This window comes from Microcaecilia unicolor, chromosome 12, assembly GCF_901765095.1.
Source record: "Microcaecilia unicolor chromosome 12, aMicUni1.1, whole genome shotgun sequence".
Taxonomy (NCBI): domain Eukaryota; kingdom Metazoa; phylum Chordata; class Amphibia; order Gymnophiona; family Siphonopidae; genus Microcaecilia; species Microcaecilia unicolor.
Window position 1 is genome coordinate 48,214,737 of NC_044042.1, and position 576,716 is coordinate 48,791,452.

The 576,716-nt window shown below is 43.8% G+C and overlaps 7 protein-coding genes across 13 annotated transcripts in view; 4 read left to right on the plus strand and 3 right to left on the minus strand.

Annotated features, from left to right (window-relative positions):
- Positions 1–4,822: 4,822 nt before the first annotated feature.
- Positions 4,823–61,581, plus strand: SIDT2 (SID1 transmembrane family member 2). 4 transcript variants are annotated; one of them, XM_030220565.1, is made up of 29 exons: positions 4,823–5,713; positions 6,017–6,393; positions 6,635–6,756; positions 8,309–8,473; positions 8,565–8,610; positions 10,277–10,378; positions 12,649–12,732; positions 14,517–14,616; positions 14,844–14,909; positions 16,900–16,993; positions 19,317–19,372; positions 20,651–20,662; positions 27,384–27,455; positions 27,849–27,926; positions 39,833–39,901; positions 42,848–42,966; positions 45,134–45,207; positions 45,593–45,659; positions 46,011–46,084; positions 46,744–46,867; positions 47,747–47,864; positions 49,802–49,938; positions 50,837–50,945; positions 52,433–52,509; positions 52,655–52,701; positions 53,001–53,106; positions 53,656–53,766; positions 56,001–56,114; positions 57,452–61,581. In XM_030220565.1, the coding sequence occupies exons 2-29, from the start codon at positions 6,199–6,201 to the stop codon at positions 57,512–57,514; spliced, it is 2,601 nt and encodes an 866-aa protein (XP_030076425.1). In that variant the 5' UTR covers positions 4,823–5,713; positions 6,017–6,198; the 3' UTR covers positions 57,515–61,581. The 4 variants fall into 4 exon arrangements, with proteins under 4 accessions (XP_030076425.1, XP_030076427.1, XP_030076426.1 ...); XM_030220567.1 differs by lacking the exon at positions 39,833–39,901; XM_030220566.1 differs by lacking the exon at positions 20,651–20,662.
- An 8,145-nt stretch (positions 61,582–69,726) lies between these two features.
- TAGLN (transgelin) lies at positions 69,727–99,103 on the plus strand. Its single transcript, XM_030220871.1, has 5 exons — positions 69,727–69,866; positions 88,284–88,483; positions 94,702–94,879; positions 95,622–95,724; positions 98,419–99,103. Exons 2-5 carry the CDS (start codon positions 88,304–88,306, stop codon positions 98,561–98,563), a joined length of 606 nt encoding a protein of 201 aa, XP_030076731.1. The 5' UTR covers positions 69,727–69,866; positions 88,284–88,303; the 3' UTR covers positions 98,564–99,103.
- PCSK7 (proprotein convertase subtilisin/kexin type 7) lies at positions 98,728–143,891 on the minus strand. Its single transcript, XM_030220867.1, is given in 19 exon segments — positions 98,728–100,702; positions 103,755–103,872; positions 106,418–106,511; positions 107,835–107,929; positions 108,253–108,409; positions 114,630–114,732; positions 115,249–115,356; positions 117,484–117,651; positions 130,916–131,016; positions 132,907–133,045; positions 134,927–134,981; positions 136,406–136,496; positions 138,813–138,978; positions 140,265–140,293; positions 140,296–140,329; positions 140,331–140,399; positions 142,585–142,665; positions 142,667–143,095; positions 143,742–143,891. Coding segments are annotated over 18 exon segments (2,418 nt in total). The 5' UTR covers positions 143,084–143,095; positions 143,742–143,891; the 3' UTR covers positions 98,728–100,309.
- An 8,286-nt stretch (positions 143,892–152,177) lies between these two features.
- On the plus strand, positions 152,178–186,838 carry RNF214 (ring finger protein 214). 2 transcript variants are annotated; one of them, XM_030220869.1, is made up of 16 exons: positions 152,178–152,302; positions 154,039–154,139; positions 160,224–160,743; positions 164,408–164,467; positions 168,623–168,763; positions 169,226–169,365; positions 169,798–169,866; positions 171,313–171,409; positions 172,093–172,181; positions 179,785–179,875; positions 180,075–180,173; positions 180,314–180,669; positions 182,902–183,025; positions 183,594–183,704; positions 184,150–184,245; positions 186,557–186,838. In XM_030220869.1, exons 2-16 carry the CDS (start codon positions 154,042–154,044, stop codon positions 186,620–186,622), a joined length of 2,157 nt encoding a protein of 718 aa, XP_030076729.1. In that variant the 5' UTR covers positions 152,178–152,302; positions 154,039–154,041; the 3' UTR covers positions 186,623–186,838. The 2 variants fall into 2 exon arrangements, with proteins under 2 accessions (XP_030076729.1, XP_030076728.1); XM_030220868.1 differs by lacking the exon at positions 152,178–152,302 and adding an exon at positions 153,137–153,373.
- A 1,638-nt stretch (positions 186,839–188,476) lies between these two features.
- BACE1 (beta-secretase 1) lies at positions 188,477–236,853 on the minus strand. Of its 2 annotated transcripts, none has more exons than XM_030220969.1 (9): positions 236,429–236,853; positions 219,070–219,158; positions 211,741–211,957; positions 205,340–205,477; positions 204,830–204,964; positions 204,526–204,627; positions 191,425–191,574; positions 190,540–190,711; positions 188,477–189,774 (listed from the first exon to the last, which is right to left on the minus strand). In XM_030220969.1, the coding sequence occupies exons 1-9, from the start codon at positions 236,699–236,701 to the stop codon at positions 189,533–189,535; spliced, it is 1,518 nt and encodes a 505-aa protein (XP_030076829.1). In that variant the 5' UTR covers positions 236,702–236,853; the 3' UTR covers positions 188,477–189,532. The 2 variants fall into 2 exon arrangements, with proteins under 2 accessions (XP_030076829.1, XP_030076828.1); XM_030220968.1 differs by having other exon boundaries at positions 204,514–204,627; positions 236,429–236,849.
- An 8,882-nt stretch (positions 236,854–245,735) lies between these two features.
- Positions 245,736–411,933, plus strand: CEP164 (centrosomal protein 164). 2 transcript variants are annotated; one of them, XM_030221251.1, is made up of 30 exons: positions 245,736–245,821; positions 264,598–264,724; positions 278,267–278,378; positions 288,268–288,454; positions 318,712–318,870; positions 319,129–319,260; positions 321,292–321,369; positions 327,493–327,564; positions 335,453–335,530; positions 345,846–345,931; positions 347,264–347,410; positions 353,012–353,200; positions 354,296–354,427; positions 355,077–355,293; positions 356,105–356,182; positions 356,266–356,382; positions 356,629–356,751; positions 357,718–357,861; positions 365,536–365,619; positions 374,175–374,243; positions 376,861–377,045; positions 383,939–384,068; positions 384,390–384,445; positions 384,671–384,878; positions 385,303–385,410; positions 393,112–393,229; positions 394,028–394,321; positions 401,135–401,201; positions 401,386–401,511; positions 411,620–411,933. In XM_030221251.1, exons 2-30 carry the CDS (start codon positions 264,643–264,645, stop codon positions 411,714–411,716), a joined length of 3,675 nt encoding a protein of 1,224 aa, XP_030077111.1. In that variant the 5' UTR covers positions 245,736–245,821; positions 264,598–264,642; the 3' UTR covers positions 411,717–411,933. The 2 variants fall into 2 exon arrangements, with proteins under 2 accessions (XP_030077111.1, XP_030077112.1); XM_030221252.1 differs by lacking the exon at positions 347,264–347,410.
- Positions 411,934–442,741: 30,808 nt separating this feature from the next.
- DSCAML1 (DS cell adhesion molecule like 1) overlaps positions 442,742–576,716 on the minus strand; it is a 465,245-nt gene continuing 331,270 nt past the window's right edge. Inside the window, 29 exon segments of the mRNA XM_030221589.1 lie at positions 442,742–443,942; positions 445,423–445,734; positions 448,388–448,582; positions 449,409–449,561; positions 450,050–450,168; positions 451,371–451,401; positions 452,300–452,455; positions 463,590–463,877; positions 464,220–464,408; positions 478,527–478,625; positions 482,452–482,615; positions 484,570–484,687; positions 486,377–486,530; positions 495,133–495,272; positions 502,637–502,792; positions 503,440–503,586; positions 506,027–506,267; positions 525,093–525,163; positions 528,050–528,217; positions 531,485–531,613; positions 532,986–533,082; positions 544,222–544,421; positions 551,446–551,622; positions 556,240–556,359; positions 557,165–557,443; positions 562,065–562,337; positions 569,286–569,582; positions 570,921–571,196; positions 575,130–575,408. Coding sequence (XP_030077449.1) covers positions 443,512–443,942; positions 445,423–445,734; positions 448,388–448,582; positions 449,409–449,561; positions 450,050–450,168; positions 451,371–451,401; positions 452,300–452,455; positions 463,590–463,877; positions 464,220–464,408; positions 478,527–478,625; positions 482,452–482,615; positions 484,570–484,687; positions 486,377–486,530; positions 495,133–495,272; positions 502,637–502,792; positions 503,440–503,586; positions 506,027–506,267; positions 525,093–525,163; positions 528,050–528,217; positions 531,485–531,613; positions 532,986–533,082; positions 544,222–544,421; positions 551,446–551,622; positions 556,240–556,359; positions 557,165–557,443; positions 562,065–562,337; positions 569,286–569,582; positions 570,921–571,196; positions 575,130–575,408 — 5,459 coding nt within the window. The 3' untranslated portion in view covers positions 442,742–443,511.

Genomic DNA, 576,716 nt, shown 5'->3' on the forward strand with positions numbered 1-576,716 from the left:
TTGTGAACCCTCTAGAGACAGAGAAAGTACCTGCATATAATGTGTACAGCACTGTGTACATCTAGTAACGCTATAGAAATTAGTAGTAAGCTGGCTTATTGCAATTCTGTATATGCCAGTCTCCCTTAGTCCCAAATCAAATGGCTCAAAACTCTCTACAACTGTGCAGCTTGCTTCCTTCATAAAGTGGGTAAATTTGACAATGTTACCCCTCTATTTATCAAATTACACTGGCTTCCAGTTCAGTTTCGTGTCCCTTTCAAAACTTTAACTCTTGCTGATAAAGTCTTTCATTCAGGTGCCCCTCTATGTCGAAAGTGCCATCCTCCATCTCGGTCCCTTTGCTCCATGGATGCTAATAATATGCACCTTCCTACCTGTAGAGCAGCCAAACTGGAGTTCACTCACACCCAGCCTTTTATTTATTTTTTGGCCCTGGCATCATGGAATTCCCTGCCTGCACATATCCATTCCAAGTAGTCCTTTCCCTGTTTTAAAACCCTTCTTAAAACTCATTATTTTATGCAGGCTTTTAATCTCTAGCTGGAGGAGTTTGGTGGTGGGGGGGGGGGGGGGGGGTCTTTACCTGGGAAGTGTCTCCTGGTTTTATGATTGCTGTCTGACTGTTGTGTTTCTAAAATTACATAATGGTATTCCTTTCTGTTGAGTTTTGATTTGGATACCGCTTAGATCCACTGGTTTGGTACATGTGGTATAACAAGGTTTTAATAAAAACAAACAATGGCATTTCTATCCATAAGGATTTCACGCTGCTGTTTCATGTCAAATGTTTATTCCATTTGACTCAATTCCTTCTTTAACATACAGCACAGCCCCCCCCCCCCCTTCCAATTTGATCCACTCTTGTCATTGCAATAGAATTTGTACCGTTAACTCAGTGTCCCATTGATTGTCCTCCTTCCACCAGGTCTCTGGGTTACCTATAATATCTTCCTCTTCATTTACTGCTATATACTCTAACTCTCCCATCTTATTTTTTAGGCTTCTAGCATTTGTATACAGACACTTCAAAATTTATTTTTCCCTTGTTTCTACTTTTAGAAGTTGATGGGAATGATCTGCATCCTTTACCCTGCTCTCCCCTTAAACACTCCTGGCTTTCTTTCACCATTGTTAAGTAGGGAAAGGGTTTGGCACTTGATATACTGCCTTTCTGTGGTTACAATCACAGCAGTATACATATTACATACAGGTACTTATTTTGTACCTGGGACTATGGAGAGTTAAGTGAGTTGCCCAGAGTCACAAGGAGCTGCAGTGGGAATCACACCCAGTTCCCCAGGCTGCTGCACTAACCACTTGGCTACTCCTCTGTGTTGGTCCACTTTTAAAGATAATAAACAGCAATAAAAGAAAATAAGATGATACCTTTTTTATTAGACTAACTTAATACATTTCTGATCTGAAGAAGAAGGGTAACCTTTGAAAGCTAATCAAAACAATGTATTAAGTTCAATACAAAGGTATCATCTTATTTTCTTTTCTATATCTATTTTTTTAACCATTGTTGAAATCTCTCTATAGCATTTCCTAAATGTCCCGTTTCAATAGTATCTTTCAAAGATATTCCACACCAAACCGTGCACTCCTGGGTGACTGTCGGCTCCTTCCCCGCCATTTTAGTTTAAAAGCTGCTCTCGCTCCTTTTAAAATATGCTAGCAACCTAGTCCCATCCCGGTTAAGGTGGAGTTCATCCTTTCGGAATAGCCCCCCTCCCTTCTCCAGAATGTTGCCCAGTTCCAAACAAATCCAAATCCATCATTCCTGCATCATCGTCTCAACCACATATTCTGCCTGCCTCTTGGGTCCTTCACATTCACTTAAACTGTAGGTTGCTTGGTAGGTCTCAACCTTTGTTTTGGGTACTGGAGCTTAAAACAGGTCTCCCATGTGTTCCTTTTCTAAATATCAAAAACAGTATATATTTTGGCTACTGTACATTTTCTCTTTGGTCAGGTTCCCAGTTTTCCCTCTGATAATCTGTCAGCTGTGCTTTGCTTCCCTGTAATGGGGATCTGTGCTCTCTGTTTGAGTGACTCATTTATTTGTTCTGAATGTATCCACCCTGATCTTGTGTCCCAAGACGTGGCATTCAAAGTGACACAGTCTCTCTGAGATAGCATCTGTCAGACAGATTACGTGGGAACCCTGTACTCATTAGGTAAAAGTTCAAAGGCAAAGGATATCAGACAAGTCCTCTGGTAGATGTGGCACACAGAAGAGGGACTTAGAGGGTGAATATTTAGGCAGACAAATGCCAGAAGAGAGTCAGGTCCTAAAAACAGTATGTCCCCTGGTGGGAGGGGGGGGGGGGGCTGTACTCGCAGGGTTAGTCTAACCATTAGGCATGACTAGGTGGTTGACTAGGAAAGCAGCTTCTGAGAGGCTGCAAAGAATGGCAGCAGTCAATGCAAAACAACAGATCCTGATAGCCATATCAACTCAAAGAGTCTTAAGCACGTACATACAAAGCAATATTTAAAATTATGATGTCCAATTAAGCATTTTTATAAGACTGTTGTGGGAGAAGTGATGTTATAATCAAGATTGCTAAATTTAATTAACAAAATCTGGGACTGAAGGTTTGCTAAGGGCATCCAGTGCCCTTACACCAGCCACTTGTGCACTGATTGATTCTAGACACCCTTACCGAAATAAAAGCAACATGTTATGAAGACTGCATCACTATTTTTTCCTAACAGCTTCAGCTGCTTTGCTGAGCTTTATTGTAAAGTTTTAAACAAATCATTTGTAGCCTCTGTTCAGGGCTGCTGTCAACAACTTCTCGATGCTCCCTGGTGCACTTCCAGTAGGAATCAAGAGAGAAAACACCCATGTAAAACTATGCTGGACTCACATTTGTAATAGTTAACCTGATGGTGTATGTTTTAAAATCATAATCACATACACACAACTGCTTTACTCTTACAATGTTCTGTAGTCCTGCAAAAGCATGCACAACACAGAACAATCAGAGGCATCCTCAACAACATATTTATTTATGGCATTTATACCCCGCTCTTTCCCGCTCAATAGCAGGTTCAGTGCGGCTTATAAATATAAGCAAAGTAATCTAGCATCAGAGCCTTAAACCATGAGTCACCGCCTAGTGTTTGTTGCTTCATAGCTCTCCACCAAGTGTCCTTTATTTTTTGTGCCAGCGTGTCTCTGACTGCAAATTGCTAACAGTGCTGTCAGGGCAGAATTAAGACACAGGCAAACTAAGTACCTGCCTAAGGCCCAAACTTGTAGCAGGGGCTCGCTGTCACATGTACTAATGTAAAGCCTCCTAGAGCATTTTTTTTTTGCCCTGGGAAACCATGTACTGGCCAGCTCCTTACCCATAAGCATCTTATTTCCCCAAGCCCATGTGCATTGTTCTGTCTAATCAGCAGAAGTTGGCAATGCTGCTTCCTCTTCTGCCAGTGCTCTCTACAATCAGAACCAGGTGGCAACTCATTTGTGAGAGTTATAAAATGTGCTTATTACAATGGAAAGTCTCTAATGCTCATGTTGCCTGACCCACTAAACTTGGGTTAATCTTGCCTTGGGTACTATCTGTCCCTCTCCTCAAGTGCCAACTAGCTGACAGGCCATCCACCCCAAAGCTGGCTGCACTTCTCCCAGCAGGGCACCAGGGGTTTATTGTGCAAGTGTTGGCAGGCTAAGCTACTACTACTACAAATCATAGCAATACCAGCGTGGTCTCTTTAAACTTCCTGGTGATGTCACTGCGCCCGGCCTCTGCTTACAGCTGTGATTGTTCCGCTTCCTCGCCGGCAGCTGACTGTGGCGCGTTGGCACCTACTGTGCTCCCCATCCAATCCAGACTCTGGTTCAATCTCTCACAGACTGCTGACTAGTTTTCTCCTCTACGGCTCCACCTGGGTCAGATTTTGCCTGGAGGCCGGAGCCTTCTCAGACTGCTGACCATCTGTTTCGAGCCAAGCCAGCTTCTACCACTAAGTTTGCTTCCTGTTTCCAGCCTGTGAGCCATCCTGCTCTTGCTGCCTCTTCCAGGATGTGACCAATCTTGGTCTCTGCTGCTTGTCAGGGTCTCCTTGTCCATTTGGCACTTCTTTTCTCTCTATGTCCACCATCCATCTTCTTGTTTTCTTGCTCCCAGCCTGTGATTGGGATTGGTGTGGGTTCTGGTACTTCTGTTTCCAGCTTGGATCTGAACTCAGGCCTAGTAGCATAGTAAGTGACAACAGATAAAGACCTGAACGGTCCAGCCAGTCTGCCCCACAGTCACACTCATTATCAATTCATGATTAAATCAACAATGAATGTGATATATACTTTAGCATGAGTCTTTCTTTGGCATTTCTGGGACATAGACCACAGACGTCCACCCAGCTCTATTCTTCTGTTCCACTTACTGGAGTTGCCATCAAAGCCCACTCCAGCTTATCCAAACCCATCTTGTCATTTGTGGGACCCAGACCATAAAAAAAAGTCTGCTCACCACTGTCCTCAGATCCAGCTACTGAAGTTGCCTGTGCATTATTTAACACTTTGGTGGCAAACAGCACTGTGCAATAAGTTCTACCAGTCCTCGCTTCACTAATTCAGCCCATGTGACCTCTGTTGTTGCTGGCTGAGCCCTTGGTTATAAATAAATCTCCACCTTGGTATAAGCCTCACTGCATCAGCCCCGGCAGAAAGCAAGTGAGGCTGTGCTGAATATATCAATCGAAAAAGCTCTTTTTGGGTTTATTTTTTTAAGTCTCTTTATTCAAAGATTTTGCAAAATACAAAAAGAAACAGTAAACATCAATATAGAACTGAAAGCCTTGATTGTGTGATATCTACACAGGATACATATAGAGGCATATTTTCAAAGCACATAGGTTTCTATGGAACGTTGGAAGGCTAAGTGCTTTGAAAATGAGCCCCATTGTATAATTAGGCAGTGCCTTGAACAAAAGAAAGCTACAGGTGACCATTTACCTTTGCATTTATACATTCTGCTGGATTTCTTTTGCTAGATTATAGATATGCTTCAAATGTATATGTAGTGCACAATAAATTCCATCCACCATTGATCATAATTTGGATTACAATCACATGAGCAAGCCGTACTGGTGAGATTCAAGCGCTGGTACACTATATATGAGCCAGCCAAATACTCAAACACTGCATAACAAGACACTCCTTCGCCCACACCCAAAACTTATTCCTAAAGTGGCTCCATTTCATTTAAATCAATCCATACTTCCAGTACTCTGTCCACCAGCTCATACTGATGCTAACCAACGTCGATTGCATACTTTAGATTGTGCGCGAGCACTTACCATTTATTTAAACTCGCACAACATGCCCAGGCCGCCCATCTCAGTTATTTCTGTACAGGAGCAGCATCTGCCGGCCCTCAATCTGTCACAAAGCTGGAGTCCGTTGACGAGGCAGCATCGATGCGGTAGTACTCCGCTTTTGTACTAGCCGTTGTCCGACGAAGATGAGCAGCGTCGCGAGGAATCAATCTGCATTTTCATAGTAGAAAAAGATACAACAAGTCGTTATCCACTGCGGGACAAAGTACCTTTCGGGAGTTCGGACATGTTGCTCTCCTCTAACGCAACTTCCTGTTTCCGGCAAGGCGGGATGGAAAGAGAGAGAGAAGTTGTTTGTATAGGGGACGGGGCACCGGAGAAGGAAAGCTGTGGGATTGTTAGTGGGCGACCTCAGGTATGAGTTTGGTTTTGGGGGAGAGGGGGTGAGGAAGAGGTGCCGCATCGCGGACAAGGAGGAGAGTGGAAGATAGAGGGAGATATGGCTGATCATGGGGAGGGGAGCTGCCCCCCGATCCCCGAATGCGTGTGAGGAGGGATGTTTGGCGTGTGAGAGAGTGTGAGTACAGCCGAATGCGCATGTGACTTGGTATTTTTGTGTGCTGTCTCTTCTTGTGGCGGCTTTGGGTTCCTGGAGCTCCTGTGATGCCCTCTGATAATGATGTGTTCCTGTGATCTGGTTGTGTGCTCTCTCTTCTAGTGGCGGTTTTCGGTTCCTGGCTCCTGTGATGCTCTCTGATGATGTCTTCCTGTGATCTGGCTGCCTGGTAGTTTGCACCTCTGCCCTTTGACTGGTGATGCTGGAAGCTGTGCAACTCCCGCACAAAGGGAAGCTGAAGCCAAAGTGTCAGTCTTTTCCTCCTCCCCGGCTCAGGCTTGACCATGCTCACCCTGGAGCTCTCATTGATGGTTTGTCTGCTGGCCATGGTCTCTGGTGGACCTCAGATGTTCCTGGAAGCTTTAGTCACAAAATCTGTTTTACAGAGAGAAGCAGAGTTCAACAAACTCTATTCAGACTTTGTCAACAGTGATCTGCTCAATATGTATACTTTCAACCATACTGTACTGCAAAACAAGGTTAGTGCACTTCAATAAGGGGTAATACAATGTGGTCTGGGGGTAATATGCAGTATAGGGAAAATGATTTGTTAACTGTCTCTTACCCGTGCACTGCAGGACTCTCTAGCAAGGAGTGAGAGTTTATCACTGAGTGTAACTGTAGAAAATGATTTAGGTAGTGGCTTGGTTTTGGTGCTACATGATCTGACCTAGCAAGGACTGCACATAATAGCTATATACTTCCTATTCTCTGTTGCAGACAGAAGGTGTCCGGGTGTCAGTGACCCTGCAGACTAAGCAGAAGGATAATCCAGTTCTGTTTGTGGTGAGGCAGAAGGAAGCTGTTGTGTCTTTTCAGGTGCCACTAGTACTAAGGGGCCTGTGAGTATTGCCATTTGCCAGTCACTGTCCTGGACTTGTGACATAAATACATCAACTGTCCTTTTGTGCCATGTACCCAGTGTCTGCCAGCAAGTGACAGTGTATGTTTATGTTTATTAAAAGCTTTTTGTACTGCCTTTCATATTGTATCAATGTGGTTTGCAATTATTCAAAATGGTAACAATAAACAACAACAAAAATAAAAGGGACAGTAGCATTAAATAGAAAAAAACAATTTAATATAGAAAATAAAATAGATATGAAATATATATAAGCATAGGCACAGCACAGTCTCCACTGCAAGGGAGTCTCTATCCCTGCTCAAAGGCCTTTGAAAAAAAAGTGTTGAAATTGATCTTAAATCTGGGAAGCTACATTTCAGATCAGATAAAGGGTCCTTTTATTAAGCTGTGGTAAAAAGTGGCCTTACTGCTCCCTTGTATGAATTTTTTTCCCATGGGCTAAGGCCATTTTTACCACAGTAGTAAAATGGCCGATTTTTCCAATTTTTTTTTATTGTTGTATTGTTTATTCTGATTTCCTAGACCACCTTTATTGACACATAGGACCAAGCAGTTTACATGCAACAATTAAAAAAATTAGTGTGTATGCACTTACTGACACCTATTTTGTAGGCAGTAAGGGGCTTGCACTCTAATCCTATGCTAATCAGTTAGTATGCGGTAATGTAGCTGCACTATGTAGCACAGGAACATCCACTCTCTGCGTCCCCCCCCTCCCCCCAGATATGCCCTCTCCAACAAAAATGTAAGAATATTTTTTAGCGTGCAGTTAGTGCATGCGATTTGGAACTTACTGCAGGATGCCTAAGCACTTCCAGTAGTAAGCCATTTCAATCTGGAGTAAGCATTCACTAGCACTTACTGCAGCTTAGTAAAAGGGCCCCAAAGATAGGGATAGCATTCCATGATGAGAGAGCAAGCTGAGCAACGTGTTAAAAAAATTTTGTTTGATTCTTGCTCTAGCAGGTGAGGATATGACCAATTTATTATTTTGAGAAAGAAGAACCCTATTTGGAATGTAAAGAATGAGCCTTTTGAAAAAAGAGGGGAAGGGAAATGGGACTTGATATACCGCCTTTCTGAGGTTTTTGCAACTACACTCAAAGCGGTTTACATATATTCAGGTACTTATTTTGTACCAGGGGTAATGGAGGATTAAGTGACTTGCCGAGAGTCACAAAGAGCTGCAGTGGGAATCGAACTTTTTCCCAGGGTCAAAGTCCACTGCACTAACCACTTAGCTACTCCACTCTGAAAACTTCTTAAATTTGATTCTATATGTGACTACAGTCAGGTTATCACATGGTCATGTTTCTTAGCATGATTCACAAACTTAAATTTCTGTGTTTTAGATCATATGTAATCTTTTATCAGATATTCAGTGCCAGCCATTGCCACATATCCAGTATCCTTTCCTGTCTGCCTATATTTGTTTTACTGTGGTTCTGTGTTGACTCCCTTTATATTCCATTTCCTGTTTCTTACCAGTCTCCTTGTTGTCTTGTGTTGACCCTTTTCTCTTGCCGTAGTTATCAGAGGAAGTACATGTATCAGGATGTTGGACGGACATTGTGCCAACCACAGACCAAAATAGCATCAGAGATGCAGTTCTTTTATGTGGATGTTTCTACACTGTCTGAAAGAAATGTCTCCTACAACCTTCTTGTGACCAGAGTGGAGAACTTTGTGCTTACGTGAGTATATGGGACACACACGTGAGAGGGTATTTACCTGTGAATCTTTAATACTGTGTCATGGATGTGTGTGTGTTACATTTTCCTACAGGACAGAAGAGCAGTTTACCTTTAATGCCACACCTGCGCAGCCTCAGGTAGGCACCGACTTCTTTGCGTTCTGCTTTGGTCTGGAAATAGAGACATGGGCAGCATTGTGAGAATCTGAAAAAGACTTGAGGGCATGGATGGGGTGGTGTCTAGGTCTGTTTCCCACAGACGTCTTCATGTTCAGGTGTGCTGCAAATGTTGCTTGTTATGGAGTAAGAGATGTTACATTGTGGTTTGATTCAGAAACCATAAAACAAAATAGAACTTCCTCAGACTCTGACAGGTAGCATTAACACTTCCGTACTAATCTCTTCACTTTCCTTCTGTTACTTTCCATTGTCTGTACTGCATCTTGATGTTATAGTAAAACTTACTTCAGGTACTGAAAGAAGATGTATTTAAAAGACATTCTTAAATGTTTATGTTTATTTAAAACTTGATATACTGCCTTTACATAACAATAGGTCAAAACAGTTAACAAAATAAAATATTAACAAAATCAAGAGAAGTTAAAGGAACGCCAATTGCAATGCAGTTAAAAATTCCAAGTTACAGTGTGTTCAGATCAGGCTGAGTGGGATTAACAAGAGCTAAATGAAAAAGCTAAGTGGAAAAATGAGTTTTAAGTTGTTGGGTTTTTTTTACATTTTGTAAGAGAGAGTTCTGACTTAATGGTGGTGGGTAGGTTGTTTCATAGAGAGGGTGGTATAAAGTATAATGCAGAATTCTGGGTTAACTCATATCAAGCTTGCTTAGGGAATGGTAGTACTAAACGATTAGCATCAAGTGAACAAGATTGGGTATAAGGGATAATTAAGGAAGAAATATATGCAGGACTGCCAGAGTATTATATCTTAAAAGTAAGTAACAGAATTTTAAACCAGATGCCTTATGAAACCGGTAACCAGTGAAGTTCAAGAAATAAAGGAGTAACAGGATCAAAATGTGTGGCCTTAAACAACATACGGATTGCTGAGTTTTGAAGAGTCTGAAGACGTGATTGAAATTGAGGAAGGCCAGTTCTAACACCATATGTGAAAGCTTTAAGGAAAAGGTGGAAGGCAAAGCTTCAGTTTAAGAATAAGTTTTCTTTTAAAATTACATATATAGCAGCACTCGGTAGTTTCTGGCTAATATTCACCCTGCAGCAGTCAACGTTTTTAAGCCAGTGACAGCTATGGGCTGAACTAAACCTGGATATTCAGTGCTGGGCCATGCGTGGGACTTGGCAGTGAATGTCCAGGTCAGCACCAAAACATGGAAGTTACTTGACCATTTCAAATTCAAATCCCACTATGGCTCTTTGTGATCTCGGGCAAATCATTTAACCCTCCATATTATTGAAACGCTGGATAAATTTAGGGCAGCATTTTGCTGTCCTAACATTATCTGCTTACTTAACTGGTTAGTGGACTGCCTATAGCCACTAACCAGTTAAATGCTGGTTCCATCCAAGCTCCGCCCACAGACTATCCCAGCACTAACTGGATAGTGCTGCTGCCTCCCAGCCTGTGCAACATAGTTAATATCATGCCCTTAGAATTTAGTAAGAACAGATATTCTCTAACTGAAATTTGGCCATCTGTCATCTTGACTAAAGGTAGACCTTTCACATGTCTGCCTTAGTTTCTGTTCTGGATATCACGCTTTACAGATGAGAAAGGGCCAAAGGCTTAACAATGTCTTTTTTTTTTTTTTTTTTTAATCCCATAGTATCTGAAGTATGATTTCCCCAAGGGTGTGGATTCTGTGATAGTGAAAGTGACCTCAGCTACAGCTTTTCCTTGTTCTGTCATCTCCATACAAGACATCTTGGTGAGCATGCTTCCACACAAGCTTCCTGTCATGCCATGCTCCTTCCTTTGCCTTCAGTGTCTTTCTACCACACAGTGGCAATGCTGGGCTGAGCTTTCTCCTCGTCCTATACAGTTTCAGTGCCATGGATCAGGCCTGTGAAAGCAAATGAGGACGTTTTAGATGTACACGGAGTAACTTCTTGATTAGAGAAACAGGTTGAGGAGCAGGATTCAAATTCCACTTCTCTCGAGTAGTAGCCTAATGGTTAGAGCAGCAGGCTGAGAACCAGAGAAGACCATTTCAAATTCAAATCCTACTATAGCTTCTTGTGATCTTGGGCAGATCATTTAACCCTCCATTACTTCAGGTACAAACTAAGATTGTAAGCCCTCTGGGGACAGGAAAATACCTACTGTATCTGAATATAACTCACCTCAAGCTGGTTGGTTGGTTTATTAGAACTTGCTATACCGCCATGACTAACTGGCAGCTCTTGGCGGTTTACAATACAGAAAACAACTTTCGTTAAGAAAAAGGAAAGGAACTACAAAATTTGACAGGAAAGTGGATAGAGCAAAGATGCAGAGAGGTAGGGATAATAAAAGGATTAGAGTGAAGATGGGGAAGGCAGCATCCGTTTGCCATAACAAATCAATCTGTGGTAAAAGCTTTAGGAAAGAGCCAGGTCTTTAGTTTAGATTTGTAAGTTTTAAAGGAGGTTTCAGCAAGGATGTCTAGTGGGAGAGAATTCCAGTGATGACGAGTAGACTCTAACTGGGCAAACTTGGGGTGGGGCAGAATTAGATGGTGATCATATTATTGAACGAAGAAGACGAGCCGGAGAGTATGGGATAATGAGAGAAGAGAGAGAGGCTGGGGTAGACCAAGCCTATGGGATCGTAACGAAGGGCATGACAAATAACTAAATGGCTGTTCTGAAGAGACTAAAGCCTTTTAATAGAAGTCTGAGTACAGCCTAAGTATATGATATTACAATAGTCCAATCTTGTAGTAAGTAATGAGAGAATGGAAAATATTGCGACTAAAGTACCAACGGATTGCAAGAAGCTGGCGAAGCACAAAAAATCCTGTTTTACAAACGTTTGAAATCTGAAGTATGAATGTTAATTATGAATCAAGAATGACTCCGAGGTATCTGAAAGAATCTACTGGTTGAAGAGTGGATCCAAAGAGCTGAAGTGGAATAGAAGGGGCGCTAAGGTCACCCATAAACCAACAAGTTACAGTTTTGTCCTTGTTGAGGACGAAAGCCAATCAGAGATAAGTTGAAGACAGTCCTGTAGAGGTCCCAGGGAAGGGTTATAGGGGTTCGTAGGATATAGAGCAGGGGAGTATCCTCTGCATAAAAGTGAAATGAATTGGATTGAATTAAGGTTGATAAGGGGCTAAGGAATATGTTAAAGAGAAGAGGAGAGTGGACAAAACCTTGTAGGACGCCACAGGGAAGTGACCGAGGGGCTACCACTGAAAAATGAGTGAGCAAAATCCAAAATACCTTCCCTTTCTGTCAAGGGTAAGTCAGGTAGAACTTAGAGTTTGAGTCTACTTAGGCACAGAAACAAAGGGGGTACCTGAATATAACTTTGCTTTTAGCTCAGATTTGGAAAGGGGGATAATGTAAAATGCTCTGCTTTAGGATATATTTAATGAACGTACTGTCAATGAGAATCTTTAAGAGTTCTGGGAACTTGCTGTTTTGCTGCTTTACAGATTTCAGGATGCAGAATGGCTCAGGTTCAACCACTGCATCTAATACGACACACAACATGGTGGATCTGTGCTTCATCAGCGTCCCATATCCCACCTGTCAATAATGTTACAGGACCTAGTTAAATGTGAGCAACAGAAAAGAAGTGAGTGGAGGAGGATGGTATAAAAGGCATGGGGTAGGTAGGACAGGAAGAAAAGAGCTGAGATCCCTTCAAAAAAACTCCATGCTGCAGAGGAGTACAGATTTTTAGGGAGAATGTGGCTTAGTGGTTAGGGTGGTGGACTTTGGTTCTGGGGAACTGAGTTTGATCCCCACTTCAGGCACAGGCAGCTCCTTGTGACTCTGGGCAAGTCACTTAACCCTCCATTGCCCCATGTAAGCCGCATTGAGCCTGCCATGAGTAGGAAAGCGCGGGGTACAAATGTAACAAAAAAAAAAAGCACTAGAACGGCATCACCTTCTCCTTGAAGGCACGATTCTCTGTGCTTGCTTCTTGATTACTAGATTAACAAACCTCACATTTAGTTCCTGATCTCAGCTGTTTTCTTTTCTCCAGTGCCCGGTCTATGATTTGGACAACAATGTGGAATTCATTGGGATGTATCAAACCATGACTAAGAAAGCAGCCATCACTGTGCAGGTAAAGAGCATACCTTCTCACTGCTGGGGAGTGTGTGGGATGTCGCATGTGGTTGTAGTACTGGGAGTGCTCTGGGGTAAATTGTACTCTCAGATGGCTATCATATTGGGGAGTCTGTGTGGACTGAAACCTTCACATATGACTATTTTTAAGCTCCCCTCTCCTAATTCCCCGGGATGGATCTTAAATGGAAGGCTGCAAGAGCTAACCTTTGGGTGCTTCTTCCCGGATAAACTTTCAACAGTTTCACAGGAAAACTTTCTCTTATAAGTCCTCAAAATGAACTTCACTCCAGTAGTTGAAAAGCAGGCAGCTGCAAGATGCAAGCCTGATTAATAACAGGTTCCTGCCTCTACATAGTTCATACAAATATTTATACAGTTTTGCTTAGCATCAGCTTACGTGCAGCTTTTTGTTTTACATAGTTAATTCTCTTTTTTCCTACTTCATTCTGGGTTGTTTTTTTTTACATACACTGCCCTCTCATTTTAGTTTTTTTCCTTACAATTTCTTATAATACATCCCAGCTACATCTGTTTCCCATTGTTCATCGTTCTCCTCGCCTCTGATTTTAGCTAGTCTGAAACTGTTGACCATAGCAGTCTTCATTTCCTTGTTTCACCCTGTCATGTTTGCACAATACCCTAGAGCCTTCCTTCTGTTCCCTCTTCACCCTGTATGAGTCAGAAATCACATAACTAAAAGTTACAGTGGCACAAACTACTCCAGAATGGCCAGTTCCAGACAGGCTACTGTCAATACTATCCTTCTTTTTATACACTGTAACACTGGGATTAGAGGCCTGCATGGGAATGGGGTTTTATGGGAATCCCCTCTGGGACTGCGGGATTCCTGTGGGGACAGAAACAGTTCTGCAGGGTTCCTGTGGGGATGGAAGCAGTTCCCTTGGAAGTGTAAGCTGTACCTATGCCATCCTGTCACCTACCAAATTCTTTAAGTGCCAATGCCGCTTCCTCCTCCTTGCTTTAACAGCGCAGATGCAGAAAGTCTTTCATTAATTCTCACTGCTCCCGGGCTAATGCACAGGCCTCAGCCCTGACACAGGCACGAGCATCAGAGGTCACCTGACCTACTGGTGCATGAATGTGGCAACCTCAGAGTACACAGTACCGGCAAATCAGAGACAAGTCTTACATGTGCACACCAGATTGTTCCAAGTTTGAACTTCCATTCTTTCCGTGCCTGCAATGCTGTGGCTCAGACCCAGAGAGAGAGACAACCAAATTCTTTTGGGGAATGAGTGGCAATGGTTAGATTCCAGCAGGGATGAGTGGGAATGAGTTAGATGTCTGTCTCCGTGCAACTCTCTAACTGGGATGTGCTGTGGCAGTGTGGGACCACATGTAGCTGTAGTTGCAAATGCTATGCATAGTGTGGAACATATGGCTGGGGTTTTGGAGAGACGAGAATGTTTTACAATTTTCTTTGTACAAATCTTTTGCTGTAATCATAAGGGCTCATGTTACTTATTAATCTTTTGATTTCTAAGTGAACATAAAGATCTGCGGAATTTTCAGAGGGTTTAGAATCGGGCAGAAACATTGTAAAAGCTGCAGAGGTTTGAAACTGTTACCAAGGAGGTGTTCATTTCCTTTTGAAAAGAATGAGCTGGCAACCTGTTTCAGGTGAAAGAGTGAGGCCAGAAAGACCTAGTTGCAGATTTGTAGAACTGCAAAGACTTTCTTTGTATGATGTCTGTTACATGTTTGCACATTGGTTTTATTTTAACTCCTGTTAATATTTTTTTTCTGGGGGGTTGGCAGAAAAAAGATTTCCCTAATAACAGTTTCTACGTGGTGGTTGTAGTGAAGACTGAAGATGAGGCCTGCGGGGGCTCACTGCCTTATTACACCTTTTCACAAGGTATGTGGGTGAGATGCAGCTTCATCTGAGAGGCACTGCCATACCTGTTCCATGACTGCTCCTGAGAGAGAGTGTGTGGGAGTGCTATTATTTTTCACTCTCACAAAGAGAGTGAGGCATGGGGAGATGCAGTTTATTCTCATGGTGTGAATTAGTTTTATGAGTATGTAGATGAGTGTAATTTTGTAAAGGATGTTAACTTTTCTTTTTCTTTTTGTTTGTTTTAGATCAGCTTGTGGATCAAGGCCATCGTCAGAAGACTTTGAATGTAGTTGTGACACCAGCTGTCAGAAGTGAGTTGCGCAGGGACATGCTTGGTTGGTCTTCTGCTCGGAGGACAGGGCCAGAGTTTTTGGTGTTCGCATTCAAGCTTCTATGCTCACAGATTCCTAGACAGATTCAAAAGGGCCCCCCAGGCAGTTGTCCCACTTTCCCACCTCTCATGGCAGCCATGGGCAGGCTGTAGGAGCAGAGGAAGCATCAGTCCAGAGACATCCCATTACTTTCTGCCATAGAGATCAATTCGACTTTGGAGTTCGAAAGAACATTCGATGTATTTACAGTTTGAAATATTTTGGGTGAACAATTGAAAAATAATGCTCCTGTTTGAAGATTAAGAGCATGATACTAAACTGCCCATGCTGGTGCAATCTTTACAGATACTTTATCCATGGTGTTTGTAGCAATAAACCAAGAAAAAGTCTACACAGTTTTCACTTTGATCACTGCCTTCAGAAATGTTGCCTACAGAGATTATGGCCACTTTCTGTGCATGTAATTTTTGCACCTGAAGCTATATGCATAGATTTTATTTTAGAAAACTAGGGTGGCAGTCCTATAAATTGACACCATAAATGAGGTGCAGTGGCAGAAGAGAGGGGTCAAAGTACACACAACAATGAAAATATAAAAAAGCACAACGGGCCTTTTAAGGATAGGATAGTCAAGAGTCCTTTATTAGACCCAACACGGGCCGTGTTTCGGCATCAAATGCCTGCATCAGGGGTCAGTGAGACTAGTCTATTAAAACAGTGAACACACATAATCAGCGAACCAAGAGGCTGATTAGAGTTGTCACTTTGACAGAGTGCAAAAGTGTGTTGTACCAGTGCCTTTTGTGCTTTTTTTTATATTTTCACCATAAATGAGGTACTCTGAAAACAATAAGGCAAATGGTCCACAGTATCCAAGATGGAAGAAGACGTTTCAGAAAACAGTCTGGCAATGTGGTTTGACACCTGAGAGTTTTAAAGAGTTAATGAAGCCTGTTTTCTCAAAGGTATACTTCTCTCTTTTTTTTTTTTTCCCCCTACCATAAATGAGGTGCCAGAAAAAAACCCCATGCTTAGCGCCAGTTCTCTAGGGGCACTTAGGTGTTATAGAAAACAAAATAAGAGGCATTGGCACACCAGCAGTTAGTTGCAGCCACTTATGTCAACTCAATGGCAGGCCTAAGTGCGCCATGCCACATGCACAACTTATGTTATTCTATACACTAAGAAAAATGCCCCATGTTAATATCCCCTTTGTAGTTGTGTGCAAAGAAACTTAAGTAGGTTTTGTAGGATAATACCTAGTGCTTAGGCGTGAACTGATAATTATTGGTGCCAATCACACACAGAAAGTGGTATGTGTGCATTATTGTCATCCAAATTTAGGCACATCTTATTGCCTTTAATGTACTTTGTTTGAGCCTCTACCCTTTCCCTACCCCTGGGATAGCCTCTATAGTCTGGGTCAGAGTGTTCAACTTACTGAGAAACACACATGCGTGTACTAGCAGAATGGTTGAGTGACTCTTTTAGAGCCATAGGTACAACGCTTTATTCTAGCCACTGAAATTGCTTTGAATGTATCCCTTTGAGTGCCTGTCTCTGCTCTAAAGCTGTAGCCTTCCCTTGGGGGAGGGGTTGCAGAATGTCTATGATTGCTCCTGATCTCAGATTTGCTGTTGGAGTGTTGAAGGAGTAGCCTAGTGGTTAGTGCAGTGGCCTGAGAACCTGGGAAACTGGGTTTGATTCCCACTGCAGCTCCTTGTGACTCTAGGCAAGTCACTTAACTCTCCATTGCCCTAGGTACCAATAAGTACTTGCATATAGTATGTAAACCGCTTTGATTGTAACCACAGAAAGGCGGTATGTCAAGTCCCTTTCCCTTTTTTTCCCCCTTGTCCCTGTGGTTCTTGCTTTGTGCCTCGAACCTGTCTGACTCTGCAAATGTAAATGTGCATGTTTTAAATTTATATTTTGGGTTAGATTATAATGCTGTACTGTCTCTTCGCAGTGGAGGTGTATGTGGATGGCATGCTCTTCTGCCTGGGTATTTTCCTGTCCTTCTATGTACTGGTGCTGCTCATTGTCTGCTGGGAGACCTGGCGGTGAGACTACTTATGTATATATGTGTGTGGGTTGGGTATGCTGTGGTGGTCCCATTCACATCTCGTTCAGAGAGTCCTAGTCATTGCACAGTGGTGACAAGTACAGGTACACAAGGCAGTCTGCTTGCGCAGTTTTGAAATAACACATTTTAAAAGCAATTCTATAAGCTGGTGCTGTTCATAGAACAGTAGCGCTCACACGTGTGAATTGACAGTTATACTATTTTATAAATAGTTCACCTGAATCACTGGGTATACAATTTCCAAGGGGGTGTACTGTAAACGGGCCCGCTGCTCCAGTATGGGAGAGGGCGCTGCCTTCCCTGAATAGCCAGAACTTCACAAAACTGCCACCAGGAAGTACTTCAAAACATTCCTTTATTTTCCAGATTCATAAACAAAACTTCACTCCAGAGTAGAGACTTGCTTCTCAGGCAGGGCTGTTCTGCCTTGCTGAGTACATCAACCAATTACACAAAGACTTTGCCCCCTTCCCGGAGGGGAATGCATTAGTCCTTTGGAAATCCCTGCTTTTGTGGTCCCAGTCAGTAGCAAACAAATAGTACTTGTCCCACAAGCAGGATTTCCCCTCAAGACAGTGTTAATCACCAAGCAGCCTTTACTTTCAGGAGGTTCAATACTTTTGGGACTTCCTTCCACCCAAGGTATTTCAGCCTGCTTCAGTTCTTTAGGGACCTGTCTTGCCCAAGAATTTTCAGCCTGCACTGCTCCTCTCCTCCTGAACTGAACCCCTCTTCCCACCAGGCAGCCTTCCTTCATAAACAAGCCTTCCAACTTCAGAGGTTCTCACAATAATCAGGTTTCAAAACAGGTTAGTAATTCCCCCACCACTCAGGGTTTCCCCAAAAGAAAACCAGGCTTCTCTACTTAAGCAGGGTTTAAACCAAAATAAATCCCCAAAACCATGTAGGTTCCAAACCTTCAGGGGCTGCCTTCCTCAGCCCTCAAGCTCCCATTCCATTCTGCTTTCTTCCCCTGCTCAGGCTGATTAATTCCCTCTTCCATCCAATCCTCCTCCTGCTTCTCAGCCCACCCCTCCCTATTACAGGTGGGCAGCATGATATACAGATTGCTGGTCCCGGGAACTGGCTCCTTCATTCACCCTCCCTCTTGTGGTCAGAGACGGTATATGGCCAGCTTGCCTATCCCCTGGGGTCTCACTGTTAGGACTGGAAATGCATTCTGGGATATGTAGTTCATAGTTCTGCTGCTTCACTCTATACATCGGGGATGTAGCCTTGTCACAGTACATATAGGCAGACCATGGGTGTGTCACATGTGTATCGCCAAGTGACACGTGTAACTTGTGCGCATTGCATGGTGCACTTGGGCACGCCCACTTACACCAGCCATTGACCTGTCGTAGGTAGGTGCACTTAACGTTTGGCACACCAATGTGGCTTTTTGCTAATTTTCTGTAATGGCTTTGGTGTACCCTTAAGCTGTTATAGGATTAGTGCTAAGTATGCTCCTTGGTGGCACTTTTATTAGGTTCCAATTTATAGAATTGCTGCCTTTTTGCCTTAGTATTTAATTTCCTCTAACTTCTAAACTGGAAACAAAATAGCAGAACTATTCCTGCAAGTATAAACTTGTAGAAATAACACTGTTGGACTTGCTTGTTCTCACATTTTAACCCTTCCAGAAGTCTCTAGTGGTGCTTCTGTCTTTATGTCATTGGTGATCAGTAGGGAGCTTTTTGTATGTTCCAGTTTGATACATTTCTGACTTAGGCAGGTTTGCACCAAGATTATGGCAGTGAATTTGTCTCTGGCATTCTTGAGGGAGTCACTGTGGCAAAGCCGAGATATATATTCTGGTGTCTCTTTATGAAAGAGCAATTCCCACCCACACAAAACCTGAGTGAGCAACCAGTGATGTACTGCACCCAGGAGAAACCAGGGAAATGATGGTCTCATCTCTCATTTGAGAAGCTTGCAGCCATCTAATATGTTTTTATTTATGAAGACTTGTTAACCAGCTTTATGAGGAGAATAACCCAGGTGGAGCTTGGCATAGCCAACTTGAATTTAGATAACTGCTTCACTATAATAAAATGATCGAATATCACTGTAATGCACAGAAAAATGAGATCAGCTTGGAAATAGACATTAAATTATATTAATAGCAGTAATTATACAGTGTCGGTAGCCTGAAGAGCAGCAGGTGGGGGGGGGGGGGGGGGCAGGATAGCAGGTACCACACAGTTGCATGATCTGTGGTAGATAGGGTGAATCTTGTTTTCAGTTGAGGAGTTGCCAGGGAAGGAAATTTTCTCATAATGCACTTTGTATTTTGGCAGACGACAGAAGAAGAATGGATCATTGTTATCTGTAGACACACCACGTGATGAAACTGGTAATATAGCAATAACTCCCATCTTTTAATTTAATTTCTGCAGGAGGAGAAAATGCATGATACATTGCCCCCTCCCCCCAAGGTGGACTAGCAGGGTACCTTATGGGGAATGTAACTTATCACTAGTGTTGAGGAAGTACCAGGTAGCAGTATTGCCTGTGATCAGCTTTCTAACAGAGCCCTACTCATAGAAGCAGAGAAGGAACAAAATCATATGTACCGAAAAGTCTAAGTGACTTGAGAAGCTTCCAAGTAGTGCACCTACCTGAGGCTTCTCCAGGGCCAGCTCAAGGGTATCTGACTCCAAGCTCGTCCGTCCCCCAGCATCTTCTCTTGTCTTCCCTCCTACTCTTCCTCCTTGTAGTCCAGCATCTGTCCTTCCCTTGTGGCATTGTGGAGAAGTTATGGCTTACCTAAGGGCAGAAGACTTTCTTCTTTGTCTTTTGCTTATTTTCACTGCTACCTGCTAGTCTGCCCACTGTGCCATGCCTCAAAACTGCTGCCCAGCTAGCTGAAGGTAATTTAGCCCCTCTGTGTCTGCAACAAATCAGCAATCCCTTTGGCATGGTGGCTGTGGAGTGATGTAATTGTCTTTGTAGGAGGAGCCTGGGAGGAGGTGTGGCCAGGCTGGTTAGAGAAGGTGGTGCAGCAGCAATGCTGCTATGGAGAATTGTGCAGCCACACTGCTAGTTGGGCCTGGAGCTTGAAGATTGGACGAGGAGCTACTGAGCAAGAAATTGGGATGGGAGGAGCACCCGACAAACAGAATATGGCTTGGGAGAGGATCGCAACTGCCAAGAGGCGGGGACACTGAGCAGGCCATGCTGCCGATACAGGCTAGTTCTTCGTGAGCTAGCTCCATTTTCATTACTATGTTGCACCACATGAGCTGAGTACTGTAGTGCTGCCTCTAAAATCATGCCCTCAGCAGTTCGTTAGCTGGCCTAGTGCTAAAGCGAGCCCTGGTCTTCCCACCCCATGCCATGCTTGAGGGAGTCCTCTTGGTGGCATGCTTAAGGATCATCTTATTGCATTCAGTGCCCAGCTGTCTCTGGTTGCAGCTAGGGGAGTCCTTTTTTCCATGGTACGCATGGGGGCACTGGGTACAGAGCTGATTTCTTTTATCTGCACTGTTTTGTCACTTTTTAGAATCTGATGCTTTTTATAAGATGAATATGTAGAGATCAGTCAGTTGAAAGTAATTGAAAGTTAATTGATTATAATTTGATCCACTGTCTTTCTTTTTTCTGCATCTGTCATTGATTTGGTTGTTTCCAGCATCCCTTCTTGGTAAGCTCCTCGGTCATGCTAATGAGTGATTGTGCTCTATCGTTCCCCTCTCATTAATGATGAAATTAATTTACTTGTTGTGCTGTTTCACTTCTCCCTCAGAATATTTGTTCTAGCAGGATGTTTTTTACCTTCCTGCTCTGATAATGGTCATCATGTTAATCTATCCCCAGCAGAATCAAGCTAACTCCCAGATTTTACAGGTCTCAGCCAAAAAAGCTGAATAGATCATTCTCATCTCGGACTCTAAACCCCTGCATTTGGATCTTAGCCAAAAGGCCTATAAACAAATTCACTGAATAACCAAGCTTGCTGCTCTAGCACTTCTCAGTATGATATGCATAATATGCTAATTTGCTTCATTAGTGGCCCAGCATATTAGAAAGTGGAACAGGAGAGTCATGGTAGCAGGTGAAAATTTCCTCCTAACCCCAAAGAGGGATATCTTTGTTTAACAGGGACCCCCATAGTAGTCTGGGAGTGCAAACTTGTCACTGGGAAGTATGCATAGGGAGTTAAAACATGCAGTTTGCCAGGAAGGCCTCAGTCCTGCCTTTTATACTTCCTGGGGGTAAGTGTGCACTCTGTAGACAGCACTTGTAGTTTCCGTGCACTGAGGGCTTAATTTTAAAACAAGGCGCCTATTTTATAAAGGCAACATAGGCACCTAGAATTATCCCCAATAGCCCACAAATGCTAACACACGTAAGTATTGCCATAGTGGGTCAAATCAAAGGTCTATCAAGCCTGTTGCCCACAATGGTCAATCCAGGTCATCAGTAGCTGATAAGATTCTAAAAAGTAGATAATCAATAGAAATAGAATAAAATAAAACATAGAAAAGAAAATAAGATGATACCTCTTTTATTGGACTAACGTAATACATTTTTTTGATTAGCTTTCGAAGGTAGCCCTTCCAAGTCAGATCAGAAATAAGCAAATTTTGATAAGTAACAGCATATATAAGTGAAACATCAAAGTATTTCAGTGACAGTCTGAAAGGATGAGGGAGGGGTGGGCTAGGTGAGAAACAGAGAGGGCTGAGAGGATGAGGGACAGGGAGATATGCATGGTGATCAGAGGGTGACAAAGCAGTGAAATTTTATGGTTTTGTAATGGGCTAGAAAACCCAGATCTTTGAGTCCTGTCTGGTGGGTGTCAAAATATTTAATCATTTTTACTTCAAAGGTCTTGCTCCTGTATTGTTTTAAAGTTTCCTTTCAGTAGATAGATCTGGTGCTGCTTAGACAGTGGCTTTCCCCAAGTCTGCCTTAGTCAATATTTATGGACTTTTCCTCCAGGGATTTGTCCGAAGTTTTTTTTTTTTTTTTTAAATTCAGGTACACTAAGGAAAAATGACTTACCTGATTTTCTTTCCTTTTAATCAATCCAGAGACTTGTGGGTTATAACCATCTAGCAGCAGGTAGAGATGGACAGCATTAAACTGAACTCTGTCATATAGGACAGTATGCTCCTTGGTCAGTTAGTATTTCTTATAACAAAGCAGAAGCAAGAATTAGACAACATTTCTCCTTCCTCACAGCAATAAAACATAAACAGGATTACAACGGGAACAAGAACCCTAAACGGAGAAATCAAGTAAAAAAAACAGACAAAAGCACTGACGTAGGGTGGGACTCTGGATTCATCTGCTGTGATTAAAGGAAAGAAAATTATCTGATAAGACATAATTTTTCCGTCCTTGTCATCAAAGCAGATTAATCCAGAGACTTGTGGGATGTAGCTAAGTAGCCCTTAAACAGGGTGGGAACCAGAAACTCCCGTGGAGAGAGCCAATGCCCCAGAGGAAGTTCCTGATTTGGCCGACATACCCAGGCAATAGTGTCTTGAAAATGTATGCAAGGAGGACCACGTCACTGATCTATGTATTTAGTCAAGAGAATAAGCATGGGATTCTTCCCAAGAAGTCAACAGAGCTCTTGTGGAATGACCTTTGAGTTGCCAAAGGTGGTTGTTTACTAGAAAGAATATATGCCAAAGCTATAGCTTCCTTAATCCAGCGTACAGTAGTTGTCTTGGAGGCAACATTACCCTGGTTTTGTCCCGCCATGAAGATGAAGAAGTGGTCTGAGCGACGGAAGTCATTGATAACCTGAAGGTATAGGAGAAATACATGTCGGACATCCAGAAAATGCAGCAAATGAAAATCCTTTCCGTAATCCCCTTTCTGAAAAGATGGAAGCAACAACAGCTGATTCAGGTGAAAGGACAAGGTCATTTTAGGTAGAAAGGAAGCACTGCATCGGGAAAGCAGAAGAATGGATCTCTATAGGATTACGCTTGCAGTTAGGATATCCTACACACTGAGGATAATACCATCAGAAAAACTGATTTCAGGATGAAGTCTTTCAAAGAAGCTTTCTTGTGAGGCTCAAAGGGTGCCTTTTGTAGGGACCACAACACCAACAGATTCCTTTCCTGGCAAAGAGGTGGCTTCAAACTGTTGACCCCTTTCAAGCATGGTGGTAATAACCTCATCAGAGTAACCTTTCTTCCTCAACTTTGACCTATCAAGCCATGCTGTAAGACCAAAGTGGGATGCATTTTCCATTCTCTTGATTAAGAAGCCCCACTGAAATCAGAATCCGAAATGGCTTTTCCACTAGCAGTTGAATCAGGTCTGCATATCATGGCTGCCTAGACCAATCTAGATCATTAGACCCGAATGACAAAGAATTTTGTGGAGCACCATGCTGATCAGAAGCTAAGGTGGAAAGACATACCAAAGACCCACCTCTGTCCAAGGCTGGAGAAGAGCATCTAGACTTTCCGAACCATACTTTTTTATTTTTTTTTTTCTTCTTCTAATGAAGAACCAGGGAATTTTGGTGTTCCGATGAGTTGCCATGAGATCCAGAATCTGTGTGCTCCACCTCTGGATTATTATCTGGAAGACTGCTGACGACAGCTCCCACTCCCTTGGATCCAAGGAGTTCCTGCTGAGACAGTCTGCCTGAACATTTAAGGATCCCGCAGCGTGTGCTGCTGAAAGCTGGAGCAAATGCTTTTCAGCCCACTGAAGCAATAGATGAGACTTATTTGCTATAAAGCTCTTTGAGTGCCTCCTTGTCTGTTTATTTATGTAAGCTACTGCAGTCACATAGTCCGACAGAACATGGACAGGTTTGTTCTCCAGAAAAGGACGGAAGGCCAGAAAAGCCAAGCAAATCGTATTGAACTCCAACTGATGGATTGGCCAAAGAGACACTCTGTCTTGTTAGAGACCTTGATCATGGTGAAGGAGACGGTGACTCCCCAGCCCATTAAGCTTGCTTCCGTGTGAGCACCACTGTCTAAGACAGAGAGGCTTGTGGAACCCTTTTGAGGAGACTGCTCGATGTGGAGCCACCACAACATGCTGGACTTCGCCTGAGGAGACCAAAGGAGGTGAAGAATATAGCCCTGAAATTAGAGAGACTGCTGAAGTGGACACATGTGGGCCATGGCCCCATGGAACCACATCTAACATGGCTGCCATGGAGCCCAGGACTTGGAACATAATCCCATGTCTGAGGACATAGGAGTTGCATCAAGCGTCTGATCTGAATCTTGTCTCTCCTGTGATCCAGTAGAAACATTTTCCCTAAGGAAGTATCAAATTGAACTCCCGAGTACTCCAGACTCTGTGTGGATTCTAAGTGGCTCTTGAGAAGACTGATAACCCAACCAAGCAACTGAAAAAGAAGAATAACCCTGGAGGTCACCTACTAGCTCTCTTGGACTGAGGAGGCCTGGATCAACCAGTCATCCAAATAGGGTTTAACCCTGATGCATCTTTCCTCAGAAATGCTGCCACTGCTACTGTGACTTTGGAGAAGGTCCTAGGAGCTGTAGGGAGTCCAAAAGGCATGGCACAAAACTGAAAGTGCTGCCCTAGAACAGCAAAACAGAGGAAGCGGTGATGAGTGGGCCAGATTGGAATATTAAAGTAGGCTTCTTTGAGATCCAACGACATGAGAAACTCCCTTGACTGCATTGCTGCAATGACTTAGCACAAGGTTTCCATCCGGCATTGCCTCACTTTGAGAAACTGGTTGACTTTCTTGAGGCCGAGAACTGGATGAAAGGATCCTCCTTTCTTTGGAACCACAAAATAGATGGAGTAGCAACCATGTTCCCGTTCGTGATTGGGAACTAGAATCGCTGTTTCTTCTCTTGTAAGTTGTGAAGAGTAGAACAAATGGCCTGCTTTTTGAGCAAGGCTCTGCATGGGGACTCCTAGAAAAAATCTGCAATTTTTTTTTTTTTTTTTTGAGAGGAGAATTCTAACTTGTAATCTTCTCTGATAATATCCAGATCTTGGCCCACTCTTCATAAAACAGGATGAGTGTACCAGTACCCCATCAGTGTGAGGGGTGAGAAGCCAGAGAGGATATGGCGACCTGGGTAGATCACTTGTTAGAACCAAAGGAATGATTTTGCTGATACCGATCCCTCTGAAAGGAAGTGGAATGGCAAGGGCAGTATCACTTGGAGCCCTTTAGGTGAGGGCGTGGCTGATTATATCTGTAAGAACCCTTAGGCTTATCCTCTGGCAAACACTGTGATTTGGGGTCTCCTAAATCTTTGACTTTCTTCTGTAAATCCTTTCTAAAGAGGAGTTTTCCCCCTAAACTGGAGTTTTATAAGGTGCTGCTTGAATGCAGCTTCTACAGCCCACTGGCGAAGCCACAATAAATGTCTAGTCGTGATTGCTAAAGCCAATTGCTTGGCAGAGGCCCTGAGAAGATCATATAAAGAATCAGCCAAATAAGCCAAACCTATCTCGATATTGGGGAGCTCCTGAGAAACCTGAGAATCATTTCTATAGCGCTGAATGCATAAGAACTGCAGCCTGGAGCCTCAAGAGCGAGAGCAGAGACTTCAAAGGAGAGTTTTAAAGAAGACACTAATTTTTTGTCTTGAACATCTTTCAGAGCCATCCCCCCTTCCACAGCAAAGGTGATCTTTTTTTGTAATTGTGGCTACCAAAGAGTCCACCTTGGGTAATTTTAACTTCTCAAGCTTATACTGAGAGAATGGATGACTCAGGCTATGTCCCGCCTTTACCCTAATAAGACTGGCATCCGGAGTGGACTACTGAGCTGTAATCTGTTCCTGCACAGCTTCATAGACCAGGAAGGACTTATGGCTTTTTGATGCTAGCCATTTTAGAATTGGAGGAGGAGGAAGCCTGAGAGTCAGGGAAAGAAATATTAAGAACCTCTAGAGCCTTAGGGGCCCTTTTTACTAAGCCGTGTAAGCGTCTACGCGCGCCAAAATGGAGTTACTGCCTGGCTACCACGTGGCTCTTGCAGTAATTTCATTTTTGACGCGCGTAGGTCATTACCACGTGAGTCTTTACTGCTAGGTCAATGGCTGGCAGTAAGGTCTCAGACCCAAAATGGACGCGCAGCAATGTTGATTTTGCCACACGTCCATTCTCGGCAAAAATTTTTAAAAAAGGCCTTTTTTTTTTTTTACAGGCGTGCTGAAAAATGGATCGGCGCACGCCCAAAACCCATGCCTACACTACCACAAGCCATTTTTCAGTGCACCTTAGTAAAAGGACCCCTTAATGATGAAGGATGGTAATTTCTTCTTGTGGAAAACCCTAACTGCAATAGGGTAATCAGCTTCATTATTCAGTAATTCCTCCTCCTCAAGAGGTTTGGGAAATATAGAAGACAGATAAGCAGTTGAAACACCCTGAAAATGCAGGGGAAAGAGGAGAGCTGCAGAGCTGTTGTAAAAAGAAGAAAATCGCCTCCTCGTCGGCCCTTCCCTCACTGTGTCCCGCCCTCTGACATAACTTCCTATTTCCTCGAGGGCGGGACACAGTGAGGGAAGGGCCGACGAGGAGGCGATTTTCTTCTTTTTACAACAGCTCTGCAGATGCGAGGCGCCACGCTGGGGTGGACGGAGCTGGAACCTGGTTGGCAGGTGGGGACTGCGTCGGGGGGTGGGAGGCGGCGCCGGAACTTGGAAGGTGGGCGGGGGGTGCGCCATGTTGCCCTGCACCCAGGGGGGGTGCGCAGTGGCGATCCGCCCTGGGTGTCAGGCAACCACGGAATGCCACTGCAGGAGCTATAATAAAGATGAGACCAGGAGCTTGTGAGAGACTGTCCACTGCCTGCTGGAGATAGAAATATACTAACTGACTAAGGAGCATACAGTCCTATAAGACAGAGTTCAGTTTAGTGCTGTCTATCTCCATCTGCTGGTAGATGGTCATAACCCACAAGTCTCTGGATCTGCTTTGATGACAAGGAACTGCATTATTACATCCTCCTGCAGCATATTGCAGGCCTTAATTGTGACTTCATTGTGTTTCCCTAGCCCACTAGTTATTTTTCTTTGTGAAAGAGTAAACACCTGGTTTGCGTTTTACTGCATCCACTGGCTTATTATTTTATAGACCTCTGCTCCAAAGGTGTAAATATGTTTGTGTGTGTGTTCTCTATGCATGTATTTGTATTTTATAAAATGTGCATGTGTATCACAACTCTGCCTCTGGGAGGGACACCCCACCCTACATATATAAAAACTTTGTGCAGAAGAAGCTTACCCCCAAAGGATGCAAGTGTCGTTGTGAAAAGGGCTTCCTCTCCATATAAAACGCTTGGTTACCTGGAGGAAAATCCTTTTGAAAATTGATTTGATCCAATAATTAATAAGGATTGGTCTGAGTTTCTGTGGAATGTATTTTTTTCTGTTCAGGAAAGCATCTTGTGGCTCCTGGTCCCTTCTCCACTTCTCCGCATTACGATGTTTACACTTATGGCTCCATTGGTAAGTGGGGATAGAGGAGTGTGTCAGTTCTCCCCACTGATGCAGAGGGCAGGGTTCTACAATGCTTGGTCTGTATAGCATCCCTGAGACTCCTACCCTTGCTCTTTGGGTCTGGGTGTCTTTACAGCTCCGTCTCTTTCTTTGTCTCGTCCTCTCTCTCCACCTCCTCTTTTTGTGTGTGCGTGTCTCTCTTCTTTTCCTTCTCTCTTCGCCTGTCTTTCACCCTCTTTCTGTATCTGTGTGTGTGTCTCTATTGCTCTGCTTCTTTTTTCTTTCTCTTGGTCTATATCTCTTTCAGTCTCTTTTTCTCTCTTTCCTTCTGTGCAGTGCATCTACATTAGTTTTTGCTTTTTCCACCCCAGCCACTTTTGAGTTTTGTCTCTGTTTCCACAGAGAATGGTTGCTCTAGCAGCCCCGAGGCAGTCACAGACAGCCTAGTGTCTTCTGGAGACACAGCCTACAGCTATGCAGGTAAACTCTACTTCTTTTGAAAAAGTCACAAAATATAGCCTTTCAGAGCTACAGATATTAGAATTCCCCAATGGCCTATGTGAGACTCTGTTTTTATACTAATGTACTGGCCTGCAAAATCACCCACTCCTCCAGCCTTCCTGTGCCCTTGGGAAGACATTTCCTCCTCTTTGCAGATAGACAACATGCATATATGTCACAGACAGTATAAATATATGTGTTCTTACATGGCACAGGCCCTTTTAACTGTAGGGATACCAGACAGTGTGCAGAAACATCTGAGAGGAAACACATAGAAGGTGAAAAGAAATTTAATTGAGTTTATTCTTGAATTATAATTCCTAAGGGACCTCAGGAAAACCAAGTCAGTCATTAAATGGTCTGAAAATGCAGTGCAACTATGCTTTTTCAAGCATGACTCACATGGTTGCCAGCCCATAGTATATGATGCAGTGCAACTAAGCTTTTTGAACTATGACTCACATGGTTGCCAGCCCACAGATCTAGCATACGAAGAGAGAATTGTTGTCCCTAAAGTAATTTTTAATTTATATCAAAATCTCTTTTATTGGTGAATGGAAACAATTAACAATATTTCAACAAAGTAAACAAAAAGGTTTAGTATCACCATTTTTTAAGATTATAACAAAACATTTTCTCCCCCAACTAGACCCATCCCTCAAACCCCTAATACATAAAGTGGAGGAAATGGTATCTTATAGCCCTTCACCGGTCCAAAAATCATATTCCTAACTCTTACCCCAATATTTGAAGTAATTTTTAATTTAATATGCCATTGTATACAACTTAGCCAGTTACCTAGAACAAGGCTGTTTGCTTTATTTATGTTTTTTGTAAAGTTACCAATGATATACTTAGATTGCAAGCAGTCAAAATAATTCAGTGCTACAGTTTCATAATAATTCAGTGCTACAGTTTCATAATAAAATACGTTAAAACGTTGTAAAATAATACATAATATATTATCCACACCACATTTTTTTAGTAGAAGTCCCTTCCATCACAGTGAGTCCATGGAAAGGAGGGCTCTTATTCTACTAAGAGAACATCCTGCTGTGTTTTTTTGCTAGAAAGCAAGATGGCTAAACATTTTATGCAACAACATACGAACAGGAAAATGACAGAAAGTAGTTATTTTTCTAAATAGTTCTTTAAAACTGTTAGATACTGCTGTTCGCTCTGGGATACATCAAGAGCTTGAAAGTAGGTTTTATAAATATAAAAATGTTTGTTTCCATATCATCAAGCTGATCAATCCATAGACTGGTGGGTTGTGTCCATCTACCAGCAGGTGGAGATAGAGAGCAAACTTTTGCCTCCCTATATGTGGTCATGTGCTGCCGGAAACTCCTCAGTATGTTCTCTATCTCAGCAGGTGGTGGTCACACACAGCAGCAGCTCTGGCTAGGCCTCCAAGCCTAATCCTTAGGTTTTGTTGAGGCCTGGGGTTGAGGGCTCTTTTGAGCAAGTGCAAACCTGGTGGTGCCAGGTCCCTCCTTTTCTCCCCCCTCCCGCTGGCTCCGTTTAAAAAAAAAAAAAAAAAAAAAAAATTTTAAACGTCTTTAAAGGCGTTTAATTCGACGTTTCTTTAAACGTTCATTGCAGCTACTCACTGGGATACCAGTTCGTTACAGCTCGGAGCGGCAAGCAGGTAATTTTACCTTTTTATAGCGGGCAGGGGGTTCCCCGATTCTTCTCCTCGTGGCATATGGCGTCGGAGGGCGAGGGCGCAAAGGGTCGCTCCCCGGATCGCTGGAGCGCTTCTAGAGGGGATGCGGGGGTTTTACAACCTGATTCGCCCTTGATGGGTGACAGTTTAGTGACCGATGAATGTCCCGGTCGTTCCTCTGGCGTGGCGGTTTTTTCCCGCCATAAACGCCCATCCCCCGCTCCTCGCCTCCGCCATCTTGGCCGGCCACGCGGCTCGGACGGCTTCTTCGTGGGCCGCCCTTGAGGTTGGAGACATTAATGCCATGAACGCCCTTAATTTGGGCGACGGCACAAGCGGCTAAAGTTAAGCGCCGTTCTTCCCGCGCGGCTCCTTCGCGGAGTTTCGCGCCGGACGCCATTTTGGATGCGCAGCATGTCTCTCCCCCGCTATTGCGAGCGCCGGTTGAGAGTGCGTCTAGGGCTGTTGCCCAGGCTGCGGAAGTGCACAGTCTGGGGGGTTTCTCCCCCGAGTTTGTTTTGCTGCTGCATCAGGCTTTCCTCATGCAAAACGCTGCCCCTGCTCCCTCTTCTGATAAAGAGGTTGAGGTTCCCAGAGGTAAACGCCCTCGGGTTGATTTCCAGGCCTTGGAGGACTTTGTCTCCTCCAATGTAGATGAGGGCAGCGTGTCTGAGGTCTCCCAACGGTCCTTTGCGGATTCCTTGGAGGAGATAGATCCCCGCTCGGATGGAGCGGATGACCCCTCTGCAGCGCGGCTTTTTAGCCCAGAGGATTTGCCCAACCTGTTTTTACAGGCCATGGACACTTTGAAGATTTCCTCTCCGGAGGACGTCTCTCCCTCAGCCCCTGTTGGCTCTGCCATTATGCTGGGGACGAAGCGCCCGCCTAGATCCTTCCACGTGCATGATGCCAAGCACACCTTAATTGCGGCTCAATGGGATGTCCCGGAAACGAGCCTTAAAGTGGCTAGGGCTATGTCCCGCCTCTATCCTTTGGCTGTGAGTGAACGTGAGGCCTATCTGTGGCCTACCGTGGATTCTTTAATCACTGCGGTGACTAAGAAAACGGCGTTGCCGGTGGAAGGTGGCACGGCCCTAAAGGACGCCCAAGACAGAAGATTGGAGGCGGCCTTAAGGTCGTCCTTTGAGGCGGCTGCTTTAAGTTTGCAGGCCTCAGTTTGCGGCTCCTATGTGGCCAGGGCGTGCCTGACTATGGTGCAGCGGGCTTCCCCCTCGGATCTTTCCTTGAGGGCTGATTGGCCGGCCCTGGAATCGGGCTTAGCCTATTTGGCAGACTTGCTGTATGATGTCTTGAGAGCCTCAGCTAAAGGCATGGCTCAGACAGTCTCTGCGCGGCGGTGGCTTTGGCTGAAACATTGGTCTGCTGACCACGCCTCTAAATCCCGCCTGGCTAGATTGCCTTTTAAAGGCAAGCTGCTCTTTGGGGTCGAGCTGGACAAAATCGTGACCGATCTCGGCACGTCTAAGGGCAAGAAATTACCAGAGGTCAGGGCTCGGGCTAGTACTCGTCCCGGTACCTCCAGAGGACGGTTGCTGGAAGCCCGTCGGTACCGCCCGGGCAAGTCGGGTTCCTCTGCCCCCTCTTCCTTCAAGAGGAATTTCTCCCCCAAGCAGCATTCCTTTCGCAGAGACCGCCGTCCCGGAGGTGCTCCCTCCGGTCCTCCCCCAGGGTCTCGTACCCAATGACGGGGCCTTGGTCCACGCCCCAGTGCAGATTGGAGGACGGCTGTCCTCGTTTCTGGGCGAGTGGACCACTATAACTTCAGACGCGTGGGTGCTGGAAGTCATCAGAGACGGCTACAAGCTAGAGTTCTGCCAACCCTTAAGAGACGGGTTTGTACTCTCTCCCTGCAAGTCTCCGGTCAAGCTGTGGCAGTGCAGCAGACCTTGGACAACCTGATCCGCCTGGGTGCGGTCGTTCCGGTGCCAAAAAATCAGATTGGCAAGGGACGTTACTCCATTTACTTTGTGGTTCCAAAGAAAGGAGGTTCTGTCCGGCCTATCCTCGACCTCAAAGGGGTCAATCGGGCCTGGAAAGTGAGGCACTTTCGCATGGAGACTCTCCGCTCTGTTATAGCGGCAGTGAAGGCAGGAGAGTTCTTGGCTTCCTTGGACATCAAGGAAGCGTACCTGCATATTCCCATCTGGCCTCCTCTCCAACGCTTTCTGCGTTTTACAGTCCTGAGACGACACTTCCAGTTCAGAGCCCTCCCTTTCGGGTTGGCTACTGCTCCGCGGACCTTCTCCAAAGTAATGGGGGTCATAGCGGCCTTCCTGCTAAAGGAAGGAGTACAAGTCCATCCTTATCTGGACGACTGGTTGATCCGAGCCCCCTCTTATACAGAGTGCGGCAAAGCTATGGACCGGGTAGTTGCTCTTGTGAGCTCCCTGGGATGGATCATCAACTGGAAGAAGAGCCAGCTGCGCCCGACTCAGTCCCTGGAGTATCTGGGAGTTCGATTCGACACCCAAGTGGGCAGAGTGTTCCTGCCAGACAATCGGATTGTCAAGATTCAGGCTCAGGTGGACTAGTTCCTAGTAGCCTCTCCTATTCGGGCTTGGGACTACGTGCAGCTGTTGGGCTCTATGACGGCCACGATGGAAGTGGTGCCCTGGGCCAGGGCTCATATGAGACCACTACAGCTATCTCTGCTGCTGCGCTGGACTCCGATGTCGGAGGATTATGCTGTGCGCCTTCCCGTGGACCCAGCAGTGCGCAAGGCGCTGAGCTGGTGGACGCAGACAGACAAGTTGTCTGCAGGATTGCCTCTGGTGACCCCGGAGTGGATTGTCGTCACGACAGACGCCTCTTTGATGGGCTGGGGAGCCCACTGCTTGGGAAGGACAGCGCAGGGGCTCTAGTCTCCTGCAGAGGCAAGTGGTCTATCAACCTCCTGGAACTCAGAGCCATTCGGTTGGTGTTATTGGAGTTCATCCCGGTACTGGTGTTGTAGCCTGTACGGGTCCTGTCGGACAATGCCACGGCTGTGGCCTATATCAACCGCCAGGGAGGTACCAAGAGCGCCCCTCTAGCCAAGGAGGCTATGAGTCTTTGCCAGTGGGCGGAAGCGAACCTGGAGCAGCTTTCAGCGGCCCACATTGCCGGAGTCATGAATGTCAAGGCGGACTTTCTCAGTCGCCATACCTTGGAGCCCGGAGAGTGGCAACTATCTGCTCAGGCGTTCTTGGACATCACGAAGCGCTGGGGCCAGCCGAGCCTAGATCTGATGGCGTCATCGGCCAATTGCCAAGTGCCGCGCTTTTTCAGCAGAGGACGGGACCCTCGATCCCTGGGAGTAGATGCTCTTCTCCAACAGTGGCCGACACAAGAGCTCCTCTATGTGTTCCCGCCCTGGCCCATGTTGGGCAGGGTGCTAGACCGGGTGGCAAAGCATCGGATTGGCCCAGACGTCCCTGGTATGCGGACTTGATCAGGCTCTCAGTCAACGATCCTCTGCGGCTGTCAGTGGAGCAGGGCCTGTTACATCAGGGTCCCGTGGTGATGGAGGATCCCTCTCCCTTTGGTCTTACGGCCTGGCTATTGAGCGGCAGCGTCTGAGGAAGAAGGGCTTCTCAGACAAGGTCATCGCCACTATGCTGAGAGCGAGGAAGCGCTCTACTTCTACTGCTTACGCCAGGGTTTGGCGTATCTTTGCAGCATGGTGTGAAGCAGGCTCACTTTCTCCCTTCACTGCTCCAATTTCTTCAGTGTTGGCGTTCCTGCAAGAAGGTCTGGAGAAAGGCCTGTCGCTCAGTTCCCTTAAAGTCCAGGTAGCGGCTCTGGCTTGCTTCAGGGGCCGCCTGAAGGGTGCTTCCCTGGCTTCGCAGCCAGATGTGGTGCGCTTTCTCAAGGGAGTTAATCACCTGCGCCCTCCTCTGCACTCAGTGGTGCCTGCGTGGAATCTCAACCTGGTGCTAAGAGCATTGCAGAAGCCGCCTTTTGAACCCTTGTCGAGGGCATCTCTGAAAGACCTGACGTTGAAAGCAGTCTTTTTGGTGGCTATCACTTCAGCCAGAAGAGTTTCCGAGCTCCAGGCGCTCTCATGTCGAGAGCCTTTTCTGCAGTTCACTGAGGCAGGAGTGACTATTCGCACAGTGCCTTCCTTCCTGCCCAAGATTGTTTCTCGCTTCCATGTGAATCAGCAGCTCTGTCTCCCTTCCTTTCGTAGGGAGGACTACCCAGAGGAGTACTCTGCTCTTAAATATCTGGATGTGAGACGAGTCATCTTCAGATACTTGGAAGTGACCAATGATTTCCGGAAATCGGATCATCTGTTTGTCCTGTTTGCAGGTCCTCGTAAGGGTCTGCAGGCTGCTAAGCCTACAGTGGCAAGATGGGTCAAGGAAGCCATTGCAGCGGCTTATGTGGCCGCGGGGAAGGTGCCGCCTATCCAGCTGAAGGCTCACTCCACGAGAGCTCAGGCGGCCTCGATGGCAGAGGCCGGATCCGTCTCCTTGGAAGAGATATGCAAGGCGGCAACTTGGGCTTCGGCTCATACATTCTCCAGGCATTACCGTTTGACTGTGGCTGCACGGGCGGAGGCCCTGTTTGGAGCTTCAGTGTTGAGGTCAGGGATTTCAATGTCCCGCCCTGGGTGAGTACTGCTTCGGTACATCCCACCAGTCTATGGATTGATCAGCTTGATGATATGGAAGGTAAAATTATGTATAATCATACCTGATAATTTTCTTTCCATTAATCATAGCTGATCAATCCATAGCCCCTCCCAGATATCTGTTCTGTTTTTATTCTGGTTGCATTTCAGGTTCAAGTTTAGTCTTCAGTTATTTCAGAAAGACTTCGTGTTCAAGTTCTTTCACTTGGATTCTTCAAGAGTTGAGACGAGTTTGTGTTACAGTGAGCTGCTGCATTCCTCTCCCCTCCGTTTTACGGGGCTGGATTGAGACATAAATTCTGCCGGCACTCCCTCCCGCTTCGTGCGGCTGTAGGGCAGCTTTGTACCCCTCCCGCTTCGGCGGTGTTAGGGTCAGTCAGCTCCTCCCGCGGTTGCGGTTGCAGGATAAGCCAGATCCCCCCGCATCGGCGGGTGTGGTGTCCCTCCCCCGCTCCGCGGGGATGAGCTGGACGGATTCCCCTCCCCCACTTGTGTGGGGATGAGCTGGGTTAATTCCCCTCCCCCGTTTCGGCGGTGGTGAGCTGGGCAGAGTGTCCCTTCGTGGGTGTAATTCTCTAAGTGCTGAGTCCTGCGGATGGAGCTTTGATATCGACATACTGAGGAGTTTCCGGCAGCACATGACCACATATAGGGAGGCAAAAGTTTGCTCTCTATCTCCACCTGCTGGTAGATGGACACAACCCACCAGTCTATGGATTGATCAGCTATGATTAATGGAAAGAAAATTATCAGGTATGATTATACATAATTTTACCTTCCTCTGAGATCTGCCTAAGAATAATTTTAAATAAAGATGTATATAATTTCTTAAGATTACTGGATAGGAGCCAACTTTTCACCATGGCTGAAGGTGCTAAACTCAACCAAACTTACCCCCTCCTGGACACAGTGACTGAGTTTGCTCAGTAATTGTTACTGCAAACCACTTTAATATCTTGTGCAAGGTGACAGAATACATGAATGAATCAAATCAGTATTGGAGGTGCTCAAGTACCCACAGACACCAATGCCACAAGGAAACAGTTTAGCAAACTTCCCTCTGTAATGTCACCATATACACCAGTTACACTCAATGCTTTCATCCCTTTCTTCAGAAAATGAGTGGGAGGAGACGTGACTTGTGGAGCTTACTTTAATTATCACAGTCACGAAACACCTAGAGTCCACCTGGGGGTTTAACCCTACGGCCACCTAAAGGGTCTGTCCCAGCACTGCTCAGGTCCGCCACCATCTGCGCATATGCTGTACACTGGCATACCCTTCTACCCACCTTCAGGGTCCCACTTGTCTCTGGGCAAGTCTTCCACATGCAATTTATTTTCTCAGTGGTTTCTAAGGACGCTGGGGCCACAATCCCAGGGGTCCCACGGTTCCTAGAAAGCACCCACAGACCAAAACACAAACCACCAGGATTCTTGGTTGGTCCAGGACAGCAGAGTCAATAAACTAATAAGGTTTATTGTCAGGAAACTGAACAGTGAATGGTAAGAGGAAACAAATGATGAAAATATAATAACAGTAACAGGTAAATCAAACAGGTATCAATATTAAAACTAACTAAACATTTGTTTACTACCTGAGTAGTACCTGGGGAGTTCAGGTTATAAACTGTTACTGCTCGCAGGGCCTCAGAAGATACCTTTCTGTCTCCTCTCCTTATCTGAGACTAAAGATTACTTCACAGCTAGGCAGGAAAAGCTGTAACTTCTGTATCAGCTTTACAAAAAAAAAAGACAGTCACCATCTGCTGGCCAAACTAGAGAAATGCACTTCATGAAATAATACAGTTCAGTTTCACTACAATCATATTAAACCCACTTCGCCACACTCGCTTCCATCCTGTGTAGTCTCTGTCAGGGGTTTCATCTAATGTGACAGTACTTCAGAAACATGGATAAAAGAGGATGGTTTACACCAGATTATTTATTTATTTATTTTTTGGCCAGGTTATAGGTTATAACTTCAGCAACTGAAGTACTAAATAGAGAGTTGCACGGGGACAGAAATCTAACCCGTCCCCATGAGAATCTAACCCAACCCCGTCACAAGTATCTCCTCCATTCCCACCCAGCCCCACCCCCATTGCACCGCTGCACCCCCACCGCCCAGAAAGCTAGATTCTATAAATAGTGGTAAAAGTAACAAATGCATTTTCTTCCATACTCTGCTAATTAAAAAAAACATTTTAAATGCACATTTTCAAAAAAGGCAAACATCCATGAGTAGCATGTCCCCCTCTTCTCTCTCCATCCCCTTCTATTCCATGTGCTTGAAGTCTTGGCAGCCATTTTAATGAAACAGCTGCAGTGAGAGGATTGGCAGCAGCAGGCAGGAAAGAGTGGGGATTTTTCCTGCACCACTAGACCACCAGATTGTACAGAGGTATGCTCAGGGTGGACACCCAGGGCTGGAGGGGAGACATCACTCAACTTGCCTACTCTTCTGCAGGATCCCTGCAGGGCTTGGATCCATCCCCATGGGGTCCCTGCAGACCTGGGTCTGTCCCTGCAGGATCCCTGCGAGCCTTGTTCCCATGTAGCTGTCTAGTGCTAAAACTTAGGGCTGCATTTCGCTTAAAAAATTTTATTGCGATTAATTGCGCAGCATAACTACCAGCCCATATGGGGGGAGGGCACAGGGATGGACTAGGGGGAGGCACGCATTTCCCATCCCCTACAGTTGATATATGTCAAAGAAATCCACTGCCAAAGCAGCCCCCTTCCTCCTTGTACTTCCTCAGGAGAAAGGAAGTCAGCAGGGTGCCTCCAGCTGCTGATGCCGGCACTCTCCGAGCACGTTCAGTTCATGCACAAACTGAGCATGCTTGGGGAGTGCAAGTGTTTGTGGCTGGAGGCACCCCGCTGACTTCCTTTCTCCTGAGGCAGTACAAGGAGGAAGGGAGGTGACTCAGGCAGTGGATTTCTTCGACTGGCAGGTCTTCAGCTACCCCACCAGCCATTGAACAGATACTGGACCTTTGGAGGGGGCCTTCACTCATTCTCATTCTTTCTCACCCCCCCCCCCCCCCCGCGCCTTCACCCATTCTCTTTTTCTGTGCCCCCCTGCACCTCCACCCATTCATTCTCTCTCTCTATGTGCCCACCTGCGCCGTTCCCCTGCCATCACCCATTCTCTTTCTTTTTCCCCCTGCCATCACCCATTCTGTCTTTCTCTCTGCCCCCCTTCGCTTTCATCCATTCTCTCTCTATGTGCCTTCACCAGTATTCTTTCACTCTCTCTGTCTCTGTGCCCCCCCGCACCTTCACCCGTTCTTTTTATGTGCCCACCTGCACCTTCACCCATTCTCTCTCTCTGCTCCCGCCATCACCCATTCTCTTTCTGTGCCCCTTCTGTGCCTTCACTCATTCTCTCATGTGCCCCCTGCCTTCACCCATTCTCTTGTGTCACTCTGCCATCCTCTCTCTGTATATGCCCCCCCCCCCCCACGCCATCACCCCTTCTCTTTCATGGTCCCCCTACCTTCACCCGTTCTCTCTCTCTCTCTCTCTCTCTCTCTCATGTGCTCCCCTGCCATCACCCGTCCATTCTCTCTCTCATGTGCTGCCCTGCCATCACCCGTTCTCACAGTCGGTCCAGGATTTCTCATTCCTGGTTTACCTTTTGATTTTCAGTAAGTCTTCGCCCTGCAGTGGCAGACGGAATATAAACACTGCCTCAGCCTTCACCGGGCCTTTGACCCGTCCCACCCCCTTCTGAAAACAGGAAGTTGGGTCAGAGGGAAAGGACCGGTGCAGACCAAGGCAGTGTTTCAATCCGGCTACCGCTGCAGGACAAAGATTTACTGAAAATCCAAAGGTAAACCTGGAGGGGAGAGGAGAAAGAGCTGCCGGCGGTCTGGGAGGAGAGGGAGAGAGGCTGGACCGACAGTGCAGGCGGAGGAGGGAGGGTGGTTAATTATTAATCATGATTACATTTTTTAATCTTGATTTATAACTCGGTAGTTGTGGCGTTAATTGTGATTAACATGTAGCCCTACTAAAAATATTAACAGCAGTAACATATAGAACCCAAATTATTCATTCCAGTCATTAGATTGCTTTATCTCCCTGGTGGTTTGCTTATACTGAGGGGTCCCATTTCTTGACCTGACTTCTTCGCTGGGGTTTTCCATGTGGTCTCCTTGACCACCAGTCATTCTAGCCATGTATCCCTTATACCTCTCCTCCCTCCTACCCCCTCTACCCATCCCCCTCTCCTTCCCACAGAAGTACCTCTAATATATAAAGCCCGTTCTTCTCCTTTTGGGAGAACCTCCTGTTCTGTCATTTTGTTCTCCCTCCACCTCTCCAGAGGTTCTTGCATGTCTCTGAGTAAACTTAAGACCATAACTGCTTACAGTTCATGCTTATAGCCTTATAATACATTTTGTGCACCTGTACCTTGAAGGTAGTCATCCTATCCCTCCAGCTTAGACATTTTCAAGAAGCTGACGCAAGGGTGCAAAAGCGAGGGGGGATTTGTTCTTGTCCCAATCCCCCCCACTGGATCACTAGGGATCGGAGGTAGGCCTGGAGGGGAGGGCTATCAAGACCGCAGAGGTTGGGGGGGGGGGGAGGGAACAGGAGGAGGGGCTCTTTCAGCAGCCTGGAGGGGGCTCAGAGCTCTTAAAAAGGGTTTGGAAAGTTCTGTGAGTCCCGGCTGATATTCAGCCATATAAGCTCCAGAGGCCACCCTGACTGAAATTAGCCCCCAATATTCAGTGCCGGTGCCTGGACATGGCCTGGCACTGAATATTGGGGGCTAATTCTGCCCACAGCTCTTAGCATTTAAAAAAACACTGCTGCGGCTGAATATCTTCCCCTTATTTTTGTCTCCCTGGACCAAGGGTGTGTACTTTAAAAATTCACTTTTTCAGGAGATTGAGCTCACTTGGTTCCTGATTGTCATGTGTCTCCTTTGCTAGTTGTTTTAACATTCACTGGCATATCTGCACACAGCAGAGTTTGGCTATGCAAGTGCTTCTGCTAAAATTTGAGATTTAACACTTATAGAGAATTCTGACACACTGGGATTTGCCCTCCGTCTTTAGACAGTCCTCTACGGTAGGCCTTGTTGAATCTTTAATGTGAATCCAAGTTCTTGTACACACACACATCACACATATACATTCATACACTCACTTCATTAAGACTGAAGGACTCTAGTTATTACTGCCTCTTATGCTTTGCTTTGTTTTGGTGTCAAGACTGGTCCTGTAATGCCCTGCATTTCATTCTGTCAGAATGCAGTGTGTACCATTACCATGCTGTCTTGACCTGCTAGAATGAGATCAGAGAATTACATGGGGTTTTTTTTTTCCCTGTGGTTTATTCACTACAGATCTACACAGGGTTAGTGCCCATTTTTATTCTGTATTGTCCTTCCTGCTAGATAAAGATATTTTGCAATATGAAGAGACAGCTGTGGCATAGTCCTGAGTGACCACTGTGAGCAGCTGGGCTGGTGTTCAGGGACACTCCTTAGGACCCTTGTGATTCTGGTGGAGAAGTTCCTCTATCTGTCTGCCTGACTGTCACTGACTTGTATTTTCCTCTCAAGAACAGGACCAGTTCAAACGAAGATTCCTCTGCAATTCACAGATGAAGCCCCCTCTGTGTATTAATATGGGTACAAGGCAAACATCTCTCACAGAAATTAAATCTACTGAAATCTGAGCTGTTGTAATTCACATAAAATGAACTGAGCAAAGAATACAATCCATGCTGGGCTTTTCCTCATCCTTCCCACCAGCATGGATGTGTAACCATTCATTTTCAAGCACTTGTAATTCCATAAGCTGCAAGTAATTTTGCAAATACAAATTACAATGTGTGTTTTCCCCAGAGGGCAGGGCACCTGCAGTGTCCATTATATAGAGCTCCATGTTGTTACAAGCAGGAGCTAGATTATGCTGGGTAATTCTGGACAGTAAGAAACAATCTCATTGGTTCTGCCTAGTCATGTGACAAAGCCTACACCACAAGGTACTAGAAGATTAGGGGGCTCATTTTCAAACCACTTGAACTTACAAAGTTCCATAGGTTACTATGGGGCTCATTTTTGAAAGAGAAAAAGTCTTAAAAACTGGTATAAAGCAGCAATTGGACATTTTTCACACAAAAATGTCCACATCAGTATTTTCAAAACCTGTTTTATGCTGTTCACTTGCAGTGTGTCCAGATCTCAAGGTGGCGTGTTAAGGGCGGGATTTGGGTGTTCCTGAGACCTGGATGTTTTGGTTTTGTTCCGTTATGACTGAAAAACATACAGGACTAAAACTAAGACATTTTGCGGTAGACCTGTTTTTAGAACGAATAGGCCACAAAAAAGTGCCTTAAATGAACAGATAGCCACTGGAGGAATAAAGGAATGACCCAAACAGTACATACCAGTTACTCTATGACAGCTTCAGATGTTCTGGTCAGTCCTATTAGAGCAGCAAGCAAGTCCCTGGAGTAGCTTAGTGGTTAGCGCAGTGCACTGTGGAGAAGGGGACCCAGGCTCATAATGCACCCTGTTACATTTGTGGTGGAAAGTGTCAGCCCCCTAAAACCCACCAAAAACCTACTGTACCCACATATAGGTACCTGCAGCCATAAGGGCTATTGTATTGGAGTATAGTTGGTCACAGGTTTTTGGTGGGTTTTGGAGGGATAACTATACAATATAAGGGAGCAACTGTGCGATGTGTACCTGGGAGCTTTTATGTGAAGTCCACTGCAGTGCCCCCTAAGGTGCCCTACTGCTCTTCTGGGATTTTGTGTGGCCAGTCTACTAAGAATGCTGGCTCCTCCTTCATCCCAATGGCTTGACTTTGTGCATTTTTTACTTGGGTGTTGTGGGGTTTTTTTTTTTTCTAAAATGGGCCAAAAAGATAAATGTGTAGAACACAACAACAACTAGCAAATAGCCATTAAAAAATAGATAGACGTTTTTCTGTTTAGAAAATGGCTATATTCCTCACTTGAATTTTGGATGTTTTGAGCATTTTCAATATGATGTCTATGTAACTTTGTAGGTCTGGTGCTTTGAAAATACGCCTCTATGTGGCCTGTTATCAGAAGGCCAAGCAAAAGAATAGAACCAAGCTCCACACCTCTCAGCACAATTTTTTTCTACACTTGTCAGAAGGACCAGGTAGTGTCTTTAGTGTCCTTCAGACACCACATTCTTAGAACGGAGAGAAATTATTGCTTTCTTTCAGAGAAAAGCAGCAGGGTGATACATAAGGAACAAAGATGTCCAGTTTAATAGAGGAATTGCTAAGTGTCTTTGGGAGATTTACAGCTCTTCAAGCATATGCAGTCCTTATACCCTGTCAGAATTAGTCACAGTCAAGTTCTCTTTATACAATATGGTGCATTCCTCATTTGCATACTATTACCCAGGGTTCACCACAGGACATGTTATTTTAAAACACTTATCCTCATTCAGTGCAGGTGCTCTCATCTGCTGTGCCCAGCTTCCATCTGCAGCTGTGCCTGGTTCTCTGGGAATATGCACAGGTTTCCACATATCTGTGTGTAAATCCTCTAATGCTAACCAGTTCCTGTGCCCCTATCTTTGGGAAGTGCAGAAACTACCTAATCAGAAAAAAAAAAAAATCTGTTATCTATGTATGTTTTGTTAAGCATAAAAATGCTCAATAATGTATTGATTCGAAATAACTTAATCAACTAATTGATGAATGTTGTAATGCTGACTGTCCATGAGCTTTAGTTTGTGGGTTCCCAGTGGTGTGGACTACAGCAGTGTAAGGTAGGAGATTCAGTGGCTGAAAGGATCTTGATGACCTCAGGAAAGAGACTGCTTTAAACTGCTGCCATCTTACACAATACTGGGGGCGATTTTAAATAGCCCATAGTGCAGGCAATGTATGTGTGCACTTCTAGCTCACCTGCACTGCATGCAACTTTTCAATGGGAAGCCACCCCGCAGTTTCCCTTTAAAATGATGGCCACTGTGAGAATGCAGGTGCTTTGCACTCGGTACCCATGTACTTTCAGTAAGTTCCTTGGATGGGTGTTGAAGTAGCCACGGGGAGATATACACATGGCTGTGAAAATGAAATCCCCAGGGATACTCTTTCTCCCTTGAATCCCGCTTCATACGTTTGGTTGCTGAAGGTAAAAATAGGTGCACCGTAACTAGTGAGGGTAGAGGCAGTTTTCAAACTCTCCATTTTCACAAGTCAAACTCTATTTTATCCAATAAAATTAGTTTGAGAATTGCCCTCTTAAAAATCAACTGCTTTTGAACTGTTTCACAGCCCTGACCTAAACACACCCCCCGGAACACCTTTTTATTTTTTTTTTGTCTTAGCTAAAAGTTGGCACACTGCGAAAGCCAGCATCTACTCTTGCCTGCGTTGAGGAGGGTAAGTTTTCAGTCAGGCCACTTTACCGGGGTGGATTGCTTTGAAAATTGTCTCTTCCCTTAATTTTGTGCCTCTTTAAAGCTTATGGACTGTTGGCACTGACAAGAAAAATCTTGAGTTACCCTGGCAGGGCTGATTTGCATGGTCTCTTGGCCATCTATCCTGGTTTCCCTGACTCTCAATCTATTCTCCTGCAGATCGCTCCATGGAGAACCTCGCCAGCAGAGCCCGTCTTGATTCCCTGAGCTCTGTGGAGGAGGATGACTATGACACTCTGGCTGACATTGACTCAGATAAAAACATTATCAGAACCAAGGTGTGTGGCATTGCCTGTGCTTCTCCTTCCCCCTTCCCCCTTCCCCAACTGAGTCCCAGTGAGCTGCTTGGCATCTCAGAGCCACTTGGGTTATGACTCAGCACTTATGTGCAGTTGGCAAACTATTTTTTTGGGTATTTAGCTACATTAAAAAGGGGGTAATTTTATAAATTTGCTTGCCAGTTTTGATGGCCCGTTGGCACATGCTGAGTGTCAGCTCCATGACTGGATCATGGTGCAAAGATTCCATTGTAGAACATTAGTGCAAACCACCATGAGCATACCAAAAATATAATGCACCATTAGTTACGTCTGCCGTAGCCGTGTTAAAACTGTTGACATGTTACGGCAAGGGCGTGTACAATGTACAAGATTTCATGAGGTACGTGTGTCAATTTGTGTCCATGTCCATGCTGTGCCTGTTGGCGTGGCACTTGTGTGCCAGATCAGTTACATGTGCCTTTATAGAATGGTGCTTAGTACATTTACGTGCCAAACTGCCAATTTTTCTCAGCAGTGATGTGCATAAGTGGCATGTAATTGTAGTTGCCAATTTATAAATTGCTTCCAAAGCGACTAAACTGCCTGTTTGATGATTTCTCTTTTCAGTGGGCCAAAAGTAGACATGTTGCTTCACAAAGTATACTTTTAGCTTGCCCTTTTCTGCACAGCTGTTAATGGGGGTGGGATAGGGAAGAAGAAAGTACCCGCAGGAGTTCATTTTAAATTCACACAGTCTCCTATATATCTGGGAAAGCAAGTGTAATGTTAAGCACCTACAATGCCCACAGGCCTGCTTTATTCTTTTTTTTTTTTTATTTTTATGAAGTCTTTATTGGAATATAATACACATAATCTGATACAACGCACTTGAGGCATATCTTACAACAGTCCACTTAAACATAACACAATTCTTTAACAATGTAGCTAACAGCTAATACATAGCGTGATAATATTATCAATTCTGACAAGTGGAGTACATCTTATTGTGCTAATGCTCCGAATATGGCCTGCTTTATTCTAATGAAAACTCTACTTCAGCCGCACCAGTTCTGGGTTGTTTGCCCACCTGCTCGCTTCTTTGTACATACTTATCCTTGCCTCTTGTTCACCTGCTGTCTGCACATCTGTCTAGTGTGTTAATGCCTTTCTTCATTGGAGAATGAAGGAAACAACGAGGGACAAATCTCCACACCTTATAAGTACCTGTATATAGTAAACCACTTTGAATGTAGTTGCAAAAACCACAGAAAGGCGGTATATCAAGTCCCCCTTTTTTTTTTTTTGTTACATTTGTACCCCGCACTTTCCCACTCATGGCAGGCTCAATGTGGCTTACATATTGTATACAGGTACTTATTTGTACCTGGGGCAATGGAGGGTTAAGTGACTTGCCCAGAGTCACAAGGAGCTGCCTGTGCCTGAAGTGGGAATCGAACTCAGTTCCCCAGGACCAGAGTCCACCACCCTAACCACTAGGCCACTGCTCCACTTGCTTTCCCTTTACCTTGAAGCACTGCAAAAGAAACAGTGGAGATGATGACCAAGAGACCAGAGTGCAGCCAAAGATGTCTTCAAAGGAGGGGTTGTTTATTGGCAACAGCTCCTGTAAAATACATAAAAAGGCATAAAACACAAGGGCCGCGTTTCGGCTATACTACCTGCATCAGGAATCCAAAAACAAATCCAGATGTGCATGTATCAGGAGTAAAAAAAAAAAAAACCCCACCCAAAAAAACTGTACATCCATCACAAAATGCAGTATGAAACTTATAGGGGAGTAACAGCACACCTTCCCCTAATCTTCAATCCCTGTGTGGAGAAGAAGTATTGCTGTTGCAACTATTGACTGCAGTAATCGTTGATTTTTTTTTTTTAACCATTTATTCCCCTATAGGTTTCATACTGCATTTTGTGATGGGTGTATAGTTGTTTTTTTTTACACCTGATATATTCACATCTGGATTTGTTTTTGGATTCCTGATGCAAATAGTATAGCCGAAACACATGAGTAAGCAGTTATGTGCCTTTTTTATGTATATCATGTGAGCCGTTGCCAATAAAGAACCCCTCCTTTGGAGACATCTTTGGCTGCATTCTAGTCTCTTGGTTATCTCCACAGTTCTTTTGCAATGCCTTTCTCATGCTGTATCTTTTTTGCTTTCAGAAATTTTTATACGTTGCAGACCTGGCCCGAAAAGACAAGCGTGTCATGAGGAAGAAATACCAAATCTACTTCTGGTGTGTACTGTTGTTGTAAACTTCTACTGGGTGCTACTCAGGGACAGCAGAGCAGAAATGCTTGTTCTCTATTTGGCACATATCTGATGACATCATAGGTTCTCCTACATTGGTTTCCATGTTTTAAAATGATAAAGTCATCAGTATGAGCCAGATAGTTTCTTATGGGAGTGGTTGTAGAATTACATTGCAAACTGCCCTCTCCTTTGAGGGGGACTACTGAACAGGGTGGGATGTGTGTTTGGGGATGGTAAGAGGAGATGCTGGTGAATAGAAACAATTTCTGGAAATGGTTTATACTCAGGATTTGCTGAGTGGTGCTTTGTTCATCTTACATGGGATTGGTGGCACAGATTCTTATTGTGCTGGTTTGTGTCTTCTGCAGGAACATTGCAACCATTGCAGTTTTTTATGCATTACCTGTCGTCCAGCTGGTGATAACATACCAGACGGTAAGCAGCAGGGGAGCTGGCATCCTTCTGTTTATAAAACAAGTACAGCCCTCTTTAGATGAAAACACAAATAAATGTCGGCAAGTTCTGTGGAGGTAACTCACATATAGGATGTGTGGGATTAAGGAAGGCCTGTGAGGGAACTCCCACACGAGTTGTGTGAAACAAAGAAAGACTCTGCAGTGTCGCTGTATGCCAGTAATGATTACTGGGGTGGGTAACTCACTTTGGAGATGGGAGAAGCTGAGATGGGGTCCCAATGATGTAATGAGAATTTGTTCAACTTGTGCACGTGATACAGCAAAGCATTAGGAATGTTCAGTTTTATTCCTGTTCTTTTCCCTTTTGTAGGTTGTAAATCTGACGGGGAATCAGGATATCTGTTACTACAACTTCCTATGTGCTCACCCTCTTGGAAACTTGAGGTACTGTCCTCAAGTCACCCTAACCCTCTGGTGATTCAGGATCCTGCTGTTGACAGTAATAATCTGATAACATCGTCCACAGACAGAACACATCATGTGTGCCATACTCTAGTTTCCCTGTGCAGTATCTCTTTAATGTATTCAGAAGCTGGAAGTCACCGAGCAGCCATACATGCAGAGGGTATGTTAGGAACATGTAGCCAGAAACACTGTGCTCGGTTCTTGAGGTCTTGGAGGCTTCTATTACAGATTATACCTCCAGGTTATTCTTGGTAACTTTGTAGCATCGCACAGCATCTGTTGGGCAATATACCACCCTTTGTTGGAGGTTGGAATTGAGGACAGGCAGGCACATTGCACACTAAGTTTCTGTGTCAGTTGCAGTCAGAAAGAGGGCAAAGTTTTATAACGGGGAGAGCTTTATGCAGGAGTGAATGTGCATTTTAGTACATGTGTTTTATCTTGGTCAAATTGGCCAAGGGAGCTGCTTGGCATCTCGGAGCCACTTGGGTTATGATTCAGAACTTAAGTTCTCTGTGAGTGGCTGTATAAGTGTCAGGTCCCTCTGTGTACTCTGTTACCCTCCAGCTCTTGGGTAGTGTCAGTAGAGGGCAGCATTGAGTCTCTTGCAGTAACCTGTGCTTCCTGCTTCCATGTAGCGCGTTCAACAACATTCTGAGTAACTTGGGTTACATCATGCTGGGCCTCCTGTTCCTGCTTATTGTGCTTCAGCGAGAGATCAGCTACAACCGTCTACTCCTGTGCCATCGTAGCAATGCTGAGGTGAGACCCTAGCAACACCAGTTTGAAATGGGTTAAGATAGATTGAGGTCTTTGCGCCAGTTCTTGGAGGGGGTCTTACTGCTGGAAGTGCCTATGTGACAGCTATGACTGAAGAGGAGATGTGAACCAGTGCTTCTGTTCTGCAGTTATTGATTCACATCTTATTTATTTTTTAGGATTTATTTATCTGCTTTTTGAAGGAATTCACTCATGGCCAGTGTACAGCAAGAATAAATCAAACATAAGCAATAGACAATTACAACAGTAAAAATATTTAAATAACAATACAAAGTATGGCATAATATGCTACATTACAATGTCAGCATAATACACAATGAAACATTTTAATAGACAGCTTAGGGTGTAAGCAAAGATGGAACATATAGATAAGATAGAGTAACAGGAGTAAGCAAATAAGGGACTAATTTAAAGAAAGTTGCACGTTCAGTCAGAAATGTGCTTGAATATTATGTCAGCTAGGGTATGAGTGGATAAACGTGTCCTGCTACAGTATCTTTCCATCTGACTTCTGGATTATGTGGATTTGCTGAATTAGTTCTGAGCTTCTGGATTTGTTGTGATTTTTTTTTTTTTTTGAGAAATTGGAATGAAGTCTTCATTAAATGCAGTGGGGTAAAGCTGGACTTGCTCAGACTGTGCAGATAATATTGAGTCAGTTAGTGAATCTACTTGGTGCTGGTTGGTAAGAATACCAGAACTGAGTCTTATGTTCTGTGCCTTGGGTGGGCTGGGTTCCTGTGTTGCATCACTTGGAGTTGGGCTGGGAATGCTGGGGCTATATTACTCTGTCGGAGCGCATTCACAACTGACGATTAGCATTTGACCAATCTTAGTGCTTGGTTTCTCTTGAATCTGCAGGAATCTGGCATCCCCAAACACTTTGGCCTTTTCTATGCTATGGGTACTGCATTGATGATGGAAGGGCTGCTCAGTGCCTGCTACCACGTTTGCCCCAATTACACCAACTTCCAGTTCGGTGAGTCCTGTGGTGCAAGATGCTGATCTTTGGAGGCTCTAAAACCATCTAGGTGGCTGTAGCCTCATATATCCTTTATTGGCGGGACTAGCAAAGATGATATATCTTGACTAAGAACTAAACCATATACTACATTAAAATTTCTGGTGAACGGCAGGGTCAGCTCAACTTGGTAAGCACAGCAGGGGGCACCGGCATCTGAGGGCATCAAAACCTGCTGCGAGCACCGCTGTACTAATTCTTGAGCCAGCCCTTTCTGCACACACGTCTTGATTCTTTAGCTTTGAGCTGCTCAGTGCAGGAAGGAACTCCTGTGCAAGTCTTAACGAGACAGAAGACTTTCACTAGTTCCTTCTCTCACTACATGGCAGTAGAGGTAGAGTGGCAGTGACCGGGACAGCGCCTGGAGGAAAGAGGTGTGCCAGAAACCCTGTAATATAGCTCTTGTATCCCGCTAAGTCCCACAAAAGTGGTTCAAAGCGGGTAAGAACTAAGAGAAACAATATAACAAAATTAGCCTAAGAATTTCTTGGACAGATAAGTTTTTTTCAAATTTTTAAGGAAGGATCATAAGAACCCAGAGAACGCTGACCAGATGGAAGGGATAACCAGAAATGAGGAGCTTGATAAATGAAAGAATTCTCAAGATAATGTTTGTACCTAACTCCTGAAAAAGAAAGCAGGAACAAGCGAAATGGATCTCTAGTTCTGTTAATACTGTTAATTTTAGAAATGAAAAATAAATTAAGACTATAAGCCGGAACAAAGCCGTCAAACATTTTGAATATTATACAAGCCATTTTAAACAAACCAAAGGCATTAAATGGTGGCCAGTGAAGAAAAATAAGAGCAACAGAAGCACTTTGTCCCTGTCTGTGGTTGCCAGGGTGGATCCTGTTCTCTAGTAATGTTGATACTTTCCTCGGAGTTTAGCAATTTAATTGAGCTAATGCTAGGGAAGATGTGGTCTGTTGGATTTCTGGTTAAACAGGAAAAAAAACTCCAGAAGCTGCTGTTTTAAAGTAATATTACCAGTCAAAGCCAGAGTATTATTTACCTTGTGTAGTATGATATTCAAAATTTGGAAGGGGAGAGCTTCCAAATGTATCAGTTTTATGTATTCCTTATAAATATGAAAAGGGCTCCTTATATAACCAATAGCTCCTGTGTTTTCCCAGTTGAAAGAGTGTTATATTCACAAAATTATTTACTTTGTCATTTTCTTATCAGTCAACTAAAATTTGGAATTCTTTTTGACATAAAACAATTGTTTATTTTAGGTTTTAGCAACACAATGAAAACCTTTCTATTTCATATGTACTGGTATTGTAATTCCTGGGATAGGCCTGGCTTCTTAGTCTATTATCTGCTTAGAACTTTAAAGTTAGTAGCAGAATGCAAGAAATGAAATGTTTTGCAAGGGATAAGATCAAAAGTCCAGTACCGAAGAGACTGAATCCCCGCCCTCCCCTCCAGTGCTTTATTTTTCTGTTGCATATATGCAGTGACTGAGCTGGACAGAGATCACTTTGAATACTTTCAGCTGGGCTGAACAATATTGTTCTGTTTGTATGCTGCTGCGTGGCAGCAGGCACTTGGGGGCTAAAACACCGGCCGCTGCAGATTTTTTGATATCTGGATAATCAGCGCCTGGATATTGAATGGTGCTGAATATCCATTATAATTTGGCCGTTGCTACTTATCCAAGTGCCAGCAGCATTCGGACCGGTATCCGACTAAGTAACTGGATAGGGTTAGGCTACCCTTTCTGATGCCCTACCTTTTATCCAAGTAATTATCTGGTTAGTGAACAGAGTATCGCCAGCTTCGTTCAGGCGCTCCTGGCATCATCCCAGTAATGTCACTGAAATTGCGGGTATGGGAGTCGCCCAGATATGTCCTGCTGAATATCGACCCCCTTGCTTTCTTTTCTCCAGACACATCCTTCATGTACATGATTGCTGGGCTCTGTATGCTGAAACTCTATCAGAAGCGTCACCCTGATATTAACGCCAGCGCCTACAGCGCCTACGCCTGCCTTGCTTTCATCATCTTCTTCTCTGTAATTGGCGTGGTGAGTTCTCTGTGTATGGCTTTGGCTAGTTAGCTGCAGAGGTCTTAGTGAAGCTTAGTTACAGCCCAGACTCTCAGTCCTCACTCATTGTCCAATAATAACAGAACATATGCAGTTCTTGTATCTTTATGATATACTAAGCTCACCAATATCCTATTCTGAAATTGTAAAAGTCCCAGTAAGGTATGATTGTTGACTCTGCTTGGCGTTATTCAATATTAGTTTAGTTTATTAATAGCTCGATATACTGGCCTTCAGTGAACAGAGTGATTGTACAGTAAAAATTAAAACAGTAGAAAGGAACTACATAGTAAAAATCAAACGGGGATAGCACAGCGAGAAATCAAGTAGAAGGAGATGGAATAGAGTGGTCAATAAAATATATAAATGGGTTAAAACAAAAAGTTCCAGGAAGTGATTACAATGGAATTGTGGTTTTCTATACCTGATGAGGTTGAAATAATTAAAAGTTTGATTCACTAAGGTGTTTTTTTTTTTCACATTTTGTGCCTATGCGGTGGGGGGGGGGGGGGGGGGGGTGGAAAGCTCAGTGATTCAGATCCTAATTTTCTGTAAGGCTCTGTTCCTGTGAAAGCTGAAATGGGTATTGTGATACTACATAGGGTTAAAGGAATATCTTTTTATTATAGGGGTATCCAGGAAATTCTGGTGCCCTTGCTGTGTGCTGCATCTGGTACAGGGGTACGGTTGCCAGTGAGTCCCCCCTCCCCTGCTCCAGTTACAGGCTCATACACTTTAGACTGTGCCTGGATACACAGTTCTTATTTCCTTCAGAAAAACAAGTACTACAGGTCAATATGAATGCCGATAAGCGAAGTGTTTGTTAGCTCTCTCACCTCTGACGCTCTTCAGCTAGTACCTCTGTCTGCTCCCACAGGTGTTTGGCAAAGGGAACACAGCCTTCTGGATCATCTTCTCTGTTATCCACATTGTGGCCACCATGCTGCTGAGCACACAACTGTATTACATGGGGCGCTGGAGGCTTGGTAAGCAGGGGTGGGGGAAAGCAGGGGAAGATTGGTGCTTGCATTGTCAAATGGCAAAAGTGCACACATCTTTAAGCCTGCACGTAACCCAATTTTTTAAAATTATTTTTATTTTATTTTACTATTTAACGAGATCCACCAAATCCAACAAAAATTCCAACTTACAGCATAACCTGCACATTAACCATCCTGAGTTACATTTATTTTTCTCCCCTCCCTTCCCCCCCCCCCCCTTCCTTTTTTAACTAACCAGCCAGCTCCAGGGTAGCTCTTCTCTGGAGCAGGTTCAATAAAACCAATCCCAGCCCCCCCCCCCCCCCCCCCCCCCCCCATTAACCCTATAACCCGAAACATCTAATATCCAGACCCTCCTAAAAATTGCAACTTTGGTGTGCCATCTGCCATTGCTGATCCAGCAACAAGCTGCTGAATTGGTGTAGTGCTGTGCAAGAGCACCTCCCATCCCAGAGTCAACATTTGCTCAAAGGCTCTCTGCATAACCCCATTTTAACAAGGGTACCTGGATAAATTGGGTTTGAACATTGCATTATTCCAAGATAAGGTTGTGTGTGTGTTATCGGCATGTGAGCTACACGCATTCTCCTTGAAACTAAGTTATACATATGGATTCATAACAAGTTCCCCCCCCCCCCCAACAAAATATTTCTCTTTTTATATATGTGGTCAGATTTATTCACACTACACGCGTTACTTCTTTTTTTCACCCAGATCAGACCAAACTGAGCTCTTGAAAACATACAGGCTTGCCTTCATAACTAGTGTTTGCAACCAGCTCTGTCAGTGGAACACTTTAGTGCCGGTTAAACCTGTCACGATACTTATTCATTCATAGTTAGTACAGGAAAGAAAATGCAGTGAATGTACTTAAGAAACTGTTATATTCTATTCCACAATATGTGAAAGGCCAACAGGAGGCGCAATGGGACAAGGCATGAGTGACACCACATCAGTTTGTTCTTCCTTTTTCAATGGCTCCGGAGCAGGCTTATATCACTTGTTAGAGCAGTGGCGTAGCTAGGTGAGGCCATGGGGGCCTGTGCCCCTGGTTTTGCTGGTGGGGGTCCCCACCCATCACCAGTTGAAGCCTTGTCCAGCGCCGCTGCGTTCCCTCCCCTGCTCTCTCTTCATCCTGATGCCCTGCATGTTCCTGTCAGTGAAATTGAGCATGCTCAGTTTAACTTAAAGGTGTGTGCAGAACGTCAAGAGGAAGAGAGAGCAGGGCAGGGAACGTGGCAGCACCGGAGACCAACGGGACCCCCGCCAGCCAAGGTATTTGCTGCTGTGGGGTGCGGCAGATTAAATGTGCCCCCCCACCTCGGGCTCTGGCCCCCTCCCACCGTGAGGTCTGGCTACACCCCTGGGTTAGACCCTTGGAGAGTTGAAGAAAGGGGCCTTGCTGGGCTTAGGAGTGGGGAGCCCCCTAGCTCCCTGTCAGTGTGGTGCTGTCACGTTTCCTCTCTTTGCAGACAGTGGGGTGTTCCGAAGGATTCTGTATATTGTGTACACAGACTGTGTCCGGCAGTGCAGTGGTCCCATGTATGTGGTGAGTACTACTCTTCTCCCCTCAGGAACAGGGGGAAAGGCTCTCTGTCTTCTTTCCTTTCTTCAGCTTACTCACATTCACCCTCCCTCCCACTTCAGTCCTGCAGGCTCTGCTAATGGGTGTCTGCATCCTTCTCTGTTTTCAGGACCGGATGGTGCTGCTTGTCATGGGGAACATCGTAAACTGGTCATTGTAAGTATAAGATCTTTGCTTGTCTGAAGCACATCATGCAGCAGTCTCATGTATTATGTGACGGTATACATCCTGGCCCCTATTTTGAGTCACGGGACACAATACATCACACCTGTTGTGCACGTCATGTCATGATTTAGGTCATGCTGGTATCCTGTGGGAATGCTTTTCATGATGACTTTCATCACTGCATGCCAGATAATGCCATAAACTGAAGATATACCAGGTCAGAGGTTATCCATTGGCCTTTCCTGGGCACTAATTCAATTGCTTTGTCCCTTCTCCTTCCCTCCCATTAGAGCTGCCTATGGACTTATTATGAGGCCCAATGATTTTGCTTCATACCTGCTGGCCATTGGGATCTGTAACCTGCTGCTGTACTTTGCCTTTTACATCATTATGAAGGTAAGGACTGTCCTCTTCCCCTTTCGCTTTCCTCTGCTCCTTGACCATTAACACCAACCTCCGATATCACACAGTCTCCTGTCTGTGTGTCTGCAGACCCTAAGCACCCCTCACCCCATCCTTCTCACAAGGTTTCTTTTTATTTTTTTCATACTGTGTGAAGTATTGGTCCATAGTAAGATACTGTTTTGTGGCCTCGCATCATGACCTGGATTCTGTTAGTGGTTCTATCCTATCAATCTATGCTGCCTGGTGTTAGTCAAGTATAACTCAGAAAGTACAGTTGCATCAGTAGAGGTTTACTATGAGGCATATTTTCAAAGCACTTTGGGAGGCTAAGTTCCATAGGTTTCTATGGAACTTTGGGAGGCTAAGTGCTTTGAAAATAAGCCTCTATGTGTTTCCCTGATGTGTGTTGCCTTCTGTAGTTGTGTGGGCTGTTCCATCTTCCTTTTCCTCCCTTCAGAGTGCTGGGTTGAAAAAGGATGGGATGCTCTTATGGTATGGTGTGTATTTCTATTGATTTATCTTCACTCTCCCCTTTCCCAGCTTCGTAGTGGTGAAAGGATACAGTTCATCCCCTTCCTCTGCATCATCTGCACATCTGTGGTATGGGGGTTTGCCCTGTTTTTCTTTTTCCAGGGTCTGAGCACCTGGCAGGTGAGTGTGAGCTTTGGAGTGCTGTCCTGGTTCTTGTCCCTCCTTTGCAGAGACTGATCCACCTAGATCCTCCTTCTGTTCTGCAGTGGCTTAATGTTGCTTCAGTGTGGATACCAGCTTCTGCCCATTATACTGCTGCTTCACCCAGAATCACTTCTAGACTTACCAGTAACTTCTGTACAGCTGAATTCAGTGACATATAATATTATTATTATTATTATTATTAAAAATTTGTAGCCTGCTGTATCCCGTGCTTACAGAGGGTTATAACATTACATACAATAAAGCTCTGCAAGTGAAATACTATATACTGGATAGGGGGTGGACAAAGGCTGATCCCAATGAGAGTGAACACTTGGAGAATTTATGGTTACAAAATATGTACCTGAATATATGTAAACCACTTTGAATGTAGTTGCAAAAACCTCAGAAAGGCGGTATATCAAGTCCCATTTCCCTTCTCAGTTGGGAAGATTAGACGAGCTATTACCCTTTTCTACCGCCTAATCAGAGGGGACGGGTTTGTTAAGTACTCTTACATGAGGGCTTGGGAAGAGGACTTGGGGTGTGAGGTGAGTGCTCATGAATGGAAAGTTATTTGCTTAGAAGTAAAAAAAAAATCCTCTATATGTGTATTAATGAAAGAAAATGCATTTAAAGTTTTAACGCGATGGTACTACACACCAGAGCGGCTACAGAAAATGTTTCCGGGGACCACAGACCTTTGTTGGAGATGTGGGGAAAAAGTGGCACTTTTTTTCAGATTTGGTGGTCTTGTTGTCGAATACAGAATATTGAGAAGGGTTAACCCAAATGATGGCAACCCCCCTGGAGCTGGAGTGCCTTTGTGACCCTAAATGATGTCTTCTGGGCTGGGGAAATCAAGAGGCCTGAAATGGCAAAAAAGACTTAAGCAACTGTGTTTCACTGCGGCTAAGACAGTACTAGCAGCACATTGGAAGCAATCTAAAGGGCCAGCTGTTTCCAATTGACTGTTGAAGGTTCGAGTGTTGGGGGAATTGGAAAAACTAACAGACCGCCAGTTGGGGAAATTTGATCCTAAAGCGGCTGAATGGGTTCACCTGGATCATATGTTGGGAATAATTTAGAGGGAGAGGGAGGGGTAATATAAGGAGGGGAGAATTGAATCAGGTATATTGTTGCAGGTTTATAGGAGAACTTGAAGTGTTACGGGGATGGTTGAAAACAAATATCTGTTCTTTTTATGCTGTTGAATTGTTGTACCCTTCACAAAACGTTAATAAACATTTATTGTGGAAAACAAAACATACAATAAAGCAATACAACAAAATCACAATAAAATTATAAAACAGAATCATCATTAATAATAATGAAACACTAAGATGGTCAAAAACTTAATAATAATAATAACCAAAAGCACAGTCAATAAGTATATATAGCAGAATGTTTATACCAATGTTTATACTGCTGGGGTAGGCAAGCTGAAATAAATGTGTTTTGGTTGGGAGCAATTGTTTGGCCTTCTTATAGGCTGAGTTTCAAAGAGAGCTTTCATTTTAGAAAATCCTTTCCCTTGAGGAGTCTATGGGTGCATATATAGCCACAGTTTAAGGTGCAAACTCCCCGTCAGTAAGTACCTGTACCTGGCTGGTAGGTGGTTGACCCAGGGGCCTTGGCAATTTCAAAAGGGCATTCTCTGTGGCTAAACCTCTGTTTACCCACAGCCCTTTTTAAAATTGCCCCTTTATGCTTAGAGTGCTGTTGGAGCATTCAACAAAGTACAAGGTTATAAACAGTTAAGATTAGTATCTTACTGTACACTGCCTTGAGTGAATTCCTTCAAAAAGGCGGTAAATAAATCCTAATAAATAATAAATAAATCTGAGCACAGGGAAGTTAAAGATCACAGGGTGAATTGGTGGCAACTTGGCACTGAATTCTGCTTCTCTATGTGTCATTGCTTTACACTCACCATTAGAGTGACCACAACAGGCCTTCTCACAGGAGGAAAGCAAGAGTTCTTTTCATAGCACTTTGTCAGCCTGTGACGAGGGTACTGGGATTTGCCTCAGTGTCAATGTACAGATTACTGCCAGGTCCTGTAAAGTCAGACATGAGACTGGTCGTGCAAATGTCACCAGAAACACAAAATGGCCATGGGGATAGACAGTGTACATTTTAGTGTGAGTTTGTCTGCAGAAGAATACAAAGACTATGGTTTCCCACCTCCATCTCGCATCTTCTGTCTGCAGAAAACTCCAGCAGAGTCCCGAGAGCACAACCGAGACTGTATTCTGCTGAATTTCTTCGATGACCATGACATCTGGCACTTCCTGTCCTCTATTGCTATGTTTGGATCGTTCCTGGTGAGTACGTCTTGTGTTCTGGTCCAGTCCAGATAAGAAGCATGACTAAAGATCTGACTTCTCTTCCCCACAGCCCCTCTTCTAGGTGACAACCTCCAGTGCAGAGGTATAGTGGCCCTTTCAGAACTGGCTCTCTCTACATGATCATTGGTAGCATATTTAGGCATAGGCGATGTGGGGCAACTGCCTCTGTTGCCAAATTTAATAGGTAACAAAGTGTTTTTTGCTGTTGTCTTACCTTGATATAGGCCTAGTACAGCAGCCAGCAATACTTATCATTTATCGTTTATTATTTATATTCTGCCTGTCACAAAGTGGAGCGCTATAAAAACATTCACAACGAAATACATAATAAAATAAAGAGAAACACATTATTCAATCTAAGAAACAAAGCAAACAACTCTGCATACTGTGTCAGTCTACTATTATAAATCGCACAAGATATAACAGAATAATGACATGTATTTCTTCAGTAAGTAACTCTCCAGCATGGGGTCTTCCAGCTCTTGTGTGTCAACACCACACCTCGCTTGGGTTTGTGTTGTGACAGGAAGCCTTGCTGGAGGGAGGGAGTGAGGAAGGCCTCTTGCTGGAGCGTTACTTACAGAAGAGGTTTTGCTGGCTGCTGTGGGGTGATCTAAGGTACAGGGGCATCATGAGAGAAGGCAGAGAATTTGGGATGAGAAGCCCCTTTCCACTTTTCCTTTGCTTGTAGGCACCCACACTAGGTCTGGATTTCACTTATAAAGCTAATGAATAAAAATAAATCAAAACATAGAAAAGAAAATAAGATGATACCTTTTTTTTATTGGACTAACAATGCATTTTGTTATTAGCTTTTGAAGGTAACCCCTGTTCTTCAGATCAGAAAATCACCTTCATCTGAGGGGGGGGGGGGGGGGGGGGGGGGGCTCTTGCCACAGCTAATCTAGCTGCTGTAACGTCATCGCTATCCATTTTGCTTCTCAACCCTTGAGCCCTGGGGGTGCCCCATTCTTCATGGTACCTCTTTTTTTTTTTTTTTTTCTATCATTCCCCATGAATTGAAACACTTGCCCCAGTATTTCTGAATTTTCTCACAACTCCAGCATCTATGCCAGTAATTCCCTGCTACTTCCCTTCTATATCTGCTCTGGATGAAAGCTTTCAGCCCTGCTGCCCTTTGAATTTTTTGATCTGCTACTTTTTGCAGCACAAGATCATCATATATTCCTCATACAGGGCAGGCCAAACTGCCCCCTTTAATTCAGCTTTTTAGAATCCCGGGTACTCGGGAGGTTGGGAGACGTGGGAGGCTTGTACGTGGGAAATCCTCACAAGTTCTTGTACTTTTCTAGGTGTTGCTGACGCTGGATGATGACCTGGATACTGTGCAGAGAGATAAAATCTATGTGTTCTAGGCCTGGGCTTATGGCATTTCTGGGTGCTCCCTGCCATAGACGACTGAACATTTGAAGCTTCCTGCCTCCGTCTATGGATCATTCAGAAGCTTCCTGCCTGTTGTAATTGGATTGGCGCTCAGTGGGTCATTCACATTGCTTCAGTGTAGCAGCTGTTTTTCTTCTGTGGAAAACTCCTAAGTGTGGGAGGCCATGACCTTGGATGAGACAGTCAGAAGACTGGAAGGGGAGTAGATAGGCACAGACTTTGTTACTGCTGTGCTTTTGTGGAACGAACGTGATGTGGTTCGTTGCCAAGGGGAGACGAGCCTCTGGCATTCTGTGGACACTTTTTGCAAGGAATACAGCACAGATAGCTGATGAGGTGAAGTCTGAGGCCTTTTTTTTTTTTTTTTCTTCGTGCCGAATCTGACATAAGTCATTCATTCTGTGTGTGTGTGTGTGTGTGTGTACACGTCCGTCTGTGTGTCTTTTCATCTCTACAGCAGGTTTATAATGTATACAGCACAGTGCAGTTTCTGGGAGGAGAGACTGTTGCTTGCACATGAATTGCTTCGTTTGATTCTGTGAGCTTGACAGTTCTCTGCTGTATTCTTTCATTGCACCCTCCTGGAGCTGCAGGAATTCCCCTTTCTTAGAGGTGGAGGAGGAGTGGGGTCCGTCCAGGGTAAGGCTACAGCAGAAAAGAAGGCTCAGAAGCAGAGTTTCTGGCACTGATAATCTGTCTGGGCAACTTTTCATGATAAAATCCACCCCCACTTCTAAAACTCCCTGAGTAAACTTAAGCCAGTGGTTTCCAAATTGGGGTCAGGGAAACAGGGTTTCTCCATTTTTCTCTGTGACCTACGCCCAGCAGTGATAGTACTGTGCCTGTGCGTTAGAAAATGTTTGTAGCACTCTCCCCCGTTCCTTTTAGAGAAGAAACTCATGCAGACTGTTGCTTCTGCTGTCACCACTGCTATTGCTGCTTCTCTTTATGCTTTACATATGTGGGGGAAAGAGGAAATGGGGAAAAGGTCAGCTATTTTTTTCATCAACATCTGGGCTCGCCTAAAATAGGGCCAAATTGGATAAAAGTTTGAGTAGCACTGCCATAAGCTTTCCTTTGTGTGGGTGTCCCCTGACTTATACACTTGGTTACTGCACAGTGAATCAAGGATAAGTGCTCAGCCTGTGTTCTTTCCTGGGCTGAAATCACTAGATGATATTGGATATTATCTCAGGGCCTGATATTCAGGCAGTCTGGTCAAAGTCTAAAGTTAAGTGCTGCCGCTGGATGTACCATGCTGGTGGCTGTACAGATAGGAGGTAACGTGATAAACCTTTTTTTGTGTATGTGTGTAAAACCTGATTTATGCCTGCAAAAGGCCTCTTATAAAATGACTTGTGTGTAAAAGCACATGTGATGCAGTTAGGTGTGTACTTGTACATGACTTGAGAGCAGGCATGTTCAGGGCAGGAGTTTGAGAAGAAGAGAGAGAGTAGATTCATGATTTACACATGCACTTTACTTGCTAACATTTCAAATGATGCAATCACAGTCTAGGCACTATTTCTGTAGCATTCATGCCGGTATTTTATGAAGGTATGTAGGCCCCATCAGGGGCAAGTGGAACCAGACTCGTGTGATATGATGTAAGCACCAAATCTGGTAGATTTGTCTTTCTCCCTCAGTCGCTGATTGTGTTGTAAATTCGCACAAAGTGATTTCTGTCGCCTTTCAGGCTTTCTCCCAGACCTTAGTATACCCGTGTGTTGTCTCATTACCCTGTTACAGGCTTTGATATCAGGGACTTGTGACCCATGGACACATTATCAGTGCCAGTGTTTTTGCTGATATGGCAGAGGCCTTCCACTCCTTCCTCACACTCGCCAATTTAGTGCAAGGCTACTCTGTGCTGGCAATGACTAGAGGCTATTGTGGGCTGCAGTGAACTTCTATAGTCAACCTAAAACTGTTGAGGACGATATTCAGCCAGTGCAGACCAGCGCTTCTTTTAACACTGATTGTCACTGGGTGAATTAAACCCCGATATTCAGTACTTGTCCCTGTCTTGGTACTACCAATATTCAGGGGCACCACCCGGTTAAGAGTACAGCCTTTTTATTGCCCAAAGTAAAGCGGATAATTATCAGGGTGCTGTGTCTGAATGTTGGTGGCACCCAGGTAACTCCTAGCCGTCCCGACACTAACCCCATAGTTCCACAGTGTTCAGAGAGGATGTTGAGCGGCACCATGCTGCTGACTATGCCGTCGGGACCTGATTAGCGCTCGTTAACTGGATAGGAGCCTCTTCTGCATGGATAACTAGCACTGAATCCTGCCGCCTTTATTTTGAATCAGACATTTGCAGGTGACCTGAGTGAATGGAATAGGTCGGAGACAATCATCTCCACCTTATATCACTGGAGATGGCAGGAGACAGACTGAATCTTGTGAACCTTTTATCCCTTTTCCTGCTCCGTACTGTATGGGCGTTCTCTGTAACTCTTTTTTACCCACTAAGGAGGGGGCCTTACACGCGTTGGTGGGCGACAGACAGTTTGTCACTTTTATACAGTGTACTGGGTGCAGAAAGGATGTGTGGGGTGGTTGGAGGATATGAGACTAAGGAAGGGCTTTTCTCAAATTATAAGAACTCCAGCCCCTGCACTGTTGCCTAAATGCCAAAGTTGGAAGTTGGCGTGATGTTACTATGGAAGTACATTAATATGTGCGAGGTCTCACTGCCTCTTATTCTGCAACTTGTCAGGCTCCATCATGTTTCTTTTGGCCAATATTGTTTGTACTTGTGAAATCACATGAGGGTCACATCCGTCTGTCTCAGAGTTAATACTTTGCTGTAATTTAGCAGTTCATGGTCTCTAAGATGTGTCCTTTTCATCAGCTACAGCACTGCCAGTTTTCTAGGTCCGTTTATTTCACTAATCAATGAGAGTCTGGGTCTGCGGAAACACCACGATTCCAACTAAGATGGACATTTCAGGGGTCATTTTACAAGCGATTTAAACATGCAGAATAGTGTTCGACACAGTCTAGTAAGAGCTTGTAGAATTACCCGGGGGTCTCCATGCATAAAAGTAAGCACTGAGAAAATGTGGTGCCCACTTTTATGGGATACACAAATGAGTAGAGCAGGGAACTGGTCAGCATTTGTACACAGATTCTTACCGTCACATCCATGCACCTGCTTCAGGGCAAGAGGAACTTTGTGCAGGAGCTTTTGGGCAGACGATTTATAAATGTGCAGCATATGCCATGTGCCTTTTCTGCTTAGGTGCCCAGTTATAAAATTGCCTCTGCCTCTTCCCCCTTCCCCTCATCAGGAGGGAATTTTATGTAGGCTGCTTAGTTTCAAAGTAAATGCACACATTAAGGGGATGCCTAAAGTTAGACACTAAAATGCTGGGCAATAAGTGCAAATCCTATATCGGCAGTTACAGGTGTAATTGCTGTTTATACGTCCACATTTTAGCGCCTAAATTTAGTCACGGGCACTTACACCATATCAAAGGCTCCTGCCTAACCATCTTCAGTTACATGTGTAACTGACTGTGTTTTATAACCCTAACATGTATGTGCCACTTACACCCCTGACCCACCCACATCCGTGGTACAGGAATGACATACTAAGGTTATAGAATTATGACTAAGGGCAGTTAAACATTAGGGGTAAAATAACAGCTAAGCATTTGAAAATTAAGCGTTTGCATGCTGTTCCCTCACTTGCTCTGCACACACAGCCCTGCTAATGCCTCTCTTTAACCCAGTTGAACACATGTGCATTAAGGAAGCGAGGCCCAGAGACGTTATCTTTAGCCAGGGCAATTTACCTGCCAAATTACTTTGAAAATTGCCCTTCCTGAAAAGAGAAAGGGAATAAAATCTGTCCATTGTTGTGTGTGATTGTAAAAGGCTGAGAGAATATATGTCCTGGATGCGTGGTTTATCAAAATGTGTTTTATTTTTGCCTTTTTTGTTGTTACAATAAATCTTTCAGTAAATTTTTATTTTCTAAATGATTCAACAGCAGAATAATTTTTTTAAATTCCAATCTAAGTCTGTAACTTATATTAAAAAAAAAAGGAAGAAGAAATCAAACCAGCTTGTGAGAACATTTTTGAGAGTGAATTCTTTAAGTCTGCACATGCTCTTTGCAAACGATGGATGAGGTGTGAGTCTTTGAGCACTGATGAAAGTGTGTATCTGTGCTACTGGGTATGTGGTATTGTGGGGGAGGGGGCAGCAAGGACAGGGAAGGTGGATCACCCTGGCTGGACACTAATGGGAACAGTGTGGTGTTGGTGATAGGGACAGGGTAGAAATCTGGGTGTGGTATTTGGTGGCAGTGGCAGGAAGGTTCTGGATAGGGGCTTTCTGTGATGGTAAGGGCAGGGATGAGGGTTTCTAGTTACTGATGAACGGGATGTTGTAGGCATTGGTTATCAAAGCTGTGCTTCAGAGGAGTAGCCTCATACATTGGTTCCCAAGCATGTCCTGGGGAACCCCAGCCAGTCAGGCTTTCTGAATGTCTGCACTGAATATTCATGAGATTGATTTGCATGCACTGTTTCAACTGTATACAAATTTCTCTCATGCTTATTCAGTGTACCCCCCAGGACAGGTTAGTGCAGTGGTGTGAGAACCAGTGAAACCAGGATCAATTCCCACTGCAGCTCCTTGTGTCTCTAGGCGTGTCATTTAACCCTACATTACACCAGGTACAAATAAGTACCTGTATATAATATGTAAAATGTGCTTTGATTGTAACCACAGACGTGGTATTATCAAATCCCATCTCCGTTCCCTTTACACCACCTACAATCCTTGAAAGCAATTGATGTACTTTAAAGGTACACTAGCAGGCTTATTTTCAAAAGAGAAGGACGCCCATCTTTCGACACATTGTAAGACTGGCGTCTTCACAGGGTCGCCCAAATTGGCATTATCAAAAGCCAATTTTGGGCATCCTCAACTGCTTTCTGTCACGGGGATGACCAAAGTTCACGGACGCGTGTTGGAGGTGTAGCGAAGGTGGGACTGGGGCTGGCTCAACACATGGCCGTCCTTGACCGATAATGGAAAGAAGAAGGGCGTCCCTGACGAACACTTGGACGACTTTACCTGGTCCTTTTTTTTTTCTTACGACCAAGCCACCACCGGAGGGAATCGGGGATGACCTCCCCTTATTCCCCCAGTGGTCACTAACCCCCTCCCACCCTCAAATAAAAATTAAAAAAATATTTTTCCAGCCTCTATGCCAGCCTCAAATATCATACCCAGCTCCATGACAGAGGTATGCAGGTCCCTGGAGCAGTTTTAGTGGGTGCAGTGCACTTCAGGCAGGCGGACCCAGGCCCATCCCCCCCTCCCCACCTGTTACACTTGTGGTGGTAAATGTGAGCCCTTCAAAACCCACCACAAACCCACTGTACCCACATGTAGGTGCCCCCCTTCACCCCTAAGGGCAATGGTAGTGGTGCACGGTATTGGGTTTTGGGGGGGGGGGGGCTCAGTACACAAGATAAGGGAGCTCTGCACCTGGGAGCAATTTCTGAAGTCCACTGCAGTGCCCCCTAGGGTGCCCAGTTGGTGTCTTGGCATGTCAGGGGGACCAGTGCACTACGAATGCTGGCTCCTCCCATGACCAAATGGCTTGGATTTGGTCATTTCTGAGATGGGTGTCCTCGGTTTCCATTATCGCCGAAAATCGGGGATGGCCATCTCTAAAGATGACCATCTCTAAGGTTGACCTACATTTTGCGATTTGGACATCCCCAGCCATATCGAAATGAAAAATGGACGCCCATCTTGTTTTGATATTTCCCCGCCCCTTCGCCGGTACGTCCTGCGAGAATGTCCTCAGGAAAACTTGGGCACCCCTTTCGATTATGCCCCTCTAGGTATTTCCCTATCTGAGGGTTCACAATCTAAGTTTGTACTTGAGGCAAGTGACTTGCCCAATATTACAAGGAGCAGTAATGGGATTTGAACCAGGCTTCTCTATTCTCAGCCCACTCTCTCACCATTAGCCTAGAGCAGGGGCTCAACCCAGTCAAGTTTTCAGGATAGCCATAATAAAAATTCATGATATGAATTTGCATGCTCTAACTTCATTCTATCTCTTGCATATTCATTTTGGGTATTTTGAAAACCCGATTTGGCAGGGTGTGTTCCAAGGACTGGATTAAGAACCACTGGGCTAGAGCCATAAAGAGAAAGTTGTATGGCCAGTTTCTAAGTGCTTCACATCTTAAGGCTGATCTAAGTGATAATGACATTTTTATTACATTTGTACCCCGCGCTTTCCCACTCATGGCAGGCTCAATGCGGCAGGCAATGGAGGGTTAAGTGACTTGCCCAGAGTCACAAGGAGCTGCCTGTGGCTGAAGTGGGAATCAAACTCAGTTCCTCAGTTCCCCAGGACCAAAGTCTACCACCCTAACCACTAGGTCACTCCTCCACTGTTGCTACTATTTGAGATTCTACATGGAATGTTGCTATTCCACTAGCAACATTCCATGTAGAAGTCAGCCCTTGCAGATCACCAATGTGGCCGCGCAGGCTTCTGCTTCTGTGAGTCTGACGTCCTGCACGTACGTGCAGGACGTCAGACTCACAGAAACAGAAGCCTGCGCAGCCTTCTACATGGAATGTTGCTAGTGGAAAAGCAACATTCCATGTAGAATCTCCAATAGTAGCAACATTCCATGTAGAATCTCCAATAGTATCTATTTTATTTTTGTTACATTTGTACCCTGCGCTTTCCCACTCATGGCAGGCTCAATGCGGCTTACATGGGGCAATGGAGGGTTAAGTGACTTGCCCAGAGTCACAAGGAGCTGCCTGTGCCTGAAGTGGGAATCAAACTCAGTTCCTCAGGACCAAAGTCCATCACCCTAACCACTAGGCCACTCCTCCTTTTATTCAAGATCTTAACAGGCCTCATCAACATTTTAGCAATAGACCTCCATCCACCATGCATGGGTTTGATCTGCAGTTTTAAGGGAATAGATACCAGTTCTAATCTGGTAGGATTACGCAGTTAGGACAGATGGGCCTGTGCAGAAAGTATTACCACAGGTTTAACCTGCTTTTAGCACAGTTTTTACTGTCTGCACAAAGCAGAAATGGTTTCAGTGCAGGTGTTAATTTGCACAGAAACAGTTTTTTTCACATTGCATTTAAATTCACGGTAATGTGGGCATTAACAATTCTACAGCCATGCAAAAAAAAAAAAAAAAACGTTTCTGACATGTTTAGTGCATGGGAAATAGTGTCAATTTTAGGGCATCCTGCCCCAGATTGTTTTCTGCATTGGTAACCAACCCCTCTTCTGCCCAGACCCCTTGAAAATATTCCTGGTGTGTTGTGGTACCTCCTCCCCCACAACATGTGACACCCCTTCAAAATATACCTGATGTCTAAAAGAACCCTTTCCTCTGCCCTGAGTAAATAAAAAGTCCCTGTCATCTAGTGAGGACCCCTTGCTTAGCTCCACCCCACCCCCGAGACTGTACCTTAAAATGAATCAAGTGTGATACTTAACCACTCATACCTGACTCTGGCATAGTCATCTTCAAAATGGCAACCCTGTACTGTACCGGGTAGTGTCAATCTGCCATATAAGGGAAAAATTCAGCCCAAACAAGTCGTGAACTTTGGCCACAGAGTTGGTTTCTGCCAACCTACGACCACTGCTTATTTCATTTCAATTTCCATTTAGCCTTATGTCTCATATTATCCAAGTCAAGTTTAGTTTTTACAGTGTAACAAAAGAACAATCAGCGCAATTTACAATATTTATTTATTTATTTGTTACATTTGTATCCCACATTTTCCCACCTATTTGCATGCTCAATGTGGCTTACATAGTACCGTAAAGGCGATCACCAAGTCCGGTATGGAAACAAATACAATTTGATGTTAGGTCGGGTAGGTTGGTAGATTCAGGCACATAGGGATCGAGGGTAGGAAGGAATATATAGTGTCCAATACAATCTAAGTCTGTTGTTCCGAAGAGACTTCAAAGATGCTCCCTCAATATAACAAGGAACTACCATCAACATGTTTAAAGTATAACAGAACATACTAATAACAGTGTAGTTGTGTGTGTTTATGGGAGAGCGGCATATACAAAATCTAGCAAACTCAGTTGGAGAGTAACGAGGAACCAGTGATTCAATGGTGTGATCTGTCTTTGATGGATTACCCTGTGTCGGTAAAAAACATTTTGCAAAGAGGTAGATTTCAACATTTTGTGAAATATAAGGTAGTTATCTTTCTATCATTTCTATAGCACTCCTAGATATATGCAGCACTGTACACTAAATATGTAAGAGACAGACAAACAGGACAAATAAGGGAATTACTTACAGATATAGGTACTGAACAAGCGAATAGGAGTTAAAAGCAACCTCAAAAAAGTGGGCTTGTAGCCTTGATTTGAATACGGCCAGAGATAGAGCTTCATGTACTGACTCAGGAAGTCTATTCCAGGCATACAGTGCAGCAAGATAAAAAGAACGAAATCTGGAGTTGGCAGTGGAGAAGGGTACACGTGAGAGAGATTTACCGATGAGCGGAGTCTCCGGGGAGGAGTGTAGGGAGAGAGAACAAGTGGAGAGGTACTGAGGAGCTGCAGAGTGAATGCACTTGTAAGTCAATAAGAGGAGTTTGCACTGTATGCGGAAATGGATAGGGAGCCAATGAAGTGACTGGAGGAGAGGACTAATATGAGCATTGTAACACTAGTGGAATATAAATACATGCAGCAGAATTTTGAACAGATTGAAGGGGAGAGAGATGGCTTAGTGGAAGACCTGTGAGAATCAAGTTGCAGTAGTCCAAGCGAGAGCTGATAAGAAGAGTGTGGATAAGGGTTTTGGTAGTATGCTCAGAAAGGAAAGGATGAATTTTAGTGATAGTATAGAGAAAGAAATTACAGGTTTTAGCAGTCTATTGGATATATGCAGAGAAAGAGAAAGTCATCAAAGATGACCCCAAGGTTACAAGCTGATGAGACAGTAGCTATGATCAGGTTCAGGTCCTTTTCCTACTGGAAGAAGTGGGTGGCATTCTTCCACTGGACAGTGAATGATGCCCTGTCTGTACTACATCTTGTACATGCAATGATTATATCCCTCTGGCCATGGAGCAGTCCCACAGCGCAGCAGATGGGAATGGTATGTCAGAATGTTGAGCTGCTCTCTGCTTCTAGCAAGAGCTCAATTACCCATCCATCAAAAAATAAAATAGACCTTCTTAGATCCTAGTGGCAAGTGGAAAAGTCCTTTTCTTACAACTTCTTGTGTGTGGCAGAGACTAGTCAAGCAGATTTTTAATACAGTATGCTGCAGTCTGCTGAAGAAAAGCAAATGAGATGTGCAGGTTGCCTGTGTCTGCTGTATGACTACCAGCCCACTGTTACATGATTCAAGCTTTTTAATAATAATAATAAATACAAAACCCTTCAGGAAAACTGCACTGTCTCCTCCATTGTTGTTGTTAAACACCAAAGCTGCCCACTCCATTCCACTGCATGAGGTTCCATGTTGGAAGAGTCATTCATTTCTATTTTCTATGCCCTTTAAGGTTATACATAATTTAACAATGTAACTAACAGAATAAAAACAAACAAGAAAGAAAGAAAGAGAGAAAGAAAGAAGTTATCCTTATTTTCTATCTAATTCCTATCTTGTCTGTCTGTATTTTCCACCTCTGTTTATACACTGTGCTATTAGGCTGTTTTATGTTTAAATGTATTTTTTTATCATTTCAAATACATGTCTGTTCCAGTATTAACAATCATCACAAAAATCCCTAGAACTCCCTTCCCTCCCTAAGAACAAATAAAATGTGGAACTGTGAAGAAGCAGTGTGTTTTAAGCCTGTAAAATATATTAGAAATGTCCCTGTTTTAATTATGTCCTGAAGTGTATTTCTCCTATCTGGCCAGCAGGTGGTGTTTCTTTGCTGTAAAACTGTTATAGGCAACTGAATGTTATTTTTCTTGAATACAAGCAGGAGGCAAGCAGCAGTATACCTTTAAAACTTGTTGACTGGGCTCTGATTGGCCTGGAGTTTGACATTACCCAGCAGTTGTTGCTGGTTGCTGCTTCAGTTTCAACCCAGGAGAAGAGAGAGAGAGAGAGCTCTTTGCTGAAACCCTGTAAAAAAAAAGTTATATTTGATAACTGGTGAACAGCTAAATATGTCCTGATCTCCCTAGGTACTTTCTAGAAGTATACAAATATTTAGTTTTCTAATTGATCCATTTTTAGTTACTTGTTACTGTTTGCTATTTGCACATTTTTTGTCCACTATTCCGAGAATAAACAACATTTGTTTGTTTGTTCTGCCTGTCTAGACTGATAAAGAATCCTGGTGGTTTGTGTGTTGGGTCAGTGAGTGCTTTCTGAGAACTGTCGGACCACTGGGAGTGTGGCTCTAGTAACCTATAAGTCACTGGGGATAAATTGAGAGCGGGAGACTTACCCAGAGGTGGTTGTGATCCAGTCGGTGAGAGGAGGGTGCTAGTGTAGAGCACAAGCAGCAGGTGTAGGCAGACCTGAGCTGTGCTGGGGACAGGCCCTCTAAGTGACCGTGGGGTAACCCCAGGCGGGTGGCTAGGCGTTTTATGACAGGAACCCTTAGAAACACCCAATAGGTCCAAGGTAACTTCAATGAAAGGGAGACTGACTCTGATCTCCCCAATCCATAATGAACAAGTGTTCTGGAGGTATTCCAAGAGACTGTAAAAGAGAGAACCCCCCCCCCCCCCACTATATACTAATTCATCTCATGCTCACATGCAACAACACCATCGGATGGTATTAAACACCAACTTCTTGTGCTGAGAGACAGAAAGAACTAATGTATATGGGGGTCCCAGAGAAGTAGAAACTGTTTTTTTTTTTCTGCTTTAAAGACATCCTAGTCCTATATTTTCCCATTAGCGTTAAGGACTAGATTCTATATATGGCACCTGAAAATGCCACATGGAAAATAAATATACCTGGGTGTATTCTCTAAATTATGTCTAATTTTTATAGAAACAGCTTAAATTTTTGCACAGTTTATAGAATATTCTGAACGACTCTCCGTGTGACCAAATTTAGTATAATTGATCTGTCTAGAATGTGTAAAGTCTAAAGAGATTGTGTTGTACTCTGGTTTCACTTATTGGAAACACATTAAAAAAAAGATTTCAACCTAAATAAATAATGTTATCTATCAAACACAAGATAATGAGCGGAGTAGAGCGGACAGAAGTGAAGTGTTTGTTTACACTTTCGAACAACAACAAAACCAGGGGACACAAGATGAAACTAGAATATGGAAGATTTAAAACAAATAGGAGAAAGTTTTTCTTTACTCAGCGTGTAGTTAGACTCTGGAACTCGTTGCCGGAGAATGTAGTGACAGCAGCTGGCCTTACGGAATTTAAAGGGGGTTTGGACAGATTCCTGAGGGAAAAGTCCATTGAACATATTAATTTTTTTTTTTTTGGGGGGGGGGGGGATTTGCCGGGTTCTTGAAGCCCGGATTGGCCGCTGTCGGAGACAGGATGCTGGGCTTGATGGACCCTTGGTCTTTTCCCAGTATGGCGGTGCTTATGTACTTTACTGCTGATCAAGAGTGTGGGTATTTACCATTTGTTATACTGCCTATCAGGTTCCATTTGAAACAGTTTATAATAACTTAAATAAAAAAATATTAATTAGAAATAGGAATTCTATTCATATAGAAAAGTCATAGGAAGAGTGTAGAGAAAAGTATGAATGTGTAGACCAGGTTTTCCCATCTCTATTATCAACCTCACCCATGGCTCGCTAGGGCCTAGTTGGGGATTGTAGGAAGTATCTTCATACAGGCTGTGAGAGGTGGCTCTTGTGAGACATGAGAAATGTGGTCTCAAGCCTGTTCATGTTGTCAGGCTTGTTTACAGCAATAGAGGAAAGGAAGTTTTCTGTGCTCTGTCTATAAAAGGATGACTAGAGTAGGAGGACCAGCAGCAGCCAGTCCTGCTTGCTCCTTCTCTGACATCCAGCGGCTCTTAGGCATCTGGGGAATGTGTCTTTGCAGACTATAAAGCAAAACCTCTTAGTCACTGGCTTTCTCTGCTGACTTTCCCCAAATATGGTACTTGAGTTGCAACTCACTAGCCTTTTTAGGGGCTGGCTCTCTCTAGTCCTGAGATGGGAGGGGGGGTAGCTGGATGGGGAGTGATGTCAGCTCCAGAAACCTGGCTTTTAGCTGCACATTCTGTCTTCACACTGTGCAGTTGCAGACTCCTGAGGCTGAGACAGCACCCTCTGAGCAGAAGCAGCGGAGAAACTGGGGAGGACAGTAAGTGAAAAAACACAGGCTGTGCCTGCTGATTGGGAAGAGGAGGGGCGGTGGATTACCTGCTCTCTGTGCCTGAGGAAGGAAAAACATGAGTTTAGCCATAAATATCATAGCTGCACTTATGTCCAATTGAACAGCTATTGGTCTGTCTGGAAAGCAGGACTGTCCCATTGTTATAGTACTTGGCCTGGATTAGAAGCAGCTAAAACTAATCCCCTTTATCCTGGAGAAGGCACTAAGGATAAAAATTATCTCTTATGATGTTCTGTCATAGAGACAGACACATACTCTGATGTGACTTGTCATGTTTTTTTTTTGTTTTGTATTTTTTTAAGAGAATGGAGTTTCCTTCTCTTTTTTCATTGATCTGGCAGTTTTGAGCTTTTATTTATTTATTTGTTTATTTGTAGCATTCGTATCCCACATTTTCCCAACAATTTGCAGGCTTAATGTGGCTTACATTATGCCGTAATGGTGATCGCCATTTCCGGGTAGAGAATTACAAATGATATTACATTAAGGTTATACATGGTATAGTACAGTATGGTATTGCATAGAGGTTCCTGAGTGATGATAGAGTAAATTATAGCAGTCAGCTTCTTTCCAGTTTCTGGGCTATGAATCTGCCCTTGCAAGTGCTTCTGGGTTTTTTTCCTTCCTTTATATCCCCTCCGAACTCATTTATTCCACTCATTATGTGGAAAGTCCTCAGGTGGAAGGCCATGCACTAGGGCTGGCCCCCTCCCACACAATGATGCCCCTAAATCCAGCACCAAGTGTCATTGTTGTGCAATAACTAAAACTTCTCTCCAGGGGCTGACTCGAGAATCAAACCTAGATCCTTCACATGGGAATGTCCAGCTCAAGGGAAAGTGGGGTTTCCAACCTTTATAACTGACGCATAGCTCAAGAAAGCAGTCCAATCTTCCGAGAAAAAGATGTGGAAGTAAGTGTGGCTGTTTTGGCGGTGTTGTAACATTAAGGAATTATTTGGGCACATATAAAAGCAGAAAGAGCATACAAGGAAGGGGGAGGGGGCTATGCCTAGCACTACATTTCCTAGAGTATATGGACTACTTGCCACTCCCAGCTATTAAATAATTCAAAAGAAGTAAAGCCCCTGCTTCTGTGACCTCTACCATACAGTAACAGTGGGGAATTTGGGGGGGGGGGGGGGGGGGACAAGAGCTGGAGGTGGACTGAAATTTATAACCAGAAAGTATCAGAGTTGACTCCCTTCCTTACCTATGAAGAATTAGCACCTCGGGGGAGCTTTTTGTTGTCTTCTTGTGTTGAATTTGGTTTTGTCTCCAGCAGCTGAAGGAGATTTTTTTTTTTTTTAAGTGCATTCTTTCATGATTAAGATTTCATTCGGGCATGGCTAGGAGTGTGATCCGAGTAGCAATGGATCTGGGGATCATTAGGACATGATTGATGCAACAAATCTAGGGATCAGTAGATATGTTATCTGTGCAGTATGTCTGGAAATCAGTAACTTTTCCTGGTTTTCTAAAGAAGCCTTGTTATTTCAATGGGGTCTGAGGAACCTTTGACGTAGTGTTCAGATCGCAACCCATGAGCTTCACCTGAATGACTTCACTGCATTTTTACCACCTCCCCCATTCCAACACAGAACACCTCCTTTTGATCCGCTTCAGGTCATGCTTAGATCGGATTCGGATATACAGTGTAATGTGTCCATCTGTAGCAATTCTGGTTGTTTAAGGCACTTTTGAACTGTAACAGGGTAGGTAGACTCACTAGAAAGTCAACTGCCTGTGAAAACATGAGTTTGTCTACAATTTATAGGCTGGACACGTAAAGACTGCAGCATATTGGAAGTACCTTCCTCACTGCAAGACTAATGCCTGTTCCTGCTTTTGTAGTATCCTGGTTCAGAGACCATAGGAATCCTTCCTGCTTTACAACCTTTGTGCTTCTTGGGGGCCACAGTTTGAAAGAAGTAGCTTTAAGAGCCAGTAATCCTGAATGGAATGCCACAGATAATCAGAGGATCAAGTTTAGGGATTGTCTTGGAAATGTATAGGGAATTATATCAACAGAGAGGGTATAGAATGGCTCCCATAGGGTGAAAGGCTAAGGAGGTTAGGGGCTTGCAATGGTTCACTTAGAATGGTTTTAGCCACTCTAAATTAAATGTAATTTTGTGGGAAATGCTAATGAGCTTGTTAGTATTAAAATTAGCTCATTAGTGATTCCGTGCAATGCATAGAAAACCCTTGCCCTAAGGACTACAAACTACCAACAGCTCTCGTCAAGCTAACTTTATCGTCAGTGGCTGAGTGCTGATTGGCTCAGGCACTGACACAAAAGTCATGCCTTGGCTCCTTACTCACAAAACCTTCTCTGAGCCTCCCTCAACACCCCCAAAATCCCTGGTGGTCCAGTGGACCCATCCCCTTTCCCCCCAAAACTAGTCTGGTTGTCCAGTAGGCTCACAAACCTGACATTCTGACCCCCACCCAACAAAAAAAAAATCCTTGGTGGCCCAGTGGGCCCACCAACCCCGCTAGTGAACACTGGCCCTAGTGGTGTACTGAAATCTCACCCCCAGACTCCTCCACATATCTTTAGTCGTATACAGGAAGAATGTCTACTCCTTTCTGCCTCTGGGCCCACCCTCATCAAAATGGCAGCACCCAGCCCCTGTCCTAGGATGCACTGGGAGGGGCCTAAGTGCCATATAAGGATTTTATTTCCTTTATATGGTACTTAGCTCCTCCCAGTGCATTCCAGGATGCACCAGGCAGGGGCTGGGTGCTGCCATTTTGACAGGACAGGCCCAGAGGCAGGAGGGCGTAGGCTTTCCTCCTGCCTCTGACTAACGGTATGTGGAGGAGTCTGGGAGGATGGGAGTTCACTAGACCACCAGGGGGGCAGTGTTCATGGGGGGGGGGGGGGTTGGTGGGCCTGCTGGACCACAAGGTTTTTTTTGGGGGGGGGGGGGAGGGTTGGGAAATTGGGTTAGTGGACCACCAGGGTATTTTTTTTAGGAGGGGTGTACAGGGCCACCAGGGATTTTTTTTAGGTTGGGGGGGTTGGAAGGGGTTCAATCATCATTAGACTTATGCACAAGAGCTGTGTTTACCACACAGCTTTTGTGAGCATGCGCCAGGAACGTTCGAACCCCCTTTACTGATATAATTTGCATGCTGTTAGTGTTGAGCATTGGTCAGTAATTCTTTGTTCAGCCGATGTTATCCTACAGTGCCAGAGTTCTCTGCATCTCTCTCTGAGAAAGAATATGACAGAGCTTTCTGAAATCATGAGTAGTGTGGAACAGGTTAATAGGGAATTGGTTATGTCTCCTTTCAATAGAACTAAGACAAGGGGTCATTTTCTGACACTGACTGGCAGCAGATTTAAAACAGGTTCAATGCACAAAGGTTGAGAAGGTTGTTGACGAAAAATGTGAACAAGGTTAATATAATAACTAGAGTTTAAAAAAAGAAAACATGTGGACAAGTGTCCATTAATAATTACTAGTTAAGTAGAGTTTTCAATTGCCACCTCTCAACTTCTGGGAGTCAGGGTGGGCGCAAGGATGCTGGGTATACCAGGTGATTCTTAGTCCTTACACCCTATGTCAACTTTCTGCTAAGATTTTGATAATTAATTTAAAAATAGTGATCAGACTCACACACACAATGGGAGTACTTTATAAATCTGTTTCTATGTGTAAAGCCTGTTTCACATGCACAAAGAGGTTTTTATACAATTGTGTGACCACATACAGGTATACTACTACTACTACTTAACATTTCTAGAGCGCTACTAGGGTTACGCAGTGCTGTACAATTTAACAAAGAGAGACAGTCCCTGCTCAAAGAGCTTACAATCTAATAGACATAGGTATAGAAAGTAGGTACATGGAAAGAGCATGTCCCTGGGCCCAGTGGAACTGAGATGCATATGCAGGTTTTATAAAATATACAACCACAAGTACAGAATAAACACACACTCATTTACATCTTTTTGGAGCAGATGTACATTTGTGGGTGGGCATTTGTGTACTGCTGGGACTGGTTCTGGAAGTCTAGTTTATAAGTACACAAAGATGCCTATATAGGCATATTTATATTTATAGCTTGTTTTATTATATTGTTATATTCAGAATTTTTATTGATGCTGTGTTGGTAGAATATTATAGTTGTGTTATTTATTGTTTTGGTTTGATTATACTTCACAGCAACTAATAGTCATTTTTAAATAAAAGAACAAAACCAGGCTTAAAATAAATGGACTTCTCATATATCTGTCCTTTTATAAATGTACCCCTATTGAGGGCAATTTCCTAAAGCTATTTACTTGGGTAAATGAGCCATAACTCCCTGTAGGTAAAATTGCACTTTGAGGGTTCTTTTCATTGGAGTGGCTGTCTGGACCTATGTTTTGTTGCGGCCTTAGGTGATGATATAGTAAGTATAAGTTTAAGCTGTCTCTGCTGGAGTGAGCAACAGTGAATTGATTCCCCTATTAGGATCTGCAAGTACGTCTGACTGACTGGTCATTGTCAGAGACAAGATACTGGACCTTTGATCTGACCCAACATGACAAATCCTTATGTTGTTATAGAGCTATAGCTGGGTTACAGATCCCCTGTTTGCCATGCTTCTTTCAGCTGGCATAGGACCCGTTACCCCTCTTCAGAGGGGTAAACTTCTTTCTCTGACTTGTGATGCTGTAACTTGCTTTCATCCTGTGCTACTCATGTTGATGCTTCAGAGACTCAACTGTGTGTTCCTCAGTCACAGATGTTTAAAGGATTAATGCTGGGTCATGGTAAGATGAACCCAGTGTGGTTCCAGTCCAATAAATTCCACTTAGAGCAGCTCCTTCATAAGACTGATATTGGTAAACATTTATTTAGTACTCCAATTGCCAGTTACAGTCAGCAAAATCATTGAGGCCCATCAGATCCTGCTGAGATATTTCTGTTTAAAAGTTGTCTTGAAAGCTCATGTGTACATATGAAAATAAGTAAATGAGAGTTACAGCTGTTTCTCACTAGAACACCAAGCAGACATCAGACTGAAACTCATACAGATGGAATGCACAGTATTTCATGTCTTATAAAATGGAAAGCTAGTTTTTTTTTTTGTGACTCGCACCTCCTTCCCTTTTTAAGTGCCTGATTTTAGATTTTAACCAGTAGACACTGATAGAACACCCACAATGCAGAAAAAAAGAAAACAAAATTAGGTATTTATTGGGTAAACACTGGGAAAACCCCAGTTCCTCTATTGCTCTTTCACCCCTCTCCTTAATTAGCTGGACAATAAACACCTAAATTGACCTTTTAAAAAGACCTAATTATGATTTACTCAAAATATTTGTCTGTGTAATAATGACCCATGGATTTTATTTTGTTAAGTTGTATGCCATTGTTATATAATTTTGTTGAATGGCTGCAAGTACAGGTTTTTATAATTATGTTTTAAGCCCTGGGCATAGCCCTATGATGATATGAATACAGCACAAACAGCTGAGGAGCTCCGTGCATGAATTACAGTACATACATTCTTCATAGCTCCATGCAGACATCACACACATGTAAACCAGGAATACAACTATACAAATCTTCCTCAGAACCTCATGCAGATGTGATATGCCTATATGCAAGGTCACAAAAGAGAGGGTAAAACAGCATACAAGCATACAACAGAAACAAAAGAAGCAACACTGGGCCTTCAGGATAGAGATAAATGCCGTCCTTTAATGTGAAAATGACCCGACATGGGCCGTGTTTCGGCGTACTGACACCTGCCTCAGGGGTCAGAATGATCCTTCAAAATCTAGACAGATGAAGATATTTAAGCATTCCAGGTTTATTACCAGAAACTGCTAATTGTCAGTGTAAAAAAGGTCTGGTTTGAAGAAACGGACAATTAGCAGGTTCTGGTAATAAATCTGGAATGCTTGAATATCTTCAACTGTCTAGATTTTGAAAGATCATTCTGACCCCTGAGGCAGGCGTTAGTATGCCGAAACACGGCCCGTGTTGGGTCATTTTCACATTAAAGGACAACATTTATCTCTATCCTGAAGCAGGGGCGTAGCCAGAAAACAGATTTTGGGTGGGCCTAGGGAAGAATTGGGTGGGCACCAAGTGTTCTCCCCCCCCCCCCCAAAAAAAAATGATCTCACCTGGTGGGAAAACGTTTCTTTCCACCTTGGCAGCAGGCATGCATTTGCACTGAAAACTGAGCATGCGCAGGTGCCGGTGTCATGGAGAGTAGCTTTTTCGTTACCATCAGGGGAAAATCTTCAGCTGGCAGAGCATGGGATTCCCACCAGTTACCACTAAACATGTGCTACTGTTGGGCGGGCCTGAGCCATAAATGGGTGGGCCCTGGCCCACCCAAGCCCACCTGTGGCTACGCCACTGTCCTGAAGGCCCAGTGTTGCTTCTTTTGTTTCTTTCTCAGGCCTATATGCAAACCATGAATACAGCACAAAGAATAGAAGAATGTAATGTATATTTACCAGATCCTATGAAACTGCCAGGGTTAGGGCAGGATTAAGTTAGTGCTGGGCTAGGGAGACAAGTATACTGGTTTGTATATTGGGGTCTCACCATTTGTAACCCCCATCCCCTAAACATGTGAATACCAGTATATTAGCTTTTGTATATAATTATTAATGTGAGGGTTTAAAAATACTCCCAGGTACCAACAAGCATTCTCCCTCTCCATTCATAGAGATCAGGAAGCATTCTTCCACTGTCCCCCATCACACTCCCAGAAAGTACTCTTCCCTCCCCAGCCTCTAAAACGCCCAACACCTATTTGACTGCTCACTGTTTTCTGTACCTTTGGGTGTTGTGAGCTTCTGGGGCTGAAGGCCCCAGTGGACTGATGGAGGCCTGAAGGACACCGGGGGGGGGGGGGGGGGGGCAATGCAGTTAATACACCCTCTTGATGGATGTTTGTCTAATGACACTGGGGGGCACAAATGCTTTGCATAGCTGATGACACCATCTCTTGTTCTATATGATCCAATGTAGCAGCTACAACTGATGACATCATCTGAGTTCTGTGTAGGGCTCAGACAGGACTTGATTAAGCTGACAGGGCACTCAGAGAAGACAAAGATGTCCTGTATATACAGCAGACACCTGAGCCTCAGTATGTTTATTGGTTGCTAAATAAACCAGGATTCCTGTAGTCAGATCTCTTCACAGCAGATCATGGCTTTTTTTTTTGTTTGTTTTTTTTGTTACATTTGTACCCCACACTTTCCCACTCTGGCAGGCTCAATGCGGCTTACATATTGTATACAGGTACTTATTTGTACCTGGGGCAATGGAGGGTTAAGTGACTTGCTCAGAGTCACAAGGAGCTGCCTGTGCCTGCAGTGGGAATTGAACCCAGTTCCCCAGGACCAAAGTCCACCACTCTAACCACTAGGCCACTCCTTAACATTCTATGTAGAAGCCTGCCCTTGCAGCCGCGCAGGCTTCTGTTTCTGTGAGTCTGACGTCCTGCACGTACGTGCAGGACGTCAGACTCACAGAAACAGAAGCCTGCGCGGCTGCAAGGGCAGGCTTCTACATAGAATGTTGCTGGTGGAATAGCAACATTAACATTCCATGTAGAATCTCAAATAGTAGCAACAGAATCTCCAATAGTAGCAACATTCCATCTAGAATCTCCAATAGTAGCAGCATTCCATGTTGTTGTTACATTTGTACCCCACGCTTTCCCACTCATGGCAGGCTCAATGCGACTTACATATTGTATACAGGTCCTTATTTGTACCTGGGGCAATGGAGGGTTAAGTGACTTGCCCAGAGTCACAAGGAGCTGCCTGTGCCTGAAGTGGGAATCAAACTCAGTTCCTCAGTTCCCCAGGACCAAAGTCCACCACTAGGCCACTCCTCCACGAAACTTATTTTTATTGGAAAAAAAAATGTTAACCATGAGGACAGGGCAGTGCATGGGAATGTGGAGGGATGCAGGACAAGGCACAATTGCAGAGCCTAATTTCCATAAGTCAGTAGGGGCTAAAAAGCAAAGCACAGCCACTCAATGGTAGGGACAGCCCTGCCGGAAGATACAAATAAGGGCATATGCAGCAATTTTGCAGCCATCAGACAGATCAGCTGGTCACCTAGGATGGTAGCCAGTAATTGCCATAAATACAAAAGAGATCTCAACAGTAATACAAACCCAAAGAACCATCTGTACATTCTTTTACCTGCAGGGAGGGTGGGAAATTTTTAAATAGCCTGTTTACTCAGGTAAATGACTTTTGAAAATGACTCTCATTATGCATGTATGTGTGTATAGATAGTAACATAGTAAATGATGGCAGATAAAGACCTCTACGGTCCATCCAGTCTGCCCAACAAGATAAGATAGAAAAAGAGAGAGATGGACATAATTTCTGTGAGTCTGTAACTTTAATATTTAAACATCCAGTTACGCTTTGTTATAGGATCAGTCTGGGAGGGGTAATCTGAGTGTAATGTTTATGGACTGCTGTAATTCCTGTGAGTATCTGGGTTCTTGTGACTCCTCTCCCTTCAGGACCTACAGTCAAGTATCTCTGGCTCTTTTCCCTTTGAGACCAACAATCTTGTATGTATCCTCTCCGCGTAAGGGGTGTGTGGGCTCCTGCAGTCTTTTCTCTTCATCATGTGATGTCTGAGCTCATGTGGGAACAACTGCTCTCGACTGTCTCAAAGGCCTGGGTTCCGCTGTCCTTTCTTTGCTTCCATTGAGGCCTAGAATCCTTTGTCCTCTCCCTGCAAAGCTTGGGATCCTCTCTCTTGTGAGGCCTGAACACTCCCCTCTCTATGACGACTGGCTTCAGCTCCTATGCTCTTTCTCTTTCCTCTGAGGTCTGGGTTCCTGTACCCTATCCCTGTCTCATCTACCTGAAGCCTAAGATCATTTGTCCTCCCCTGTCCCTAGCCTAGTGGTTAGTGCATCAGACTGATCCTGGGGAACTGAGTTCAATTCCCACTGTACTTCCTTGTGACTCTGGGAAGTCACTTAACCCTCCATTGCCCCAGGTACAAATAAGGACCTGTATATACTATGCAAACCATTTTGAATGTAGTTGCAAAAACCACAGAAAGGTGGTATATCAAATCCCATTCCCTTCTAAGATCATCTACCCTCTCTGCTTGCCTTTGATTCCATTGCCAGAGGAAGGGCCCTAGGTGAATGCCTAGTGGCAGGCCCGGCCTTGTTTACATAATAATTGACAACTTGGATAAATAGCTTTTCAACTATAAAGACAACCAGTCTTTTGTTATTTTGGGGAGGGGTGTGTATCCTCTGGCCTGGTTTTGTGCTCAGAACAGCAGAGAAAAGGGCATTGGTGCCAGCTCTGTGGTTGCAGTATGTGCCAGAGCATCCCCCAATATTGATGAAACTCCTTCACTGTATCTAGAAAGGGGTTACTTGTGCTGAGTTTAGGGACCCAAATCATTAAAAAAAAGTTGACCCCTAATAAAGAGGTTGTCCTTCACAGTGCATTACACATGAGATCTACTTCTACAGCTGGTAGACGCAAGTTTGAATGAACCCACTAACTGACACCATATGAGGAGAATTACCCTGCAAATAACATATACTGAATTTAACTCAATAAGCAGTTCTCAGGAGCTAAATGCTTGAAGTGTGTTGGCTGTTTCAAGGCTTCAGTTATGGCAGTCAGATTGTGCCTGAAAACCACCTACTTTACTTTGCCCACAGGACACGACCAACTGTGTGGTTCAGTCTGAACTGGAAGACACTTGTGGTATTTTAAGGCCCTGATTTTATTTATTTATTTGTCTCCTGAGGACGCAAGCTGTGAAACAGAGGCACTCTGTTGAGTAAACTGTTGTGAAACATATCAAAATTGAGATAAGTGTCCTTGACTTTTAAGGTTCCTAATACGGGAGATATATAGAAACACAATGTTATAAAGTAATGAAAGAAAACAATAAGAAAATTAAGAAAAAATATTTAAAAATAATATTCACTGAACTGAGGTTTTTATGACTGATGGGGAAGTTTGCATGGCAGTTTTGGTTGAAAATTTACAATGGTAAGCAGAGCATCTGAAGTATTTTCCTCCATTCAAAGAAAAAAGATCGAATACACTTGCTATATTTTATGATTAGAGGTTTCTCATAAGCAAGGTAATTTCCATATAGTTAATAAAATATTTATTTATGCAATTTAATACATCCACTTACTTTAGAAATACAGACTGCATAACATAGTATGATCTCCTTTATTTGAGAAACTTTTTCAGTAAAATATTGGAAAAAAAGAAAGACTCAATCCTCCTTAGACCACATTAAGTGTGTGTGTGTGGGGCTCAATTAATTAATTAATTACATTTGTACCCCGCGTTTTCCCACTCAAAGCAGGTTCAATGCGGCTTACATAGTAATTGGGATTACAAAGTATTGGTGGAGAGAAATAAATTGAGTATTATTGGAGTAATAAAAGAAATAGGAATGAGCAGTTGGAGGGTCGATGAGGCGGAGGGGAATGGGCAAGAGTGAAGGGAGTAGGAGAGGTGTGAGTAAGGGTAGGTGAGCATTGGGGGAGGGGTCGATGAGGGGAAAGGGGATAGAAATAGGGGATAAGCAGGGGGAAATGAGGTGGGAGATGTAGTCTAGGTCATTGTCTCCTGGATATGTGATGAATAGATGGGTTTGTGGGAATTAATCTAGACCGTTTGGGTATTTTATTTTTGTTACATTTGTACCCCACGCTTTCCCACTCATGGCAGGCTCAATGCGGCTTACATATTGTATACAGGTACTCATTTGTACCTGGGGCAATGGAGGGTTAAGTGACTTGTCCAGAGTCACAAGGAGCTGCCTGTGCCTGCAGTGGGAATCCAACCCAGTTTCCTAGGACCAAAGTCCACCACCCTAACCACTAGGCCACTCCTAGTAGGCTAAAGAGATTCAAAAAGTAACAATGAAAGGAAAAGCTTAACATGAATATATCCACAAACTAATGTAGTTACACCCAAGTTACACAATCTTTGTATTAATGAAAGCTTTAACTTGCTCTGGGACAAAGAAAATGCATTTAGTCTCAGCTAGTTTGACTAAAAATTTGCAAGGAAACGCAAGTAGGAATGTAGCTCCCAGAGTCTTCCACAAAATAATGCTTTAGAGTTTCAAAAGTAAAGTTTCATCACCGAATTTAAATCCTGCTCAAAAAAGGTAACCAACAATGTGGTCCACTGTGATATTTCAGACATTGATTCTTCTAAAATTGCGGAAATATTGTTTAAATCCACTTGAGCATTTTGAACACCTTAGACTGTCACCACACCTTGGAAATCTTTTGAAGCAACAGGCAAATAATACCTTTTATTAAGGGTGGAATAGAGAATTGAGGAATTTTCAACATTTCCAAAAGGTATCTTTGTTAACAAATCCAGGGTGGGCATAGCTAGATAAACTGGAAAATGTAACAAATGGAGGTATTATAGTTCTCAATTTGTTCAATTTTCCTGTGAACTAAAAATCAATCTTTTGTTGTAATTGTTTGAAAATCCTGGAGTACCTTCCCATTCTCCTGCATTTGTTGAATTATGCCTGAATGATCTTTCTGAATTCCTTTGACATTACAAGTTAAAAAAATCAACAGTGGCAACAAGGCCCTGATTTTTAAATTAAGCCCTTTCAATAATATCATTTGAGGCTGAATATTAAAGAGTTATTTTCTGTGTAATGCTTAGAACCAGCTAAATAGTTTTCTTAGCTGAAGGATGAATTGTAGTTTAGCTGAAAACTTTGGGGTTGATATTCAAAGTGATTTAATCAGCCAGAAATGGATCCTGGCTGGTTAAATTGATTGCGCATGGCTATCTGCTGATATTAATAAGTACATAAGTATTGCCATACTGGGACAGACCAACCAGCTTATTTTCGAAAGAGAAAGACGCCTATATTTCGACCCAAATCGGGAGATGTGCGTCTTTCTCCCGTGGGCGTCCAAATCGGTATAATCGAAAGCCGATTTTGGGCGTCTTCAACTGCAATCTGTCGCGGAAACGGCCAAAGTTGACGGGGGCGTGTCGGAGGTGTGGTGAAGGTGGGACTGGGGCGTGTTTATCGGCCGAGGAGAGATGGGCGTCCTCGGCCGATAATCGAAAAAAGAAAGGCGTTTTTTAGTGCGAATTTGGGTCACTTTTTTTGGACCCTTTTTTTCACAAACAAGTCCCAAAAAAGTGCCCTAAATGACCAGATGACCACCAGAGGGAATCGGGGATGACCACTCCTGACTCCCCCAGTAGTCACTAACCCCCTCCCACCCAAAAAAAACCAACTTTAACAACTTTTTTTTCCAGCCTGTATGCCAACCTCAAATGTCATACCTAGCTCCATCACAGCAGTATGCAGGTCCCTGGAGCAGTTGTTAGTAGGTGTAGTGGACTTCAGCCAGGTGGACCCAGGCCCCCCTCCACCTGTCACACTTGTGGTGGTAAATGGGAGCGCTCCAAACCACCCCCAAACCCCATTGTACCCATATCTAGGTGCCCCCCTTCAGCCATAAGGGCTCTGGTAATGGTGTAGAGTTGTGGGCAGTGGGTTTTGGGGGGGGGGGATTTGGGGGGCTCAGCACCCAAAGGAAGGGAGCTATGGACTTCAGAGGTAGTTAACTGTTTATTTTAAATTGTTACAAGTGCCCCCTAGGGTGCCTGGTTGGTGTCCTGGCATGTGAGGGGGACCAGTGCACTACGAATCCTGGCCCCTCCCATGAACCAATGCCTTGGATTAGGTCGTTTTTGAGCTGGGCGCCTTCGGTTTCCATTATCGCTGACAAACGAAACCGCCCAGCTCAAATCCGCACAAATCTGATGCATTTGCCGGGCACAAACCATATTATCGGAAAAAAGATGGACGCCCATTTTTTCAAAAATACGGTTTGTCCTGCCCCTTTACGTACCCGTTCTCGGTAGACACCCATGGAGATGGGCGTTCGCGTTCGATTATGCCTCTCCAAAGGTCCATCAAGCCCAGCAGCCTGTTTCCAACAGTGGCCAATCCAGGTCACAAATACCTGGCAAGGTCCCAAAAACGTACAAAACATTTTTTGTGCTTCGTATCCTAGAAATAAGCAGTGGATTTTCCCCATGTCCATTTTAATAATGATCTATGGACTTTTCCTTTAGGAAGCTGTCCAAACCCCCGCTAAGCTAACTGCCTTTACCACATTCAGCGGCACTTACATAAGTACTGCCATACTGGGACAGACCAAAGGTCCATCAAGCCCAGCATCCTGTTTCCAACAGTGGCCAATCCAGGTCACAAATACCTGGCAAGGTCCCAAAAAAGTACAATACATTTTTGTGCTGCTTATCCTAGAAATAAGCAGTGGATTTTCCCCAAGTCCATTTTAATAATGGTCTATGGACTTTTCCTTTATGAAGCTGTCCAAATCTTTTTTAAACCCTGCTAAGCTAACCACATTCAGCGGCACTTAACCCAGTGTGCGGGGCTATCTGCTGATAATCAGTAGCAAACTGGTTAGTGCAGCTGACTATAAATATAACCACAGACCGCTAAAGTGAAAGTCGATTATTTTGTGGGTAGTCCAGGGTTGGCGTCGTAAATTCAGCACTTAACTGCCTAAGTTAAGCGGTCAAATTGGACTGCATAAGAGCCAGTCCTATCTTTATGAGGTGCCACTTACGTGGTTAATTGCTGAATATTGCATTTAACCACATAAGAGATAGCCAGCTGTATAAACTTGAATATTCAACGCCGGTGCCTGGACATGGCTCGGCATTGAATATCTGGGAATAATGCCACTGCGGTCTAGCTGAACATCTACCCCTTCAAGCTGAGCAGCACTGTTATGGTACCTATGGTGATCATATAGTTTCATATCCAGGGGAATAGAATAAGCCAATTCTGGTTTTAAGAGAGGTATAGTTCTGATTTCCCTAAAAAAAAAAAAGAAAAAAGAAAGCAGAACTACCATGCATGCAATTGTGTAAAAGCAGGACTAGCTCAGCTTGTCCTCCATGAGGGCACAATATCGCCACCCTAATTACGCAAAGCCTTTATAATCAGAAAAGCCATGTTTGTTAGGAAAGGTTCTACACTGGTTGTGTGTAAGCCCAGTTACAGTTGTCCCCTGGGACAGTTTTATTTTCTATCTGCCAGGCTAGATTGCAGAGTGTCCATAAATGGGAACAAAGAGGTTTAATATGATGTTGATTCTACAGTGTGTTTATCATTTATTGGCAAAAGGAGTAGGACCTAGAGCATTACCCTTACCTGCTTCCTCCGTCTCCCCTGTCATCTCAGAACTTCACATACGTAGACTACAAGGGACAATAGGGGCCCCCAGGCCACTTCAGAATCCCTGTTCCACCTTCAAATCCGGGCTAAAGGCCTACCTGTTTGATGCTGCTTTTAATTCCTAACCTATCACCTGCTCGTAACCTTTATCTTGTCTTCCTCTCTTCAATAGTTCCCTTTTCCCTATGTGTCCTATCTGTCTGTCCTACCCTTATCCCTTATTTGTCCTGTCTGTCTGTCCTGATTTAGATTGTAAGCTCTTTGAGCAGGGACTGTCTTTTCTTCATGTTCAATTGTGAAGCGCTGTGTACGACTGGTAGCGCTATAGAAATGATTTATAGTAGTAGTAGAAGCCTGCCCTTGCAGATCAGCAACGCAGCCGCGCAGGCTTCTGTTTCTGTGAGTCTGACGTCCTGCACGTACGTGCAGGACGTCAGACTCACAGAAACAGAAGCCTGCGCGGCCGCGTTGCTGATCTGCAAGGGCAGGCTTCTACATGGAATGCTGCTAGCGGATTAGCAACATTAACATTCCATGTAGAATCTCAAATAGTAGCAACATTCCATTTAGAATCATTCCTATGTGTCCTATCTGTCTGTCCTACCCTTATCCCTTATTTGTCCTGTCTGTCTGTCCTGATTTAGATTGTAAGCTCTTTGAGCAGGGACTGTCTTTTCTTCATGTTCAATTGTGAAGCGCTGTGTACGACTGGTAGCGCTATAGAAATGATTTGTAGTAGTAGTAGTACTCTGTTGAAGAGGCAGAACGCGATGATGGGGTGCAGGTTTTACAGTTGGTAAAGAAACTTAGAAAACTCCAAAGTCTCTAACCGTATTTCAAAATTTGATGAGCTGAACCTGAAGGAACTTTGCATGCTGATTCTCACATCCAGATAAACATTGGGGGGTGGGGGGGGGGGGGGGGATGGGGACAATGACCACACCCACTCACCTCCCTTAGATAAAGCAGTTGAACATATAAATACAATAAGCATTACCAAAGCTATATATAGTGGTAGAGGTTACAAACAGCAAGATGTTACGAAGCACCTACCAGATCTAACTGTATCCTGTCCCTATTTAGTTCAATACATTTTCTATATGATCTTTCAAATGAACGCAAAAGCAGCTTTCATCATAGAATGCATTAAATAACACAAATGTAATAATAATTAAAATACCTCAAGATAACATGCTCTGTTGAAATTCTCCCCACCACCTTCATTTTGACAGCAAACACTAAAATCTCATTTGCCCGTTTTCCACTGTTGCTTGTCATTAAGGGGCCCTTTTACTAAGCTGCGGCAAAAGGTGGCCTGTGCTAGTGTGGCCATGTGAAATTGGTGCATGCTGGGCCATTTTTTACAGCGGTGGGTAAAAAAAGGCCTTTTAAAAAAATGGTTCAGTAAATGGCCATTCGCTAACATTAAAAGTAGCGCATGGCTACTTACTGCCTGAGCCCTTACCACCACCTATTTACTTGATGGTAAGGACTCACACGCTACAGGGAACACGTGGCAATGTGGCCAAGCTGCCGATTACCGCTGAGAATGCTCCCTGATGAAGAAAATGATTTTCTACCATGGGAAACTGTGCATGCCAACTTTGGAATTAGTGCTGGGCACTTGCGCTACCCCAGCGGTAGGGTCGATTTGGTGCACACTACCCCTCTGTGGTAGCCCTACCTCAGCTTAGTAAAAGGGCCCCTAAGGAAGTAATTTTTCCACCTGTAAAGCTTGTTTTACACATAGAATAGATCTTTTATATAAAATTGTGAAGCAGTATACAGATCAGAAGCGTAACCAGCTGGTGATGTCTGGGGGGGGGAGGGGGGGGGAGGAGACCAGATGTCAACAAGAGGGCGTCTACTTATATGAGTGCTGCATTAGGCATTCCTGGAGGTGTATTTGTTGTACCCACATATTTTATACAATACACAATACAAATGCACATTTGCGCCTGCTTCAGAGCGTGTGTCAGTATGTGTGTGTTCTTGAGCTTGGTTCTTGAGCTGTATCAGGTGCTAACATGAACCTAGTGCAGGAAAATTGGCCTAACACAGAATGTGCTAAAGCCTTCTGCATTAGTTTTGTATCGGCATGTGCTAAACATGCGGTATTCTGTTTGGAGGGGGTGTGTCAGGGGCGGAGTGTGGTCATACATGTGCTAATCAGCTATTGCGCTGACATTACTTCAGCGCTAACTGGTTAGTGCATCCAGAGCCGTGCCTAGGGTCTCTGGCGCCCCCCTGCAGACTATCAGTTGGCGCCCCCCCCCCCCCCCCGTGAAAATGATCACGCCCCCCCCCCCCCCCCCCCCGGTGAAAATGATCGCTCACCACTTGCCACACTGACAGGAATTGTCAGCAATATTCTTAGAAACAAATTGCTATACATTGCAAAATAAGATAGCAGATGTAAATTCTCAAAGTGGACATATTCCAAACGCTAAAATGAAAATAAAATGATTTTTTTCTACCTTTGTTGTCTGGTGACTTTCTTTTTCCGATCATGCTGGCCCAATATCTGAGTCTGCTGCTATCTGTCCTCTTAACTCCATTTCCAGGGCTTCCTTTCCATTTATTTCTTTACTTTCCTCCTTTCTTCTTCATTTCCTGCTCTACATCCATTTCCAGCAATTTCTTCTCTCTCCCTGGGTCCTGTCCTCCCATCCACGTCCATACTTGTCCCTCTCTGCCCTTCCCTCCTCCATCCATAGCCAGCAATCCTCCTCTCTCCCCTCCCCTCCATTTCCAGCAAATTGTCCTCTCCCTGGGCCCCCATGTCCATCCTTGTCCCTCTCTGCCCTTCCCTGCTGCATCCATAGCTAGCAATCCTCCTCTCTCCCCTCCCCTTCCAGCAATTTGTCCTCTCCATGGGCCCTGCTGCTGCCCTCCCATCCATGCCTCTCTGCCCTCCCATCCATCCTGTCTCTCTGCCCTCCCATCCATGCCTCTCTGCTCTTTCCTCCGTGCCCTGGGGCCTTTAAATCTTTTACTTCCGGTCGCAGCAGCATCAGTGAAAGCAGAGCGCTTCCGACGTCTCCCTTCCCTTCACGGTTCCCTCAGTGTCCGCCTTCTTCTGACGTCAGAAGAAGGCGGGACACTGAGGGAACCAATGAGCGCAAGGGAAGGGAGACGTCGGCAGCGCTTTCACTGACGCTGCTGCGACCGAGGTAAAAGATTTAAAGTCCTTGGTGGCGCGGGGCGAGGGTAAGCTCCGCGGCGGCGCCCTCCAGAGGTGGGCTTACCCCGCTTACCGCATCGGCACGGCCCTGAGTGCATCCATAACACAGGAGCCCTTAGTGCTTCCTAAATAAGAGGCAGTAAGTGCTCCCGCAGTCATTTTCTAAAATGGCTGCACGCCAATGCTAACGTTAGCGCATGGCCGTATATTCTGGAAATAGAAAAAGGCTGAATTTATGGCCATGCTAGAAATGGCTTAGCACAGAGAAAATGCCACTAAGCCCATTTCTTAGCACAGCTTAGTAAAAGGGCCCCCGGGAAAGCCATAAAGACAACGAAGGATAACCTCAATTTCTGGAAATCACTAAAGACCGATCTGTTTGAAAAGGCATACACTACTGATCCAACTTAAGTAACTGAACTTAGCAACACAACAAAGCCATAACCTGCAATGAACAATATATATCACTCTTCTTCTTTTGATTCTCTAATGGTCTGTAACAACATCACTCTGTATTTGTTTCATCACCAGAGGTGGATAATACCTCACGGTACTATGTAAGCCACATTGAGCCTGCAAAGAGGTGGGAAAATGTAGGGTACAAATGCAACAAATAAATAAATAAATGTAAACAGCTTGCCGTGCTGAAAGAGGTGCCTATTTGGACTTATCACATTGGCATCCCCTCTTACAGCAGGGCAAGCTGTGGAACACTCAAGATTTACATCACAGAAAGGTTTAATTGATCAGGCTTCTGTTTGCTTCAGAACAGCTTGAAGAAAAGGGAGAAGGGAGTTAGCTGGGGAGCAAATTGCACTTTCCACTCTAAGCTCCAGAATACTGGAGCAAGCTGCCAATTTACCAGTGTCTTGTGTTTACGCAATATGAATGGAACAGAAAGATGCTGAGTGAGTATTAATTCCTGTTTCTCTAGGTCTCATTCTATAACCAAATATGGCAAACGTGGGCCCTGCATATGGCATGAGCCGGGAGGTGCAGTCTAAGATCCAGAAGAAATATGATCCAGAGTTGGAGAACCGTCTGGTGGAGTGGATCGTTGCTCAGTGTGGAGCAGAAGTTGGACGGCCTGAGCCAGGCAGAGAAGGGTTCCAGGCATGGTTGAAGAATGGAATTGTAAGTGATTCTCCTTTGATGATGTCATAAACAGAGCTTGCTCAAAATTTTTTCTTTATTTTTATTTCAACATTGTTGTGTATTTTCTCTAACATTGAGACCCCACAGTAAATTATAACAGTTACTCCTAAAATGTCTCAGAGAATTCTTAGATATTACCAAGCAATTTTAAAGCCCTCTTAAGAGGGAGGGTGTAAAATAGCTTGCTCATTTCTAAGAATTCTTTGAGACATGTTAGGAGTATTTTTACCTGACATAGGTATTCAACACTTAGCTGTTGTTCTGCCTCCATTCACTTCCTTTCCTACTCTATGCATAGAAGCATAAATCTCTTACACTGTAAATTCCTTGGGTAACTTCTTTTGAAATCAAGAAGGCAGTTTAGAAATGCTTTAGATAAATAACTACAGTTCCAGTACAACAGCATACCATTAGCCAGGTAATATGAAATATAGATGCCAGCTCTGGCCCAAGGTGATGTATTTACACATTCCAGCAAATATGAATAAAAGTTGGAGTAGGAAGGCAGGAGACTATGGGGCTCATTTTCAAGAGAAAAACGTTCAAAAAGTAGTACAAATCTGCATTTCGACATTTTTCTCACAAAAACATCCAAATTGATATTTTCGAAACCAATTTTTAGATGTTTTTCTATGAAGTCCATCAAATCACAAGGGGGCATGTCAGACGTGTGTTAAGCGTGGGATCTGGGCATTTCTAACACTTGTCGTTTTTCTGCCATAGTGGAACAAAACAAAAACATCCAGGGCTATAAGTTGGACATTTTGGTCTAGACCTAAATGACCAGATAACCACTGGAGGGAATCAGGGATGACCTCCCCTTACTCCCCCAGTGGTTACTAACCCCCTCCCATCCCCCAAAATGTGATTAAAAACATTACTTACTAGCCTCTATGCCAGCCTCAGATGTTATATTCAGGTCCATTAGAGCAGCATGAAGGTCCCTGGAGTAGTCTAGTACAGGGGCGTATCTGCATGGGGCCACAGGGGCCTGGGCCCCTGCAGATTTCACCCCGGACCCCCCTACCGCCGTTAACCCTCCCTCCCTCCCCCGCCTACCGCCGTCACCTACTCCCGAGGTCCGCTTCCTCCTGCCGGCTTTTTAAAATATTGCTTCAGCTGGCGCGGTCTTCTTCATCCTCGTCGTGCTGTGAAAGCTGCATGCATCCTTAGTTCCAGTTGGACGGAGTCTGACATCGCAGCACGTTGTAACATCAACGTACTGCGACGTCAGACTCCGTCCAACTGGAACTAAGGATGCATGCAGCTTTCACAGCACGACGAGGATGAAGAAGTGAAAGAAGACCGTGGCTGGGCTGGGGGGGGGGGGGCGGTTGGGGTCCCCCGCCAGCTGAAGCAATATTTTAAAAAGCTGGCAGGAGGAAGCGGACCTCGGGGGTAGGTGACGGCGGTAAGCGGGGGAGGGAGGGTTGATGGCGGTAGGGGGGGGCGGCGGCCGGGGGGGGCTATAATGTGCCCCCTCACTCTAGCCCCTGCCCCCCCTACCGCCGAACCTCAGATACGCCCCTGGTCTAGTAGGTGCAGTGCACTGTAGATGGGTGGACGCAGGCCTATACCTCCCCCTACTTGTTACACTTGTGGTGGAAACTGTGAGCCCTCCAAAACTCACCAGAAACCCACTGTACCCATATATAGGTGCCCCCTTCACCTATAAGGGCTATTGTAGTGGTGTACAGTTAGGGGTAGTGGGTTTTGGTGGGCTCAGCAGAGAAGCTAAGGGAGCAACGGTGAGATGTACACCTGGAAGCTTTTATATGAAGTCCTGCAGTGCCCCATTGCTCTCCTGGATGTCTGTGTGGCCATTCTACTAAGAATTCTGGCTCCTCCTACATCCCAATGGCTTGATTTTGTGCATTTTTCACCTGGACGTTTTTTTTTTTTTTCTAAAATAGACCAAAAAGATAACTGCACAGAGCAGAAAAACATCTAGCAAATAGTCATTAAAAAAAAAAAAAAGGTAGACATTTTTCTAACTAAAGGTAAATTATTCCACAGTTTGACACCCTTATACAAAAAAGAAGATTCCAATACTGATTTTTCAAAACATCCTTAAAAGTAGAATAATTCAGCTTCAAACTATGCTCTGACCTTGCCAAATTAAAGGATTAGGGAAATCCAAATAATGAATCAATTTGTTGGAACACTCACCATACTCCATACAAATAATTTTAAACTGTATTCTTGAATTTACTGGAAGCCAGTGTAATTCCTTCAATAAATGTTTTCTTAAACCATATATCAGCCTTGCAGCCATATTCTGCAAAAATTGTAGCCTATTTAAATTTTTTTTTGCTATAACCTCCAAGCAATGAGTTACAATAATCAAGATAAGGGAGTAAAATACATGCGAGATGCACGTCCATTTGTGATATCCATATTGGATATCCATATTCTGAGTTTGACATCCTTTCTAAATTGTCCCTCCTCATGTATCTCTTATCCTGTCAAGAAGGATGATAGAGATCTTCATGATAACAGACTTCAACACACAGAAATATATACTTAGCTCGAGTTATCTGCACCAGGGCCCATTTTATTCCTATGAGCCCTGCTGCAGATTACTTGAGCTGAGTTTTAAAAAAAGACCCCCACAGTAATAAAATGGCATGGACTTACATGCGTACCATGTGTAGGCATTTCTGGAGGCACAGTTTGGGTACAGTAGGGGTAGAGTTGTGATGTGTGTGTATATTTTATAAAATACATGACTAAATGCATTCACATGGTTTAAGCGGGCAGCAGAGGTTCCTATATGGAAGGCTGACCCCTTACCGTGAAATACCATAAGAGGTCATGGCTGCCATTTTGCATCCAGAGCCAGCATGAACAGGAGAACTGGGGATTGCTTCTGCTCAGCCTACCCTACTAGTCCACCAGAGACCCTAAAGTAGGAGCCCCTGCAGCAGGATAGGTGGGGAGTGTCTTTAGGCAGAAGGAATCTCATGGGGGGGGGGGGGGTGTTCAGGAGTGGTGCTGCTCTTGGGGGGGTTGGAGAGGGCTCAGGAAATGGGCTGATTTTAGGGGTGGGGTTTGGGAGGAGCATCAAGGAAAAGAGAACCTGATATTCCGCCCTCTATCTGGTTAGCTAACTGGGTAGCAGGCTGAATATTGTACCTATCCAGTGTAATTCTGGGTGTGGCCAGAGCCTGAATATTCAACGCTGGTACCCAGATAGGTGCCGATACTAAATTCTGAGGCCTAATGCAGCCTGCAGTGGTCATGGTTTTAGAAAATGTTTTTTTTGTTCTTATATTATTTATTTATGATAGAGTTGCCAGGTTAGTTTGAACCATTAGTTTAAAAAATGTTGACAACCACCAGCTGACTATTGACCAGATAGAGAATATGCTTGTTAGAGAGCTTTTCCCCTTTTGTTTAAGAGCTGCAGTAAATGTAACAAATAGATGTTTGAAAGGGAAATGTATGAAGTTTTTGTTAAGTGAATGTATAGCATTTTTATTGTTTTGATTAATGTGTTGTGCTGTTTTGGTGTGGAAAATTTTGTGTGTGTTAAATTGTTACCTACTCAGAGTTTTTGGATAACATAGAATATACATGTTTTAAATAAATATTTATACTTTTTTTCACAGCAGGTGTAAATGTGTGCACTGGTATTTGTATACTACACGGGCTAATACCGAGAGCATTTTATAAAAATGCATAGCTGCCTTTGTTGCTTTTATAAATAGGTGTGTTGTTGGATTTCTCACATTGAGGTTCAGTTATAAAATCAGGCTCACAATCAGGGGCATTTTCGAAAGAGAAGGGCGCCCATCTTCCGACACAAATCGGGAGATGGACGTCCTTCTCTCAGGGTCACCCAAATTGGCATAATCAAAAGCCCTCAACTGCCCTCAACTGCAGTCCGTTACGGGGGCGACCAAAGTTCATGGGGGCGTGTCGGATGCTTAGCAAAGACGGGACTGGGGCATGCTTAAGAGATGGGCGTCCTCGGCCGATAATGGAAAAAAGAAGGGCGTCCCTGACGAGCATTTGGTCGACTTGGTCCATTTGTTTTCACAACCAAGCCTCAAAAAGGTGCCTAAACTGACCAGATGACCACCGGAGGGAATCGGGGATGACCTCCCCTTACTCCCCAAGTGGTCACCAACCCCCTCCTACCCTAAAAAAAAATTAAAAATGTTTTTTTGCCAGCCTCTATGCCAGCCTCGAATGTCATACCCAGCTCCATGTCAGCAGTATGCAGATCCCTGGAGCAGTTTTAGTGGGTGCAGTGCACTTCAGGCAGGCGGACCCAGGCCCATCCTCCTCTACCTGTTACACTTGTGCTGGTAAATGTGAGCCCTTCAAAACCCACCACAAACCCACTGTACCCACATGTATCCCTTCACCCCTTAGGGCTATGGTAGTGTTGTACAGTTGTGGGCAGTGGGTTTTGGGGGGGGGGGGTTGGGGTGCTCAGCACCCAAGGTAAGGGAGCTATGCACCTGGGAGCAATTTGTGAAGTCCACTGCAGTGCCCCCTAGGGTGCCCGGTTGGTGTCCTGGCATGTGAGGGGGACCAGTGCACTACGAATGCTGGCTCCTCCCATGACCAAATGCCTTGGATTTGGTCGTTTTTGAGATGGGCATCCTTGGTTTCCATTATCGCCGAAAAACGGGGACGACCATCTCTAAGGTCGACCTAAATGTTGAGATTTGGGTGTCCCCGACCGTATTATCAAAACGAAAGATGGACGCCCATCTTGTTTTGATAATAGCTGTTTCCTCGCCCCTTCACAGGGCCGTCCTGCGGGGACGCCCTCAGGAAAACTTGGAGGCATATTTTCAAAGCACTTTGGGAGGCTAAGTTCCATAGGTTTCTATGGAACTTTGGGAGGCTAAGTGCTTTGAAAATGAGCCTGTTGGGCACCCTGTTCGATTATTTCCCTCCATGTCTCTCTCTCCCCAGTACACTGTAAGCACATGTGAAGGGGCATTTTCAATAAGTCTAAATCCGATTTTGGATGTTTTGCTGAAAATGTCCAAAAATCAAGTGACAAACATAGTAATTTTCAAACCAGAAAAACATCTATATTTTTGTTTTGAAAATGGCCATTTTCTAGACCTTTTGTAGACATTTTGTGCTCAGTGCATTTTACTTTTGTGACCATTTTTGGAAAAAAAAATACTGTCCAAGGTTAAAATGCACAAAAAAAAAAAGTCATTGGGATGTCTGGGGAGCCAACATTCTTAGTAGACTGGCCACACAGACATCCCAGCAGAGCAGTGGGGCACCCTAGTGGGCACTGCAGTGGACTTTACACGAAAGGTCGCAAGTGCACATCTCACTCTTACCTCCTTATATTGTATGGGGAGACTTCCAAAACCCACCAAACACCTTCTGTACCAAACTATACACCACTACAATAGCCCTTATATGTGCAGGTGTCACCTGTAGGTGGGTACAGTAGGTGTTTGGTGCGTTTTGGAGGGTTCACATTTTCCACTACAAGTGTAACAGTTAGAGTGGGATATGGGCCTGGGTCCCTTTCTCTACAGTGCACTGCATCGGCCACTAGGCTACTCTGGGGATCTGCTTGCTGCTCTAATAGGACTGGCCATAACACCTGAAGCTGTCATAGAGGTTGGTATGTACTGTTTCATTCATATCTTTGGTGGGTAGGAGAGGATCAGTGATCACTGGGTTAGTAAGGAAAGGGGGGTCATGTATTAATCCTTTCAGTGGTCACCTGGTCATTTAGGGCACTTTTTTGTGATTTAGTCATGATTGAACCAAGTCAAGATCAAAATGTCAAATGTTTAGCCCTGTACATTTTTGCTTTGTTCCATTATGGCAGAAAAATGTTCAAATTTTGGGAACACCCAAATTCTGCCCCTTAAAATGCCCCCTTTGTGATTTGGACATTTTTTCTGTTTCGAAAATGAGCCCTATGATCATCTACATTTCTTTACCTTATCCACTGTCCACAGGGAAAAGAGTCCTCTAGAATTTAGAAAAGAACTGGTTAACTTTTGAGACTGCACAGGACAAAGAGGACTATGTCCACCATTATTTTACATGTGAAGGCATTTTTGTTTTTTAAAGAGTGTCAATCCCTGATGTATGGTGATTAACATAGAAAGAGATAGGCCACTTTGTCATTTCACTTCTAGGGTGCAGCAAATTTTGTAAGGATTACTGATATCTAGACCTATGTTTTCTAATTTCATTAGGTGCTGAGCAAGTTGGTCAACAGCCTTTACGCAGAAGGCTCCAAGCCTGTGAAGATCCAGCAACCCCCACCTACTACAGTATTCAAGCAAATGGAGCAGGTAGCTCAGTTCTTGAAGGCTTCGGAGGACTATGGAGTTGTCAAAACTGACATTTTCCAGACTGTTGACCTCTTTGAAGGTATGTGGGCAAGAGACAGATTAGGTGCCCTTTCTGCCTCGCCTCACCCCATGCTTGGAATAAACTCCTTGAGCCCATACGCCAGGCCCCCTCCCTGCCCATCTTCTAATCCTTGCTCAAAGCCCACCTCTTCAATGTCGCCTTCGGCACCTAACCACTATACCTCTATTCAGGAAATCTAGACTGCCCCAACTTGACATTTCATTCTTTAGTGACTGAAAGCTGTAACGCAAGAGTTGTCTACATTTGTAGTTGATTTATAGTTAGTCATTTTGTTGCTTCACAGCATGGCGCTAAGTTAGATCCTGCTGAAGTCCACTGTTATGCTATTTAGAATCAGAGGATGCCACAGTGAACTTTGAAGATACTTACTAATATTCAACCCTAATTATTACACCAGTTCTTGGCACCACAAGTGACTTGGATCCTAAATTTATGAGTAGTTAGCTAATAGTTGGGGCAGGGAGAACGGATGTAGACATCACTTTCAGTAAGAACAGAAAATGTAAAAGACAATGCTGAAGTTAAGACTGAGGAGTGAGACACCCAGATTTACAGTCAGCACAAAAGATGACAGAAAATTATGTTAATCAAGATTGGGGGGGGGGGGGGGGGGGAGGATACATAATGGGAAAAAAGAATTCTCTGTTGTTTTCTGTATTTGGTTGTACCATTGTTTTTGTAGCAGTCCCCTAGAGAATCCTCTCTGTACTGAACAAAGTTTATGACATTCTTCATGTAGGAAAAGACCTAGCTGCTGTGCAGAGAACCCTGATGGCACTGGGCAGCTTAGCGGTTACAAAGAATGACGGTCGTTACCATGGAGATCCCTCCTGGTTCATGAAGTAAGTAGAATTTGAGATGTCCTCTTTCGGGACTTCAGATTTCTTCACTGTTCATTGTACTTTGGTGATGACAACATTTAGTGGGTGGGGGGAGGGAGTTATCGATATAGGTAGGTTATGTTAAGTCAGGGTATTTTAGCACAAAGTCCCATTTTATACAATGAGGCCCCAATGATTAGAACCCCCGCGCTGTTCTGAACAGTGTGGTAAAAATACTACCGGAACAGCATGGGGAATGAACTCCCTAATGATCAAAGCTAATGACATGAAATTTAAGCGCAGTCATAGCGCTGATCATGAGGGACTTATGGAGCGCTAAGGGGAGGATTGTGCCTGGGCATGTGCTCAAGAGCATGCCCAGGGACAATCCTCCCGCAGAAGAGGTTTGACAGGAGAAAAGCCTGGACCTGTCATAAAACCCTGGTGTTCCGGTGGACCCCCAGACCCCCCCACCCCTTCAAACATATAAGGGACCTGGAGGTCCGGTGGACCCCAAGACTCCCTAAACACGTAACCACCCCCCGAAGGCATTTGAGAGGAATGCGTGAGACCCGCTTTTACATGTGCACTGAATTCAGAGCCAGTTCTGAACATTTGCGTATCTGCTTCTGAGGATCGGGGCCTGAGAACCTGTGCTAAGATAACCGAAAACAGCAGCCCACGTTGATGACTCCCCCTCAGGGGCGCAGCCACGGGTGGGCCTGGACGGGCCCAGGCCCAGCCACTTTTGCTCCAGGCCCACCCAGCCTCCTCTGCCCACTCTCCCCGTCCGCGTGGTCTGCTCACTTTTACTGCCCTGAAGCGCCATTCTCCCTCCAGCACCGGCGATTACCATAGCCAGCCTTCTGCCAGCGCGCGTCATCGGGGCCTCTTCTCAGGCACGTCCTCCCTACTCTGCAACTTCCTGCGTCCCACCTTTGCGGAAAACAGGATGTTGCAGAGTAGGCGGGACGCGCCTGAGAAGAAGCTCTGACAACGGATGCGCGCTGGCAGAAGGCTGGCTATGGGAATCGCCGGTGCTGGAAGGAGAACGGCGCTTCAGGTCAGTAAAAATGACCAGAACTGACCATGTGCAGGGGGCTGTCGCGGGGGTGGGGTGGGGGGGTTGGTAGCTGGTGGAGAGGAAATGCAAGGCCTGTGCCCACCCAGGCCCATCTAAAAATTAAACTCTGGCTACGCTACTGCTCCCCCTGCTTAGTGGTGATGACTGTGCTGAGGCTAACAGCTGGTTCAGCATCTCAAAAATTTGTCTTTGAGAATGCTTACTGCTCAGTTACTTTATAGCTCTAACTTCAGCATCTCCTGAAATGTCTTAATTCTTGTCCATCTTACAAAACCATTCACCCAGATAGGATCCTAACATGTCTTATGGTCAGAGCTTAATTTGTAGCTAGAAAGGAAGGGGAACTGTGAAGCCTTGAAAGGGAGCAGACAGACCTGGGGCAAGATTAGGAAGTAGGATACCTTTTGCTTTACTATTATTAAATGGCATTCTTCTCCCCTTTCTCAATGTGGATAGTATGTTTTGTCTAGAATTAATCCTCCTCAAATTTTAAATTGTACACCGTCTAGATGGTGCTTCCTATAGGCAGTATAGAAATTTTCAATAAACTTGAACTACAGCACTATTCTCTGCTCTACTCTAGCTCACCCCCCTCCTCTCCTATTCTCTGATGACTACCTGGAAGGGAGGGGCTGAAGCAGAACCCCTCTGCTGCTTTAGGGTCTGAAAAGAAGTGGTGAAACTGCATTCCAGGCCATTTCCCCAGAAATTAAGCCCTGCATATTAGAACCTCACCTACAGCCCCCTCTTGGGTGGAAGGCTGGCTACCAGTGTTGGTGTTAGACATTTGGTTATTGTTGTTCACTTATAGCTGAGTAAACAGAAGTAAGGCCTTGTCACCCAATCAGTGGCACTAAGCAGGGATTAAAGCTGACCACACCTAGCAGTTCCTGTAATCACAATTCTGTTCTGGAAAGATTTACTCAGAGGCTGAGAACTGGAATCTGTTCATATTAAATACAGAAATTACAAAGTAGGTGAACTAGACATATATCAGTTGGGAAAAGGTACACAAACAAAAACTTAATGTCAGCAATCATCGCCTCCAACAAAGGCTTTATATTACTGAAAAGAGAGACAGCATAGACGCTGAGAAGGGCACCCAAAACTCAATGAACTGAGACATCAGATAACATTTCCTCTTAGACTAAGGTTATCAATAGAAATCAAACAAAATAAAACATGGAAAAGAAAATAAGATGATACCTTTTTTATTGGACATAACTTAATACATTTCTTGATTAGCTTTCAAAGGTTGCCCTTCTTCCTCAGACCTTCGAAAGCTAATCAAGAAATGTACTAAGTTATGTCCAATAAAAAAGGTATCATCTTATTTTCTTTTCCATGTTTTATTTTGTTTGATTTCTATTGATAACCTTTAAGAGTGGACTAACACGGCTACCACACCTCTCTACTCTTAGACTAAGTAATGGAGGTGGCCTTGGTGACAAAAACAGTAACAGTATTCAAGAAAACATGGGAAAAGCACAAAGGATCCTTAGTTGCAAAGATCAACTTTAGTCTTTTCAATTTACTTTCTGATGCCAGGCCTTAAACCAGACTGGTCTTTATCTGCCATCATAGTCTGTATTTAAATGGAAACTATCTTGCTTCATTTGTCTCTTCCCTAGGAAAGCCCAGGAACATAAGCGGGACTTCTCTGATCAGCAGCTCAAAGAAGGCAAAAATATTATTGGCTTACAAATGGGAAGCAACAGGGGAGCCTCCCAGGCAGGCTCAACAGGCTATGGTCGGCCCAGACAGATCATCAGTTAAATGCCAACAGCGAAAGCTAAAATGCACCAGCTGTCTCACCAAACTCCCTTCAAATAATCTTCTTTGCAGAGTATGAAGCTCCCTGCACCAAAATGAGCAAAGTGTTTCCAGAAAGAGTAAGCAGAGACCCACAGAAGGCCAAAAAAACCTCACGTGACTAAAAGTACTTCAAGAGACATTTATTTCTTTTAATTTGCTTTTTACTAATGGGACAAATCAATAATAATTAATTGTTGGGTGTTTCTGCGCAAAAAATTTTCACTGTAAGTTCTGCTTTATACTGCTGCTTTCCATCATTTTGTTCCAATCAGTTTCGTAAAGTCAGAGATTGATTAAAAAATAAAACAATTCTAAAATATCACAGCCCCTCCACCAAAAGACAAAGTTGGAAGCCACATAGCCCCTCCCCCCAACAATATCAAACTTGTCCAGTTGCAGTAGGGTAAAAATCAGTCTTCTGAGTTTTTGAATAAGAAAAAAGTTCTCCAAAACATATTTTGTACTTTTTAATCAAAATAAAGAAAAATCTCTCTGACTCTGTACCTTTGTTCTGTATTCTATTTTCAGTAAATAAATTCCTTTTATTTTCTTTCCACTCTACAAACAAATGGCTGAAGGATTTTGGGTGGCAGATACTCTGCCACTGCTAGAATACTGGTCTTTATAGGCTATTTGGTGCTCTGAGTGATGGCTCTTATGACAAGGGCTGCAAAATCAAAGCTCAGCATTTCCACCTGTTCTTATTGAGCTTACTCAAATGTTTTAATATGTTATAATATGGCTTCATATTTTATGCTTATTATTACTTAAAATTATTTTCTAGTTCTTAAAAAGTGGTGGAGAGAAACAACCTTCTATGCAGTATTAGGTTGGCTCTATACGGACATATTTACTTATTTGGATCTCTGTCTCTGCAAGGCACGAATCAACGCAAACGTGTCACCTTGCTTGGTCCTTCCTTTTTTTAAGTAAGGGAGAGAACCCAGGAAAGGCTGTTGTGCTCACCCAGCAGTTGTACTCACTCAGGGCTGGAAACTATAAGATGCAATCTTTCCCACCCTGATGTTATCCTGCCCTGCCCTGCTATGGAGTACAGGCATAAAAATGCCTTCCACTTAGCAAACTCAAAGCCACTTGGTTCTAGCCTAAAAGAACCACATGTACAAATCAATTCCTACATAATCCTTTTCACAAGGAATGTGATAGTAATGTAGACTTGGCTTACATGTGCACAATCCAAACAGTGGGAGAGGCGTAGAGGGGGAAGTTATTTCTATTCTGTTTCCATGCAAAAATGCTTGTGCCTTTGAAATGCAAACTTTAGTATCTGAAATTTCCCATTTCATAAATGTGTGTGACCTCTTTGTCACTTGGCCACAAAATCTCCTGAACAAGTCTTGATTTTCTTTCTTTATTTCCTGATCCTTCCTGGTTCATCTGGGCCAGCCCTGCCTACAGTGGGAGAGACATTAATGCCTAATCTTTGTCAACACCCCACGAACCCCCCTATTGCCCCTTCCTTCCTAGGGTGGCATGACAGCAGTCCCACATCAATAGTCAGGCTCTCAATACAGGCCATGACTAAAAATAATCTTTGTCTTGAAATTATAAACCTTTAAAGTTCTGGCTACTTTTTGATTCATCTTCGCGAGCCAGCGCAATAAGAGAGAACCAACAAAGGTTCTTTATTCATTTTGGGGAAGGGAACATCAGGTAGAACCATTTCTAACTGCTCATGGAGTATGGCTAACATTCTTGCGTCTCTCTCTGGGTTGGAAGGAGGAGGTCAGATGTCAGATCCTGGATACAAATTTCTGTCCCTAAATAGGTCTGCTGAAGGTTTCTAGCGCCATTGTTTCTGTGGGGTTTGGGTCGCCTCAGGCTCCAGTCCCCCTGTGTCTCCATTCTAGAGGTGATCATCCCATGTACATCCTCCACCTCCTCTACAGTACCATCTTTCATCCCACAGAGGGGTATGGCTTCTGTCATTGTACCAGCCTCCAGGGCCCGATGGCGTCTGTTGCTCTTTGACCAGCTGCCGCATGACAGTTCAAAGTCCACGTTCTTTCTGGTCAAATAAACTTCCAGCATGTAGTACACAGACCAAAATACAGCAAAGCAGCCGAAAAGCATAAGTGTCTGAGAAAACATAAAAGAGACACATGAGAAATGTCAATGAGAAGTAAAAGAAAAACCCCAGTGCTCCCCTCTTATCGTCAACTAAAACTCTGTGCCCCAAAGCAATTCCTGTAAATATTTCTTATTGTCAGCTATCATACTCCCAGAGGGAGAACTGTGTCAGAAGTGACAACAGTACTACAGCTTTGTTGTAAGTGAAGGAAGAGAAGCTGCGATCATATGTAGCGATATACACCAGACCTCAGCCTCAGGGTATCACAGAAAGACCTTGTATGTTCAAGACACTGTGTGTGACACATACATCCTTCTCCCAAACACCTATCAGACACACAACTCCTGTCTTCAGGATACTGTATTGATCGAGAACATGCGCTGGATGTAATATACTTGGATTTCAGCAAAGCCCTTGATATGGTTCCTCACAGGAGGATTATTAATAAGCTAAGTGGGCTGAAGTTAGGACCCAAAGAAGTGAACTGGTTTGGAAACTGGTTGGCTGACAGGCGACAGAGGTAAATTGAATCCACTTGGAGGAAAGGAAGGTGAGCAGTAAAGTGCATCAAGGAATCAATACTGGGGCAGATTCTATTTAATATATTTGTGAATGACATTGCCGAAGGATTAGAAGGAAAAGTTTGCTTTTTTGCGGATGACACAAAGATTTGCAACAGAGTGGATACCCCAGAAGGAGAGGGCAACATGAGAAGTAATCTGAAGAATGGTCTAAGATCCGCAGTTAAATGCAAAGACATGCGGAGTGATGCACTTGGAGTGTAAAAATCTAAAGATGTACAAGATGGGGGTGAGAGGCTGATGAGCACAGTTTGGGAGATAGGCTGTGGGGTGCTACTGTCTGAGGAACGATGTGACAAGGTGGTGGCTGTAGACAGATAGATGCTAGGCTGCATAGAAAGACCAGCAGAAGAAAGGGAGGTGATCGTGCCACTATACGAGTTGTTAGTGAGGCCCCACTTGGGAGTATTGTGTTCAGTTTTGGAAACCGTATCTTGTTAAGAACATAAAAATACTTGAAGTGGATCAGCAGATGGTACAAAATGGACAAGCAGCATAAAATGTATTGTACTTTTTGACATCTTGCCAGGTACTTGTAACCTGGATTGGTCACTGTTGGAAACAGGATGCTGGGCTTGATGGGCTTCAGTCTGTCCCAGTATAGCAATACTTATGTTCTTAATATGTTTAACCTAGAGCAGGGGTGGGCAACCACGGTCCTCGAGGTTCACAACCCAGTCAGGTTTTCAAGATTTCCACAATGAATAGGCATCTGATTATTATTAGCATTTGTATAGCGCTACCAGACGCATGCAGCGCTGAACACCTGACACAAAGAGAGCGGAGAGGTAATGGGGGGCTGCAGAGTGGATGCATTTAAAGGTCAGTATGAGAAGTTTAAACTGAATGCGGAAGCGGACAGGGAGCCAGTGAAGTGACTTGAGGAGCGGGCTAGTATGGGTATAACGATTCTGGCAGAAAACAAGTCGTGCCGCAGAATTTTGGACAGATTGGAGAGGAGAGAGATGGCTGAGTGGAAGACCAGTGAGAAGTAAATTGCAATAGTCCAAGCGAGAGGCTACAAGGGTGTGGATAAGGGTTCTGGAGCGTATTCAGAAAGGAAGGGGCGAATTTTGCTAATATTGATTTGCATGTACTGCTTCCATTGAATGCAAATAGATCTCATGCCTATTCATTGTAGAAATCTTGTGGCCTTCAAGGACTGTGGTTGCACCCACCCCTGCCCTAGAGGAAAGAAGGAATAAGGGATATATGATACGCACATTTAAATACTTGAAAGATATTAATATCAAATAACAAATCTTTTCCAAAGATGGGGAAGTGGTAGAGCTAGAGGAAAAGAAATGAGGTTGCAAGGAGTCTGGAGTAACATCAAGAAGTACTTTTTCACGGAGAGGTGATGCCTGGAATACCCTCCTGGGGAAGATAGTGGAGACAAAAATAGTGACGGAATTCAAAAAAGTGTGGGATAATTCCTGTAGATGGAAAAAAGGCCAATGCCAGGCAGACTTCTATGGTCTGTGTTCCATATACGGCAAGACAGATCTGAATGGGCTGATGTGGGTTTCAATGGCAACTCTAATAGTTGGATAGTAAGACCAGTGGCAGGCAGACTTCCAAGGTCTCTGCCTCAAAAATGGCAAAGAGAAATCAGGATCGAGTATGCATATTTTCTATCACATTCATATCATATGCTACGAGTGTGGGTGTTTTCTTGGGCAGACTGGATGAACCGGTCGGGTCTTTATCTGCCATCATTTACTATGTTACTATGTATGTGATACACACAAATCCACACCCCCACCACTGACATTCAGCATACTGAACGACACCCACACCCTTTCTTTCCATTATGGTACTGTATGTGACACACAGACACACATCTCTTTCCTTCAGGGCACTGTACAAGATACATAGACCTTCCTGCCCTGCTTTCTTTCACACATCTTAACTTCAGCGTACCCAGTGGTGTGCTGGAGCAGGCTCTCACCAGCTCGCGAGAGCCGATTGTTAAATTTTTAAGAATTTTAAGAGTTGGTTGTTAAAATAGGCCCAGTGTGGCTACTTTAACAACCTGCTCCCAAAATGGGCTCGAGCCCCCTCCTGAACTCCCTTTTACTTTGCTGGCAGGGATGCTGGGCCCCACTGGCCAAATAAATGACTGCCACTGCTCCCCACTGGTTGTTTCTGGCTCTGAGTAGCAGGAAGGACTTTTCGTGTATGCTCTGACCGTGCGCGAGAAATCCTGGCATGCTGCTCAGAGCCAGAAACAAGCAGTGGGGAGCAGTGGCAGTGTATTTTGGCTGGTGGGCTCGGCATTCCTGCCAGCAAAGGTATGCCTAATGTGTCCACATGGGTGGGGGGGGGGGGAGAGAAATGTATTGCCGCCCCCAAATTGCAGGGCTGGCTACGCCTGGAGAGAGAGCCCATTGTTAAAAATTTACCAGCACACCACTGAGCGTACCCCATACACAAACTTCGAACCTTCACACACACACTCTCTATCCCTACCACTTACCTTCAGGGTATTGTTTGTGATCATATAGATCTCTTGTTCTGGGATCGCCATTCCGGGTGGGCAGGGGAGGGAGTAGCTTTGGTTCAGATACTGTCCGCTCATTGCTTCCTCCACTAACCTAATGGAATGAAGTCAGAAGCACTAATGACCACGATGACAGTAATGAAGTGATACAATCAGAGAGAAACCTCATACACAGCGAGATGTAAAGAAATAACCTCCTGCAGATTTCTTTGTGTCCCATGTAGACCCTTTCTGTGTGCTTCCAGCTTAACCCTGCTGGGAAGCACTGACCTGCTCAACTGTCTAAACACAGAAACCAAGAGGCTGCCCTGGTAACGCAGGGCGAAAGCTTATTCCATGCTCAAGTGTCCTTATTAAACACTAATGTACATTCACCTCTTCATCTGATTTTGAGTGTAAGGGCCTTGTACCTCTGTTTTCCTAAAACACATCATACAACTGTACTCATGCACGCAGATTACTGCAACAGCGTTTTTTTTAGGTTGTAAGTCCCTAATATTGAAAAAGCTCCAGACTTCCCAAAACACGGCAGCCAGACTAATTTTTGGCAAGTCAAGATTCGATAGCGTAACAACTCTTCGAGAGAAACTTCACTGGCTCCCCATCAGAGAAAGAATTAACTTTAAAATCCACACAATGATTTACAAGATATTACACGGAGAAGCCCCCACTTACATGAATCACCTTATCGACCTCCCAACCAGGAACAGTTTGACGTCCTCCCGTACTTACCTTAATCTACACCTCCCCAACTGCAAAGGTATTAAATACAAATCCTTCTACGCATCCAATTTTTCCTTTTCAGGTAGCCAGCTTTGGAATGCTTTACCAAGACCCATCCGTACCATCAACGGCCTTCTGCCCTTCAGAAAAGCACCGAAGACCCATCTCTTCAAGATAGCCTACCCTAATGATTCAACCTAACCAAAGCCTGCCCATATGATTCTTATTGATGATTGTTATACATTGACCATGTTTCCCATTATCCTTATTGCTACCCCATATCCATTCCTCTCCATCCTTCTACGCCTACCTCCCAACGTTCATTTCCTTCTGAACCCAATTCCTCCTATGTTCAATTTACTTATCCGTTAACCCCATTAATATTGCGTTTACTACATATTGCTTTCTCTTTTTACGACTTTGTAATTCTTTATACTGTTACTATGGAAGCCGCATTGAGCCTGCCATGTGTGGGAAAGCGCGGGGTACAAATGCAATAAATAATAATAACCTTGGAAATGGTAATTGAATCAATGTAATCTCTAACAACTGTTAAATGTAAGCCAACTCATTTTTGGAGAATTGTGGGATACAAGTATGAACGAATGAATGAATATATAAATCTGGGTACAGACTGTATGCACATAATTTGATGTGTAGTTTTGTAAACAGATATTTCTGTGCATAAAACAGGATTTTTTTCCCTTAAAAACTACACTGATAGGCTGAGAACCATATCTGAATATTTAGGATTTTTGCACAGTTATCGATACAAATAATATATGAAAATCAAACATATTGAGCACATTGGGTAGTGATGTGCGAGAAGAGTTGCCCGATGACAGAGAAAATTATGACTACTTGAGCAATGACAGCTTGAGAGGGCTAGCTGCGTGATGTGGGCATCGCATTCTGAGGGCTCTCCTGTATTTACAAAATTTCTTTGTGCATTGTTTTTGAAGGGATACGTGTCCTCTGCTATCATATCAGAAACAGCATGAATAGACTTAAATAGATTTATATATGGACATATTTTGAACGCCTTTGATGGTGTGTGGCACTGGTTTTTATGTTTGGCTTTATTAATGTAACAAAAGAGAGGGAACGAAGTACAAACTAAAGTCCAAACAAAAAAAAACAGCACCACGGGCCTTTAAAAATGGAACACAGTTCTTTAATGAATGAGCCTTGACAAAAAGACCAGACACGGGCCGTGTTTCGGTGACTAGCACCTGCGTCAGGGGTCACAGTGATGACGTGGAAAACTTGGGGAATAACTCGAATATATTCCTCTACAATATATTATTCCTTACCCCACGTCTCATATAGTAAAAGCTACAAAGCACCAAGGCACTTTCACTTTCACCCGTGTCGGGTCTTTTTGTCAAGGCTCATTCATTAAAGAACTGTGTTCCATTTTTAAAGGCCCGTGGTGCTGTTTTTTTTGTTTGGCTTTATTAATGTATCAGGTCCTTTTGGATTTTTTTTGTATTTATTTTGCGCTTAAAAAGTGAGCAGGGATATTTTCAAAATCTTTGTGCTGGCAAACAGCTGTTTACTAGTGTAAAAATGGCCACTGCTGCTCACTGTGGATACTTTTACCCTAACAAAAAAGGGGAAGGGTTAAGTTGGGGAAGGGTACATATGTACTGCTTTCGTTTTGAAAGCCTTGTGCTTACTTTTCTGCATGGACATTTGCTTGAAAAGTGGGTGCACCTGTGAAAATTGGCAGACAGAGGGATACTCTGCAGGGGATTTCCCTTTCAAAAATGTGTTTGAAGGTCTTATAATTGCCCTGTAATTGCCTACAATTAGGAAAGGTGAATATTACAGATACCACCAGAGGTTGCATATGTCTCCAAAGCCCATCTCTGTCCCTGGAAGGAGAAATCTTTCTGTGGCTCCCTATCACTAACCTTTGTCTCTCTTTCACCTCCTCAGGAGTCCAGGAGGAGCCATACAGCAGAAGCTGCCACTGTTTCAGTGCTCCAGCTTCCAGAGACTCATTCCCTAGAAAAAAAAAGGATATCATAAGCCCAATTTTGAATAGGTCATCTAGGCTGGAAAGAGGACATCTAAATAAAACACATGTAAGACTGCAGGAAAAACATGGCTGCATGCATAGTTGGAAGAACTCAGGGCTGGCTTAACCACAGGACCAAGTGAGCACTGGCTCAGGATGCCAGCAATAGAGGGTGCTAAAATCCCCCGTCTCTGACATCACCACCAGTGCCTCAGCTGGTCTAATAGCTAAACCTTCTATTTCACCCCCCGCCCAAGGGTCCAGTATCCCTGTCTCCCTTGGTCCAGTGTCTTTCTTCTTCTCTCCTCACCCCCAGTCCAGTCTCTCCTCTCCTTCCTCTACTGCCCCCCTAACCATGGGTCCAGCATCCCTCCCTCTCATCGCTTCCTCCCTCCCCTGTGGTCCTGTAAACTTTACAGGGGTAGCTGGCAGCAGTAGCATGAAGACAGGTTACCTTCGGCCAGGTCCTCCCTCTATCATGTCTTGTCCACAGGAGATTGCATCAGAGGGATCATGAGGGAAGGAGGGAGAGGGGTATGAAGGGGGAAAGAGAGAGACCAAGCCCATGGTGGAGTGGGGAGGGGAGAGAAAGGGAGAGACGCTGGACCAAGAGAGGGAGAGATGCCAGCAAATTGGCTCAAGGCACCACATACAGTCAGCCGAGTCATGGTGGGGAAAGAGGAATCCTGCTGTAAGCACCACAAGGATTGCCAAGCTTCTGAGGACCAAAATAAAAGCACTTGGTGGGCCGGATTCTGGTCCCTGAGCCATAGGTTGGATAAGCCTTACTCAGATACATTTAAGTGACGGCATGTACAAGTGCAAGTGGCAGACTTTGCAACCTCCATGTGTTAGCACCTACATTTATATGTGAAAATACCAGATTTTGCAAAACACATCCAAGGGGAGGCAGTTAAAGAGCTGAGCTCTAAAACTCAATTTATATTTTTTTTACATCAGAGAGATAAATACAATTCTTGCCTCAATCATTCCTCCAATCCTCCACTCTAAATGAGGACAGTGATGTGCGACTCAGAGCAGGAAAATATACACTCTAAGGTCCATCCAATCTAGATGCTCCCTTCAAATCTGTGTGCGCTGCGGTAAATAGTGGTTTTCCCAAAATCACTACTCACACGTGTATGCCCAATTACATATGTAAATCAGCTTCACCCTTCTTAAATCTCCTCCTATATCTGAGATATGGATACCCTTCCCACAGGTAAGGTGGTTCATGGCATCTCAAAAGCCTCATTTGCCACTTTAAGAGCCTGGCATATTATCTGTAAGCAAGAGTCAGTCACACTCACCTATATCAGTGATGATCACTTGGTAGGTACCTTCTGCTTTCTCACCCCAGCATCTCACTGTGGAGAATGTCCAGTCCTGGAAGCCACTGGGATCCCTGCCAAACAATAGGAAATGATCTCTTCTATTCTTAGGCTTCTAAATTCTACTTCCTAGTACCTATCATCCATTATCCTTTCCTATAATGTTTTTGGTCTCTTGCATTACACCAATGGTCTCTAATTGTTCTCATACCTCACACTAACATTATCGGCTTTTGTCTCACCTAGAATGTAAACCGCACTGAACCCCAGAAAGGGGATATTAGCGGTATACAAGAATTGATTTGATATATTACCTTATTCTTCCACGAGGGGACCTAGTGCTAGAGGATGCCTAGGGTGCTAAAACTTGTGAGGTATGGTGAAGGGAAGTACATACGCGTCAGTGACGCGGGTGGTTCCAAGTAAAGAGGACATGCCACTGGGACAATAAAGGCTGACTTCCAGATTGCCACGGCGTGGATGAGTTATGGTAACAGTCACTGCCACGTGCTCCAAGGTCCTCATGCCAGACAGTTCCAGATCTGCAGCCGTCACTGCAGTGACAAGAGGTTGACAGGTAGCATTAGTCCATACCAGCACACATGCAGAACACAACTCACATTTGCTGGGCTACTAATCCAAGTGTTTGAACCTTCCTGTTCTAATTATGATGACCTTTTGTATAAAATTACATCTTTTGTAGAAATAAAATACTTTGTAATTGCAGCTAACGCAAGCTACAAACAGACCTGAGCAAATAACCAGAAGAAAGATGAGGAACTGGCATTGGTACTAGACAGAAACTCGATGTTACAATATCTGCTCTCAGCCTATGTTGCTTTCTCTTCCGGGCCCACAGAAGGGTTAATATCTTGAACTGTTCTCGAGACACCTGAGATCACAGAGCAGCTCTGACTGGCACGTTGCTGTAAAAAATAATACTTTCAGGAATTTTCTTTCCTGGAGCATTTCCTCTGCTAGCTATCCCACATTTTAGTGCAGATTTCCTTTAATGGAAATGTATTAGCCCCTGGAGAAATCAAATTTCTGCAGCACAACCTCCAATGAGCTCAAAAAATTCTGAGCATACCTTAATCTTGAAAGAAAAAAAAAAAAGACAAAATGTATTGTATCTTATTTCCTGATGGATTAACAATTTCTGTCAGCTGAAAAAGAAGTATAATTTTCTTTATTGTTCTTATATACTGCCTTCAAGTCATTGAAGTGGCGTACATTCAGGTACAGTAGGTATTTTTCTGTCCCTTGAGGGTTCACAATGAAGGTTTGTACATGAGGCAGTGAAGGGTTTTGTGACTTGCCCATGCTGCTATCCTGGGATTTCAACTGGGTTCCCCTAGTTCTCAGCCTCCTGCTCTAACCATTAGGCCAACTCCTCCACTCCATTCTATAACACATGAAGAGGTAGAATAGGTCTGTTAGGTGGGTGTGACAGTAAGAAGAGCAATAGGGGAGAAAGACTAACACTACAGACCCAGCCTTCACCCCTCATCTCATATAATGCAGTAGATGAATGGGTTATCGCGGCAGATCAGTTTCCACAGCATTCTCCCCTCATCAAATGAATTCTAGTGCCAGGCCAAGCCTCTGAGGCACCCCATTCCCATAAAATGACCTGATGGGTTAGAATGCTCATCACTTCAGTATGATGCAATACATGGCCCCTAAACAGTTACAGTTAACAGCTCCCCCAAACCTCGATTAAGTAGAAACTAAATTTTAAAAAAATATTAAAAAGCAAACAATAGTTGACTATAAAAACAATAATTGTGATAATTTTTAATTGTAAATTTCATTATTTACAAATGCATATAGGGGGTCTTTTACTAAAGTGTGCTAGCGTGTTTAGCTCACGCTAAAAATCTATGGGCGTCTTAGCATTTAGCACCAGCTAAAAACGCTAGTGCATGTTAGTAGAAAACCCCCTTAACTTATTTAGTGAAGCATAAGGCCTTAAGCTGTAGTTTCTCTAGCTTATATGTAAATTTGGCTTTGCATCTGTCATTTGTGCAAGTGGCCAAATAGGGAGCAGAACAGCAGAGAGAAAATTTACCTGTACACATACCATTTTACTCCCCTCAAACCAGGGTTAGCTCCAGCGATAGTGGCGTCCTGAGCCAACTTGCTCTGGCAGCACCCCCCCCCCCCCTCAACTGTATTACTTCCAATGCCCTCTCTCTTCCCCCAGGGGTTCGGCAACTCTCCCCACCCCCTAGTCCCGTCTCTTTCTCTCTTCTCTGTTCCCCTCCTCGCAGGTCCAGCACTGCTCCTTCACCTCTCTCACTTCTCTGCAGGTCCTGTAAAGTTCAAGTTGGTTGCTGGTGGCAGCAGCATGACAGGCTACCTTCAGCCAGCCCCTGGGTCTTCCCTCTACTGCATCCCACCCACAGGAAATTGCATCAGAGGAGGGAGTGAGAGAGACAGAGAGAGATGATGAAGCGGGGGGGGGGGGGGGGGGAGAAATTGGACTAGAGGGGAAAAGGAGAAATGGTTTAACCTGTAGACCAGGTGAGGTCAGAGACTGGTTATTTTGGGGCCCTTAATTGCCGGCACCCTGGGCCACAGCCTCACCTGGTCCAATTGATAAGCTGGCCCTGCTCCAACCCCCAAAGTACCTGCTGTACAACGCCTTGGGTGAATCTCATCATAAAGGCGATGAATAAATCCCAATAAATAAAAATTCCTTCTTCTAATGTGGCTATAACTATATGCATCAGAGAAGCTGTGCTCTTATGTCCTTCCGCATTCTCTGTGTTCCTCTTGGAATAATCTTCTGTCCGTCCCCCTACGCTCCAATATTTACCTGGAGATTACATGCTGCTCTTCTTTATGGAACATGAATCCTAATCAGAGGAACCAGCTCTGTGGATGCTGAGTGACCCCTGTACTTAGCAAGCTCTTTCACTGCGTCCAGGTGGCTTAGGTGCATGATTGGTGTATGAGTGATTTAACCTGTCCTATTTTAAGTGGTTTTCTTTTCAAATATATACTATTTTATGATTCAACAATTTTTATTGACGACATAATACCAATTTACACGAAAAGCACAGATCAAGGCTTTAGATTTGATTACTTACAGTCCGTACATCAAAGAACTGCGGATAATGCCCACCTACAACCATCATCAATGAATTTTAACATTAACATTCCCTCCTCCCAATCCCCCCTACCATCCTGTTGCTCCCCCACACAAACCAAATGAGAGAAAAGAAGAAAAAGAAAGAAAAAAACCCCAAAACTCAGTTCTCGAGAAGAGGGACCCCAACCATACAAATATATATTATTTCAACTGTGTTGTAAGCCCACCATAGCCTGGTCTCAGATTTGGTGGGCTGCCAAATGTGTAATAAACATATTGTGTTTGGCACCTTCAATCATTTTGAAATGTTGGTGCCTATCTAAATAATGGCTTTACCCAAAGTTCAAAGCAGGCCTAAAATCCTGCTGGGTGGTATTCAATGCCACTGACAATTGTGGACTGAATTAGACACAAATATTCAATGCCAAGCCATGTCCAGACGTCGGTATTGAATATCTGGGTCTTTAGAGGACCCACCCAGAAGTTATACGGATGCCATCTAATATTCAGTGTGAAAACACAACTCAAAAAAAAAAAAAAAAGGGTATACCAAAACACTCTCACAATATTCAAATATCAAAGCAAAACAGTGAGCACTGCTACATCAGACTGACCAGTGAAAACAACCTCATAAAAACACAAGTAGAGTATCAGAACGTTGTCGATAAAGACTCACAAACAGGTTATGGGGCCTCTTATGGGACATTCCATTACAAGCCCAAATGTTTAAGTCTTCTGTTCATCAATCATTTACTCCTCAAAATGTTCCAAAAATTTTGCATTGTTTAAAGTCTCAATAAACTGTAGCTATCTTTATTTAACACATAAGATTGCTTTCTTCTGATTGATGAACAGAAGACTTAAAATTTGGGCTTGTAACAGGATATCCCATCAGAGGCCTCATAACCTGTTTGTGAGTCTTTACAGACAACGTTCTGATACTCCTTTTGTGTTATTTTATGAGGCTGTTTTCATTGGCCAGTGTGGTGTAGCATTGCTCACTCTTTTGCTTTGATATCTAATATTCAGTGCCGGGACCTACATACTTAACCAGGCAAAACATAGTACTGACTGCTGCCTGGTTAGGTTTGCAGATACTGGCACCGAGTATTGCCGGAACCTGCATAGCTTCCAGGTCCATCATGGTTCTGCCTAAAGATGACTGTGACACTAATCGGGCAGTGTTGAGGCTATTCAGGGGCACTGCCTCATTATGTACCGCTGAATATTCCCCTCCCGGCATCTCCAGCCTGTTAAACCTCTTTGAATATCTACCCCTTGGTATTTCACCTAGGCTGTCAATAGTGACTAGGAACATTTTCAGATTTCATTAACCTGGACTTATCTGTTCAGTCTTTTTGTTTCTTTGGAGTCAGATTGTCTAACTCTTCCCACCTATACCTTATCTTTCGCACTCCCCTCTGTCTATGCAAGTCTATTTTAGCTTTTTGCCATCTATATTGCTCATGTACACTGTCTTGTGGTGCTCCGAGTGAAAGAAAGAGGGTGTGGACAAGTTCCTGGAGGAAAAGTCCATAAAAAATTATTAGCAGGGTAAATTCAGGAAGGCTTTTGCTTATCTTTGAAATGAACTATGAGAAACTGGATTTAAATTGTGGAATCTTCTAGGTACTTGTGATCTGAATTGCTAAATGTCAGAGACGGGATGCTGGGCCTGATGGACCCTGGTCTGACTCAGAACGGTATGACTATATTCTTAATCAGACTAGATAAAGAGAAATATTAGCTGCATTTGATGGGTGAAATTTTGTCAGCACATTTACTTTGTCAAATACCTGTGAAAGCTGCCTCGTTTAGGTTGGCCGGTGAGAGTAAACCTGTAACAATCAGGTGTGAGGATATCAACATGACATCCTTGATCTATTTTTTTCTGATCTAGCAGTTTTCTCCAGCTTCACATGCCTCATTTGCACTACATTTGTCCCCATTTTCTTCCTTCACAAGCATACTTAAAATGGGATGAGCTACAGTGCCAGGCCCAGCCCCCACAGCACCCCTCTCATATATGTGAGGAATTGTTTTCAAAGGCATTTATTCATGCATGCCCTGCAGCTCCGCATCAATCTCATATGATGCATCAGTCAGACGGGATACACTGCAATGCCCAGCAAGGGCAGCCTTCTTATCCCCAATAATGCATCAGAAGCTAGGAAACACTGCCTAGTTAAGTAATGGTAACTTAAACAAACAACTCCTGGATGAATAACTACACGTCTCAGAGTGACCTTTCAGCAGGACATGTAGCCAGAGAATGTGTGAGATCTGTTTGTACTGCAGTCTCATTTTGATTATTACAGGGAAATCCTGTTCCTTGGAAGTATGAAAAAACTAACTAAAAAGGAGAATGAAGCTGACACAAGGAAGATTGAAAGTAATCAATCTGCAGAAGTATCTATTAGTTTATACAGGGTACAAAGTGTCGGGTACAGGATATGGCTGAGATGTTAGAGTGAAGGACTTACACTCTCTGTCCTAATCTGAGTTTCTCTCTCTGGGAGGTAGAAAGGAATTGTTTGCAGGCTGTTGGCCAGCCAACTCAGAAGCAGCAACATTACCTAAAATGGTGAAGGAAAGACTAACAAGTTTGGCTGCAGCCCAGATATGTTCAGTGGTTTCTCTGTTTTGCTGACTTCCCAGAGGGTGCTCTGGTTTTTATAAGACAGCAATTTATTACATATGAGAGACAGAGGGATTAAAAAAATACCTTCTCAGAAAAGTGGAGCACAGTGACATAACAGCACAATTAGGGAGCACCAGCTCTTCTTGTTCACTCCCCACCCCATTTTTAACTCCTTCTTTGTCAAATTTCTCTTTCTCCCCTTAATGTGTTTATCTGTCCATCTCCTATGCATTTCCAAGGGACAGAATAGTCTTTCCCTACTTGGTTCCCAAAATTTCTTTAGAAGCTTATGTACTGTAAACATGGTGGTCTTGAGGAAGATCTGCCATCTGCAAAGAATCCAATCAACATGAACCAATACAAATATTACCCAAGATGATACAGAAATTTTTCAGATTGTTGAGACCTCTTCTTCAGATACGACTTGGAAGAAGGAAGATCATAATTTCTGAGTTCATCTAAAAGTGGTCCAGTAAAAGGCATGACAACCTCTGAAGAGCTTATAGCACCAGGGCCACCGAGAGGGGGGGCAGGGGGGACAAACTTCCCCGGGCCTAGGCCTCCAAGGGGGGCCCAGCGCTGGGGTCAGGCCGCCGGCACTGCAGTCCCCGGTCTCACCTGCCTGCCCTCGCCTCCGTCGACAGCCCCCCTCCGTCCGCCACCGGGCCTCCTGCATTAAAATCGGCAGCGCCTCAGCTTCATGTGGAAAGGCAGATCACCTCCCTTTGGGCCCATGTCCCGCCCTTGTGGAAACTGGAAGTTACATCAGAAAAGGGCGGGACACAGTGAAGGAAGGCCCGAAGGGAGGCGATCTGCCTTTCTACACGGAGGTGATGCATTGCCGATTTTAATACAGGGGGCCCGGTGGCGGACGGAGGGGGGCTGTCGACGGAAGCGAGGGCAGGCAGGTGAGACCAGGGACTGCAGTGCTGGCAGCCTGGGAGCAGAAGGGGGCGGCAGCGGCAGCCTTGCCCCGGGCCCGGCTTAGTCTCTCGGTGGCCCTGCCTAGCACTGGTCTGCATGGCCAATCACTTACCATTCCATGCGATCTCCAGCCTCCCAGGAGCCAATGGAATCCTCCGATCTTCTTTTAATACAGGACTGACATAGGAAGCCAAGTAAGGGACAGAGTCCCAGATCTGGGCAAAGAGGGAGAGAACAGAGACAGACATTGAATTCCCTTTCCTCTCTCTGTAACCAGAAGACATCCTTCCCACAGGGCTTCATCATTAATGCCACTTTATTTATTAAAGATGCCTTCTGAGATTTTGTAGCTCCCTGGAGTCAACCCTGGGTTGAGGGGGGAAGGGAGTAAAATAGTATGCATACATGTAATTTTTCTCTCCCTGCTGTTCTGCTCCCTACTTGGCCAGTTGCACAAATGGCAGATGCAAGGCTCAATTTACATATAAGCTAGAAAAACCACAGCTTAGGGCCTTGTTTTAAAAGGGGCCTCATGCTTCACTAAATAAATTAAGTGCATTTGTTATATACATATATATCAGTTACCCCATACACCTCTTCAAGGTCCTAGCTGTGGCTTTTTAAACATTTGCACATTTATAGAAGTACAGAAATGGATACAAATGTTTACCCGAGGGTCAGGGTGGTAGGGATGGAATGTGAATCCAAAAGGGAAAGCTGTCCCCAAGTACCTTTGCAGCATTGGTGAGCCTCCAAGCATTGAGTAAGCCAAAACCGTTTTTGTGACTGTGGCTGAAACCGGCTCCATTCGTCTCCCAGTCTGATGGGAGGTCATTGTACTGTAATGACACATTAGAACATCTCTATTACAATGCCTTTCCTCAGAATTCACTACTACTTTCTTATTTACACATAAGACACTGAGCACTATCAGTCCATATTTATACAGTGAAACAATTGCCAGCAAACCACGAACACCTCAATGCAATAGACTTTCTTCTGCTGTATGTTTGGTAGTAACAGCAACTGCCTATCAGCTAATCGGGGTGGGTTTGAAAATACAGTTCCATTAACTCTGTTCAAAATTGAAATTCAATTTGACTATAATAGAGAGAGTCTGGAATTGGAAATATAACTGGTGAAAGAAAATGGATTAGCCATGGAGTGAGAAACAGCAAAAAAGGATGAAACACTGCTCAGGACCTGGGAACTGTGGAATCTACAATTCCTAGCCCCCCCCCCCCCCAATAAAACCCAGTGTATTCAGAAAAGAAGAACTCCGTGAATGCAATTGTAAGGTAGCTCTGTTTAAACCTCCAATCAGGTGACAGCACTTGCATATGTTTCAAATTTATATCCTAATGCCTCCAGATCCTTCATTCTGGCAGCTTTCTCGTCTTCTCCAGCTGTGGAAAAAGTTGTCCTGAGCCAAGCAGGACTGCATTTTACATTTTACAGTAAAGTCAATGGTGCAGGGACTTAGGAGAAACACTGTGTAACCAAGCTCCAAATGGCAGATTAGTGAAACGCCTCTTTGGCACCAAGATCTTAGTTGCTCTCTGCCTGTATAAGGCAGAACCCAAGGGCTATTTGAACTTCTTCACAGTTTGCAAATCCCACTAGTGACAAAGGCCTGCTCTCACATCGCGTGCACTAAGCTCCAACAAGATGCATACAAAGAGCACCAAAACAAAATTACAACCATCACCGTCTCATAGTTTAGTATATTTATAATTTGCTATACTGCCTTTACTGCACAATACAGGCCAAAGTGGCGTACAATCAAATCAATACCAACAAAAGAACTCTAATAAAACTAAAGAAGAGATACATAAAACATCCACCACTAGAAAGCAATCATCAGCTTCCATACAATAGTAATCATGTGTACAGATGACACTTACAGACACATAGATAAATAATCGTAAGATTAAATTTCAAGATTACTACATAAAATGCTAAGTGTAGGCAGTGACAGAAGAATAAATTAAGGACCCCCAGAGTACAGAGAATCCACTCAGAAGATACAGGAGTGGGCCCCCAACCTCCCTGACCCCTTCTGCTCTGCAGGGGCTGTTTAGGTAGAATTTATACCACTAAAATCAGAAAATAGATAAGGACAACCCCACAAATATACCCAGGAGCAAGTGCACTGCCTATTATGATATCATTTGGATTGTACTGACATTTATCATATTTCTGTTACATGATTGTTCTACAATGCTTTTAAATGTGTACATTTCTGATACCGTTTCATGTTACTTCCATCTTTAGGACTCGATTTGCCATCTCCAGGTTTAACTCATTGATTGTATTGATGCTTATACTGGTCATTTTACTGATGCTACGCTATTAAGGGAAAGGGGAATGGGACTTGATATACCGCCTTACTGTGGTTTTTGCAACTACATTCAAAGCGGTTTACATAGTATATGCAGGTACTTATTTCTACCTGGGGCAATGGAGGGTTAAGTGACTTGCCCAGAGTCACAAGGAGCTGCAGTGGGAATCAAACCCAGTTCCCCAGGATCAAAATCCGCTGCACTAACCACTAGGCTACTCCTCCACTAGCAACATTCCATGTAGAATCTCAGATAGTAGCAACAGAATCTCAATAGTAGCAACATTCCATGTAGAATCTACAAATAGTTTCAACATTCCATGTAGAATCTGAAATAGGGAAAGGGAAATGGGACTTGATATACCGCCTTTCTGAGGTTTTTGCAACTACATTCAAAGCAGTTTACATATATTCAGGTACTTATTTTGTACCAGGGGCAATGGAGGGTTAAGTGACTTGCCCAGAGTCACAAGGAGCTGCAGTGGGAATTGAACCCAGTTCCCCAGGATCAAAATTCGCTGCACTACTAGGCTTCCCCTCCAAAATTCTAAGTTTTATATCAAGCTGGGGGAATCTCTTCATAAATGCTTTTAATAAATCCCAATCAATCAAGCACTCTTCTCACCTTGATAGCGGTGAAGACTATTATATGCTGCACATCTCTCCAGGTTAGGCAGGGTCGCACTTCTAGCATTAGAGCGATCATTCCAGCTGCAAGGGGGGCAGCAGCTGATGTCCCCGTGTGTCCTTCTGTACACCCTGTTCCCTTCATCATATCCCAGTCCGAGGTCACCTAAAACACACAAATTAACCGCTGAAAAGTCTGAAACCAAATGCTTTCAGAACCCAAACAAAGCCAACCCTTCCAAAGTACACCTGCAATCAATCAATCATATGTGACCTGGCACAGTCACTTTCACACATAAATAAATCTGGGTATATTAGATTGTTCAGTTGGATGCACACTTTCACCCTGAGAGCAGTCATGTTTTCTTGACAAACCTGGAAATTCAATGCCGGGCTGTGAAAAATTGCAGGAAAACCTTAGGAAATTGGAAGACTGGCCATCCAAATAGCAGATGAAATTTAATGCCCACATGATTCTTATTTGACATTTGTTTTACATTAACCATGTTCCCATTATCCTTTTTACTACTCCATATCCCTTCCTTTCCATTATCCTACGTCTACCTCCCAACGCTCAATTCCTTCTGCCCCAAATTCCTCTTATGTTCAATTTATTTATCCGTTGACCTCTTTAATTTTGCGTTCACTACAAACTGTATTTTCTTCTTGCAACTTTGTAATTCATTATATTGTTACTATGTAAGCCAAATTGAGCCTGCCATGTGTGGGAAAGCGCGGGGTACAAATGTAATAAATAAATGTGGACAAATGCAAAGCAATGCGTATTGGAAAGAATAATCCGAATTATAGTTACCTGATGCTAAGGTCCACCTGGGGATCAGCACCCAAGAAAAAGATCTAGGTGTCGTTGTAGATAATACTCTGAAATCTTCTGCTCAGTGTGCAGTGGCAGCCAAAAAAGCAAACAGAATGCTAGGAATTATTAGGAAAGGGATGGTAAATAAGTCCGAAAATACTATAATGCCTCTGTATCGTTCCATGGTGGAACCTCACCTTGAGTACTGCCTTCAATTCTGGTCAACATATCCCAAAAAGTATCTAACGGAATTAGAAAAGGTTCAAAGAAAAGCAACCAAAATGATAAAAGGAGATGGAACTCCTATCACATGAGGAAAGGTTAAAGAGGTTAGGGCTCTTCAGCTTGGAAAAGAGAAAGCTGATGGGGGACATGATTGAGGTCTATCAAATCCTGAGTAGTGTAGTAGAAGTGAATCGATATTTTACTCATTCCAAACGTAAAAAAACTAGGGAATACTCAAGGAAGTTACATGGAAATACTTTTAAAACAAATAGAAGGAAATATTTCTTCACTCAATGAATAGTTAAGCTCTGGAACTCTTTGCCGGAGGATGTAGTAACAGCGGTTAGCCTATCTGAGTTTAAAAGGTTTGGAATGTTCCTGGAGGAAAAGTCCACAGTCTGCTATTGAGACAGACATGGGGAAGCTACTGCTTGCTCTGGGATTGGTAGTATGGAATGTTGCCACTATTTGGGTTTCTGCCAGGTACTTGTGGCCTGGCTTGGCCACTGTTGAAAACAGGATACTGGGCTACATGGACCACTAGTCTGATGCAGTATGGTTACTCTTATGTTCTTATGATTTGGGGTGGGGTGGGGGGGTGTTGACCGCTATGAACATAGCCGGTTAAGCTATTGGCTGACCAGCTAAGTTATAGCAGACCCAGACAGGCCTGCTATAGACCGACATAGTCGGCAACCAGGCTAGCAGCTAAGAGCTAATATGGAGCTGAGACAGCTGGAGTATCTCACACTGAATATTAGTGCTTAGCTAGCTTAAGGCTATTTAACTGGCCAGGAGTGGTCGGTTAAAGGGCACTGGATTTTGGGCAGATAGATTATTAAAAAAAACACAAGAGCCAATCCTGCCCCTACCACCTATTCTCAATCCCCAGGAATGGCTATATATATATATATATATATATATATATATATATATATATATATATATATATATATATCACAAAACCTTGGTGCATAGTTTGAGCACAGCAGGGGCACAGATAAAACATGTGTAGGACATATAGCTGCTCACAAGTTATCAGATATAACTTTTCACAGGGCCTCGGCAAAGAGATCCTTCTCTTTATTCTCCCTGGTTAAGACTGGAGAAAAAGCCAGTACATCCTAGATGGATTTTGAGCTCTTGGTAGGGTTACTATATAGCTCCAGAAAAAGGAGGACAGATTGAGCCAGTCTGGGTTTTACTTCCATTGCTTTCAATGGAAGCAAAACCTGGACTGGATCAATGTGTCCTCCTTTTTCTGGAGCCATATGGTAACCCTAGTTGGGCGGATCAAAGCCCAGGACAAGTTTTAAAAATAGCTGGCCACTTCACTGCAGGTTACCTCTTATCTGCCTTAACTAAAGAAGGAACAGTCAGTTCTCTGTAACAGATTAAACATAAACATGCACCACCTGCTGGCCAAACTGGAGAAATACACTTCAAGAAATAATTTATACAGGGTCCTTTTACTAAGGTGCGCCAAAAAATGGCATGTGCTGGTGTACACGCGTGTACTGGATGCGCGCAGGTCCATTTTTCAGCGTGACTGCAAAAAAGGTCTTTTTTTTTGGCCAAAAATGGACGTGCGGCAAAATAAAAATGGGAGTGCATCCATTTTGGGTCTGTAAGGTCTCATGACGATTACCGCCCGGTTTCTGCTGCGCTTAGTGGACGCACATCAAAAATGAAATTACTGCAAGGGCCACACGGTAGCCAGGCAGTAACTCCAAATTGACGCACGTTTGGCGAACGTAGGCACCTTAGTATATGTTTATGCAATTATTTTATTTTTACACTCAGATCTGCTTCTCCTCGCTCTGTATATTGTGCAGATTTAAGCCTCTTTTCTTGTTCTTACACCTCATACAGTCCTTGTGCACATTCCTAGTAGACTTGGAAGAGGATTGTAAAGGACATCTTTGGACAAAACAAATGAGCTTTAGGAGAATGAAAGAGCTTTAGGAGGAGGAAAGATACAAAGAGAAATGAACCAACTCTGAGGAGGGTACTGTGGGTTACAGCACACTGCAGATCTGAGTAACAGTGAAGGGCATATGTACAATGATAACCCAGAGAAAGAGTAACAGAAATGCTTGAGATTCTAGTGGCATCAGTGATAAAAGGTGACTTGCATAAGGTCAATGGGCTTAATGATTCTGTACTACCACTTGAAAACTTGGGGCTAGTATTACACCAACCTGAGCCCAGGGCAGTAACTTCTGCTGCAGTCAGGAAAATGTTAATGGTACAAAACTCGATAGGAAATGCAGCTGGCTGCCAGGGGCTATTAGTTCTTCACATTATAGGAAATCCAGTCTATAAGATATTAATAACTCTGCTGTGACTTCATAGCATTTCTAAACATTTATTAAACTGTGAAGAGCTGACTATTGGCAGGCAGCTGTTGGCTGTGGTAATTTCATATCAGGGCATGGGCAGGACTCACTAATTATACATATAACTTAATGAATACTGCAGTGATTCCCAAACCTGGTCTTGGAGGCGCCCAAGCCAGTCATTTTCGGGATATCTACAATGAATATTCATGAGAGAGATTTGCATGCCATGCAGACAGTGTGCTTGCAGGACCAGATTTGGGAACCACTGGAATAATATTAAGTTACATGTGTATCACCGGAACTTTAGGGCACACATTTACGCCAGTTCTAAGGCTGGCATAAAGCGCTTGTGCCTAAATTATATTAATATTCGATAAAGGAAAGTGGGTGCCTACTTTCCAGGCTCCTACCAGGCACCCTCAGGGCACCAATTTAAAGGTGCACAGTTACAAAATTAGCTCTGATGGGTGTTACTTTATAAATCATTTTCTGAGCAGGAAATGTCTCACAATATTGCACTGGGGCTTTACCGGAAAATACGTGTGGGGGAGAATATGCATACTTTCACACAGATCACACACTGGCATTCCCGGAGGCAGTGTCGGGGCAGAAATTAAACTAATGTGTATAATTTATAAAACACACACAAACTTGTTAGACCTGCCTTGGAACAGATGAAAATTTGTCGTTTTGCAGCATATTTTATTAAGGCATATTCACACGTACATTATAAAAAAAGGCCAGACCTCCTCCCCTTTTTCCTAGGCGCTGCTATAAAAAGTACCAGACAAAAATCTAAGTGCATACATTTTTCAACCTCATGCCTTCTCACTGGCACTACAGAAAATGTTTCTGTCTACAGTTATGATGGCTGCCAAGAGGAAATAACTAAACACTGGGCAAAAGCACTAACCCAGGGCTTTTTGCACAAGTTCTTGCTTGCATGATGTTTTTTGTGGAATTTCTCCCATTCCAGAAATGGCAGCGTTTCTAAATGGATTAAATAAATCAAGCAACTATTGCCTTATGCCCTCCTTGTCACAATGGATGTGGAACCATTATACAGCAACCCCCCCCCCCCCCCCCAATACTGATGGGACAGATAACTACCCTAGACCACCAAAACATAGCATAAACTACTGGTGGACTAATTACATATAATCTGACCCATAACTATTTCAGTTGAACTTGATGCTCGACACGTCCACACAGTGATCCCCAGATACATCCTACGATGGGAAGGTGCTCTCTGTTTTGATAGAGGTGCAAAGAATAATAGTGAAAGCCAACTCAAGTTATTGGACTTTTTCCAACTCAAGTGGACCTTGAACTTTTCAGCTTAATGTTGAGTGCTTGACATGAGCCAAGCGTGAAGTGATCTGTCATCTCACTCAGCAGCACCTAGTGGTTGTCATCTTGTTATGAGGATAACGTTCTAGTCATATGACACACATGCCACTTCAGCTTTGATAATTAAATAAAAACAAACAGATAACATTATCAGTACTCATATTCCACATAATCTGGCAAGTAGCTAATTTTAGTGATTAAAATTAAATCATAAACAGATCATCACATTACCATAATGAGATCTAAAAAATAATACCCATAATCTTAAAATTAACTCAGAACCATCTAAATGTCAGAAAACTACTGAAGACCACCCTGTTCAAGAAGGCTTACCCTCCAGACCCAACCTAACTTACTTCTTCTTTGTTATTGCAAAATTCATGGACCTTACTATCTTTGTTGTTTTTACGATACCTATATGAATATTATCTTCCATTACATTGTCTAATTGTATTTTCTGAATTGTAACCTGCCCTACGGTTTTGTGTAAGCCACATTGAGCTTACAACTAGTGGGAAAATGTGGGGTATAAATGTGTTAAATAAATAAATAAAATAAATAATATGGCATAAAAAACTACACAGGCAATGAAACAAAACAATTACACAAAATGAAACTTAAAACGATTCAAAAACTTAACCAAACAGGATATGGGAACTGCTACGGGCACCAGTATGACACCTTTTTATGAAAGGATTAGAAGAAACATTCATGAGTGAATGCCACACCAAACCTTTCAGATATTACCAGTACATCAATGATATCTTCAAGAGTTGGACTGAGAAAGAGAAAACAACCTTAAACATTTTTCACAACTCATGCAATGCATTCCACCTCACAACCATACTCGAAATGAGCTCCTGCCCAGTTAAATCATGTGGAGTGAGCTGCTCACTAATGCTCAGCAGCCCTTAATTGCCAGTGCCACTGAACATTGGCTTTGACTGCCACGGTGATCCCAGACGTTAAGCAGTTATGCAGCTGATATTCAGTGCTCATGCCCACTTGGCTAACTGGGCAAGTAGAACAGCATAAATAACAGTGTGGGTATGCACGGAATATCAGCCGTATGCGCGTTACTTTTGGATATTGCTGTTTACCTGGATATTCAATGCTGGTGCTTAGACATAGGCCAGAACTGAATACCTGGGTCTAATTTTGCCTGCAGCAGTGAGCGTTAAAAAAAACAAACAAACAGATCACCACCACAAGCTGAATATCGACTGGTTAGCTTTCAATTCCTAATGCAGGCCTTCGTTTTGCAAGCTCTGCTGCGTCAGCTACAATGTTACAATCTTGCTATGTCAAGAAATGAAGTAGACTTCTTGATATAGTGATACTGTAACAGTGCCCCTGACGCAGCAGAGCTTGTGAAATGAAAGCCTCGTTGGGCATTGAAAGCTAACAGGTCAAAATGATTTAACTGGCTAGAAATGGCTTCTGGCTGGTTAAATTGCTTCTTTGGGGCTATCCGGTCATATTCAGCAGTACTTAACTGGTTAGTGTCAAATTCAAACCTGGCTATTTTGGGGATGTCCCGGGGACAGATTCAGCATTTGGCTGGTTAAGTGTTGATATTGAGCACTTAACCAGCCAAGGTAACCACATAAATAGAACCAAATAAAAGTCAGTATGTGGTTCACCATAGCTGGTTAAGTGTTGAATATCACATTTAACCGGCTATGGCAGTGATGGCGAACCTATGGCACGCAGAGCCCTCTGTTGGCACGCGCGCTGTCGCCTCAGCCAGAGTCGTACTGCCGCTGTGAACTGCTGGTGCGATCGCGCTAGCAGTTCAACGTTGTGTCAGAGCGGAGGGCAGGCCCACCGGAAGTTCGTCGAGTATGGTTGTGAGGTGGAATGCATTGCATGAGTTGTTTATTTATTTATTATTTATTTATTTAACACATTTATTTCACCCACCGGAAGTTTGTTCCCTCCTCCCTTTGAGTTCCAGGCCCCCTCCCTCCAAATTGTAAAAGTCATCTATTTTACCTTGTCGGGGTTAAGGCGGCAGCATGCAGGCTCGGCTCGGTGCTTAGTTCAGTTTTCCCTTCTCTCTCTCTCTCAGCTCTGGTCCCGCCCTTGCGGAAACAGGAAATGAGGGCGGAACCAGAGCTGAGAGAGAGAGAAGGGAAAACTGAACTAAGCACCGAGCCGAGCCTGCATGCTTTTTACCGCTGCTGCCGCCCTAACATCAACGAGGTAAGATAGATTACTTTTAAAGTTTGGAGGGAGGGGGCCTGGAACTCGAAGGGAGGGAGGGGGGACCCTGGAACTGGGAGGGAGGTTAAATTGCCCTGTTGGCACTTTGCGATAAATAATTAGATTTGGGGTTGCTGTTTGGGCACTCGGTCTCTGAAAGGTTCGCCATCACTGGGCTATGGTGTTGCCGCTCCGTAAACCCAGAAATTCAATGCTGGAGCCTGCATATGGCCCAAGCGCTGCTGGCTGAATATTGATCCCTAAGTATTTATTGTGCAGTTGGTGGTTAAATGCTAATAAATATATAACCAAAATATAAATATTTTTTGGACAGTAGGAGCATTTGAGATTATGAGGTTAAGTAGAGGAGTTTATAGAGCCAATGAAAGCCATTCTATGCCCACTAAAGATATTGTTTGACTGAGTGTTGATTCTGGTTCACGTTGTTGCAACTCTATGAAGGAAGAATACACTACCCAGTGCAAAAAGTGTAAAGAGTGATGATAGATTGGTATAACCAAAACTTTGGACAAAGCAATAGAGTATGTCCCAGTTTGGGTGTAATGTTTAGAAAACTGCCTTCATGGAATAAATTTTATCCATGAAAAACTGCCCCCACCCCCACCCTATGATGTCAATGTAAAAAGCCTAAATGCACGGTTGCCACAGGTTGTACATGTACGTTACTGGCCAAGCAATGCAGAGAAGGACTGAGAACAGGTGTTAAACTCGTATGGCAGACACGGCCGAAAACTGCATTCAAACATGTGCTAACAAAAGCCGTTAAGTATTCTGCTCAATGCAGAGAAGGAAATAGTGGCTTTTGTCATGTCCACAACGTAATTTTTCGCTACGTCTGGGAAAACGTAGATAGTTTATTGAAGAGGATTTAATGACAGTTTTTAAGAATTAGCTGCCAGTTTTGTCTTCTGCACCCAGAAAGAACTGCCTACAAGTTTTTAAAAGATCAGCAAGAGGTAACAGATCACGTGCGCATGTCCAAACAAAAACCAGTGTCAGCACATATCGGAACCTGTTCTTCTGCGCATAAATATCAGCCTTGCAAAACTTCAATGTACAAGACGTTTTTGCGAGGCTGCTTTTTATATGAAGAATAACAGATGTTGATGTGTGCAGTCACTTTTGTTTGGACATACAGAAGCTGCACTTACTGTAAACCTTTGTGCACGTGCCCAGTAGGCTCCCCAGATCACAATGCACACTCTGTGCACACAAAATTTGCAAACACGTAACTTTCTGCATGGCATAGTATTTCGCTTGTGATAGAAAAGACAGCTGCATGCAGCTCTACCACATGGCTTCCTGGATAGTCCTTTGTATATGAGTTGAAGTATTAGTACTGTGGAACAATGCATACATTTGTATTTGCATTTAGCAGAGGCATATCTGGGGGTGGGGATGTACAAGAATATGTGCTTTATATTAGTGTAAGAAGTACACACAGACAAAACAGGCGCAAGCTTCTATGGGTACTTTTCCTTAGGAAGATTTCAAAGTGAAGGTACCCACATATTTTAAACTTTCAGAACTGTTGCAAAGCCTGTGGATAATGCAGACAATCAGGAAGGATTTTTTGCATGCATAAAGGTTTTTATAAAAATTACCCTAGGGGTTGCATGCAGAAAAGTACAAACGTTGACAAGAAGGCATGTGCTTGTATGTGTCCCACAAGTAGGCAAGCTCAGGGACAGAGTTTGGGCAGATTCATGACTTACACATGTTGTTTATAAGAAACATGTATATCAGAGCTGTCCAACCTCAGTCCTCGAGGGCCACAATACAGTCGGGTTTTCAGGATTTCCGCAATGAATAAGCATGAGATCTATTTGAAAGCATGCACTGTATGCAAAAAGAATACATGCACATTCATTGGGGAAATCCTGAAAAACCGGCCTGGCAAGAGCTGAGGCTGGACATCTATGATGTCAAATCAATTGTTCACTCTTTCAAAAAGCACACAGACTGGGGGACATGCCACAAAGTTACATAGTAATATTTTTAAAACAAAGAGGAAGAAATACTTTTTCAATCAACATACAGTTGAGCCCTTAAACTCATTACTGGAAGATGCGGTGAAAGCAGTTAGCATATCTGGATTAAAAAAAAAGGTTTGGACAAGTTCCTGAAGAAACAGTCCATAATGAGCTATTAAGATAGATACGGGAAAAGTCAAGGAGGTTAGATAAAACAGGAGACAAAGTGACGTCAAAACATTGAAGCAATTAGGTTTGTCTCTGTTACTCCTTCCCTGCGTGGCCGTTCTGCGTACACTCAAAACAAAGCAAACAAACCTATGAGCTGTTGCATCCACTTTGTCGTTCTTTATTGTGGTAGCATTTTTATTTAATATTTCTTATATTTTCAAAACTCTGCCGCACGACTAATATTTCGCCAAAGTCGTTATGCCCATATCAGCCCTCTCCTGAAATCGCTTCACTGGCTCCCTATCCGTTTCCGTATACAATTCAAGCTCCTCTTGTTGACCTATAAGTGCATTCACTCTGCAGCCCCTCACTACCTCTCCACCCTCATCTCTCCCTACACTCCTTCCCTAGAACTTCATTCACTAGGCAAATCTCTCCTAGTTGCACCCTTCTCCTCCATCGCTAACTCCAGACTCCGCTCCTTCTATCTTGCCGCACCTTATGCCTGGAATAGGCTTCCTGAGCCATTACGTCTAGCTCCATCCCTGGCTGCCTTCAAATCCGGGCTAAAGGCCTACCTGTTTGATGCTGCTTTCGACTCCTGACTTATCACTTTTATCTTATCCTTGTGTCCTTCTGTCTGTCCTTCCCTTATCCTTATTGATCCTGTCGGTTTGTCCTGATTTAGATTGTAAGCTCTTTTGAGCAGGGATTGTCTTTCTTCATGTTCAATTGTAAAGCGTTGCGTACGACTGGTAGTGCTATAGAAGTGATTTATAGTAGTAGTAGTTATATTTTCAAACATGCCAGCTTGTGGAACATCTGGATGTACATAGAGGAATTATAATAATGGAATAACTTGTCATAGGTAGAGTAGTAATTTGTTATAAATCGTAATCAATATGTCATTTGGAGGGGCTGATTATAGGAACACCCTAGCACATGTTGTATTCGTACAGAGATTTTTATGTTTGAACAATTTTATTGTTATTAATGACAAACAATATAACAATTGAACAAGTATCCCACAGAATCTCTCATTCGCCCATCACATATATCGATATGTTCTTATAACAGATTCAATGACTTTCTGTCTTAATACTCCCCTTGTAGAGGAATCGCATAATGTCTACAAGTACAATCTATACTTTCTAGAAGCACGATTCCACAGATAAACAACAATAAGGTACCTACTACATAATCCTCCTTCCCTCCCCAAACCCCCCCCCCCCGTCTATAACTTCCCCCCTCCCTCCCCACCCTAGCCCTCCCTTTTCCCCATCCCCCCAGCCACCCCCCCTCCCCTCTCCCCCTACTCAGCCTGGAAGAACTTTATCGAATCAAAAATAGGAAGTTCACTTTGCATTAAGAAGTAGGCTCCGGCCTCTTGGGCTTAGAATACGTAAGTAAGGACCCCAAAGGGCCAAAAATGCAATCCTCTTTTTCTGCGAGAATCTAATCTCATTAGCCTCCCAGGAAATCAGCTGATGCAACTGATTCCTCCAGTGCCAGTAAGCCGGAGGGTCTTTGACCGTCCAGTATTGTAGTATGCATTTCTTCGCCAGTAAACACATCTTGCGAATTAACAATACTTCAAAGCGGTTCTGTCCTCTAAAGGACTCTGCAGATCTAAAATTAATTGTTCAACTGTTCCCCGGGTCCTGATCGTACAGAGATTTTTTTCTCCTGATAAAGGGCCACTAAAATAGGAATCATGTTTTGAGAATCAGGTGTCTCAACATTCGAGTTTCTATTTGTTTTATTTATGGCATTTATATCCCACATTAAACGTGAATTAGGTTGAAACCTAGAAGTATTTAAAAATTGTTTTTTTCCTGTGCCTACACCAAAAGAAAAAAGATAGCATATGGGAACTTGCTCCTTTTGTTTGTGGATTGCAATTCTATATATTATTTATTGCATTGGTGTCTCACATTTTCACACCTTTTGGTAGGTTCAATGTGGCTTACATGGAAACAACCGGGGCAGTTACAGAGTATTGAGCGGGGTTAGTAGTTTGAAGAAGATAATGAGTCTGTGGAGCTTCCTCGTGGACAGTACTGAGCTTGGTTAGGAACATAGGAGATTCTAAGGGGACAGATATTGAATAATGACGGCAGAGCTACCTTCATGCAGAAGTCCAGAGGTCAGTCCTAAATGTGCCAACGTTGTTCAGTTCAGCACACTATTAGGGGCCAGGTTTCATACAAAGTTAATTATGTTCAATGAAAAATAATCTCTTGGCTTAGGCTGCTTTCTATGTAAATATTCCATCACTTTTTCATTATTGCTACCAAGTATTACATATTTTACATATTTACAGGCATTTGCTTTAAACTTTGTTTTAATTCATTATCCAGTCCTTACATGCACATGGATTTGCTTTTTAAACCCAAAGGTGAATCCTAAGGGTGGTGGAACAATTAGGTATGAACTGTGTATTTCTGACTTTACTTGTTTTGGCCTGCTTTCGGTCCTCTGATCTGTACATCTTCTGGTCTGGAATTTTGGAAGTTGGAAATGAAAAAAATAAAAATGAAGTTTTGGATGTTACTCTGTAGAAGTTGTTGTTAGTTTTGCAATGTGTGTAAGGATTCCTGTTCCGGTGTATGCATGTGATAATATTTGAATAACTGTCATAATTATGGCTATGATTTTCTGAACATGCGGCATCATTAAAGGGACAGACATAAATGCTCAGTTGGGTATATATGTTAATCTCAACTTGTTAAATGTTTCAGATATACCCTGTTTCCCGAAAGTAAGACCTAGTAGGGTTTTCCTGAATTGGTAGATATAAGGCCTCCCCCGAAAGTAAGACCTAGCAAATTTTTGTTTGAAAGCAGGGCCGCCGAGAGCCGACAAGGCCGCCCCCCGGGCCGCCCCCCCGTCACTCCCGGAATTAACCTTGAACGCCTCCTTTGAACTTCGCAGCAAGCAGCAGCAGGGCAGACCTCTCCTTCCTTCCGGTGCCCCGCCCTCGCGGATGTTACGTTCAGGCAAGGGCAGGACACGGATGGAAGGAGTGGCCTGCCCTGTTGCTGCTTGCTGCAAAGGTGAAAGGAGGCGTTTAAGCTTAGTTCCAGGAGCGACAGAGGGCGGACGGGCCAACCCCGATCCAACCCCGATGTTTCTCCGAAAAATAAGACAGCCCCTGAAAATAAGACCTAGCACATTTTGGGGGGCAAAAATTAATATAAGACAGTGTCTTATTTTCGGGGAAACACGGTATCCAGCTATTTGCTCCCATGATATAACTGAATTCTATTATTCTGACTCACTGTATTTTTCAAATGTAAGCCACATTGAACCCGAGTTTGCTTGGGATAATGTGTGATATAAATGCAAAAAAACCCCACAAACTTTATTCTCCACCTTTTAAGACACTGTCTATCAAGCTGGATGGTGATGGCACAAGGAAAGCAAGTTTGGTCCAGGGAAGACTAACTCAAAATAACCTGTTCCTTAACTGGGCCCTAATATTACCATATTGAAAATGCAACCATACAATGCCTCTGTGGTTATATTCCACTAATAAGTAAAATGATTAACTGGTTTTCTGAAAGGATTATGTAAACTTTGGATGAATGACTAGGGACACAAACATACACTTATTTATCAATATCACAATTCCCTCATGTAAGCCACAATCTTTTAGGGTGGGTAGTGTTCACAATGAGCTCTTTTTATTATAGACTAGATAGCGATAAAGAGTTTTCAGTTTTGGCACAGTATATCACAAGAACAAATATAAGAAAACCAATGGACTGCATTAGGGGATTATAGCTCATGTAGTTTAAACAAAAGAGATCTGCATGAAACAAAATATTTATTTTTGACTTAAAAAACTACTTGTCCCTGAAGCATGTTCAAAACAGAATAATCCATTTGTGTATCTAAAAGGTAAACGTCTACGAAACAGATGAAGTACAGATCAATGCATGGGAATAGAAGGCATGCGCAGGAGTGAGGTGTTTGCTGACCAATATGATAAGAAAGACAATATTTTATTCTGCTATAACTGGGATACTATATTTCTTTATCTCAGACACACCTTGGGAAAATCTGAGACATATTTTACACAGCTAATGGCACTGAGAAGAACAAACTGCCACCTCTTCTCTTGAAGGAAATATTTATCTCTGAACATTAGGCAAGAACAAGATGGCAGCCAAGATACTGGAATCTTTGCCCTTATGGCTGGAGCACAAGATAAAGACCTGGTGGTGAAATGCTCTCATTATACGCTGGTGGACACAGTTACCCATTGTCCCTGGCGGGACAGCAGCGATCCTGCCTAGAGCGTTTCTGCAATTTACTACTTACGATACTTCTCATCCATTGATCCCCACTGCTGAAGGTGACGGCAAGCATGGATGCACACTCCTCTGCATAAAACGGCATGCGTCCAGCTTCGTCTACTGCACCTGCAAAGAGGATGCCACATCAAGCAGTGCTGTACCAAAGCCATCTGCAGCTCTCGTCTGTGTCCTGCGCAAGGAGACACCAACTTTCACCATTACAACTGAGAGAATCGTTGTGCACCTCACAGCTCTCACCTGCGCCAACGTAATCTCCTACACTGCAACTTGCTTGAGACGTTGCTCTCCTTGACCTCCCCAGTCCTTGTAATCTCTCTGCCAACATGCTGCCCGGATGAAGATTTCTACTTTATTTTGGCTTGCTGGGAAATCTAGACTCCTGGACTTGGCTCTCGGAGCTACACATCACCCAAGGGTGATTTGCACATACAAGGGGCATTACTCAACAACAGCAATCAACTTGATTACCACCAAAGCTATTTTGATCCTGTTCAAACATGGGGGGGGAGAGGGGGGGAGTTGCTAATTCTAAAACTTTATGTCCATATATAGGCACCCATTCTATAAAACCAGGGGTTTTCAACCCGGTCCTCAGACACACCTAGCCAGTCATGTTTTCAGGATACCCACAATGAATATGCATGAGAGAGATTTGTATACAATGAAGGTAGTGCATGCAAATTTCTCATATGCATATTCAGTATGGGTATCCTGAAAACCTGACTCACATTCATTGTTGATTTAATCATGAATTGATAATGAGTGTGACAGTTGGGCAGACTGGATGGACTGTTGCGGTCTTTATCTGCCATCACTTACTATGTTATGTTATATTATGTTACTAGGTGTGTCCTGAAGACTGGGTTGAGAACCCCTGCTATAAAGGGAAGTAGGCACCTATTTTCCTCTCAGAAATACTAGCGTAACCGAGTTTATACATGTGTGCGCGCTTAGGCAAAAGTACCTAAATGCTAAAGATACATATGGAAATTACAGTAGTCTGTAAGTTATGTGCCTAAGTGTGAGTCCCGCCCACACTCTGCCCCCATAAATACACCACCTGTAAAATATGTGCATATTTACAGAATGGCACGGAGGAGAATTTTGGCATTTACGCTCATATGCTTAGATGCCATTATTTCAATTATTTGCATGCATAATAGGTGCATAAAGTTTTTACCAAATTTACCCCCTAAACGTATAAACTATCCACATAGAGGCTGAATATCACTGCTATATGGATAGGTTTTGTTTTTTTTTTTGTTTGCTATCCACACTCCACCCTCCCTCTGTCCCTTCACTGTATGGAAAGTGCTGGGGTGGTTGAACTAGTTTCACTCCAGCACTATCTGTACAGCTTTTTAATATCTACGGTAAGGAAGTTACACATTTACCTGTCACTGATAAACATATAACTTCTTTTGAAAGCTGACCCCTTTATCCAAATATGCCTTTGTGGAACATCCGAAAGGGTTAAAACAAATCCAAAGGAGTGGAAGAAGCCAAACCATAGTCTTCAAGGTGGTCAATCAAATGTTTATTGTGCTGACAAACTGAACCCAACACTGGCAATGTTTCAGCACCCAAGGCCTTCCTCAGGGTTCTTATAAAGCCAGCAAGATGATCGTAAATATGCATACTAAAATGGCAATACAAAAAAGGCTCAACTCAGTGAGTCAGAATAAAATGTCAAAGAGATGCCCAAAGTAAAGTAGGCAAACCGACAAAAAGTTACACACAGAACCTGGTTAACTGAGTCATACATGAGCCCACTTTACCTACAACAATGGCACAGAAGAAGCTACGTGTGCAGCCATTTTACCTTCAGTGACAGTGCAGAGGAAGATATGCGTATAACATTACCTATAGGGATGGTAAAAATGGAGTCACACATATGGCTACATTGCCTACAGTGATGATACAGACTAAGCCTCATGTATGGCCATGTTACCTATAATGAAGATATAAAGGGAGTCGCATGTGTAGCTACATTACCTATAGTGACAGTGTAGATGGAGTTGGCATAGCCGTCATAGTTACAGTTGTCATAATACCGGCCTCCGTTACCACTTGCCACGACAAAAATACTTCCAAAACCTTTGCGTCCTGCAATCACCCCATGCTGCAGGGCTATCTGCACACAAGAAGATGAGAATCAGATGCAGTCTCTATTTCATTCTGAGTACCAGTTCCAGTGCTGCTCTCTGGGAAGTGATGTGGAGGGGCATAATCGAACGGGGCGCCCACGTTTTCCTGAGGACGTCCTCGCGGGACGACCCCACAAAGGGGAAGGGAAACCTGTATTATCGAAACAAGATGGGCGTCCATCTTTCGTTTTGATAATACGGTTGGGGACGCTCAAATCTCAACATTTAGGTCGACAGATGGTTGTCCCCGGTTTTCGGCAATAATGGAAACTGAGGACGCCCATCTCAGAAATGACCAAATGCAAGCCATTTGGTCTTGGGAGGAGCCAGCATTCGTAGTGCACTGGTCCCCCTCACATGCCAGGACACCAACCGGGCACCCTAGGGGGCACTGCAGTGGACTTCACAAATTGCTCCCAGGTGCATAGCTCCCTTACCTTGGGTGCTGAGCCCACCAAAACCCACTCCCCACAACTGTACAACACTACCATAGCCCTAAGGGGTGAAGGGGGGCACCTACATGTGGGTACAGTGGGTTTGTGGTGGGTTTTGAAGGGCTCACATTTACCACCACAAGTGTAACTGGTAGGGGGGATGGGCCTGGGTCCGCCTGCCTGAAGTGCACTGCAGTACCCACTAAAACTGCTCCAGAGACCTGCATACTGCTGTCATGGAGCTGGGTATGACATTTCAGGCAGGCAAAAAATATTTGTAATTTTTTTTTTTAGGGTGGGAGGGGGTTAGTGACTACTGGGGGAGTAAGGGGAGGTCATCCCCGATTCCCTCCGGTGGTCATCTGGTCAGTTCGGGCACCTTTTTGAGGCTTGGTCGCAAGAAAAAATGGACCAAGTAAAGTCGGCCAAGTGTTTGTCAGGGACGCCCTTCTTTTTTCCATTATTGGCTGAGGACGCCCATGTGTTAAGCACGCCCCAGTCCCGCCTTCGCTACGCTTGACATGCCCCCGGGAACTTTGGTCGTTCCCACGATGGAAAGCAGTTGGGGATGCCCAAAATCGGCTTTCGATTATTCCGATTTAGGTGACCCTGGGAGAAGGACGCCCATTTTCCGATTTGTGTCGAAAGATGGGCGTCTTTCTCTTTCAAAAATAAGCCTGTTGGTAAGCCAGAAATGCTGCAGTACCTGCCTCTGTGCTGCAAATGGATGGAAACCCGAGGTACAAAAGACAGGATAGCAAAGCAAAAGGATTCAATATGCTTGGGGGGGGGGGGGGGGGGGCTAAAATTTTAATGGCTTCTCCTGTAGATAAATTCATTTACCAGTGGAAAAGCAACACTGAAAATTGGCCCCTCACCATGGGTAAAACTGCCCACACTGTTCAAAGCATATGTACTTTTTCCCACATCAGGCTAGGGTAGTGGTAGGTCAGGGGAGGTAAAGACATTTTGAAAGCCCAGTACAGCCTATCTGTATACCTATACCTTCTTCAAAGCAGGTGAAAAGGTACAAACTCAAATTACGGCCTCATCCTCTACTTGCCTGCATGGGGCTTATCATTGAGAATGTGTGTTTTAGGTCTGCAGATACAATTTAACAAATTGCCTCGTAAGGTTTCTCTTATTGCTTCTTAACAAAAAATATAAAAGTACAATGCAATTGAGAAAGGCAACAGTAGCTTCTCTAGTTTCCAAGAGAATCAAGCTTCAAGGTTTCCAATGGTAGCCTGCAGCGGGGGAGATCTGTCACCTGGTAATCATTGAAGGGGTAACATCAAGGATAGGGAATCTGCAAGTGTGGAGCTAGTCTCTACAGAAAAAAGAGCAAAAGTGACTTAAAACTGCAGAGCAAAAGGAGAAGTAGATGAAAGTAAGGTATTGAGGATGATGCAAGCCCAGCTGCGCATATTCTACCTTTCCAAGCTGGTGCGGACCATCTACAGTCTTGCCGTCATCATCAGGACCCCAGCTGGAAGGCAGAAACATGACCACATGAGCCTACGACTAAATGCAGACACCACATGCCGCAAGAAGTCATTCAGTCATCCACACTTAGCACATCCCCTTCCAACTATGCCCAGCGAAGTTCAATGGCCTCAGCAGTGAGCTGAGAAACAAGGAAGCCAGGGTTTGAATCCCATTGCAGTTCCTTGTGATCTTAGGCAAGTCACTTAACACTCCACTGCCTCAGCTACAAATTTAGGGAATAATAGTCAGTATTTGAATTAAAGCTACAGTTATTTTATACCAGGCCATTCAGTGCCAGTATCTAGATACTGGCCAGCAATCATTTCTGGGAATAACTTGGGTACTGGTACTAGTGATATTCAGCCTTTCTGCTGTCCTAACGTTGACTGGGCAGTTACCTGGTTAGCAGGTTGAAAATCACTGCTAACTGGGTAAGTTGAAACTCTCCCCAGGCTCTACTCCCAGACCACTCTGGAACTACCTGAATAGTAATAACAATTCTCCAAACAATCAAAGCATCCAAAATGTCTTATTAGCAAAGATCAATAGTGCTGCTTATATCAATAAATGGGAGGAAAAAGCCTCAGAGAGCTCCAGACTTAAACCGTATATACAGCTATACACTCTTCAGCATTGGCATAAAAAACCTCCCATCCAAAAACAACTCAGTGAAAAGTCAAACTACTTAGCTTTAAAGTGTAGACAAAGCCCTCCTCTCATATATAATACATATTATATTGGATGGGAGTTTTTTTTTATGCCAGTGCTAAAGAGTGTATAGCTCTATAGACAGTTTAAATCTGGAGATCTTTAAGGTTTTTCCTCCCATTTATTGATATATGCAGCACTATTGATCTTTGCTGATAAGACATTTTGGATGCTTTGATTTTTTTTGGAGATTACTTTTTATATGTGGTCTATATCTTCATTCGCCTTCTCCCGTGTTAGACATTGTAGTGACTACCTGAATAGTGCCAAGGTAGATTGTCCGGAATTTTAGCCACATTGTCCAGATAATACCACAGAAAATCTGGGTACGGAGGTAGCAAGTAAGACTTATGCAGGTAAGAGTCACCCCTACCCGGATAAGTCCTACTGAATATTGGTCCAGGGGATTATAAGAACTCTGGCGACCGGAAAATATATTCAGGTACAAAAGGTAACTTGAATTGAACTACAACTGAAAAAAAAGTAGAAGTTAAATCCGAAATCCCTTCCCTTTCTCTTCCAGTGTGCCTGAGACTGGACGCCAGGGTAAAAATTCCAAGCTTTAAGAGTTGCTTATCTGTAGAGCTGGGTATGCACTTCCCTTCTGAGACTGGACCTACACTCTATGTCCTTATCCCTGCCAGTAAGGAAAACTTGAAACACACAGGAGTAAAGCCATATGAACTAAGAAGACACGGCACATGGGCAGGACCTCACCTGCAGCTGTAGATATCATTGATCTGATAGTGCTTGTTGAAGGCGATAGCCTCCATGCTGTCTGTCAGAGGGCCATCCAGCACACGAATGCCTGCAAATTCCAGAGGACACAGAGTTAGTATTTCACACAGGGACCTGTTGGGATTTGAACTTAAAAACAGTGGTTTCCAGCAAGAACAGCTGGTCCACATCTTTCACTCTGGCTTCGTTTTTCTGCTTCCTCTTTCTCCCATGCCTACTGTGGTCCGCATCTTTCTCTCTCAATGTCTTCCTGTTTTCTGCAAATACCTTCCAGTATGCACCTCTTCTCACCTCTCCTCTGCAGTGAAAACAGTGCTGCTTCTCACCTGGCCAGAAACGTCTCTCTCTGTAACAAGAAGTTTTGAGGCGGAACTTCCTGCTACAGAGAGACGCTTTGGGCTGGGTGAGAAGCAGCACTGTTTTCAATGCAGCGGTGAGGGGCAGGGAGAAGGAATGTGCAGAGGAGAGAGGGGCTGCTGGAGTGCCGTGCTGCGCCATGAGAGATAAGAACAGGTGCTGGCTGGTGGGGGAGAGATGATATTAACACATTAAATGTACAGCCCTAGCTCTAATGGAGGAGTGGCCTAGTGGTTAGAACACCAGTCTTGACATCCAGAGGTGGCCGGTTCATATCCCATTGCTACCCCTTGCGATCTTGGGCAAGTCACCTAACCCTCTTTTGCCTCCGCTAACTTAGATTGTGAGTCCTCCTGGGACACAGAAATACAGCTACTACTGAAAAAGGTGTGAGCAAAATCCAAATAAATAATGCACTTCAACTTAATGTTCTCTAATTTGTAAATTCTGTTAAATTGATTTTGTGTACACTAATTGTTTTAAGCATATTAAAAAAATGCATATCCCTATTTACTCAGATTAATGGCTTGGAAAAGTGTCATTCCCATGCTTTTCTCACTGGTCTCTAGCTAGTGTATTCTACATCCCATCCCAGAGAAGTCAGGGACTCAAGGGTCATCTGGTCAGCTACACAGAAATATTTCCCAACGTTTGGGGTGTCATAGGCTTGATCACAAAGAATTTCCAAGTGCAGCTGGATAAGTTACCTATACATGTTGCATCTTACAAACTCCAGGGGGAAGCTCTTTTTGGTACCATGGAAATTATATGGTGAATGTTAGCAGTAAATCTGATATATACCCTACAGCCAGGTTCATTCCTGTCATGATATGTACAAACCTAACCCATTTAGAGAAAATGCTCCTGAGGAACACTGCTCCAATTGCTCTGATCATTACAGAACCTTGCACTGATGCATTAGCTGGTCTTAACGACAGCAGCCGCAGGAAAGATGGTTTTCTAGATAATTCAGTGGGTCACAATTTGCATTCAGATACTATGGGCTGTTGATTTGGGGTTTTTTTCAGTTGCTGCTCCTATTTCATTTCACATACATCGATCACTTAGGGGGTCTTTTACTAAAGATTAGCTCGAGTTATTTGCAGAAGGGCCATAGGAATAAAATGGGCCCTGCTGCAGATAACTCGAGCTAATCTTTAGTAAAAGATCCCCTTATAAACCTGGAATTCTCTCAATCATGAATCTTCCAGTTTCATCTTTGGGAGAACTGCGCCCCTCTGAGGGAGACTAAGAGAAGAGAAATCTACCCTTCCCGATTAAAATCCCAGACAAGACGACCTTTGTTTCTGATAAGTGGACTCTTGTCCTTGAAAGTTTATGCCTCAATACATCTATAATTTTATAAGGCACCAGCAGTTTCTTTGTTGCTTTTGCATTTAAATGTCCTATTTGTTTCCAAGTTTCATCCCAGCTACTGCTCTTCTTTTCACGTGCCTGTTAAGCTGCCTCTCTCTCATTGGATTCTGCTTTCCTCCATGTCATTTTTGTACATCTTGCATACTGAAAAGCTCATCGGTATGTTGTGCTCATTTTCATAGCAAAAGTTCATGGGTTATTTTGCTTTGATCTTGCCAGAGACTCACACAGACCCTTACCCCTACTTTTACAGTGGGAATTTTCTTCAATATGAAGTGTGCACATGATTTCTACCTGTACCCTAAGCCCACTCTGTTTTCTATAGGTTTCAGCAAGTGTATGATGTCATACTTCTACTCACTCACAGGGAGCGCAATTTTCAAACCAGTCCATTTCCACATTTACTCTGTGGAAATGGTTTTCACATCTGCCTTCATCTTTACATCAGTTATCATGATTTCCTTAGCAGTCAGGCTCGTTTCCTCTTTAACTTGACAGAAACTAAATGCAGAAAAGAACTCATGCTCCAAGTGACTCATATTATATATACCAGGCTGTTCTTACTCTTTGTGTATTTAAGCAGAACAGAAGGGCTGATAACTAACCAGAAAATATCTGTGAAATTCATGAACGGCTTCAAGAGGTGGCATACCTGCAATTCGGCTCCCATATGCCACTCCTACTGCACAGAAGCCATTGTTGGGCACCGCTGCAATCTCGCCAGCGCAGCGGGTTCCATGATGGTTGTCATTCTCACTGTCTGGGTGGGGCATAGGATCAGGATCATTGGAATTCAAGTCATAACTCCCCTCAGGACACTAAAACAAATTTCAGAGGTCAGATTCTATTTTTCCATTACCAGTGCTGGATTAATTATGCTACCAAAAGGGTGGCTGACTATCCTGCATTCATGTTGGTTAAGCCTTGAAAAAAACCCCCAAAACACATATTTTTTTTTCTCTGTGCCTCAGAACCCTGCACCATGGAGTATGCCATATCCCTCTCATGCCTTTTTATTACATCATAGCTGACGCAAAGAATCATGGCAGTTATCATCCATCATGCTTACACAATATATTTACAGGGGAATTTTTAAATATTTCTTTTTTTGTAATTCTCTGCTGCCCACAGAATTTTAAACAGCAGTGGCAAGAGGAAAGAGATGGGTTTAAAGAAAGGTTTTGGACAAGTTCTGAAAGAGAGATTCAATAACAGCTACTAGCCAGGTAAGTTTGGGGAGCACCTCTTACAGCTGGGAGCTTGGAGTGAATACCAGGGAATGAAATGCCCTCATAAGGATAAACTGTAAACGTCTCAGAAGAGACATGGATGAGCAACTGTCAGAGACAGGATGCTGGGCTTGACAGATCACTGGGCTGACCCAATACAATGTTTTAAAAACAAACAAATCTCATTTAAGATTGCCAACTGGATCCAGATTCACCCAAAAGGGTTGATCCAGTCCTCGGGTTACCCCTACTGCATGCAGGTACTTGTAGTCCTGCTATTCTTAGGAAATGCAATGGGGAAATCAGAATTACAAGTCCCTACATGCAATGGGTTAAATCCAGGACTGGATTAACACTGCCAGGTGAACCTGGATCCAGTTAGCATTTATTGAAATGGGGTAGAACCGGATTAGGTTTGCCATGTGAAACGGGAAGCCTTGCTGGTTTTCCTGAAGCAAGAAATTCAGACCTAGTGCACCCATTTAATCACCTGCATTAAGGCATAAAATTCATTTTCCTAACTAAACCTCAGGAGCTCTTTAAAGACTATGAACAAGCGAAGCAAAGGACAAATGAACAGGCACATGTAATAAAAATAGTCCTGATCCCTAAGGGACAATGGGAAAATAAACAGGAATTTGGAAACCGAGTGATGCTCAGAAAGAGAGAACAGGGGGAAAGTGACTTAATCTGGGCTGTGAGAACTACGGTGCCATCATTGGACAGTAACCAGAGTTCATCAAAGACCATCTCTAGGGAGCCGGAATACTATAAACAGCGCTGGTAACTGACTGCAAAGGATAGTCGCACAGCTGCTATCACAACTGATACTCACAGATCTGATTTGGTGAGTGGGGACTGGGGAGGATACTCACATAGTTGGGTTCTATATCCCGAATCGTGTTTCCACACCATCATCCACAACCACTACTGTCACGCCCTCGCCCTGTCACGTTTCGTTCCCATACACCCGTCACATTTATATCCATCCCTGGCCTTCTGGCATTGTTCTAAAACCAAAAGAGAATAAAGAACTTAGATGTGCTGAAAGAGCTGTGCGCAGCTGTCAGAGCAGCAGGGCTGGAGTTAGATGCACTTGTAGAAATGTGTACTGGAATGGCAGAGGGTGCTGAGGGGTAGAAGTGAGGTGCATTGATATGAGCATGTGCACGTATGTATATATATACACACACACACATATACAGTGGGGGAAATAAGTATTTGATCCCTTGCTGATTTTGTAAGTTTGCCCACTGACAAAGACATGAGCAGCCCATAATTGAAGGGTAGGTTATTGGTAACAGTGAGAGATAGCACATCACAAATTAAATCCGGAAATCACATTGTGGAAAGTATATGAATTTATTTGCATTCTGCAGAGGGAAATAAGTATTTGATCCCCCACCAACCAGTAAGAGATCTGGCCCCTACAGACCAGGTAGATGCTCCAAATCAACCGTTACCTGCATGACAGACAGCTGTCGCAATGGTCACCTGTATGAAAGACACCTGTCCACAGACTCAGTGAATCAGTCAGACTCTAACCTCTACAAAATGGCCAAGAGCAAGGAGCTGTCTAAGGATGTCAGGGACAAGATCATACACCTGCCACAAGGCTGGAATGGGCTACAAAACCATCCGTAAGACGCCTGGGCGAGAAGGAGACAAACTGTTGGTGCATAGTAAGAAAATGGAAGAAGTACAAAATGACTGTCAATCGACAAAGATCTGGGGCTCCACGCAAAATCTCACCTCGTGGGGTATCCTTGATCATGAGGAAGGTTAGAAGATCAGCCTACAACTACAAGGGGGGAACTTGTCAATGATCTCAAGGCAGCTGGGACCACTGTCACCACGAAAACCATTGGTAACACATTACGACATAACGGATTGCAATCCTGCAGTGCCCGCAAGGTCCCCCTGCTCCGGAAGGCACATGTGACGGCCCGTCTGAAGTTTGCCAGTGAACACCTGGATGATGCCGAGAGTGATTGGGAGAAGGTGCTGTGGTCAGATGAGACAAAAATTGAGCTCTTTGGCATGAACTCAACTCGCCGTGTTTGGAGGAAGAGAAATGCTGCCTATGACCCAAAGAACACCGTCCCACTGTCAAGCATGGAGGGTGGAAATGTTATGTTTTGGGGGTGTTTCTCTGCTAAGGGCACAGGACTACTTCACCGCATCAATGGGAGAATGGATGGGGCCATGTACCGTACAATGTCTGAGTGACAACCTCCTTCCCTCCGCCAGGGCCTTAAAAATGGGTCGTGGCTGGGTCGTCCAGCACGACAATGACCCAAAACATACAGCCAAGGCAACAAAGGAGTGGCTCAGGAAGAAGCACATTAGGGTCATGGAGTGGGCTAGCCAGTCACCAGACCTTAATCCCATTGAAAAACTTATGGAGGGAGCTGAAGCCTGCGAGTTGCCAAGCGACCGCCCAGAACTCTTAATGATTTAGAGATGATCTGCAAAGAGGAGTGGACCAAAATTCCTCCTGACATGTGTGCAAACCTCATCATCAACTACAGAAGACGTCTGACCGCTGTGCTTGCCAACAAGGGTTTTGCCACCAAGTATTAGGTCTTGTTTGCCAGAGGGATTAAATACTTATTTCCCTCTGCAGAATGCAAATAAATTCATATACTTTCCACATGTGATTTTCCGGATTTAATTTGTGATGTGCTATCTCTCACTGTTACCAATAACCTACCCTTCAATTATGGGCTGCTCATGTCCTTTGTCAGTGGGCAAACTTACAAAATCAGCAAGGGATCAATACTTATTTCCCCACTGTATATACATGGTGAAGAGCAGTCTCAGTGCTGGACTAGAAGGAGCTGTTGTACCTTGGGATTCCAGCTGCATCCCTAGGACACACAGAACTGCTGCAATAAATAAATGTGCTTTCAGCTAACTGTTGAATAGATCTGAGTCAGTATTTTCCTATCATGTGACAGATATAGACACTAAAGGCAGATAAACTCCTCTACTTTTTCAGTATGTATATCTTTGTTCTAAAATTTGATATACTGCTTTCGCTAATAAAAAGGTCAAACTGGTGTACAGTAATAACTCCAAACAGAATAAGAATGGAAAAGAAACTCCAATTAAGATAGAAAAGAGCAAATACAAACAAACAACATACACAATTTTATATAAATAAATCCATGACAGTAGAGTCCGTGACCTTACCAGATGCCACTGCAGTGGATATTTGGGTTCATCAAAGTGCAGGCTCCGTTTGTAGCGCTTAAGAGGTTTCTGTTCCGAGTGCCCACCGCACGCTGTCATGCTGTGCAAACAATGCAGCTAACAGCCTTCCTTATTGCTGTCAGTTTCTCCCTGGCACCGATTAGCGTCCCTCATAGCTGAACAGATAATGGTCCTTTAGCTCGCCAATCTGGCCTCTGCTCACTAGGCCAGTGACCTGGGCAAGTTCATCTGCCAATCTGTGCAGTGCCTGTTGGCTGTGCTGCCCATCAAGGGCCTGTAAGTGCACGGCCCAAGACAGCTCTTCTCCAGAGGCCTGTTCCAGGTCCTGGCAGTCAGCATCAGGATCAAGTTCTGAACTGCATCCTCTTGAAGCAAGTAAAAGAATGCACCCCAGACTCAGCCAAAGGCATGTGGTGACATACAATGAGGTCTTCATTCCCGTACTCCATAACCATCCCTTCCACTTCCCATCCAGCATGAGACCAGCACACTATAGAGAGCAACAACAGAAGAGATCAGAAACATCCACATCTGCTAATACACTTCATCCTGACCTGCAGGACCCCTGCTGTTACAGTATTGAGACCTACACATGACCACCAGCTACAGAAGGTGACTCTCTTTGGCACAATGCAAGTATGAAGACAAGCCCTGGTTTGAGAATTACATTCATTCTTGCTTTGCATTTACCATAACCAACCTGTTTGGAAACATTACCCCATGTTACCTGTAGCACCTCTTGCTATTCCAGTACTAGGAGCCACAAGTATAGCTCTGCCAATGCACCTCACTTTGCCCTGAGGCCAGAAATGAGATCCTCTCAAATACGTCTGCCAGTGCAACTTGCTTCTACCTGCCCTGCAGTGCCATCTATTTTGCTAATACAGCGATCCCTCTCAATGCACATAGTCCTCCCTGAAGCACCCCCTGTTATTCTAGTACTGGAACCCACAAACACAGCTGTGCTAATACACCTTACTGTTCAGAGAGGTTACAAACTTGAATTTGCCTAATGAAACAAATTTTTATTAAGTTCTTGTATATGTTGTGGGTAGCTCAGCTACAGAACGAATGTCCTAAGTAGCACAGGTAAGTAGAAGAAGCAAGTCAGACATCTCAGAGAGCACACCTCTCACCCTCTCGCCAACAGGTTAGAGCACTCTGGGAGCAACCTTGTCCTGCAACCTCACAGGATGACTCCAACTCCAAGAAAAGGAAATGTTTCTTCTTTTGCAACGATTATAACTTTTTCCAGTATTTTGCTGAAGGTTTGAGACTTTGTTTCTCATTCCCTATAAGAACATAAGATAAAACCAAGCTCTACTGAGTCCAACATCCTGTCTCAAACAGTGGCAGATTATAAATACTTGGCAGATCCCAAATAGAAGATAAAATATTTCAGAGCTCTTGTCAAGGCATGTGATGGCTTTCTCAGATCTTTTAAGTATTAGAATCTACCTAGTTAAATAATTTTGAAGGACTTTTCCTTCAGGTGTTTAGCCCCCTCCCCCCCCCACCTTACCAGGAGGGTGCAATATTCAGGCCAATGAAGGCTAAACCTTCAAGTGATTCTCCCCTAGATTACCTTTACCTTTCCTATTGATCACAGGAAAAGATTAACTCCTTTTAGTTCTCTTTTAGAAGGAAAAAAATTAGTAATAAATTTAAAAATTGAAAGACCACCAATGTATTCTACAAGGCAACAACCAAATTTATTACTCAATAGGTTGTAACACAGGGAGAGCAGTAAATTCTCCAAACAAAATGTTTAAAGCAGAAATACAGGTCTCTTTTTCCTGTGAGAGGAAGTTGCAAGCAGACGACAGCAAGACGCAAGTCAGCGTGCCCACAAATTCCTAAGTTTGCTCATCTCCCTCTGTTTCTTTACATTCTTTTATTTTCCCTCTGACACATGATCAAACTTCCTTTTATTGGTCAAATTGTTCTTTTCCCCTGTTTGGCTCCAAATGTGCCTACATGCACATCCTCACCTCCCACATCCCATAACTTGCCACCTCTTTATTTTAACTCTTTATTTCAATTTTGTACCCTTGCAATGTCCTTGAAAATGCTGTGCTTGTTTTTTCTGCTCTACTCCTCCCCATCATGTTGCACAGTACCCTACAGACCTTGCTTCTTGTATCCTTCACCCTCAGTGTGAGTCACTTTGGAATCCATCTTATGATTCTTTTCTTTAGTTTCAGTGGCTAGTAAAACACACAGCTTTATACACAGTGCAAACCTCTTTTGAGCACTTTCATTTAGTTCTCTTGACCAGAGGGTATGTTTACTAAGGTGCGTTAGCGTTTCTAACGCGCCCTTAAATTTAAGGCGTGTTAAACGCTAACGCGCCTATACATTTCTATGGGCGTGTTAGCGTTTAACGCATGTAAACCATTTACGCACGTTAAAAATGCTAACACGCTCATAGCACACCTTAGTAAACATAGGCGCAGGTACCCTGGTAACAGATGCCACAGTTAACCTGTTTAGCCTTTCTTCATAAGGAGTATGATCCATTCCCTTTAATCATTTTGGCATCTTCTGAAAAGTTTCTAGTTTGATTATATCCTACACAATAATCAAGGCACACTTGCCCAATAATCCATAACATTCCATTTGCTTTTTTAGGCTGAAAATTACAATATACTGTTCACAGTGCTTCCAAGATATTTTTTCAGGTGATGATTCCTAAAAGAGTCCACCATTTCATACCTACAGTAGGGATTATTTTTCCCTACGTGTGACACTTTGCACTTGTTCACATTAAATTTTACCTGCTATTTAAATGGCCAGTCTCCTAGTAACACAAAATCCTTTAGCAAATCTTCACACTCCTCTACCATTTTTACAATTTTGAATAATTTTGAGTCTTCTGCAAATTTGGCCAACTCATTCATAAATGATCTGGAGAAAGGAGCACCATGTTAAACTGCAGGTCCCAGTGCAGATCCTTCAGATACTCCACTAGCGACTCTTTTCCATGTGGATAACTGATCATTCAGTCCTACTCTTATCTTTAAGCCAGTTTCCAGTCCACAACAGGGCACTGTCTCCTAACCTGAGACATTCTAATTTCCTGAGACGTCTCTTATGAGAGACTTTATTAAATGCTTTCTGAAAATCCAAATACACAACGGGGGCTCATTTTCAAAGCATTTAGCCTTCAAATTACATGGATGTGGCATTTTGGATACGACATTACGTAAATCTGATTTGAGTACATTTTTGCTCAAACGTTCAAAACTGAAGTGGTGAATATAGTGATTTTCGAAACAGCAAAATGTTTCTTTTTGTTTTGAAAATGGCATTTGATAGATGTTGCTGTACTCAGTACACAGTAAAACTAGTAAGTGATGGGTAGATAAAGACCTGAACAGTCCGTCCAGTCTGCCCTGCTGTCACACTCATCAATTCATGATTAAATCAACATGAATTTGATGTAAGTATGTTTACTTTTTGGACCATTTTTGAAAAAAAAAAAAAAAAAAAAAAAAAGTCCAAGTGAAAAAAGCGCAAAAACCAAGCCATTGGGATCTATGAGGAGCCAGCATGTTAGTAGGACTGGCCACACAGACATCCCAGCAGAGCAGATGGGGCACTGCAGTGGACTTCATATAAAAGGTCCCAGGTACATATCTCATCCTTACCCCCTTATCGTGTATGGTGAACTCTCCAAAACCCACCCAAAAACTTTACTATATCCAACTATACACCACTCCAATGGTCCCCTTATGTCTGCAGGTGTCACCTATATGTGGGTATAGTTGATTTTTGGGTGGGCTGACACTCTCCACTACAAGCGTAACAGTTAGAGTGGATTATGGGCCTGTGGTTCCCCTTCTCCACAGTGCACTGCACCACCACTAGGCTACTCCAGGGATCTGCTTGCTACTCTAGAGGACTGACTACTATCTGAAGCTGTCATAGAGACTGGCATGTACTGTTTCTTTCACATCTTTGGGGGATAGGAGGGGGTCAGTGACCACTGGGGGAGTAAGGGAGGGCATTCCTTTATTCCTCCAGTGGTCATGTGGTCATTTAAAGCACTTTTTTCTGGCTTAGTCATTATTAAAACAGGTCTAGCTCAAAACATTTTAGTTTTAGCCCTGGACATTTTGGTTTTGTTCCATTATGGCAGAAAAACATCCAAGTGTTAGGAACACCCAAATCCCACCCATAAAACACCTCCTTGTGATTTGAACACAGCTGATGAAAAGCATAGAAAACATTTAGAAAATGGATTTAAAAAATAGTGATTTGAACGTTTTGACAAGCAAATCGTCCAAATGCTGCTTTATGTCCTTTTTAAACATTTTTCTCTTTTGAAAATGAGCCCCATAGTAACTCATGTAACTTTGCAAATCTATATGCTTTGAAAATGAGCCTCTATATCACCTCTATCACATTTGTTTGCGCCTTCAAAAATTTTTTAATTTCTAAGACAAGGCTTGCCTTTGCTGAACCTATGTGGCCTCATTCTCATTGAGGTATGTCTATTTATATAATCACTATTTTTGGATTTCTAGAATAGATTTTCACATAAAATTGAGTCAATATTTTAATGTTAACTTTATATTTTAATATATTTTTGTGATGAAATCATCATGGCTGAGCCCAATGCCAAATAAATCATTGTTGTGACTGGATATTTTTGGCAATGCTATTTCCAATACTTCTCTCCACTATGTTGATACTTGCCCTCAAAAGCTATCTATGTTCAGAAAAAAAGTGCAAGTGGGGTTCAAGGTAATCACACTCAGGATCAAATGATGAATGCACAAGTTCTGAGAAGTCAGACCTAGGATACTGGCATGCAGTTAAAGAGTCAATGAGGCTCATTTTCAAAGCACTTAGACTTACAAAGTTCTGTAGGTTACTAGAAAACTTTGCAAGTCTAAGTGTTTTGAAAATACGCCTCAGTATCACTTTACTTTTTCATGAAACAAACCATGGTTGACTACAGGTCCCAACAATTGAAGCAATCTGCATTTCTGCAGGTGGATATTCCATTAAAGATTTTAAATCTACACATTTCTTGAAAATGACCCTATTGTCACCACTTCAATCACTTCTGTGTTGCAGGTATGATATTAGCATTTTGTTCCTACTTAGCTTAATTTCAAGGCACAAGCACTTTTTCTTCTATCTGCAAACAGAGGGGTCCTGCACTAGCGGTGGGGCCTGTTTATCCCGCGTACCAGGGCCCTTTTTACTGCAGTGGGTAAAAAAGTCGCCAGAGACAGAGGTGGCAATAAGGGCTCCTGCACTAACCTAACAGTAACTGGGAAGCATGCGGTGATGCCTGATTACCACTGGGTTATCGCTGCATGAGCCATTTCCGGGGGTTTCTTTTTTCCCCCGGAAAGAGTGGGACCTCAGGGCAGGACTACTGCCAGAGGCCACATGCAGCCGGCGGTAGTCCCGGAAGAGCAAGCAGTAAGCTTTGGGCTTACTGCCGCTCTATAAAAGGGCCCCAGAGTGTATGTCCTCTCAGGCTGTAATCAAACAGAATATTGGTAACTCAGGACAATTATTAACCAAGAAATCTGTCTTTTAGGATTAATGATTCATACCTAAAATCACTCTTTGTCATACACTAGCATCAGTAGATAGCTCTTCCCTCCCATAAATTTCCTTCCTAATATGACTTCATTAATTTCAGCAGTAGTTAAAAGAATCAGCCAGAATCCAGGGCCCAAACTAGATATAGCTAGATAGTAAATTACACTAGTATATGAATCTTTTAAACATTACATTTTTCAAAACGTGACTCCTATTTGTGGTAACAGAAATAACATAACAACTCATTCTTATATTCTACAAATATCTCATTTTGCTGCAGATTACAATTAAGAGATTGGAAAATCAACCAAGAAGTACAAAAACACATAGGCTATATTTATATAGCCTATTCATTTCAAATTACTGGAACAAAAAAACTTTTCAAGTCTCTTCTAAATTGAGTACAGTTTAAGAGACATCAAACATAAGGAGGCAACCTCTTCCAATGCATTGTTGCTTGATAAGATAATGAAGAATTTTAAAGTTGTTTTTATCTTGGAAAAACAAAAGTAGAAAGTTCACATAAAGAATGCAAAATATTAGATCTTGAATAGATTACTACATCATATTGAATCTTAAAGAGCATACAATACAATTTAACCAGTATGCAGGCTTCTACTGGAATACAATGTAAACAAATTAAAAAAGCTGTTATTCTTTCAACTTTGGATAAAGAAAAAAAAAAATCAACCATATAGCAGTATTCTGGATGGTTTGTAATCTTCTATTCATTAAATTTGGACAATTACTACTACTACTACTACTACTATTTAGCATTTCTATAGCGCTACAAGGCATACGCAGCGCTGTACAAACATAGAAGAAAGACAGTCCCTGCTCAAAGAGCTTACAATCTAATAGACAAAAAATAAATAAAGTAAGCAAATCAAATCAATTAATGTGAACGGGAAGGAAGAGAGGAGGGTAGGTGGAGGGCGAGTGGTTACAAGTGGTTACGAGTCAAAAGCAATGTTAAAGAGGTGGGTTTTCAGTCTAGATTTAAAGGTGGCCAAGGATGGGGCAAGACGTAGGGGCTCAGGAAGTTTATTCCAGGCGTAGGGTGCAGCGAGACAGAAGGCGCGAAGTCTGGAGTTGGCAGTAGTGGAGAAGGGAACAGATAAGTAGGATTTATCCATGGAGCGGAGTGCACGGGAAGGGGTGTAGGGAAGGACGAGTGTGGAGAGATACTGGGGAGCAGCAGAGTGAATACATTTATAGGTTAGTAGAAGAAGTGTGAACAGGATGCGAAAACGGATAGGGAGCCAGTGAAGGGTCTTGAGGAGAGGGGTAGTATGAGTAAAGCGACCCTGGCGGAAGATGAGACGGGCAGCAGAGTTTTGAACCGACTGGAGAGGGGAGAGGTGACTAAGTGGGAGGCCAGCAAGAAGCAGATTGCAGTAGTCTAAACGAGAGGTGACAAGGGTGTGGATGAGGGTTTTGGTAGAGTGCTCGGAAAGAAAGGGGCGGATTTTACGAATGTTGTAAAGAAAGAAACGACAGGTCTTGGCGGTCTGCTGGATATGAGCAGAGAAGGAGAGAGAAGAGTCAAAGATGACCCCAAGGTTTCGAGCTGAGGAGACAGGGAGAATGAGAGAGCCATCAACAGAAATAGAAAACGGGGGGAGCGGGGAGGTGGGTTTGGGGGGGGAAAATGAGAAGCTCGGTTTTGGTCATATTTAATTTCAGGTGGCGTTGAGACATCCAGGCAGCAATGTCAGACAAGCACGCTGAAACTTTGGTTGGATGCAAGGTGAGATATCAGGGGTAGAAAGGTAGATTGGGGAGTCATCAGCATAGAGATGGTAGGAAAAGCCATGGGATGAGATTAATGAACCAAGGGAAGAAGTGTAGATAGAAAAGAGGAGGGGACCAAGAACAGAACCCTGAGGTACGCCGACAGGCAGAGGAATAGAAGTAGAAGAGGATCCACCAGAGTGAACACTAAAGGTGCGGAGGGAGAGGTAGGAAGAGAACCAGGAAAGGACAGAGCCCTGGAATCCAAGTGAGGACAGGGTATCGAGAAGTATGTTGTGATCGACAGTGTCAAAAGCAGCGGAAAGATCAAGAAGAATGAGGATGGAATATTGACCTCTGGATTTAGCCAGTAATAGGTCATTGGAGACTTTAGTAAGCGCAGTTTCGGTTGAGTGGAGAGGGCGAAAACCAGATTGTAATGGGTCAAGAATAGCATGTGAGGAGAGAAAATCAAGGCAGCGGCGGTGAACAGCACAATCCAGAAAGATTGTATTTAATAGTTGAGTAAGGACAGTACTAGAGATTGCATCAACAGCCTAAAACCTGACTCTAAAAAATTTCTGAATCTGTTTTAATTTTCTCACCTGATGGAATTATTTTTTAACCAAATTATTTAACTGTAGTTCTAGAGATAATGTGTTCCCTATTTTGGCTGTTTTTTTCTTGAACCTTTTTCTTTTTCCTTAGGGGCCCTTTATTAAGCTGCGCTAAAAGGGGCCATATGCTATGATTAGTACGTGGGTTTCCCCACATGCCGAGGTCACTTTTAGCACGGCTGTAAAATGGCCACATTTTCCATTTTTTTCTATTAATGGTCAGGTGCAAATTTCCATTAGTGAAAGAGCCTTTACCAACACCTGTTTAGTAGCGGAAGGGGCTCACAACCTAACCATGCACTATTCAGTTGGTGTGTGGCAATATAGCTACGCAAACCGATTAGTGCTGGGCACGCCTATTCTCCTCCGCTCTAGTGAAATGTGCACAGATTTATTAATGTATTTATAATACCCCACATTATCCCCACAAACATGCAGGCTCAATGTGGCTTACATAAACCGGAGAGAGAGAGAACTCCGGGTGATATCAGATACAAATGAGAATAGTACAGTAGAAGGGCAAGAAACAAAAGACACTCTACGTATAACAGTACATAAGAATAGGACTAAACAGGATCCACGTATGCAAGCTGGCAGAGGCTATAGTCCTACATTGTTCCCAGAGAAAATGCTTTAGTAAACAGATGCGTTTTTAGTGCCTTGCGAAAGGTAAGGTAGTCTCTCAGATGCCTGAACTACTGCAGGGTGCCTGAGAGCGCCCCATGGTAGTGCATTTTAGTAAGCTGGAAGCATGCATCCAATCCTTAAACATAAACTTTGTTGTACCTTTTCCAAAGATGAATGAAGCAGTTACTATTGGGATTATGACTGTGATATATCATCAGTGTAAATAAAGGTTTTAAAACCTGTTTTACCTAGAGCATATACTAGCTTTAATTGAGCAGTAGCTAGGATGCCTTACACTTGTACTATCTTAATCAAATCCTGACAATGAACAGTGCTTATGTTGTATGCTTACACGGAGGAAAAAGCCTCAACAGACTCCTACTATCGGCTATACAGCTCGTTAGTTACTGGAGTTCTTACTGTCATCATAGGCAAAAAACCTCCTGTATACTCTTCAATATTGAACAGTAAGTCACCACTTATCAGGGTCTGTGGTATCATTGACTTCCATAGTCGCTAATTGTTGAGGCTTTTTCCTCCGTGTAAGCATACAACATAAGCACTGTCGATTGTTAGGATTTGATTACCTAGACTAGAGCATAGCCCAATGCATTAAAGAATATATTGAACAATACTGCTCAGAACACCTCATAGGGCAAATTCCAACTATCTGATTTGTCTTGGGTTGAGAACCTGGAAAGCCTGATTGAAATCCCACTTAGACTCCTTGTGATCTTGGACAAGTCACTTAACCCTCCACTAGTGCTGTTCAATTCACGATTTGTCGATTTTTTTTTTTTTTTTTTTGGGGGGGGGGGGGGAAATCGGGAATCCCGATTCGGAATTTCCCTCCCAGCCACCCGCTATCACCCAAGCCACTGCCGCTTCCCTCCCTCTGTCACTCAAGCCACTGCAGCTCCGTCCTGAGAGAAGCAGCAGCAACGACAAGAAGATAAACTTACCACCACGGTAGGACCCAACTAGGAAGTCTCTGTATTGGCAGGCTGCCGGCTTTGCCCCGGAACAGGAACTGCTACCAAGGGGCAGGACCGGCAGCCACACCAAGCAAGCCACCAATGCAGAGTTTGGATGAAAACAGGAGGCAAGGTGTCGTAGACTCGGAGGCGGGATGACAAACCTATGAGCGGCAAAAGGTAAAAAACGGATTCGATTTAAAAACCTTTAAAAGTTAATTTTTTTTCTTTGCCCAGACGTTTACATGTGCACATTTTACATATATCTTCCAAAATAAATGTTTTTAGAAGAAGACAGCTGATGTAGTTAAAGCTGAGGATTATGCTCCCGGGATCCTATTTCCTTACTAATCTTGTCCTCCTTAAAAGTTGCGATCCTCCGTGCGACGGTAACATTAGGTCACGGCCGGGGGGGGGGGGGGCGTATGAGCTGCTGTCCCCACGTTGTCGTTCTTTATTGTTTAGGTATATTTTTATTTAAGCTCACATTTTCAAACATGCCAGTTTGTGCAGTTTACGGATGTACACAGAGAAAGCATAATAATGGAATACGTTTTTATAAGTAGTAAATTGTTTTTTTAAATTGTAATCAATTTGTCATTTGGAGGAGCTTTAGAAGGACACCTTAGCACTGGTATATTCGTGCAGATGTTTTTTAAATTATTCCCTCCTGGTAAAATGCCTCTAAAACAGACATCGTGTTATGAGAATCAGGTGCTCAGCATTCAGAGTTTCTATCATGTAGCTGACCACCTTCTAGCCGCCCACATTCAGCTGGCTGCCTTTTACCCGGCTACATGGGGCCGGTTAGAAGGTGGTCAGCTACGTGATAGAAACTCTGAATGTTGAGCACTAGGTTGTCATAACACGATGTCTGTTTTAGAGGCCCTTTATCAAGAGGAAAAAAAAAATCTCTGCACGAATATAACAGTGCTAGGGTGTCCCTGTAACCAGCCCCTCCAAATGACAAACTGATTAGGATTTATAAACCAATTTACTACTTTACCTATAAAAACGTATTCCGTTATGCTGCCGCTGTGTACATCCGTAAGCTGCACAAGCTGGCATGTTTGAAAATATAAGTGACATTAAATACAACATCCCGCCTCCAGTTTTCGTCCAACCTCCTTGCACTTTGCATTGGTGGCTTGCTCGGCGCGGCTGCCGGTCCTGCCCCTTGATGTCAGTTCCTGTTCCGGGGCAAAGCCGGCTGCCTGCGCCAATACAGAGACCTCCTTGGGCCTTGCTATAGTAAGTTTGTTTTTTTGTTACTGTTGCTTCCCACATCGCAGCTGTAGTGGCTTGGGTGACAGCGGGAGGGAGGGGAGCGGAAGCGGCTTGGGTGACAGCGGGTCTGTTGGAGGGAGGTGGGGAGATTTCTGGAATCGGGATTTCCGATTTTTTTTCCAAAACAAATTGATTTGACTTTTGAGTTTGACAGCACTAATATTAACAATGCTTCCTTTTCTATCTAGCGTATTGCTGTTTTGCTATGGCAGGTTTGCTCCATGTGACCTGTGTCTTTTTTTTTTTTTTTAGTGTTTTGTTATTTCAAAAAGTGCATCTCGGATTTATTACGAATCCCATTCTGTGTATCCTGCTTTCTCTTGTCTCTCTTACATATCTCTCACAGTCTTCTGCCTCGGGAGCATTTCAGCATATGTATCTTTGTGGCAGAAGTCAGGGAGGGGGTTTGATTACATGGAGAAATTGGCATGATGATATCCTTTCTCTGCTAGCTTTTCCCAAATCAAGTGAACTGGATTTTAATTTTTGTCCTTTTCTAGAGTTTAGGCTTAATATTGTAGTTTAGCTGTAATTATTTATGGAATGCAATGTGTGCAGTCTCAGCTCCCCAACCCTTAGCTTGAATTTGCAAGAACGCACAACTTCTATCAGATTTATTTTACTTGCAGGCTATGGAGTTGGAATCAAAGTCTGATACTATACTCACAGATGCATCTGGAACCTGTCCTGAGCCAGGCCTAGAAGAAGGCCTAAGGGACCTGCACATTAGGTAACATAGTTGATTAGTTTTTATAATGGTTTTGGTGAGAGTATATGCATTGACCACTTTCTTTAGATAGTGTGTAACAGCATCATTCAGAAATGATGGGAGTTAGACTAGTTGCTCCATTTTATTGTCCTGAGTCTAGATTCCTTCTCTCTGGTTCTCAACCATTTTATGTAGATGAGTATAACCAGCTCACCACTTTGCCTTTTATTTGACTCTGTCCTGTTTCTCCTGCTGCTTTCCCTATTTGCTGACATCCACTACAATGCAGTAACACGAGGACAGAGAAAAACCAGCTAGCCTATCCAAGCTTATATATTTTGCAAAGATATTTACCAACTGCTAGCCATAGAAGCCTGCCTCTAGAATATAATTTCTTGTATAAGTAAGGGTTGTTGTGTGGGTTTTTTTTTTTTAAACCTTTCTGGGCATACAGGATTCTGTATGTAATCCAGCACCCAGAGCCACCCCTTTTCTCTCCCTCTTGTCTTGCATCCAAATTTTAAACAGTAGTTGTTTAAACCTAAACTAATACTACTAAAGAGGCTGTTGTTTGAACACCCAACCTTTTAGATTCCACTGGCCCTGCTACCACCAACCTGTTGGTACTGACCAGGTTAATTTCGGGTGCATTGTAACCTGTTAATAGCCAGCCTGGCTGCCATATGACCCTGTAGTATCATTTGGCTGTTCTTCCTTTCTGCACGCTCTCTCTTATTTTTTATCACTTATTCCCTTGCTCCTGCTTTTGAGAGTCCTAAAGGCAGGGTGTTTTGCAATACTACAAACTTCAAGAATGTTTCCCTCTTAGAACAAGACAGCAGACAAGTACTATTAGATCCATCCAATCTGCTCCACCTCATTCTTGGTTCAGAACTACAGACCTTGGCCTTTCCCTCCACTCTTCACCAGTACTTATTCCATTTTTTAGTGCTTGCAATCTAACCTCCTTGTTTATTAAGCCACGCTAGTGCCAACACAGCTGATTCACTTTTATTGGGCTGTGTCAGCATTGCCATGTGGCAGTAGCTAGTGTGACTTAGTAAACAGGGGGATAAATTTGTATCTGAGGCGTTGGAGGGGGTAGTGACTTGCTAAAGATCACAAGGAGCAGCAGTGAAATTTGTACCCTAGTTCTCAGCGCACTGCTCCAGTCATTAGGCTGCTCTTCCACTCTACACTTTCTTGAGATCTATTTCATGTTTGTCTTTATGACCTCCACTGTGAGGCTATTCCACACATCCACCATCTTTTCCTCAAAGAAATATCTTATGATAGGCCAGTACGGAGGTCGTCAAAGGCCAAACCTCAGATGGCGTCAACCCTGCCCGGAGCGTCGAGGTAACAACTTTGGAGGAATCTCCTCCCGCGGAGATCACTCTACAGGTGATATGGAAAGCAATTCAGAGCCTAAATCAGACTTTCAAAATCAGCCCAGGAAACCTCTCAGTTAGTAAGTAAAATGGATTCTTTGACTACCTCTTTAGAAAAAACTAAACAGAAGGCTGCCCTTCAAACGGAAAAATTCCAGCAAGAAGTTAAATCTTTAAAAGCAGTGACCTAATCATTGATAACTGATAAAATTGTTATACATAGAAAAATAGAACAGTTTGAAAATTTCAACAGAAGACTGAATTTGAGAATATTAAATTTTCCTTGGATTAAAGAACTGAGCTCTATTGAACTGTTTAAAAAATACCTACAAGAAATTTTGCTATATCCTGATTCAGCTATTCCTCCTTTAAATAAAATTTATTATCTACCGATTCCTTTGCAAGCTGAATCAGGGGATAGAAGTAGTAAAACTCCTAATCTAAGAAATTTGCCTTCTGAACGACAAAATCCACAGGACCTGTCGGACATTTCATTAATACTAGAAACATCTTTATCTGAAATAGAGCAACGTAGAATTCTTCTGGTATCGTTTGTTTTTGAGCAGGACTTGAATTCAGTGCTTAAGTTATATTTTAAGAATTCTTTGAAAACTTTCTGTGGTCAAAGAGTGTGGGTATATCCTGCTGTTTGTAAAACAACCCAAGATAGGAGGAAAGCATTCTTGCTGTATAGAGAAGAGACCCGAGCGTTGGGGGCAACATATTTGCTTGCATACCCATGTAAATGTCTGATTAAATATTTGGGTATAAAATATACTTTTTTTTGAGCCAGAACACCTTAAAGCATTTCTTGAAATGAAAAAACTAGCCATTAAACCTAAAGAGTAATTGATGGTGTCATCTGATTATAAAGATATAAAGGGAACATAGGCCAGGCCATATAATTTCTATATTTTTTTGTTTTCTTCTTGGGATATCCTATTATCTAATTCACCTCCCCCCCTTGCGTATTGTGGTCTAAAAAATTGCATAAACTTGATTTTTTCCTGTAGGGTTCAATATATGAACCCGTTAATTCTTTGAATGTATGACTGCTTTTTGCGGTTTTTTTTTCCCTTTTCATCTATTCAAGTTTTACAATGTATTTCAATTGCATGTTAAGCGTGTAAAAAAAAAAAAAGTTAAATTAATAAATAAATAAAAGAAATACCTTATGATGTTACAGAAGCTTCACTCTATTATCTCATGCTCTAGAGCATATTTTAATCAGAACAATGTTTTTATTTTTTTTATTTTTATTTGTTGCATTTGTATCCTACATTTTCCCACCTATTTGCAGGCTCAATGTGGCTTATAGTGTTCTGTTATGGCATTCGCCATTCCAGAGTAGAAGATATAATTGGTGTTATAGAGAAAATGATTGACAACATAGAATTAAGCATACAGATGTGAAATGAAAACATTTACAATATAAGGTACAGTGGTGATGTGTTACAACTACAATTATTGATCGTTATGGTATGCCATGTTGAAAAGGTAAGTCTTCAGGGATTTGCGGAAGTTAATTGGTTCGTAAATTGTTTTTAAGTTGATTGGTAAAAGTTGTTGACTTCTTTTGCCTGATTTCTACATTTGAGGTACTTGAATGTGTCTCTCTCATATCTCCTATCTCCTCTTTCCTCTAGGCTATTCATATTTCGGTCCTTAATTCTCATCTCATATGGCTGTTGGGGCAGACCTTACATTATTTTGGTTGTTTTTCTCTGAACCACTTCTGGGCTATTTATGTCCTTTTGGAGGTGGAGCTTTCAGAGTTGGATACAATAGATGAGGTGTCACCAACAACCTATGTACAGTAGCATTATCTTCTCTTTCTTTCCTACTTGTGCATGTCTGTAGGTACCCAAGCATTTTGGACACTTTTAATCAAAACAAAGGGAACAGTGGAGGTGATTGATAAAAGAGAAAATCACCAGTTGTGTACAGCAACCTTTATTCACATCTAAGAAGACTCTATACGGACGTGTTTTCACTGCTGAATGATATCTATGGAGTTTTTGAGTTTGCCTTTAGTACAGTGATCCACGCTGCCTACCCAACAGTGTAGACTGAGAGTTTCCTACCAGATGCTGTATCTCAAAGCCAAAGCATAAACTGAAATCTGAACACTGCTTGATGAAATATAAACCAAAACCCAGAACACTGTTTGCCAAACAAAACTAAATCCACTGCTTACTGAAGTATAAGCTGAAAACCAGAACACTGTTTGCTAAACTGCAAACCAAATGTACCATTCACTGCTTGACAAAGTGTAAGCTAAAATTTAAATCTCTAAAGAGATCAGACTTGCTTTTCTTTTTTTTTTTCCCAGGCCCCTTTTCTTCTCAGGGTGAAATGAGTCCAACTCAACCCCCCCCCCCCTCTGGGTTATCTCCTAAGTCTAGAGGGTATCAGCTCTTCCCCCACCTGGCCCTGAGAGCTGTGGAGTCCAGTTTAACTTCTCCTGGCCTCTAAAATAGTACAAACTCTTTGCTAGTCCAAATATGCAAATAGGTATGTCAATTCAGTTCAACATTAGCTATCCACAGTTTTCTCCCACAATAGATATACCACTCCTTGCCTTTCAGGATTGTGCTAACTGCCCAGTGGCGTAGCCAGACAGCCAGTTTTGGGTGGGCCTGAGCCCAAAGTGGGTGGGCACAAAATTTTCTCTGCTCCGCCCTACCTCCACCTCAAAATATAAATACTTTAGCTAATGAGGATCCTCAAGCTCAGTCAGCTGAAGACTTTCTCTGAAGGTGGCCAGAACTCTCTTTTACCAAGCTTGGCAGGCAGCAGCAATGACCCTAAGCCACTGATGCCAGCACCCCACACATGCTTAGCTGTCGATGGCTCAAGGATGCTGTTGCCAGAGCTTGGTAGAAGGGAGTTCTGGCCACCTTTGGAGGAGGTCCTTAGCTGGGGATGCCTGGGAATCCTCACCAGCTATACAGCAAGGGTTAGGACTGTTGTAAGACCTACTTGGCCCAGGTCAGAAAATAAAGGAGGGCTCCCCTCCCCGATTCCCTCTCCTCTTTGCCTCCCTTCCAATTTTCCACCTGCCATTACTATCACACCAACAGAACCTCACCAAACACAGAACAAGGGATCACAAATTAGAAATAAAAATATTTATACAAAAATTGAAAAGGAACCCCAAGAAGTTAAACATAGCATTACTGCAACACTGGAGACACAAAACATGCATTTCCTTTTCTACAGAACACAATACAAAGACATTTCCTATGCACATTTCCAAAAGCTAACATATTCCATTTAAAACATTTGAAATAAAATGCTTTGTTTCTACCTTTGTTGTCTGGACATTTTATTTTTCCATCTTGCTGGTTCCAATTTCTCTTTTCTGCTTTCCTCTCTGCCGTCTGCTAATTCTTCTTCAAGCGGCTGTAGTCCATTTGTCTTTTCTCCTCTCTCCTATCTGTTCCCTCAATATTCCTGCCTCTGACATGTTGGTCATTCCTTTGTAGCTCTTTTCTGCCTCTCTCTCACCCTTCTTTGTCTCCTTTTTACTTTTCAACTACCTATCAAATTTCCATCTTCTTCTTTCACCCACTAGCTCTCCCATTCCCCATCTTACTCCTCCCCATCCCTACTTTCTCTTTTATCTTTAATCTACTCCCCATTACCATATTTCTACTCAGAGGAGAGGCTTCCGGGTTAGCGCTGCTAGTAGCTGCAAGGAGATTTGAGCGGCAGCCGGCAGGCAGCGTGTGCGAGCCGAAGGAGCTGCCTGCGATCGAAATCGCTGCTGGGCGGGCCTGCGAGGGTGAGGGAAGATGGGGGTGAAAGTTGCGGCACGCCATGGGGGAATGGATGATGATGGGGACCGGAGCCTCCGGAATCGCTGTGCTGCTGGGCGGGCCTGACCCCAAATTGGGTGGGCCCAGGCCCACCCGTGGCTACGCCCCTGTAACTGCCACCTCCCATGTCCCGACTTTGAATATTTCCTCAGAGAATTTGGATATCTCAGCGCTTCTTGAGACCTCACAAGATGAGGTGGACTTTAGGTCTGCCTTGTTGGTCTCTTTTGTCTTTTTACAAGATAAAGAGGCCCTATTAAGACTTTATTTGAGACAGCCAACTCCATTTCTTTTCTTGGGAGAAAAAGTTCAGATATTTCCAGATGTTTCTAGATCGACACAAGATAGAAGGAAAAGATTTCTATCTATGAGACGAGGTTTTGAACTTGGGTGCTAAATATCAGTTAAGATTTCCTTGCAAATGTGTCCTTCAAATGGAAAACACATTATTTCATTTCTTTGAACCAGCACAACTTCGAACATTCATTGATGCAAGAATTCCTAAATGACTTATAGTGATTCTCTGGACTTAAAATAGAAGATGTAAATGTTGGATCTCTAAACGCCGTTTTTTTCTTTATTATGAATAGTTTCTTTTTAAAAATATCCTTATCCTCTTTATAGGATTTGTGTTTCAGTCTCCCCTTATCTTGTGGACTACTGCCTATAAATGTTAATGTTGAAAAGGGAAATTTTCCCTGATTGCTAGTTTCTTTGTAACTTTTGGCACATTTCTTGACAAAGTTCGCTTTGGAAATTGTTTAAAATTATAAATAAAGAAATTAAAAAAAGAAAAGCCTAGTGTAAAAAACAGATATTTGTGACAAAGTTTGCTAAGCTGTTTGCATGTCGATATGTAACATCTTTTTTTTTTTTTTTTTCTTTCTGAGCAGAGAAGAATCATCATCTGTGACAGAAGACCAGAGATCACCAGTTGATAGTCACACAGATAAGAAACTCGCAGGTGTCCCTTCATGGGAGGCGCATACAGAATTGGGGACTGAAACTTGTGTGCCATCTGTTGATGGGCATGTGACACTGGAATTAGATTCTGTGCTTGTAGATTCAGAACAATCTTATGACTCCCGCACAGAAGAGAGTTACCTCTCGGACCCCAAGAAGCTTTCACCAGCAGAAAAGACTGAGCTGACTGGTTGTCAGTCCCTGGCTTTCCAGCATTTGCAGACCACAGCTGTCCGCAGCAAGGATTGCATGGGCAACTCAGACACACCCAGCATTTGCTCAGCCAAAGAACCAGAGAAGAGGCTAGACACAGAAAGACCAGATTCCACATATATACCAGTGGGTGGTGAGAATGGGTTCACAGGTGAAAGAGGAAAGCAGAAATCAGACCCCAGCAGCCCAGATCCACACAGTGTACCCACAAAGTCTCTGCAGAATGCCACAGTGCAGGTGGAGTATCATAGAGTGCTATATTTTCTGAGGTTCAGTACATATATTTTTGATAATTTTGAAACTAATAGCATCTGTGTTTTGGAGGAGATGTCCAGCATGAGCAGCCATTTTACAAACTGGCACATCCAAATTATGAATGGATGAAAACAAGGGATATGGATATTTGTATGGCAGCATTCTTAGAAAATGGCCAAACAGATGTCCATGCAGAGCAGAGGGGCAGCCTAGTGGTTTTGTGAGCCCTCCAGGAACAGAAAAATACCTACTGTACCTGAATGTACACCATTTCAATAGCCTTCAAGCTTGCAGTTGTCTTTTTTATTTATATATATAAGTATCTGTTTGTTGCATTTGTATCCCACATTTTCCCACCTATTTGCAGACTCAATGTGGCTTACAATAATACATCCTAACATCGTCAATAAAGAGTAGATAGAACAAGTGTAACACAATGGATATAATCAGTTCAATAAATCAGGCACAGCAGGTATTTTTCTGTGTCTGGAGGGCTCACAATTTAAAAAAAAAAAAAAAGTTGAGGTGGGATTTGGGTCCGTTGGTTTACAGTTCATTGCACCAGCTACTAGGTAACTCCTCAGACCTGCCTCCTGCTCTTAGGAATGCCCATAATATCTGAAGCTGTCAGAGATCCTGGTATCCCCTTCTGGTTTCATTTTCAAGGGAGAGGGAGGGGGACAGCAACCACTGAGGGATTAAGGAGGTGTCCTGCCTTAATTCTTCCAGTGGACAGCTTCTCAATCAGAATACCTTTGTGTAACCTGGACGTTCCTAAAACAGGTCTAAATAAGCATGACCTTCTTTTCAGACATGGATGTTCCTTCCCTTTGGTAATCGCTGTTGGATGTCTAGATTTCAGGCCCTCCCTAGTCCCGCCCAGAACACGCCCCCTTGCTATTTCAACATACTGCAGTGTTGGAGGACCCTATTCTGCCTTTGCAAAATCAAGATTTGGATGTTTCAAGCAAATGGACATCCACTTCAGCCTTTTGAGATCTCCATATGCTTGGAAATTTAGCGCCTTAATGTTTGTTTCAGGAGACCAGATTTCCCTGATGCAGTTTAAATGGAAGCATGACTCATGTCGACATGTCTTCCTGATTTTCTGTTATGCAGATAAATGCTTTTGTATTATCTATTTGAATTGAAATGAAAAGAAAGCAAGAAATAAAAAATTAGAAAAGACCCAATGAAGAATGATGGTGTACAGTGATCCCTTGTAAGTGGAGAGAGTCAATTTGAATGAAATAGCTAGAAAAATGTATTTTATTTTTACAGCAGTACAAAGTTTAAAGCTGTTAAATAATTGCAAAGTACTTGTGGATGTGCTGGAATCCTTAATGAATATGCATGAGAGAGATTTGCATGCCTACTGTTTCCATTGCTTGTAAAGTTCCCTCAAACATATTAAGGGAGTCTTTTACTAAAGCTTAGCTCGAGTTATCTGCAGCAGGGCCCATAGGAATAAAATGGGCCCTGCTGAGATAACTCAAGCTAAGCTTTAGTAAAAGACCCCCTAAGGATATCCTGAAGACTTGAACCATTGTTGGCCCTCAAGGACCTGGACTGAATACCACTGGTCTAAAGTCATCAAGGCATTCCAGGCAAATATGTAAAGCTGTATAAGACTTCTACTAGCCTATCAGAGTATTCAGGATAACTGATTGATTGTGATATCTCCTCCTGATGACCTCTCACTTTTTTGTGAGTTATTCATGATGTAATAAGGTTTTTAACTCGCAAAAAAAAGGTGTGTTAAAGTGAGTGCTAAAATTAATGCATCTCCATGTAAATCCCTTTTAATAAAAGATATAATATATTACTCCTTATTGTAGAGAGGAATGTTAATACCCTGATGGTTAATGACTAAAATTTCACGCTTGGGTCAGAGTAGAGTAAAATTAACTCGTATTTCTTGGATTAGTGTTAGGGTCTTTTGCATTCAGGGTGGATCATCTGACCTGGGAATCCAAAGATTCAGGAATCGAAGTCAGAGAAACTCTGTCTTCGGGGGTCCATACCCACCAACCCCTCCCCCCCTACACACAGTTAGTGGATTAGCGAATGGGTGGTGGTAGATAGATTGGAGGATAGGATAGTGAATTGTTGGAGGTAGTTAAGGGGTTAGAGTGTGGATTAGTAGACTGATGGGGATATATTATGTTGGGAGAAGAGTCCCAGGCTGGACCAGAGTACCTGTAGTTTAAGTCATTGGTTAATGACTTCCACCACTAACCACCGAAGTTAGTAACTCCCTATCTTTTCTATTGTTTTTATTGTTTTAGGATCACCTAATCTAAAAAGAAGCACTAAAAGTAGCACATATTCTTATTCATGATGTATTACTGCACAGTAAATTTAAAAAATGTGTGCTAAGTTGAGCACACAGTTCTTCCTCTCATTTTAATTTAATATGAATATTTAAATGCTAAATATTTATATTAAATGCTAAATATTTATATTCTGCTTTACCAGAAAGTTCAAAGTGGATTCCATTGATAACTATAACAACACAAACAAAAACTAATACAACATTTACACAAATTTCCCAAAATAAGTTAACCAATTTAAATAAACCCAAAAGTACATATATCAAGAAATACAACTAGGTGAGTAAATACTACTACTATTACTTATCATTTCTAAAGCGCTAAGAGACAGTCCCTGCTCGACAGAGCTTACAATCTAATTAGGACAGACAAACAGGACAAATAAGAGAGAAGGGAATATTAAAGTGAGGATGATAAAATAAGGGTTCTGAACAAGTGAATAAGGGTTAGGAGTTAAAAGCAGCATCAAAAAGGTGGGCTTTTAGCTTAGATTTGAAGACGGCCAGAGATGGAGCTTGACGGACCGACTCAGGAAGTCTATGCCAGGCATATGGTGCAGCAAGATAAAAGGAACGGAGTCTGGAGTTAGCAGTGGAGGAGAAGGGTGCAGATAAGAGAGATTTACCCAGTGAACGGAGTTCCCGGGAAGGAATGTAGGGAGAGATGAGAGTGGAGAGGTACTGAGAAGCTGCAGAGTGAATGCACTTATAGGTCAATAAGAGGAGTTTGAACTGTATGCAGAAACGGATAGGAAGCCAGTGAAGTGACTTGAGAGGGCTAATATGAGCATAACGACACTGGAGGAATATTAGTCGTGCAGCAGAATTTTGAACAGATTGAAGAGGAGAGAGATGGCTAAGTGGCAGACCTGTGAGAAGCAAGTTGCAATAGTCTAAGCGAGAGGTGATAAGAGTGTGGATGAGGGTTCAGGTAGTGTGCTCAGAAAGGAAAGGGCGAATTTTGGTGATATTATACAGAAAGAAACGACAGGTTTTAGCAGTGTGCTGAATATGTGCAGAGAAGGAGAGGGAGGAGTCGAAGATGAAACAGCCTCTGCTTTTTTTCTTTCAGTATTGTAATTATTTCCAGATGATTTTGCAGGTCAGGTTCCCTTAAAACTAAATGTCCCAGTAGGCTTTGCACCAGGGTGTTATCAGTTTCTCTTTGGCTTGTAGAGTTCTTTCCATTGTCAAACAGCCCAAATTCAGGAAAAGAGCTTGTTCCCTTACATTCTGATTTTTCTCAAGTCTCTGAAAGGTCCCGGTGTTTGCTGCCTCTTTCCATAAGTGTAATGTATTCTCTTTTGCCCACAGACTGACTTTGAAACCAGGCACATTGAAGTTAACACTGAGAAGGACAGTGAGAAGAACTTGGTAAGTAAAAGTCCCAGGGGGCATAGCAAGTGTTACTTTCATGTACATTGTAATCGTCATCAGTTCTAGCAGGGTTTGGTGGATTTGCTCCCGAGGTCCACAGTGCTACTCCATCACTGGCAGACTCGGGGTCAGGATTGACTGACTAGGCATGGACTCTATACTTGAGGTAGTTTCTGCAGAGCTGGAGGCAGAGGCAGGTTGCACTGTGTGAGTTAATGTTTTCTCAGATCCTTGCATTGTGTGTCATGCCTTGAGATCATCTTTACCATTGCTGTTTGTGCATTTATAAGCAGCGCCTGAGATCATCTTTTTCTTTTTTGTCCAAGTATTTTTTATTATTTCTGAAAAAGGTAAATAATAGTAACAACAACACTGAAAAAAGGAAAAAGGGCATATAAGCAAAGTTCACTGCAAGTTGTATATTAGTGCAAAGTACAGTAGACAAAGAAGTGGCTGGCCCCAACAGTAAGGCAGTGGTAGAAATGGAACTGGTAGACGCAAAAACAATCTGACAAAGCATGGCATGCAATAAAAAGTTTTATTTAAGACCTGTAAGACCTGATGTGACTATGTTTTGGCTTTCACGTGCATCGGGGTACAAAAGTCCAACATTAAAAATGTATTAATTAAAATGAATATACATGTATAAATTAAAATTGTAACACATACAGGAACACATTTGATAACAGCTTATGAATAGTCATATTTTTAAAAAACACAATTTACTAACAATCATATTTTGGAAAGAATATATCATGAAAAAAAAACACTGCATTCAAAACACTTCAAAAAAAAGTGTTTAATAAATAAAATTATATGTATGGATCTGTTTTAACTATAACTTTCAAAAACAGTACCCTCAGCCTTATTTTTTGATTGCTTCGCTTCTCAGCATTACAATTGTTCCATCATGGCTGTACCAATACTGCAAAGCTTTAGAATTATGTCATCATTCTCTTCTTTATTTAAAGAAAGAATTCTGTTGTGTCATCTGTAGAATCAGTTAACATTTAACACATTTTTAATAAAACTTTCATTTTAATATTCAGTAACCCAGCATCGGGACCACCCAACATTAGAGTAAAATCTTTCAGAAACCAACATTAATTTTTCAACTGCAAAAGTCTTTAGATCTCAAAAAATTCTCTATTTAGTAACCAACATAAAAAGAAGACTAAAAATGTTTTAGAGAGGTTTCGAAGAGCTGAGCATACATAAAGGGCTGTTGACATTATAAACTATTAATGATTATGTCATCTTTCTCTCCAGTAGCTACAGAATGAATCCAGCCACATGTGAAAATCACTGGATCATTGAACACTACCAATTACTGAAGCTAAAGTCTTTATGCAGTTGAATTAGTGTCTGATCAGGTGATTTTCACATGTTGCAGGATTCATCCTGTAGCTGTTAGAGCTAATTTGATTTAATTTATAGATTGTTCACTTGTCTTTAGATTGTTCTCTTGTCTTTTAGATTGTAAGCTCTTTGAGCAGGGACTGTCCTTCTATGTTTAAATTGTACAGCGCTGCATAACCCTAGTAGCGCTTTAGAAATGCTAGTTAGTAGTAGTAGTAGTAATTTAACGTGTACATTTATAGGCTGCTTAGGGGCCCTTTTACTAAGCTGCAGTAAAAGGGGCCCTGCGCTATCGACGGTCGCCAATTTTGCTGCATGCCAGGGCAAGACTTCCCTCGGCTGAACCCATGCTGACTCTGGCCCATGAAAACATGTTTGTCTACGTGTTCTGTAATTTTATTCTTTATAATAGTTTCCAGTATTTTGCCCGGCACCAATGTCAGGCTTACCGGTCTATAATTTCCCAGATCACTCCTAGAACTCTTTTTAAGATTTAACATTTTTTATTGATGATGAATTAAACAAGACATTTCAAAGAACACACAATTGAAAGCTCAGAGTTACATTTGTTCACCTCTCATATTAACTAGTACAAACCATCATCAAGTTCCCCCCCCCCGTTTCCTCTCCCTCCCCCATCCTACTTCCTCCGCTCCATTCTATAACTGGTACATTGAGCTTTCCTCCCCCTCCCCCATTCCGCAGGAAGCATTACTCTCTTCTCTTTTCCACTTGCACCAGTTATCATCAGAATGTTAACTTTTGGTCCCCAAACCTCTCCCCCCTTCTTTTTCCCTCCCCTACCTCTTCAACTCTGTACCATCCGAATGCGCAGAGCACCCCAGTCGCCCCAGGCCACGCGGCCCCGTCCCCCCTAAGCTCCCCCCTTCCTTCATGTCCTCTGGTCCTCTCCCCTTCCTCCAGAAAACGAATTCAACACCAGGCTGCGGGCCCTAGAATTCTTTTTAAAAATCGGTGTCACATTGTCCACCCTCCAATCTTCAGGTATTATGGACGATTTTAACGACAGGTTACATATTACTAACAGCAGATCATCAATTTCATGCTTGAGTTCTTTGAGTACCCTTGGATGTATGCAATCTGGTCCAGGTGATTTACTACTCTTTAATTTGTCAATATGGCTCAGTACATCTTCTAGGTTCACCGAGATTTCTTTCAGTTCCTCTGCATCATCACCCTTGAAAACTATTTCCGGTACAGACAGATCTCTCACATCTTCTTCCGTAAAGACAGAAGCAAAGAATTCATTCGGTTTCTCTGCTATGGCCTTGTCCTCCTTGAGCACCCCTTTTGCTCCTTCATGATCTAACGGTCCCATAGATTCCCTCGTAGGGTTTTTGCTTCTGATGTACCTGAAAAGCTGTTATTGTGAGTTTTAACCCCTGTGACAAGTTTCTCTTCATATTCTCTTTTAGCCGTCTTTGTTAATGCTTTGCATCTGACTTGCCAGTGCTTATGTTGCTTTTTATTTTTCTTCATTTGGGTCCTTTTTCCATTCTTTGAAGCACAATCTTGGCTGTAATGGTCTCTTTTACTTCACCTTTTAATCATGCTGGTTGACATTTTCTCTTCTTTTCACCTTTGCAAATAAGTGGAATGCATCTGGACTGGGCTTCCAAGATGGCATTTTTGAATAATGTCCATGCCTGATTTAGTGTCCTAACCTTTGCAGCCAATCCTTTTAGTTTTGTTTTAACCATTTTCCTCATTTTATTATAGCGCCCTTTCGAAAATTAAATGCAGCTACAGTAGATTTCCTTTGCGGGTTCATGCGGGGTTCATTATTATTATTATTATTAGCATTTGTATAGCGCTACCAGACGCACGCAGCGCTGAACACCTGATACAAAGAGACAGTCCCTGCTCAAAAGAGCTTACAATCTAAATAATCCCAGATTGTAGCTAAATCTTGATCATGTTATGATCACTTTCCCAGGGGACCCAATACCATTAACTCTCACACTATGCCATGCATGCCACCAATGACCAGATGCAAAATGGCTCACCTTCTTGTCAGTTCCTGGACCAGCTGCTCCAAGAAACAGTCGTTTATTGCATCTAGAAATTTTATCTCCCTGGCAGTCCCTGATGTAACATTTATCCAATCAATATCGGGGTAATTGAAATCACCCATGATTATAACGTTGCCCAATTTGCCAGCTTTCCTAATCTCTGTAAACATTTCTTCATCAGTCTGTTCGTTCTGTCCCGGCGGACGATAGTACAGCCCTACAAGAATACTCCTTCCCTTCACACATGGAATTTCTATCCATTATGATTCCACACTACTATCTGTGTCATGTGGAATGTTTATTTTATATATATGACTCAATTCCGTCTTTAACATATAGCGCAACCCCCCTCCCCAATTTGATCCTATCGTGATACAATTTGTACCCTTTTAACACAGTGTCCCATTGATTGTCCTCTTTCCAGCAAGTCTCTGAGATGCCTATTATATTTACCTCATCATTTAGTGATATATATTCTAATCTCCCATCTTATTTTTTAAGCTTCTAGCATGTGTATACAGGCACTTCAAAATGTGTTTTTTCCTTTGATCTACAAGCTGCTTAGAAGCTGAAGTGGATAAAGTGCATCCTTTATCCTGCTCTCTCATTAAGCACACCTGACTTACTTTCAGCATTGTTGAAACCTCTCTACTGGGATTCCCTAACTCCTGTTTCAATAGTATCCTTCAAGAGCTGTTTCTTCAACTTGTTATATTAAGTGCTCGGGAAAGCTTCACTCTAACTCCTTTGGACCCTGCAGGAGAAGATGATGTCAGAGAGGACAAAACTTAAGGAGAGTTATCAAGAAGTGCTGGATAAGCAGAGACAGGTGGAAAACCAGCTTCAGGTGCAACTCCGGCAGCTTCAGCAGAGGCAAGAGGAAGAGAGAAAGAATCATCAGGTACAAGGAGAATGAGCATTCTTAGGTATAGCCAGGGGACCAGGTGAGTATTTGTTGATGGTTTGCTGTGGTGTTATGTTTTGTTGGTATATGGACATGTATGGTATACATAGCCAGATATAGAGTAATGCATAGCTCCAGTGTGCCATCACATTTATACAGCGTGCCTTTCCCTGAGAGCTTACAGTCACAGTATGGTAACTGAAGGTTTGCATAGTGAACCTTAGGTCTTCCACTCCAGAGGCTGAACTATCAATCACTAGATTTAACTAAAATCTATAAAATGGAAATAAAGTTATTGTTTAAAGGAAAGATATTTCTGGGATGGTAGGGATGTCTTTGGAGAGTTTAGTTCTAGAAAATATTTGCTAGTGTGGAATGATATGGCAGGCTGAGCTCTGGAATCAGGCCCTTGGGTAATGTGTTTCTCAGTAACACTCGGCCTTGCCGGCCTCTCCTCAGGAGATCCTGAAAGCGATCCAGGACGTGACAGTTAAACGGGAAGAAACCAAGAAAAGAATGGAGAAGGAGAAGCGGGAATTCACCCAGAAGGAGCAGGAGTTGAAGGCAGAGATCGAGACACTTCAGGAGAAAGGCACAAGGTGTTCTGCTAGGGGAAGGCAAACATTTAGTAGCAGGTTAAATGCTAAGCAAGTGGAAGTAGCATTTGAAGGAGCTGCAGCTTGCTCTTGTCTTCAAAGGTGCTACCATATGTTGGTTCAATATCTGTGGGAAAAATGGAAATTAGTAGAAGTCATACTGAAGTGAGCTGGATGGGAAGGAGTAAGGGGAAGAATTAATAACGAGAAAAACATCTACATGTGCACTGACTCTGATCCCTAACCACTGGGTGCACTGAGTTCCCTAGTAGTAACACTTGGAAATATCGGAACTGTTTAAAACTCATCACGTTCATCCTTTCTGTCGCGTTCTCTTTCATGCTTTCTGTCTCATATCCTGTTCTCTTGTTTTCACACCATGTCCTTGCTATGTTTGTCTCTTTCATATCTCCGCCATTGGTCTTTTTGTTCCAGGTTACAGATGGAACAGGAGCAAAAAGAGAATAAAATAGTCTGTCTGACTGCAGAACAGTCTGAAGAAAAGTAAGCCTGTCTGGTTGTACGATACTGCACTTCCCCCGCCCCTAATCTTCTCTGGTTTCATCTCTTTTTTTTTTTTTTTCTTTTTTTTTAAATAAATGAAAATTGTGTTAACATTTTGAAGAGATGAAAATGAAGTATATATTTTGATGTGGACAAATACAAAGTGTTGCACATTCAGAAGAATCATCCAAATCATAGTTACCTGATGCTACGGTCCACTTAGCACCCAAGAAAAAGATCTAGGTGTCATTGTAAACAATATGCTGAACTCTTCTGCCCAGTGTGTGGCGGTGGCCAAAAAAGCAAATGGGATGCTAGTAATTATTAGGAAAGGGATGTTAAATAAGACCGAGAATAATATAATGCCTTTGTTTCACTCCATGGTGCAACTTCACCTTGAGTACTGCGCTCAATTGTGGTCACTGTATCTCAAAAAAGATATAGTGGAATTAGAAAAGGTTCAAAGAGGAGCGACCAAAATGATAGAGGGGATGAAACTGCACCCATATGAGGAAAGGCTAAAAAGGATAGGGCTCTTCAGCTTGGGAAAGAGACAGCTGAGGGAGGATATGGTTGAAGTCTATAAAATCCTGAGTGGTGTAGAACGAGTAAAAATGAATCAATTTTTCACTCTTTCAAAAAGTACGAAGACCAAGGGACACTCAATGAAATTATGTGGATATACTCTTAAAACAAATATTTTTTCACTCAACAAATAGTTTAGTTCTGGAACTTGTTGCCAGAGGATGTGATAACAGTGATGAGCGTATCTGGGTTTAAAAAAAGATTTGGATCCGTTCCTGGAGGAAAAATCCATAGTCTGCTATTGAGATAGACATGGGGGAAGGCACTGCTTACCCTGGGATTGGTAGCATGGAATGTTGCTACTATTTGGGTTTCTGCCAGGTATATTTGGCCACTGTTGGAAGCAGGATACTGGGCTAGATGGACCATTGGTCTGACCCAATTTATTCTTATATTCTGGGGGGGGGGGGTTAATTTTATATTTTTTTTTTTTGGGGGGGGGTAAAATTTATAAAACATTTTTTACAATTCACCAAGTAATTCATATGTAAAGGATAAGGAGACTAATAAAATGAAAAATTCTATATAGAAAGAAAATTCTCCTCAAATCCATAATAATGGGGAAGTATCAAATGAATAAGGAGTTATAAGAAGCAGTATTAATAAAGGTAACTAAGAAATCCTGCATAGCTAAAGGCACAGACAAATATTGCAGTGGAGAATTATGGGGCAATACCAGTGATCCTGGCCATTCTTCAAACTGACAAGAATCTGATAATTAAGAAGGTATAAAGAATACATATTTATGAGATTGATATTTTATTACTTGCAGAGGAATTTTAAGAAGAAAAGTGAGAATTTAAGTTTTGATGATGATGCTCATATGGTGCTTTACAGTCATGGGCTTCTTTACTTTTCCAGAGAGGTCTGGGAGCAAGAACTGGCAGAGCTGAAGAAGCAGCACAGTGAGATTAACCAGAGTGTTCTGAAGGAGACAGAGCGGGCTCTGAAAGCCGAGGTGAGGAGGTGGGGATAGTGGTACATTGCAAAACTGTAGCTGGGATTTTTTTGCTTAGTTACTGAACAGGGATTGGAATATCTGTGACTAAGGGCTCCTTTTACTAAGTACCGCCAGGCTACTGCAGTAGCCCGGCTGTACTTCCCACCCCTACCGCACCGTCATTTCTGACGCTACAAAGATTTATTTATTTTTGTAGCGCCAGACTGTACCCAGCGGTAATCGGACAATGCGTGCTGTCCGGTTACCGCCGTTTTAGCATGGGAGCCCTTACCGCCACCTCAATGGGTGGAGGTAAGGGCCCCCCCCCCCCCCCCCCCCCCGAAATGGCTGCACGGCAAGTGCTTACTTGCCACCCAGCCAGTTCCTGCAGGAAAGCGAGACCTTCCCTTTTACCAGCTGCAGTAAAAGGAGGCCTCAATACCAGTCCCCCTTTGCCTCAGCTTGGTAAAAGGGCCCCTAAATTCAGTAAACGGCGCCAAAAAAAAGTGCTTAGCACTGTTCTATAAATGGTGCTCAAAGTTAGGCGCCGTTTATAGAATTGTGCTTATCGCTGGGAACTGCAACTACCTTTAGGCGCAAACATCTACACCAATGAACCTTGGTGTAAATCCCTTTGCCTAAAGTAGGCATGGAACCCCTTTATAACAGTGTGCATAAATTGTGTGCTGTGTGGTTGGCAGATGCTGTCACTGGAGATTCGGAGGGATCTGCTGGTACTGAGACTAGAAGAAGCAGAGAATGAAGCTGTTATGCGCCTGGTCTGCCTCAGGTGACTGCCTACACAGTATAATATAGTCTTGGGGACTGAGGTATGAAAGCCTCCATGGTTGACTGGTGAGGACATTTGTTTTATATCATAGTCTTGCTGGAGTCGCTCCTGCCCCCGCCGGCTCCACAGTCAAAATGGCTGCTGCAATGTCCCACAGCAGCCATTTTGAAATTGGGACTGTTCCTGCTCTGAAGAGGCCACTAGATCAGTGTGTCCTCTAAGGTATGGTCTGGTGTGTGCAAATTTTTTTTCATGTGAGCGACAAGTTTTAATAACCAACAATTTTTGAGCACCAGTATTAGCAATACATTTCTGTATATAGCGCAAAAAGCATTTTTTGAGCAACCATGTAAAATCCATGAGTGATACTCCTAAAATGTATGAGCAATCACTCTTGTGCTCCACTTACAGGGAACACTGCACTGGACCACCAGGGCTTCAAAGATAATCCCAGGGAAGGCGGCACGGAGTTGTCATGGTGGCAGGGAGTTTTGGTGCATTGTCAGCTGAAATCGAAACTTGGTTGGCCTCTAGTCCCTTTATCACCTCTCCTATTTGCTATACTGATAGAGCCGATAACACAGCTTATCTGGGATAGCTATGATAGCAAAGGAGTACAACTTGGACAGGGCTCCTATAAAATCTCATTATTTGCAGACAAAGCTTTTCTAACTATGTCCCAATCTCATACTTCTTTCCTGATATTATTATGGGAGTTAGAGTGGTATGGCAAGGTGTCAGGATTAAAAATGAATTGATAAAAGATGGAGACATTAAGTGTTACCTTTCTGAACAAAGAGCTTAGGATACTCAAGGAGAATTTTCCCTTTCATTGGGTCTCAGGGTCCCTAAAATAGCTGGGAGTTCGAATACCTGCCAAATTAGAAGAGCTTTTCAAAGGTAATTATGTGTTTCTCTCGGGAAAGTTAACAGAGGACTTAGAAAAGTGGGGTACAAGTGAATATTCATGGCAGAGTAGGATTTTTGCCATTAAAATTAATCTGCTTCCTAGGCTACTCTACCTGTTTCAGACACTACTCATAATAGCCCCTACTTCAATCTTTCAAAGGCTCCAGAAAGAGATTTATAAGTTTATTTGGAAAGGGAAGCAGTCCTGTATAGCTAGATCTATTTTGACAAAACACAAAAAGGATGGGGACTAGAGGAGTAGGTAGCAGAAGAGAGGGTCTAGGGCTACACAAGGACCTTCAAGAGTGGGACAATCAAAAATCCTTTAATGAATCGTCATGACATGGGCTGTGTTTCGGCATGCGTACGCCTGCATCAGGAGTCTAACAAAAGACAATTACAAGAACATATCAATATAATATAATCAAAATACTGTACATAAGCTGGTGCTGACATAGAAAGTAAACATACAAAACAAACAAAAATATATATATAATAACATGATGTGAAATGGTATTGTGAGGCAGCTTAGATACAATAGATGTGGGATTGGAGGGATGAACTTCTACCTAAGAAATATCTCTTTAAAGTAATGCTGTCTAGGACAGTAGTTGTTAAAACATTTTAGTCTGTAGGGAGCTTTATAAGGGATTAATTATTGCTAAACCCATATACTAGGCATATTTTACAACCGGGGAGCGTAGGAAAAACAAGAAGGAAAAGGGTTTAGATCATTGCTCTTTCTAATACATATAGAGCTCCAACATGGGAAAGAAAAAGAGATGAGATATGTTTAGATTGGAGGGCGGTAAGGCTGGACACAGTATTTCTCCTAGGGAGGAGGCAATTAAGATTTTCGCAGTGCAAAAGGAATATTGGCTATCCCCCAAAGAGTTCTATGTCTATCTTAGGATACGCCACTGTTTACAGCATTCAGATTGGAATGAAAGACGGGAGAAGGGTCCTACAAAATGGGAACATCTGTGGTTAACTTATGATGTGGTTAGATTTCCCAGTTCTGTATTATGTTTCAAAAACTAGGGTTTACTAAATTGGCCTCTATGAAGGAGAGGGAAATTTATGTAGTGGAATGGGAGACAATTATAGAAGGAGCAAATTGGTTTTTCATTGCAGCCAGTGTGATGGAATCTAATTCAAAGGTATTATTGAGATAATATATGACTCCAGAGAGACTACATAGAATTCAGCTGACTCACCCGGTGGATTGCTGGAGAGGGCAAGGGACTTCATGTCATATGCACTGGGATTGCGCCGTGATTAGTTCTTTGGGAACAGGTTATTGGGGAATGGTGTAAAATATTAGGAGGGGTCCCACAGGTGCATTCTTTGGGATTCTTACTTATAGGGATAGAGATAGTAAAATGTATGACAAGCAGAAATTATTCTGTTATTTAGGAGCAAGGGGAAGATTGTGTTCTAAGGGTCTTTGGAGCAGTGGTGTAGAAGACTTTGGAAGATCTTTCTCTTAGAACTCTTGACTGCTGCAAGACATCATAAGAAGGATAAGGTTTTGGAACAAAGGGCCCAGCTAAATCATTATTTGCAAATAGAAAATGAAGAGGGCAGGGAGGAGGGGGCAATGGGGAGTGCAACTTAAGCAGGATGTTAGTTTAGCACAAAAACACATTTCAGTCATTATCTGTATTCTTTTGGAAGTTAGTATGCACTGTTTTGATAGTTTGAAACTTAACAAAAAGAAAAAGAAAATCATCATTTTGGAATTTCTTTGAGTTAACAAGGTTAGCTGCTAAGAGTAAGGAGTCTGTGAGGTGAGGTAAGTAGATCATGGGCAGAAGCAATGCTACTGTTTTATAAGTGGCCTAAAAGGTGTTTCCTTATTGTCCTGTCTTGACCGGTCCAGAACCTGTGGGTTATATCCATCACTACTACTACTTATCATTTCTAAAGTGCTACTAGACGTACGTAGCGCTGTACACTGGAACATGAAGAGACAGTCCCTGCTTGACAGAGCTTACAATCTAATTAGGACAGACAAATAGGACAAACAAAGAGATAAGGGAATATTAACGTGAGGATGATAAAATAAGGGTTCTGAACACGTGAATAAGGGTTAGGAGTTAAAAGCAGCATCAAAAAGGTGGGCTTTTAGCTTAGATTTGAAGACGGCCAGAGATGGAGCTTGACGGACCAACTCAGGAAGTCTATTTCAGGCATATGGTGCAGCAAGAAAAAGGAACGGAGTCTGGAGTTAGCAGTGGAGGAGAAGGGTGCAGATAAGAGAGATTTACCCAGTGAACGGAGTTCCCGGCAAGGAATGTAGGGAGAGATGAGAGTGGAGAGGTACTGAGGAGCTGCACAGTGAATGCACTTATAGGTCAATAAGAGGAGTTTGAACTGTATGCGGAAACAGATAGGAAGCCAGTGAAGTGACTTGAGGAGAGGGCTAATATGAGCATAATGACACTGGCGGAATATTAGTCGTGCAGCAGAATTTTGAATAGATTGAAGAGGAGAGAGATGGCTAAGTGGCAGACCTGTGAGAAGCAAGTTGCAGTAGTCTAAGCGAGAGGCGATAAGAGTGTGGATGAGGGTTCTGGTAATGTGCTTAGAAAGGAAAGGGTGAATTTTGGTGATATTATAGAGAAAGAAACAACAGGTTTTAGCAGTGTGCTGAATATGTGCAGAGAAGGAGAGGGAGGAGTCGAAGATGACCCCAAGGTTACGAGCTGATGAGACAGGAAGGATGAGAGTGTTATCCACAGAAATAGAGAATGGGGGAGGAGGAGAGGTTGGTTTAGGGGGAAAGATAAGAAGCTCAGTCTTGGTCATGTTTAGTTTCAGATGGTGCTGAGACATCCAGGCAGCAATGTCAGAAAGGCAGGCTTATACTTTGGCCTGGATTTCGGCTGAGATTTCTGGTGTGGAGAGGTAGATCTGGGAGTCATCAGCGTAAAGATGATACTGAAAACCATGGGATGAGATCAGAGTACCAAGGGAAGAAGTATAGATGGAGAAAAGAAGAGGTCCCAGGACAGATCCCTGAGGTACACCAATTGACAGTGGGATAGAAGTAGAGGAGGATCCACTAGAGTATACACTAAAGGTACGCTAGAAGAGATAAGAAGAAAACCAGGAAAGAACAGAGCCCTGAAATCCAAGTGAGCACAGCGCATCAAGGAGTAGGCTGTGATCAACAGTGTTAAAAGCAGCAGATAGATCGAGAAGGATGAGGATAGAATAGAGACCTTTGGATCTGGCCAGGAACAGATCATTGGAGACTTCAGCAAGCACTGTTTCGGTTGAATGAAGGGGGTGAAAGCCAGATTGAAGTGGATCAAGAATAGCTTGAGATGAAAGAAAGTCAAGACAATGGCGGTGAACAGCACGTTCAAGTATCTTGGATAGGAAAGGGAGGAGGGAGATGGAGCGATAGTTGGAAGGACAGGTAGAGTCCAATGAAGGGTTTTTAAGGAGTGGTGTTATATCCATCACCCAGCAGATAGAGACAGAGGCCAGAGACCTGTATCTTCTTGGCTAGTTGAAGAACTGGGATGCAGTTGAGCAGGGAAGAGCCCCTTTAGTGGGCTTTTTCTCCAATAAATGCCCCCTCCCTTTTTATGATTCAACAATTTGTATTGATGATATTGAAAACAACATACATAACAGTCTACTACTACTACTACTACTATTTAGCATTTCTATAGCGCTACAAGGCATACGCAGCGCTGTACAAACATAGAAGAAAGACAGTCCCTGCTCAAAGAGCTTACAATCTAATAGACAAAAAATAAATAAAGTAAGCAAATCAAATCAATTAATGTGAACGGGAAGGAAGAGAGGAGGGGGTAGGTGGAGGCGAGTGGTTACAAGTGGTTACGAGTCAAAAGCAATGTCAAAGAGGTGGGTTTTCAGTCTAGATTTAAAGGTGGCCAAGGATGGGGCAAGACGTAGGGGCTCAGGAAGTTTATTCCAGGCGTAGGGTGCAGCGAGACAGAAGGCGCGAAGTCTGGAGTTGGCAGTAGTGGAGAAGGGAACAGATAAGAAGGATTTATCCATGGAGCGGAGTGCACGGGAAGGGGTGTAGGGAAGGGGTGTAGGGAAATTCAGCATACAGCTGTATGACTCATAATTAACAAAGCAAAGCTAAGTAATCTATCAATTTCACCATCAACATTTATCCCTTCCCCCCTCCACTCCCAACTTCCCAAACTCCTCACCCATCCAATTATATAAGTGCTCATTGGAGTTGTATAAAAATAATAGTGTCCAACATCAACTGTCCTCTAAATAGAGGACCGCAAAAGCAAACTGTTCAAGAATGCGTCGTCTTACCTATTAGGGGGACACCTGAATGTTCCTTCCCCTACCTGAGCCTTCCCTTCCTCCCAATTACTAAAGTCCAATTCAATAATAGAGGAAGCTCTACGTCAACAAGCATAAAATTAAGAGCAAAAAATGGGTACCCCTACTCCCCTGCCCCCAAGCACGTGCCCCATCTCCCTCCCTAGACCTGCACTCCTCCTTAGCCCAGGGCCAGCTCCAATTACCAACAACCCAGCAGATCTCTCCCCCCAACCTCCCCTTCCTAACCCAAACCCTCTCCCATCTAAACCATCCCAAATAGCTTAGATTCAATCCAGAAGCCTCTGGGGATGATAAGGCATGAACCCTCCATCTATTGCCCCCTCCCTTTTTATTCCAGTTCTCTTTCCTTTCTCTGTACGTTTTTAAAAAAGAGCAAGAAATTTAAAAAGAGAAGGATCTTTGTTCCTTTGGTAGGGCTTCTGATTTGAGCTTCTAACAGTAAGCTGGCCGGCTCTCTTTGTGAGGTCGGTGGTGGGTTTTCTCCTAAATTGATCGGTCTTGGGAGAGCTTGGGCAGACCATTTGGGTTACTGAAATTGGGAGAGAGAGCCGATTCTAAACGACTGCATTAGGCCACGCATTAGGTTAGATTTCAATTGTGGCTACTAGTGCACTCAAGGGCATTCACAGATATTAAGCAACATGGAAGATATGTTAGAGGATGCCAAGTGCCACTTCCATTTCAGTGGCCAGCAGGTTGCTGCGTTTGTGTAGAAATCTTTCGTGCAGGAGTTTCATTCAGAACATTTCTATTCATCCTTCCCAAGGTTATCTTTCTTCATGTAAATCAAGTTCTCGTACTTCCTTCTTTCCCCAAGGTTGAATGCGGAGAGTAGTTTAGAATGCTGCATGTATTTGATGTTCTTAAGTATCAGTGAATTTCAGAGTTTGGACAGGTTGTTCATTCTGTTTGGAGGTGCAAGAAAGGGCAAAGTGGCTTCTGAGGCTACTGTTGCCTGATGGCTAAAAAGATGATTTCTTCAGCCTATATTCTGAAGGGGAAACAGTCTCCTCAAAGTTTGAGAGCACATACCATCAGAGGGATGACAGCTTCTTGGGCAGAATCTCATGTGGTGGCACAGGTCAATGTTTTTGCAAGGCACTATAGGTTTGATGTGGGGACGTGAGCAGAGGCTGTGTTTGTAGCCAAAGTTATTTGGGCAGGCATATCAGAGTCCCTCCCTTAAGCATTGCTTTGCTACATCCCACATCTCAGGTCAGGATGATAAGGAAGGAAAATTTATGTCTTACCTGTTAAGTTTCTTTCCTTTAATCCTACCAGATCCAGAGGCCCTCCTAACTTTTATGTTAGTACTGTTACAGTTCTGTACTACTTGTTCTGCTATTTGCATTGCATGTTTAAGATGAAAGGGTTCTTATAATTTTTATATTCATCTTTCTGTGAAGTGTTAACTATTCGTAGGTTGTTATATTCATTCTGCAACCTAGATGAAAGAGAAACACCTAGATGCTCATTTTCAAAGCACATAGATTTACAAAGTTCCATAGTAACATATGTAACTTAGTAAGTCTATGTGCTTTGAAAATGAGTCTCCTAGTCTCCATTATTTTGTAATTCAAAATACTGAGGAGCTAAGTCTGAACGGTGTCCTTATTATAATAGGGCAGGACTCACAGCTCTTTGGTGTCTGTCCAGTGGTGTACTGAGGGTGGGGCGGTGGGGGCAGTCCGCCCCGGGTGCACACTACTGGAGGGGTACAGAAAGCAGCTGTGGGCTCCACTGTTCCCCCTGCCCCAGAACAGGTTACTTCCTGTTCCAGGGCAGAGGGCAGGGAATCAGAGGAACCGACAGACGCGCAGCTGCTCCCAGCAGTTAAGAATGTGCCCGGGGGGTGTGTGCCAGCGCAGCAGCGATCCGCCCCAGGTGGCAGCCAAAGATCACCGCTGTCTCCATTTCCATCTGCTGGTTGAAAGGCATAGTCCACAGGTTCTTGACTGGTCTGGTAGGACTAAAGGAAAGAAAATTCACAGGTAAGGCATAATAGTACTCATTTTCAAAGCCATAAACTCTCAAAGATGTATTTTCAAAGCACTTAGACTTACAAAGTTACATAGTAACTATGGAACTTTGTAAGTCTAAGTGCTTTGAAAATGAGCCCCATAGTAGCCTGTGTAACTTTGTAAGTCTATGTGGTTTTAAAATGAGCTGTAATGTTTTCTTGTTTAGGCAGAATTTGAATCTAGCAAGAGAAGAAGCACTATGCACATGTTCAGGGTGGTTATCTCAGATGCTTGGTGGTCTGTCCCCCCCCCCCCCCCGCATTCCTCTCACTCCATCTTTCTTCTGTCAAATGCTTGTCACCATCATCCCTTCTCTTATTGAGCAGGTCAGCACCTTTGACTCTGGATGCCATCCAAAATAAGCAGGAATGGGAGATGAGGCTGAATGACATACAAGAAAAGAAAGAGGACCTCTGTGTAAGTTTTCAGTGTAAAACAAGTTCCTAACACTACAGAAGTGTCAAATATATCCAGCACTGTCAATTGAAGGGACAATCTCTATGCACAGATTCGCTCAGCAAGTCTTTCTCACACACACATACCTGCCCCCTTGAAAGAATTTTGCCGTGTGTGCCTTTGATAAGTCTGATAACGTTTTTGTCCTTTGCTTGCCTAGGCTCAATTTAATGATCAAATTCAGCTGGTGAAGAATGGAACCAAGCTTAGCAACCTTACACAGATCTCCTCTCCCACACTGCCACCTGCTCCTGCAGAGGTGCGTATGTGGGCTCTTTCTTTACTTTGATTTTCTTATGGAGTATACATTTCTTAAGTGGGCAGTCTAGTGATTTTTTTTTTCACATTTACTTTTATAGTTAATTTCTCTCCTTGTCTTTCTTATTTTGTTCTTTTCAGATGGATTTGAGATTTCCAGCCCTTCAGCAGAATCCGTTTCTTCCTCCCCAGCTTCCATTTGCCCTGGGACCTGTCATTACAGCCTTGCCTCCTGCTGACTCTATACCGCTGCCCTTCTGCCTTGGTTCTTCTACAGGGTCTATGCCTGGCCAGCCTTCACCTTCCCTCTCTGGCTCCCAAGGGCGGAGCAGTCCAGGATTGGCACCTAAGGTGTTTCAACCCCACACAAAATCTGTCTCAGTTCCCCCAGGACTGGGGGGAAATAGGGTGCCAGCTGCAGTTAGCCAGACACGGCCTGCTGCTCAACTGAGCAAAATCCTGGAGAAACTACTGGCAAGATTTCCACAGTGTAACAGGTGATTATCCCTCACACCATCTCAGTAAATGTGCCTTTCTAATTTGCTTTGCTTCCTTCTTACTGAAATGGTTATTGTGGCTAGGAATTTAGATCCTGTGGCCTCAGACCTGTTCCATAGGTGAAAGTAGTAGCTGAGGTGCTCAATGTAATTTAGGCTGGCTTTTGTAATTTCTGGAACTAGAGATGTAAGTCTCCAGATATTCTGAATTGAAGGGAAAATCCAAGGGAGAAAAGGGAACAAATATATTATTTCTGAATGTTATGTTCCCATAATTGTACTTAAGTAGCAATATCATTAATGGTGTACACATAGATTTATTAAATATTTTTGCTTGAACAATTATGAAATCTGCTGCATAAAGTTTTATTTATATCACAGTGTTAGAAAACTGAACACAGAAAATGCACATATGTAAAATTCTTCATAAGCTAGAAAATATATTGCCATAACTTAAATATATGGAGAGCTGATTAAAGCTGTTACATAAGTACATAAGTATTGCCATACTGGGACAGACCGAAGGTCACAAGTACCTGGCAAGATCCCAAAACATTACAATACATTTCTGTATAATTAAAAATTCAACTTCAGTTTCCTATTGAAATTTGAAAATAGCACCATGGAACTAAAGACCTAGAATTTCATCATTTGTTTACCATGTTCACAACCATCTGGAAAATTAATTTTCTGACCCTCTTGTTTACTAAGCTGCCGTGCGGCTTAGTAAACATGGTGGTGGGGGGTAAGTTACTCATTGTGTAATTCTTATTTGTACAATTCATGTTATTGTCTTTTCCCTGATTGGTTCAGGGTTCTGTGTTTGCTAGCCTGTCTCCTGCTTCAAGTTTCCAGCAAGACTCAAGCCCCAGTATTCAAACCTTTTCTGTACTTGGCTTCTGGACAATATTTCTTCTCAGTCCAGGCCTCAGAATATACCAGCCCATCAGGTTTTCATGATACTCATAATGAATATGCATAAGATTTGTGTGCACACAAATTTGTAAAATGTCATGCATATTCATTGTGAATATCCTGAAAATCTGACTGGCTGGTGTGTCCCAAGGCATGCATTGATGATCATTAGACTATGCATGCTGCACTGTCACCATTTAGAACATAGGGAGAATAGTGTGAGCATATTCCAATGTTGCTGACTGTACTGGAACAACAAGCATTTTCAAAACTCTTGGGCCAGCACTTCCTGGCTGGTGATTGAAATGTCCTTGAAAGACACATCGTAGTAGTCCTGAGCAGGGTTTATATGTACTTCCTACTGGTCCAGTTTGCTTATGTTCCAGTTAAAGCTTTAGAGAGAGTTGCCACCAAACTGCCAAGGATCAAATGGTCAGGCTCCACCCATAGTCAAACTAAGAAATCATAATAGCAACTACTTCAGCTATAAAAGCTGCACAGAATGTGTCAATAAATGTCTTTAGTGTAGATCCAGACTTTTGAAACCCGCAGGAGCAACATACTGACCTCACATTACACTAGATCACTAGGCAGTAAATGATGGTTGAGTTTTGAAAATGCTTGTCTAGGCACAGGTTGTAGATGGTGGTTGGCAGTGGAGGGATGGGCTCCTCAGGTTATCCAAAAGAGACAGAATGGCAAATACATGGAAAGGAGGGACCTCATAAGGGGGATAGATGCTAAGGAAGAGCAAAATGGACAGCTGGTGAGGGCAAAGGTTCAGCATGGGAAAGGCGTAAGGGTTAGAAGTGATGTGAACAGAAAAGTATAGGAGGTGGTGGAAGTTGGAAGGGTAGTAGGGAAGATAATGGAGCAGAGGGGAGGGTGAGAGCTGAGATGCCAATGAAGGGAAATCAATAAAGAAAAGATGAAGATAATGAGGGAGAAAAGGGGAGGAAGATGCAGCATTGGTCCCTAGTGGCAGAAGTAAAGGAACAATCTGATTGTTGTGCCACTATCCTCGAGAAACATATGTCTCCTTTAAAAATATTTAGAACACTTGTAGGGTTCTTCTGGAGCTGTACTGGAATTTTAAAGAAATAAGTATTTTGACATTTAAGAACTGTTTAAACATACATATCAAAATTTCCATTCCTCCTCCCCCCCCCCCCATGCTTATTTCCTAAATTGTGATTTTTTTTTTCTACCAGGGAAAACTGTTGGAATTCTTAATAAGGTGGGCGTGCCACATAGGTTAGTGACGACCCTCTAAGCTGAGTGTGCTTTTCACAGCCTTGCTTTTTTTTTTTTCCTTAGGACTCAACTGACTGGGATCTTACAGCAGATTAAGACTGTGCGAGGCACCATGGCAGGGCTGTCCATGGAAGAGTTGTGTCAGTTGGTGGCAGCGAGACTGGTGGAGCAGCAAGAGAGCCAGCAAGTGAGTGAAAATTGATTCAAGAATTGTTTGTGAAAGGGGTGCAGAGAGGATGAGGTCAACTAAATGGTTGGGGGAAGAAAGAGTTTTCTTGAACTCTAACCATGTGTGCACAGAGGGGAGACTCTGATGTGAGGGTGCATACTGTTTCCAATCTTGGAGTCATGGTGGTGGAGGGGGGGGGGGGTGGGGGCAAAGGTGTAATTCTTGAGATTCTAAATCCTAAACTGGGTGTAATACTGCTACTGTGCCTGTAATGTTTATAACTGAAGAATTTTGATTTCATATTCTCTGTCAGTTATAGAATACTAGGAAAAAAATGCCTGTTTCTGAGCGGAATGAAACGGGCGCTAGCAAGGGGCCCCCTCCCTCCCTGTGGCGTTTCCGTTTCGGCCCTCGAGTGTCATAGCTCCGCCCTCGACGTCATGACGTTTTGACGCGAGGGCGGTGCAGACACTCCAGGGCACACCGGATATCTCGGGCGCCTCAACTTCCGTGGAGGCTTCAGAACGTTGGGGTTGCCTTTTATATAGAGAGATATTTCTGAGCTTTAGCTGTACTTTCACTACAGAAACCACTGGGCCCGATTGGTACGCCGCTATTCCCTGCTCCTCTGACACACATCAACTCTCCACTCTTCCTGCCAGCAGCTCAGCAGCCATATTCTAGAAGACTTTCACAGGTGAGGAACCTCTATATGAACACAGTCCTTATAACAGTAAAGGAGCCGGGAGTGCTGTAGAGGGAATAGTTAATGAAAAGGAACATGAAATAGCAGGCCATATTCCTAATGTGAGAGGAGGACACAGATTCCAGATGACTCTAAGTCTGAAGATTCCCAGCTTATTCCACACATGCCTTCTCTTCTGCTATCTCTGGTATCTGTGTGACAAACACCATGGACCAGAGCACGAGTAACCCAAAGCTTGGGTGATGTTTGTAATAAGGGAAGGTAACTAGGACAACTGTTTCTTGGGTCACTCACTGAATCCTTCAGCCAGGAGTCTAAACACTGTAACTTTAGGGCCCAAGCTCCCAAATAGGGGAAAAGTGCCTGCTGCAAATTTGAGAGAACCAAGGAGAAATCGTACAGGTTCTAATTTATTGCTTTTCATTCTTGGTCACAGTCTCCAGTTGGCTGTAAGCTGTGTCTCATGTGTCAGAAGATTGTGCAGCCCAGTGACCTCCATTTGACGCCATGTACCCATGTTCTGCACAAAGAGGTAAGTCACTGGTGACAGAGCAGTTACAGTTGATAAGGAACAATGACTGTAGCCAGGTGTGGGCTTTAGAGACCTGAGTCAAATACACTTAATTTTCTGGCTTATTTCTTTTTTGTTTTCTGCTACTTTTGGCTCTAGCCAGTGAAGTCTTCTTTCACTCTCACACATAGCTCTGTCACCTATCTCAGTCCTGTCTGCAGCACACCCACTACTGTGATTAGGAATGTAAAATATTAACCATTTACAGTGGTGGAAATAAGTATTTGATCCCTTGCTGATTTTGTAAGTTTGCCCACTGACAAAGACATGAGCAGCCCATAATTGAAGGGTAGGTTATTGGTAACAGTGAGAGATAGCACATCACAAATTAAATCCGGAAAATCACATTGTGGAAAGTATATGAATTTATTTGCATTCTGCAGAGGGAAATAAGTATTTGATCCCCCACCAACCAGTAAGAGATCTGGCCCCTACAGACCAGGTAGATGCTCCAAATCAACTCGTTACCTGCATGACAGACAGCTGTCGGCAATGGTCACCTGTATGAAAGACACCTGTCCACAGACTCAGTGAATCAGTCAGACTCTAACCTCTACAAAATGGCCAAGAGCAAGGAGCTGTCTAAGGATGTAAGGGACAAGATCATACACCTGCACAAGGCTGGAATGGGCTACAAAACCATCAGTAAGATGCTGGGCGAGAAGGAGACAACTGTTGGTGCCATAGTAAGAAAATGGAAGAAGTACAAAATGACTGTCAATCGACAAAGATCTGGGGCTCCACGCAAAATCTCACCTCGTGGGGTATCCTTGATCATGAGGAAGGTTAGAAATCAGCCTACAACTACAAGGGGGGAACTTGTCAATGATCTCAAGGCAGCTGGGACCACTGTCACCACGAAAACCATTGGTAACACATTACGACATAACGGATTGCAATCCTGCAGTGCCCGCAAGGTCCCCCTGCTCCGGAAGGCACATGTGACGGCCCGTCTGAAGTTTGCCAGTGAACACCTGGATGATGCCGAGAGTGATTGGGAGAAGGTGCTGTGGTCAGATGAGACAAAAATTGAGCTCTTTGGCATGAACTCAACTCGCCGTGTTTGGAGGAAGAGAAATGCTGCCTATGACCCAAAGAACACCGTCCCCACTGTCAAGCATGGAGGTGGAAATGTTATGTTTTGGGGGTGTTTCTCTGCTAAGGGCACAGGACTACTTCACCGCATCAATGGGAGAATGGATGGGGCCATGTACCGTACAATTCTGAGTGACAACCTCCTTCCCTCCGCCAGGGCCTTAAAAATGGGTCGTGGCTGGGTCTTCCAGCACGACAATGACCCAAAACATACAGCCAAGGCAACAAAGGAGTGGCTCAGGAAGAAGCACATTAGGGTCATGGAGTGGCCTAGCCAGTCACCAGACCTTAATCCCCTTGAAAACTTATGGAGGGAGCTGAAGCTGCGAGTTGCCAAGCGACAGCCCAGAACTCTTAATGATTTAGAGATGATCTGCAAAGAGGAGTGGACCAAAATTCCTCCTGACGTGTGCAAACCTCATCATCAACTACAGAAGACGTCTGACCGCTGTGCTTGCCAACAAGGGTTTTGCCACCAAGTATTAGGTCTTGTTTGCCAGAGGGATTAAATACTTATTTCCCTCTGCAGAATGCAAATAAATTCATATACTTTCCACAATGTGATTTTCCGGATTTAATTTGTGATGTGCTATCTCTCACTGTTACCAATAACCTACCCTTCAATTATGGGCTGCTCATGTCTTTGTCAGTGGGCAAACTTACAAAATCAGCAAGGGATCAAATACTTATTTCCACCACTGTACCTAAGTCAAGTCCTATTCTTAAGTGTGAGAGCAGGAGACCTGCTTATGCTGGTCACATGGTGGCAGGCTGAGCTACTATTGCCTAGCCCAAGGAGCACAGGGCACATTGGGGAGGGGAATAGGGAACTTGCAGGTATGTGTCCACATGAGTCCTTCTGCCCAGATGACATCAGGGGTATTCCTTTGAAGCTGTAGTTGACTCTTCAATATCTTTATCATTTAAATGGGCTGTTTATGGTTCAGTAGTTCAAACAGTTCACTTTTTGAAGGATATTTATATCTATATATACATTAAGTAAATAAAATACTTTCACTGCACCCCACAGCTAGAGCTGTCAAAACACCTCACTCTTGTGCTGCAGGACACCTTACTTTTCCAGTACTAAGGTACATGGAGTACCCTGTTCTGATGACCCTCTCAGGCTGCAGAATTCCCATTTGAGTTTTTACTAACTCTCATTTATTGGTTTCAGTGTATAAAAGTCTGGGCCCAAACAAACAAGAATGATTCTTGTCCCTTCTGTCCAACTCTGAAGTGATGCATGAAGAAGAGGGTCCCATCTGAGGTCGCTGGATTAATGCAGCTGGGTGCCATAGCATCTCCTTCTGTAATGATTGTTCATATATAGATTTATGTAAACAGAAAACTTTATATTGGGATAATTGATAAACGTATGTGTGTGTATGTAGAAACAGAAGCAATGTGTGTATGTATAATCCTTTGAGCTATAAAGTATCTCATCTTTGATACTTCAGTATCAGTTTTGGGTTGTATAATCCTTGTTTTTTGCTTACTCCACTTAAAACCATGTTACTGGAACTCTAGCAGTTGCCTTATGGCTGCCATAAACCCAAGCCCCAACCAGCCTCATTTATGCTGCTAATACTTCAGTGTCTTGGTTTCTGGAAGGAACTAAATAGAAAAATGAATGTAATCTGCCAGGACTTCTGCTCCTGCTTAGAACTAACCCATCTGCAAACTCAGAAGACGACTGGTCCATCCATCTTGTCAGCTGGTTGGAGTAAGGCTCATATGCCATACCTTTATTTTGTAAGGAGTAAATATTCAGTCCATGGTGGCTTTATGCCCTGATATTCAATGCTGGGCCATGTCCAGGCATTGACATTGAATATCTGGGATTATGCGGCAGCTATCTCTTACATGGTTAAGTGCCAATATTCAGTACTTAACTGCCTGAGGACACCACCTAGATATAGGCCAGAGTTTTATGTGGTTCAATTTGGCTGCTTTAATTTAGGCAGTTAAATACAGAAGTGCCTGCGTGCCCCCCCCCCCCCCCCCAATAGCTGCTGTCCAGTTTCATGGTCAGTACTGCTGAATATTAGATAGCCCTGCACAAGTGATTTAACTGGCCAGAGCCTCTTCTGGCTGCTTATATCGCTTTGAATACGGACCGGTAAGTATTCTTTATTTTAACCCAAGTGTCATTTGACAAACTACATGGTAATATGAAGAATTGCTGCTGCAGTACTTCAGGCACATATGGACAGACATAAGCAAGTGCTGGTCTCTCTTGAAAATTTAATAACTTATCCTGTTAACATTTGGTATCCAAACATATAGACAGTTAAGGATATTGCAAATTATACAGCAGCAGCATGTGAGGAAAAAGGCAGCTCCCATCACTTACCAGACAAGCCTCCTATTCTCCCTCCCCCCCAAAGGTCTTCAGTACCTGCTAATGTTTGCCTAAGAAATCATTTGCAAAGTATAGCTTCTGGAATGTAGAATGGCCCTCTGTGGTTGTTTTCTAATAGTGTGGGCGTCAGCAGTGTTAGTCCTGGATATTTTAAGCTGGGATCTGTGCGGACTCTTTAGCACTTGGCAGGGGTGTGTTAAGGCTGCTGTCATTTTCACAATTCACGGGCATCGTACCTCACATTTTAATATCTATCATAGGATACAGATGAAAGGCTGGGTTTATATGGAATGAGGGATACATATCAATGCAAAGACAAATGGAGGGCAATTCTGTAACTAGGCACCATGATGGTGAGTGTTGGCTTAAACTCAGATGTGTGTGCAACCTTAAGTGCACTCACTTCTGCCAGGCATAAGTGAGTATGCCTAAATTATATGCATAGGCAGGAGACACCCCCCACCCTTGAAGTTATATACTAGCTAATGCACTTAAACATGCTATTTTAGAGAATAGCACATACACATATGCCTGTAAGTGCTATATGTCTCAGCACTTACATACATATGGCATGCATCACTACAGGTATGCAGTTATAGATTTGACCTTATCATGTTTATCTGTGCACACTAAAATGACTAGACTATACAAGTTCCAGAAACCCTTCTATACAGTTACTTCATCTGATATTAGGCAACAAAAACAAAAAAATATTGAAGTAACTTTTTTCCCCCTATGTTCTTAACAAAGAGCAGTACTGCTCTCTGAGACTTTCCATGTGGCGTGCAACAGGTGTTATTTACAGCCATAAAGGAGAAAGATGAGAGTGGGCTTGTGTTTTATGGCTTTTCAACAACCTGTGGCACAGCCCCAGGTACTAAAAAGAAAGGCATGAGCGCAAAGGGGCTTAAAGGTTATACATCCCTCTTCTCTTATATACCATAGATTGAGTTCTGAACCTCATCGATTAAGAGTTCCTCAAAATGTTGTGTGGATATTTGGTGTAGGTCATAGACTCTCCTTTTGCTAAAGAACATTTAGGGAACTAGAGGAGTAGAAGAGGGGAATTACATTTTAGAGGCGGCAGCTTTAGATGCTTCCTTTACACATGTTAATGCCCATTTTCATTGTATCTGTTACAGTAGCAATGCTGTCTGTGAGGATCAAGATCTTTATCGTAATTAACGCTTCTTGTATAATGATAGGTCAATAGCGTGGCAGGGTTCTGGCTGCAGCCAGAATAGTCATGGACTGTCCAAAATCATAATTCATCAAAGGAACAGAGCATCTAGTATAGCCTTGGCTGGCATCCTTAGTTTCACTCTCTAGATTCTCAACTCTTACCATTCTCTCTGCTGGCTACAAACAGTCTAAATATCTCACTTCCAAACAATAAAATGCCTTCCTCATCCCAAAACGCAAAGCATTTCTAGGGCAGTTGTACTTCCTGAGGAGTCTAGCTTCATCTCCATATCACACAGTTTCTTGAGGTACATGATTCGGGGCAAGGGAAAGGTACAGAGACCTGCTCTTCTTCCATTGGCTTTTTAGAGAAGTGTTTGGCGATGGAGAGTTTAAGAGGGGAGGAGGGCCACACCCCACACTGCATAGATATGAACTGTCTCAATGAGAATAGCTGTAGCACACACATTTTACTCCAGATTCAAACCAGCCCCTGGCCCCAGTTTGGGGTTCCAGTTCTCTTTCCAACTGCCACTGTCTTCTTGATCTCTAACCGCAGTATTCGCAATGGAGTCCCAGCCCCTCATTAGCTGCAGCGAGAAATAATCACTTCAACAATGATATGTCATCAGCAAAATCATCATGGCGATGTTGCCGGCAGCGGAAGCAACGCCACTGGAACACCATTAGGCAGAGGGGAAGCATGAAGAGGGCACAGATGGCTGCCATAATGTAAGCAATCGTCATCAGTGTGGACTCATCCGTTTGAGGGATGTTGTAGCCACAGTCCTCCATATCCAAAGCAAAAAATGGACCCTCCACTGCTGCTGTCCGGTACTCATCATGAGCTAAGAAGGACGGAGGGGGAGAGATAAACATGAGCAGTTAGCAAATTGACATGAAGGCTAAGCTCAGTATATAAATAGTCCTGTTAGCAAGACCTCCGTAAGTACTAACATCACCTAGATTAGAATCCCATATTCTTACACAAACGCATTAAGATGTACTCTGCATGGGGCACAGCTAAAGACAATCAGGGGCTCATTTTCAAAGCACTTACCAAAGTTAAATAGTAACCTATGGAACTTTTTAAGTTTAAGTGCTTTGAAAATATGCTGCTTCTACTAGGAACACATCTACCCATTGTTAAAATATCCTGGCAACTAGGAATTGGATCAGTGATATGCACCATAGGTCTTTGAATACAGGTCTAAATTTCCCCTATCACAGTGCTTCTCGAGCCAGTTGGGCTTTCAGGACCTCTGCAATGAATATGCAGGATATAGATTTGCAAGCAAATCTCTCTAAGCATTCATTGTGGATATCCTGACAAGCTAGGTGTGCTTCTAGGACTGGGGTTGAGAACCATTCCCTATAACAAATGCTGCAACCTGTCTCAGTCATCCAGTTCAATCCGAGTTCTCAACCCAGTCCTTGGGACACACAGCCAGTCAGGCTTCCAGGATACCCACAATGAATATACCCAAGATACATTCATTGTGGATATCCTGGAAGCCTGAGTGGCTAGGTGTGCCCCAAGGACTGGGTTGACAACCCTGAGTTAAGACATGAAAACCACTCTAGGGAAGGGATAAAGCCAGAGTGGCTCTTACCATGGCAGGTACTGACTGCAAACCCAATACGTTTCTGAGCACGGTCGAAGACCACATAGAAGCCTTCCATGATGACAGCTCCCATCACGCTACCTGTTGAAGACTGGGAGATGGCAAACTTGTAACAATCATCCTGTGAGGTGGCAACATCTTCCACAGGGCGCAGGTATTGCTGAGAATGACAGAGAAATGTCAGTGGAGACAGAACCAAGACCATGGACTCGATACTATGCAGAAGCCTTCCAACAGACTCTGACCACTTTTAGAAACTAACTCTTACCAATGGAGCTAAACAGTTTCAAAAGAGCCGATTACAAAAATATTGATTAGCTCTGCAGGAAAAAGCTGGTAAATCTAAGAAATGAGTACAACTGTGCTAACCAATAAAGGCTGACCTTGGAGAAAAAAAACACACTTTGGCTTTATGGGTCAGAATCTTACCTTGATAAGGACAAACCAAAAGGATTCAAATAATAAATAATTAAATGTGCTGTAGCACAGGAGTACCTGAAGCTATTTGCTGCTGAGAGAATATAAGCAGAACATTGGAGATCTCTTCCGGAAATGAGCTTAGTTTATCAAGCTAACAAAGCCGAAAAGCTTTGCTAAAATGAGGAAAAGTAATGACAGAGAGCTTTGCTGCTCCCTTTCTGAAGATAATGTGCAGGAGCTCCTTATTCAAACTCAAAAGTGTATCATCAAGTGGTCCACAGTTGGTAAGAGGTCAAAAACCAGAAGCACGGTGTGGAAAGGATTCTTTTCAACACTATCCTGTTTCTAGCGATGCAGCCAGTGCTCAGGCTACATGATTACAACAGCCTCCATTTCCTGCTAGGCGGTGCCTGTCTTTTCAAATAATGGTAACATTTTATTATAAATACACACCTGTGGAAGGATGGTAATGCGAAAGGACTGGTTGGTTGCCTCTCCCATCAGGTAAAGTGAGATAACTGGGAAGATGTGCCAGGGTGTGGTGCCAATCTGCCAGCAAACCAGCTGCTCACCCAGCCAGAAACCATCTGGAAACTTTTCTGTCTACCAATGCCAAAAGGAGAAACATATGAACTGTTAATACTGTTCCCCATGGACCTTCTTCTGATGGCTTAAAAGTTACACACGTACATACAGGACTTTATCCATTTATTCTTAATAAGGGCAAAGGGTGATGGAATACCACTGCTGGCACCTATGATATCGATTGGGGTTCAGTTATTTTCTCCACTGACAAATTCTACTGTTCCACAGAGTGCCTCTGAACATACCGTGACCTTTTAAGAAGCAGATCTAGTGCCAAAAAAATAAATAAAGCTCATGTAATTCTTTCCAACTTGAGTGTGTGACTGGCTGACCTGGAGGGAAGAGGGGTGGGCAGTCTTGAGTGGTACCCCAAACATTTGGTTTGTTTGGTAAGTATAATAAAAAGAAACAAAGTGCGATAATTTACCTAAGAGATGTCACTGTGGACAGTTTTCAAAACTATGGATTTTACAGTTTAATCACAGGGTGCCACTGTCCTACAGTATTGTTATACTTCTTCACTATTAGTTGGTGGCACACATAGCAACAAGTAGCAAATTTGGCCACTTTTTGAACTCCATATATATTTCCTCCAGTTCCCCCCCCCAAATGCCAAATTTTGTCCCTGTCTGTTAAATTTTCAGTTATTTTGTCTCAGACATTCTCAGCTCTTTGTGTATAATTTCTTTCCAAAAGCTTGGCTCTTCAACTAGGCCTTTAATGGAAGACGTAACAAACTTCTTAGTCTTACTCACAGGCACAAGGAGTGACATGGGCTGCACATACGGCAGCAGGACATGCTTATCCACTCCTACTTTAGCTAAAAATTTTAATCATCTCTCTGACCTCAGGTGCACCTTTTCTTAAATTAGTCACCTTATTTTCTAACTCCTCTTACTCTCTTACCTATCTATATGTTCCATCTTTGCTTATACCCTACACTGTCAATTAATATGTTCTATTACGTATTGTGTTGGCATTGTAAATAGTATCCTATGCTTTACTTTGTATTATTTGAATATTTTTACTGCTGTAATTATCTATTGCTCATGTTTGATTTATTCTTACTGTACACCACTTTGAGTGAATTCCTTCAAAAAGGCGGTAAGTAAATCTTAATACATAAATAAATTCAGTTGGGTTGGAAAGAATAAATAGAGAAAGGTGTTAGTCTTCCTTCAAATACACCTTTGTTTACTTTCAATGCTTTGTTTTGCTCCCCCCCCCCCCCCCCCCCAAAATCTGTTTTAATCCTCACGGGAGGTGTTTTGGAGTTCTTTTTATGATCGGCCTTGGAAGTATTGTTTGTACACTGCCAAACTAGTAGGCACGACTCAAACGGGAATAGAAGCTGTGACCTGCTGTTTCACACTGCTATCAACACTGACTCCTTTCTAACAATTTCATTGGTTAGGGGACAATTTCTATAAACCATGAGTGGTAAAGTAGGATAAACCTATATATTTAAGGCTCTGGATATCTATCAGCTCCCTTACCTCAAAAGTGCTCTCTTTTCCCATAATACTGCAATTGTCTCAGTATACCAAAGAAGTCTTATCCAGAAATTGCCTTGATGGTGGAATCAAATAAAAAGTGGCAGGTACGAGAGGATGAGTCACTGGCTTTGATAAGCCAAAATCTGTTTTGCAACCTGCTCAGGCTAGCAGGTCAGCAACACTCCCAGCCTGCAGCAAAGTAAAAAGTACATTGCCAAAAGTTCTCAAAAAGTTCCCCTAGGCTTGATGCTGCCTCCCCCCCCTTCGATACCTTACTCTGTCCACAGAACAGGCCAGGAGCAATGCCCCATAACATCTCTGCTGGCTCTGTATGGCAAAATAGTGGCAGCAGACCTGAGGTCGATGCCAGGAGCAAAGGGGGATTTCTCCTAACCCCTTTACATACTGCTGGGAGATATGGGTCAGGTATATTTATTTTTTACTAGGGCTGCATGTTAATTGTGATTAACGTTAATTATTAATTACCATTAATAATCATGTGCTGCCCACTTCCGTCCGTCCGTCCGTTCCGTCCCCCATGCATGGTTCAGCATCTCTTCCTCCCCTCTCGGACCTGCCTGTGGCTACAGTGGTGGAAATAAGTATTTGATCCCTTGCTGATTTTGTAAGTTTGCCCACTGACAAAGACATGAGCAGCCCATAATTGAAGGGTAGGTTATTGGTAACAGTGAGAGATAGCACATCACAAATTAAATCCGGAAAATCACATTGTGGAAAGTATATGAATTTATTTGCATTCTGCAGAGGGAAATAAGTATTTAATCCCTCTGGCAAACAAGACCTAATACTTGGTGGCAAAACCCTTGTTGGCAAGCACAGCGGTCAGACGTCTTCTGTAGTTGATGATGAGGTTTGCACACATGTCAGGAGGAATTTTGGTCCACTCCTCTTTGCAGATCATCTCTAAATCATTAAGAGTTCTGGGCTGTCGCTTGGCAACTCGCAGCTTCAGCTCCCTCCATAAGTTTTCAATGGGATTAAGGTCTGGTGACTGGCTAGGCCACTCCATGACCCTAATGTGCTTCTTCCTGAGCCACTCCTTTGTTGCCTTGGCTGTATGTTTTGGGTCATTGTCGTGCTGGAAGACCCAGCCACGACCCATTTTTAAGGCCCTGGCGGAGGGAAGGAGGTTGTCATTCAGAATTGTACGGTACATGGCCCCATCCATTCTCCCATTGATGCGGTGAAGTAGTCCTGTGCCCTTAGCAGAGAAACACCCCCAAAACATAACATTTCCACCTCCATGCTTGACAGTGGGGACGGTGTTCTTTGGGTCATAGGCAGCATTTCTCTTCCTCCAAACACGGCGAGTTGAGTTCATGCCAAAGAGCTCAATTTTTGTCTCATCTGACCACAGCACCTTCTCCCAATCACTCTCGGCATCATCCAGGTGTTCACTGGCAAACTTCAGACGGGCCGTCACATGTGCCTTCCGGAGCAGAGGGACCTTGCGGGCACTGCAGGATTGCAATCCGTTATGTCGTAATGTGTTACCAATGGTTTTCGTGGTGACAGTGGTCCCAGCTGCCTTGAGATCATTGACAAGTTCCCCCCTTGTAGTTGTAGGCTGATTTCTAACCTTCCTCATGATCAAGGATACCCCACGAGGTGAGATTTTGCGTGGAGCCCCAGATCTTTGTCGATTGACAGTCATTTTGTACTTCTTCCATTTTCTTACTATGGCACCAACAGTTGTCTCCTTCTCGCCCAGCGTCTTACTGATGGTTTTGTAGCCCATTCCAGCCTTGTGCAGGTGTATGATCTTGTCCCTGACATCCTTAGACAGCTCCTTGCTCTTGGCCATTTTGTAGAGGTTAGAGTCTGACTGATTCACTGAGTCTGTGGACAGGTGTCTTTCATACAGGTGACCATTGCCGACAGCTGTCTGTCATGCAGGTAACGAGTTGATTTGGAGCATCTACCTGGTCTGTAGGGGCCAGATCTCTTACTGGTTGGTGGGGGATCAAATACTTATTTCCCTCTGCAGAATGCAAATAAATTCATATACTTTCCACAATGTGATTTTCCGGATTTAATTTGTGATGTGCTATCTCTCACTGTTACCAATAACCTACCCTTCAATTATGGGCTGCTCATGTCTTTGTCAGTGGGCAAACTTACAAAATCAGCAAGGGATCAAATACTTATTTCCACCACTGTATCTCTTGTTCCCCCCTCCCCCTGTGTTCCTTTTGAAAAGCAAACAAGTCTTCAGTCCTGCAGTGCAAGCAGCAGCTGTACTCAAAGGCTGCCTGCAGCTTGAAGTAGGCCTTTCCCTTTGACCTGTTCTATCCCTTCTGATGCAATTTCCCGTTTTGGAAGGGTGGAACCAGTGGCGTGTGGACATTTATAGGAGGGGATTCAGTAGCTGCGCTAAACTCGGGGTGATCAACCTTGGCCCACACCAGGTTGGGTTTTCAGGATTTTCACAATGAATATGCATGAGATCTGTTTCATACAATGGAGGCAGTGCATGCAAATAATCTCATGCATATTGAGGAAATCCTGAAAACCCAACTAGGTTGCGGGCGTTGAGGACCAAGGTGGGGCAACCCCTGTGCTAAATATTAGTGCAATGCCTTAACCAAGGTTAATGCACTCACTGTTTATGCTGAATGATGTCACGTCTTGGTCTCTTTCTGAGAGTCATCTATAACATTTACCACTTCTCCTTTTACTTCTGTGTTGATTTGAAGAAACTTAAGTTCTGCATCACCACCACCTTTCTGAAATCTATCCTTCACAGTTCTACACCACATAATGTCAGTCTGTGTATAACTGCAGATCCCATCAAAAAATTGGGCAGTACAGACTAATATTTTGAGCCTAAAGCAGCAAGTTACTGTGTACTCACAAATGAGGCAAACGCAGACAGCAGCAGACACATGACCTTCAGGGTGCACACAACGAAATAAAATAAGCTTTGCCTTGTCACCCATTCCTTAAATAGGAGTGACTGGACAATGCAAAATCATTGTCACTATGAGCCAAACTGATGGTACAGCTCCCTGAAACATCCATGACAATGTCCTTCACTGGAAACAGAACCAGTTAACAAGACCACAAACACTGTGGCTTTGGGCTGAACTGATGGTACAGCTGCCTTCAACATCCATGAAAATTTCCTTAACACATGAAACAGAACCAGTTAACAGATCTCAATATATAACACTCCCAGAGAAACAAAGAGAGAGAAGTTTGGCGGCCACAATATCTTGCTTCTCGACCAAGAGAAAACAGCAAGGGGGGGGGGGGCCTCAGTGGCTCCTATGATCTGTTCCTGGCCAGATCCAAAGTATTCTAACCTCATCCTTCTCGATCTATCTGCTGCTTCTGACACTGTTGATCACAGCCTACTCCTTGATATGCTGTCCTCACTTGGATTTCAGGGCTCTGTTCTTTCCTGGTTTTCTTCTTCTCTCTCCTAGCGTACCTTTAGTGTATAATCTAGTGGATCCTCCTCTACTTCTATCCCACTGTCAGTTGGTGTACCTCAGGGATCTGTCCTGGGACCTCTTCTTTTCTCCATCTATACTTTTCTCCATCTATACATCCTTGGTACTCTGATCTCATCCCATGGTTTTCAGTATAATCTTTACGCTGATGACTCCCAGATCTACCTCTCCACACCAGAAATCTCAGCTGAAATCCAGGCCAAAGTATCAGCCTGCATATCTGACATTGCTGCCTGGAAGTCTCAGTGCCATCTGAAACTAAACATGACCAAGACTGAGCTTCTTATCTTTCCCCCTAAACCAACCTCTCCTCCTCCCCCATTCTCTATTTCTGTGAATAACATTCTCATCCTTCCTCGTAACCTTGGGGTCATCTTCGACTTCTCCCTCTCTTTCTCTGCACATATTCAGCACACTGCTAAAACCTGTCGTTTCTTTCTCTATAATATCACCAAAATTCGCCCTTTCCTTTCTGAGCACATTACCAGAACCCTCATCCACACTCTTATCACCTCTCGCTTAGACTACTGCAACTTGCTTCTCACAGGTCTCCCACTTAGCCATCTCTCTCTTCAATCCGTTCAAAATTTTGCTGCACGACTAATATTCCGCCAGTGTCGTTATGCTCATATTAGCTCTCTCCTCAAGTCACTTCACTGGCTTCCTATCTGTTTCCACATACAGTTTAAACTCCTCTTATTGACCTATAAGTGCATTCACTCTGCAGCTCCTCAGTACCTCTCCACTCTCATCTCTCCCTACATTCCTTCCTGGGAACTCTGTTCACTGGGTAAATCTCTCTTATCTGCACCCTTCTCCTCCACTGCTAACTCCAGACTCCGTTCCTTTTTTCTTGCTGCACCATATGCCTGGAATAGACTTCCTGAGCCGGTCCATCAAGCTCCATCTCTGGCCGTCTTCAAATCTAAAAGCCCATCTTTTTGATGCTGCTTTTAACTCCTAACCCTTATTCACGTGTTCAGAACCCTTATTTTATCAACTTCACTTTAATATTCCCTTATCTCTTGTTTGTCCTGTTTGTCTGTCCTAATTAGATTGTAAGCTCTGTCGAGCAGGGACTGTCTCTTCATGTTCAAGTGTACGCGTACGTCTAGTAGCGCTTGAGAAATGATAAGTAGTAGTAGTATCACATCAGTTCTCAATTGAAGGTGATGCTTTGGGACTGCCAAGCTCCTCTTGTTTTTCTGAGCCTGAGAAGCTCTCACCTCTAGAGAAAACAGCAAGAGTGGCTCAGTGGTTCAAACATATGACCTCTCAAGACCAACTCCTAAACAAATATGTAGACAAAAATTAAACTGAACTTCCAAGATGCCAGACTTTCAACACAATACAACACTAGAGAAACAGTACAGGAAGACAGACAACACAGTTTCTCTTTCTGTGGTGTTGCATGCAGGGGCACAGCTAGACCTTGCAGTGGGAAAGGGGCAGAGCCTGAGGTGGGGGGCATATTTTAGTCTGCCGCCCCACCGCTCTCCCCCCACCTCACTACCGCACCACACAGCAGCAAATAACTTTGCTGGTGGGGGTCAGGGGCCCGGATGACATTCCTTGTGGGGGGGGGGGGCAGGCCCCCGTGGCCCCACATAGCTACGCCACTGGTTGCATGGTGTGCAGAGACTGGCTTCTTAAGGATTCAGTTTCATTTTTTTTATTAACCTTTAGAGTAGGTGACACGCTACAACACTACTTTATCCTAAATTAAAAATAAAATTCTTTTTCTACCTGTGTAGTCTGGTCATTTAATTTTTCTAATCATGTTGATTCCAGTCTCTAGTGTCTTTCTGATTTCCTCTGTCTTCTCTTAACTCTCTTGCCAAGGTTTCCTTTTCCATTTGTCATTTTTCTCTCTCCTTCTGTCTTCTTCACGTCCTTCATTATATCCATATCCAGCATTGATCTTTTCCTTCCATTTTCTTACACCTTCTGCCTCTCTGTCCAAATTTCATTATTACTAACCAGTCTTTATTTCACTCTTTTTACAGCATCTACCTACAAGTTTCCACCTCTTTCCCTCATCCCGGCCCACCCATTCTCCTTCCTTATATTCCCCAAACTTCACTAACTCTGTCCTCTCCTCCTTCCATCTTTATTTATTTATTGCATTTGTATCCCACATTTTCCCACCTATTTGCAGGCTCAATGTGGCTTACAATGTTCTGTCATGGCATTCGCCATTCCAGGGTGAAAGATACAATTGGATTGCTTAGACAGCATGGATGACATTCTTGAGTTAAGCAAGTAGATACAGTAAGAAAACATATAGAATATAATCAAGTAGATATAGTAAGAGAACATACAGAATATAAGGTGGAGTAGTGATGATTTGCAGTTCTAGTCATTGATCATTGTGGTATGCCTTGAAGAGATAGGTCTTCAGGGATTTACGAAAGTTAATTCGTTCGTAAATTGTTCTTAAGTGGTAGTGCGTTCCACAACTACGTGCTCATGTAAGGAAAGCTGGACGCATGTATTAGTTTGTATTTTAGTCCTCTACAATTGAGGAAGTGCAGAATAAGGAATGTGCGTGCTCATCTTTTAGCATTTCTGGGTGGCAGGTCTATAAGGTCTGACATATAGGCTGGGGCATCTCCGTGAATGATTTTGTGAACTAGAGTGCAGACCTAAAACGTGATGCATTCTTTGAGAGGCAGCCAGTGTAGTTTGTCTCTTAGGGGTTTTTCACTTTTGTATTTCGTCTTTCCGAATATGAGTCTGGCTACGGTATTCTGGGCTGTTTGAAGTTTCGTGATAATTTGCTCTTTACAGCTAGTGTAGAGTGCATTGCAGTAATCTAGATGGCTCAGCACCATTGACTGTACCAGGTTGTGAAAGATGCTCCTTGGGAAGAAAGGTTTTACTCTTTTGAGTTTCCACATTGAATGGAACATCTTCTTAGTTGTATTCACATGATTTTCAAGTGTAAGATTTTGATCGATGGTAACTCCAAGAATTTTCAGGGTGTCAGAAATGGGAAGGGAAAAGTTTGGCGTGGTTATAGTAGTAACTTTACTTGTGTTATATTGTGAAGCAAGAATCAGACACTGTGTTTTTTCTGCGTTTTCAATTGAAATGCATCCGCCCATGAATGCATGATTTGGAAGCTTTGGTTGATGTTGATTTCGTTTAGGTCATGTTTGAACGGGATGTAGATTGTGACATCGTCTGCATATATGTATGGGTTGAGGTCTTGATTGGATAGTAACTTGGCTAAGGGTGTCATCATTAGGTTGAAGAGGGTTGGCGAGAGGGGGGATCCTTGAGGGACTCCACATTCAGGTGTCCATGGCGCTGGCGTTATTTGAGTTGGATATCACTTGGTAAGATCGTGCGGTCAGGAAGCCTCTGAACCATCTAAGAACGTTGCCTCCCACTCCAAAGTATTCTAGGATGTGTAGTAATATTCCATGGTTAACCATGTTGAAAGCACTGGACATGTCAAATGGTAAGAGAAGTATGTTGTTGCCGTTTGCAATTGCTTGTTTGAATTTATTCAGGAGAGTGACTAATACTGTTTCGGTGCTGTGGTTAGATCATCTCTCTCCTATTCCATCCTGTCTCCTTTCCATCCCCTCTCTCTCCTCTTATTCCATCCAGCATCTCCCTCTCTCTGTCCCTTTTATCTAGAGTCTCCTCCCTCTCCTCCTTTCATCCAGTGTTTCCGCACTCTCTCCCAATCCCTTCCATCCAGTATATCTCTCTCTCATCCTCTTTCATCCAGGGTGAAAAATAAGTAAAAATAAAATAATCACAATTAATACCTTTTATTAAATTTAGATATTAGATATGTATCATATGTCAAAGAATAAAGTGGTTGCTCAAAGCATATACTAACCACAATCGCTCAATTGCAAAACACTATGCACAACTTTGTGCAAAAACACACTCATAACCTTACTGTACCATAAATATTACACTGGGCAGACCTAATACACCAATATATCACCATACGGAAAATACAGACCGTCAATAATATGAAACAAGGGATCATAATACCACAATTCTCATGTAGAGCCACAAAACACCCTTTTAGGGTGGATAGTGTTCACAATGAGCTCCTTTTATTAATGACCATATATAGATCCTTCAAGAGGCAGTGTGTCATGATTTAGGCTCTACACCCTTTCTGATGTTTCAGTGCCACCTCAGTAAGGCCAACACACAATCTCACAAACTTGTGCAAAAACACATAACCTTACCAAACCATAATAGCACTAATTCCAAGGACAGGACGAGCTACAACCATATGTGTGGAAAGGCAGCACTATAATTACACCTGGATCTAAAACACCAGTACACAACCTAGTGAAACAAAAACAAAACAAAAAGGGCTGCAAATACTACACGCTAGCAGAATACTGCATCTTGATCACACATGAAAAACACATGACACAACAGATATGAAGGCCAAATACTGAACTGGAAAGTTACCTCAAGAAGCCAGACTCAGCATGCAGCAATACAAGAAAAATTGAAAACTGCATGCAAAATATCACAGATGCATATTTCCAAAAGATGACATATTCCAATTAATAAATTCTGAATTTAAAAAATGTTTTCTACCTTTGCTGTCTAAGCATTTAGTTTTTCTATTAGCTTTGGTCCCAGTGTCTTCTGTTTGATGCAGTGTCTTCTTTCCATTTGATATTTTTTCTCACCATGTCCACCATCCTCCTGTGTCCTTATGTGTCCTGTCTACCATCTGTAGCCCTGTCCCTATCCTTTCTCCATTTTCAACATCTGCCCTCAAAGTGTTCCAATCCAGCCCTTAAATTCAGCAATTTTCCCTCCATCCATAACCAGCATTTCTCCTCACTCCACTCCCCTCCATCCATGTGCATGTACTTCCTCTGTTTTCCCTCCATGTCCAGCATTTCTCCTCTCTCCCTTCTCCATCCATGTGCATCTTTCCTTTCTTTCCTTCCCTCCATCCTTGTCCAACATTTCTCCTCTCTCCCCATTTCCAGCAATTCACCTCTCCTGTGCCCTCCCCTCCATCCATCCATGTCCAGCAACTCTCCATTCTCCCCTGCCCTCTCCTCCATCCATCTCCAGCACTTCTCTTGTCTCCCTTGCCCTCCCCTCCATCCACCCATGTCCAGCAATTCTCCCTTGCTTCTCCCCCCATTGCAATATCTATCCCTCTCCCTCTTTCCCTCCCGAATGTAGTGTTTATCCTGCTCCCTCGTTCCTCCCCCCACCCGGAATGCAGCATTTATCCCTCTTGCTCCCTCTGTCCATTTTTTCCTGTTTAATGTTTCCTGTTGCATCTTCTCTCAGCTTTGCAAGAAGACACAATTTCAGCTCCAGTCCAATAGCTTTAGCTAAAGGAGGTGGTACTGCATTGCCAACCTGTCTATGCTTATCGAGAATATTTTCAAACAATCTGTAGGTATCTGGAAAACCTTGGGACCGGGCACACTCACGTACGCTGACCACACGATGCTGCTCTAGATGAAGAACACGACCCTGTTTGCCCATAAGCTCTGGATTGGTGACGGTGGTACTGAAGAAGCCTGCCCACTCTAGTCTCCCATACAAGCCTGCCCAGTGGTTGTGTCTGTTACCGGTGTGGGGCAGGCACCAGGGGATAAGGGTGCTGAACTGTCTGTCTGCTGGGTCACATGGTATACCTTTTTCACAGGAGCAGACGCCTCTGAGCACACCGGTGCTACTGCGCCCATTCTTCTTCTGGTGGTGTGTATACCTTAGTTTCCTGATGGTTGTACCATCTGAGAGCCGCACCTCTATGTTTGGCAAGTCGCGCCAGTCTCAGTCAGGAGCCAGAGGAACATACCTCATGCGAGCAGCTATCAGCGCACTCATATCCTTGCAGATGTGGTCCCTAAGAATGGGCTGGTACTGAGAACCTCTGATTTGCCTCTGGAACCAGGACTGAGGTTCCCCATTGTAGGAAATCTCAAGGGCAGAAGCCCCATTCCTAATCTCCGGCAGGTCTGACATGGTGATGGTTCGGAACAGACTGGAGTTTAGTCTCACAATGTTGTTGACAAACTTCTTGTCATCTACTATCACACTGAGCTGATAGGCCCGAGGTGCAAAGACATGCAGTGGCTCAGGGAACATGGGCAGCTTCTCTCCTGGAGCTGCTGCCAGAATAATGGCTCTTCTCCTCGTCTGAGCTACTCCTTACTGCCCAGCCTGCAGCACACCAAACGTGCACTGGTAGCCCATGCGCACGAGGGACTGCAGGGAGAGATAAACGGTTCATCGAGGGGGGGGGGGGGGAAATGAGAGAGAGCGGAGAGCCTTTCAGTAGCGGTGGCGTCGCGAGCTGATCAAATTATAGGGACTGCGGCACACCAACTTTATTACAGCTTGCTTCGGGGCTTCTCGTCATGACGCATGACGTGCCCCGCCTCCTCTGACCAGCGTTCCTGCTTCCGTGAGGGCTGGTCATATCATAAGGAAGGCTGGTCAGAGGAGGCGGGGCACGTCATGCGTCAGGCCGAGAAGCCCCGAAGCAAGCTGTAATAAGGTTGGTGTGCTGCTACCGGCAGCGATAGGCGTTCAAAATCACATTGGAGGGCGTGAGAGGGAGAGGGACTGCACTGCAGGGAGGGAGTGCGAGGGATAAACGGTGCTTCGAGGGCTTGCAGCTGGGGAGGCTTAGCCTCCCCAAGCCTCTTATACCGGGCGCCTATGGGCGCAGTCAGTCACATTCATGGGCAGTGCTAGCAATCAATCTGCTGACCAGATTAACAAAAAACAAAAAAAAAAGTTCAAAACAAAACAAAAAAGTATGTGGGGAGGGAAGAAGATTCACTGAATATCCTATGCATATGCCACTGGGTGGAACAGATCAGAGGGAAAGGCCCAGTGCAGGCCATAGGCAGCCTTTGAGTACAGCTGCTGCTAGCGCTGCAGGGCCGAAGACTTACTTGCTTTTTAAAAGATACACTGGGGGGGGGGGGGGGGGGGGGGAATAAGAGACGCAGGCAGTTCGGATGGGAAAGAGAGATCCTGGACTGGGTGGGAGAGAAAGGAAAGACACTTGCACTGGACTGTTGGGGGGGGGGGGGGAAGGGTTGAAGAGGAGAGGGAGGGAATTGATAGAGAACCATGGGCAGATCTGAGAGGGGAAGGAGAATGTCAAAACCATGTGTGGGGTGGGGGAGGGAAGGAATTGAGACATAACCACAGGCAGGGCCATGAGAAGAGGTAGAGATGCCAAACTGAGGGAAATACAGAGAAATAATGGACCTGGGGGTGGAGAGGGGGAGGGAAGGAAGAAAAAGGATTTGAATTCGGGGGGGGGGGGGGGGGGGGAAGAGTTGGAACTGGGGGCAGGACAAAGGAAGATACTGGGCCTTTAATCAGTAGGTTAGCCACAGGGGAGGGGCCTTGGGGACCCACTTGGCTGGTGGGGTAGCTGAAGCCCTGGCCAGCCGAAGAAATTCACTGCCTGAGTAACCCCCTTCCTACTCGTACTGCCTTAGGAGTGAGGAAGTCAGCAGCATACTTCCAGCCACAGACTCTTGCACGCCCCAAGCATACTCAGTTCGTGCCGGCATCAGCGGCTGGAGGCATACCAATGACTCTGTTACTCCTGAGGAAGTTCAAGGAGGAAGGGGCACCTTTGGCAGTGGATTTCTTCAACTGGCAGGGCTTTGGTATTTCTACCACAAAGGTAGGATATCTAATGTGGTGGGGGGGGGGGGGGGGGGGGAGGAAGAGGAAATGCGTGCTCCCCCAATAGACTGCTGGCTACATCCCCACAATTAAAAACTGTAATCAAAATGCAGCCCTAAATTTACATGGTGAGAAAAGGGCTTGAATCTTTAAAACAAAAAGGAAATTAAACTGGAAATTTTATTCAAATTTTCTGCTTTGTGTCCAAGCAAAGCACATCCTAGTGCACACAGGTAGAATGGAAGATCACCTGCATCAACCACTCTAGCAAGTAAAACACAAACACCAGGGGATAAATGGGGATAACATACTGTATTACTGACTGAGGAAGCCGTCTTAATGGATCTGACGGCGGCTTCAAAAACTTTCTTCGGGAGCCGGAGGTTGGTAGTGCCACTGTCCACGATACTCTTGTCATAATTGTACTGCAGATGAAAGAGAAAGAAAATAAAACTGTACTGAACCAAACAACTCACTAAAGAAAAGAAAGATGAGACAGCCCTCTGCCCCTTATGCTTGCCTGTGTGAGAATAGCTGCTTGTTTTATGATGAAACAAACAGTTCATGTGTGCATGCATGTTACTGAAGTACATGCAGGGGGAGGGGTCTGGGTTACACTCTCCGCACCTCCTTACAATCCATCTCCAAGTCTTGTCCGTTGATCTCAATCCTAACAATGATGACCTCATAGTACCACTCCTTCCGAATCGGTGTGTACCAGATGTCTCCAGTGTACAGCGAGGGATCTGTGCCACCAATGATCTGCAGCAGATAAGCAGGGACCAAAGCTTTTAGGGAGATGTGTTATTTCAGGCCCCTACCCCCACCCCACAACAAGGGAGGGAGGATGTGAAACTGAACGGCTGCTGAGCAAGATGAAAATTTTCAGAGGGAAGGAGTAGCCTAACGATAGAGCAGTGGGCTTACTCAATGACTTACTCAAGATCACAAGTAGGTCATTTAATCCTCCATTATCTCAGGTACAAACAGACTGAGCCCTCCAGGAACACAAAAATACCTACTGTACCTGAATGTATACTGCTTCAACAGCTTTCCAGCTTAATTCCCATTAAGAAGCTCCAAAACCACCACCTCTTTATGTGCCCTTTCACACTCACCCAGCTTCCCCGCACTTACCATGCTCCCACCCACAGAAGGTGAAGTTTCAGATGTTTCAAGTGGCAAGCCAGCACCACAGAGCTGCAGAGAGAAGATATTGGAAACACGTGTCTGCTTCACCAGTGAATCAAAAAATGGCTCCAGAGACTCATCTGGCTGCAAAGTGAGCAAGAGAAACCAGTGACAAATTAAAATGTGAGCTTGCTGAGCTCCCTTTCCCCACTGTTCCCACAGAAACAGTCAACTGTTGGCATCATGGGCCAAAGCTACATGACTCCTCTATCACTTTTCCCTCGTGTTCTTTTTGTACTTTTATTATATTTGTTCTTTTGAGCTTTTACTGGTAATCAAAACAGAGAAAAGAAAAAAGATTATACCTTTTTTATTGGACTAAATACATTTTTTTGATTAGCTTTCAAAGGTAACCCTTCTTCGTCAGATCGGAAATAAGCAAATGTTGACAAATAATATATAAGTGAAACACAAAAGCATTCCGATGACAGTCTCACAGGAAGAGGGTAGGGTGGGTTAGGTGAGAAATGGGGAGAGCTGGGTGGGCGACAGACAGGGAAAGATGGATGGTAGATGAGGGTAACAAAGCAGTAGAATTTTATGGTTTATAGTAGTAGTTTATAGTAGTACAATAAAAAGGTATCATCTTATTTTCTTTTCTCTGTTTTGATTTATTTCTATATATTACCTTTAAAAGTGGACTAACACGGCTACCACACCAGTTTACTACTACTGCTACTATTTATAATTTCTATAGCGCTACAAGGCGTAAGCAGCGCTGTACACCATACACAAAAAGACAGTCCCTGCTCAAAAAGCTTACAATCTAGATACCTGAGCTTTTATTGTAAACTGCCCAGATACCATTCATACTAGTTCTCTTAAGGGCCGATGCAGAAAGGCTGGTGGTAGAGCCACGCATGGATGTCTGAGAGCCTGGCTTCTACCATGAGCATAATACCGTGATATGCAGAAAATTTAATGCATTCTAATTTTATGTGTGGAAAACTTGCAGCTAATGGGAGGGGGAGAGAGAGCACGTAGGATGCATGTGCTGAAAGTTTTAAATGTAAGTGCAGGTTCTTGTGCATATGTCCAACAGAAAAAATGGAAGTGTCAGCATACATTGGTGCCTGTTCTTTTCTTTTACACCTAAATATAAGCCTTGCAATTCATGTGCAACCAATTCTTGCAAGGCTCATATTTAGGTGCACAAGAACAGGCCCCAATGTGTGCTTTCACTTTTGTTCAGATATGCCTGTTTGCTTTTGAACCTTGCAGGGGCTCCTTCAGGTTGCAAAAGAAGACAAAAAAAAAAATCAACAGCTAAATCTCAAAACGAACTACTTTCCACGAACCTCACTGCCCTAGATTTGTCAAACAAAATTCTTAAAGTATCAAAAGCCCCCGTTCCTTCGCTGCATTGTTGCAGAACACTCAGTGGCTTTATTTAGCATGGATTTTAACGCAATGTGTGGCCATGTAGTACACACAGGTCAAGACCTGCTCTCAATCCCTCGCGGCATTGTTTGGCGCAAACAACCAACCTTCAACCCTCAGGAACTGTGTGGTTAGGTCTGTGGAAGCTTTCTACATCGGCCCCTCAGCTTGTACAATGCTCCATAACTTTTCAGAACAGTAGTCAGCATTATCAATGGTTTTACCCTCTGAGCAAACAGGTACAGCCTGTAACTGTCCTTATTTGCCACCACTTCTGTCTAAATATAAAAGAGCGAGTAGTGCTTACACCACATTGATCAGAACAACTTCCATAAACTGGAATCAAGAGGAATATCAGAACACATTTTTTTTTAAGACTCAAAACAGGTTATCAGGCCTCTTATAGGGTATCCCATTACAAGACCAATCCTTTAAAGTTTTATATTCATCAATCTCTCCTCTGTATGTCTTATTTAAAAACTACCAATCAACACCAATTTTGTAAAAAATTACAAATATAGTGAATATCTTTGTCAAGACACCAGCTGCTTGCATGAAGCTAAGTGCTTTTGTTTTGAGATCACTATTTTTGTGTAATTTTTTTACAAAATAAATTGATATTAATTGACTGGTAGTTTTTAAATAGGACAAATAGTTTATGGAAGTTGTTCTGATCAGTGTGAAGCACTACTCCCTCTTTCATTTTTGGAATTTTGGATATTGTTGAGTGTGAATTGCTATACACTGTATTGTGTAGTTGTGTTTCACCATTGCTAGACAGCGGGTCTTCCTGCTCCCAATGTTTGAAGCCCTTAGGACTCTGTACAAAAATGTTACAAAATCATAATACCATAAGCAATGTTTTCCTAGATGTAACAGTTATCCAGATAAATTTAATCTATTGTACCAGGTGTATGCCTACAGTGGGCTCAGTCAGCATGTGTATGCACATGCACACCAAGTCTCCGTGTGTGCTATCCATATGGTTATGTGTACTAGAGCTCAGTGTAAACAGGTGTGTGTACAATCACTGTGGATTGAAATTCCATGTGTAAAGGGGAAAAGGATAGTGATAGGAGTGTACTACCGTCTGCCTGGCCAGGATGTACAGACGGATGCAGAAATGTTAAAGGAAATTAGAGATGCAAACAAACTGGGCAACACAATAATAATGGGTGATTTCAATTACCCCGATATTGACTGGGTAAATGTAACATTGGGGCACGCTAGGGAGGTAAAATTCCTTGATGAAATCAAGGACAGCTTTATGGAGCAGCTGGTACAGGAGCTGAAGAGAGAAGGAAAAATTCTAGACCTAGTCCTTAGTGGAGCGCATGATCTGGTGTGGGAGGTAATGGTGCTGTGGCCGCTTGATTAACAGTGATCATAATATGATCGGATTTGATATTAGCTTTGAAGTATACATAGGAAATCAAATACGTTAGCATTTAACTTTAAAAATGGAGACTATGATAAAATGAGAAGAACAGTGAGCGACTGCGAGGGTCAAAAATTTACATCACGCATGGATTTGCGTTCCAAGACATATGACCAAAGACTTGCTGACCTGAACATGTAGGAAAGGAGGAACAGGGGTGATATGATACAGACGTTCAAATACTTGAAAGGTATTAATCCGCAAAAAAATCTTTTCCGGAGATGGGAAGGCGGTAGAACAAGAGGACATGAAATGAGATTGAAGGGGGGCAGACTCAAAAAAGATGTCAGGAAGTATTTTTTCACGGAGAGGGTGGTGGATGCTTGGAATGCCCTCCCGCGGGAGGTGGTGGAGATGAAAATGGTAACGGAATTCAAACATGCGTGGGATATGCATAAAGGAATCCTGTGCAGCAGGAATGGATCCTCAGAAGCTTAGCTGAAATCGGGTTGCGGAGCAGGTGGGGGGAAGAGGGGTTGGTGGTTGGGAGGCTAGGATAGGGGAGGGCAGACTTATACGGTCTGTACCAGAGCCGGTGATGGGAGACGGGACTGGTGGTTGGGAGGCGGGAAATACTGCTGGGCAGACTTATACGGTCTGTGCCCTGAAAAAGACAGGTACAAATTCAAGATATGAGTTTATCTTGGGCAGACTAGATGGACCATGCAGGTCTTTTTCTGCCGTCATCTACTATGTTACTATGTTCAAAAACACCATCCTGGAAGCCCAGGCCAAATATAATCCGCGTATTAAAAAAGGAGGACGGAAGACCAAACGACAGCCGGCTTGGTTAAAAAGTGAGATGAAGGAAGCTATTAGAGCTAAAAGAAAATCCTTCAGAAAATGGAAGAAGGAACCGACTGAAAATAATAAGAAACAGCATAAGGAATGTCAAGTCAAATGCAAAGCGCTGATAAGGAAGGCTAAGAGGGACTTCGAAAAAAGATTGCATTGGAGGCAAAAACATTAAGTAAAATTTTTTTTAGGTATATTAAAAGCAGGAAGCCGGCAAAAGAATCGGTTGGATTGCTAGATGACCGAGGAGTAAAAGGGGCAATCAGGGAAGACAAAGCCGTAGCGGAGAGATTACATGAATTCTTTGTTTTGGTCTTCACCGAGGAAGATTTGGGTGGGATACTGGTGCCGGAAATGGTATTCGAAGCTGACGAGTCGGAGAAACTTAATGAATTCTCTGTAAACCTGGAGGATGTAATGGGGCAGTTCTACAATCTGAAGAGTAGCAAATCTCCTGGACCGGATGGTATTCATCCCAGAGTACTGATAGAACTGAAAAATGAGCTTGCACAGCTATTGTTAAAAATATGTAATTTATCCTTAAAATCGAGCGTGGTACCGGAAGATTGGAGGGTGGCCAATGTAACACCGATTTTTTAAAAAGGTTCCAGAGGAGATCTGTGAAATTATAGACCGGTGAGTCTGACGTCGGTACCGGGGAAAATGGTAGAGGCTATTATTAAGAACAAAATTACAGAGCATATTCAAAAGCATGGATTAATGAGACAAAGTCAACATGGATTTAGTGAAGGGAAATCTTGCCTCTCCAATCTACTACATTTCTTTGAAGGGGTGAACAAACATGTGGATAAAGGGGAGCCGGTTGATATTGTGTATCTGGATTTTCAGAAGGCATTTGACAAAGTACCTCATGAAAGACTCCAGAGGAAATTGGAGAGTCATGGGATAGGAGGTAGTGTTCTATTGTGGATTAAAAACTGGTTAAAAGATAGAAAACAGATAGTAGGGTTAAATGGTCAGTATGCTCAATGGAGAAGGGTAGTTAGTGGGGCTCGGACCTCTGCTTTTAACATATTTATAAATGACCTAGAGATGGGAGTAACTAGTGAGGTAATTAAATTTGCTGATGACACAAAGTTATTCAAAGTCGTTAAATCATGGGAGGATTGTGAAAAATTACAAGAGGACCTTACGAGACTGGGAGACTGGGAGACCAAGAAAGGGATCTAGGTGTCGTCGTTGATGATACGTTGAAACCTTTTGCTCAGTGTGCTGCTGCGGCTAAGAAAGCAAATAGAATGTTAAGTATTATTAGGAAAGGAATGGAAAACAAAAATGAGGATGTTACAATGCTTTTGTATCGCTCCATGGTGCGACCGCACCTCGAATTCTGGTCGCCGCATCTCAAAAATGATATAGTGGAATTAGAAAAGGCGCAGAGAAGGGCGACGAAAATGATAAATGGGATGGGACGACTTACCTATGAGGAAAGGCTAAAGCGGCTAGGGCTCTTCAGTTTGGAGAAAAGGCAGCTGAGGGGAGATATGATAGAGGTCTATAAAATAATGAGTGGAGTTGATCGGGTAGATGTGAAGCGTCTGTTTACGCTTTCCAAAAATACTAGGACTAGGGGGCATGCAATGAAGCTACAATGTAGTAAATTTAAAACGGATCGGAGAAAATTTTTCTTCACTCAACGTGTAATTAAACTCTGGAATTCGTTGCCAGAGAATGTGGTAAAGATGGTTAGCTTAGTGGAGTTTTAAAAAGGTTTGGACGGCTTCCTAAAGGAAAAATCCATAGACCATTATTAAATGGACTTTGGGAAAATCCACTATTTCTGGGATTAGCAGTATAGAATGTTTTGTACTTTTTTGGGGATCTTGCCAGCTATTTGTGACCTGGATTGGCCACTGTTGGAATCTTTGGTCTTTCCCAGTACGGCAATACTTATGTAAGCAGTTAATCTGACAATATCTAGAGTGCAAAAAGGCTGAAATGACCTCTTCTATCTATAAGGCACACGATTACAAAGCAAAAAACAAACTCGACCATTAGTGGAGACTGGCCACTATTAATTTTGGTTTTATACAGACTCTACCCATCTGTTGAGAAGTGGTTAAAGGGTGCTCAGCAGTGCACATCTGGCAGATGAGTGTATGGCTGTGGCTCACAGACTCCTGGCTATCCAAATCAGAGCTCCTATTAATCCCTTTTCACTTCACTAAGACCCTGACTGTGTCAGGATATCAGCTCAGGGCAATCTAGAAGCATCAGGAGACTCTGCACTGATTTTGCTGCACTCAGCAACTTTCTCTTTTCCTCACATTACACTTCCTGCCAGGGAAAGTGTCATTTGTACCACAACCCCTAAAACAAGAGCCAAACAGGCGTCATTCTGTAGACAGTGTGCTTTTCATTAGCTTCAGGGTCTGATGCACAATAAAGATGACTTCTACAGCAGCCCAGAAATCCCCTTCTTGGCCTCCCCAATTAACAAGGGCATGGGGGGGGGGGGGGGGGGGGAACAGAAGCAACATCAGGGAAAGGGCTGAAGACAACAAGCTGCTATCCTTTTAATATCTGTGGCCTAAGTTTATCCTGCCACACACAACCTATCAGCTCTGACCATCTATTCTAAACAGTTTTCCAAGAGAAAAACTAAGCGAACAGGCAATAAAGGACTGAAAAATAAAAACTTTGTCTGCAATACCATTTCCACACAATACTTGGTAACTAGTATCCCGTTACACATCACTGAATAAAGACTCACCCTGGCGATCTCTGCATATGCCAGGCCCAGGATGCCTTCCCAGTTGGATCCATTGATGAAAAACTTGTCAGATTCTGTGATGGCTGCAATATTTGCTCGCACAGTGACGTTTGGCCCATGAGGTATGGTGACTAGGTCACTGCCTAGTTCTCCTTCCCACTTCCCCTGTGTGTATGGCACATAGACATGTTTCTGCAGATCCCAATAAGTGCTTGACCTGAGTATAAAGAGACAGAAGCACAAGGAAGAACAGGAGACAATGAAGAAGGGAGTAAAGAGAGGCACACAAGATATTCATGCAACGTTCCTGGGGCAAGAAACATAGCCAAGCACCCCCAATATTGAGCAAACTCCTTTTACTGTGACCAGCAGGGAACACTCATTCGTGTTGAGTTTAACACCTCCAATCGTTTTGAAAAGTTGCTCCTTGGCAAAGAATAAACCCCACAATTGCCAGCGTTTCCTACACCTCTATTGTTAGAACACCTGCATAAGTACTCTATGCAAATCTTGCTTGGAGTCCAACCTCAATTCCTCCCGCTCTTCCCCTCGCCCCATTTCCTTTCAGAGTAGTAAAATGATGCCCTATGTTTCCATTAATTGGTCCCCCAATACTTCCAAATTTCAGAGCACATCTCTTAACTCTGGACCAGTTGAAGCTCAGCTTTTACCAGCACTTCAGTACAACAGAGGGTCCTTTCCCAGCTTTCCTCTTGCTTTGTGTGAGCACAGCTGGATGTGGGCATGAGGGGTGAGAAGACAGTGGATTATTCATTGACTAAGAGACCAGGGAATTCGCATTCTCTTGAGCAGGAGAAAAAACCCTCCCCCCTCAATTATATCATATTACTGAATAGCACAATGCAGTACCACTCACACTCTTTGGACCTGGCACTGCTAGTATCAGACCAGAGAGACCAGAAGGCGCTCTTGTGCAGTCTCACTACGAAACTGCCAGTACAACCACAAGAAAGGCACACCTTGTATTCTGTACCAGAACCCTTTAGTCCTGTTCTATTTGCAAGTTCCTGCTACAAGAGACATAGCAACGTAGTAGATTAGGGCAGAAAAAGACCAACAGACCTATCCAGTCTGTCATTCCTCTACATGTTTCTAAGGAGCATGACTGCCTGTAAGATAAAATTTATCCTAGATGGGGAGTGCCATCTTCCTCCTCAGTACTCTACCATCATGGACAGAAGAACATGCAAGATCCCTTAAATAGATTTGGATTTTAGATATGATTACACACCTTTCCAAAACCAAGCTCAATATGAGTTATAATTCAAGTACTGTAACTTCCCTGCTCCAGAGGTCTTACAATCTAAGTTGTGTCTGGAATTCGTTGCAAGAGAATGTGGTAAAGGCGTTTAGCTTAGTGGAGTTTAAAAAAGGTTTGGACGGCTTGCTAAAGGAAAAGTTCATAGACCGTTATTAAATGGACTTGGGAAAAATCCACTTTTTCTGGGACAAGCAGTATAAAATGTTTTTTTACTTTTTGGGGATCTTGCCAGCTATTTGTGACCTGGATTGGCCACTGTTGGAAACAGGATGCTGGGCTTGATGGACCTTTGGTCTTTCCCAGTATGGCAATACTTATGATAGATGGTGGTGTCCAAGGTCACAAAGAGCTTCTGCAGGAAAAGCAGGATGTGAACCCTGGCTTTTCTAGTTCTCAGGCCATTGCTCTAATCACTAGGCTACTTATTCATACCCAGTCATATTTCCCTTCCTGTGTCAAGACTGGATAGACCATTCAGATCTTTATCTGTCATCATTTACTATGTTACTATGTTATGTTAAGCCACTGTATATTCCTTCCTATGTTAGGCCTAGTACTAACTACTGCTACTGAGGCCTGTACTTTGCTTACTTTGGTTCTCACAACTTGGCCTAACAAGTTAGCATCTTTGCAACATACAGTGCTTTTCTTTGGCGCTGAGATCATGCCTTTCATATAAGGTAACCTTGGCAGTTGCTGACAGGCTGAGGACACATAGAGGCATATTTTCAAAGCACTTAGCCTTCCAAAGTTCCATAGGTTTATATGGAACTTTGGAAGGCTAAGTGCTTTGAAAATATGCCTAAGTGTGAGCCTAAGATGTCCAGAATGTTTCATTTGGGGAGATAGACAGAGAGAGAGAGAGGACACAAGGGTATTGTTCTGGCTATGCACACAGAACTGGTAGCTAATTAGCCAATGCCCACTGACTGTTCACGTGGACACACATCAGGAGAGAGTGATATAATACAGGAATATCCATATATGGCACAGGCTAGTTTCTGATTTCTAGTTTGGGAAAAATCACATGATTTATGAGAAACAAAACTTTACTGAGACTATATATGTAATGGTTGGGATAGTGTTAGCTGAGCAGTCCTTGTCTTTCAGGATGCGCGTTGCTGACAACCTGCTCCAGGGAGAGGATTATTTTTTGTATTTTTGGCTCTGTGCAATACTAATAAAGATAATTTACTGGCTGCGCCTGAGTCTAAGTTCTCTTTATCTGTGCTTTCCCTCCCTGTGAGGGCAAAGGGACAGAAAACACATCACAGAGTGGTTGGAAACACATAGAGCCATATCACTAGGAGTATATAATTCAATTCTCTCACACAACTATCCTGGACTATGATTTTGTAATTCCTTAAAATGTAAAGACCATCATTTTAAACCAACATCTATTCCTAAAAGAAAAGCAGTGCAGTTTTATAAAAAGACCACTGCCATATTCTGCAGTATTTGCCAGGCCTAAATAAAGTGCATTGCAGTAATCCAAGGTAATAATTACCACTACTTGCATCACTGTTTTCAAGGCACCATCTACAAAAGCAGACAATTTTGACTTATCATTGCTAACTTCCAATAGGTCTGTTTGTTTGCTTGGCTTATCTGTTTCTGCCTAACTCCTCCTTCCTCTAATATTACCCCTAATGAATTCACCATCTCTATCTGAGGAATTTCTACACTACCCACCGACAGATTTAGTCCTTGCCATCAGACATTCCCAAAACACATTCTACAGTTTGAAAAACATTCCACTGCAGGCCACTACTCAAAAGCCAATTCTGAATACTTTCTAAACAATCAGTATGATTTTTGCTTATGATTGCCATTCCCTTCTATAGGCAGCAGAAGTTGAATATCATCAGCATATATGTAGAAGGAAGAGTACAAAAGATCTAACTAAAGCACCTAAAGAATTTATATAGATATGGAAAAAGAGATAGCGGTGAACCCCTACATTTTTATACAGATGTTTTTTTTTCCAAGGCCAACAGTCATAGCCTCCAAAGACAAATATAAATTGTATTTTAACTGTCATCAAATTTCTATACCTATTTTCAATCTTCAGATGCACTGAGGATGGATCCCATGTAATTCAGAGGGTCCATTATGGAGAACACAATCACCTATGCATGGCATTTATTAATTTGTTTACATAAGTACATAAGTACATAAGTAGTGCCATACTGGGAAGGACCAAAGGTCCATCTAGCCCAGCATCCTGTCACCGACAGTGGCCAATCCAGGTCAAGGGCACCTGGCACGCTCCCCAAACGTAAAAACATTCCAGACAAGTTATACCTAAAAATGCGGAATTTTTCCAAGTCCATTTAATAGCGGTCTATGGACTTGTCCTTTAGGAATCTATCTAACCCCTTTTTAAACTCCGTCAAGCTAACCGCCCGTACCACGTTCTCCGGCAACGAATTCCAGAGTCTAATTACACGTTGGGTGAAGAAAAATTTTCTCCGATTCGTTTTAAATTTACCACACTGTAGCTTCAACTCATGCCCTCTAGTCCTAGTATTTTTGGATAGCGTGAACAGTCGCTTCACATCCACCCGATCCATTCCACTCATTATTTTATACACTTCTATCATATCTCCCCTCAGCCGTCTCTTCTCCAAGCTGAAAAGCCCTAGCCTTCTCAGCCTCTCTTCATAGGAAAGTCGTCCCATCCCCACTATCATTTTCGTCGCCCTTCGCTGTACCTTTTCCAATTCTACTATATCTTTTTTGAGATACGGAGACCAGTACTGAACACAATACTCCAGGTGCGGTCGCACCATGGAGCGATACAACGGCATTATAACATCCGCACACCTGGACTCCATACCCTTCCTAATAACACCCAACATTCTATTCGCTTTCCTAGCCGCAGCAGCACACTGAGCAGAAGGTTTCAGCGTATCATCGACGACGACACCCAGATCCCTTTCTTGATCCGTAACTCCTAACGCGGAACCTTGCAAGACGTAGCTATAATTCGGGTTCCTCTTACCCACATGCATCACTTTGCACTTGTCAACATTGAACTTCATCTGCCACTTGCACGCCCATTCTCCCAGTCTCGCAAGGTCCTCCTGTAATCGTTCACATTCCTCCTGCGACTTGACGACCCTGAATAATTTTGTGTCATCGGCGAATTTAATTACCTCACTAGTTATTCCCATCTCTAGGTCATTTATAAATACATTAAAAAGCAACGGACCCAGCACAGACCCCTGCGGGACCCCACTAACTACCCTCCTCCACTGAGAATACTGGCCACGCAATCCTACTCTCTGCTTCCTATCTTTCAACCAGTTCTTAATCCATAATAATACCCTACCTCCGATTCCATGACTCTGCAATTTCTTCAGGAGTCTTTCGTACGGCACTTTGTCAAACGCCTTCTGAAAATCCAGATATACAATATCAACCGGCTCCCCATTGTCCACATGTTTGCTTACCCCCTCAAAAAAAATGCATTAGATTGGTGAGGCAAGACTTCCCTTCACTAAATCCGTGCTGACTTTGTCTCATCAGTCCATTTAGCTCATTTAGCTCATAATTTTTAATTGATAGCTCAAGGAGGTGGCCACATCCCCCTTCCCCCACATTTAGGCTCAGGCCCCCTCCAGAACTGTAGCACCCGTTCAATGGCTGGCAGGGATGCCAAAGCCCCACCAACTGAAGAGATCCACTGTCTGAGCCGCCCTCCCCCTTGTGCTTCTTCAGGGACAAGGCACAGGGGGTACTGGCATTGGCGGTTAGAGGAATGCCACAGACTCCCTCGTTCCTGCAACAGCACAAAGGGGAGGGGGGTGGCTTGGGCAGCAGATCTCTTTGGCTAGCATGGCTTCAGCATCCCTACCAGCAAAGGTATATTTCTAACACAGTTGTGGGGGGGGGGGGGGGGGAGAGGAAATGGGTGCCCTCTCCCCAGTACACCCCTGGGTCCCCTAAAAAAAATGGACTCCTGGCTATGCTCCTAGCTCAAGGCAAGTTAAGTTCAGGTACTGTAGCCAGTTCCTTGTCCCCAGAGGGCTTACAATCTTATATCTGTACCTGTCAGACAAGAAGGGTGGAAGGTGGTCACAGAAGAACATCAACGGGATTTGAACCCTGGCTTTCCTTCCTATTTTAACTTTGATCCATAGTCTACAGTGGAAACCGTTTTAGCTCGTCTACTTATCAGTTCATTAGAGACTGACCAAATTTCAGTTTTGGCACTGAGGCCAGCCCAATATCGGTATTCGGGCATGTTTTGGTTTTGGCCAAAAATGCTGGTACATTTTCAACTGAAAAATGAAACTTAATGCTCTGTACCCCAGGAACAGAAGTGAGCTCCACCCACCAGGATAAGTCTCTGGTTGTTTTTTGCTTTTGCATTGTTGGCAGCTTCCCTCACAGCAGTGCCAGGACATCAGTCCCCGCCCCAAGACCCCACCTACAGACTGTGCAATTACATTTATGAGAAAGTGTATTTCTAAAGAGGAGAGAGCCATTTTGAAGGTGGAGATAGCAATTGGTAGGAGCGACTGTGGTTCATACCTGTTCAAACTACACCACTAGACCAACAGGGACTAGGCCCAGGAGGTTTCAGGTGGATCCAGGGGAGGGAGAGGGAGCATGAGGAGGGAGTGGAGGCGGGGGTGAGGGATGAGTGTGTGGAGGTTCCTGCCATTCGGAGGCAGGGCCAGTATCAGTTTCCGCTTCAGCTGGAGCCCAGCAGTGATTTTCAGCCACAAATTCAGTTTCGGCTGAAACAGAAAAACGCGGTTTTGGTAACCATTGAGTTCACTGTTGTATGAATGCCACTACCAAAGTTTTTTGTCAGAGATGTGCTAAACCTTTAGAGTATTTACATGCGAGATCCAGGACCATATCGTAGCGTTGTGGCTGTGATTAGTGTTTCTCAAAAAGATGATCCCTCCCCTCACTGTCTGTCTGATTTCTTCCCTGTCCTTCTCTCCTCTGTTTCCAGCAGAAACTTAGTAGTGCTGGCTTGTTTGTGAGGATGAACATCTGCTGTGTGCCCCTGTTGCTATGGCAACAGAGAGCTAAAGCTGGTGGTTGTAGATGATTTGCTAAGATAGAAACCAATCTGTCTCTGATCTGCAAAACATCTCTGCTATTGTACAGTCACTCCAGCAGGGAGGGAGCCTCCCAGCATGCTCAGAGTCCAGGGGAATTATACAGACAAGCCACAAATGGGGAGGGAGGGTGTGCATGGTGGCTCCTTAGTGAGAGTCAGAGAAAAGGTAGTGAGGAGAAAGAGAAAATGACTCCTTGATGAGCGCTAGAGAACATGGCATGATGCCAGAAGACTGCCAGAGAAAGATAAAATAATGTCTAGGGCTTTCCAGAGAAAGATAAAATGTCTAGGGTTTTATCAGTGGTGTCTGGTTACTATTGGCATTACATTTTTTCTGGCTTTTTGTAGCCTGTTCAGAAGCAATACTTGAAATCTAATTCGTCTCTGGAGGCTCCATTTTTTGTACGAGACTAGCCCCACTGGTTTCCTGCTTTTGTATTTGTCGTCTATTTCCCAAGTTGGCAACTTCCCTCATAGCAGTGCCAAGATCACCAGCCCCTGCCTCAGGTCTTCACCTGCCAACTATGTAGTTACATTTACAAGAAAGCATGCTCCTCACTCCCTCCATCTTTGTTAGACATTTAACTTTAACAGGTTTGTCTACAGACTTCCATCACTGACTCCAGGTCATCTTTTGCACTCAGCTAGTACTATAGGACAAACTCATAGAGCTCACACTAACATGTAATACTCAACCCAAAGTTGATACTGCCCTTTAAAGCTTTCCACCTTCCCAGAACTCCCAATGCTGAGGACCACCATCCAACTGTCAGTCCACAGCACAAATGCATACACCTCAAGTCAGTGTCACCTCTAACATCCAATTCCCAGATTTCACCTATTACCAAGTTCCATCCCTTCCAACAATCATCCCCAAACCATTTAACATTGAATGGCTCTTCAGTCAAGGAGATGAGGGGGGTGAAGGAGTAGGTTTTCCTCAGGACCCCAGATAGATACTTACCGCTGTCTCTGGTAGTACTTCCTCAAGAAAGGATGAGACGCAGCTCCAACAGCAAAATTACTGCTTCCTGTGTCTACTAGAATGTTTAGCTGGGAGAGAAGACAAAAATGTGAAAGTTACTGAAAAGAACACTCCTTTGAGAACAGAGACAAATGGCCTGAACAGCCCGATGACCTTTATCATTTGTTCTGGTTGCTGACATGTCACCCAGTAGGTCTAGAATCATATGTAGATGTTCCCTTGATGGGCTCTGAAACTCAAATCCTTTTCTTGCGCTTATGACTCAGACAACACCAGCATGTTTTCTGGACCAGGAGTTTGGTTATAACTCTTAGCAACCAAGTTAATGCTGGCCTTAAACAGGGGGCTCCATCAAGCATAACGCACACAAAATCCTGAAGTTCCTTAGTCTTTAGGTCTATCTAATATTTAGATACTTTTTTAATGGCTTGCCTGTCAAAAAACAGAATTGAAAGGAGGAATGGCATGGTAATATGAAAGCAGCTATTTCAGTTTCCTATAGCCCCGGCTTTCTATAATGCACGTTGGTGTTATCAGACTTCAGAGCTGAAGATCCAAATTCTGGGCACAGGGAGGGAGGGCACCACTGGTGTGGTGCAGTAATCAATACAGAAATGGTTGAAATCTTGGAAATGGCAAAGGAGAGGGGAGAAATCATGTAGTATCCTGTAAGAATTTCAGGCAGCCTGAGGAGGTGGCAAGATCATGGCTTGCTGTGTTAAATGACAAAAACGTGGAAATAAGATATTAAAGTTGGTGCATGTATGCCAAAAATGCAAGCAGCCTCCCTCAGGTAGCAGATTAGGCTCTGCCACGTCTCCTCTGACTAAAGGTCTAATGCTGTCACTTGACCCTAACCCTTCTCCCCTAGGGCCAACCCCAACAAAACTATCTACAATACTGTACATCTCTCTTCACACACAGCATTTGTAGATTAACAGTTCATAATTAAAAAACCTAAGAAGGGACCACATCTTTCAAAATATTGCAGAAGTTAATCTGAGGCTTATTTACTAATAAGCTTAAAAATAGGAACTATTATGTAAAGTGTACATAAGTCCCTTACTGTGCAACTGCATTGGGGGGGGGATATTTTGCTACACCAATGCTGCCTTATGTCTTTATTTTATAACTGCTTAGGCGCACCTAAACACCATACGCGGTAGGAATAGAGGAGTGGGCTAATGGTTAGTGAAGCTGGTTGTGGACCTGGGGAACCAGGTTTGATTCCCACTGCTGCCTGACAGTCAGCAATGGATTGAGATCCTGGAAAACCAGGTTCAATTCCCTCTATAGCTCCATGTGACCCTGGGCAGGTCCCTTAGCCCTCCATTGCCCCAGGTACAATATATAACTTAGATTGTGAGCACAGTGCAAAATACCTGTAATAGAAACCACATAGTCACCTCAGGATAGCTTGCAGTATATCAAGTGCTGAAAATAAATAAAACAAATGATAGAATTGGCGCTCAAGTGTGGCTTTTTTGTGGCACCTAATTTATAGAACTGCCACCTATATATTTTACTGCAGACTGTAGGAAACGGGCAGAGAGATAGAGAGGGGATTGATGCAAGATCTGAACGGGTATGGTTGTTGCTATTTTGGTCCTGGGCATCTCTTTCTAGATCCTGCTGTCCACAAACAGCGAGCTCTGAAAAGCGTATGAGGCTGCTGAAAGTGTGATCATGTTGATGTCAGGCCCTAAATGGAGTGAGGCTGCCAGTGTCATATCCAGCCATTCCAAACCAATGGAGGATAGTGGTTTGCCTAAGGCCACAAGGAGCTACTATAACATTTGAACTTGGGCCCTCCAATTCCCACCCTGCTGCTCTCTTTATTAGGCTACTCCTCTGCCCCATCCTGGACCTTAGTGCTACTTTATTATGACAGCACATTCCAGACTGATTATATATATATATATATATATATATATATATATATATATATATATATATATATATATATTTATTTTTTTTAATTGTTGCTGAGTTTGGTTACTGCAGCTCTGTCTCTTTGGTTTGAGAAATAAGCATAGAATGTAAGTACGTGATAGTTTTTTCTTCAGAAATGGCAACCCTAGTGCGGACAGTTGGCTGTAAAAGGGTGAGGCAGGAGAAGAATACAACAGTAGGTGTGGAAAAGGATGAGGCAGAGCATGGAGCAGTGCAGATGTAGGGGTTTTTTTTTTGTCAAAAACTTGGCAACTCTAGGGCAGAGTGTACATGCTGCTGTTTGACTGGCAAAGCTGGGACCTTACCAGGACATGAACAACCAACCAGAGCACTAGTGAAGTGAGAAAGTGAGCCGACACAAGCTTATAACCCCTCCATGTCTTCTGCCTAAGACTGCAGGTTGAGAGATATTTGTAGGCAAGCATGTTAGCCTTTCTGGTACAGCAAATACATTACACTTCTTATCACCGTGTGCAATGCACGTAGCAATGTTACTAGATTAATAAGTAATATGCAGTTTTCACTTACTCCCTCCACCTAATCCCACCCCATAAAACATTTGAGAAGCAACATTTTTTTTAATTAGAAGACTATATTTTATCTATTTGTGTAGGGCAATTTTCAAACATTTTAAACTATCTGCACATCAAAAACCTAGCCTTTTCTCTACCTCCGTCTGCTGGTAGGAGGGGATAAGCCACTTGTACAGAAAGGTGCAAGCCAGGAGCTGCCATAGAGTGAACGAGTGTGTTTAAACCACTTTGATTGAATGTTTTTTATTAACATGTGGGTGGTATATAACAATTTTATAATAGATGTGTTGCAGAGAGGGCAATTAAATTATCTGAAATGTGCAGGTAGTTTATACCCATGGTGTTTGCACAAACAAAGCAATTCTATGGAGCCTTTCTATTAAAGGGCATTAAGCCCTTAATGTGTGGTTAACACACAGAAACAGGCTACCATGTGACCACGTCAAGTGTTTTACAGTAGTTTACCTGTCTCCATGTGTTAAACCACACATCACTGCATTTTTCAGATTTTTTTTCTCCCTTGGGACGTGGCATGGGCAGAGAGTGGTTGTGGAAGCATTAGCCAGCTAGCACGTAAATAGGAGGTGGTAAGTGGTCCTGCTGAAGAAATATTACTCTTTTTGTATAATTAACTCTCAGCAGGTACCGCATGCTAATGGAAACATTAACACACAACCTGCAATAAAAATAGTGGGAACACCTCCGAAAGGTGACACGTAAAATTTGCAGCTGCTGCATGGTAAAATCCCATGTTAAAGCAGTGGTAACTGCAAATTTTAGTACATTTTAGTAAAAAGGGCCCCTATGTGTGTAGTTTAGCTTGGATTACTACTAAAGAAACAAAGTACCTGCAATGCACACATGCTTTTTCTGCAGCAATTTTATCAGGCTAAACAATGCTCATACTTGCCTTCCCACTGTTAATCTCACCTGTGGGAACACCACCACCTTTATTCAGGTAAAAGTATCCACATCATTACTTGTGCCTGCATTAAAGGCGGGCAGTATTCAAAATGTCCATGTCTGTGGGTAAAATACTGATTTATCCATGGAAATGAAGGTTGCATTAAAAGGCAATAGTCATACCCATGAAAATGCTGGAACTAGAAGGTGGCCCAGGAAATGTGGTAAATCAAGCACTGATTGAGGTCAGCACATCCTTAAACCAGACAAGGATTGCAGATGCGATTTCATGGAGTGACCATGTCCAAGGTACAGCTTTAATTAAATCTTTAAAAAATACATCTTGGGGAACGCGTCTAAAATGACTCAGACCTCAGAGACTCTTGAGAATGTATTACTAGGGACAGGAGGAAGAAAAGATTAAGCAGGAAAGTAACAGAACAGGCCTGCTTGAAAGAAAAACAGGATTCCGAGGGCATATTGATGGAATCTGTAGAGTCACGGTTCAGGTTGCATCACAAGCTCTAAAAATTCAATAATTATTCCTAAAATAATCAACAAGCAGAAAGGAAAACATATCACTCTTCACTCTACATTTGTGTGGCTGGCAGCAAAGGGTGCCCAGAGATAACTCATCCAATACATCCAAAAAAGCCACATCTAAAGCTTTCAGCACACACAGGCCAAAATTAAAGGAGACCTGCCTGAGAGATCATATGATGCAACAAGGTGAGCAGCAGTGTTTTTTCTCAGCTCTCAGTGCATCCACAAAGTATCAACCCCATTGGGCTACTATCAGTGACTAACCTAGACATTCAGATGGAATAGAACTTCTGGTCACTGTATGGACAAGTATCTAAATAAACCAACTGTGAACATGGCTACTAAGGCCCATACCACCGACGGACCCCAACTATGGAACGCACTACCCAAAACCGTGAAAACAACATATGACCACCTAAAATTCCGGAAAGCATTAAAAACCAACCTGTTCAAAAAGGTGTACCCCACCGACCCAACTTAAATGCCGGCACCTTGCAACACAACAAAACCAAAGCTCGTAATGGACACATAAGAACTCTTCCTCTCTACAATTCCCTATATGACTGCTACACTTGAACCGTACCCCACCAAACATTATTGTATTTGTGCCTACCGGAATTGGCGATCGCCTTTACAGTACTATGTAAGCCACATTGAGCTTGCAAATAGGTGGGAAAATGTGGGATAAATGTAACAAATAAAATAAATAAATAAATAAATAAATAAATATGGCAACGACAGGCGGAACAAAAGGAGAAGTACAGGAAAGTTTACTTTGCCATATTGGAGAGATCGTGGTCATAGCCTAAGATAATAGCCTATCAGATATTAAACAATAAATTAAGCAATCTTACCCAATCTGTTACCAATTTTAATGGGAGAGTTGCTGAGCTGGAGACTCAGATGAGTTCTACAGAAGATTCCGTAAATACTGCACCGGGAGATCTAGTCAAGCTACAAACAAGGTAGATGACCTTGAAAACAGATCTCGAAGGAACAATGTTTAGTTCATTAGTCTTCCAGAGTCGGTGACAGAAGAGGAACTGATAGGTATAGAAAGGGCAGACAGACTAGGGAAAGTGCTAACGAACAACAAGAAGCCCCGAGCAGTAACTGTGTGGCTTCTCAACTTTGCTCCTAAAGATTACATCTTCAAGCAATATTGACAACAAAGGGAGCTCTATTATGACAAGCACCGCATTATGTCGCAGCTGTAATGGAAAAAAAAAAACCCAACCAACTTTTACTGCAATTTTCAAACAACTAGTGGAGTAGAATCTCCGCTTTACTCTCCAGTACCCTGCCAAATTGAGGGTGCTATATCAGGGTAAAACACACATTTTCTCAACTCCACAGGAAGTGCAAGGAAACCTAAACCTTTGGTCCTTAAATATCATAAAGTCGACTGACTGCATCTGACCTCTCTGTTTAACTGAGGTTGATCTGAACAGTAACTCCAACTTTGTCAATGGTTCTCTGGAATGCAACTGTTTGGCAGTGAACTCTCTAGCAATCAAGGGATTACTCCTAGTGAATTTGATAGTAACTGATGTCAATGTCTCAGAGCGCTGAACAGTGGTTGGATGTGTTCCGCTGCTCTGCTTTTGTACATGCAGAATGGATAATGAAAAGCGCTTTCATATTTAACACCATCACCGTGCTCGACTAGGGGACAAGCGTCTTGCATTCTGCTTATCCTTACATATATGGATAATAGCTGCTCTTCGCTATTAACTGGTAAGTTGTGCTTATGCAGAATCTGGGTATTGTCATCTGCACAGAAATTTGGCAAAGCACAAAATGGGATGACCACCCTGTTTTTTTTAGGATGTTGAGTGAATGTGTGTATGAACATTTTGAGTGATTATATATGGGTGGGGGTATGACAGGCTATGCTGACAGACTTATGGAGATCTACAGAAAATACAAAGAGCTCTTTGAAAAATTTTGAGGGCGGGAAAACGCCCAAGAATTCCTTTACAAATATTGATGTAAACCATTCAGATTTCCTATGCTAGAAGTGATGGTATAGTAAACAAATAAATGATAAAAAATGTTACCGTGCAATAAAGGTGGAAGGGGCCTATTAGACTTAAGCTATATAATCTGGCCTGCGGGCTTTGTTCGGTGAGAGATTGGTTCTGTTTTACCTCTACCAGGTTGGAATCTCTTATCTTGCATCCGATAACTGATCTGTTTGTTTTGCGTGCAAAGGTAATTCAATCTAACGACTTCTTTACCCAACATGTGATATGGTCATACGTGAGAGGAAGCTGGCGAAGAATACGCTATCACTTGCGCAGCAACTCTTCTATTTCACCTTTGCTCCCTCTAACTGGTAATGAGAATTTTAGACCTGGTCTTGACTCAGTGGCTTCAGGGATGGCATTATATAAAGGGTTAAAATGGGTGGGAGATATGTTTGATGGGCAAGGAAGAATCTATACCTTGGTGGAGTTGCAATCATTATTTGATCTTCCCCCACCTCTCTCATTTCCTACATTCTGGTATGTCACTGTCTTGCTGGTTTGAGGGGGCCGGGACGGACTGCACATATTATACAAACCATTGATCAGTGCTTCCAACTTTGAGAAGAGCAAAAACTCTCTCTGATACACACTTTAATTGATTTTCTCTGGATCGCCTCCCTGAATACTGTTTGGAAGGTTTGGCAGGAGCTTGGAGTGAGGAATTGGGCTTACCTATTGTCAGAGTCTCCAAAACAGAGTCTGATAAGCTTATCTGTTCAAATGTTACTTAAGAGAGCTTAAATACAAATTTATACTTAGAACCTATCTTTTACCATGGACAGCCTTCAGGGCACATCTGGCCACTGATGGAAACTGTCCTAAATGTGGTGTAGCAATAGCCAATTTAGGCCATATGTTTTGGCATTGTAACTTAGTGGCAGGACTATGGAAACAGATCTGGACTTTTTGTCAGTCATTCTACTCTGAAGTTTTTTCCTCCTATATGCTTTTTCACGGAGAAGCAGATTTTGCCCTACTTTCAGAGATAAGATTCTTCCTGAGAAAGTCTTTTTTTCCCCCAGTAACAAAGCCTATATTTGTGTTTATCTTCCGAGATTAATCATTAGAAAAAAAAAATTTGACTTGGCACTTATAACATTGAGATTCTGGAGATGGGGATAACAAGAGATGGACACATTTCCAAAACATTATGGGAACTTTATTGGATGGGACTCCCACATAAAGATCATAGTATATTGTAAAATAGATCATTCTATTATATTATCTTTATCTTCTGATATACTATTTTTGTATATCTTATACTTGGGGGAGGGAGGGAGGGAGAGAGGTAGTTACTGTTATTTGTTCTTTGTTATCTGCTGCTAGTTGGAGAAAGGAACAGAAAAATTACTTCACTTTGTTATGATCCTTCATTAAGTATTTTGTCCAGAGAACTTTTGACATTCCTCAGTTCATATATTACACGTGTGGATAAGAGTGCACCAAATGCGGTATTTATTTATTTCTAGCATACCATGGGGTCCTTTTACTAAGCTGTGCTAAATGATAAGATGCCCATAGAAATATAACAGGCATCTTATCATTTAGTGCATGCTAATCATTAGTGTGTGCTAACTTCATTAGCACACCTTAGTGTAGGGAACTTTGTTTTCTGGCGTTTGTTTATTGTGTTTGTACTTATTTTGGATGTATGCCAATAAAGATGATTTAAAAAAAAGGAGACCTGCCTTTTCCTCCATCTGTGATCCCTTTGTAGTGTTAAAAAGAGAACTGTCCTTTTAACATGAATATGTTTGGTATGCAGTCAAGCAACTGGAATCGTTAAATTAATCTAAAGATTTACCCCAGGATCAGCCCTATCAGCTCTGTTGGTCAGGACCTGTAATGCTGTGTTTTTAATTAAAGGCCTCCAAGGCCTGGCCAGCCCTAGATTACTGTACACCTCATTCCAGCCCTGGCCAGGCAGCACAGCTCATGAGAAAAGGTGATGAAATTCTTAGCTGCCACACAACTTAGCAAACTTTACCATCCATGCTATCAAGGTTATGCAACAAGACAGATGAAGGCTCCTACTGGCTTGTTTAGTCAATAAGATGAATTTCTAATGTTTTGATGCTTTTCTTACCGGTAAATTCATCTTATTCACTCCCCTCATACTACACTGTTTCCTGTCTATCACCTTTTTCTCTGTGGCTGCCCTTTAACAGATAGCATACTGAACTGCCAAAGGTGGCATGAGGAAGACAAGGGAACACCTCAGAAACACACTGTGGGCATTATGCAGGGCTGGCCCAACCATTAGGCACATGCCTAGGGCAGTAGCTTCTGGAGGTGGTGCAAAAGAGCAGCAGCAAAGAAAAACAATAGATCCTGACAGACATAAGCTCAAAAGAACCATCAGCATGTATTTATACCTCCATGAGCTGTGGACAGCTTGCAAATAGCCCATTTCCCTTGTACATGGTTTTAGGAAATAAAAGCGTATAGTTAGACATCATGTTTCTAAATCTTAAAATATTGTAATGGTACTGGGATGATCAGGATGTTGATTTTAAGTCACGCCTGAGTGGTGGTGGGCGGGGATAGTGCTGGGCAGACTTATACGGTCTGTGCCAGAGCCGGTGGTTGGGAGGCGGGGCTAGTGCTGGGCAGACTTATACGGTCTGTGCCCTGAAGAGCACAGGTACAAATCAAAGTAGGGTATACACAAAAGTAGTACACATGAGTTGTCTTGTTGGGCAGACTGGATGGACCGTGCAGGTCTTTTTCTGCCGTCATCTACTATGTTACATTGAGGCATATTTTCAAAGCACTTAGCCTTCCAAAGTTCCATAGGTTTCTATGGAACTTTGGAAGGCTAAGTGCTTTGAAAATATGCCTCTATGTTTACTATATATAAAAAAGTCATGTCTTAACCATGTGACTCCTAATGAGTGTCCACACATTAGGAAGGCAAATCCAGAAAATCCAAAAATCTACATATAAATCGCTCCAAGTATAGGTTAACTCGGAAATGTGCATGTAAAACACGACTTACAGTCCAAAAAATACGGCTATGTATTTTAACCCTCCCAATTACCTTTCTTCCTGGATAATGAGATGTATATCCAGGGGTGTGCTGGTAAAATTTTAACAACAGGCTCTCTATCCGGGCATAGCCGGCCCTGAAATTTGGGGGGGGGGGGGGAAATACATGCCTCTCTCTCCCCTCCCTTGTGCGGGCACGCTAGGCATACTTTGCTGAGCCTCACCAGCCAATAAATGGACTGCCACCATTCTCTGCTGCTTGTTTCTGGCTCTGAGCAGCATGATGGAACCTTCTTGCGCTTGCATGAAAAGTCCCAGCCTGATGCTCAGAGTCAGAAACAAGGAGCAGAGAGCAGCAGCAGTCTATTTACTTGGCTGGTGGGGCCAGCATCACTGCCAGCAAAGTAAAAGAGAATTCAGGAGGGGGCCAAAGCCCACATTTTGGGAGTCAGTTGTTAAAGTAGCCATGGGGAGGCCAACTTTAACAACCAGCTCCCAAAATTCTTAAAAACTTAACAAACGGCTCTCGCGAGCCCATGAGAGCCCGCTCCAGCACACCACTGTGTATATCCATAGAGGTTTAATTTTTTTGTCAACTGTTGGGACTGTTTGATAAACAAGTATAGTTTTTTCAAAAATGTTTTCCTCTTAATTGCTTATCCTCCAGCATTTGTATTGGGATTCTCCCCTTATGTGGTCTAAATTAACGGTTAGCCACAAAGATAATATCGCTTTGTGTTAATTTTCATTATTTAGATGGTAAAAATGGTGTCCATGACTTTTCAAGTTTATAATACTTGATATAATTGTTGTTAAACTAAAAAAAAATGGTTTCCTTGTAAAACCCTCAGCTCTCCACCCTCAGGAGTGGAGGAGTAGTCTAGTGGTTAGTGCAGTGGACTTTGATCCTGGGGAACAATTACAAGCGGTCCTTACGAGACTGGGCGTCTAAATGGCAGATGACGTTTAATGTGAGCAAGTGCAAAGTGATGCATGTGGGAAAGAGGAACCCGAATTATAGCTACGTCATGCAAGGTTCCACGTTAGGAGTCACGGACCAAGAAAGGAATCTAGGTGTCATCGATGATACGTTGAAACCTTCTATTCAGTGTGCTGCTGCAGCTAAGAAAGCAAATAGAATGTTAGGTATTATTAGGAAAGGAATGGAAAACAAAAATGAGGATGTTATAATGCCTTTGTATCGCTCCATGGTGCGACCGCACCTCAAATATTGTGTTCAATTCTGGTCGCCGCATCTCAAAAAAGATATAGTGGAATTAGAAAAGGTGCAGAGAAGGGTGACGAAAATGATAAAGGGGATGGGACAACTTCCCTATGAGGAAAGGCTAAGGCGGCTAGGGCTCTTCAGCTTGGAGAAAAGGCGGCTGAGGGGAGATATGATAGAGGTCTATAAAATAATGAGTGGAGTTGAACGGGTAGATGTGAAGCGTCTGTTCACGCTTTCCAAAAATACTAGGACTAGGGGGCATGCGATGAAGCTACAATGTAGTAAATTTAAAACGAATCGGAGGAAAATTTTTCTTCACTCAACGTGTAATTAAACTCTGGAATTCGTTGCCACAGAATGTGGTAAAGGCGGTTAGCTTAGCGGAGTTTGAAAAAGGTTTGGACGGCTTCCTAAAGGAAAAGTCCATAGACCGTTATTAAATGGACTTGGGGAAAATCCACTATTTCTGGGATAAGCAGTATAAAATGTTTTGTATAAAATGTTTGGGATCTTACCAGGTATTTGTGACCTGAATTGGCCACTGTTGGAAACAGGATGCTGGGCTCGATGGACCTTTGGTCTTTCCCAGTATGGCAATACTTATGTACTTATGAACTGAGTTCGATTCCCACTGCAGCTCCTTGTGACTCTGGGCAAGTCACTTAACCCTCCATTGCCCCTGGTACAAAATAAGTACCAGAATACCGTATTTTTCGGACTATAAGACGCACTTTTTTCCCCCCAAATTTGGGAGGAAAATGGGGGGTGCGTCTTATAGTCCGAAGGTAGATTTGGCTGGCTGGCTGACTGGCAGGCCGCCCGCCCTCCGAGTTCGGGATTGCCCTCCCCCCGGCCCTGTCACCATTTCTCCCTACTCACGCGATCTTCCCTGGTGGTCTAGTGACGTCGGGGCAGGAAAGAGCCTCCTCTTTCCTGCCCAGCGCACTGCTCTCCATCCTCCTGTATGCAGCCTGACGGTCTCGGCGAGATTCAAAATGGCCGCCGAGACTTAAATTCTCGGCGGCCATTTTGAATCTCGCCGAGACCGTCAGGCAGCAATGCATACAGGAGGATGGAGAGCAGCGCGCTGGGCAGGAAACAGGGGGCTCTTTCCTGCCCCGACGTCACTAGACCACCAGGGAAGATCGCGTGAGTAGGGAGAAGTGGTGACAGGGCCGGGGGGAGGGCAATCCCGAACTCAGGAGGGAGGGAGGGAGGGATTCGGACAAGACGCACCGGAGCACCTAGGTTTTAGAGTTGGGAAAAAGGAAAATTTTTTTTTCCTATTTCCCTCCTCTAAAACCTAGGTGCGTCTTATGGTCCGGTGCGTCTTATAGTCCGAAAAATACGGTATATGTAAACCACTTTGAATGTAGTTGCAAAAACCTCAGAAAGGCGGTATATCAAGTCCCATTTCCCCTTCCCTTTCCCTCTTTCTTCACCCTCATGCCTCAGAAGTAGTTCCATTTACCTGTAGGGCCTGATAAATTGGGGCAGACTTCATAGTGGCTATCATGGGGATCATTTTGAAAGCACGTAGACTTACAAAGCTCCATTGGTTACTATGGAACTTATAAGTCTAAGGCCCAGATGCACTAAACGTTTTTCATCGTTAAATAAGCCCTCAAGGAAGAATTTCCTATCCTTTCCATGCACTAAAGCCTATTTTCCGACCACAGTAGCAGCTAACGAAAACTGAATGCAGATGAGCAATTCTTCTACAAATCCCATTGAAATGACATGCACAAACCTTTTCCGATTCGTTTAACGCAGGAGAACACCGTGAAATCTAACGAGAGTCTGTACCTCTCGTTAGGGCTGTCTGTCTGCTAGAAGTTAACAAAATAAAAAAAAAAAAATAACTGGGGGGGGGGGGGGGGGGGGGGGCGAAAACGCGTCAGGGGCGTCCTTTATTGACGCCCCAGGTCGACGCTGCTCCCCTCTCCCTCAGCACCAAAAAAAAAAAAAAAAAAAAGGATCGGGAGGGGGCAAAGGCACTAATCATGAGCGTCCCGTATGGACGCCTTGCCCCCCCCCCCCCCCCGCACGAAAAAATCTCCAATTTTAGCAGCCCCGGGCCGGCCCTCCTCCCTTCCTGTATTCTCCCACACTAGCTCCGCCTCCGGCCATGCTCTGGTCCCGTGCCCCGCCCCCCACTTTGGTCGTGGCTGCCACTCCCCCCATCCAACGACCCCCCCCCTTTGCCTTACCGGCCCGTGCAGCGCCTGTCACCTCTGCTGCACGGGCAAGAACAGCTGATCGGCGAGTCAGAAGGCCTCCTCAGACGTCCCTTCTTTCTTCCTGGGCCCGCCCTCCTCTGACGTAGGTAAACTAGTTTACCTACATCAGAGGAGGGTGGGCCCAGGAAGAAAGAAGGGACGTCTGAGGAGGGGGGGAGCAGCGCAGAGCAGCGCGGGGGGGAGGGCAAGGCATCCATACGGGACGCTCATGATTAGTGCCTTTGCCCCCTCCCGAAACACACGTGTTTGTGGGTTTTTTTTTTTTTGTTTTGACAGCTGGGCCTTTGTGGCATGCACAGAGCAGCCAGCATAACGCTTGGGCTGCTCTGTGCATGCTTTAGGCGCTGATTAACGACGGGTTTAACGATTCTGTGATACATCCTACTTTGCAATACCGATCCGAACATTTCTGGAGTGTGTTTGTAGTGCATGCCTCGTTTTTAAAAAATCGTTAAGCACTTTTACGATTCTTATTTTTTAACGTTTGGTTGATGCATCTAGGCCTAAGTGCTTTGAAAACACGCCTGCATAGCACCTAATGTTAGAGGGCCTGTGAATGCACTCAACCTGTTACCTGTCAAGGTCAGATTTAGCAACCAGGTGAAGTCTGCTTTCATATGAACTTGTAAATGCATGCAGCAGCGTTCCCTCTAAACTGTGTGTGTGTGCACGTGCACACAAGTCAGAAAGGGAGCATACACACCTAGCAACTGATTTCTTTATTGAGAATGTATTGCACACATTAAGTCAAGGCTGAAAATTTGGACACAAAATGTTTTTTTCATGCACACATGGGCCAGCAAAAATTAGAGAGAACATTGGCAGGCAGGTGTGTTTAAGTAAACTGACTTCAGAGAATGACTGTGTGCACTGACCATACCACATTAGTGGTATATTAGTGTAGGAACCTGCGAGTGTGTCAAGCTGTATGGTTACTGCATACATTTTTTTTAAAATGGTCACACCTGTGTGAGACCACATATATGAATATATGGACTTACTGGATCCTCTGTGGCTCATGTAAGCTTCATGATCTTGGGGAGGAGAGAGTGGCACTACTGCACATGCTCTGTTCTTCAATAAGACTGTGTCTGTGTCACCTAGTAGCCAGGCAACAGTACGAGGCCAAATATACCATAGTAGTATTTCACTCAAGTCAATAAAAGGGATAGCTAAACACATGAAAAGAATTGACTTATAAAGTGAAATCAGTGCCAATGCTTTTTGATAGTTCAAACCATCTCTTTCTAGGACTGAAGACTTCTGCTACATGCCTTGAATATTGGTGAGTATTTTGTTATCTTGAGGGGGCGAATTGATCCATCGTTTCATCCTGATCGAGCATGTAATGAAGATGGAAAATAATTGTCCCTATGGTCACAGCTGAGATTCTAAAACTACTAAGCTGGAAATGGAAAGCTTTCAGGCTTTAGTTGCATTGCACATTATAGTCTAAAGAAAATATAGCATTTCTCATAAGCCTACACACCCAATATCAACCTGTGAAAAAAAGTGTTTAGTGTTAAAACACAACAATCCTAATTACAGTCCCAAAGAATATTTATACCAGTGATTCCCGAGCCTGTTCTGGGAGACCACCAGCCAATCAGGTTTTCTGGATATCCACAATAAATATGAATGACAGAAATTTGCATGCAGTGGAGGCAGTTCATGCAAGTTTCTCATGTGTGTTCACGGTGGATATCTGAAAACCTGACTGGTTGCAGGACCTCCATGACAGGGTCTGGAATTACTGGCTTATGCTAAAACAAAAGTGCCTTTGTAATGTGTCAGTGCCTACCTGTGTTAATGAGAACACACTTTCCATTTCTAAAACTGTAAATATATGCAATGGCTATTTTCTTTAAAAAACAAAGTTAACAGGTAAGCACTAGTGGAGGCCTCCACCTTCCATTCCAGCCACAAAAGAGGACAGGAAGCAACTTAAAAAAAAAAAAAAAAAACAAGTCCCAGGTCAGTGATCTCGCCAAAAGTCAACACCAAGCACATGCAGCTCTTTTACTAAACCATGGTACAATTTAGTTATCATGCTTTAATGTGGGAATATACCATGCAATAGCTGAAAATTATATGCAGCACCCAATGGGGGCAGAACCAGCATTTTCTAATGCTGGTCCCATGTTAAAGTGGCAATTAGCACATGGTAACTGGGTGCAGTAATGTGGGAGTACTTACCATCTCTTATTTAGGAGACACTATGTGGTTCTTTGTTAATGTTTCCATACCCACTCTCCGCCCATGCCACACCCCCTGACAGAGAAATACAGTAATGAGCAGAAAACAGGCAAACTACTGTAAAACCCCTTAATGCTGTCACACAGTAGCCTATTTCCACATGATAATTGTGTGCGTTAGGGCAGTATAAAGGGCCCTGCGCAGTGGCGGGGCTGCTTCTGCCACGCACTGAGGCCCTTTTTACTGCAGCAGGTAAAAAGACCGAAAAAAAAGACATGGCCGTGCTGTAAGATTTCACTTACCACATAGCCATGGGGGAGGGGGGGAGGGAAGCGTGTGAGAAGAAGCACTTAATAGCACCCATCAAGGTGGCAGTAAGGGCTCCCACACTAACTCGGCAGTAACAGGGTAGAGTGGGGCGCTGTCCGATTACCACCAGGTAACTGCCACACTAAAAAATTAGGGCCCTATTTTCCCTAGCAGGGAAATGGCACGTGCTGGGACTGGAACTACTGCTGCCACCTGCGTTGGGTCGGCGGTAGCTCCAGATTGATGTGTGGTAAGGCCGCGTTGGGCTTACCGCTGCTTTGTAACAGGGCCCAAAAATTAGGTAAAAAAACCCCAAAACAAACAAAGAAACAGCAGCAACTCAACTGGGTTATAGTTTCTAGTATTTGCTTCCTGATAACATGAACAGGTGAATTTAACATCTTGCTTCTAACTGGCTGTTCTAATGCTGAAACCAATGTTTCATTTACAGTGACAGAACACAGCTTTCCAAGAAGCCAGTAGAAAGGTACTTACAACCTAAAGGGGGGGGGGGGGGGGGTGGAGGCAGGATGTTATCAACAGTGACCTCTGTTACATAGTAACATAGTAGATGACGGCAGAAAAAGAACTGCACGGTCCATCCAGTCTGCCCAACAAGATAACTCATATGTGCTACTTTTTGTGTATACCCTACTTTGATTTGTACCTGTGCTCTTCAGGGCACAGACCGTATAAGTCTGCCCTGCACTATCCCCGCCTCCCAACCACCGGTTCTGGCACAGACCGTATAAGTCTGCCCAGCACTATCCTCGCCTCCCAACCACCGGCTCTGGTTATTTTAGCACATGGTCCCATTTTATGCAATGAGATCCTGTGCTAAAATATAACCTGACTTAGCAGTAGCCCATGTTGCTAACTTCCTCCTAAGTATTCTTATAACTGGGATTATTTCTAGGTTTGGACTCTGAAGGTTCTTTTTTTTTTGTAACATGTAGGAGCTTTTTGACAGTACAGTCAACATGTTACCTGTAGCTTATCTATTTGAAAAAAGGTTTCCTACCCAAGGTTGCCAACTCACGTCTACCAGATTTTTGGTAACCCCCCCCCCCCCAAAAAAAAAATTCCAAACACCTTATGTTTCACCATTTTCCACTTTGTGCACAGATGGACTTACTATGGCAAAATTCACTCCACAGCCCCCACCTCCCCAGCACTACAGAGATTGAACCTACTTCACAAGAGGCTAGCCTGGGTGGACTACATTTTTGCTGGCAAAATTGTTACTGCTGATGTGGCTCACAATGTTAAACAGTAGCCATATTGATTCTACTTAGAAATGTGACATGCAAAATGTTTAAGTATTTTTATAAATACAAACCTTTTTAAGATTATTGGTAGTTAGCAACCCTACTGGGAACTCATTCTAAAAATAAAAGATAATGATGCTAGCTCTTATCAGCTTCTCTAACAGCCTTTAGCCTAATGAGGTCACCATGTCGGTCTATATCCATGGTGCAGTATTACATTACTGCAACAGAAGTAGGTAGTCATCTGAATCCAACCTACACTTTACCAAGTGTGCTAACTTGCAGCTGTGTCCCTAAAATTTAGGACACTATTCAATATTTGTTAATGTCTAAAAGGTATTGCAACACCTTCAAGACAAATTTACTGAAATTAAAAAAAAACTGCAAGCATCCTTTCCCAGATCTACAGTATACTGAAACAGTGAGACTTATCTCCTACAATCGTTCTCTCTGCTACTGCTTATCACTTACTTCCTCTCCCCTCCCCATGTTATGTGTAAACCTGTGCTTTTTTTGAACTTAGCTTATAAACGTGAGCAATCACATTAACAGTAACCCATGCTGATAACTTCCCCCATAAGAATCTATAGTACCAAAATTAATTTGTAGAAAAAAAAAACAGCTCAGTGCAAGTAAAGCAGACTCATGGTCAGAGCAGCAGACTGAGAATCAGGGGATGCTGATGCTCCTTGTGACCATCTTCAAGTCATTTCACCCTCTCTTGTCTTAGGTATAACTAGAATCATAAGCCCTCTTGGCAAGGGCCTAATGTACTCGGGCCTCCTGCTTGGATTTAGGAAAGGCAAATTAAATCTATCCATTTGTTTTCTGTACTTTAACATTTGTTTCATCTGTTTTAAAGGAAAAAGTTTAAAACAGTAAAAAAAAAAAAAAAGAGACACGCCTTTGTAGTTTTAAGAATAATGACCTTAGCACATTTTAAGATAATGAATACATTTTGATTTTAACAGAAAATACCTCCCCCAATTTTTCTGCTACTGAATATCACCATAGACCTAGTGAAAACCGATACAGTATTAGCAATTCAGGCTTCAGAGATACAGGTGGCATTAAGCTAATAAATGAGGCTTTAAATCAGCGGAGTTTATACCTCCAGCAGTTCTCCATGAACAGCTCATATACTTACTGTTTGCGGAGGGGTCCCCATCGTCATTTCCACATAGTAGCCCTGTCCGGACTTCCCCCTTAAGTTATTGATCATGTTCCTAAAACGGCCACTCTCTCTGGGCTCTTGCTGGGCGGCTCGCGGGAGCCTGCGGGCCTGCGAGCCCCCCGGACCTGGCCCGTTCTTCAGGGGCACCCGGATGCCCAGCTGTTCACCGCTGGCTCTGAGCAGCCCGGCCCCGATGCAGAGTCCCAGTGGCAGGAGCAGCGCCCAAGACAGAGTAGGAGGCTCCATACTAGTCTCGTCCCTAGAATAACTCCGATGCTAGGAACGGGAAGTCGAGTCCTGACCGTAGAGAGCCGGGCCCTGCTGCGAGTCCATGCTCTCCCCCTCGACCGCTGTCACCAGCTGGGGCTGGGCTTTTCCTTTCGCCCGGGGATCTCTGGGAAATGTAGTCCAGTCCTTCAGCCACAGCAGCTCAGGTCTCTGATGCCCCCAGGCGATAGATAGTAAAATTAACTTCCGTACAAAGAAAGGCCAACGAGAAATATCTTTTTAAAGTCTGATGTGTTAGACCCCTTTCGTATGGCTTTACCTAAACGGGATTCAGCTTGGAGGAAAAGTTTCTCGAGGCTGCCTTGGGCATCACAGCCGGGTCATGGTAAAAACATCAACCCAGATGGCGGCTTGTATAATATCATTATCAGTACTGTGAATTTTGAACCCCGTAAATCCTGCCTGGATGCAAAATAATTCCTGATCAGTTCTGTGCAGGCTGCATTTCGGGGCGGGGCAGCCTTAGTGTGGACCGATTTTTTTGTTGTTGTTGTTAAGCGTTTAGTCAAAAGATAAACCTTGCTTTCTCTACCTCACCACCTCTTCCTCCACTAGTCCGTTCCCCTCTCTCTCCTTCCCCTCATTCCCTTTCCTGCAGCATTGAGCCTGCCATGAGTGGGAAAGTGCGGGGTACAAATGTAACAAAATAAATACTATTGAGGAAACTACACTTCTCCTTTCTTCCTCAAAATGTACCACCTATTCCTCTGATCCCATTCCCACCCACCTTCTTAATGCCATCTCTCCTGCTCTTATTCCTTTTATCTGTCACATTCTCAACCTCTCACTTTCCACTGCAACTGTCCCTGCTGCCTTTAAACATGCTGTGGTCACACCTCTCCTTAAGAAGCCTTCACTCGACCCCACTTGTCCCTCTAATTACCGACCCATCTCCCTCCTTCCTTTTCTCTCCAAATTACTTGAGTGTGCTGTTCACCGCCGCTGCCTTGATTTTCTCTCCTCACATGCTATTCTTGACTCACTACAATCTGGTTTTCGCCCTCTTCACTCAACCGAAACTGCGCTTACTAAAGTCTCCAATGACCTATTACTGGCTAAATCCAGAGGTCAATATTCCATCCTCATTCTTCTTGATCTTTCCGCTGCTTTTGACACTGTCGATCACAGCATACTTCGCGATACCCTGTCCTCACTTGGATTCCAGGGCTCTGTCCTTTCCTGGTTCTCTTCCTACCTCTCCCTCCGCACCTTTAGTGTTCACTCTGGTGGATCCTCTTCTACTTCTATCCCTCTGCCTGTCGGCGTACCTCAGGGTTCTGTTCTTGGTCCCCTCCTCTTTTCTATCTACACTTCTTCCCTTGGTTCATTAATCTCATCCCATGGCTTTTCCTACCATCTCTATGCTGATGACTCCCAAATCTACCTTTCTACCCCTGATATCTCACCTTGCATCCAAACCAAAGTTTCAGCGTGCTTGTCTGACATTGCTGTCTGGATGTCTCAACGCCACCTGAAATTAAATATGACCAAAAACGAGCTTCTCATTTTCCCCCCCAAACCCACCTCCCCGCTCCCCCCGTTTTCTATTTCTGTTGATGGCTCTCTCATTCTCCCTGTCTCCTCAGCTCGAAACCTTGGGGTCATCTTTGACTCTTCCCTCTCCTTCTCTGCTCATATCCAGCAGATTGCCAAGACCTGTCGTTTCTTTCTTTACAACATCCGTAAAATCCGCCCCTTTCTTTCCGAGCACTCTACCAAAACCCTCATCCACACCCTTGTCACCTCGCGTTTAGACTACTGCAATCTGCTTCTTGCTGGCCTCCCACTTAGTCACCTCTCCAGTCGGTTCAAAACTCTGCTGCCCGTCTCATCTCCCTCCAGGGTCGCTTTACTCATACTACCCCTCTCCTCAAGACCCTTCACTGGCTCCCTATCCGTTTTCGCATCCTGTTCAAACTTCTTCTACTAACCTATAAATGTACTCACTCTGCTGCTCCCCAGTATCTCTCCACACTCGTCCTTCCCTACACCCCTTCCCGTGCACTCCGCTCCATGGATAAATCCTTCTTATCTGTTCCCTTCTCCACTACTGCCAACTCCAGACTTCGCGCCTTCTGTCTCGCTGCACCCTACGCCTGGAATAAACTTCCTGAGCCCCTACGTCTTGCCCCATCCTTGGCCACCTTTAAATCTAGACTGAAAGCCCACCTCTTTAACATTGCTTTTGACTCGTAACCACTCGCCTCCACCTACCCTCCTCTCTTCCTTCCCGTTCACATTAATTGATTTGATTACTTTATTTTTTGTCTATTAGATTGTAAGCTCTTTGAGCAGGGACTGTCTTTCTTCTATGTTTGTGCAGCGCTGCGTACGCCTTGTAGCGCTATAGAAATGCTAAATAGTAGTAGTAGTAGTAGTCTAGCTGTAACTTAATTTGCAGCGGCTGTAGCCCTAAACTAACCTATGGAGATCCCTGAAAGCCCTTATCCGAGACGCCCAACGAGTGGCTTTACAGTAGTATTGACTAGAACCCTCCGAAAAATGAGATCTTTCATAGCTTTAAACAGCACCTACTCTTGAGTATTCCAAATCGGCTACTGAAACAAACAAGGACGATCCAAATCTCCGCGGACATTATGGGGGTGGGTGGGTTTATTATTATACAATGTAATGTAGCTTCTGTCCGATAAATACTCGGTAAGTGAATGAGTGACACGGGCTGCGGGCCTATAGGGGAGGGGAGTGGATGGGAAGGAATCATTCCAGGAATTCTGTGCTGGGTAGTGCAGGAGGAGGCAGTGACTGATATAGTCTGTGTGCAGCAGAGCTGCCTGATACGGCTGAATAAGTAGTTGTGCTAGACTTGGAGGGTCGGGATATTGACCCTAAAGAAAACGAGGGACCCAAGATCAGTCCAGCTATTTTGAATAAAGTGGTTAAATCTTTCATCTATAGGATGAGGATAGGTTGAGAGAGTAACGCCCCCCTCCCCACCTTGTTATATAATTAGCCTTGTCAAAGTTGGAGGATCTCTGTAAATTAATTACAAAATTAGATCAAATTTTGGCGGGTTTGGTTATGACTAAATGCAATATACAATAGAGGGTGGAAGCATGGATGCCAGCTGAGGGAAATAGGTAAACGACTAATCCGTTTTTTGTTTTCTTTTCTTTTACCTACACCCCAATAATGAGCAAACTCCTTGACTCTGGCCAGGGATGAGTAACATTTAGCATCCCCAAGCATTTTGAAAAATTGGCTCCTATTGAAGGAAAATCATGGAAGGTAATCAATGCCACGTCATTTAGCTTTTATGTGGGACCCTAACCCAACTAGGAGCATTAAATGTGTGGTACTTTTTTCTTGATGAATCAAATGCATATTTATGCATTGGATGAGGCAGTGTTGAAAAGATATATAGATTGGAGAATCCAAGAGGAGTCAGCAGAAGGCTTTCAGCCCATAAACATTTTCATGTATTTTTATTTGTCCTAATTGGTTGGTGTGGTCCTTAAAAAATTAAGTTGATTGGAGTGTGGTTGCTACAAAAATCATAGCAATGTGTATAAAATTTATACCTAACAATTGTGGTTGCCCAGTTAGTCCAGAAAAAAAGGCATCACTTACAACTTCTTTATTGACAAACTAAATAAATATGTTTGTGTAATAGGTTTGTTGACCCTTATTTCCAAATAGTGAATCATGCCCTAAATTCTTTTAACTATATTGAGCAGGTGGTAAGCTTTGTTATATTGGGAAAACATTTCAAACCCAAACAAAAAAAAAAATCAAATTCTACCTTTTGGAGCTATGTCAAGTAACCTTCTTAACCACAGGTATAGTTTGCCTGCTTGGACAGGGCAAGGGGTGGGGAGCTGAAACTATAAGGCATTAAGTGATTGGACAAGCTCTGATCATTGTGTGGGCAGGAGTTTCTCTCCCTAGTCTCAAATTAACATACATTACCTTCTCACTTTCTTCCAAACATACAGACAAACACATCATCAGCTTTTCACCCTTATCCCCTCCTCCTCCTAGTGCACCTCATTCTTCCCACCAGTTCAATTGTAGTTGCAACACAGCAAAATAATATTTATATTTATAAAAATGTATTTTTTATTTTCTCTACCCTTTTCATATTATTTTATCTTTTCCCACATTTCCTCTCCCTCTGATTTTATAGTTTTCTTCTCCAGTTACTTTCTCTTGGCATTTCTAGATTTTATAGCCTGTGGTCCTCTTTTTTTTTTATTTTTTAATTATAGGTTCCATGTTTTGTTTGCCCCTTTCCTTGCTTTCTTCTCCTTTTTCTCCCCTCACCATCTCTTTCCTATAGCATGAAGTCCTCTCTATTATCTTTCACCTTCCTTCTCCTTTCCCTTTCTCAGACAGCCCAACCATTAGGCAAGACTGCAAGAGTAGCTAGTTGCCTAGAGCAGCAGCTGCAGTCTAAGCAAAACAATAGGTCCTGACAGTCATACAAATCAGTGGCTTAGGCATAAGTGGGCACTGGTCCACCCATTTTGGGCTCAGGACCATTCAGCAGCAACATACCCTAACTGTGGCTGGCAGGGATCTCTAAGCCTTGCCAGCTGAAACAGTGTTCTCTCCAGGGCCTTTTTAGTGGGTGCACTGCCTGACTAACCTTCTCCCCGTTTCTTCCTCTCACTTTCATGCCCTCTCACCAATGATCCAGCATCTCTCATGACCTCTTATCCCCTCCCCCATTCACACACACTCTGCTCATGGCAGTCCCAGAGCCTTCCCTCTGATACAACTTCCTGTTTCCACATAGTTTGGAGTATATTAGAGAGAAGGCTCTGGGGCCTGCCCTGAGCAGTTTGTGAATCGCTGCTTACAGCCAATGCCCTCCATAACAGAAGCTGAGGTTTTAAAGGTATATCTGGTGGTCTTGGGGGAAGAGAAAATTTTGAGCATCCACTTTGGGCTCAAGCTCACCCAAAACTGACCCTCTGGCTATGCCACTGGCACAAACAATAATCAGCATATGCTTTAACCCACATTTTTATAGAAATGTTTGTGTGATCATCATGATTCAGTTTATTTTTGTGGTTCTCTTTGCAGCCATACATCAGAGAACATGAGCTAAAAATGATTTGGAGCCAATTGTATAGTGCCTTTCCAATTTCTGCAGTGCATTCTTGCTCTGGTTGAGAAATTGGGCTCCTGATGAAGGCATAGGCCGAAACACAGACCGTGTTGAGTCCACCTTCAAGAATGTGTTTGTATCTTATTGACATGTTGCCTTCAAGCAAGTGCTATTGCATATGCTAATAAAGGTCTTGTGCTTTTATGCTGGACTACTGCATTGGTCATTCACACCCTTTTGTTTTGCCCAAGTTTAATTATCAAAATACTAGTGAAAAAGGCCCGTTTCTGACAGAAATGAAACGGGCGCTAGCAAGGTTTTCCTTGGAGTGTGTATGTTTCAGAGAGTGTGTGTGAGATTGACTGTGTGCGAGAGAGTGAATGTGCGAGTGCGTGTGTGTGTGACAGAGAGAGAGAGTGGGTGCGAGTGTGTCCGTGAGTGAGAGAGAGAGAGAGAGAGAGAGAGAGAGTTTGTGTGAGAATCAGTGTGTGTGCCAGGGGCTCCTCTCTCCCAGTTCCAGGGTCCGCCCTCCATCCGTCCGAGTTCCAGGGTCATCCCCCCCCCCTCCCTCCCTCCGAGTTCCAGGGTCCCTTCCAGTTTCAGGGTCCCCCCCTACCCTCCCAGTTTCATAGTCCGCCTCCCAGTTCCAGGGTCCCTCCCCCTCCATCCCAGTTCCAGGGTCCTGTCCCCTCCCTTCCTCGGAGGTGCTTGGTAGGGGGGGTTGCTATTTGCTGTCAACCTAAGGAGACCCTGCTTCTGGCGTCCAGCAGCTAAGTTCTGTCCTGACCCACAGGCAGCTGGAGCTCCCTCATACTCTTTCAGTGACACACATTGACAGGCAACAGCTGGATAAAGTGTTTTAGTGATATTTAGTTTAGATTTCATGATATTCATATGTACAGATGTGTAGCTTTCAAATAAATTAAAAAGGTGTGCAGTAAGAAAACAAAAACCGTTTGTCCTTTACGTGTTAAGGCGCAGTTTATCCAGTAGAAACAGCTTTAGACGTGTTTCAGATGGAAGGGCAAAAAAACGACAATGTGTATCAGCAGCTCGTAGGCGTGCTTGGTTTTGAGTGTATGGGAATGACAGCTGTGTTGGGGAGTGGAAATAGAGATTAACGAATGGGCCTCCTTGCTTACAGTGTAGTTGATTGGGTCAGTTCCACTCGTGTGTAGTAATTCTCCTGCTGCATGGCCAGAGTCGGAGAGGAGAGGGGGTGCGGCAGAATGGTGAGTGAGTGGCTGCGGGAGGGTGGGTGAGGGGGACGGGGTGCAGTGGCGATTTTGTTTGGTTTTGAGTGTATGGGAATGACGGCTGCGTCGGGGCGTGGAAACAGATTAACCAATGGGCTTCCTTGATTCGTTGACCATCTGTGCTCAGCCCTCAACGTCATGACGTTCTGATGCGAGGGCGGGGCAGACACTCATGGCCAAACCGGATATCTCGCCCGCCTCAAGTTTCCGGCTTGAGGCTTCATTCGAACGTGGGAGGTGCCTTTTATACAGGGCTTTTTTAGAGGGGGTACTGAGTACCGTCACCTTTTCCACTGTCTGCTAAACTTGACCCATGGTTCTCGTATTTTAATGAAAGAGCTCAGGTTCTACATACAAATTCTGCCTTGTCATAGATTCTATGACTGGTTGCAGGGGTCCTAGCTATTGTGGGGTGAGTCCTTCAATGATCACTCCACCCCTGAAGGGTGGCCTGGCATTTGAGTACCGGCACCTTTTTTGCTAGACAAAATGCACTGCTTTTATATATAGAGATTGGGGGGCCTTAAGGTTAATTGGGGATGGGGGAGGGAGGCTGAAGGTTGCCTAGGCACACACCACCCTTCCTCCTCTCAACACTCACTCATCACTTTCCCCACCCTTCTGGCACACTCTTCCTTTCTCCTTCCTCCCTGGTACAATCTTCTCCCTGGCTCTCCCAGGTCCAGCATTTCCACCTCTCCCATTCCCTCCACTTAGTCCACTCTCTCCCCTCCTTCTCCCTTTTGCCCCTTTCCCCATGGTCAAGAACCTCTCCAATCCCCTTCCCTTGACTCCTCTGCTGGTATCTTCCCCTTTCTCTCTTTCCAATCTTTACTCCACCTCACCTCTCAAAGCTCCTTCCCTGGTTTCAGTCTGTTAAAAGAATTTTACTTAACAATACTCACGAATACCATCAGACCAAGTCAGATTTAAGCATTTTTTATTTACTTGCAAGGAGACAGATCCAACTGCAGTCAGAAGGTTGTCCGACTCAAAATTCCTCCCCTCAGTTCTTATAAGTTTTCCTACCTACAGGAGTGTGGTAGCCGTGTTAGTCCACTCTTAAGGTTATCAATAGAAATCAAACAAAATAAAACATGGAAAAGAAAATAAGATGATACCTTTTTTATTACCTACAGGGACACAAAGGAAGCTCAGTGCCTGTCAATACTATTGCATTTTCTAACATGTTACATTTCTAGGCTACTAGTCGGCTTATGTGACTCCCAGGCATATCTAGGCACATTCCAATCACCCTGCCCAGCTGCAACAGGAAGTGTAAATTAGGGGGGAGGAACCGCTTTGAATTGCACTTGGGTTTCAAAGGTCCACTGTGCATGTTATTTCTTTAAGGATGTTGGCATCACTGCAGCAGCCCAGCTTAACGAAGAAGCTAAGACAGAGTGTGATATTTACATAGAAAACATAGTAGATGACGGCAGAAAAAGACCTGCACGGTCCATCCAGTCTGCCCAAGAAGATAAATTCATGTGTGATACTTTTTTTATTTGTACTGTCCTCTTCAGTGCACAGACCGTATAAGTCTGGCCAGCCCTATCATGCCTCCCAACAACCAACCCCGCCTCCCAACCACCAGCTCTGGCACAGACCGATATTTAAAAGAGATGTTGCTCCAGAGGGGAGAATTAGTAGATTAGGCATCTACTTTCAATCTCAAATTAAATAGGAACAAAACCAAATTCCTAATAAATCACAAGTCAGTTCTCTTCCACCTTATACAATAACTTTGCAATGAACCAAATCACCTACCCATTAGAATCCAAACTGAAAACATTAGGCATTACAATTGATCAACACCTAACATTCAAAGATCAAGTCACTGCAGTAATAACAAAGGTCTTTAGTACTCTATGGAAACTAAAAAGGAATAAGACCTTATTTCCAAACTGAAACTCTTAGATCCGCTGATGTCCATTTTCAAAATTTGTACCTTTATATATAAAATACTTTATGGAATGATGCCCAATTACATGCAAAACTATAGACCTCCAGGCACAAAATGCTACCTGTAGCTTTCATATTTAGGCACAAAATGGTGGAACTATTTTCCAAAAGAAATAAGACATAATGATAACTATTTGTCCTTCCACAAATCCCTAAAAACTGTTCTGTTTTTATCTCATGATACTAATTAATTTCAGTATTTCCACTGACCATCATAACACTGCACTGGTTGAATTCCTTCATTTTGTAATCTTCAAATCTCACTCCTTGTAACTCAGCTTTTGTACCCTATGTATTAAACCACATTGAACTGAAATTCTTTTTGGATAATGTCGGATACGAGAATCAATAAATAAAAGAAAGGGATAAGCGGAGGTGGTGCCTATTCAGACACCTATTTCTTCCAGCGTTTGGGTATCACTGCCCCTCTCCCAAAAGGAATTTACGTCTACGTTCTTAACCGTGTTAAGAAAAACTTGAACTGCCGCTATTCTCAGGCTACCAACCAACCGCAAATTAATGCTGCTCAGACTAGTCAGTGGCGTACCTTGCTTTTAATCACAGTTTACTGGCGAGTCCTTAACCAACCGGTGCTAGGAAGCTTCTCGTGGGCCCTATCGCATCCTGCCTTGGGGCGGAAGTACACGGCGGTTGGTTGGTTGTGCGATCCCGGAAGCAGTTGACGGCACTACAGAGCAACCTGCAAAGCGTCCATGGAAGTCGCGGGGACAGCGAGAGGCCGTTGGATGGCCCGGGAGAGGCGGACAACTGATTTGGGCTGTTCAGGTAAGAGCTGGGGTTCTCATAATATAAGAGCCATAGCGGGTGTTAGCGTTTAAGGTTATGTTTTTGCAGCTTTTTAATTTTGGGTCTGTAAAGTTACAGCGTAGTTGGTGGAAGCAGACTATACACGCTAAATGTGTGAAGGGTGTGTGTATGTCTACCAGACCAAAAAGATTCATACCCTCTGCCTAATATTTATTCTAAATCCAGGCGTTTCTGGTGCTAGGGATGACTTTCTTCCATTGGTGCCAGCTGTCCCGGGACGAGTAACTTATACTGAATTGAGCACCTCCAATCTTTTTAAAAAGTTGGTTCTAATAACTTTTACCAGTGGCATAAGTCAAGAGACCCAAAGCAAAATACTATAAAGGGCCCTGAAGAAAGAGTGATCCACCTCAGAAGATATGAGCGTAGCTGTAAGTGACCCCCCCCCCCTCCTTCCCCAGGGCTGGAGGATCTGTTTAGGTGAATTTAGGCCACTGATTTCTGTCCCTCAGTGTGTTTATGTTTTAAAAACAAACATTTAATCCTGCATTTTTAAAATAATACCCTTTATAAAGGTTTGACAGTGAACACCAAAGGGCCCGTTTACTAAACTTTAGTAAAGGTTTGTACTTAACTGTGCATTAGTTACAAACCTGAATGAGTGGTAAGTGCAAAATCTATGTTATGTTTGTACAGAAATGCATAAATTGCATTTAGTTGTGTGAATTAGCGAGTGTGGTAGTGGTTACTGTGCTGGTGCACTAATGGGAGCCTGTTTACAAAAGTGCAGTAAGTGTATGAATTAGCACACCCTAAGGGTTAGATTCAGTAAATGATGCCTAGTGTCCTTAATAGAATAGTGTGTAGTGCTTATTCCTGTGAGTAAAATAAGACAGCAGGATTTATGCCTGCTGAAACCAGGTGTAAGTCCTGGTGAGCATCCCCCCCCCCCCCCCAATTCTATAACACTGTATGTACCTTTTGGGAATGCTTATGCCCCTCCCATGGCCACACCCCTTTTGGGTTGTGCATGAGATAATTTAGGTGCAGTGCTTTATAAAATCACCCATAGGTAGTTGCATGTCCAAATCCTAATTGGTGCAAATTAACATCAATATTTGATAGTACCTATTTATTGCTGTTAATTGGCTCATTAACAATTAAGTTGCTCGTGCATCTCAGGATTGTGCCCAGATTTTGGCACGTAAATTTGGGTAACCTTTATAAAATCTGGGGATAAATGCTTACAAACAGTTGAAGATAAGAGATTTAACCATGATATTATACTTGATTCTGCAACAGCAGCATTGGCTCCCACTGGAGTAGAGATTCAATAATGCATGTTTGAGACATCTAAAATGGCTATTATAAAATTGAATAAGTAAATATCTAGGTATAAATACATGCATCAAACCTGTGAATTATACATTTACTCCTTCCCTCCTTTTTACAAAGCCGTATGGCAAGGCCAACATAGCCCATTCATTTTGTATGGGCTGTGTCAGCATTACCACACCGGCAGCCGCTTGCACAGCTTTGTAAAAGGGGAGGTTAGTTTATAAGTATGCTCACCCCCGCCCCCTGCACAGTTGCACTTTTCTCAGTGCATGTGTACACTGTGTGAGAGTGTGTGTTACTGGGCATAGTTCTGGGAGCCTATGTTGCATGTTTTTGGAAATTTTTATAAGCACCGTGTTAAATACAGTATGAGTGGCAGAAGGCATTATGGTCTTTATGCAGGAGTGGGTTTTGTCCTGTGATTGTGGATATTTGGTGCTCTTAAAGCAGGTCATCTTGACCTAGTCCTTGGGACACTCCTAGTCAGTCAGGTGTTCAGGATATTCACAATGAGTATATACAGTGGGGGAAATAAGTATTTGATCCCTTGCTGATTTTGTAAGTTTGCCCACTGACAAAGACATGAGCAGCCCATAATTGAAGGGTAGGTTATTGGTAACAGTGAGAGATAGCACATCACAAATTAAATCCGGAAAATCACATTGTGGAAAGTATATGAATTTATTTGCATTCTGCAGAGGGAAATAAGTATTTGATCCCCCACCAACCAGTAAGAGATCTGGCCCCTACAGACCAGGTAGATGCTCCAAATCAACTCGTTACCTGCATGACAGACAGCTGTCGGCAATGGTCACCTGTATGAAAGACACCTGTCCACAGACTCAGTGAATCAGTCAGACTCTAACCTCTACAAAATGGCCAAGAGCAAGGAGCTGTCTAAGGATGTCAGGGACAAGGTCATACACCTGCACAAGGCTGGAATGGGCTACAAAACCATCAGTAAGACGCTGGGCGAGAAGGAGACAACTGTTGGTGCCATAGTAAGAAAATGGAAGAAGTACAAAATGACTGTCAATCGACAAAGATCTGGGGCTCCAAGCAAAATCTCACCTCGTGGGGTATCCTTGATCATGAGGAAGGTTAGAAATCAGCCTACAACTACAAGGGGGGAACTTGTCAATGATCTCAAGGCAGCTGGGACCACTGTCACCACGAAAACCATTGTTCCATATCATCAAGCTGATCAATCCATAGACTGGTGGGTTGTGTCCATCTACCAGCAGGTGGAGATAGAGAGCAAACTTTTGCCTCCCTATATGTGGTCATGTGCTGCCGGAAACTCCTCAGTATGTTCTCTATCTCAGCAGGTGGTGGTCACACACAGCAGCAGCTCTGGCTAGGCCTCCAAGCCTAATCCTTAGGTTTTGTTGAGGCCTGGGGTTGAGGGCTCTTTTGAGCAAGTGCAAACCTGGTGGTGCCAGGTCCCTCCTTTTCTCCCCCCTCCCGCTGGCTCCGTTTAAAAAAAAAAAAAAAAAAAAAATTTTTAAACGTCTTTAAAGGCGTTTAATTCGACGTTTCTTTAAACGTTCATTGCAGCTACTCACTGGGACACCAGTTCGTTACAGCTCGGAGCGGCAAGCAGGTAATTTTACCTTTTTATAGCGGGCAGGGGGTTCCCCGATTCTTCTCCTCGTGGCAATGGCGTCGGAGGGCGAGGGCGCAAAGGGTCGCTCCCCGGATCGCTGGAGCGCTTCTAGAGGGGATGCGGGGGTTTTACAACCTGATTCGCCCTTGATGGGTGATAGTTTAGTGACCGATGAATGTCCCGGTCGTTCCTCCGGCGTGGCGGTTTTTTCCCGCCATAACCGCCCATCCCCCGCTCCTCGCCTCCGCCATCTTGGCCGGCCACGCGGCTCGGACGGCTTCTTCGTGGGCCGCCCTTGAGGTTGGAGACATTAATGCCATGAACGCCCTTAATTTGGGCGACGGCACAAAAGCGGCTAAAGTTAAGCGCCGTTCTTCCCGCGCGGCTCCTTCACGGAGTTTCGCGCCGGACGCCATTTTGGATGCGCAGCATGTCTCTCCCCCGCTAGTGCGAGCGCCGGTTGAGAGTGCGTCTAGGGCTGTTGCCCAGACTGCGGAAGTGCACAGTCTGGGGGGTTTTTCCCCCGAGTTTGTTTTGCTGCTGCATCAGGCTTTCCTCATGCAAAACGCTGCCCCTGCTCCCTCTTCTGATAAAGAGGTTGAGGTTCCCAGGCCTTGGAGGACTTTTGTCTCCTCCGATGTAGATGAGGGCAGCGTGTCTGAGGTCTTCCAACGATCCTTTGCGGATTCCTTGGAGGAGATAGATCCCCGCTCGGATGGAGCGGATGACCCCTCTGCAGCGTGGCTTTTTAGCCCAGAGGATTTGCCCAACCTGTTGTTACAGGCCATGGACACTTTGAAGATTTCCTCTCCGGAGGACGTCTCTCCCTCAGCCCCTGTTGGCTCTGCCATTTTGCTGGGGACGAAGCGCCCGCCTAGAACCTTCCACGTGCATGATGCCATGCACACCTTAATTGCGGCTCAATGGGATGTCCCGGAAACGAGCCTTAAAGTGGCTAGGGCTATGTCCCGCCTCTATCCTTTGGCTGTGAGTGAACGTGAGGCCTATCTGTGGCCTACCGTGGATTCTTTAATCACTGCGGTGACTAAGAAAACGGCGTTGCCGGTGGAAGGTGGCACGGCCCTAAAGGACGCCCAAGACAGAAGATTGGAGGCGGCCTTAAGGTCGTCCTTTGAGGCAGCTGTTTTAGTTTGCAGGCCTCAGTTTGCGGCTCCTATGTGTCCAGGGCGTGCCGGACTATGGTGCAGCGGGCTTCCCCCTCGGATCATTCCTTGAGGGCTGATTGGCCGGCCCTGGAATCGGGCTTAGCCTATTTGGCAGACTTGCTGTATGATGTCTGGAGAGCCTCAGCTAAAGGCATGGCTCAGACAGTCTCTGCGCGGCGGTGGCTTTGGCGGAAACATTGGTCTGCTGACCACGCCTCTAAATCCCGCCTGGCTAGATTGCCTTTTAAAGGCAAGCTGCTCTTTGGGGTCGAGCTGGACAAAATCGTGACCGATCTCGGCACGTCTAAGGGCAAGAAATTATCAGAGGTCAGGGCTCGGGTTAGTACTCGTCCCGATACCTCCATACCGCCCGGGCAAGTCGGGTTCCTCTGCCCCCTCTTCCTTCAAGAGGAATTTCTCCCCCAAGCAGCATTCCTTTCGCAGAGACCGCCGTCCCGGTGGTGCTCCCTCCGGTCCTCCCCCAGGGTCTCGTACCCAATGTCGGGGCCTTGGTCCACGCCCCAGTGCAGATTGGAGGACGGCTGTCCTCGTTTCTGGGCGAGTGGACCACTATAACTTCAGACGCGTGGGTGCTGGAAGTCATCAGAGACGGCTACAAGCTAGAGTTCTGCCAACCCTTAAGAGACGGGTTTGTACTCTCTCCCTGCAAGTCTCCGGTCAAGCTGTGGTAGTGCAGCAGACCTTGGACAACCTGATCCGCCTGGGTGCGATCGTTCCGGTGCCAAAAAATCAGATTGGCAAGGGACGTTACTCCATTTTCTTTGTGGTTCCAAAGAAAGGAGGTTCTGTCCGGCCTCCTCGACCTCTAAGGGGTCAATCGGGCCTGGAAAGTGAGGCACTTTCGCATGGAGACTCTCCGCTCTGTTATAGCGGCAGTGAAGGCAGGAGAGTTCTTGGCTTCCTTGGACATCAAGGAAGAGTACCTGCATATTCCCATCTGGCCTCCTCTCCAACGCTTTCTGCGTTTTACAGTCCTGAGACGACACTTCCAGTTCAGAGCCCTCCCTTTCGGGTTGGCTACTGCTCCGCGGACCTTTTCCAAAGTAATGGGGGTCATAGCGGCCTTCCTGCTAAAGGAAGGAGTACAAGTCCATCCTTATCTGGACGACTGGTTGATCCGAGCCCCCTCTTATGCGGAGTGCGGCAAAGCTATGGACCGGGTAGTTGCTCTTTTGAGTTCCCTGGGATGGATCATCAACTGGAAGAAGAGCCAGCTGCGCCCGACTCAGTCCCTGGTGTATCTGGGAGTTCGATTCGACACCCAAGTGGGCAGAGTGTTCCTGCCAGACAATCGGATTGTCAAGCTTCAGGCTCAGGTGGACTAGTTCCTAGTAGCCTCTCCTATTCGGGCTTGGGACTACGTGCAGCTGTTGGGCTCTATGACGGCCACGATGGAAGTAGTGCCCTGGGCCAGGGCTCATATGAGACCACTACAGCTAAATGCTGCGCTGGACTCCGATGTCGGAGGATTATGCTGTGCGCCTTCCCGTGGACCCAGCAGTGCGCAAGGCGCTGAGCTGGTGGACGCAGACAGACAAGTTGTCTGCTGGATTGCCTCTGGTGACCCCGGAGTGGATTGTCGTCACGACAGACGCCTCTTTGATGGGCTGGGGAGCCCACTGCTTGGGAAGGACAGCGCAGGGGCTCTAGTCTCCTGCAGAGGCAAGTGGTCTATCAACCTCCTGGAACTCAGAGCCATTCGGTTGGTGTTATTGGAGTTCATCCCGGTACTGGTGTTGAAGCCTGTACGGGTCCGGTCGGACAATGCCACGGCTGTGGCCTATATCAACCGCCAGGGAGGTACCAAGAGCGCCCCTCTAGCCAAGGAGGCTATGAGTCTTTGCCAGTGGGCGGAAGCGAACCTGGAGCAGCTTTCAGCGGCCCACATTGCCGGAGTCATGAATGTCAAGGCGGTCTTTCTCAGTCGCCATCCCTTGGAGCCTGGAGACTGGCAACTATCTGCTCAGGCGTTCTTGGACATCACGAAGCGCTGGGGCCAGCCGAGCCTAGTTCTGATGGCGTCATCGGCCAATTGCCAAGTGCCGCGCTTTTTCAGCAGAGGACGGGACCCTCGATCCCTGGGAGTAGATGCTCTTCTCCAGCAGTGGCCGACACAAGAGCTCCTCTATGTGTTCCCGCCCTGGCCCATGTTGGGCAGGGTGCTAGACAGGGTGGCAAAGCATCCCGGCAGGGTAATCCGGGTGGGTCCGGATTGGCCCAGACGTCCCTGGTATGCGGACTTGATCAGGCTTTCAGTCGACGATCCTCTGCGGCTGTCAGTGGAGCAGGGCCTGTTACATCAGGGTCCCGTGGTGATGGAGGATCCCTCCCCCTTTGGTCTTACGGCCTGGCTATTGAGCGGCAGCGTCTGAGGAAGAAGGGCTTCTCAGACAAGGTCATCGCCACTATGCTAAGAGCGAGGAAGCGCTCTACTTCTACTGCTTACGCCAGGGTTTGGCGTATGTTTGCAGCGTGGTGTGAAGCAGGCTCACTTTCTCCCTTCACTGCTCCAATTTCTTCAGTGTTGGCGTTCCTGCAAGAAGGTCTGGAGAAAGGCCTGTCGCTCAGTTCCCTTAAAGTCCAGGTAGCGGCTCTGGCTTGCTTCAGGGGTCGCCTGAAGGGTGCTTCCCTGGCTTCGCAGCCAGATGTGGTGCGCTTTCTCAAGGGAGTTAATCACCTGCGCCCTCCTCTGCACTCAGTGGTGCCTGCGTGGAATCTCAACCTGGTGCTAAGAGCATTGCAGAAGCCGCCTTTTGAACCCTTGTCGAGGGCATCTCTGAAAGACCTGACGTTGAAAGCAGTCTTTTTGGTGGCTATTACTTCAGCCAGAAGAGTTTCCGAGCTCCAGGCGCTCTCATGTCGAGAGCCTTTTCTGCAGTTCACTGAGGCAGGAGTGACTATTCGCACAGTGCCTTCCTTCCTGCCCAAGATTGGTTCTCGCTTCCATGTGAATCAGCAGCTCTGTCTCCCTTCCTTTCGTAGGGAGGACTACCCAGAGGAGTACTCCGCTCTTGAATATCTGGATGTGAGACGAGTCATCATCAGATACTTGGAAGTGACCAATGATTTCAGGAAATCGGATCATCTGTTTGTCCTGTTTGCAGGTCCTCGTAAGGGTCTGCAGGCTGCTAAGCCTACAGTGGCAAGATGGGTCAAGGAAGCCATTGCAGCGGCTTATGTGGCCGCGGGGAAGGTGCCGCCTATCCAGCTGAAGGCTCACTCCACTAGAGCTCAGGCGGCCTCGATGGCAGATGCCGGATCCGTCTCCTTGGAAGAGATATGCAAGGCGGCAACTTGGGCTTCGGCTCATACATTCTCCAAGCATTACCGTTTGACTGTGGCTGCACGGGCGGAGGCCCGGTTTGGAGCTTCAGTGTTGCGGTCAGGGATTTCAATGTCCCGCCCTGGGTGAGTACTGCTTCGGTACATCCCACCAGTCTATGGATTGATCAGCTTGATGATATGGAAGGTAAAATTATGTATAATCATACCTGATAATTTTCTTTCCATTAATCATAGCTGATCAATCCATAGCCCCTCCCAGATATCTGTACTGTTTTTATTCTGGTTGCATTTCAGGTTCAAGTTTAGTCTTCAGTTACTTCAGAAAGACTTCGTGTTCAAGTTTTTTCACTTGGATTCTTCAAGAGTTGAGACGAGTTTGTGTTACAGTGAGCTGCTGCATTCCTCTCCCCCCCGTTTTACGGGGCTGGATTGAGACATAAATTCTGCCGGCACTCCCTCCCGCTTCGTGCGGCTGTAGGGCAGTTTTGTACCCTTCCCGCTTCGGCGGTGTTAGGGTCAGTCAGCTCCTCCCGCGGTTGCGGTTGCAGGATAAGCCAGATCCCCCCGCATCGGCGGGTGTGGTGTCCCTCCCCCGCTCCGCGGGGATGAGCTGGACGGATTCCCCTCCCCCACTTGTGTGGGGATGAGCTGGGTTAATTCCCCTCCCCCGTTTCGGCGGTGGTGAGCTGGGCAGAGTGTCCCTTCGTGGGTGTAATTCTCTAAGTGCTGAGTCCTGCGGATGGAGCTTTGATATCGACATACTGAGGAGTTTCCGGCAGCACATGACCACATATAGGGAGGCAAAAGTTTGCTCTCTATCTCCACCTGCTGGTAGATGGACACAACCCACCAGTCTATGGATTGATCAGCTATGATTAATGGAAAGAAAATTATCAGGTATGATTATACATAATTTTACCGTAACACATTACGACATAACGGATTGCAATCCTGCAGTGCCCGCAAGGTCCCCCTGCTCCGGAAGGCACATGTGACGGCCCGTCTGAAGTTTGCCAGTGAACACCTGGATGATGCCGAGAGTGATTGGGAGAAGGTGCTGTGGTCAGATGAGACAAAAATTGAGCTCTTTGGCATGAACTCAACTCGCCGTGTTTGGAGGAAGAGAAATGCTGTCTATGACCCAAAGAACACCGTCCCCACTGTCAAGCATGGAGGTGGAAATGTTATGTTTTGGGGGTGTTTCTCTGCTAAGGGCACAGGACTACTTCACCGCATCAATGGGAGAATGGATGGGGCCATGTACCGTACAATTCTGAGTGACAACCTCCTTCCCTCCGCCAGGGCCTTAAAAATGGGTCGTGGCTGGGTCTTCCAGCACGACAATGACCCAAAACATACAGCCAAGGCAACAAAGGAGTGGCTCAGGAAGAAGCACATTAGGGTCATGGAGTGGCCTAGCCAGTCACCAGACCTTAATCCCATTGAAAACTTATGGAGGGAGCTGAAGCTGCGAGTTGCCAAGCGACAGCCCAGAACTCTTAATGATTTAGAGATGATCTGCAAAGAGGAGTGGACCAAAATTCCTCCTGACATGTGTGCAAACCTCATCATCAACTACAGAAGACGTCTGACCGCTGTGCTTGCCAACAAGGGTTTTGCCACCAAGTATTAGGTCTTGTTTGCCAGAGGGATTAAATACTTATTTACCTCTGTAGAATGCAAATAAATTCATATACTTTCCACAATGTGATTTTCCGGATTTAATTTGTGATGTGCTATCTCTCACTGTTACCAATAACCTACCCTTCAATTATGGGCTGCTCATGTCTTTGTCAGTGGGCAAACTTACAAAATCAGCAAGGGATCAAATACTTATTTCCCCCACTGTATACCACTGTATATAACTATGAAAATTAAGGTCTATTCTTTTTCAACTTTATTATACCAAAAATATCAAATATACAAAAGACTTTCTTTCTATTAAATAATAAAGCATCTAACTTTCCTGTCGTTTTTGCTCAATTTATTCATATTACAGCATAGGACTTATATAAACCCCACATTTAAATTCAAATTTCTTATGATTTAAAAGACCACAGATTATGTTATTCTTCCTAAAAGTTCTCAGTCTTTCATGCTTGAACAATGCGTTTTATGGGCATAGTCCCTTTCAACTTATCTGTGGTTGTTGTTATATTCTTGAAACCACAATGTAAAAAAAGATGCTTGTGGAACTTGACTGATCTCCAACTTTTACAATGTCCGAAATGCTGTCATCCAATCTTTTAAGCTGTCTCCTACATATTTGTGATCTTCCATTTCAACTTATCATAAACCTACTGCTCACAGCCCAACATGGTCCATGTTTCTCTACTGCGTCTTCAGGGGTTGAAACCACAATAATTCACAAACATTCAATAAATATACTAGTTAGAGAGAAATTACTTAATTATAAAATCAATAAAACCCTTTTGTTTACCTACTCATGAAAATCTCTACTTAGATACAGGAAACTGAATGCTCAAAAGTAACGCTCCACAGCCCGCCATCAGCTAAAAAGTGCTGACATTTGAGGGTGCTTGCGAGTTTCAGCGGACATAGGATCTCATTCATTTAAATAGCTGCCCAATCTGCCTCCTTATTAAGGCCCTGCTGTGCCACAGTCTGCCATTTGAAAATAAATCGCTGCTTTTTGTGCACCAATAATCCAATAATTGAGATATATTGTCTCTCGGGAACGTTTGTATTTGGCATATCACCACAAATTGTCATTCTTACTCCGCTGCCAAAAGATGCTTAAAAAAGCACAATGGACCTAACCAATTATCGCCCAGTAGCATCTATTCCGCTCCTAACCAAACTCATGGAGGGCATAGTGACGAAACAACTAACTGAATACCTAACTAGACACTCAATTCTGCACGAGTCTCAATCAGGATTTTGATAAAATCACAGCACCGAAACTGTTCTAGTGTCCGCAATGAACTCATTCAAACAAGCAATTGCAACTGGTAATAACATACTCCTCCTACAATTCGACATGTCCAGTGCCTTTGACATGGTTAATCATGGAATACTTTTACATATACTAGAATACTTCGGAGTAGGAGGCACAGTTCTCAAATGGTTCAAAGGATTCACCACAAGATCATACCAAGTGACAACGAACGCGGACGTATCACCCCCATGGATACCTGAATGTGGCGCCCCCCAAGGATCCCCCCTCTCACCAACCCTATTTAACTTAATGATGATACCTTTAGCCAAACTACTAGCCAATCAAAACCTCAACCCCTACATATATGTAGACGATGTCATGATTTACATCCTGTTCAAAAGCTTCCAAATCATGCACTCCTGGGCGGATGCATTTCAACTAAAACTTAACGCAGAAAAAACACATTGTCTTGTACTCACCTCACAACATAACACAAACAACTTCTCCACCATAACCACACCATACTGCTCTCTTGCTATCTCACAAAACTTGAAAATTCTTGGAGTTGCCATTGATCGAAACCTCACTCCCAATGTCCACGTGAAGAATACGACAAAAAAGATGTTCCACTCCATGTGGAAACTCAAAAGAGTAAAACCTTTCTTCCCGAGATACATCTTCCGTACCCTGGTACAGTCAATGGTAATAAGCCATCTGGATTACTGCAACACACTGTACGCTGGCTGCAAAGAACAGACGATCAAAAAAACTCGAAACAGCCCAGAATACTGCCGCAAGACTCATATTTGGAAAAACTAAATATGAAAGTGCAAAACCCCTAAGAGAGAAACTTCACTGGCTCCCACTTAAGGAACGCATTATGTTCAAGATCTGCACGATTGTACACAAAATCATTCACGCAGACGCCCCAATATACAGTGGTGGAAATAAGTATTTGATCCCTTGCTGATTTTGTAAGTTTGCCCACTGACAAAGACATGAGCAGCCCATAATTGAAGGGTAGGTTATTGGTAACAGTGAGAGATAGCACATCACAAATTAAATCCGGAAAATCACATTGTGGAAAGTATATGAATTTATTTGCATTCTGCAGAGGGAAATAAGTATTTAATCCCTCTGGCAAACAAGACCTAATACTTGGTGGCAAAACCCTTGTTGGCAAGCACAGCGGTCAGACGTCTTCTGTAGTTGATGATGAGGTTTGCACACATGTCAGGAGGAATTTTGGTCCACTCCTCTTTGCAGATCATCTCTAAATCATTAAGAGTTCTGGGCTGTCGCTTGGCAACTCGCAGCTTCAGCTCCCTCCATAAGTTTTCAATGGGATTAAGGTCTGGTGACTGGCTAGGCCACTCCATGACCCTAATGTGCTTCTTCCTGAGCCACTCCTTTGTTGCCTTGGCTGTATGTTTTGGGTCATTGTCGTGCTGGAAGACCCAGCCACGACCCATTTTTAAGGCCCTGGCGGAGGGAAGGAGGTTGTCACTCAGAATTGTACGGTACATGGCCCCATCCATTCTCCCATTGATGCGGTGCAGTAGTCCTGTGCCCTTAGCAGAGAAACACCCCCAAAACATAACATTTCCACCTCCATGCTTGACAGTGGGGACGGTGTTCTTTGGGTCATAGGCAGCATTTCTCTTCCTCCAAACACGGCGAGTTGAGTTCATGCCAAAGAGCTCAATTTTTGTCTCATCTGACCACAGCACCTTCTCCCAATCACTCTCGGCATCATCCAGGTGTTCACTGGCAAACTTCAGACGGGCCGTCACATGTGCCTTCCGGAGCAGGGGGACCTTGCGGGCACTGCAGGATTGCAATCCGTTATGTCGTAATGTGTTACCAATGGTTTTCGTGGTGACAGTGGTCCCAGCTGCCTTGAGATCATTGACAAGTTCCCCCCTTGTAGTTGTAGGCTGATTTCTAACCTTCCTCATGATCAAGGATACCCCACGAGGTGAGATTTTGCTTGGAGCCCCAGATCTTTGTCGATTGACAGTCATTTTGTACTTCTTCCATTTTCTTACTATGGCACCAACAGTTGTCTCCTTCTCGCCCAGCGTCTTACTGATGGTTTTGTAGCCCATTCCAGCCTTGTGCAGGTGTATGATCTTGTCCCTGACATCCTTAGACAGCTCCTTGCTCTTGGCCATTTTGTAGAGGTTAGAGTCTGACTGATTCACTGAGTCTGTGGACAGGTGTCTTTCATACAGGTGACCATTGCCGACAGCTGTCTGTCATGCAGGTAACGAGTTGATTTGGAGCATCTACCTGGTCTGTAGGGGCCAGATCTCTTACTGGTTGGTGGGGGATCAAATACTTATTTCCCTCTGCAGAATGCAAATAAATTCATATACTTTCCACAATGTGATTTTCCGGATTTAATTTGTGATGTGCTATCTCTCACTGTTACCAATAACCTACCCTTCAATTATGGGCTGCTCATGTCTTTGTCAGTGGGCAAACTTACAAAATCAGCAAGGGATCAAATACTTATTTCCACCACTGTACATGCTGGACCTCGTGGACCTACCTCCCAGAAACGCCATAAGATCATCCTGCAAATTTCTTAATCTGCACTTCCCCAGCTGTAAAGGACTAAAATACAAGCTGATCATGCCACTACCTTTTCTTACATGAGCACGCAGTTGTGGAATGCATTACCTACAACCCTGAAAACTATTGACGAAATAACTAACTTTCGCAAATCTCTGAAGACATATCTCTTCAACAAGGCCTACAAAGAGAACCCATAACCTTACTAAACTACCTACTTACCCGCCTAACACTTTCCTTCTCTCTTCCTATACTTAATTTCTGTACATTACTAACTATATTTGATATCCTGGAATGACAATATCATAACAAAACTCTGTAAGCCACATTGAGCCTGCAAATAGTTGGGAAAATGTGGGATACAAATGCAATAAATAAATAAATTCTGATCATAGTGCTGAGCCGTCATCCAATGAGCTACCGGGGGAAGGAGGGGGGCTTCTAATCGTTGGACTCACAAGTTGCTCAGCTGTTGTGCTATCTAATATTTGATTTTTCTTCTAGTTTGGCCAATATATCACAGGGTACAGAGACATTTTATTCCATAAATAACCTGATGTGAATTATAATCAGTGTGCTGCAACAAAGTAAATATTTTACCTGCTATATGAGGAATTTCCACTGACTGAGTTTCCCAAGTATATTGACAATAAGTACAGGCTTTACATCTATAATGGCCCGGCTGTCTTTTAAACTATAAGAAGATTTTTATTTAAATGTATGGTTTATAGAAGTCCTGTGCTGTAATATGAATACGTTTTGTAAAAGCAACAGGAAAGTTAGATGCTTTATTATTTGAGAGAAAGTCTTTTAAATATTTGATATTTTTGGTATGATAAAGTTGAAAAAGAATAGGTCTACATGAATTTTTATAGTTATGTATAGTGTTATTCATGAGTGATAACTATATTGAAACAACAGTGAACTTTATTAGTGAGGTAGTCAGTATATGTGAGATACTTGCATGCATTGCCTCAAGTCTTTGTAAATATCTCATGCATATTTGAATGTTCTAATGTATGCTTATTAGGTATTTAATTACTATTTATGCTGACGTATTATGTCTCTGTTATTTGAATTTCAGTTCTTTCAAATGTGTATATTTTTGATCCAGTTTCATGGTAGTCCTATTATTAGGTTTCAATTTGCTATCTTCAAGTTTAACTCATTTATTGTATTTATGTTTATTCTTGGTCATTTTACTATTATGCTTCTAACAAAATTGGAAGTTTTTATGTTAAACTGTACCTGCTGTACACCGCCTTGGGTGAATCACTTCATAAAGGCAGTTAATAAATCCCAATAAGTAACTAAACAAATATTCATGATAGATGTCCTGAAACCCCAACTAGCTGGGAGTGTCCTAAGGACTGAGTTGAGAATCACTGCCTTAGAGAAATGTACAGAAGTAGATTAGCTGATATTTAGGGGGAAAAAAAGGTGTGGTTGAGCAAGATTTTGAACATTAGGGCAGTGCTTCCAACGCTCTTCTGGAGGCGCAAATCTAATCACTCAGGTTTTCAAGATTTCTACAATAAATGTATTTGTATATAGTCACGTCATGCATAGTCATTGCAGAAATCCTGAAAACCTGTCTGTCTAAGTTTGTGTTTTCAGGAGAAGTTTGGGAAGCATTCCCTTAGGGGATTCACTGTTATGGGGGTATACATAGTGGTGATGTGGAGTAGGGCAGCTAGGGAGCTAGAATTGGGTTTGATCTGAGGAGGGTTAAAATTTATTATTGTTTTAGATCTTAGAAGAGATTGTGTTAGGACAGGGGACATCAGGACTCACCGAACTTGTCTGATTTTCAGGATAGCCACAATGAATATGCAGAAGTTATTTACCTGCAGTTTTGAGAACCTCTGCTTCAAAAGTGTAGAAGGCTAGCCTTCTGAAGGAAAAGGAGGGGAAAGGTTGACTAAAGGTCTCGGAGACTGATAGCAGAAAGCCACTGATGCAGAAAGCCTTCTGGTAGAGTCGTGTGTGACTTTTACTGCAAGTTTAAAGTTCTGTAACTTTTTTTTTCCCATATACAGGGATGAGGTTTGGACTGTTGTATTACAAATTGTTTGCTCTAATAGAATTAATTAAAACCTCATATTTTGTTTTTGGTGACTTTAGTCATCTTTTCCTGGGATGGTCACAAATTTTATTCATTCAGAGCTTGCTCCTAGTCAGGGGATGCTTGCCGAATACATGTGCACAAAGGTTCAGCAGTAGGTGTGGCTTCTGGGGTGCATGTCCAATGAAAATGAAAGTGCAGGCACACATAAATATTAGCCTCTCAAAAATTTCTTGCACATGGAATTTTTGTGAAGCTAATATTTATGCTCGACAATGGCCGCAGATGTGTGATGGCACTTTCAATTTTGTTAGACATGTGCACGTTATTGCTGTTACCTCTCATCTGTGTTTTAAAGTTTCAGACACTATTGTGGCTGGAAAAAAAAAGAAAAACAAGGCATTTTAATCTGCAGAAAGGGCATTAGAAATAGAATAAAATAAAACATAGAAAAGAAAATAAGATGATACCTTTTTTATTGGACTAAGTTAATACATTTTTAAATTAGCTTTCGAAGGTTGCCCTTTGTCAGATCAGAAATAAGCAAATTTTGATAACAGCATATATAAGTGAAACAGTATTTCAGTGACAGAAAGGATTAGGGAGGGGTGGACAAGGTGAGAAACAGAGGGCTGAGAGGATGGGGGATAGGGAGATATGCATGGTGATCAGAGGGTGACAAAGCAGTGAAATTTCATGGTGTATAATGGGCTAGAAAACCTAGATCTTTAAGTCCTGTCTGGTGGGTGTCAAAATATTTAATCATTTTGACTTCAAAGGTCTTGCGTTCTTGTATTGTTTTAAAGTTTCCTTTAAGTATTCTCACTATAAAATCATTAGTACAGTGTTCTGGTTTTGTAAAGTGCTGTACCACAGAGGTAACATCTTGGTTTGCACTGGCATTTTTCATATGATGTCTGTGTAAATTAAATCTCTTCTTCAGCATCTGGCTTGTTTCTCCAATATAGCACCCTTCATTACATTTTTTACACTGGATGACATATACTACATTGGAAGATGAGCATGTGAAGGATTCCTTTATGTTGAATATTTTTCCTTTGTGAATGACTGTGGGGTCTTGTGAAATGTTTTGGCATAGTTTGCAGCTGGATATATTGCAAGGATGTGTGCCATTCTCTTCTTTTTGGGTCTCTGTTGAGAGCTTGCTTCTCACTAGCTTGCGTTTTAAATTGGGTGGCTGTCGGAAGGCCAGCACTGGTGGGGATGGGAATATTTCTTTCAGTATTTCATCCTCTTGGAGTAGTGGCTGCAGATCTTTTATGATTTTCCTCAGTTTTTCCAGCTCATATTTGTATGTCACTATCAGGGGAGGTTCTGTCTGTGGCTTTCTTTTCTTTGTATTGTAGCAGATTTTCTCTGGGTGTTTTGAGGGAGGAGGCAATATTCTTGGAGATTATTTTGGGGTTGTAGCCTTTCTGTTCGAAGGATGCGGTCAGGATTTTGAGGTGCCTATCTCTGTCCCTAGGGTCAGAGCAGATACGGTGGTATCTTGTGGCTTGGCTATGAATAATGGATTTTTTTGTACGTGAAGGGTGAAAGCTGGAGTTGTGGAGGTAGCTGCATTTGTCTGTGGGTTTCCTATATATGGATGTTTGTATGTAGCCATTGTTGATTGAAACTGTGGTGTCCAAAAAATTGACTTTTCCTGTGGAGTAGTCAATTTTGAATCTGATTGAAGGATGGTATGTATTGAAAGAACTGTAAAATTGTTTTAGAGTTTCTTCCCCCTCAGTCCAAATCATAAAAATGTCATCAATATACCGGTAGTATTTTAGGGGTGTGGTCTGATATGTATTCAGAAATGTCTCTTCCAGTTCATCCATAAAGAGGTTAGCATTTTGGGGTGCTGCCCTGGTGCCCATCGCAGTGCCCATGATTTGTAGGTAGATATCATTGTTAAAGCGGAAATAGTTGTGAGTTAGAATAAATTTGATTAATTTTGTAATAGTTTCTAGTGAGTATTAATGGTCCAGTGTGGATGTTTTTAGGAGCTTCTCATATGCAGCTATGCCATCCACATGGGGAATGTTGCTGTATAGTGATTCTACATCCATCGTGCCCAGAAGGGTGTTTGGTAGTAATTGCTTGATATTTTTCAATTTATTCAGAAAGTCTGTGGTCTCTTGAATGAAGCTGTTTGTCTTGTGCACAAGAGGTTTCAGAATTCCCCCTGTAAGTCCAGATATTTCCTCCGTGAGTGTGCCAATACCCAATATGATTGGTCTGCCAGGGTTTCCAGGTTTGTGGATTTGGGGTAGAATGTGCCCACAGCGAGCTGGTTTGGTATGAGTTTCTTCAGATGTGGCTGTACTTCAGTTGTTTCGTATAGTCCTGTGTGGGGTCTTCAGTTAGTTTCCTGTAGTATGTTTTGTCTGAGAGCTGCCTGTGCCCTCTTCGATGTATTTTTGTGTGTCCATAATCACCACTGAGCCCCCTTTGTCTGCAGGTTTGACGATAACACATTGGTTGTTTTATAGGTTGTTTACGGCTGCTCTTTCTGGTTGAGTAAGGTTGTACATGACTTTCTTTTGTTTGCTGGAAAGTTGTGATTTTACCCTGTACCTGAAACTTTCTATGCAGCTGTCTAGTTTATTGTTTTATCCACATTGTGGGGGTGAAATATGTGTTCTTTCGTTTAAAATTGTGTTCCAGTCTATTGGGTGTTACTTTATTGTGAAAATGTACCTTCAGGCGGAGTTTTCTAAAGAATTCTTCCAGATCTGAGTATAATTGAATTTCATCAAGGTTTGCTGGATGGGCAAATACAGAGACTGCATGCTGTGATAATTGATAGTTAGAGAGGTTTACTATCCCCAATTGATTTACATTTCCGATAGGGAGATCAGAGGTAGTTTGCCTGTGCGCGGTATTTGCAGACTTTCTTGATCTCCTGGTTTGTTCAGATTTTGATTTTCACATACATCAGATGGATTGTAAAGTGCAATCCTAGCAGGCCCAAACGACTTGGATACACTTTACATGGTTTTATGCACATTCATTATGCACGTGAGCTGGAATGCTATTATGCACTTGATACATCAATATTCTGTGCAGAATAATGTTGTCATCTCATCCCCTGCCTATTTTTGCCCAAACGCTTCAACCAAGCCCAGAGGTACATGCTCACAGTAAAGTGGCATGAAATCCTCACTAATGCTGATTGCAGAAGAATGGGATAACATTTTCCTCCTCTTCAAACCTTGTATTAAAGTCCCAGTGTTAAAAGAACCCTGCACTCTATCTTTTGTATACCTCTTTGCATTTGGGTTTAGTAGCTAACACCTTCATTACCGTGAGATTTAAATAAACTATGTAGAAATGTCAGTTTGAGTCTGTGCAAAACTCTTTTAGACATAAGGTGCACAGAAACCACACTAACCTGTGTACAAAGCCTACCACACTTTGACATCAGCCCTTACGTTTGAGTGCAGAATTTGAAAATAGCAGTGATCCTGGTAGAATACAGGTGCCTATACTGCTAGATGAAGATTAAAACCCATCCTTTGCAGCAGTTCTAAGTTTATTTAAATAAAAATACAGTGCAGTGGGTTTTTGAGCACCCACAATACTGAGCAAACTCTTTCTGTGTGTTCAGGGAGGGATTAATTGTGGTGATTATAGCACCTCTCAATCCTTTTCAAATGCTGGTCCCTATGTTGGGCTGGGGCCAGCAGTAGCAGCCTCCAGCTGCAGTGGACAAAAGGAAACCAGCTCAAAATCAGGATATGAGAGCATTAATGGTAACGGTCACAATAAACAGAAACCTTGAACTGACCCAGTGTGCTAATATGTTGCATAATTTGTACCTTTTTTTAGATAAATTTCCGTAGATGGTTTCATTATCTAGACTGATCAGCTGACATGGCAGGGCCTCCAGTTCGAATTGGGGATCAGCTGATTCTGGAAGAAGACTATGATGAAAATTACATACCAAGTGAGCAAGGTAATGCAGACTTTTCTTTGATATGGTTGGTCAAAGTTGCTGTGATACCTGATCAACTGCAGCACTTTGGTTGTCTTGTGGTAGTAAGCACTGTCTATTCAACCAGGGCAAACCTATCCCTTTCAAAGATGACATTATTACTTTAGGCTTTCTTGTTAACAGCTCCTTAAAATTTTATAAGCAGATTGGGTGTGTCTTACAATCATGTTTTCAGTTAAGAACGATTTGCCAGTTGAAGCCTTATTGTCCAAACCTAATCTGGTCAAGTTGGTACATGCTTTTGTGACCAGCAGGCTTGATTATTGTAATTATATCAAGGTCTTACAAAAACTGATCTAAAGAGACTTGAATTGGCTCAGAACACAGCAGCTCGTTTGGTGACAGATGGCAAGAAGTTTGATCATATAACACCTGTTTTGAAAGGATTGCTTTGGCTACCAATTTCAGCCAGGATTGCATTGTAAGATTCTGAGTTTGGTGTTTAAGGCTTTTTATCTGGAAGCACCAATATATTTAAGGGACATGTTATCCAAGCAACAGTACTTTTGATTGCTGCGCTCATCCCAGCGTTCTTTATTGACATCTTCATTTGCACCAAGTTGTGAAATTAACTTCCACAAGAAACATAACTTTTTGTTACATCAGTCTTCTCTTATGGAACTGAAGAAGTGAGCAGTTTAAACAAGCTATCTTGGGTTTCATAAGAGTCTCAAATGGATTTTTGAGAATGATGGGCAAAGACATAGTCCACAAAAAGCAGAAGAAGCCCCCAATCATGCCAACAGAGTAAAAAAAAAAAAAATTGGGGTACACCAATTGATCTACCCCTCATTTTTTTTTCGAATCATAGACATATTAAGTCAATTTCTGACTGTGATGATTGCTGATTATTTTACTTTGGTTTTGGTTAAGCAATTATATTGTTTGGTTTTACTTGTTAGAAGATTCATTGTACTTGTTCCTGTTTTATTGAAAACCGCTTTAAAACTTAACTGTATTGTGGTATATTAAATAATTAAATCAGCTGATGGATTTTGTGTATTATAGTAATGTGTGCATTATAGGGCTTTTTAGCCTGAAAAGCATGTGAGAGCGATCTTTAGTTTAACTTCTTCACCAACCTGTCCAGTAAAGCATATTGCATATATTAAAATAGCAGACATATTCTGGTCTCTCTCTGCTGTATAAAAATATAAATGTAAAATCGAATTAATAGACAATATCAGCATTTGAAAGCTACTGTCTTTAAAAAATGATTTTTGCTGGAAAGGAAGTGGAGGAGGGAAGACTATGGAGACAATCTGAATTTGGACTTGGGATATTTAAACAATATTAATGATCTGCTCCAGAAGATGTGAGAGTAAGCAGAGGTTGTGTATGTTGGCTTCCATTCGAGAAACACATGGGAATAAATTAAGGGCCCTGTTTACTAAGCCATGCTATAGGTGCGCAAACATTTTAGCACATGCATGCTAATGCTAGAGATACCCATAATGGGTGTCTCTATCGTTAGTGTGTGCTAAACGTTAGCGCACCTACAGCATGGCTTAGTAAACAGAGCCCTTAGTATTATGAGAAAAGGTTGAAAAAAACAATACTTCAGCCCCAAACTATGCTCTCCATCTAACCACTGCCAAAATGCTCTGGAATCTGGACACCTGGCTCTGTATGTTGTACTGACCATTGCATAGACAGAACTTTCAGTGAGAGCATGCCTGAGGATTACAGAGACACAATTAAGGGGCAATGCTATTAAAGTATTTGGAAGATGGGAGATAAGCTGATAGGTTTCTACTTTCCATCATTTAGCAAGGAAGCCAAGAACATACCCACTGCTTGTTCTATTTTTGACACAGGAACTAACAGCGTACTGTGTGTTAGGAGAGCAGCTCCTGTGTTCATTAATAACGGAATGAAAGAGAGATACAACCCACACAAAGCCTGTGACTGGATTATCTGTGTAGGGTGGCTTAAACTCAGCTACCATTCACCGTATGGTTTGGCCACCAGATTTCACGATTAAATCATGGCTGCTGTTACTCATGAGGAATTTTTCTCATGCATATACAACTCTGCAGCCTGTAAGTTAAGCCTTGCTGCTTGAAATATAGTGGTGAGCAGCAGGTATACCTTAAGGAACATGGAGCTAAAACAATGTGCCTGATTTGCTGCATCTTGGAGTTGCAGCTCCTTGCTTGGAGATCCATTACATATTCTTAACTCCGCAGTTTCAGCTTGATCAAACTGTGGACTTTGTAAACTGGCTGGGATACAGGAACTTATGCCTATAGAACAACTTTCCACATGCAAGTAGGGAGTAAAGAATAAGCAGAGTGGGTTGTCATTATGCATATATTTCTTAAACTACTTGCTTAAAAAAAATTAAAAACTTTTTTTCATAGAGGGGAGGTGCTGGGTCAGGGCTAAGTTGGGGCCAGTATAGTACATGTGGAGTTTCGTTCTTTACTCTGTGTATTCTGTATATTTCAAAAATCAACTAGGTGCATACTCATGAGCCTACAAGTACTGCAGGGAGCAGGAAAATGTCTCCTCCCCCCCCCCCCCCCCCTTACACATGTTTGCACTCACAGGGAATGCTTGCCTGTTGATTTCAGCTTTCCTCTGAGACATCGCATATGCTCCATACACAGGGAATGCTATTAATGTTTAGACTGATGTCACCTTCTCTTGGTTTCCTTTACCCAATGCAGGAGTCATCAGTACCCACACCACAGGAGCTCTGGAGGAACCTCAGGCTATAAGTAATTACAATAGTGATTCTTTTCAGCTTTGCCAAACTAAGGGAGAATATTGTACCAAAGTGATACAAATGTGATGTGCAAAAAATTTCTGGCTCCTTCTAATATTTAAGAGCAGTAATTTTCATTGTTATTTTAAAAAGTAACTGATGTGTTAGGCAAGGAAGGGAGTCTCCCATCCAGTGATACAGCTAGCCTGGGGGGGGGGGGGGGGGGGGGGGGAGGAGGGAGGGTCAACTGCTCAGGCACATTCAGAATGACTCATTTAACTAAAACAGTTTACTTCTTCACATTCTTTCTTTCCTTAGTCTGTCTCCTCCCTCCCCAAATGCATTTTCTATTCCTGTCCCTCAGCTCATTTCCCCATCACTTTGTAGAATACAATATGCATTCATTGTTTTTATCAGTTAAACTGTTCACCATCGTGTTTCCACTTCCATTGCTTTAAAGCTGGCAGTCCCCCCCCCCCCCCCCCAATCCTTTTTTTTTTTCAGAGGCATTCTGGTGGGCACCATCTCTAACAGCTATTCTATTTCTTAAAGTACTACGTAGCTTTCGGCGAGTTTGAACTGCACTGCTCTGTCTCATGAAAATTATTTGGGATTTTGGGCAGTACGCAGTTCAAACTCATTGATTAGCTGCATCATGCAGGTAGAAAACAGAGCAGCTGTTATGGAGGTATATCAGAAGCAACTCTTAAAATAAAAAGAGGAAGATTGTGTACTGGGGGAAAGTCAGGGAGTTGCTGTTGGCCCCTGGGAGCTTGCAGTGAAGATGCTGATAGAGAGAGTGCCAATCCATCAGCCGGTCTTCTGTTTCTATGCCATGATCTCCATTTGTGGTCAAAGGTATCTGGCAGTGCTCGGGCCACAGTGATTGTCTCTGCATGTTTATATTTTGCAGGCTATAAAATTTTATATTTTCCAAAATCTAGAAACCTCAGGTATTAAGAAGATTATTCTTTGTGTTCTGTTATGTTGCTTATCCCGATTGTGCTTCTCCTTATGATTGGATCATAAGCATATTGTGTAACCCCTGAGCTCCAGCAACAGGACACGAAACATAGAAATATGATGGCAGATAAAGGCCAAATGGTCATCCAGTCTGCCCATCCTCCGTAACCCTTAACTCCTCCTCTTCCTAAGGGATCCCACATGCTTGTCCCATGCTTTCTTAAACTCTGACACAGTGTTCATCTCCACAGCCCCCACCAGAAGGCCATTCCATGCTTTCATCACCCTTTCCATAAATGAATAGAAACATAGAAATATGACAGCAGATAAAGGCCAAATGGCCCATCCAGTCTGCCCGTCCTCCGTAAACATCTCCTTTTCCTGAGGGATCCCACATGCTTGTCCCATAAAGTCCTGCTGAAGTCCCAATAACATTAGAGCCAGGACAGTAAGGAAGTAATTCTATTCTGTTTTATTGTGTTGCCATTATAATGTAGTACGCTATGCCATACTTGTACTATTATTTGAATATTTTTACTGCTGTAGTTGTCTATTGCTTATGTTTGACTTATTCTTGCTGTACACTGCTTTGAGTGAATTCCTTCAAAAAGGCTATAAATAAAGTGCACCACAAATTAGGAGCCAATTAGGTGCCTAACTTTAAGCATGAAAATGGCAGATAATGGTAAAGTACCAAAATGGGAGTGAAATGGCAGTTAGGAATGAAATTAGGTGCTATTCTGTAACTGGGCACCAAAGTGTTCTTACATGTAACTGCATGTTAAACTCTGGTTGGGGCAGGAGCATTTCCACTGTGCTGGTGCTTTATAGCATTCCTGCATTTACTTGCAGAACAGCTGCATTTAGGTGTAACCATTTACAGTAGCCGTGGCCTAAAGTTTGGCGGGTAAGTGGGTTCTTAGGGTAGTATTTGATCATGGTTTAGTTTATTTGCTTATATCCCGCATTTCCTGGTCACTTACAGCAGATGAATCCAGGAACTAGTAGGTTAAGTCTGCCTACCAGCAGGTGGAGATAGAGATAAACTAAAGGCAATGATGTCAGACGGCCAGCTCCTTCCTCAGTTAGTATGTCTCTATCTCAGCAGGTGGTGGATGGCTTTTTCTCCAGCTCCTGGGCCCAAGACCTCTGAGGGTGCTCCTGGGCTGGTGGCCAGTTTGAGCTGGGGGTGGCGGACTGGTGGTGTCCCCTTTGGCAGCATACACAGTTGCTGGGTCCCTACTGCACCTCAAATTCCCTCTGAACAGGCTTTTGCTGTTACTTTCCTTTGCTGTTTGTTTCTGCCTCCTCACTAAAAAAATATAAAGAGGACCATAGAATTTATTTAAAAGAGAAACAGACAAGCACAGGGAAGTTTGTTTTTGCTGAGATCAGGTTTGTGTTGCTGCTGTCCGAGTCCTGTTTTCTGTTGACTGCTTGTCTGAGCCTGCCTCGAAGTGGAGTCGGAGAGTTTTTTTTCCTTCGGCTCAGCTGTCAGTTCCCGCGCTTTCCCGGTCCGGGGTAATTCCTGCTGGGTTCCTGTTCGGGGGCGGGCGATGGCAGCGGAGGCAGTAAAACGCTGTGCCCGATGCAGTGAAACGGCGTTCGGCGGTGGGCCTTTGCAGCGTGGGGTGCGTGATTTGGCGGGACTCGACGGAGCGGTGGCTTTCCCGCCCAGAGCCTGGCGATTCTCATGCCATTTTGCAATCGGTCGCCGAGCCGGCTCCAGTAGCGGTTTTGGGCAAAGCTTCTGCGCTGGTAGGGGAGTCGGGGGGGGGGGGGGGGGGCGTCAGGCACTGTGGGTGGTGGTGCAGGTGCCATGGCTACAACCACCTCTGTTGCGGGGGAGGGGTTTTCGCCAGAGTTTATTTTGCTACTCCATCAGGTGTTTTTGTTGAAAAGGGCATTGCCCCCCCTCACGCGGCTTCAACAGCTTTGGCCTTTGATCCTCTCAGGGGGTCTGAGGGTAACCAAGAGATTTTGGGGTTTTCCCCAGAGGATTTCTTCTCCCTTAAAAAACCTAGGCTTTCTTTGGGGTCTGAGGAGGGGTCCTGCATACAGTCACCTGCAGCTCCCTCCGTGGTGGCTCTTTCGGAGCAGACAGGGGTAGAGGATTTGGAGGACGGTGTCCTCACTGACCAACTTGAGGACTCTTCCGCCGTGAGGATTTTCCATAAGGAGGAGTTGCCCTCTCTCAGGCGCTGGAAGCCTTGAACATAGACCCTGAGGTTGCGGCTTCTCAGGTGGTCAACCCCAAGATGGCTAGTACCAGACGACCTTTTAAGGCCTTTCCGGTACATGAAGCTATTGAAGAGTTGATTTCGGCCCACTGGGCGGATCCGGATGGGGGGCTGAAAGTAGCCAGGGCTATGGCCAGGCTGTATCCGGTTTCAGCAGACCGTTTAGAGTAGTTTGCTCTACCTAGGGTGGATGCCCTGGTGACGGTGGTCACTAAGAAGCCTACTCTTCCAGTGGAAGGTGGTGTGGCACTTAAGGATATGCAAGACAGGCGGCTAGAGGCCTTTTTAAAACGTGCCTTTGAGGTGGCTGCTTTGACACTTCAAGCTTCTGTTTGTAGTTCTTATGTGGCTAGAGCTTGTCTCAGTTGGCTACATTCTGTCATGTATTCGATTTCGGAGTATGATATGCCGGGAACTCCTCAGATGTCGCTGTTGGATATTGGGCTGGTGTACTTGGCGGATGCCTTGTATGATTTGGTCCATGCTTCGGCCAAACTCATGGCCTTGATCGTTTCCTCTCGGCGTCTTCTGTGGCTCTGTCATTGGGCCGCAGATATGGCCTCTAAGCAACAGCTCATTAAATTGCCTTTCCCAGCGAAATTGCTTTTTGGGGAAGACCTAGAAAAGATTGTTAAAAGATTTGGGGGATTTTAAATCTCAGCGTCTTCCGGAGGATAGACCCAAGTCTACTTCCAGGCAGGGAGCCTCGAGGTCACGTTTCAGAGAGACGCGACAGTATTGCCCGGGGCAGTCCAATGCAGCCTTTCACCGTCCTCGTTTTGGGTAGCTTTTTTCCTTTCACAACGAGAAGCATCCGGCTGGACCCCCCTCTTGTCAGGGGGCTCCTTCTCGGGCCTCCCAATGATGGGGTGTAGGTCCACTCGGGAGGAGAGCAGATCGGTGGTTGGCTTTCTCTGTTTCTTCCAGAATTAGTTTGGACCAGTGGGTCCTCGATGTGGTGCGAGAATGTTACAAGCTAGAATTCTTCTCTCCCGTCACAGACTTTTTTTTCTGGAGTCCCGCTGTGTATCGTTGCTAAGAGGACAGCGGTTCTGCAGTGTTTGCGAGACCTGCTAAGGATAGGGGCTATTGTGCCTGTTCCTCCTCTCGAAAGGCACACGGGTCGGGTCGGTACTCCATCTTCTTTGTGGTTCCAAAGAAGGGAGGGGCTTTTTGGCTTTTTCTCGATCTCAGAAAAGTAAACCAGTTTTTGCAGGTTCATCACTTCCGCATGGAGACATTAAGGGCAGTTATTGCTGCTGTTGAACCAGGTGAGTTTTTGACTGCTCTCGATTTGAGGGAAGCTTACCTGCACATTCCCATTTGGCAGCCCCATCAGAGATTTCTCAGATTTGCGGTGCTGGGTCAGCACTTTCAGTTTCGGGCCCTTCCTTTCAGAATGGCCACTGCCCCAAGCACTTTTTACAAGGTCATGGTGGTGGTGGCGGCGATCCTGCGGAAGGAGGGGATTCGAGTGCATCCATATTTCGACGACTGGCTGAATCGGGTGACGACAGCAGAGGAGAGTCGAGTGGTCACCAACTGAGTCATTGCGGTGTTGCAATCCTTAGGTTGGGTGGTCAATATGGACAAGAGTCATCTGGTTCCTAGTCAGAGTCTGGAGTATCTTGGAGTGCAATTCGATACGAAGCGGGGGAAGGTGTTTCTCCCCGAGGGGCGAAGGATCAAATTGCTTTCTCAGGTACAGACCTTATTGAGGCGTCACGCTCCCCGAGTGTGGGACTATGTTCAGCTACTCAGTTCCATGACTGCGACCTTGGAGGTCATTCCATGGGCAAGGGCTCACATGCGGCCTCTTTAGAATTTCCTTTTGAGCAGATGGTCGCCGACGTCGCTGGATTATCAACGACGCCTTCCTTGGTTGAGCCGGGCCAGGGACAGTCTCGTGTGGTGGCTCCGGTCAGCCAATTTGCAGAAGGGAGTTTCTCTGGCGTCTCCCAATTGGGTGGTAGTCGTGATGGATGCCAGCCTTGCGGGCTGGGGAGCCCATTGTCTTCGAGTAGCCCAGGGATCGTGGACCCCTCTCGAAGCGACTTGGCCGATAAATCGTTTGGAGTTGTGAGCAGTCGTGAATGTGCTGCGGAGTTTTCAGGACCTTCTGCAAGGGCAGGCGGTTCGTGTATTCTCGGACAACACCACGACGGTGGCCTATATCAGTTGGCAGGGGGGCACTCGCAGTCTTCCCTTGGCAGTGGAAGCTTCTCGTCTTCTAGTATGGGCGAAAGCGCATGTTCAGAGTCTGTTGGCAGTGCACATTGTGGGTCAAGACAATGTTCAAGTGGATTTTCTCAGCTGGACTCTTTTGGACGCAGCGGAATGGACGCTGTTGGACTCTGCTTTTTGGCTGATCTGTCAATGTTGGGGAAGCCCAGTAATGGATCTCATGGCCATGGTTTGCAATGCCAAAGTTCCCCAGTTCTTCAGCTGCAAACAGCAGCCAGGATCCGCAGGAATGGACGCTCTTCTCCAGCCATGGCAGGAACAACAGCTACTGTATGTTTTTCCTCCATGGCCTCTGATAGGGAGAGTTCTTTGCCGCATCGGGGGTCGGTCGTTCTAGTGGCCCCAGACTGGCCCCGACAGCCGTGGTATGCGGACCTCGTTCGAGCACTCTCAGAGCCACCATTGTGACTTCCAGTGACTCTCGATCTGCTGCATCAAGGGCCAGTTCAGATGGAAAATCCCTCCCGCTTCGGACTTATGGCCTGGCTATTGAGAGGCGGCAGCTGAGGAAGAAGGGATTTTCAGGACCAGTCATTGCCACTCTTTTGGGGGCACGGAAGCAGTGGTGGGAGGCAGGGATAGTGCTGGGCAGACTTATACGGTCTGTGCCAGAGCTGGTGGTTGGGAGGCGGGGTTGGTGGTTGGGAGGCGGGGGATAGTGCTGGCCAGACTTATATGGTCTGTGCACTGAAGAGGACAGTACAAATAAAAAAAAGTAGCACATGTGAATTTATCTTCTTGGGCAAACTGGATGGACCGTGCAGGTCTTTTTCTGCCGTCATCTACTACTATTTTCCTACTTCAGCAGCGTACGTGTGAGTGTGGAAAGCTTTCTCGGCGTGGTGTGCTTTGCGGGCTGAATCACCTTTTCGGGCGGACATTCTGGAGTTCCTTCAGGATGGTCTTCAAAAGGGATTTGCATGTAATTCCCTTTGAGTGCAGGTGGCCGCGGTAGCTTGTTTTAGGGACAAACTGGACGGTTCCTGTTTAGCAGCTCACTCTGCTGTGGTCCATTTCCTACGTGGGGCTCTTTGGCCGGCCTCCTTTGCGGCAGCTGTGGCATTTGAATGTGGTACTGCGAGCCCTCCAGGCCCCACCGTTTGAGCCGTTGAATAAGGTTTCTGAGAAGGATCTAACACTTAAGACAGTGTTTTTTGTGGCCATTGCTTCGGCTAGGAGGATTTCTGAAATTCAGGCTTTGTCTTGCAGAGATCCTTTTTTGCAGTTTTCTGAAGCAGGGGTGTCGATCCGGATGGTGCCATCGTTTCTGCCTAAAGTGGTTTCGGCTTTCCATGTCAATCAGGCGGCTTATCTTCCGTCTTTTCGAAGAGAGGATTTTCCGGGGGAGTTTGCCTCGCTACGTTTCCTGGACGTGCGGAGAGCCTTGTTTCGGTACTTGCAGATCTCTAACGAGTTTCGACGCTCGGATCATCTCTTTGTGCTCTTGTCGGGATCGAAAAGAGGTGAGGCAGCTTCTAATGCTTCCATTGCTCGTTGGATTAGGGAAGCCATTAGAGTGACATATCTTCTACAAGGGCGGGCGTCTCCAGTGGCCCTGAAGGCGCATTCTACTCTGGCACAGGCAGCTTCTTGGGCGGAGGCGTCGGCCTTATCTCTGGAAGAGATTTGTCGGGCGGCTACTTGGGTATCCCGTCATACTTTTGCGAAGCATTACAGGCTAGACGTGTCTGCTCAGGCGGATGCGTGTTTTGGGGCGGGAGTGTTGGTGCGTGGAGCGTCAGCTTCCCACCCTACTTTAGGAGTGCTTTGGTACATCCCACTAGTTCCTGGATTCATCTGCTGCAAGTGACAAGGAAGGTAAAATTATGTCTTCCCTGATAATTTTCTTTCCTTTAACGCAGCAGATGAATCCAGGATCCCTCCCTAGTTCAGCCATCGTTTTTTTCATTTTCCGCGCAGTGTGGTTATTTTTTCCATCCGGGTTCTCTTTTTTGCAGAGTTCAGATAGATATGGGAACACGGAAAGGATTCCGATTTCTGGATCAAGTTGCAGTTATTTCGAAGTTCTTATTTGGTTCTCTGTTTTTCATAGTGAGGATGATTTCTGGTTGTTATTGGTTTCATATTTTTGGCCTTGGCAAATGCTTACAAATGACATACTAACTGAGGAAGGAGCTGGCCATCTGACATCACTGCCTTTAGTTTGTTTATCTCTATCTCCACCTGCTGGTAGGCGTACTTAACCCATTAGTTCCTGGGTTCATCTGCTGCGTAAAAGGAAAGAAAATTATCAGGTAAGACATAATTTTATCATATCTAAGTGGAGCACAACAAAACATGCATAATCAATACAACAGGTAGTAAAACACCACACAAAAACAAGAAATTAAAAATACAGCATAGTCAAATAGAGCATTCAGTCTGTATACATCCAGCTCCTTTGTCCATTTGATGATTCCCACCGCAGGTTGCCATAAGCTTAAATCAAACTCTACAGCTACCTGCTACTTCAAAATATTTTACAACAAATGATAGGTTCTCACAAACAGATAATGCTTCAGCAATTTCTTAAATCATATTGTATCTGTTCATACGTACATTGTTAATGAGTTCCACATCATTGGACCTGCTACAGAGAGAGAGTACTTTTCTGAGTTTTTTCAAAATGGAAAGTTTGTATTGCCAGCAAAGACAGCTGAAAAGATCTCTCCAACCTAAGAGGCCCTTTTATAGAGTGACAGTAAGCCCAGCGCGGGCTTACTGCTCGCTCTTCTGAGATTACTACTACTACTACTTAACATTTCTAAAGCGCTACTAGGGTTACGCAGCGCTGTACAATTTAACATGGAAGGACAGTCCCTGCTCAAGGAGCTTACAATCTAAAAGACAGGTGTACAATCTAAAGACAAGTGTACAATCTAGAGACAAGTGTACAATCTAAAAGACAAGTGTAGAGTCAATCTGATAGGGCATACTATATTTCTCGAAAGGTTAGGTGCTGAAAGCAGCATTGAAGAGGTGAGTTTTAAGCAGAGATTTGAAGATGGGTAGGGATGGGGCTTGGCGTAGGGGTTGAGGAAGATTGTTCCAGGCATAGGGTGAGGCAAGGCAGAATGAGCGGAGCCTGGAGTTGGCAGTGGTGGAGAAGGGTACTGAAAGGAGGGATTTGTCCTGTGAGTGGAGGTTACGGGCGGGATCATAGGGGGAGATGAGGGTAGAGAGGTAGTGAGGAGCCGCAGACCGGGTGCATTTGTAAGTAAGGAGGAGAAGCTTGAATTGTATGCGGTATCTGATTGGAAGCCAGTGAAGTGACTTGAGGAGAGGGGTGATATGAGTATATCGGTTCTGGCGGAATATAAGACGTGCGGCAGCGTTTTGAACGGATTGAAGGGGGGATAGATGGCTAAGGGGGAGGCCGGTGAGGAGTAAGTTGCAGTACTCAAGGCGAGGGGTAATGAGAGCATGGACGAGAGTTCGTGTGGTGTGCTCAGACAGGAAAGGGCGAATTTTGCTGATGTTGAAGAGGAAGAAGCGACAGGTCTTGGCAGTCTGTTGGATATGCGCAGAGAAGGAGAGGGAGGAGTCGAAGATGACCGAGGTTGCGGGCAGATGAGACGGGGAGGATGAGGGTGTTATCAACTGAGATAGAGAGTGGAGGAAGAGGAGAAGTGGGTTTAGGTGGAAAGACGAGGAGCTCGGTTTTGGACATGTTCAGCTTCAGGTGGCGGTTGGACATCCAGGCAGCAATGTCAGATAAGCAGGCCGATACCTTGGCCTGGGTCTCCGCGGTGATGTCTGGTGTGGAGAGATATAGCTGGGTGTCATCAATCATAAAGATGATACTGAAAACCATGAGATGAGATCAGTGATCCTAGGGAAGAGGTGTAGATGGAGAAGAGAAGGGGTCCAAGTACAGATCCCTGGGGAACTCCAACAGATAGTGGGATGGGAGTGGACGAAGATCCATGAGAGTGTACCCTGAAGGTGCGGTGGGAGAGATAGGAGGAGAATCAGGAGAGGACAGAGCCTTGGAACCCAAAAGAGGACAGTGTGGCAAGAAGTAAATCATGATTGACAGTGTCAAACGCAGCGGATAGATCGAGGAGGATGAGGATGGAATAGTGGCCTCTGGATTTGGCGAGGAGATTACTGCTGGCCCAACGTGGCTGCCGGTGGTAGTCCCACCCCGAGTGCATGCCATTTCCGAGTGAAAAAGAAAACCCCTGGAAATGGCTTGCGCAGCATAACCTGGTGGTAATTGGGCATCGCTGCATGCTGCCTAGTTACTTCTAGGTTAGTGTGGGAGCCCTTATCGCCACCTCATGGCCATGTGGTAAGAGTTCTCTCACTGCATGGCCATGTGTGCTGGGGGCTTTTTTACCCACTGCAGTAAAAAGGGCTCTGGTGCATGGGAAAAACAGTTCCCGCTCTAGCGCAGGGCCCTTTTTCCCGTAGCTTGGTAAAATGATCCTTAAGTGATTGTTATTGTAAAACAGAGGCGAAATAATATACGTTTTTTTAAATGCCTTATGTATAAAAACCAAAATTTTAAATACAGTCCTCGCTCTTTTACTAGAAGTCAATGCAAGGCATGCAAAATTGGTGTAACATGCTGAAAGCATGACCTGCCTGTAATAAAACAGGTTTGACACACAAATGTGCCATTATAGAATATTAGCTTAGTGCCCAAATTTTTGGCTTCTAAGTTTTTAGTGTCCTTACTGACTTAACCCCTAAGACCTAGGGTCCACTAGAGAATATTAACATCACTGGCTATCAATGTGCCTAAAATGTAGGTGCATACACTTAGAACTGGTGTAAGTGCACGGTCCTATGGCTTGCATAAGTGTGGCAGGAGCATATGTACTATTCTGTAAGTTATGCATGTAAGTGGAAGCCGTACCTGTGTATGCTCCCCCCATGTAAATATGTGCTGTGTAAGTAAAGTGCATAAGCATCATATTAACACTTACATGTGTAAGTGCACACATACATACGTAAGTACTAGTATTCTAAACATTTATGCACATAATATACATGTAAATGTAAGCACCTAGTTTATAGAATTGCCCTTTAAGTGCTGTAGGGAGGGGTCATGCAGAAGAAAAGTATTTTGAAGTTGCCACCTTTTGAATTATTAATAAGTTGAATTAGCTGGTCCTACACCTAAAATGAACTGCTAAGGATAATGTTTCCAAGTGAGTTAGCTTTGTGCATGTTGTAAGAGGAATAAATCTCACTCCTATGTCGGTGTATATTGCAGAAGATCCCTTTCTCGTATTTACTGCTAATGCTCATCTCAACAGTGAGGATAAGAGCGTCCATTCTTTTAATTTTGTGGCTATGAACATCTCATTCTCCTTGTTTCTGGTTGTTCTATTGTAGAGATTAAGGAGTATGCCCGCGAGATCGGCCTTGATCCTGACAATGAGCCAGAGCTGATGTGGTTGGCTAGAGAAGGGATTGTGGCCCCTTTACCTGTGGAATGGAAGCCATGGTGAGAATGAAGCCTGCAGATATTTAATTGATAGCACGTAAAATAAGAAAAAGCAAGTACAGACATACATAAGACAATGCATGCAGTCATTAAATTTTAATGTAATTTATTCATTTGATGATGTGTTGCTTCTCGCAAAAAGCATTGTGGTTTATATAAAAATGCAATTATATTAATACTTCAGTTTCAAGCATTTGAAAATAATCACCAACATATTCCTTCAGTCCAAACCTATCCTTCAACAAAATCCTAAAACAGGACAGAAGAATACTATAAAACTTTGTAAAGGTTGTATCATGGGGCTAAGAAACTGGTTTTTAAGGCTTCTTGAACTGCAAAATATTGATAACTTCACACAGTTCTTCCAGCAAACCATAGGAAAGGGCCAGCATAACTGAAGGTGCTTTTGTGAGTGAAGGATAAATGAATAACGGGAAGGCCTCTCTGAACACCACAAGGTATGACTGGGCATATCCTCGGCTGTCTTACCAAATAAAATAAGCATACCCCACAGGAAGCCAATGCAGCTCACATGAAACGTGAATAAATAATATGTTCCTACTTACCTTTACCAGTCAACAACCTGGCACTCCATTTGCTGTCGCTGTTTTCTGAATATGCTTCAGTCTTTCAAGGTTGTTGTTGACCTCAAATACAGCAATGTACAATAATCAAGGTGACTTGCAATTGTTGCATGTGTCACCATTACTAAGTTAGGTGGAGTGATGTTTAACAGTCAGCTGCCAATTCAGTCTTAATTGAAAGAAACCTGACTACTACAAAATTCAATTGGTTGTCCTCAAAACATCACATAATTTTAGATTGTTGCCACTTAACAACTGGCTTGACTTTCAAGCCTACATAATCTTATTGCTACAGATTTAGTGACATTTATCTCCTCTGAACATTTCAGCATCAAAATCAAAAACGCCTGATTGTCCATTGGAGCAAAAGCCCACAAACCAGTAACAAGGTTGACAGTAAAAGTCACTGCTTATCCCCAGGATAAGCAGATGTTTTTTGGGACCCTGCCTGGTACCTGTGGCTTGAACTAGTCATTGTTGGAAACAGGATGGTGAGTTTGCACCTTATGGCAGATCTTCATGATTTGAGAGTGACTGGTACAGATAAAAGATAAATTAAACAATAATAGGGAAGTGATCTTTGATTTAATAAAAAAAATTTGGGATGACAGAAATTGCTCTGGGGCTCATTTTCAAAGTACTGTTGCAGATTTACAAAGTTCCATAGGTTACTATGAAACTTTGTAAGTCTAAGTGCTTTGAAAATACACCTCTGTGTAACTTTGTAAGTGCTTTGAAAATACGCCTCTATGTTGCCTGAAGTTTGCACATCACACTTCCTCTACACTCTCAATTCTTCTAATTTGCATAATTTTCAACCATGACAAATTCTCCGGTTAAAAAGCATAGGCAGTTGCTTTATTTTATATTTACCATTACCTGTAAATCTATTTTAATCAATTGGAGGATGGTGGAACCAACAAATCTCACTCAATGGTGCAACCTGTTATATATCGTTATGGTCTCAGAGCATTATAAAGTGGGTCAGAATAAGCCTGCAAAGTAGGAGGTGTTACCAAGCTATATGGTAACCAGTTTGGTTAGCTATGCCACATAGGGCTCACAGTTGGGTCCTTAATGTGCAACCTTAGGGGTTTGTTTAAAAGTAAGTCATGTTAAACGCTAACGTGCCTATGCATTTCTATGGGCATGTTATTGTTTAACACACGTAAACCATTTACACGCGTTAAAAATGCTAACATACCCATAGCACATCTTAGTAAACATAGGCGTTAGTGTGATTTGTTTACTTTGGGATGGTGCTTGGTGAATGTGTATTGTAGATATTATTTGCCATTTTTCATGGTTTCAGTGTAAGGAAATCCACTGAACAGGGACAAAACATTTTGTTAAAGGAATTTTTGGGGTGTTTGGGATGGGAGTAAAGGGGGATACAATAAAGTACAAAAGATAGGAAAAGATGGAATAATTTTTCATGATATTTATTATATTAACTTGACTGTTAAAACATGAAGTCTGAGACACTGCAAAATGTTTTCTGGATTGTTAAAGTTTCTTGAAATTTTTAATAAAAATAATTACAAAAAGCAGTTAGGAGGGAATAAAAGTTGGGCTGCATTTCTGAAGTAGACTGTTTATAGCTATTCTGCATGTGGTTTTGGTTTCTTTAATTTATAATTTTTTAGTTTGTATTTTGTATTTCTTTTCATTACTTTTTATTCTTTAAAAAAAATTTTAAGGCTGCATTTTGATTAAAATTTGTAATCACGATTAATCGTGCAATTAGCAGTATGTTATTTATTTAGTTTTGTTCCTACTGCAGCAGCTCTATGTGAGTCTGGGCAGTGGAGGGTTAAGTGACTTGCCCAGAGTCACAAGGAACTGCAATGAGAACAAAACTAAATAAATAACATACTTTTAATCATACAATTAATCGTGATTAAAATTTTAATCAGAATGCAGCCCTAAATAAAATGGATGAATAAAATATATTGCATCTTTGCCAAAAATATATGAAAGAGATTTGCATACATTACATCATCTCTGCAAATCTATCTCATGCATATTCATTGTAGATCTCCTGAAACCACGACTGGCTGAGGGTGTCCTGAGGACTGAGTTGAGAATCACTGCCTTAGAGAGACATACAGAAGTAAATTAGCTGATATTTAGGAAAAAAAAGAAACAGTATTGTTGAGCAAGGTTTTGGACATTAAAGAAGTGCTGTTTAACTCTCTCCTGGAGGCGCACACATAATCACTCAGGTTTTCAGGATTTCTGCAATGAATATGTATGATGTATTTGCATATAGTCATATCATGCATATTTATTGTGGCAATCCTCTTTACTGTCTCCCCTTTCCCACTTTTCTGCTAAAGTATAAATATTGAGATCTTTAAGTCTATCCCCATATGCTTTATAATGAAGACCATGGACCATTTTAATAACCACCCTCTGGATCAACTGCATCCTGTATATGCCTTTCTGAAGATGTGGTCTCCAGATTAGTACACAGTACTCTAAATGAGGTCTCACCAGAGACTTATAGGGAGATGATATTCATTCTTTTTTCCTGGTGGCCATTTCTCTTCCAGTGCTCCCAACCGTTCTTCTAGCTTTCACTTTTGCCTTTTCTACCTGTTTGGCAACCTTAAGAACATCACGTATGAGCACACTCAAGACCCACTCTCTTTGTGCACAAAAGTACTTCATGCCCTAAACTGTACTGCTTCCTTGGGTTTTTGTAGCCCAAATGCATGACCCTACGTTTTTTAACATTAAATTCTGGACCATTCTTTGAGCTTCGCTAGGTCCCTCCTCATGTTATCCACACTATAAGGTGTGTCTATCCTATTACAGATTTTGGTATCCTCTGCAAAGAAACAAACTAACAGACATCCTTTCGGCAATGTTGCTTACAAAAATTTTAAAAAGAACTGGCCCAAGAACTGAACCTTGTGGCACACCACTGGTAACGTCCTTTTCCTCAGAGTAAGCTCCATTTACCATTACCCTCTGTTGCCTTCCACTCAACCATTTCCTTACCCAGTTAGTCACTTTAGAGCGCATACTAAGGGCATTATTTATAAGTCTATGTGGAACTGTGTCAAAGGCTTTGCTAAAATTTACATACACCATATCTAGCATTCACCCTCAATCCAACTCTCTGGCACCCAGTCAAAGAAATTAATCAGATTTGTCTGACGACCTGCCTTTAGTGTCTTCAATCCATTGGATTCCAGATACCTCACTATTCTCTTTTTTTAGAAGTGTTTCCATTAATTGACATCACAGAGATCAGACTAACTGGCTTGTAATTCCCAACCTCCTCCTTACTTCTGCTGTCATTAATTAATTAAATTTATTAATTAGGATTTATTTACCATCTTTTTGAAGGAATTCACTCAAGGCAGTGTACAGTAAGAATAAATCTATCATGAGCAATAGCCAAAGCAGTAAAAATATATTCAAATAACAATACAAACTATGGCATAGTATACTACTTACCATGTCAATACAATACGTAATAGAACATATTGACAGTGTAGGGTATAATGTCAACACAATACGTAATAGAACATTTTAATATATAGATAGGTGAGAGAATAAGAGGAGTTAGAGAATAAGGTGACTAATTTAAAGAGAGGTGCACATGAGGTTAGAGAGATGGTTAAAGTATTATCTCAGCTAGGGTAGGAGTGAAAGGGACCATATCTGCCCTTCTCCAGTTCTCCGAGACCACACCTGACTTCAGAGAAGTATTGAAAGTCAGATAGTGGAGCTTCCAGAACATCCCTAAGTTCTTCAGTACTCTTGGATGTATGCCATCTGGTTCCATTGCTTTGTCCACCTTTAGTTTAGCTAGCTTTTTGCAACACAATGCTCTAAAAATTACTCAGGGTCTACTATACTTCCATTCCTATTTGTGTTTGTCTTCTGTAGTTCTACTCCAAGCCCTTCATCTCTGAACACAGAACAGAAATATTTGTTAACCAGTTCTGCCTTATCCTTATCAGCTTCTCCATATATTCCTCCTCTTCACCTGTTGATCTCACAATGTCACTTTTGCACTTCCTCCTGTCACTTACACATCTAAAAAATGTCTTGTCTCATTTTTTTTCTTCAAAGACATATTGGACTTGGATTATATGTCAACTTAGATATAGACTGTGTGTGTGTGGGGGGGAGGGGTGAAGGCATTTGAAGCCTCGCAGAAACCTCATCATGTCTCAAGGAGGTCTAATTAAACTTCTCTGAGCTGAAGGAGAATCATCTAATATAATAAAACGCACCGTGAACGTTCTGAAGACAACGTTCTGTGAAGCCGGAAGCTTGAAGCCGGAAGTCTGAAGCCTTGAAGCCTTGAAGCCTGAAGCCTGAAGCCTTGAAGCCTTGAAGCCATCTGACGTCACTCCCAGGCTGAGGCTGAAGGGTTCGGGGATTCGTGGTGTGAAGCCTTCAAGCCAGCCAGCCGTCTCTGCCCCGCCCTCGCGACAAAACAAACAAATCCGGAAGCGAAACGTCAGGGAAGGAGGCGGCGCTCCCGACGTCTAGCCTTCCCTTCGCTGTGTTCCGCCTTCAAAACAAGGCGGAACACAGCGAAGGGAAAGCTAGACGTCGGGAGCGCCGCCTCCTTCCCTGACGCTTCGCTGCACGAACCGCCACGGAGGTAAAGTTAAAAAGAATTAAAAAAAAAAAAAAAGGGATGCATGGATGCGAAGGGGTGGGGGGGCATGGATGCGAGGCATGGATGCGAAGGGGGGGGCATGGATGCGAAGGGGGGGGGGCGAAGAGGGCGGGCCAGGCTGGGACATGGGAGAGAGCGTAGCATGGATGCGAGGGGGGGGGTCATGGAAGGGCGAGAGGGGACTTGCTGGAAAAGGATGAATGGAGGCGGCAGGGGACAGAGGAGCATGGATGGGTATGGATTAGGAGGGCAGGGCACAGGGAGAGAGGGGAATTACTGGAAATGGATGAATGGAGGGGGCAGGGGACAGAGGAGCATGGATTACAGAGCAGGCCTCAGGCAGAGAGGGGAAATGCTGGATAGGGAAAAATGGAGGGGCCAGGTGACAGATGAGCATGGATGGGCATGGATTGGAAGGGCAGGACTCAGGGAGAGGGGAATTGCTGGATAGGGATGAATGGAGGGGACAGATGGGCATGGATGGATATGGATTGCAGAGCAGGCCTCAGGCAGAGAGGGGAAATGCTGGATAGGGAAAAATGGAGGGGCCAGTTGACAGAGGAGCATGGATGGGCATGGATTGGAAGGGCAGGACTCAGGGAGAGGGGAATTGCTGCATAGGGATGAATGGAGGGGACAGATGGGCATGGATGGATATGGATTGCAGGGCAGGCCTCAGGCAGAGAGGGGAAATGCTGGATAGGGAAAAATGGAGGGGCCAGGTGACAGAGGAGCATGGAAGGGCAGGACTCAGGGAGAGGGGAATTGCTGCATAGGGATGAATGGAGGGGACAGATGGGCATGGATGGATATGGATTGCAGGGCAGGCCTCAAGCAGAGAGGGGAAATGCTGGATAGGGGTGAATGGAGGGGGCAGGTGACAGACAAACATGGATGGCCATGGATTGGGAGGGCAGGGCTCAGGGACAGAGGGGAATTGCTGGAAAAGGATGAATGGAGGGGGCAGGGGACAGATGGCCATGGATTGGGAGGGCACGGCTCACACTCTCTCTCTCATATACAATGTCTTTCTCACTCTCACACACTCTGTTTCACACTGTATCACATTCACTCTCTATGTGCCACACAGTCACTCACACACTCGCTTGGTCTCATACACTCACTCAAACAGAGAATCTGTGTCTCACACACACTCTCTCTCTCGCCCACACACACACACTCTCACTCACACTGTGTCTCACATACACACTTGCACACACTCTCATTCTCACACACACACTCTCTCACAAACACACTCACACCCAGACTCACGCTCTCTCTCACACAATCACACTTTCACTCCGACTCTCAAACAGTCACTCTCACATACACTCTCCCAAACATACACACTCCGAGGAAAACCTTGCTAGCGCCCGTTTCATTTGTGTCAGAAACGGGCCTTTTTTACTAGTATATAATAAAACGCACCTCCAATGTTCTGAAGCCGAGAAAGTGAAGCCTTCAAGCCTTGAAGCATTCCTCCAACGTTACGGAACTACGTGTCGTCAATTGAGGAGATGGAGCCTTACTGAGCGCACGAATGCTTCAAGACTTGAAGGCTTCGCTTTCTCTCTCTCTCTCTCACACACACACACACACACACATACACACACACTCTCTCTCTCTCTCTCTCTGTCTCTCACATACACTCTCTCTCTCACATACAGACTCACACACACTCTGTCTCTCAGACACACTCTGTCTCTCTCTCACTCATTCTCTGTCACATACACACTGTATCTCTCACCCACACACTCTCTCTCAAACATACACACTCCGAAGAAAGGGGGCATGGAACACGCTGGGGAGGAGAGGGAGGGGGGCATGGAACTCGGAGGGAAGGGGGGCCAAGAACTCTGAGGGGAGGAGAGAGAGGGAGAGGAGAGGGAGGGAGGGGGGCCTGCACCTCGGACGGAAGGAGGTCCTGGAACTCGGAGGGGAGGAGAGGGAGGGAGGGGAGGAGGGGGTCATGGAACTCAAAGCCCCCTCCCACACACTCTCTCTCTCTCACATACATTCTCTCTCTCTCTCTCTCTCTCTCTCTCACACACACTCTCACTCTCACATACTCTCTCTCTGACACAGACACACTGTCTGTCTGTCTCACTCTCACACACACTTTCTCTCTCACACACACACTCTCTCTCTCTCTCTAACATACACACTCCGAGGAAAACCTTGCTAGCGCCGGTTTGTGTCAGAAACAGGCCTGTTTTACTAGTTCTAGCATATAAGACTCCATTGACTGATGTCACTATGGATTGTGGCTGTATTCCCCTACTGTCTACAGAGAATCTCTGTTACATGTAAGCAGCTTTGCTTATTCATGACCTGGATTGACTGCTGTTGGAAACAGGATACTGGGCTTGATAGAACTTTGCTCTGTCTTAATACGGTGATGCTTATGCACTTGTGTACTTATCGTTAATTGGATGAAACTAGAAATTGTGTTTTCTCAGTTGTTGGCCTAATTGTGTCGAATTGGACTTGTACATCATTTAGAAAGATGCTTAAGGCGTGATTTTTTTCAGATAGGTGGTAGGAGGAAGCCCATTGTTTGTGTGGCTTCTTGTTATTGCATTTTTGTTATTTGTATTGTATTATCTAGTGGAGTGCATGTGTTGCCTAATAGAACTGTGGATGAGTGAACTACAAATAAATACAATAAAACACCCTGTATTTTGAGACTTCCTTTTGAATGGACTGTGCTCCATGGTGGTTTTCTTCCAAAGTAGAGCCAGAAGCTACACCCACTTATTGATCCTCTCATTAAAGTCATGACATAAGTACATAAGTATTTCTATACTGGGACAGAACAAATGGAAATGGGACTTGATATACCGCCTTTCTGTGGTATTTTGCAACTACATTCAAAGCAGTTTACATATATACAGGTACTTATTTTGTACCTGGGGCAATGGAGGGTTAAGTGACTTGCCCAGAGTCACAAGGAGCTGCCTGTGCCGGGAATCGAATTCAGTTCCCCAGGACCAAAGTCCACCACACTAACCACTAGGCCACTCCTCCACTCCATTTTAATAATGGTCTATGGACTTTTCCTTTAGGAAGCCATCCAAACCTTTTTTAAACCCCGCTTAGCTAACTGCTTTTACTACATTCTCTGGCAACAAGTTGCAGAGTTTAATTACACATTGAGTGAAGAAATATTTTCTCTGATTTGTTTCAAATTTATTGCTTTGTAGCTTCATTGTGTGCCCCCTAGTCTTCAGTGGTTTTTTTTTTTTAATTTAAATTCGTTCTTCCAGAATCCTTCTCAATCAATCTTTTCCTTAACTCCAACTGAAACTAAATTAGAAAAAAAATGATCTGACCAGGAAATAAGGAGATGCTTATGCCTTGACCAGTTTCCTTTTGATTGGCATGGATCAAATAACAGATTTCTTTAATTTATCATTTATAAGCTGCTTTTACAGTCAGAAAGATTAAAAATATTCCTGAAATGATGGGTTGGAGAATCAATTTACTGACAGAAGTCCAAATTTTCCATAAGTTCTGTGAGAAAAAACATGAATTTAAACTTTCCATCCAGATTTACAGTGAATCTATTGACTCTTTGTTATGAAGTGATTGTTCCAGTATCTAATCAACCAAGATCATTGGTTTGGATTCATCAGCACTTGATGGTTTCAACAGAAATAGAAATAGTATTTCTAACTTCAATGATTCCAACTAACTCCATTCTAACTGCAGAGGTGTTTAGAAATAAATAAAACCTGCTAGCCCACCTCTTTCATATGAGGTGTGGCCTTATGAATATGTAGAATTCAATGCAATAGCTTCCTCTCTCCTAACCAAGTTTCATTCTTGAATGTAAATAATAAGATTTGATAGCAGACAAAGGAGTTAACAGATGGCATTATGACCAATCAAGCTAGCATTCATCAAGCCCATACATACAGTTGACTTAAAAACAGGCTCTGAGCTGCTCAAAGAACTTTCCCTCGGTGCTGGAGCCTAAATGTAATTAGGTTGGAATCTAAACCTCTAATATTCCACCAGGAGGGAATCTAATTTAGTTCCTCTGAAAGACAAGAGCCCCTGTGCTCCAGTGGCATACTTTAGGGAGCATCATCTTTTTTGCTGAAGGAGGGCATTCACAGATGACCCCACTGGAGCAGAGCACACCATCCCCCAGGTCAGCAGAAAACATAAAATGTACTCTTCAGAGTGTAAACAAATTACCAAGCACTCTGTACATCAGTATACCTTGAGTGACTGCTCTGTGCCCCCCCCCCCCCCCCAATGAATGATTAGTATTCTGTAACTTGTAACTACACCAGTGGTTCCCAAACCTGGTCCTGGAGGCACCCCAGCCAGTCAGGTTTTCAGGATACCCACAATGAATATTCATGAGACAGGTTTGCATGCAGAAGGCAGCAATGCATGCAAATATCTCATGAATATTCATTGTGGATACACTAAGAACCTGACTAGCTGGGGTGTCTCCAGGACCAGGTTTGGGAACCACTGAACTACACATAATTACACATCATCTCAGACAGTTTTCTTGGTTCTAAATTGACTGTTCACCTCCCAATGCAGCAATATAAGAGTTACGTCTTTCAGTCTGCTATGGCATGTAATGTGCATCATGTAATGGCTCCATTCACTCATTTTTTTTCTCACTCTGTACTAGTCAAGACATCACAGGTGACATTTACTACTTTAACTTCTCCACTGGCCAGTCAACATGGGACCACCCAAATGATGAACATTACCGGGATCTTGTGATCCAGGAACGAAGGAAACTGCAGGCCCAGGCAGGTGTCAAGAAGAAAGAGAAGAAGAAGAAGAAAGAGAAGAAAGAAAAGAAAGAGAAGGAGGTATCCATGCTCTCTACGGTGAGTGCAGACAATGCATATATGCAGCAAAGCTTTGTTGTCTTGCATTAAATTATCACATAAGTTCCTTGAATTTTCTTTGTTTCCAAAGGAGCAGATAGGTTGTGTGACCTAAAATTCTGTGAATTGGTCCTCTGGAACTTGTGAATGGATCAATTCATTGGAATCACACACACTGTTTTATTCTGTTGCATGATTCTTTTTATGCAGAGATGTTTGTTTCAGCTCTTTCATTTACTTGGTTTTAACTCGTGCTCAGTTTAGTTACATTCAGATACAGTAGCTATTTTATTTAGTGTGAATGATACAATATTGGTTAAATCTTGTGTTAAATGTTTCTTCAGAGACAAGGAAGGGTAATGCAGGCACATTCCAAGTGTTTCAATCTGATGGAGCCTGCTGCCAGCATTCTCTCAACTCGGAGAAATCTTTATTTAATTTATTTATTTGGATTTTGCTCGCACCTTTTTCAGTAGTTGCTCAAGGTGAGTTACATTCAGGTACACTGGGCATTTCTCTATTCCTGGAGGCCTCACAATTTTACCTGAGGCAGTGGAGGGTTAAGCGACTTGCCCAAGAGCATAAGGAGCAGCAGTGGGATTTGAAGTGGCCACTTTAACCACTAGGCCACTCCTCCACTCCAGTTAGATGATTGTGAGTATGCATGGGAGCTCCTGTGCTGTCTCAAACTCTCCCCTTCTTCTCAGTCTTCAATGTCTGCTGAACATGCAAGTTCTCTTCTTCATGCCTTGCTTTTTATCTCCTCAAAAACACTTCAAAAATATTTTATTTCTGCTTGATTAGCAAATCCTTTCAGTTCGCAGCTCTAGCGTTGTTGTGGTTCTACTTTCATTTTTGCAACCATTCCCGTTCTTCCTCATACATTTTCTTGAGGGCTACAAACATCTGAAATTAGGAGCCAAGACAAAATAGCCACCTGACAAGCTCCTATCCTGCTATCTGTGGCTGGGGCCTCTGGAGGGCAAGGGCCACAGATATGGGGACTATCTATCTACCCCACCTCCAACTTCTCTCACCACTAATATGAATAAACAAATTTTGAAGCATAAGGGTAAGAAGAAACACACTTCCCAAAAGTCAGTCAATTTGCATCCTGACAAAGGGAGGCAGCCAAAGCAGCCTGCCTCTCTCATTGCAAGTAGTTCTGTTTCTGTTACTGTGGACAAACATAAATCTCCTCTTTTCTTTCAGAAAGGGGCACCTCCTTCTAAACAAATCAGATCCATTTATATCACCAGACCAGCTGGAGACAACACATCCTCTCTTCCAGCTGTAAAGACATTACAACCTCTACTAACTGGTCTTCTCAGGAATATCCTGTAGGCTCTCTATGCAAGGTCTTTCGACCTCTAGTCCAACCCCCCCCCCCCCCCCCCCCGCAACATCACTGGGACCTTTTGTCCTCCTGAAAAGATATCTAAAATTTATCCGCAAACTACTGAAGACCCATCTCTTTAATATGGCATACCACAAAAATCAACCAATGTCAATATACACTACTCCCCCACATATATTCAGAAATGTTTCACAATATCTGCTTGTTATATTACTATCATACATTCAGAAATGTTTTACAATATCTGCTTGTTATATTCCTATCACTATCATATTACCAAAAATCCTGCTGTAATACTAATTATCAATTTTCTATATACTTCCATATTCACGATGTATTGTAAGCCACTTTGAGCCTGCAAAGAGGTGGGATACAAATGCAACAAATAAATAAATAAAATTCTAAGACTCTCATTGGGAATCCTTCAAGCTTCAGGCAACAAAAAAGATTTTTGATCTAATCTTACAATCATGTTCTGCAAGTAAAGAACAAGTAACTCTGCTCATTCATGAACTCCTACAGGAACTTCAGTTATCCATCTGGAAGGCTCCTTCATACATCTGCAACTGTTATATCCTTACAACACCAGGACACGATCAGACACGCTGACCCTTAAGATCATAGTACATCAGCTACAAATACTTATACTATCAACATATGGTTTTGCAATAGCTCAAAGATCATTACCCCTCTTTTTCACCAGAAGAACAAATCGCCAACTTCATTTGAACCTTCAAGAATCTATATATCACCTTCACACAGCCTATTGCGCCTATGATAGGACATCCAGAGTGGCTGTAGTGGTTATCTCGGCATGTCAAATGGCCTGGTTGAAAGCTTTGAGTGTACAGTTTGTAGGAGATAGCCTTGTTAGACACAAGAGTTGAAGATGCAGTTTCTGAAGATAAGGATCATTCTTGAACTATTGGGGAGCTTTTCTTCCAAACTCAGGAGCAGAATACTCTGACCAAGAAACACCAGCAATACAGCCTATGCAAAATTACTAGCAGAAACAAAAAAACAAGGGAATGCAATGTGCAGGCTTTGCCAGCAGCCCTAGCTGTGAAAACATTCCCTGCTTTTTGACTCATTCCTTGTAGGTGGAAGGCTCCACCATTTCTACTGTCAGTGGCAAGCCTTCACCTCAGGTTGCTGGGTCCTTTGAATTATTTCCCAAGGTGAAAGGCTAAATTTCCTCATATCTCCTTTCGGGCTCTTCCAACAGAATTGGCTGTCCTTGCAAATCATATCGCAGTTCTAGCAGAAGAGATCCAAATTCTTTCAGGCAAACACAATCGAGGAACTCCATCTTCTGTTCCAGGACCATGGGTTCTAGTAAAGATTCTTCCTCATCCCCAAAAAATCAGGTGAACTCCCTTACAACCATCCTGCTACTCCTGAATTAAAGCAATTGGCTTGCAGCCCTTTATATCAAGGGAAGCCTACAACAACATTCTTATTCACCTCTTCATTGTCCATTCTTAAGATTTACATTTCTTCACCGACATGTTCAGTACAAAGTCCTTTCTTTCAGGCTTTCTTTTGATCCAAGAGTTTTTACAAAACGCTTGGCTGTTGTAGCAGCAACTCATATGACGACAGGGATACTGTTTTTCCATAGCTCAACGATTGGCTCATTTCTGCACCCTCCCAACAAACTGCATTGAACACACTAAATGCCACCAGGGACCTTCCACAAAATCTAGGATTTCTTATCAATGTGGAGGAATTCACCCTGACTCCTACAAAAGTTATAGAATTCATTGGAGCTTACCTAGGCACACACCACTGTAGCCAGGGCCGGTCTTAGCAAGTGCGGGGCCCTATGCAGACCAATTTGATGGGGCCCCACCCTAGCCCTGCCCCCACCTAACTCCGCCCCCACCTAGCTCCACCCCCACCCTAGCTCCAGGGCCGGCTACCCCTCCCTCCGAGCTCCCGGTCATTTTTTAACACCCCCTCCAAAATCCAGTACTAGGTATGCCGAGAATACAAAACACTCAGGACCTAGTGAGCAATTCTATCATACCATAAGCAGTCATTTCTACGAATCACACAAAGAAAAGGAAAACATCTTAAAACACTACAGTGAGCACTAGAACATCAATTCACCTATTGTAAAATGAAACCAGACAGAATAGTACAGATCGTCGATCCTGCACAGTTATTGCCAACTGAAAGCCATGTCTTTTTCACAAACACAGATACACCCTAATCCACTACAGAATAAGTAGTAATATTTAAACTTTCTATTTAGACAAAAATTAAACTGAACCCCCAAGATGCCAGACTCTGCATACAATTCAACACCACAGAAACAGAAAATGACCCCTAGTACTGTGCAAAATATAAAGACAGCAGATGTAAATTTGAAAAAACTAACAAATACCAATCACCACTTTACAAATTAACAAATAGAAATAAAACAAATACAGAAAATAAAATAATACCATTTTATTGGACTAATACATTTGGCTTCCAGAGGCCAAAATCTCCTTCCTCAGGTCAATACAGTATAGTACTGTTACAGTATCCTATCCTGACCTGAGGAAGGGGGTTTTCTTCTCTGAAAGTTAAGTCGAAATGTATTAAAATTAGTCCAATAAAAAGATTACCTTATTTACATGTTCTATTTATAAACATTTATTAACACAGCTACAATACTATATCCTAAAGCAAAAAAATAAAAATATATATTTTATTTACAGTTTGTTGTCTCTGGTTTCTGCTTTCCTCATCTTCTTTTCACTGTCTTCCTTCCATCCAGCATCTGTCATCCAGTGTCTGCCCTCTCTGCTGTCCCCTCCATCCAATGTCTGCCCTCTCTCCCTGCACCTTCCATCCACATCTGCCCTCTATCTCTGCCCCTTCCATGATCCATCCACCATCTGCCCCTGTCTGCCCTCTCTCTCTCCCCCATCCATTCACTGTCTGCCCTTTCTATCCCTGCCATCCACTGTCTGCCCTTTCTCTCTGCCCCTTCAATCCACAATTTGACCTCCCTCTCCCATCCTTCCAGGGTTTGCCCTCCCTCTCGCTACCCCACCCAGGATCTGCCCCACTATCCCACCGGTCCCCCATTTCAGCCCCAGCCCTTTTCTGCCACCAGTCCCGAGCTTCAGCCCCCCAGCCACTTCTCCCTATCCCGTTTTCAGCCTCCAGTCCCAGTACTAGCCCCCTTATCCCACCTACCCTCCTTTTCAGCCCCCAGTTCCAGCCCCCTTCATCCACATGCCTTGTATTAGGGCCCCCTTTTCAGAACCATTCTCCCACCTGACCCACGCATGCCCCATTTTCCCACCAGCCCCAGGCATGGCCCCCATTTTCCCATATGGCCCCTTCTCAGACCCCAGTGCCTGCCCCCTTCAACCATCCAAGAACCCCCTCCCCACCCCCTTCTCCCATCCGTGAACCCCCTCCCCACCTCGGTCCCCTTCTCCCATCCAAGAACCCCAGTCCCCTCCCCACCCGTCCCCTTCTCACATCCGAGAACTCCCTCCTCAGTCCCCTTCTCCCATCCAAGAACCCCAGTCCCCTCCCCACCCGTCCCCTTTAACCATCCAAGAACCCCCTCCCCACCCCCTTCTCCCATCCATGAACCCCTTCCCCACCTCGGTCCCCTTCTCCCATCCAAAATCCCCAGTCCCCTCCCCACCCGTCCCCTTCTCACATCCGAGAACTCCCTGCTCAGCCCCCTTCTCCCATCCAAGAACTCCAGTCCCCTCCCCACCCGTCCCCTTCAACCATCCAAGAACCCCCTCCCCACCTCAGCTTTAGAAATGTTAAGTAGTAGTCTCCTTCCCATTTGAGAACCCCCTCCCCACCCCACACACCCTTCTCCCATCTGAGTCCCCCCCCCTACCTACTAGCTTTGTTCTCCTGCCGCCCACCACCCTCACCGGCTTTAAAAACAGAATTTGGAAGCGCCAGAGGGACAGGCAGCACCTCGTGTCTGCCCTCCCTGCTACTAAAAATGTCTTCGACGTCGTCATTGGGCCTTCTCGCATTGAGTCCCGCCCACCCTTGCGGTAATTGGAAGTTACCTCAGAGAAGGACGGGACTCAATGTGAGAAGGCCCAACGACGACGTCGAAGACATTTTTAGTAGCAGGGCAGACGGGAGGCGCTGTCACTCCGGCGCTACCAAATTCTTTTTTTAAAGGTAGGACAGGGTGGGAGCAGCGGGTGCAGGGCACCCCCCACCCGCTGACATCCAGGGCGGACAGCCCCCACCACTCCGCCGTCGCGTGCCATCCGAGGGAGGGAGGGAGGACTGGAACTCGGGTGGTCGGGGCGGGGCCCTATGCGGCCGCCTCGCCTTAAGACCGGCCCTGACTGTAGCATGACAGATTGCAAACTCGGCACAACATTGCAAGCAAAATTTCTCGCATGCATTTCGAGACAGCTGATGACCTCCCTCAGTTCCTTGGTCACATGGTGGCAACTGTCTATGTAGTTCCCCATACTCATATGCACATATATCACCTCCAGTGGCATCTAAAAATGCATTGGAACTAGCACCTCCAGTCAGGCAAGAGGAAAATTCTTTGATCTATTGCTGTAAACCTATCCCTTCAATGGCGGCTTGAAACTTGAATTTCTGCATTGGGTGCCAATTTCAGTCCCAACTACTACAACTACTCTGACCCCCAGATGTATCTACCCTGCTTTGTTGGAAAACTCAGGGACCTTGGAACTCCTTTGAACAGTCCCTACACATAAACCTACTAATATTCAGAGCTATATTCAATGTCCTCCATACCTTCACCCCTTGGATTCACTCCAAGGTCATCTTTATGAAAACAGGCAGTCAGGTTGCCATGTTCTACATAAACAAGATGTGTCAGCGTCACTTCATCTTTGCCAAGAATCTCTCAAGAGTTGGAATCTTGCAGTCAGCTTGAATGCCACTCTTCAAGCCACATACCTTCTGGGTCAGCACAATCATATAGCAGACTCAGTTGCAAATTAAACCCTCATGAATGGTCCCTGGACCCGGCTACAGTACAGAAACTATTCTGCTTCTAGTGAACACCACACATAGACCTTTTTGCTTCTCAGGACAAATCAAAATGTGCTCCCTTCTTCTCCCTACATTCGGGTACATATTGACTTAAGTCAGATGCGGTCATTTTATCATCTTCACTTTAATATTCCCGTATCACTTGTTTGTCCTAATTAGATGGTAAGCTCAAGTTCAAGTGTACAGCACTGCGTACGTCTAGTAGCGCTATAGAAATGATAAGTAGTAGTAGTAGTCCCAATCGATTGAAGCCCGCATCTACTGTATACATTTCCACTAATCCTTTTAATCTTCATAGTACTTCAGAAAATTCAGATAAACAAAGCACAGCTGATCCTCAATTCACCTTGGTGGCCAAGGCAAATATGGTTCCCTCGTCTTCTCAGCCTCTCCATAGACCAGCCAGTACAACTGGGCCACCACCCAACTCTCCTAATGCAGAGACAAGGATTAATCTTGCATCTCGGTCTGAAGAGTTTATCAATGACAGCTTGTAGATTGAGCGGGATCTAATCAATCCATTACCTCTTTCTGAATCAGTTAAGTAAGTTCTTTTAGTTTCAAGAAAACCAGTGACATGAAAATCTTATTGCTGTAAATGGTGACTGTCACAGAACGCCGAGCACCTGACTGGGGCTAACCCTGCAGCTACTTAGAGGGTCTGCCCTCAGTGCTGTTCAGATCCGCCTGCACCTGCCGCTTGTACTCTACACTAGCACTCCCACTCTCAAGTTATTTCCCGGTGATTTCTAGGACACTGGGGCCACACTCCCAAGGGTCCCACAGTTCCTAGAAAGCACCCAGAGACCCAAAACACAAACCACCAGGATTCTTAATCGGTCCAGAACAAGCAGAGATAATAAACTAATTGGTTTATTATCATAAAAAAGAACAGTGACCTGAGGAAAAAGGTGAAAATCAGCAAGCAATAACAGGTAACTGAAACAAAGATAAACATTAAACTGTCTAAACACTTTATTACCACCTGGGGAGTTTCAGGAAATTAACTGCTCACAAATCTTGAACAGGGTCTCAGGACAGAGATGTTTCTCCTCTGTTCTCCCTAGCTAAAGAAAGTCCAGTACCTTCAGGGCTAATCAGAGCCCAGGGCACCAACTTTGAAAGTATCTTGCCCAGGGTACTGCAGATCGCCTTTCACCAAGCTTAATCTGGAAAAGAAAGTCTTTTTCTGCAACAGCTTTAAAACCCAAAACAAACACCATCTGCTGACCAATTAGGAGAAATACACTTCATTAAATAATACATTTCCAAGGCTTAGAAACACACTGTTTCGTCACAGTGACATTTTTCCATTTGGGCCCAATCTCACAGTGAAAATCTAGTTACCTGTTCTCTATCAGTAGTGCTTTCCTATTTACTCCACCTTTCAGATTTTCAACCAGTTCGTCTACATCTGGCTGCCATATTAGCTTTTCACTCTCTCCTTCAGGGTAAACCCTTGCCAGTTGCCCTATAGTTGCCCTTTTCATGAGGAGCTTATAGAATCTAAGGCCATCTCTAGAATTGCCTCTGCCAGCATGAGACCTCCACCACATTCACTTGAAGCTGAATCCACACCATACATTAGACCTTAAAAGAGCCTTGCTGTATTATCTCCACTGCACTAAGGATACCAGGAAATCTTCACAACTATTAGTCGCATATAATTCTAACTACCTTGGTATGCCTGCTTCTAAACACACCTTAGCAAACTGGGTGACTGTCAGGCTTATTTTCGAAAGAGAAGGACGCCCATTTATTTTGTTTAGATTTTGCTCACACCTTTTTCAGTAGTAGCTCAAGGTGAGTTACATTCAGGTACTCTGGATATTTCTCTGTCCCAGGAGGGCTCACAATCTAAGTTTGTACCTGAGGCAATGGAGGGTTAAGTGACTTGCCCAAGATCACAAGGAGCAGCAGTGGGATTTGAACTGACCACCTCTTGATTGCAAGACCAGTGCTCTAACCAGTAGGCCACTCCTCCACTACCATCTTTCAACACAAATTGGAAGATGGGCGTCCTTCTCACAGGGTCACCCAAAGTGGCATAATCAAAAGCAGATTTTGGGCATCCCCAACTGCTTTCCATTGTGGGGACGACCAAAGTTCCCGGGGGCATGTCAGAGGTGTAGCGAAGGCGGGACTTGGGCTTGCTTAACACATCGGCGTCCTCGACCCATAATGGGGAAAAAAAAAGGGTGTCCCTAACGAGCATTTGGACAACTTTACCTGGTCCAGTTTTTCTTACGACAAAGGCACAAAAAGGTGCCCAAACTGACCAGATCACCACCGGAGAGAATCGGGGATGATCTCCCCTTACTCCCCCAGTGGTCACTAACCCCCTCCCCTCAAAAAAGAACTTTAAAAATATTTTGTGCCAGCTTCTATGCCAGCCTCAAATGTCATACTCAGGTCCATCGCAGCAGTATGCAGGTTCCTGGAGCAGTTTTAGTGGGTGCAGTGCACTTCAGGCAGGCGGACCCAGGCCCATCCCCCCCTACCTGTTACACTTGTGGTGGTAAATGTGAGCCCTCCAAAACCCACCACAAAATCACTGTACCCACATCTAGGTGCCTCCCTTCACCCCTAAGGGCTATGGTAGTGTTGTACAGTTGTGGGTAGTGGGTTTTGGGGGGCTCGGCACACAAGGTAAGGGAGCTATGTACCTGGGAGCTTTTTCTGAAGTCCACTGCAGTGCCTCCTAGGGTGCCCGGTTGGTGTCCTGGCATGTGAGGGGGACCAGTGCAGTACGAATGCTGGCTCCTCCCACGAACAAAGGGCTTGCATTTGGTCATTTCTGAGATGGGCGTCCTTAGTTTCCATTATCGCTGAAAATCAGAAATGACCAAGTCTAAGGACAACCATCTCTAGGGACGACCTAAATGTCAAGATTTGGGCATCCCCGACCGTATTATCGAAACGAAAGATGGACGGCCATCTTGTTTCGATAATACGGGTTTCCCCGCCCCTTCGCCAGGACGTCCTGTGAGGATGTCCTCAGGAAAACTTGGGCGCGGCTTTTGATTATGCCTCTCTGTGTATCCTACTGTTATGAGCTTACACAGCAAGCACCTCCTGGACATATAGGACCACATCAATTGCAAGCAAAAGCCACCTCTCCTCTGAACAGTGTCTATTGAGGAAATCTGCAAAGCAGCAAGTTGGTCCTTTGCTCATACATTCACCAAACACTACTGCCTGCATCAATCAATCATCATTTCAAGATGCAGCATTTAGCCAAGCACTTCTCCACAACCTTTTTGCAAGTTAGTTGTTTGTAGTTCTCTTCCACCCATTTTTCACCTTTGGTTCACTGAGACAACAATTTATGTGGCCCTCAGCTTGAGACGTGCCTGGAATGTGCTTGCATTCCCCAGTTTTGTCTCTGGAGAAAGCAAAGTTGCTTATCTGTAACGTGTTGTCCGGAGACAACAGGGGAATACAGCCACACTCATTCTCCCTCTATCCCCTCGACTTTATAGGATCAGAACTTTTCAAAAAAATGTTCAGTTCACCTTTGTTTGTCTGAGGACGAGGGTTGAGTTTGAGGCAACGTGGGAGCCTCTGTGCACGCTTAGAGTCTTCTAATTAAGAATACTCTGAGCTGAGAGAACACTAGCACATGAGGCTTTGTCATATGATGTCACCTGGAGTGTGCCTGCATTCAGCTGTTGTCTCCAGAGAACCCTTGTTATAGGTAAACAACTTTGCTTTTTGAGCAGGGTTTCCCACCTGGGCTTTCTCTGTCAGTCCCAGCCATGTTCTGCCTTACGTAGGTGAGGCTGGAATATACTCTGCTTTGGGCCTGTCATGCTTGGCTATAGCCAATCAGCAGAAGGTACTGTCACACCTCTTGATTTGCTTTCCTGGTATATGATATTCCTGAACTCTGTTCATTGCTTATCACTTTTATATCACTAGTTAACATACACAGCACTGTACAAATATACATAAGAGACAGACCCCGCTCTCTAAAGCTTATAGTCTATTCAAGACAAACATACAGGGCAAAAAATTAAAAACCAACAAGGCTGTGAGCAGGAGAAATCAGAACTTCCATATCATCAAGCTGATCAATCCATAGACTGGTGGGTTGTGTCCATCTACCAGCAGGTGGAGATAGAGAGCAAACTTTTGCCTCCCTATATGTGGTCATGTGCTGCCGGAAACTCCTCTGTATGTTCTCTATCTCAGCAGGTGGTGGTCACACACAGCAGCAGCTCTGGCTAGGCCTCCAAGCCTAATTTTTAGGTTTTGTTGAGTGCCTGGGGTTGAGGGCTCTTTTGAGCAAGTGCAAACCTGGTGGTGCCAGGTCCCTCCTTTTCTCCCCCCTCCCGCTGGCTCCGTTAAAAAAAAAAAAAAAAAATTTTAAACGTCCTTAAAGGCGTTTATTTCGACGTTTATTTAAACGTTCATTGCAGCTACTCACTGGGACACCAGTTCGTTACAGCTCGGAGCGGACAGCAGGTAATTTTTACCTTTTTATAGCGGGCAGGGGGTTCCCCGATTCTTCTCCTCGTGGCATATGGCGTCGGAGGGCGAGGGCGCAAAGGGTCGCTCCCCGGATCGCTTGAGCGCTTCTAGAGGGGATGCGGGGGTTTTACAGCCTGTTTCGCCCTTGTTGGGTGACAGTTTCGTGACCGATGAATGTCCCGGTCCTTCCTCCGGCGTGGCGGTTTTTCCCGCCATAAACGCCCATCCCCCGCTCCTCGCCTCCGCCATCTTGGCCGGCCACGCGGCTCGGACGGCTTCTTCGTGGGCCGCCCTTGAGGTTGGAGACATTAATGCCATGAACGCCCTTAATTTGGGCGACGGCACAAAAGCGGCTAAAGTTAAGCGCCGTTCTTCCCGCGCGGCTCCTTCACGGAGTGTCGCGCCGGACGCCATTTTGGATGCGCAGCATGTCTCTCCCCCGCTCTTGCGAGCGCCGGTTGAGGGTGCGTCTAGGGCTGTTGCCCAGGCTGCGGAAGTGCACAGTCTGGGGGGTTTCTACCCCGAGTTTATTTTGCTGCTGCATCAGGCCTTCCTCATGCAAAACGCTGCCCCTGCTCCCTCGTCTGGTAAAGAGGTTGAGGTTCCCAGAGGTAAACGCCCTCGGGTTGATTCCCAGGCCTTGGAGGACTTTGTCTCCTCCGATGTAGATGAGGGCAGCGTGTCTGAGGTCTCCCAACGGTCCTTTGCGGATTCCTTGGAGGAGACGGATCCCCGCTCGGATGGAGCGGATGACCCCTCTGCAGCGCGGCTTTTTAGCCCAGAGGATTTGCCCAACCTGTTGTTACAGGCCATGGACACTTTGAAGATATCCTCTCCGGAGGACGTCTCTCCCTCAGCCCCTGTTGGCTCTGCCATTATGCTGGGGACGAAGCGCCCGCCTAGAACCTTCCACGTGCATGATGCCATGCACACCTTAATTTCGGCTCAATGGGATGTCCCAGAAGCGAGCCTTAAAGTGGCTAGGGCTATGTCCCGCCTCTATCCTTTGGCTGTGAGTGAACGTGAGGCCTATCTGTGGCCTACCGTGGATTCTTTAATCACTGCGGTGACTAAGAAAACGGCGTTGCCGGTGGAAGGTGGCACGGCCCTAAAGGACGCCCAAGACGGAAGATTGGAGGCGGCCTTAAGGTCGTCCTTTGAGGCGGCTGCTTTAAGTTTGCAGGCCTCAGTTTGCGGCTCCTATGTGGCCAGGGCGTGCCTGACTATGGTGCAGCGGGCTTCCCCCTCGGATCATTCCTTGAGGGCTGATTGGCCGGCCCTGGAATCGGGCTTAGCCTATTTGGCAGACTTGCTGTATGATGTCTTGAGGGCCTCAGCTAAAGGCATGGCTCAGACAATCTCTGCGCGGCGGTGGCTTTGGCTGAAACATTGGTCTGCTGACCACGCCTCTAAATCCCGCCTGGCTAGATTGCCTTTTAAAGGCAAGCTGCTCTTTGGGGTCGAGCTGGACAAAATCGTGACCGATCTCGGCACGTCTAAGGGCAAGAAATTACCAGAGGTCAGGGCTAGGGCTAGTACTCGTCCCGGTACCTCCAGAGGACGGTTGCAGGAAGCCCGTCGGTACCGCCCGGGCAAGTCGGGTTCCTCTGCCCCCTCTTCCTTCAAGAGGAATTTCTCCCCAAGCAGCATTCCTTTCGCAGAGACCGCCGTCCCGGAGGTGTTTCCTCCGGTCCTCCCCCAGGGTCTCGTACCCAATGACGGGGTCTTGGTCCACGCCCCAGTGCAGATTGGAGGACGGCTGTCCTCGTTTCTGGGCGAGTGGACCACAATAACTTCAGACGCGTGGGTGCTGGAAGTCATCAGAGACGGCTACAAGCTAGAGTTCTGCCGACCCTTAAAAGACGGGTTTGTACTCTCTCCCTGCAAGTCTCCGGTCAAAGCTGTGGCAGTGCAGCAGACCTTGGACAATCTGATCCGCCTGGGCGCGGTCGTTCCGGTGCCAGAAAGTCAGCTTGGCAAGGGACGTTACTCCATTTACTTTGTGGTACCAAAGAAAGGAGGTTCTGTCCGTCCTATCCTCGACCTCAAAGGGGTCAATCGGGCCTTGAAAGTGCGGCACTTTCGCATGGAGATTCTCCGCTCTGTTATAGCGGCAGTGAAGGCAGGAGAGTTCTTGGCTTCCTTGGACATCAAGGAAGCGTACTTGCATATTCCCATCTGGCCTCCTCATCAACGCTTTCTGCGTTTTGCAGTCCTGGGACGACACTTCCAGTTCAGAGCCCTCCCATTCGGGTTGGCTACTGCTCCGCGGACCTTTTCCAAAGTAATGGTGGTCATCGCGGCCTTCCTACGAAAGGAAGGGGTACAAGTCCATCCTTATCTGGACGACTGGTTGATCCGAGCCCCCTCTTATGCAGAGTGCGGCAAAGCTGTGGACCGGGTAGTTGCTCTTTTGAGCTCCCTGGGATGGATCATCAACTGGGAGAAGAGCCAGCTGTGCCCGACTCAGTCCCTGGAGTACCTGGGAGTTCGATTCGACACCCAAGTGGGCAGAGTGTTCCTGCCAGACAATCGGATTGTCAAACTTCAGGCTCAGGTGGACCAGTTCCTGGGAGCCTCTCCTCTTCGGGCTTGGGACTATGTGCAGCTGTTGGGCTCTATGACGGCCACGATGGAAGTAGTGCCCTGGGCCAGGGCTCATATGAGACCACTTCAACACTCCTTGCTGCAGCGCTGGACTCCGATGTCGGAGGATTATGCTGTGCGACTTCCCTTGGACCCAGCAGTGCGCAAGGCGCTGAGCTGGTGGATGCAGACAGACAAATTGTCTGCGGGAATGCCTCTGGTGACCCCAGAGTGGATTGTCGTCACGACGGACGCCTCTTTGTCGGGCTGGGGAGCCCACTGCTTGGGAAGGACAGCGCAGGGGCTCTGGTTTCCTGCAGAGGCAAAGTGGTCTATCAACCTCCTGGAACTCAGAGCCATTCGGTTGGCGCTTTTGGAGTTCATCCCGGTACTGGTGTGGAAGCCTGTACGGGTCCTGTCGGACAATGCCACGGCTGTGGCCTATGTCAACCGCCAGGGAGGTACCAAGAGCGCCCCTCTAGCCAAGGAGGCTATGTATCTTTGCCAGTGGGCGGAAGCGAACCTGGAGCAGCTTTCAGCGGCCCACATTGCCGGAGTCATGAATGTCAAGGCGGACTTTCTCAGTCGCCATACCTTGGAGCCCGGAGAGTGGCAGCTATCTGCTCAGGCGTTCTTGGACATCACGAAGTGCTGGGGCCAGCCGAGCCTAGATCTGATGGCGTCATCGGCCAATTGCCAAGTGCCGCGCTTCTTCAGCAGAGGACGGGACCCTCGATCCCTGGGAGTAGATGCTCTTCTCCAACAGTGGCCGACACAAGAGCTACTCTATGTGTTCCCGCCCTGGCCCATGTTGGGCAGGGTGCTAGACCGGGTGGCAAAGCATCCCGGCAGGGTAATCCTGGTGGGTCCGGATTGGCCCAGGCGTCCCTGGTATGCGGACTTGATCAGGCTCTCAGTGGACGATCCTCTGCGACTGCCAGTGGAGCAGGGCCTGTTACATCAGGGTCCCGTGGTGATGGAGGATCCCTCCCCCTTTGGTCTTACGGCCTGGCTATTGAGCGGCAGCGTCTGAGGAAGAAGGGCTTCTCAGACAAGGTCATCGCCACTATGCTGAGAGCGAGGAAGCGCTCTACTTCTACTGCTTACGCCAGGGTTTGGCGTATCTTTGCAGCGTGGTGTGAAGCAGGCTCACTTTCTCCCTTCACTGCTCCAATTTCTTCAGTGTTGGCGTTCCTGCAAGAAGGTCTGGAGAAAGGCCTGTCGCTCAGTTCCCTTAAAGTCCAGGTAGCGGCTCTGGCTTGCTTCAGGGGCCGCCTGAAGGGTGCTTCCCTGGCTTCGCAGCCAGATGTGGTGCGCTTTCTCAAGGGAGTTAATCACCTGCGCCCTCCTCTGCACTCAGTGGTGCCTGCGTGGAATCTCAACCTGGTGCTAAGAGCATTGCAGAAGCCGCCTTTTGAACCCTTGTCGAGGGCATCTCTGAAAGACCTGACGTTGAAAGCAGTCTTTTTGGTGGCTATCACTTCAGCCAGAAGAGTTTCCGAGCTCCAGGCGCTCTCATGTCGAGAGCCTTTTCTGCAGTTCACTGAGGCAGGAGTAACTATTCGCACAGTGCCTTCCTTCCTGCCCAAGATTGTTTCTCGCTTCCATGTGAATCAGCAGCTCTGTCTCCCTTCCTTTCGTAGGGAGGACTACCCAGAGGAGTACTCTGCTCTTAAATTTCTGGATGTGAGACGAGTCATCATCAGATACTTGGAAGTGACCAATGATTTCCGGAAATCGGATCATCTGTTTGTCCTGTTTGCAGGTCCTCGTAAGGGTCTGCAGGCTGCTAAGCCTACGGTGGCAAGATGGGTCAAGGAAGCCATTGCAGCGGCTTACGTGGCCACGGGGAAGGTGCCGCCTATCCAGCTGAAGGCTCACTCCACGAGAGCTCAGGCGGCCTCGATGGCAGAGGCCGGATCCGTCTCCTTGGAAGAGATATGCAAGGCGGCAACTTGGGCTTCGGCTCATACATTCTCCAAGCATTACCGTTTGACTGTGGCTGCACGGGCGGAGGCCCGGTTTGAAGCTTCAGTGGTGAGGTCAGGGATTTCTATGTCCCGCCCTGGGTGAGTACTGCTTCGGTACATCCCACCAGTCTATGGATTGATCAGCTTGATGATATGGAAGGTAAAATTATGTATAATCATACCTGATAATTTTCTTTCCATTAATCATAGCTGATCAATCCATAGCCCCTCCCAGATATCTGTACTGTTTTTTATTCTGGTTGCATTTCAGGTTCAAGTTTAGTCTTCAGTTACTTCAGAAAGACTTCGTGTTCAAGTTCTTCCTTTACTTGGATTCTTCAAGAGTTGAGACGAGTTTGTGTTACAGTGAGCTGCTGCATTCCTCTCCCCTCCGTTTTACGGGGCTGGATTGAGACTTAAAATTCTGCCGGCACTCCCTCCCGCTTCGTGCGGTTGTAGGGCAGCTTTGTACCCCTTCCGCTTCGGCGGTGTTAGGGTCAGTCAGCTCCTCCCGCGGTTGCAGGATAAGCCAGATCCCCCCGCATCGGCGGGTGTGGTGTCCCTCCCCCGCTCCGCGGGGATGAGCTGGACGGATTCCCCTCCCCCACTTGTGTGGGGATGAGCTGGGTTAATTCCCCTCCCCCGTTTCGGCGGTGGTGAGCTGGGCAGAGTGTCCCTTCGTGGGTGTAATTCTCTAAGTGCTGAGTCCTGCGGATGGAGCTTTGATATCGACATACTGAGGAGTTTCCGGCAGCACATGACCACATATAGGGAGGCAAAAGTTTGCTCTCTATCTCCACCTGCTGGTAGATGGACACAACCCACCAGTCTATGGATTGATCAGCTATGATTAATGGAAAGAAAATTATCAGGTATGATTATACATAATTTTACCTTTAGATTTAAAAGCAGCCCCCAAAAGGCTGTAGATTGGATTTGATTAAGATCAGAGAGGGAGCAGGATGGAAGCACTGTGTTAGGAGCTGGTGGTGGAAGAGAAGGGCAAAGATAAATGAATTACCTCATGTGCAGAGCTTATGAAGAGAGAGATAAGTAAAGGTTACTTAAGAAGGGTTATAGAGGTATAGTGCCAGTGGCAAAATATATTTGTGCAGCTGAATTTTGTAAGGAGGCACACTTCCTCAACCCCCTCTTCCCTTCTCAAATCCTATCGTCCACTTTCCTTACTGGGCAGATGCTGGGGGCAGGGTTGTGACTACTTTACCCCTGGAAACTCTGGCTTTCCCTTCTTTTTCCAACATTTCAAATCATTGAAAGGGCCAGATATTCCCTCTGTCATGTCCCCCCCCCACTAGGCAAGTGCTGAAAGGACCCCCCTGTTCAGCAAACACTGACCATGTCTCTTCCCCCCCCCCCCCAACCACTGTCTTGGTGATTTGAGAAGCCCTTTATTGCCCTTTTTCTTGAAAATTTGAGGACCCCCCTGCCTTCTAGGATGGATAAGGGATGGGGCAAGTTAAAAACAGGAGGATATAGTGCTGGAAGAAGAAGACATTGCCTAATCAACAGATTGACTGACAGTGTAGTTGAGAAGAGGCGAGATGAGACAGTAATTGAGAAGAAATCATGTTCAGTAGCCTGGAGATTACTGATTAGTATTGGTGCCTGACCAGTGCTGGGGAGAAGGGTAGTTAAATGTCAGTTATCAGATGAGGATCTGAGAGGGAAAGAACCAAGGAGGCAGTTTCTGAGCTACAGCAGCTGGACTAATGTACTAGGACAATGCAGAACCCATGCTAAGGAGTGGGGCAGTAGACAGAGCTGGAGGTTAAAGCAAGATACTTTGAGGTATAAAAGTTAGAGGAGTCATCAGTACTGGAACTGCAGTTCCTAAAAATGAGGGATTTGGATGATACTTCAGGGAAGAAAAGCCAGGAGCTGGTGAGAAAGGAGGAGGATATATCAGGGGTCAATACACAATAGCTACATGGAGAGATAGTAGGGTGAATAATTGAATGGAGTAAGGCCTTGAAAGAAGATAAGGAGGTGGAAGAAAGAGTTGAATCCTACAGAAGGGGGAAGTAAAATGAGGGAATTGTTTATTGTTAGGTAACAATACAATTATTGAAACATATGCTCTGCTTTCTTAACTATTAATCAGAAGACAAAGTATTATTAAGCTTAAACTTACATGACCAAGATCAACATCTGAAGAAGCGTCCTTGGGAAAGGAGAGGGATGGGATTGCAGAGAGGAATCAAATTTTGTGTCTTTTACTTTTCTAGATAATTGAATAGAGAGATGTGGTGGCTGTGTTAGTCCACTTCTAAAGCCAGTCAATAGAAATAGAATAAAATAAAACATAGAAAATAAGATGATACCTTTTTTATTGGACTAACTTAATACGTTTTTTTGATTAGCTTTTGAAGGTAGCTTTTCTTCTGATCTGACGAAGAAGGGCTACCTTTGAAAGCTAATCAAAAAATGTATTAAGTTAGTCCAATAAAAAAAGGTATCATCATATTTTCTTTTCTATGTTTTGTTTTATTCCATTTCTATTGACTAAATAATTGAAGAGATCATCATTGAGGGCAAACATTTCACATGAAGTGGTGGAGGTGGGGGACTAGATATAAGATTAGAGATGTAACACTTTGCACAAATGGTGTGGAATTTGTTGCTGGCAGATGTAGTCAAGGCAGTTAGCAAAGCTGGGCTTAAAGTGTTAGACAAGTTCCCAGAGGAAATCCATGAATTGTTACTAGCCACGTAGAATTGGGAAAACTGCTTTTTAACCTTGGGTGTGAGCACCAAGAGAGGGAGTCTGTTGTTTGGAATCCTACTGGGTACTTATGATCTGGATTGGCCATTGTTGAAGATCAGCATGCTGGGCCTGATTGACCTTTTGTTCTGAGAGTGTTGCCTTGGAGAGCCAGGGTTTGGATATAAGAGGAGGAGCAGCAGGAGAAGGAGAAGAGATATGAAGATGTGAAAAGGCGGAGATGCTGTTGGGGAGAGTGTAGTTGGCTGGATGAGAAGAGGAAAAGTTTGAAACAAATGAGTAGTTGACAGGGCAGAAGATAGAATGTGGAGAATGAGTATGGTGAGCATGATGTTAGTGAATTGCAACAGGAATTGAGATTGGACAGAATGTGGAGAATGGGTATGGTGAGCATGATGTTAGTGAATTGCAACAGGAATTGAGATTGGACAGAATTAGCATTAGGAAGAGAAGATGAGGTAATGATTGGTGTGCACTTCTTAGCCAGCTTGTGGAAGCTCGGTTGTGTCCTCTGGAATTCACCAAGGCAGCTGGAGGAAGTAAGCAAATGAACTGTAAATTGCCCAGTACCAGTATGTATCCACTCTAAGTCTAATCCCCATCATAGCAGATACTGGAAATTGACAGGTAGAAAACAACTTGCAGAGAAGGGTCTTGAATTTTAATGTATATCCATTGTCCCTTTTTTTGCAAAGAAGTTTGCTTATGATGACATGAAACCTACTTAAGAGTTGCTTCTTTTTGACATTTTGGTCATATCTGGCTTCATTTACTGATTGTTTCTACCAGAGTATACCATTAAAGTAACTACAACCCATAAAGCAGAGGGCATGTAGTTTTTCAAGTGGGCCTCAGCCACCTACTTGCTGACATTATAAATCGACTGTCCTCTGTTTGATTTCCAGTTTTACTTTGCAGCAGCAAATTAATTGAAGCAAAGAAAGGGGAAGTGATTTTAGACAACAGAGCAAATATGGTATCTCAGACAAACATAATCTAAATGATGTATCTAGAACAAGTTCTGTTCATTAGATGTATAAGTTTTTTTTATTATCTGTTTAGGAAATTCGGCCAGAGGAAGGGATTCTGCTTTCACCATTAAACTATGAAATAGCATCTTCCTCCATGATGTCTGGGGGTCTGAGTCCTGACCTAGAGCAGGATAGCCAAGTTAGCAAAAATGGTTTTCTTAAGAAAGGGATAAAGAAGACCACAGGAACAACGTCAGAATCAAATGATTCTACTGAACTGAGGGTTCACATTCCTCCTGGAAGGCTGCAGCCACTTTACACAGAAAAGTCTAAACAAAGTCGCCAGATTCTGGGAGAGGTTGATAAAATTTTAGGACATGCATCAACCGTTGGCAAAAAAGACCTAAGCAAGCAACTTGTTCTGGACAGGTCCATTGTAACTGACGACAAGGCTTATTGTATAGGTTCCGAATTGGAACTGGAAGGTGAAGATTACGGTCTCTCTGCAAAGCTTGCATTCAAAGAGTCCAAAAAGCATTCTTTATGGGGAGGGGGCCAGATTAAAGCTTTGCAGTCATCCCTAGATGCTATTGATGAAGAACCTCCTGAAAACAAGATGAACCAATGTCAGCAAGATGCTTGGGCATTCAGTGAAGAAGGGGAGGAGTGGCTGCTCAGAGAGAAGTCAGAGGGCTTCTGCAGTGAGGAGAAAAGCACAGCTGAGGGTGTCTGTGCTCCACTGGGAGCACGCTCTTCCTCAGAAAATATTTTTTACAGCAGAAAGTGTGAGATGGTCATCTTTGGTTCCAGCTTGCAGGAAGAGTTGGGTCAGTCGCAAAACAGTGATCTCATCCAGGAGGCTGAAGATTCTGAAATGCATAGTAAAGGAAGTGAGAGCAAAAAGATGGAAAAACCTGAAGACCAGGCAGCTAGTCTTCAAGCCATGGACCTGTGCACAAGCAGTGAAAGTAGAAGTGACAAAAAGAGTTTGGAACAGGCAGTACAGAAGAAACCTATAGAACAAGATGAAAACAAGATTGATGCAAAAGGCACAGTGGTACATAGAAATGTAATTCCTCAGTTGCCTTCTGCTACCTTTCACGTTTCTGAAAATAACAAATGCCAAGATGAACTTTATGATACTTGTACTGAAACAGTATTACCCAAAGAAGAGCAAGCTCAGACAGTCTTGAACTATACCCCCTTCCATCATCCAAACCCTGCCTTTTCCTACCTACAGCAATTAGATTATAAGTCTGTAGGTTTGGAGGAAGAATGTGAGAAGAGCAGCATGAGCAGCTTAGCTGATCATCATGCATCCCATGTTCTGGGAGAGGTTGACAATTTTTCATGGGATCCCCAGAGCTGGAATGATTCTGAGAAGGAGACAGATTTATTTGCCATCAATGAACCCCTACAAAATGACACGATGATAGAATTTCTTCCTCCACAGCCACAGAACTCGCTAGAAGAAAAATCTGATAGTGAATGTTACTTAGAAGATAAGAAGTTTTACCAGCATATACTTCAGATGGTTAGGATCTCCAAAGACAGCAAATACAGTTCAGAAAAGCCCCAAGACAAAGGTCATTCCTTAAAACTGACCCAGCACTCAAATGACCTCCCAGTGGAGGTCCAAGAACAGGGTCGCATTTTCGAAATGACTCAGCAGTCCAAAGACAGCAGCACTGGCCCAGCGGAGGTCCAGAAACAGGATCACATTTTCCAACTGACTCAGCAGTCTAAAGACAGCAACACTGTACCTGAGGAACAGGGTCACATTTTCCAGTTGACTCAGCAGTCCAAAGACGGCAGCACTGGCCCAAAGGAGGTCAAGGAACAGGATCACATTTTCCAACTGACTCAGCAGTCTAAAGATGGAAACACTGTTCTAAAGGAGGTCCAGGAACATGATCTGACAATACAACCGAATCATCAGATCAAAGACAGTAATATTGTTCCAGAGGAAGTTCAGAGTCCATTTCAACTGATCCATCAAGACACATACAGCACCACTGTTCCAATGAAGGTTCAGGATCAGAGTCATCTCTTACAACTGACCTGTCAGGAACAGTTGCTAAATGCTTTTAACAGTTTAGAGTCAGAAGATACAGCTTTATATATTGCTTCAAACTTACATTCTCCAAATGCCAGGCACTTAGAGAGCCATAGTGCTAACAATAAGCAAGGAGCAGAACAGATGGAGAGTCACCGGCTAACTGAAGAGTGCAGCGAGAGGTGTCCTGTAGACAGCCAAGGCAGTTACAAGGTAGGCAGCCTAGTCTAAAATTATAAAATGTATTTAATGGGCTGTTTTCATACATAACTTACAGCTTCTGGCCATTATATAAGGCAGGTCTGATCTTGGCCCATTCCAACAGTGATACCTGACTGATCCTTCTTCAGTGTCCTCTGTTATATTTATTGAAATTAGGACTTCTGAGATAGTTGGGGGGAGGGGGATGCAGACTTCCATTGTACACAGATTGAAAAAAAAAAAAAGTGTTCTGCCCCTCATCCAACCCTGACCTTCAGCTTTATTATAAAAGTTGGTCCAGTTTCCTTGTCTCTTTTTTTTTTTTTTTAATATTATTTTAGTTTATTAAATAGCTTGAAACAGAGAAAGCACTCAAAACTGTACAATATAATGACCAATTTTTGTTTAATACAGTGCCCCCCAATCCCCTCTCACCCACCAAAAAACCACCATCCATCCCGTCACAGAATAAGAGATCATCTCAACCTGAGTCTACCGCGTTATTTCTTTGCAATGACCCAGATCTCAAGACATCTAAGGCACACACAACAAACCCCCCCACTCTCCCCTCAACTTGCCCCCCTAGAATAATATGCTCTGGATTACAAATTCAATAATGAATTCTGAGTACGATGCAATAAGATTCCCAAAACAAAGACCATATCTGCTGAAATTGTTGCCAGGCCCTAGGGAAACCCAGTTTGCATCCAAGCGTTCTTCCTTACCTGTTTATTAATAACGCACTTCTATTGGCAATTTTGATCCTGTTTTCTACCCTTAGGGAGCCAAATGTAGTCAAATGAGTAGGCTTTACAAAACTGAGAGACTTTATGGATACATTGAACATCCTACAGTATGTACTAGAAAATCAGAGTTCAGAAAATATCACAACACAGAAACTAGTCTCACTTCATTGTTGAGTGAGATTCATAGCTTTGATCTCATGGCTGTTTTTGATCTGGTCGATCATTCCCTCTTATTAGCATTTCTCCACAAGTATGGTCTTAAGAGGTACCACACCTCAGTAGTTCTTTTCTGTCATAATGTTTTTGTCTCTGTATCCTTTAATTGTTTATCATCACAGAGGATCCATTAACAGTGGATACTCCAGGGCTCACTCAGTCCATACATTTCTCTTATTCAACTTATTCCTGTGCGCTTTAGTGCTCCTGATCCAATCTTTAGGAATTGGTACCCACTTCTTTGCAGATTATATTCAACTGGTTGCTTATGTTAACCCTAACAGTCCTGAACCTGCTCCTCTAAACTCTTTGTCTTTCAGCAGTCTCCGTGTGGCTTAATTCACGTTACCTGAAACCTAACCCTTCAAAATCAAGAGCAGTGGGATTACGGATGGACAGTAACCCATCCGTAGTTCCTCTTCTTGCAGGGCATATAATCTCCTGTTAGTTTCATCCTTAAAAACATTAGGTTTTCTTATCAATACCCAGCTCACTTTTACTTTTCCAAATTTCCTCAGTGGTGAAGTCCTGCTTTCTTGCACTCCAGTTGATTTGGGCCATTTATCCTTTTCTGGACATATAATCTTTGCTCACACTGATTTTTACTTTCTTCATTAGTTGCTTGAAATATTGCAGTTTGGTTTACAGCGGCCTCCTGTACTCCCTTATTCATTGTCTTCATATAGTTCAGAACACAGCCATTTCGTTAGTTTCTAATTCCTGGAAATTTGACCACATTATTCAAAGAGGCCCATCGGCTCCCAATTTCATACCATATCAAGTAGAAGATATTATGTCCCATAAAGCTTTCTGCAGTGTCTTCAGGACCTGCTGATCCCTTATGCTCCTTTGAGATGCCTACGTTTTCTAAGGCAAAAACTGTTTACACTGTCTCCGTTGGCCGCTGCTAGACTACTGTAGATTCTCCAAGAGGTGCAGCTTTGTTCTACCTTGTCCTGTTCCTGTGGAACACCCTCCCATCTGTTCGAGCTGAATCTAATTTTAGGAAATTCAAAATAGAGCTTAAAATGTATTTTTCTTTCTGGCATTTCCAGACAGTTGTCGGGAAGGAGGGTTATAGGCATGAAGGCTGCTGTGTATTTTCCTTCTTTCCCTTTTAGTTTTTTATCCTTCTCTATACATTCATTTTTAGTGTTATAAAACACCTTGATTTTACCGAGAGGAAGAGCAGTGTAGCAAGTTTCCTAATAAATGTAAACAATCCAAAATAACATCTGAATATAGAACTTTTCAATGTGTTTTGCTAGTCTAGTTCCATGTCATGAAAAATCTTCTTCCTGCCATTTCTTCTCTCTCCATATCCATATAGGATACCCAGCATAAAAGTTGAAAAACTAACTTATACGAATGCTGGAGAAACAAAAGTTTAAATATTTATCAAACATAAGTAGTTGTTTTGCATTAAGTGACCGTCATTTAATGGTGGAAACAAAAGACCTCAGCAGCCAAAATCACAAATTTTGTTTGTGCAGCTCTGGCCCTGGGCCATAAAACAGAGTTCAGTTTCACATTCAGGGCCAATCTCCCCTCACTGATCAGTTCCAGGACAAATGTGGTTGAACTTGGGAGTGGGTCAATGGTCCAGAATAGCGATCCAGGGGTTTGGGAGGTCAGATTCTCTCTCCAGTTCTGGGTTCCACTCAGCTCTTCAGTCCGGGAACCACATGGCACTCCAAAGATTTAATAATAGAACTCAATTTTCATTTGACAAAGTGCTGCAACAAACAGGCTTTAACTTTAACCTCCTCTCCAGTACAGTCACATGGTAAACACTAAAGTAGCCTTAACTTCCAGCTTCTGTTATTCCCAGAGGGAACAGCTGTGCCACTATCCTCCTCAGGTATATCTATAGGGAATTCTCATTCAGCGCTGTTTATATATGTACAGTTTCTCCTGGCCATGCCCGTCCTGTAGAGAGATTTTTTTCCCCAAAGGCTGTACTCTTCTTAACATTGATTTACGTTAGCAGACTCGGACCTCCCTCGATTTGACCCTCCTCCAGTGGTGACTCCACCTTTGGTCCACCCTGGTTCTGAGACAAGCTTTCTCTGGCTCCAGTCCCCTGCTCCTGATGTGTGTGTGCATATATAAATAGATTGATATAGAAAAATTGCACATCTTTAACATCAAAAGATACAGTGGTGGAAATAAGTATTTGATCCCTTGCTGATTTTGTAAGTTTGCCCACTGACAAAGACATGAGCAGCCCATAATTGAAGGGTAGGTTATTGGTAACAGTGAGAGATAGCACATCACAAATTAAATCCGGAAAATCACATTGTGGAAAGTATATGAATTTATTTGCATTCTGCAGAGGGAAATAAGTATTTGATCCCCCACCAACCAGTAAGAGATCTGGCCCCTACAGACCAGGTAGATGCTCCAAATCAACTCGTTACCTGCATGACAGACAGCTGTCGGCAATGGTCACCTGTATGAAAGACACCTGTCCACAGACTCAGTGAATCAGTCAGACTCTAACCTCTACAAAATGGCCAAGAGCAAGGAGCTGTCTAAGGATGTCCGGGACAAGATCATACACCTGCACAAGGCTGGAATGGGCTACAAAACCATCAGTAAGACGCTGGGCGAGAAGGAGACAACTGTTGGTGCCATAGTAAGAAAATGGAAGAAGTACAAAATGACTGTCAATCGACAAAGATCTGGGGCTCCACGCAAAATCTCACCTCGTGGGGTATCCTTGATCATGAGGAAGGTTAGAAATCAGCCTACAACTACAAGGGGGGAACTTGTCAATGATCTCAAGGCAGCTGGGACCACTGTCACCACGAAAACCATTGGTAACACATTACGACATAACGGATTGCAATCCTGCAGTGCCCGCAAGGTCCCCCTGCTCCGGAAGGCACATGTGACGGCCCGTCTGAAGTTTGCCAGTGAACACCTGGATGATGCCGAGAGTGATTGGGAGAAGGTGCTGTGGTCAGATGAGACAAAAATTGAGCTCTTTGGCATGAACTCAACTCGCCGTGTTTGGAGGAAGAGAAATGCTGCCTATGACCCAAAGAACACCGTCCCCACTGTCAAGCATGGAGGTGGAAATGTTATGTTTTGGGGGTGTTTCTCTGCTAAGGGCACAGGACTACTTCACCGCATCAATGGGAGAATGGATGGGGCCATGTACCGTACAATTCTGAGTGACAACCTCCTTCCCTCCGCCAGGGCCTTAAAAATGGGTCGTGGCTGGGTCTTCCAGCACAACAATGACCCAAAACATACAGCCAAGGCAACAAAGGAGTGGCTCAGGAAGAAGCACATTAGGGTCATGGAGTGGCCTAGCCAGTCACCAGACCTTAATCCCATTGAAAACTTATGGAGGGAGCTGAAGCTGCGAGTTGCCAAGCGACAGCCCAGAACTCTTAATGATTTAGAGATGATCTGCAAAGAGGAGTGGACCAAAATTCCTCCTGACATGTGTGCAAACCTCATCATCAACTACAGAAGACGTCTGACCGCTGTGCTTGCCAACAAGGGTTTTGCCACCAAGTATTAGGTCTTGTTTGCCAGAGGGATTAAATACTTATTTCCCTCTGCAGAATGCAAATAAATTCATATACTTTCCACAATGTGATTTTCCGGATTTAATTTGTGATGTGCTATCTCTCACTGTTACCAATAACCTACCCTTCAATTATGGGCTGCTCATGTCTTTGTCAGTGGGCAAACTTACAAAATCAGCAAGGGATCAAATACTTATTTCCACCACTGTATGATGGTGTTTAAGGACTTTCTGTACACACAATTGTATCTTTTGATTATAAGAGTGTGCAATTTTTATATATGTGAATACATTGGTGTTTTGCTGTCAGATATTTTATAAAAATTGAAAAGAGGACTCCAGTGTTTGCAATTTTTTTAGTCCGATGAGTAGAAGTTAATGCCACTTCGTGGTATAAAGTTTGTGGTGTTTGGCTTCTGAAGCCTTTTTTTTTAACTTCTTTAAACAATAGCCACTTACTGCAAAAGAGCCAGAGCTGACCTAGGCTGTAAGGCACTGGCTGAGGGCACCAATGATAAAGGTAATCAAAATCCCTTGCCTCTGATATCACCAACTTGCCCTACATAAGTACATAAGTATTGCCATACTGGGAAAGATCAAAGGTCTATAAAGCCCAGCATCCTGTTTCCAACAGTGGCCAATCCAGATCACAAATACCTGGCAAGATCCCAAAAAAGTACAAAACATTTTATATTTCTTATCCCAGAGATAGTGGATTTTCCCCAAGTCCATTTAATAGCAATCTATGGACTTTTTTTTAAGGAAGCCGTCCAAACCTTTTTAAAGCTCCGCTAAGCTAACCGCCTTTACCACATTCTCTGGCAATGAATGCCAGAGTTTAATTACATGTTGAGTGAAGAAAAAGTTTCTCCGATTCGTTTTAAATTTACTACATTGTAGCTTCATCGCATGCCCCCTAGTCCTAATATTTTTGGAAAGCGTGAACAGACGCTTCACATCTACCCGTTCAACTCCACTCATTATTTTATAGACCTCTATCATATCTCCCCTCAGCCGCTTTTTTTCCAAGCTGAAGAGCCCTAGCCGCTTTAGCCTTTCCTCATAGGGAAGTCGTCCCATCCCCTTTATCATTTTCGTCACCCTTCTCTGCACCTTTTCTAATTCCACTATATCTTTTTTGAGATACGGTGACCAGAATTGAACCCAATATTTGAGGTGGTGGTGGTGGGGAGGGGGGGCAGGGTTTCAAAAGCACAAGTTAGTTTAGAGTGCTAGCCTTGAAAAAAGATACTTTTGTTTCATTAATATTTGTACATTTTTAGATATGTTTTTTCTCTGGAATTTATGTTAGTGTTTCTTATTTCAGAATCTAAGAAATACAGTACAAAATCCCTAGTACAGACAGATCCACCCCCCTGTTCTCACTAGGGAGTGAAACAGGTTGCATCACAAACAACAAAAATTGTTATAGATATGTTCCTTTCCCAGTCTTTGTCTTTGAAATCCTATTTTATTTATCTTTGAATTGTGCAGTTACTCTGGATTACTGTTAGATTATGGAGGTCTCAGCTAGGACTAAAAGGTGCCAGCTTGGTGGCATACTTTGCAGTGTAGTTTTTTTTTTGTTTTGTTACATTTGTACTCAGCGCTTTCCCACTCATGGCAGGCTCAATGCGGCTTACATATTGTATACAGGTACTTATTTGTATCTGGGGCAATGGAGGGTTAAGTGACTTGCCCAGAGTCACAAGGAGCTGCCTGTGCCTGAAGTGGGAATCGAACTCAGTTCCTCAGTTCCCCAGGACCAAAGTCCACAACCCTAGCCACTAGGCCACGCCTCCACTCTAGTAGACTGCACTGTTGTTCTGAAGGACTTGGGTTTGATTTCCAGGATTAGGCTTCTGCTTTTCTGGTTGGTTGGAGGTAAGGATCTTGTAGAGGCATGATCACATGGAAAGACATGCCCTGGTTATTTTGGCAGTGGTGACACCTAATGACTGAACTTAGTGTCCATGACTGCATGGCCTATGGTTAAAGACTGTTGCTATAATAATGGGCTTAGTGAGTTGGAATGGGTATATATGATGACATAACCCAACAGGATCTGGTTCTGATTGACCTATAAGCCCTAAAGAGCAGGAGAAAACTGCCAGACCAAAGTCCACTCCTCTATACCCCACTCAGGAGCATGGCAAAAATACTGCCATATTACTACAATTGATCTCGCAGTTAAGATGAGTATCAATTACTTTTAAATACAGAATAGCATCTGAGAATTTTTGTTCAAAATTTGTAAAAGGAGTTTGATTTGTGAATGAAGAATCTTATGCCCTTAGCATGTCTGCAGCTGGGGCCCTAGTACATGCTGCTTGCTGTTTTCAACATCACCAGAACAGTAGCACTAGATCTAGAAATAGCAGATAAGTTGGATATTATCTTTCATGTTTTAATTAGCATAATGCAAGGGCGCTCGCAGCCCCCACCATGTCTTACACAATGCTAACATCTATCTGTAAGAAATAATTGGAGGGGAGCTGTAATTTCAGTAGAAGCACTGATTTACCACAGCCTTGGTGGAACAAAGACTGCATTGCTTTCCTTTCCCCAGGCGTGCTGAATTAAGCAGCTTCAGAGTCTGTAATTTTCTATAAACACAGTGTGTAGTGGCAGCACATTTACCAACACCCTGACTTCAGAGTGAAGATTTGTTATATGGGATGCAGGACCCAGCTGTCAATTCTAATGGTGATGATGGGTTTTCTGCTGGACCAGTTCTGGTACACACACTTATTGTTTACTGCAAAAGGTCTTTCTATTTCAGGTGGGGGGTGGAAGGAAGTCATGTTTTTCACAGAACTCACTCACATTTGTGCTGACTTGAAGAATGTATGCTTGTGTAAACAGAAGTTTGCCTAAAAGCATAAGTCTGAGGTTTTGATTTTCTAATTCTTTGTGCTGGCAGCCTCAGGTCAGGTAAAGTCTGCATTTCTCTGTAAGTTCAGTTCAAGGTCCATGATATATTAACTGTATATCAGGAAACTGAAAACGTGGAGTGAATATCTCTACTGTTCTGACTGGATGTCAGAGGGGTGTAGGATAAACTTAGCAGCAAGGGTACCCAGGATGCTAGTGTTCAATCCTGTAGTCCCGTATCCCAGTTCTATTTTATTACCACTACCATGCCATTTTCTGAATCTTATAATCTCTACTGTTCCTTTCCCCCACCGCTTTTTAGACTATTTGATAATATAAATGTGGCTCTTCTTGGGGGTTTAGGTAATGCTATTTATACACCCCTTGCAAAGATTTCTCAGCTATTTACAATGGAGTTTTCATATAATTCGTATTATCAGCACTCTGTTTTGTATCATAAAGGATGGAAGTATTTCTGAAGGATATGGTAGGAAAGTTCGAGGCATTGTACACAGTGGTCATGGGAGTCCATTCTGTTAATATATATATTTTTTTTCTTCTTGCGATGCTGCCATTTTTTTGAATCCTGGTTTGCCGGCCGTTGTAGGTTCATGTGGGATAAAAGTGGGCCAGTGTGAAAGAAGATTGAAGAGAGCCGAGAGGATCTGTCTAGCAAGGTGGATAGAAAGAAACGAGTGGAAATGAGTGGGCTATATATGATGGGGGGCATAGCTGGCACGTGCTTAGAAGAGCCCCTTATCAAACCTTTTTTGAGCTTTAGGAGAACTATTCTGTCCATGGCATCATTGGATGACATCACCAGTGTGTGTTTGACTCATCCTACGTTCATGGGGAATAACAATTGTGGCAGGCATTACTCACCGTATCTTCTTTGACATTCATTTCTTCTAGCCATCTAGTACAGGAAGGTGTCTTCATGTGTGCCATATTCCTGCAGTATGTCTTGATCTTACTGAAGAATGTATTCTCATCTAATATATAACAGTCAGATTATAGGCATGAATAAATTGTGCTATCATTTTACTTCACACAGTGTCTGGCACCACACATTGACTGTTTAACGCTGGGTTTCAATATCTGCAGAGCTATTGCTCTAGTTTACATGAATGGTCTTGATATGAATGTATTAATTTTGCAGACCCTGAAAATGAGTGTACGTGCTGGGCTCAATTTCTGTCTTGGGTCTGTTGGGAGTTCTGGTGTATTTTTGGCCCCTGCCTGAAGGCAGACCCAGTGTTCTGCTCTTGTGTCCACTGATAGCCAGAGACTGGTACCATAGATAGTTCTCTGAGAGCAATAACTCACTATTTGGCCACAGGCTGTCACTGGAGTATTTGATTTACATATGGAAATTGGAATGGAGTATTTGATTTACATATGGAAATTGGAATTGAGAAGGACTTGAAAGTAAATATTAGAAGATGTCTAAGCTAAAACCTTAATGTGTTCCTGTAAATGACAGTCCCCAGGTTCTCCTCTAGCACCAGTACATGTTCCCCTTGGAGCTCTTGCACCTCTTCGAGGCCTTGTGGATTCATCAGGCAGCACTTTGCGGGGTTCCTTCAGCAGCAGTTTGGGAAGCTCAGGAGGCTTCGATACTGTGCTTGGTGTCTCAACAGGGGTGAGTCTCTGTTTAAAACAATAAGGCCATAATCTGTGCTCTGTGAAAACATTTGTCTTATTACTGAGATACAGGTAAGAATCTCACTGCACTAGAACTAGAATCTAAACTTGATAGGGGACAGGGAAGTTACTTCAAGATATTCAGTGCTGTGTTCTCATGATGGATTTGCTCTTTGTCAAAGCAGATTTGTTATTCTTTCCCCCCCCTTTTTTTCTGTACTCTCATTTTGGGTTAATTTGTCTGTTTCCAAGCTAGCCTTCTGCACTAGTCACCAAGTCTACTAGCTACATGAGAAGCACCTTGGGATCCAGGCAGGAGGAGAGGGTTTCCCTCACTCTCCCAGGGCTGGAGGAAGAGGACGAGGAAGAGGAAGGCAGTGAGGCACAGGTTGGTCTATCTCCATGAATTTCATAATACAGATGTCTTTTTTTTTTTTTTTTTTTTTTCTATCAACAGGCAGGGTATAATCAGGTGCACAGGTGGGTGGTGAAATGGATGAAACAGCTATCCTAGAGCTCGGAAAGAGAAGTTTTATTATCCTTTTCCAGAAGACCGTAGCAAGTCCTGTTTCAATCCTTTCCTAGACCTCACCAAAGAGAGAGAGCGAGTGAAGCAAGTGCAACTACATATCTAAAATATAGTTACACTCCTAAGCAGAAGTATAGTGACCACTGAGTGAGCCTGACAAATGGCCCAGGGCCGCCCAATGATGAGGATTGCCTGCTGTCTGACATCTGTCTCTAGCACCCCCACCCTCTGTGGACTTCCAAACTTGTGCCTGCAACAGCAGTGAGGTAAACCGGTAGCCTTCGGCAGCCTTGCCAGGGCCTTTCTTGTGCTGCGTTCCTCCTTGAAGTTACATCAGAGGAAGTGGGACATGGCACAGAAAAGGACGTGACAGGACTGCCAAAGACTACTGGTTTATCTTGCTGCTACTGCCGGTGTGAGTTTGGAGTCTTTGAGGAGTATGTCATGGTGACCATATATCATGTTCCGTTAGTCAGAATGCACATGTGCCTGCTGCAATGGCATCTGAAACTGCAATGAAACCAACATCTTCAGTCTCTTAACAGGAGAATACCCATTTTGCATGCCATACACCTCTCCAGTGATGGCTTCAGTGATTGAATCTTGTTGTGCAGTGTCCTTTTCTGCTTTAGCTGCCTCAGTTATCTTTGACCACAGATGCATGCGCAATAGGGTGCATCCAAATGAGAGCCCCCTCCTACAATGGAGAGCCCAAGGTGCCTGGGATTCCCACAAGCAGACATTGCATATAAACCAACTGGAACTTGGAGCCATCCTCAATGGCCTTTAGACATTTTCTTGTAACCAAAAGTGGAAAAGAAGGATTCACACATTAATCCCAGCTGAAAAATTATCCTGTAGCATATGAGGAGGAAAATAAACCTCAGAAGTCACCAAGAATTTTTGCCCACCCAATGTGTCATGGGTTGGGATAGCTATCAAGTGACGTATCAATCAGAGGTCAAAAAAACCTCCTTCCTGCCAACAATCCAAACTTTATTAATATCAATGCTGGTTTTCCAATTCAACTTTTATTTTTTTGATCTTTTATCAATTTATAAAAAATATTTTGCCCTTAACCTTCATGGAAGAATAAAGCAGCAATATATAGAAGAATCAACTCTCCTAGTGACACTTATCTGTAGTGGCTGGATCCCAACAGGCGCCCACTAAGGCGCCCAATTATTTCACTAAGGCTTCGCCAGGGCATCGAGTCCAGCAGTCACCTATGGAAAAAATGCAAAACATCAGCATTTTAAACATACAAAGCTTACAATCTTCCATCCTCATGCATGCTGCCTCTCCTTGAGGCTGAAAAGAAAATGGTGACAGCGTTTTGTATTATAAACCCGCTTTCAATGACGTCTGCACTCAACAAAAAACAAAGCCAATCTGTGATCCAGGCCACCTACCCAACAGTGGCCAAGGCTTTCACATTAAACACTGCTCCCAGTTGGTGGGAGGAGGGTGCTAGTGTGGAGTAGAAGCGGCAGGTGCAGGCAGACCTGAGCTGTGCTGGGGATAGACCCAGGGTGGGTGGCTAGGCGTTTGTGTCAAAAATGCATTTTTTCTGTGGGTAATGTTTGTCTGATAGGCCCAGGATCCCTGAACTAGACTGGAGCATTCATATATTTGTTAAACTGTGAAGTAGATAGCTCATGTAAGGGTAAAAAAAAAAACCCCAAAACAAAAACCTGTTGACTTTTATTTACTTGTAGCTGAGAAATGTCATTAAACTGGAAAAAACGTCAAATGCAGTTCAAGCTCCGTTTATTTGCCACAATTAATCTGCTTCCCAGTCTGCAGCACCTCAGCCCAGCATGTGAACTCAAACAACACATTTGTGTAGATTTAACTTCTGATGCACACCTCTTCTTTTCCAATATACAGAGTCCTAAAGGTTCTGCCAGACTGCTCAGAAACCTTCACTTAGATATTGGGTCTCTGGGAGGTGGCTTTGAGTATGAGGTAAGGTTCATATTATATTTTGTTCCTCCCTTAATTAGAGTCCCGCAGTATATTAAGACAGATATGTATAAGCATATCCCTTGCAGGAGGATATTTAAATATGAAGTAGCCCCATGGACTGTGGTATATAACTATAGGTTCTTCTGTCTAAGGGAAATGTCAGTGACCACCAGTGAAGCTGTAAACATTTCACAAATAAGCCTAGAAATGGTGCTGACAGGGCTGTCTTCAGCTTGTGAGCTCAGGGCATGTTGCCAGAGAGGTTCTCTCCCTCACCATTACTAACACATATGAGTTAGGATCCTGCAGAAAAGTTTTTCTTCTCCTTTTTTAAAATTATCTAATACATAGCAGAGCTGAGTCTATTAAAATAATTCAACTCATTTAATAAATGATTAAAGAATTGAGTTAGCATGTATTGCTGAAGGCTGACGTCATTCCTGGTTTGTTACTAATGTTTATAGGCTATCTACTCAGCATTCAATTGGCATTCCATAAGATGGCAGTAAGGAGACATTAATGTTGTTCTATAGTCCTCTCAGTCCATCTTTCCACATAGTTTTTTCACTCACTGTTTCTTGGTTTCTTCTCTTCCTTTGTGTATTCTTTCCTGCCTGTAATGTCTCATATATGTGCACACAAACTAGTCTTTTGACAATGCAAAATAAGAAAAGGAAGTTTAGATCCAGGGTGAGGGAGGGGAGCTTGAAGATGGCGAGGCCAATTGTTTGGGTAGCTGAGATGCTATGCCATAATATGGCTCCTGATGGTCACTAGAACCATTATGCTGGCAGTTATGTGGGAATTCTGATTATCTATGACTAAGAGTGAGGGGAACATTTAAAAGGAGCTGATCATCAAAGAGGGTAAAACCACAGTGAATTAAAAGCTAATAGAAAGTCTTGATGAAACTGAGTCAGAGGATGGGGAGCACAGATGCAGCTTGTAGCTGCCCATGCTGACATTGGTTGTTCCAATTAGAGAATGACATGGGGACGGAGACCCGTGGTAACCGCAGGGATGGGAATGGGGACAAATCCCACGGAGATGGGGACAGAACCCATGAGGACGGGGACAAACTTTGTCCCCGTGTCACTTTCTACTTTGAAGCCTGTTAATGAACTGGACTACTATTTATGTTTGATGCAGATGACAATATTTTTATTTTTTTGTCATGATGCTAATGCAGCCGTCCTCTGCCTGCTTGCCACTGGAAGCCTTGCTGATGTGGTGTCACCGGGCCCGGGGAGTCTTTCCCCCTCCCTCCGGTCCTCCCTTCTTGACAGTCCTGAAGTTGATCCATAATCGAACAGATTAAGAAGCGCGTTAGGAATGATTTGGATGAACTGTATACTTCTCCCTTTAGCTGTCCAGTACGCACAACATCACTCCCTGCCAGACTGCAAGCTTTTTTAGACCAAATTTGGCAGAGATCCAGAGGAACATGCAGGAAACACGTCCTCACATGCAGTATCCCATGTGGAACAGGTTCCAATTTCAGGACAGAGGTTGTGTGAGAGGGAGAAGCAGAAGAACATACAGATTTCATCTGGGAGTGACTGGAATCAACCCAGAAATCAGCAGGACCTTTTTTTTGATGGACAGCTGGAGATAAACATTACAATTTTCAGTTTATCAGATACCATTCTTACCGATGTGCAAACTTAGGTTCTTCGAAAGGGCTTTTCCTTGTTCCTATGGTTAGCTATAATGCATGTCAGACAAAAGTTGATCTTTTTAAGTTTATTTGCAAATTACAGATTATACACTCGTTTTCTAAGAATACTCTTCATCAGAATACCATCGCTGTTGTTATTTCTTTTGTGAAAAGACCCTCAAAGTGGATTCCTCTAGGCCCTGTGGACTCACTGATTTCTGCTTTCAAACAGATTGTCGAGAGCGAAGTCCATGAAATTGAGAGAAAGAAAAGGCTGTGTTTTTATAACCTTTCCAGATTGGAGTTGGAAGCGGTTAAAGATCTCGCAACAGCAATATGGTCATTAAGCCACTGGACAAGGGAAGGGGTGGGATCATAATCCTTAACAGATCTGATTACAGGGCTGTAGTCCTGAGACAAATACAAGATAAACAATATTATGTTCCTTTGGAGTCCATCCCTACCCTTTAGAAAGAGATCGCTGAAATTGTGGATTTCACCTCTAGAGCTGGGTATTTAAGAAAGGGGCCCTTTTCCTAAAGAGTTGTAGCGCAGCAACACGGAACTACCATCGGCCCAACATGGCTGCTGGTGGTAGTTCCGCCCTTAGTACCCGCCATTTCTGGTGCTATAAAAAAATAATTCTGTAATTTCTAGCATGGTGCTAACCCGGCAGTAATCGCTCTGCCTGCGTAACGCCAGGTTATTGCTGGAGCCCTTACCACATGGCCATGTTTTTTTTTTTTTTTTTTTTTAAAGGGGTCTTTTAGCAGTAAAAAGGGCCCTGCTGCTACTGCAGGACCCTCTTTACTGCAGCTTGGTAAAAGGACCCCAAGAAAGACTTTTATTTTTTTCTTGTGGAAAATCCTGTTCCAACCCTATGAATTCTGCTGAAGATATGTTAATACTTTGTTTATTATTTTAGTGATAATACAAAGAATACATTTTTGAAGAGATACACCAGTTATTAGAAACATATTCAATAAGAATTATACTAAATAAGGAAAGTTCTTTCCAATCTGGTTACAACAGTCCACTAAACAAAAGGATTCAAGATATGATACACCAAAGGAAGTTGGTACTGCTGAAGATATAACAAGTCCAATTCTAAATCCACCTGGAAGGCTGATTGTTTCTGCCAATGGTTTGGTCTTGCAACCCCTCTCTATTTTTGTTGTTTTTATTTCCATCAGATTCCGTCATTTGTTCAAGATTCTACACATATGATTAATTTCCTCCAGCACTTCGACAGTGACCTAACTGACGTTATGGTCACGTTCGATATAGACTCACTATACACAAATGTTCTGCAGGTAGAAGCACTACTTATTATAGAAGAAACTCTGAAGGGATGTAACTATCATAGACAGATTCCTAATCATCTTATTGTTACACTGGCTACTCTTGCAATGACTAAGAATTATTTCTGTTTTGAAGACATTTTTTACCAGCAGATTAATGGACATGGCCATGGCCCCAGACCTAGCGAACTTCTATGTGGCCAACTTCGAAAAAACATTTTTGAGTGAGCATTCTTTAAAGGACAATATCTGTCTATACAGGAGATACATAGATGATATCTTTGTCCTGTGGAGAGGAGATTTGGAGACCTTCTTTATGTGGCTCAACAGTAGAGACTCTAATTTGCATTCTAAAATACAATATAATACTACTACTACTTATCATTTTTATAGCGCTACTAGACGTACGCAGCGCTGTACACTTGAACATGAAGAGACAGTCCCTGCCCGACAGAGCTTACAATCTAATTAGGACAGACAAACAGGACAAACGAGATAAGGGAATACGCAGGAGAATTGTTTTTTGGACCTTTTGATCATGAAGGATATCAGTTTCACACCACTATTTACAGAAGACCAACAGATAGAAGTGCCTATCTGCATTATACCAGTTACCATCATCCAGACCTGAAAAAGAGTCTCCCTTTGTGCTAGTTCTTTTGTCATAGAAGAACTTATCCCAAATGTGAAGATTTCATATAACAGGCCAAGGTTATGAGTGACCGTTTTCGGAACGGGGGGGGGGGGGTATCCACAAAAACATATCAAAGAAGGATACATTCAAGTAGTTTATCAAGAGAGAGACAACATGCTGACAGCAGAGCTCCATAGGTCCACACCAGTTTGTACATTCCATAGGTCCACACCAGTTTGTACACTCTGGTTTTCATACTTAGCAAGCAGTAACCAGTGGGTATTTTGTCACCATTGGCACATCCTGGAAACCCACGAATGCTTCAGAGATCAACATCTCATTGTGGTTTATACCAGAGAGAGAAACCTTAAAGAGAGAATTGTACTTTCATTGTTAACAGCCATCCGCCATTCCAGGCATAGAGTTCCCCTCTGGACAATGTGAATCTTGCACCGTTTGCAGACACGCATTGGAGATTTGACAGTTCATACATCCCATCAAAAACAAGGTTTTTAATCTACCACATTCTTCCAGTTGCAACATGTGTGGAGTAATTTATGTCATTCAGCGTCCATATCTCCTTCTCTGTGTGAATAAGACCAAGAGGATGATTAAAACAAGAATAATTGAACAACGGTGTATCAACAAAAGCATTGAATCGGCTCCTCTCGTTACCCATTGGATTGCACTAAATCACTCAACAGATGACATGAAATTTTTTGTGTTTAAGGCAATGAAGACCAAGAAGAGAGGAGGTGACACGGATAACACATTATTGTGAGAAGAGCAGAGATGGATCTTTCAATTAGACACGTTCATCCTAGCAATCTAAACCAAGAGATAGATTACAGACCTTTTCTTTGACACATTTGGTAGAAACTAGAGCGTTATACATCACAGACCCCTCCCCTTTTTCACTCACTGATATCAGTTTTAATATTATGCATGTTGTTGATGTCTGTTCCTTTTTATAAGAACATAAGAATAGCCATACTGGGTCAGACCAATGATCCATCTCGCCCAGTAGCCTGTTTCCAACAGTGGCCAATCCAGGTCATACGTTTCTGGCAGAAACCCAAATAGTAGCAACGTTCCATGCTATCGCAAGCAGTGGTTTCCCCATGTCTGTCTCAATAGCAGACTATGGACTTTTGCTTGAGGAACTTTCCCAAACCTTTTTTTAAACCCAGATGCACTACCTGCTGTTACATCTTCTGGCAAAGAGTTCCAGAGCTTAACTGTTCATGGAGTGAAAAAATATTTCCTCCTATTTTTTTTTTTTAATATTTCCATGTAACTTTGAGTGTTTCCTTGACTTAGTACTTTTTCAAAGAGCATAAAATTGATTCACTTCTACTCATGCTGCACCACTCAGGATATTGTAGATCTCAATCATATCTCCCCTCCACCTTCTCTTTTCAAAGCTGAAGAGCCCTAGCCTCTTTAGACTTTCCTCATATGAGAGGAGTTCCATCCCCTTTATCAATTTGGTCGCTCTTCTTTGAACCTTTTCTAATTTCGCTATATCTGTTTTTAAATACGGTGACCAGAACTGAACGTGGCATCATGGAGCAATACAGAGGCATTATAGTATTCTCCATCTTATTTACCATGCGTTTTCTAATAATTCCTAGCATCCTGTTTCTTTTTTGGCTGTTGCCGAACACTGAGCAGAAGATTTCAGCGTATTATCTACAACACCACCTAAATCTTTTTCTTGGGTGCTGATCCCCACAGTGGACCTTAGGATCAGGTAAATATGATTAGGATTTTTCTTCCCAAGGTGCATCACTTTGCATTTGTCTATATTAAATTTCATCTGCCATTTGGATGCCCAGTCTTCCAATTTTTTGTCCTTATTTTTATTTCTCATTGTTCTTTTTAGTTGCCTGTATTTGCTACAGCTATGGGCATACACAATTCATTTTCAGCCGATATACTAATACACTTATTCCAAACAAGTAGTGTCTACTTATATTCTACACTTCTTGTACACAGCCATAATCTCAGTAGTATGGCTATATTCATAATGATATATACACATACATTCTCAGTTGGTTGTTTGCATCAATTTCCTTCATAGATACGCATCATACGCATTTCCAGCGAGCTGTGTGTATCCATATTACCTACATGTAACATATTTTCTGTGTTTCGGACAAGTGCAATGGAATCGGCCATCTAAGAGTGGAAATCAAGCTTGGTGATAAATTCAGTGCTTCCCTCATGGGAAGAGGCAAGAGGTTGCTGAGCCATTGGGCTAGCTTTGAGCAGGTTTCATTTTCAGGGCAAACTAATGTGTAAATTAATTCCTTTCTACCTGCACTTTGTTTCTAGTTATATCAAAGCCATTGTGTGTATATTCTTCCTGTGTGTGCTCTGTAGCTAATTGAGAACTTGATAGCATTGTGTCTTCTTCCCTGGCCCTAGCTTCTGATTTTTTGCTTTGGTCAGCCCTATATGTGGTAATTACAGCTTTGCAGAAAGTCTTCATGATTTGAAGTTTAATATGCTCTTTCCCTTTTGCTTAGGAGTCAGAGCCCAGTGAGCAAGTGAAAGAATTGCAGGTGTCTGATCGATCAGAGGAACACATCCCTAATAGAGTGAGTTATTATAATTTCAACCATTTGAGAAGCCTAAATACAGGTTAATCCTGCCCTTATGTATGAAATTGTCACTGGATAAGTAGGATAAGATAGTAACATTTTACTTGAATTACTATCAACTACAAAATGAAAACAAAAATTAGAGCTGTACTAAATAGCATATTTTACTATTCAGCCAAATATGAGTAATGGGCATTGAGCTTTAACATAACAAATAATAAAAGAAGGAACGTGAAGTCAAAGATCATGTGTTTGAGTAGGATTTAGTACAGTAGAGCCCCAGATTATTCGTATTCAAATTTAAATCTATATTTTTAGATAATGTATTTGGAGCCAGATTGAATCGAATATTAGGTACAGCCCTAACCCCCCCAACCCTCCCCCTAAAATAAAACCCCCAAAACAAATCCTTATATTCTGGTGTAGAGATCTGAGATTAAGTCCTTTATTGAATTTTTTTCCTAAAAGTCAGTAGATCCACCACCTCTCAAATAGATCTGGGTAATGAATCCCATTGGACTAGACCAATATAGGAAAATGCCTTATGGTGAGCTGCAACTTCATTTGTTAATCTTAAGGTCCTATTAGGAAGCTAAGGAATTATGTTCTTCCAAAAAGTCTGTTGCAAATCCATGATGACATTAATTGATCAGTGACAGTACATTAGTTCAGTCTAGCACTGGCAAACAGTAGTGAGCTTTCAAGGCTAGAGAAATGCGGCTCCATAACTTTAGACCATTCACCAGCTGAGCAGCATTATTTTGACTAAGCTGCAAAGTAACCCACTTCTTTTGAAGGTATCCCAATGTATTACTCCATTAGTAAATCTGCAAAACAGGTGAAATGTCAGGAAAAAGGTGTGTGTTTATACGGGTTGGGTTTTTTTTATGTTTTTGAGCATGTTTGTAGGAAAACTCCTCTTTGCAGATGTCATGAATAGCTGAGTTCGTTATAAAGATAGTCTTTGTAGGCTTTGATACCTGTTTAAAGGGGCAATTTTCAAAAGAATTTCTGCAGGGAAATGGGCTTATCTGTGGAAAATGCCCTTTCCAAAATTGTCTTGGCTTTTTGTAAGGAAAAGAGAGGTGGAGCTGGGGCAAGACAGAAAAAGCAGGAGCTTGCTTTTCAGTCTTCTAACTTGCATACAATGGAGCACCATTAAAGCGCCTGATCGCTTTATACACGGTAATAACCTGCCTCCCAAAATCATAAAATTAATGCGTGCTACTTGATAACACATGGTACACATGGTACAGCATGGTATGCTGTACTGGAAATGACCTGGCGGTAGCTACAACAAACTTCCTTGGCTTGGAAATGAAGCAAAGCAATGTGTTTGTTGTAATATTTCATTGTTGTTCCACAAATAAGCACACCAATAGTATGCGGTTACATAGCCATGCCTCCCAAACACCACGTACTAATGGTGCTCTACTGTACTTGCATCAGTGTGCTCTCAGCACCTGCTGAAAACTGCAGTGTTGTAGAACATGAGTTGTCCAGACCTCTTCATATAGGTGGTCTGAAAAGCTCTTGTGTTACATCTTTGTGTTTGTTCCTTTAAAAGGTTTTGAGTTTTCTCTAGGACCAAGAGGTTTTTTTTTTTTTTCATTCAGAGCAAACCCTTAGAGGTAGTCTTGCGCACACACACACACACACACACACACTCTCCCTGTTCTTATTTTTTAGATGATGATAAAAGCTGACAAGACAGAGAAGTTTGACACAAGCTGCGATAATAATGAATATAACCCACTAATTGGCATGTCATCTGCTCTGAGACTTGGCTTTGTTCTTTCATTTGTGTGTTCTGAGCCATCCTGAAAGCATAAACCAAGTTTCTGTATTCAGATAGTCACAGAGCCCAAGGATAGTTCCATATCATCAAGCTGATCAATCCATAGACTGGTGGGTTGTGTCCATCTACCAGCAGGTGGAGATAGAGAGCAAACTTTTGCCTCCCTATATGTGGTCATGTGCTGCCGGAAACTCCTCAGTATGTTCTCTATCTCAGCAGGCACACAGCAGCAGCTCTGGCTAGGCCTCCAAGCCTAATTTTTAGGTTTTGTTGAGTGCCTGGGGTTGAGGGCTCTTTTGAGCAAGTGCAAACCTGGTGGTGCCAGGTCCCTCCTTTTCTCCCCCCTCCCGCTGGCTCCGTTTAAAAAAAAAAAAAAAAAAAAAAAATTTGAACGTCTTTAAAGGCGTTTATTTCGACGTTTATTTAAGCGTCTATTGCAGCTACTCACTGGGACACCAGGTCGTTACAACTCGGAGCGGACAGCAGGTAATTTTTACCTTTTTATTGCGGGCAGGGGGTTCCCCGATTCTTCTCCTCGTGGCATATGGCGTCGGAGGGCGAGGGCGCAAAGGGTCGCTCCCCGGGTCGCTTGAGCGCTTCTAGAGGGGATGCGGGGGTCTTAAAGCCTGATTCGCCCTGGTTGGGTGACAGTTTCGTGACCGATGAATGTCCCGGTCCTTCCTCCGGCGTGGCGGTTTTTCCCGCCATAAACGCCCATCCCCCGCTCCTCGCCTCCGCCATCTTGGCCGGCCACGCGGCTCGGACGGCTTCTTCTTGGGCCGCCCTTGAGGTTGGAGACATTAATGCCATGAACGCCCTTAATTTGGGCGACGGCACTGAAACGGCTAATCTTAAGAGCCGTTCTTCCCGCGCGGCTCCTTCGCGGAGTTTCGCGCCGGACGCCATTTTGGATGCGCAGCATGTCTCTCCCCCGCTATTGCGAGCGCCGGTTGAGAGTGCGCCTAGGGCCGTGGCCCAGGCTGCGGAAGTGCACAGTCTGGGGGGTTTCTCCCCCGAGTTTGTTTTGCTGCTGCATCAGGCCTTCCTCATGCACAACGCTGCCCCTGCTCCCTCGTCTGGTAAAGAGGTTGAGGTTCCCAGAGGTAAACGCCCTCGGGTTGATTCCCAGGCCTTGGAGGAATTTGTCTCCTCCGATGTAGATGAGGGCAGCGTGTCTGAGGTCTCCCAACGGTCCTTTGCGGATTCCTTGGAGGAGGCGGATCCCCGCTCGGATGGAGCGGATGACCCCTCTGCGGCGCGCCTTTTTCGCCCAGAGGATTTGCCCAACCTGTTGTTACAGGCCATGGACACTTTGAAGATTTCCTCTCCGGAGGACGTCTCTCCCTCAGCCCCTGTTGGCTCTGCCATTATGCTGGGGACTAAGCGCCCGCCTAGAACCTTCCACGTGCATGATGCCATGCACACCTTAATTTCGGCTCAATGGGATGTCCCAGAAGCGAGCCTTAAAGTGGCTAGGGCTATGTCCCGCCTCTATCCTTTGGCTGTGAGTGAACGTGAGGCCTATCTGTGGCCTACCGTGGATTCTTTAATCACTGCGGTGACTAAGAAAACGGCATTGCCGGTGGAAGGTGGCACGGCCCTAAAGGACGCCCAAGACAGGAGATTGGAGGCGGCCTTAAGGTCGTCCTTTGAGGCGGCTGCCTTAAGTTTGCAGGCCTCAGTTTGCGGCTCCTATGTGGCCAGGGCGTGCCTGACTATGGTGCAGCGGGCTTCCCCCTCGGATCATTCCTTGGGGACTGATTGGCCGGCCCTGGAATCGGGCTTAGCCTATTTGGCAGACTTGCTGTATGATGTCTTGAGAGCCTCAGCTAAAGGCATGGCTCAGACAGTCTCTGCGCGGCGGTGGCTTTGGCTGAAACATTGGTCTGCTGACCACGCCTCTAAATCCCGCCTGGCTAGATTGCCTTTTAAAGGCAAGCTGCTCTTTGGGGTCGAGCTGGACAAAATCGTGACCGATCTCGGCACGTCTAAGGGCAAGAAGTTACCAGAGGTCAGGGCTCGGGCTAGTGCTCGTCCCGGTTCCTCCAGAGGACGGTTTCAGGAAGCCCGTCGGTACCGCCCGGGCAAGTCAGGTTCCTCTGCCCCCTCTTACTTCAAGAGAAATTTCTCCCCCAAGCAGCGTTCCTTTCGCAGAGACCGCCGTCCCGGAGGTGCTCCCTCCGGTCCTCCCCCAGGGTCCCGTACCCAATGACGGGGTCTTGGTCCACGCCCCAGTGCAGATTGGGGGACGGCTGTCCTCGTTTCTGGGCGAGTGGACCACAATAACTTCAGACGCTTGGGTGCTGGAAGTCATCAGAGACGGCTACAAGCTAGAGTTCTGCCGACCCTTAAGAGACGGGTTTGTACTCTCTCCCTGCAAGTCTCCGGTCAAAGCTGTGGCAGTGCAGCAGACTTTGGACAATCTGATCCGCCTGGGTGCGGTCGTTCCGGTGCCAGAAAGTCAGCTTGGCAAGGGGCGTTACTCCATTTACTTTGTGGTACCAAAGAAAGGAGGTTCTGTCCGGCCTATCCTCGACCTCAAAGGGGTCAATCGGGCCTTGAAAGTGAGGCACTTTCGCATGGAGACTCTCCGCTCTGTTATAGCGGCAGTGAAGGCAGGGGAGTACCTGGCATCCTTGGACATCAAGGAAGCATACTTGCACATTCCCATCTGGCCTCCTCATCAACGCTTTCTGCGTTTTGCAGTCCTGGGACGACACTTCCAGTTCAGAGCCCTCCCGTTCGGGTTGGCTACTGCTCCGCGGACCTTTTCCAAAGTAATGGTGGTCATAGCGGCCTTCCTGCGGAAGGAAGGAGTACAAGTCCATCCTTATCTGGACGACTGGTTGATCCGAGCCCCCTCTTATGCAGAGTGCGGCAAAGCTGTGGACCGGGTAGTTGCTCTTTTGAGCTCCCTGGGATGGATCATCAACTGGGAGAAGAGCCAGCTGCGCCCGACTCAGTCCCTGGAGTATCTGGGAGTTCGATTCGACACCCAAGTGGGCAGAGTGTTCCTGCCAGACAATCGGATTGTCAAACTTCAGGCTCAGGTGAACCAGTTCCTAGTAGCCTCTCCTCTTCGGGCTTGGGACTATGTGCAGCTGTTGGGCTCTATGACGGCCACGATGGAAGTAGTGCCCTGGGCCAGGGCTCATATGAGACCACTTCAACACTCCCTGCTGCAGCGCTGGACTCCGATGTCGGAGGATTATGCTGTGCGCCTTCCCTTGGATCCAGCAGTGCGCAAGGCGCTGAGCTGGTGGATGCAGGCAGACAAATTGTCTGCGGGAATGCCTCTGGTGACCCCAGAGTGGATTGTCGTCACGACGGACGCCTCGTTGTCGGGCTGGGGAGCCCACTGCTTGGGAAGGACAGCGCAGGGGCTCTGGTCTCCTGCAGAAGCAAAGTGGTCTATCAACCTCCTGGAACTCAGAGCCATTCGGTTGGCGCTTTTGGAGTTCATCCCGGTACTGGTGGTGAAGCCTGTACGGGTTCTGTCGGACAATGCCACGGCTGTGGCCTATGTCAACCGCCAGGGAGGTACCAAGAGCGCCCCTCTAGCCAAGGAGGCCATGATTCTATGCCAGTGGGCGGAAGCGAACCTGGAACAGCTGTCAGCGGCCCACATTGCCGGGGTCATGAATGTCAAGGCGGACTTTCTCAGTCGCCATACCTTGGAGCCCGGAGAGTGGCAGCTCTCTGCTCAGGCGTTCTTGGACATCACGAAGCGCTGGGGCCAGCCGAGCCTAGATCTGATGGCGTCATCGGCCAATTGCCAAGTGCCGCGCTTTTTCAGCAGAGGACGGGACCCTCGATCCCTGGGAGTAGATGCTCTTCTCCAACAGTGGCCGACACAAGAGCTCCTCTATGTGTTCCCGCCCTGGCCCATGTTGGGCAGGGTGCTAGACCGGGTGGCAAAGCATCCCGGCAGGATAATCCTGGTGGGTCCGGATTGGCCCAGACGTCCCTGGTATGCGGACTTGATCAGGCTCTCAGTCGACGATCCTCTGCGGCTGCCAGTGGAGCAGGGCCTGTTACATCAGGGTCCCGTGGTGATGGAGGATCCCTCCCCCTTTGGTCTTACGGCCTGGCTATTGAGCGGCAGCGTCTGAGGAAGAAGGGCTTCTCAGACAAAGTCATCGCCACTATGCTGAGAGCGAGGAAGCGCTCTACTTCTACTGCTTACGCCAGGGTTTGGCGTACCTTTGCATCGTGGTGGGAAGCAGGCTCACTTTCTCCCTTCACTGCTCCAATTTCTTCAGTGTTGGCGTTCCTGCAAGAAGGTCTGGAGAAAGGCCTGGCGCTCAGTTCCCTTAAAGTCCAGGTAGCGGCTCTGGCTTGCTTCAGGGGCCGCCTGAAGGGTGCTTCCCTGGCTTCGCAGCCAGATGTGGTGCGCTTTCTCAAGGGAGTTAATCACCTGCGCCCTCCTCTGCACCCAGTGGTGCCTGCGTGGAATCTCAACCTGGTGCTGAGAGCATTGCAGAAGCCGCCGTTTGAACCCTTGTCGAGGGCATCTCTGAAAGACCTGACGTTGAAAGCAGTCTTTTTGGTGGCTATCACTTCAGCCAGAAGAGTTTCCGAGCTCCAGGCGCTCTCGTGTCGAGAGCCTTTTCTGCAGTTCACTGAGGCAGGAGTGACTATTCGCACAGTGCCTTCCTTTCTGCCCAAGATTGTTTCTCGCTTCCATGTGAATCAGCAGCTCTGTCTCCCTTCCTTTCGTAGGGAGGACTACCCAGAGGAGTACTCTGCTCTTAAATATCTGGATGTGAGACGAGTTATCATCAGATACTTGGAAGTGACCAATGATTTCCGGAAATCGGATCATCTGTTTGTCCTGTTTACAGGTCCTCGTAAGGGTCTGCAGGCTGCTAAGCCTACAGTGGCAAGATGGGTCAAGGAAGCCATTGCAGCGGCTTATGTGGCCGCGGGGAAGGTGCCGCCTATTCAGCTGAAGGCTCACTCCACAAGAGCTCAGGCGGCCTCGATGGCAGAGGCCGGTTCCGTCTCCTTGGAAGAGATCCACAAGGCGGCAACTCGGGCTTCGGCCCATACATTCTCCAAGCATTACCGCTTGACTGTGGCTGCTCGGGCGGAGGCCCGGTTTGGAGCTTCAGTGTTGCGGTCAGGGATTTCTATGTCCCGCCCTGGGTGAGTACTGCTTCGGTACATCCCACCAGTCTATGGATTGATCAGCTTGATGATATGGAAGGTAAAATTATGTATAATCATACCTGATAATTTTCTTTCCATTAATCATAGCTGATCAATCCATAGCCCCTCCCAGATATCTGTATTGTTTTTATTCTGGTTGCATTTCAGGTTCAAGTTTAGTCTTCAGTTACTTCAGAAAGACTTCGTGTTCAAGTTTTTTCACTTGGATTCTTCAAGAGTTAAGACGAGTTTGTGTTACAGTGAGCTGCTGCATTCCTCTCCCCTCCGTTTTACGGGGCTGGATTGAGACTTAAAATTCTGCCGGCACTCCCTCCCGCTTCGTGCGGCTGTAGGGCAGTTTTGTACCCCTCCCGCTTCGGCGGTGTTAGGGTCAGTCAGCTCCTCCCGCGGTTGCGGTTGCAGGATAAGCCAGATCCCCCCGCATCGGCGGGTGTGGTGTCCCTCCCCCGCTCCGCGGGGATGAGCTGGACGGATTCCCCTCCCCCACTTGTGTGGGGATGAGCTGGGTTAATTCCCCTCCCCCGTTTCGGCGGTGGTGAGCTGGGCAGAGTGTCCCTTCGTGGGTGTAATTCTCTAAGTGCTGAGTCCTGCGGATGGAGCTTTGATATCGACATACTGAGGAGTTTCCGGCAGCACATGACCACATATAGGGAGGCAAAAGTTTGCTCTCTATCTCCACCTGCTGGTAGATGGACACAACCCACCAGTCTATGGATTGATCAGCTATGATTAATGGAAAGAAAATTATCAGGTATGATTATACATAATTTTACCTTCCTAGTTTTAACAACTGGCTAAAGTCACTGTCTGTGCTGAAGTTTTGTGCAGTTCCAAAGGATTCTGGGGGCAGTGCGAGTATGCACATCTTCTAACAGGGCACTGATGGCAGAATAACACCTTTTTCTCTCTTGTTAGGATTTTGTTTTTCAAAGTAATTTGGCTGAACAAGTATTGAGTGCAGATGAACTTTCTCCTGTTCTGCACAGTCCTCAGGTAAGAACTAGAGAGAGCATGTCACTGCTCAGAGAAAGCTGATAATTGTCTAACATGTGATCTAGAGTAATATCTTGGTATACAACAGAGAAGAAAGCTTATTAACTTGCTGAAGTGGCCATGATTTAGATGCTGTAGCTGGTTCTTGTAACTACTCCAAAAATAGTGGATGGAATAAAGAATGCATAAAAATGGACGAAAAGACCTCGAGATGTCTGTGGGCATGAAAGGATTTCTCCAAATATCTTCAATAATGTCTCTCCAGATGGACTTTCAACCATTGGTCAAAAACCTCCAAAGTCTTTATATTCAATAAATCATTCAGTTTTTATCAGGTGTTTTTAAATATAATTTTTCAAATGACTGAATGTGTTAAAAAAAACGACATTTAACTTTCACAGTCCCTGGGACTGTGAAAGTTAAGTGTTGCTTTTTGAACACATTAAGAGTCATTGAAGATACGGTATAGTTTGAGTGATTTCAAACATTATATGTAAAAATGCTCAGTAAAAATTGGGCATCTGTAAAAGGCAAACTTTTGCTTCTAACCCTTCAACAATGTTACTTACAAATATATTGAGTAGAATTGGCCTTGGCACCAATCCCTGAGGTAATCAACTACTCGCCTTTCTTTCCTGCAAGTGAATTTCATTTACTACCATTCTGTATTATCTGTCAGCCAGCCAGTTTCTATCCATTTGACCACTTTGGGTCCTAACCAGAGCCCACTGAGTTTATTATTGAGCCTTCTATGAGAGGCTGTATCAGTGGCCTTGCTGAAATCCAAGTAGATTACATCTAGTATGTGTTCTTAATCCAGTTCTCTGGTCACCCTTTCTAAGAAATCAATCAGATTCATTTGGCATGATTTTCCTTTGGTAAAACCATGTTGCCTCGGATCTTTCAGCCTGTTGGATTCAATAAGTTTCACTATGCTTTCCTTCAGCAGTGCCTCCATTACTTTTCCAGCCACAGAAGTGAAGTTTACTGGCCTTTAGTTTTCTGCCACTTCTCTGTCACTATTTTTGTGAAGAGAGACTATGTCCTCTATTCTCTAATCTTGTGATATCTCTCCTATATCCAAGAATGTATTAAACAAATCTTTAAGAGGGCCTGCCATAACCTCTCAGAGCTCCCTCAATATCTAGGGATGTGCCTCAACTGGTTCCATGGCTTTCTGCACTTTTAGTTTTTCATGTTGGTCATAAACACTTTCTTCCGCAAACAGTGTGATACCTACTTATTCTCATATGTACCTTTGTCAACCAACCATAGTCCTTCTCTAGGATTTTCTTCTGTGAACTCTGAGCAGAAGTATTGTTTAGCATATCCACTTTTTCCTCATCACTCTCCGCATAGCGGTCCTTATCATCTTTCAGTCTTACAGTTCCATTTCTAGCCTTCCTCCTTTTTCAACATATTTAAGAAGTGGTAGGCCTCAACAGGATGCTAGCCTGCCCTAGGAGAGATTGACCACACAGCCAAGATATTTGAAGAAGTATGGTACTTTGGAGGGGGCCATCTCTTTGGTTATTTTAAGCCAGTGTTCTTTGAGACACCAGAGGTCCCACAATGGATGCACACCAAATCCTTGATGAATAAACGGTACAACTAATAAAACTCTCTTCAAGAACACTTGGAGAGCAGTTGCCCAAGCCCAAAGAGAATACGATGGTCAACTGAAAAGAAATGAAGTGGCTCAAAAGAAACAAGTAGAAAAGCCTTTTGAGCTGCAAGTCTGTTAAAAATAAATGTCCTGGTTGCACGGCTCCTATTATTGATCAAGGTTTCAATTTGAAGTAATAGGAGTATATTGTGGTTCTCTAGGCAATTCTGGAAGCAGTCTCGCTGGTGCTAGATCTAAAAGGATCTGTAGCATACATGGCTGCCGTTGGCAGGCCTTCTTTGTACCTGAGAGAAGTGAAGCCTCAGGGCATCCTTGTAATCTCAAGAGACTCTGTTCAATAGCCTGCACTACTACTGCTCCCAAAGGTAGTAGGTGCTGTTAGTATCTGTAATGACCCAGCTAATATCGTCTCCCTTCATGCAATCCATTCTAACTTTATGAGAATCATGCTGAAGGCTTGTTCTTTTCTCAGGAATTGTAAGGCTTGGACTTCTCTAAGATATTCGCTAGGGTAACCAGATCTTCCTTGAAGAGCATTTTGCATTTGAAATAAGCCTACCAAGACAAATATTGGGAGAGGAATCTACAATCTCTTTTTCTAAGCCATAAAAGGGGAATTATCAAAGCTATTAGTAGCCCACCTCTTGCAGACGTTGCAAGAAATCACAGAGGCCACATGGCACCTCCTAACACTCAGAATCTACTGATTCCTCTAATTATCTAAGAGTTCTGTACCTTGGCTTTGCAGGATCAAGTGCAAACAAGCATTAGAATCTTAGCGCTACACTCTGTTGCTTAAGAGTTTGGGGATGAGCTAAAGTCTGCTTCCAGAAGGATTCCAGATAGGAATATTACTGTCCATTTGGACAGAGACCCTTTTCTCCTAGGATTGTCAAGCAGATATTAGCTGTTCCACATTTAATTAGTAACTGAAAATAGAGTGCAGGCCTGCTTGTGGAAAATCTCACTGTGCTTAATTCAGAGCTCAATGGCTTGATAAAGATGGAGGTTGCACAAGCTCCCTCCCTCATCAAGGGTAGGGCCCAGGGAGAAAATAATCATCATGCTTAAGGACCCAGAGCATTAGAATGAGTGTAATGAAGGGCCAGTCCTTATGGACACCAGGTGCACACATTCTTCTGGTAGGAATCCAACTCTATGTGCTTGAGACTGCACAACTATAAAATCTTGACCAAGAAACACTGGACCCCTACAAGCTATGCCACTAGGTATCCTCAGAGGGCTACAATAAAAAGGATTGAGAAAGTCCTCACAAACTCAAAGGAGAATAAAATCTTTACTCCCATGCATTCCCCTCGACTACAAATTATGAGAGACCTCTTTCTATTGGTAGGACCTTCCTTTGGCAATGTCACAACTGTCAGGAATGGTGAGCCCTTGGACCAAAGCCGGAGCATTGGCAGACAAATCACCAGGGCTGGCACAGGCAGGAATCAGAACAGACTGGACTAGGATAAACAGACTCAACAAGGCAGGACAGAGGTACCCAAACACAATGGACAACACAAGAACTGGATCCAGGTGAGGCAAGGAAAAGAAGGCAAAGGGCCAGAACTGGAACCCAGACAGGACAAGGCACGACTTGGAACTGGATTAAAACTGGGACTGGGACCCAGAAATGCAAGACAAGGCAAAACACAGAAGTAGATTAAAACTGGGTCCATAAAAGGAGAAGGCAAGGACTGGATCTGGACAGGACTAGACTGAATGAGACAAGACAAAGCACACCTAGACAGGCAAGACAGTGTAGGAGCTAGGCAACAAGAATAACAGAAGCAAGACAATAAACAAGGCAGGAACAGGCTTGAGGATTCTCAAACAGGATTCAGGATTCTCGAACAGGCTTGACTGGAACAGGCTTGAGGATTCTCAAACAGGATTCAGGATTCTCGAACAGGCTTGACTGGAACAGGCTTGAGGATTCTCAAACAGGATTCAGGATTCTCAATCAGGCTTGGCTGGAACAGGCTTGAGGATTCTCAATCAGGTTTGGCTGGAACAGGCTTCAGGATTCTCAAACAGGATTCAGGATTCTCAATCAGGCTTGGCTGGAATAGGATTCAGGATTCTCAAACAGGCTTGGCTGGAACCGGATTCTGGAACGGGCTTGACTTGGCTTGACTGGAACCAGATTATGGAACGGGCTTGGCTTGACTGGAACTGGATTCTGGAACAAGCTTGATTTGGCGTAACTGAAACCGGATTCTGGAACGGGCTTGACTTGGCTTGACTGGAACCGGATTATGGAACGGGCTTGGCTTAGCAGGGAACTGGGACAGAACTAGCTCAAACATAGAGCAGGAGCAGAACCTGGCTCAAACACACACAGGAAAAGAATTGGCAGAAACAGAGCTCAAGAACCAGGAAGCAAACATGGCAGGCAAAGGATTAAGCAGACTAGGGGAAGACAAACAAAGAAGCAATGTGCTTACCAGCACCCACAGCTGGATAGCAGTGAAGTAATCAGGTATGATGCTGGCTTCTACAGACTCAGAATAAACAGACAAGAACCACACACACACAGGAAACAGAACAGGGAATACAGAAACAGAGGTTGGCTTAAACATAGAGCTTAAGAGTCAAAAGCAGGAACCAAGGGTAGAATCAAACAGACACCAAGGGCAGTGTGTGGCTTTACAGCCAGGCTTTCAGGAATCAAGATTCAAAAGCAAACTCACAGAAACAAAGGAAAGCATTGAAACACAAGACTCAGAGAAACACAGCACAGACCTTCAGGAACAAAGCCAAGCATAGATATGATCTAAACAGGTAACACAAGATTAAAGAGACCTCTTGCAAAGGCCCAACATGATAGTTCCCAGGTGCGTATAAAGGGCTTGCTGATGATGTCACAAGTAGGAAATGAAGCAGAAGCAGGGAGACCAAAGCGAGGCTTGGCTTACAGGAAGAACAAGAACAGGAAATGAAGCAGGGAGACCAAAGCGAGGCTTGGCTTACAGGAAGAACAACCATAGAGAAAAAGGCAGACTGGAGAGGTCACAAAGCTAGATACAGAGAAACAGTAGGTCTGAACATAAGGGTACGGCCACAACCGTGACAGGCAATGAAGGCAGGCAGCCAGTCCATTCTAATAAAGATGATTCAGACCCCAGAGTTACTTCAAAAGGTTGCCCAAAATGGCTGCTCTTCTCATGCTTATACCTGCAGGTTTGCAAGATGTCACTAAATGCCACCTTTTTTTAAGCTTAAAACCTCAAGTGAGGTACTCCTCTGCTCAACTGACACCCAGTTCTCTAACTGGGTCATGAGCTACTTCAATAACCAGTCCAGGAACTGTATGGTCTGGCCATCATTGTCTACTGGGAGACAGAGAAATAATGAGCATATAAAGCTGTATAGCTGGATCAGAGCACCCAGAACCTATTTTTTTCTCTGTCTCCATCTACTGTTAGTTATCTGTAACCTGTTGTTAAAATCATCCGTAGTACATGAAGATTGGAGTGTGGCCAGTGTAGCACCTATTTTTAAAAAGGGATACAGAGTAATCTGGGAAATTACAAACTGGTAAGCCCAACATCAGTCCTGGGCAAAATAGTGGAAACTATTATCCTATATAATAATTCTCACCATCAACATTCTAATGTGGGACTGCCTGTGTCCATGGCTCCTGGAGTTGTTGAGCTAGGTTCCGTAGCCAGGATGACGCCACTAACAGCTGATTCCCAGGCAGGGGGAGTAGTAGGGAAATATGCGGAGCGTGTTTCCCTACTCCTTCCCCTGACAGGGATCGGCGCATTAAAAAACTTCAAGCGCGGCACCACAGAACCCCCCACCCCTCGGCACATCAAACACCCCCCTCCCCCCACCCGAAGCATATCACCTCCCCCCCCCCCCCCCCCAGCGCATCAAACCCCCTTGCCACCCGCAGATGACAGTAGAAACACTGTCCGGCCGCTGCTACTTCTCCTGTTGAGCAGCAGTGGCCGCTACAAAAGAAAAGAAGAGAAAAATGTTTTTAAACACAGCCCAAATCATTCGCAATGCCCGAGTTTTACAACGCAGTCTCTGCAGCCGCTCCTCCTCTTGCCTCCATGTCACTGCCCCTGGAGGTAGACCCCGGAGGAGCGCAGTGACGTGACAGGAGAGAGGAGGAGCAGCTGCAGAGACTGCGTTTTAAGACTCGGGCATTTGCAAATGATTTGGGATGGGTTTAAAAACATTTATCGCTTCTTTTCTTTTTGTAGCGGCCGCTGCTGCTCAACAGGGGAAGCAACAGCAGCCAGACAGCATTACCACTAGCAGCTGCAGGTGGCGAGGGGGTTTGATGCGCTGGGGGGGGGGGAGGGGAGGGTCGCTGGACATGGGTAGCTGCAGGGGGGCAGGGGGAGAGGAGGGTCGCTGGACATGGATGGCTGGAGGCAGGGCAGGGGGAGAGGGAGGTGGGGAGGAGGTCCTGAGACCAGAGGGGGGGGGGGGGGCTCAGCCCTGCGAGAGGGGGGGTGGGGGCTCACACTCACTCACTATCTCTCACATACACTCTCTCTGTCACACTCCCTGTCTGTCACACTCTATCTCTCTGTCACACACACACAGGCTCACACACACATAAGTACATAAGTAGTGCCATACTGGGAAAGACCAAAGGTCCATCTAGCCCAGCATCCTGTCACCGACAGTGGCCAATCCAGGTCAAGGGCACCTGGCACGCTCCCCAAACGTAAAAACATTCCAGACAAGTTATACCTAAAAATGAGGAATTTTTCCAGTCCATTTAATAGCGGTCTATGGACTTGTCCTTTAGGAATCTATCTAACCCCTTTTTAAACTCCGTCAAGCTAACCGCCCGTACCACGTTCTCCGGCAATGAATTCCAGAGTCTAATTACACGTTGGGTGAAGAAAAATTTTCTCCGATTCGTTTTAAATTTACCACACTGTAGCTTCAACTCATGCCCTCTAGTCCTAGTATTTTTGGATAGCGTGAACAGTCGCTTCACATCCACCCGATCCATTCCACTCATTATTTTATACACTTCTATCATATCTCCCCTCAGCCGTCTCTTCTCCAAGCTGAAAAGCCCTAGCCTTCTCAGCCTCTCTTCATAGGAAAGTCGTCCCATCCCCACTATCATTTTCGTCGCCCTTCGCTGTACCTTTTCCAATTCTACTATATCTTTTTTGAGATACGGAGACCAGTACTGAACACAATACTCCAGGTGCGGTCGCACCATGGAGCGATACAACGGCATTATAACATCCGCGCACCTGGACTCCATACCCTTCTTAATAACACCCAACATTCTATTCGCTTTCCTAGCCGCAGCAGCACACTGAGCAGAAGGTTTCAGCGTATCATCGACGACGACACCCAGATCCCTTTCTTGATCCGTAACTCCTAACGCGGAACCTTGCAAGACGTAGCTATAATTCGGGTTCCTCTTACCCACATGCATCACTTTGCACTTGTCAACATTGAACTTCATCTGCCACTTGCACGCCCATTCTCCCAGTCTCGCAAGGTCCTCCTGTAATCGTTCACATTCCTCCTGCGACTTGACGACCCTGAATAATTTTGTGTCATCGGCGAATTTAATTACCTCACTAGTTATTCCCATCTCTAGGTCATTTATAAATACATTAAAAAGCAACGGACCCAGCACAGACCCCTGCGGGACCCCACTAACTACCCTCCTCCACTGAGAATACTGGCCACGCAATCCTACTCTCTGCTTCCTATCTTTCAACCAGTTCTTAATCCATAATAATACCCTACCTCCGATTCCATGACTCTGCAATTTCTTCAGGAGTCTTTCGTGCGGCACTTTGTCAAACGCCTTCTGAAAATCCAGATATACAATATCAACCGGCTCCCCATTGTCCACATGTTTGCTTACCCCCTCAAAAAAATGCATTAGATTGGTGAGGCAAGACTTCCCTTCACTAAATCCGTGCTGACTTTGTCTCATCAGTCCATGTTTTTGTATATGCTCTGCAATTTTATTCTCACACAAACACGCACACACGCTGTCTCTGTCTCTCTCGTTCTCTCTATGACACACATACACTCCATCTCTCACACACACTCTCTCTCAAACATACACACTCCGAGGAAAACCTTGCTAGTGCCCGTTTCATTTGTGTCAGAAACGGCCTTTTTTACTAGTAAAGAACAAAGTCACTGAATACACAGACAAACATGGTTTAATGGGACAGTCAACATAGATTCATCCAAGGGAAGTCTTGTTTCACCAGTTTGCTTCATTTCTTTGAATACATGAATAAACATATGGATAAACACAAAGGAATCCTGTTTAGAAGGAATGGTTCTGTGGAATCTTAGCAGAGAGTGGGAGCTGGGCAGACTTCTATGGTCTACGCCCTGATCGTGACTGAATAGATAGGGATGGGCTGGAGTGTAAATTTTAAGGGGCTTTCTATGTTAGCTTCAGAACTTAGTACAAGAACAGTACTGGGCAGACTTCTACGGTCTGTGCCCTGAGAAAGGCAAGGACAAATCAAACTCGGGTATACATATAAAGTATTACATACCATGTAAAATGAGTTTATCTTGTTGGGCAGACTGGATGGACCGTACAGATCTTTATCTGCCGTCATTTACTATGTTACTATGTAATAATCCAAGTCATAGTTGATGCTAGGTTCCACCCTAGGAGTCTGCATTCAAGAAAAAGATCTGGATGTCGTTATGGACAATACACTGACATCTTCTGTCCAGTGTGTGGCTGCAGCCAAAAAACAAGCAGAACGTTAGGGATTTTTAGGAAAGGGATAGAAAATAAGACAAAGAATATTATAATGTCTCTGTATTACTCCATGGTGCAACCTCACCTTGAGTATTGTATGCAGTTCTGGTCTCCGTATCTTAAAGATATAGCAGAATTAGAAAAGGTTCAAAGAAGGGCAACCAAAATTATTAAGGGGATTGAAATTCTCTCATATGAGGAAAGGCTTTAAGAGGTTAGGACTCTTCAGCTTGGAAAAGAGATGGCTTAGGGGGGGGGGGATATGATAGAGGTCCTAAAATACTAAGTGGTGTAGAACACGAGTAAAAGCAAATTGGAATTTTTTACTTTTTGAATAAGTACAAAGATTAGGAGACAGTCAAGGAAGTTACATGGTAGTACTTAAAACGAACAGGAGGAAATATTTTTTCTCTCAATGAGTAGTTAAGTCTGGAACTCGTTGCCAGTGGATGTGGTATCAGCGGTTAGCATATGTGAGTTTAAAAGAGGACTAGATTGGACCATTGGTCTGAGCCACTATGGTTATTCTTATGTTCACTGGTCAATGGGCACAACCCACGGTGAGGATGTTAAGAAAGTGAACTTTAAATAATCCATACCACAAAAAGTTGTTTCCAGGGGCTGCAGTAAACTTCTGCAGTTTTGTGACTAGTTCTCCCTCCCCTCCCCCCTCCAAAAGAAAAACATCCAGAGATACAGAAGCTTCATTTCACTTGTCTTCTGCTGTTCTGGGATAGACATGTAACATAGTAAGTGACGGCAGAAAAAGACCTATATGGTCCATCCAGTCTGCCCAACAAGATAAACTCATATGTGCTACTTTATATGTATACCTGACCTTGATTTGTATCTGCCGTTTTCAGGGCACAGACCATAGAAGTCTGCCCAGCATTAGCCCCGCCTCCCAACCACTAGCCCCGCCTCCTAACCACCGGTGCCGCCACCCAATCTCTGCATAGTAACATAGTAAGTGACGGCAGAAGGGCTCCTGTTTATCTGTTATAGCTACGTCATGCAAGGTTCTACGTTAGGAGTTACGGACCAAGAAAGGGATCTGGGTGTCGTCGTCGATAATACACTGAAACCTTCTGCTCAGTGTGCTGCTGCGGCTAGGAAAGCGATTAGAATGTTGGGTATTATTAGGAAAGGTATGGAAAACAGGTGTGAGGATGTTATAATGCCGTTGTATCGCTCCATGGTGCGACCGCACCTTGAGTATTGTGTTCAATTCTGGTCGCCGCATCTCAAGAAAGATATAGTAGAATTGGAAAAGGTGCAGAGAAAGGCGACTAAAATGATAGCGGGGATGGGACGACTTCCCTATGAAGAAAGATTAAGGAGGCTAGGGCTATTCAGCTTGGAGAAGAGACGGCTGAGGGGAGACATGATAGAGGTATATAAAATAATGAGTGGAGTGGAACAGGTGGATGTGAAGCGTGTGTTCACGCTTTCCAAAAATACTAGGACTAGGGAGCATGCGATGAAACTACAGTGTAGTAAATTTAAAACAAATCGGAGAAAATTTTTCTTCACCCAACGTATAGTTAAACTCTGGAATTCGTTGCCGGAGAAGGTGGTGAAGGCGGTTAGCTTAGCAGAGTTTAAAAAGGGGTTGGATGGTTTCCTAAAGGACAAGTCCGTAAACCGCTACTAAATGGACGGGAAAAATCCACAATTCCAGGAATAACATGTATAGAATGTTTGTACGTTTGGGAAGCTTGCCAGGTGCCCTTGGCCTGGATTGGCCGCTGTCGTGGACAGGATGCTGGGCTCGATGGACCCTTGGTCTTTTCCCAGTATGGCATTACTTATGTACTTATGTACAGAGTCTAACCTTCAGTGAAGGTTTCTTGTTCTGTACAGAGAGCAGAGCCTAGTAACATGATGGGTTGTGCAGCTACTACAGGTTCTCCTTTTCTAATTCTGTTATTTCTAACCCTCAGGTACAGCTGCTGGAAGAGAGGAAAGATGGCTCAAACTATTGCAGTGGGGATGAAGAGCCAAGAAAGCCATCAGAAACTGCTGAGAGGTAGAAGATAGTTTGCCAGTGACTGAGAATAGTGTTACTCTGTTCTCTGCAGATAATCTTTCCACTTTCTACCACATCTTATCCTGAGCCCTTCCAGACTTCTGTATAGTTGATTTGCCATAGTCCTTCCTGAGCTGCTTCTGAGACATAAGATGCCCTTGGAGTACACAGCACCATTTAGTTCCATAGTTCTCTCAAGTAATATCACATATTAACTGATGTTATACAAAGAACAGTGAAGTGGATTTGGAAGTTGCGGATACCTGGTCTATATATTGAACCCTAAAAAAGTATATATATTCAGAGATTATATAGCTTCTGACCTTAAAAACAAGAATACGTAAGTCCCTGCTGCAGAATGTTGTTGCCCTGTCTCCTGTGGTTTCCTGCTTACTGGGGTTTCTGTGATATCTGTTATTTATTTTAACATCATGGGGTACAATATAGTTAGGCAGGTAACCAAACATAACAGAAAGCTTAATGGAGAGATAGAAATGTATCAGCCTTGTGCTATCTGACTGTGGGGAAGGGGCATTGAACTGCAGTTCTGGATTACCACAGATTGATTTGGTTTTCAGAATATTTCTGCACTGCTTCAGTATGCAAATATTTCTCATGCATATTCATGGAATGTTCTGAAAAGTGGACTGCAGATTTGACATTCTTGTAGGATTTGAGAAAGTGATCCAGCAGCACGTTAACCAGTGCTATAGGTTATCTTTCAGCCTTTCCTTTTCCTTTCTGTCAGTGAAAATTCTTTTGTGATATCTGCTTTCAAACATTCTGGTTAACATGATATAGTTGTAGATACATAATAGCAACATTTGGCCCTATGTCTAGCGGATAATCCAATTCCCTGCATGTGTACAACCAGGCAGATAGTTCTTATTTGCTAAGTTTGCACAATAATCAAAGAAGAAGGTTCCCATACCTTTTTTTGTGTGTGCTTCAATAGACTGTCTGTGCTCTCCTTTTCTTTATATTTCCAGTTGATCCAGGAGTGTGAGAGAACAGAAATGTCCTCAGAAAGAGTTTGGTATTTTCAGGATTACAGGCTTAACAAATCTTTCTCTGCAGCTTCAGGTGTAAATACCTCCAATCAAAGTATGATGGGGGAGGTGGATGTCCTTTTTTGGACGCTTAATTTAATAATGTAACATCCACCTTTTTGTCCAGTAGAACATACGAAGTGCAGCAGATGTGAATGGATTTTAAAGGGCTTATGTTCTTGGGTTTTGGCTTCACTTCATTTTTTCCCTCTTAATTAGATGATAAAATACAGTGATGCCTTTTAATTAATTTGTTCTTCTATTGCCTTTTACTGCTGCAAAGTGAGAGGGAGCAGAGCCCTGTTTTCTGTGAAGGCAGCAGAGGGAAAGGGTTAACCTTGGCAAATGTCATACAACAAGAGGAAGGACAGGACAAATGTGCGCTGGACTCTGTACCCCTTCCAGAGGAGTCTGCTGCCCCTCGTGAGGTGTAAGATTGATTTTAGTGCATTGAGTAGTGTGAGCAGTCATGCATGTGGGTAACTTAGACAAGTAGTATATGTCTGTACAGAAGGTGAGGGGAGGGGCGGTATCAGTGAAATATGTGCAAAAACCATCTTTATCTAGAAAATGAACTAGTTTTGATACTGCAGATCAAGCTACGTGTTTTCTTAGCATCCAAGCCAGATCAGTCTAGAACCTGTGGGTTATATTTGTCGATCAGCAGATGAAGACGGAGAACAAGAGCTATGAGCTTTGCCCTATAAGGACTCCATGCAGTGTAAGTGCTTCAGTATTTCTGTATCTCTAGACATTCTGACTGTGCAACTTCTGAACTGTTCTCTGCTCCTGGACCAGTTGGAGAACTGGTTTCAGTGGAGCTGGGGGATAGTTGTCTTTTTTTCCCCCCAATATCAAGTTTTTCCATAAACACATGATCAGATATTCAGCATTCTTTAATATCGATTTCCTTTTCCTAACATTTATGTAGAACTTAACTGAACAGTATAACGTTCAACTTGGGAACACCAATGTGATGCTTGTGTGATGCCCTACTATCGGACTTTTTTTTGAGGCGAGATGAGAGTAGATTTTTGGGTGGTGTTCTTGTCTGTGAGGGGATGTTGGAGGCTTGTACTTCAGCTGAAGTTGAGGCCTGTCCATTTTTCTAGTGGCTTCCATGTTGTTATGAATCTATGGCTGTGGTCTTGCCATTGTGCTGCTACTTCTTCTTCCATGTCCTTGATCCACATCACCTTGTTGTACCACTGTTGCAGTGATGGGAGGGTTTGATTGTTTCCTGCCTCGGGCAGTGACCAGGCATGCTTCAAGTAGTAGGTATGAGGCTAAGTCCTTTATTTGTAGACATTTGTTCTGTGCTTCTTGCAGGTACCCCAGTAACATAGTTTCAATTCTGTGGTTCAGTTGGTGCTGGTTATGTTTTGTGTCCAGTGGTGTACTCCTTTCCAGAATGTTTGTATTGCTGGGCATTCCCCACCACCATATTACTACTACTACTACTATTTAGCATTTCTATAGCGCTACAAGGCATACGCAGCGCTGTACAAACATAGAAGAAAGACAGTCCCTGCTCAAAGAGCTTACAATCTAATAGACAAAAAATAAATAAAGAAGCAAATCAAATCAATTAATGTGAACGGGAAGGAAGAGAGGAGGGTAGGTGGAGGCGAGTGGTTACAAGTGGTTACGAGTCAAAAGCAATGTTAAAGAGGTGGGTTTTCAGTCTAGATTTAAAGGTGGCCAAGGATGGGGCAAGACGTAGGGGCTCAGGAAGTTTATTCCAGGCGTAGGGTGCAGCGAGACAGAAGGCGCGAAGTCTGGAGTTGGCAGTAGTGGAGAAGGGAACAGATAAGTAGGATTTATCCATGGAGCGGAGTGCACGGGAAGGGGTGTAGGGAAGGACGAGTGTGGAGAGATACTGGGGAGCAGCAGAGTGAATACATTTATAGGTTAGTAGAAGAAGTTTGAACAGGATGCGAAAACGGATAGGGAGCCAGTGAAGGGTCTTGAGGAGAGGGGTAGTATGAGTAAAGCGACCCTGGCGGAAGATGAGACGGGCAGCAGAGTTTTGAACCGACTGGAGAGGGGAGAGGTGACTAAGTGGGAGGCCAGCAAGAAGCAGATTGCAGTAGTCTAAACGAGCGGTGACAAGGGTGTGGATGAGGGTTTTGGTAGAGTGCTCGGAAAGAAAGGGGCGGATTTTACGGATGTTGTAAAGAAAGAAACGACAGGTCTTGGCGGTCTGCTGGATATGAGCAGAGAAGGAGAGAGAAGAGTCAAAGATGACCCCAAGGTTTCGAGCTGAGGAGACAGGGAGAATGAGAGAGCCATCAACAGAAATAGAAAACGGGGGGAGCGGGGAGGTGGGTTTGGGGGGGAAAATGAGAAGCTCGGTTTTGGTCATATTTAATTTCAGGTGGCGTTGAGACATCCAGGCAGCAATGTCAGACAAGCACGCTGAAACTTTGGTTTGGATGCAAGGTGAGATATCAGGGGTAGAAAGGTAGATTTGGGAGTCATCAGCATAGAGATGATAGGAAAAGCCATGGGATGAGATTAATGAACCAAGGGAAGAAGTGTAGATAGAAAAGAGGAGGGGACCAAGAACAGAACCCTGAGGTACGCCGACAGGCAGAGGAATAGAAGTAGAAGAGGATCCACCAGAGTGAACACTAAAGGTGCGGAGGGAGAGGTAGGAAGAGAACCAGGAAAGGACAGAGCCCTGGAATCCAAGTGAGGACAGGGTATCGAGAAGTATGTTGTGATCGACAGTGTCAAAAGCAGCGGAAAGATCAAGAAGAATGAGGATGGAATATTGACCTCTGGATTTAGCCAGTAATAGGTCATACCCTCTCCAGCAAGTATCGTTTTTCCTGCCATTGCTAGCGTGTAGGGTCACTGGGGTGATGTAGGATCTGAATAGTATTTTGTATTGTGTGTCTACCTGTGTTAGACAGTGGAATGTTTTCGCTTGGCCCGGTCATATTTCTTGCCAGGTTTATGGGTTAGGGTCTAAGCCTTATTGTTTCGTATTTTGTTATGTTCTGATCTCCTGTGTTCCCTTACTTAGTTGTAGGTCTATTAGAGGTCTGTATATCTTTGCTAGCGTCCCCCTCCCTCCCCACCAGTTGTAAAAGTATTCTATTGCCGTCAGGTTTCTTTGGTAGATATATTTTTTAGCGTGTAGGTAGTATAGTACTTGTAGAATTGTAAATACTCACAGGGTGGGGGGGGGGGGGGGGGGGTCTTACATCTGCTTTCTATGTCTTTTCTGCTTAGTTTTTTCTCATTATTAATGTAGTCCCTCACGTGGAGAAGATGGTTATCTTTCATCCACTGGAACCTGTTTTTTTTTTCAACTCTCAGGCCGAAGCTTGGGTTTAGTATTATTTTGATGGGGTAGTGTTCTAAATCTATAGAGTTCCATTGGGCCACCCTATCCCAGGCTCTACGCGGGCCCTAAAAGTGGGTGTGAGTACCAGCCTTATGGTAGCTTTTCCCTGGGACAGAATAGTAGTACCACTGGGGGGTTTTCTGTTGGATCTCTCTACCTTCTAGTCCCACACAGTGCTGGTCGTCTAGTTCGACGTACCAGTGATGTGCTGATCTAATAAGGGTTGCTTGATGGTTTCTGTAGAAGTTTGGGAATGCTATCCCCCTTTTTCTGTAGGGAGTTTAAGTGTTCTTAGGGCTACCCTAGGTTTCTTGCCTTTCCTTAGGAATTTGACAAGTAGTGTGTCTAGCTGTGCGATGAAAGAGGTGGGTATTCGACATGGCAGTATCTGGAAGAGGAACATGATGAGTCTGGGGAAGTTGTTCATTTTTATGTCATTTATTTCGGTGAGTAGAGAGTTTGCCAGGAAATTCCATTTCTCTAGGTCTCTGTATATACACTCTAGTAGTGGTAGGTGGTGGTGTTCATATAGGTTGTGTAGTCGTACTAAGATTTGTGCCATTTGAAGGGGTATTTGGTTTTTAGGACGCCCTCTAGGTCAAGTGGTTTGTTCAGGAGTAGGGCTATGGTTTTGTCCATGTTCATTTTATATCTGGAGATCCTACTATAGTTTGCGCATGTGTTTAGGAATTTGGGCAGAGAGGATCGTGGGTTGTATAGGAATAGTAGGGCGCTATCTGCATAGAGCACAATTTTGTGTTCTTCAGGCCCTAATGAGTATCCTGAGATGTTTCTGTTGGTGTGGCTTGCCTCTGCAAGGGGTTCTAAGGAGATGGTGAATACAGGGGGGAGAGGGGAAGCCGTGTCTTGTTCTCCTTTCTAGTGTGACGGTTTCTGATAACTCCCCATTTATTTTTATCATGACTTTTGGTGATTTTGGCACCTTGCTCCCTCTGTGCCCTCCTCCCTCACTCTGAGTCTCTGAAGAAGGCATCCTCAAAAGTTGAAAGTGGTGTTTCTAGTGGCTGTTTGTTTGAATCAACGGGTATCAGAGTTGTAAGCTCTATCCCATTGAGAGCCCTTTTTCTATTTCATGAACACAGGACTTTTCCATTAGGATGGTTCCCTCCTTTCTTCTGAAGGTGGTATTGGGTTTTCCTCTTAAAATTTTTCTGTTAACTTTTAATGGAATATGAGTACCTAATAGGGCTATAGCACTAAAAGAATGAACCCTTTTATTAACAGTTTCTACCCTTATCCTACTCTGTATTGCTCACTAGAATCCTCGGAGATTTATCAGCCTCATTGGGATTACTTCTCTTTATATGCTACTAAATATTCGTCCCAGAGTTGTATTCTCTTTTCCAGAACCTTATCAGCTTCCTTGCACCTACTGTTACTCTATTTTCCACTCTGTATATATTCCCGGAGTTGATACTCTCCTCTCCGGAACCTGTAAGCCACATTGAGCCTACTATGCGGGAAAATGTGGGATACAAATGTAATAAATAAATATTAATTAGGATGTTTCTCTGCCACCTTTTGGCAGGAAAATTGGAGGGAGGAATTTTGGATTCTGCATTTCTTGGATGTTAGTAGGGGTCTGTTACACTTTTTGGAGGTGATGAATGAATTTTGCAGGTCTAATTACTTGTTTGTTTTGTTTGGAGAAACAAACGAGCAGTGGTATTGAAGCCTGTGATTGCTCAGTGGCTCAAGGAGGCAATATATTCAGTATATATTCTTAAGGGTTATGTGCCTCCTAAGGGTTTTTGGGACCATTTGACCAGGGGAATGGCATCAATGTCAGGTGACAACTTGGCCATGTTTACATTTGTTTTTAAGCATTATAGACTGGATTTTAAAGCCATGGAAAAGGCTTCCTTTGGTGCCACAGTTCTTGTGGTAGAAATCTCCTCATCTCACCATAGTGAGGATTGCTTTGCTACATCTCATGTGTTTCTGGACTTGTCTGGTGTGCAAAAAAAGAAGGAAAATTTGGTTTTACTGCTAATTTTCTTCCCTTGAGTCTAGCCAGACCAGTCCAGATCCCACGCAACTGTTTTTATCTGCCACTTCAGTTCAAGGAATTCATTTTGCCCAGTTTATGCTATGGTGGAACTCCAGGGTCTCTCAAGTGGTGCCTCTTTTACAAATAAAAGGTTTCTGAGATTCTTGTATAGTATTTTGTTTGTGAGGGACTTTTCAGTTAACATTTGCTTTGCTACAGAACTGGAGAGCTAACAGCTGCAGTGTGCTTTTTATAGGATAGAACGCATAGCTCTTATATATATATATCTCTCTCTATCTGCTGGTTGAGGAGCATAACCCATGTGTTTCTGGACTGGTCTGACTGGGTTCAAGGAAAAAAAAATTTAGCTGGTAAGACCAAAGTTTTACATATTTCAGTACCAGATTGACACTTAGAATGTTTTGAATGCGTAAGGGGGTGGAGGGAAGCATGTAAAATAACTTTCTACTCTGTTCCTGTCATGCTTTATGTTCATCTGTGTGATTCCATTTCCAATTAGTTATACCTTTGTGAACCTCCTCTCTTGCCCTGTATAAATGTACCTAATTTGTAAACCACATTGTTGTTCCATAAAAAGGGCAGTACATGAAATGATTAAACACAAAAATCAAAACATTTGCTGTTTGGGGGGCATTTTCTTGCAGATGTATCAAACAAGAATTAATGTGTGAGGAGCCGCTGAAGCAGTCTCCTGGGGAGTCTTTGTCTGACAGGATCCAGCAGAAGATTCTGGACAGGGAAAAAAGCCAACAGCACAAACTCCAGGAGGAACTGAGAGAAAAGGAGAAGGAAGATTCATGCTTACTTCAGCGGCAGCATGAACAGAACATCAGGTTTGTAATAATGCTTTGAATAACAGAAAAACAGCTTAACATTAACTTTAAAATAATCATGTTCATAACAAGATGTTCATGCAGAACTATTAGCCTGCTATCCAGAATGCACACTGTCTGTATATATGTGTTTGCCTATGTATGTATGTGTGTGTGTGTGTGTGTATATATATATGTGTGTATATATATATATATTTGGAAAAGAAATACCATGGCCAAGATCCTCTTGCTCGCTCCTCCCTCCTCTATTGCTATAATGTACCCTGTACATTTGGTTTGTATAGAATATAAACCATAAAAGTTTAGAGGACAGACAGAATGACAGACGCCTACCTCAACATAAGCCTATTTTTGTAGGGTCTTTGAAGCCATATAGTCCATTCTTTATCTGCTTTGACAAACCTCTAATGATGGAGACTCCACCACCTCCTTGGGTAATTCCATCTATTACACAACTTACCGCAGAAACTTTTCCTCATGTCATCCATATCTTCCTCTCCGTTCTCCAGTTTCAGGCCAAAATAAATGCATTTCTTTCACCCAGGACTGTTGTGGGGCTAAACAATGACTTGGGTTACTAAGGGTGGGAGTTAGGGGTCTGTCCCCTCTGAAGACATTGCTGGCAGGGGAGGGGGAGGCCTCCTCTGATGACAATGTGCTGACAGCCCTTCTGATGGTTCTGCTTTTACCCTCTCCCTCATTTATCACATAGGTCTTGAATAATCATTCCCTTTACACTTCTCTAGAATTTCTTCAGTTTCTGTAAGTCTTCTGGAAGCACCTCCAGCTAGATGAAATCTTTAACTCCAAGAAGTGTAGGGAGAGTGGGGAGAGATCTTTTCCGGGGGGGGGGGGGGGGGGGGGGGGGAATGGGCTGTGGGCTTGGGTGAGGGGATTGTACGAGGTAATTCTAGCTATAGGCAGATTGTCCATTAAGCTCCTATGATAATGTGTTTATATTGTTGATAAGTCTAAAGTGGACTATGGTTTGCTGTGTCATGTTATATTCTTCCAATAAAAGCTTTTATTAAAAAAAAAAAATCTTTAACTTCAGATAAAAGCTTTTGCCCTTTCCTTCTTGGACATATGTTCTAGAAAGTTGAAAGAGAGGCTGAAAGCAGAAGTGGAGGAAGAAGAGGCTAAAGTGAAACTGGAGAAAGAGAGAACTCTGGCAAAACTTCGAACTCAGATATCTACAGAGACTGAGGCAGAAGAGAGAAAAATAAGGTAAAAAATCAAAACACTATATGCACAGAAAACTGGCTTCTGAGATCTACAAAGCTGATATTCATCATTTTCTTGTAGCATGGCTGCTTTATCTTACAGAGTGAAGGGTAAAGCTCCCTGCTAAATGAGCAAAGAGTATAGGGCCTGATATTCAGCTGGCAGCTAGCAGTGATTTTTTAAGGCATCGACTACCATGGGCTTAATTTGACCTGGATATTCTGTACCAGGCCTAATCTGGGCAATGGCACTGAACATCCGGGTATTGCCTGGCCGTTGGAAGTTATCCATGTGCTGACCAATATTCAGCAGTGGTGTCTGGATAGGTATTTTTATAGTCCAGACACTGGCAGAGATTATTGGCTGTGCCCAGAAAAGTTGTGGGCCCGCTCTAACTCTCTCTTTGGTGCACTCCAGCACTAATTGGATAATGTTGTGGTCACCCTGGATATTCAGTGACACTATCGAGTTATGTGCTGTTGAAAATCCGGAAGTTATGTGGTCAGCAGATAACCTATCTCCCATTAAATATCGGCCCCATAAAATATCGGCCTCATAGAGTTTATAGTGATGGACTCACTTTAACTTGAAAGTCTTTACTTTTTCAAAATAAGTTCACAGAATGATTTTTCCCTCCAAAACCCAACAACAGGGCTGAAAAAAAAGCAAGAATACAAGAACTGAAAGATGAAATGGAGAACTTGCAGAGGATGGAAAGAGAGAGCTTGAAGGAGAAGACTACCTTGTTGCTTGGAAAGCTGCAGCAGGAGGCAGAGGAAGCTCTGCGGGAAGAGACAAGAACACTAATGGAGGAAAAAGAGAAAGCACTACAGGAGCTGAGGAGCAGCTTGGATAAGCAGCGGGAAGAGGTGAGAGCAATAAGCTTTCTTGGCTTTTTTCATTTGCTGTTTGCCTACCGAAGCTAAAGGAAATAAAAACAATGATTTTTATACAAACTTTTTTGCTGTTCTTATCCTTCTATATGTGCCTTTACTAGTGTGACCTGCTGGGATAACTCAAAAGATAGGCTTGGTTGTTAAGATTTCCAGTGCATGAGCTGGAAAGGTTTAGTACAGAGGTCCATGAATTTTCTGGATGGAATACGGTAGGGGAGGGAGGGGGGAGGAGGAAGGGTGGTTATGTAGCAGGTGCTTGGGAAGTGTAATAGACTCTACCATGAAGAAAATGATCCTTGATGTTGGTATTGTCCTCAGCAGAGTCCCATTATCAACCATCAAGAGCTGAATTCTATTTTCTCAGCCTAGACCCATCTACTGTATTCTATTTTTGCAGTCAGTGTTTTGCAGACCTCACCTATTTTGCTTCTACATAGGGATTTCACAAGAATGCTGTCAGTGGTATATTTGTCATTTGTTGATGTTATTGAAAACGGTAACGGAATTCAAAAATGCATGGGATAAACATAAAGGAATCCTGTTCGGAAGGAATGGATCCTCAGAAGCTTAGCGGAGATTGGGTGGCAAAGCCGGTGGGGGGAGACGGGGCTAGTGCTGGGCAGACTTCTACGGTCTGTGCCCTGAAAATGGCAGATACAAATCAAAGTCAGGTATACATATAAAGCAGCACATATGAGTTTATCTTGTTGGGCAGACTGGATGGACCGTACAGGTCTTTCTCTGCCATCTTCTACTATGTTACATTCCATTTATGCCCTTATAGGCCTTGGAAGCTCTGGAGAAGCAGTATGCCAAGGACCTTGAGCAGCTGAGAACAGCAGCTGAAGAAAAGCAGCAGAGGGTAAGTGTGGAAATAGAGAACTCTTTCTGTGTGCAGGAGGTAGTAATATTTTGAACTTGTTACTCTCACCTTCCCATTTGCAGGCTGTTGCCAGCATTCAGGAGCAAATAATGGAGGCTCAGCAGAATGAGAAATTGCAACTTCAGGAAGACCTGCTGCTAACCCAGCGGAGGACACAGGTCATGGGCTATGAACGTGAGGTTTGTGGTTCTTTTTAATGTACGGGGATCATCAGTGGCACTAAGTTGATATGACATATTTATACTATACCCATTCTGGGGGTGGGAATGTTATTGTTGCTGTCTGTGATTTAGGAAAAGAAAACCTGTTGCTCTGTGCAATATCTCAGTACTTTGTGGATACCTGGACTGAGAGTTGTCCAGGCAGGCGCATGCTATTGCGGTGTTTCTCCTCATTGACCTTCTGACATCAAACCTTTTTTGAAGCTAAGTGATCTTCTGAAAGAAAAGCGACAGGAGGTGGAGAGGGATCATGAGCGGAAGCTAGAGAAAATGAAGCAGGACCATCAGCACATCGTAGAGAGAAGTCGAGAACGGTATGAAGATGAGGTGAGCAACCCCAGCTGACCAGTTCAGGTGTACACATTAACCAGGTCCATATCACATAGTGACCAGTCATTTATCAGGGATGTATGCTAACTGGGTGTGTATAATACATTTATAAAGTGAAGCTCTATCTCATTATTAGAAATTTGTATGTGGAATTGTACATTAACCAGAACAATGTCCAAATGTGGAATGCAGCTGAAGATGCTATATCTCAGATGAGAAGTTTACCAAAAGTCCTTTATGTTCATTTAAAATGTTTTTTTTCTGTGGTAATCATTCCAGTAGCAAAATCCTGATGTAATAGTTCAATGGGGCACCTTTTTATGGAGGACTGAGAAACAGGGAAGCCAGGGCTCAGATCCCACTTCTCCCACTGATGCTGCTTGGGATTTCTATTACCTCAAGCTTGCCAATCCATATTTGTCAGAAGGTTATGGTTACCTACTAGGGGGAAAGGGGAAGGGACTTGACATATCACCTTTCTGTGGTTACAATCAAAACGGTTTACATATTATATACAGGTACTTATTTTGTACCTGGGGCAATGTAGGGTTAAGTGACTTAGAACCACAAGGAGCTGCAGTGGGTATTGAACCTAGTTTCCTAGGTTTTGAGGCCACTGCACTAACCACTAGGCCAGGGGTAGGCAACTCCGGTCCTCGAGAGCCGCAGGCAGGTCAGGTTTTCAGGATATCCACAATGATTATGCAGGAGATAGATTTGCAAGCACTGCCTCCATGGTATGCAAATCTATCTCCTGCATATTCATTGTGGATATCCTGAAAACCTGACCTGCCTTCGGCTGTCGAGGACCGGAGTTGCCTACCCCTGCACTAGGCTACTCCTTCACTCCTGCTAAGTGGGTGGATAAAACGTTTTTGGGCATATAACCTTTGGCCAGGTAGCTGTCATTAATGCAACATTTGGCTATAATGGCTAGTCTCTCTGTGCTCTTTTTTTTGGCAGGAGAGAAAACAGAGAGCACGGCTATTAAGAAGTCTGCAGGATGAGCTACAGCGCCTGACACAACTCCATGAGCGAGAGCAAGCGCTGTTGAGGCAGGAGCTGGAGGGAAGACTTGGTGACTTGCGTAATTCCTACCAGGAAAAGGTGAGAGCAAAAAAAGACAATGGCAAGAGATCACCTTGCTCAAAAGTCCCACCATCACAACTTATGAGGGATGCTTGCTTATGTTCTTATGTGGTCCTGCCTCCATTAACATAGTTTATGGTTGGAGAAATGTTTCAGTAATAAAATGTTTTCTTCCATCAGTTGGCTTGTGCAGGCAACTGAATTACATTTACCATAGGATTTTTCCAACTTGCCCCAACACGGTGCTTCTCATTGCTTTGTAGAGCCCCTCATTCTTTCTGTACATTTGCAGAGGTGTGCAGAAGAGTGGGAGCAGTGCCTAGAGTGATGAAAATCTGCAGTGCATATCATGTGATGCCAGATGATAAAATCCTGAAATGAGTGATAGCTTGTGAGGTGCTTAAATTAGATAACAGAAGCAGCAACTTCATCACTGGCAGCCATCAAACCCTCCGTAGCGTGAAAAGTAATGGAAGAACAACAAAAATGTTTCAAGCAAATGACAATGCAGGAAGCAGTAATAAGCTTTCTGATGCTAGAAAATATATGCCTGTTAATAGTCCTCAGATTTGAATAAGCAGCCCTGTCCTTTTCCCCAGTCCATTCTAGGTTCACGTTAATGTATTTTTTTAATACACTTCTGTTTGGGAGGCTTATAATAGTAGTGTGACAGAACAGTGTGTTTTAAGTCTGTAAAACTGCCTTTATTAAATGTTGAAGTGCATTTCTCTAGTTTGGCCAGCAGGTGGTGCATGTAATGTTTTAAGCTGTTACAAAGAACTGACCTTTCCCTTCTTTAGTTAACACAGATGAAGGAAATGCCTGTAATGATATAACCAGCTTTTTAAAAATGTTGTTTTCCTCAGCGACCCTCCAGACCGGTCAAGACGCGTGGGTTATGTCCTCCTACCAGCAGAGGGAGACTGAGAAAACACTAAGCTTTTGAAGCCTGTATATATAACCTGTGCAGAACCTCCACTAGCCAGTATTTTCTCAGTCTCAGCAGAGGTAGCAGTTGACAGCCTGTGCAGTCTCCAATAATCTGGTGAGGTAGTTTGTCATTGGGTCGTAGGATTTTTTCCTTCCAAACTTTATTCTGTTGCAGTACCCTGTACGTGTGTGTAAAAAAAAAAAAAAAAAAAAAAGTGCTTTGGGGCCCTGGGTCTGGTGGGGCCCAGTTTTTCCCCCTGGGGTGTTACACCTATGTTTGGGTCCCTCCCCCTGTGCTGCTCTCTATTTCTGTTTGCTTGGCAGTTTTGTGCCTCGGCTGCTTTCTCAGTATTGTAGCCTTGAGTGCCTTACAATTTCCAGATGCCAGAATTAGAGTACTGTGCCTTTAAGGTCAGTTATTCTATTTCATTTTGCTTGCCAGCTTTGTGCCTCGGCTGCTTTCTCAGTATTGTAGCCTTGAGTGCCTTACAATTTCCAGATGCCAGAATTAGAGTACTGTGCCTTTAAGGTCAGTTATTCTATTTCATTTTGCTTGCCAGCTTTGTGCCTCGGCTGCTTTCTCAGTATTGTAGCCTTGAGTGCCTTACAATTTCCAGATGCCAGAATTAGAGTACTGTGCCTTTAAGGTCAGTTATTCTATTTCGTTTTGCTTGGCAGCTTTGTGCCTCGGCTGCTTTCTCAGTATTGTAGCCTTGAGTGCCTTACAATTTCCAGCTGCCAGAGTTGGAGTACTGTGCCTTTAAGGGCATTTATTTCTTTATTTTCAGCGGACCGAACGGGGGTTTCGATTCCTTGCTGGAACGAGAGAGCAGCGCTTTCTTCAGTGCTTTTGCAGTGTGAGGGAGTTTTTGGTTTGGCGCGTTTGCGGAACAGCTTTTCCCTTCCCTCGTGGTTTATGGCGGCCCAGCTCCTCCGATGTCGCGTGTGCTCGTGGCGAGGGGTAGAGGCGCCGGGTGCTCAGTGTAGCTTTGCGGTGCACCTATAAAGGTGGCTGCGGCACCCCCCGACTTGACCGCGGAGGGATCGATGGTGTCGGGAGTCTCCGGGTCAGCGGGAGCGTAGGCAGGGCCGCTGTCAGCGGGAACAGTTTCGGCGGGAACAGCCGCCATCTTGAGTCTGACGCGGCCCGTGGAGCCAGCTGTTTTTGGGCCTGCGGCCTCCGTTTTTGGCACAAAAGGGCCTAATGACGGTCCAGGAATGGTGGGCTTTCCTCCAGATTTTGTCTGGACGCGGTATCAGGCCTGGAGATCGGGACCCCCCCCCCCCCCCCCTAATTGGAAGAGGGGGCTATTTCCGTCTTGGCTGAGAGACCACGGTTAGAGTGGTCAGAGGACAGGCAATGTTTTTCTCCTGTAGCTGCAGAAGCTGTGCTTAGTGATCTGGGGGAGTCAGATGGAATTGACGGCTCTCAGGAGCAGGATTGGTGGATTCCTGGAGAGGATCCTTCAATAGTGCGGATTTTCCATAGAGATGAGCTGTCAGAACTCATAGATCAGGTGTCGTCCACCCTTCAGTTTGGTCCTGAGGTGGCTTTGGGGGAAACTGTCCAGGATCCGTTGGTGAAGGGCATTCAGCGTCAGGCGTGATCCTTCCCTATGAACAAGGATCTCCGGGAGATGATTTGTCAGGAATGGGATTTGCCGTGTAAGGTGGCAAAGGCAATGGCGAGGCTTTATCCCCTCCCTCAGGACGATAGGGATTCCTTTAAGGCTCCCACGGTAGATGCAGTAGTGACGGCAGTAATTATAGCTACGGCTATCCCGGTTGATGGAGGAACGGCCCTCCGTGATCCTCAGGATAGGAAGTTGGGATCTTTTCTCAAGCGTAGTTTTGTTTTGTCGGCTCTAGCCCTGCAGGCCTCAGTTTGTGGGGGTCTGGTAGCTCGGGCATGTTTTCGTTGGGCCGAGAAGCTCCTGGATGATTCGGTAGATGTTGGTTCTTCTGGGGGTCAGGAGTTAGCCGACTTGGACATGGGTTCATCCTTTTTGTCTGAGGCTTTTATGATTTGTTGCCTACTTCAGACAAAAAATATGGCTATGGTTGTGGGTCTCTGCCACTTAAGGGAGCTATGCTCTTTGGAGAAGATTTGGACAAGTTAGTGTGAGGTCTTAGTGATACCAAGGTTCTATGGCTTCCAGATTTTCGGTTCAAGGCAGGGGCCAGAACTAGTTCCTCTCGGGGACGGTTTAGGGAGGCTCAGCGGTATAGGCCGGGCAGATCGAGTGGGACCTACCCCTAGCTGTCTGTTTGTCTGTCCAATTTAGATTGTGAGCTCTGTTGAGCAGGGACTGTCTTTTCATGTTAATTTGGACAGCGCTGTATAAGTCTAGTAGTGCTATAGAAATGTTTAATAGTAGTAGGACCTCTAGGGGTCGGTTTTTCCAGCGCGCACAGTTCTTTCGTGAGAATCGTCGCGGAGGGCGTGGCTTTTCCGTAGGAGGTTAGTATTCACGCCGCAATTCCCAATGAAGGTGTGCGGGCTCAGGCTCTGGTGCATGTTGGGGCTCGGCTGAGTCTGTTTTACCAGAGCTGGGCCCAAATCAGGTCAGATCAGTGGGTTCTCAAGGTGTTTCGAGGCGGATATGCGCTGTTCTCCCGAAGTGTTTCTGGAATCCCTCTGTCGGTCTTGGAGCAAGAGGGCAGCAGTGAGGGACACTCTGCGGTGGCTGCTCGCATTGGGAGCCGTGGTTCCTGTTCCTTCAGATCAGCAACGCTCAGGGTGCTATTTGATCTATTTTGTGGTCCACAAGAAAGAGGACACTTTTCGTCCCATTTTAGATCTCAAAAGGGTCAATGCGGCACTCAAGGTGCCCTCTTTCCGGATGGAGACGTTGCGGTCGGTCACTGGTGCGGTCCGGAAAGGAGAGTTTCTCACTTCCCTGGATTTGACGGAAGCTTATCTTCACTTTCCTTCGTGCAGCCTTTTGGTTCCAAGTTACAGGGTCCGATTTGTCGGTTCCTTGCAGAGAAGGCGCCGACGGCCCGTACTTATCGTCAGGTCCTGGGCCTGATGGCGGCGACCATAGAGGTAGTTCCGTGGGCCAGGGCGCACATGCGTCAGGTACAGTCAGCTCTGTTCAGTCGTTGGTCCCCTCTGTCGCAGGACTTGGAAATGTGTTGTCCGCTGTCGGTGGCCCCTCGTCTCAGTCTCCGCTGGTGGCTCAACCCGCGCAATTTGGGAACAGGAATGCCGTTGGAGTCCCCACAGGGGCTGGTAATGGTCACGGATGCCAGTCTGCAAGGTTGGGGGGCACATTGTCTCGGTCAGGTAGCTCAAGGCCGGTGGTCTCGGGCAGAAGCAGAGTGGTCCATCAACCGGCTGGAAACTCGGGCCATTCGGGTGGTGCTCCAGGCCTTGACGTCGGTGGTTCGCCACAAGGCAGTCCGAGTGCTCTGTGACAATGCCATGGCAGTAGCATATGTCAACCGTCAAGGGAGGACGAAGAGCCTTGGCGGCGCAGTTGAACTCATCTTCAGGCTCTCTTGGCAGCGCATGTGGCCGGGGTAGGTCACATAGATGCAGATTATCTCAGCAGGCACACTCTAGATCCCAGAGAGTGGTCTTTTCTTCGGTCAGTGTTCCAGTGAGTTGTGTCGGTCTGGGGACTTTCGGTGATCTTAGGGCAACGGCTCGCTATGCGCAAGTTCAGAGATTTTTTGTTTTTTCAGTCGCTGAAGAGACCCTTGAGCGGAGGGAATCGACGCTCTTCTGTTGCCTTGGCCTCGGGAGTGACTGTATGTGTTTCCTCCGTGGCTGTTAGTCGGTCGAGTAATATAGCGCATCGAACATCACTTCGGTCGGGTGATTCTGGTAGCTCCGGATTGGCAGCATCGACCATGGTACGGAGACCTGGTGCGGTTGGCAGGGGCGGCGGCCCTGCCTTTGTTGGGATCAGTTCTGTGTCAAAGCCCGATAATCATGCCGGTTCCGGCTCGGTTTTCGCTTATGGCTTGGCTCTTGAGCGGCACAAGTTGAAGAAGAAGGGGCTTTCGTCCAGTGGCTTTGCTACGATGTTGAGTTGCCGTAGACGATCCACTTCCTTGGCGTATGTCCGGGTTTGGAGAATCTTTGAGCACTGGTGTGAAGACCATCGAGTTCGGCCGTTTCGCTCTTCGGTGGCGGAAGTTTTGGAATTTTTGCACGATGGTGTTGATAGGGGTCTGGCCTTGTCTACACTGAAGGTTCAGGTGGCAGCTTTGTCATGTTTTCGTGGGAAGCTTCAGTGAAAGTCCTTCGCGTCTGTGCCTGAGGTAGTGAGTTTTTTGAAGGGTGTTAAGTTGCTGCGTCCACCTCAGTGACGGATGGTGCCTCCGTGGGATTTGAAGCTAGTTTTGGATGCTTTGATCAGGCCTCCGTTTGTGCCGCTGGTATCGGCATCTTGTAAGGATTTATCTTTAAAGACGGTCTTGTTGGTGGCGATTACTTCAGCACGGAGTGTTTCAGAGCTTCAGGCTTTGTCTTGTAGGGAACCATTTTTGTCCTTTCTGAGGGAAAGGTTTCGTTGCGGACGGTGCTTTCCTTTTTTTGCCCAAGGTGGTTTCCGAGTTCCATGTTAATCAGGTCATCTCTCTGCCAGTGTTGGGTGATATGGCTGGAGATTCGGAGCAGCGTGGTATTGCCAAGCTGGATGTCAGGAGAGTTTTGAGTTGTTATCTCTCTGGAACTCAGGACTTCAGAGCCTCTGACCGTTTGTTCGTTCTTCATGGTGGCCCAAAGAAGGGTGCAGCGGCTCCTAAGGTGACCATAGCACGGTGGTTGAAGGAGGCGGTTGCATCTGCTTACTTGGTGAAGGGTCCTGTGGTGCCTAGGGGCTGGTCTGCTCATTCCACTAGGGGAATGGCAGCCTCGTGGGCGGAGAATAGTATGATTTCTCTGTTAGATATTTGTTGGGCTGCGGTTTGGTTTTCGTTGCATTCCTTTGTGAAGCATTATAGGATTCCTGTGCATGCAAAGGACGAGGTGCGCTTTGGGGCAGCAGTTTTGACCTCTGGCCTTAGTAGGTCCCTCCCATAAGTTAGTTACTGCTCTGGTACGTCCCACGCGTCTTGACCGGTCTGGAGGGTCGCTGAGGAAGGTGAAATTAGATCTTACCTGCTAATTTTCTTTCCTCTAGACCCTCCAGACCGGTCAAGAGCCCGCCCTGTCTGTATTGGAGGCCAGGAGGTGTGTTTGTTGGATAATTCTTGGCTGCTGTAGATTGTTGTTTCTCTAATTGCAGACTGTTTATTTCTGTTTTGTGATAGGAGTCCGGGACAGGTGGGGCTCTTCTTTGATAGTCCACCTGTAGAAGCCCAACTGTTTTACCAAAGGCAAAGGAACATGTTTCCGTAAGAGCAAGCGGAAGATGTTTCTTGTTTTTGCAGTTTACTGTGACCACGTACAGGGTTGCTAGTTGTTGTTAGTGTTTTTTGTTTCTCTGCTTTGTCAGGGTTATACTGGCTAGTGGAGGTTCTGCACAGGTTATATATACAGGCTTCAAAAGCTTAGTGTTTTCTCAGTCTCCCTCTGCTGGTAGGAGGACATAACCCACGCGTCTTGACCGGTCTGGAGGGTCTAGAGGAAAGAAAATTAGCAGGTAAGATCTAATTTCACCGTTGTTGACTGGGCTCTGCTTGGCCCAGGAGCTTTTTTCATTTGAATTGTACTGGCTTTTTCCCTGGTTTCAGCCCGGGAGAAAGAGAGAGAAAACTGGTGAGCAGGTATATGTCCTGATCTCCTCAGGTACTTTCTAGGAAGTAAACAAAGGTTTAGTTAGTGTTTTATAATCCATATTTCAGTTACCTATTATTGTTTGCTGATTGCACATTCTCTGTCCATTGTTCAAGTTCTGAGATTAAACACATTTGTTTGTTTGCCCTGCCTTTCTGGAGTCTGACGTGCAGCGACGTCAGACTCAAAAGAAACTTTCGTCGGCGCCAGCTTCAGTGGAAAAATGAAAGGACCTTGGCTTGGCTGGCGGGGGTTGGGGGTCCCCCGCCAGCTGACGGAATTCTTTTAAAGGCAGCCGGCAGCGGCAGGAGGACGCGGACCTCAGCTGGTGGGGGTTGGGGGTCCCCCGCCAGCTGACGGAATTCTTTTAAAGACAGCCGGCAGCGGCAGGAGGACGCGGACCTCGGCTGGCGGGGGTTGGGGTCCCTCGCCAGCGAAGGTAGGCGAGCAACGGAGGGGGAGGGTTGGCAATGGCAGCGGCTGGGGGGGGGATCGGCAATGGCGGCGGCGGGGGGGGGGGGCTATAATGTGCCCCCTCACTCTGGCCCTGGCCCCCCCTACCGCCGCAGTTCAGATACGCCCCTGCTGGGAACTATGGGACCACTGGCAGTGTGACTCCAGTAACCTAGAAATCACTGGAGATAATTTGAGAGTGGGAGATTCGCCTACAGGCGGTTGTTACCTAGTCGGTGGTGGGAGGAGGGTGCTAGTGTAGAGCACAAGTGGCAGATGCAGGCAGACCTGAGCTGTGCTGGGGATAGATCCTCTAAGTGGCCACGGGGTAACCCCAGGCAGGTGGCTAGACATTTTGTAACAAGTAGTAATGGCTTTTATGTCACAAGTTGGCCAATAAAGCCCTGGGCAGGTAAAGAAACCTCAGCTTTCCTTTGGGAACATTTTAACTGAAATGTTTTATAGCAAGAGAGAGAGATTTTGAGTTCAACTGGTTTATAGAATTAGTCCATGCTTCAAAGAAAGGAAAGTTTGATGTTTCCCTTCACTCTTTTATCTCCCCCTTGATATATTTTCAGGAACGATGCATTCACATTTTAGAAGAACAGTTGGATTTCCGAAGCTCAGAAATAAAGGTGAAGACAGCACAGCTAAATAACCAAGTAAGGGACGTGTGTGTACCCCTTGTCTTCTTTCTCTCCCTCTGAAACCACAGTGGTGCCACTATGATGAAAGTCTGCATTTTTTCTCTTAAAGACAGAATCAGAAAAAGTCCTTTCCTTCTCATCTAACAAACAGTCCAGAATGCATGTGGTGTGCCCCTCAGCTATCCCATAGAGAACAAAGATTTGTGAACCATGCCCTATATAGGGCTCTATGAAGCAACTTGCTTCAGTATTTTCTGTCTCCAGCAGACTGATGGGCATAAGGTGCAACTAAAGTCTGGAACTGGTGTGTTTTGGTTCCTGAGCCCAGTTGTTGGACTGGTCACCCAGTTGAGCCCGGGCAGTTGAGGGGTGTATTGAGGATGGCCAGCTGCTGATTGTGGGAATACCTGGAGGAGTCTAGGTTCTTCCTTGTCTAGAAGAAGGAGTTTTTATCACAGTTGGAGCAGAGAGTGGAGGAGACAGAGGGGAAAGTAGAAGAATACATGCTGAAGAAATGATGATGATGCCATCAACTTGAAAGAGATGGAGGCGAATAAGGCATTAACCAACAAGATAGAAGACATAAAAAAACAGACTACACAGAAATAATTTGTGCATAAGAGGCATTCTGGAGACCATATAATAGTCTGACTGAAGGAGGTAGCAATCAAAAAATATGTTGGGAGCTGGAGGGCATCCAGTGCTGGATATGGATGTCAAGCTGCATCAGGCACACCACCCACTACACACTGGGTAAGCCAAGATCGAATGTGCCTAGAGATGGAGGGGTAGATATTCCAAGCAATTTAAATGGCAAGAAATGGCTTCTGGCCATTTAAATTGCTTGTCCAGGGCTAACCTGGCATATGAGTTGGATATCAGTTTCCCGAAGGAGTTTGTTTTTGAAGGTGAACCTATCTCTGTTGTCAATAAAATGTGCAATTTGGGGGTAATAATGGATACCACCTTGTTAATGAAACATCATATACAGAAAGTGATTAGAAATGTATTTTTTAAATTGAAGATGGTTTGACGATTGAGAGGTCTGCTGCGTTTAGATTATTTTTGTACAATGTGGTTGTTCCAAATTTAGATTATTGTAATACTAGTAAAAAAGGCCCGTTTCTGATCGAAATGAAACTGGCGCTAGCAAGGTTGTCCCCGGAGGGAGGGTCCTCCCTCCCTTGCTCCCTGCCCCCCCCCCCCCCCCCAGTTTCAGGGTCCTGGGTCCCTGGTCCCCCCCAGTTTCAGGGGTCGGGCGCCCCCCCCCCCCCCCCCCCCCCCCCCCCCCCCAGTTTCAGGGGCCAGCCTCCCTCCCTTCCAGTTTCAGGAGCCTCCCTCCCTTCCCACCCTCCCAGTTTCAGGGTCCCCCCTCCCAGTTCCAGGGTCTCCGTTTCTCCCTCCCTCCCTTGACACGCACTTTCCGATTTGAAGCTGTTGTGGAGAGCAGTTGTATGTGGTGTCAATTGTCCTGCTTGGAGGACGCAGTGCTGTATTGTGAGGAGAGTTGCTGTTTCCGGCAGTGCTGTGTTCTGAGCGGAGTTTGTGTTTTCGGCATGGCAGGCCAGGCGGGAGGTTGTGAAGGAGAGAGGCGGCAGATGCGCTGAACGCAACCGCCTTCTCCATTTTTCAATGGGTTGGTGCGTCATGTTCGAGCACCCTGTGCTCCGCTCAGCTGTTGGCGTTTCGAGGAGTGCGGGCTGCGGTCGCGTTTTCTGGAGCAGTGCTCCGCTCTCGTCGTCATGACGTAGTGACGCGAGGGTGGGGCACACAGTAATGGGGAAAATAGATAGACCTTTACAGCGCCTCACACTTCCGGTTGACAGTAATGGGCCAAAACGGATATCTCTGGCACCTCACACTTCCGGTTGAGGCTTCATTTAGAATGTTGGGGTTGCGAATTATGTCCGGAAGGGACGTGGCTGGGGGCGGGTATATGAGTGACAGTGAGTGGTGCATGAGTGAGAGTGAGTGTTGCTGACAGCCTAGCCTTCAGTGTTTCCCTCCCATAGAGTGAGCTTCAGAATGTTACAGGTGAGAATTATTAATATAGATGTTTTTGAGTGTTTGGAAATGTCAGATCCAGGACATTGCAAGTTACCCAAAATGTCGTAGAGAGGGTGTTAGGGGGATGTAGTTGCTATAAGCACATTAAACCAGTGCTCAAGTGGCTACATTGGTTTCCCATGGAATATCAAATATGATTTAAGATCTTGTACCTGATTTTAAAGGGTTAACTGATAGGATTTCAACTATTCTTACTTCCAACTATGTGTGTATGATCCAAAGAGATTGTTACAATCCATGCATAAAGCTCTTTTAGCTGTTCCCACTTAGCAGGATGTTCGATTGGAGAAATGCAGGGGCTCAATTTTTTATATTGTAGGGCCACAGTTTTGAAACCAGCTCCCTTTGTGTATTAGAGAACTACAGGATATGGGTGGTTTCAGGAAATAGCTAAAAACATATCTGTTCCGATAGGCATATAATGGAGGCTGATGTTCAGCGAGGGAGGATTCTGTGGTAAGGAATCAGTAATATTTTTCATATATATTAGGGATGACATACTATTTGTTTTCTTTAGCTTGAGTGTATGTATGGGGATTAGTTATTATATGTTTTTTGAATTATGTTTATGTTTTTGTATTCCGCCTAGAAGATTATGGATAGAGTAGAATATAAGTTAAATAAATGAATAACTTCAACAGCACTTTATCGGACAGTGCTGCTGAAAATGCCTGGTTAGTGCCTAAGCTGGAATTGGCTATTTTGTGGGCATTCCTGGGGCAGAGTGGGCACTTAGCCAGTTAAATGCTGATATTCAGCACTTAAGCGGGTAGGATAACTGCATAAATAGGACTGTGTTTATGCATTTCTATCTTTATGTGGTTCGCCATAGCCGCTTAAGTGCTGAATATTGCACTTAACTGGCTTTGTTTTTGCCACCTGCGTATACTTGGAAATTCAGTGCTGGAGCCCAAACATACCTCGCATTGAATTTCTGGGAATAGTGCTGGTGGTGGTCAGCAGAATGCTAAGCGCTGCTGGCTAAATATCTACCCCATAGTTATTTGTGTGCACGGTTATGGCGTGAAAGAAATGATAGTACTCAGGATGAGGTGTTTGCAAACTTTTGCTTGGGAAGGAAACGAGGTTGTTGATTTGCTTGCTTTATTTTTATCTATTAGATTGTAAGCTCTTTGAGCAGGGACTGTCTTTCTTCTGTGTTTGTGCAGCGCTGCGTACGCTTTGTAGCGCTATAAAAATGCTAAATAGTAGTAGTAGTAGTTGTGATATTTTCAAATCTTCTTTCTCACCTTGAAGAAACACAGGGATTTTGAGGAGGTGGCAGCAAAGCTGCAGTAGGATAAGATCCAATATTGCTGACTGTTCACATTTGGTATGGTTGGAAGCACCTACAGGGCCATGGCAGAGGGAGGCCAAAAGAGCCCTAAAGGAATGGTTGGACTAGATGAGCCTCATGGTAACCCAAAGCCTAGCCAGATGAATTCAGGAAGAATGCAGAAAATGATGAAAACACAGCAGAGGAATATCAGAAAGGGGTGTGAAAGAAGCCAGCAAAACTGAAAGAGAAGAGAAGACCGTAGGATGCTAGACTTTGGGAACTGAATGGGGGCAATTGGATCTGATGGAGGATCTTTGAGGATTTTGCCAGTAGGAGGAAGGGAGGAGGGATATCTGGGTACAAGGTGTGAAGGAGTGAATGTGGAGGAGGAAGAGGGGAGGCTAAACTGGGGGACAGGGCAGGCAGGGCATCATTGTTTCTCTGAGCATAATCGGGGGAGAGGGGAGTGGAGGGAGGGGTTGGGGAGGAACTGTGTGGAGGGGAAGAACGCTGGAGGGAGGATGGCAAGAGGGGTAAGTGGTGATCCTTAATGTTTTAGGGATAAAATTCAGGGGGGAGGGGGAGGTAAATGACTTTCGAAGAAGCACAGCAGTTAGGAATAGATGTACTGTTTATTCAGGAAACCCAGTACCCACACAAAGATATGGAGTTGAGGAAAGGAGGAGTGGGTGTCTGCATATCAAAACTGCTGAGAAGGAGGTACATGAGTTGGAGAAGGGAAGAAGGTATGTGATAGTGGAGGTGGATATTAATGAGCATGCATTAATTCTGGTGGCATATGTTCCAAACAAGCAACATGGACCTTTTTATGATGAGCTTGGGAAGGTTTTAAGTTGATACCCCTATGGATCTCGATGGTGGGTGGGGGACTTCAATTTCACTGTTATCCACAAACTAGATTGATCATTGAGGGGGAGGAGGGGAATAGGAAGAAATTGAAAAGTTTCATGAGAATGTTAAATCTAGTATGTATACCAGACGGGGATTTACAGTTTATATATGCTGTTATATTTGTTTTTTCCATGTAGAAGGCTGGTAAGCAAATGATTCAATTCAAATGTGAATGGTTGCTAATCAAAGAAACAGAGTATACTGCTGTAGACCCCAGAACAACACAGGAAAGAATACCAGACAAAGCTGACAGAGACAGCAGGAATGCAGAAGAAAAAATGGCTAAAACAGGAATGCAGAAGAAAAAATGGCTAAAAAAGTAAAGTGAGGTGACAAGACTTTTTTCAGGTATATTGGGCAGAAGAGGAATGCCAGAAGTGGAATTAAGGCTCAAAGATTCTGAGGAAAAATGCATTGAGAATGATGAGGAAAAATCTCATATTTTAAATAGCAATCCCCTTCCCCCCGTATGCTTCAAGAATAGCTCTTCCATGATGGTTAGTTGCTCTTGAGTGGCCTTATACTTGTTATACTTGTTATAATGGATCCTTAGGAGCTTAGTCGAGATCGGGTGGCAGAGCCAGTGGTGGGAGGTGGGGCTGGTGGTTGGGAGGCGGGGATAGTGCTGGGCAGACTTATACGGTCTGTGCCAGAGCCAGTGGTGGGAGGCAGGGATAGTGCTGAGCAGACTTATACGGTCTGTTCCAGAGTCAGTGGTGGGAGGCGGAGCAGGTGGTTGGGAGGCGGGGATAGTGCTGGGCAGACTTATACGGTATGTGCCCTGAAGAGCACAGGTACAAATCAAAGTAGGGTATACACAAAAAGTAGCACGTATGAGTTATCTTGTTGGGCAGACTGGATGGACCGTGCAGGTCTTTTTGTGCCGTCATCATCATCTACTATCCCTCTTGAGATAGTGTCTTTCTGTGATAGGTCAAATTGTTCCTGAAAGTCCCAAAAGCTCATATCTCCTTCCTCCGTAACCAGCTGCCACAACTTATTCAGCCCTTTCTTTCTCCACCCCTGATACTCCCGGTATATGTTCCCTGGTTCAAAACCTTTATTGGCTGAATGCTCTATAGGTGAGTGATCATTTAAGCTTAGTGGCCTAATGTCTGGTAACAGATCTTGCTGTTTACCTAACCAAAGTATTTTAGGATTTTCTTTCATGAACATCAAAGTATTTAACATTTCTGCATACACTATCCACTAGGAAGGGGAAATTTGTTTTTATCAGGGCATGAGAGAAGGATTTAAAGAAGGAATTGCAGAAAGAGAAGTGGGAAGAAATTATGTTTCAGTTACAAAGATGATCCTCTGCTACCTTACATGAAAACTGCTACAAGATGTTATGTAGGACGTACCTCACTCCAGAGCAGAATACTAAGTGTAAGGGCAGAAAGGAAGGGCAGTTTTAGACAGGTTGCAGTGAGGAAGGAAGCTTTTTGCATATATGGTGGGAGTGTGATGGAGTGATGCCATTTTGGGACAGGGTACTGGACCTGCTACATAAGTTAATGGGGGAGAGATTTGGAGAAAGATCCTAAGACATTTTTGTTAATAGATATCCCTAAGGATTTAAAAGGGAACAAGTTGAGCTCCTACTGCTACTGTAAGTAATGGCATGAAAATTACCTGTTGCAAACTGGAAACAAAGGAAGCAGCCCGAAAAGCTGGAGATCCAAGATGGCCGCCAGCATCTTGACACTGAGAGGAGCTCACATTTCCTTTCTTCCAAGAATGCCGAAAAGACGCGGAAGGTCAACAGCTTGAGCTTCGCTGTCACCTTCCTCCTTACCTTCAGGTCCTATGGACCGATTTGTGAGTTCCTTGGGTCAGAATCGGCAGATGGTGGGTGAATCCCTAGAGGGCGCCGGCGCGGTGCAGGAGGTATCGGCGTCTTTGGGACAGGATGCCACCTTGAGTCCCCAACCATTGTACTCCGAAGCTGCAGTCGACTAGCTCACCCTTCGATGGACCGACTGCTTTTCCCCCAATGAGTGGAAATCTCGCGGTGGAAGCTCCATTCCAACTTGAGGGGCAGCCCGAGCGTCAGTTGAATTCGCTCAAGGAAAGCAGTACTGCTAAGATGTCTCCGGGGTTGCAAGATATGGAATCAGTGAAGAATTCTGAAAATTTGAGTGATATTCTTCTAAAGATTTTGGAGAAACCGGCAGAGGTAACACTTGACTCCTTATGGGATTTGATTTCCCAGTTTATATTAACTGTTACTCAAAAAGTAAGTGCTACATCCGAGAAAGTTGTAATTGAACAGAGATTATTAAAAACTGAAGTGGACATAAAATCATTAAGTGAAAAACAAGTAAATATTGAAAAGACTGTTTGGGAAACTTACAAGCAGTAATGCTGAAAGATATTACTAATATTTAAGAAGAAAAACAGAACTATATGATAATTTTATGAAGAATAATAACTTGAGATTTATTAATTTTCCTAAAATAAACATGATAAAACCTATTGATATGTTAAAGAGATATCTTCGCGAAAATTTAGAAATTCCTGAAGCAAGCTTGCCACCATTTAACCAGGTGTATTATATACCGCAGAAGGCAACGTCTCAACAAGAAAGAAAAGATTCTTTAGACTTGTCAGCATTTCTAGAAACTTCTGAAACAGATCAAGTCCAAGCAGCCACTTTGGTGGCAACTGTTGCCTTAACTCCTGATAAATCATGGCTTTTCTGATTGTTTTTTAAGAATCGGGAGAAAACGTTTCTTGGTTTAAAAATAAATTTGTTTCCAGATATTTCAAAGGAGAGACAGAAAAGGCAAAAACAATTTTTGTTATTAAAGCCTGCCGTTCTCCAGCTTGGAGGAATATTATATTTATGATTTCCTTGTAAATGCATAATTTGACTTAACTCGTCTAAGTATGTTTTCATGGATCCTTCACACTTGTCATCATTCATATCTTCTAAAGGAACAGTTGGAGTTTAATTTAATATTATTCTGTCCAGTACTAAATGTTGACTAACTTTAATACTCTCTTTTGAATTTTCCTGTAATTGGAAATCTTGAATCTACTTATAGTGGACTTGAGTGTTAAAATTATCTTTATTAGTTTTCTTATACTAGTTCCAAATAGGAATTTAGACTTGTATAAACACTTTGCTGTATCAAGAGTGTAATCTTGTAATTCATTGTAAAATTGTGAAAAAAACAAAAACAAAGGAAGCAACCCATGAGGACAAAGATGGTGATAGGCACGCAAGACATAAGGGCAATGTGTTGCATAATGGGTTGGAGAATCATAAAATACAGCAACATCGGGAAATGGGAAGAGATTTGGAGTTTGTGCAGAATGTAAATGGGGAATTGGAGTCATGGATTTGCCAAGACACGTTGTACAGAAAGGAGGTGGGATGGATTGGGGAGGATATAGTAAAGGAAGAGGGGGGGTGGAGAGCAGGAATTTCTCATGTATTGCTGGTACATGAAAGGAACAACTGTGTACCAGATAGTTTGTTGACGTTATAAATAAAAAGTAGCAAAAATATCTAAGCAAAGTTGTTTGTCGATAGGATTAGTGTTATCTTGTCAGATCTAATTGTGAAACAACAGGTAGGTTTTGGAACTGGTAGAACCGGGGTTATCAATATCAAGCCGGTCTTGGCATGGATAGACATAGTACAGCGTAGTGAGGAAGACACTTGGGTAGGGAACTTTGATATAGAGAAAGCATTCAATCAAGTGTCCTGGGGATATTTATGGTATGTATTGGAAAAGTTTGGATGAGCAATGAAAATATGGTCTTACCTGCTAATTTTTCTTTCCTTGAGTCTTTACTGTCCAGACCAGAGCCCAGCCTTATTGTTTGTTCTAATTTATAGAAGAGATATAGTACTCATGATTGTGTGAATGGTGAATTGTCAAGGGCTATATTATGATCTCTCAAATGAGCAGTTTTTTTAAACATGTTCAAAAGCCTGGATTTCTCCCCTCCTTTCCTATGGGATGTGGGAGATGTTTTCTCCATTGACTTTGTTACAGAAATACTGAAGACCAGGAAGCTGCATGATGCCCTATGTAGGGCAGGGCTTACAAGTCTTTGTTTTCTGCCTCTACTTTATGGCTGAGAGGCATAACCCATGTATAGTGGACTGGTCTGATAGAACTCAGGGAAAGACAATTAGCTTGTAAGACCAAATGTTTTCTTTTAACTAAGGTTTGTTGCGTTCTTTGAGTATTTGAGAGGAATTTATATAATGTGGAGATTTTATTTTAAATCACTCTTCATATAAGTATTGGCCCAGTCAGAATTAAATGATGGTCATCCATATTTGCAATTCCAGGAAGAGATGATAAGTAAGAAGAGACAACAACTTCAGGAAGAAGAGGAAGAAATTGCAAAGATCAGAGAAGTAAGTGTCACTTATTCCAGGAGATAATGAACTCATCACCAGGTATAGTGCTCCACATCCTAGAAATGTTTCCTGCCTTTCACTACTACTACTACTTAACATTTCTAAAGCGCTACTAGGGTTACGCAGCGCTGTACAATTTAACATAGAGGGACGGTCCCTGCTCAAGGAGCTTACAATCTAAGAGACAAGTGAACGGACAGTCCGATAGGGGCGGTCAAGTGGGGCAGTCTGGATTTAGTGAATGGTAAGAGTTAGGTGCCGAATGCAGCATTGAAAAGGTGGGTTTTAAGCAAAGACTTGAAAATGGGCTTGGCGTAAGGGCTCAGGAAGGTTGTTCCAAGCATAGGGTGAGGCGAGGCAGAATGAGCGGAGCCTGGAGTTGGCGGTGTTGGAGAAGGGTACAGAGAGGAGAGATTTGTCCTGTGAATGGAGGTTACGGGCAGGAACATAGGGGGAGATGAGGGAGGAGAGGTAGTGAGGGGCAGCAGACTGAATGCATTTGTAGGTAAGAAGGAGAAGCTTGAATTGGATGCGGTATCTGATTGGAAGCCAGTGAAGTGACCTGAGGAGAGGGGTGATATGAGTAAATCGGTTTTGGCGGAATACGAGACGTGCCGCAGAGTTCTGAACAGATTGAAGGGGGGATAGATGGCTAAGTGGGAGGCCAGTGAGGAGTAAGTTGCAGTAGTCAAGGCAAGAGGTAATGAGAGCATGGACGAGAGTTCGGGTGGTGTGTTCAGAGAGGAAAGGGCGAATTTTGCTGATGTTGAGCAGCAGAGGGTCTCTCTCTGAATTAAAGGATAACATTTTCCTCAATCCTGAAGACCCAGTGTTTGCTTTTCTTGTGTTACTAAATGGTGGAAGACTTTAATGCTTTAGCTAAATGAGCATGGAGTTGCATAGCAGATGACATTTGTTTCCTGTGCTGATCTGCATGTGTTCAGTAATAAATATGTCATTTTTTATTTTTGTTACATTTGTACCCCGCGCGTTCCCACTCATGGCAGGCTCAATGCGGCAGGCAATGGAGGGTTAAGTGACTTGCCCAGAGTCACAAGGAGCTGCCTGTGCCGGGAATCGAACTCAGTTCCCCAGGACCAAAGTCCACCACCCTAACCACTAGGGGCAAGTTTTTTTATTACATATTTTAACAGCACACAAAGGTGTTATAACAATGCATAAGGCAACGAACCAACCATAGCACAATAAGAATGCCATTTTAGATGTACACAATACAACACAGACCTAAAATCAAGCATAACAAAGGACTGCTGCATGGTAATAATGAGATCTCCCTAAGCATGCTGATGATACTGCAAAAATGGACCATTTATGGGGGAATTACTGACTTATTAAAAAAAACTACAGCTTATTCAGAATACAGCTGCTAGATTTGATTTAAAAAAAAAAAAAAAAAAAAAAAAAGTTCAATCATGTATTGCCTCTTTTTGCTGAACTTCATTGACTTCCATTACAGGCACTTGTTGACTTTAAATAGGCTTGTTTTATCTTTAAAATGTTTAATGGAATGACTCCAGAAGAATTTCTTTCTTTAATTAGCTTCTCCAATGGGGTTAAAACAGCTAAGTTGAAACAAAACTTTGATTTAGTTTTTCCATCTTTTAAGGTTGTTCATTTTAAGAGGCTTTTAGAAAAATCATTCTCATACATAGCACTGCAAATATGGAATACCCTTCCTTTTTCATTAAAGGCACTCTGCTCCTGTTTCATAAAATTCTTTAAACAGTTCTATTTCAGAAGTTTTTCAACTAATGTCTAATCTGTCTTAATGTTTTTATAATTTACTGTAAACTGCTGTGGATCCAATTTTTTGGGAAAAGGTGGTATAGAAATTACAATATTAGATTAGATTTAACCTGCTGCCTGGTGTGGAAGCTTCATGATGGTCCCATCTTGCATCTAGCATCTCCACTAGGTAATCCCAAGGATTCACTTCCAAAATAAAGCTATAGTGAAACAAGCCCCCAGTAGCAACTGAGAAAATAGAGCTTTGGATTAATGAGGAATAACTACCTCCCCCACATCCCAATAAACCTGGGGAAGAAGTAGTATCCAAGGGAAACCCGTAATACCCAAAGATTTACTCTCCTCTTGCCCCAGAGAAACTGGACCTCTGACAAGACTACCATGTAGGATAAAAGGTACCCCCTCCCCCCATATCCACCAGCAAAGATTTGAGGAGTTTGTATGAAAGCAGCGTCACTGATGTGTTTTCAGTATGGCAGCGCTGCAGGATAATAGCAAATGTTCTGTTTGTGGGGGTACGAAGGTCAGCTACCACAGCAAGAAAATGATAAGAAAGCTGTGGTTTCCTTTTCTTTTGGTCCTGAATGACCATTGGATGAGCAGCATTTCCCATGAAAAAAATACCTCAAAATACTGTCTTAAAATTTTTTCTATGTCAGAATATCCTTACTGTGCCTTTGAAATTCAGAATTCTGGAAATGCTTGTTGTAATACATACCAGTGTTACCAATCAGGCAGCCCTATTGCATGCAGTAAAAGCTGAGACTACTTTGCAATGTTTGGCGTAGTGTGTGTCAGAGATGCTTTTATGGCCTCTTCTTGACATCTGCTTTGGCTTCAATTTCAGGAAGCCATGGCTGCACAGCTCAGCAGGCAGGAGCTTGAGGAGTCGAAAAAAGAGCATCGGCATGTTTTAGAGTCAGTCAGGCAGTCTCGCAGGACATTAGAGGAACTGCAGGACCAGAAGGCAGACCTGGAAGCCAAGGTGGAGATGCTGCAGCGGCGAAGTCAACGACTACAGAAACATAATAGGTATGAGAGGGTAAAGCATACTCACAGCATCTTGTCATGCTGGGAGAAAAAGATATATTCCGCCCGATATTCAAAGTGATTTAAGTGGGCGGGAGATATTCCTGCCCACTTGAATCGCTTGGGTCTGCCTAAACCCTGATATTGAGCGGTACTTAACCAGGCTCTGCTTCTGAATATCTACACAGAAAGGCCATGTTAAGTGGGCAGGTCAGGGGTGGTACGAGGGCAGTGTTGGGGAGGAGCTGGCAGTTATGCAGGTGCCAGCAATATTCAGTGCCAGCACCCGCCATAGTTAAGCAACCAAATAGAACTGCTTAAAAAGCAGTCCTAACTTTGGTTGTTTAGCTACATGGGTACAGGCACTGAATATCAGCTGGCACATGCATAATTTTCCAATTTCTCCTTTAGAGCTCCAAGCCCTCTCCTGGCCCCTTGAAATAGCCCTCTTCCCTCTGTGTTCCCTCCCCCCCAGCCTGCAACAATGGGAACCCCATCCTACCCACCTGCTCCCTGGAAGGTCACCCAAACTCACCAGTCTAGATAGCCCCCCCTCCCAATCTACCTCAGGTCCCTGGTGGTCCAGTGGGGGCGATGGGAGCAGGAGTGAACCCAACTCACTCCTGCACTAGCAACTTCATTCTCAACATGGCTGCCGCAACATCTCAGAGCAGACTTGTGGTTCTACAGTAGTAGGAGCTTGACAAGGTTGAGACTAAGAAGAATTCTGTGAGTTTGGTTAAATTCCAGTTTGTATCCTTGTTTTATGACATCCAAGACCTGTATGGTCAAGTGTGGTTCTGGTGCATTCCTTGTAAAACAGAGTAAGAAGTCCTTTGACCCTTTCCTGAGAGAAATGGACCCCTAGAGCATCATCCTCTGGAAATCCCTGAGGTATGAGGTCCCTGGGTAGTTTCTTTCCTCTCTGAATGAAGGAAGTGTTACAGCCTTGAAACGTTGAGTGCTGGAAAGCCCCTGACTTTCCTGATGTGTATTTCTCAGAATCTCTAAATCTGGGCATAGGAAAAACGTGCTTTGAAGATGACTTGGATCTATCCTCCAGCAACCTCTGTGGTTTCATATCTCTCAAATCTTTTCTTCACCAAACAGTAACAGGATTTTTAGATGGCAGGAGTTGTCAACTTTGTTGGCGGAGGTCCTACAGGCTTTATGGTGTATGAGTTTAACTGTTTTTGGGAGCAAATGGGTTTCCTGTATGAAAGCAATATCTAGACCAGTGATGGGCAACCTTTTGAGCTTGGTGTGTCAAACTCCAATGTTGTGATGGAGATTTCTTTAGATGCTGGGTGATTTGACGCTGCACGTCTTCTGGAAGATTCTGCACTTTAAGTTGGACTAGGGTGCTCCAGGCTTCCTCTGATGTTCTGACTCTTTTGGTAACACCATTGATCGAGAATGCTAAAGCAAAGGGGTATGCGCATTTGTACTTGATATTTTCAGAGCATAAAAATTATCCTGGAATATTTCTAATTTAATATCTTTCCACTGAATCAAGCCTGCTTTGCACACCACTGTTAGTATACGCTCCTTTATGATAAAATCAGAAAAAGTAAACAATATCTCTGCTTTTTTTTTTTCTCTTCTGGGGTCCAGTGCCCAATGTGCTCTCAATAGGTGAGTATAAATCCAAAAGGTGTTTACTCAAGTCTTTCACCAAGGACGCACAAGCCTCATATTGTGGTGATTCAGACACTCCCTGAGTTCTCAAGATATGGCGTCTCGATCTATTCTCTAAATCTTCCACTTTTTACCATAGTGCATGATGATCCATAATTGCTGATTCAAAGGAAGAGTGCAATTCCCATTGTTGACATCATTGTGATTCAGACACTCCCTGAGTTCTCAAGATATGGCGTCTCGATCTATTCTCTAAATCTTCCACTTTTTACCATAGTGCATGATGATCCATAATTGCTGATTCAAAGGAAGAGTGCAATTCCCATTGTTGACATCACTTCCTTCCCAGGACCCCTGAACTTTTTTTTTTTTCGTTTGTTCTTGAGGCAATGGAAGGTTAAATGATTTGCCCAAGATCGCAGGGAGTGTCAATGGGATTTGAACTCTGGTTTATCTGGTTCTTGGTTTGTTAGTCTAACCACTAGGCTGCTTGTCCACTGCTTTCAAGATAATGAGTCAAATGTCAGTCCTTCATAGATGTGGTGCCCTTTCATCTTTCCAATGGATTGCTAACCTCCTTTGTGCCAGTTCCAGAGCCAGAACCACCTCTAGGTGAATAAGTTATCTGTATTTTTAACATGGATCCACATATTTTGTGCAATAAATAAAATTAAAATGATTAAGGTTCATTAATATTAAGAATCAAGTTTTGAAGACATTAATATAATCTTCTCAGGATTCTTCAGAAACGGTAACATCACCACCATCCCATTTCTTTCCTAAGAATTGCAAAATTAAGTTGCTTACCTTTAACAGGGGTTCTCTGTAGACAACAGCCACACTCCAGGTGATGTCATCTGGCAGAGCTTGTGTGCCTGCGTTCCTCCAATATCTCAGAGAGGGGTTTATTATACCTCTCTAATCATGCAAGTGAATTCCTGCTCCACCTCATTCTCTCATCTCCTCCTCAATCTATGTCAGAGCTAAAGCATATAGAATAATTGTATGTTTTCTTTTTCTTCAGGGGATGGGGGAGGGTGATTGTGGCTGCATTCTCCTGCTGTCTACTGAGAACTTCTGTTAAAGATGAGCAAGTTCACTTTCACTTCAGATGGCATTAGGGAGTGCAGGCACACTCCAGGTGAGTCACAAGCTGAGGGCCACCATAAATTGTCTGTCTTAGTGGTCTGGAGATTGACCAAAAGCTGCATCTCGGGTGGAAGACTGGTCGAGATAGTATTGTTTGGTAAATATGTGAACTGAGAACCAAGTAGAAGTTCTGCAGATGTTTGTAATAGAAGCTGTTTGAAAACTAGCTACTGAAGTGGCTTTCTTCTGAAGGTGATGAGGTCCAGTGTTACCAGGAGGTTGCAGGCCTTGAAGCGAATAGCAAAATGAAATACAATTAGAGATCCATTGTGCTAGAGTTCTTTTAGAAATAGATGAGCCTTTCTTACTTGGGCTATAAGAGCTGGATAGCTGAGTGGATGTTCTAGTGTCTTTGATCCAGTGTAGGTGGTAGAGTACATCAAAATGTTGGATGTATGCAGAGAAGAAGTATGCTTATGGAAAAACTGGATGAACGGTGGATAATAAGAAAAAAACTTTTTCTAGGTTAAATACTTTATGGAGGCTGCTCCTAGATACTTGAAAGGTTGATCCATTAGTGCAGTCAAGATAATATCAAGATCCCATGAGGTCAAAGGGGTCTGTAAAGGTCGTTTTACGTTCATGAGGCCTCTCATAAAATGGGAGACAGTAGGATAAATGACGAGTTACATGCTATGAAGGAGGCATATTGTGTTTTGAGGCCTTGATTCCAAATACGTAGCAAATATGCTAGAATTGTTGTTGAAAAACAAGTAACAGGTTCTTTGTTTTGAGCCCGAGCTCAGGTGAGGAAATGGTACTATCTTAGATTGATAAGATTTTCACATTGCTGGCTTCCATGAAGCTAAAAGTACTTGTTTCACAGAGACTATGCAAGGTTGAGCAAGATTTAGCTGGCTGTCTATCTCCAGGCTGTTAAGGATAAGATCTCAAGATTGAGGTGTAAGCTCTGACCCTTATCCTGCATTAAAAGTGCTGGGTGATGGCCTAATCGTATTGGTTGGTTGATGGAAATGGGAATAACGAGTGAGGTGATTACATTTTCAGAAGACACAAAACTATCCAAAATTGTTAACAACCATGCAGAGTGTAAACAATTGCAGGAAGACCATAGGAAATTGGAAGACTGGGCATCCAAATGGTAGATGAGATTTAATGTGGACAAGTATAAAGTGATGCACCTTGGGAAGAATAATCCAAATCATAGTTGTTCGATGCTAGGTTCCACCTTAGGAGTCAGCATCCAAGAAAAAGATCTAGGTGTATTGTGGACAATATGCTGAAATCTCCTGCCCATTATGTGGCGGCAGCCAAAAAAGCAAACAGAATTCTAGGAATTATTAGGAAAGAGAGAGAAAATAAGACAAAGAATATTATAATGCCTTTGTATCACTCCATGGTGCAACCACACCTTGAGTATTGTGTGCAATTCTGGTTTCCGTATCTTAAAAAAGATATAGCAGAATTAGAAAAGGTTCAAAGAAGGGCAACTAAAATGATTAAGGGGGAACTCCTCTCATATGAGAAAAAGCTTAAGAGAACAACCTTATTAGAACCAGCCCTCCGTGCAGAGGAAGCTAAGGGAAGTATTACCCGCATATATCCAGCTCTTCTGTTATCTAAAATCCCGCTGCACTTTAATGGGAACAAGATCTAGATACATCCTTTACGGGGGAACAATGGGAAAGGTCATTTAAATATTTGTTTAAAGTATCTGTTGCCAGTAATCTGATTGAAAATGGCTTTAAGAGTTTCTATCGATGGTATTATACACCAGTGAAACTCAAGAAAATGTTTCCAGGAACCTTGGATGTGTGCTGGAGAGACTGTTGAGAGCGGGGGACTTTCCTTCACATGTGGTGTACCTGTCTAATCGTAAAGACCCAATGGGCTTTGATTACTGATACTCTGCAGGAAATATTGGGGAAGACGTACCCACTGCAAGCAGAGTATTGTTTGTTGCATCATAAACCAACAACAAGTACTGTCCCCCCAACACAAACTTGCCACACTGCTTTTCATGGCTAGTAAGTTGGTTATTGCAGAAGCGTGGAAAAAAGCTATCCTACCTCCTCCATCTCGAATTCTGCAGAATCTGGATTCTATTTTCCAATTATCTAAGCTTACAGCTTTGTGATAAGGACGATTGACTAAATTTTATGACACTTGGGCAAGTTTATGAACAATGGAAGACAAGATCTGGAACCCCCTCTTCATGAGGGGAGCACCCTTGTTTACTGGCCTTGAGACATGCTGTATACATGCCACTGTATTATTGGGTAGAGGGAGGGATATTGGTGAGGGGGTTGGAGCTTTCTGTTTATAATGCTAATGTATGCAAAATTTGTTTATTTGCATTACTTTAATAAAAGTTTACTGCAAAAAAGGAAAGGCTTAAGAGGTTAGGACTCTTCAGCTTGGGAAAGAGATGACTGAGGAGGGGATATAATGAACCTCAACATGTATAAGCTGGAAGAGAGGAGGGAGAGAGGAGAAATGATAGAAACGTTTAAATATCTCAAGGGCATTTATGTACAGGAAGAGAGCCTTTTTCAAATGAAGGAGAGCTCTGGAATGAGGGGGCATACAACAAAGTTAAGAGAGAATAGGCTTAGGAGTAACCTAAGGAAGTATTATTTCACAGAAAGGGTGGTGGAGTCGTGGAATGGCCTCCCGGTGGAGGTGGTGTTCCAGAATTTTAAAAGGCATGGGATAAGCATGAGGGATCGCTTAGGAACAGGAAGAATTAGGGGTTACAGAGGATGGGCAGAATGGATGGGTCATATGGCCTTTAAATGCCGTCATGTTTCTATGTTTTTATAATAAAGGTCTACAAAATACTGAGTGGTGTAGACTGGGTAAAAGTAAATTGATTTTTTAAATCTTTCAAAGAGCACAAAGACTAGAGGACACTCAAGGAAGTTACATGGTACTACTTTTAAAGCAAACAGGAGGAAATATTTTTTCACTCAATGAATAATTAAGCTGTGGAAGTCATTGCCAGAGAATATGGTCTCAGCAGTTGGTGTATGTAGGTTTCAAAAAGGTTTGGCCGAGTTCCTGGAGGAAAAGTTCATAGTGTGATATTGAGATAGACATGGGGAAAGCCACTGCTTGTCCCTGGGATCAGTAGCATGAATCTTGCTACTATTTGGGATTCTATCAGGTACTTGTGACCTGAATTGGCCACTGTTGGAAGCAGGATACTGGGTTAGATGGGCCATTGGTCTGACCCAGTATGGCTATTCTTATGTTTCTATGTCATAGGAGAAAACAAAAGTGAAACAAAAAGTTTCCTGCAGTCTGGGAGAGGTTTGATGAGAGCAACTGGCCTGAAACTAAAACGATTATTTTGAAGTGAGCACAGAGGCACGAAGGAAGTTACCAGTGGACAAATTAGACTGAGGAGGAGCTGAGAGAACGAGACAGCACTGGAACTTCTGCACATGCTCAGAGAGGTTTAATAAAACCTCTCTGAACTATTAAAGGAACTCCTACACACAGGCTCAGTCAGATGACATCACCTGGCGTATGCTTGTATTCCCCAGTGCTGTCTACAAAGAATGGCTGTTTATCATTCCTTAGACTATTATAGAAGGCAGAGATGAATTTGGAGGCAGTTCAGCATCAGTTTATTCACAGAGAATATCAACAGCAAATTACTCAGTCCTCCCAAAGCAATACCTAATGTGAATATATTTAAGACACCAAATATAGTTTTTAATGTTTAAATGTTGTAATCCTTACTGAATAACAGCTCTAGAGTATTAATTAGGATTTAAATTATTGATTTGTCCATTATCTATCACACAACATTCAAGGGGTTGAAAAGCATTCTTGAAAGGTGGAAGTGGTTTCATGGAATGCGTTCTCAAGAGAGGTGGCAAAAACAAAGTCAGTACTGGTGTCAAACATGCATGCTATAGTTACAGCAGGTGCCCTATAGTGAAAAAGTGAGGAATAAGCCAGAGATCAGATTAGAGGGCCTAACGATGCTTATCTACAATATTGCAAACACCACATTCTTCACAACAGATCACATGCTATTGAGAGAGCTGTGAGTCTGGCACATCCTTCTGGGAGCAGTGATCACTGGCATATAATTGTATTGTGTACTAGAGTTCCTCACTCTTATCGTCTTACTGTAGTGAACTTGAGGCTGAGATTCAGAACAAACAGGATATACTGAAAGAGACTAGCATGGAAGATGGTGGCCCATCACCAACAGCTGAAGAGGAGCTGCGTGTGGAGGACTTGAGAGACACCTCACGAAGAACAGTGAGTGTAGACTTTGTTTCTCCAGTCATGGGAGTTTTCCCATTTTAGTGCTGTTTGTTAGGGTAATTCCTTTTCTCCGAGGACAAGCAGGTTGTATTATCCTCACAAGTGAGTCGACGTCGGTGCGGACGTCAACCCACTTGTGAGAATAATCAGCCTTCTGTCCTCGGAGAATACTTGCTACAGATAAGTATCTTCACTATATTGTTAAAGTCAGGGGTCCTGGCAATATATTAGATTTTGAGGGCAGGGAGCATGTTGATTTTATGCACCCTATCCTAAAATTCAGCTGTTTACTGCCTTTCATCTCGCATTCTGCAGCATGCAAGACCACAACTGACTTCTCTGCCTAAAGGTGACCAGAGCAGCTGGGGCGAGTAAGTAACAGAAGGTTGCTGAATACAGTACTGTTGTGTACAAAGTGGTAACTGTTCTATTTTCACTTATGTTTTCCTTGAAGTGTAGCCTCAAGCTCTCCTAATTTCAGTATTCTCCTCCCTAACCAGTCTTTATGTCCTGAAGCATGGCTGTCTCTGACATCAGGTCCCTCTTGACCCTACCTAGCAGCTGTGATTGATCACTCATATCTCTCACCCTTGTAGCGTAAGACACTTGATCTCTTTAGAGGGAGTCTCCATCAAAAATGCTAAAGAGTTTCTGATGCATCAGACCAAGTCTATGAGGAAGCGGCAAACTGCTCTGAAAGCTGCCAGGCAGCAATGGCGCCATGACATGCACAAAGCACAGGAGGAGCTGCAAGACCCAGAGAGCTCCCAGATCCTTGAGGATGTACGCAGAAACCTAGAAGAGGTACTATAGTATGGATCAAAATAACTAGGCAAATTGTGTCAACTGATTTTTGTCTGCCTTCATCTACTAAGATATCCCAGTTGTCAAGTTTTAGAAGTTTGATTGATTGTAGTATATTGCTTCTTATCCAAATTCACATACTTAGTGAACCCCAGGGCCTCTTACCACTTCTCTTACCACTGACCTTTGTAATAATGATAAGAGATATCATTTCTGGCACCATTCACGCAATCAGAATCCTTTTATATTCTTGTGCTGTTTTCCTATTCAACAGGTGACTTCTCATATGCTTCTAGAGCTCACTCAGCAGACCAAATCAAAGTCTGTTAAAATTAAGAACACAACAAAAACACCCCCTCCCCAAGAGTTAATGATTTGATTTCTTTTTTTTTTTATCCCTGGATGCACTGCTGGTCTACTGTAGGAGGCAAAACATTTAAATGAGATGAAGGCAGCAATGTGGAAGGGACAGGTGCTACTACGCAAGAAAGAAGAGAAGCTGAATGAATTGGAGTCCTCCCTACTGGAAGAGGTTGTTCGTAGCATCATGTACTAGATTGGACCTTCCTCTCCTTGAGACAATATCCCAATCTAATCTCTATTGTTGCCTGTATTAGGACATTACCCTGTATAACACTGCCCTCAGCTAGGCAGCTGCTGTCAGTGCAACAGCACTTTTAAAGCAAAGTTTTCAAACTGTATTTTAGCAAAGAAAGTTTAAGTTTAAAATGTATAAAGTTTGCAAGTTTCTCAGGTTTTTGTCAACACAGTTGGTCCCTTATGCCTGAGATGAGCCCCAATTCTTTCATTAAGGAAAGAAAGATAATCTAAAAAGTTGTGCTATCCTTTTATTGTGCTAACTTAATATGCTTGGGACCATATTTTCTCCGAGGACAAGCAGGCTGCTTGTTCTCACGACTGGGTGACGTCCGCGGCAGCCCCCACCAACCGGAAAGAAGCTTCGCGGGACGGTCGGCACGCAGGGCACGCCCACCGCGCATGCGCGGCCGTCTTCCCGCCCGTGCGCGACCGCTCCCGCCAGTTCCTTTTTTTCCGCGCCTGGAGAGAGTCGTGCTTTGCCGCTCTCTCTACTTCAGCCGCCGGATTCTTGCGATCGCGTATACGCGGATCGCGCTTCGTTTAATTTCCTTTTAGTATTTCTCTGTTACGAAAAAAAAAAAAAAAAAGAAAAAAGACTGCGCGTGTGGAGCACGCGCTCCCCTTTTCCCTCGCTTCCAGCGGGGACGCCTCGTTGCGGCCTAGTGGCCGCTCGGTCGGCTAGTTTTTTCGTGGTGTGATTTTAGCCACCATTGCCGACTTTGACTTCGCCGACGCGATTTTTCCGTCGATGTCCTCGAAGGTCCCGAGTGGATTTAAAAAGTGTGGTCGCTGCGGCCGGCCGATCTCGCAGACCGACACCCACGCTTGGTGCCTCCAGTGCCTCGGGCCGGAGCACAATCTCAAGTCGTGTGCGCTGTGTCTCGGTCTCCGGAAACGGACTCAGGTTGCGAGGCAAGTTCTGCGGGACCGTCTTTTTGGAACTTGCGCCGGCCCCTCGACGTCGACCTCGACGGCATCGGTATCGAAGGCCGGATCTTCGGTACCGGTATCGATGCCCGAGACATCGGCACCGATGGCAGCGACCCCAGGAGAACAGGTCCCGTCGGCCCGCCGGTCCGCCGGTGAGAGTGGGGTTGAGAGGCCGCGTGGGCTGTCGGCCCCGGTCACTCCCTCAGCTCGTGAGCCACGGGACCGAACCCTGTCGGACCCGGTACCCTCGAGACCGAGGGGGATCGACCTCCTCCTCCTCCATGCCCTCCGGCGCCGGTGACGTGCACCGGAAAAAGGACAAGAAGCGCCGTCACCGGGAGCCCTCGGTGCACCCTGAAGGGGAGTCGACGCCGAAGCGTCATCGTAGAGAGGAGAGATCTCCGTCGGTGGTGGAGGTACCGACGCGTCGGGGTTCCGGCACCTCGGTGCCGTCTCCTGGCCCCCAGCAGCTTCTGGCACCGACACCCTTACCGGCCCCACCGCCTTTCCCGGCAGCGGGCCTGGACGAGTGCCTCAGAGCCATCCTTCCGGGGATCCTGGAAGGGCTGATGCGCCAGGCTGTGCCGGCGTCGGGGGTGCTTGCGCCCCCGGCGCCGATGACTGTGGCGCCGGCGAGCTCTAGCCCGGCGCCGGGGCTGTCGCCACCGCCGCCGCTTGCGGTGCCGGTCTCGACCGCCACGCAGGTGGAGTCCCCGTCGACGTCGATGGAGGGAGCTCCGTCCCCGCCGGCGCGGGAGTCCACCGCTCGACGACACCGAGGCCTCGGTGCCTCGACGTCGAGCCGGGCCCGGTACCGGACTCAGCTACATGAGCTAATGTCCGATACCGAGGATGAGGACTCGTGGGGGGAAGAGGAAGACCCGAGATATTTCTCCTCAGAGGAGTCTACGGGCCTTCCCTCGGACCCCACGCCATCACCGGAGAGGAAGCTCTCACCTCCTGAGAGTCTCTCCTTTGCCTCCTTTGTGCGGGATATGTCCATAAGCATTCCCTTTCCCGTGGTCTCTGTGGAAGAGCCGAGGGCCGAGATGCTCGAGGTCCTCGACTATCCATCACCACCTAGAGAGTCCTCCACGGTACCGCTGCACAATGTCCTGAAGGAGACGCTGCTTCGGAACTGGGTGCGACCACTAACTAACCCCACCATTCCCAAGAAAGCAGAGTCCCAGTACAGGATCCACTCTGACCCAGAGCTCATGCGGCCCCAGTTGCCCCATGACTCAGCGGTCGTGGATTCTGCTCTCAAGAGGGCACGGAGTTCGAGGGATACCGCCTCGGCGCCCCCGGGGCGGGAGTCTCGCACTCTGGACTCATTTGGGAGGAAGGCCTACCAATCCTCCATGCTCGTGACCCGCATCCAATCTTACCTGCTCTATATGAGCATCCACATGCGGACCAATGTGCAACAGCTGGCGGACCTGGTCGATAAGCTCCCGCCGGAGCAGTCCAGGCCTTATCAGGAGGTGGTCAGGCAGCTGAAGGCGTGCAGAAAGTTCCTGTCCAGGGGGATTTTTGACACCTGTGACGTGGCATCTCGTGCTGCGGCCCAAGGTATAGTGATGCGCAGGCTCTCATGGCTGCGTGCCTCTGACCTGGACAACCGCACCCAGCAGAGACTGGCTGACGTCCCTTGCCGGGGGGATAATATTTTTGGCGAGAAGGTCGAGCAGATGGTTGACCAACTGCATCAGCGGGAAACCGCTCTCGACAAGCTCTCCCACCGGGCGCCTTCAGCACCCGCCCCCGCGGGCGGGCGTTTTTCCCGGGCCCGGCAGGCTGCACCCTATTCTTTTGCGAAGCGTAGGTACAACCAGCCGGCCCGAAGGCCTCGTCAGGCACAGGGACAGCCCCAGCGCGCTCGTTCCCGTCAACAGCGTGCGCCTAAGCAGCCCCCTGCGCCTCCACAGCAAAAGCCGGGGACGGGCTTTTGACTGGATCCATGGGAACATAGCCGCCCTACAAGTGTCCGTACCGGACGACCTGCCGGTCGGAGGGAGGTTAAAATTTTTTCACCAAAGGTGGCCTCTCATAACCTCCGACCAGTGGGTTCTCCAAATAGTGCGGTACGGATACGCCCTGAATTTGGCCTCCCTGCCTCCAAATTGTCCTCCGGGAGCTCAGTCTTTCAGCTCCCATCACAAGCAGGTACTTGCAGAGGAACTCTCCGCCCTTCTCAGCGCCAATGCGGTCGAGCCCGTACCACCCGGGCAGGAAGGGCAGGGATTCTATTCCAGGTACTTCCTTGTGGAAAAGAAAACAGGGGGGATGCGTCCCATCCTAGACCTGAGAGGCCTGAACAAATTCCTGGTCAAAGAAAAGTTCAGGATGCTTTCCTTGGGCACCCTTCTGCCAATGATTCAGAAAAACGATTGGCTATGTTCCCTGGATTTAAAGGACGCATACACTCACATCCCGATACTGCCAGCTCACAGACAGTATCTCAGATTCCGCCTGGGCGCACGGCACTTTCAGTATTGTGTGCTGCCCTTTGGGCTCGCCTCTGCCCCACGAGTGTTTACAAAGTGCCTCGTGGTGGTAGCGGCCTACCTACGCAAGCTGGGAGTGCACGTGTTCCCTTATCTCGACGATTGGCTGGTCAAGAACACCTCGGAGGCAGGAGCCCTCCGGTCGATGCAGTGCACTATTCAACTTCTGGAGCTGCTGGGTTTGTGATAAATTACCCAAAGTCCCATCTCCAGCCAACTCAGTCTCTGGAATTCATAGGAGCGCTGCTGAATTCCCAGATGGCTCAGGCCTACCTTCCCGAAGCGAGGGCCACCAATCTCTTGGCCCTGGCTTCGCGGACCAGAGCGTCTCAGCAGATCACAGCTCGGCAGATGTTGAGACTTCTGGGTCATATGGCCTCCACAGTTCATGTGACTCCCATGGCTCGTCTTCATATGAGATCTGCTCAATGGACCCTAGCTTCCCAGTGGTTCCAAGCCACCGGGAATCTAGAGGATGTCATCCGCCTCTCCACCAGTTGCCGCACTTCACTGCTCTGGTGGACCATACGGACCAATTTGACCCTGGGACGTCCATTCCAAATTCCGCAGCCCACGAAAGTGCTGACGACGGATGCATCTCGCCTGGGGTGGGGAGCCCATGTCGATGGGCTTCACACCCAGGGTCTGTGGTCCCTCCAGGAAAAGGATCTGCAGATCAACCTCCTGGAGCTCCGAGCGATCTGGAACGCACTGAAGGCTTTCAGAGATCGGCTGTCCTGCCAAATTATCCAAATTCGGACAGACAATCAGGTTGCAATGTATTACGTCAACAAGCAGGGGGGCACCGGATCTCGCCCCCTGTGTCAGGAAGCCGTCGGTATGTGGCGTTGGGCGTGTCGGTTCGGCATGCTTCTCCAAGCCACGTACCTGGCAGGCGTAAACAACAGTCTGGCCGACAGACTGAGCAGAGTCATGCAACCGCACGAGTGGTCGCTCCATTCCAGAGTGGTACGCAAGATCTTCCGAGAGTGGGGCACCCCCTCGGTGGATCTTTTCGCCTCTCAGACCAACCACAAGCTGCCTCTGTTCTGTTCCAGACTTCAGACACACGGCAGGCTAGCGTCAGATGCCTTTCTCCTTCATTGGGGGACCGGCCTCCTGTATGCTTATCCTCCCATACCTTTGGTGGGGAAGACCTTACTGAAGCTCAAGCAAGACCGCGGCACCATGATTCTGATAGCGCCCTTTTGGCCCCGTCAGATCTGGTTCCCTCTTCTTCTGGAGTTGTCCTCAGAAGAACCGTGGAGATTGGAGTGTTTTCCGACTCTCATTTCGCAGAACGACGGAGCGTTGCTGCACCCCAACCTTCAATCCCTGGCTCTCACGGCCTGGATGTTGAGGGCGTAGACTTCGCTGCGTTGGGTCTGTCTGAGGGTGTCTCCCGGGTCTTGCTTGCCTCTAGGAAGGATTCCACTAAAAAGAGTTACTTTTTCAAGTGGAGGAGGTTTGTCGTGTGGTGTGAGAGCAAGGCCCTAGAACCTCGTTCTTGCCCTGCACAGAACCTGCTTGAATACCTTCTGCACTTATCAGAGTCTGGCCTCAAGACCAACTCAGTAAGGAATCACCTTAGTGCGATTAGTGCTTACCATTATCGTGTGGAAGGTAAAGCCATCTCTGGAGAGCCTTTAGTCGTTCGATTCATGAGAGGCTTGTTTTTGTCAAAGCCCCCTATCAAGCCTCCTACTGTGTCATGGGATCTCAACGTCGTCCTCACCCAGCTGATGAAACCTCCTTTTGAGCCACTGAATTCCTGCCATCTGAAGTACTTGACCTGGAAGGTCATTTTCTTGGTGGCAGTTACTTCAGCTCGTAGGGTCAGTGAGCTTCAAGCCCTAGTAGCTCATGCTCCATATACTAAATTTCATCACAACAGAGTAGTGCTCCGCACTCACCCAAAGTTCCTGCCGAAGGTGGTGTCGGAGTTCCATCTTAACCAGTCAATTGTCTTGCCAACATTCTTCCCCAGGCCGCATACCCGCCCTGCTGAACGTCAGTTGCACACATTGGACTGCAAGAGAGCATTGGCCTTCTACTTGGAGCGGACACAGCCCAACAGACAGTCCGCCCAATTGTTTATTTCTTTCGACCCTAACAGGCTAGGGGTCGCTGTCGGGAAACGCACCATCTCCAATTGGCTAGCAGATTGCATTTCCTTCACTTACGCCCAGGCTGGGCTGACTCTTGAGGGTCATGTCACGGCTCATAGTGTCAGAGCCATGGCAGCGTCAGTGGCCCACTTGAAGTCAGCCACTATTGAAGAGATTTGCAAGGCTGCGACGTGGTCATCTGTCCACACATTCACATCACATTACTGCCTCCAGCAGGATACCCGACGCGACAGTCGGTTCGGGCAGTCGGTGCTGCAGAATCTGTTTGGGGTGTAAATCCAACTCCACCCTCCAGGACCCGAATTTATTCTGGTCAGGCTGCACTCTCAGTTAGTTGTTCTTCGTAGGTCAATTCCTGTTGTTTCCTCGCCGTTGCGAGGTTCCATTGACCTGGGTTCTTGTTTTGAGTGAGCCTGAGAGCTAGGGATACCCCAGTCGTGAGAACAAGCAGCCTGCTTGTCCTCGGAGAAAGGGTATGATACATACCTGTAGCAGTTGTTCTCCGAGGACAGCAGGCTGATTGTTCTCACCTACCCTCCCTCCTCCCCTTTGGAGTTGTGTGTTTCATCTTTTGCTAGTCATTCAACTGGCGGGAGCGGTCGCGCACGGGCGGGAAGACGGCCGCGCATGCGCGGTGGGCGTGCCCTGCGTGCCGACCGTCCCGCGAAGCTTCTTTCCGGTTGGTGGGGGCTGCCGCGGACGTCACCCAGTCGTGAGAACAATCAGCCTGCTGTCCTCGGAGAACAACTGCTACAGGTATGTATCATACCCTTTACAAGGGTATGTTGGAACATAGAGGGCAATTTTCGAAACTGTTCAGGCTGATAAAGGCCACTTGTACTTTCCCTTTAGAAAAGTATAAAAGCACCCATTCAGATTTGTACCTGCTTTTTGCACCAAAACTGCTCATGCTGTTGCCTCCCTCAACATAAAATGTCCTACTCTACAAATTCTTCCACAAAAATGCAAGCAAAATGTACATTCTTGGTGGAGCAAGGTGTATTTTTTTCACCCATAATTAAGGTGCATTATTTTCAGACAATCTTATTTTCCCATGCAGATGGCTTTTGAGGCCTGCTTTAGTATGTTTCTGCTGCATGGAGTTGAATTAGAGATCTTTCTATGTGACAGCTCCTCCCCCCCCACTCTCCTCCAGTGGTTTAGCTAAGGGTTGGCCTGGGTGGGCACAGGCCTACACATTCTTGCCTCAGGTCCACCCAGTCAGCAGCCCATAAGGCCCCCCCCAAACTCTTCAGTGGCGGTGCCTCACTACTCTCTCTCCCTCTTCTCCACTCGTGGCCTGACATCTGCCCATCTCTCTGTGGAACCCCCCCTCCCGGACTACCTCAGAGTTACTGCCAGTGGCAATTCCTGTAAGCATCCTGCGCCAGCCTGCAGGCTTCTCTCTATCATGTCCTGCCCTCAGTAATGTCACTTCTTGTTTCTTTGGCGGGAACATTGTAGAGAGAAGCCTGCAGGCCCGGCACAAGTTGCCTATAGGAATTGCGACGGGCAACAGCTCTGAGGTAGGACCGGGGGAGGGGGTTCAGAGAGAAACTGGCAGACATCGGGTCATTAAAAACACTATATTGTATGTATGTACAGGAGTAGGGGTGGGGGTTGGAAGGGCTTACCCAGGTTAACTCTGGGCCCACCCAAAATGGCAGGTCTGCCTACGCCCCTGCTCTTCTCCCCCCCCCCCCCCCCCCCCCCCCCCGGCTCTAGCATTATCTGCTGATGCAAATGATGACCTGGTTATTCCATATGCAAGAAAATCATAAAAATATGATTGCCCCAAGATTTTAACATTTTAGGTTTAGCAGTGAAGATTTTGCTCAATACTCAGAGTATTCCTTTTCTTGTTTTGGTTTCAGATTATTAAAGTTAAGTTGGGGTCATTCTGGATGGGTTGTGTCACCTATGCAGTCTTTGGCTGAAGTGATTGATATATTAGGGATTATAGAAGTGGACTAACATGTCACTACTTTAGACTGTTTCAGACAAATATTCATTGTGTTAGTGCAAGAAGGGCTACTTATTAGGGGCTGTGTACCTTCTGTTTTGTAGCTGTCCGAGGAAGACAAACCAAAAGGTGCAACAGGCAAAAAGATGGTGACTTTTGACCTTAGTGACTCAGAAGAGACCAACAGTAGCATAATGAGCACAGATCTACCTCTACATCAATGTAAGGATCCTTTCTTACCATGCTTTGCTATCTTATATTAGATAGTAAGGCATACATTCTTTGGTTCAGTTTAGGCATTTGTCCCCTTCACCATAAATCTGTCAAGGAAATAAGAAAATGCACTATGTTTCCTGGAGAAGGGGAGAGTTATTTGGTTGGGGTTGTAGGGAATCTACTAGACGAACTAGATTTTTGTGTTGTTTGACAGGTTATACAATCGTTCAATATTTAACCTTTTTGCCCCACTCATAATTTTATAAACTTCTATTATAGCCCCTCTCAGTTGCCTTTTCTCTAAGCTGAAAAACCCTAACCTGTTTAGCCACTCTTAGGGAGGTGTTCCATCCTCATCATTTTTGTCACCCTTCTATGAAGCTTTTTGAATTGCACTTATTTTGTATAAAGAATGCCTACTTTCTCTGCTCTGTTCCCTAAGGGCCGGTCTTGGTAGTCCTAACTTATCCATTACATTTATACCACTCCATCAGACTAATGAATCCAACTTTCATTGTAGAATGTTTATTTTCAAGGTTAAGTACAGTAGGGCCCCTTGCAGAAGCAAGGTCCCAAAATAAAATGCACAGGGGAAGAGTAAACTTGACAGAAGCAGGAAACAGATTCTTCTTTTACTCGCTGCATAAAGAAGGATGCAGTGCCTCCAAAGTATTATTTTGTTTAAAATTATGGTATTTTATTAGCTAGGCAGAGAATATACTTTAACATGGTTAATCAAGCAGTAGCATGGTAGAGAGTTTGTTGTTGCACATTATTTTTCTTTACCCCTCCCCCCCCTTTTAGTTGACTTGAAACCAGAACTACAACTCTCTCAGCCCAGCAAGATCCAGTACTTGAGTGAATCATTGTACCGCATCACCACAGAACTGAACAGCATCCTTGGCGTCTTGGGTTCTGCTATCGTCCCTTCAGCTCTGAATGCTGGGGGTATACCTCTTTCTACTTACACCTCGCTAGCAAGAGGCCAGCTTCCTGGTCAGTGGGCATGGAGTACAGGACTCAACCCCAGCATGGCAACCTCAACTGCTCAGACTGTGGACAGCATGTTAACTGAGAAATGGCACAAGTACTTCCCAGGTAAAGGGCCTTTGGGTGCTTATGATAAACCAAAGTAAAACCATTAAAAAAACCATTTTCCTGAGCATCCTAACCAGACCAGTCCAGAATCTGTGGTTGTGCCTGTCAACCAGTGGATGGAGATAGGACAAAATGAAAGTCCTGGGTGCTTCCTCAGCTAAGGGCACTGTGCAGCCTTAGATGCTCAATATTTTAAGCAGCTTCTGACCCAGTTGGAGAACTGAACATCAGTTTAGCAGAGGGGTATCTTACTTGAGATTTTATGCTCCAAAACAACAACAAACAAAAGGACATATAGCAAATTTAATTTGATCTGGAGCAGATGTGCGGTTGCAGGTGAGGGCTTCCAGCAACAGCAGCACGAGTTGTGGAGAGTTTCTTTTCATACAGCTGGCTTGGGGAGCTTGTGTTGCATCCACCTGTCTTTGCTGGTGAGAGTGGCATCCTGAATGATGTTTAGGCCACAGCAGCTGTCTTGTGTAGTAGCACTGCCTAAGCACCTGAGGAGATGTTTGGTGCACATTTTGGAGGGAGCCCCTAGCGGACCATTCTTATTGCAGTCAATGGGTCTTTTGTCCTGGAGCCCTCTATTTGAGTGCTGACATAAAACAAACCAGGACCTGACATCAACTATCCTTTGGGCAAAAACATAATAATAATAATAAAAAAGTAACATTTAGTGGCACCTTGGAAACCCACAGGTAGCAAAGCACGGTATGATTGGCCATCTTAGGCAGCCTTCTGAAGCAACTCTGGTTACTAAATTTTTATCAGAGCAGACTGGCTTTCTGCCTTTTTTGCTGATTCTTAAAGGAAGGTCCTGTCAGTGGAAAGGGATATCATAGTTTGTTAGAAGTCTGAGAGGAATACCAGGGAGCAGAGATTTTATTCTCTTCAGAGTTTGGGAAGACTTTCTCACATCCTTTTTATTTTAGCATTCTGAGGGAGCTCAGAGTAATAGTGATCTCTCTACATTTCCAATTCTAGATAACCCAGTGGCATAGCAAGCAGCGGTCTGAACAATTTTTAGTGCCTAGAGTTGGATCACTACTGAGGGAGTGTGGGCACCTGGTTTCCATAGGGATTGGCTCTTTACTCTTATGGAGAGTAGAAGTTCCTTTGGTTAATTCCTAAACTGTGGGGTCCTTGAGCATGATGATTTATTTTCTCCATGGGCCCTACTTCAGTGAAGAAACCTTCTATGGAGAACCTGCAAGACCATTCCATTTTATCAAGTCATTTAGGCTCTGATTTAAGAACAATGAGCTTCTCCTCAAGTAGGCCTGGACTAAGCCTTTGGCTTGAAAGATGAAGGTACAGCTGGGCCATTACAACTATAACCACCATTTTCTAGTTTGCAGTTATGTCAGCTGTCCTTTCAGAATAGTAGTAGAGCAGGCAATCAAAGAACTTGAGTCTGTGAGGTTACAAGGATGCTCTGGAGCTTCATTTGTCCCGGGGATGGACAATCAGCTGCTTCTCTGCTTACAGCCATTGTACCCCTGTCCTGGTATCATTCATGCATGCTATGCTACAGTTCTTTCTAGATCAGGAAATGGTGAAACTATTTCCAGAATTGTCTGGAGAACCCAGTATATATGCCTAATACTTCAAAATAGTGAATTTTTGATCAAGAATAGCAGCTGTGTGGTTGGGACAATTTTTAACAGCCTTTCAACTCAAGGGACTTGTCCTTTTTTTTTTTTTTTATAGTTTACAATAATTATTTCAAGTATAAAATCTTGAAAGAAAGTGAACAGATACTATAATTACACAAAATCATAAGTTTTATCATCAAATATTACAGAATTCACTCAAGTCCTCAATTAGGATTCCAAGATCAAAAATAGAGGAGTCTAAATAAATAATATGAGAAAAAGAAAAAAGGAAAATAGCTATTCGCGAAGAATTATGGTGATACAATATTATGTTGATCCAGTTGTTGTCTTAGAAGCGATTAGCTTAGAGAGCTGAGGTGGATCAGTAAAGGTATACTTAACAATATCAAATCTGATAATACACTTGCAGGGGTACCTCAAAAAAAAAGTACCTCCTGCTTGAATTACAACCGATTTCATTATGAGAAATTGTTTCCTTTTCTTTTGTGTCTCTCTTGAGAAATCTGGAAACAAGGAAATTCGCAAACCAAGAAATGGCTTCTCCCTTTGTTTAAAAAAACATCTGGAAGAGCCATTGTTTATCAGGAATTAGGGCCACAGTCGCAACCAAAGTCGCTGATGTGGCCTGTTGTGTGTCCGATGTCTCAAGAAAGGCTGAAATGTCCAAAGTCTGTTGTACATTTTGTTCTACCGATTTTTGAGGGAGGTAAAAGATCTTTGAAAAAGGTGGTAAATTAGCTTCTGGTATACATAAGTTCTCCAGTAGATATCTCTTTAACATGTCCCCAGATTTTATCATTGGAATATAAGGAAAGTTAATGAAACGCAAATTTTGATTCCTAGTATAATTTTCTAAATTCTCAGACTTAATTCTTAAGCTGGAAACATCCTTCAAAAGTGAAAATTGTGTATTTTCTAATTTCTTTACGGTTTGTTCAGTTGTATCCAGTCTAGGAATCATTTTTTCAACCTCAGTTTTTTGCTTTTCGATCTTTTGCTCCATCTCATTTATTAACAAAGTATGTTTAGTTGTAGAGGCAAGAAACATTTGTCCTAATCGGGACATAAGATCCCACAATGAATCTAATGTTATCTCCTTAGGCTTGATAATGAATTCAGAAGGAAATATAGATTCTTGCTCAGTCTTCTTCTCCCCAATCGCTTGTAGTTCTCCCGCAAAGTCTGTAGGCTGGCGAGGTTCTCCTGGAGGTAATAACCTCCTTTCTCCCGCTGCAATAAGCTGGATCTGAGTCCCCAGCGCCAATGCTAAATCACCACTTCGGGCAAACGCCGACGCTCCAGGAAGCGGGGAACTCACCGCCATTGGTTGCGGGGGTGGAGCTCTCTCCTCGGGACTCAATGTTGTTTCCAATTTGAGGGACGCCGAAAGCTCCTCAACCATGCCAGCGCCCTGCCTCGAAATGGTCCCGGAATCTTCACCAGTCCTCTGTTGCATCACGAACCGATCCATCGGTCCAGGTACCTGGGAAGGGGTCTGGGGAACTTGGGCAGCTGCCCTTCCTCGTCGCTTAGGCATAGGTACGGTAGTGCAGCAGCAAGTCGTGTTAGCGTGCAGCCATCTTGGAATCCATCTACCTCCTCAAGGGACTTTTCTAATTGTTTTCTTTTGAGATGCCATATTTATTTATTGGCTGGCATATTCCCTTTGAGCTTGAGCATCTGCTCCCTTTCTAAGAGGGTTTTGTTGGTTGCACATTTTATTCGCTGAGAAGGATTCAGAATGCATCCCGAGTGCATATTGAAATATTGTAGTTCTATCCCCCCACCTTTCCACTGCTTTCTTATTCTTTCTGTCTTATGTATGCTACTATGTAAGTACCCAGATATTAACTTGATGGGCAGGGTAGAAGCTTTGAATAAACTTGGGACATCTGGTTCTTTTGAGCTAGTGCTTTTTAAGACTCCAAAAAGGATGGTAGCCCAATTACTACATTTCTTGCAACCTGTTGGCTCTGTGGTCATTCTGTCCTAGAGCAGGTTAATTTTCTGTTGAGGCCTATACTTCTTAGCTGAGAGATTCATCACCAAGTCACTGTAAGTTTTCTTTTAAGTTCAGAGAATATTCCAATTTAATTCTACATCCAGTTGCTTCTGTGCCACGTGAAGTGTCAGTCATGGGGCTAGACACAGGTGCTGGAATCCATGGCAACATCCATAAATTTAGTTTCGTAGCTTCAGGTTCACTGGTCACTACACTCTTAGAACTACGAGTAAGTCTACCCTTAGATTTCCTAGCACGGTATAAGTTGATGACTTTAGTTCACCATTATGTTCCAAAGCTCCCATTTAAATAATAATGTCAGATACCAGCCTGTTGACTGGGATGCTGTCTATCACGATTAGGTGGCACAATTTGCTTGGTCTCGGTCCATAGTATCCTGCTCCTTTCTCTCCTTGGAGCTATTCACAGTTCGACTATTGCTACAGGTCTTCCACCTTCTCTTCATGGAAAACCACTGAAGTTGTTTTCTTCCAAAGAGCTTATTGAAGTGGCTTAAGTCAATAGATAAGGAAGTATAAGGAGCATTTTCTTCTGTCTGCAGCACTTATTGCCAGAATAGAAACTATTCAAGCAGAATTTGTTTCATTACACATCATCTTGGTTCGGAGGGAATGGCTCCTGTTTCCTGCAGCCTTTGAACTCATAAGAGTTGGTTGAGACTGTCCATTCTAGACACCACAGCATTAAGGCCAACAACAAGATTCTGCACTTAGGGGCCCTTTTACAGAGCAGCAGTAAGTCCAATGCGGGCTTACCGCTCGCTTTTCCAGGACTACCACTGGCCCAACGTGACCGCCAGTGGTAATCCCACCCTGAGCATGTGTCATTTCCATTGGAAAAAGAAAACCCCTGGAAATGGCTTGCGCAGCGATAACCCGATGGTTATCGGGTATCGCCGTGTGCTGTCGGTTACCGCTGGGTTAGAGTGGGAGCCCTTATTGCCACCTCAGTGGGTGGCGGAAAGGGCTCTCTGTCACATGGCCATGTGATAAGAGTTCTCTCACTGCATGGCCATGTGTACTGGGGGCTTTTTTTACCTGCTGCAGTAAAAAAAGGCTCTGGCACGTGGGAAAAACAGCCCCCGCCGCTAGTGCAGGGCCCCTTTTCCCTCAGCTTGGTAAAAGGACCCCTTATTCACTTACCTGAAATAGACTGATTTTGACAGTCTGGAACCATTTCTGCAGTCCTGGCCACATGGAAATCCATAGAATGTATTACATTTGCCTCTGATTTTAAGTTGGGCGCTCTTCCTAAGACATTTCGACATCCTTGGATTTCCCTGTAGAAGAGGTTCTACTGCAAGAAACCTGCCTCCATTTTTCTCTTATGGCTTGGTTCTTGAGCCAGTTGCACTTCAAGCGCTGAAGTGTGAGGATCATATTCTTGACATGAGTCTTGGATATGCTTTCACTCTTTAACTTGCTTAACAGTTTGGCAAATCTTGACAAGTGCTATACATAGGAGGCAGTTCTCCCTTCTCCCTATGTTGAATTTTGCACTCAAATCTTTCTGTTCTTGGGATCGGTATCCAAGCAGTTTAAGTTGCAACTTTGTCATCCTTTCAAGGCTCCCTTAAAGGTTCTCTTCAGCATTTTATCCACATGTGCTGCTCCTTTTTAAGGTGGGATTCTATGGGCCAGATTCTATAAATAACGCTTAAAAGATCGGTTATAAGCATGATTCTGTAAAGGTCATGCGCTCTTAATAGAATAACATTTAGCGCAGATTCCTGTAACCTAATTTTGGGTTAGCGCCTGCTGAAACCTAGTGTAAATGCGCCCAAGTTGGGCACTGACCCATTATTCTCTAACAACGCATGCAACATTTCAGGATGCCCCTGCCACAGCCATGCCCCTCCCATGGCCATGCCCCCTTTTTAGTTGCGCGCTATAGTATTTGGACACCCGGCATTATAGAATAGTGCACAGCCAGGTACATTGAAGTTACCAATCAGTTTCCAAGGTTAAGCAGATTGATTTTTCTCTTTGCAGGTTTCAGCAACGGTGAACCAATTTCTAAAACTATCATTGCCTGATAGCTGAGGTAATATTTCATTGGCACATATATTTAATTTGGAAAGGAAGCAATCTCCTAAGGTTTGAAAACTTTCTACCAAAGGTGTTTCGACCTTGTTGGTGGAGTTGTGAGTAATACAGCTGATTTGCAGCTGCAGGCTAGTGATATAGTTCCTTCTTAAATTGACAAAGCATTGTCAACTTCAGTTAGGAGCACAACTGTATATTGTGTTTAGTACTGAAATTATTTGGGCAGAGATTTTAGAGTTCCCACCCACCCCCATCTTGGGAACTGGTTTGATACATACCATAGGTTTTGGAGTGGTCTGGTGAGGGCACTGAGGAAAGTGAAATTAGGTCTTACTTACAGTTTTCTTTCCTGTAATCCTACCAGACTAATCCAGAGGCTCTCCCTAATATATTTTGAGTTATTAAACCACTGCAGTGTACTTTAATGTTGCTCTTTTCACTTTTTTTTTTTTTTTATCAACAAGCTCTCTTCAGGTTCATCATTTCAGGTTTCTCTCTCAATTTAACTTCTTAGTTATTTTTGCTTTATTTTGATGAGTATTATTAGAACAACAACTCAAACAAAATGGAAAATATATAATGCATTGCTTTGTCATCAAAATACTGAGCATCTAAGGCTGTATGGTGCCCTTTTTGGATGAAGCACCCAGGAAGACTTATATTCCCTGTCTCCATCCGCTTGTCGATGGGCACAATCCACAGGTTCTGAACTGGTCTGGTGGGACTAAGGAAAAAGAAAATTAGTCACAGTAAAGGTCTGTAAAGAGAAATTAGGTCTTACCTGCTAAACTCCATGTCCTTTATTTACATATGTAATCTATTGTCATTGGTTGGGAAAATAAGTAATTCTTTTATTAAAATGCTATCATCACACTTGCACCTTTACTGTACTCTTTTGCATAAATGTAGGGAGGTGGAGGAGAAAGGGTGGATCAGACTTAGTTTCACGATTCCACAAAGCTGTCACAGGTGGCTAATTCAGCTCAGACACACTGAAAAGGGTCTGTGCACATATGGAATCGGTGCTTATCATGGTCATAATTCCTTAAGAATGAAGTGTGAAGCAGGCCATGTTACCAAAATTTGAAGCATTTTGTATGTTGCATCTGATGTTTCTTCTTTTCAGAGGGAATTCCATCACTCTGTGGAAATCCAGCACCTTTTACCAGAAGATTGGGTTATCTCTCTGCTAAGTAAGTTTCACATGTGTTTGCACGCATTTGTGTAGAGGTGGAATGTCCACTTTGGAAAAGGTAAGCCTTATGATTTGGAGCAGGGTCAAGAGGATCCTAAGTCTGCTAGCTCCTTTGCTGGTGTCAGACAAGCTTTCATGTTGATCAGGAACTGTTTTCCTTCTTTCTCTTTTCTCATGGACAGTGAGCAGATCCGCCTCCTACAGCAGCAGTCTCAGCTCAGAGTGCCTGAGCATGACCAGCAGACCATCCAGACCATGATCAATGCGAACAAAAAATGGCTTGAGAATTTCAAGAATGATCCCAAAGTGTATCCTTTGCAGTAATTGTTTATGAGCTTGAAGGCTCTTAAGTAAGAGATGAGGTGCAGCTTTGAATAATGAAACCCTATATTGATAGGAGCCATTTAAAGCAACTCAGTACACTATAGCTATACTATAGGACAGGTACTGTATTTTGTAATGCCAAGAGTAACATAGTAACATAGTAGATGACGGCAGAAAAAGACCTGCACAGTCCATCCAGTCTGTCCAACAAGATAAACTCATATGTGTATACCTTACCTTCATTTGTACCTGCCTTTTTCAGGGCACAGACCGTACAAGTCTGCCCAGCAGTATTTCCCGCCTCCCAAGCACCAGTCCCGCCTCCCAGCTCCGGCTCTGGCAGACCGTATAAGTCTGCCCTCCACTATCCTCGCCTCCCAACTACCAACCTCTCTTCCCCCACCTGTTCCGCTACCCAATTTTGGCTAAGCTTCTGAGGATCCATTCCTACTGCACAGGATTCCTTTATGCACATCCCACGCATGTTTGAATTCCGTTACCGTTTTCATCTCCACCACCTCCCGCGGGAGGGCATTCCAAGCATCCACCACCCTCTCCGTGAAAAAATACTTCCTGACATCTTTTTTGAGTCTGCCCCCCCTTCAATCTCATTTCATGTCCTCTCGTTCTACCGCCCTCCCATCTCCGGAAAAGATTTTTTTGCGGATTAATACCTTTCAGGTATTTGAACGTCTGTATCATATCACCCCTGTTCCTCCTTTCCTCCAGGGTATACGTGTTCAGGTCAGCAAGTCTCTGCTCATATGTCTTGGAACGCAAATCCCATACCATTCTCGTAGCTTTTCTTTGCACCGCTTCCATTTTTTTTAACATCCTTCGCGAGGTACGGCCTCCAAAACAACACAATACTCCAGGTGGGGCCTCACCAACGACTTGTACAGGGGCATCAACACTTCCTTTCTTCTGCTGATCACACCTCTCTCTATACAGCCTAGCAACCTTCTCGCTACGGCCACCGCCTTGTCACACTGTTTCGTCGCCTTCAGATCCTCGGATACTATCACCCCAAGATCCCTCTCCCCCTCAGTACCTATCAGACTCTCCCCGCCTAACACATAAGGCTCTCGTGGGTTTCTACTCCCTAAATGCATCACTTTGCATTTCTTCGCATTGAATTTTAATTGCCAAACCTTAGACCATTCTTCTAGCTTCCTCAGATCCTTTTTCATGCTTTCCACTCCCTCCTGGGTGTCCACTCTGTTGCAAATCTTAGTATCATCCGCAAATAGGCAAACTTTACCTTCTAACCCTTCGGCAATGTCACTCACAAATATATTGAACAGAATCGGCCCCAGCACCGATCCCTGAGGCACTCCACTACTCACCTTTCCCTCCTCCGAGCGAACTCCATTTACCACCACCCTCTGTCGTCTGTCCGTCAACCAGTTCCTAATCCAGTTCACCACTTCGGGACCTATCTTCAGCCCATCTAGTTTATTTAAGAGCCTCCTGTGGGGAACCGTGTCAAAAGCTTTGCTAAAATCTAAGTAGATTACGTCTATAGCAGGTGACATGCACTCAGAAATAGTATCAGGATTGTGTATGGTTTTGTTTTTGTTACATTTGTACCCCGCGCTTTCCCACTCATGGCAGGCTCAATGCGGCTTACATGGGGCAATGGAGGGTTAAGTGACTTGCCCAGAGTCACAAGGAGCTGCCTGTGCCTGAAGTGGGAATTGAACTCAGTTCCTCAGGACCAAAGTCCACCACCCTAACCACTAGGCCACTCCACTGCTGTTGTAACCCACTGCTCTACAGTAGGCTATGAGTTATAAAGTTTTAAATAATAATAATTGGCTAGAGGAGATTACATGACCAACCAGTACTATTCCACTTAATGGAATACTCAAAGGGCTACCATTTAGTGTTACAGTCCCATGCTAGTTCCAACCGCAAAATGGCTGCCAGGACCTCTCACAGCAGTATTGTTGAGCAGGGACTGTCTCTTCATGTTCAGGTGTACAGCGCTGCGTACGTCTAGTAGCGCTATAGAAATGATGAGTAGTAGTAGTAGTATTGGCAGCCATTTCCATTGGAGCAGTGGCATGGGGCAGGAACAAGTGGGGTTTGTTCCTGCCGCTGATGAGACCACTAGATCATCAGGACTTCCTAAGGTAGGCCCAGGGAGGGCCTACTAGTTTTAGCCTGGAGGGAGGGAGGTTGGAGATATTACTGGGGGGGGGGGGGGGGGGGGAGCCTGGAGTGATTGTAGGGGAGGGGCCAAGTTACCTGTACTATGTATTTCTAGTCGCTTTCGGTCGTCCTCCATGGCTACTTGATCAGAATTAGGACAGAGGAACTGCAAAGGTGGTGAAGGAATACTTGTAGGGAATATCAAAATGGCCCTGAGTTCCAAACAGTTAATATGCAGAGCTGTCTTGTTTCTTGACCATATTCCATGTGAATGTTAATTTTTGAGTTGAGTGCAGATGGGATACTCTCTGTTAGATTGGGTTTATTCATCTACCAATGTAACAGGAGATGAAGCAAGGAAGGAGGCTATATAGTATGGCGATGCGAGGTTGGGGCATTGATCCCATTAGAATTTAAGAGCCCACTGAGGATGTCACTTTTTTTTTTTTTTTTAACATGCACCCATATGCCCCAGTATCTGTAAGTAAATCCTGGCCATGATGTCCATCATTGATTGTATGGGATGAACGTGAGTCATGAGCATTTGGATCCTGTCCTCTGCAAGAAATGCTCTGGATTGGATAGTGTCCAAGATAATGCCAAGAAATTATGTTGGCTGGATGAAGTCTGGACTTCTGAAAGTTGATGAGGAAGCCTAGAAACTAGAAGAGCTATAGTTTTGTCCAGAAGAATTATGGCCTGTGACTGTTATTGAGCCACTAGAAACCAATTGTCCAGTTACAGAAATACAAGTAGCCTTGCTTGTGAGGTGCATAGCTGCCACCATGAGGCACTTGGAAAACACCGGGGGGCCAATGAAAGACCAAAAGGGAGGACTTTTTATACTGGATATGATTGGATTGAAGGGTAAATATGAGGTAGTTTTTTAGGAAGGATGGATTAGAATACGTATGTATGCATCCTTGAGATCTATCATACACATCCAGTCTGTTTTGTTCATGGTTGAGGTCTTTGAGATTGAGGATAGGGTGCAAGCCTTCTGTCTTTTTGGAATGAGAGAGTATCTTAAATAGAAACCGTGATTCTTCTGAGGTATGATAGGTGTTCTGACCTTAGCTTGAAGACGTATGTGGACTTCCACATGCAATATAGTGAGGTGACTGGAAAGAGGTTTGGTCCCTAGTAGATTTTGATCTGGATGACAGGTGGTTAATTTGAGGTGATATCCATCCTGGATAATGGAAAGGACCCACATGTCCATGGTATGTTCTGCCAAGCTGACAAAAAAAAAAAAAACCTGAACTCTTGTTGTATAATTTTTAGGACAAATAAATTTAAATGGTAGGGATGCATTAACAGGAATTTATAGTATTCAGCCTGTAACACTAACTCTTTTGACTAGTTTTATTTTTTTAGTTTTTTTTTTTTGTTACATTTGTACCCTGCACTTTCCCACTCATGGCAGGCTCAATGCGGCTTACATATTGTATACAGGTACTTATTTGTACCTGGGGCAATGGAGGGTTAAGTGACTTGCCCAGAGTCACAAGGAGCTGCCTGTGCCTGCAGTGGGAATCGAACCCAGTTCCCCGGGACCAAAGTCCACCACACTAACCACTAGGCCAGTCCTCCACTTATAATGGGTACATTATTCTTTTTTTTAAGTTTAGTGTGTATTTGACTTTGAGTATATTTAATAACGTTTTGTCTTTTTTAAGCAATCCTCCACTCCCTTGAAATTTGGCCATTCCTATGGGGGGGGAGGGGGGAGGTATGTGTGTGTCAGCGGAGGCATAATGAAGGCGTGGATGTCCTTTTTTCAAACATTTTGGACGTCCTCAACTGCCCCCCCCCCCCACAGGGACGGCCAAATTTCAAGGGAGTGGAGGAGTGGCCTAGTGGTTAGAGCACTGGTCTTGCAATCCAGGGGTGGCCAGTTCAAATCCCACTGCTGCTACTTGTGATCCAAAATCCAAATAAATAAAGGGGGTGTTGGAGGCATAGCAGGCATGGACATCCTTCTCACAGAAACATCCAGGCTTGGACGTCCTCACAGAAACATCCACATTTTGGACGTCCTCAACTGCCATCGCAGGGACGGAGGCATAGCAAAGGACGTCCTTCACCCATACTCTAAAAACTTTAGTCTTTTTTTTTTTTAAGTTTTTTTTCGGGGTGGGAGGTGGTTAGTGACCACTGCATGTTTTTTTCCGTTCAGTTAGTGCATCAGTTAGTCCACTGCAGTGCTCCCTAGGGTGCCCGGTTGGTGTCCTGGCATGTCAGGGGGATCAGTGCACTACGAATGCTGGCTTCTCCCATGACCAAATGACTTGGATTTGGTCGTTTTTGAGATGGGCATCCTCGGTTTCCATTATCGCCAAAAACTGGGGACGACCATCTCTAAGGTCGACCTAAATGTTGAGATTTGGGCATCCTCGACTGTATTACCGAAACGAAAGATGGATGCCCATCTTGTTTCGATAATACGGGTTTCATCGCCCCTCCGCGGGGATATCCTGTGAGGACACCCTCAGGAAAACTTGGGCACCCCGTTCGATTATGCCCCTCCACATCACTGATCTTCATTTGATTATATGTAAATGTTCTGCTTTTTATAGAGCTTGGTCAGTTCTTGGTTTTTTACTTTTTTCCCCCTGGCTGGAGGTTGTTCTTTGAAAGAAGTCCAACAAATGGCAGAAAATTATAACTAACAGGGGGGAATAGTGTAATAGTTAGAGAAGCAGCTTGAAAACTAGGGAAGCCAGGATTCAAATCTCATTCCTCCCACTGACTGTTTGTTTTTTTAATTTCTTTATTCAGTTTTATCAATTTTACAAGAAACATCTTGATTAAGATAGTATCACCAAAATAAGAATATTACAAAATCATTAAGAAAAAAAACTTTTATTCAGGTAATTATTGATACTCAAGTCCATAAATTGGGATCCAAAATTTAAGCATTACGGGAGTAAATAAGGTAAATTACCAAAAATAGTAACACAAGGATATCACATTCTTACTAAGCTGAGTCAATTATACTTCAACGCTTATCCCTATTCACCGATGCTATCAGAGCGGATACATGTGTTGGTTCTGTAAAGACATATTTCTTCTCCGCAAGTCGCCTTATGCACTTGCAGGGGTATCTTAAGAAAAAGGTACCCCCCAAGTGAAACACTTCAGGCTTAAGGAGCAAGAATTGTTTCCTTCGCCTCCGTGTCTCCTTAGAGACATCTGGAAATAATAATACTTTAAGACCCAAAAAGGGTTTATCTTTATTACGGAAAAAGAGACGAAAGATCCAACTCTTGTCAGGTAATAGTGCAACAGTCGCAATCAAAGTCGCGGCTGTTGCTAATTCGGTGTCAGAAGTCTCAAGCAAACGAGACACATCTAATGAACTTTACAACATTTGACTTGGTTCCTTTCCTGGGATATAATATGCTAAGGTAAATGGAGGCAAACTTTGCTCTGGTACATTCAAGATTTCCCGCATATATCGTTTTAACATATCCAGAGGAGCAACAGTCTTAATCCTAGGAAAATTGACAAATCTTAGATTATAGTTTTTAATATAATTATCGAACATTTCCATTTTTCTCCTAAGATTTGTCAAGTCATTTGTCATCAAAATTTGTTGCGAGTCCAATTTCATAACTCTTTGATCCATTTTTTCCCATTTGTCTTCAATAGTTTTAATCTTTTCCTCTGTCCCTTGTAAGGTATTTTCTAAGACATTTACTTTAGTTATAGTCTCATGGTCTTGTTTCAAAAGAGTCTGTCCCAGGTTAGATACCAAGTCCCATAAAGCTTCAAGTGTTACCTCCTTTAGTCTGACTGCTAACACCGTTGGAATTTCAAACTTTTCAGAAATCTTCACCGGTACCTCGTCCTGACGCTCAGTCCCTCTCCCCTCAATCCGTGGCGGTATCCCAGGCTCAAAGCCCTCCATTCCTCTCTCTGATGTAATCGAACCTTCAACTCGACGCTCTTCAGGGTCTACGTTACCCTCGCGGGGAGACCCTGTCGAGTCATCGAGAAAGGAACTTGCTCCAACCGGCTGGGGAGGCGGGGTGTGCATAGCGGGGCTCAGCGTGGTCTCAAGGCCAGGGGAGGTCGATTCTCCCGGAATGCCGACTCTCCCTACTGGCAACATACCGCTATCCTGCATGTCTCTCTGTGGTCTCAGAAATCTTTCAATGGATCCAGGTAATAAGGGAGTTAGTGGCGAAGCTCTAGTCACTAGCTTTCCTCGGCGCTTAGGCATTGTAAAATCGGAGGTTCCGAGACTCACAGCGTCTTAGTAAGATGCGGCCATCTTGGATCCCCCCACTGACTATTTGTGATCTTGGGGAAACTCATGTTACCCTTCATTGCCTCAGTTACAGCTTAGATTGTGAGCCTACTTGGGCATAGAAATAACTTGTGTACCTATCTGAATGAAAATTGCCTTTATCTTGGATTTGGAAAAAGCGAGTAATGAATTTTAAAATATCAAATTTATGGCAAGTCTTGAAACATGGGAAAGGCTCCTAGTTTCCTACTTTTGCAGTTTTTATTTTCATGAAAGGTATGGACTAGGTCAGAGCTGATATAGGCATATTTACTTTATAGCTGTTGCCTCAGTTAAGTGAAGAAAAGATTCTCTACTTTTTCACCATATAAACTGGAGATTTTATCAGAAAAGACTACTTGACCTACACAGTTTGTCTACTGTGCCATCCCAGGTCTTCTCTCTCTTGCCTCCTGTCACTAACCCGTGGATTCTATGTAGCACAATTTAGGTTGCGCTCGCAAATCTAGTCATATTCTGGATTTGCATTTGCAACTTAATGAGTTAAGCCAATCAGTGCCAATAATTACCAATTAAGCAATTATTGACACTAATTGGCATTAATTAGAATTTACGTGCATACTCTCTAAGCGTATTCTGTAAAGTGATGTGCGTAAATTCTAATGTGCGTAGTTGAAAGGGGGCGTGGCCATGGGCGGGTCATAGGCATTTCTAAAATCTATGCGTGTTATAGAATACACCTGATCTGCGTCTAATTTAGGCATTGGCATTTACACCAAGTTTTACTTGGCGTAAATGCCACTACTAAATATAGTCACATGGATGGCCACTTGATGTATTCTATAAACCATGTCAGAATTTAGGTGCATTCTATAAAGTATTTGGATACAGAAAGTGAAAGTGCCTTGGTGCTTTGTAGCTTTTACTATATGAGACGTGGGGACCCCTGACGCAGGTGCTAGTCACCGAAACACGGCCCGTGTCGGGTCTTTTTGTCAAGGCTCATTCATTAAAGAACTGTGTTCCATTTTTAAAGGCCCATGGTGCTGTTTTTTTGGTTTGGACTTTAGTTTGTACTTCATTCCCTCTCTTTTGTTATATCTCAGTTTCAGGCCCCAACATGCTTTAAATTCTACCACAGTTTTGGTCCATTATGAATGCAATTGGGTCAGCATTTCATTTAAACCGCAGCTGCAGAATTTGAAGATATACCTGAATATTCAGCACTGGCTATCACTACAGATTTATGTAAGCCACTTTGAGCCTGCTATCAGTGGGATATAAATGTAATACATAAATAAATCTTTATTGGTGCTGCATATCCTGGTATAATGGGCAGAGCACCTGATTATTTGGATAATGGCAATATTCAGTGCTAATAATCAGATAACTATCTGAATACTGGTGGTCCCCGTATAAGTTCCAGATCTGTGTCTGGACTGCCTTGATATTATCTGGATAGCTTAAAACTCAATGAGAACAATGTGAAGTGTACATCAATGAGACCAAATAGATAAATTTCGCATACCAATCATTAATTGTGTAATGCTCAAATTCAAGGTGTTAATTAAAAAAAAAAGGGGGGGGGGGAGCCTCAGAACGCTAGGGTTCTTTAAACTACCCTTGCGTCCTGAAGCTTTTTCCTCCTTTTTTTCAACATCTTGAATTTGAGCATTACAATTAATGATTGGTTTGTGACATCCATCTTTTTGGTCTCAGTGATTATCTGGATAGCGCCAGGGTGATCTGCAGTCATTTTAAGTAGTATTTTCTAGGTAACCATACCACTAAAAATCTGGATATGGGCCAGTCAGCAGCATTTACCTGGGTAAGCAGCATCTGCTACCCGGATAAGTGCTGCTAAATATTGGTCCGAATATATTTTTGTGAAACTAAGGTGCACTAGTTTTTTTAGCGCATGCTAACTGTGTAGATGCCCATATATTATGGGCATCTACACGGTTAGTGCGCGCTAATACTTAGGGGGCGCTGAAAATGCTAGTTCGCCTCTAGCACAGCTTAGTAAAAAATGGCCCTTTGTCTTTTTTTAGAGTTTTGATTGAAGGATGGTGCCTTTTTTCAGATTAGGGGTTTTCATCTTTTGTTGCCTTAATGTGCTTCCTTGTGCAATTCTGGGTCAGACCAATAGCCCATCAAAGCTAGCATCTTGTCTGTGTCAGTGGCCAAACCGAGTCACTAGGAGTACCCAGTAGATCCTAAAGGGGGGGTCTGGGTTTTAAAAAGGTTTAGACAAGTTTCTGGAGGAAAAGTCCATTGTCTACTATTGAGATAGATATGGGGGAAGCCACTGCTTGCCCTAGGATTGGTAGCATGTGATATGATACAGACATTCAAATATTTGAAAGGTATTAATACGCAAACAAACCTTTTCCGGAGATGGGAAGATGGTAGAACGAGAGGACATGAAATGAGATTGAAGGGGGGCAGACTCAAGAAAAATGTCAGGAAGTATTTTTTCACGGAGAGAGTAGTGGATGCTTGGAATGCCCTCCCACGGGAGGTGGTGGAAATGAAAACGGTAACGGAATTCAAATATGCGTGGGATAAGCATAAAGGAATCCTGTGCCGAAGGAATGGATCCTCAGGAGCTTAGTCAAGATCGGGAGACGGGGCTGGTGGTTGGGTGGTGGGGATAGTGCTGGGCAGACTTATACGGTCTGTGCCAGAGCCGGTGGTGGGAAGCGGGACTGGTGGTTGGGAGGTGGGGATAGTGCTGGACAGACTTATACGGTCTGTGCCAGAGCCGGTGGTTGGGAGGCAGGGCTGGTGGTTGGGAGGTGAGGATAGTGCTGGGCAGACTTGTACGGTCTGTGCCAGAGCCGGTGGTTGGGAGGCGGGGATAGTGCTGGGCAGACTTATACGCGGTCTGTGCCCTGAAGAGCACAGGTACAAATCAAAGTAGGGTATACACAAAAAGTAGTACATATGAGTTATCTTGTTGGGCAGACTGGATGGACCGTGCAGGTCTTTTTCTGCCGTCATCTACTATGTTACTATGTAATGTTGCTACTATTTGGGTTTCTGCCAGGTATTGTGACCTGGATTGGCCACTGTTGAAAGCAGGATACTGGGCTAGATAGACCGTTAGTATGGCTATTTTTACGTTCTGTTTCCCACTAGAGAAACCCATCTTGCAAATAGTGGTTAATGGACTTCTCCTCCAGCAACCTTTTGAAATCCAGCAATAATACTGGCCTTGACAACTTCATCGAACAACAAATTCCACAGCTTAAGTATGCATTAATTGAAAGAATAATTTTTATGTGTTGTACTATGTGAAAGGAAATAGCTGTTGACCCTATTTACTTATTTTGCACCATTCACACTTTCATAAACCTCTGTTCTCCAAGCTGGAAAAAACCTTTCTTGAGGATCCCTTAGAATATGGAGCAGGATCCTAATGTTCAGTGCACTACTCATTCTAAGCTTGTACAGACATTTAGAGCAAGCTCGTTGATTGTGTCCAGGGAGGGGTAATTTGTATTGCATTTGGCTCCCCCAATCATTTTGAAATGTTAGCAGTTATGATTTTGAATACATTTCTTGACTAGTTTTTGGGAGTTAAAAACAAAAAAATAGTTATTTCTCTTTTTACTTTCCACTGAAGCAGCAGCACTTTTACTTGTACCCCTGCCTCTAGTTTTCCTTCACCACCTCATCAGCCCTCTGTATACCAGGACTGCAGCACCCTCTCCTAGCTCTGGCTTACTACAGCTGGGCCTGGATGAGAACAACCAGATTAAAGTATATCACTACTAAAGACCAACAAGAAGGGTCTCAGCACTTGTGAAAGCCATATGTATCTTCAGTGTCCCCTCACAGATCATTATCGAGGAGCCATTCCCCACCTCTTATTTGTCTTAGTGTGGCACTAAAGGCATTCAGCAGTTCACCAGCTTGAAACAGAAGGCATCATATGATGCAGAGGGCTGGGGAGTCAGCATAGCCTGGGGGGATTCCCCCCCCCCCCCTTTAAGTCAAACAAGAAGCTGCAGCCAGTTGTGTTCCATTTGTTAATGGATGCATCAAATTATCCTTTCTGGAAAATGAACATGGAGCAGCTGGTAATCATTCCAAAGACAGCAAATATTCAGTACACCCCTGCAGCAGATTGTTGAGTTCAAAATAAGATGAATGTATGCATAAAATGCATTTATATATACATATATATTTTTTCAAATAATAAAAAAGTCCAATATAATGTGGGGAATCTTTGCAGTCTGTGTCTGGGCTGTGGACACTAGGTGCTAAAGATAAGAACCTTTCATTATTTTCCATCAGAAAGGATCTTTGGACTTTTTTTTTTTTATACCTCAAATATTTTTGAGCACAATGAATTTTTAAAAAATATTTGTACCTGGAAAAGACAAACTGTATCCATGGATCACGTGTTGACTTCACAAGGATAATGAGAGACTATGCTTAGAAAACTCGTATCACCATTCCTATAGGAGGTTGTGGGCCAACATGATCATCTGATCTCACCCAGGAACAGCACAGTAAGTGAGAGTGCGCAAAACCCCTTCTGCTTCCTTCTGACCCAGAGCAGGATTCAACTGGTTTCTGCCTGCATTTGTAATCTGAGAAAAAAAATGCAAAACATTTAAGACCTTGTGCTAGCTGACATGTTTGTTTACAAATGAAACCTGTACAATCATTGTTCTCTATAGCACAGGCCTGTGTTTATTTTAGTACTAATGAAGAGACTACTATTGCTGACAACAGTCCTTGGCAAACTGTCAGGGTTTATTCCCCAGTGAACAGCGGTTTATGGTCTTAGTGGCCTTACTTTATTATTTCCCTGTTGTTTTAGATGTAACATGGGCTTGCATGTGCCTGACCCCAAGGGCTAAAGGATGCCAGATCCTGGCATCAACACCTATATTTCATTGCCAGAGAAAAATGGTACTACAGATTCCACGATAGAATTTTGTTTATATAAAGAGAAATCCCAGTATCTGTCTTCCAGTGGAAGACATTCTTGCAAAAACTTATTTAGTGGGCCCTTAAAAGTGAACTTTTAAACCAAAGCACTCATACAATAGGAAGGAAACAAAGTCAAAATTTAAAGCTTTACTACTAAGCAATAATAGAGCAAAATGAATTTCACCCATTTTGCTGATGAATCATTGTCAGCTAATTCTTTAATATTGAATTGGATCAAAAGAAGAGAAAATAATTTTACTGCTTCCTGTGTCACAAGGATTGTTGATCATATTGTTTCTGATTGAAAGTAAACACCATACAGATCACAGCATATCTTGGGGGTTGATATTCAAAGTGATTTAAGCAACCAGAAATGGCTATTAACCAGACAGTGCTGTTGAAAATGTCTGGTTAGTGCCCAATGTGAAACTGGCTATTTTGAGGGTATTCTAGGCAGGGCTGTGGAGTCAGAGTTGGATTCTGAAGCAGTTTTGGGTGTAAAACTGTAGCAACTCCAACTTCAAAATAAATCTTGTATTATGATGTGTAAAATGTATCATTTTATATATATATATATATATGCACACACACACAGGGTGAAGCAAAAACAGTAAGTCCCTACAGATTTTTTTGCAGTTTTCTTAGTAACCACTTTGAATTTCAATGAGAAATTTTATGTATTTATTTAATCATCATACTTATGTATTACTGTTAAACAGCATTTGTGTTACTGAAATTTTAGAGTTCCTACCTAGTGAGTTTTGCATGTTAAAAGTGTTTGAGCTAAAACACAGTAAAATAATGTCATTCAAATGATACATTTAACAATGTGTCAGAATTTCGCATTCACACCAACAAATTTTCTTCAGTGCTGAGCTTCCAGTTCTTGAGGTGATATGTAGCCACTATCGCCTTTGCTCTGAAACCTTGTTCACTCGGTGCCTGGATTCTCAGTTTTTCTGCTACCGACGCCTTGCCCATGATTGCCATTCCAGTCTGAAATGCTTTTAAAGAAATTATCTGTAAAATATCATATTATGAAATACAAATTATTTAAATTCAAATTATTGTTTACAAAAGTTTACATCACTGTGACACCATTAACAATAATCTGGTACCCCGGGTTTTTTTTTTTTTTTTTCAAATAATGGTAGTTTTATACAGTGCAAACGTTTTTGAACGCATGAAAATAGCTGGATGGTCATGTTAAAAAGTCTGTAACTTTTTGCCATGTTTAAAAATAATCTCATTCCACTCAACACATAAATGTAGAGTAAAGTGACAAAAATTTACATTGAAACTCCAAGCGACTGCTGGGAAAACAGCACAAAATTCTAGGCGGTTAATTATTTTTTTTTGCCTCACCCTGTATATTTTTGTTCTGGATCTAAAGTACCGGTAAACATGTTATGTTATATTTGCAATACTTTAGATCCAGGACAAAAGTATAAGCTGTATTTACCAGTACTTTAGATCCCAGAACAAAAAATGTAAAGCCTAATATCAGTTGGAGTCGGACAGTAGAAAAATAGAGGCATTGAATCGGAATCAAAGGCTTGGTGTACCACCTCCACAGCCATGGTTCCGGGGGCAGAGTCAGTGTTTGGTTAAGTGCCATGTGATGAAATGCCTTGCCTCCCACCTGGGGCAAACCGTGTGGCCACTTAGAGGATCAATCCCCAGCGTAGCGCAGGTCCACCTGCACCCGGGCATGTGCTTTAAACTAGCACTCTCCTCCCACCCACTGGGTCCCAACCACCTCTGGGTGAGTCTCCTACTCTCATGTTATCCCTGGTGATTTCTAGGTTACTGGGCCACACACCTGGTGGTCCCACAGTTCCTAGAAAACACTCACAGACCCAACACACAAACCAGCAGGATTCTTAGTTCAGACAAGCAGAGTCAATAAACTAATCGCTTTTATTGTCAGAGAAGAATAGTGAACCATATAAAACAGATGGAAAAGAATAGGCAATAACAGATAACTGAATATGGATCAAATGTAAAACTAAACATTTATCTGTACTTAAATAATACTTGTGGAGTTCAGGAGCAAGATAGCTGCTCACAGGTTATGAAGTCTAACTGTTCACAGGGTCTCAGGAAGAGAGAACCTTCTCTTTCCACTTTATCTGAAACTAAAAAAAGTTACCTCACAGCTTTTGGCGAGAAGAAGAAACTGTCACTTCTGGTACTGCTTTAACAACAAAAAAAAAAGACAATCACCATCTGCTGGCCAATTAGGAGAAATACATGAGTAAAATAATTAGGAGAAGTACATGTCATCAGTAAAATAATACAGTTCATAGGCTTAGAAACCCACTCTTTCGTCACATGCCGATATTCAGCATTTAACTGTCCAAAGTTATTGCATAAATAGGACAACCAGCTTTGGCAAAGCACAAAGATAGGACTAAGTGCTGAATATCACACTTAACTGGCTATGTTTTCTCCGGCTCCGTATACCTGGAAATTCAATGCTGGAGCCCAAACATTGTCTGATGTTGAATTTTGGGGGATAACACTGGTGGTGATCAGCAAAATGCTGATCGCTGCCTGCTGAATATTGATGCAGTCGCCAGAAAACTTTGTGGTGGAAAATGCTTTGAAGAAATATGGATGCTTGTTGAACTTTCTTGCAGTGCAAATATTTTCAATTTTATGAGCAGAAATATATTTTTATACACAATTGATCATTTAAAAATTTGTTTGAATTGATAACTTGGGATTAATAAATATTTTTGAAAACTATGGCCCTGGAAAGTGCCTACATGTGGAATGTAGATAAGCACGTGCCATCTTGTCACAGGGTGTACTACAGTGCAATTTACAAAAGGCCTTTTCTGTATGTAAAAGCTAGGCTTTAATGCAGAAAACTTTTACATAAATCCCCCCACCACCAGCCTCAAAAATATCTGGATAGAAATGAAGTTTAAAATGTAACTTAATAAATCTCTTCTTACTGTCTAAGGAATGATCTTAATAGTCCTAGAAACTTGCCCCTTCAAACATTTGTTAGCTTCTCTACTCAACCTTTTCATAGTTTTCTTTTAACAAATTGTGCTTTTAGTGAGTGAACATGGTACTGCCTATTTATGGATTTAAAAAAATATGTCAGGAAATTCTGGGCATATATACAATATGGGGAAAAAGTGTGTGAACCTCCTAGGATAGCTCATATTTTATTTATTTTATTTGTTTTATTTGTTGCATTTGTATCCCACATTTTCCCACTTATTTGCAGGCTCAAATAGGTGGGAAAATGTGGGATACAAATGCAACAAATAAAATAAATAAAATATGAGCTATCCTAGGAGGTTCACACACTTTTTCCCCATATTGTATATATGCCCAGAATTTCCTGACATATTTTTTTAAACCCATAAATAGGCAGTACCATGTTCACTCACTAAAAGCACAATTTGTAAAAACCCTGATAAGAGAATTGCTTCACATAGAATCCAGATATTTTGTATGTCAAATTTATGTATACAATAAAAAGTATATATAAACCCTTTATTCAGTTTCAGCAGTAATATCTTCAGCTAAACATGTCCTGTAATTGTTTTCCTTATCAACCATTTTTAAGTAGTTTCTACCTTTTCTCTCCCATCCAGATACCTTAGTACCAGTACGTTCCAACTCAGTCCTTGGGACACACCAAGCCAGTTTGGTTTTTAAATTACCCACCAATGAACATGCATGAGAGAGATTTGCATATAATAAAGGAAATATAGGTAGATCTCTCATGCATATTCAGTGTGCATATCTTCAAAACCTGATTGGTTTTGTCTGTGTGTCATGGGTTGAAAGTGAGCATTCCCATGTTATCCAGCTAATGCGTTCGATTTAATGCATGCTAACTGGATAACTTAATGCAGGAGAACTTAGCACCTTCTAAATAGGAGGTGGTAATGATTCTTGTTATTTTTTTTTGCAGGTGCCACATGCTAAAGGAAACATTAGTGCCTGACCTGTAAAAAAAAAAAAAAAGTCTTTAATTCCACTGTAAATCTGCGCTAAACCCAGATGTTATTGCAATTTAGTAAAAGGGACCCCTAGTTTGTAACTGCTGCTCAAAGAGGTGCTACTAGCTACTGAATTAAGGGCCCTATTTACTAAGGCGTACTAACATTTTTAGTTTGCGCTAAAAGCTAGAGACACCCATAGGAATATATGAGTGTCTTCAGTGTTTTGTGTGCTCTAATGTTTAGTGTTCCCTTAGCGCATCTTAAGTAAACAGGGCCCTTAATTTCACATACTTTTTTTTTACACAGGGATACTTTCTGTTGAATAAATAATCAAAACATATCCTTTTTGTGTTTATTCAATGGGGTTATTTTTCTGTGTTATCAGGGATTACATTTAGGACCTAATTGTGTTGGGTAAAAATTGTATTAAAAATACAGATCTTCCTGTTAAGTTTGTAAATTTTTTTCTCAGCTCTTTTTTCTAACATATGCTAACACAGGAAGCTCGATGACTTAGCACAAGTCTGAAATGTGTGAGCAGAAAAGACGAAGCATGGCTTTCACACTTATTAGAGTCAAGTGCATTTGGAGTAGGAGTGCATAGGAAAACAAAAGGTGATAGAGGTCTCAGTGGGCATAGCAATAAGTTGATTAAAAAGATGCTACAAAAAAAATCTTCAAAGGTCCTTTATGGAATATGAAAACCTCTGGCTACCTGCAACCTCCAGTGCACCTGTTAACAGCTACTGAATAAACTCATAGTTGTACATGTGAATGAAAGCTGGGGTTTATCATTAACCCAAACTTAGTGCATCTTTTACTAAGCGGCAGTAAGCCCAATGCGGGCTTACCGCTCACTAAACAGGAAGTACCACTGGGCTACCGCAGCAGTCCAGCGGTACTTCCTACCCCTAGCGCGATGTCATATCCGGCGCTACAAAAATATATTTATTTTTGTAGTGCCAGGGTGTACCCACTGGTAGTTGAGCAGCACGGCCTGGTTAATGCGGGAGCCCTTACTGCCACCTCAATGGGTGGTGGTAAGGGCCCCCCCCTCCGAAATGGTCACGTGGCAAGTGCTTTACTTGCTGCACGGCTATTTCCTGCAGGAACGAAAGACTTCCCATTTACTCGCTGTGGTAAAAGGTGGCCTCGGCACGTGTGGAAAAGCGGCCCCCTTTTGCCGCAGCTTGGTAAAAGGGGCCCTTATAGAATAAAAAGAAATCCCTGTAGCTCCAGGTTCTGTAGGATCAGGGAAGCTTGTGCTCCCCCCCCCTCGTGAAAAGGTACAGAACTAGAATGTTTCTCATTAATCATACAAAAAAAAAAAGAACTGTCCAGAACTGCAATAAAACCATGCCAATTCAAAAACCTGCCTCATAGGACATAAACCAGAGGCGTAGTCAGCAGCCCATTTTCTTTGGAAGGGCCTAGGGAGCACTGGAGAACCCCATTTCTTTTGTGCTCTCCTCTTCATCCCCACCCCCATAGTGTTAAAAATCTTACCCATGCCCAACCCCCACCACTCGAGCGCCGCTACCCAAACATCCTCAAGAGGCGAGACTGCATTCAGTGTAACATTGGAGATACAGAAGTGCATTGCCTGTTATATGGTGCATTTGATGAAACTGATAGAAGAAAAATACACTTCCATCAAAAATCTGCATGATTCTCTGATACAGAGGTAAGGCAGCAAAATGTCATCTCTCCCATGCTCAAAAATGCCTTTTCTCCTTTCTGAACTTTAATTCTGTGGGTTTTTTCCTTTATTAATTTTAACCATTTTGTATATAATGTTGGCAATACATACAAAATTATGACAAGAGTTTCCAGAATATGAGAGACGTGGAGGCATATTTTCAAAGCACTTAGACTTACAAAGTAACCTGTGGAACTTTGTAAGTCTAAGTGCTTTGAAAACGAGCCCCATAGTGAAAGCAAACACACTAAAGTGCTTATTTTACTACTATTACTAGTACTTATTATTTCTATAGTGCTACTAGATGCTATTTGTGTTTTGGATGTCTGAAAACTGGCATTTAGATATCCGTATTGCATGGATGTCCAAATATTGGTTTTATAAATTCAGAATATGGACATCTAATAGGCGGTACATCTATAGGGTAAGGGGGAGTGGACTGAATGTGTTTTGAGCAGGACTGGGGCGGAGTCAGAAGATGTTACCGAAGGGGAACAGATGTCCATGTTCAAAAAGATGGATGTCCGTATTTAGATCTGCTGATTGGCCCTTCCAGGTTGTAGAAGGGTGCTCTGAGCAGTTCTCCACTGAATGGAGGTAAAGGAAGTCATGGTAGGTATTTTTCTGTCCCTGGAGTGCTCACATTTACAAAAAGCTGCAGTGGCATTTGAACTAGCAACCTCTTAGATCTTTGCTCTGGTTCTCAGCTAGCTGCTTTAGCCATAAAGCTATTTCTCCAGTTGGAGGACCATGTGGCCATTTATAATATGAGCGTGCCTCGGCTGCCACAAAGTTCACTCATTTGCCTTAGTCATAATTGAGACATTTCAGTTTGTAAAATGGATGTTCATGTTAGACATTTCCAGCACATGGACATCCTGCTTACATGTATTTTAGAACAGGCTCTGCCCTGCTGTAAAATACATGTGAAATAGATGTCCATTTGTGATGTACTGACTGGGATGTCCACATTCTGAGTTGGATGGCCTTTCTAAAATGCCCCTCCACATCTATTAGAGCTGTACTGAACAGCATATTTTACCATTCATACGAAGAATGAAAAATATTATTGGGCTAAATACAAATAATGGGCATGGAGCTTTAACATAACCAATAATAAAAGAAACAATGTAAAGATCAACCCCTCGATATTCAAAAGCATTTAACTAGACCGGATCGGCACGTGACTGGCGAAATATCTCATAACTGGCTAGCCGGTGATAGCTGATTATATCAGGTGATATAACCGGCTATCCGCTGATTTTCAGCCTCACTTTAGCAGCTATATTTGGCCATGTGAATACATGGGATATCATACATAGTAACATAGTAGATGATGGCAGAAAAAGACCTGCATGGTCCATCCAGTCTGCCCAACAAGATAAACTCATATGTGCTATTTTTTGTGTATACCTTACCTTGATTTGTACCTGTCATTTTCAGGACACAGACTGTATAAGTCTGCCCAGCACTATCCCTGCCTCCCAACCACTGGCTCTGGCACAGACCATATCAGTATGCCCAGCCCCCCCCCCCCCCCACCGGCTCTGCCACTCAATGTCGGCTAACCATCTGAGGATCCATTCCCTCGGAACAGGATTCCTTTATGTTTATCCCACGCATGTTTGAATTCCGTTACTGTTTTCCTCTCCACCACCTCCCGTGGGAGAGCATTCCAAGCATCCACCACTCTCTCTGTGAAAAAATACTCCCTGACATTTTTCTTGAGTCTTCCCCCTTCAATCTCATATCATTCCCTCTAGTTCTACCGCCTTCCCATCTCCGGAAAAGGTTTGTGGATTCATACCTTTCAGATATTTGAACGTCTGTATCATATCACCCCTGTTTCTCCTTTCTTTCAGGGTATACATGTTCAGTTCCGCAAGTCTCTCCTCATATGTCTTGTAACGCAAATCCCATACCATTCTCGTAGCTTTTCTTTGCACCGCTTCAATTCTTTTTACATCCTTAGCAAGATACGACCTCCAGAACTGAACACAATACTCCAGGTGGGGCCTCACCAATGACTTGGCTGGTTTAAACATAACTGGCTAAGTCTGAATATCAATTTAGCTGGTTATGTTCAAACTGGACAAAAACAAACCAGATATTCAACACTGGTCACCAGAAACGGCCTGACATTGAATATTGGGGTTTAGCACTGACCATGGGAGTTAGGTGAGCTATCTCCCACAGTCTGAATATCAGCCCTTAAGTGTTTATTTCAGTAGACTTTACCACAGTAGAGCACCGGATTATTAGTATTCAAATTTAAATCTCTATTTGGCGAAATACGCATTGAATATGAATATTCAGTACAGACCTAACATCTATAATATGAGAAGAAAGCATTTCAAAATTATATCAAAAGGATAATAAAAAGGTATTTTACAGAGGAATACAAGGCATAAAGAGAGAGTTAAATGCAGGACAGCATCTCATAGTGGAGGAGTGGCCTAGTGGTTAGGGTGGTGGACTTTGGTCCTGAGGAACTGAGTTTGATTCCCGGCACAGGCACCTCCTTGTGACTCTGGGCAAGTCACTTAACCCTCTATTGCCTACCGCATTGAGCCTGCCATGAGTGGGAAAGCACGGGGTACAAATGAAAAAAAATATATAGGCCCTGATGTTTCAATGGGAGTTATGCAGTTGTCAGTGACTGGTGAACGCATAATTGCTTATTTCTCAATTTTCAGCGCTCATATGGATAAAAAAGAAGGAGGTTTGCATTAGAGCAAGGGAAAGTGGTTCCAACATGTTTACATTTAGCACTGATATTCAAACTCCGAATGGTTAAGTTATGCATCTAATATTTGGCTTGCTAAGTAGCAGACCTAACTTTAAATGTGTAACTGCTGCTGTGGTTGCCTGGCCTAGGTCTGTGCAGTGGCATTAGATAAATGGATAGCACCACTGAATGTACCAATAAAATTAAGCACTAGCACTTAACTTTAGATATGGCCCAGCCTTTTTGAATATTTGGTCTGTAACTTTATCCATTATGCTTAAGAGTCAGAATCTTTTAGTTTTTCCCAAGGTGAATTTGCTGGATGAGTCCTGGGGCTTACAGGCACTTTGGCCAGCTGGTGGCTCCTGAACTAGTCTTGTCTCCCAGTGCAAAGCTCATTTATTTATTTGAGACATTTATATCCCACATTATCCCAAACAAGTTCAGGTTCAATGTGGCTAACAGGAAACAATTACTACAGTACAATGCAAGTAATGTGAGTATACAGAACAAATGGACAATCCAAAAAGAAAATGGCCTCTGCACAGGATCTGTCTCTGCTTAGAAGGACCCATTCAGCTGAAGAAACCAGCAGGATTACTACCGTGCTGATGGCTCTGTTTTAGCAGTCTGGGCTCTTGGGAAGGGGAGTTTATTTCTTATGTTCACAAGATTCTTTTTTAACGTCTCAAAAAGGGGTTGAATTAGCACGAGGTAACTGGTGCTGTAGAATTGTTTCATCCTTGTGCCAGTTCAATCGCTTTGATTATCTCTTTCCATGTGGCCACTATATGTACATGCTCTTAATTAAATGTAAAATATTGGTTCACTGGCACTTATTGTAAGTTACTGGTGAAACCTAGTGACCTCTACTAATTGCTGCCATTAAATGTTTCCCTCCTCCCAGTCTGTGTCCTATCTTCAACAAAAATACTATTTGCAAACCCACCTGCCCAACTTCCTGCTCTTTATACAGTTGGGGCATTAAAACACTCTGAAAGCTCTTTGAAGGATGTAAGTGCCAATAAGAAAAGCTTAATCTAAGGAAACAAATCCATTTTGAGTCAATTACTTGAGTTAAACAGTTCTGTCTTAACATAAAGATGTGCATAATCCATGAATATACATGTGACCAGGGCTATAGCAGACATTATTGCTTTTATATTTATTTATGGTTCATTTATACCCCACAGTTTCCCACAATTGCAGGCACAATGTGGCTTACATGAATTACAAAAGTAGAGAAGTACAACACATGAATTTTACAGCAGAAAAAGGAGAGAACACTAACAACAATTAGGGTGACTAATAAGCAGAATTACTAATGGAGTAAGTTTTTTCAAAAAGGAACGTTTTCAACATCTTCTTGAAAAGGTGATGATCAGATTGAGATTTTAGGTTCAGAGGTAAAGCATTCCAAGTCTTCGGGCTGGAGTAGTGAAAAGTAGAGGCAAAAAGAAGCTTGTATTTGACACCCCGGCAAGATGGATAATGAAGTTGGAGATAGGTGCAAGCTGTGTTGATGGCATTTCTAGGTGGGAGGTCTATTAGAGGAATCATGTATTCTGGAGCTAGACCGTAGATAATTTTATGCGTTAAGGTGCAGAGCTTGAAAGCGATTTGCTCTCTAACTGGGAGCCAGTGCAGATTGAGACGTAGAGGTTGCGCGGGAACTATGCGCGATTTGCCCAGGATGAGTCTTGCAGCAGTGTTCTGGGCAGTCTGGAACTTTCGCAGTAGTTGTTCCTGCCACAGTATCCTGAAAAATGCCCTATTAAGTATAACAGATAATACAAAACCATAAATAAAATGCATACATTGCTGTTGCTCTGACCTAGAAACATTTTGTAAAGTAAGACAAGATGGCATGGTGCTCACCCCTGGTCTTGGGTCATAACTACAATGACTCAAATACAGAGAACATGGTACCAGAAAAAGACCATATGGCATATCTAATTTGAAGATCCATGCCAATGGCTGAGCTCTGTATTCTCTGTATTTCAGTCATTGTAGTGATGATTCAAGACCAGGGGTGAGCACCATGACATCTTGTCTTACTTAGCAACATGTTTCTAGGTCAGAGCAACATCACGGTAATAAAAAAAATATTCTCAGGATATCATTGCCAACATGTATGTTTTATTTGTGTTTTTGGATTATGTGTTTTCCCTTCCTCAAGTATCCTGAGCAGTTGTACCATACTTATTTTGATTTATATACTGTTCATGCCTTCACTACCTCCAGTGGGAGGCTGCTCCATGCATCCCTCACTCTTTCATGGATTACTCTCAAGTGTATCCACTTTCACCTTCATCCTATGACACACCCACCCCCCTTTCATTGTAGAGCCTCTTTTCTGTTCAAAGAAGCCTGTCTGTGCATTTGCACTTTGGAGGTATTTAAATGTCTATCATATCTAGAAATGTGAAGGCCTGTGAAAAATAAACAGGCAGATTTTTCCAACATTTTCAATTTACCTATTTCTGGCCTTATGGAAAAAAATGGAAAAAGTTTCTGAACTTTTCCGGTTGTTTTCCCAGGCCTTCATATCTCTAATTATCTCTCCTTATCCTGCCTTTTCGTCATGGTATTGATGTTTAAATCTAAACCTGTTTCCATGTGCTTTGTGGTGAAGACAGCTGACCTTTGTAGGAGCTGTCCTCTGGATCAATGCCATCTGATTTATGTTCGTTTGAAGGTGGAGACTCCAGAATTGTCTACAGTACTCTAAATGAGCTCTCTAGAGACTTTGTGCCAAGACTATCGCCACCTTCTTGCTGGCCATTCCTTTCCCTATGCTCCCAAGCATCCTTCTGGCTTTTGGCATGATGTGACCTATCTGTTTGGTCATCTTAAGATCAACAGATATGATCACCCCAGATTCCACTATTGTGTGCGGTTTCTATAAAGTAGTGTACAAGGATAGGTGCCATGTACCTGCTTATGTTACAGAATACTAGCATGGGTAAAAGGGGCCACAAATTGGGACTAACTTGTGTATATTCTAGCTGGGATGCTGTAATATATACTGGCAGTTCATTTAGTGTTTATTGGAAGGGGTGTGTGCATGAGGGCAGAGCTTGAGCAGGCAATGATCGAGTCTCCCAGATGTACATATAACATAGGTTAAGCATGAATATCGTCCCACATAGGCACTTAAACCAGCCATTAACATGACATAAGTGTCTGCCTACACATTCATACATTAGATGTCCTGTACCCATATTTTATAACTGCACTTACCCACATATAGGCCCTTATAGAATACCAATTAGCACCAAGGATTTTAGCTTGTCTTTCATGGTGCTCCATTGGGCACCCATTACAGAATTGCCCCCTTAGGTTTTGTAGTCCAAGTGCATGACTTTTTATTTTTTTTAGCATGAATCTTAGCTGTCAAATTCTAGACTATTTATCAAGCTTTGTTGATTCCTCATGTTTTTCACACTTTCCAGGGTGTCTACCGTATTGCAAAGTGTGGTACCATCTACAAACCTTTCCTAATCACTCTTCCACAATATCATGTACGATCATGTTGAAAAGAACTGGACCAAGCACCGGTCACTGCAGTATACCATAGATAACACCCCTTTCCTCAGAGTGAACCCCATTTGCCACTACCCTTACCTGTCTCCCACTCAACCAGTTTCTAAGCCAGTTGGTCACTTTAGGCTCTATACCAAGGGTGCACAGTTTATTTATACATCAGACTAACCAGCCTGTAGTTCCCAATCTCTTCCTTACTTTTGCTTTTGTGAAGAGGAACCACATCTGCCAATCTCCAGTCATTATTCAGGGTCGTCAAGTCGCAGGAGGAATGTGAACGATTACAGGAGGACCTTGCGAGACTGGGAGAATGGGCGTGCAAGTGGCAGATGAAGTTCAATGTTGACAAGTGCAAAGTGATGCATGTGGGTAAGAGGAACCCGAATTATAGCTACGTCTTGCAAGGTTCCGCGTTAGGAGTTACGGATCAAGAAAGGGATCTGGGTGTCGTCGTCGATGATACGCTGAAACCTTCTGCTCAGTGTGCTGCTGCGGCTAGGAAAGCGAATAGAATGTTGGGTGTTATTAGGAAGGGTATGGAGTCCAGGTGTGCGGATGTTATAATGCCGTTGTATCGCTCCATGGTGCGACCGCACCTGGAGTATTGTGTTCAGTACTGGTCTCCGTATCTCAAAAAAGATATAGTAGAATTGGAAAAGGTACAGCGAAGGGCGACGAAAATGATAGTGGGGATGGGACGACTTTCCTACGAAGAGAGGCTGAGAAGGCTAGGGCTTTTCAGCTTAGAGAAGAGACGGCTGAGGGGAGATATGATAGAAGTGTATAAAATAATGAGTGGAATGGATCGGGTGGATGTGAAGCGACTGTTCACGCTATCCAAAAATACTAGGACTAGAGGGCATGAGTTGAAGCTACAGTGTGGTAAATTTAAAACGAATCGGAGAAAATTTTTCTTCACCCAACGTGTAATTAGACTCTGGAATTCGTTGCCGGAGAGCGTGGTACGGGCGGTTAGCTTGACGGAGTTTAAAAAGGGGTTAGATAGATTCCTAGAGGACAAGTCCATAGACCGCTATTAAATGGACTTGGAAAAATTCCGCATTTTTAGGTATAACTTGTCTGGAATGTTTTTACGTTTGGGGAGCGTGCCAGGTGCCCTTGACCTGGATTGGCCACTGTCGGTGACAGGATGCTGGGCTAGATGGACCTTTGGTCTTTCCCAGTATGGCACTACTTATGTACTTATGTACTTATGTACATCTGCAACCTAAAACAAAACAAAAAAAAAAGTATGGGAGAAGGGGAGAAAAACATTTGAAATAGATTAAAAATCCCTAGGTAGTTTCAAATAATGGTTCATGGCTCATGATCCCAGGCCTGGTTCTACTTGAGCTGAAAATGTTAAATATCAGGAGGAAAATGCCAGATCAGGAAAACAAAATGAAAGCATAAAGCAAAGGATGGCACTGATGCCTTTTACTGAATACTAATGTCATTAAATTGGGAGAAGGGGGACAGAAGTTGATTCTGTTCCCCTTCAAATAGCACCACAGACTGCAAGTAGTTCTCAGCCTAGTAGCTGGTGTCTTCCTTGCTGTTACCAAAAAATTGTATTTATTCGCATTAAAAAATTTTTTATGTTTCAATCATTTTTATTATCAGAATACAGTTCGAGTTTTGCTTGTAACATGTCTCTTGTCTCATTAAAGTAATAACACGTGTTCATTTTACAATATTAAACATTGTCTGTTTTCCATTTTCCCCCTCTCTCTATCCTTCCCCTTCCCCCTCCCCCCCCCCCCCTCCCCCCTACTTCAAGACTATCATGATCTTGTTAATGTCCAGAACAGTCTATTTTGTCTGAGATCCATATTTCTCCAACTGTCTTAGTCTGATGCGTAGCCGCTGGTAAATCCTCTTTTGAGTGCTTGGCTGCAGAGTATACAAAAATCTTCTCCATATCTTTCTAAAAAGGCTGATATCTTGTGTTGTAGCCTCCATCAACCCACACAGTTCAATATGCAAGAGTTCTATCATCTTAGATCTCCATAGATCTTTAGATGGGGGATTCTCCTCTCTCCATAGTAGTAATATTACTTTCTTCCCAGTCATGGAGGCTCTCTGTAAAAACCCTGATAGTCCCGCTGGGGCAGGTTGTTGTATGCTGAATGTATCAAATAAAATTAAAGGGTCCGCCAATATCTGTATACTCCAGTACCTTGTAATTTCTTTTAAGATTAAAGTCCAAAAGTGACGGATGTGAGGACAGGTCCAAAACATGTGACCCAGTGTAGCTTGGGCAGCACCACATTTCATACATTCTCCCGTACCAAATCCAGCTTTCCTTGCCCGGGCTGGCGCAATATAAAATCGCACCGCGAACTTATACTGTTGTTCCCAGTCTCTAACATATTTTGATCTGTGTAGGATTGAATGAAGATAACCCTGTATTGTGTCTGCTGATATCTCTCCTCCAATATCTTCCTGCCATTTACTGCCTAGTCCACCATAGTCTATATCCTCTGTGGAGTCAAGTAAGTATCTGTGATGATACCGTAGGGGCACTATATTTTGTGATCCTAGCGTTAGTGCCGTGGCTAAGACCTCCTGTACATCTTCACATAAGTTAACTGCTCCTAGAGATGTCGCATAGTGCCTCACCTGCAAGTAGGCATAAAAGTCTGCCTGCGTCCACTTGAATTCTTGTTGTAATTCCACAAACGACTTTATTTGTCCTTCTTCATTTAAAAGTTGATAAAGATAATGTATCTCCTGCTGTCTCCACCGCACAAAGGTCTTCTGCAGGGTTCCTGCTGGGAAATCTGGGTTTAAGTTTAAAGACAAAAAGGGAGTGGCTCTCGCGGAGAATCCGTGCCTGCGGCACAGCCATCGCCACATTGCCCGAAGTGAGTTAACAAACAGGTTTTTCTTTGGGCGGCTGCCAGGCTTTGTTCCAGTTGTGTGTAATAGCCAGCTGGGGTGTACATTAGGATACATGGAGTTCTCAAGCTGTACATTTGTAAAGTGTTGGCTTCCTACCAGCCAGTCTCTCGCATGACGCATGGCACATGCCACAGTGAGATATCTTAAATTAAGCAGTCCCATTCCTCCATGTGCCTTTGGTTTATACATAATGTTTAAAGCCAGCCGGGGGCGTCTATTGTTCCAGAAAAACTTCCTTAACACAGCCTGTAATTTCCTCTCTTCCCGCCTTCCCAAGTATATAGGCAACATTTGAAATTTATAAAGCCATTTGGGCACCACCACCATGTTATAAAGTGCTATTCGCCCCGTAAGAGACAACGGGCACGACCCCCACAAACCCAGCATCCGCGCCGTATCCGCCAACAGGGGAGACACATTTTCATCATATATCTTATCTAACTGAGTTGGTATTGTAACTCCCAGATATTTTAATCTCTCTGCGGCCCACTCAAACGGAAATGAGCCCTTCCATTGCACCCTTGTGGTTTCTGATATTGGGAGTGCCAGAGACTTGCTATAATTTAGTTTAAATCCCGATATTTCGCCATATCTTTTTATTTCTATTAGCAAATGTCTTACCGATGTTTGTGGCTTATCTACTAATAGCAACAGATCATCTGCATAGGCTAATATTTTCAGTACCTCTTTTCCCACCTCTATTCCAAGGATACCCGAATGTTCTCTTATTGCATTTATCAAGGGTTCTAGTGTTATCACAAACAGCAAGGGGGACAGCGGGCATCCCTGCCTCGTGCCTCTTTCTATCTTAAATCCTTGTGTTTTCACCCCATTTACCAACAGGCATGCTATTGGGTCTGTATAAAGTATCTGCACTGCATGTATAAACCATCCCTTCAAGCCTATCCAGTTTAGTGTCTCCCACATGAAAGACCATAGCACCCTGTCAAAGGCGCGCTCTGCATCCAAGCTTATCACCAAGCTCAAAGGCGCTCTGGTGGGAGCTTCAGTTAAGGCCGCCACTAATCGTCGCACATTCATCACGGATTGTCTTCCACGGACAAATCCCACTTGCTCCGCCCCCACTATAGACGGCAATATCAGCGCCAAGCGCTCCGCAAGAACCCGTGATAGGATCTTGACATCTATGTTGATGAGCGATATGGGTCTATACGAGGCTGGGTCTAATAGGTCTCTCCCTGGTTTTGGTATTAAGCTAATCATTGCCTCATTGGTATATCTAGGGAATCTGCCGTCTTCTACAGCCTCTTCATAGAGATTTATCAAGGGCCCCACTACTTGATCTTTTAGGATCTTATAAAATTCGCTAGAGAATCCATCTGGGCCGGGCGCAGAGTGTAATTTTAACTTCTGTATCGCCACCCCCACCTCTTTTGCTTTTAAAGGTAGATTTATTTCTTGTAGTTGTGCCTCTGTAAACTTTGGCATTTTGGATTTTAGCAAGTACTCCCGAATTTTCTCTGTCACATCTCTTTCAGATGCTCCTTTATATAATTCTTCAAAATGTTTCCTAAACACTTCTGCAATGTCTGCTGGGTGGGTGGCTATCACCCCCGCCCTCCCACGGATTCGTGTTATATAATGTGGTTTACGGGCTCCTTTTACCATGCGTGCCAGCATTCCCCCAGGTCTATCCCCATATCTCTTTAAAGCATATTTCCGCATTATTGAGGATCTCATGGTTCGTTCATGGAGTAAACTATTTAATTCTGTTCTTGCATTCATCAGATTCTCAAAAGACCCCTGTTGGGAATCCCTGCTATATTGTCTTCTCAGGAGCCTAACCCGCCTTTCTAATACTATAATTTTTTGCGCTATTTTTCGATTTCTGAGACTAGTGTAGGCTATCACGTCTCCCCTAATCACCGCCTTTGCAGTCGACCAAAATAGGCCAGGGTCTTCCTCATGTTGTATATTATGTGCTGCAAAGTCCTCCCATTTGCCTATTAGAAAGGATTTGAAATCAGGCGCGGTGAACAGGTAGGCCGGGAAGCGCCACCCTCTCCGCTCTTGGTAATATGGCTGCATCTCCAGATCCACCCATATTAGTGCATGATCTGACACTCCCTCTACCCCTATTTCTGCTTCACGAATCTGGGGGATCACATCCTGTGTCACCAAAATATAGTCTATTCGCGATTGGGTTCGGTGGGCCCGCGATGTGTGCGTGTAATCACGCTCCTCCTCATGCAATAGCCTCCACGGGTCCACCAAACCCAGCGAATCACAAAACCCTGCCAGTAACGTGATCTCATCTGTTGCTCTCCCATCTCTGATTTTTGACCTATCCAACTGAATGTCCATTACTTGGTTCATGTCTCCCGCCATTATTATAGGGTCTTTTCCGTGTCTCTGGCACTCCGCCATTATTTGGCTATAAAATTTTTTCCCCCCTGTTTGTGGGGCATAAACCGCCACCAGTGTACGTGTCTGTCCCTGCAGATTCAGGCTTATCCCCACATAGTGGCCTTCTGTGTCTGCAAATAGCATTTTAGCTTTAGCCTCTAGGTTTTTATGTAGCAAAATTACTACTCCCCCTCTTCTGCCCCTAGAAGGGGATCCAAAAATTTCTCCTACCCAGTGTCTCTTAAGCTTATCTTGTTCCCCTGTTGGCAAACGGGTCTCTTGTATACAGGCTATATCTACCCTCTGTCTCTTCAGAGTATCTAATATCTTTGTTCTTTTTATCGGGGACGTGATTCCTCCTACATTCCAGGAGGCTATTCGTATCCCGGGGTTTGTCCCCCTACCCATATTTATGCTTTATAACTTTCCTTACAGTTAAATCCATTCCAACATCCCTCCGGGAGCCCAGCCTCCCCCTTCGGGTTGCTACCACCTCCAAGCATTCTCTCTTATGGATTTGAGCGGCATGTTCTCTTGTTCTATGCCACTGCCTATATGTTCTTTCTAGATCCTGGATCTCAAACTTCTCCCTTCTTTCAGTCTTCCCCCCCTCCCCACTATTCCCTTCCCCCCTCCCTCCGCCCTTCTCTTCTACCCTTCCCTGTATCTTCCCTAGTGTCCCGCCCATCACACAAGGATAGGCTCTGGGGGTTTTCAGTGTCCCCGGGCCCCTGCTCTTACAATTAACAATTTCACCTGCAGTTTTACATTATATATGTTAACAACATCTTACCATAACTTTTTAACCATCACTTCTATTCTTTTATAGAGGTATCAGACGCCCCCTTCCTCTTGCTCCATATTTGATCTGTTCTCTATTAGTGTTTGTACACATTGTTGCGCGTCAGTAGGATTTCCAAACTGCTTCCATGTTCCCTCGAATTTAATCTTTAGCAATGCTGGATATAATAACATAAATGGAACATGTTGGTCATGTAGTTGCTGGCAAATAGGTGTGAATTTTTTCCTCTTCTCCTGTAGCGCAGCAGAGTAGTCCTGAAATATTCTAATTTGATGACCATCATAGCGCACTTCATTACGCTTTAAGCGGTATCCTCTCAAGATTTCAGTTTTGTGCACATAATTATGTACCTTGATGATTACTGTGCAGGGCGTCCGGCGGCCATCTTGGAATCTTCCAATTCTGTGTGCCCTTTCTAAACAGATTTTCCCGGCGTGATCCGATAATGCAAATTCTGCTGCCAGCCATGTTTCCAATACAGAGGCAAGCACACGATCACTCACAGATTCCGGCAGTCCCACCAGCCTTAAATTTCCACGCCGCGATCTGTTTTCAATATCATCAAGTTTTGCTGTTAGCGCCTGTACTGTGTCTTCAAGCACGCGTACTTTCCTCGTGGCGGGGCCTATCTCATCCTCCGCTGCAGATACTCGTGTCTCTAGTTCAGTTGTTCTTCTTACTGTGTCTGTAAGCAGCGCTTCGAATTCCGCACTACGTTCACTTAATTTTTCTAATTTCGGCGCCAATGCTGCTCCGACCGCCTCTGTTAGTTGTCTCAGCTGTTCTTCTGTGAACTGCACGCTGCCATTTTGCGTCGGGCCCTCTCCTCCAGTGCACACAGCTTTCGCTTTGTCTTTTTCTTTTTTTGCGTTTCTACTTGCCATATTAGTCGCTGGCGTGCCCAGATATTTTTCCATGTACTCTCTTCTATCAGGCAAGATGTTTTAAAAGCGTCTCCTTGCAGGTTTTACAGGTAAGTAGATGTTTTATTCGAGCAGGGGCCTCAGAGAGCACAGAATCACGTCTTCTCCGTTCAGAGCATCACGTGACCCCCCTTAAAAATTTTTTTAAAAAAACAACAAGATATTTTGCAATCGTAGATATCTCTTCGGAGAGGAGCAATACAAGTTCGCTTTGCTTTTTAGCATATTCTATATACACTTTTTAGAAGAGAGGAGACCTAAGAGAGTTTCATTTCGATATCTCCCTTGGAGCATACATTTCGATGTATATCTTCTGAGGTTACAAAGACCCCTGAGGCAGGCCTTAGGGCCGAAACACGGCCGTGTCGGGTCCATTCCGTGTATAATTTGTTGTTTTTTTTTAAATTTTTTTAATGCGAATAAATACAATTTTTTGGTATCCTCATCCATTCTCCTCACTTTTTTCTTTGTATCTCACGGTATCGTGAGGGTTTTTACCTCCTTTTTTGCTCTTGTCTTCCTTGCTGTGTCATGATATCCATGGTTGATATGTGTGAGTCGGCTGTACCTAGGTATGTACCAATGTGGGATGATACCCTGTGTCTATTCTTTTATAGTTTTGTTAATTGTTATCAAAACAAAATCATACCAGACTGCTCAATTATAATTAAACAAAATGAAACCTCAACTGCTCAGGAGAAGCTCATGCAGAAACCGCCTCTCCCCCAAAAAGGGCTTCTGTCACTGGTTTCAGCACAAACTGGAAGCCCTGGTGAAGCAAGGCTGTCTCATTCTCTTGCTTTCTCTTTCATTTGATTCTATCTCTTCCAGATTGGAAGTAGTTTTTTCCATGAAGAGCCTCTGCCCTATCTGGTCTTCCAGTCCTTGCCCTGTCAGGTTCAGTACATGTGTCAGAACCGCAGAGATGGAGAGGTAATGACCATCATCAAAGCTAGGAAGCACCAAGGCCACACAAGCAGGCTTTTGAATGTTAATCTTCTGGAAAGACCCAAGTAGATTAAGAAATATCCATAAATCAGAGAAAACAATGGCAGAGGAAAGAAGAAGAACTATGTCACAGGTTAAATAAAGGGTGCGGTTGTCTTTGTGCTTCCCTGCCCTGTTCTTAAGCTATTCCTTTTTCCTCTCTTTTCTATCTATCTCTTTCTCTTCCTCTGTCCTATTGAATTTGGCAATCCTTTCCTGTTGCTGTTATTTCTTCTATTGTGCACTGCGTTGATTTGTAGTGAAAGGCAGTATATCAAGCTCCTGAATAAACATAAACCACTCTGTATCAATTTCAAGGGGACCCATGGTTTTCAGAGGAAAGGAGAAAAGCTTTTTTTGTCTTCTTCAAAGTGAGCTCCATCAGCTGATAATTTATAGATTGGGAGCAAAGATTGAAGCACTGGGTTTGCCAGGATTGCTTATGCTCAAATAGTGTTGTTTTAAAGTGACTAGTTTATAGGGTCTTCAGTATCTGCACAGTTGTTAGACTCCAGGGACTCTCTAGCTGTCTTGCCCTTTACCTTAGGGCCCAGCATCTCCCACCCATGACATGTTGCTTTTGCTGAAAAGTGCTATAAATGATCAGCTGTCTTCTCTATTTTGGTCATGATGCAGGGAGGAAGATCTCAGTGCAGCTGAACATCCTTTCCGATCAGCCCTGTAACAGGTGAATGCTGTGAGCAGATGACATTCTCTGCAAGCACTGAAAGTGTCTTTTGGTTGGGTTTGTAATTGAACAGGAAGGGAGACATGAGAATCGCAGGTAGAATAACAAACTGGATGAGGCTAGCTGATGGGCTTTTCTGGTTATTAAAAGGTGCCATGAGTACACTGTAAAACAAACAAAAAAGGTTGTAAATAATGTCTAGTGACTTGAGGTGCAATTGTGCTGTTGGCACCTGGTTCAGGGTCTTGCCTAGTGCTCAATTCTCTGCTCGTCTTGGGTTATGATGTCATGCTGCAGTTCTGATTTGGGCATTACAATCTGAAAATGACCTCACACCCTCAGCTATTGTTTTAAATGCCCAGTGTTCAAACATTATAATGGGTGAGGGTCAGGCAGCCTTTTCCAGCTGTATGGTTCCTTCTATGAGGTCACAATCCAGACCTTCCCATTAGGCCTTTTTGCAGAGTAATCACCATGTGTAAATAAATCTGTTCCTGCAACAAATGTAGGCAAATATGACTCATGAATATTCACTGTGGTGCGCCTGAAGACCAGAAGCGTTTGGCAGAGTGAATTTGGAAACCATAGTAACCTAGGATCTGGTAACCCCACAGCTAATCAGGTTTCCTGACTATCCATACTGAATATGGATGAGATAAATTTGCATACATCAGAAACCAAATGCATGCAAATTCATCTCTTATAGGAATTATGGATAGCCTGGTCTGGTTGTGGGATCATCAGGGTAGGTTTAGGGAGCATTGCTATAAACCTCATCAAGTTTGCTTTTTTAGTTTCTGCCACCATGCAGCTCAGTTTTTCATTGGCTTTCCCTTCAATCTGAGCTTATCCAAGGGTCTTCTGCTACTCTTTCTGTGAAGAAATATCTGCCACCTTTGAACTTCATATTATAACCTTTTGTTCTAGAACTTTCCATTTAAATATTCCTCTTCTGCTTTCTTTATACTCTTGCTCTATGTGAAGGTATAACACCATGGTTCACTACCAGGGAATGGACTGTTATTGACACTATCCTACAGCATCAGATATAAAGCAGGATTAAAAGTCACTTCTTTCTTCTCTAGATAATACAACTCCCCCAACAGTAGATCATATGATGATTCTGATTTCTAAGAAAAAAACAAACAAACTGCCATGACCCAAAGCTATTGCAGAGAAAACCAGTAGCATGGCAAAAACAAGGCACATGAATGTGCCAGTTACAGTAGCATAACTGACTCATTGGTTTTAGGATGCCAGACGGTTCTCTGAAATGACCTGTGCCATTCTTTAGGCCACCAGTATGATTCAGATGTGCTCTTTTGCATGGTTTCATTAGAAAAATAGTTAGGTTTTGCACACAGTATGAAGTAACAATTATTAGGGCCATCAACAGGGAAGACTAAAAATGGGGAACTGGAGGGAAACCACCTTTATGAAAGCCCATTGCTAACAACATGTTATAGTGGCCCTTTTATAAAGATGTGGTAAGTAGTAATGTGTGCTTACCGCAGCCAAAAATGGCATACCGTGGGGCATGGAGAGGCATCCCATGAATGTGCATGTTCTACCCACATGCTAACAAATAAAATTTATTTTGTAGCACTGGGGGCAGGTTTGGGGAGCAGAGTGTGGCGCTAATTGATTAGAACAGGTTTAGCATGAGTCCCTATCGCCTACAAAATAAGTGGCAGTAGGGGCTCACTTGTTAATTGCCATGGGCTAATGAGAAATTAGGGACAACAGAACACTTTTTTAATTGGAGGAGCCAAACAAACCAATTGCCATACCTGCCCCCAAGCTCTCTAGTTGCTGATATTCTGAGGCTGTGATCCCAGTGGCCCACCCCATTCCACTGCATATGGTATACAGTATGCATAATGCTTAGATCCTGATTAGCATTTTGCAGGAAGAAGGGACCCCAGCAGTGCCTCTTAAATATGCAGGAGTTCTTTCTCAGAACATGCATAGTCACACAGGTGCCTCCTTCCCAGTTATATATGAGCCCTGGAATGTGGGAGTTAACAAGATAACCAAACCCTACTCTTTGTGGCACATAGCTCCATTGAGTCCTTATACCCAAGCTAAATGAAATGGGGAGAGCAGTCAGGATAACAGTTTGCCGTCTGCTCATATAACCCTGACTTCTCCCTTCTCCTGCACTTATATATAGAAGGAACTGGTCTATTGTGTCTATGCTGTTGCGAGAACCCTAAGTACTGTACTTTTATTGGGGGGGGGGGGGAAGGGAAAATAAAGAGGGGCTTAGAAAGTGAGACTAAATGGCTCAAATGAGTCTTTCGTTCCAAAATGTACTTTGCATCTTTCTGTGAGATTTGTGCTTGTTTAGGACTCCAGATTTTATACTTTTAATTGTAGGCCTCATGTACTGAAAATAACACACCATAAAACAAGAAAAAAAAGTAAACAAAAATCCCTAACTCGCTTATAAAAACATTAGAGGCCCTGATTGTGACATCTTAGCTGTGTCTTTTTAGTAAGGCTGTAATTGCATGTCATACGGAGTGGTGTTTCTGTACAGAGAGGCGGTTGGGGAGTGACTACCCTACCAGCACAAAGTGACAAGGAAATATGCTGTGCATATCAGACACTCACACTATCTGTCTCTCTCACTAGATGGCAATCCAGCCCAGAGAAACTTCCCATCCCAGCTGAGATGCCTTGATGCCATGGGACTATTGGGGAGAAGATAGCTCAATGTCACAGTGCTTCCTTTTTCACAAGCTTTATCAACATAAGAAGCTAAGACATCATCTCTCTTCTGCCTGTTTATAGTTTGCCAACCACTTACTAATTGGCCAACCACTAGTATGAAGAATCTACCTCAATTTGGGTGTGGTGGTATAGTTTATCAGGAAGCATGCTGCCAGGGAGATCATCACATTTTTGGTGTACCTCTAAGTGGATCCTCTTCTCTCCTCTCTTTACATTCATTCTCTTGGTGATCTGATATTCTCCCATAGCCCTCAATACCATATTTATGCAAGTGATTCTCAGATCTTTCTCAGCACTGAAACGCTTACCTGGAATTCATTCTCAGCTTGTTTTATCTGACATAGCTGAGTAGATATCTCACACCTACTTTAATCTTAACATGGCCAAGATTAGTGCATACATTTCCTCCAAAATTCACTCCCCCCCCCCTCCCATATTTTTCAAGCTCACTGGATAATGCTGATATTCTTCCTCTCCCCTTGGCTCACAACCTTCAGGTCATCTTTAACTTCTCTCTATTTTTGCTCTACATTTCCATTGTACTTCTCCTCTTACCTCACCCTACATCTCTTCTCTTGACCTCTGTTCTTTGGGCAATTTGCTCCTATCTATACTTTTCACCTCCATTGCTGACTCCAAAACTTTGTATCTAGAACAGCACAAGTTGCTGTGTCTGGCTGTTTCTCTAGAACTGTTCAAAACCATACTTAAAGACCTACTTCCTTAGACTAATATTAATTAGGAAGACTAAGTTTCAGATTTAAAAGGAGAGTGATTACTAGACAGTTCTCTCGCTTGTGTGTCTTAACTAGTTTGGAGCATGGACTGCCTCTTATATATCTGTACATCATTGTATATGCCTAGTGCCCCCTATAGAAATATTATGTGATAGTAGTAGAAGCAGTAACATAATCTAGTGAGGTCAGAATCGGCAGGACATGCCCCTGAATGTTCACCATGATTCAGAGTGAAAACACAAGAATCTAAACTAGCATTTGCAGAACAAGGAAAGAGTATGGGGAAGATGATTAATACCATAGTAAGCATCAGGTTGACACCTGCCAATCTGAAAATATCAAGCCTGGTTTCCAGTGGGATGCACTTATGACTCAAATGTACCTGCCTCCCCATCTCCACTCTCCTGAATTAATTTGCATGTTTGTCTTTGTAGTAGCCAATAGCAGCAGAATAGCCTTCACCAGGTTTAGTAGCACTGCAGTCACATTCCACCCTCTTGCAACCTAAGAAAGAGTTGATAAGGCTGTTCCATTTATTTATTGGCATTTTTTTTACTCTGTATTTGTTTAATTACTATAATGTACTGTTGTATGTGTTGACATGTGTCCTCCTCTTTAAGCAGGGTTTTTTCTTGAACTGAATATTTGCATTTCAACTAATAGCCAAGTTCACATTTTGCTGTGAGTCTGCAAACACAATCTCTGTCTGAACAGTCTCCTAAACCCTTCATTCTGGTTTTGTCTGAGAGAGACCTACAGGCCATTCTGCTCATGCAACTCTTTCCCTCCTATATGTCTCTGTGCAAGCACAGAACTACTTTTTTGTAAGGATATATTTTTGGGGTGCACTGCTCAGATGTTCCAAATGTGTAACTTTGGTTCCTAGGTTTCCTAAACATATTGCAGACCTTGCCTTCTAGAGGGCACTCTCAAATTGCCCTTGTTTTCAACCAGAGTTGCAACTTGGCCAAGATCAAAGCTGATGGACTGATCCAATTCTGATTTTTGACACAGGGAATCAATGGACCTGCCATTTTAATTTACAAGCCCACAAGTGCAATAGGGACAAACCCAAGGCCAACTTGGATGTGATGGTAATCGTAGATCCTGTATAAGGCGGAGTTATGGACTACTAAAGCTCTTTCATGCGTTGCAATACCCTGTGTGTTAGCGCTCTTTCTTTTTAAAATTTTTTTATTGAAGTCAAATGGAAAAACTACAACAGTGAAGGAGAAAGTTTATTGCACATTGCACTAGGCATTTTGCTTTCTTTTCATATGAAAAGGTATTAAGGACACGTAAAACAGCAACAGCTGATAGTTAGGCCCTCCGTATACAGGCTATAGTATTGAGTCCATTTTTTTTTTTACTTTTATTCCTGTTGTATATATCTTTGGATCCTACTTTTCAGAATGATTTGGAAAGCTATACTTAGCATAAATGACAACTCCTCTAGACCCAGTGAAGGATTTCACTTGATATTAGGGGACCTCAAGGACCACAACCACCCACAGAGCTGGTATGTATGGTCTTGTTCTGCTATCACTACAAAGCATGAGAGATTATTCTAGGCCTGGATTAGTCTACAGCTAAAGTTGGGGCTTGATGGTTAACCTTACTTTGAGGATGTGGTAGACCTGGAGTAAGAGGAAAGGAACACCTTCCTGTCTATCTGCCTTATGACTGTAGCCCTTACCAACCTCCCAGTTTAACAAAACGCATACAGATTTTAACCCAGATTCAACATTTTTTTAATAAAAAAAAAAATTCTACAGGAGCTTTTTTTAAACAAAAACTAAAGCACTGAAATATCCATCTGTACAATGGCAGAACTTGAGCCTCATTGAGAAACCAAGTCCAAGTTATGTGACCTGAATGATTTACGTCTCCGAAGTTTTGCTCCATACACCCTTCCTAGCAGCTTTACTACTTTACTGGACATACTTAGAAAAACAAAATTCATCTCATCCAACACTGCTGATTTTGGGGAGTCTCCTGCAAAGCTGTTCTCAGCACCTCCAGAGTCCACAAACCAGCAGTGAAGCTGAGACAACAGTGAGTTGATGTATGTCAATAGCAAAGTCATCCTGCTTATTAAAGAGAGTCAACCTTAAAGCCATCCTGAGCTCCCCTCACCTATCTCCTGCTTCTTAAAGAGAGTCGTCAGCCTTAAAGCCATCCCCACATTCCCTTCCTTCACTTTCAGGAGGCAGCCTTGGATAGATATTTTTTTTTAATATCCTCTAGAAAGGTGAATTTTCAGAGAAGGGGTAAACAGGAACTGTTTCCTTTCTATACCCACAGTTTAGGGAACTGGGGATGTTTGCCAGAAAATTAGATTTAGCAGTTTACAAGATCATTCCCAGTGCTGGACAGATGAAATTAAGACTTTCTTTGCTAATGGTTCTCAATTCTCCCTTTGGGGCAGACTGAACCAGTTGGATTTTCAAGATATCCACAATAAATATGTATGAAATAAATTTGCATACAAATCTAGCACATGTATATGTAATGTGGATAGTAGTCTAAAAACCTTGCTGGCTGGGTGTGTCCTGAGGACTGGGCTGGGAATAACTGTTCTACTTTGAACTTATAATATAGAACATGCCAACACTCCCTTGAGGAGACAAAAAAGTCCCCAAATCTGGTCCTCCTGTAGCATGATATGAATCCTCTTTTTCACTCCAAGGCCCCAAACTAGCCTGGTTTTTCAAGTTCTCCAAAATGAATATGCATAAGATAGATTTGCATACAAATACACCTTGTGCATATCCATTGTGGACATTGGTAGTCCTTGAAGATCAGATTTGGGTATCATGGGCTTTTAACTAAATCATTGTGGGTACTAGTCCCAGGACTGCCTCTGATTCTCTGTGTAAACATGTCTCACTGTATCTATCTGTCAAAGCTGGACTCTATTGGGGGCGAGGGGGGAGATGGAGAGGTGTTTGGTACAATCTGCACGCAAGATCATCACCACAAGTTAGTCACCTAGATTCAATGCTCTAAGTGCTAATTCTATAATGGCATCTAGATGCCAAAATTCCATTATAGAAGAGTAGCGGAAGTTGGCATCTATTCACCTACATTTAGGCCCACATGCCATGTCAGTAACAGGCGTAAATGCAGTTGCCTAATGTGACAGTTTAGCACATAACTTATAGTATTCTGTAAGTTACATATGTAAATGTTGGTCCTACTCATGCTCCTCTCCTGTGAATGCCCCCTTTCATTTATGCACTTACCCCCCGATTCTATATATCGTGCATGGATTTCCGCACAGAAAATCTAAGTGTATTCTATAACAATGTGCATAACCTAATTAGTTAAGCCAATCAGTGCTGTTAATTGGATGTAATGAGCAATTATCAGCACTAATTGACATTAGAACTTTCACACAGAAGTCGTTCAGCATGGCTATGGGTGGGTCATGGGTCATGGGCATTCTGAAAAGTTATGCACACAGTTGTGAAATATATCAGCTCTGTGCCTAACTTAGGTACTGGTATTTATACCACATTTTACTTGGTGTAATTTCTCATGACTAAATATAGTCACATGGATTGGTGTGAGCATATTCTATAAATTCTATAACACGGAAATGTTATAGAATATGCTTAGTGGAAATGTTTCAAGTGCCATATATAGAATCTAGCCTTAAGCGAGTTGTGTGGCTCATTTATAGAAAAGCATTAAGTAGGGAATTCTATAAATAGTGCCTAAAGTTGGGTGCTAATCCTGTGCCCACCTTTCGGCACAGAAATATGTTCTAAGATGCAAGCAGCAGAACAGTGCAGAAATAATACTTACACGCCCAGTTATAGGATAGCACCTAAGTTTATCCGCATGTAACTGCAAAGGGGGTGGCCCATGGGAGGGGCAAGGGCAGATCAGGGGCATTCCAGAAAATTGCATGCAATATTCTAGAATACTGCAGATGCGCTCCCAACTTGCATGCCAGGATTTACACCTGGTTGCAGTTGGGGTAAGTCTTCACGCCCAAGCATCCTTTATAGAATAGCGCTGGGTGCCAATTTTTTTGGGGTGCCATTAACTGAATCCCGCCCTAAAAGTGCACCTAGCATTTGTGCACACAAATGTACACTACAGGCATGCAAATTGACATGTACGTGTAGGTGCCAAGTTATAGAATGAGGTGGTGCACACTAGTGCTTGCTCAGGCAGTAGTCAGCTCGTAAGCGCTAGTGTTCCCAAATGGGTAAGTTTCACACATATCTTGCCAGGAATGTATCTCACTTCTATACCAGAGTATGTTGGGTAAGATCTCAGTCTCTCCAGTTGTTGCTTATGGGTCCTATGAATACTCATTCTGCTAAAGTTCTGAACCCAATTCTTGGGACACACCTACCTAGTCACATTTTCAGGATATTTATTTATTTGTAGCATTTGTATCCCACATTTTCCCTATTTGCAGGCTCAATGTGGCTTACATTTGCCGTAATGGCGATTGCCATTTCCGGGTAATAGAATTACAAAAGGTATTGCATTAAGGTGCATACATACATGGTAAAGAAGAATACATTATGGTATTGCATATAGGTTCCTGAGTGATAGATTGGATTGTAACAATGAATATGCCATTGTATGCTCATGCATTGTGGGTGTCCTGAAAACCTGACTAGCTCGTTGTGCTCTGAAGAGTTGGTTGAGACCCATTGGTTTAATACATAGAGCTAACATATTAAGCAGTGGCATTCCTGGGGGGGGGGCTGACACCCGGGGGGATCGCCGATGCACCCAGCCCCCCGGGTGCAGCACCCCCCCCCCAGCGAAAGAACCCCCCAGGAACAGTGCGATCCCTGGCGAAAGAACACCCCCCCTGGGTGCACGCTGCTGGGGGGGGGGGGTGCCGCGTGCTTGCCGGCTCTTCGTTTTCATGCTCCCTCTGGCCCGGAACAGGTTACTTCCTGTTCTGGGGCAAAGGGAGCATGAAAATGAAGAGCCGACAGGCGCGCGGCGCACCCCCCCCCCAGCGGCATGCACCCGGGGCGGACCGCCCCCACCCTTGGTACACCACTGATATTAAGTTATGTGAAGATATTTGTTTTAAATCATTGTGATTCTCACTCTGAGAGTATCTCTACAGGAGCTAGTCGTGCAGACACCTGGCCCAGTATCCTGCTTCCAACAGTGGCCAATCCAGGGCACAAGTATCTGGCAAAAAACCCCTGACATGAAGCAAGATTCTGGAATCCCAAAGAGTGGAAACATTCCATACTACCAATCCCAGATGCTACCAATCCCAGGTCAAGCAGTAGCTTCCCCATGTCTGTCTCAATAGCAAACGGTGGACTTCTCCAGGAACTTTGCCAAACCTTATGTAAACCCAGATGCGCTAACTGCTGTTACTACATCCTCTGGTAATGAGTTCCAGAGTTTAACTATTCTTTTGAGGTAAAAAAAATATTTCCTCCCGTTTGTTTTAAAAAGTATTTCCATTTAATTTCAGCGAGTGTCCCCTGCTCTTTGCACTTCTGAACAAGTGAAAAATTAATTCACTTCTACCCGTTCTACGCCACTCAGGATTTTATAGACCTCAATCATATATTCCTTCCCCCCAGCCATCTCTTCCAAGCTGAAGAGCCATACCCTCTTTAGCCTTTCCTCATGTGAGAAGAGATCCATCCCCTTTATCATTTTGGTCGCTCTTTGAAACTTTTCTAATTCCACTATATCTTTTTTTGATATACACCAGACAATATAGGGTATGATCTCAAGTACTGCTAGTGCTTTGTCTTATTACAAGCAACATTATGGTAAAAAGTAAGCCTTGTTCTGGAAGTCATAGGATATCATTTGAGATTGTGAGAGTTTCACTGTGTGGGTTTCAGCATGTCTCTCAACTTCCTTTTGTTCAAACATTGTAAGCTTTTTGAGACAGGATGCCATAACCCTATGTCTTATCAGCACTAGGAATGCTAACAGAAATACAAGTACAATTATAGACTAGTAAAGCCCTTTCATGCATTGCAATACCCTGTGTGTTTGCTCTCTCTCTCTTGGTCTTAGTTTTTTTTTTTATTGAAGTCAAATGGAAAAACTACAACAGAGAAGGAGAAGGTTTATTGCACATTGCGCTAGGCGTTGCTTTCTTTTCATAGGAAAAGTATTAAGGACACGTAAAACAGCAGCAGCTGATAACACTTTCTGCTGGCTGAAGACCAGAGAACATGCGACACCTGGGAAAATTTGGCTTTCAAAACAACCAACAGGATCGGGGAGAAAAGTAAAATAAGAAAGGTCCAGAGGCTGCCTGTGCCTCCTTGCACAAGCCACTGAAAAACAGCTGGAGAGAAAGACCTAGCTGAAATGCAGATCATTAAATCTTTCTAGCCTGTCACCTTCTTTTTATTCCGTTTTTGAGAAGAAAATAGTATCATTTATACAAAAATGTTCTTAATATACAAGTCTGCTTTTTAGTGTTTTTTGTGTATTTGTTCTGTTTTAATCTTTTTTTTTTTTAATATATAAAATAACACACGAAAACAGCATAGAGTTTTGCTTTCCTCCTCCAGTTCACTACACCAGTGTGTAGGATTTGGAATATGCTCCAGCCCCTGGTTTTGGTGCTCGTCCAATGCCAGAGTTATTCATTTCTAACAAGGAGTCTCTAGATCCTCCTATTTTGGTATGTGCAGGCAGCCGTTGCTCAGCATTGGTGGCAGCAGTGGGATCCACAGCAGCATTAGTTGTAGTTGCAGTGATGGAGGCAGTGGAATGTGCTGGGCCTGGCCTGCTGAGAGTTCTCTGAGGTAATGTGGTTGTGACTGTGCTTGGGTGGGGCAGACCTGGGGTTTTGCTCCCAGGATCCAGTGTCAGATGCCGAGCTTGGGCGTGATAGGCTCTGGCCAGGTTCCGGATGGAGGCTTCCCGTGGGGGCACAACAGGGCATGAATCAGGTAGTTCAGCCTTGTGGAACATTGCTTCTGATTTAATGTACAAGTAATCATCTGCAATAAAAAAAATCACAGCAAATAAATATGACATTCAATTTGTTGGCTTCTGGGTTTTTATCTTTTATTTTAAAATAGTATTTGATTATATTTTGAATTATTATTTGTACTGTTTTATTATGCAGTAAACTGCCCTGAGTTCTTCACAAATAGAGTTATATAGGAAAGGTGAAAAAAAGATGAAATAGTGAATAGCTTGAAACCTAGTGGGTTGTTAGTGCTCTAGAAGAAGGACTGTTGCAGTACTGGAGGAGGAGGAGAGAATGCTGCAAGGCAGGACTGATATATATAGATAGATAGATAGGGAGAGAGAGAGAGAGATACGAGAGAGGGAGAGAGGGAGGGAGAGAGAGAGAGAGAGAGAGAGAGAGAGAGAGAGAGAGAGTGTGTGAGTGTGAGAGTGTGAGTGTGAGTGTGAGTGAGTGTGTGTGTGTGTGAGAGAGAGAGAGATATGTGTGATCTTAGTGGGGCAGCATTGAGGAGCACTGTATAGATATATATGTGAGGGGTGGTTCTTAATACAGAAGCAACAAGGACATTAGGAGCCCTAGGTGAACCTTCAGCCTTGTTCCCTCCCTCAATTAATTTTCAGGGCCCCCTCCCCTAGAGATTTTAATAAACTTAAGAATTATGATCAGCTTAATACAGGGGTTCTCAACCCAGTCAGGTTTTCAGGATACCTACAAGAAATATGCATGAGAAATTTGTATGCACTACACTCATTGTATGCAGATCTTTCTCATGCATATTCATCATGGGTATCCTGAGGACTGGATCAAAAATTCATGGCTTAATACTATCACTCTAGAACAATCCTGTAAAAATGCATAAGTTGGACATCATACTTTTAAATATTAAACATTGGCTCATAATTGTATTTGCATAATGAGGGAAATTTCCAAAAGCCATTTACTCTGGTAAATTGGCTGTTTGAAGATTGTCCATTGCTTTGATTGCAGCTGCTTTTTACTGCTGCCAGTGACCACTTAGTCTGTCCAATGATTAAACCAGCCTTCAGTGAGAGATGCTGCAGTGCAGGAATGGGGTGTTTTTGAATTTGTGTGGGAGTCTGTGCTACAATTAAAAATGGTTTAGGGAAGAACTGAGCTAGAGTGGCGGGGGAGGGGGGGGTGTATGGAGAGACAAAGAGAGAATCCCTCCCCCATATATTCTACCACTTGAGTGGTCTGTAAGTCCCTATTACAGTACAGAGCAGGATGGCATTTGTCTATATTTATTTTTTATTTTTGTTACATTTGTATATCGGAGCCCAACACATGTTTGGGTTCCACATTTCAAAATCTGTCTAGAGATTAAGGATTGTTAGCAACATGGAAGAAGTTATTCCTAGAGAAATGGCTGAGCAATGACCCTCCCCACCCCAAAATTGCAGACACAGTTTCCCTTCTCAGAGCAACAGGAGCTTCCAAATCAGTTCGCCCTCCCTCAATCCCCTACTTGTATCTCCAGTACCCACTTTTGTTTGCCCTGTGGGGGATGGGCACTGCCACATTCTTGCAGTGGTCACTGTCCTGGGGTTTGGGGGGCGAGGCTGTGAACCTGCAGATGCCCGGCTCAGACGGTGTGCTCATGGAAGTCATACTATCGGCATTCTCATTGGTCCCTGTGGTCATTTGGTCAGAGGAACTATCTGAGATGAAGCACTCGGTGATCTCAAACTTGGCATGCTGCAGCTGCTCCTCTAGCCTGGCATGTTCGTAGGCTCGGGCCAGCTCTTCATAGGTAGAGGAGGCACTCTCTGTTGACACCATACTGTTCCGCCCCTTGTCTGCAAGATAACAAGAGGTACTTCAGTAGGAGCAAATGCAGGGTAGTGCGAGGTAGACATCTGAACTTTTTGTGCAAACTTATATACTCATAACCACATTTAGCCAGTTACAAAGTACTTGTGGGTTTGCAACCTGATTTTCACAGTGATGCTCCCCTCAGGGTCTCCTGCTGCAGGGGGAATAAGGGAAGTGCATTCATTTGAAATGACATTCCTGATCCCTAAAAATGTCAGAAAATAAACCAAAATGTCAGGTTTTTATCTGTTGTTAATAGTACATACTTTCTCAGAAAGTGTGCACACTTAATATTTCTCCTGTAACAAAAAAAAAATACAAACTAAAAACCCCTGAATAAAATGCAAATGCCTATAAATGTCATAGAAAATGATACGAAATGAACATTTTTGGGTTGCACACCTTTAAGAGTGGAATCCTTTAATCCCACATAATTGCAGGGGCAAAGTTTACTGGGTAAAATGTGACCAGAGGCTTCACAAATGAAACTCTGATATGTAGGCTACCAAGCCTGGCCTAACTCCACCTTCCTCCAGTTGTCTGCAATAAATTGACCACCCTCAATGTGGCCAAAAACATACACATTGTTTGACAACATGTGTATGATTTGCTGCACCGAGAAAAGGCATTCTCAAGTTTAGGTCAATGGCGCTAAAACACATGCATGGACTGCATTTCTAAAGTATTTTTAAAACAAAACTATTCAAGTAAGTGACCATGTCATGTCATTGTCTCATGGCAATTTTCAAAGCAAAAATAAGCGTATATGTTGACTCAGAAATGTGTTGTAAAGCTTGTAGGTAAAAACTTATGCATACAAAGTTCCAGTTTGGATACGTTGAGAACTGCCCCCTCCAAGCTTTCTTAATATAGGCCACAGTATATCCTCATTTAGGGATCGATATAGAAAGCCGTGTGATAGAGGCACGCGTCAATGGCTGAGCATATGGTTTCTACCACAAGATTGCCAATAAAATATACTTTACTCTTCCTATGGTACTTGTAAATGAAGAATTATTCAATATGTACCGATCACAAATATTCCTCTCAACACTTGATTTTTATAACGGAGGAAAAGACATCAGATGCTCTGCCTTCTCATTGCTCTCATATGTTTTGAGAGTTGGCAGGTTGCTTCATATCCAATATGGACTGATTAGTATTATTATTGAATGTGTTGTGAGCTCCTCACTAGTCAAAAACCTCTGATGCTATCTTTAAAGTAAAAAAAATATAAGCAGTAAGATAGCCTTTCTGAGACATAGTTTATCATCCATTGGAGGTTTTTGACGTGAGGAGCTCACAACACATTCAATAATAATACTAATCAGTCCATATTGGATATGAAGCAACCTGCCAACTCTCAAAACATATGAGAGCAATGAGAAGGCAGAGCATCTGATGTCTTTTCCTCTGTTATAAAACTGAAGTGTTCAGAGGAATACTTGTGATCAGTACATATTCAATGAAATACACTGCAAGAATGCAGTAAGCTAATGAGATGCAAATTCAAAGCATGCAGAACTTACATGCTAATCGGGGGAAGCCTGCTGGAGACATGTGCATAGAGGTACTGTGTAAGGGTGGGTGGCTTCACTTTGCACATGCCCAGTGAAAAAGAAAGTGCCAACACACCTCTACATATGAACCACCGTGTCATACTGCACATATATGTTAGCGTGGCAAATATTTCTCTCGAATAACCCTTTTATACTGCTCTCAAAGGCCTGAATTTAGTAACTCAGATTTTGCCAAACTGAGGGAGTCTTAGAAAGCCACAGTAGCGAGCATGCTGAATTCTAGAGATGCCCATAGGAATATATGGGCATCTCTAGCGTTTAGTGCATGCTAAAAACGCTAGCATGCCTTTGTAAAAGGACCCCCAAGCTAACTTTCCATTTGGATGCATTTTCAAGCTTGTAGCAAAAAGTCCAAAACACAGTATCTCTTGATAAATTGGAGATATGTTAAGCCAGAACGCAGTACTGTATTAGTTTTGGTCAAGAATTACATCATGGGGATTTATTCAAAGAAATCATTTTTTTGGACTTTTCTCATATTTACATTCTCAGCAGTTACTGTGGTTTGGCTTTTCAGGGCAGCATATTGCCTTGGACCTGGTGTATTTCTCACGTTGTTTTCATGTTAAAATCCCCTGTTTACTTCTGTGTACTGTGGAGCAATACCTAATGGCTAGTACAATGGGCTTTGATTCTGGCCTCCTGCCGGGATCCACTGTAGCTCCTTGTGACCTTTGGCAAGCCACTTAACCCTCCATTGCCTCAGGTACAAGAAAACTTAGATTGTGAGCCCTCTAGGGACAGAGAAAAGTACCTGCTCATAATATGAAATTGTTCTCTGGCTTGAACTGGATGGTTAATTAATAAATGCCAGAATTAAATTAAATCGCCATTCATTGTAATCTAGTATGTGTACTATGTGAGTTAACTTTAGTGCTCAACTCCTTTGTGCATTGTGCGTCCAGTAATGTCTTTGCACACCTCATGGTAACTGTGTGCCTCTGCTCAGTGTAGCTTTCTGCATCAGCCTTTTGGGGGGGGGGGGGGGGGGGGCTACACCAAGGCGGGTCAGCACTAGTGGAATTGTGGGGTGGCAGGAATGATCTATACACACTACCTGTGTCTTGAGATAAGCTGGCACTGTAGCTGTCACTCTCTGTCACAGTGATTCCATGCTGTGACCCCACAGTCCTCCAGTCTGAGGTCACAGTGCGTGCAGGGGTTGAGGCCTGACATTTAGTCAGTGTCCATTGACTAGAGTAGCGGTTCCTGGTGCTATGAGTTGACTTGACACTCTTCCTGGAAATGGGATCTAGAAGGAAAGGTTCCAGGAAGAAAATGATGCTCTCCTGACTCTGCCTACCCATACACACATCTAAACAACTGTTCCCAAAGCACAGTACAGGAGCAGAGATGTAACTACACACGGACACAGACGCAGAGACTGGTCCACACATACATACAGGGAGTATATATTCAAAGGCTTAGCAACTTTTTACGCAAGTGAAGACAGAGTTAATCCTCCTAAATCAGCCATAATAGGCTGCCTAGATTTTTAGCTATCAGGGAGTACACATTTCAGGGAGCTTTTCAAGTTCACGTTTTAGTTTCAAGAATGTATGTATGTAGGGGCCAATGCCACTAATGTATGGCCCTTACAGCATTTTTTAAAAACATTGCTGGAGGTGTAGTGCATACACATATCAAGCCAATATTCAGACAATGCAGATAATTACATTGTGTTTAAAAATGGGCTGGGTTTCTGTGGGCTGAAAAATGTGTGCCTCCATCACAAGTACTCTACTGCAATTTACCCTATAGTTACACTCACTTGCGAAAACTGGTACACTTGAATACACGCTCATACATACCTGCAGAAACAGATACACACACACACAGATAAATGAGCTCACTCACGTGTACAGTCTCAGATACTCCCAGGCACATAAACAATTCTAATACATGCAGAAATATGTACTTGACTACATGCAAAAAGACACAGATGCACATATAAGCACTTGCATATAGACACAGGCAAACAGTCATCTAGGGAAAGAGGAATGCACATACCAGTGTATACATAATGAAGAACATGCATCCAGTGCCACCCCTAGACCCACACAGCCTGGGATACGTACTGGTTCCAGGTCGAATGTCAGACATATCTATGAGAGGTCCTGTATTCTGGATCAAGGCTGGATGATGCAGTGAGACACCAGTGCAGAAGCTTTGCGGATTCACAGTCTGACTGAATTCACTGTCAGTCACCGGGATGGTGGCTTTATCTTCCCCTGAAGGATGGAGAGAGCAGGAGTCAGCAGAAGCCACTCCATGTGTGACACTCTCTGTCTCTGCCTCATATGTATGCTGTGTAACAGTCTATTTGCTCATTAAGCCAAAGTCTGTTCTGAGGTTTACTGAAGAAACTGCAAATGCCAAATCTTTCACAATCTTGAGGTCACTTTGGTTGCGACACTGATAATTGCATTTGTAACATAAGGCATTCTGGATATGGAAGTCCCAACTTGTATTCTCTCAAGAGTTTTGAGTAAATATAGAGAACTACAGATCTCAGAATCCTCGGTGAAGGGGGCAGGGAAAGATGATAATACTGCTAAAAACTAGCTTATTGAGACCTATGAAGATAAACAGCTTATTCCCGTTCACAAAATGCAGAGGAAGGACTTGAATCTGTGCTATAGGAGGTTTAGCCTTATCCCCATTAGCTGCCCTCCCACTGAGCTGAACTTTTCTCCCCACAAGTGGTGGCAACACATACCCAGTTGCTTGATGCCCTCTTTATCTTCAATGAGCAGCTGGACACGGGGGATATCTATGTGTAGTCGGGGCCCCTGTGGAGGTCCTTTTACTGGAGTATCAAAACTGCGATTGTTCTTGCTGCAGAGGAGAGAGAGAGAGGTATGAACACAGTGCAAGGCACAGGCAGAAAAAAAATGACAACACTGTTTGCATGACAGTCAGGGAGCAGTGCCATGTTAGTACCCATCAAAAGCAAAGCAGAGATTGCCATGTCCAGGTATGTGGTACTGTTCAGAAACCACAAAAGGGAGCAATTAATAACATTAACCATAGCCAGTATCAGTGCAAGTAGGAGCTGTGCAAGCCTTCCCCTTATAGCTTTACCTCATTTCTCTTCTCCAGCACCTCCTACCATTCAAGTACTGAGCTCTCCCCCCACCAACATACACAGCCGTGCCATCACATCTCATGCTTGCCCTACAACACTTCCTTCTAGTCCAGTACTGACCTCTCCCCAACCAATCCATTCTATTCAAGTACGAGCCCCCCCCCATACATATCTCTGCCAATACGTTCATGCTGGAGTGGGCTCTCACCAGCTTACGAGAGCCGTTTGTTAAATTTTTAAGAATTTTAAGAGCTGGTTGTTAAAATAGGCCCCATGTGGCTACTTTAATAACCTGCTCCCAAAATGTGGGCTCGAGCCCCCTCCTGAACTCCCTTTTACTTTCCTGGCAGGGACTCTGAGCCCCACTGGCCAAATAAATACACTGCCACTGCTCCCCACTGGTTGTTTCTGGCTCTGAGCAGCAGGCCGAGACTTCTCGTGTATGCTCTGACCATGCGCGAGAAGTCCCGGCATGCTGCTCAGAGCCAGAAACAAGCAGTGGGGAGCAGTGGCAGTGTATTTTGGCTGGTGGGGCTCGGCATTCCTGCCAGCAAAGGTATGCCTAATGTGTCCACATGGGTGTGGGGGGGGGGGGGGGGGGGGGGGAGACATGTATTACCGCCCCCAAATTGCAGGGCTGGCTACGCCTGGAGAGAGAGCCCATTGTTAAAAATTTACCAGCACACCACTGCGTTCATGCTTGCCCTACTTTTTCCTCTATTCCAATAATGACCCTCTCCCTGACCAACACACACAGCTCTGCTAATGCACCTTGCTCCTGCCCTACAGCACCTCTCATTTTTCCAGCATTGAGACCTGCACACATTGTTCTACCAATGCACCTTACTCCTGCTCTGTAGCACCCCCTGCTATACCAGTACTGAGACTCAGAATGCCCATTGCTGTTGCCTTTGGCAGGGAATCCATACTTTTTAGATTCATAACATATTACCTGATCAACATCTCAGCCAAGCTCTTTGCATCTGCCATAGAAGCAAAAAGAAATATATGTTACAGGGTGAATCTCTTCATAAACGTGGTTAATAAATCCCAATAAATAAATAAAAATACAGGCAGCACATCTGCAATGCAAACAGGTTTAAAAAGCAATTGGGGTCTGGGATGCACTTGAGAGTACCATGGCTGCTTTTTCTGCTGCAGAGTGCATGACTGGGTCTCTGAACCCCCTCAGGGAAAGTAGACAAAGAGGGACTGGTTCTGCTATTTCACCAATCACTCTGAAATGAATCAGCTAAGACCATCTGTGAAAGCTGACCCCCCCCCCCCCCGTACACTTCACCCAGAGAAATATATTCAAGAGCACTTAGAATGTCAAGATTTTGTAGACATAGAAGCCAACATTTCAAAATGATTGGGGGTGCCAAACACATTACAAATTGCCCCTCCTTGGACACAATGAAGGAGTTTACTCAACATCGGGGGTGCTTAGCAACTAGTGGCACTCACAGAGCTGGCTCCTAGTCTGTAGAGCCAGGATCTCAAGGTTCTATGTTCCTACTCCTGGCTTCCACAACACAGGGGAATCTGCTTAAGCAGCCCACAAGAAATCTTCTACAGTGGAGTTGAGTTGGGAGCAATGAGAACAGACATGAACAGTGCTTTGTTGGCTCAGGATAGATTAGCTGGGGCAGTACATGTGGGTAAACAGGAGTAGCACAGTTGAGTAGAAAAGTTACTGCTCATCTATACAGGGTTTTGACTCTATGGTTGTTTTAATAACTGAGGGGAAGGTAGTGGAACACATTTACTGGACATCAACACTGTATTTGGTTGATGAGAGGTTTGTCACTGAAAAGGGAAGGAATAACAGCTTTGTCTACACTGTCTGCTCAGATGTGTTGGGAGGAGTCCCCAGCTCACCTCTCAGCCTCTTCAGCCGCTTTTCCTTTCTCTTCTTACGAATAAAAAAGACCAGCCCAGCTCCCAGTGTGGCCAGGATGACAGGACAGGCGATGGTGAAGAGCTTCTTCACATCATCCCCCTCCCCCTGGGCTGATTTGATGGGCGGGATTGTGCCTGCAGGTCAAAAAACAAGTGCAACAACATTAAGGGAGCAGGTGCTTCTAATGGTGGTGATGACTACAGTGTATTCTCCACCTCTACCGCCTGAGCTCAAATCACCTTCTGTAGTTCCAGCACAACACGAGGCCTTTTACTAAACTACATTAAGCATATAACACACAGTAACTGCTAGTGCACAACAGCGTTAAAGGGTTTTGCTGTTACGATGGAGTAAACCACACATTAAGTGCTTTTTGTGTTAGGGGGTATGCTACGAGTGGAGAAAAGGCATGGGAGGCATTGTGTGATTGGTATGCTGCAAAGAACGAACAGTAATCAGCTTTTTTGCAGTTGACATGGGACTACTTATGGCCTCTGAAATAGGAGGTGCCAAGTGTTTTTGCACTAACTCCAAGCACATTTCCATGTGGTTCTGCAAATTTAACTTGATACCTGTAACAGCAAATTCCGGGAACACCCACAATGGTTGCCACGTTAACTTTGCAGCTACCACCTGATAAAGTCCCATGTTAAGCTGCAGTGACTTAAAATTTTAGTGCGGCTTAGTAAAAGAGCCTGTGGGTACCTGCCTCCATAACTTGTGATCCCCTGAATCCAGTTTTTCTTAGCCAATGGAGTATTGATGTCTGCAGGTAATGGAAATAAACCAGGCCTTGGACCTAAGAGCCATTCCTCAGCATAGCCATTTCCAACCCAGTCCTCAGGGCACATCTAGTCCCATCGGATTTTTAGGGTATCTATAATAAATATGCATGTAATTTTTTTTTGTTACTTTTGTACCCTGTGCTTTCCCACTCATGGCAGGCTCAATGCGGCTTAATACATGCAAATCTATCTCATGCATATTCATTGTGGATAACCTAGTGGGACTAAGTGTTCCCCCAGGGTTGGGTTGGAAATGGCTGCCTCAACAGAACAGATTCCTCTAGCTCGCCTCACCCTGACCTCTAAGAAGATGACAAGAATCCACAAAGGGCTGCTTCTCTGGCTCAAAGGAGGATGAGGGTTAATGTATTAGTTGCTACAGCAGGTAAAACCAGGGCTGGATTTAAGTACAGAAAACATAGGCAACCAGATAAGGTGTCAAATTGTTAAGGCACTAAATTGAGTGGAAGAAGAACTTACTCCCACTTTTTAGGGCCATATGCCAGTGTCACTGTGGTACTTCTGGCCTTCTGAAGGTGAACAGAAGAAGGATATGGTTCTCATGATGATGGTGGGTAAATAAAAAGCAAGAAGGAAACAGGCAATGGAAGATGTCTTATCAAAACATGCAATCTTGTTTTTATATTTTTTAATTTATTTTTATAATCATTTTCAATCTTACAATCAAGCAATGCTTGTACAGAAAAGTTAGTTATTGTTGTTAATTACATAAAGTAAGAAAATTATGAAGAAATTACATTTAACAGATAACTGTCCTCAAGTCCACTCTGTGAGATCCAAGATTGCAAAAGTGGAATTATTGTATTCTAACATATTTAAAGAAAATATCACCCGAGCGATCCTGAAGAGCCATATTTCATTCCTAGAGCTATATTAACAAAAGTCAGAAGAATGCTTGGATACATAAGGAGATGAATGGCCAGCAGGATAAAAGGAGGTAATAGTGCAGGGGTGGGAAATCATGATCCTCAAGGACCACAATACAGTTGGGGTTTTCAAGATTTCCACAATAAATACAGTGGGGGAAATAAGTATTTGATCCCTTGCTGATTTTGTAAGTTTGCCCACTGACAAAGACATGAGCAGCCCATAATTGAAGGGTAGGTTATTGGTAACAGTGAGAGATAGCACATCACAAATTAAATCCGGAAAATCACATTGTGGAAAGTATATGAATTTATTTGCATTCTGCAGAGGGAAATAAGTATTTGATCCCTCTGGCAAACAAGACCTAATACTTGGTGGCAAAACCCTTGTTGGCAAGCACAGCGGTCAGACGTCTTCTGTAGTTGATGATGAGGTTTGCACACATGTCAGGAGGAATTTTGGTCCACTCCTCTTTGCAGATCATCTCTAAATCATTAAGAGTTCTGGGCTGTCGCTTGGCAACTCGCAGCTTCAGCTCCCTCCATAAGTTTTCAATGGGATTAAGGTCTGGTGACTGGCTAGGCCACTCCATGACCCTAATGTGCTTCTTCCTGAGCCACTCCTTTGTTGCCTTGGCTGTATGTTTTGGGTCATTGTCGTGCTGGAAGACCCAGCCACGACCCATTTTTAAGGCCCTGGCGGAGGGAAGGAGGTTGTCACTCAGAATTGTACGGTACATGGCCCCATCCATTCTCCCATTGATGCGGTGAAGTAGTCCTGTGCCCTTAGCAGAGAAACACCCCCAAAACATAACATTTCCACCTCCATGCTTGACAGTGGGGACGGTGTTCTTTGGGTCATAGGCAGCATTTCTCTTCCTCCAAACACGGCGAGTTGAGTTCATGCCAAAGAGCTCAATTTTTGTCTCATCTGACCACAGCACCTTCTCCCAATCACTCTCGGCATCATCCAGGTGTTCACTGGCAAACTTCAGACGGGCCGTCACATGTGCCTTCCGGAGCAGGGGGACCTTGCGGGCACTGCAGGATTGCAATCCGTTATGTCGTAATGTGTTACCAATGGTTTTCGTGGTGACAGTGGTCCCAGCTGCCTTGAGATCATTGACAAGTTCCCCCCTTGTAGTTGTAGGCTGATTTCTAACCTTCCTCATGATCAAGGATACCCCACGAGGTGAGATTTTGCGTGGAGCCCCAGATCTTTGTCGATTGACAGTCATTTTGTACTTCTTCCATTTTCTTACTATGGCACCAACAGTTGTCTCCTTCTCGCCCAGCATCTTACTGATGGTTTTGTAGCCCATTCCAGCCTTGTGCAGGTGTATGATCTTGTCCCTGACATCCTTAGACAGCTCCTTGCTCTTGGCCATTTTGTAGAGGTTAGAGTCTGACTGATTCACTGAGTCTGTGGACAGGTGTCTTTCATACAGGTGACCATTGCCGACAGCTGTCTGTCATGCAGGTAACGAGTTGATTTGGAGCATCTACCTGGTCTGTAGGGGCCAGATCTCTTACTGGTTGGTGGGGGATCAAATACTTATTTCCCTCTGCAGAATGCAAATAAATTCATATACTTTCCACAATGTGATTTTCCGGATTTAATTTGTGATGTGCTATCTCTCACTGTTACCAATAACCTACCCTTCAATTATGGGCTGCTCATGTCTTTGTCAGTGGGCAAACTTACAAAATCAGCAAGGGATCAAATACTTATTTCCCCCACTGTATGCATGAGATTGATATACTGCTTCCATTGTATGCAAAGAGCTCTCATGCATATTCAATGCGTTACAATACATAATGGAAAAAATATTCCCATTCTAATGTCACCTTAGTAACAGCAACATAGACACTCTCCACTACCAGACACAGTATAAAGCAATACAAAACCCTACAAAAGAACCCTTTTTGGTAAAACCTGCCAGAACTCAAACAGCAGAAACCCACTCTACAAAAAGTATTACAATACATTCTAGAACATTCATACACCTCCAACTGGAAAACAGAATAAGCTAGATTTCTAGAGATCCCTACACAGAAACTACATGCTAGAAGCATTCAAGTCAGTCTGCTTGGGCAGGGAAATAACTTGCTTACTTGAATGTAACTTGCCTTGAACTTGGATTTGGAAAAAAACAAGTAATCAAATCTACAATGTAGATCCAAACTCAAAGACAGGTCCTCACCAAATACAGAACAAATAACTGAAAATTAGAGACAAAAACTGAAATGGAGACTCTGCATGTAGTACAATACTAGAACAACAAATTCATTCTTGTATTGTGTAAAATTCAAAACTACCAGATGCACATCACAAAGTTGATATATTCCAATCACTAAATGTTCAATTAGAGTTTCTACTTTTGTAGTATGGATATTTTATTTCATTGGTCTAGTCTCTTTTTCCCCACTTTCCTCATCAGCCTTCTCCCTCTCCAGTCCTCATCTGATTTCCAGTCCTCCCCTCACCACTCACTCTCTCATTCATACTCCCAGGCCCTGCTTCTCTCCCTTCCCTATTTCCATTCTCCCACTTCAGTCTTCCAGTCCCTGTTCAACCCTCCCCCAAACCTATTCCCTGAGTCCCCAGTCTCTCTTTTCTCCCTGATCCTTGCATTCCTGTTCTTTTACTCAGTTTCCAGCCTAATCCCTGCTCACTCTCCATTAAATTCTTAACTTTCACTCCCCTCCTTTGCCCTCCCCACCTAATTCCAGTCTCTTTCTCTCTACATCAATCCTCCTGTCCTTGCATTCCCTCACATCCTCATATTCCCACTCACCCTCCCTTGAGTCCCTCCATCCAAACACAAGTTCCTGCTCTCTCCTCCCTGGGCATTATCCTCCACCCCAATCTCTCTCTGTATCTCTTTATTGAGTTGGAGTTGCAGTAGCTGGTGGGGGTTGGGATGGGGGGGGGGGTGGAAGAACACCCAAGACCTCGCTGTTCTGCTACATAGAGTAGTGAGTATTGCTTTCTCTCATCCACACATTAAAACATCAGGAGCTCCTTTTTGGGTCTGTCACTGACTCTTTGGGGGGCCCCTGTCCCAACCAACTGACTTATATTCTGGGGATAGGGGGCTGGCTGTGAATTTGCTGGTTCTGGTATACAAATACCATGGATTCCATAAATGTTGTACCTAAATCATACGGCCTCAGCTTCTCCCATGCTAATGAGTACTCAGTGAGCATGTGCTGTCAAAGACCAAGTGTTAAGCACGTTGGAGATCAAGGAATTATTTATTGGCCCAACAGAGACCATGTTTTGATTTCTGCCTGATTCAGGGGTCAGTTGTATTCCTCTCAATGATAGATAATGGGTGTAAATGTGATAAGTACAATCTAATAATCAGCAAACTGTTCCACAAATAAGGAAAATAAGTTGTAAGTAATTTTCTGCTTAAGTATAGGATCAGATAGCATACCAAAAATACTACTCTTGAGGAGAAAATTACTTATTTATTTGTTGCATTTGTATCCCACATTTCCCACCTATTTGCAGACTCAATGTGGCTTACAACAATACATCATGACAAGCGCCAATCAAGAGTAGATAAAACAATTGGTTACATAAAGAACAAGTGTAACATAATGGATATAATCAATTCAATAAAGCATACAGATTATCAAGTATAGCATTTGTGGCACAGTTTGCTGATTATTAGATTTTACTTATCATGTTTACATATACTCTGGAGGAAAGGAGAAATAGGGGTGATATGATACAGACATTCAAATATTTGAAAGGTATTAATCCACAAACGAACCTTTTCCGGAGATGGGAAGATGGTAGAACGAGAGGACATGAAATGAAATTGAAGGGGGGCAGACTCAAGAAAAATGTCAGGAAGTATTTTTTCACGGAAAGAGTGGTGGATGCTTGGAATGCCCTCCCGCGGGAGGTGGTGGAAATGAATACGGTAACGGAATTCAAACATGCGTGGGATAAGCATAAAGGAATCCTGTGCCGAAGGAATGGATCCTCAGGAGCTTAGTCAAGATCGGGAGGCGGGGCTGGTAGTTGGGAGGTGGGGGTAGTGCTGGGCAGACTTATACGGTCTGTGCCAGAGCCGGTGGTGGGCAGTGGGACTGGTGGTTGGGAGGCAGGGATAGTGCTGGACAGACTTGTACGGTCTGTGCCAGAGCCGGTGGTTGGGAGGCAAGGCTGGTGGTTGGGAGGCGGGGATAGTGCTGGGCAGACTTATACGGTCTGTGCCAGAGCCGGTGGTTGGGAGGAGGGGCTGGTGGTTGGGAGGCGGGGATAGTGCTGGGCAGACTTATACGGTCTGTGCCCTGAAGAGCACAGGTACAAATCAAAGTAGGGTATACACAAAAAGCAGCAAATATGAGTTATCTTGTTGGGCAGACTGGATGGACCGTGCAGGTCTTTTTCTGCCGTCATCTAATATGTTACTATGTATGTTATGTTGATCTGTCCATAAATAATTCCTCGATCTCCAATGTGCTTCCTGTGGTTCAACCAGTTGGTCTTTGACCATGCTGCTTGTGTCTTCTTACTACAGTGGTAAAAGCAGTTTATCTGCAGCTGCAGGAAAGCGTGTATATATCTGAATCCTGTTGGAAGCAGGGACTGCAGCAAGCAGCCTCACAGAAGGAAGACAGTACTGAAACTCGTGCATACCAGGCCAATTTACCTATGGGGCCCCCTGTTATAAAGGGCCCAGGCATGGGCATAGTTTGACTGTTTCATTTGGGGGTGGGGCGGGGCATATTAGCATATTCATTTGCATATTATATATACACAAATTAATATGCTAATATGGAGGAAGGGAGAAAGCTGCTTTTTTTTGGTATAACCATAATGAATATGTATGATATGTATGAGATATCTCATACATATTCATTATGGTCACTCCCAAAAAAGCCAGCTCTTTCTCCCTTCCTTCCTTCCTTCTTTCCTCCTTACCCAACACTCCCTTTTCCTCTCCAGTAGTATTTCCCCACTCCGTTTCCCATACCATGCCAATGTTGATCTTAGAAATGCATAGGCTCTATATGTAGATCCTTCAAGAGGTAGTGTGTCATGATTTAGGCTCTAAAACCCTTTCTGATGTTTTGGTGCCACCTCAGTAAGGCCAACACACAATCTCTCCACTGCAAAACACCACGCACAAACGTGTAAATCCTTCAAGAAGCAGTATGTCATGATTTAGGCTCTAAAACCCTTTCTGATGTTTTGGTGCCACCTCTGTAAGGCCAACACATAATCTCTCCACTGCAAAACGCTATAGACAAACTTGTGCAAAAACACACTCATAACCTTACCAAACCATAACAGCACTAATTCCAAGGACAGAACGAGCTACAACCTTATGCGTGGAAAGGCAGCACTGTAATTACACCGGGCTCTAAAACACCAATACACTACTCGTAAAAAAAACAAAACAAAAAGGGCTGCAAATACTACACAATAGCAGAATACTGCACCTTGATCACACATGAAAAACACATGATACAACAGACATGACACAAGGAACTGGAAATCAAAAAATATGAAGACAAAATACTGAACTGGAAAGTTACCTCAAGAAGTCAGACTCTGCATGCAGTAATACTAGAGAAATTGAAACTTACATGCAAAATATCACAGACGCACATTTCCAAAAGCTGGCATATTCCAATTCCTAAATTCTGAATAAAATACTTTTTTCTATCTTTGTTGTCTGAACATTTAGTTTTTCTAGTCGCTTTGGTCCCAGTGTCTTCTGTTTTATGCAGTGTCTTCTTTCCATTTGATATTTTTTCACTCACCATGTCCACCATCCTCCTGTGTCCTTATGTGTACTGTCTACCATCTGTAGCCCTGTCCCTATCCTTCCTCCAGTTTCAGCATCTGCTCTCAAAGTGTTCCAATCCAGCCCTTAAATTCACCAGTTTCCAGTGGCATTCCTAGGGGGGCTGACACCCGGGGCGGATCGCCGATGCGCCCCGCCCCCCGGGTGCAGCGCCCCCCGGATGCAGCGTGCCCCCCCCGGTGAAAGGACACCCCCCGCGAAAGAACCGCCCCGGGTGCATGCCGCTGAGGGGGTGCTGCGCGCGCCTGTCCTTTGTTCGTTCCATGCTCCCTCTGCCCCGGAACAGGAAGTAACCAGTTCCGGGGCAGAGGGAGCATGGAACGAACGAAGAAACGACAGGCGCGCGTGCCACCCTCCCCCCTCCCCAGCGGCGTGCACCCGGGGCAGACCGCCCCCACCTTGGTACGCCACTGCCAGTTTCCCCTCCATCCATATCCAGCATTTCTCCTTTCTCCTTACTCACCTCCCCTCCATCCACGTGCATCTACTTCCACTGTCTTCCCTCCCCTCCATCCATATCCAGCATTTCTCCTCTCTCCCTTCTCCTCCATCTGTGTGCATCTCCTTCCTTTGTCTTTCCTTCCCTCCATTCATGTCCAGCATTTATCCTCTCTTCCTTCCCCTCCATCCATGTGTATCACCTTCCTGTCTTCCCTCCCCACCATCCATCCATTCACCCCTGCCTTCTCCTCCATCCATCCATATCCAGCAAATTTCCTCTCTCCCCTGCCCTCCTCTCCATGTCCAGCGATTTATCTTCTCTTCTCTCCCTTGCCATCCCCTCCATCCATGTCCAGCAACTCTCCATTCTCCCCTGCCCTCTCCTCCATATCCAGCAAATTTCCTCTCTCCCCTGCCCCCTCCATCCATCCATGTCCAGCAATTCTCCTCTCTCCCCTGGCCTCCTCGCCATATCCAGCGATTTCTATTCTCTCCCCCTTCCCTCATCTCCCATCCATTTCAGGCGATTCTCCTTGCCCTCCCCTCCATGTCCAGCGATTCTCCTCTCTCCCCTGCCCTCTCCGTCCATCCATGTCCAGCAATTCTCCTCTGCCCTCCCCCATGTCCGATTCTCCTTTGACCCCCACCCTCACCTCCCATCCATGTGACTTCCCCAGCTCCCCCTTTTCAGTCCCCGAGTTCAGTTCCAACCCAGCCCATCCTTCTTGCCCTCAGCTCCCTGACAGCCCTCCTCTCCATTCCTGCTGCGCTGCGATTCAACCTTTTAAATTAAGTCGCAGCGACGGCACTGCCAACAGCACAGCAGGCTCACCTCCAGCCTTTCCCTTCCCTCTCAGTGTTCCGTCCTCGCGGAAACAGGAAATACATCATCAGAGGAAGGCGGGACATTGAGAGGGAAGGGAAAGGCTGGAGGTGAGCCCGCTGTGCTGTTTGCAGTGCTGTCGCTGCGACTTAAAATAAAAGGTTGAATTGCAGCGCAGCAGAAACGGAGAGAAGGTTGTTGGGGAGCTGAGGGGGGGGGGGGGGGGGGGGGAGGAGGGACCGAGAGCTGCCTGCAGCCGGATTGTACTGGCCCTGAATTTGGAGGGGCAATGCACCCCTTTGCCCCTCCCCCAAACTATGCCCAGGGAAGCTGCTTCATTTGCCCATAAACAGGCCTACTGGTGAGATCTCATTTGGAATACTGTGTGCAATTCTAGAGACTGCACATTAAAAAAAATATACAACGGTTAGATGTGGTTCAGAAAGCAGCTACTAGAATGGTCATTGGTCTTCATCATAAAGCAGATGGGGACAAAGAGCTACATATGAGTACTTTCGAAGTAAGGTGGTCTAGGAGACATTTAAATACCTCTAAAGTGTAAATGCACAGGAGGCAGACCTCTTTCAATGGAAAGGAAAGGCTTGTCATAGGATGAGGGAGAAAAGAGATAGACTTAGGAGTAATCTAAGGACATTTTTATTTATAGAAAAAGTGGTACAGCCTCCCAGTGTAAGTGATGGAGGTGAGGGCAATATATAAATCCAAGAAAGGACAGGACAAGTACAGAGGATCTCTGAGGGAGAGAAGGGGATTGAGCATTTGGTGTGGATGGTCAAATTGGATAAGTTTTCCATGTTTCTGAGGGGGACCCCACCCCTACTGGGCTAAGATCTTAAATCCAGCCTTGGGTAAAACTCATTTCTTCCCTGATCTTTAATGGAGTCTCTTCCTTTCACTCTGTAAATAGAATCCAAGGCTGTCAATAGAGAGTGGGCCTGGAGATTGCTCTCCCTCCAGCTGCTTCCCAACACACACATACACACAAGCAAGCCAAGCACAAGGAAGTAGCCTGCAGTGCTTTGCCAAATGCCAGACTATATTTTTGAGCTGCAGGAAGAAGTGCAGGGAAAGAGGAAGCAACCATGCCAGAGCCACCAAGGCAGCAAGCCATGCTTGAAAAGATATTACACTTTCTACCGTTTCTAATTTTTCTGCTTAAAGGGCCACCTATGTGGCAGTGTTGAATTTTTGCTCATAGATTTTATCTGGTCTTGCTGCTCACTTGATTTCATAATGATGTCATAATTCTTCTACCTGTGATATCACAATCCATTGCACAGCAAAACTGCAAAGCTGTCAGAAGCAGATGTAAATTCTAAACAATTTCTCCAATGGTCCACCACCATGAGCAACTCTTCATGACATCAGATATATTTATCTCTTTTCTGCATTTTAAAATTAAAACTAATTTTATGGACCCCTATCAGTAGTAATATTGCAAAAAAAACAAATGGTTCTAACTTAATTTGAGATTTATAACCTGCCATACAGTGGCAGCCCTACCTTTAGGCCAACTGAGGCGAGGGCCTCAGGAGGTGCTTTTTATAGACCGGCATCTTTCCCCCCTTCCTTCCTTAATTCCCCTCCCCAGCCTACCTTCTTTTTTTTGTTTTTCAAAAGTCGGTGGCAGCAGCGATCCCCATATACTGCCCTGCCGCCAGCACCAACATTTCCTCTGTACTGGAGGCCGCCTCTTTGACGTAACTTCCTGTTTCCTTAGAGGTGAGCTGTAGTACAGAAGAGATGCAGGTGTCAGTGGCAGGGCAGTGTATGGGGATCGCTGCCGCTGCCACCTTTTGAAAAAAAAAAAAGAAGGTAGGTTTAGGGAGGGGAGCTGAGGGAGGAAAGAAGGAAGGGGTGGGGGGAGAGTTGAGCTGATGCCAGGGGGTGGGGGCTGGGACGCCATTTCTTCCCTGCTTCAGGAGGCAGATTGCCTTGGGATGCCCCCGTTGCTATATACTCATTGGGACCTAGGTGGCCAACAAAGAAAGAAAGAAGACACAAATTCTTAATGGCACACGGGACCATTTTAAGGTTTCATCAACTGAAGCATTCCTAAGGGAAAATATAAGAAGTCTCAGCAGACAATAGGCATGCTGTGATGGGAAACCTTTTAAACCTAGCTATAATATGTGTCCTATGAAAGCTCACACATACATTTAGCTGAGCAGAAGAGGCCATTTTTAGACATTTTATCTGGGTGAACTGCTCTTTGCCCATGTGATTTATTTTGATAACTGCACTTCCTAATGATTCTATCCTAGCCTCCTTTCCTCTAGGGTATGTGTAATAAGGTCCTTTAATTTTACCTTGGAGGGCTTGGTAGCTATCTTCTGCCTATGTGTTTCTGATGATGTAACTTTCAGAACTAATCATAATATTCCATGAGTGATTACTCAGTTGAAGCCAAAAGTCTTGGGTTCAAGGGGATAGAACTTAACATTGCAATGGAAACACTCCTCTACACCAACACTTACTGCCATCATAGTCCAGTGTGGGGAACTTGGCAGTCTCATTGCCACAGCCAGCACTGTTGCAGGCTCTCATCTTCAGCTCATACCAGGTTGCTTCCCGTAGCTCTGTCAGGGAGACTTCACTGGAGTTGCTAGTCTTCAAGCTTTGCCACACCCAGTTACCCTTGGGGCGATATTCCAAGATGATGGTCGTGATGGGGCAACCTCCGCTGCTCCAGCCCTGAAGATTCAGCCTGGCATGTGTAGAGTTAATATGCGTGAAGAGTGGTTGGTCCTTGCTGAAGGAGGGCTCTGTGAAGGAGAAGGCCACCAGAAGACAATGAGGGCTGCTCTTCCTGCATGGCACTGAAAGATCTACATATATGCATGCAGAACAACGGACAGAGTGAGTGAAAAGAACCAACATTTCAATGCTTTAATAGAACAAATTGGCATGCATCAGCTAGGTCTCTGGGTCTGTCTAGCTATCTGCCCACAAGGGCAGAAATGGAGTACAGATATTTTTAGAAAAGGTGGACACATGCAGGCGGATAGCTCACAGGGATAGAAGAAGGGGTATGGATATGCCAGAAAAGATGGACACTTGTAGGCAGATGACCTGCTGGGACAGACATAGATGGTAGAGAAGGGTACCTCGTCCATGGGTCTTTGCTTCAATGATTTCACTGATCCTGCCTGCACCCACGCTGTTCTTAGCTGCAAGCTTCACTTTGTACCACGTGCCACACTTGAGGTTATCCAGCTTAAAGGAGCGTTCTGTGGCTTCAATAAACACATCCTTCCATTCCTCGCTGTTGTCTACTGAATACTGCAGCACGAAGCCTGCTCCAAAGCCAGGAGAGAGGTATAAAACTGTTACAAAGGACAGAGTCACTGACCCTGGGACAGAAGGCAGAGACCATTACAGAGAGAAGAGAAAAAGATTTTGAGAAAAAGGAAAGCCATTGATAGATTTTTTTTGTCAGTATATCTTCATCTCCCCTATCTTGTGATGTGGTCTCAAAAGGCAACTCTTGTTTCCTTCTGTATTAATGGCTTAATTACTGATCAGTTTAAGCTTTCAACATATGCAGCTGGTCAGATCAAGAAATCAGACTCATGCCAATCCCTGAAGGGGTGTCTGTGTGCCAAGGCCCCAATGGGAAGGCTTCCTCACTGTAGGGGTGCATGGAGATGTCCTCATGCCTGAGCTACACTTTCCCAGTCTATACAGAGGAGTGTGGTAGCCGTGTTAGTCCACTCTTAAGGTTATCAATAGAAATCAAACAAAATAAAACATGGAAAAGAAAATAAGATACCTTTTTTATTGGACATAACTTAATACATTTCTTGATTAGCTTTCGAAGGTTGCCCTTCTTCCTCAGATCGGAAATAAGCAAATGTGCTAGCTGACAGTGTATATAAGTGAAAACATTCAAGCATTACTATGACAGTCTGACAGGGTGGGAGGAGGGGGTGGGTAGGAAGTATGCATGGGGACATCAAAGCATATCATTGATATTCTAACAGGGTGGGTGTGGATAGGTGAGGGGAGGGTGATCAACAGAGACATACAGCTTTATGGTTTATAATGGGCTAGGAACCCCAGATCCTTGTTAAGTCCTTTCTGTTGGGTGTTAAAATATTCAATCATTCTGACTTCAAAGGTCTTACGTTCTTGTATGGTTTTAAAGTTACCTTTGAGGATTCTCACTGTGAAGTCACTGGTACAGTGTCCTGGTCCTGTAAAATGTTGACCAACAGGCGTGGGAACCCTGCTGGCACCAGTATTGTTCATATGATGTCTATGTAAATTGAATCTTGTCTTAAGCATCTTAAGGACTTAACAAGGATCTGGGGTTCCTAGCCCATTATAAACCATAAAGCTGTATGTCTCTGTTGATCACCCTCCCCTCACCTATCCACACTCAGATCCACCCCAGATCCTTGTTAAGTCCTTAAGATGCTTAAGACAAGATTCAATTTACATAGACATCATATGAACAATACTGGTGCCAGCAGGGTTCCCACGCCTGTTGGTCAACATTTTACAGGACCAGGACACTGTACCAGCGACTTCACAGTGAGAATCCTCAAAGGTAACTTTAAAACCATACAAGAACGTAAGACCTTTGAAGTCAGAATGATTGAATATTTTAACACCCAACAGAAAGGACTTAACAAGGATCTGGGGTTCCTAGCCCATTATAAACCATAAAGCTGTATGTCTCTGTTGATCACCCTCCCCTCACCTATCCACACCCACCCTGTTAGAATATCAATGATATGCTTTGATGTCCCCATGCATACTTCCTACCCACCCTGTCAGACTGTCACAGTAATGCTTGAATGTTTTCACTTATATACACTGTCAGCTAGCACATTTGCTTATTTCCGATCTGAGGAAGAAGGGCAACCTTCGAAAGCTAATCAAGAAATGTATTAAGTTATGTCCAATAAAAAAGGTATCATCTTATTTTCTTTTCCATGTTTTATTTTGTTTGATTTCTATTGATAACCAGTCTATACACTATTTCAGGCTGCCACCAGTAGGGGTCTCCACTGCTACAGTAAATAAAACTGTTGCAGGACAGAATGAAGAAACCACAAAATAATAAAAAAAAATTAATTATGTATATATTGACATGAAATGAAAAAAAACAAAAAATAAAAAACAACCCCCCCCCCCCCCCACAAAACCCTATTAAAAAAACCATGATGCTTTGAAAAGTGGGAAAGAAATCTTCTGCAAATCTGGCTATGCATTTAGGTAAAGTGTTTCCCCCTTTGCCCCTACAATCTCCGTCTTTAATCCTCCTTCCCTTTCTACATGATTTTGGTGAGAAGACCTGATTTCCCTGTAACAAAGAGAACCAAATCCCATCTAACTCAGGCATTTCTTCTGCTGCCTCCTCTCTATTTCTCTCCCACCCCTCCTTCTCTTTCCCCTTCTCCCTCCCTCATCTCCCCAGGGCCAGCTCATGCAGGGAGACACCTGATTTTCAATTCAAATCCATTGCTAACTCCCTCGTGGATTACATTAACCATGTATTTCTGCTTAATTTCATGCATATGGATGGAGATGGGCCCAGCCTTGCATTATTAAAATGTATTTTGGAATCCTGATCAGATGTAGTTCTGTGCAAGGCTGTGTACTGTCCATCCTATCTATTGTATTTATTCATGCCTTCCCAACCCCTGGTAGCTACTTATCCCTTCCTCATATATATATATTTATCGACCTTATCTATCCACCAACATCGTTCAACTCTCCCTATTCCAGCAAAGCTGTTGATCTAAAGATAATACTACAGCAGGGAGAAGAATGTGATACACATAAACATATGCAGTGTATGTGTATCACATTCTTGTAAAGGCACAAGACTATCTCTATTTCAGGAAGCTGGAGAAAGCTTAGCTGGTCTCCCAAGCCTTTACCGGAAGAAGCAACTAACTTGCTAGTCTCACACACAAGGACTAACACTGGCTGTTCAAACTATAGCAGGACTTGCTTATCCAATCCTACCGTAGCAGAAACCACTTGCACCTTTTTCTGAATCCCTGTACAATTTTTCCTTAACTTAATTGCCCTTATTTTTCTATCTTAATCATTTAGAGCTTCTTTTGTGAAGCTGCTCCTGGTGTGGTAATGCCGACAAAGCTCATTCACTTTGAAAGATCTCTGTCAGCATTGCCGCACGGGAACTGCTAGCATGGCTATTTTTGGGGATTTATTAACCACCTTTATGAAGAGTTTCACCCAGTGGTGTAGCTACGTGGGAGCCACAGGGGTCTGGGCCCCCATAGATTTGGCCCTGGACCCCCCTGCCGACGACTCTCTCGACCCCCCTCCCGCCGCCAACCCGCCATCGCCTACCTTTGCTGGCGGTGGACCCCAACCCCCACCAGCCGAGGTCCTCTTCTTCAGGCACAAGGCTTCGTACTGTTTCTGACGTCCTGCACGTAGAATGTGCAGGATGTCAGAAACAGAACAAAGCCTTTTGCGAGAAGAAGAGGACCTTGGCTGGCGGGGGTTGGGGTCCCCCACCAGTCCTGCCAGCAAAGGTAGGCGACGGCGGCGGTGGGGGAGGGTTGGTGGCGGGAGGGGGGGGGTCGAGAGGATCGTCGGCGGGGGGGGGGGGGGGGTCAAAGTTGTAGTTGGTGGTGGCAGCGGTGGCGGGGTCGGCAATGGTGGGGGGGGGGGGGTCGGCGGTGCCAGGGGGGGCTAAAATGTGCCCCATCACCTCGGGCTCTCAACCCCCTGCCGCCGAAGTCTGGCTATGCCCCTGGTTTCACCATTTATTACTGTCTTTTGTCAGTCTATATGTACCACCTTTGCTGTTTATTAAGATGTTTGAATGTGTGTTGTGTTGACATTGGAAGTAGAATACCATGCCATAATCCTTGTCATTTATAACTCGGTGCATAAATTAAATGCGTAATTTAAAGAGTACTAACACTCATGTGGGTAAGTGCACTCTTATCTGTGTAAATGCTTGTTGAGTGCTAACCTCAGGATTCTATATACGGTGCCTTAATTTCAGCGTGGAAATCAAATCATATTCTATAACAATGCACATAACTTAATTGGTTAACTAGCTAATCAGCACTGTTAATTGGATGTTAGCAAGCAATTATCAGCACTAATTGGCATTAAGGTTCACACGCACAACTCGACAAGCATATTCTGTAACATGGTGCGCCTAAATTCTAAGTCACATAGTTGAAAAGGGGGCGTGGCAATGGGCAGGACGTGGGGTTTCTGAAATCTGTGTGCATTGTTATAGAATACACCTGCTTTGTGTCTAATTTAGGTGTCAGGATTTTCACCAAGTAAAACATGGTATAAATGGCCACGACTACATTTGGTCGCATGGAGAAGTTATTGGTATGTGTAACTCACTTAGGACTAGATTCTATAAATGGCGCCTAAAAGAAATTGGTGCCAAAAAATAGCACTTAAGAGCTATTCCATAAAATATGCTTACGGTTTGGCGCAGTGTATAGAATAGCGCTCAGCACTGGGAACTGTGACTACATTTAGGCACAACCACTTACACCAATGAAAACTTGGTGTAAATCTCCAAGCGTAAATTAGGCATGGATCCCCCTAATTCTAACACAAGTGGAGGAGTGGCCTAGTGGTTAGGGTGGTGGACTTTGGTCCTGAGGAACCGAGTTCAATTCCCACTTCAGGCACAGGCAGCTCCTTGTGACTCTGGGCAAGTCACTTAACCCTCCATTGCCCCATGTAAGTCGCATTGAGCCTGCCATGAGTGGGAAAGCGCAGGGTACAAATGTAACTAAAATAAAACATGCACAAATGTTAGGAACACCCTGCTTCAACCATAGACACAGCCCCTTTTCAGATCTGTCCACTAGAATTTATACTCATTTTTTTTGTAGAATATGCTTAACAAGATGCACATATATGGCAGGGTATATATACCATCACTGGGAAAGGAATCTCCAGAAAAAAAAAATAGTACTTTTAATAGGCCCCTACTGTAAGACCACTTTGGTCTAGTCCCCGCTATTACGTTTAGGGGGAGTCATAGAACCTTGCATGGGGTGGTTGTAGTCAGGTAGAGACTACGAGGGAGGTGGCAAGGGTGGGGCTAACCCTCTGGGCAATAGTCAAACAACTGCTGGGAGGGGGAAGAGGTTTAAAACTGAACAGCTGAAAGTTGGAAGAGACTGGACTCATTTGCATGATATTTGCATGGATGAATTGTATGAAGAACTTTGAGGCCTGATAAAAGACTCAAGAACTTCAGTGAAAGAGGGTGGGAGCCAGAGAACCTGCTGGGACTCTTGGTGGGGGGGGGGGGGGGGGGTTCTCCCTGGCCAGTACCTGAGGAATTTTTGGATTATATGTCCCTCACCCTGAGATTAAAGTGGGCAGTGAGACAGGACTCTCTAGCAGTGGGGCGTCAAGCAAACCAATCTTTTCTGAGATTGGATTTGGCTTTTGAGATTAGCAAGTGGAGTTTGGATTGAATCCAGTTTATACTATAATAAGCAGAATTATGACTTGGATTTGGTTTGTATTTTTAACAAGTACTGTTAAGGATTGAGTTTAATAAATTTTAATTATTGCCAATTAATGCCAAAAATTGCTTATAATTGCTCACAGGGGACAGGCATGAATGTGTCTAGCATTTACAGGCAGTACTGTAAGTTATGCACTAAAGTGCCGCATTTGTGCGCCCACACACAGTGGATGTGCCTAACTGCAAGTGCGTTGATACCGACTGATGCTAGAATTCTATATGACAGAATCTTAGTACCTAGATGCCATTATAGAATCAGCGTTATGTATGTGTGTGTGTGTATTCTTCTCCCTCCTATAATGTATATCTGTCTATGTACTTGTATGTGCAAACATGCATCATTCATCTCCCTACTATAGTGCGTGTGTGTGTGTGTGTGTATAAGCCATGATTCAATTTTTGAGGGTGCCCAGGAGTGTCCTGGGCATTTTATCTCCACTCAAAGTTGCCAGATGGGCGGTTTTCCCGCCCAATTGGGCGGCTTTTCGCGACCCACTGCGGGAAATTTTTGCCCGCTGCGGGTCGCAGTTTTTTGGGCGGTTTTTGATTTTGTTGGGCGGGTTGTTTTTTCTTCGCTGGCTGCGGGTTTTCTCGCCCCACAGGGGCGTGGTTAACGACGTGTCAACAACGTGTTAATGACGTCAGTTATGTTGTAGGCGGAGTTGGTGATGTCGGGGTGGGGTGGAGCTGATGATGGCGGGGGCGGGGTTGATGATGGCGGGGGTGGAGCTGATGAAGGCGGGGGCGGGGGTGTGCGGTTTTGGGTGGGTTTTCAACTGGTTTGGGGTTGGAAAATTTATTTAAACCTGGCAACCCTGTCTCCACTCCCTCCCTCCGCGTTAATAATTTAATCTTTTCTGGTGGGAATGTCCAATCCCTGCCAGCTGATGAGATCTGCTGGTCCAGAAGTGCCCCAGTGTTGCCTCAGCAGTGAAGAAAGCAGCGGCCTCTTTTCCAGTTGCCAGCACTGGCACTCTTACATGTGAACTAAGCATGCAGAAGGAGTATCGGTTTCAGCGGCTAGAAAGAAGGTCGATGTCTTCTTCACTGCTCAGGTCGCACAGGGGCAATTCTGGGTAGCGGATCTCATTGGCTGGCGGGGATTGGGCGACACCGCCAGCCATTCAACAGGTACTTTGGGTTGTGGAGGGAAGGGGGTGTTGATTGAAACTCTGTGCATGTTCTTGCCTTCCAAGAATTTGATGTTTGATGTTTCAGATTGCGTTATTGCTATTGTACAGCTTTGTGAGCCACTTTAATTATTTGGAAAAAACAATCTATATATATAAAGGCAAGACCAACGTTCTATGAAGCCTCCAGCCGGAAGTGTGAAGCGCTAGAGATATCCAGTTTCCCCATGAGTGAAGGAAAACAGCACAGCACGAAATCCCTCTCTCTAACAGTGAAGGACTCAGAGGGGGGAGGGGAGAGAGACACCCTCACTCTCTCTGTAACACAAACACAGCACAGCAGGAAACTTAACACTGAAGGACTGGACTCGGAGGGGGGAGGGGGAGGGGCAGAGGGCAGGGACACACACTCCCACGTGCACACTCTGAAGAAAACCTTGCTAGCCCCCCCCCCCCCCGTTTCATTTGCATCAGAAACGGGGCTTTTTTACTAGTGTTTACATAAATAAGAGACACATGCGCTATTAGGAAGAGCTCAGACTTTTGCTGGAGACAAGGCTGCCCTGGTATGAGCTGTGTGTGTGAGAACCAGAAGACTCTATATCTTTGGGACATTCTTCTCTGGCTTCTTACCACAGACCAGGATGGGATTTGTAGTTCTGTTTATAATTTATAATATAAATCTACAATTTCACTTCCCAGAATATTCTGGCGCTGTGGCTAGATCCAGTGATCCTGTAACTCAGATTCTAAATTCATCTCAGCCAGCCATTCACAACAGAACAATTATTGCTGTGAGACCTAACACACAACAGGGACAGACAAATCTAGCAAATTGGTACAGTGGTCGGTATAAGACTATCCATGAGTGTCGCACCACATCTACAAACTACCTTGTGCAATGAAAGAATGGCTCTGAATGACTGCTTGGTTGATGTACCTTTGAGTAGCTGTCCCAGAGTGTGCAGGTGTTCAAGTGAGTGCAATCTATCACAGTACCTGCTTTGTTACAATCTGCAACAAGGACATGTTATGTGATAACTGAACCTGTCCCTTTAAATTTAGACCCCCTTTCCCCTTCCCACTGTATACCAAGGAATGGAGAAGGCCTATGACACCAATCAAATGCTTTTACTTTTAGCCCGAATCAACTCTGCCCCATGTCACCTACTTCCATCTTGTTACAAACTTTATAATACACAGGATAAATTATTCAGTTTTAGGGCAGCTAAGCGATGGAAATCACTTCCCACAGCCCTTAGATGCGAGTGCAATTATATGAGTTTAGGTGATGACTCAAAACCATGTTATTACAACAGTTTTTGAATTGAATTTTAAATTTGTTTTTAAGGAGCAATGCTTATTTAATGATGCGTTATGATAAATAGGTCATAGAACTGTAGGTATTATTTGTAATGAAATGATCTTTTAAAGATTTATTATTGTATAGTTGTCATTTGATTAAATTCATTTTGTATTGTGTGTAATCTGCTTTGAACATCCTCTGGGAAAGGTATACTAGAAAAGCACATCTTCTTGGCTGGTTTAAGTTTATACCAGCCAAAAATAACCAGATATCTAATGCTGGTCACTGGAAAAGGCCCCAGCACTGAATATCCGGGCTGACTGCCGATTGTGGGAGCTAGCTGGGCTGCCACCTGTGGTCTGAATATTGGCCCTGTAGTGGCTAAGGTGGCAATTCTCTAAATTGGTACCAAGATTTAGGCACCCCAATTCCAAGCACTTAGTGCCAATTCTATAAAGGCATCTTGACACCATGATTTCATTATACAATACTGGCGTAACTGGGCATTGGCATGCCTAAAATTAGGCGCCAACAGTTACACCAAGTCAATGGCAGTTGTAACTGTTAGCACCTAATTGTGCCCTGAAGTGCAGGCAATTTATAGTATTCTATAAGTTATGCGCATATCGCTGAGACATACTCCCCCCATATCTGGCCCCCTCACGCTTAAGATTTTGATGTGCAAATTACAGAATAGTGGCAAGCACTTTTGCACATAATTGTTAATTAGTGGCACCAATCATGCATGTAAGTATTTTATAACCGGGGTGGATTGACCAACTGGGCTGCCCGATACTACAGTGGGCAGTCTCAGCAGCCATGTTGAAAACATGGTGGTACCGGGCATAGTAGCAATAGCAGGCAGTAAAGAGTGGGGCTCTTTTCTGCCCCTGAAGAAGTCAATAGACGACCAGGGTCCTTCAAGGTAGGACCGGAGAGGGCCCACTTTGGCTCAGGGGTCTGTAGTGTGTGGGAAGGGAGCAGCAACTGTGGCAGTAGGGGGGCTGGTGTGCGTGAGAGAGATGGCAGTTCAGCGGTGGGGTGGCGGGCAGTGGCCTGGGGACTCCCAATAACCTTTACTGACCCTGACCACTGTCAGTCCACCCCATCTATAACTTGTGCGCACAACTAGCAACTATCTTCAGGCACCAATTTCTAGAACTGTCCTTTAAGTAGCTCATTTCCAGGAGGGAGCCCATTCCCAGAGAAAGGCTACATAGCAGGTGTGCAACAAAAATCATACAATTCATTAAAATTGTATACAGTCAACAAGGAAACAATTTCGGGCCAGCCCTAGATTTCTGACAACCCCATCCTATCCTACCACTAAATGGATACATTTTCAGGCTGCCTCCGCTCCACCCCTAACATGGCCCACAGTTATACAAATGGTATCTGGACATTTATCAATTTAGATGGCTTTATACTTGTGAAAATATATGGACAGGTAAACTATGGTTCACTGGCTGCCAGCAAACATATCGTTTGCTTTGAATATTAGACTATGTGCACACACACACACCCTTCTGAAATACATTCACACACATCGCTATGGCCTCATCCCTTTAACAGGATTTCCACCAATGACTTATTTTTTTCCTGCAAGTGATGCGCGTTAAAAAAAAGAAATATTGTTGTGAGAAGCTGTAAAGGGAAAGGCAGCATTGACCAACTCCTGTGGAAGGCTGCTCAGAGGTTGTTTCTGCCGCTGGTGCTCTCTCCTCTCACGTGTGTCCTAACAGGTCAATAGTCAGCCACCACAGTCAGTATTTTTGAACAGCAGCTCCAAAAACTATCCAGCCCAAAAACTATCCAGATATTCAGCACTATCGCTAAACATCCGGGCGAGGCAGTCAGTGCCAGAACTTATCTGAACAGTGGCAGTATTCAGTCTGCTGTCTGGATAACTTATTTGCATAACTTAGGACAGTATTTTGTGGGGTCAATATTCAAAAGAATTGATCCTGATAACAGCTCCTGCTATCTCAATGAGAGTTGCTGAAAGGGATATTCAGAGACACTATGCAGACATTGCTTCCAAATATCCTTACAGATTTGTCAATGAACTATGCAATAGTGCTGGGGTGGAATCAGGACAGTCCTGGAACTTATCTATTATCTAGATAACTTAGGACAGATAGAAGGCTGTCCTAAGTTATCCAGATAGTGGACTGAATATTGACACTATTGGTTTAGTACCTCTGAATATTCCAGTGAGCAACGCTTTCTGAAAAGTAGGTGCTCATATCTGGATAAGTGATTTTGAATATTGACCCCTAAATGAATAAAACCTGTTCTCTTTCATCAGCCCTACACCTCAAGGCTACTCTTTGAGTTCATTGTGAGGAGACACCATCAGAGAGGCTTATATGCAATCACAGAAACATGCACAGATAACAACAGGGCTGATGTTGGGGGGGGGGGGGGGGGGGGGTGGAGGGTACAATCAAGGCTCTTGCCTTGAATCATGCCAGAAGGGGCCCCAATCCTGTCTAAAACAGAAGGCAGCACAGCGTACTGACAGACTTTGGGGACCCCTTGCAAATTTCTGGCCTGGATTCCGGCAATACATCAAAATAGCATTATCCATGCTGTGCATTACATGTGTTGACCAGTACAGTCTCAGATCAGTATCATAAACTCTGTAAATGAGCACAGTTAACTCAAATGGAGATGTGGGAAAAAATCTAAGTGGTACATGTCTCCAGGGCCGGCACAAGTATTGCAGGCCCTTTAGGCCAAATCTTCAACTTTGTTCCTCCCATCCCCTCACCTTAATTAACTGTCAAGTCCTTAGCCCCTTTCCATTCGAGATTTCGATCATTAAATTCAACAATCATGATTACCCCAATGTCAGCCTTCTCGGAACAATATTGCAGAAAATGGACATCATGCTTTGTTTTGCATATATTTACATAATGAGGACAATTTCTGAAAGCCGTTTATCCAAGTAAATAGCCTATTTGAAAATTGCCCATCTTGCCTGCAGATAAAAGTACATATTGATAGTTCTTTGCATTTGATTTTCCCTTGAATGCAGCTATGCCTCGTCACTCTCTGGAAGCTACTGATCTAGGCAATTGCCTGGTTCATCGAATGGTTAAGCTAGCCCTGCATATCTCACACCCAAGGGCACAGGAGAAATGTGGGTGGTGTTATGAATCCTTCCAGCAGCTCAGGGTGAATCAGAGTGAAAATCTTGCCTCCATCAGCTGAAGGATGTCAGTGCTGCTGCTTTTTATATATTTTTTAAAATATTTGTAAGCACTTCTCAGCAAATTTCACACAGGAGTGTGCTGGAGGCAGAAGCGTGCATAGCTGAAAAAATGGATTTATAATTAAATTCCTGCTCTTCATTAACGGCCCTTGGGTGGCTATGTTCCTTTCACTTCTCACTTCTATCCCCAGCCCTGGCTCTGTTATTTCTCACAGGAATCCCAAAGAAATGGAAGGAGAGAACAAAAGGTTAATAGAGAAAAGGAAGATAACGGTGTGTGCTTGTAAGGGAGGTGGGGATCCATTTCTTTAAAGGGGATTCTGGCAATAAGAGGGTACATACAGGAAGAGCTGTCATTTGTGATGTTATTCAAAGCTGTAAAATTAGCATGTTCTTGTGTCCTGCAGATTATGTTATTTATTGGGATTTATTAACCACCTTTATGAAGAGATTCACCCAAGGCAGTGTACAGCATGTAGTTTAGCATAAAACTTACAATTTTGTTGACAGCATAACAATGGTAAAAATGACCAAATATAAACATTAATAGAATAAATGAGATAAACTTAATTAAAACCCAATAATAGGGCTAACCATGAAACAGTATCAAAAATATGCACATTTAATAGCACTGAAATTAAAATAATAGAGATATAATGCAACGTCAGCATAATAATAATGAACCATCTTATAAGCACAAATTGGGCTAGATTCTATATATGACGCCTGAAAATTTCACTTGGAAAAAAATATGCCTAGATGTATTCTGTAAAAGTACGCCTAAATTTTATAGAATAATGCCGAGCACCTCTCCATGCGACCAAATACAGTCACAGCCATTTACGCCATGTTTTACTTGGCGTAAATCCTGATTCCTAAATTATGCGCAGAGCAGGTGTATTCTATAAGAACACACATAGATTTTAGAAATGCTCACGCCACACCCATGGCCATGCCCCTCTTTTCAACTATGCAACATAGAGGTGCATCATGTTACAGAATACCAGGGGTGTAGCTAGGTGGGGCCACGGGGACATGGGCCCCCGCAGATTTAGCCCTGGCCCCCCTGCTTTCACCCCCCCTGCTGCCGACACTCCCCACCACATTCTACAGCCCCTCCCACCGCCGCCAATCCACCCCCGCCGCCGCTGTCAGGTACCTTTGCTGACGGGGGTCCCCAACCCCCGCCAGCCAAAGTCCTCTTCAGACACCAGAGGCATGTAAGTGAAAAATACTTGCAAATGCCAAGATATGCGTGAATACCAAAATGAAAGGCAAAGTGGAAATGTAGCGCACTGCCCTTACACCGAGTAAACAGCAATGAACTATAAATAACCACTGCACACTGTACCTAGAAAAATGATGAAAGCAAAAAACTAAAATTAATAATAAAAATGTGGCATATAAAGAATAATATGCTGGGGAAAATGTAAACCACAGCCAAACTAAAGAGGCGTGACGTCACACACTAAGCGCCAAAAAAAACGGAACTGAAAACCTGGACGTGACAAGTTATTAAAATATTCTAAAAACTTTATATATAATGGAACATAAACACAACATTGCTGTTTACCTCGGTGTAAGGGCAGTGCGCTACATTTCCACCTTTGCCTTTCATTTTGGTATTCACGCATATCTTGGCATTTGCAAGTATTTTTCACTTACATGCCTCTGGTGTCTGGTATTATTTTTTTCATTTTTTCTTTTTGTTTTTTACCTTCGTTTTTGTTTTTCATTATTTTTAATTATTAGTTACTTATGTATATTCATCTTGAGATCCCTGTTCAGTTTTCTGTTTCTGTTTTCTGGTTATGTTTGCTATATATGATTGTATGTACAACATGTATTTATTTATTGATTTATACATTTATTTAGATATCTCTTTTAGCAGTTTATGTGCTGTTATTCATCTGACCCACAGGCAATTTTTTTATTCTTCAGACATTATTAGGTAGGTTTTCTCATTCCTGCGTTACACGATTTATGACATTTACTATATTTTTATTCTTATTGCTCTCATTATCTCTATGTGAATTATTCTATTTCTTAATGTTTTATATCTTATATTTTATATTTATTTATTATTCGATATTTATATTTTATTCAGTTGTTTGATGGTCTAAACATGTTTTTAATAGTATTCATATGTTTATGTATATTGTTCATATTATGTTTATTTTATTTTATAGACCCCTGACGCAGGCTTTTACAGCCGAAACACGTCACATGTCGGGTCAATTGTGTAGCTTTCAATAAAGACCTTGTTCAGGAAGACACTCATTGTGAGAGGACTTTTATTGAATCCACTGTTTGTTTTGCCTATAATTTATGGTGCACAGTAAATAATTTAAAATAGTTTTATCAAGTCTGGCAGCCTGAAAATGATAACAAGGAATCCAACATTTTGATCCTTCATCATTCCCTCAAAGAAGGATAAGTAAATATTTGGATATTCTCTTGACTCCGATCAAAGGTATAACTACAAATGACAACCAAATAATACGGAGATAAACCATTTAGCACCTTATATAGTATACTGAAAAAATTTAAATTGGATTCTGGCAGCTATAGGAAGCCAGTAGGTGGTTAGATAAGCGATGATATATGGTCTGTTTTTCTTCAAAGAAAAGATCAATCACAAAGTCATATTTTGAGTCGTTTAGGGCTTTTTCAAGAGGTGTTTTGAACAACTCATGTAGATAATATTGCAATAGTCCAAAAGACTCAATAATAGGGCTTGAACAATTCAACGGAAATTATCTTGATCAAAATATTTACATATATGATGAAGGTTACATAAGATAAGACCTGAATCAAACTATTTATTTGCTTATGTAGAGAAAAAGTGGAATCCAAATAGATACCTAAAATTTTGATAGAGTCAGAGAGTTGATATACTATGCAATTAACCGTTACACTAGTCTCTCTGGAGCTGATGTATTGTTAATAAGCAAAACTTAGTTTTTTGAGTATTAAACTATACTGAGTCAGACCAGAGGTCTATCAAGTCCAACATCCTCTTTTCAAACAGTGGCCAATCAGGTCACAAACACCTGACAGTATCTCAGAGGTGAATGGTGTACAATGTAGAACTTGCTACCATCCATGTATTAACTGAACAACAACACAAAGCAGTGAGCAAGATTTGAGTGCCAATCCCACCTCTCAACACGTCTTACATGTTGCTCCATTTTGATAATAAGTGTAATTCTCTACAGTGTTTCCCTTCAGTGGGGGCCATCACAATGCTCTTACCTCTGATAGAACTGCCACCATTGTCACCAGGAATCCAGGGCAAGTGTGATGGATGAGGCAGAGGTTTTCGAAACAGTCAACGTGGCTGATCAGGAGAACCTAAATGAGATGGACAAGCAGAAACAGTGAGAGAACTTCTTATACACCAGGAGATTACTGTAGGAGGCAGAGGAACTGAACACTAGTGGCATTTCTCCTTTGCTTATCTAGCTCAGAAAGACCTACACAGCACCTAAGTCCTCTGATTTCCCTAGCATATATCAGGTCTGTTCCCTCTCTTTCCCTTTAAAATGCCTGTCTTTTTCTGCCCCTCCCTCTCTATGTCATTCCAATCTCCCATCCCCATGTTGTCACTCTCCCTCCCTCTCACACAGTTTCTGATAGGGTCCGCAGTGAGGGTACACACTCATAGGGTTCTTAGAGTCTCTATTTTAGGTGATGAGAAACTCTACACTTCAGATACCCTACACACTAGGGATCAAGGATCAATACCCCTTTTTCCAGACTCTGCTCACCCCATACCCAGCTCACCCACCATCCTACCACAGGCCATCTGTGATCAGTGCACTTTTGTAAGAATCTATTTTCTTGTTCTCAGTGGGCACAGCAAGCTGGCACCTCCTCTTAGGTGCTCTGAAACCGTGTGGTGAGAGCCTGTTCTATTATACCATCTGGGCACCCAGATTCTATTATAGAATACTACTGTAACCTGGTATCGGCACACCTAATATCTAGGCACCTAGAGTTACACCAGCTGTAGACCTGGTGTAACTGCAGAGAACAAACTGTGGCAAGGGGGCATGTAAGTGGCAGCTTGCCCATGTGATGAACTCCTTGCATTTACACGCTATGGAGGTAATTCTGAAAAGGCTGTCAAAATTTAGGTGTTAGGATGTTGTTCGCTATGGACTGAAATCTATAAATGGCACCTTAAAAAATAATTGGCGCCAAAAAAATAGAGCTAAGTGCTATTCTATAAAGTTAGGCACCTTTTACAGAATAGCGCTTAGCGTTGGAAACCGTGACTACATTTAGGTGTGACCATTTACACCAAAAAACCTTTATGTAAATCCATGAGCCTAAGTTAGGTGTGGATCCCCTTTACTCTATAACATGCATAAAGGAATGCCCCGATCCTCCCCTGATCTGCCCATGGCAACAACCCATTTTTGGACCTGGGCGTAAAATCTACGTGTGGATTCCACAACTAAATTCATCACATAAATTTAAATGAAATCCAATCAGCACCAATAATTTCTTGTTAAGATCTCAATTATCGGTGCTAATTGGCTCACTATTCATTTAAATTGCACGCGCAAATTGGGTACGTGTGCAAATTTGCATGCCCATTTTTTAATGCTTTTTATAGAATTCGGGGATGTGTATAATTGCCATTAGAGAATACTAGCATAAGTCAGCATTTACGCACCAACATTTAGGAGCAGTCGATTACTCCACGTCAACAGATGATCACAACTAATTGTTGATTTATGTGAATATTGGCCCAATCTCCTATATAATAATAATTTGTCAATCTGCATCCCTGGCTGGCTGGGTTTGTAACCATATGCAAATGAGCTACTACGTAATCGGCTTGCCTCCAGCCTTCCCTTCCTTCTCAGTGTCCTGCCCTTGCGGAAAGGGGGACACTGAGAGGGAAGGAAAGGGAAGGCTGGAGGCGAGCCGAGCCTGCCGCTTTCACTGATGCTGCTGTGACTTGAGGTAAAATAAAGTTTTAAAGTAAGGGCAGCAGGAAGGAAAGGAGGGTTGTTGAGGGAGAAGAGGGCGGCAGATGAGGGCTGGGTTGAACTGGAACTCAGGTGCTTAAAAGGGGGGCAGGTGGGGGCTGGGGCAAGTCATTGGACATGGAGGGGAGGGGAAGGGAGAATTGCTGGACATGGCGGGGAAGGGAGAGAGAAGAAATCGCTTAGACGATAGCCTTCCTAGGTGTCACGGTTGTGCCCAGGTCCCTGGCTCGCAGTCACCTCAGTCCCCGGGGTTAGACCTGGGGAATGCTGCGAAGTGATGGTTTAACGTTTCCCGTGTTCCAGAAGATATGCTGGTCCGGTCCTGGATCTTCCAGATCTGCAGATTGTTTTGGGAGTTTTTTGGAACCAAGCAGCACCCATACCTGGTGAACTCCCTTGTGACTTGCCTTTATTAACCACCTGGTAAGGTTCCTAGTTGCCTTGCAACAGTGTTCTTCAGAGGCGTTCCTTTGGTGTGAAGTGTTGCAGTGCCTTTGCACTTTTCGTGTTGGTGACTTTTACTCTGCTTGTTTTTTGGACTATTCTTCTGCCTGCCGCCTGCCTAGACCCGGATTGTTTATTGGACTATTCTTCTGCCTGCCGCCTGCCCAGACCCGGATTGTTTATTGGACTATTCTTCTGTCTACAGCCCGCCCTGACCCGGCTTGTTTCTGGATTGTTCGTTTGTCTGCTGTTTTTCCTGGAACCCAGCGTGTTTCTAGTGTTCCTGTTATTTGTCAGCCTGCTGCTGTGTCCTGCCTTGTCCTGCAAGTCCTACCGGCCGCCTGAAGCCCAGAGCTCAACTCTTGGTGAAAGGTGGCCAAGTGTAGGTGAAGCCTTACTCCAGTCCACTGTGTTCCAGTTCCGGTCTGCCTTATCTGGTGTTGGGGTGATTCTCCTGCCGCTGCTGCTCCTCGGCAGTGGACCAAGGGCTCACCAACCCAGGTTCCTGCTGTGTATACGTGACACTAGGGCCCGTTTCATTTTTGGAGAAACTGGCTTTTTTGCTTGTACAGTATAATGTTAGAGCTTGTGATCAAATCTATAGCAGACACAGCATTAAAGTCCACATTCTTGTAGGTGATCGGGAATTTCTGAAAACCCTCGTCCTCCGAGTATGCATGGGTTTCTATAGCGCATATACAAATTAGCTGGGTTAAAATGAGGCCTTGCCAGTGGTGTGTTTAGGATGTGAGTGCAAGCAGTGTGCATAGCTGGAATTTTCAAAAGTACATGTGCATTCTATGAAGCTCACACTGCAAAGCTGCACATACTTTTCACAGCACCTCAGGTTACTCAGATCCCCTTAATGTCATCAGGACAAAACCCTGGTTAAGCTATTAGCTGAATGATGGCATCCTTAGCAGATCAATGCCTCCTAACATCATACTGAGGTGCTGAGACACTACTGGTTTAGAGACAGTGGTGTGCTGGTACATTTAACAATGGGGGTGGGCCTAGGGGTGTATTGGGCAGAACGCATTCCTCTCTCCTTGCCCCCACAAAGACTCATTAGGCATGCCTTTGCTGGAAGGGATGCTGAGCCCCGCCAACCAAATAAATGAACTGTCACCACTCCTTGTGGCTTGTTTCTGGCTCTGAGCAGTATGTCGGGACTTTTGCATGCTTAGAGCATGTGTGAGAAGTCCCAGCATTCTGCTCAAAGCCAGAAACAAGTAGTGGGGAGCAGTGGCAGTCTATCTGGCTGGCAGGCCTTGGTATCCCTGCCAGCAAAAGAAAAAGGGAGTTCAGGAGGAGGCCCAAGCCCAAATTTTGGAAGCCGGTTGTTAAAGTAGCCACGGGGGGGGGGGCCTACTTTAACAACTGGCTCCCAAAATTCTTAAAAAAAGTGTCTCTCACGAGCTGGTGCAAGCCAGCTCCAGCACACTACTGCTTAGAGGGAACAGTGTCCCCTAACACCATGCTAGCACACTGGATCAGTAGGGACACACTTTCCTTTAAACCACTAATACCCTACTGGAACACAGGGTCAAAGACTCAAAGATTTTCTTGACAATCTCTGTTAAAGTTATAACTCTTGTGAACTCTTGCAGCCTTGATAAGACTGAAGTCAGGGCTGTGGAGTAAATCTATGACTGCACAGGGACAGTAGGTTATCACTCCACCAACCCTGTTCTTTATTCTTGTGGTAGCTGGCATTGGCCTGCAGACATTACCTTGAACCAGTAGGTTGACGATGATAGTATCAAAGCCCCAGGTGTTGGTGGCAGTGCAGGTGTAATATCCAGAATCCTCTGCTTTCACAGAGCGCATGACCAAGGTAGCATTCGGTTGGATCACTCTGTGCCCATCCATGGCAATAGGGATGGCCGAGTCCTCACTGGAGGATACAGAAATTAGAACCAAGTCAAAGATAAATTCCTAAGAAGCACCACTGCTGTTCTAAGGTCTTGGGAATAGGAAGAGTTTTCAAGCCTCCTCCATGCTGCACTAGGAAAGTGAAGTTGCTTACCTATAGACACTTTGTGGATAGCAGGGTAAATCAGCCACACACATGGGTGTCATCCTCCCTGACAGTGTCAGTTTGGATCCACCCTCCCAGTGCCCAGAAGAGCTTAGAAAGCTTTCTGAAAATGCTCTGGTGCTCCTTCCCGCCCACATATAGCTCTTCTCTCTTGGTTTATCTCAAAGGCAAGGAGGTTTAAGGACAGGAGATGGCATGACATCAAAAAGCTGAAGCCCGTTCAGCTGCTGCATCCACGCTGTTGTTGTGCATGGTTTATCTCAGTAGCGTTTGCTATTGTTTTGGACAGACCAATATGGAGGCAAGTTCTGCCCACTGGTTTCAGCCCAGATAGGCTCATGCCACTCCTGTCAATAAATCTCCCTGCTCAAAGTTCAAACAATTTGAGGTGAGAGGGCAGTGTGGCTGATTTATCCTGCTGTCCAAGAAAAACGTATGATACAGGCAAGAGATTCAATTTCTCCATGGACAAGCATTACTTGTACTAAGCCCTTCTTTTCGCTTGCTTATTCATAATTCCTAAAATAATGGTGTGGTGCAGAACTTTAAACTTTATTAATTGGTATCAATGAGTCAACACGAGTCGTTGTTTTGGCCATGAGGCCTGCCTCTGGAGTCAATACCGGGTAAGTACACAATGGTCTAATCCTGTGTCTGACAATAAATACTGCACTAGTATCGCACATCAAAAGATATCCTGCCTTTGAGTAGTGCTGTGAACCAGCTCACTTGATCGAGCTGGTTCGCAGCACCACACCATTGTTTTGGGACTTTTGTTGTCACCTTTACTGTTTGTGTGCTGTATTCATAATTCTCAGTGGCGTTCCTGGGGGGGGGGGGGTGCGGTCCGCCCGTGTGCACGCCACTGGGGGGGGGGGGGGGTGCCGCGCGCAGCCTGTCCTCCATTCGTTTCCATGCTTCTTCTCTGCCCCGGAACAGGTTACTTCCTGTTCCGGGGCAGATAAGAAGCATGGAACGAAACGGAGGGCAGGCGCGCGGGGCACCCCCCAGCGGTGTGCACCTGGGGGGGTTCCTTCGTGGGGGGTCCTTTCACTGGGGGGGGGGGTCCGCGCTGCATCCGGGTGTCAGCCCCCTAGGAACGCCACTGATAATTCTTTCCATCCTTTGGTACACATGAAAAGAGAGGAGAGGGAGAGAGAAAGAGAGCAAATCCATTACCATTCTGCCGTGTGGCTAATGAAGGCTGGGGAGGAGCTAGTGTGGGTGGGAAAGAGCACTGGGGCATGCCCAGAAAGCTTTCTAAGCTCTTCTGGGCTCTGGAAGGGTGGATTTGAGCTGGTGCCATCAGGAATGATGACACCCATGTGCGTGGTTGATTACATCCTGCTTGTTTGTAGAGAAACAGGTGCTGCACAGCATGGTCAGTGACTGAGGAAGCTAATCTGTGCCTACCATGATATTCTGCTCTGCCATCGTCTTAGGATCTACCTTTACCACAGCATCATGTCTAATATGCTCTGCCATTGTACTAGGCCACAACCTACCATACTACTGTACAGTTCTGCAATTAGAAAGTGTATGTCAGACCCTTATTAGGGTTTGTCTGATTTTACAGTCTAAAGAGAAGATTTAAATACTTAAATGTATGTTTGAACTTTCATACCATCTACTACTCTATGTAGCAAGAAAGTTCTAGGACTGCTCAATGAAAGCAACATGAATATTCCACAAATTCCTGAGGAACAGTCCCAAGAATGTTAAAACAAATGCTCCATGAACCTGTCTGTGAATAGGTGGAGAGGGTTTCAGGTTCTTAGTGGAAAAATCTTCTGAGATGGGACTCATTTACCTCTCTTTGGTCCATTTAACTGTAGGTGCTGGTTCCCAACAGAACTGCAGGGCAGCCGAACATCCCTCAATCCAAGGTGTGCTCACTGTTCCTCCAAATGATATGATTTTTGCAGGGGCTGTAGAACACAAGAGGTAATATTTGATGTTAGCAAAGGCAGTGGAATGGATGAGTCACTAGACCATAGTCCCACCCAATATTTTGCCCAACCACAGCATCACTAACTTGAGAGAGAGGTTTTTTGGCCTCTTCAGTCAGGAAGGGTGCTCCCCTGCCCCTGTCTCTCAGTAATATCTCACTGCTAAGTGTGTTATGCAATCCGAGAGAGGAATCTGCCAACAGCGTGTCTCACTGCTGTATGTTACATGGACGCGAAGGAAGGGGGAAGAGGTTCTGTATTACTCAGGGGTGCTGCAGGGGAAGAGATATATCATTCACCTCTAGGAGCATGTCATATCCACCATATCAGTATCACAAACATTCCATTAATTCTGGGAAAAGTCGTCTTTCTAAAACAATTAGCAAATGAATGATGTGACAAGATGGTCAGACTGTTCTAACAATAAGAGTTGTAACACCAGCCTATCTATCCATTTGGAGGTAATCAATAGAAATAAAACAAAATAGAACATGAAAAAGAAAATAAGAGGATACCTTTTTTATTGGACATAACTTAGTACATTTCTTGATTAGCTTTCGAAAGCTAATCAAGAAATGTACTAAGTTATGTCCAATAAAAAAGGTATCCTCTTATTTTCTTTTTCATGTTTTATTTTGTTTTATTTCTATTGATTACCTTTAAAAGTGGACTAACACGGCTACCACACCTCTCTATCCATTTGGAGACACTGCCCCATAATGGCCAACTCTCCTGGTTAAGGAGACGACACACACACACGTATTATTTAAAGAAAAGACAACCTCTTTTGCTCTGTCCGGCAAAATGATTCATCCAATGCATTTCAATAGGGCCTTGACTGCTGACAAAATAAAGACCAAAAATATTATAATGCCTCTGTATCGCTCCATGGTGTGACATCACCATGAATACTGCGTTCAATTCTGGTCACTGTATCTCTGCTTATATTTTTTTTGTTGTTTTGCATATTGAAATGTGTCCCAAGTGCCTTCATTTTGGGTGAGTAAAAAAATTAAAATTAACAACAGCCACAAAGAGTCAGAGTTGACAGCGCTAGCAGAAGTGTCTTATAGCCACATCAATGTATTTAAAAAAACAAATTTATAATTAAATAGCACTTAACAACTGAACAGGAACGAAGTGCTCTCTGTGAGTTGTTTACCTGAAGAGACTTGGGGGTCTTACATGTGACGACACCTTCTTCCCAACACACAGGATGCTGTCAGTTTGCAATCTCCTCCCCCCACCATCTCATCATGAAAACATAACAAAAAAGCAGATTCAAACCTTTCCGTGTTCAATCCCCCCCCCCCCAACCTGTTCTGTTGTTTCCTAAATGAAAGTATGAGGCCTAAGTTCAGGGCTTGTTCAGCAAATAACTCTTTCACACAACACAGGAAGAGCTGAAATGTACCATGTTCCATATACCATGTTCTGATTGGTGATTTCTTGACTGCGACTTATAGTACAGTATCACTAAGCCTCTGTACCTCTTGGGGATATAGCACAGGCCCTCTGAAAATACTCTAGAACTAGCTAATATTGAATAACAGCCCTCCAGAACTTATAGCTGAGAAAAAAGTGTTGACCTCAGCAAAGAGAGGGCGAAGTGCAAAGCAGTGCACAATGAAGTTCACAGGAAGGATAGAAGAGGTGCAGCGTACCTACCTTTTCCAGCAGGCTCAATGGTGACCTTCTCACTGATGTTGCCACGGCCAGCTGAAGTAACAGCAGCCACCCAGAATGTGTACTTCTGTCCACGGGTTAAGTGTGCGATACGGTAGAATAGGAGTTCTGGGCTCGTCTCATACTCACTGGGGGCCTGCAGAAAGGCAAAAACCATCAATCCACAAGCACAGAAAACATACAGTCTGGTCAATAGCCAAAGGAATATCTGGATAATTGCCACAGTTGTCTGGATATTTCTCTTAGCAGTGTGCACTGCTTGGGCGTCTTTAAAAGGCCAGATGGAGGCCACATCTTTAAAATTCATGTTCTAGCAATGCTAACCTCATGCATCGTGGGACTGACATTTTTTTTTTATTGAAGATTTTTGGATAGAACAAACAATCAGTGCTTACAGTTAAAATGGTACGACTAGACACTAATAGCGCTATCCAATTCCCACCCCTTCCTCCTTCCCATCCCATCATAACACAAAATCCAAGGGTGGCTCACCCCCGCCCCCAGAAGAGCCCGTATTCTGGCCAGTGAGTCAGACAGGTAGTGCTATCAGCTGTGGAGCATCGAGATCCACTCCCGAGAGGGATCTCCAAGGCGGTATATTTGTCCCATTGTTTGTGAAATTGCACAATTTGCCCAGATTGAATAGCTGTCAATTTAAACATCTGGTACAGGTGGATCCATCATGTGGACGACCTTCACCATCAGGGGTGGGAGGGGGCTATTCCAGGCTGCTGCCAGTGTGATTTTTCCCGCTGCTAACAAAGCGGAGGCTAAGTGGTGTGTGGCAGGTTGGACCCCAATAGTCTGAAGTGTAGGAGGCAATGGTCCGCTGTGGCTGGATAGTCTGTACCTATAATTTGGCAAAGCAATTCTGTCCAATAGGCCTTTATTTGGGGACAAGACCACCATATATGAAACATATCCCCCACCACTATACATACTCTCAAGCAATGGCCAGATGATCCCTGCTTATACATTTTTGCTAATCTATTTGGGGGGGGGGGGGTATAGTACCATCAAATAAAGCAATTTGTATCCATTTTCAACTAAAGATCTAGAGACAGAAACCTTCAACATATAACCAAAAGCCCTCTCCCAACTCTTCAAATCGTGGCTGACCCCCAGGTCCCACTCCCATTGTTGCCTATATCTCAGGATAGGGGTCTGATAAGACAATAGTGCAGCATATAAGCGAGAAACACATCCTTTGGAATTCCCACCCCAAAGTGCACTTTCTAGTGCCCTGTCCTCCAGGACCAATTCCTCCTTAGCTCTGTGGTAGATATAATCCCATATCCACCTATAGTGAAACTGGTGGGCTGAAGTTTTTTTAAAAAGCTGTTTCTATGCTGACTTGCTCAGATATACTTGAGTAGTACAGACTACAGGATAGGGATGTGTGTTCACTGGCCCATATTCAGTTTCATCTTTGTATGCACAAATATTCAGCTGGCAGCAATCAGCGTTTTGCTGACCGCTGCTGGTGCCATATCTGGAAATTCAATGAAGGGCCAAGCCCGAGCTCCGGTACTGAATTTCCGGGTATACAGAGCAAGAGAAAACATAGCCGATTAAGTGCAATATAACTGGCTATGAAAAGAAACCTAAAGATAATTATCTTAACCGGTTAAGGGACTCTTATCAAGCTGTGTCAGCGGCTCCAGATGCAGCAATGCCAACAAAGCTCATTCACTTTGAATGGGCTCCATTAGAATTGCTGCGCGGGAACCGCTAGCGCGGCTTGATAAAAGAAGCCTTAGGTGCCAAATATCAACATTTAACCAGTTAAGTGCTGACTCCGTCCCCAGAGCACCAACATAATAGCCGGTTTCAGTTTGGGTGCTAACCGGGCGTTTTCAGCAAGCATATCTGGTTAGGTACCACTGAAAATGCCAGGGAAGGCAATTTGAATGTCCAGGAACCTCTCCTGGCCGTTTAAATTAGGATGAATATCAGGCCCTATATTTTTAGCATATCCATATTTAGGCATTGACAAGGGCACCGTGGTCCGTTCAAGCTTGGGATAGACAAGAGTTCTTTAGTAATAGACCCGACTCAAACGCTTGCATCAGGGGTCAAAACAGAGAAATGTGTGTGTTTAAAAATTACATAGGAATCTTGTAACTCATGTAGTCAGTGGACCGATTGCCCCCACTGGGCCCTCGTTTGGCCGGCGGTAGTCTCAATTTACTGTTCAGTAAGTCTGGCGTCATTTTCTTTATCTGTAACCTACTACTCCACTGCCAACTCCATACTCCGTTCCTTTTATCTTATGTACCATATGCCTGGAATAGACTTCCTGAGCCGGTACGTCAAGATCCATCTCTGGCCATCTTCAATCTAGGCTAAAAGCCCATCTTTTGATGCTGCTTTTAACTCCTATTCCCTATTCTCACTTGTTCAATATCCATGTCTGTTTTATCATTCCCACCTTAGCAATTTCTTCCTTATTTGTCCTGTTTGTCTGTCCTGATTAGATTGTAAGCTCTTTCGAGCAGGGACTGTCTCTACATGTTCAAGTGTACAGCGCTGCGTATGTCTAGTAGCGCTATAGAAATGATATGTAGTAGTAGTAGGATTTTCCCTACTTATATGTGTACATGCCAGCAAGCATCTGTATAAGAGCCATATTTCAGACAATTATATATGTAAGTGCAATCAATTAAGGAGCAAAACTCTGAAAGATAAATTTTGAGGGGGCTGGTATTCAGTGAGGGATCCTACTTGGATATCTCCAGTTGACCAGTTGATCCATGGATTTACAGCAGCATGCAACCTTGGATTAACTATTAAGCAAAAGAAGCAGGTGCTTAGGGCACCAATGAAGGGGGCACCACAGAGTTTTTCCCCCTAGCTATCATGCCTTTTCACTGCTATCTGCACAACCCATTATCCTACGTGAGTTTCAGTGTTTTTCTAATCATTAGAAATATATAAGATGTTTTGTTTTGTACAATAATGATATTTCTCAGTACTTATTGAGTCTTAATGTCTTTTTCAGTTAAGCAATGGAAGGGCCGAGGGGCACCACTGCTGGACTGTGCTTAGGGCATCAGTTGGCCTTAATTCATCCCTGGCAGCACGTAACTGGAAAGGGCCACTGAAAATCCAAGGAGGCCACCACAGCACTATTCAGTTAGAGCTGGAGTGTTCTTGGGATGGAGTAGGGGCAGAGACAGGAGTTACCTGGGTACCGCCGATATTCAGTGGCGGTACCCGGATGACTTAGGACAGCAAAAATGCTGTGTCGGTACCTTAATAGGGACAAGCACTGAATATGTGGTCACAATTCAGCCAGCAGCGGTCAGCATTTAAAAACCACCGATGGCTGTGGGCTGAATATTACACCCTCACATTTTAAAGCTTGTAGAACAGGAGTGGGCAACCCAGTCCTTGAGGGAAGCAACCCTGTTGGGTTTTCAAGATTTCCCCAATGAATATGCATAAATTTTACAAAAGTATATATTCAACCGTTACTAATACGGTTGATGTATTAGTAACGGTTGAATATATACTTTTGTAAAATTTAGGTTATAATTGAGAAGAATTAATTGTATTAACCGATAAATAGAGTGCTGTGACCAGAAGTGTTAGTTAATACAATGAATATGCATGAGATCTGTTTGCATACAAAGGAGGCAGTGCATGCAAATGGATCTCATGCATATTCGTTGAGGAAATCCTGAAGACCCAATAGGATTGCGGCCCTCAAGGGCTGAGGTTGCCCACCCCTGTTATAGAAAGTACCAGGGTGTTAAACACAATTATCCCCCTCCCCCCCAGCACTTGTTTCAAGTGCCGGCCCAAACGAGCACTTTGCAGAAATATATGTGTGCCTTGGAGGACATTTTTCAAAATACAGGTCTATTAGTATTATAAAACAGGATATACACATATAACTTTGTGGCCTGCCCAAACCATGTTCCACACACAGCCCCTTTGAACTGAGATATCCCAGGCTATCTACACATGTAAATAGTGGCATTCTGAGATCACCATTTACACACTTATGTAATCTAATGTGCAAATGCTGTTCAGTGCTTCTAAAATGATGTGCTAAATGTTACAATCACGGACAATTACTCTGTGTCAGGAGACTGCAATGTGACATGGGAAATTAACAATGTCAAGGAAAGAGGAGTAATTTCAGTAGCCACTGCCTGTCTTGACCTTTCGCCCCCCCTTCCATCCTGTCCTCACCTTCTTACAGATTGGGATAGAATTGCCAATGCACATTCAGTGTTAACACAGCTCAAGTCCAGCTCAGTCTGAGTCTGCAGATGGGGCTCATTGATCCTCCAGAAACTCAAGAGTGTCCTATTTTACTTTCTGTCAATGCTAATGTAGTGTTTTTATCCAAACCACTATACCAACATGCTGAACAAATATTACCCGACCCCTCCCAACCTGCATTGCTCTAAAATGACCGTTAATGCCCCCTGTTCCCTTGATCTCCAGGACTCAAGAAAGGGGATAAAACCCCACAGAAAACAGACCTTGCTGTGCAACATTTTTGTGTTTTTAAGCAAATGACAGTTTTGACAAGTGGCCAAGCAAATGATATTGGATCCCAGCGGTTGTACCAGCTGCCTGGGTGAAAAGATGCAGTTGCCTTGGAAACAAGGAGCTCAGATATTGAAATGAAGCAGAGATGGAGCATTTGATAAGCAGGGTGTGCCTGGCAGCCCCCTTCCACAGCACAAGCACAGCCAAGATTTACTTATATTATAAGAGATGTTTTAGAAAAGGACTCATCAGTGACTTCACTGCGGCAGAGAATGTCATGTGCATTGGGCATGAATGCTGAAATAATGGGGTTCACGAGTTGGCTCTATGAACTGACCTAGATGCAGATGAGCAGGAGAGAGAAACAGCCCAGACTTGTCTCCTCTCCTAAAGTACTCCTCATGCCAAACAGGAGCAATCTGCCAAATACAGACAGCAAAAAAAAGTAGAACGGTGGTGTTCTTCTCGCTAATATTAAGGGTTACGGAAAAGGAAGTACCCAGTTAGTCCCACTACACAAACCTCACTGTACACAATATTGTAAAAGTGCGAAAACATCTATTTTAGCTCCTCTATCTGCTGCCCCTTTACTGCCACCCTGTCCAAGCTCCACTCCCATATTCCTCCCAGTGGGCTGATAGGTCCAAGGCCCTCCCTGCTTTCAAGATTTAGAGGAGAAAAACTACCAAAGATCCTGAAAAGTCTAGAAAAGCTATATGATCAGGACATTACGTATTGAGAGCACCAACTTATTAAGTAGCATTATTCCTGAATCCATGAGTGTACAGTGCATATACTGTAACTTTCTCGTGGGCATCTTTCTGTTAGGAGACCCGCTGCACTGCATGAGAGCGGTATGAGTTCTATGCGCCTGTTATGGCTGGCAACTGACCCCTGGTGACGCTCAGGTGAGCGAAACACAGACCATGTAGGGTCGAAGGCGTTTGTGGTTTCGCATTTTGGATGCAACCTGTTGGATTTCAATATATTGCAATTAGTTGGACACGGACTGTGAAAACAAAGAGCGAGTGAAGCGGCCCAATTGAGTCAACGGTGAAAAATAATTTTGAGGAATTTGGAGGTTGTCGTGAATGGACAGTAATCATTTGCATAGGGGTGATTCAACCCTAAGGATATATGCCTTGCATTGGAGAACTGTTGAGATAAACGTAGATTTTTTTTTATTTACCATCTTGTGAGACATAGAACTGTGGTGACGAGTATAAAGACTCTTATTTTTCAAAAAATATTTTTTCACAAACCGTGCCATGTGAAAACATTTGTTATATGTGTTTGTTTAAGATGCTATATTTATATATGATATGGGTAATATGTATGTAGGTATAGTGAGAGTGTGCATGGAGTGTGAGAATAATATGGCTGATTTTTAATATTACATATTATATAATGTATTTGTGGTAAATGATTTATAATAAAGATATTATAACATGTATGGTTGCAATGAGATTTGATGTGATGTAACTTTCTCTTTAAGAACACCTTTACACTGTATGCAAACCAGTTGGTCTCATTCTCTTCTCACTATGCCAGTTGCTCTTTTATTTGTATAGAGAAGCATTTTCAAAAGGATGTCCAAGTCAGAATGTCCACAACGAACGTCCATCTCACATGTATCTTTGAACAGGATGCAGCCTGTTTGAAAATACGTGAGATGGATGTCCATGTGCTGGAAACTTCCAGCATGAGCATCCATTTTACAAACTGAAACATCCAAATTTTGAACAGGGGAAAACAAGGGACATGGACGTCTGTATGACAGCATTTTTAGAAAATGGCCACACGGGCGTCCATGCAGAGCAGAGGGTCAGACTAGTGGATAGTGAAGTGGACACAGGTTCATAGTAACATATTAAATGACGGCAGATAAAGACCTGTATGGTCCATCTAGTCTGCCCAACAAGATAAACTCATTTTACATGGTATGTGATACTTTATATGTATACCCGACTTTGATTTGTCCTTGCCATTCTCAGGGCACAGACCGTAGAAGACTGCCCAGCACTCTTCTACTAAAAGTTCTGAAGCTAACATCGAAGCCCTCGAAGCCCCTTAAAATTTACACTCAAGCCCATCCCTATCTATTCAGTCACGATCAGGGCATAGACTGTAGAAGTCTGCCCAGCATTGGTTTTGCTTCCCAGTTACCGGCGTTGCCACCCAATCTCCGCTAAGATTTCATGGGTCCATTCCTTCAAAACAGGATTCCTTTGTGTTTATCCCATGCATATTTGAATTCCATTACCGTTTTCATCTCCACGACCTCCTGAGTTTTCATCTCCATCACCTCCCGAGGGAGGGCATGCCATGTATCCACCACCCTCTCCGTGAAAAAATCCCACATTAACTCTTATTTTGTAATTGTGAGCCTTCCAGGAACAGAAAAATATATACACTACTTCAATAGCCTTCAGGCTTGCAGGTGTCTCATATATTTAGGTACAGTAGGGTATTTTTGTGTTTCTGGAGGGCTCACAAAAAAAAAAAGGAGACCTGTTTTCTACTCGTTTAATACCCTTAATACCTGAAGCTGTCAGAGTCTGGTATCCCCTTCTCGTTTCACTTTCAGGGGAGAGGGTGGGGGACAATAACCACTGTGGGGTTAAGGAGATGTCATGTCTTAATCCTTCCAGTGGGCAGCTGCTCAATGAAAGCACTTTTCTGTAGCCTGGATGTTCCTGAAACAGGTCTAAATAAGGATGTCCTTTTTAGATATGGACGTTTCTTCTCCTTCAGTTATTGCTGTTGAAAATACAGATTTGAGGCCCTCCCTAGAGCCGCCCAGAACAGGCCCCTTTACTATTTGGATCTACTGTAGTGCTGGACACCCCTATTCCATCTTTGCAAAATCAGGATTTGGACGTTTCAAGCACATGGATGTCCATTTCGGTCTTTTGAGACATCCATATGCTTCAAAAATGAGCACCATAGTTTTAGTTTTTGGATGCTTTTGGTCACTGCGTCAGGCCCACTTGGAGGGTTTCACAGCAGAGATCTGAAATTGTGAACAGACTTTTCCTGAAAAAGACCAAAGTCACCACACATATTGATCTTGATTGCAGACAGCGATACCATTTACTGGGCTAGACTGGAAGGGTCCGATGATATGCATGAGTTTCTGGAAATCCTGCACAACATTGCCTGCAAGTCCTATCACCTGTATGCAAAGAGGCCTCAAAACTGATGCATTTTCCTGAAGGTCTCAATAATATTTCATTTATATTATACAGCATACTGTGCATTTTACAAGACTAAGCATAATGAGGAGTATTTGATTATTACCTACTGTTTCTCCTCTCAGGATTTATTGTGTTGGAGAGTTTCTAAGCATTTTCCTGTAGAGCATTAAAGACATATCCCCCACCCCCCTGATATTCAGCGCTATTTAACTAGCCAAGAATGGCTCCTGCCCAGTTAAATAGTGTTTAACTGGCTAACCACGAATATTCAGCACTGGCTGGCTAAGTTTAGCTGGCAAATCGGATCGTATAAATAGCAGTCCTATCTTTGCCCACTATTAACTTAACCAGCCAGCGTTGAATATTCGCTTAGCCAGTTAAGTTAGAGCTGGCCACAAAACCCCCTGGGTATTCAATCCTAGTCGCCAGAAATGGCCCGGCATTGAATATCCAGGTTGAGCACCAGCGTCGAGTGGACAGTATGTTACCCAACACCGGCTGAAAATTGCCCGTATTATTCTTCTGTAGAGCAGTGACAAACTTTTCTAGACAGCTATTTTACAAGGGGAATTTCCAGGGCTGCCAAGAGGGGGGGGGGGGGGGGGCAAGAATCCTCAGGCCTGGCCCCCAAGGGATTTTAATATAATTTATATTCTGCTCTTATCCAGATTGTGTACCCAGAATAGGATGTTGTACCTTACACCATGAAAATGCTTAGATAATACTGTATCTCATTTTCTTTTGCTTTCCTTATTTAATAAGATCAGGTGAAAGCCAAATATGACTCAAATCCTTCCTAGCTGTATCCTAACTCAGATAGGAGCACCAAGAGGGTGTCTCAGCTGCCAAGACTAATAACATCACAGCAAAGGCCCTGCCACTGAGAATTATACAGCAAAGCTCCGGGAATGGATGTACAGACCCCTGCCCCCCAATTCCCAAATTGCCCACACACATGCAGGGGACACAACCAGAGTTGCAGTATGATTACATATTGCTGGCCCTCCTTAAATCTTCCTTTCATGATCAACTCACCGGTTGTCCTGAACCCGGGCTGGAACAGAAAATGGTGTACTTTCGGATGATACCATTCGGTTTGGAAGGGGAAAGCCAGGATACTACCACGCTGCTAGCTGATGAAGGAACAGCTTTAATTCCAGCAGGAGGGCCTGGAACTAGAGGAGAATTTATTTGGGTCAGTGTTAAAGCAAACAAGGCCTGCCAAGGTGGTAAGAGCAGTGCAGCGGCTCCGAGTGTCTGAGCCAGCACTTGTGGTGCCTAAGTGTTTCATGCACTGTGTATAGAACAAGTTATGAAAGAATGTGAGAAAAACACACATGAAAATGAGTAAAAGTGATATAAGCACCAGAAGGAAACCAACCCCTCAACAGTTAAGTACAGTACTAATGAAACGACTATTTTGTTATAAGACTTAAGCAATTTCTTAAATTTTTACATTTGATGTTACTGTTTAAAAGATTTCACTTATATTCATATGGAATTGGAAGGTTTTTCTGAGCCGATGATGGAGAGTAGACCATATAGGATTATCTTTGGAGTTGAGGCTTTTTTCCTTCCTTTTTTCCTCAGATCTTTGACAGTTTGTTGTCACTGTTTTTTTTGAATGAATATATATTTGTGGATCACTTTTTTGTTATTGTTTCTTGGGAAAAATATTAATTCCAGGGTTAAAACTGAGAAGCATTTTTAGAGTGGAAGGTGTTTTGCTGTGGTGTCCCCATGTCCTTCCTTTATATTTCTGTTTGAGGTAAAGGAGACTGGCAGTAATAGGGCTGGGGGGGGGGGGGTCTCAGAGGGCTCTGGGGTCAGCAGTATTAAAAGCAGGGGATCTCAAAGAGAGATAAGAAATTGGCCGTAATAGAGCTGGGGGTCTCAGACAGAAAACATAAGACTAGGACATACTGGGTCAGACCAATGGTCCATCTAGCACAGAATCCTGCTTTCAACAGTGGCAAATCCAAGCCACAAGTACCTGGCAGAAACCCAGTTACTAGTACCATTCCATGCAACCAATCCCGGGGCAAGCAGTGGCTTCCCCCATGTCTATCTCAATAACAGACTATGGATTTTTTTTTCCAGGAACTTGTCCAAACCTTTTTTAAATCCAGATAGGATAACTGCTGTTACCACATCCTCTGGCAAAGAGTTCCAGAGCTTAACTATTCTTTCAGTGAAAAACTATTTCTCCTTATTTGTTTTAAAAGTATTTCCATGTCATTTCATTGATGTCCCCTGGTCTTTGTACTTTTTGAAAGATTGAAAAATCGATTCACTTTTACCTGTTCTACAGCATTCAGGATTTGGTAGACCTCAATCATATCCCCCCTCAGCTGTCTCTTTTCCAAGCTGAACAGCCCTAACCTCTTTAGCCTTTCCTCATATGAGAGGAGTTCCAAGATCTTGGCAGGAGGAATCCTTATATTTATGAGCTAAGATGGCACTTAAGGCGATTTAGGGGATGGTCCTTGAGACAGCCTGGATAGGCGAAACATGATCATGTTGGACGTTGAGTCTACTATTTGACTGATACTGTATACAGTTTTAAAATGAGTATTCTCCTATTTTGCTAGAAATATTTGGGAAAAATTGAAAATTGATATTTACCAACATTAATATATGTAAAAATCTGATATATACAGCAAAGTTTTTGTTAGAAAAATATTTGAATACAGATGAAGAGGTTGGTGTTTTAAAGTCTTGCAGCACTGAAAGATTGCTCACAAGTTACACGGCTGAGGTTTTCAGAACAAAAGTTTAAAAGGGGGGTTTTTTTTTGGTGTGGGGCAGCATTTGAGATTATGTTATTATAATCCCACGGTGAGAAATTTGCCTGGGACAGAATGCTTGGACATTTGAAGCATGTTAGATGAAACCCCTGAGGAAGCCAGAAAGCATAGTGAAACGGTGGCCTTTGTTGGGATTGAACTAAGATAAGTGCCCAGTCAGCTCACTGCTCATTCTTTGATGATTTTTACAAATTTGAAATTGAATTGCATAGATCACAAAAAGTTACAAAATGACTGTTTAAATGTTATAAATATATAAGTCACTTTTGGCATCACATCATCAAAAATACTTCGGAGTTTTTAAGACCAATGAAACTTGAACCGCTTTAGAGACAAAAGAAAAGGTTATATGAAGTTATTTTTGTCTTGCGGTTTCTGAAATCTTTCTTTTTCCTTAATATGATGTGAAGATCAAAATTCAACTATATTGAATCTCAGTCCTTACTGGATGTTGTGGTTTCACTAATAGTGTGTGACTAAGATTGTCTGCATCATTTGTGGGTCTTGGCGAGAGAATGGGGATCAGTGACTGGGGATCTCTGAGAGAGCTCAGGGATTGGTAGCAATAGGGCTGGGGTCTCAGAGGATGAGGTTGATTTTGCTGTAGTGGGAGAGATGTGAAATATGATTAGGAAGTGAAGGCTTTTTTTTTTTTTTTTTTTAAGTACAGTTGTACACCTTTAGAGAGGGTAATTTTCCAAAAGCTATTTACCTGGGTCCAGTGGTGTAAATTCTATCCAAGTGGCTCCTGTAGTGCAGGGGGGGGGGGGGGGGAGGCCCAAGGAAAAAGGAAGCCCACTTTTCAGCTGCTTCTAGATCTTTGGAGATAGATACCCCTTCACCCATACCCCCTCCCTCTCTGGGGGCCTTTTATGAAATTTCATTCTTAACATGAACTTATGCAACTGCACAGGTAAAAGGGCTTTTTGAAAATTGCCCACCTGGTATATGAATCAAAGTGCACGGGTTTTTCTATATCATGCCCACTTATCTACATTTTGGTAAAGGCATTGCAGGGCTGTGATCAGGTCAGGGGAGGTTAAAACATGCAGAGTTCTGAAGTATGCAAATTTTCATCAGAATAAAGAACCCACACAGGAACAGGTTGCTGTGAGAGTCTTCTTCCTTGTGCAATTTGCATACGGAAAGCACACACACACTTTTGCTTTCCCTTTAAGAAAAAGCACATAGGGGGAGATTCTACATATGGCGTCTAAAAATCGGAGCCGAAATCAGTGCCGACTAAGCGTATTCTCTAATCAATGCCTAGATTGAGGTGCTGATTGTTAACTCAGCGCCTAAAACTACGCACATCCATTTACACCAATGAAAATATGGTGTAGATCTCGGCGTGTAGATTTACGCGCACTGGGCCATATTCTATAACTATGTGTGTAAATTTCAGAATGCCCAGAAACGCCCACTTCCCCACCCATGACCACGCCCCTTTTTGCTTGCACATATTAGAAGTTCAGTGCACTTTGTTACAGAACACGCTTAGGAAGTTGTGTGCATAAATTCTAATTAGTGCCAATTAGTGCTCATTATTGCTTGCTATTAGTGCTCATTACTATTACTACTAATCATTTCTATAATGCTACTAGATGTACTCAGCACTGTACACATTACATACAGATACTTGTTCTGTACCTAGAGAGCTCACAATCTAAGCCATTAGCCTGTTAAGCTTGTAAGTTGCGTGCCGGTGCAAATCTCTAGGCGCACTATATAGAATCTGGAGGATAGTCCAGAACATGCTTGATGAAGCGATCAATGAAATGTAATAAAGTAAATGCATACCCATCAATTTTGTACCAGTGCGGTACAGTTTGAAAACTGTCCTGAATGAATCTGACTCTACATATATTCAGTTTTACCTCTTCCTGCCTATCCTGCCTGGCTTGGTTCTCTCTCTCTCTTTTGAGAAATGCTCATGGTATAGAAGGTGTCGTTGCAGCAAACTCACTCCTGGGGGTATTTCATAATGAAGCTCAAACACAGTGACTGCTAATCCTTCAACTCAGCTCGACAGGCCATGCACAGATAATGCAAAAAAAAAAAAAATGTAAACAGAAATATACAGTAATTCTTACATAGCAAACTGCTGGTTACCATGTGAAGAATGCCTGTCAGAGGAAAGGATCAAAGACCCTACCAATGGTCAGTCTGTGAACCTGCAGCTGGAGGAAGACTGGGGAACTGAGTCAGAACCAAGGAAGGACAGCAAGCAGGGCAGTGAGCTTAGAACTGAGGAAGAAGGGTGTTGAGCCTATGGCAAAGAGGAGTGCCAGAGACAGCTGGGAGGATAAGAGTGATATGAGGGGAGTGTGTGGGGGGTGGGGACTGAGTCTGGAAAGAAGAGTTTGAGCCTGGGACAAGAGTGAATTAGAGGGGGGATTGAGCTTGGGGAGCAGCAAGAGTGATCTGGAGGGGGGGGGGGTAAGGAATTGAGTCTGGGAAGGAGAGTTTGAGCCTGGGGAGGAGCAAAAGAGTTAGGGTGGGGGACTGAGCCTAGGAAAACGGTAAGAGTGAGTTGGGGAGGGGGGAACTGAGCCTGTGGAGAGGTGCAGAAGTGAGCTGAAGGGAATCAAGCACAAGTAATTGGTGTGGTGGGGTGGAAACAGAGTGAGCTGGGGCACCAAATTGCAGGAAGGGGGCAGGAACATGTTGGAGCATCAGGTACAAGATAGAGGGATCAAGCCTAAGGGGGGCGGGGAGGAAGTTGTGAGGAGTCTGAAGCCTGGTTGAGGAGCAGTCAGGCCTTAAGATGCCCTTTTTAGTATTGTTGAGCAAATTCTGCAAATAATCTTACAAATTGTTTCTTTTTATTGCAGTTCAAATGATTATATTGTGCTATTTCGATAAATAAAAAGTACACAGAATTTTGCAAAGAACTTTTCATTTTGTTTGTGCAGAATGCCCCAGGAGTAGTATGTAAAATATGCCTATGGGATGTGGATCTCTGTGCCCAGTGTGCCTCTGCTCCTGATATTTCAACATATTTTAATTCATGAACGTCTTAGAAATTTATACAGTGCGGTTTCTACAGCAGAACAAAATATAAATCTAACTCCATTCCCGAGAGACCTGGAGAAGGAGAACTGTAGACGAGACATTGGTGGCATATGGGGCCTCCTGCAGCCTGTGATCCTACAACTCACTCACTATTATACCTCTCTCGCTGTGATTCCATTATCTTCCTCAGATAGCCAGCACCATGGGGGACACAGTTAACTTTACCCAAAACAAAAGAAGCATGACTACTGGCCTCCTTTGACAGGTTCTGGCTGAGCTGCTGGAGGAACAAAAATCTTGGGTACCACAGAAATCATGACCAAGATTTTCTGCTATCTTTCCCTTTAGATCTGAGAGCATCATAACAATGATATAACACTGAATTCTAGCACAGGTACTTCATGTAGTTACTGCTCTGGATAAAGGGATCATTTTGGGCTAAAGGACAGAGAAATATGTAAGAAAGACCTAACAGAATTTAAAGATCTTTTTAGAGCAGAGTCTTGAACGTGAGTCTTTCCCAATGAGTCCTCAGCCACCTAAGAAAGCAGAACACATGCAGCATACAAATAGGCATGGAGTGCATTACAACTCTGGTGCTTTGCATATTCAGTCTACTATACACAAGAAACTGGGCCAACACTATGTAGAAACAGGCCACATCTTCCATTAAAACTCTGCAGGAATGGGAATGAGGGAAAGAAGTGATATTATGGAAGGACTGTCTAGTAAGGTTTGTCTCTTTGCAGATGATACCAAACTTTGTAATGAGGTAGACACCCTGGAGGGCATGGAAAGCATGTGGAGGGATCTGGCGAAGCTTGAAGAATGGTTCAGCAGTTGACAACTCAGATTTAATGCTAAAAAAATGCAGGGTCATACACTTAGGTTGCAAAAATCAAAGGGAAAGGTATAGTGTAAGGGGAGAAATACTTCTGTTTACAAGAGAAGAGTGAGACTTGGGGGTGATTGTGTCTGATGATCTCAAGGTGGCCAAACAGGTAGAAAATGTGATGATCAAAGCCAGAAGGATGCTCGGGTGCATAAGGAAAGGGATGGCTAGCAGGAAAAAAAAGAGGCGATAGTGTCCTTATGTAAGTCTCTGGTGAGGCCCCAATTCTGGAGATTGCACCTACAAAAAGATATAAACAGAATGGAGTCGGTCCAGAGGGAGGCTACAAAATTAGTCAGTGTTCTCTTTCATAAAGCATTAGGGGACAGACTTAAAGCTCTCAATATGTATACTTTGGAAGAAAGGCGGAAGAGAGGGGATATGAGAGACATTTAAATACCTCTGTGGCATTAATGTACAGGAGATGAGCCTCTTTCAAATGAAAGAAAACTCTGGAATGAGAGGGCACAGGATGAAGTTAAGAGGTTCTAGGCTCTGTAGTAATCTAAGGAAATACCTTTTCACGGAAAGTGTGGTGGACGCGTGGAATCGCCTCTGGTGGAGGTGGTGGAAATGAAGACTTGTGTCTGAATTTAAGAAAGCGTGGGACAGACACGTGGGATCACTTAGGAAAAGGAAGAGATAGTGGTTGTTGTGGATGGGCAGACTGGATGGGCCATTTGGCTCTTATCTGCCATAATGTTTCTATGAAGGGAAGTCCCTGGTTTCTGAATGTGCTACAGACATAGTACCCAGGAGCCTTTGAGAAAGTGTATTTGGGAAGCTCAGGAGCCCAGTCTCTCTAGGGTACATGCAGGGCTGCTGCCCTCAGCCTATTTCAAACCTGCAGAACCTACTTCACTATACAGAAGTAGTATCCTGTTTTCTCTTTAAAAAGATGTATCAAAGAACCACCCTTCCCCTCAAGAAAACCACCAAAGTGCAATGTATAAGACCAAAGCTCTCTGTGAATAACAAATAGGGTGTTTGTTAGGAACTGCTTCAGGTTTGCCTTAAATCAATGACAATAAGAATGATGCAGAGGAGGCCTGTGACATTAATAGGGAAAAAGTAGTATAATGAAAAAGAAGAACCTACTTAAGGTACATACACACACTTTGTGCATTCTCCTGCCCTTCCTGAATGGACATTCTTTCCCTGCAACTAACGGTCAAGAAGAGATTGTCCCAGGGCTAGGCTCATCACCTTCTGAAGGACAGTAGAATGAACGAATCTATGTCATTGCCAATGGATGGGGGAGGGGTATTATTTCCCAAGGCCTGGATCAGGGCTCTCCCAGAATTTCTCAAATTACTATGCTGCTGTGGATTACTAAATACCACAGGGGAAGGGGAACAGGGGGGATGGGCAGGGTGGTTCTTTTGTGACTTCAGCTCATTTTCTAATCCATCCTCGCACCAGGCATTTAAATTGGTCAATTCTGCACAGAAGACATGTCAACAACTGCCACAGTGACAGATTGTGATGTCACAAGGGAACGAGAAGGTGATGATTCCATGATTCAGAAAGTCTTTGGTCAGGCTATCCATGGGAACAGTGAACGGCATAATGATCCTATCTCTAGTTTCTTTCTACATACTTTTGATGCTGGATCTGGGTGATTGATGGCTTCTCTGTCCATGAACTGGAAGGGAAGGAAGCCATCTCTGGATATGAACCTTTCAGTACCAGGCCTTCTTCTGTAAGCATGCCTGCATGGATCATGGTCCTACATATCAGTGACTCATCCCTTCCAGATTTCCATGCGAAGGAGAGGGGAAAGGGATTAGTAGTGAATATATGGCTCTTCCCCAGGTGTACTCACTGTCCTCCTTGGTCTGCAGATAAAGGACGCTGCTGCGCACCCCATCCCCAGCCTGCGTGTATGCCAGCACTTGCACGCTGTAATTGGTAAATTTCTCAAGGCCCTTCAACTCTACGCGCTCCCGCGTGGTAGTCAGATTCTGCATCTCTCCCCATTCTGCAAACAAAGCAGGTGTAAATTTTAGACATCGTCAAGCACAGAAAATCCTCACATAACATGCACTCCCTTCACCCATAGACTTAGCCCCTAAACTGTTTCTCTCACAGGAAAACTCCCTCCACTTCAACCCAAGAGTTAAGCACTTATGCTCCCATTGCCACTGTGCCCACAATCTCTCTCCCATGTACACAATCCTTGCCTATCCTCCCTCATGTAACCAGCTCCTCCTGTACACCCTCTCCTGGTTGTATGTCTCCCATATTCAAAATAATCCCGGTGTTCTCTCCCATGTACACAGCCCCTGAGCACCCTATTCTGGTTACATGATCCCCATGTTCTCTCTTTTCCATGTAGACAGTTCCCACAAGTTTCTTCAACCTGGTTACATGATCCATATGCACTTCCTTTTCCATATACACAATTCCCATATTCCCTCTCTTGTACACATAGTTCTCATACTCTATGGCCTAGCAGGCACAACCATCATTCACAACAGTAGCAGGTATCTTTAGCCTTTACAGGACTGAAGTTGCCCTGTAGGTCTGCTCTGTAGAGGGAGACCTGAAAGCTGAGCACTCTGCATGGGAACCTGGCAAGATGTAAGTGTAGGGGCTGCCTCATCCACTCTCTGCTATGAAACTCACCACCATCCGGGTAGACAGACCAGTAGATAACACGGTATCCTTTCAACACACCATTCAGAGTGCTACGTGGTGGCTCAGACCATGAGATGACAGCCACATCAGAGGTGATGGAGAGCGCTTTCACGTTTTCAGGGGGCTGACTGGGCACTGAAAGAGAATGGAAACATACTCAGGTCTGTGTAGCCACACCCTACACTCTCACCTAACATTCAACACAGATAGCCACATGGGTAGCCACAAACACATTGCAAACAATGAACAATCCCAATCTGCAGTCAACACAGGAAGTGATACAAATGAAGGACAATGAGGCAGAGACAACAGCACTGTCCTGCTTACTCCGTCTCCTGGAGCATGTGGGGCATATGTCTGTGACTACAAGCACGATTTTAAACGTTACAATATTCCCTGTTTACCAAAACCAATCAAAGTAAGCAGAATGGGGCAAACAGATGTCTTCTTCACTTTTAAAAATGCATTTCCTGGGTATGAATAAGCAAACTGTAAATGTTTAATGATTCCTCAGTATATTGTAAGAGGAGAAACAAATTTCCATAAGTTACTAGAAGGTAATTAGATCTCTCGGCCCCCATAAGAAGCAACTTTAATTTTTATGAGCATTTACTAGAGAATATATCATTATAATGATCCCTTTTAAAGGACTGTTATTGTTTCATATTACTTAGGTGTAAAAATATAAGCAGCATGTAATTAGGGCCTGATGATAATAAACTAATACATATTGTCAGTTGGAGCAAAATGAAGGTAATATAATTATGGGAAAGACACCACTGCTTTACCAGGGGTCCCTGAATGCTCCTCCAGGAGTGCTGCAACCACCAGGAAACGAGCCTGCTTTGACAGGCTAACGAGCTCTTTAATTAAGTATGAAAAACTACTGCAGAAAGGCATGAGAAACTTCTTGGTTTCTCGCTTCTCTTCTGGAAAGGATATGGGGGGTGACTGGGACGTCAATCCAGAGCAAGATGTAACCCAAACACAGGAGAAAGCAGCAGGCTCAGAGATTAGAACAGCTTCTCACCTATTCTGTGCCAGTGCTTTCCTGAGGGTTCAATCACTCAAATCCAGTCCTTAGGCAACACAATAGCTATGCCAGTGCACTTCACTGGTAATCCCCACCCCCCCGGCAGAGGGGCCCAAGGAGAAATAGGATCCAGCCACCAATCCTAGATCTCCTGAGGTTGACCTCTTTCTGGGGGCCTTTTCCAAACTTGCCACGAGGGCCCTTGATTTGAACTTATGCCCCTGCAACTCACTCCTGCCCTGCAGTACCCCCTATTCCAGTATAGAGACCCCCCTCATACACAGCTCTGCTGGTGTACCTCACTACTGCCTAGCAATATTCCCTATTCCAGTAACAAGACCCATACATACAGTTCTGCAAATGTATCTCATCTCTGCCCTGCAGCATGCCTGCTATTCCACTACTGAGAAGCTGGCAGGAGTTATAACACAGAAATGGGAGTCCAGGGTCCTGGGGCTGGTTTGTGACGTGTGAGAGGTGGCAGCAGCACACGCTCGGCTGATAAATGGCCAGCTAATATTGAATTGGATAGCGGCTCCTGGAAGATTACAGGGTTCTGCACTCATTAAATAATCATCATTGACTTGTAAATCCACTCTGACATCCCTTTCATTGGGCTACAAATCCACTGTAATTTGGTCTCAAGATCTTCAGCACACAGGCTCAGGTCCCTTTGTTCTTAGGAAGAAAGATGGGTTAAGTTAAAAGGAAAAAAAATGAAATAAAGAGAGGCCCCCATGTAATCCGTCAACCAGGAACAAATTGTAGTCTTTACAGCTTCATACCCAGCTGTTACCAAAAAATGATAGCTCTGTATGTTGGCTCAGATCTGGCGACAATTAGATGTTCCGGTCAGCTAAAGGTGGATGTTGGAGGAGGGCTTGAGGTCCTCTGCTATACACCCCAGATATGCAGACCAGTTTTACTGAGAGACCAGAAAAAAAAAAAGAATCTGAGAAAGGAGGAGGAGGAGGGGGAAAGCAGAAAAGAACAAGAGGCAGAAAGTAGGAGAACACAACAGAAAAGAGGAGGATTGAGAAAAGGAGATGACATGAAAATGTGAAACACTAACGGAAAAGAGCAATATCAGTGGAGACTGAAGAAGCAAGACCAAAAGACAGAAGTCATCTGAATTTCCCACATATACCCTGAATGTAAATTAATGCCTTCTGCTTTTTTTTCCTTTCTCTTATTATTATGTACTACTCTACCATGTAACCTAATCCTCGGTAACACCAAATGTCTACTCTCCTCACACTTCCACTATCCATGATGTATTGTAAGCCACATTGAGCCTGCAAAGAGGTGGGAAAATGTGGGATACAAATGCAATAAATAAATAAATAAATAAATAAATAAATAAATAAGAGGATAGCATGAGAAGTCACAGAATATAATAGAGAGGTAGTGGGGACCACAGGAAAAGAAGGGAGAGAGAAAAGTGGCATGAGACACAACCAGATAAAAGGAGAGGAGGAATGATGCACAGCTGCTGTTCCACTGGCACAGGAGAGTGTGGATGATTCTCCATCACCCACGTACCATCCTCTAGCGTAGTAGCATTGATCTCACTGGAGGAAGGGCCAGTCCCAGCTCGGTTGAAGGCCTGCACCACCACCCCATACTGAGCAAATTTCTTCAGGTTATCCAGGGTATAGACCTCGCTGTCGCCCGTGGCTTTCATTTCCACAATGCTGTACTGCCCATTGCTGCCAGGGCCATTCTCCCGATACCCAATTTGGTATCCACGGATTACTCCATTCTGTAGTTCCTTCTTTGGGGCCTGGAGAAGCAGAACATAGGGACATATTCCAAGTATTAGTCTCCTTGCACACATGTAAGGCAATTTTATAAACAGGGCACCTAGGCAGGAAAGGCACATAAAGGCATATATTGAGTCTATTTTAAACAGGCAACATATGCACCTATATGGCTTTGTTAAGTCACCCAGGGAAATAGAAGCACAAATTTAAACCTGCTCAGACGCAAGTGCAATTGTGTGTGAGTATCTGCAAATAAAAATAGGTACTGTACATAAAATATGTGCAACTAATACACAAGAAAGAATTTTTTCCTGTAAAAATCACTGAAAATTACTTGCTTTACTAAGGAAGAGAAGCAGAGTGGGTGCAAAAACAGATTTTTTAAAATAAAGGTCGGATAAAGTGTGTCTTGCAGATTGGCCACCAACTAGGAGAAGGCTGCTTGGGAGATGTGATTGTTTGAAAGAAAAACGACAAGATGGTTGATGGCCATTGATGTAAGGGCATTTCTCTTGGACTACATGAGATGAAATAGAGATGCTTGTTGTATTCCTTTTAGAGGTCAAACTACATGAGAAGTGATGCCTTGGAGAAAAACATCAGAGCTATGACATTATAGCATTTTCAATATAACAGATACGTGTCTTCTTGTAAATCTGAAGATTTCAACCAAGTGTGTAGTAGGCCATATATAAAAATTATAAGAATAATTACACAGGGCTTTTTAAAAGTTTTGCTTTGGCATAGAGTGACAATAGATTGGGTTTGTTGAATTTTTTGCATTTATATTACCCAGCAATGGGATTTTTCTCCGGTGAACCAGATTTTTTTCACTGTTTCTTTTTTTTTTCTTCCATGCGAATCCAATGATAGCAATGGTGTTCCAGAATTTATAGCAAGTTTAAATTAAAAAAGTATTACTATTAGGAGCGTTTGAGGTTTCGTTTATTGAAAACAATCTTTTTTTTTTTGCACCCACTCTGCTGCTCTTCCTTAGCAAAGCAAATAATTTTCAGTGATTTTTACAGCAAAAAATTATTTCTTGTGTATTGGCTGACAGTTAATTGTGCTGCTTCATTATTTAATGATTATAAAATATGTGCAAACAAAAAAAACAGCACCACGGGCCTTTAAAAATGGAACACAGTTCTTTAATGAATGAGCATTGACAAAAAAGACCTGACACGGGCCGTGTTTCGGTGACTAGCACCTGCGTCAGGGGTCACAGTGATGACGTGGAAAACTTGGGGAATAACTCGAATATATTCCTCTACAATATATTATTCCTTACCCCACGTCTCATATAGTAAAAGCTACAAAGCACCAAGGCACTTTCACTTTCTGTATCCACCGAAACACGGCCCGTGTCGGGTCTTTTTTGTCAAGGCTCATTCATTAAAGAACTGTGTTCCATTTTTAAAGGCCCGTGGTGCTGTTTTTTTTGTTTGGACTTTAGTTTGTACTTCTTTCCCTCTCTTTTGTTATATAAAATATGTGCATACATGCCAATCCAACCCCTGCTATGCTTGCTCTCTAACCCCTGAAATACTTACGCCTATATCATGAAATGTAGGTGCTACATATGTCTCTGTGCTCACTACCTATTAGGATGTGTATTTGTTTGAAGTGATGTGGGAAATGTCAAATGAAAATGACAGGAAAACAGACAAAATTGTGCCTTTTTCCATGTATTGTTAATAGTGCATGCTTTTCGGAAAGAGTGCAAACACTTCTTAGAAAGTGCATATTCTTTCGAACGAGTGCACAGTATTTGCAAAGAGGCTGAGTTCTTTCAAAAGAGTACACACTGCTTCCTGCTAGTGCACACATAGACAAATTATTGTGCATGCACATCTTATCAGAGAAGAACACACTCTTAATAACATTGCTCCCATACAAAAAAAGGCAAAAATCTCCCAAATAAAACAAGCATACTCATATACATGGCAAATGACATAACATGACACTTTCTAGAAGTACCCCAAGGCAATCTTACAAGAGCCCACTTGACGGCATTTAGCTGTTCTACATGCACAAGTCCCTTACAAACTACCCCCAAAATGTGATCCATGAGGACAAACACACACAAGGAGCAGAGCAGGAATTTCCCAAAATTTCCCCATGTTTATATGATAACTTCTCTTCTTTGCCAATGCCAAAATATCACTATGAACTGCTGACCCATTTTTCATAGTGATGTTTTGGCATTGGCAGAGGAGAGGATTGGCTTTATGAAAGTGGCTTAGAAATCTCAAGATGTGTTTTGTCCTGATCTGACAGCAGGTGGTATCAGGAGATGGTGCTGTCCTTGGATATGCATTCGTGGATGATATTGGACAGCCCAGCCTTTGAAGCGTATTCCTCTCCAAGAGTAAAGGCCGTACGTTACTCAGGGGTACTTTTATTAAGGTGTGCTGAAAATGGCCTGCGGTAGTGTAGATGCGTGTTTTGGGAGCGCGCAGAATTATTTTTTAGCGCAACTATAAAAAATGCCTTTTTTTCTTTTTGCCGAAAATGGACGTGCGGTAAAATGAAAATTGCCATACATCCATTTTGGGTCTGAGACCTTACCGCCAGCCATTGACCTAGCGGTAAAGAATCCAGGTAGTAATCACCTACGTGCACCAAATGCCACTTGGCTTATGTCTGCTATGTGTGCCCGAAAATAAAAAATATTTTTCAGACACGCGTATCGGTCGCATGCCAAAAATGAAATTACCGCAAGAGCCACATGGTAGTCGGGCGGTAACTCCATTTTGGCGCACATTGGGTGCACGTAGACACTTATGCAGCTTAGTAAAAGGGCCCCTCAGTCTCTGTGAGCAGGGAGAACATCCACACAAAAAAAAAGAATTGTATTTTCTTAGGGGTCAATGTACAGTAACTGCGGTCAGTGTATTTTTTTTAATGCCAGCCATGGTATCTACAAATAATTATTTATATTCAATACCACTAAACATATAATCACTATCAATAGCTAATCATTATCTAGACAGCAGTGATTTTCAACCACTATCCAAATACTCTACATATTTTACTTTAGACCTGCCATTCTGATTAAAATGTGTGATAAATCACAAACTTCCAAGTTTACGTTCTAGCTTGGGCAAGCAGAAGGCAGACAAATTGTGATAGTTACATGGTGAGGGATGAAGTAAGTATCAGAACCTGGGTTCTTGGCTATGGGGATAAATGTCATCCCCTGCATGGAACTTGGTCTGCAAGCTAATTTTTCAAGCTGCAGTAAAAGGGGGCCTGTGCTGGCGTCAGTCCATGTTTTTGATGCACGCCGAGGCCCCCCTTTTACCACAGCTGTTAAAAGGGTAGTCTTCCTTTTCTGCAGGAAATGGCCATGTGGCAAGTAAAGCACTTGCTGAGTGGCCAGTTCGGGGAGGAGCCATTACTGCCACCCACTGAGGTGGCAGTAAGGGCTCCCGCGTTAACCTGGCAGCGTGCGGCACTGCCCGATTACTGCCGGGTACACCCCGGTGCTACAAAAATAAATATATTGACACTGCGCTGGGGGATGGGAAGTACTGCCAGGCTGCTGCGGTAGTCTGGCGGTACTTCCTGTTTAGTGAGCGGTAAGCCTACAATGGGCTTACCACCGCTTTGTAAAAGGGGCCCTAACTGAGAAATGAAATCCTCGAACCCCCTTCCTAAAACCACATGTCCACTAGTGATCACTAACAGCTACATATGTCACCGACTGTTGGTCACTACTACTAACAGTGCTAACTGCTAACTGATATCACTAAAATTACAGAAGGACACAATTATACTACCAATAACTATCTCAATAACTGCCTTCACTCTATCTAGAAAGTTTCAATAAATTGCCTTAGATTTCAAGACCCTTCTCCTCATTCTATTTGACCTCGTCCTGAACTCCTTGGATTAGGACCCCTTTTACCAAGCTGTGGCAAAAGGAGGCCTACACTGGTGTTGGCACGTGTTTTTGACGCACGCCGAGGCCCTCTTTTACCACAGCAAGTAAAAGGTAGGGTCTTAATTTTTTTCAGAAAATGACCGTGCGGCAAGCGAAGCACTTGCCGTGTGGCCATTTCGGGTGAGAACCCTTACTGCCATCCACTGAGGTGGCGGTAAGGGTGCTAACCTGACAGTAACCGGGCAGCGCATAGCACTGTCTGATTACCACCAGGTACACACCGGCTCTACAAAAATAAAAATATTTTTGTAGCTCTGGATATGATGGCGGGCTGGGGGATGGGAACTACTTCCGGGCTGCTGCAGTAGCCCGGTGGTACTTTCTTTTTATCAAGCAGTAAGCCCAAATTGGGCCTTACCTGGAAATTTCCTTTCCTTTAGTCCTACCAGACCAGTGTAGAACCAATGGACAATATCTGCCATCCAGCCCAAATTGGGCTTACTGCTGCTTTGTAAAAGGGGCCCTTAGAGAGGTAGTTACTAACACGAATTAAAGGAATAATACAATTTTGGTCAAATAATGCACGTTAAATGGGAAATTTTGTATTATTTGTCCTTAGGGTCTACATGATAATTAGCACTAAAATATTATTTGTACTTAGCACGTTTTTACAGTGTAACACGAGCTAAATAATGAGATGCAAAAACATGCAAAGTACCTCATTATCATGCAAATTGAATAACACAGTTGGGCTGACATTATATTTCCTCCCAGGAGCATCATCAGTACTGGGAACCCTTATTTGCAGTCTGACCCTTAGCAGTAATACTGTGAAAACTACCACTAGGGATCAACCAATACCATTTTGAAGCTGTCTGGCCACTATACATCACGGAAACCCTTCATAGGTGCCAGGTTGGGGATGGGAGGGGAGGCAAGGCATTGGGATGTGGAGGGCTTGGATACTCTGATGCCAAGGCTGGGAGAAGGTATTACGAGTGTCAGGGGTGTGAGGCCTCATCTCATATTGGCCCATTTTAAAGACAGTGGGACTGACAGGGCCTGGTTTTTTTACCTTTCCGTGTCCAGGAATGTAGGATATTCCTATGTGTAACAACACAATTTATATTTACTGTTCAAGTTACTATCTTGAAGTACTGCAGATTAGTAACTTACTTGGTAAATAACAGTGCAATAAAATGGTGAAAATTGGCCTTACCTGGAAATTTCCTTTCCTTTAGTCCTACCAGACCAGTGTAGAACCAATGGACAATATCTGCCATCCAGCAGATGGAGACAGAGCCAATCAAATTTGAGTTCTGCCCTACATAAGGCACCACAGAGGCTCAGCCTATTATTACGGAGATATCAAAGCAGTGTTGAACAAAAAAATACTATTGATTGCCCTCAAAAAAGGAACTCAGTTTGACAATTGAGCTCTCTAACTGGAACCAACAGTAAGAGCAGCACATATTGTGGAGGGGGGGGGGGGGGGGGGACCAAGACTGGTCTGATAGGACTCAAGGAAAGGAGATTAGCACATAACACCAAATTCCACTTTCCTAATCATCTCTACCAGATCATTCCAGAACCAATGGGATGTTTCAAAAGTTCCTTTGAATGTGGGCAGGATTTGCAAACCCCTACTCTAATTATAGCAGCCCCAAAGACCGCTTTCTGTCTAGAACTCACATCCAAGTGATAATGCTTAGCAAAAGTATAGAGAGAACCATGCTATGCCTCTGCAAATGAGATCTAGAGTGAGTGACTGCATGAAATTCCAAAAACACTGCCTTCAATGCCAAATTCTTCAGGGTGCCTTCTTGAGAAGTTCAAATTGTGACTTCTTTCCCAGGACACACACAAGTTTAAATTCTTATTTAGGGAATTGACACAAATTGGAAGTTTTAGTGAGTGACCCCCTTCAACACAGTTTTCTATCCTAAATAATTTTCAAAGGTGGTATCCTCTTTGACTGGAATAGTATTCTTCTTTGTAACTGCCATCATCAAGGCATCCACTTTGGGCTGCTTCAATTTCTCCTTTTAAATTTCTGAATAAGGGGATAGAGCTTGTCCATAGCACTTCCAACCCTATGGCCAGCTTCCAGAGCCTCCCACTCAACAGATATTATAGCTTGAACTTCTTGATCACTAGGAAAAGACTTGACATGATTTAAATTATCCTGATGTGACTTAAATTAAGTCACATCGGGTAAATTTAAGTCAAACTGGGATAGATTAAGTACATGATAAATTAAGTCATATTGGTTTAATTTAAGTAAAGAGATAAATTAATTGAAGTTGGTATACATTATTAACATGACGTGACTTAAACGATCCCAACCTGACTAGGCAAGTTTGGAAAAATTAAGTCAAGAAAGGATAAATTAAGTGAAGTTGGGATATAGTATCCTGATGTGACTTAAATTAAGTCAAATCAGGATAAATTGTCACATTGGGTAAATTAGGTCAAGTCATGGACTTCATTCAAATCACGCTGCAATAAATTAAGACAAAGTAGGATAAATTATCTCAGCTTGACAAATTATGTTGACATGACAATTTAAATTACGTCAGATTAGTTTAAGTCATGTCTAACTTAAATTGACAACAAAGTGAGGAGGACTCGAGGAGGATGTCAAACAATCTTTAATTCAAACAAACATAAAAGTGAACTGACACAGCCGTGTTTTGGCACCAAATGCCTGCTTCAGGGGTCAAATAGATCTCTTATATTGTTGATAACAAAACCATATAAGAGAAGAAGTCAATATCCTGGCTGTCGAAACGCTGTGTTATTTGAGTAAAAACATCAGATGGTCACTAAAAATACTGCCTCAGTAGAAAGCCGCTGTGATCACTGTCAAACCAGTAACCATTAGTGGGTATTTCAGCTAGACTTAAGAAATGGAAAACCTTAGACTTTAGATCTTTTTCTGTCTCCTATTACTTAGTCATATGGTGATGTGTGTAAATCTCAGCTTTAGTAACTGTAAAATGTACTTATGTATTTATTTTGTTTTGAAAATGTTTTATATTTGAAAAATTCAATAAAAATCCTATATAATAATTCTCACCACCAATGTTCTAATGTGGGACTGCCTGTGTCCGTGGATCCTGGAGTTGCTGAGCTGGGCTCCGTAGCCAGGATGACGTCACTCACAGCTGATTCCCAGGCAGGGAATCAGCTGTCAGTGCGCTGCTCCCTGCCACTTCGGAGCAAGTGGCAGGGAGTGGCGCATCAAAAAACTACAAGCGCAGCACCACAGAACCCCCCCCCCTCGGCGCATCACCCAAGCCCCCCCGGCACATCAAACACCCCCTTCTCCTCCAAAGCACATCAACTCCCTCGCCACCCGCAGCTGCCACACCGCTGTCCGGCCACTGCTGCTTCTCCTGTTGAGCAGCAGCGGCCGCTACAAAAAGAAAAAAAAGCAATAAATGTTTTTAAACCCAGCCCAAATCATTCGCAAATGCCCGAGTCTTAAAACGCAGTCTCTGCAGCCGCTCCTCCTCTGGCCTCCACATCACTGCCACTGGAGTAAGACCCCGGAGGAGCTCAGCGACGTGACAGGCGAGAGGAGGAGCGGCTGCAGAGACTGCGTTTTAAGACTCGGGCATTTGCGAATGATTTGGGATGGGTTTAAAAACATTTATCGCTTTTTTTCTTTTTGTAGCGGCCGCTGCTGCTCAACAGGAGAAACAGCAGCGGCCGGACAGTGTTACCACTGGCAGCTGCGGGTGGCGAGGGGGTTTGATGCACCGGGGGGGGGGGGGGGGGGGGGGGGGGAGGGGGGGGGGTCCTGAGACCAGTGAGGTGGGGGTGGGGGCTCACACTCACTCACTGTCTCTCACATACACTCTCTCTGACACACTCCCTGTCTATCACACTATCTCTCTGTCACACGCACACAGTCTCACACACACAGACACTCTGTCTCTCACACACTCTCTCACACAAACACACACACACGCTGTCTCTGTCTCTCTCTCATTCTCTCTCTCTGACACACACACTCCATCTCTCACACACACTCTCTCTCAAACATACACACTCCGAGGAAAACCTTGCTAGCGCCCGTTTCATTTGTGTCAGAAACGGGCCTTTTTTACTAGTAATTAAAAAAAAAAAAGAAATGTAGGATCTGCACCTTTGTTCCACATTGGAATGAGTATGAACATTCCATTAGTGACCTCAAGTTCTTTGTGCTTAAGATCATTCAACCAAGGTGGAGAGGGGGAGACTGTGATTCTGTTTTACTTAAAGAACAACAACAAATGGATTTATATAGTAAATTCTGGGTCACCATATAGTTTGAACATGGATAATGATTATAGGCTCTTTTTGTGATCACTAATATTAATAGCACTGTTTAAATTTGTATTTATTGTTCATGATGCAATTTTTGGTCTATTAGGTGTACAGTTTTATTTTTTTAAATTTTCAATAGGTTTGTTTATTGTTTTTTTTTTGTTCATTTTAATTTTTTTTATTTTGATACCATTCATTTTTTACTCTGGTTTTTAACCATTTGTATTTCTGTTTTAAAATTTTAATTTTATTACTTCAATTTACCACTGCTATTTAATCATGCACATTTCATATCTTTTTCAATTGTGTGAGAAGTGGTTTTGAATTTTGGTAGTTTTATCAGGGGCTAACATTTCACTGGGTTCACATCACACAATTAGCATTGTGTTGATATACATTCAGTTTTAATGTATCACTTTTAAATAGTGGTTGCTTTCATTAAATTTTTTTTTATTTCACACTGTATGTTATTAATACACATTCTTGTGTTCCATTTTTTTCAAACGTAGGCTTGGACCCAGAATTTTCATCATGAGGCTTGCCTTTCTACAAACGAAGCTTGATTATTATTAGCATGGGATTCAGTTTCTGTTTTTTGATTGGTTCTTTTTTTTTTTTTTTGCACCATTTTCACTGTGTAGGCATTTTGCCTTTTTTTTTATTGGTATATATTGCCATAGGTTTGGCACATTCACTTTCACTGCTTGTCCACCGAGACTTGCTAATCTACACTCTGTGGAGCTGTTGACTTTCCTTAATTGCATCTTGGTAAGTTTCCCACCACAGTAGTATTGAAACTTTACATTACTTATACTATCACAATTATTGTTTTATGTTTGGATTATTCACATCAAGCATTAATATCTTATCTTCCCCATCCCACTATAACATATTTTGTACTTATCCCCTACCGGACTTGGCGAATGCCTTTACTGTATTATGTAAGCCACATTGAGCCTGCAAATATGTGGGAAAATGTGGGATACAAATGTAACAAATCAATCAATCAATAAATAAATATTGTAATTATCAGTTCTGGTTTGTGTTAATATTGTAATTATCATTGCCAGTTGTCTTCTATTTATGATATCATTTTTACATCCACGGGTGTTCATTGTTATCACTATTTTATTAAATATACCTTGTGACTTGGTTAGCTTTTTGTAACTATCAACATGCTAGTTTGTTAAGAATTCCTACAACCTGCATTTTATAAATGATATCAGTTTTTATATTCACAGATGTTTTATTAGCGCCACCACTTATTATCATCAATTTGTTAGCTTTTTGCAATCATTAATACACTATCTTGTCATGTATTTTCTATCCCACATTTTTATTCCACATTTTTTCACCGCGCACATCTTACTTGCCTCATAGCAACAGGTTTATCTTGTTCTTATTCACTTATTTATATTTGATAGAGTAACTGCCTTTTATTTTGCAGAGACACTGCTCACAAGGGGGCCCCTTTTACTAAGGCGTGCTGAAAAATGGCCTGCGGTAGTGTAGACGCGTTTTGGGTGTGCGCACAATCATTTTTCAGTGCACCTGTAAAAAATGCTTTTTAAAAATTTTTGCAGAAAATGGACATGCGACAAAATGAAAATTGCCGCGCATCCATTTTGGGTTTGAGACCTTATCGCCAGCCATTGATCTAGTGGTAAGGTCTCACACGGTAACTGTGCAGTAATCGTCTACGCGTGTAGAATGATGATTACCGCCTGGTTTTTGCCACAAGCCAGAAAATAAAAATAATTTTCCAGAGTGTGTAACGGATGCGCATCAAAAATGAAATCATCACACGGGCCATGCGGTAGCCGGGCGGTAACTCAAAATTGACGCACGTTGGGCCTACGCAGCTTAGCAAAAAGGGCCCCAATGCCTTTTCACTTGCACTGCATTTTTTCTGTAAATTATCAATCATGCTTATCAGTCTTAGAGCATCTATATTATTATTGATGCTTTTAAACATACTGAATTCTCCTTTTCTCTTCCTGATTCTCTCTCTATATTTTTAATATAACACAGTTTAGCATCCGGTGAGACAGGTACCAGGCTTTGTATTAAGCGATATTGACATTTTTTCAAGGGATTGATTCTTTTTTGTTACTGTCTCCATTTATCTCTCCCTAGAAGGGTATTTCTTTGTTTAAATATATACATCACTCTTTCGGATGTCTGTGTCATTTTGTTTTTATGTATTTTGCTATGTTTTTTTCTGAACACATTATTTTGCTGCGTTCTTTATTAGCTTAGTCCCTTTTAGGCTCTACCATGTTTTCACCACCCAACGTCAATTATTCATATTTCTATAATAGATGTTTTAACGAAAATTTTTTGGGGATGTTTGTGATCTATCTACTAAGATTCATCAACTTTGATTGGTATGTAATTCTGTGCATTTTATTTAAAATTGTGAAAGATTCTTATGCATTTCACAATGTTTTTTTCTTGCTGTTTGAAATAAAAAATAATATTTACCCCTAAAATTGTGATAGATATGCCCCACTGTTTATTAAGCCGCGCAGCAATGCACCGCAGTAAACAGGGGGGGGGGGGGGGGGGTTGGTTTTATTTAAAACCGTGAAAGATTTGGATATATATGGTGTTATGTTAAGCTATTACTTTGGAGATCTGTTTTATTAGTATTGTATTTTATTTTATTAGTTCTTTATCAATATTTTTATTAGTCTTTTATTAACTACATCAGCTTATCTTTATAAATTAATGTATGTTTTAATACCTGTTCTTATTGTTTATGGTTATGGATATAACAGTCTTTCATTTGTTAGTTTTTGTGTGTACGTATGTATGTATGTTTTATTTGTTTGTATATGTTTTGTTACTTTACAGACAATATTGATTGACTCTTGAGGCAGGCACATGTGGCACTGAAATGCAGGTCTGTGTTGAGTCAATTTTGCAGCTATACAAAGCTGGGTTTTTTTGTTAATAAACTATGCATGTTGGAACTGCATTGATCTAGCCTCTTCTTTTTGTTTGTGCTACTGTAGTTGTTGTTAGGGGGACTCTTCTGTTTTTTGTTGGGATAATTTAAGTCATAGAGGGTTAATTTAAGTCACATCAGGATACCTGATGTCAACTTGACCTAATTTATTCTGACATGACTTAAATTAACTCGACATGACTTAATTTGTCCTAACTTAATTTATCCCCCCACATGACTTCAATTAACTTGACATGATTTAAGTCATGTCAGGTTAATTTAAGTCACGTCAGGATAAATTGGGAGAGGTTGGATAAATTATCCCAATGTGTCTTAAACTAATCTGTATAAAGAAACATGACCCCCTAGAGGTAATTGCACAAGCCTACCACTAGGGGCAGCCTGGGCATCACTCCTGCCCGAGGACCCCCTGGGCCACCAAAGACTTCACAATTAACTCCTTTAGGGGTCTTTCACATGTGTGAGGGGTGGGGGTAGATGCTTGCATCTTGGAGGGATTGGGGGTAGGTGTGGGACCCTGCTTTGCCAACCTGTGTGTATTAGGCCACTGTGGCCTGATGCTCCCAGCTGGTGAAATTACCTCAGTGATTTTATGGCCTTGAATGCATGTTTTGCATCTCATTACTAAGTAACGTGTGGCGACTTAAGATGGGCTGTGTTAGGGCCCTTTAAGTTGCATGAAGGGTCTTATAACGTGACTTAAAGCTCTGATGTGGCTTGATAACTTCCCCTCGCAGGACGTCCCGGTGAAGGGAAGATGGGCATCCATCTTTCGTTTCGATATTATGGTCAGGGACGCCCAAATCATGAAATTTAGGTCGACCTTAGAGATGGTCGTCCTTAGAGATGGTTGTCCCCGATTTTCGGCGTTAATGGAAACAGAGGACGCCCATCTCAGAAACAACCAAATCCAAGCCCTTTGATCATGGGAGGAGCCAGCATTTGTAGTGCACTGGTCCCCCTCACATGCCAAGACACCAACCGGGCACCCTAAGGGGCACTGCAGTGGACTTCAGAAATTGCTCCCAGGTGCATAGCTCCCTTACCTTGTGTGCTGAGCCCCCCAAAACCCACTCCCCACAACTATACACCACTACCATAGCCCTTATGGGTGAAGGGGGGCACCTACATGTGGGTACAGTGGGTTTGTGGTGGGTTTTGGAGGACTCACATTTACCACCACAAGTGTAACAGGTAGGGGGGTGGGCCTGGTTCCGCCTGCCTGAAGTGCACTGCACCCACTAAAACTGTTCCAGGGACCTGCATACTGCTGTCATGGAGCTGGGTATGATATTTGAGGCTGGCATAGAGGCTGGAAAAAATATTTTTAACATTTCTTTTGAGGGTGGGAGGGGGGTTAGTGACCACTGGGAGAGTAAGGGGAGGTCATCTGGTCATTCAGGGCACATTTTTGTGGCTTGGTCATAAGAAAAAAAGGACCAGGTAAAGTCGTCCAAGTGTTCATCAGGGACACCCTTCTTTTTTCCATTATCGGTTGAGGATACCCATGTGTTAGGCACGCCCCAGTCCCGCCTTCGCTACACCTCCAACACACCCTTGTGAAATTTGGTTGTCCCTGCGATGGAAAGCAGTTGAGGACGCCCAAAATCGGCTTTCGATTATGTCGATTTGGGCGACCCTGAGAGAAGGACGCCCATCTTGCGATTTGTGTCGAAAGATGGGCAACCTTCTGTTTAAAAAATAAGCCTGATTGTGTTTAAGTCCCACATTGGGATTAACCCTTTAGTGTCCAACACTCCCGTCACCTCAATAGGTGGCGGTAAGGACTCCTCCCTGAAATGGCCGTGCGGCAAGTGCTTTACTTGCTTTACTTGTGGCACAGCCATTTCCTGCAGGAAAGACTTCCCTTTTACCCGGGTAAAAGGGGGCCTCGGCGCACATGAAAAACACACACCAGCACAGGCTCCCTTTTGCTGTAGCTTGGTAACATATTAAGATGTACTAATATTTAAAAAAAAATCAGGAGAAAATGGGTCCTTCTCCAGGGATCCAAGTTTCCCACACAAGATCTCTGAGGGACTCTCCAGTGCCCTGGATAGGCTGAGTGAAACCTCTTCCCCATAGGAGCCAACTTTTCAAAATTAGTGGGGGTGGGTGCTAAGCCCAGTGGAAATAACCCTTCCCTGGACACGCACAAGGAATTTTCTCAATATTGGGGTGCTCAAGCACCCACAAAGTCGGCTCCTATGCTCTTCTCCACATTTGCCAGAGCCTTGGCCCAGTTTAGATGAGAAGCAGCTGCAGCCAGATGGCTACTGTTACTGCACTTTCATGCAAAGGAACTTGACTGTGAGAAGAAATGGTGCCTGTAGCTGTAATTTCCAAAAATGAAAGACCATTCCCTGCTGATGTAACTTTGTCATCAGACTGAGCTGTTCATGCAATGTGGCATGAGTAGAATTGCTCCAATGTGCATCACTGGCTGTCACAGCAGGAGCATCTTTTCATGCAAAAGGTGACTCTATGGCACCTCAAGCACAGCTGCACCTGCTGCAGTGTTCCACCAAATAAAGCTTCCATGTTGAGTTAGGGCTGTACAAGCCAATGACTCTTGTCAGCATAAGTTACCTGCCACCTGAGGAACAGCTCCTGGTCCTGGCTGGTAACCATAATAAACAGATTATCCCCACAGTGAAAGATGCCCCCAGCCAGAACCCCCTCAGTGTGCTGCTACTTCTGCTCCCAGGAGATTTTTTTTATTTTTTGTAAATAAGGTTCCAAGAGGAAGGGGGGGGGGGGGGGGGGGGGAATGCAACAAGTGACAGACATGATGTTTGAAGAGAAAAGACAAAAAAACCTTGAATCCTCTGGGCATCCTTTCACTTGTGGAAATGCCCTGAACTCCTCAACCAGGTTTTCCCACTCAAATGGCAACCCAGCTGGGCCAGGAGTAAAACAGTCCAAAAAAGTCTAGAACACCTGCACAGTATGACTGTCAACCATCTGCTAGAGACAGAGAAATACTAATGGACTAAGCCTGCACAGTACTCTAAGTAGGGCAGAGCTAAAATTTGATTGGTTCAATCTCCCATCTGCTGGTTGGCAGACATAATCATTGGTTCTGGACTGGTCTGGTACAGACAGTAAGGAAGTGATATTTTACCACTGATTAGCAACTATCGACCTTAGTTACCCAACAAAAATCCCTTTAAAACCTGCACGGTATAACCATAAGGCTATATAGCTAGTGCAAAAGTGCATTGAAGTGCAGTGTTCATTACCTGCATAGAATTGCAGTGCCCACTGCTTGACCTGCTGACTGGTACCTGGCCTGAGGGCTGCCACTCTCCCACCTGTGATGCTTCTAATGCACAAGATGAGGCTACAATCATTCACCATAATATTTCTCCAAAGCATCAGGAAATCAATAGTCCTGATTGTAAATTTACGTTCTAAAGTCAGAGTGATTAATCTCAGCCAAGCAGTCTGAAAATGAAGTGACTAAAGTGACTTATGTCCCAAAGAACCTTATTTTTCATTAATCTGTGTTCACCATACAAAATGAATTGCCAGCTCTTTACCAATATGCGCCTCTCTTACACATATACATGTGTAAGAGAGGCATATCTAACTTGTTGATTCATTTTAAAGGTCAGACTTGCTAATCTATCTCCTTTTTACTATGGGTTTATATTACTTGGTTGCTGAGAAATAAATTAGATTCTAAAATGTATCGATTTCCACTTTAGCATTTTTTTTTTTTAGCTCTGTGGCCTTAGTTTATCCAGGATTTGAACTGTCTCTCTGCTGTTGATATCCTACACAATGACGATCCCATAAACACAGAGGCAGAGGCTGGTTTGAACATTCAAGAATGACAGCTGCCAAAAGATCAGTCAGATTTCCCACATTTCACTTACTAAAGAGTGCTTGATATGGGATTGGAGAGTAGGTAGGCAGTAGCATTTATATTAAAAAAATCATCAGGCTCTCACCAGGGTTAACGAGAAGTGTTTGAACACTGAGAGATTCTGCAGAGCTGCTGGAGGACTGCTGGCAACCCCCAACAGGGTTCTGACGTCTTCTAAGATTGGGGGCAAACCCAGAGACATTAGGCTTCCATTGGGGTTAAAGTGCAGCAAGTTGTGTGAGAACATCATGAGAGCTGTGATTCACCAGACTGCTAGTTGTGGAGACTGATGATGTTTTCTCATCTGGCATGGATCGGGGCAAACCCACAGATATCAGGCCCCCATTAGAGCTAAAAAGCAGTAAGTTGTATGGCATGTGATTGCAGGGCATGATCAAAGGGGCATGTCCTATCCCTTTGGAGCCCCTTCAGAGCACCTCCGGAGCATCAGTGAAATCCTTGAACTTCTACTCCTCTCCCCCACCCCAATGAGGTCCCTAGCGGTTCACCAACTGATGGCCCTATCTAGCCCTCATCACTACCTTGGCCTGAGGGTTTCACATGTGCTCAATGCACCTAATATCCAAAGGGGTCCCTTTACTAATCCGTGGTAAATAGTGGCCCGTGGTAGTGCAAGTGCATCTTTTGGGCACACGCTAGGCCAGTTTTTTTTACTGTGTCTAGGAAAAAGGGCCTTTTTTTAAGGGGCCGGAAAATGGACGTGCACTAAAATTGAAACCAACATGTGTCCATTTTTGGCCTGAGACCTTACCACCACCTATTGATCTAGCAGTAAGGGCTCACATGCTACACGGGCAGTGACTGGTTGGCTTGCGCTAACTGCCGATTAATGTTGGAAACTCCACGTGTGGTAGGAAATAAAAAAATAATTCGTCCCAGTGTTATGGGTGTGTGTCAAATACGAAATTACCACCAGGGGACACCAGACAGACAGTAGTCTCATTTTGGCGCACATTGCACATGCTTAGAGCCTACCGTGCCTTTGTAAAAGGGCCACAAAGTGAGTTATGCATTTGCTGGCAGGTAATGAACACATAAGTCATCTATCCATCTATTTGCAACCTCTGTGGATCAAACTGGGCCATTTAACTTGTTAAAAGCTAAATTTTATCCATAGAAAAAGGGGCCAGTATTGGGGTGGGGGAATGGCAGACCCAGAACTTATGATTAATATTGATATTTGACTGCTAAATAGGTAAGTTATGCATTTAAAATGAAACCTAACTTTAAATGAATAAATGCCATATGGGTTCCCATCAGAAGTATATTTAGTGGCACTAGTAAAATGGATAGCACCACAGAACAGGGGCGTGGCCAGACCTCGGCAGGAGGGGGGGCCAGAGCCCAAAGGGGGCACATTTTAGCCCGCCTCCCCCAGCTGCCGCCCCCTCCCTCTCCAACGCTTCCAACCCCCTCCGCCACCGCCGCAAGGTACCTTTGCTGGTGGGGGTCCCAAACCTCCACCAGCTGAAGTGTTTATCTGTCCCATGCTGGTCTCACACTTTCTTCCTCTCCTGTTTTCAGCACGCCATGCACTGCATGCTTGTTTTAATGAAACTCAGCATGGGTGAGCATGCTCAGTTTCATTAAAATGAGAGCCTGCATGGCGTGACTGGAACCAGGAGAGGAAGAAAGTGCGAGACAGATAAACACTTTAGCTGGCAGGGGTTGGGGGTCGGGGACCCCCACCAGCCAAATCGAGGGCCCAGAGCCAATTTGGGGGCCCAGGCCCCCTTGGCCCCCCATAGACACGCCACTGTCACAGAATATAAGAATAAAGCTACATACCAGTGATTATCTACAGATGCTGGCTGGGTCATTTGAAAGTCAAGCCCAATGACACTTTCTGCACTGTATGTAACATAAGAGCCCTTTTACTAAGCTGCGTAGGTTCCTACGCAGGTCAATTTTGAACTACCACCTGGCTACCGCATGGCCAGGGCAGTAATTTCACTTTTGATGCGCATCCACTAAGCGTGCCAAAAAATATTTTTTATTTTCCTGAACGTGGAGCTAACCGGGCGCTAATCGCCATTGTACGCACGCTGACAATTACCATCCAGTTAACGTATGAGACATTACCGCTACTTCAGTGGGTGGTGGTAAGGTCTCAGGCCCAAAATGGACAAACGACAATTTTCATTTTGCCGCACGTCCATTTTCGACCCCCCCGAAATAGGCCTTTTTTGCATGCGTGCTGAAAAATGGACCTGCAAGCGTCCAATACACACGTCTACACCAGCGCAGGCCATTTTTGGTGTACCTTAATAAAAGGACCCCTTAAGTTTCTAGGAATTCTTGCTGGATTTGTACGTAACGTATATATCTGGGAGTTCCAGAAGGACTCCATGGAGCGTAATGCAGATTTCTAAGAGGTCAGTGTTCAAAAGATGCATCTAGGTATTTTTGTAAATTAGCTAGTTACTTGGACAAATCTTAGACCTAAACCCAGTTTATTTATCTATCCGTCTAACATGGTTAATAGTACAATGCCTAGGAAAAATAAAAGCCCTAAGGTGGTAAACAAAACAACCCAAAAAAATATTTGTTCAGTCAAATTGGTGGCCAGACAATTTATCTGTTATCTTGAGACTTCTTGGGATGTTTCATCCTCCAAATATTTTATTAATTTCCAAGAATACAAATAACAGGAAAACAATGATGGAAAAACATAGGAAGCAAGAAACACAACAGGTGGGAAAGGAAAAAAAAAGAGTAAGGAAAGAAGAGAAAAAAGGAGGGGAAAGCATCCAGGTGTTTAACAAATAAGTCCTTTGTACTGGTTTAAGGTGTGGCCTGAATAGTTTGGAGGTAGTTGTCCAAAATAGACCAAATTTTTTCTTAGATACTATCATCCGACTTTTCGCAGCCATGGGATGTTTCAGAGGCATGGCCTTATTATAACAGCATAGTGATGGGTATCAATGCTATGAAGGTCATTTTATAACTGGTAACCTGGATTGAGAGGGCAAAAAGGTACCATTTGTAGCCTATTTTTTATATAAAAAAAAGGATAAGCAATTTCCAAATAGCCTTATACTGGGTAAATGACTTGGAAATTGCTTCATGTGGGATGATTAATTTAATTGCCAAAATCTTGGGGGGGGGGGGGGGGGGGATGATAGGGCCTGAAAATTTGAGGGAACACCATAAGGTTGATGGTTTGCCTAGGGTACCAAATATCCTTGCATCAGCCTTGAATGCAGGGTTTGCTTTTTTAGGGGGAGGAGGAAGGGGTGGTCAGGAATGTTCTGGCATGTGAAATTGTGAACTGCATCAGGATTGATTTGCCCAAGCCCCTCCCTTCCAGGCAGTCTGAGGGAAGAGGGGTGGGGGAAGCATGGAGTTGAGCAGAATCTACTCCCTAATCCAACCCAACTCTTGTTGCTTTTTTCTCTGGTTTGCCTTTTCCTCCCCCAATTCCACAGTTGATTTCCTTTGTTTACACATTAAGCCCCGATTACATGATTTCGGTCTTAGGGTATTGGTAATTTCCTGTAGGAAAGTGAGACTTCCCTTTTACCAACTGCGGTAAAAGGAGGCCTCGGTGCACATGAAAAACATGAGCCAATGCCAGCGCAGGCCCCCTTTTGCCGTAGCTTGGTAAAAGAGGCCCTAAGTCCACTGAATATCTAGTTAAAGTTATCCAATAACTTATCCAGATAACTACCCAGATAGAAGCCCACTGAGTATTACACCTTACATGTTCCCATGAATCTCACAAACCAGGAGACAACATCTTGCACTGATGAAAAAAAAACAGTTGCACTCTTCTTTACCTTCCATGTGACCTGTATACTCTGTGATGTCATTGGCAGCAATGTTACTTCCATGGGAGGTCCATCGGGAGCTGTTGTGAAAAAGAGCACAAAGCAGGACACTGTAAAGGTTCACTCCTTGGAGATCTCCCAAGCTAGTAGATATGTGTATGTGCATGTAGACATGCACACTGTGAATATAGAAGGTGTTGACGGGGCAGTAGGATGCTGGATGAAATGACTTTGAGACAGATGTTTTAATTGCATTTTCATCACTCCCTGAGTGCCCTGAAGCAAGCTTCTGTCTTTCTCTCACTTATAGTAACTGCCATGCCGTAAGCCTATGAAAAGACAGCAATGCTAATATTACAGTAGGCTCTAGATAGTACATCACTAATGGGAAAATGCAGATTGCAAAGCAAAACAAGCTGGATTGCTGATGATCATCCCTAAACACAAAATACATGCTAACAGAGTACCTCCCCTTGAGTAACACACACAGACAGACGATAAGGTGGGGGGAAATAGGAGGACCCTCTGTCCCTACCACTCACTTGCACACATCCTGTTGGAAAAAAATAGAACATTGGAGTAGACTCTAAAGAAATAAAAATCAGATCAGTAAGTTCCTGAAATCAGCACAAATATGTTTTTTTTTTTTGGAGTGTGACTAACAGCACAATAACAGACATGGAGAAAATTATATATCGAGAGAATCAGCCACCAGCGCAACCTGACCAAAGACTATACCAAACATCTCCAAAATTCTGAAGCTGTCCTCTCTGTAGTATTATTTTTCTGTTATTATTACTGTTCTATACTTTTCCTCTTTACCAGCAAATCTATTACTTTGGGAAATATAGACAAATTTTGCAACCCAAGAAAGCTTCGGATTCCAAAGCAGCATGTATTTTCAGCACCAGAGACAGCTCTCAAACCTTCCAGTGTCAAAAGCAGTTTAATCCCTCAGAGATTCTAGTCCCCATCCACAAACAAAACCCCTAAACTGTTTTAGGTCCTAATTCTTTAATGTGAAATCTGTCCATCTATCACCAAGACATTCTGTTACTCAGGAAAGAGGCCAAGAAGCTCTAGAATGAGTTTTCTCCTGTGTCAGCCCTTGAAAACATGAACCAACTTCTGACATACACCAGACATTGCTGGAATGTACAAGAAGGAAACATGTCCCTAGCATGGGGGGTGGGGTGGGTGGAGAATATATATCTATTTATTTATCTATATCTATATATTAGGGCTGCATTTCAAATAAAAGTTTTAATCATGATTAATAGCACAGTTAAAGTATTTTATTTATTATTTTAATCCTCCATTGCCCAAGGTACAAAATAAGTACCTATATACAATATGTAAACAGCTTTGGTTGTAACCACAGAAAAGTGGTATATCAAATCCCATCCCATCCCTAAAGGACTGAAAATCTCCCTTCCTCCACTCCCCAGATCCAACATCTCTCCCTTTCTCTTTCTTCTCTCACTCTCCTCTTCCCCCAGGTCCATTATTTCTCTTCTTTCCATTCTCCCTCTGTCTCTTTCTTCCCTCCCTCCCCTCCCACTACACCCCTATGAGCAGCAACACAAACTCTTCTCATGGCTTTGGAGCTCACTGCCTCAACCCTAGCTCCCACCAGTGGCCCCTCCAGTTTCAGTCTCTCCATGGGTCTGCAGTTCGCTCCCTTCCCCCCACCCAGGGTTTGGCATCTACCCCCTCCTCTCAGTCCCCCAAGTTCATGTTAAAAAGTGGTCTTCTGTTGGTCCCTGGCAATAGCAGCGTTGCACATATGCTGCCTATGGCCTGCTCCAAAGCTTTCCCTCTAGCTCATCCTGCTTCCTTTGACATCACTTCCTTTTTCTGCATGGGTAGGATGGGTTAGAGGGAAAGCTTTGGACCAGGTCTCAGCCAGCATATATGCAATGATGCTGCGGCTGATGACCAAGAGAAGCCCACCTTTTAAGGTAGAATGGAGTGGGGGGGGGGGGGGAGATGCTGGATTGCTGCAAGGATAGAGGCTGGGATTGAAAGAAAGCAAAAGAGATATTTGTAGGACACAGGAAACACTGTAACATGATTAAACTTTTAAAATTGTGATTAATTCATTAATCATAGAGTTAATTGCAATTAACTTACAGCCCTAATACATATATACATATATTTTTTTTTTCAAAAAGTTGTATGTTAAATCATGAAATTAAGCAAAGTAAAAAGGAGTTCAGCTTAGTTTTAAATGATCTTTTCCTCAGTTGCCTATGAACAGCATTGACAATTAAAACAACAGTATTCCAATTGGTCAGGCGGGCCTTTGCTTTCTAATTGGCTACTCATTAAAATCCAGCCTTTCCTGCTGCCTGAATTATCACCATTTTATGACAAAAATGCCTGCTTATTTTCCAACATAACGTCAAAATGTTTATTTCTTCTTCCTCCAATAAAATCATAAACTATGCAATGTGTGCTTGCACAAACACATAAACCAAGTACAGTGGAAACTATTATAGTCTGCTCAGCTACTGTCATTTTCCTCATACCGTGAAGCCAATTTCTTTCTTAGGCGTTACAGTGGAGCAGAATCCTTGCAATAAAGGCATCTTGCCTTGCTAAGAGTGGCTGGCCAATGCAGGGTATCTTAATGGAAAAGTGAACTTTTGGGGTAGTCTTTACACCTCTTTTTCAGCTTAATCATATACCCAAATAAAATTCATATCTGCAGCCTGAAAATGGACCATTGTAATATAAATGCCTGTTCAAACTCCAAGCAGCCTTGTTCTGCCACATTATTCTTATGTTTAAGAAATGGAGAATCTGCTGTCTTTGGCTATGATGAATTTCCTGGGACTTATCCTTGTCATTGAGAAATAGGGCTGATAGAGCTGCTACAGTAGAGAGAGAGAGAGATAGGAGGGGGAAGGGGGCAGGGGATTATAGAAGATACAGTACCTGCGGGATTATAGCAGACATAGTACCTGCTTCCTCGGTGCTAATGGTGAGTTCCGTACTGGGCTCGCTTCGGCCGATCTTGTTGAAGGAGTACATACGGATGCTGTACACTGAGGCTGGGTGCAGATCCACAATGTTTGCCTGATTAATGGTGGGAGAGACGTTGCGGGTGGCTTGCTTAAAGTCCCACAATTCTGTAATTAAAAGAAAGACAAGCACCAGGGGGGAAAAACAGCAGTATGAATTGAGGGATGGGGATTTAATCAACTCATATTTGGGTTTAGCTTGTGACCTATTTTTGACTAAAGAGCATTAAGGTTTATTTAGTTATCAAATTTATGTCTTGCATTATCAGACCCATCTAAGCGGGTTACAAAAGTACATAAATCATAAAAAATGTACAATCTACAATAACTAAAAAAAAAAAATCACAACATACAAAATCATTACATCCTGCAAAATAACATCACACATTTGTCTGCCTACTTCTTTCAATTAGTTTTTTCATAAAATGCCTCTCAAAATAAGTATGTTTTTAACTGCCTCTTAAACAAGAACAAAGAAGTCATCTGATGTAGGCGCAGGTTTTGTGCCTGCGCCGATCCATTTTTTAGCGCGCCTGTAAAAAGACATTTTTTTCCATAAATAGACGTGCGGCAAAATCAAAATTGCCACGCGTCCATTTTGGGTCTGAGACCTTACCATCAGCCATTGACCTAGCGGTAAAGAATCCGGGTGGTAATGACCTACGCATGTCAAATTCCACTTGGCACATGTCCGTTACATGCTCCCAAAAATACAAAATATTTTTTCAGATGCGCGTATCGGACGCGCACCAAAAATGAAATTAGCGCAAGAGCCACTCGGTAGTCGGGCGGTAACTCCATTTTGGCGCACATAGACGCTTAAGTGGCTTAGTAAAAGGACCCGTCAAAGAGCTCAGATCAGGTCTTGGACATCTTCCCCCCCCCCTGATTTTCAACTGGTGGCAGGCAGTGCGGTTAGCTGCCAATAACAACGCTAATGCCGGGCTGTATCCAGTGACCGGCACTGAGTATCCAATTTCAGTTTTGGCCTTGGCAACTTAACCAGATCAGTGAATATTCAGCACTAGCCAATTAAGGGGCCCTTTTACAAAGGCACAGTAGGCTCTACGTGCATGCAGCATGCACCAAAATGAGATTACCAGCAGGCTAGTGCACCTCTTAGTGGTAATTTTTGATTTGGCATGTGCCCATACTGCTGGGACAAATTATTTTTTAAATTTCCTACTGCGCATGGTGCTTCTGGTGTTAATAGGCATTTGGCATGCGCCGACCAGTCTCTGTGTGTGTAGCTCATGAGCCCTTACCGCTAGATCAATAGGTGGTGTTAAGGGTTCAGGCCATAAATAGGCATGCACTGGTTTCAATTTTACCACAGGTCCTTTTCCTGGCCCATTGAAAAAAGCCCTTTTTTTCCCAGACGCGGTAAAAACTGGCCCAAAAACATGTGCCCACACTATTGCAGGCCACTTTTTGCCATGGCTTAGCAAAAGGACCCCTAAGTTAATAGTGGTTAAGATAGGTCACACAAAGAGCAGGCCTATCTTAACTGCTCAACTTAGCCAGTTTAGAACTGAATGTACGTGCTTAGCTGACTATGTGCTATTTAACCAGCCAGGAGCTGTTCCTGGCCTGTTAAATAGCATTGAATATTGGGCTCTTTGTGTTTTGAAAGTCTTGCAAAACCTAGTTATTTCAGGAAGCTTTTTTCCAATAAGATCTATCAGGTCAATATTCAGTCAGGGTGGTCAGTGCGGTGGAAATAAATCTGGATATTCAGTGCCGGGGCAGTCTGCAATGATTGTCAGCAGCACTATTGGGATAGTGTTGCTGAAAATCAAAGGATGACCCCTGTCAGTGGCACCTGTCTGGAGACCAGATATTGCTACCTGGTAAGTGGCTGTATGATATTAGGGAGTATTTTATTGGTGTTTATTTCTGATTTTATTATGTTATTGGAGGCAATTTTATAAAATAGGGGCTACCATTTATGTGCATAAGAATGTAAGCATTGCCACACTGGGACAGACTAAAGGTCCATCAAGCCCAGCATCATGTTTCCAACAGTGGCCAATCCAGGTTACAAGATCCCAAAACAGTACAATACATTTTATGCTGCTTATCCAAGCAATAAGCAGTGGATTTTCCCCAAGTTCATCTTAATAATGGCTTATGTACTTTTCTTTTAGGAAGTTATCCAAACCTTTTTAAAACCCTGCTAAAATAACTGCTTTTACCACATTCTCTGGCAATGAATTCCAGAGATTAATTACATGCTGGGTGAAGAAATATTTTCTCCGATTTGTTTTAAATTTACTACTTTACAGTTCCATTGCTTGCCCCCTAGTCTTAGTATTTTTGAAAAGAATAAACAGGCAATTCACATCTATCCATTGCCCTTAGTATAATGGCACATGCACCTGTCAAATTTCTGCAAATACCCACATAACTTACATAGCAGCTAACTGCAAGGTGCATGTCCACATGGGTGGAACTCAAACTTATGCACATAACTTCCAGAATATTGTAAGTTATGCAGGTATCTCCAGCATTTAGGTGCTAACACATACACCAGCTCTATGGTTGGGTAAGTGCTCACCCCTAAATTTTAGGCACATATATATCTGGTTAGGCTATTATAGCTATGTTTATTCATCACTTGATATGCCACTCAAACATCAGACTCTCTGAGCAGTTTACAATTAAAACAACAAGTGTATTGGGGAAATACAATGAGTAATAGGAGAGAGAACAAAAAAAATGCAACAGCAGCAGAATCAGCCATGACCCTCTGATATTCCTTCCTGGGAGGAAAGTAGACGCCTATGCTCCTTTACAAAATAGGCTCTTACCAGGTGCCATGTCATAGATTTGCTCTTTTTATGTGGTCTTATATTTGGATATAAGTGTCTTGCTGTATTGTTAACTTGGTTTGTGTTTCTGTTGTATTATGCATGTTTGCTATAAGCCCCTTGGGGCATTTTTTATGGGCTGATACCTCAGAAAGTTAAATAAATACAGTAATAAAAAAATATATAAAATAAAATAAAAGAAACATTACAATCATTGAAATTGGCTCTCCTTAAGGAACATTCACCTCCGCTGACTACCAGCAGAACATGAAGGAAGAGCGAGACTCAAAACGGCCTTTCCCCCATCTGTGATTTCAGTTTTCCAGGTCACCACAGAAGTAGAAGTCTCTCCTGTTTCAAGGAACTTAGAGAGTGTCCCATTCCAGCAGTAATCTGATGTTCAGCAAAAGGCAGAGTTTCCCTTTGAAAATTACCTTACAGGTTCATCAGGTTTGAAAACTGCCTCCTGCACATCAAAGCAGTGCCCTCACAAGTCTGAATCAATGCTAGTCCTCTGGATAACATCTATATATAAGTACTAATACATTCATCTGCAGGCTCTTACCTGACTTGTTTTTGTATTCAATGTCAAATCCAGTGATGATGCTGTTTCCATCAAACCTCTGAGTCCAACGAAGGTTCATACTACGAGCCTTCACCTCACGCATTTCCAGTTCAGGGGGGTCTGGGGGCTCTGAGAGAAGAAGACGACAGGAAAACAAGGTCAAGTCTCATAAAGAAAAAAAAAACACTTCTTTTTGTGGAGCTCATATTAAAATCTGCCACCACACCCAGGATGCATGTAAGAACACCTATCCTACTCATGGCTGCACCCGGGTGAGCAGAGCAGCTAACCAGGGCACAAAGCCTTGGGGGATGCCTGCTGCCAGTGTCAGGGCCCAAGTTCAGTAGTGCACTCAGTGGAACTAAAGTAACAGGAGGTAATGCATGTCAATTTAAGCCTTCTCTAGGAGACAAAAAAGTACTATGCAGCACCCCCAAAAAAACCAACAGGAGAAGAGGACAGGTCCTAAGTGTATTGGGACCCGGACCCAAAGAGGAAAGAGTGTACCATGCTCATCTCTTTTCCTCTTCCCTCACTCTCCCTACACAGAAACAAAAAGCATGCTGCACCCAGAGGCCAGTGGTTGCAGTGTGAAGGCCTTACCATCTGTATCCCCTGCCCCCTACTGGATATACTCTCTCTATGCATCCTGCAGGTTGAAATCTCCTAGCATAAGCACCTCCCCTTTTATTCTCAGCTTCTGGATATCAATGACCCGATCTTTGTCCAGCTTTTGTATTTGTATCAGAGGTCTGTAGATGACACCCGTATGGATAAAGGTTCCATCTTTTCTTTCCAAATGATCCATATCACTTCCTGCTTTCCCCAAGCCCCTGCATTTCAGCTGCTTTTGTTTTTCAAATACAGTGTTACTCCTCCACCTTTTTGGCCATCTCATCTCTATTCCTCCTAAATAAATTATAGCCCAGTATGGTTGTGTCTCATTCATGGCACACCACACTGTAATATTAGGGTGAGGCTGTATATCAGGTTAAATAAATAAATCAGCCAGCCAGGATACATGATCTCTGCCCCAATATGTCCTCCCATGCAGCCCTCATCAGGCATAACTAATTCTTACTGCTTCCATCTAACTCTTCCCGGGCAATCAGCAAGTATAGCCTCAGTGGAGGAGTGGCCTAGTGGTTAGGGTGGTGGACTCTGGTCCTGGGGAACTGAGGACCTGAGTTCAATTCCCACTTCAGGCACAGGCAGCTTCTGGGCAAGTCACTTAACCCTCCATTGCCTCGTGTACAAATAAGTACCTATATACAATATTTAAGCCGCATTGAGCCTGCCATGAGTGGGAAAGTGCAGGGTACAAATGTAACAAACAAAAACATTCAGTTTTCATATAGCAGCCACCAGGAGTGATCCCCAGTATCACCCCATTTCCTGTCCCACATCTCTCTCCATGTGGCTCTGTGTAGGATCAGCATTACCTATTTTGCTCGATACCATAAAACAGGCAGCCCTAGGCTGGATAAAAGGGACACTGTACCTTGCACTGTCAGTTGAATCAGGCCACGGTCCTCCCCATATGAGTTAACAGCATGGCAGGAGAAGAACACCGAATCACCACGTTCAGCAGGTTTCAGCTGAGGACAGATGAGAGCATTGTAATGTCTACAGTGGCAGAGCTGGTACACAAACATCTGGGTGGTGATCATTCAGAAGTATGTTGGGGTCTGACTTTGTCACAACAGTCACTGAGACAATGCCGAAAGCCATCAGCCAATATTCAAACAGCAAGTTATACATTTTGTACTGTGCTAAACATTTGCTATTTAAAATATCCAGAGGCCTTATATGTATAATGCTATATATACAATGAAAGGGGTGGGGTGAGGACATTCCCAGGCTGTATGTTAAATACATATAGATTATACATATAGACATGGATATTTGGCTTCTATACACATATGGGTCAATATTCAAAATGCACAGACATTGGGCACTGTGCTGGACATTTAAGTGCTGGACAGTGCGTGCATGTGCCTCTCCGCCCCCCCTGGCATCACAACCTGGCTACGCTTCTGAAGTATACATATAAAATTAAACGGGGCTAACTCTATTATCAGGCGTCACAATTTAGGCATCTACATGCAGTGTGCTGAGTGTTAATTTTATAACAGCATCTGGGCAACAAGATTCTATTATGGAATAGTAGTGGAAATCAGCATCAATGGTCGACACTTAGCCACGTCTACTTATGCTATGTCAATAGCAGGCATAAATGTGCACACCTACATGCAGCACTTTAGTGAGTATCTTAACAGCATTTTGTAAGTGTTGTGGCCTGGGCCATACTCCGCACCCCAACTCACCTGCGGGCCCCAGCAGGGGGTGGGGGGTCGGGGAGGGGTTCCATGGCTGCTACACAGGGTCTCTGGGCTGATTCTTCAGCACGACAGGCTGTTGGCACCACGGATTCCAGCACCTGTGGGCGCTTGTGGGCTCCCCTCGCATGCCGGTGGATGCTGATGTCTTTAGGCATGTGCATTGGCAGTCCATTTAAAGGGCCTGCAGCTGGGAGAACTTGGGGGTGCCACCTACGATGTCACCTTGGCAGGCCTTTTTTTTTTTAAGGACCAGGAACGCCTCCTACCTTGCTTTCACAACATCAGTCCTGCCTTGCTGGCATTATCCTGCCTTGCCTTACTCAGGCCCACACTGCCTTACCGTGCAATGCATTGTGCAGCCTAGCCTAGAGTCAGTGTCCCTGACTCCTGCCCTGCCTCTATGTCCCTGTCTCCAGACCTAACCTTAGCATTCCTGTTTTCAGAGCCATCCCAGGTCCTGGTTCCACTGGGCCTGCCCTCAAGAGCTCTTTTCAGAGCCATCCCAGGTCCCAGTTCCTCCGGGTCTACCCCCAAGGGCTCTTTACAGGACCATCCCAGGTCCCAGTTCTACTAGGCCTGCTCCCAAGAGCCCTTTTAAGGGCTACCCTCCAGACAGCACCAGGAGTGATGACTCAACTGCTGCCAGTAGGAGTCCACCCAGCCCCTGGGTGAAGCTTACCACCAAACCCCTCCAGCGGCCCAAGAGCTCACCCAGCCCAGGAAGTGACAGTAAGTTACATGTGTAAATATTAATCCTGCCCATGCTTTTTCCCTGTGAACACTCTCTTACATTTATTTCTTCACTCAATGTGGAATTCGTTGCCAGAAAAAGTGGTAAAAGCAGTTAGCTAAGCAAGGTTTTAAAAAAAGGTTTGGATAATTTCCTAAAAGAATACTCCGCAAGCCATTATTAAGATGGACTTGGGAAAATCCACTGCTTATTTCTTGGATAAGTAGCATAAAATCCATTTTACTCTTCTGGAATATTGCCAGGTACTTGTGACCTGGATAGGCAATTGTTGGAAACAGGATACTGGGCTTGATGGAGCTTCGGTCTATCCAAGTACAGCAATGCTTATGTTCTGATGAGTTGCACGCGTCATTTATGGAACACTGCTCAGTGCTCACCTAGTACTTATGCATGTGCAAGTGTACACTTACTCATAAGTGCTAGCATTCTATAAATGTAATCACGCAAACGGCACTTAAATTTAGGCATCATTTTTATTGAATGAGGAGATAAGTGTTCTCAGATACACATATAGTTTTATATATGTGAAAAAATGGGTAGAGAAAGGTGTTCCACAGGGAGGTGAATATTCTAGAGGCATAGGCACTGATATTTGGCACCTATATGTCTATAGTGGAATTAGAAAAGGTTCAAAGAAGAGCAACCAAAATGTTAAAGGGAATGGAACTAAGGATAAAGAGGATAGGGCTCTTCAGTTTGGAAAAGAGACAGATGAGGGGAGATATGATTGAGGTCTACAAAATCCTGAATGGTGTAGAACAAGTAGAATTGGATCAATTTTTTTACTCATTCCAAAAGTACAAAGACTAGGGGACACTCAAGGAAGTTGCATGGAAATATTTTAAAACAAATAGGAGGAGATATTTTTTCACTCAATGACTACTTAAGCTTGGGAACTCTTTGTCAGAGGACGTAGTAACAGTGGTTAGCGTATCTGGGTTTCAAAAAAGGTTTGGACAAGTTCCTGGAGGAAAAGTCCATAGTCTGCTATTGAGATAGACATGGGGGAAGGTACTGCTTGCTTTGGGATTGGTAGCATGGAATCTTGTCACTCTTTAGGATTCCAGAATCTTGCTATTCTTGGGGGTTCTCTATGGAATGTTGCCACAATTTGGGTTTTTGCCAGGTACTTGTGACCTGGATTGGCCACTGTTGGAAACAGGATATTGGGCTAGATGGACCATTGGTCTGATCCAGTACAGCTATTCTTATGCAGAAGGAATGGATCCTCAGGAGCTTAGTCGAGATCGGGAGGCGGGGCTGGTGGTTGGGAGGCGGGGATAGTGCTGGGCAGACTTATACGGTCTGTGCCAGAGCCGGTGGTGGGAGGCAGAGATAGTGCTGGGCAGACTTACATGGTCTATGCCAGAGCCGGTGGTAGGAGGCGGGGCTGGTGGTTGGGAGGCGGGGATAGTGCTGGGCAGACTTATTCGGTCTGTGCCAGAGCCGGTGGTGGGAGGCAAGGATAGTGCTGGGCAGACTTACATGGTCTGTGCCAGAGCCGGTGGTAGGAGGCGGGGCTGGTGGTTGGGAGGCGGGGATAGTGCTGGGCAGACTTATACGGTCTGTGCCCTGAAGAGCACAGGTACAAATCAAAGTAGGGTATGCACAAAAAGTAGCACATATGACTTGTCTTGTTGGGCAGACTGGATGGACCATGCAGGTCTTTTTCTGCCGTCATCTACTATGTTACTATGTTATGTTATGTTAAATATTTGTGTGGCTTATATGCACAAAGTACACATATAGAGCTAGATCCTATATATGGCAACTGAAAACTTTTCCACCTAGGCGTATTCTATAAACTGCACCTAACTTTAGGCTTGGTCAGTCCTAGAATATCCTATTTCAGTGTGGCCACCCCTACCCTCTGGAATAGCCTCCCACTATATTTCAGACTGGAAACTCTTTTGACAAATGTAAATCTCATCTGAAGATATATTACTTCTCCCTTGCTTTCCACAGTACTCCTCCAGATTAATATTCCTGAGAATTGTGCTCCAAATTTTACCTCTCTTGTAAGAGGTTTTTGTGTTTCTCTCCTTTTATGTTTCCCTACTCTTCTTTTCTACCCATTGCAATTGTAACTCTTCACTGCTGTATTCCTCCCCCCCCCCCCCCCAAACTCTGTGGATGTCTTTATGTGTTACTATCACTACATCTGTTGTCTTGTGTACTGAGTCCATGCCCTCACCTCCCATACACACACACATAATAGGACTTTGTAAACTGCTTAGACTGTTATAATACAGATGATATATCAAATAAACAGAACTTGAACTTGTCAAAGCTGATGTCAAACCCTTTGAAACTAATAACAAATCCAAAAGCAAAAAGAACGATAACAGCAAACTCCCTTAGCTGAGATCATAACCACAAATTACCTCAAAAGCTGAGCTTAAGCAAACCTTCAGGAGTTCCATGCCCCAGGAAAAGATTATTTGATATTTATCCTGGGAGGGACCTGGACTGGTCCTAGCAGGACTCAAGGAAAGGAAATTAGTAGGTAACAAAAATGTCACCTTCCTTATCCTAATACTAGATCAGGCTAGACCTGTGGGATGTACCCAAGCTTCATTGTCCCAAGTGGAAAGACAACAATGCCTACCCGAGGACCTGCCCTTCAAAAGGTGCTGTCTTCCTTCACCTGCACATCCAATCTGTATTGTTTTTATGTTTTAACATTTTTATTGATGACAACATAGAACAGAGTAATACATTCCGGCCTGAACAAAAGAGGCCAACATCAAAATCCGAAATCGAACTATATGATAAGATCTGTCATCAAACATTTTACCCTTTTCATCCCAACCCCCTTCCCCTCCCCTTTCCCTTCTCCAACACATTCATAATTCGATATGTTTTGCATATAGGTCAAACAGTAGCGTACAACTCTGAAATTCCTACCTCTTACTTCAGATCTTTTAATATACACTAATGCAAATCGTATAAGAATTACTATCAACACAATGTTTCATGTTTCTTCCCCCCTCCCTTATCCCTTCCCTCTTCTCCATTCCCTCTTTTCCCTTCCCCCCTCCCTTTATTCTCTCTCCCTCCCCCCCGCCACCTCAGGAACAAGGCTCACATACAAAACGGGTCATTGAAGGAACAAAAAAAAAAAAAAAAAAAAAATCACAGATGGTTGAGCAATAGACCCCTACCTCGTGGGCTCAGCCCTTGTATATATGGGCCCCATATTTGCATAAAGTTTCGTTTCCTTTTTGGGATTCCTCTCACCTCTCTGGCCTCCCATGTTGCCATTTCATGTATCTGGTTCCGCCAGTGCCAATACGCTGGCGGCTCCTGGGACACCCATTTTTGTAATATAGTCTTTCTAGCCAACAGACATACCTTCCGGCACCACAACCTAGACCCTTTCGTCTGTGAGCCAAATGCATTCTGTGTGTCTAGCACATAATGATCCCATGTCCCCCTTGTTGTTAACTGTACCGTTTCAATTAGGAAACGCTGAATTTGCCTCCAGAAAACCTGAACACTCGGACAGGCCCAAAAGGCATGAAATAATGTGGGAGCTTTATTATCACATCTAAGACATTTCACTTCTCTGGTAGGGTCCATATGTCCCCATTGTTGCCCTGAAATATAAGCACGCATTGTCACTCTATATCCACTCTCTCTGAGCCTCTCATCTATAGTGAGTTTCGGAATGCGTCTCAGTGTGGCCCCAACATCCCAATTCCTCAGGTGCCCCCCAGAGTCCTGTTCCCACTTCTGCTTGATGTATCCTAAATCTTTAGTGGGTTCCCTCTTCGCCAGAGCTCGGGATATAGTTGACACTGACATTCCACCCACCTCCAAAGCCTGAAAAAAGTTTTTAGTCTGTTCGCCAATTTTCAATCGGAGTGCGGCTTGATTAAGGCTCAAAATGTAATGTTTAACTTGTACATATGCAAAATGATCCCCCCATGCACTTCCTATTTTATTTTGCAAATCCTCAAATTTGATGATCCCTCCTTCTTTACTAAGCAGATGTTCCACTCTAATGATCCCTTGTGCTTCCCACCTATGAAAGGCCGGGTTTGTTTGTCCAGGCTCAAAACTCGGGTTTCCTCTAATCGTTAAAAGTTCTGATGTTTCTGGATTGCCCCCTATATTCCTAATAAATGTCTTCCATGCTTTACGCATTGGTTGCAGCAGATGACAGTGTTTAAAAGGAGTCGGTATTTGTCTCTGGTCTAAATGCAACAGTGTAATGACATTATATGGTGTAAAGTATTCCCGTTCCAATTCTAATGGTGTAAATGCAGTGGAGTGGCCTATCCAATCTCCTATGTGCCTAAGTAGACATGCTTGATTATATGCGGCTAAGTCTGGCATACCCATACCCCCACTGTTCCATCTTCCCTTCATTATTTTAGCTTGTATTTGTGGTTTCTTATTTGCCCAGCAAAACCTACTGAGAATTCTGTTTATGTGCACGAGGTCCTTATTTTTCAGTCGCAAGGGCAGTGTCTGCATGAGATACAACCATTTTGGGAATATCACCATGCGTATTAAGTTTATCCTGCCGTTCAGGGACAGTGGCAGGCCTTCCCAGCTGCGTAGCCGACGTCTTGTTCCCTCTAATAGGACATTGATATTTAAGTCATGGAGTTTCTCTAGTTCCATTGTTATGTGAATTCCCAGATATTTAAATGATCCCTCTGCCCAACTTAAAGGGAAATCTTGACCCCAGGAATTTCTCATTACCTCAGAAGAGGCTAATGCTTCTGATTTAGGCAAATTCAAGCTCAACCCTGCATATTCCCCATATTCTTTTAAAGTCTCCATTAACACCGAAAACGATTTTTGGGGGTCTGTGATCAATACCAGAAGGTCATCTGCGAAAGCTGCTATTTTGAATTCGGCCTGACCCATGCGCATTCCTTGTATCGTTGGACTATTTACAATGTCCCGTATCAATGGGTCAAGTGTCAGGACAAACAATAATGGTGACAAGGGGCAACCCTGTCTTGTCCCCCTATATATGGAGAATTCTGCCGATTCCATCCCATTGACTTTTATCCGCGCTTTGGGTTCGTAGTAAAGGGCTCGCACTGCTGATACAAATCTACCGCTGAATCCATATTTTTCTAGTGTGGAAAATAGGAAGGGCCAGTGAACTTTATCAAACGCTTTTTCAGCGTCAAAACTAATCAAAAGTGCTGGCTTATCCTCATATTTCCTCCTCTCTAAGGCCCCTATGATTTTCCGTAAATTCTTAGCTGTTACTCTACCTTCTACGAATCCGGTTTGAGCTTCATGTATTAATTTTGGCAAGACCTTTTTCATGCGATTGGCCATTATTTTCGCAAGTATTTTGAGTTCCACATTCAGGAGGGAAATTGGACGGTATGATTCCACATTTTGTGGATCCCTACCTGGTTTTGGCAGCACCACTATTCTCGCAAGGGACAGACCCTCCGGAGGCTGCTCCATGTCTATTATTTTGTTGTAAAATTTAGTTAATACCGGGGCAATATGGTCGCCTAATATTTTGTAGAATTCTATACGATAACCATCTGGGCCAGGCGCTTTGAGCAGCTTCCCTTGTTTTATACCTAGTATCACCTCCTCAACCGTGATTGGCAGGTTTAATTGATCTTTGTCTCGTTGGTTGAGGACCGGTAGTTCTAAATTGTTTAAGTATAAGGCTTCCGGTAAGCCCTGTTCCCTTGGTTTCGCGTAAAGGGTGCTGTAATATTTAGCGAAGGCCTCACATATCTTTTCCGTTTTCTGCTCCATCCTCCCATGTTCTCCCTTCACTTGTAAGACCTGTCTCTTGTTCCCTTTCGGGGTGACCAAGCGTGCTAGCATGCGGCCCGCCTTGTTCCCAAACTTGTGTAATTGGAATTTATAATAGGTTTGGGACTTCTTGGCTCGCTGATGTAACAACATGTTTAGTGTGGTCTGGAGTTCTAGAAGGTTAGCACGGTGTCTCTCAGCATGTGTTCTGCCATAGGTCTGGCGGGCCTTACATATCAGTTTACCTAACCGTATTATTTCTTTGTTACGGGCTAACCTGAAGTGATGGTAGTAACTGATTATTTCCCCACGTATCACCGCCTTCGCTGCTTCCCAATATAAGACAGGGTTCTCTGTGTGTGTTTGATTGAGTGCCGCATAATCTTCCCATCGTTCTTGTAACTTAGCTTTAAATTTCTCGTCCCCTGTTAGGTCTAACGGGAACTGCCAGTAGTTGCCCTGCGGTTTCTTCTCTCCCCATTCCCAATCAAGGCACACCCAGGCATGGTCTGAAATCGTGTAGGGCCCTATGCGTGTGTCTATGACCTTATCAAGCATATTTTCTGGGATAAGTATGTAATCTATTCGTGCTTGGGAATCATGTGCTCGCGCATGATGGGTATAATCTCTGTCATTTGGGTGTAAAACCCTCCACACATCTATGAGCTCTAACAGCTGCCCTAGTCTTTGCAGACCTTTCTGGGATGCCACTGAGTCACTTCTCTTACCCTGCGTACTATCCACCGAGGCATCCCATACTGTGTTGAAGTCACCCCCCACCAGTACCTGTTCCCCCTGGTATGAGAGCAGGCGCTGTACCAAATGGTTGTAAAATTGCTTGTCATAGTGATTGGGGGCGTACACATTGCATATTAATATTTTCCGGCCCAAAATTTCCAATTCCACCAATACATAGCGGCCTTTGGTGTCTGCCTCAATGAGATGCGACACCACTGGCAGTCCCTTGCGTATTAACACCGCCACCCCTCCTTTCTTCCCTTGTGCTCCCGCCGAGACGCATTCCTCCACCCACCATGTTTTAAGTTTTGCGTGTTCCTCTTGACTAAGATGTGTTTCTTGTAGCAGGGCAATATCTACTTTATTTCTATGTAGATGTTGTAAGATTTTTGTTCTCTTTATTGGCGAGCTGATCCCACCCACATTCCAAGTGACAAGTCTAACCATAATCTACTGGCATACTTGTTTGCTGTTTCAATTCTTTGAAAACGTGTATTTTTCTCAGGGTAGTGCCCCAGCCTGCACCCCCTGCAAAACCATCCTGAATGACTCTCCTACCTATGTCCCACGTGGCACTTCCCTCCCCCCCATTCCGATTGATCTTGCTCTGTTTTATCCCTTCCTTCCCCTTATCCCTTCCCTCCCCTCCCATATTCTGTCCCTCCCTCCCACCCCCCTTCTCCTGTTTGATGTTCCCCCACATAGGAACAGATCACTTTCCCGCCTCCCAATCTCCCTCCCTTATTTGTAGTGCTTCTGCGGCCTATAGGCCCCAGCCCCTATTCCGTCCTTCCAGTCTCCAACCTTCCCACCAAACCACCAAACACTCTCCAACAAACTTTGTACTTTTTAAATACATCCCCATAACCCGTACATCCTGTTTCTCTCCTTAAGTGTATTACAACTTAAAACTTATATACAGTTAACTTGACTTCTGGTCTAGAAAAGTTCTGAGCCACTATGCTCTCTGCTGACCGGGTCTTCAATTGTGTGTGCTCCATTACCGGTCAGATTATCTGGGTTCCATAGTTACCTAGCCTTGTCCAGGCCAATCCAAACAGGCTGTAATATGCAGGTGTTCCGGCCTCCCAAGTTCTTCATTCCAAACATGCCATTTTAGCTGCCAACACTTCAAGCCATCTGGAAGTTTATGGTCTCTAAGCCTCCAGCCAAACCAATCCTTACTGCTACGGCTGAAGTCAATGTGTCCAAGTAAACTCTTTCTGAACGGGAACCCATCAACTTTTCAGTCTCCTCAGTTCGGGGTGTCATTCTCACCGTTTCCCAATCCATCTGCTTCCAACTTGGCCACAAATTGTTTTGCCTCCTCTACCGCGTTGAACATATATGTTGTTCCCTTGCATATAATTTTCAATTGGGCTGGGTACAACAAATTGAATCTGATCTTCCGATTAAACAGTTCAGTGCATATTGGAGAGAAAGCCCGTCTCCTCCCCGCTACCCCCGCCGAGTAATCCTGGAAACACAGAATTCTTTTTTGCTCATATAACAATACATTATCTTTCCTTGATGCTTGTAAAATGTATTGCTTATGGTTAAAATTTAAGATTTTCATGATGAGCACTCGGGGTCTGTTATTGTTATCTGTGCGGGGCCCAAGCCGGTGGGCTCTCTCCACTCTCAATGGTCCCAGCCGAGCTGGGAAATCCACTCTTGCTGTAAGCCAGCGTTCTAATTCTTCAATTAGGTCTTTGCCTCCCATAGCCTCCGGAAGCCCCACCAGACGCAAGTTATTGCGTCTGGATCGGTTTTCCAGCTCTTCCAGCTTTTGTTCCAGGGCATCCAATTGTTTTTTGGCTGTTTTTTGCTCCGTTTCTATTTCCTGCAGCTTGTCTTCCACTACCCCCGTTCGGGTCTGGCAGGCCACACATTCTCTCGTCAATTCATCCATACGGGCATGCAGCTTCTCCAAAGTCGCATCGATGGGTGCTAAGCGTCTCTCTAAAAGCTCCTCCATTACCGCAGACATTTCTGTCGTTATCTCTGCCACCCACGATGGGGTAATAGCGTTGTCTGGAGCGCTGGGCGGGGACGCCATCTTGGATTCTGTTTGTTTTTGCCGCAGCTTGTCTTTCTGGGCCGATTTCGTTGCCATACCCCGTTCCTATTATTCAATTGCCGCTTGTCAGAATCGCGCCTGTGTTCTAGTACGTTTTAATAATTATTTTAAGTCTGATATCGGCGCGTTCTTTCTGGGAGGGAAGATCGAGGTCGGAGAGCTCTTCAGTTGCGTCCGCTCTCCGCCATGGCGTCACGTGATCTCAATCTGTATTGTTTTATAAATGATTGCAGCAAATCTCTACTGGTGACACCACCCTAGCTTACACCCAGAAGGTCATCTGTGTCCCACTGAGTGCACCTTTAGCACTACTGGCACTTCTTTATTATGTAACAAGTAGGAGGAGCCAATTTCTTTCTTGATCCATTGAGGTAACAAAGACTTGGAGGTTGCCTGTCTCTTACAAGGGTCACTGCATTACCTCAAGAACCTACTGGTCTGATGTAATGCATAAAGGCACTGGAGCTCCTTAGGAAAGGAAGAAATAAGGGATAGAGGCAGGGATAACCAAGGAGAGTGAGATAACACACATTGGGGGGGCTCCTAAGGCAATTCCTCCCCCCCCCCCGGGTCAATTTACCAACCTCTCATTCCATGGGACCAACCTGCTTCAGGGGCTGCAACTTTGCTAAGCTCAATCACAGGAAGGTCTCTAACCTGAACCTGAGAGCCTGGCCTCTGGTACCAGCTCAACCAGGGACATGGGCTGTTACCTGACCTAAGCCATAGGGAACCCATCCATATAGACTTCTGCTGCACCAATCCAGTGTGTAACCATCTGCTGCAAGTTTCGGAGCTGCACCAATCCTTATAGTGGTGATGAAGTCACTGAAAGTCAGTGTTCTCCGTCTCCATCTGATGGTTGGGAAGCAAAATCCACTGGTCTGGACTGGTCTAGCAGTAGGATGAAATATCATTTATACTTACGTATTCAGTTATATATATGAATATAGGAATAAATTTGAAATGTATAGATTAGACATTTCCGCCTATTCCCAAGACATTTTCTGAAATTTGATCTATAATGTGTACAAGTACAAAGACCATAACCTTCCTTTCTGGACATCACATCTCTCACCTTGAGGGTTGAAATAACTTCATCACTGTTGTCCTTGGTGGTGATGGCATATCTCATATTACGGTCAGGGTCAATAACTGTGTCACCTCTCTCCCAGCGGATGATAATGGGCCGCTCGCCCCGGGCAGTGCAGTTTAGCTCCTTCGTCTGTCCCTTGATGGCAATGGTGGTGTTGGGATGAGATGTGATCATCGCTGGGACTGGCAGAGGAACACAAAAAAACACCCAGGAGTGAGATAGTTTATGGAAACATGGAAAACAGGCAAACTGTGATAGATCCTTCTGGATGAGGGCATGGAGGGAGAGAGAAGGGGAGAGGGGGAGGGGGAGAGAGAAAGGTAAAAATAAGAAATAGAGAGAAACCTGGAATGAGATGAGAGTGTCAGCAAGAAAGCGGACATGAACTGTTTCTTTTATTACACATCTCAGGAGCATAAAAAAAAAAAGAAGTAACCATGTTTTACAATGCTTAGAACTACAGCAGGATATACAATAAAATGTGAAAGGCAAGTCACCCAGCACAAGTTCTAATGAAGAAAAACCCTGCAGTCTGCACCGCACAGGTATGAATTATTGACTAAGGTTTTACACTCTCAAGAATGTGAGCAGCAATATTTTTTCATCAAAGATTTGCATAATTCACAGTGTGAACCCTGCGTGGCATACAGAGTGAGGGATTTTTTTTTCCACATCAGTACAGCAGACTTGCGCCTGAATACACTTCTATCACATTTTCCAAAATGTTTTCTCTTCTTGCTGTACTTTGTCTGTAGAAGGGGCTTGGGATGCAAAGCCACAGAGAGAAAATGCATGACATAAATATACAGGGGTGGTAAACTGTGCTCTTTGTAGGAAGTGAAACTATCAAGAAAGGAGCAGGATGGGAAGGCATGGGGAAAGAGGGTGTTTGAAGTAGAGTAATGTGTGTGAAATTCATTTGACTGGGTGCAGTGATGAGGTGGAAGAGAAGGAAGGGTTCATCGGTCCCTGATTAAGCAAAAGGATGATACCCACCTAGTAGCTTCCACCTTCAACCATGCAGAGAACTCAGGGTCTAAAGGCCCTTCTTAGTCTACCTTTTCAGTTAATAACCAATGCAAAACCGAGGCCTAAAGATCGACTCAAAAAAATATCTCCCATCTCCCCCAACACCAACAGTACTCAAGGTAAGAAAAAAAGAGTGATCTTCCTCTATTTCATCCTTACTTCCTGCCTCCCTTCAGTCAGTCCATAGCTAGCACTGAGGTCTCAGGTAAGCCCAGCAGGCTGCTGGTGCAGGGCTCCCAGGGGATACCTCAGCTCTTCCACAGCTGTATTGACAATGAAGTGTCACTGATGTGCAGCAATGAGAAGGGAAAGGGTGGAGTGGAGCAGTCACGCTTCATCACCATTTCAATTTGTAGTAAAAGAGAAGACATGGAATAAAGCTTTAATGAACTTTTATACCAGCAAATAAAACAAACCAGGCATGCATGCACTTCACTTGCCTCTCCCCATTCCCTGCAGGGCCTACATAAGCCCATCTTCATGCTCTATGAGACTGCGGAGATAAACAGGGCTAACCCTAGTTTCTGAGGGGCCCAGCATTGATCTTGCATGGTCCAAGCACCATTCCAAAGGCATAATTAATCGTGCTTTAGGAAATATGTCTTTCACAAAGAATATTTATGTACTGAATAAGGGAGGGGTGTGCACAAGAGCTCTGTATGGTGCAAACCACACAGCGTGCAATAGAGAACTGGTTAACAGAGCTGCGTCTTGCAGGAACATAAGAGAACATAGCTCAGCAAAGCTAACATGTCACTCTAATGGGACACAAGGGGCTTTAAAAGATAGGATTCCTCATAGCTTCCTCCCTTGATGTAATTCAATTAACAATCGCCTGAGCTGGATCTGCTCTCTTAGCAGGAGAGCGGTGATTAGGACTTAGCAACAAAAGTGCTTTGTGTAGATGAGAAATGTTGGAGTACAGAGGGAAGAGGAAACCATTTGATAATTCTTATTTGGTAAATTTTACAGATCATGACTATAGGGTGATAGTCACATTGGGGGATAATTTTGTAAGGAGCTCTGTAGATTTAGGTAGCAAATGCTGGTATTCTAGTCATTTTCAGTTCACAGTTTATTTATTTCTTGATATACTGCAAATCGTAAAACAAGAAATCTATCTGGTTTACAATAAAACAGTTTAAAAAGAAAGCAAAGGGGAATATGACTTGACTATGATACATTCAAAAACACATGAGGGAAGAAACAAATGAAAAAAAAAAGGCCTAGTTTACAATCATAACAGAGACGATCCATCTGGGTGGAGGAACACTGAAATCCCATGAGGAACACAAGGAGAACAAGACCAGGTGCTCCAGGGACAAATCAAGCAGATTTCAAATGCTTAACGAAGTAATATTTATTGGTAGGAGACTCAACACAGCACTGTGTTTCGGCCAAAGGCCTGCCTCAGGAGTCTTTTCCATTTAATCTGGAGAATAGAATCATCCAATGGTAAATGTACCAGAAAGCATTGATAGCGCTTTGTTCTGTTTTTTTCTCCAAAAGGTCTTTTTTAAGACCACTTTTTATCAATGCTTTCTGGCACATTTACCATTGGATGATTTTATTCTCCATATTGAATAGAAAAGAGTGCTGAGGCAGGTCTTTGGCTGAAACACAGGGCTGTGTTGAGTCTCCTACAACAAATATTACTTCATTGAGCATTTGAAGTCTGCTTGATTTGTCCCCAGAACGCTTGGTCTATTTCCCACTGTTTTTGATCTCCTAGTTTACAATCATTTCTGCTAAGGGTAGGGTGGGGTGGAGGGGGAGGGAAGTAGTGAAAAAGACAGTAGAATATGATGGGTCTATAATGTGCTTGTATTTCAGTAGAGTAGCCATGTCTGTAAATGACAATAAACTGGCATCACACTATTCTATAGAGTTCATGCCTATCACATGGGCAAAGTATGGGTGGTACATAGGCAGGGCACACACTTGCATTTGTAAAGGATAGAATACTTTAACTTACATGTGTCTCTCTCCAATCTAGGCACCCAGCTCTATAGCTGGCATAAATGCTCACTTCATCAATCAAGCGGACAGGATAGATTCACTTATTGAAAAATATGATAAATAAGTGGAGAAAAAAGACCTCAGCCCAAAATGTATTATGCTGAAAGAGGTCTCACTCCGGCAATTCAATCACTGGCCAAAAAAAATCGTATATAATCTTTCTTCTTAATGTGCATAAAGTCTCTTGTTTAGTGGAAATTAATTTTAGTGGAATAATTCAAAAACATTCAACATGTCAACTGCAAAAGTCAATTGAAGGGACACTTCTCTTTCGCACAGGATTCAGACAGGCACTCGTTTCACCGCATTGCTTCATCACAGGATCTCCGTGCTTAGTGATCTGTGCCTACTTCAAATTAACTTAGCTTCTGAAGTGTTAACTTGCATTGGTTGTGGAGGGTTATTGCCACTGGTTGATACATTTGGCATAGGTGCTCTCACATAAAAACATTTGTGCAGGGACACTGGGAGATACTTAGTGATGCATGACCTACCAGACTGGGGATGGGTGTTTTTTTCTGTAACCTTTATTTAGGTTACATTTTGTAAAAGGAATATGTATAGTTCCCACACATTGTTTGGAAAAATATTTTTGATAAAAATTAAAGTAAAAAAAACCCCAACAACATATGTGCATATTTACCTGGTTACATTAATATGCCATAAAGAAACGTAGCCATAGGAGCCAACTGTGTGGGTGCTGTGGGTGCTTGAGCACCCCCAATTATTGAGAAAATTCCTTGTATGTGTCCAGGGAGGGGTTATTTTTACTGGGCTTAGCACTCCCAATAATTTTGAAAAGTTGGCTCCTACTTTTCTTCATAGACTAGTCACTAAATAGGTTATGTTATGCTATACCATGTTTTATAGCCCACCATAAGCCTTATCAGTTCAAGGCAGGATATAGAATCAAAAAAATCAGATATAATCTTCTGGGAATTACAAATTCAAACAAGTGAAAAACAAGAACCAAAAAGTAACACAATTAAAACATAGTTTGTGGGAAACGAAAACTTTTCGGGTTCTTTTTAAATATAGTATATTGTGAAACATCGTTGCAGAACTTGAGGTAGTGAGTTCCAGAAAGAGACCATCTGGTAGGGAAGAGAGTCAGAAAAATCTAAACAGTTTTGTGTGTTTCTAGCACCTAAATATAGCTATCCTCTTACAGAATGACCTTCATTGTGCCAGCTTCAGTCAACAGAGCTGCCAATATACCTTACTCCTGACCTGCAGCAATCCCTGTTATTCTAGTACTGAGATCCCCATTCACAGCCCTGCTATTGTTCCCCTGCTGAGGCTCCCATACCACTCTGCCAGTGAACTGCAACCATCATAAACCAAGTTAAGCAAGGTTTAACCAGCACATGGCCAGAAAATTCAAGTCACTAAGAACCCTATATCCTGGCAATCATCAGCTTAAGTCTCTGGAGCTGAAAAGGTCATTGATCTTTTGAAATATCCTTCCCTTCCCCAATTCAGGCATCTTTTGACATGTCTTTAATACTCTCATAAACATTCTGCTTCAGGCTGAATCCTCCCTGGGGGTGCAGGAAGCAGGCAGACTTGCATAGCATCTGCCCGGGCTCAGTTGCGAGGATAAGCCAGACGATTGCAGCATGGCAGAAGCAAGAAAAGAAACAGGAAATAGGGTGAGAGGAAAAATAACATATGTGAGAGAAGATGAAAGGGACCTAATGACTCAATGCTGCATTTCCCTACCTCTGACCATAGGCTGCAAGGGATGGGGGTATCTGGCCATAAGGATTGGGGTATCTACACAAGAGTTGAAACCACTGGCCACAAGGGCTGGGAATTTTATTCCCAATTATGGGGTTTTAATAATCAGAAGCCCTGTCTGCTGATCTGACATATCTGCTAGTTCTAAAGCTCTCTTCTTTGTCCTGTCCTCAGTTACCCTGAAGCACAAGAAACAAGCTGTGAAGCGGCAAGCACCACTGTATGTGAGATGAAAAGTGAGGTAAATGGCATCCATGAATGGGCCCAGAGGGACAGCAGAAACAGGAACCATTTAATCAATGCAGTCCTATCTCCTTTGGGAGAATAGACCACGTAAAAATCAATTCCAGAAAACAAGACAGATGCCAAAACACAATGTTACCTGATAATGCCTGTGCAGTTACAGATTGGGTGAATCATGGAGGACCTGTACCTCATCCCTACCCCCTACCAATCCCCGTAGAAGGTCAGCAAAATTTAGAAACATGGAAGACAATTAATCAGCGCCACAATTTCTCTCTAAACATCCTTCCTGTGTTTTGGTTATCTGCAGCTGCACTCTCGCTCCTCAGAGGCAGGCACGCCAGAGCTAGGGGACATGGCAGAGTCTGACAAATATTCTTCTGGTGTCATCAGGATCTCATCAGGGTATTTAATGCTATGGAAAATGATAGGAAAAGGAAGGAAAGAAAACATGGTAAATAGGAGAGGGGCAGGGGGCAGGGGAAATAAATTACCCTTCAGATGCTCTCCTATAACCCTAGGAACATCAATCTTTGTTGTGAGAAATGTCACTAATTACTTCATAGTAGGCTTTGGCACCTTTAAGGGTCTAAAAATAAAAGACACGATAGGATAAAAGCTTTGGAGAATGCACAGTGCTACGTTCAGATGTTCATTGTGTTTCTGACCACTCCCCGAGCCTCCAGCCGAGAGAACACTTTTCTTCACTGTTACGCTTGGAAGAAATGTGCGAGAGGGGCCACGGAGATTATGAGAGGGAACGGCTGGCCCTCTCTGTGCCCCCACATTCTGGTAAGCTACCCTCTCTTTCACACCCTCAATATGGGCTTTCTGTCTGAGATAGTCCCTCGGTGACATAAGAAAGGTGGCAAAATCCAGAAAAATTACCCTCAATCAAAACAAAAGGCAGCCAGTAGGCTAAATAAATCAAATTAAGATGCAGTAAGCATGAAAGAGTGAGCTGTCCTGCCTGTGAAAACGCTGACAGGGAGACAGGGCAGGCCTTTGTCCCTGCACCATGTTAACAAGCCTCAGACAAGCCCAGGAGCCCATTTGGTGGCCAGAGATAAGAGGTGCAGAGAGTGGTTGGCAGTAGTTGGGCGGGAACCTGGGACAATGCCATGCTCCACTGGGTTCCTCTTGTTCCTGCTCACCAGCAGTTTGCCAGTCTTAATCTGATTGCTTCAGTTTCAGCTCTGATTAAGCGCTTTTCACCTGAAGCCTGAGATTAATTCAAAATGCACCAAACAATGAGCTGGGCACGGGGAGGGTGGGAGGAACCATCTGCTCAGCCAAACTACTGCTAGGCTGCTAGGCAAAGAAAGAAGAGAAGGAGGAGAACTGAGACAGACAAGGAGAAACAGATTTCGGGTTTGCTGCATGTGTAAACAGATGTTTTTCTGGTCATTTGCCTATCTTATGAACAGAAAATAGTGATCCTGTTGGGGAAACTCTTAAAATAAATATAATTATTCTTGAAAGACACTGGGCATCTTGGCATTTACTCTCCCTTGAGGGGAGAAGGGAGGGTGTGAATGTAGAGAACCAAGAGGAGAGAAAAAAAAGAGGAGATATAGCACTGTGGCAGCTTTCTGTACACCACACGTAACGTGCTGCCCCCTCCCTTCACACAGATTGAGGCAGTTGTCCATACGCCCTGCGTCCCCTTAAGACAAGAGGAAGCTCTGGGTATCCAGCGTTCCTCTTAACAGTGAGAGGCAGTGCTTTTCATATACCACCTGCCTCCATACCCTGAGAGCACTTCGCACACTGTGTATCCTTGTATGGTAATAAATAGAAATAGAACAAAACACAGAAAATAAAATAAGATGATAACTTTTTTATTGGACTAACTTAATACATTGTTGATTAGCTTTCAAAGGTAACCCTTCTTTTTCAGATCTGATTCTTTCTGATCTGAACAAGGGTTACCTTCGAAAGCTAATCAAAAAAAATGTATGGTTAGTCCAACAAAAAAATGTATCATCTTATTTTCTTTTCTATGTTTTGTTTTATTTTTTACCTTTAAAAGTGGACTAACAAGGCGACCACATCTTTTTACTCCTTGTATGGTGAAAGAGACAGTTCTTTACTCACGGTTTAGTCCCTTTTAGTGACAGGCACCAGTCACATATCCTATTTCCTCATGGGGTGAGAGGTAACAGCCACACTTACTTTTGACAGTGAGCAGCATGGATTTGCTGATGTCTGTTCCAACACCATTGCTGGCCTGGCACAGGTAGTAACCGATGTCTTCCTCCAGTACATGGCGGATCAACAGCGAGCTGTTGGGGAGGATCTGAATGCGTCCAGTGAGGGGGATGGGGTGATACTGCTGTGGGTTCCCACTTCCTAGGCAACGAGTAAGAAAAGTCAAAAACTGGCAGAAGAAACAGAGGCAAGGAGTTCCTTAATCTTGGCAAGGGGAAGCGTCAATCCTATTTACCAGGGCTGTGTCAAGGCGGTTTGATAAATATTTATACACGCATTGCTTGTGTAAATGTTTGCACATATATGCCAGTTGGTCACCTAAGCACTATTCTGTAAATATGCAACTATCATGCACAGTGCGTATTTGCAAGAAGGGGTATGTACTACACATGGGAGGGACACAGGCAGGGCTCCCACTTACACATGCCACATTTAGGTACCTGCATTTAAGAGAATGCTTATTTTAATTTTATTTTAATTCTTGATAATGTCAAACCAGAGAACTGAGGTATATGTATGACATTTCAAGAGCCTGAAGCTCAGGACAGGGCCGCTGAGAGACTAGGCTGGGCCCGGGGCAAGGCCACCCCACCTCCGCCCCCCCCCAGCCGCTGCCTCTGCTGCCCCCGTTGCTCCCCCCCACTGCTGCAGTTCGCGGTCTCACCTGCCTGCCTCTACCGCTCCGGGCCCCCCTTCATTCAAAGCGCCAGTTGCAGATTGCGTCTCTTCTGGCCTTCCCTCCCTGTGTCCCGCCCTCGTGTGATGTAACTTCCGGTTTCTGCGAGGGTGGGACACAGGGAGGGAAGGCCAGAAGAGAAGCGATCTGCGACTGCCGCTTTGAATGCAGGGGGCCTGGAGCCGAGGAGGCAGGCAGGTGAGACCGGGGACTGCAGCGCTGGCGGCCTGACCCTGGCACCGGGCCCCCCCTTGGAGGCCCGTGGAATTTTGCCCCCCCTGTCCCCCCTCTCGGTGGCCCTGGCTCAGGATACCCAGCACACAAATCATATAAAGTGCTGAGAAAATATTTGTGAACAGCAAGCATGATAAGAATTAAGTTTTTACTAGGATACACTTGCTTAATTGCAACAAGTTTTTGTTAAGCAACAAAAAGGGTATACATTAAACAATTCTGTGTTTCTTCATGCATAATAATGGCCAACATAGGAACAATAAAAGGCAATAGGTATTGGGAGATATTTTCACCAGTCTTTGATCAATGGGTTTCCAGGATGTTACAAACACTTTCCCCTTAAATCTTGTCACTTAGATATATGTCCATCTTTTCTGTTAAAACAATTACCAAGTGGCATTTCCCACTGGTTAACTAATTTCATTAATACAAACATTGCAAAAAGGTTCAAATCCTACGGAGTGGAGGAGTAGCCTAGTGTTTAGTGCAGTGGACTTTGATCCTAGGGAACTGGGTTCAATTCCCACTGCAGCTCTTTGTGATTCTGGGTAAGTTACCTAACCCTCCATTGCCCCAGATACAAATAAGTACAGTAAACCACTTTGAATGTAGTTGCAAAAACAACAGAAAGGTGGCATATCAAGACCCATTCCCTTTCCCTTCCCTTAACTGATAAAATACTTACAACAATTCCCAAAGCAATAGGATTTGATCTTACTAAGGTGGAACATTATCATTTGGTAGCCAGCATTCCCTGGCAAGCTAACCTTTTCGAACTTGCAGTTTCTCAGCAGTTCTCTAAGGATTGTTTGCATTTTACACAACATGGTTTCTGCCCATTCCACAGCACAGAGATATTACTGTTGATATTAAGGTTTGAGATCAGAAAAATGTTATGCCGTGGTAAACAAACCATGTTGTTTCAGTTTGACATATCTTGTGGCTTTTGAAGCCATTGATCACTATCAAATGTTAAGTAAACTTAGTGCCTTGGGCATGGGAGGTAATGTGCTGAAATGGCTTTCAGAAGTTTTGAAGAAAAGGAGATATTGTGTTAAAGGTCAAAATTCAGTTTCAGTAGCACAGGAGGCTCATTGTGGAGTTCTGCAGGGTTCCCTGCTGTCACTGTCACCTTTGCTGTTTAGTGTCTATATGAGTTCTCAGGGGGAAATGGTGTCTAATCTGGGTATTTTTATGTTATCTTATGTTGATGATATTTTTATTTTATGTCCTGCATATGTGAATTTTTTTTTTTTTTAGAAATGAACGGGTTTATCCAGTATATTATTGGAGTGATGGATGATTGGACATATAATAACCTTTTGAAGTTAAATAAGCAAAAAGCCAAGTTTGTTTGTTTCAGGATTATCAGAAGGAAGTTTGTGTTGCATTCTGTGGAAGTGCTCAATATAGAAGAGAAGGCCAAAGTTTTGGATGTATTTCTTTATTCTAAATTATCTTTTGAGATACAGATAAATTAACTAGTAAGGAAACCTTTTTTCAATTGCGCCAATTGTATGCAATATGTTCATATTTAAAGTTTAAAGTTTTCAGGTACTGGTTCAGGCAATCATTTTACCTCAATTAGATTACTGCAATTCTTTATATGGTGGGATTACAGCAACATTGCAGGCTAGACTGCAGCTGCTCCATAATATGGCAGTTCGTCTAATTTTTGGAAGTAAAAAATATGATCTGGTTACTCTGCTTTTGTGACAATTACATTGGCTCCCTATTAAGGAGAGAGTTGATTTTAAGTTGGTATGGGTCCAGAAGGTTTGGTTCACTCTCTCTCATTTCCAATTAACCATACACATTTCCAGTACTAATCTTTGTTGAAACTTGGCTTTCCTTCAGTAAAATCTGTTTAAAAACTCTGATTGATAATTCATTTGGATATCAGGGACTCTCAATGGAATAATCTTATTTTCTTTTTTGAAACGTTTAAAAAACATATTATTTTAATTGTTATTATGATGCAATTGCCTAAACTGTAATGTACGATTGTTGTAAATGTCTGCATTTTTGGCTTCAACATCATGTGGCAGAACCAGGTCACTCTCTCTCAGTGTCTCTTCCCTCTACCAGATTGGGATCCTACCCCTTTATTGTGGAGTTCCACGAGGATCTGCACTGTCACCCATTCTTTTTAACATCTGTCTTAGTCCCAAGTGTTATGTCCATGCTGTACAGAATATTGTCCCTTTTTATACTTCAAATAAAAAGATTGAAATATAAAATCATAACTGTACAAGGACTGTGTGGATGGGGTCAGTACTTGCAGGGATGGAACAGGGACCAAGTGAGGATGGGGCAGGGATAGGGACAGAGCTCACAGGAATGGGATGAGGACAGGGACAAACTTTGGGGGTCCTTTTACCTAGCTTCAGGGAAAAATGGCCCGTTTTCCCCGCACGCCATGGCCCTTTTTACTGCAGCGGGTAAAAAGACCGCAGGCATAAATAGCCATGTGGTAAAAGAACTCTTACGCATGGCCATGCGAAAGGGGTCCCTTACCACCACCCATTGAGGTGGTGATAAGGGCTGCCACGCTAACCCAGCAATAACCGGGCAGCGCACAGTGATGCCCGATTACCGCCAGGTTACCGCCATGCAAGCCATTTCCGGGGCTTTTCTTTTTCCCCTGGTCATGGCACACGCGCAGGGTGGGACTACCACCGGTGGTCACGTTGGGCCAGCGATAGTCCTGGAAGAGCGAGCGGTAAGCCTGCATTGGACTTACCGCCACTCTGTAAAAGGGCCTTGTTATGTAAAATGCAAACAATTCTTAGAGAACTGCTGAGAAACTGCAAATTCCAAAAGGTTAGCTTGCCAGGGAATGCTGGCTGCCAAATGATAATGTTCTACCTTAGTAAGATCAAATCCTATTGCTTTGGGAATTGTTGTAAGTATTATATCAGTTAAGGGAAGGGAAAGGTTATGGGTCATTCTCTACTATTGAGTAAATCTGCAGGGCCGAGTCTGGAGCGGAGGAGTAGCCTAGTGGTTAGTGCAGCGGACTTCGGTCATGGGGAACTGAGATCAATTCCCGTTGCAGCTCCTTGTGACTCTGGGTAAAGTCACTTAACCCTCCGTCGCCCCAGGTAAATCGCTTTGGATGTGGTTGCAAAAACATCCTGTCCTAAAGGCTTTAAGGGGCCCTTTTACAGAGCGGCCTTAAGCAAATTATGTGCATAATTTATGGTGCTATATGGTTGCAACACAAAATGTTCCTCTACATTTGCAAATGAGTAACTGGATATATGAGCTTCTACCACATGCTGGCCTTCAAGATTTAATTTCTTTTTTTTTGTTGGTATTTGACTTTCAGTCTAACATTGCATGTATCCACAACAGGGGCGTAGCCAGATACACAATTTTGGGTGGGCCTGGGCCCAAGATGGGTGGGCAGAACCCTGCTCCATCCCACAGGTGATTTTCACCTGCATGCCATATGGTCTCTCAAACATCCCCCCTCTCCTGCATACCTTTTAAATAATATTTTTCCACTGGCAGCGAGCAGCAACTAATACGCACTGCTAATGTTGGCCACACAGCCTTCCCACTGATGCAACTTCCTGTTTCCACATAGGTGGGAACATGTCAGAGGGAAGGCTGTGGGGCCGGTTCGAGCAGTATGTATCAGCTGCTGCTTGCTGCAGGCGAAGATCTGCTATTTACAAGGTATGCAGCAGGGACAGTTGTTGGGAGTTTTCATCTGTTGAGACTTGGGAATCCCTGCCAGCTACATCATAGGTGTGCTGCTACTGAGTGGGCCTGAACCCGAAGTCGGGCCCATCCTTGGCTACGCCACTGATCCACAAGACAATGTACATTATCGTACTCACCCTTAGCATGTTTCCATATGACCTTTGGAGGAGGATATCCATCTACAGAGCAGTTCAGCACCCCAGCTTTCCCATAGATCCCATCCTGATTATTGGGCTGAACCACAAACCGAGGTGGAACTAGAACAAAATAAAGAAAAAAAGAAACCATGAGGAAAGAGGGGACAAAGTTCAGTAATCTCATGCAGCCACATGAGAACTTCTATGTTGTGGCTGTCCTGCATCCCTTTGAAGCATTGTGGAAAATGTAGGCCTATTTCACCGAAAGAAGATTCAGATTTAATAACATCCTATCCCAAATTCTTGGGCTAGTATGTTAATGGCTGGAGCACAGAAAATATAAGTACCCTAGGAAACATCACATCACTACTGCTTACTTGCTGTGTTGATGTGATAGGGGGATTGTGGGCAGCAGGATTCAATTTAACTCAATCATTGCTGAGATGTCTGACTTCCCAAAACAAGGAATCTGTGGCCATGTCTCAAGCCAACCCACAATCTGTGTTGAAAACCTTTTCAAACTCACATATGATTACATAATAAAACAAGGTATGGTTAGATTTAGGACTTCTGATTTTAGGTTTTTATCAATAAACACCAATAATACACCTTTGATGCATAAGACATTACTCTTGGTTCTCTCTCATCCCTCACCCGATTGTCTTGTAACCCCACTCAGTTTTTGTCCCTTTTCTGCACTTTGATTGCATTGGAAAAGGTACCCCATAATGCTATCTGTGGCACAAACTGTTTAAGAACATGATTGGCTGTTTCAGTTTGACTGCTGCTTTAGAACAGCTGTATTGTGAAGTCACTAGCACTGGTAGGAACCATCTTTTGGTTAAAAGCCTCAACAATTGCAAATGAAAGCTGGCAGGAAAACAGAGCATGGTTAAAGAAGTGAGCCACAGCCACGGTAACTCACCACGCACGATGAGCTGGCGCTGTCTGCTCACGGTGGCAGCTGCATTGCTGGCGATGCAGGTGTAGTTGCCATTGTGCTTCAGAGACACGCTGGAGATCTGCAGGGAGCTCATGAACTCCTTGGTTTCTACTGTGACCCCTGAGCCTGAGATGATGACTTGTCCGTCCTTCTGCCAGGTGATACGGATGGGCTTGTCCCCTGAGGACACCACACAGGGGATGTACAGCAGCTGCCCAATGGATGCTGGTGGGAACTCAAAGGGTTGGATCAAGGGTGGAACTGCAGCAAGAAAAGGGTCAACAACAGAGAGAGAAATTATAAACATGGAAATCTGAAATCTTTGGTCAATGGTCAGATCTAGTCATGAAATAGCTAGTGAACAACACACCATACTTAATATGACTTTAATATGTGGGAGAAAGATATTAACAGCTCAGCTGTCACTGTGCTCAGACCAAGATAAAGGAATATCCTCTCAACATTTGTCTTTTACAACAAGGGCACCCTCACCCTCCAGTAATGCTACACACTGTGCCCTACTCACCCACCCATTTTACCACCACATCCTCTGCCCAGTTCATCTGGAGACCTAAATTGACAAAGACCAGCCATCTATCACACTTACTCCATCCGCCCCAGATTAACAAACCATCACCTTATCTTCTTTCTACCCCCATAAATAAATTCTGTATTAAGATGTAAGAATCATGTCAATCCACCATCTAACTGGTGGAAGGAGAAGCAATTATTAGATTGATCTATTTCTTCTTAACAGCTTAGGATAGAGAACCAGTCATTATCTTTATAATAACTCAATTAGGTAGCAGCAGCATCTTCAGCCAGCAGAATAACAAAAAAAAAAAAAAAAGAAAAGAAAAAAAAACCCTCTAGACAATTAGTTTAACGAGGACAGCACCTGGTAGATACAGTATCTATCATTCAATTAGAAAGCTCAGAATAGCTCCCCTGGCTGAGATAAGCTGCCCTAATACTGTACAGTCATATCAGGGCATGTTACAGGGAGCAGCAGCCACTGCTATCAGCAGCGCACAGCTAAAGACACCGAGACAAGGGACGCTATAAACCGGGCGAACAGGGAACCACATGGCATTCCACTGTAGGAAAACTCTATTACAAGGAACTCTCTGCACGGCACAGTGCTGCGCGAATCTGCACACGGCATTTCATCACAGGGAACCAAATGGGTGAGTGGGGCATGATACAGTGCTGAGCCCTGGTGAATGCTCTCTGTACCTCCTTGCTTCTGCTCTGCCATTTCCAGGTTTGCTGATGGGAGAGGAGCTGGCAGCAGAGTGGGACATGATGGCTATAGTGGAATGATCAGAATTCCAGAAACGAGAGCAGTCATTTTCTGCTACTTTGAGAAGTGAAGAGGTGACTTTGGAGGATGGTGGATGCATCTCGGTAACACTGGTGCCCTGGAGCAGCAGAGGCTATGAGTAGTCTTCCAAGTGCCCTTTGAGCTGACCTTCCTCTGTTTACTAACACAATGTATGGAATGCCTTTGGAAAAATCAATTTCTTCGATGGTTTTGGGTACCTTGGATGTACAAGGTATCCGTTAAAAAAAAATAAAAAGAAAGAAAAGAAAGAAAGAGAGAGAGAGAGAGAGAGAGAGAGAGAGAGAGAGAGAGAGAGAGAGAGAGAGAGAGAGAGAGAGAGAGAGAGAGAGAGAGACCCCTAATGTTTTTCCAAATAGCCCAAAAATGTTCTAACGCAGCAGAAATTTCTGTCTGAAATTCAAGACATTTCTGAGTACTTTACTTTTCAACAGGATAGAGCTCCAGCGTATTGAGTTTGCAAAACAGTTGCTCTTAATTAATAAAACTTCAGAATTCATTACGCCAAGCACCAGCTCAGTGGTGTCGAAGACTTTGTGAATGTGTCAAGGCTGAAGGAGGACACTTTGAACACAAATTATGAATTAACTAAGAACCCCCCCCCCCCCCCAATTATACTAATGTATTTTCAAAGGTCAGACTAAATGTTTAAACAATTGCAAAATGGGGTCCAATTTTTTCCAGACACCGTGTTCTTTTGTGTATACAAGTGTGATTCTTGAAGCACAGGATTGGGTTCAGGCTATAGCATCATGGGATTATCTGAGATAAGGAAGTTATTCTTCAAACTAGAAAATCTGGAGAATGCTGCATGGCAGCTGAACTTGCAGGTGTTGAGCAGTGGCGTACTTAGACATGGTATATGTGTTGCGTATGCATCTCCTGCCAGACTCGGCCCCCCCCCCCCCACCACCCATGCCTTAAAATCATCTCTGCTCCAGTCTTTGCCCGGGTAGCAGCAGCGCCACTCATAGGTTACTTGCGGCCTGCACTGGGACTTTTTCTCTGAAACATCCCGCCTCTTCCGACACAACTTCCTGTTTTGTGAAGGGCGAATGTCCTAGTGCAGGCTGCAGGCAGTCTATGAGTGCTACTGCTGCTGCCCAGGCGAAGACTGGAGCAGAGATGATTTTAAAGTACGAGGGTGTGATGGGGGCATGGGAGACATACCCCCTGTTAAACACTCCTGGATATATATATATATATATATATATATATATATATATATATATATATATATATATATATATATATATATATCTCTCTCTCTCATCTCAGAGCAGCAGCAGGACAGAATGCATTAGGACTCATTGCTCCCTGAACATATGAAATAATTGATGCTGTTAGGGTCTTTTAAGATGTTCTGGGCACCCCACTAATAGTCTGCCAAAAAGCCATGTCTTTTGCAAATTGATATGTGTATACAGGGGACTACCTTTACCCTTTGGAGAAAGCCACTGCTTATCCCTGGGGTTAGTAGTATGGAATTTTGTTGCTTTTGGGATTCTGCCAGGTACTTGTGACCTGGTCTGGTCACTGTTGGAAATGGGATACTGGGCTAGATGGACCCTTGGTCTGAATTAGTAGGGTGACTCTTATTTTCTTATGTTCTAGTCTTGGCTCGATTCAATTGTTTACAGATAGAGCTAGTTTCCTGTAGAAACCAGTGACTGATTCAGTGGCAAAAGTTAGAAAATTCAGTGGCAATTATCTGCTACTTTGTACTTGTCTGCATATCATATAATGCAACTTTGTATTTAACTACATAAAAATAAACTTATGTTTCTGAGGTTTCTTTGGTGTCTGGGTATTTTGGGGGTGGGTGGGCTGGGGGTCTTAGTAATGAAGGCTGGGAAGGCGGAAGGGGGAAGAGAAGGGATGTTGGAGATGGGAAAAGGAGGATGGAGAGACTAAGAATACAGGGAACCAGGAGGAGAGGGAAAAGGATCAAGGAGAGGGGAGGGAAGGGTAGGGGAGATCCAGGTGAGGAGTGAGGCCAATCCACTCTCTCACAGTGTCAGTGCCATCACTTCTCCTATCATTCCTCTCACTCATTCCCATACCCTGTCACTCACACATCCTAAAATCGCCCACCCCTACTTTCTGTATGTGAGGTGGGGCCTGGGAACAGAACAGTTCAAACAGGCTCAGCTCCCGCCTCCACCTTACACTCATGCTGCAGTCAGGGCTAGGACAAGAGTATTCGATGCCCTAGGCAAACTTTCAGTAATGCACTCCCTTCCTCTACATAGTCCAGCGTCTTCCTTTCCCTTACCCCCTGATATATCTACCATCTACATCCCTTTCTCTTGCCACTGCTGCTGCAACCCTACCTCCATCTTCCACCCTGAACACAGAGCAGGGCCTTTGAGCACCTACTTGCACTCAAGGCTTGCTATGTCCTGCCGCTTCAGACTCACACATCCTGTCAGAGGAGGTGGAATATGGCAGGCCTCGAGTGGCATGATTGTTCAAATGCCTGTTGCTGCTCTGCAGGTCCACTAATGCCTCTCTTCCACCCCAGAAGAGTTTCGCTCTAGGTTGATGCCTAGTCTGTCTGGTGGAAGAGCTGGCCCTGGCTGCCACCACCGCATGCAAGCTGTGGAGAAGCTACTACTTCAAAAAGAACAGTTCCATGGGGAAAGGAATCATGAAGGGGGAAAGCTGACCAGTCAGCCTATTTTTACATTTTTGAAACAATGCATCAGTGCCAGCCCCTTATCACCCATGGCAATTCTGTGGGGAACGGGCTATTCTACAGTATGGGCTGGATTATGCAGCCATTACTATGGCTGTGAAATTGTAGAAGGCCAAGTCACCATGGAACCAATGTCTGCCATACAATTCCAGGAAAGGCAAAATTGAGCTTGTAGAGGAAAATATGGACCCTATAGGAAATCACAGTAACTAGGACAGGGCTGAACTTTAAGGTAACTGCCTCAGGATTCCTTTCTATATTGTCGTTTTCCACTTCCAGTGATGTATTATCCTTCTGAAAGTGTTTTGTAGGTTGCTAGAGAAAGAAGGTCACATTCAGTCCGCTTAATAACCTGCTGCCTTCTCACAGGACTCCAATGTATTGAATTCTGTTTTCAGTTTTGTTTTGTTTTTTAACATCAACCAGTGGATGTTACCAAAGTGGAAATACGTTACTACAAAGGCAGTCTAGACTTTCTGATTACTCCTGAAGGCACAACACCCCACCACCCCCAACAGCAGTACCTTCCACTAGAGAAAAGGAATGCTTCAGAATCACAGCACCCATGCCATAGCCATAGAGGCCTCACAGCACCGCTGCAGAGAACAAAGGGAAGTCTTCAAAGAGAGGACTATCTGTAAATCTGTCTCTCTGAGCCTGTGTGCATTTGTGTTCCTGTGTCTGCATGTCAGATTTGTATGTTGCTCTAAGCTTTGTCCTTGTCTTCCTATCTGTCTTTGTCCCTGGGAGTCTGTCTGTGTGTGCAAGTTCTCCGAATACCCTGGGAGCCATAGCTTGCTGCTACCTGCGCTCTTTACCACTGCATTGCTGGGCTCTCTTACCTGTCACAGTAACATGCACACTCTGACTGATTGAGAGCTGAGGCTGGATGAGGACACTGCACAGGTACTCCCCCTCATCCATCCGCTTCTGAACATCCAGCAGCTTCAGGGTGCCGTTCTCAAAGACGACCTGTCGGTGATTGTCAGGAAGCACCAAAGAGTCCTTGTACCACTTAATGGAATAATAGGGGTATCCAATCACACGGCAATGGATGAAGGCATCCCTGCCGGCCACAGCTGTGATGTTCTTCATAGCTCGGATGCTGGGAGACCCTACAGGGCAGAAAGAGACAGAAAGAGGCACGTTAGGTGAACTCAGACAAGTTCCTTACAGTTAAGAGTGAGGTTACACAAGCAGAAAAGCATGAAGGGAGACAGAACAGCTGCTGCTTCTGCACTATGATACCACTATAATTACACTTAACATGCTGCATAGGGCTCAGTTACACCACATACATAGGGGGAAACTCTCTATATAGTGCCGAACTTTAGGCTCTACTTCTGCGCTGAATTTTCTGTACAAAAAAGCATTCTAACAGATGAAAGGTGCCACAATGGGGTATAAATGCCAGTTCCACATGAAAACACTTACACACCAATTTACAGAATAGCATGCGTTTCCGCACGGAATTCAAGGGGAGCATGGCCATGGGAGGAGCATGCACAGGCCAGAAGCACTCCCTTAAAATGTGCGCAGTGTTATGGAATTCAGAGAATCTGTGTCCATGCTGGGATTTACACCTGGTTTCAGTTGATGTAATTCCTCATGCCCAAAGTTGAGTGCGAATCCCAGCGCTACAAGTTATTCTATAAAGGATGCCGATCCTGGAATGACTATTCTAAAATATCATTCAGTGTTGAATTTTAGCACCATTTATAGAATTTTCCCTATATTGTGCAAGGTCCAACTGTAAATGTACAAACTGCACAGGGCCCAATTACAATGCACACAAACTTCTTAAATACAGTTATCAAAATCATATCTTTTCACCAGAATGTGAATTTCATGATTTGTGTCTTGGATTCAGCAAGACCCTGCATCAAGTAGGGGACATTGTCAAGCAAAGGGCAACTCAAAAGTTGTTGCATGGTCTGCCTCTTGCAATAATTGCAGGTTGTAAACTATTAGGCGTATCCCCATTGGCATGTTGGTTCTCGACCTGTTGATGTGGATACAGAGGAAATTTAGGGTCTCTCAAGTGTTCCATCCCTCCTCTGTCCCTTCAGCTACTCCAAAGGTTTTGGAATCTAGTGGATTATAGGACCTGAGGCAACATGGTTTAACTTGAGGCAGGTCTTGTCAGACAAATCTGATCAATTTCTTTGACTGGGTGACCAGACAGTTGCATTGAGGGAGAGCACTAGATGTGGTGTATTTAGATTTTAGCAAAGCTTTTAACACGGTTCCACATACACGACTAATAAACTGAGTATCCTCGGTATGGGCCCTAAAGTGACTGCCTGGGTTAGGAACTGGTTGAGTGGAAGTCAACAGAGAGTAGTGGTAGATGGATCTCATTCTGAGCAAAAGGATGTTACCAGTGGTATGCTGCAAAGTTCGGTTCTTGGGCCATTAAAAAAAAAAAAAGATTGTAAGAACTATTTCTGAAGGGCTGTGTGGTCAGGTTTGCCTCTTTGCGGATGATACCAAAATCTGCAATAGGGTAGACACCCCTGATAGTGTGGATAACATGAGGAAGGACCTAGCGAAGCTAGATGAATGATCTGGAATTTGGCAACTTAGATTTAATTTACTTCAAACACTAGGGGATACAATATTAAACACCAGAGTACACTTATCCTGATAATTATCATGAAGTACTCCAGATTGTTTCTAAATTTTTCCCCCTTTTTAAAACATTTTTTATTATCACAGCTTAACTGATACATATATTACCCTAAAGCTCACTCAGAAAGTCTCTCACTCCACATTCATTGTGTCACTCAGAAATCCACATCAAACTTACTAAACAGATTTTAACATTGATCTTTTCAATACACTCAAATAAACACGTATTTATTTATTTATTTACTAGCCGTTAAGCCCGTAACAACGGGCTAGTTTTTTGTTTTCCTATGGCTTCTCCCCCCACCCCCACCCTGCTCTCTCCCCTGCCCTCCCCCCAACGTCTGTTTCCCTCAGTTCTGCCCCCTCCTTCCCTCCCTGCTCCCTCCTCCTCCGATTTCCACGCCCATGTCCAAGCCCTGTTGAGACCTCATTTAGAATATAGTGAAAATTCTGGAGACCACACCTTCAAAAAGATATAAACAAGATGGAGTCTGTCCAGAGGGTGGTTACTAAAATGGTCAGTGGTCTTCATCATAAAGCATATGGGGACAGACTTAAATATCTCAATAAGTATACTTTGAAAGAAAGGTGGGAGATTGGAGATATGATAGAGATATTTAAATACCTACATGGCATAAATGCAAAGGAGGTGAGTCTCTTTCATTTGAAAGGAAGCTCTTGAATGTGGAGGCATAAGATGAAGGTGAAAGGGAATAGACTCAGAAGTAACCTGAGTAAATATTTCTTCACAGAAAGGGTGGTGAATTCGTAGAATGGCCTCCTAGTGTAAAAGGTGAAGAAGAAAACAGTATCTGAATTCAAGAGAGCTTGGGACAAGTACATAGGATCTCTAAGGTAGTGATGGGGAGAGTAGTTGGCATGGATGGGCAGACTGACTAGGCCATATGGTCTTTATCTGCCTACATTTTTTTATGTTTCAAAACCCATACTAATCCCAATAGCAGTACCTTCAAGTTGTGTCTTCCTTGTCAGGTATGGCACTCCTTACACCTGTGGTCAAAGTTTCTGCCCAATTTTGTTGTAGTATGACTACACAGTGTGTGCCTAGTGTCCTCTGTTTGCCATTTCCTCTCTTTGGATGGCTATCGCTCTTCATATGTCTAGCAGTTATTAGAGCAAGGACATATATAAGCCATCCAGATTAATTGGTTTAAGGTAGCTTATGACAATTCAGCAGATGTCATTGAATACCAGGTTGACATTTGTTGTATGAAAGGTATGTTTCCATACCAAGCATACATACGCGACACCGGTGTAGTATAGTGTAAATATAGCAGTTCTAATTGTAGCCATGCGTGTTTCAGGTTTGCAAGCTGACAGATGATGATCTGGGTGCTGAACATACTTCTTTTTCTTCCTACGTGGAGCGTGAAGTAAATTGTGCAATTCAGGCATGGCTATCACAAGGGATGGGCAAGCATGAAGACTGCCCTGAAAACCAAGCTAGGGTGGGATGCCATGGTGCCCTTTCAATCTGCAAGCATATGAACACGCAAGGGAAAAGAGACACCAGAAGCAATCATTGCCAGAAATGCAGTGACCAGAATGGCACACAATACTCAGGATGTGGTCACACCATGATTGATACAGAGGCACTCGGATATTATTTTTTGTTTTGCTCTCTATTCCTTTTCAAATAATTCCTAACATTTTGGCTGCTGCTGTATACCGAATACATTTCAGCATGCTGTCCACAATGACACCTTTTCCCAGGTGGTGAGTCCTAATGAGGAACTTAGCATTGTGTAGCTACAACTGGGATTCTTTTTCCCTATGTGCATCCTTTTGCACTTGCCCAAACTAAATTTAATGTTTATGTTTATTAATTTGATATACCGCTTTTCATGACCCAGCAAACAGAGCGGTTTACATAAACTAGTTTAAAAGAAAAAGAAGCAGAGCACCAGTGCTCAGATAGGACAGAATGACCATAGGTTCAAAAATATAGCATAGTAGTAAAATTGAAGCACAAAAAGAGTAAAAGGAAAAAGAGGCTGTAGAAGTCTTAACCCAGCCAAGAAATGCCAAAAGCCTGTTCAAAACAAAACGTCTTTAACGTCTTTTTAAAACGAGGGAGAGCGCGAGCTAATCCGAGAGTGGAAGGGCATTCCAGTTTAAAGGGGCTGTGTAGGAGAACATGTATTGACATTTGAATGCCCAGTCTTCCAGTCTCTCGAGATTCTCTTGCATTATGCATGTGACTTAGCAACTTTGTGACACCTGCAAACCTGATCACCTCACTCATCGTTCCCATTTTCAGATAATTTATAAATGTGAAAAAGCAGTGGTTCTAGTCCAGATCCTTGTGATACTTCACAATTCACCTTCCTCCATTGAGATAATCAGCCATTTAACCTTGCTCTCTGCTTTCCTCAGGAGTATCACATGAGGGACTCTGTCAAAAGCATTTCTGAAAATCTAGATAGACCTACAAAATGCTTTGAAAATATGCCTCCACATCATCTGCCTCACCTTTATCATATATTTATTCACACTTTCAACAAAATGTAGATTGGTGAGGAAAGACTTCCTTTGGCTAAATCCATGTTGACTCTATCCCATTAAAACCATATCTTATCTAAGTGTTCAGTAATTTTGTTTTTTATAATAGTTTCTAGCATTTGTCCAGCTCTGAGATCAGGCTCACCAGTCTGTAGTTTCCTAGATTACCCTTTTAAAAAATTGGTGTTATTTTGGCCACCTTCCAATCTTCAGGTATTGTAAATGATTTTAATGATAGTTTACAGATTACTAATAGTAGATCTGCAATATAATTTTTGAGTTCTTTCAGTACACTGGATTGTATACCATCTGGTCCAGGTGATTTGTTGCTCTATAGCTTGTCGATTACATGGCCTATTACATCTAGCTTTGTTTCAATTTCTCTGTATCACCACCTTTAAATAATATTTCTGCAAGACTAGAGCAAAAAACAAATTTAGTCTCCTTGTTATGGCCTTGTTTTCTGAGTGCTCCTTTTATTCCATAGTAACATAGTAACACCTAGTAACATAGTAGATGATGGCAGATAAAGATCTGTATGGCCAATCCAGTCTGCCCAAAACAACAAGAAAAACGGAAGAAACCCAAAAAGACCAGACTGAAACCACAGATGGTAAGAGCACCAAAAAAGTTTTATTGGGACCCTTCATGGTCTGTGTTTCAGCCGAAAAGGCCTTCCTCAGGGGTCTTCAAATTGACGTATACAGATGTTCCTCCAAAATTCTCATGGAGTAGAAAGGCATGAAACGATGATGCTATCCGAAACGGTGTCTATGCACCGTTAACAAGCTAATTATTGGCACTAATTAAGTCATTATTCAATTAAATTGTGCACAAATTGGGCGTGTGCCCAAATTTGCATGCACAATTTTTAGCACTTTTTATAGAATTTGGGGGTCAGCACACATCATCCCAGTTCCTAAATTTTGACGTGCTTTCTTGAATCTACCCCCTATGTGCATGACCAAATATACTGTGCATACATGTACTGTACAGGACAAACCCTGAATACAGAGTGAGTATTCAGTGGGGTGGACGCTATAGATAGATTATTCAATTATCCATAGGCAGAATTTCAGCCACACTATGCAAGTCATACCATCAAAAATGAAGTGCTAATCTTAAATCAATAAAGTTATCCATTTCAATTAGGACAGCTATCCATGCCATCCTACTTAAACAGATACATTTATCTGGGTAACACTGAAGAGAAGCACCATCCATATAAAATTTGGCATCACTGCCCTGAGCACCTCCTGGCTGTCTTCCTCCTGATCAGACATCCTTTGGCTGAACATTGAGTTGTCCAGGCAAAATTTATGCATTCCCCAGCCCTGTATTTTCAGCCCAAATGATTTATGCAGTGAATTCTGAAGTTAACCACATAAATCGTATTGGCTATCGACCTCAAACTATTCAGGGTCCATCTATATTGCACTCATGCTGCTCAGAGCTCAGTGATGTTATAAGTATACCGCACACACAATGTGAACTAGGCTGCTGTTACGCTGATTCTTGGCCACCTCATTGTGCTGGAGCTGTTCACTTTATTCAAATTCCCAAGGGTCTGTATAGCACTGACCAGGCTGGATCTCCAGCACTCCTCTGGTTCAATCAATGCCATAATCAACAGAAACAAGCATCCTTCCTCATCCCTTGTCCCCCCTCCCCCCCCCCCATCAATATGTCCCCATGATCTAAGACAGGAATGCAGAAGTTCAGGCCTCGAGTGCCACAAACAGACCAGGTTTTCAGCATATCTCTAACGCATATGCATGAGATAGATTTCTATTCAATTGGAGGTGGCATTTATGCAGGTCTCATGCATATTCATTAGGGATATCCTGAAAACCTGGCCTGTTTGCAGCACTTGAGGCCTGAACTCCTACACCCCTGCTCTCACATTTCATGGTTTATAAATGGACAAGAACTTCATTTACAACCAATTTAAAATAACTCTCCAATATTACTAATGTTGAAAAGAAAGTGAGACTGAGAAAAGGAGAGAGAGAGAGAGAGAGAGAGAGAGAGAGAGAGAGAGAGAGAGAGAGAGAGAGAGAGAGAGAGAGAATTAGACTGGATGAAGAGAGATGAAATAGACAGAATATGTACAAATATTACAGTCAGTGTATGCAGGGGTTCTCAATCCAGTCCTCGGGACACACCTTACCAGTTGAGTTTTCAGGATCTGCATAATCAATAGGCCTGAGATAGATTTGCATACAATGGAGGCAGTGCATGCAGATCTGTCTCATGCATACTCATTGTGGTTATCCTGAAAATCCGACTGGCTTTGGTGCATCTTGAGGACTGGGTTAAGAACCACTGTATATAAAAATATAAAGATGGAGGGGCAGAAGCAGTTACCAAGAGAAATGGGGACTAGCATGGTTAGAGGACTCTGACCAAGCTATAGATCTCCACCCATCATAGGATCCAGCACATTTCCAGGCTTACACAAAGTTACCATAGTCTTTGAGCAAATATTCCTTAACATTACTGCTAAATGTTCACTGGACAAAACTGTCTGAACCCTACTGAGTCAGACATCCTTTGACCCCATCACCCCAAGATCAGTCACAGACTAGTCTCTGCTGCTCAAAACTCACTGCATCTTTTATTTAAACTCTGAGCAGCAGGTTTTAGTATCAGTCCAAACCAACGTTTGGCACAGGGAGAGGGGCTCCCCAGTGTGTACCAGTGTCAGATACAGGGAAAGGGGTTCCTCTCAGTCTATGCTTGATGATTTCTACTCCAGGAGGCCTAGATATGATCTTACTTAAAAGATCAGGAACAGACAGACAAGAGGGAATGGGGGGAAGGGGGGACTAGGAGATAGGGAAGCAGGAGTTTTACAAGAAAGGAAATGAATTGACCCCTCCTCTGATATTTAAAAGTAGGACAGGCACCTCTTACGTTTATTCGGGCTTGGTATTCGGCACTTCCAACAGAATTCCTGGCAGCACAGCGGTATACCCCTCCATCCCGGATTTGAGGGCTGCTAACGTTCATGTGGCTGATGGTGGTGCCATCGGATGTGGTGTACTGACTGTTCCGGTGCCCACTGTCTCTCTGCGTTGGCTCTTCATCCAGGGTCCAGGTGATGGTTGGAGGAGGAGCACCTTTGGCTGCGCACATCAGGGAGAACTCCTCTCCGGGATTTACCACCTTCTCACTAAAGGAGGAAATGATGCGGGGAGTGCCATCTGTAGGGATGGAGGTGAGGAAATGGGAGAACAGATAAAAACAGTCAGTCACTTCAGTATTGCTAGCATGTGTACTCTAGGCTGGGGGTGGGGGCAGAAGGAAGTTTGGGGCATATAGGGATTCATGCATTAACACTGTCTGCTCTTCTGGACATATACATAGAGTAGGGCAGAAAGGTGGAGGCACTCAGATCAACTAAAAAAACATTGCCTGCTCCCCAGCACAGATAAATGGGATCATGCTTGCAAGACTTCCTCTCTCTCCCTTGCTTTCCAATATGCTATTTTTTGGACTTTACCCTGTTATGATGCTTCTCAACATTGTCTCAGTTCTGGAAGTCCTGGATGGAAGGTGAAGCAGGACTAATCTCCCCCTCAGCATCTTGACCGAGTCTGAAGGAGATAAGAATTTTAACTGGCTTGGCTTGGAGTGATCCAGATGTGAGGCAGCTGCTTTCAGTCTGCACTGTCACTCCATTTTCGGCAGTGTAGTGTAATGTACACCAAAGGGGACTCTCTGTTCTTATTGCTCCCTTTGGTTTTCTTCCAAAGGGAGCAACATGCTATCATGAAACATGGATCAGAACTTGCTACCGTGTGTAAAGAAGTTGCACCACTGTCAGTGAGGCCTTGCAGCAAAGCCCTCTGAGAGAAGTCCGCTGTAACCTGACTCCCAAGGGACTTGCATTCACTATAGTGCCATTTTACTATAGGGCTCTGATTCCAGAACAACTTTTAGGAAAAGGTTGATCAAGCAGAGATGTGAGGACCAGGGGCATAGCCAGACCTAACGGTGGGAGGGGGCCAGAGCCCAAGGTTCGTGGTACATTTTGAGTGCTGCCCCACCGCCCCCCCCCCCCCCACTGCCACGCCTCACCTCGCCTCCTCGCTCCCCCACCTCCTTGCTGCTTCCCCTCAACCACCTCGTTGCTCCCCCTGCAAAAACAAATACCTTTGATGGCAGGGTCCCCAACCCCTGCCAGCCGAAGCCTTCTTCAGCACCGGTCTCCGACGTAGCCGCGTTCGCTGCCCTGCTCTTCTTTCTTCTTGCTCCTCCTGTGCATGCTGACGCTTCTTCTCAGTTTCACATAAAGGAGCATCAGCGTGCACAGGAGGAGCAAAAGGAGCATTAGTGTGCACAGGAGGAGTAAGAAGAAAGAAGAGCAGGGCAGCAAACGCGGCTGCGCTGGAGACTGGTGCTCAAGAAGGCTTCAGCTGGCGGGAGTTGGGGACCCCACCAGCCAAACCAGGGGGCCGGATGAAATTTGTAGGGGCCCAGGCCCCCGTGGCCCCCCGTAGCTATGCCCCTGGTGAGGACACTCACAGGTACCCACTCACCCTCTAGTACTATGATGGAGAAGTCCTGTTCAGTCTGTGACTTCCGAGTGGCGAAGCACTGATAGGCACCAGAATGGCTTTTCTGTGCAGCAGTAATTAGCAGGGTCTTGTTGCTGGCCCCCTGAATAGAGATGTAGCCATCCGGCACTACCGGCTCTGTGTTCCGATACCAACGAATGGTATATTCTGGTGAGCCAGTGATGGTACAGGACAGGATCACTGTGCTGCCAATCCCTGTCTTCAGCTTCTTTGGTGTGAGGGTGACATGCAGAGGATCTTTCCATAAAAAAAAGGAAAAATGAAAATTTTAATCCATTTCTCTTCCTGCCAGCTACTGAGAAGCATAGCAGAAATGCCGACTATACTAGGCCATGACCAGCCAAGCTCCAAGTTCATTTGCTAAACCACCTTCAAGTCTATCCATCTGGGTGGTTTACATAACAAATAATAAAATGTAAGTTATACAATGAGGGGCAAAAAAGTAGTAATAGCAGAAAAAGAAAATAAAGATTAGAGTTCAATTAATGGGGAAAGGAGGCAGGGGGAAAAAGACTCATGCTGGTCTGAAGCACCGGCGGCTTCTCCACCTCGACGTTTAACAGCTAAGAGAGGAGGGAATCCTATTGAAAGCTTATGAAAGCAATAGGTTTTGAGGGAGGTCTTAAAATTACTGATGGAAGGATATCATATGGAGATAGGACGGAAGGGTGTTCCATAGGGAAGGACCAGAAACATTAAATACAGGCCAGCCAATATTCAAAGTGAGTTAACCAGCTGGGAACAGCCACCGACTAGTTAACTCACTTGTTCGCAGCTATCAGGTCATTTTCAGCAGTTCTTAACTGGTTAGTGGCACTAAAAATGACCGTTTAGAACCGAACTTCAAGCTGGCTATATCAGGGGCGTTCTGGAGGCGGAGTCTGGTTATGTCCCAATATTCAGACGCAACCAACCAGGTTTACTGGATTAAAAAAAAAAAAACATAATAGCTGTCCTATCTTTATTCACCAACCCACGGTCAGTTAAGTCCAGGGTTTTTTTTGAGGGGGTACTGAGTACCTGCACCTTTTCTATTGTCTGCTAAAATTGACCCATGGTCCCTAAGTTTTAATGAAAGATCAGCCCGCAAATTTCTCAATCTACACTTCTCCAGCTGTAAAGGACTAAAATACAAGCTGACACACTCCACCTCCTTCTCCTACATGAGCACGCAGCTGTGGAATGCATTACCTACAGCCCTGAAATCCATTGACGAAATAACTAACTTTCACAAATCTCTGAAGACACCCCTCTTCAACAAGGCCTACAAAGAGAACCCATAACTTTACAAAACTACTTCACCAACCCACCCAGTTATTAAAGCCCACCTTCTACACTACCCTGCTTAACACCTTCCTTCTCTTTTCCCTTACTTTATCTCTGTACATTACTAATTGTAAGTGTACAGATACTAATTGTATCTGACATCCTGGAATGAACATGTCATAACAAATCTCTGTAAGCTATATTGAGCCTGCAAATAGGTGGGAAAATGTGGGATACAAACGCAATAAATAAATAAATAAACAAATAAATAAATAAATAAATATCTCAGGCTCTACACAACAATTCTGCCTTGTCATAGATTCTGTGACTGGTTGCAAGGTGCCTTGCTATTGTGGGGTGGGTCCCTCAGTGATCATCTCACCCATGAAGGGTGGCCTGGCATTTTAGTACCGGCACCTTTTTCGCTGGAAAACATGCACTGGTTAAGTCTGAATATTAACTTAACAGGTCATGTGCTAGCCAGCTATCAAAAAAAAAAAAAAAAGGTTATTCAATGCCGAAGCCTGGATAGGGACCAGCACTGAATATCCGGTTTTAGTACTGGCGGCAGACAAAAAAACCACGCTGTCCGCCTCCAGCTGTATATTGGGGGGAGAGTCTCTATGCATATTAGGAAAATGTGATGAAAGGAGGGAATCGCCAAGAGTTTTGCTGTAAATAACAAATGATGCAAGCATTAGAGTAAAGAATTCAATAACAGCGAATCAGTGTTTGGAATGATGATACAGCACACAGAGAACAGAGGCCTTGATTTGACCATTTTAGTCTTTCTTTCCTCTATGCTCTTAGATGAATGCTCCGCTCTACTTATGTTTCTCTGTCCTATCATTGAATTGAAGCATCTTTCTTCCTCCTGATTTTACTATGTACACCGCCTTGTTTTACTGCTAAGAAGGGCGGTATATTAAGTTTAATAAACCATAAAAACTGCTGAGCAAAAGGCAATTGGTTCGTTTTAACCCAATATCTTTAAATGAGTTTTTAGATAAAACTAACCATCCAGGGATTTGGCTAAAATGTTCCTAAATTGAGCCAGCTACAGTTTGACTAGTCAGACTTAAGCCTGCAATTCATTTGCCTAATTTTAATTTCCTAATCAGTGCTAACCTACTAAATCGTAAACTCCCCCACTCACCCCCTGCTTGGCTTACTTTTTAAGCAGCTAAATTTAAGTACCTTGGCACGTTTATCTGGTCATTTTTCAGTAGCCAGCCAGTCTTTAGAAAAATCAGCCTCACCTGTGCTTAATTTAACAGAAAATGACAGGACCCTAGGGATAAGGGAAATTCGGTGGGTAGGGGGAAAAAAAAGAAGGTTACTATGGTTTGTTCTCTCCAAGTGAACCCTCCCATTTCCAGGTAGTCAGGGTCCTTCCATCTGCTTACACAGCTGAATGAGTTAAGAAAGTGGATGCATACTCTTGATTATAGGGGCAATGAAAAGGCGGGGGAAGGGGATGGATCAGAGTCTTCATGCACACTTCCTTCTCCAGTTTAGCCCACTTGCTGGCAACACTATTCTAGCTGTTGTGCCCCATGGCTATCTGAGAGACCGTCATTGGTCAGAGCAGTTTCTCAGCTGTATGAGAGTGTCTTGTGCGGTCTAGGTGTGCCCCATAAATCCTCCCTGGTTCCCGATGAATATATACTGCATGCTATTTCCTCTTTAGCAATCCCCTCACTACAAGTACAAGGGTTCTTAACCTGGTATCTCGGCACATTCACAATGAATACGCATGAGATAGATTTCTATACAAAGAAGGTAGTGCATGCAGATGTATCTCATGCGTATTCATTGTGGGTATCCTGAAAACCTGACTGGCTAGGTGTATCCCGAGGACCAGGCCGAGAACTCCTGCTACAGACACATGCCAGTACATAAGAAAGCAGCAGGTAATACCCTCCTTCACTATCATCCATTCACGCTCCTTGGTCTGACATTGTGTATTTTTTTTTATTGAAGTATTGTAAACCGCTTTGATATTTGAACTATGTAAGGTGGCACAATAAAATTAAATAAATTATAAACTTAGTTAAAAGCAGAACTAGAATAAAAATAGGAAGGCACATTCTTAACAGGTCATATATTTCAAACACCAAAACCCTCCAAAACTTATCAGTTCCTGCCAAAAGCCAGAATAAAAAAGGCGCTTAAACTGAACTATAGATCTTTCTTCCTGCAAATACCCTGGTAATTTATTCCAGGAAACTGGACCCACTCACTCATTAGGGAGAAATTTCATGGCACATATCCCTCCCTCTCATGCCCTGCCCTGGATGTACTTGTCCTCGCTCTGAAGATAGGATATGTGTCACCGTTCCAGCAGGTAACTGGGACATTTCCCTCTGCACACTGTTTTCTGCTTAAACTAGTTGCAGAACACTGGGCTGTTAAGGATTTTCTTTGGGGATGACATTATTCCGTCAGATGCTGAAGCACACATCATAGTGTAAAGAAGCAAACATTTGCGTCTATCAGTTTACTTAATGGCTAAAAATGGAGGGGTGAATTTTCAGTGTTATTCAGAAGACCAACAGTAAAACCCACAGGCCATCTGCACAATAGCTGAATACTGCTGTTGTACAAATAATTTATGGTTCCTGCCCCAGCCCGATACAGATAGTGGCAGAGCAGCCGGACAGATATTCAGTCCACCTCCATCTCTATACGGTCTGAATATCTTCGGAGAGTGATTTGAATACCAGCCACCAGAGGTTAGGAAGGCTTCTTTTCTCTGTTTCTACTGTTAATTCTTCAGGGTTCCTGTATGGAGTATCATTTAGGTTAGGAGAGGCTGATTCCAGTCAGTGGAGATAAGATCTAGAGATCAGCAGGCTTCTAAGAATAACCCCTGCGACCACGACGGTGCCTATGAATTCTTACCAATGACGGTGAGTGCGCCAGTGGCCTCTGCTAACCCGAAGTTGTTGGTGACCTCACAGATATAGGTGCCACTGTCCTCGACACGCAGTTCGGTGATTGTCAGTCCAGTGCTTTGCTTTGTCCACCTGCTGTCTGTGGGCACAGGTCGGCCATCCTTAATCCAGCGGCTGGCCAGGTTTGGATACCCAGATGCAATGCATGGAAGCTCTACTGTCAGCCCTACCTTCACTTCCTGGCTCTGGAAGCCATCAAGGATGGTGGGACTGGACTCAGTGGGGTCTGAAGCAAAGCAGAAATAGAGTGATCTATTAAGTGTCTCTGTACAGTACTAAATACATTCGGTATGCACTAAGCAATCATGTTAAAAGCAACAACACTGATGAACACAAATTAACAGTCTCCAGCAGCGAAGACTGAATTCACAGTTCTTCTTCCCCATGCTCTGAATCTGGCACACTGTACAGTATTCTTATGGAAACACAATTGTGCGGTATTGGTAAAGCTTTGAATATGGCACATCACAGCATGGAATTACCATTCTAGTAATCTAGCTCCAGTACCCTACTGTCTTCTGATTGAAGTTCTTCATGTTGTCACTAGGGATGTGTATTTGTTTGAAATTACTTGGGCCATACTAATGACATTTCTCATGTTGTTTCATATTGGGCCCAATATTCAAAGGATTTATGTTCCTAACTTTGAGAGTTATAGCCATAAATTGGCATCTTTTAAAATTTACTAGGGCTGAGTGCATAAATGTTTACTCAAAATGTCACTAAACTCTTAAATTTAGGAGCATAAAAAGTGGGTGGTAACAGGAGTGGATTTAGGTCAGAGAAAAGAAGTTAGGAAATCCCCCCCCCCCCCCCCCCCCCCCCAATATTCAGCATTATTTAACCAGACAGAACAACTGCAGACTGATTAAATAGTGCTTAACTGGCTATCTGCCAATATTCAGTGGGGATAACCAGCTATCCCCCACTGAATATCCCCAGTTAGAAGCTAGCAGATAGCCGGTTATAGCAACCAAAATAACTGTCTATTCACTGATTTTTTAAAACCGGTTTAGTGGCCATATTTGGCCGCATGTTGGTTGGTTTAAAGATAACCAGCTAACTCTGAATATTGACTTGGCCGGTTATCTTTAAACTGGCCAAAAATAAACCAGTATTCAATGCCAGCCACCAGAAACGGCCTGACATTAGATATATGGGCTCAGTGCCGACTGCGAGAGTTAGCTGGTCTAACTCCTGTGGTCTGAATTTCGGCCCCTTAGTATTGATTTTCAGCAATAGACTTATAAATTAGGCTCATAAACCTAGACAAACTGGAAGTGATCAGTGTCTTGCTGACTACAACCGGCGTTAAACCTGGAAATTCAATGCCAGGCCACGTCTGGGCAGCAGCATTGAATTTCCAGGTTTCTGGAGCCACCTAACACATAGTTGGTTAAGTGCAATATTCACCACTTAACTGACTACGGGTTATCGCATAAAGATAGGACTGACTTTTATGCAGTTCTGGAATATCAGCATTTAACCAGCTAAGTGCCAACTCGTCTGCTGGAACGCCCCCAAATTAGCCATT

What these genes read in the sequence shown, in the direction of transcription:
- SIDT2 (XM_030220565.1), top strand. Translation starts at nt 6,199, where the DNA reads ATGCTCACCCTGGAGCTCTCATTGATGGTTTGTCTGCTGGCCATGGTC. An exon ending in GCCATCGTAGCAATGCTGAG is followed by an intron (nt 46,868 to 47,746) that starts GTGAGACCCTAG and finishes TTGAATCTGCAG; the next exon opens with GAATCTGGCATCCCCAAACA. An exon ending in CATGGGGCGCTGGAGGCTTG is followed by an intron (nt 50,946 to 52,432) that starts GTAAGCAGGGGT and finishes CTCTCTTTGCAG; the next exon opens with ACAGTGGGGTGTTCCGAAGG.
- BACE1 (XM_030220968.1), bottom strand. Translation starts at nt 236,701, where the DNA reads ATGGAGCCTCCTACTCTGTCTTGGGCGCTGCTCCTGCCACTGGGACTC. An exon ending in TGGGGACCCCTCCGCAAACA is followed by an intron (nt 219,159 to 236,428) that starts GTAAGTATATGA and finishes CTTCTCTCCCAG; the next exon opens with CTAAACATTCTAGTAGACAC. An exon ending in CATATGCAGAGATCGCCAGG is followed by an intron (nt 205,478 to 211,740) that starts GTGAGTCTTTAT and finishes CTCACTTTGCAG; the next exon opens with CCAGATGAGTCTCTGGAGCC.
- CEP164 (XM_030221251.1), top strand. Translation starts at nt 264,643, where the DNA reads ATGGCAGGGCCTCCAGTTCGAATTGGGGATCAGCTGATTCTGGAAGAA. An exon ending in TGGATAAGCAGCGGGAAGAG is followed by an intron (nt 355,294 to 356,104) that starts GTGAGAGCAATA and finishes ATGCCCTTATAG; the next exon opens with GCCTTGGAAGCTCTGGAGAA. An exon ending in GAGAACGGTATGAAGATGAG is followed by an intron (nt 356,752 to 357,717) that starts GTGAGCAACCCC and finishes TTTTTTTGGCAG; the next exon opens with GAGAGAAAACAGAGAGCACG.
- TAGLN (XM_030220871.1), top strand. Translation starts at nt 88,304, where the DNA reads ATGGCAAACGTGGGCCCTGCATATGGCATGAGCCGGGAGGTGCAGTCT. An exon ending in CATGGTTGAAGAATGGAATT is followed by an intron (nt 88,484 to 94,701) that starts GTAAGTGATTCT and finishes TAATTTCATTAG; the next exon opens with GTGCTGAGCAAGTTGGTCAA. An exon ending in GATCCCTCCTGGTTCATGAA is followed by an intron (nt 95,725 to 98,418) that starts GTAAGTAGAATT and finishes TCTCTTCCCTAG; the next exon opens with GAAAGCCCAGGAACATAAGC.
- RNF214 (XM_030220869.1), top strand. Translation starts at nt 154,042, where the DNA reads ATGGAGTTGGAATCAAAGTCTGATACTATACTCACAGATGCATCTGGA. An exon ending in TGCCACCTGCTCCTGCAGAG is followed by an intron (nt 180,174 to 180,313) that starts GTGCGTATGTGG and finishes TGTTCTTTTCAG; the next exon opens with ATGGATTTGAGATTTCCAGC. An exon ending in AGCAGCAAGAGAGCCAGCAA is followed by an intron (nt 183,026 to 183,593) that starts GTGAGTGAAAAT and finishes CTTTCACTACAG; the next exon opens with AAACCACTGGGCCCGATTGG.